This window comes from Miniopterus schreibersii (genome assembly GCF_964146895.1).
Source record: "Miniopterus schreibersii genome assembly, chromosome: 1".
Classification (NCBI taxonomy): Eukaryota; Metazoa; Chordata; class Mammalia; order Chiroptera; family Miniopteridae; genus Miniopterus; species Miniopterus schreibersii.
Window position 1 is genome coordinate 84,541,466 of NC_138101.1, and position 487,587 is coordinate 85,029,052.

General features: G+C 37.3%; 1 protein-coding gene across 1 annotated transcript; it reads right to left on the bottom strand.

The window, feature by feature from the left end:
- Positions 1 to 85,727: 85,727 nt before the first annotated feature.
- Positions 85,728 to 482,651, bottom strand: PLXDC2 (plexin domain containing 2). The gene is made up of 14 exons (XM_081132248.1): positions 481,902 to 482,651; positions 323,455 to 323,666; positions 287,402 to 287,548; positions 270,458 to 270,527; positions 218,448 to 218,570; positions 208,903 to 209,021; positions 196,022 to 196,121; positions 174,852 to 174,947; positions 174,544 to 174,625; positions 144,983 to 145,043; positions 137,254 to 137,404; positions 135,770 to 135,808; positions 113,460 to 113,620; positions 85,728 to 88,130 (listed from the first exon to the last, which is right to left on the bottom strand). The coding sequence occupies exons 1-14, from the start codon at positions 482,011 to 482,013 to the stop codon at positions 88,014 to 88,016; spliced, it is 1,590 nt and encodes a 529-aa protein (XP_080988374.1). The 5' UTR covers positions 482,014 to 482,651; the 3' UTR covers positions 85,728 to 88,013.
- Between the last annotated feature and the right edge of the window lie 4,936 nt (positions 482,652 to 487,587).

Consider the following 487,587-nt stretch of genomic DNA (forward strand, 5'->3'; position numbering starts at 1 on the left):
CAAGCCATTATGCTCAATTAATATTTGACAAAGGAGGCAAGAAAATACAGTGTTTGGAGAACTGGACAGATACATGCAAAAAATGAAACTAAAATAATAAGTAAACTAAAATAAACACAAAAATAAACTAGAAATGGATAAAAGGCTTAAATATAAGACAAGAAACTACAAAATTCCTGGAAGAAAATATAGGCAGCAAAATCTCAGACATCTCTCATAGCAGTATGTTTGCCAGTACATCTTGTAGGGCAAGAGAAACAAAGGAGAAAATAAACAAATGGGACTGCATCAAAATAAAAAGCTTGTGTACAGCAAAAGAAACCATCAACAAAATGAAAAGGGAGCCCACTGTATGGGAGAACATATTGGCCAATGACATCTGATAAAGAGTTAATATCCAAAATATATAAGGAAGTCATACAATTTAACTAAAGGAAGACAAACAATCCAGTTAAAAATGGGCAAAGGACCTAAATAGACACTTCTCCAAAACGGATATACAAATGGCCAAGAAACATATGAAAAAATGCTCAAAGTCTATATTCATATGAGAGAAATGCAAATTGAAACCACCATGAGGTATCACTTCACACCTGTCAGAATGGCTCCATCAATAAATCAAGAACTATAAGTGCTGGCGAAGGTGTGGAGAAAATTAAAGCCTATTACACTGCTGGTGGGAATGCAGACTGGTGCAGCCACTATGGAAAACAGTATGGAGTTTCCTCAAAAAATTAAAAATGGAGCTGCCATTTGACCCAGTGATCCCACTTCTAGGAATATATCCTAAGAAACCGGAAACACCAATCAGAAAGAATATGTGCACCCCTATGTTCATAGCAGCACAGTTTACTATAGCTAAGACCTGGAAACAGCCCAAGTGCCCATCAGTAGATGAGTGGATTAAAATCCTGTGGGACATTTACATCATGGAATACTATGCAGCTGTAAAGAAGAAGGATCTCTTAACCTTTGGGGCAGCATGGATGGAACTGCAGAGTATTATGCTATGCAAAATAAGCCAGTGAGATAAAGACAAGTACCACATGATCTCACTTAAATGTGGAATATACTAAACAAAATAAACTGATGAACAAAATAGACCCAGAGACATAGAAGCATGGAACAGACTGAGGAATCTCAGAGGGAAGGCAGGGGTGGGGAAGTGAGTGGGGAGAGATTAATAAAAGAACTTATATGCTTATATGCATAACCTATGGACAGATGCATTGGTACAGGGAAAGCCTGTGGTGGAGTAGATGTGGGCTGGAGGGGATCAATGGGGGGAAAAGGGGGACCTTTGTAATACTTTCTACAATAAAAATAAAGAAAAGAAAATAAAGGTATTTTTTAACGAAAAAAATAAAATAATTCTAGAAAATTTCAAAGCGCAGCTCAGTTTCTCAGTTTGGAATGATGACTAGGTAAGCGACTTTCAGTGTTTTTCATCTCATAGCACACATAAACTAGTTACTAAAATTCTGTCACACACCATATATATATATATAATTCTTTGCTGATCTGACCAAAAAAAAAAAAGAGTTATAATTTTGATTCATTCCCACTGGGCAGCTATTGTGTTGGTTGTTGTCATTTTTCATTTGACAATCTAAGGGAATAGAGATCAGTACCCCTGACTAAATAGTCATGTAGTGCATGTTTTAAAAATTCTTTTGGTGCGCCAGCATGCCTGTTCTAGCACACTGGTGGGAAATCACTGATCTAAGTTAACAAATTGCATTCATTTTACATTTATGTCCTCATGGCTTTTAAGAGACCATGAGGACTCTTAAATTTTTTTCTTTCTTGTTCTTTGCTTAAAGAAAAGTTCAGTCATTTAAAAATTGTCATACTTTCATCAATCATGTATATAAAACTCGAACCAGTTGGTAATAAATGTATATACTTTAAGCAGTATTCTAATCTCAGTTGTCTGTGTCTGGTTTTCCATGGAATTTTGGCTGAAAGAAATACAAAGAAAAAACAAACAAAAACACACACACAAAAATCCACCAAAAACCCTTAGGTGCTTTATTTAATTAGGTCGTAACACCAGTCTCTGCAGAGCCTCTTCAGGTCAATATACATGTAATATTATATGCCCGTTTTCTTTGAAATATGCTCTGAATTGGTTCTGTCTAAAGGACAGTGTCCCTTCAGGAAATATAAAGCACATTCATGATAAAGGGAATGAAAAAATCTGGCGAAATGCTGAAGGCTTTGAATTTGTTACAAAACTATATCAACTCAAATTTTATCATTTTTTGATGCCCTTTGTTGGCCTCAAATTTATTTAAAAACTATACTTTTATCTTGGCAATGCTCTCTAGGCAGTTCTTAAAGAGGCATTAGAGTAATTTGCAATAATGCAATAAAGAGAATTGTCCTCTCAACCCATCACATGCTCTCTCATCCGTTTCAAGTTTTTCAATTATATGCCGCAGTAGAAAATTCTGGAATTCAGATTAGCTTGGCTGAAGCTTCAGTTTTATTGGTTACAAACTGCCTTGAAACTCTAAAGATAATACAATGTAAAAATTTCATGCATCAATTTGCTGTTACAATTCTCCATAGCATTTTAGGGTCCAGAGGATCTTTGACTTTGGTTTCTGCAATGGTTAAACTGAATCTTTTGATGTCATTGCTCTAGCTATGTTTCGGTTGGTGTTATTCTGGCTTTAGAGGTTCTGTTAAGTGGAAGATAAAATATATTATTTAAAATTTTCAATTATGATATTCCTCCCATACTATAATGTGAAATTGTTCCCAGTCTAAAGTTTATGTGCCTGATGCCTCAAAAGGTCAAAACTCAAAACATCAGAGATGGAATAAGGAAAGATTTATTGATGGAGAAGGTACCAACAGAGAAGATGGGAGCCCTAATTCTCAAATCCATTTTAAGAAAGTACAAAGTTCAGTCTTCTTATAAGTCAGTGGAAGGGAAAAAGGCAGGAGCTGTTTTTATAAAAACTCAAGCCACAAGCAGAATTCATCTATTGATTAGTGCCTGAAGGAGGAGCTATTAGCCTGAAGGTCATGGGAACAAGCAGGCTTGAACAGGCTGGAGCCTGAGAGACTGAGCTTCTCACTCTGTTACAAAACCAACAAACAGGCAAATGAACAATATATAAAGAAAAGACTAAAAGGAAATGTAAAAGAATAGTCACAGTTTTTTACTAGAGGAAGGTCATGATTTTTCCCTATTTTTACTATTCTGTATTTTCTAAATTTTCTGTGAAAGGAAGTATGCAATTTTATAATTGTAAAAAAAATTACTGATTTTAAAAAGTGTACTATGTTTAGGTAAAGGAATGTCTTTACTCTTTAGAGATACATACTGAAGTATTTATGCATAATCTCTGCAAATTTCTCTCAAAATTGTTTCGAAAAAAGAATAAAAATTTAAAACAGGTGAACTATTCTAGGTTAAAGTAGGTGAGGATATGACAGCTAAATTCAATGTATGATCCTATATCAAACCCTTGCTTTAAAAATGTTATAGAAGCAATCACTGGAAAATTTGACAAATTTGAATACAGACTAAATATTAAAAGACGAGCTTGTATAATGTTAACTTTTTTGAGTGGGATTATTAAATTATGCTTATGTAGGAAAATATCTTTGCTCTTAGGTGATAAAGGCTGAAATATTTAGAGGTGAAGTGTTAAGATATCAATTGACTATTAAATAGGTCATGCAATTAAAAAGAGGAGAGAGAAGTAAATTCAGGTGATAAAATGTTAATACTCAATGAATCTGGGTAAATGACATATGAATGTTCCCTGTCTTATTCTCACAACTTTCCTTTATATTTAGAAACTCTTGTAACTGTGCCGAAACTGCTGAACTTTTCTCCTTCCTTCCTGTCCACTCCCTTCCTTAATCATGAAGCCCTTAGGACAACAGATTCTGGCCAGCATTAAACTGTCTTAAGAACAAAGTCTCAGGTCTATTGACCACAGAAACAGAGTTTTCATCAAGCTAAAGATAACATCAGCCTCAGGCCCTTGAAAGTTAAAAGACCCTACCTACCACACCCTCATGAAACCAGAAAAAACAATGCCATGGCTGACATCAGGACGTGATATAATGATTAATTACCCCCACCCTGCCTCCAGCCAATTAGTAGAGCCCCAAACTCCAACTCCTTTAGCTACCATGATTATTTCCCCTTATATAACCCATCCCCTGGAAACTATCAGGGAACCAGGTCTTCAAGCTCACTTGTCACTTCGGGTGTGGCACCACTTTTAAAACAAATAAATCTTTACTATCTTGGCTGAAATTCCTGTTCTCTTTTGATTGGGCTTTGATGCATGCAGGCAAATGAACCCCTTTAGTCTGGTAACATCCTCAAAATAGAAAATTTGGGGGTAACATCAATATGAGTTTTTAATTTTAAATATCTTTGCTCCCAAGAAGAAAAGAAATAGTATGTTTTGCTTAAATTTTCATATTAATCAAGGTGGATTATTCCATTAATCTGTATTAATCCAGGTGAGGGTGTTAACTATGAACAGCACCAAATGTTACCAGCAAAGTTAGACCTCAGTACTTGAGTTCAGCTAAGAAAGAATTCAGAGTCAAGAACTCAAATACAAGTGGAAGTTTATTTAGAAAGTCACAGAGGTAGAAGAAGTGTTCCAGCTGAGCTGCATGGACTCAGTAAACAAGTTACAGAGGCAAAAGAAGGGTCCTTGGAGCTCGGGGAAAAGAAAGCAAAGGTTCACACCTTGAGGGAAGAAAAGGGGAAGGTGCAGGCCTGAAAGAAGCAGGTGGGAAAAGGTGTGGGAGTGCTTAAAAGAGAGACTGCATCCTTCCTTTTAAGGGTTTTTATCTGTTTTCTAAAGGTGGGATTTTAGAGGAGGTCTCAGGAGAAGATCTCAATAGAATATTCATCAGCTTTCCAGGTGTGACCTTTTAGGTTCATCGTCTTTACTGATGTGTTGACACTAGGGCAGGGAGTCTTTAGTTATTGAAGCTTACATGACATCAGGGAATATCAGCGATGGCATTGCTTTGTCTGGTTTGCTGCTTTTATGCGCCTGGAGCTAAAACACAACTGAGGCCTAAACACAAATTATCTCTAGTTTGACCAAAACTCTGTCTCTTTGGTCAAAAGATTAGAGGCTTTTTTCCTAAGATTACTTGATTCCTGTCAGGACTTGAGGGCTTAAAGCTTAAGGGAGTGGTTGTGGAAAGGCTTATATGGGGGTCATATGAGGCTATTCTCTGGCCTTCTTGTTCCTCCTCTAAGGGGGTCACCACATGACTAGCAACATGCAAGGGGTGGAAAGGTCAGGGGAGGGTGTGAACCACATGACCAGTGATATGCTAGGGCTGGAAAGGTCACCCTGGGGCCCATGTCCCACCCTACAGTACTTGTTTTCCCAGTTTTGCCCACTACTAGGAACATGGAGCTTGCTGCCCCGGTGACCTTTCATATCTGGCCTATTGTTCCTACTCTGCCCGTGTCGGTCTAACTGCTTACTCTAACAGAGGTAGTTCATTATCTTTACTTATTAGCTTTATCCCTTTCAATTTCATCCCATGACAGAAGAGTCAAATAGAGCTATATTAGTTCAAGTCACTGAATTTGAATATTAATGAAGGTTTGCTCTTTGAGTACTTTCTATTAAACAAAATAGTCTTGGGAGTGAAGAATTTGATTTTTCCTAATGGACAGGTAATTTAGGGTGCTTTATATTCAAAGTACATGCCCCTACAGTGTAGTTTAAATGCATATCTTCTGAAGTAGTATTTTACTTTTTAACTGCCTAGAGGAAGATTAAGAAATAAGAAATGGAAATGGAGATATATTGTTTTAAAAGACTCCATTTAAATTAATATGCTTGTTTTTTCTTTCAGTTCAACTTTTGAATTCTGATACAATATCCCAGAACCACCTAAGCTCTATATCATATATAGCTCCAGCCCATAGCTCAAAGAATACATGCAGCAATTCCAAAGCTCAGTAGGACCATCTCCCTGGTCATAAACTGGACTGGTTGGGATTTTTTAAATTATAAATCACATATCACATGAAATAGGTAGTCCATAAAATTGGTCAGTAGGTTGTAAAATGTGCTGATGGAAAAGTAACCTTACACTCTCCAGGCTACTACGGGATGAGACGGGGACTCCAGGAAAAGAAAATCAACTTTGTCTCCCTGTCTTCCCACATAGTGTATGCTCTGGGCTTCTAAATCACACAACTTCCCTTACCTTGGCAAGAAAATCTGGGTGGTTCGCCCAAAGTTCTCCTGTTTCTGGTGTCAAACTTCATTATACCCTTTGATGGCTGATGTAGCTGCATCTTGGTTTTCGTCATAGCATCCATTCCAATGTTCCTACTGGGGCCTGTGGGTGGCTTTGACCCAGTGGTTTCCTCTCTTTTACCACCAGAGGCTTGTTGTGTGGTCACCATTATTTGTCTCTGGTATCATTTCTCTTTCTTTGGCTGTTTATGTTGATGAAGTTGGGCCTCCACCCCGAGTGTTATAAACTGTTTATTGAATTTCTCAACATGGTGGCCTTAACTCTGCTAGTTTTTAAAAATATTGCTATATTTTTATTGTTTTACCTCATCTTCAGGTATGACTTTTATTTATTTTACTCCATGTCTTGATAAAATCCATACCAGGTCTTACGGTGAGGGTCATAGAACACTTGAGAGGCAGGACTCAGAATGATCTCTCAAAGAACTTCCTCTCTGTTAGTCATAAAGAATCTGTAGCCTAGGACAGGCTCAAATGTTTAACTTACTCTTTCCTCAGAATGAGTAACTTTCTCACCCCAGACTTTCAGAACTTTTATTCTTGAGGCTCAATAATATTTCCCTATTCTCTTATTTCTCTAAAGAGATTTGTTAGGAATTCTATGACCAAAGAGCTCCAGGCAGTCTAATGGTTACATTTATGAATCGAATAACCTTTTCAGAACTCTCCTGGGCAGCCTGCTAGAATTGCTCTATTAATTGTTCTTTGGAAAGGACAGAACTCTCAGGTATATATAATAATAATGAATATAAGGTGAATGTTTTCAAGAGATAAGAAAATTTCTTTTGTTAGAAATGTTGTCTGCAATGAACTAAAAGTTAAACTTGGTTGCTTAGTTCTTCTACTGTGACTTTAGGAAAATATGTAAATTTGTATATCTCCATGAGCTTTCTTGCTTTTCACCCATCAATGTTTGGGTTAGTATTATGCTGATAGTGAAGATTCTGGCGACAGAAGAGGAATAAATTGGAGATCAGAATAAAAATTACTTTGAATAATGAGAATTTTAAGAACATTAACAACAATTAAAATATAATAGAATGAAAATAAAACTTTAATGGTGATGTGGTCTGTCTAAAATTATTATTATTATTATTATTTAAATATATCTTTATTGATTTCAGAGAGAGGAAAGGAGAAGGAGAGAGAGATAGAAACATCAATGATGAGAGAGTCATTGATCGAGCCCACAACCCGAGCATGTGCCCTGACCAGGAATCGAACCCCGATAGCCTGGATCCTAGGTCGATGCTCAACTGCTGAGCTACCTGCCCGGCGGTCTGTCTATTTAATCTCTAAATAACAAATAAAATCATTACTATGGAGAATTAAGATTTGGACAACTGCCCTCCCCCCCCCCCCCATACACAGACACACACAGTGCCTCAATCTGGTCTCAGAAAAAAATACTTTAAGTGTGCTGTAAGTATTTTCTTATAAAAATACGCAGAGTAAAAGAAGGTTGAATGTATTCACATTTTGTTTTAGAGAAAGGGACAGGAGTTGGGAGAGAAAGAGAAAGAGAGAGAAAGAGAGAGGGAACATCGATGTGAGCGAGAAACATTGATCAGTGCCTCTTGTACACACCCCAACCAGGGGTCGAACTCGCAACCTCGGTAAATGCCCTGACTGGGAATCAAACCCCATACCTTTTGGTGTATGGGATGGTGCTCCAACCAACTGAGCCACACCAGTCAGGGCTGAATGTACTTACTTTTATGTTCAAGTCTTTTTCTCAGTATTCCTTTGGTCTGTTTGTCTTTTTCTTATTGATTTATAAGTGTTCATATATTCTAGGTCTGTGTTGTCCATTCTAGTAATGTGGCTATTAAGCATTTGAAATGCGGCTTGTCTGAACTGAGATATTTTGTAAGCGTAACATAAAAACTGAATTTTGAAGACAGTATGAAAAAATGTACACTATCTTATTACCAATTTTTATATTGATTACCTGATAAAAGGATAATATTTTTTATATATTGGGGTAAATAAAATATATTACTAAATTATTTTATCTATTTCTCTTGATCTTTTAAAATGTGAGTATTAGAAAATTTTAAAATTACACATGTAGTTCGCATTATATTTCTACAATATTTGACATCACTGTTCTAGGCTTATATCGGTCTTGGATTGGTAGCAAATCTTTGTGTGTGTTTGTGTGTGTGTGGTTTGTCTTTCACTCCATTTTAATGAGGAAAAGAGATGATTCTGGTTACAGAGTACACACTGTAGGGGACCAAGGAGAGAAGTGAGTGAGTCCCAGAAAATCTTAGGAAAAACTGCTGAGGGATAGGATGTGGTGAGCAATGACATGGAATTGTCAAGGATGACTTCCTGGGTTTCTGGTTGGATCATGGTGCCATTTACTGTGATGGGGAGAATGAGGGCAAAATAAGTTTAGAGGGGAAAACAAAGTGTTTGATTTTTTGACCTGTTAACTTTGATGTGTCATGGTGGAGTTACAAATTGGTTAAATAAATCTGGAGTGCTCATATTGTAAATTCCCCATGAACAAGAGAAGGAAGCTTACCTCCTTTAGCTATTGAAGTGTAAATAACAACCACACAAGGTCTCCATGGCATATAATCATAAGTATTTATTTCTCATGCATTTGTGGAATGGTTGGGGTTCAGCTGAACCAGGCTGGGTTTGGCTTCTCAATGCAGTTTGGGCTCTGGTCTATTCCTCATGTGTTTAGTGTAGGTTCAGGCTGAAAGTACAGCAGCCACAGAGGAACCTGTTCGTATAGTAGTCATGAGTGCTCGTGAAATAACACCATGCTCATGGCAAAACATGCATGGCCTTGTCAGCCTCAGTTGGAATTGGCACTTAGTTGCTTTTGCCTATATTCCATTATTCAAAGCCAATGTCAGTGGAATAAGGCACTAAACTCTGCCCATGTTAATAATTGGTATTGCCTGGCGGGGCATGGCTCAGCGTTTCAGCCTCGATCTAGGATCCAGGAGATCTGGGTTCAGTTCATGGTCAGGGCACATGCCCAGGTTGTGGGCTCGATCCCCAGTCAGGATTGTGCAGGAAGCAGCCAACCGATGACAACTCTTTCATCATTCATGTTTCAACTCTCTCTCTCTTCCTTCCTCTCTCTGCAATCAATAAAGATATATTAAAAATAATAATGATAATAATAAGAATAATTGGTATTGAAGAGGCAAATGGCAAAAGTTGTGGATGCATAGGCATGAAGGGGAAGTAAGTAAGGAATTGCTGACAATGATTCACCACAAGGCTTATCATTGTAAGATAAAAATAAGGGCTCTAAAATGCTTTGTTTAAAAAAAATTCTGTAGAGTTAGTAAATATTCCTAATACCTATTGCAGTCTGACAGTATATTAGAGTAAATCTAGTTGTGAAGAAACAGGAGAATGATATTGACTATATATCAATAGATGCATGTAGGCCTATGTGCTAGCAGAATGACTGATGTTTCTGGGTCTGTCTTTCCTTACCTCTGTGTAATCAGCCTGACTGGCAGGACAAGCAGAATGAGTCTTTGGGAATCTACTTGACCAACTGGGAGAAACACAGTTTTATCAGGAGGACCTTGGTTTTCTTTTCCATTGTGTTACAGGAAATGTAAAAGTTCCTTAACTTTCCTGAGCCCTATATTTCTCATTTGTAAAGTAAAAACAAAAACATATGATTTACAGGGCTATTGTGAGTATTAAAATGAAGCTAAATATTTGCTAATATTGTTCTCTCTGCGTCCTATAAATACTGGTTTCCAATGACATTTCATTTTATCTATATGTTTACACCTTTCTCATTGTTCCTCTCTAACTATAACTCCCTAGACTCTAGGACCTAGAGCACAAAGAGGTCATATTTGCAGTTGTAAAATCTAGTATAATACTAGGCACATAGTAGGCATTTAGTATGATTTTCTTTAACAAATTGAATGAATTATTCATTTTTATATTGTAGGGATTAGAGAACAAAGAATGGCCATATTTTGTGGCTGCCAATCTTCTATTGAATGACTGTATTATGAGTTATTTTACCATGTAGTAAAATGCCTTATAAAGTACCTGACACATATTATGAGCTGAGTAAATCTTAGCTTTCTTTTTTTTCTATCTGCAGATTTTTAGAACAGAATACATGACAGTGAGCCACTGCACCATTGGACATCACAATACTGTAACCTCTTCAATTAACAGATGATTTTTACCAATGCAAAAGTTCCCTTTTGTGAAGACTCATGGACGCAGACCACAGAATGGTGACTGCCAGAGGGAAGGGAGGTGCAGGGAGGGAGAAGAGGGTACAGTGGGGATAAATGGTGATGGAAGGAGATTCGACTTAGGGTGGTAAACAAAAAATACAATATATAGATGATGTATTGTAGAATCATGTACCTGAAACCTATATAATTCTATTAGCCAATGTCACCCCAATAAATTCAATTAAACAATAGCTGTAAAAACAAAAGTGAAGTTAATTCTGTGTAGAAAAATTCAGTAGTGCTTCAGTAACTATAATGTACTTGAGAAGTTTTATTGCTCTAGTGAATTCTCAGAAGGGTAGCCAAAAAATGACTATACTAGACAGTTACATAAGAGCTGTTTCAAACATACTTTTTATAGTAAATTTATCCTGGAAACATTTTTTTTTTTTACTGCTAATAAAAATTGTCATTCTAAGCAAACTCATCTATTTATTGCTGATTATATGATACAGGCCTGATGACTATACAAATGCTATTCGTCTATCTTTAGTGATAAACATAAATCTTATAATAAAAAAATATATGAACTTTATCAAGTTTAAAGCATTTTGAGCTGTAAATTATACCATCAAGAATGTAAAAAGGCCCTGGCCAGCGTGGCTCAGTTAGATGGATGTCGTCATGTGCACCAAAATGTTGCAGGTTTGATTCATGGTCAGGGCACATGCCCAGGTTTGGGTTTGATCCCCTGTAGGAAGGTGAAAGAGGCAGCCGATCCATGTTTTGCTCTCACTTCTATGTTTCTCTCTCTCTCCCCTTCCTTTCTCTCTAAAAATCAATTAAAAAATACTTTTCAAAAAAGAATATAAAAAGACAACCAACAGAATGGGAGAAAATATTTGCAAATCATATATCTGATAAGGAACTTGTGTTTTTAATACATAGGAAGTTATATACCTCAATATTTAAAAAGACAAATAACCCAATTAAAATGGGCAAAGAATCTGAATAGACATTGCTCCAAGAAGATATAAAAATAGCCAATAAAAATGTGTAAAGATACTCAACACCATTAGTCATCAAGAAAATGTAAATCAAAGGCATAATAAGTTATCACTTCACATTGGCTAGTATGGCTATAATAAAAAAGACAGACAATAACCAGTGTGGAAGAGAATGTGGAGAAATTGACATACATTGTTAGTGGGTATGTAAAATGATGCAGGAACTTTAGAAAATCTGTGTGGCATTTCCTCAAAATATTAAACATAAAGTTACGATACGACTCAACAGTTCCACTCTTAGATATATACCCAAGGGAAATGAAAACATAGCCACATGAAACTTGTAAATACATGTAGCAGTATCATTAATAATAACCAAAATTGGAAACAGCCCAAATGTTCATCAACTGATTACTAGAATTAATAAAATATGGTATAAGCACATGATGGAATATTATTCAGCAATTAAAAGAAATAAAGTACTAATACATATTATGGGATGAATGAACCTTGAAGACATTACGCTATGTGAAAGAAGCCACTCACAAAAATCATATGTATAGATCTGTTTGTATGAAATGTCCAGAAAAAACATATCTATAGAAACAGAAAGCTGATTAATAGTTGCATAAGAAAGGAGCGGGAAGAAAGCTAATGACTCCTAATGGGTGGAGGGTATTTGTATGTGTGATGACGATGTGGTGAGAGTTGCATAACTGTAAACAGACTGAAGTGCACTGAATTGTACACTTTAAATGTGTCAATTGTATAATATGTGAATTGCATCTCAGTAAAGTTGAGAAACTAAGTACAGTGTACATGCATGCAGAGTTGTGTTGAGAGAACCTTCTCAGGTAATTATTATGGAAAAGGTCAGGCTAATCTTAAATCTAATTCCATTAATAACATAGCAATGTTGCTTCCATAGTGCATTGTGGAGTGCTTATCCTGTATCCAGATGTGCTCTCAGTTTGGGGTAGACAGTGGTTAATAAGGGGGAGAAGGCATATGTGTTTCTCAAACTAACATTCTTGTGCTATCAGGAAGAACAGACAATAAAAAGCTCAGAAATACTAATTTCAAGTAGTCATAAATAATACAGTATAAAGAAAAGAAAATTGAATATAATAAGACTGGGAATGGAGGAAGGAGGAATGGGGTTGGCCTCTCTGACATTTGAGCTGACACTTGAGTGCTGAGAAGTCATGGGAAGAACTGGGGGATAGTGCTCCAGGCAGAGAAAAGGGTGTAGTAAAGGCCCTGTGGTGAGGAAGGCTCTGGTAGTGTTTCTGGAGCATGAGTAAGGGACAGAGAGATGGGATAAGAGTTGGGGTCACATAGGACATTGTAGGAAGCTTGGATTTTATTTTCAAGGCAATGGAAAACATTGAAGGATTTGAAGGAGAGGTGTGACATGAGAAAACTAAATTTTGTTGGCCAGTCTGCACCTAAGGGACTTTATGTACTTCTGGAGCTGATTTATTAAGTAATGAGATTCTGGACTTTGATACTGGGTCTCAGGCTATAATGGAATAAAATTTTGGAGAGAGACAGTGAGCACATTTTGCATGTTGGAAAAATTTAAGTAATTATAACCAGAGGACAAAGTGTAATGAGTGAAAAACATGGCAGCAATATTTTGCAGCTCCTTCTATCAAGAGATGTTTCTGATAAAACTAACATTGTACGAGTTCTGGACCTTAGACTTTACATGGCCTTAATGCAGCTGGAACGCTGTCCTAATGGTGGCATGCCATTAAGGATCCTAGGATGAAAGGCAGAGTAGAGATAGGGGTCCCGTTACACCACTCATCCCAGTTGAGTCTTGTCCTGGTCATCCTGCCAGCTCAATGCAGCCACATAAACCCAGACAAGACCAGCAGAAAATCAACCCACAGAATCACACATACACACACATGAAATGCTGTTGTTTTAAGCCAGAAAATTGGGAATGATTGTTTTTCAGCAGTAATGGATAACTGATGCATTATCTCTTTAATGGTTTGATCTCTCCTTTTTTCCCTTTCTGTGTTTACTGTAATTTATCTTAACCTTTAGCTTCTTAAGTGTTCCTTCTACTTCTGTAACTTGTGTTTAATAAGTTCATTAATCCATCTGTGAGATTTCCATTTATTCTGCCTAAAATGACTCCCCGCATCTCCTTCTTACCACTGATGATCTCAGCTCAATTGTCACCTCTTCAAAGAGTACTTTTTTGACAGTCCTTAGCACTTTTTATGGCAGCATCCTCAGAATCCTGTTTGATTTGCTTCATAACAATTAACATTATCTAGAATAATCTATTATTTTAATTTCATTTTGCCCATCTCCCTCTCTAGATTCCGGCTAAGGGCACATGCCCAGGTTGCTGGCTCTATCCTCTCTGGTGGGCAAGCAGGAGGCAGACAATTGATGCTTCTCTCTCATTGAGGTTTCTCTCTATCCCTCTCCCTTTCTCTCTCTCTCTCTCAAAAGAACCAATAAAACACATTTAAAAAATTAAATTAAGTAGGATATCAAAAGATGGACAACTGTGGGCATTCTTGCATTTCAGTACTTGGATAGTGAGAATGCATTTCTTTCAAGATGGTCCCTTCTTTTCTCAAAATTTTCACTTCATATCATTGGATATCAGCTTGGTACATATGAACTGATTTGCACAACATGTGAAATATCCCACAAACTGTGGTACATAGCCAGATCAGAGTGACATCAAAAGGGGCCCTAAAATTTATATGGAAGTACAAAGAACCTAGAACAGTCAAAATAATTTTGTAAAACCAAAAGCAAAGTGTAGGACTTATACTACTTGATTTCAAAACTTACCATAAAGCTAAAGTATCAAGACAGAGTGATATTGGTATAAAGACAGAAATACAGATCAATGACACCAACTGCAGAATACAGAAATAAACCCATACATGCATAGTCAATTGAGTTTTGATGAAGGCACTGAAGTAATTCAATGGGGAAATATTCTTTGCAAAAAATGTTGCTGGGACAATTGGTTACCTTTATGTAAAAAAGATGAATGTTTTCCCTTATGTTATACCATACACAAAACAGCCCAAAATGGATCATAAATCTAAATGTTAATATATAGCACATCTAGAGGAAACATAAGGTATCTGTGACCTTGAATTAAGCAGAAATTCCATAGTTATGACTTCAAAAGTATGTTACATCAAAGAAAAAAGTGGTAAATTGGACTTTATTTTTTAAAAATCTACTTTTCAATAGACACCTGTCAACTGGAAGAAAATATTTGTAAACATACCTGACAAAGGGCTTGTATTTAAAATGTGTAAAGACTCTTACACTCAATAAGAAGACCCATTTTTCAATAAGGAAACGAGGGAAGATATGAAATAAGCAAATGAAAAGATGCCCAACATTCTTAGTCCTTAGAGGAATGAGACACTATTACCACCCATTGGAATGACTTAAAATAGAAAAGATTAACAATACTAAGTGTGGACAATGCTGTGGAGAAATTGCAACTATCATACATTGGTGTTTGGAAATGTAAAATAGTAGCATCACTTTGGAAAACAGTTTGGAAGGGTTTGTTTTGTTTTTTAAGTTAAATGATCACTTACCATATGACCCAAAAATATTCTTAGATATTTACTTGTATTCATTTTTTTAGGGCTGTCATAACAAAATACCATGAATGTGGTGGCTTAAAATAATAGAAATGTATTCTTTTACAATTCTAGAATTCCGAAGCCCAAAATCAAGTTGTCAGCAGGGAATGGTCTAGGAGATAATCCTTCTTTGCCTCTTCCAGCTTCTGGTGTCTCCAAATGTTCCTTGGCATAACTCCAATCTCTGACTATCTTCACATGGCTTTCCCATTTTTGTCTTTTCTTCTCTTCTGTCTCTTATAAGTACACAGTCATCAGATTTTGGGGCCCCTTGTAATCCAAGATGATTTCACATCAAGATTTTTAACTTAATTATATCCGCAAAGAGTCTTTTTCTCATTGAGGTCACATTCACAAGTTCTGAGTGGACATAACTTTTGGGAGGGCCACCATTCAACCCACTACACTAGCCAACAGGAATGAAAACCTATTTCTCCACAAAGACTCATCTGCTGCATTAATCATAGTATCTCGAAATGGAAACAACCCATATAATCATTTACAGGTGAACAGATAAACAAAATGTGGCACATCCATATAATATACTCACATTAATAAGAAAGGAACTTTTGATATACACAAAACCATGGGTGAATCTCAAAACATTATGTTAAATGGCAGAAAAAGATATGCATATTATGTGACTCCATTTATAGGAAATCCCTGGAAAAGCCAAAACTTCAGAGACAGAAACATATTGATGATTTTCTTGGGGCTAGTGGTGAAAGTAGAGATTGGTACAAAAGTAGTTATTAAGGTGATGGAAGTGTTGTAAAATTGGATAACACGGATAGCTGCACAACCTACAAATTACTAAAACTCATTGAACTGTGTATTTACAATGGACTTGTAACTTATAAAGCTGTTAAAATAAACCAAAAGGGGTCTGTGAGCTACCACACCAGTGCCCATTCTCTTTCAAAGCCATGGCTCCTAGGTCCTGGGATAATGTAAAACAAGCCAGATACTTGGCTGAGTCTTGGGAGAGTTCATTGTGCACCCACTGTGTCTCACTACGTGAGAATCAGTAGTATTCGGTTTCATATACTAGACCGTTATTTTCACCACCCATTATTTAACCTTGTTCACTATTTAGTCACATTTGCTTCTTATATGTGTTCCCCTTTTTTCAAAATTATTATACAAATAATATATACTAGCACTATTTTTCTTTAGATAGAACATATTATAGCCAAAGAAAGTCCCTTTTGACTTCAAACCTGGTTCCATTTTATTCCCTTCCTGTCTTGAGATAATGGGTCTAATGTTATACTTTTAGTCTACCCTTTATCATTTTATATTCACAGTTAGCATACTATAAACATTTTTTCCTGTGTGTTTGCATTTAATCATGATTCAGTGTTCTTTTCTGCAACTTACTACTTTTCCCCACAAAAGCTTAAGGTCTGGAGCTCTAGTCATGATAGTACACAAGTCTCTCAAAGTGCAATATATACAGTTCACTTCTTTTCACTGTTGTCTGCTGTTCCATCATGCAAAAATATTACATTTTGTGAATTCATCCCATTATTGGTTAACATTTAGGTGGTTCTATTCTTTTGCTGCTACAAACAATGCTGCAATGGGCAACCTCTTAACATGGTACAAATGTTTCTCAAGGAAACATATCAAAAAGTGAAATTGCTGGACGGTACAGTATGTCTACATTCATTTTTTCTAGATTTGTCAAATTATTTTCTCAAGTATCTGTTAGTTTGGTAAGCTAAGCTGGTTTGACCCAAAGACAACAGTCCATTACAATTATTCCTGGTCTGTGGTTCACTCAGACAAAGAATAATTCAGATATCAGAAATATTAGATACTTGTGGTTCTGCTACCCACTGCATCCAACTAGTGGAAGGGGAATTTGAGTGTGCAGGAGGCACACCTGCTTCTTAAAGATCTTGCTTCTTAAAGATCTAGTCTTGGAAGTTGTACTCTGATTTCAACTGGTGAGAACTACTTTCAAGGCCACGCGCAGCTACAAGGAAGTCTGGAAATAGTTTGACAACCACTTCCCAGCTAAAACCATGTCTTCTGGGAAAGAGTGGAGTTTGATCAACAGTTAGCTGTATCTATCACAGTTTCATATGAACTTTCAATCCCATCAATATCTTCATCAACAGTACTGGCTGAATATATTTTTTGCCAACCTTATAGGTAAAATTTATCATCTCATTGGTGTTTTCCTTTGTATTTCACTGATTTTTATTGAGTTGAAGAAGACTTTTTTCTCTCTCAAACACTAAAAGAGAACAAGTAAAAATGATGTTAAGGGCTAAATGTCTGAGTTCATATGTTAAAATCTAATGTCCAAGTGATTATACTTGGAAGTGGGGCCTTTGGGCCTTTGGGAAGTAATTAGGTCTTGAGGGTGGAGCACTCATGAGTGGGATTAGTGCCCTTATAAAAGAGGCCAGACAGCTAGTTTTCTTTCTGCCATGTAGCAGCAGATGATGGTCACATTGATTGACCTCAATTACTCAGTGAAGCTATGAAAAAAGTCTGTGTCTTATAAACTTGGAAACATAATGAAATTTTATTTTGTCTCCATCATGGTAGAGAGTAAGCTTCTCCCTGTCAGGTATGTAAAATCCAGGAAATAAAAAGGTGGACATCACATACTTGAGTTTGCTGCCACTGCTATATTTCGAAGCACAAAGTATTCCTGGTCCCAAATATGGGGGGTATATTTAATACTACGATTTTGAGAATCAATTTGTACCATCCACAGTTTAACTTAAAAAAGAAATCCATTTTAACAAACAGAAAAGATCTCATAAAAATAATAATCAAGTAACAAGTCTTTTAAAAGAGAGTTTTTAATTGCCAATAACTAATACTGTAAATGAATAAATTAGGGGGTCCAATTTCCCTAACACTAGTGGGCATATGGCTCTTATGAAATCTTTAGAAAAAGTTTTTTCTAAGACTTGCACAAGAGAATGAATGGTTTTTATTGGCATAGAGTTACATCCCTTAGTTGTAAAGTCCCGTGTCCCTTAAACCTGTCCTGAAAGAGGTACAGCTGGGGTTCCAACAAAGCCAGAAGGAGGGCCAGTGTCCAGAGCTTCTGTTCCATGTTGCAGCCAGGTCTAGTAAAGCATCAGACTAGTTAAAATCCATTAGTCCTGCCCGGCCAGGCGTGGCTCAGCGGTTGAGCGTTGACCTAGGATCCAGGCGATCGGGGTTCGATTCCCAGTCAGGGCACATGCCCGGGTTGTAGGCTGCAGCCGATCAATGACTCTCTCATCATTGATGTTTCTATCTCTCTCTCCCCCTCTCCTTTCCTCTCTCTGAAATCAATAAAGATATATTTTTAAAAAAATTTTTAAAAATCCATAGTCCATTGTGTAGAGTCCATGTGGCTGTGGGCCACGTGGACAATTGCAGGGGAGCTCACCCCCTGCAGCAAGATTCTCAAGAAGGCCAGAGGGCCAAAGCCCAAGAGGGGGTAACTCTCTTTGTCTAAGAGTTTAAATAGTTAGATTTTATGCTTTCAGTGGTCACACAAATTCTGGCCACTAATTTGTTCCCAGGTGTCACCAACAGAGAGGCACCTTCCCTGGTGACCATACCTAATTGGGCATGCATCCCAACTGCCTTTGTCAAGTCCCTTTCCCCATCGATCAGCAGGGAACAGACTTGGAGAGTGTTAAATTACAGCTTTCTAACAAAGCTGTATAATGGCATGCCTATATTATCTAGTCTTCCCTTTACTCCTTTCCTGTTAAATAATAACCAGGTTTTTACAATGGTATCAATACCACTGTAAATCATAGCAACAAATGCCCAAGGAACTCTCCAAAAACAAAACAGGAACTATAGCACTTCTGGGCATTCTGGGCCAACCCAATTTTTCTCTGTGGTGTTATATTCATTCTTAGGAGGTATATCTGGCTGCTTAAATACTGTGCCATTTACCAATATCCATAAATAGCTGTTTATTATTAAGTCTTCAGGTCATCATTTTCAATTCTACATCATCTTCCATTTTCAATTCCCAATATACCATGTAGGGTGAAAATAACATTTCTTCAAATTTTACGGACATTGGGAATTATTATAACATGGAATTATATTTTTTTAACCTTTGCAGCATAGAACACATTAAATATTAATTCATAATGATTATTCCCTGAGAAACTTTAATTAAAATAGGTTGACCTTTGCCCTGGCTGGTGTGGCTCAGTTGGTTGAGCGTCCTCTCATGCGCCAAAAGGTCACTGGCTAGATCCCTAGAGAAGGGAGGGCAGGAGGCAGACCATTGATGTTTCTGTCTCAGATCAATCAATAGTTTTGCTTTAAAAAAAAAAAAAATACACTTTATCTTTTTTGAGCAGTGTTAGATTTACAGAAAAACTGAGTAGAAATTCCCAGTATACTACCTCCTTCCTGCCAAATCGTCTTCCAAAGTGGCTGCACTATTTTGCACTAGCACCATCAATGAATGGGAGTTCCTGCTGCTCACTGTTCTCCCCAGTACTTGGTATTGTCAGTGTTTTAATTTTTGGCCATTTTAATTGGTGTGTGTCGGTATTTCAATATTGTTTTAATTCACAATTCCCTACTGAAATATGATATTGAGCACCTTTTCTTATGTATATTTGCCCTCTGTGATAAGGTGTCTGTTCAGGTTTTTAGCCCATTTTAAATTGAGTTGTTTATTTTGTTATTGTTACTTTTAAGAGTTCTTTGTATATTTTGGATGCAAGTTCTTTATCTGGTATGCATTTTGCAAATATTTACTCTAGCTCTGTGCCTTGTCTTCTCATTCTCTGAGCCGTGTCTTTCACAGAGCAGAAGTGTTTAATGCTAATGAAATCCTACTTTTCAGTTTTTCTTTCACAGATCTTACTTTTAGTGTTTTATCTAAAAAGTCATCACTAAGCCCTAAGTCACCTAGAGTTTCCCATTTTCTTCTCATTTTCCAGGAGTTTTATAGTTTTGCATTTTGCATTCATGTGTATGATTCATTGTGAGTTAATTTTTATGAAGGTTATGATGCACCTGGATGTCCAGTTGTTCCAGCCCCACTTGTTTAAAAGACTATCCTTTCTCCATTGAATTACCTTTGCTCCTTTGTCAAAGCTCAGTTGACTCTGTTTGTGTGAGTCTATTTCTTACCTTTCTACCTGTTTCAACGGTCTATTTGTCTGTTCTTTTGTCAATACCACCCTGCCTTGACTACCCTAGCTTCCATAGTAAATCTTGAAATTGGGCAGTGTCAGTCCTCTGATTTTATTCTTTTTCATAAGTACTGTGTTGGCTATTCTCAGTCCTTTGGCTTCCATATAAACTGCAGAATTTATTTATTACTGTCTGAAAAATTACTTGCCAAGATTTTGATTGGGTACTTTCTTTTTATTTTCTAGTCCTTACGATTAAAGTTTCTTCTTCCTTTCACTCCTAAAGTCATAAGTCTCTAACTTTTTTCTCTTATTTTTGTTGCTGCATTGAAACAGGAAAATAGCACACACTTTATTTTCTGAGATATTTACAACTATTTTGGAGAAGCTTGAACTTTTCGTAGTTCTACAAACAAGTTTCGTAAGCTGCTTTTTACCTTGTTCAAGCAGAACATGGGCTCTTGCAGGCTCCCTTCATTCCCTATCAACAATTCATTTATCTAAACGGCTAAGGAATCTGTAAACTTGACAGGAGTCAAAAGTAGCTGCTTATCAATGTGAGAAAATATTGACAAATTTCCTTTATCATGTTATCTCATCAAGCCATTTTTGTTGAAAACTATCACACACAGAGATTTCTCTGCCTGTATCTTGCCTGTGTTGCTGTATTGAACTTGGTCATAGGTCTAAGCAGAGCTAACTGTGGAGGTTTGGGTACTTCCAGACATAGTTGACACCACAGGACACCTTTTTTCAGAGAGTTTCCTGCTTGCCTGAATAATCAGATGCTTAGTAGAGTGGCAGTCAGTAAAATACCCCCCAGGAAAGTATTTTAAATTGAAAATACAGGGCTTGTATTGAGCTTGATGTCAGGGGCACATTCACAGCAAAGCATGAAGCAGCATTCACAAATCTTGTCTCAGGTGTGTGTGTGATGGCAAAATCCAACGTGTTCTTTAAAAATAAAACTCTTGCCCGGCCGGGCGTGGCTCAGCGATTGAGCGTCGACCTAGGATCCAGGCGATCGGGGTTCGATTCCCCGGTCGGGGCTCATGCCCGGGTTGCGGGCTCCATCCCCAATGACTCTCTCATCATTGGCGTTTCTGTCTCTCTCTTCCTCTGCTGCCCTCTCTCTGAAGTCAATAAAGATATATAAAAAAAAAAAATTAAAAATAAAACTCTTGTTGAGCCATGCCTGTACAATATCTGTGCGTGTGGGTGCACGCTCAGGGATGCAGTCTTATGTGGGCAGTCTTTGCTCAACTCCCAACTCCCAGTGGCAGAGACCTTATCTTTCCTGTTCACTGCAATATGAATGAATGAATGAATGAATGAATGAATGAATGAATGAACGAACGAATGGGTGAATTAATGAATTCATGAATGAACAGCTCACATATGATGAACAATTGCATAAACAAAGAGTTTTATACACTTTTCTATTTCAAACACACTCTTATTTTAAATAAATCAAGTGCTTGGTAAAATTTTGGTTTTCCCTATTCTGTGAGTCTCTTGCGGGTGAGGAATTGTGCTGTTCCAATATCTATATTTCCAACTCCTAGCAGAGTACCTGAAACTTGGCATTCAATAAATCCTTTTTTAAATTAAATGAAGTGGAGGGGGACTTCAAAGGAAAATGTGTTTATCTCTGACTACTTAAAACTAAATAGCAGCTAAAAATTCAAAGCCTGAAGGAGAACAGGAAGAAGGACATGCCCCTAAAGAGACACGTGTGTGTCCCCCTGAATGTGCCTGTCTTGTGTCACCCACTCTCAATGTAGATAACATTTTGGGAACACCTTGTGATAAATTTTATACTTTATGATACTGAAGTAAGAGAAGCAAAAGCAGAAAGGTATTTGGGGTACAGAATAGGCCAGCAGAAGGAGAAAGTAAAGGATATAAGATAGAAAAGAGAATGGAATGAACAAGAAGATGCCTTTACTAAATGAAGATATGAATATTGAAATTGTGCCACAGTAAATTCCCTTTACAGTGTTTTCTTTAAAACAAGTGTGAGCCTGGAAAAGGGGCCACAGAAGGGTCAGGAGTCATTACCCAGTTAACCCCTAAAAACCTAAATCAGATATAGGTGCTTCATGGTCAGTGGCCATGAAGAAGAGAGCAGCAATAGCTGGTAATACCAACTGGTTGGAAATATTTAAAACTTCTTCCAACATGATTATTTAAATCAGAGACCTCTGCATATATTTCTAGTGTTCCACTGAATTTAATAGTAGAGCTTTGAAAACTCTTTTTAGCTTCGGTAAAATCAGCATTAGTTAAACAAAGCTTCTTCCTCTCAAGAGCCATGGCAATAAGAGTAGTCCTAAATTTCCACTTAATGGAATCTTGGCATAAAAAGGAAATCCTCTGCTGAGTTAAACCATAGGCCAAGGCCAAAACAACCAAAAATACGTTCTGTGAACACTTGGAAAAATATATCTAAAGAATAAAGCACAGTATGTCTGTATCTTGTTATCTAATATGATTTTCATTTGGATTTTTACAGTGGATAAGGCACTTTTAAAGATTCATTGTGGTAAGGACATTTTCCTTGCACACTTATTGCCCAATCTAGTTAGAAATAAGGACTTCCCGCTGATGTGAGCCATAAGGAATTGTGTGAGTGTTATAACCAGTTGGTACTTTCTTTGGGATTATCTACATCGTGTCTATTGCCATCTTTAATTCTTTTTTTCTGTTGTTGTCTAAATTATAATTTTTCTCTTCTATTCTTCTACCCATTATACTATTAATAGTATCATTATGTTCGATAGCAATTTATCTGGCCACAGAGATTATTTATTTTAACTTTAAAATCTAGTTCTTAAGTAGTTGTAGAGAATGTCAATATATTTTTCCATTATTTTAAAATTTCTATCATTATCCATCATTGAATCCACTCACTAAAATTGTTCTATATAAACAGAACAAATACATAATAGTTTAATATCTGTAAATATCACATTTCTAATTTCAAACAGATTCAGTGAAATCAGTATAATATGTATTTAACTGTTTCAACTATTTTAGCTTTACCTATCTATTAATTTCTATCTTTCTGTAGTCTATTCACTCAGTCTATATTGTGGCATTTTAACATAAGAGAAAAAAAATCATATCCATAAAATTTTGGAATTTGATTGTGAGAGCAGATATGAGGTTTCCACATTTAATCCACTTGAATCTTTGCATGTTATGCCTGATGGTTCTCACTTTCACTTCTTCAGCCCTCTCTTACCTATTCCCTATCTCCAGTATGTCTTCTACTTAAAATTTGCTATTTGATTGGAATTTCAATTAATAAGTAATTTTTGAGAAATCTATAATTAACTTTAGTATAGCATCTTAATTTATTAAAGTATTTATTTTCTTTTTTTAAAAGAAATATATCCTTATTGATTTCAGAGAGAGGAAGGAAGAAGGAGAGAGAGAGCTGAAACATCAATGGCGAGAGGGTCATTGATCAGCTGCCTCCTGCACGCCCCCAACTGGGGATGGAGCCCGCAACCTGGGCATGTGCTCTGACCAGGAATTGAAACTCCATCTCCTGGATCCTAGGTCGATGCTCAACCACTGAGCCATGCCCGACTGGGCTAAAGTATTATATTTTCAACTTACTGTTAATACTTTCTCTTATGTATTATGTATCATTATTTTTCTTACAAGTTTCTCTCAACCCTCTGTAGACTGTGGCAATGTCCCTAACCATCTAGCCAGCATTTCACAACTTTTTCTAGCTAGAAACTTACCTGCAAAAAGTCGCAATGCTTGAGATAAATCTTTGCAACAGTGAATATTTCATTTCAAAGTCCAAGCAGCTCAACACTCCACAGAAACAGCGATGAAACTCTTCAGCTGTAGAAACCCAAGGCAAATCTAACCTTTTAAAAATGTAAGCGCTGTCATTCCTTTCAATAAGAAGGTCTTGAAAGCAGAAAACACCTTTTACTCTTTATATGCAAAGCTTATTGAGACAAAAAAATGATTTTTGTTTACTCAAAGATGTTTCGCTAGCTATATGTGAGCAGTCTTATTCCATTTATATATGGTCCTGCAGAGGCGTGGTCTGATTTTGTGAATTTAAGATGCAGACAGCATTCTGAATGATCCAGAGTAAGAAGCAATTTCTGAGTGGAAATATGGAAATTTTCTGCACATAAAAATGTAGAATTTCAATGGCACTCTCAGCATATCTTAGAAAAGACCCCAGCATTATGATTGATGGGTTAAATAATAATTATTTAACCCTGCTATGCAAAGTGTGATCCTCAGACCACCAGCATCAGCATATCCTGGGAGATTGTCAGAAATAAAGAATTTTTTTTTTAATATGTCTTTATTGATTTCAGAGAGAGGAAAGGAGAGGGAGAGAGAGATAGAAACATCAATGATGAGAGAATCATTAATCGATTGCCTCCTGCACACCCCCCTGCTGGGGATCGAGCCAGAAACCCAGGCACGTGCCCTGACTAGGAATCGAACCTTGATCTCCTGGATCCTAGGTTGATGCTCAACCTCTGGGCCATGCTGGCCGGGCCAGAAATATAGAATCTTGAGGCCCACACCAGACCTACTGAATCAGAATTGACTTTTCCCCAATGTCTTCAGGTTGTTTGTATGTACATACATTTTCAGAAACTCTGGCTTAATCAACTTCCTGACTCAGAAGATCAAAATTCAGGTCCTGGCCAGTATTGCTCAGTGGTTAAAGCATTGGCCCATGCACCAAAGTGTCTCAGGTTTGATTCCTGGTCAACGACAGGTACCTGGGTTGCAGGTTCCATCCCCAGCCCTCATCGGAGGGGAGGCATCCAATTGATGTGTCCTTCCCACATTGATGGATCTTTCTCTCAGTCCTCCTACTCCCTCCCTTACACTTTCTCTAACAATCAATGGAGAACATATCCTGGATTGAGGATTAACAAAAGATAAACAAACAAAAAAATGAAATCAAATCATGGGTTTTGTGTAGGGTTAAAAATAAGCAGTTTAAAAAAATAATGAAAGCCACAATTTGTTAGTGAAATCAAACCAGTTCATCTGAACCCATTTGCAAAAGAAAATAGAAAGTTTGATCTCACACAAGAAGCATCCTCAGAAGCAAGTGCAAGTTAAGACGTGTGTTGGTTTGCCCAATGCCAGGACCTCCAGATGAAAAAAGAGAGAGTTTCTGAGGTCAGGCAGAGGTACTCAGTACTAGACATAAAATATCCTGGGGATCGATTTTAAAATAATACATTTCATCAAGATTTTGGTCTGCTACGGATACAGCCTTAACTAGGTCCATAACTTCCTTACAGAACTCTCCAGATGACATACCATCTACATATCAATTACTGTGTGTGGCAGGCAAAGGGAGAAGTGGGGCTGCTTGCCTGTGTCGTAGGTCTCCCAACCCTTGGGCCTTTGGCCTGTGAGCAGACAGTGCTGCTGTGTGATCCAGGTGTTAAGCTACTGAACAAGGATCCTGTGGTGATGCTTTTTGATAGAGCACTTTCACTAAAGCCTATTCAGCATTCTTCACCAAGGCATCATTCCCAGACCTTGAAAGTGGTACCTAGAGAAGAGAGACATTGATTTTACTTTTAAATTTTTTTCCACCGGAGGAAAGAACATCCCAGTTATACAATTGGAAGTGCCTAGTGCCTCTGTTTCTGAGCAGAGAAAGGGCAGTCTTTTCTGAATCGAATTAAGTCCACCATTATTTTATCACTAAATTGCTGGAGTTGTCTGTTTATTGTTGTAACTCCAGCTGGAACATTTTAGAATTAAAGGTGACTTCCTAATAAAGTAAGGAATTATCTCCATTTTACTGATCTAATTTGTTTATTGTCCTGATAAAGTCCTGGCTTATTTCCCCTGTTTTAGATGCAGTTATTGGAAATTTCGTGAAATCAGGCTACTCCTGTTCCAAACTACGTAGGAACTGATATGTTTTTGCCAAAGACAACGATCCCTACAAATCAGCCTGTTTTTACTGAGACCACATTTCTTCAACTTGGATTCAGCTTTAATTTTGAGAAAAGATGAACTTAGAAATGGTGAGATCTACCATCTAACTCATTTCACATGCAAAGAAAATTATGAAAGACATATAAAAATCATGATAATGATACTTCAATGATAAATATAAATTATAAGATTTATTTAATGTATTTCCCCCCCAAAAAAGAAGCTCTTGAAAAAATTACTTTCTTTTCTAGCAACTTTAAGAGTGTGATAATTATACATATGCATTTTTGCAGAATCTGGTTAGTTTTGTTATCCGGGAAGTTGAGATAACTCTTTCCCCAATGAGTGCTGCGAGTGGAGTCCTCTGCTATCTCAAGAAAAAGAATTTTCTGAATTTTCTAAGACTCGCATGAGAGGATGAGTGATTTTTTAGTTGCGTGAAATTACATCTCTGTGCTTCTAAAGTCCCCTTTCCCTTAATCCAGTCCTAGAAGAAGTTTAGCTGGAGATTCAGTAGAGCTAAAAGCAAAACCAGTGTCCAGAATCTGCATTCCATGTTGCAGCCGGGTCCAGTAGGCCATTAGGCTAGTTACAGTCTAAAGTCCACTGTGTGTGGGGATCCACACGGCTGTGGGCCATGTGGGCAAATGCAGGGAGCAGGAGCAGGAGAACCCACAGTCAACCAAGAGTGAACTCCTTTGCTTAGGGCATTAAATATCTAGAAACTCCTCGCATTTGCAGTGTCCATGCCCATTCTGACCAATGCCCTGTTCCCAAGTGTGACTGACAGGAAATACCCTCCTGGTATTACCCCAGCTTTATTGGGCATGGGTCTATCTTCCCTTTGTTCCTTTCCTGTTATTAATAACTAGGTTATTTGTAATCATATCAGTTTCAGAATCTTCTCCTCATTGTTTCTCTAAAATGCCTATATTCCTTTATCTCTTCTCTTAAAGTTGATTATTAAGGATAAAGTAGTTTGAAAGCTTCCTGTCACTCAAAATCAAACGTGGTGCTAGGCTCTCGAGGAGAAAAAAGCAGTCCCTGCCCTTTAAGAATATACAATCTGCTTAATTTTTTATTAGTCTTCACTGAGGTCTCACCTCTGGAGCTTGCCTTAAATGTAAGAGCATAAGAATCAGAGGAGTGGATTGGGCGTGTTGTCCATGTTCAGTACGGATCTCTAAGGCATGGGTGCCAGGAAATGTGTTCCTGGAAGATACCTGTGTTTGACTACATGGGCATTCCCTATAAAGGTAAGGAAAATCCTACCATCTACTAATTGTCCTTATATTATGAACTAGTTAATTTTTTAGTTTATTTAAATTGTTTATTTTCCTCTTCATGTTTAGACTCTAGAACACTAGTTCACATTGCCCTATAAAAAGTTATATCCCTAATATTAATCTTCAACTTTCCTCCCTAAAGATGGAAAAATTTCACTCTTGCTCTAGTGTCCCAGGATCTGATGAACTAGCTCTTGTTCTCCCTTACCTTCACCTTTTACAATTTTTAACATAAAAAATTAGCCTCACCCCGTCTTTACCTTTCCAACTATGGTTTTAAATGTTTTCATTTGTCTTCATGGACACGCCTCTGCAACTCTCACTGTTTTACTTGTCTTCTCTGGACCTTTACAGGTCAATTATATCTTATCTATATCATCACAAATAGATCTACTAAATTTTCATTAGTGAGCAGAAAAAAGAGGGAGAGTTTGGTGTGTAATAAGCTCCATGGTAAATTTAGATCAATGTTTAGTATGTATAGTAACTTTAAAAGTTTGAACTTTTTTTCAGTATTCTGACACATTTTAAAATCTCTTTTAGTTTAATGATGTTTTCACATTATTTTATAGTATTATTTCTATAATGAGATATCTCAGAGTTTACCACCCACTGATAAGTTGCAAGTTGTTGGCACTGAAGATAACATTTGTTAAAAGCTAAACAATTGTTTCTGATCATTTATTAATGTGTTTTGCTGATTTTTCACATGAATTTTTTTAAATGCATTTTAACAAAAATGTTTCAACAGCTCATACCAAAGGATTCTTCAAATTTTTCATAAAATGTGAACCTAGAGATTTTGATTTTTAAAAATTTTTTTCCTGATGCTTTTAGTAGTGAGATTTTTATTATCTTATAAAGTTGATGTTTTCAATGAAATGGACCTTGTGAGCCTACAAGATTCTATAAATCCTCTAAGTCCATAATTTTAAACATCTAATTCCAGGAGTAATTATGATTGTCCTAAGATTATGACTAAGTAAGGAGATATTTTCTGGCTTATTCCCAAATAGTCATCTTATTATTGTCTTATATCATTGTCTTTTTTTTCTTAATCATGTGCCCAATATAATAATTTTGGTGTGAGATAAACATATTTAGCCACTTATCCTGGGCCATATTTAATGGAGCATAAGTGATAGGTAAAATCTATTGTTATGGATGTATTTGTATTGTATGATTAGTTTATTGGCTTTTTTGATGCTCTTTTGGAATGTATTAGTCACTTTTGGAGTTGTTGTTTAATAACAAAGTATGAACTTATCTATGTTTATTCTTCCTGGAAGAATTTATTGATGTATATAAACTTGTCAATTTCATCTTCTATGCTCTCCAACACTTAAAATATACTTAAAATAAGACTTGATTTTGATCTGATTCTCTAAGGAATTCCATTGTTTAGATTTTTTTTCTTGCAAAAGTGTGATCTTTTATTCCTTACACATTTTACATTATTTTTTGTGCTTCCCTTCTCATTGGGTTGTTGATTTGGGGGAATATGCCTTACTTTGTATTTCCCATAGTTTTTAACTAAGCACAAATATTTATTGAATTAAATTTCAATTTTTTATAATGGTAGAACAGTTTGCTCCTATTTCCAAGTCCATGGTGATTTAATTAAAATATACAGCCTTGGTGTAAAACTTTCTCCAAGACATTTTGAAAGTTTAAACAAATCATATACTCAGTGTCTGTTTTTCTATATAAATATTTATCACCTCACAGAAGTCTATTCGATTAGTCAGGCATGATTTATGCTTAGGGGAACTACATTACTTTTCCCAAATAGATTATGTTTGAGAAAGTGTTCCATGATCCTGCTCTTTATTTTTTATATATGCATTTTTTTCTAACCAATCTTTACTGATGCTGGGCACTGGGAGGCTTATTTTGGGATGCCTTTTCTTAGAGCATTTACAATTGCAAGGTATTCATAATGTATGTGCTGCTGGGTGCAATGTGCACCTGGGCACACATTCTCTCTTTGAAATGTCATTCTATTGGCAAAAGGCAGTTGAACACAATAGTCAACAAGGAGGAAAAACCCAGGTGTCCATCACTAGATGAATGGATAAACAAATGTAATGTGTATATACAATGGAATATTATTCAGCCATAAAGAGGAATGAAATCTCAACACATCCTACAACATGGACGTACCTGGAAAACATTATGTAAGTGAAATAAGCCACAGACAAGTGAGCAAATATTATATGATTTCCACTTACATGAAATATCTAGACTAGGTGAATTCATAGAGATAGAAAATAGATTAGAAATGATCAGGGGCTTGTAATAGGAAGGAATGTGGAGTTTTTGCTTAGTGATTATAGAGTTTCTGTGCAGGGTGATGAAATATTTTGAAAACAGTAGTGATGGTTGCACAGCATTGTGAATGTAATTAATGCCCCTGAATTGTAAATTTTAAAATAGTCAAAGTGGTAAATTATGTTGTATATGTCTTACTATAATTAAAAAATTAATAATTTAATATAATAAAAACCTTGATTGTACACTTTAAATGAGTAAATTGTAAGGTATATGAGTTATATCTCATAAAGTTGCTTTAAAAAGCCAATTAACCTTTAAAAGAAGGCATTTAAAAGACAGCATCATACAAACTCCATATATTTTCCAGGATCAACTGTACAAATAATGGTTTCTTTCCTTTTGCCTGTAAAAAAGAATGTATATGCTTAGGTTTCTGAGTATTTAAAGATTGGAGAATCAAAGCATATACTCTTTTATTGCCTTTGTTATCCTTTCCTTAAAAGAAAATACGGAAATAATAATAACTATAAAAATGACAAGAAAAGTTTCTACTCTCACTGAAAAAAAACCCATAGAGTCTAGACTGATTCTGGGAAATATGTGGAAATCAATACACAAATGGTGTTCTATAATTCCAATCATCATTAATGCACTTTAAAAGTTTCAAAACAAGGTTTCTATTGGAAAGACTTATTAAATACATTCTGTCTCACTCTCTCTCTTGGCAGAGCTGGTCATATTTCCAGAATGTCTTTAGGTGCCTGCGATGGATCATTTCATTCCCCCCCCCCCCATCTAGGAACTTTGCAAACTGCAAGAATTGCTTTGTAGTCTGAAGGGCCTCTGAGTCTGTGAGCTGCATGGCTTTGCCAAGATTGCCAGCCTGCCAAATCCTCAGCTGCCAAAAGACTAGCCCAGGCTTCCTCATAATGAAAATACAAAAAAGGCCATGTGCTTAGAGGACTTGCCCAATTTAGCCTGCTTCATAGAGAAAATAAATCTCTGAAGAAGTCCAAGAGAGAGCTACCATCTGGTCAGATTCCTGGCTTTCTCAATATGGCTCCCACCGCCTATCGCCAAGTGTCAGGAGGGCTCCCTGTGTTGGACAGAGGCGGGCTGCAGAGCTCGGGGCCAATATGCTAAAATCAGATGGGAGCCTAATGAGGTGGGACTTGGCAGATTGATTTCAACCTGCAGTCTCATCATTGCTTCTGGCACATTCACAGAAGGGTCAACATTTCAGCAATAAAATTTGGAGCAATTTAATAGCTGGCTCTGTAGTTGCTGACTATCTGTTAATTTTTTGAAGAATCCACAACACATCCAAGTAAAAACGTACCCAAATGCTACAACACTGTGCATCCCAGATGACTCGAAGGCAACACCGTTGGAAAAAGCTGCAGAACTGTTTTCACAGTGCTGACACTTTGCAACTATTTGGCCCAATTTCTGCACACTTCACTATTCAGTTACAAAAGCCAAACCAATTTTTCTTTTGTACGGGGTAGGTCATGCTGCAAAGGTTTACATCTTATGAGAACCCTTTTTTATAGTAAATGATAGTATGAAACCTGTGCACTTATTGTATAGCTACACTGCCCTTGGTGGTCTGCCTGGCTTAAACATTAATCATGTTTATTTGTTGAATTGTTGCCTTCAACATCTGAAGATGGTGGTAAATAATGAGGTCAAAACATTGATCTATATATTCATGTTTCAGAATTTTTAGTAAGGTTAGAAATCACTGATAGGGTGTGCAAATTTTGAATCAGAAAGATCAGTATCAATTTGGGAGACTGTGAGAGAATGGAATTATTTTTACTGCTGTATTTTTAATTTATTAGTAAAGGCCATAGGTGAATATTTTTCTTCTCCAACTGAAAACTCTCTTCTATAAGTTCTTCAGTTTAGTGAAATATCTGTATGCAGTTATCCTCTGAACCAAACTCTTCAGCACAAACATCCTCAAGATAGCATCATATGCGAGATGTTTCTCCTAGCTGGGCAGTGCAGTTGTCGGTTCAACTCAGCATATCCAGCTCTCCTCAGGCACACACGCTCTCCATTCTGTCTCTCTCTGTCTCTCTGTCTCTCTGTCTCTCTCTCTCTCACACACACACACACACACACATACCACACACATACACACTCATACACATGACCCTACCATTCTTTACATCCCTTCAAACTGTGAATCTGCCAAGGCACTCCCCTCTCCTTCATCTTCTCAATCTAGTCAAGCATCAGGTCCTATTGGTCATGCCCCTATCCCTTCCTTTCCCTTGAAGGGATGCAGAACATGCCACCCCACAACATGCTGCTTTGGCATTGATTATTTTGAACGGAAGGCACTTGAGAAACTGCAGATGAAGGAAAGGTTCTTTTCTATCTAAAAGCAGACCATAAAATTTCCCATGAGAGGTTAAAAAGGTCAAGGGATTAAGAAGTACAAATTGACAGTCACAAAATAGTCATGGGGATGTAAAGTACAGCATAGGGAATATAGTCAATAATATTGTAATAACTATGTATGGTGCCTAGTGAGTACTGGAAATATCAGGGGGAACACTTTGTAAAGTATATGATTGTCTAACCACTATGCTATACACTTGAAAGTAATACAAAATAATATTGAATATAAACTGTAATTGAAAAAAACCAAAACAAATACCCTATTTGTGACCTGCCAGCAGGAAGAATATAATTATTTTCTTATAAGAAAATATGACATAATTTAATATGGCAAATGAAAGTTCACTGTATCTGTTTATTTGTATTTATTAAACTTTTTCAATTCCAGTTGACATACACTGTTATATTAATTTCAGGTGTACAACCCAGTCATTAGACATTATATAACTTATTAAGTGATCATCTTGATAAATCTCATCTGAAACCATACATACTTATTAGAATACTATTGTGTATATTCCCTATGCTGTACTTTACATCCCCATGACTTTTCTGTAACAACCACTTTTCATTTCTTAATCCCTTCACCTTTTTCACTGATCCCCCCTAGCCCCTCTCCTATCTGGCAACCGTCAAAACATTCTCTGTATCTATGAATCTGTTTCTGTTCTGCTTGTTCATTTATTTTGTTTTTTAAATTCAATCGTTGATAGATATGCATTTATTGCCATTTTATTGTTCATATTTTTAAATTTTTTTCTTTCTTCTTCTTAAGGAAGATCCTTTAACATTATTATAATATTGTTTTAGTGGTGATAAAATCCTTTAGCTTTTTCTTATCTGGGAAGTTCTTTATCTGTCTTTCATTTCTAAATGGCAGCTTTACTTTGTAAAATAATCTTGGTTGTAGGTCCTTGCTTTTCAATACTTTGAATATTTCTTGCCAGTCCCTCTGGCCTGCAAAGTTTCTGTTGAGAAATCAGCTGACAGTCTTATGGGAGCTCCTTTGTAGGTAACAAATTGCTTTTCTCTTATTGCTTTTAAGTCTCTGTTTTTGTCTTTAACCTTTCTTTTTCTTTTTTGGTTTTTTAATTATGATGTGTCTTGCTGTGGGTTTACCTTGCTTTTTGGGTTTATCTTGTTTGGGGCTCTCTGTACTTCCCTGGACTTGTATGTTTATTTACTTCACCAATTTAGGGAAGTTTTCTGTCATTATTTTTTCAAATAAGCTTTCAATTTCTTGTTCTCTCCTTTCTCCTTCTGGAACCCCCATGATGCAGATGTTGATAAGCTTGAAGTAGTACCAGAGGCTCCTTACACAGTGTTTAATTTTTTGGATTCATTTTTTTCTTTTTGCTGTTCTGATTAGGTGTTTTTTGCTTGCTTATATTCCAAATCAGTAATTTGGTTCTTGGCTTCATCTACTCCACTGTTGATTCCCTATAAATTATTCTTAATTTCAGTTAGTGTATCTTCCATTTCATTTTCATGGTTTCCATGTCCTTTTTTATGCTGATGAAATTCTCCCTAAGTTCACTGAGCATCCTTATAACCAGTGTTTTGAACTCTGCATCTAGTAGGTTGCTTGTCTCCATTTTGTTTAGTTCTTTTTCTGGAGTTTTGTTCTTTTATTTCATTCAGGACATGTTTCTTTGTATCCTCATTTTGGCAGCTTCCCTGTGTTCATTTCTATGTATTAGGTAGAGCTGTTACATTTCCCAGGCTTGTAAGAGTGGCCTAATGTAGCAGGTGTTCTGCATGGTCCAGTGGCACAGCCTCTCAGATTACCCAAGCTATGTATTCAATGTGTGTACCCCCAATGTGGGCTATGTACACCCTCCTCTTGTAGTTGAGCTTTGATTGCTGTTGGCACACCAATGGGAGGGATTTAACTTCAGGCTGATCAGCTGCAAGAACTAGTTGCAACCACTGACCACAGACCTCCAACTACCACGGAGGATCAGCTGTGCAGGAGCTTATCCCACAGAGCAGGACTTACTTCAACAGGGCACTGGTGTCCGCTGAGTCCACCCTTTGGGTGTGTCACTTATGGAGGTGGTTGGGTGGTGGTGCTTTGATGTGGTCTGAAGCTGTCCACTTGGTGCACTGGCTCTGGGCCCTCCAGGGAGGTGCGGGCCAAGGTTAGCCACCAACTGTGCTCTTCCCAGAGCTACCAACATGATGTACAAAGTGATCTGCAGATGGCTGCTACTTGTACTGGGCTTGGAGGTGCCCAGGCAAGGAAGGCCAAGCTGTAAAGCAAGGCTTGCTGCTGGTAGTGCTGGACTTGGGGCCACTTAGAGAAAAGTACAGGAGGTCTCACTGAGGCCAGATGCTTTTTGTTTGAGAGATTTTAGGAAAATCTGAAGCTTGAGCCAGGACAGGCCATTCTTATGGAAAAATCCCTGGAAACAGTTTGGGTGGGCTCAAAAGTTGGGTGGGGCAGGGCCTCAGGGAATCACCAGGGTGGGGTAAACAGTGTGAGCCAGGTTGCTGGAGTCTCAGGTGATATAGCATCTGCCGTCAGCTCTGTTGGGGAAGGGTTCATCAAAGGAACAATGGCCTCTGCCAGTACTTTTGCCTTGGAGATACCTACCCCCCAGCTTTTGCCCTGATGCTGGACAATTCAGTTCCTCCCTATATGTCCCTGGTGCCTTTCAAGCTGCTGCTCCAGTGCTACAGCTCAGAGGGAGTGAGTCCAAATAAGTCCATGCACAAGTCCTTTTAGAGGAACTGCCTGGGACTCTAGCAGCCTCAGTTTCCCTCAGCCTCAATCCCCACTCGTTTTTACAGTTAGAAGTTATTGGAATTTCTTTTCCTGGCACTGGATCCCTGGGCTGGGGGGTCTGATGTGGGCTGTGGTCCCTTGTTCCTCAGGGGGGACCTCTGTAGCCAAGATAACACTTCCAATTTTTATCCACCACACATGGGTGTGGGACTATACCATTCCACACCTCCACCCTATATGCTAGTCTCAATATGTCTTCCTTTTTAAATCTTAGTTGTAGGACTTCTATTCAGTTCCATTTCATGTGTTTCTGAATGATGGTTGTTCTGTAGTTTAGTTGTAATTTTGATGTGAAAAGAGGTGAGTACCCCATTTACTTATGCTGCCATCTTAACAGCAAGTCGAACGTTCATTATATCTTATCATGTATTCTTCTAATCCAGCGATTTTCAATCTTTTTCGTCTGATGGCACACATAAACTAATTACTAAAATTCTGCAGCACACCAAAAATACATTATATTTTTGCCAATCTGACAAAATGGGTATAATTTTGATTGGTTTACAAATTAATAATAATTATTATAGTAATTATCTACCATTTTTGCTCCAAAGTGACTAAAAAATCAGGTGCCTATACTTGTATATAAGGATTTCTGGTACCAAGAATAAGCTAATCAGATATAACCTTATTATGCAATATGACCAATGAGACAACTCAATTTATTTTATGACTTACATATCTATGATTCAAGACAAGGTATTCACACAGGGTATTGTCTGACTCAGTCAAATTGCTGAGATGCTCAACCATGTTTATGCATGCTCTGCTATAGAGGATTAGACTCCAATGATGACACCAGCCACAGTAGTAGTCCCTAGTGCACCACCAGCTTCAACATTATCTCTATACCCAGTCACAGATTTGGCTCTAGCTGTACCTTTGTACTCTGCCAGCAGTTTAGTATTAGGTTAAAATAAATATATCCACCATTCTTGTAAATATTGCATATATCTCCAAAAATGTTTATAATGCTCACATTTAAACTAGACACATTAGCTGATTTTAAAATTCTGTATTTATTTCAAATAAAGTATTGTTAAATTTAAAAAAAAATAATAATAATACATTCATAGAATCTTTCCCTATAGCTGTGTGAGACACTTGTGACCACTAGAGGCCATGCTGTTCTCTTGGTGCTTAAGAAAAGTACACAGATGAATGAAAAGAGAGCCTATGGGCAGAACTGATGCAAGATGAAATGCTGTGATCTCCCCAATAACCAGTTTGCCTCATACAAAATGTTTGCAATTAACTAATTTGACTAGTGGGAGACACAAATTTAATGACTGCAGACATACCACTGAGCACCCTCCTTTGATAAGTACAGGTAGAGTTAAAAATGTGAGTAGATGTACACAGATAGGTCTAGAAAGTGAGCTTTTGTAGGACTCAATAAAAAGTGTTTCAGGGAATGTTGTCATTGCCTCCTATTTTCTGTGCTAGAAATAAGGTAGTGCTTTGAAAAAGGAATTCAAGGATGGGAGAACTCCATTTTCAAATAAGATAGTATATATAACCCTCATATATACACTGATAAAAATATTCTCTGATTGAAGCTGGTGATTAAAGCCAACAACTGACTCCTTTCTTGGCCAGTCTCTGTGATGAAGTCACTGCTCTTAGAGTCCCCCTCCCAACAAACACAGACCTTACTGGGATGGCTAAACCCAGGTCAGTCAATACCTTCCTGTAAATCAGGCTACATGACAAGGCCTGGAGTTGCATGCCCATGGTCTGTGATGGATAAACTAAGAAAGTACAAAAGGAAACATTGTCTCGGGGGGTAAAATTGGAATAGTGCTCCTACCACAACTGTGGACCTAAAGGGGTCAAAATAGACACACTGCAGGCCTAGTATGTGAATGCTAGACAGTCCAAGGCGGGGCTTGGAACAACGTCAGCTCAAGCCTGCAAGCAAGGATTTTGAACCTGGAGCAAATGTGAATTATAATTTATTTAGATATTCCAGGGTGTTTGGATTTCCATATTTTCTTGTTAGACATCTGGGGCTTCATTTGTATTTCAGTGTTTGATTCATGTCATATTATTCCCAGATATGGGATATGTATTCAGAGTTTAGTAAAAAGACATAAAAATGTATCAGGATTTTCAAAATTGACATTGCAGTAAACTTAGCCAATGACTATTAAGAACTGAACATGAAAATAGAGAAGATAAAACTTTCATGTGTTAGGAATTTATTTTTAATGAAGAGCATTTTCTGTCTACTTAAATGAAGTAGTGTAAATCAGTTGATCATAAATTATGAATGCTGATATTTGAAACATGCAAGTGTACACTTAGACCCTAGAGTAGTCACTATCCCTTCATTACGCAAAATAAAACATAATCGCAGCAGAGTATTTCAACATGGAAAAAAAATCACTAACATTCATTTTTGTTCTCTCATCCTAACCAGTTTGGAAATAGGGTTCCAAGTTGGCAATATTTTATTCATTAATTTTTTTCTACCTGCTATGCATAGATCGCTGTTTTGGTATTTCTCGCAGGCCTAGGTTCAGCTCTGGGTTTGGTGTTACAGGGTATATAATACCTTATCCCCTGAAGCAGAGCTGCCCAGCCAAGTCTAGTCTGGATTTTCGGAACCACGGCCAACCCGCAGATGTATAAACATGGGAATAAAAGCACGTTGCTCTAAGTCACTTGCTTTTGGAGAGGTTGGTTTCCAGCATTATTGTGGCTATAGCTGATCACCGTAGAACTTTAACCCATCCTATTCTTTTTCTTCCTTCAAAGCAGGTCTGAAGGAGAGGATTTTCAGTCAAAAAGTACTTGGTTCAACCAGGTAGAAAAATAGGTTGCAGTGACATCATTGTAGAGAGCTTCTGTCATCTCGATGGTTGTACTTAAAGCTGAAAAGGAATTCATCACGGGCTTCTACCGGGCCTTTGTTGCTTATAAAATATAGGCTCAAGATTTTCACAGAAAATCCATAGACGAAGTAACTAATGAAATCTATACACAGCATATGGTACAAATCTAACTCTTATAGGTGACCAAAGTTTGCATGTTTTGTCCTTTTAGTGGGAGAGGTTAATCTCATGTTCTGGCAGGATTATTAGCATCCTGAGTGTGTCTCTCATGCATCATTAGTCTTCCTGTAAAGGTGGTAGAAAATATACAGTTTTCCCAGCCACACAAAGACATTTTGCCGATGAAATGAGAAATTGCAGGCAACGTGTTATAGATTAAAAGGAAAAAAGGAAAGGCAGGAATCGCAGGCTCCCATCTCCACTGATTCTAGGTCTGTGGCCTTAGGGGAGGCCCTGGACCTCTGTTCTCTGTGCTCCTGCGTATAGGATAGAAGTGATGTCTTCTCCAACTACATCACAGTGCTGGCGTGAGGATCCACATGAAGATGCCTTGAAGCTGCAGAGCTAGACCTACCTTACTCTTTGAAACAGACCTTAAGAGGCAACACATCCTCACACTGAAGACCAATGGCTTTGAAGTCACACAGACCTGAGTTCGGACTCCAGCTCTGTCATTTACTACTTGTGTGATCTTGAGCAAGTTACCTTACCACCCTGAGCTAGTTCCCCTCAAAAAATTGGGTGATAGCACCCGCTGTAGAGTTGTGGGTACTAAATGAGATAAAAAATGCGAAGCACCTGGCATAGAGTAAGGGCTCAAAATACGGCAGATGGCTTGACTACCACACATTGTTCTCAGCACTGTTGAGGCCATGGCCATGCTTACAGGCATTGAACCTCTGGTGCCACACCATCCTTCAGGCTGGGAAGATGGTCCAAAATTTTGCCAATCTTTTTGGCCTTTGGTTGCAGAGTTGCTAAAGACCTGTCTTCTTCCCTCACTTTTGCTGTTCATGATGGGTGTTATTTTCCAAACTAGACTTTTTACCAGCTGCCCTTCTCCCATGTTTCCTCCACCAGTTCAAATCTCCAGTGCTCACTCTACCAGATAATGTCTGGGTTAGACTGAGTCCAGAAGGACCAGCCTTGCCTCAGCCCTGATCACGGTCCTGGATCTACACCTACATAATTCATTACCCCACAATTTGGTAAGTCTCAGTGAGGCAACCAGAACGTACCAAGAGGTAGCTGCAAGCAATTCATATTAGGGAAAATAAGTCGCTAACCCTGGACCCTGTTTTCAATGTATGAGATAAAGAAAAACATTCTATAATTGATTGGTATATGAAAATAAAGAAAACTCATACCCCACAAATATGGGAGATCAGGGGGCTATAGGGTTCCCTGTTGTCTATTAATAAATAAACATTTCCAGGGCTACTAGAGTATTCAAAAATTCATTTACAAATTAAACTATTTATTAAGCTAATTTGTTCACTTTATAAAGGAACTGGAGTCTTGTTAGATGCAAGGTTACATCTAATTAGAACATTTAAAAATATTTAATTTCATCTCATTTTAACACCATTCCATTCCCATTGTAGAAAATTTAGAAAGAGAAGTTGGAGAATGATCTAGAGCCACATGCAGCCGTCACACATACCAGTGATGACTGTTTACACTTTGATGTATTTTCTCTCAGTCGTTTTGGCTGTGGACAGTTTTTACTAGCCCATTTCCAAGTGAAAAGTTTGGCTACTCTTCTGACAAAAGGCTGGGTGTCACTAAAGACATGCCGATGTCACAAAGCTAGGTTTCATTCCGACTCACACTGGGTATTTGGCATCTTTGTCTTTGGGCTTTTCCAGGCCCCCAAGATCGGGGCTGGCCATGAAAAAAGATTGTTTAAAGCACTATGTCGACAAACACTTACTGTCTTAAAATTTATGTCCAAACCTCAATCATTTAGCTAACAAATTAAGAGACAAATTTCAGCAAATTGAATTGTGTGCTATTATCCTTAGTTCTGCTTAATGCAGAATAACAAATTGCAATTGACAATAGCAAAACCACCTTTTCTGGATTTGTTTTTCTGAGTGTCTTCCATTTTAAGTTTCCAAAATCTACACAGGCTCTGAAAAAAATGACAATTTCCTGTCTATTAAGCCCCAAATGGAAAATAACAAACACAATGAAAAACAGCAACCTAGTTGACAGGCTCATGTATATTAATCCCATCGCCATGGTTGAGAGATGGAAAATTATTATTGAACAAGACCCTTTCATCAAACCAAATATTTCTTAATGCTCCAAAGTATGTATCTGGCATTGTTTCTGCTTTACACATCTGCTGCTGTCTTTGAACTCTGATATTAATCTGAAGTTTGCATGCAGCTGCACAGTTCTAAGATAATTAGCTCTTTCTATTACATATTACGATTGATAGGGCAGACCTCAAAAACATCCAGAACTTGGATTTGCATGAACTCTGGGCAGTTACAAGACTTTTCCAAAATTCAAATCAATCTTCTGTAAAAACTTGTACTATTTCCCAGTGCCTTCCTGAAGTCTTTTACATTTTACCTCTTTCTGAATATTTTTCCTTTCAGCCTGCTTCTCTGCATTTTATACTTCATCTCTGGCAGGACTTTATGATTCTCCTTGGGGCATTTCAGAGGGGACCAACCTGGGAGAGGGGAAATCTGCCCTCATAGATATGCCAGCCAAGCATTGAGTTGGCTTTTTCTATTAAACTTGGAAGATTTTGATGGCATTTCCTCCAGAGCTTCAGAAATTTGGAAACACCTATATAAAAGTGGTTTTATAGTTATCTCCCCACAAAAGATCAACCAAGGATGCTGATGAAGCAGTGCCTGCCACGCACTATAATTTCTTTCCACAGCTGGGAGATCCACCCATAGAGAGGGTTCCAGGACCTCTCAGTGAACAAAGATTCTAGGTGTTCTTGTTTTCTGTCCATGAGTGTTGTCCATTGAAGGAGACAGAGGGCCAGAAAGGAGGTGACACAAGACCCCAACATTAGAGTGGGCAGGAGCTAGACTGAGGGGAATATGGCACACTTGGATGGAAAAATAGTTTAAGCAAATTGCAGTGCTCACTTCCAATCAATGTAAGCCAGCTGGTGCTTGGCTGGGAACACCACCCGGGAGGGCATCTATCACAACACCCAGCTTCATGGCCATGGTTTCAAACGGAAATCTCTACTCGTCAACAGTATTCTTACTTGATTTATACTTTGTGTAAAGAAATATCATACCTTGGTTATTAATTTTCCCAGGAAGACTCTCTTTATCTTTAAAAACAAGCAGATAAAACTTCAGACGCTTGTGTACAAGGGCAGTTTGCAGGCACACGGTGGTCTTACGCTCCTTTCCTTCTGCCTGCATATTGTTCTCATTAGGAACATACTCTGCTCAGACTTTAAGTGTCATGACTGTCAGGGTTATTGGGTTTTTAATTTTTTCCCCCTAAAACGTCACATTGTTTAAATATTTTCTTACTTTTCCAAAAACAGATTTTATAGTCTGGAAAAAACCATGTTGGCAATTTTAACTGCAAGAAAAGTATATTCTTTTGATTTGTTCTACAGTGTGGTCCATTTGATCAAACTGGCAGATAGCCCCATGGGGAAGAGCACGCCTGTCATCTGACCACTCTTTCCTTCTTATCTGCTCTCGTCTTTGACTTCCATAGCCCTGCCCTGGCCTGGTTTTCTTCCTGCCTTTCGGAACACTCTTCTTTTTTTTTTTTTTTTTAAATATATCTTTATTGATTTCAGAGAGAGGAAAAGAGAGCGAGAGAGAGATAGAAACATCAATGATGAGAGAGTCATCGATCGGCTGCAGCCCGCAACCCGGGCATGTGCCCTGACGGGGAATCGAACCCTGATCGCCTGGATCCTAGGTCGACCCTTAACCACTGAGCCACGCCTGGCCGGGCTTGGAACACTCTTCTTCTGTCTACACTGCCAGCTGCTGCACTGCCTGAATTGGAATTTCTTAAGCATTAGCCTCAAGCTTCTCTTCTTGCTCCACACTCTCTTTGCAGGTAATAGTATTCATTTTCCTAGCTCCCAGATTTATCACCTAAGCTCAGATTTCCTTTTGTGGGTCCAGAGTAATATCCGCATGCCTATTTGAAATATTAACTTGTCTGTCTCAAATTCAATGTACCAAATTGAACTGTCATCTTCAAACAAGCCTCCCCTTCATGCTTCCCCATCTGTGGTAGATAAAAGATGCCTCTAGTTTACTTGATATTACTTCCATCAAGAGGTAGTGCCCATGTGCCCTACCTTTGAATCTGGGCCAGCTTGATCAGAGTGATGTTGTGAAGTTTCTGACAGCTCCCATATTCTCTCTGAACACTTGCAGTGTATCTGGAACAGAATTTGTCACGTGGAAGTAGGATGGTGCTATAGCCAAATACCAAAACATGTAGCATCAGCTTTAGGACCAGGTAGCAGGTGAGAGCTCAAAGTGACTCAATGACACAACTGGTGAAGATTCAAAGGACAGTGAGGAACATGCTGCAGAAGAGATGACCTTTATTATGTAGTGGTGGGAAGTATATAGCAAAACTCTCCCTTACAGAATGTGGAAAGCAGATCATGTGTCTTATGAACTTGTGGATCTGGGTAAGAAGATTTCCAAATAGAATGTCAGACGAGCCAACTAGATGTTTGTTTGTTTGTTTGTTTTTAATCCACATATGATAAAATACAAAAAGAGAGACATGAACTTTTAAAAAAAATCTTGTTAAATTTCAACCTGAGTTTAGAAGAACTATAAAGGAGCCAGGACTTTCTGGCTTCAAAAATAAACTGTCTCTCATTTCCACTTTCATCCAGGAAAAAATTCTCAAAGTAAGAAATAGCTTTAGGGCCAAGACCAAATCCAGGGCTCCACCGGGAAAACATGGTCTCAAGGCAAAGGTCTCAAGAATGTGGTTTTAAGGCCCTTCATTATTCCGGGCCAGGCATAGCTCAGAGGTTGCGCATTGACCTAGGATCCAAGAGATCGCAGTTCAGTTCCCGGTCAGGGCACATGCCAGGGTTGCGGGCTCCATCCCCAGTCGGGGGCGTGCAGGAGGCAGCTGATCAATGACGACTCTCTCATCATTGATGTTTCTATCTCTCTCTCCTCCTCTTTCTCTCTCTCTCTAAAATCAATAAAGATATATTAAAAAAAAAAAAAAGATCCTTCATTAAGACTGCAGAAAGATTTAAGGGTGTGTCTAGTGGGACTTCTAAGAATCAGAGGCCCGTGTTTAGGAGCCGTAGATACTCTAGGTTAAATAACAGAGCTTTCAGGTGTTGGAACAATGTTCCACAACAGTCCCACCAATCACCCATGGCACTGAGGGTCTGTCCTGGAAAGAAATGGAGGTGTGGCTTTTGTGTAATGGAATTGATTATAAATTGATAAATTGGAAACATACAATTTTAAAAAAGAAATCGTGTCAGCTAAAAATGAAAGGAACAAATAGTACCAAAAATATAAAGAGGTGTTTGGGCCCTCAACCTGCCATAGAAGAAAGCAGACTTGGAAAAGCGCTCAGCTGCACTCTGGGTTATTTCTTACGGAAGAAGGAGGGCTCGGAGGGCAGGACTGATGACTTAGAGAGCAGAGCCCAGGCAGAGCTCTGCAAGATCATTCTCAGGGAGCAGCTACTACCCTGATCAAGAAACTGGCCATGTGTTCTGGTCTGAATTGCAAACTTGCAAAGGACCAGTGCTGGCTATGTGACTGTGTTCTGCTGCTTTTGGATGGGACTGTTGCTTTCCTTTCCTGGTCTCTCCTCCTCTCCACAATCTTTACACATCAGTTTCCCAGGGCTCTGTCTGCTCCCCTTCTTTCTCTATTTGTAATTTCTCTCTGGGGGATCTCATTCTGCCAAAGGTCTTTAAGTGACATTCACATGCTGATAATTCCCAAATTTTTATCTCCAGGCCAAAACTCTTTCCTGAACTCCAGACTGGTTCTGGTTCATCCTACTGCTTACTTGATGACTCTGCTTGGATATCTAATAGACATCAAGAAGCTTAACATGTCCAAAATTAAACTTCTGAACTTGTCCTATTTCACCTTTTATTTATTTATTTATTTATTTATTTATTTATTTATTTATTTATTTATTAAATATATCTTTATTGATTTCAGAGGGAGGAAAGGAGAAGGGGGAGAGAGAGAGAGAAACATCAATGATGAGAGAGTCATTGATCGAGCCCGCAACCCGGGCATGTGCCCTGACCGGGAATCAAACCCCATCTCCCGGATCCTAGGTCGACACTCAACTGCTGAGCCATGCCCGGCCGGGCCTATTTCACCTTTTAAACCTGTGTTGTTTTTTTAATCTTCCCCATCTCTGTAAAGAGTAGCTTCATTATTCCAGCTACTCAAGTCAACAATCTTGGAGGAATCTTTGATGGCTTATTTCCCCTCTTTCATCCCATTTCCAATCTCTCAGCTAATTTTATTGTATCCATCTTCAGAATAAGTGTCGAATATGACCATGGATCATATCACCATGGATCAGGGATAGGGAATGTCTGGCCCTCTGGCTGTAAATCATTTGGTCTGGCCCTGCCAAGGCAACTGCAGGCGGGACTCGAAATTTAATAAATCTAGGAGCTTTTTTCATAGCTAATTTTTAAGTTGATAATTTTGTATGGCCTGCGAATGATGTTATAAATATCCAAATGTCCCTTGGTAGAAAGAAGGTTCCTTATCCCTGGAAGCCATTCTCGTCTTTTGCCTGACTTAATGCAATAACTTGTGAACTGGTCGGCCTACTTCTGTCCTTCTTGTCATAGTCTAATGTCCTCTCATGGTAGCCTTCAGCTTCCTCTCTGATTTCATTTGCTCCTACTCTCTCATTCACTTTCACCATTCTGGGCCTACTGGCTTCTTTGCTCTTCCTCAAACAAGTGGAACATACTTCTGCCTCAGGGCCTTTGCACTTACTCTTCTGTCTTCCTGGAATGTTCTTTTTCCAGATTGTTAACAGGGCTCTGTCCCTCAGTTTATTTAGGTTTCTGTTTAAATATCACCATATCAATAAGACCCTCATTCACCATGCACAAAATAGCCCACATTCATTTTGAGCTCACAAACTCACTTGCACTGTTTTATTTTACTCAATAAGACTATTATTACCTGCCATAATACATATTTATTGTTTATTTATTTGTTGTCTGAAGTGGAAACTCCGTGAGAACAAGGACTTGGGCTTTATTCCATGTTGTATCCCCAGTTTCAAGAACAGTATCTGGCTTGTAGATGTTCAATAGGTAAAATGAATGAAGAAATGAATGAATGAAGGTAGATTCAGTAACCATTTAGGGGGAGTCATTTGGTCGAGTGTTGTCAGAAGCCATTCCAAGATAGTTGATGTCAGAAGAAGAGAGGATGTTTTCTTGCTTTAAGAGAGCATCCTAAGCGAGTAAATAGAAAAAGGGACAAGTTATAGGAAATTGTCCCTGAAACATAAAACAAATGAGTAATATTGACCTATGTTTTTCTTCTTGATTTAACTTTGAGAAGGAAGGTGGGTGGGGCAGAGGCTACTAACTGTTTATGTGAAGAGAAATTATAGCTGGCAGGAAGGGAGGGGACAGCAGAGTCAACAGTCTTTGCCATTTATCATCTTCAGTCACCGTCATCAACAACAGATCACTTCTTGCCATCTTTTTTGTGTCTGACCAGAAAATGGAAAATTTATAAGATATAGTCTCTGACCTTAAGAAACTCCTAATTTAATGACAGAAACATGGTTTGATGATAATAATGTTTTAGAAACATTACTTAACCATTTTTCCTCTTGTTGGTTCGGTATCCAGGTACCCTGGGCAATACAAAAGAAACTCTGCAATAGTACTCAGTGCCCTCTGTAACTTTGCTTACAGCAGTTAGCTTATTTTGATGGCTTTAGAAATTTGACAGAGATCTTTGCTTTGAGCCCCATCTTTACTTTTGGTGGCTTTGGCGCTGGTGGTATTTTAAGGTTACTAACTTCATAATTGGATTACAGTGCATTATTGGGTTAAGAGTTTTATAATTGTATTTCTGGTTCTGTAGTAGGCAGAAGGCTCCCTTACTTCCTCATTGGTCTAATATGTACCAGATTTATTTATTTATTTATTATTTATTTATTTATTTATTTCCTTTCCTTTTCTTTCTTTCTTTCTTTCTTTCTTTCTTTCTTTCTTTCTTTCTTTCTTTCTTTCTTTCTTTTTCTTTCTTTCATTCTTTTTTTTTTTTTTTTACTATCTTTATAATAAACTTAATTCTTATTTTCACTTCTATGCCTTTGCCCTTCCTTTGTCTTTCAGGCTATTCAGTGCTGACCCATCCTTAAGCTCTTATTTCTTCTTTTTTGTTTTGTTTCCTTTTGCTCTAAAATAATTGTGTTCTTAGGCACTACAGAGAGATCTTAAGCTGCTTCTTATTGGTGAAGCCTCTGAGACCCTTTCAGATCAACATAGAATTTTCCTTCTCCAAGCACATTTTGAGCTTACAGTCACTTCACACAGCTTAGCACTAAATCATCCCCCATTTCATGGAAGTTAAGTTTTGCAAGGTCCTTGAGGGTGCTGCCAAATCTTAAGCATCTTTTTATGACCTACAGGGCTGGGTACACTGAAGAGAATGCATTAGGTGCTGAGTAACTTTGTTCAATAAAGTATGACTGGCACTGAGTGACAGGCGATGCAAGCCTTTATTCCTGGCAACATCAGGGAATACCTTGGGAATGAGAGGGTTCTTTTAAATAGTAGTGATTCTATTTTAGGACCTGAATGTCAGTAGTGAGCATGAGTGGAAAACAGAATTTGTGCTTAATTTTCAGTGGTAGGTAGTCTCAATAGAGAATATATTCAAGAATAGGGAGTGGGACTAACAGTAGCAATAAGATGTGAGGCAGAGGCTGGCAGTAATGACTGCACTCCAAAGCAGTTAAAGTTAATTCAGCCTCTCTCCTCCTTGGGGCCCAGAGCAGCTCTCGGGGGCACACACAGCTCAGGCCGCATTAAAGGCTTCCCAGTTTAACGGGTCTTTGGGCCACGTGGCTTTCTTTGTTTCCTGGGCCACCAACTGCACCCCAAACAAGTCTGTCATCTCTGAGGAGACTTGGGAACAAAACCTAAGGCAACATACGTGACAACTGTTACATGCTTGTGCAGGAAGTCCCATTCCCCACCAGTCCTGGGAAGTCTGGGCTCCCACGTGGCTTGTCTGGGGCTTCCTGGGATGGTTAAGGTTTTATCACAGACTTGAGACATTGAAACAAAATTTAGAAGAGACAACCCCGAAAAACAAAATATTCTAGAAGGACATCAATTCAATTAGCAGCTTTTCAAGTGGGCGGGGGAAGGGATGGAGTATGGCCAGCAAAACAAACGCAGAGAAGGTGCCATTTGGCTGCTGACTTCAGCGACTGTGCTTCCCCACACTGTTCTGTTGGCAAGAGCACAGTCAGTTCTTAATGAGTAATTTAAAATATCCTTGAAGTAAATATACCCAAAGGAAAAGACCTGAGAGCATATTATCTTCAGAAGAAGCAATTGGGCCTGAGTGGCTTCTGCCCAAATCTTCTGCAGGTTAATGACTTGGCCTCAGGTACACGCGCACACACATGCACGCACACATGCACACACACACACACACACATGCACACACTCACTTCTGAGCTCCTGTCTTACTCAGGGTCCCTCAGGCTTCAAAGATCAGACAAACGTCAGGTTACCTCAGCTAATGACGATTTAACAGAAGCTACAAAAGGGAAAGAACACCAAAAATTAATTAAACTTAAGATCCCTTTCTATAGCGATTCCTCAGAGACCAATATTAAAAGTCTTTGATCCTTAGGTATCCTTTACCGTCATTTTCTAGTCACACGTTTCCATCAAATTTCCTTTTATTATAATGATTTCTTAGCCAGTCTCCCTGGTTCATCCTTCTTTGTTTTGATTTCTCATGTGTGACTCCTCTAGATTAATATTTCTAAAATACTACCTCAATTATTAATACCAAAATTTCTGAGTGCCTATTTATGTCCTTAAACTTGACACCGACGAGACAACAAGAACAAGACAAACATTCTGGGTATGAGAAATGCGCCAACAGTAATTACAAAAAATATACTATCAACAGAGGTGGTAATAGGTCCTATAAAATATTTGGATCTATGCCAAGGGGCTTAAGCGCATTATTTTATTGAAACTTTTCAATAAGCCTATGAAGTAAATATTATTACCAGACTAAAATAAAACATTATTTTCATGGTAAATATATTATTATACAGACAAGGACACTAGATCTCAAAGGGCTTTGGTAAAAGCAAGCGCATGGCAAAACTAGAATGTGAACCTAAGTCACCTGAATGACAAAGTCAGTTCCTAGACCTCCAACACTTCCCAGCTTCTAGCTCAAAAAATGCCCCTGTGTCTCCATGGAAGGTTTCTGAGATTATAACCATCAGACATCTAAGGATGTGAGCTAGGATTCCAAGCTCCCCCTTCAGATCACATGGCCCTGGGATAGTGTTTTTTTCTTTGAAATTGGAATTCTGGAGCATTTCTGAGACATTATTTAGCTCAGGTGGCGCGGCCACCTTTCTTCTTTCTTGAAGCCCCTGCATCTGCGAAGAGAGAAAACCTTTCAGGCCGAGGCACTGGGACTTGAGCATCTATTTTTGCAAACCTGTAATTCAAGCCACAGTCCATTTAAATTAATTATGAAGTTGCTAAGGGTATAGATCTTGAAAGTTTTCATCACAGGAAAAATATATGTAACGGTGAGGTGATGGATGTTAACTAAACCTAGTGTGGCGGTCATTTTGCAATATAGACATAAATCATTATGTTGTACATGTTAAACTAATATACTGTTAGATGTCAATTATATTGCAATAAAACTGGAAATAAAAAGTCTAAGAGAATAACACCACAGATAGACCCATGACAGGCAGAATGTTGTAGAGAGGGGACCAAACATTATGAAGGTCACATTTTTAAATGAAAGAAAATGCGGCAAAGAGAAGTTGAGTGACTTGCCCAAGGCAACACAGCTAATAATTGATGGAACCAAGACTTGAACTCCTTGCACCTGGCAAATCTGGCATTTGTTAAAAAAATTATTATGGAGTTAATGATGAAATTGAAAAGAAAGGAGACATGACTTTTGCTTCTGTTTATGTGACATATGCCAGAAATGCAAAAATTTCAAAATCCTAAAATTCATGCACAAAAAAGAGACCTTTAGCTCTAATTCTCAGAATGGAAGGAAGGAGAATTTTATAACCATCAGACTGACCAATTTTAAAAATCATAACACGTGAGGATTAGATTGTGGGGGTTGGAAATTCTTACACAGTGCTAGAGAATGTCAACATTGTTAAACCACTGTTAAGAGCAAATTAGAAAGACTGAGTAAATTTGAAAGTGTTTGGTCCCTGGAGCCATTCCATTTGTATGGTAGACAAGAAAGCCTCCCTCATGGCATGGTGGATATTTGTAATAGAGAAAAATTAGAAATAGGCTAGATGACCGAAGACAGAATTATAGATAAATACGTTGTTGTCTATCATATAATGGAACACTATATAGCAGGTAAATGAATGTTTTAAATGTACACATATAAAGTTAGATAAAGCTTAAAAACTTTATATTTACAAATGCAGGATAACAGTATCCTCCAGAGAGGGAAGATAGAAAATGGAATTATAGTGGGATATAGCGAGGGCTTTAAAATACCTCATCATATTTCATTGCTTAAAATAATCTGACATAAATGTGATAAACTATCAATAATTTATAAAATAAAGTGTGATGTGCAAGAACCTTTATTTAGCCTCTATATTATTACTTGCCCTAAATGCCTGAAATATTTTACAATTGTTAAAAAGTTACAAAAGAAGTAAGTGTGATCTTATTTTGCAGCCAGAAATTGCAAAGATCTGGGATGCTGATTTGCAACTAGTAAATACAACTAGTTTATCTGATTTTCTTTGTAAATTTGTGACAAAGCTTAGTGCAAACAATCTAACTTTGCTTCCTGAGTTCTTCTCTGATCAAAGTCAGATGATCATTATAAAAGCTTTGGGGAAAAACATCTGAATTAAGCAATTTAAATCTTTTAACTAATCTGGATTGCTGAGTGACAAGGTGGATAATTATACTCTGTTAATCCTGACAGTATCCTGCTCCAGCTGATCCTACCTAAGATGCAGATTTTGTGTGTGTGTGTGTGTGTATAATTAAACAGCTTCCTTTGATTAATTTTTTTATATATAAAAGGTAATATTACCATCATCTGTGTTTCCTTCTAAATGCATGAACAAGAAAATGAAAAATTATAATAGTTGTGTGCCTCCCCACACAACTCCCATTTCCCAACTAAATTCAAGAGATTTAGATAGTTTTCTCCTTCTTGAGGTGAGAAAGCTGGTCTCCATTTCCTATAAAATAACAGCAATTTACGAAATCCTCCATAATAACAAATGTTAATTCTCCCCAAAGGCTCTACTTTACTCTAGTTACTATTTTTGATCTTTTAATTATCACTCTGATTTGAACCAATGGTCAGCAAATAAATTGTCCTATCACATTAGCTAGCATTAGACTTCAGCCAGCATCTTCCCAGCAACATTCAACAATAAATTTGGCATGTGTGTGTGTGTTCTTTTCCTAGAGAAATGTCTCTATAGTAAGTATCACATAAATCCTTCAGTTTATGTAATTGTTTTCCCAAGATCCCAAGATCTCTGGTTTACTATTTAAAATACTCAAAAAAATTACTCCTACATCTTCCTAGAATTAAATGTTATTATTGCTTTTATTATTGCATTTGCCTGAAGATCTAATTAGAGTACATCTACCTAAGGCCCAACCACACTGAATTGTAACCTTTGTTTTTCTTGATTGACTATAACATGACTACAACCAACTTACGGCATATGTGCAATGTTGCAGACATTATATTATCATATTATAAATCTCTTATAACAAAAACTCTCTAAGGGAGTTATTATTCCAATTTACCAGATGAACTTAGGCTTGGAGAGGTTAAACTTCCATTTATAGCACTCATAACTATCCGAATTACTTGGAAAGCTTTTAAAACACATCAATTCTTGAAATGGAGCTTTGAAGGCAGGAGAATTTTTTAAGCAGTGCACCTGGTAACAAGCCCTAAGGAGATGGGAGAAGCAGGATGGGTCAAGGGGAGAGCATGAACTGTGATGCGATTGCACAAGCAGCCTTAGCTAATCCCACAGAGCGCTCAAATGGGAAGGCTCTTCAAAATTATCCCCACTGGGGGTGGAGGGCCAGCGGGTGTACCTTTTGTAAGAAGGCTGCTTCAGGGAAGGCAGTCTCCTGCTGATGTGGCAGTTCCCAGAGAGGAACTCAGCTATGAGAGCTACCAACAGCCAACATTTGCAGCAGTTGGGGGAGTGAGTGCCTGGGTCCCAAAAGCACAATCTGGATGGCACCCCACACAGTGCTATTTCTTTTTAATTCCATGGATGATTGCAAAAACAGTTGAACCTCTATATTATGGCATGCCTGTTTGGCATTGCTATCAACCAGGGACCCAGAGAAACATGCCTACCTGTCCATCGGTAAGAGAACTGAAGTGCTATACTGAGCCTCACCTCAGCAGGACCTCACCTTTCTGTGTAGTATATCCCAATTTACAAAAATACATATATTTCATTTTCATTGTTTTATTTGAGACAGAAAACAGCCTACAGAGGGGCTCCAATTTTACAGGATGGGACACTGAGATTCAAATACGGTAAGTGCACCAGTCACACAGGTAGAAGGTTTCTTTGACTGACTTTGCAGCCAATCTCAGTTCATTTAGATCCAGTTGCCTTCTGTATTTCAGCCTGTGTCCAACATGCCTGGGTGTCAATAAAAACTCAACTTCCCTTCATCTCTAATTCCTGACAACCTTTTAAGCTTCCCTACAAAGTACAAGCCCACACATCCAATGACTTTAAATGGTGGAGAAAACACAGAAACAGTACATCACTGAATAAATGCCTGCTTTATAAGTCACCCTTAATAAAGGAACTTATTAAATTATGCATTTTAGCACAAAATAAACCCATTGGTCTTGACAAGCATTACATCTTACTTACCTACATGCTGTACTTGAAACAGATGAGACGTCACAGACATGAATGAACGTACCTAAGATAAGTTTCTATGCTTAGTATCTTAAGATAAAGTGGAATAGGCCACTTTAAAGCAATACAGCATGTCAATACACAATCTTCATGGGATGCGCCCTTACCCTTCTGTACAGTTTTTCTTCAACATTCTCAGGAGAATTATTTTCCCCCTTTTCTCTCTCTCTCTCCCTCCCTCCTTTTTTTCCACTTTCTCATTCTGGAGGAACCTTCCAAAAGCCTGGAAAAGGGTCCATAGGAATACATTGTTTTGAGAAATGACATGTCTGAAAAAGTCTAGTCTACCTTTATGCTTGATTTGTTATTTACCTAGAAATGGAATTCTAGATTGTAAATCATTTCTTCATTTTTAAGATAATTTTCCATTCTCTTCTATCTTCTAGGGTAGTTGTTTAGGCACCTGAGGCCATTCTGATCCTTCAGTATATAACCCATCTCATGACCCTTTCTTCTCTCCCCTTAGTCCTACAAATCCCTGAAATGTCACAGTGATGATATTTAATATATCTGTCAATTTGTTAGACAAAATGTGGTATTTCATTATTCATTGAAATCTTGGGGAAATTTTGACTGAAAGGCCAGCAGTCACCTTCTAGATTCTTCCCTACATACTGATGCAAAAACCCCTGCAGCGCTAATGTTCTTACTAAGGGGAGAAATCCACCAGACACAGGACACTAGTTAAATTAGGCCCATTTGTCAAATAGATTGAATTCTGTTCACATTGACTCCATTTATCAAATGAGACTACTCTTCTCGCTTAGGTGTGATTTTGCTCCCCACTTGCATTTACTTCATGCCATAGAGGAAAGTAGATGGCTTGGGACAGATGTCAAAAAAGGAAAGTGTTTAGTGCAGATTTCTATTGTAATACAACAAAATTAAAATTTGTTTAAGCCTAGTGATATAATAAAAATTAGAAACGATTGTTGCCAAAATTGATATAATCTTAAAGAAATAGATATATTAGTTTTGAGTTGTCTCATAAATTCAAACATGTTCTTGAGGTAAATTTAAAAATTATTGAAGTGAAATTTATGATAGTTATATGATTTGGTTTAGCAATTAATCTTGAATAGGTTAAAGATGTTAAAGCATTAAAAAAGGGTCCCATAAAGATTTTTAAGCAGAGATCATTACAAATCACAATGCCCAAGGAAGCTCGAGTTGCAAACTACAGAGCTGCTTACCCAGAAATACCTGCGCTTGTGCCCCACCTACACCTCAAACCCCTCCCTTCCTCCCCCCACACTCTGTGTTCAGGAGGGCTGGCCTTTTGGGGCTTTAGGCTCCCTTGCTCTGCAAGTTTTGGTTGGTTATGTTCATTGAGAAGCACTGGCAGGAGCTCAGAAGGCAGGATGTGAGAGAGCGGTTGACGTCTTTATTCCTCAACCTCACTGTCCCACTGCCGCCCACTCCCAGCCTGGATATGGTGGCATTCCTCTGCATACAGCAACTCTGACCCCTCTCCCTGGGCTCCAGTCACACCGCCCTTGTCCTTTGCTCCTTCAGTAGGTTAAGGGCTTCCCTTTGTTAGACATCGGTCCAGCACCATCCCTCTCACACGGTTATAGTCCCGTGTTAAACTGTACACTTGACCCTCCTGAGTATGCAGCTCTTCTTCCTGAAACTCTCACAGCCCCCTCTCTAGCCTCCTCTCCATCATGATGCATCCATACGGACCATCTAAAGATGCTCACAGCTTCTAAGCTTTAACTATACCAGTTCTTCTCATTTCTCTTTTTATTCATCTCATATTTGTCAAACTCCCTTCCAAGTTCACCTTCCCTGGAGACCTTGCTTGAACCTGAGTGTGACTTAGATTTCTAGACTTTATGCATCTTTTTCACCCTGTTGTTACATTTTAAAATTGTCCAGAACATTTTAACATTACTTATCCCCCACCCCCACCTTCACCTCCACCCTGCCACCCGCCACTGAAAGCTTCTTCAGAGCAGGTGTCATGCCTCAGTCTGCTCTGAGTCTCTAGCATGTAGCATAAGACTGTTGGCTCAGTTGAATACAGAGATTGTAAGCACCAGAGCCAATCAGAGAATATTGCAGTAGGTTGAACATAGGATAAACTAAAGAAGGTGCTGATGAAAACAAATCAAGATGAGAGTGAAGGCAAGAACCGTAAGAGGTTAACATGAATCATTTTGTGGATTTGGGTGCCCCTCCCAGAAGTGAGGACATGCACAGAGGAAAAGCATACAGGAAACGTCATTTTTTTCAATCTTTATGCTTTTATTTCATTTTTTATGTACTTACTACTGTTTGTACACTATGCTACTATTTGTGGAAACAAAGGGGACCAGCTCTTCATTCATACCTGCTGCATATGCTTAGACCACCTGGAAGAATGTACAGGTAGGTAACTTTCATTGACTTTAATTAAGAGTAAGTGGTCACTGCTAGGTTTAAGTGCGCATGAGTTGCTCTAGTCTCTATGTCTTTTTGTACTTTTAAAAAAACCTTTTTTATTGAATGTATTGGGGTGACATTGGTTAATAAAATTATATAGGTTTCAGGAATACAATTCTATAATTTGTCATCTGTATTGTGTGTTTGCCACCTCAAGTAAAGTCTCCTTCCATCACCATTTATCCCCCCATACCCTCTTCTACCTCCCCCACACCCCTTTTCCTCTGGTAATCACCATACTTTTGTCTCTGTTTATAGGTTTTTGTGTGTGTGTGTTTGCTTGATGCCTTCACCTTAAGTCTGTTCTCTATGAGTCTGTTTCTATTTTGTTTGTTTACTTTGTTCATTGGATTCCACATATGAGTGAGATCATGTGGTATTTGGCTTATTTCACTCAGCATAATACTCTCCAGGTCCGTCTATGTTGTCGCAAAGGGTAAGAGATCCTTCTTTTTCGTACTTTTAAATTTGCAATTTGTCTGACAACATTTGTCCCCACTGACCTCAGTTGACAGATTGAGCACATACTTGTGTGAGATTTTATGTGTTATCTTCATAAATAACTCCAGCGTATTTAAACTTTGCTTTACCATGTTGTCTTCACCATTCTGCAGACACCAGTCTTAAGGCTTCAGTGTGTTCATCTTTTGATGTCTTTAGTGGGAGCACCTATCTACTCCATGCAGACATTCTTATGCACCTATGCAGTTTGTGGTTACCTTTTTAGGGAAGGGATTTTAGCAAAACCCCTTAAGGCAAGTCTTAGCATTTAATAGTCCTTTTAAGTTTAAAGTTTAGAAGTCAGAAGAAGAAAAATGCTTATTTCTTCCTAAGGAAGCTTTTTTTTCCAGTCTAAGACACTAAGATTTTCATTACGGTAGTCATATGCTCTGAAGGCTACTTTCTGGAACTTGCAAGAAGAGCTGAAGGGGTGGACATTGATACTGATGTGCTGTTTCCTCAGGAAACAGAAATTGAAGAGCAATCGATGAGACACAGGATAAAAGAAACCCTGTAACTAGACACATGTGACAGACGCAGCCTAGAGGCGAAAATGCAACGTGAGTGTTATTTCAGTTAGAGAAAGGAAAGAGAATGGGACTCTAAAATTAAAAAATAATAAGCAGCTGGTAGATAACAGTAAATGCTGAAATTGAAGAGTTTGGCAGCTGGCGAAAAGTGTGTAGAAAGAATAAACCCAGCAGGGGAATAGAAGGGGGGACCTGGAGGTGTGTGCAGTGTGTGGAATCTTTCTTTTCCTCGTCTTAGAATTTAAAGATCCGTCCTTAGTTGGGAACGCAGAATCATTCTTGCTGTGGAGATAACAATCGATATTGCACCTCAGCCTGTGCTATCCAAAGGACCAAAACACAGAACTTTTATTATCATGGTCCCTGATTTGGTGATAGAGAGGAAATGAAGAGCCCTGCTTGTATTGTTAATCCAGTGAGTAGATTCCTAAATTTCGATAGACATCATGCTACGTTTTTGAGCCAAGAGACACAAGTTCTAAAGTACAATGTCTGCGTGTTTGGATGTGGGTATATAAATGATTGTGGCTACTTTCTACCTTTCCAAAACTTAGAATGGGTGGACAAGTTGGAAGTGATGGATTCTCCATTGAATCTGAATCTAGATAATACGGATTTTTGCTTCCTTATAATGCTGGAGCTAACAGAGGATGAGAGTATTGTGAGAAAGTATTTTCCAACATATCTTTATTTCATTTATTCCTTTAAAAGCATTTCCACCGGGCATTCTGTACTCTAATTCTCTGATTCTGAGTATTTGAATTCTGCCCGCATTTGCTCCTAAATAGCGAAGACACTCGACTCATAAAACAGGAAAGATTTTCCACAGGACCTTATCCTGTATTTCCACTCAGAGCCTTGAGCCATAAAGTGAAAGTCATGCTCCTTGATGATAGGAAGTTTAAAGCTGTTTAACTTTATGAAGGGTTTTTGAAATGATGATACGAGTTCCCTGATTATATACATTCACCAGGACTTTCAGAAATGATGAAAATTGATACTGGGCCAGATTTGTCCACCATGAAATATATCTATTAGTATATAACGCCACATTTTTTCTACATAATACTTTACCCAAGGACTTTGGCAGAAGCCTCTAAAGTAAACCTTTACAGCTAAGGCAGAACCCTAAAGAGTGAGTTTGCTCTTGGTGGTAGGAGTGAGTAGAGGGACCTGCAGAGACAGTGGTCCAGCCTCTCCCCTGAATTTGCATCTCTGAGAGGCGATGAAGAAGGGGCTCAGCTGTTCCACCTGCCGATCAGAATGGCAGATTGTGCTCCTTCCATTTATTTCAAGAAGAGCAACTCTGTCCGGGTGTTCTTGATACTTCTCAACTACAGGAGAGACTATTGTTTTTGTTGCCAGTGTCCACTTTTTCCTTTGGGGAACCACTCTACCATTAATCTCAGTCCATGTGGTTAAACAATCATTGGTATCAGCCTTAGCTGCAGGAATGTGCAAGTGACTCATGCCTGGCTCATCAGAATACTCCCTTCTCCCAGCACAGTTGTTAGCTCAGGGATGGTCACAGGTCCCTTTCAGAACCACATACAGTTTTCCATGTGCCTTGAAGGTGTGGAAGGCAAGCCTAGAGCTGTTGAGAGCCACTTTGTCATCCTGAGGGGTGACTGAGCATGTTGTCAACACATGGGAGTCCAGTCACATAAGTGTCATGAAAAACTGAAACAATTTTCAGAATTAAACAGTAACATTAGTATGCCACCACAGAGCTACTCATCTGGTTCTTAGGTTTTTATCGTATCAGCCTCTGCTGCCATTGAGAGCTACTCTCCCTTTCCATGCCTCGTGGCTTCTGCTTACTCATGGCTTTTAATTACTGTTCTCTCTCCGTGTGTGTCTGGGCTTCTGTGCTACTCTACTGTCTCGGTCTTGCTATGTTTTTCTCATATTCAACATAATTAAGTAAGGACCTCTGATTGAGTTGGTTTTTCACTAACCGGTACAGAGTTTTGTTTTCTAATGTTTTCCTATATATATGTACTGTATTATATATATATAATATATATATGTGTGTGTGTGTGTATATATATATATATATATATATATATACACACACACGCACACACACTGTAGGGGAGGAAAAACTTATACCCTCTGAGGTCTGTGGAAGAGCCTGAGAATTAACATAAGACAAATTAATAAGAGAAAAGCATGTTTTATTTAATATTTTCACATGTGTGTATATATACACACACACACACATATACACACACACACACACACACATATACACATATGTATGCATACACACATACACGCGCGCGCGCACACACACACACACACACTGTAGGGGAGGAAAAAGTTATACCCTCTGAGGCTGTGTGAAAGGGCCTGAGAATTAACATAAGACAAATTAATAAAAGAAAAGTATATGTTTTATTTAATATTTTCACGTGCACACAGGAACATTTATAAGGAAAATGAAGACCCAAAGACGTCTTTTAGGCCCAAACGTTTCATATCTTCTTAAATGATGAACAATAAATTGTAAGGATGTGACTAGGGGTTGGGGCAATAAATTGTCTTGTGACAGTGACTAGGGAATATACGGGGAAACTAAAGGAAGGTACGAACTATTTTCATAAATTTGTTCATACAGATGCATTGAGGTATTGACTCACACTCTCCTGTGGTAAGAACATTTTTCTCTTCCAGGTACAGGGAGGGCACAATTCTCAGGGGAAATCTTATGACCTGGCTTTTTAGATAGAAAAGAAGACAGAGAGCCCTTCCTGCATCTGCAGTTTCTCAAAGGCCTTCCACTCAAAATAAGCAATATGCCAAAGTGGCACTATTTTGGAGTAGCATGTTCTGAATCCCTTCAATACTTTTTTATAGTATATACTTTAAAAAGTAATATATGGGTAGAATACATACTTTTAGAATTATTTATTGAGCACCTACTACGTGCTAGGCATTGTTTTGTGCAGGCATTGTTCTGTGCACATTAACACATTCTATTCTTGCAAAAACCCACCAGGCAAGAACTATTATTATCTTTATTTTATGGATGAGGAAACTGTTACGTTTTAGTAATTCACCTGAAGTCCCACAGCCGGTGAACAAAGGAGCAATATTCAAATCTCTAGGATGTGTACCATTAACCCTTCCTCTCTAATGGTCCTGGGTTACTTGGCCACTCCTGCCATAGGCTGCTGGTTCCCTTCACCAATCTATATTCCAGGCTTCCTTTACGTCAGGGCCAAACTCTGAGCGGATCGCCTCTGCCCAGGGTGGGATGGTGGCCAACAGATAGGAAAGGATCTATGTAACGTCAAGTAACTATTTCCTCTTCCAACAGGAATACTTGGTGAGACAATTACTTCATCCTTCTGGAGTGGGGCGCACTGCAGGCTGCTTTCATTTCCCTTTCTCTGCCCCACTGCGGCCAGCCCATTCAGATTGCTCTTTCCATTTTTATCACATCCACTTTCTTCATAGCACCTTTCAGTGCTTACTCATACAAATGCACCTATGTGTGTAACTCCCTAATGTTTATCTTCCTACCTCCATAAGGTCAGGAAGTGTAATCTGCCCCACCACTGATGGGTCATCAGCAGGTTCTGGCTGTGGTAGGCCATCCATAACTGTTTTTCACAAGAACGAATGAACAAAGAAATGAATGAATGAGTCTATTGTCTGGATTTCTCCTTTAGAGAAAGTCTGAAGTAGAGGTGAAAGGGGCAATGCTCAAGAACCAAAACAAGTGATTTAGGAAGACAAAGAAAAGGCCCGTTTAGGGTGCTACATAAGCTATGGCAACCAAATCAAGTTAAATATTATCTTTGGTTAATACAGCAGTCTCTTCATTTATGGGGGATGCTTTCCAAGACACCCAGTGGATGCCTGAAATGGCAGATAGTACCCAACCCTATGTGTGCCCTATACATACCTTTTCACTTAAAGGAAGCATGTTGTGGCTCCTTTCTGGAATGTATTCAAATTTCCAGCATCACTATCCTTGTGTTTTGGGGTAATTGGAAGTAAAATAAGGATGACTTGAACACTAGCACAGCAATCCTGCAACAGTAAATCTCATAACACCGGGTGGCTAAGTGACTAAGGTCAGGGAGTGTCTATGGTCTGGAGATGCTGGACAAAGGAATGATTCATATGCTGGGAGGGATGGTGCAGGTCAACATGAGATTTCACGAAGATATTCAGAAGTACGTGCAATTTAACACTTATGAATATTTTATTTCTGGAATTTTCCATTTAATATTTTCACACCACAGGTTACTCGGATAACTGAAACCGCAGGAAGTAAAACCACAGATAAGGAGGGACTCCTGTATTGCCTAAAATAGATGCTCTACAGATAAGGTGTCCATAAGTCCCAGTATGTTTGGGACAGCCCTCATTTGCCCCTGTTGACCTAGCATCTTGTCTGGTTTAGCATCTGTCTGGGATAATGTGATATAATTTAAAAGACAACCACTGATGATGACTTGTCTCCCTTTCCCGGACTCCTTCCAGATATAAGGTTACTTTCAAGGAGAGCATGCCCAGGGCTTGCTGATAACACCAACTGTGCTCAGAGACAGCACAGTCTCGGGTGGCCCTGCGAGAAGCTCTCAGTGTTGCCACCCACGATGACCACTTGGTGTGCCAGCCAAATGTGCCATAGACCCTGCCATTTGCTTCAATGGGGGAATTGGAAGAGAACAAGTGAAAATGAAAGGTTAGGGGTGTGAAAAATATCTACAAGCAATTGTGCCTCCTTTCATTCTTAAAAGTATTAATTATATGGATACCGTATCTAAAAACCTCATTCTTTTCTATTTTCAATTTCATTTTCTCATTGTATTTTTGTTAAATACTTGTGGTTCTGTAATTTTTGTTTATAAATGGTCTTTTGAACATCTAGATCCCAGGACTCCCTATAGGTTTTGAGATTCAATAAATCTGAGGTGGGACCCAGGAATCTACATTTCAGCAAGTTTGCTCCAGGATTCTGACCTAAGAGTTCTAAAGAACACGCTTGGAGAAGAGCATGGGTTTCCGCAGAGGGGCAGTGCATTCCCAATGGTAGAGTGTGATGGCAGCAAGAATCTCGGACCTGAGTGAGGATCCTGGTACTTGAGGAAGTGGTAAATGTAAGCCTAAAAGGGAAGGAGTCAGAACCCGCTGCTCAAACTCCTGCTAATCCCTGCCTTGGGTTTGCAAGGCCTCTGAATAGGATACTGATACCATTGATCTGATGTGTGGCATATATATTACTTTAATTATTATCAAGTGTCTCTAAATAGCAACTACATGCCCAATAGCAAGCACATTGGGTGGTGTTTGTTCCTGAAGTTCAGGTCATGATGATTTGAGGCCCAGAGATCTCGTCTGCTACGACCTCTCCTCCTGACTGTTGGTGGACAATGGTGCTCTCTTCAAGCCTGTGCAGATCTCTCTAAAGTTGTTAAACTAAATCTCATTTAATAGAAGTGGTTGTGTACGTATGATTTTTGTGTGTGGCATCTACGTACAGGCACATACATATGCACTGGCAGTTGAACAGAATGATAGTGTCCAAAAACCCAGGAATAATATTGACAAAGAATCCTTGCTGGACTAAACTTTAGTTAGGCTCCATACCTTTTCCTAAGCCCCAGGTCTGTGCACTTCCTTGTGAAATCCAGTTTTATCAAGAACCGTGCTAAGTCACTTTAGGAAGAGTTGTACATCTTGCATGTCTTACTGCCCTCAATGTCTAATCCAGGTCCTCACCCTCCACCATACCCCTGCCTGTCTTTGGTGAAGATCCCCTTAGCTCGGTTTAGCCAGAACTGCCCTACTCTTGGTATTTCCTTTTAGTTCTCTGTCCCCTGACCCACCCCCCTGGTTATAAATTCCCCCTTACCTCTGCAACATTCAGAATTGAGCCTGGTTCTGTACTGAGAATTGTCTCCCCTATTGCAATAGCCCTGAATAAAATCTACTTTCACTGCTTTAACCATTTCTAGGTCTGTTTTTTTTTGATAATTCTGACATTGACATCGAGATAATATGGGCAAGGTGCATATGTTTAATCTCAACTGGTTATAAATAAAAAACTTCATTGTGTATTTAAATACATAAATATATTATATATTTTCATTTAATGTCAACAGATTGGAAATTAAAAACTTGATTGTGCACTTACATAGATACATATTATAGATTTTCATTTAGAAGGGACATTTTTCTCTGAGATCTGGGAATATCCTGTTTTTTTCAAAAAACAAAAAATAAAAAAATCAATCCATCTGTTATATTTGCCATGCAGAAGAGAAAATATTCCTAGTTGGGTTGATTTTCACTAGTTTAAAAACATTATACTGAATGGCTGTCAACAATAACAGCTACAAAAATCTTTGTTCTTTTTCCAAAAGGCCCATTTAGAATATTCCTTGAGTGTTGTGGTGCCCAGATGGTGCAAAAGTGAAGCAAGATGCTGCCCCCGAAGCTGGGTGTCACTCAGCCTCAACACGTGCCTGCGCGGTCAGCCACAGGAAACAAAACAGACACGCATGCTGGTGGTTGAGACCTCTGCAAAGCATCTCCGCATTAATAGACAAAGAAAGCAAACTGACCAGTGGTATTTGGGAAAAGTCAGCGTTTGAGAAGAGCAGCAAAAGCAGATTTAAGTGAAATTCACAAAGTTCTGGAAGTAGCGGGGAGACACTGCAGAAAGGAGAACACTGAGGTTGGGGCCTCTCTCCTCCATTTAGTGGGTGTGTGAAAACCTAGTAAGAGAAGAGAAAAGATGAAGGGTAAGATTATGTGTTCTGCTTAGTTGTTTAATGTTTCAGAGTTTTGTCTATGATTGGGGATGATGATAGCTATATATCATTGTTGGGGGAAAGTCCCAAAAATCTAAATTCAGGATTGATTCTGAAGAACTGACACAGAGCTTTATTCAGATTCATAAGAGCTTTAATAGGAGAAACTTACTTATAGGAGAAAGCAGCTGCTGCCAGTGGTGGCCTGTAGGGAAGAATCCACACTCCTTCCAGGACAGGATCCCTTTTTATAGGGAGTTAATAGTAAAACCATAGGGTGGGTAGTCATGCAGACCACCTGAAAGGACAACGCATTCTTAAATTAACAGGTAACATCAGGCAGTTATCACACTCTATACATTCATTAGCCTCCTTCCTGGGGGCATGACGTTTATCTTTGGGCAGCATTTTGGTTTTCTGGGTAGTCAGCCAAGCCTGAGGCTACAGAGAGTTAAACAGTCACAGATAATTAAACAGAAAATCCAGCATTTCCCAAGGCCTTTGCTGCTGGAGCTATATTGCATCTAAAGTGAGTTCCCCTATATGGTTGTCCCAGAGGAACAAGCTCAACCTCTTGGGGAACCATTTACAAACGCAGCTGATTGTAGCAGGAAACTTTGGGTTTGGAATTCCCAATTCCCCCAAGAGGAAGGAGAGAGCTGGGGGAGCAGAATTTGCATGTCAAAGGTGCCGAATAACCTCCCGAGTGCAGGTCTTGGGATCTGAAATCTTGGATCTGTATCCCTGGCCCTGCTGCTTTCTAGCTGGGTGACCTTTGGCAAGAAACTTAAAAACTCTTTGATTCTCTAAAATTTATATCTATAAAATGGGGGTGAGCCAAAATATTTACTTCTCAGCAGTTATTAGGATTGAGAAGTAGCATCTAAACAAGCCAGACAAGTGCACCTATTGAATGCTGTAAATATGATTCTCCTTGGCAGAACACAAGGTGAAAATCAACAGCATTGCGCGCACTTCATTAACGAGGAACTCTTTCCATTTGGCATATTCTGAAACTTTCTCTTTCGATTTCTGAGGCTTTTAGAATTATGATCAAAATGCCCACTGGTGACCCCTTTTAAACTTTTTCTTTTGAATCCTTTGTTAAGAGAGTGGATTCAATTAACTTCCCTCTGCAGCAGATTTTCTAAAGAATATTTTGATGCATAGGTTTCCCAGGAAAAACTATTGTGGAAAAAAAAAAAGGAGTGGAGTGGAGTTGGGTGGAGACAAGGGTCTCCATGGTCAAAGAAAGCCTGGGAAACTCTAGATTAAATTATTTTTAAAGACTCTTTCAAAAAGTCATTGAATTATTAATTCAATAATTATGATTTAATAAATACTTATTTAGGGCTTATTCTGTGCCAGGCACTGTTGTAAGTGCTTTATAAATACTAACATATGAATCTTACAAGGTAGAAGGTATCCTCATTTTAGCAATAAGAAAACAGAGAAGTTAAGTATATAGCTTAAGGTCTCACAGCTAAGAAAGGAAGAGCTGATACTCTGGTTCCTGGACTCTGCTTTGAGCCCCTTGCACATACTAATAGGCAGTTTGAAGCTCCAAGTGGGAGCCTGACTCATCTGTGCACTTTCTCTGATTCTGTAATTCCCTACACTCATTTGGCCGTAGAATCCACGTTCTTGAAGAACTTCTATGAGACTAATTTTATGCTTAATTCACAAATTCATGGATCTCAATAGAGGAAAGAAATTGATATTTGTTGAACGGCTGCTCTATGCCAGATATTAGTGCTGGAGTTTTGCTCTCAACAGTGATAGGTCATCAGGACATGAGCAAAGCTTTGACCTGAAAATGATGGACTGTCCTTGTGTTTGATTAATAAAGTCTGTATGATATCCAATAGCTGGGTAGCTCTTCCTAGCTGCTGGATTTTCCCATCCATCAGACACAACTATTTATGCCATCAGCCAGAATGAAATAAACTAGGTGTTGGGATCATAAACAACAATCTCAAATTGGATCACAAATCATTTCCAAAAGAGCGAAGCCCACCGTTGAGCTGAAGGTGTTGGCATTAATATAGAGCCCAGGGTTCCGACCTTCTCCAGGGATTATCCATCTCCCTGCTCAGGCCCTACTCAGTCACATCAGGTTTGTTTCCTCCAAAACCCTCCTACTCCCTGACAAAGCAAGGCCGATTGTTCCAGAAGCCACCTTTCTACCTGGAGTTGGGGATTTTAAACCAAAGCATAAGACAAAATAAAGTCAAAATTTAGAAATAAGTATCCTATACTCATCAAATTCTTCAGAAAGTTAAAGAAAAATGCACATACAATTTAAATTTAGTGAACTGTTCTTTTATAGCTGCCTGGGCAACTGTAAAATATGAAGGCATCCCTGAAACACTGCGTTTGGTTGATTTAAGATAACCGAGGCTGAACATAGAGGTGGGAAAATGGAAAAATCCTCAGGGCCTCTTGTCTTTGTTACTCCTTCAGACCTAAATGACAATAAAGCCATCATCTACCTGTAAGCAAATAAATGATTTTTATAACTAATTTGTGTTTTGTGTCTTCTACTTAATTTAAATGTGGTTGCTAATGATGGTGAGCAAATAAGTCTCCAAATATCCCTAAATACATGCGCTAAATATATGTTTCACTCTGCATCATTGATATGTCTCTTGAAAACTAAAATAGTTCAAAGAGAGGTTTTCTTGTTCTTTTTTATGTAAGATGAAATAGGGTGTTCTCTAAATGTGATTGGATTCAATTGTAATTTTTATCCAACTACAGCTGAAGCTATCCTATCAGCTTTTAAGGTATTCCTAAGAGAATAGTAAAAAAATAAAGCAGAATGTTCCATTTTTTGGAATTTTTTCTTTTTTTTTGGGAAATACTTTCCAATGCTAGTTTGTCAAGAATTAGTAGAGGCAAATTTGCCATAAAGCTGTATAACTCCAAGAAAATGTTTTTATAAGAAAGTTATACAGAACCACAAGACTTTGATATTTGATACCAAACTTGGTGTTCACACACTTATTTAGTTAAAAGAGACTCATTCCCCCCTTTCTTTGGAAGCACATGGCCATGCGCCAAGTAATTATTTTCTGGCTATAATTTATTACCAAGCTAGTAATAAATGTAGGCATGTTTTGTTAATTTGTCTATTTTTTCTTTTTCATCTCTCTGTCTTGCCTCTGCTTTTCCCCTATTGAACAAGGTTCTGCTCTCCGCTCATTGCTTTACATCATGGGTGTATAGCAGAGCAGAAAAATAAAGAAGTGAAATACTTCCCTTTCCAATTCTGTCTTCCAGAGCCTGAGCACTGGGGGCATTTAGAGGATTTTCAGACTGAGATAAAAAAGACAGAATTCCTGATAGCAGATAGCCACTGAATTTGGCCAGAAACACTAGGAAACTTTTCACCAATCTAGAAAGACATTTCCCTTGGCTGGATAGTAGGTAAGAGAGTGGAGACTCGGAGCTTGTCCGAGCCAGGAGCCCAGGGTAAATGACTGCATGGGCATCCAGGAAAAAGCAGGTCATCCCCCAAGCACAACAGTCTCAGAACTGTTAGCAGCTGGAAAAATCTAACTAGACCCTAGACCATGTATCAAAAGAAAAGGCCATCATGAGAGACACTGGGTGTTCTCAGGGCTGAGATCCTGGTCCACAGAACCGCTCCCTCCCATGATACCACCCTTCCCTTGATCAGCTCCTCCTCTGGCCTCTACCCAGGGGACATGCCAAATGACCTTTCTGTCAGGACCAAGGTGACATCTCAGCAGCAGATAGCAGCTTGCTCCCTGAAAGCCAAGCAGTACAATCATTCATTCATTCATTCATTCATTCATTCATTCATTCATTTGTTCATTCAGTCATCCATTTAAGATATATGGTGGTACCCCGGTTTTCCAGCGTCTCCATTGACGAACATTTTGGTTTACAAACGCTGTAAACCCAGAAGGAAATGCTTCGGTTTCCGAACATGCCTCAGAAGTCCAACGTGCCACGTGGATTCTGCTGAGTACAATATCCTGAGGCCCAGCTGTGGCTGTTGATGCCTTGGTTGTCGAACTTTTCATAACTCCAACGGTCTTCTGGAAAGGATTACATTTGAAAACCGAGGTACTGCTGTATATTGAACACCTCCTATTGCTGGGCACTCTGGTAAGCACTGAGCAGCGAGGAAAATGATTCCCTCCCCTCATGGCTCTTCCATTCACCTGGGGAGACCAACAATAAACAAATAATATAGAACAGGTAGCCGCAAGTGCTATGAAGACAACCGGTGCTGAGGATTAGAGAGAGAAGGGAGAAGATTCTATATATGGGCTAGTCAGGGAAGGCAGCTGTGAGAAAATGACATTTGAGCAGAGACCTGGTTGCAAGGAGGGATGGAGAGAGGAGCAGATGGGACAGTGAACGCCGTGGAAAGACTCGGAGCCCGAGTATGGAGCATGGTGGGCCTGTGGGAGGAAATAGTGAGAAGGTCAGTGTGCTGGGGAAAGAGGGTTAAGCTTCAGCTAGATTGTGAAGAGAACTCATTGGAGGGTGGGGAACATGGAGATAACATTTACTAAGCCACTGCAGACTGAATCTCCAGGACAAGAATGTCACAGGCAATGTTTACAGTACACTTAAGTGAGCAAGTAAGAAGCACAAAGTAGCTCTTGAGTCCCACAGAGCTCAGGTTGAGGCGTGCTGAGCTGGGCCTGCTGCTTGAGGGCACTTAGTGTAGACTCTTGCCTGTGAGTTTCAGAGTGAGATTTTTTTTCTGTCTTTATTATTTGTGTGGGTGTCTTATAATGCATTTTATTTCAGTAACAAGATGTAATATGGGACATTAAAAAGACAGTATATATAAGATCACTTAAAAAGCACCTATGATAAGTGCATAGAATTGGTTAAAAAACTACAAGTGTCTAAAAATGCATATTTCGCAAATGGAGACCATTTTACATAATTTAGGAATGTAAGCAAAGTTAATATTATCATTTTAACAATAATTAAAAATAGTCAGATTTTTTTTTTAATATATATTGGTTTTGGGTGTATAGCTTAGTGGTTAGACAATCATATAATTTACATAGAGTTCCTCTCGATATTTTCAGCACCCCAATTGGCACCACACATAGTTATCACCATATTATTGTCCATATTTCCGATGCTTATCTACCGCCCCATGACTATTCTGTAACTACCAATTTGTGCTTCTTAGTCCCTTCAACCTCTTTTACCCAGTGCCCTAACCCCCCTCCCCGTTGCAACCATCAGCCTCATCTCTGTATCTATGAGTCTCCTTCTGTTTTGTTAGTTTATTTTGGTTTTTAGATTCCACAATAAGTGAAATCATATGGTACTTGTCTTTCTCTGTCTCACTTCTTTCACTTAGCACAATACCCTCTAGGCCCATCCATATTGTCACAAATGGTAAGATTTCATTCTTTTTTATTGCAGAGTAATATTTCAGCGAGGTATTTTAAAGGTCAACTATATGGTAACATGTCAAAAAAATTCCACTACTGATTTTTTTAAAGTCTTTAAATTGAGAGACCCAAGAATTTGGAGGAAGGACTTTTAAACTGATTTTTCACCTTAGAATAAATCTTCTAGATCTTTGGAGAAGGTGAAAGACATAGTTATTCTTTTCTTTATTCCCTTCCACTATTGCTTGAATCACAAATGGAATCAATAGTCTCATTATTTTTCAAGGCCATTTAGCATTGGCTAATCTCTGATACAGAAAATGAGATATCAGTGTGTGCATATCTAATGTTTGAGAGGAGTTGATAGAATTCTTAAAGAATTAGGGGCCCATTTCTTTTCTAACTTCCAGATTTGGCTGTAATCCCATTAAATGCTGATTTATAACTTTGTACTTTTACTTCATAGCTCTTATCACAATTTTGTTCATATATATATCATGATATATATATTTGCTCATATATATATGATATATATATTTGTATTTTAAAAATTAATGTATTTAATAGCTGCTCCCCACATTTAGAGTATCCACTCCACCAGGGCAGGGGCTGGTTCTTTTTTGGTTATCATTTTATTCCTATGCTGTCATCAGTTCTAAAGTGTAGTAATATAATCAAATAAAATATGGTCCAGTCTATTAATTTTTGAGCCTCTGCTTTCTCTTAATGCCTACTTTATAGAATTAGAGACAATGTATATAAATTATTAGCACAGTGCCTTGGACACAGTAGGAAATTATTAGTCTTATTATTACAATAAAAGACTTTTTCTTGTTTTCCTCAATTAATGCGGTATCACGACTTTCATGTGTCATTAAATATACTTTGGAATCATTATTTTTCTGGGCTGTAATACCAGAAATTTCAACACAATTATTTTCCCAATTATGGTATAAAATGATATAACTACTTCACTGTGTTCTTGACATGAAGGATTTCTTTTACTTCTTAATCTAATAGTAAAAAATGGTATCTTACTGTCATTTTGATATGTGAGTTTGATTGCCAGTGATTTTGAACATTTCTGTATCCTCAAAACACTTTGCTCACTGGGCCCCTTAGACTTTACTTCACTGCTTTTCCTTCTGTCCACTGGGTTCTTCTCAGTCTCCTCCGCTGTTTGTTCCTCCTCAGCAACCCAACTTCTTCATGTTGGAAAGCCCCAGAGACAGTCATTAGGCTACATTTTTTTTTTTTTTTCATTCATTTCTTGGATGATCTCATTGGTCTTATGGCCTTAAATACCATATTTATGTCAGGCACCTCCAAATTTATATCTCTAATCCAGACATCTCTCTTGAACTTCAGATCCATAAATCCATTTTCTGTTCAACATCTTCACTTAGATGTCTTGTAAAAATAAAATAAAATGACATTTCAAATATGAGATATTCTACACTGAGCTTCTAATGTTTTCTTAAAAACCTGTTCTTTTCTCAGTCTTGCTCAGGTTTGTTAACGGCAACTCCATTTTTCCAGACTCAAGCCCCAAACCTGGACTTCAGCCCTCTTTCTGTCACATCCCATATCTTAGCAGGCCTTATTGGCTCCTCCAAATATAGCCATAATCTGACCAATTCTCAATATCTTCACTGTTTCGCTGTAATATGGTTTTCTTGTAATGCCATCTTGATCCAGTTTTGAGGCCCTGGAGAGGCTGGTCTGTTTCCCTTCTCAAGCAGTCAATTAAGGATTAAATCCACACTTCAACTACTTCTCTTATTGGGCTCTGGTCATTGATAAGGCTTCTGGTCAACAGTAGGCTATTAGTAGTTATGTTTTTGGTGAGTTAAAAGTTATATGCGAATTTTCGACTGACCCTGGGTTGTTCAGGGTCAACTGTGTGTGTGTGTGGGGGGGGGGGACCTCTTTAAATTCTATAACCAAATGTTCTTACTGCAGATTTCTTGTTGTGTTTTGGAATTTATTTATTTATTTATTTATTTATTTATTTATTATTATTATTTTTTTAATCCTCACCCAAAGATACGTTTTTATTGATTTTAGAGAGAGAGGAAAGGAAAGAGAAACATCGATGTGAGAAACATCCATTGGCTGCCTCCCATAGGAACCTTGACCATGTATCAAACCCCCACCCAGACGTAAGCCCCCACCAGGAATCAAAACCACAACCTTTTGGTGTACAGGGTGACACTCCACCCAATCAAGCTACCCGGCCAGAGCTAATTTTTGATTTTGTATTACTGAGGTTTAAACCTCCTTTTCACTCTGATAAATCTCTCCAAATGGATAAAGAATAGACTGACAAAGACAGTAGAGGGAAATGAGACTTGCAGTGAGAGCGAGTAAGATGGACGCCTCTAAGGAAAGTAGCTTTCCTCCTGGGCAATTCTAGTTTGAACTGTTTATTTCCCAATCTTTGTTCTTTTAGTTCATTGCTCCTCTCTGCTTTTTTGCCTTAAATTTGTCTTCTTAAGGACCAAGACAGCATTTTTTGCTACCAAAATCAATGCATCTTTCATAAACAATTGTGATGGCATAACTCACTTTTATGGGGTGTTTGGCATGATGCAACACTAAGTAATTTAGGTCATTTATGTGTCACAATAATCCTAGGGAAGCTACTATTTCAATCCTCATTTTATCGATAAAGAAACCCAGACTCTGAGAGGTCAGTTGCAACATGTCACAGAGTTCATCTCCTTGATTGCTACATTGGTAGGTGTCAGATGGCCTAATATTTCATGTTATCGGCAGAGAGAAAACTTATCTCAGGAAACTGACATGTAAACTTGAGAGCAGATGCCCCTGAGGAAGCTCTTGATGATAAGGGGACCCTGGTTGGACATTTATCAGAAGGGCGAGAGCAATCACCACTTGGCCTTCCATCCTGTTTTAGGGGGAACTGAATGGTCCCCTCCCTCTCTCTGAGCCCTGATTACCGGCCCAGTCAGCTCTCGGTTGTGATTTTATGTCAGGAAATCAAACTGACTGCGGCAATCTATGTGAAGGAAAGGAACTCCCACCCCAGAGCCTCAATAACGCTTCATATCAAGGCACAGATAAAACAATAGAAAAGCCACATGACTCCCCCCCCCCCTTCTTTATTGTGTTCCAGGTGGACACCCTGGAGTCTTCTGTGATACGGCAGCCCTGCTTTTCACTTTTCTTGCTAACAGCAGTGCTTCTTTCTTATTTGCCGGACTACTGCTTAACACGCTGAGATCTCTGGTCTTGTTCAAATAACACAGTTCCTCAAAAGAATGACATCTAATTAAATTCCAAATGACAGCGTTTTACCAAAAGGGATGTTTCATTTTTTTTGCAAGTCCCTAATTCTGCTTCTTGAGTTGTACTCCTGCTTGTTCAGTATCTCACTTCAAGGCATTCTGACACAGATTTAAAGCATTCTAGAAGGAAATAAAATGCAAGGTCCTATGGCATTTAGAATAATTTATGCATCTCATCCTCTAGGCTAACAGCCAAAGTGCAGTTGGAGAAATTTCCTTCACATTCTATCAAGGCTCACGCCACAATAAATCCTCTTGGAAGGAAATCTAAATTGCAATTGTACCAAGAAATCTGGGGCGAAAAAGAGCCCAATGTTATTCTGCAACCCCCAGATGTTTGTAAAGTTCACTGAAAAAAATTGTCAGGAGAATATCTGGTAGAAGTTCAAAAGTTCCAAGTAAAGTTTGTTGCAGCTGTTAAGAGGCATGTACATTAAAAAGGGGTCAATTAACATTTATCAAGAGATCTTGGCATTTATGAAGTGTACTTACTCTGGGTGGCCAAGTACATTTCTGTGCGTCTTCAAAGTGATGGGAATCAGAAAATAATAAGCCAGTCCCTAGGTGGAGGTTGGGGTTCCTACATGGCCTAGAGTTGCAGGCTCTAAGGGACTCTCATTGATTTTCTCTTTTTGACACATTTTTGAAATGTTTGAAAATGATAATTGCCCTGCATTGAGAGCTGAAGCAGCACAGGTGTAGATGACATTTCTTAACATGCCCACTGCCTGCAGCAGGGAATCGGCGTCCGCTAAGGCAGTAGTTTCCTTTTCTTGTTGACAATCCTATCTTTTCTTCACTCTCATCTGCCCTGCCTGTGTTTACGCTGCACCCCAGGGTAGTGGGGTGCAGGTATGAAATCCGGCTACCTGTAAATGGGAGGCATACAGGAGACGGATGTTAGGTTCAGTTTCTCTACAAGCTCCTTACATCTCCAGGGCAGGCCCTCATAATGAGGATGCACTTGGACTGCATGGCCATGATCTTTAAAAGCCGAGCAGGTTTATGAGAACCAACCGGCTTCACGACTGACATCTGAATAGCTTCTCTGTTGACTAAATCATGTTTAGGTGCTTCCTTGGAGAGCTCTGAAAAACTTCAATCTATTCTCAAGTTATCCAGAGCAGTTTGCATCAAAATCTTCTCACCATGGACGGCTTCACATCTCTGAGGTTTTGTCGTTAGTTTTTGTCAATCTCTACATGCCCTGTCTCCACAGTGGATCTGAGATCTGGTTCTGCCCTTCAATAACATTTGACAGTAGGCCTGGTGTAGGCTTCATCTGACTCTGGCTCCCCTCTGAAAGTAAAACCATTTGATCTTTCCAGTTCCTTTCTTTAACTCAGATTTGCTGAGCTTTGTGATCACCACAAGCACTTACTAACTCATTAATTCCGAGGACAACTCGGCAGCTTAGCTACTAACCTTATAGGAACTAATAGACAAAAAAAATCTTAGGATCAGTTACTTCAGGGACAGCACCTTCAATTGAAACCTCAAATAATTTAATTATTAAGTTTATATTGACCAGAGGAAACTGATATGTGTCATTATCCTGTTTTGTTCTCGAGGAGGAAAGTTAACCTCTACTTTGGGGTCTTGATTGTCTGGGTTGCCCTGGGATTTTTAGACAATGAAAAAGAGAGTGTCTGTTGTACAGATGGGTACACCTTGGCAGGGCTAGCTGATTTCACATGGAAATTTAAAAATTCGGCTGTTACTTTGAGGGAAAAGGAATACATCATTTTCTAAAAGGAAGTGGGTATTACACATGCTGATGGGCTTGAGTTTTATTAGTACAGGCCTGAGATCTGGAAATGTGGAGGTGAAGATCTGAGAACTAAGAAAAATAGTAGTTACGGAGCAGTCACCAGACTTGAGCAGTTGTCTATAGAAGGGTCTACCAGCTTTCTCCCCTACAGTTTACCCATTACTTTCCTACTGGGTGATCTTGCTTTTTGAAAAAAATAAATTTATTAGGGTGACATTGGTTAATAGGATCATATAAGTTTCAAGTGTACATTTATTTCTATGATACACGATCTGTATATTGCTCTGTGTGCCCACACACACCCAAATTCAAATCATCTTCCATCACCATATATTTGGCCCCCTTGCCACTGCCCACCCCCTTCCTTCTGGTAACCACCATACGGTTGTCTGTGTCTATGAGTTTCAGTTTTATGTCTCTGTATAAGTGTAATCATATGGTTCTTGGCTTTTTCTGACTGACTTATTCACTTAGCATAATATTCTCAAGGTCCATCCATGTTGTTGCAAATGGCAGTATTTCATTTTTCCTTATGGCTGAGTATATTCCATAGTATATATGTAGTACATCACCTTTATCCAGTCCTCTGTCAAAGGACCCTTCGGTTGTCTTCATGTCTTGGCCACCCTGAATAATGCTGCAGTGAACAGAGGTGAATAAAACTTTGCAGATAAATTTTAAGTTTTTCAGGTAGATACCCAGAAGAAGGCTTGAGGGGTTCATATGGTAACTCTATTATTCATTTTTTGATGAACCGTCACACTGTTTTCCATAGTGGCTGTACTAGTTTACATTCCTACCAGCAGTGAATGAGGACTCCTTTTTCTTGACAACCTCTCCAACAGTTGCTAGTACCTGTCTTATTGATAATAGCTATTTTACAGGTGTGAGGTGGTATCATTGTAGTTTTGATGTGCATTTCCCTAATAGCTAGTGAAGTTGAGCATCTTTACATATATGATGTATGTCTTTACATAGACATACATGATGGCTGTTTGTATGTCTTCTTGGAAGAGGTGTCTGTTCAGTTCCCCTGTCCACTTGTTAATTGGATTGTGTGTTTGTTTTGTGGTGAGTTTTTTATATTTTTTGAATATTAACCCCTTGTTGGAGCTGTTGTTTGCAAATATCATCTCCCATTCTGTTAGTTGTCTTTTCATTTTGTCATTTCTTTTCCTTGCAGAAGATTTTTCGTTTAATATCGTCCCATTCATTTACTTTTACCTTCACTTCCCTTGCTTTTGAGGTCAAATTCATAAAATGTTCTCTACAACCAAGGTCCACAAGTTTAATGCCTCTGTTTTCTTCTATGCAATTTATTGTTTCAGATCATATATTTAGGTCTTTGATCCATTCTGAATTAATTTTTGTACATGAGAACAAACTGTAATCCAGTTTCATTCTTTTGCATGTGACTTTCCAATTTTCCCAGTACCATTTATTGAAGAGGCTTTCTTTTCTCAACTGTGTGTTTTTGGCTCCTTTGTTAAAAATTATTTGCCCATATACATGTGGTTTTATTTCTGAGCTCTCAATTCCGTTCCATTGATCTGTGTGTCTGTTTTTCTGCCAATACCATGCTGTTTTGATTATCATGGCACTGTAGTATAATTTGGAGTCAGGTAGTGTAATACTTCCGGATTTGTTATTTTTTCTCAGGGTTGCTTTGGTTATTTGGGGTCTTATGTGGGTCCATACAAATCTGATACTTTTTGTTCTATTTCTTCAAAAATAACATTGGGATTTTGATGGCATTACATTAAATCTATATATTGCTTTGGGTAACATGGGCATTTTAACTATGTTGGTTCTTCCAATCCATGAACACGGAATATCTTTCCATTTCATTGTGCCTTTTTCAATCTCTTTTAATAATGCTTTGTAGTTTTCAGTATATAAGTCCTTCATACCCTTTGTTAAGTTTATTCCTAGGTAGTTTATTCTTTTGGTTGCAATTGCAAAAGGAATTTTTTTTATTTCTGAAGTTTCATTGTTAGTATACAGGAAAGCAGTGGATTTTTGTCCATTGATTTTTCATCCTGCAACTTTACTGTATTGTTTATTGTTTCTAACAGTTTTTTGGTGGAGTCTTTAAGGTTTTCTATATACAGAATCATGTCATTTGCAAAAAATTACACTTATACTTCTTCTTTCCCAATTTGGATGCCTTTTATTTCTTTGTCTTGCCTGATTGCTCTGGCTAGGAGTTCCAGAACTGTTAATGAGAGTGGGCATCCTTGTCTTGTTCCTGATTTCAGAGGAAAAACTTTCAGATTTTCACCATTGAGTGTGCTATTAGCTGAGAGTTTGTCATATATGGCCTTTATTATGTTGAGGTAGTTTCCATCTATACCCATTTTATTGAGTGTTTTAATTATAAATGGATGTTGTATCTTAAAATGCTTTTTACACATCTATTGATAGGGTCATATGGTTTTTTATTCTTTGTTTTGTTAATAGGGTGTATTGCATTGGTTGATTTGCATATGTTGAACCATCCCTATGCCCTGGAATGGACCCCATTTGATCATGGAGTATAATTTTTTTTGATGTATTGTTGTATTTGATTTGCTAGTATTTTGTTAGGATTTTTGCATCTGTATTCCTCAGAGATATTTGTCGTATTTTTTTGTGTTTTCCTTGCCAGGTTTTGGTGTCAGGGTTATGTTGGCCTCATAAAATGTGTTAGGGAGTATTGCCTCTTCTTCAAATTTTTTGGAAGAATTTGAGAAAGATAGGTATCAAATCTTCTTTGACTCTTTGGTAAAATTCACTAGTGAAGCTATCTGGTCCTGGACTTTTATTTTTGGGGAGATTTTTTTATGATTGTTTCAATTTTGTCAATGTTAATCTGTCTGTTTCGACTTTCCAATTCTTCATGATTCAGTCTATTATTCTTATATTGCTCTTTCTGATGGAGTCAGATAGTTCTTGTAGAGTTATTTATTTTTTTATGCTCAAGTCTCTCTCTTTTTCCCTCAGCATCATTTTTAGATTTCTATCTTAGATATCACTAATCCTTTTCTCCATCTTGTCCGCTGTCTTTTCTATGCTTGCTAGTTCATTCTTGACTTCTTTTATTGAATTTTTCATCCACAGAATTCCTGTTTGGTTCTTTTTTAAAGTTTCAATCTTTTTGGTAAAGTACTCATTTTGTTCATTGATTTGTTTTCTGGGTGTAGTAAATTACCTGTCTATTTTCTCACATCTTGTTGAGTTTTTTCAGAACTGCAATCTTGAATTCTTTATCATTTGTATCACATATTTCCATGTCTTTGAGTTTGTTTCCTGGAGATTTTTCATTTTCTTTCTGAGCCACCTCACTACGTTGGTCATTCATGGTATTTGATGGGCTCCTTCTCTGTCTAGGCATCTGTGTATGAGTTGCATTTCTCTAGCACATTAATACAAAGACATCTCATATTTTCCAGTGGGTGGCACTGAATCACATGGTGTTTTTTTTTTTTTTAGCTTGGTGAAATCCCAGTGCTGCAGCCAGAAGCTGCCATCAATGTAGCGGTGATGCATGGGGGTGGAATAGGCTGGGGGAACCGACTCGCTTCTTTGCTGTTTTGCCCTCCCTCTAATGGCAATCTCAGACCTCTGCAGTGTCTCCCCAGAGTGCTGACCCTGGGACTGGCCACAGAGTGCACTCTTTGCTCAGGAAAGAAAGTGATTCTGTAGTACCAGTTCTCAGGTTTGCAGATAATGTGCCCTTAAACCCACCACCAAGTGTGAAGGAAGGTGAGCTCTGGGAGGCTACGAGGTGTCAGGGCTCTGGGGCTTTGTTTCTCTGCCTGGAATGCCAACTGCCTGACAACCGCGGTCACACACCATCCTGTCCCCTTCCCTGGTCTCTGGGCTAAGCTGCAGTTTATACTATTCACTCCTGCGGGAATACCATCAAATCTCTTTGCTCCTACCAGCTGACGGAGCACCAGCCACCACTGGATCCCTCCCCTCTCCTGGCTACACTCTGCCCTGAGTTCCGAGCTGCAGGGCTGTGTCCATGGCTCACCTGAGCCCTTCTCCCTTCTCGCCTCCCCTTTTCTGAGCCCACTTGGCCACCTTCAGATGTTTCAGTGCGTGGATCTCTCAGGCTTGCTTGTGCATTGAGCTGGGAATACTTTGTTGAGGTATAGCTGTTCATACTGCTGAAAGTTCAACAGGAAAGACCAAGAGAATCTCTTACATTGCCATTTCTCTGTGTGAAGTTTCTAAAATAGTTTGGATTATATGGTCCCTCTGCTTAGAAACTTTCAATTGCATCTACTGCTTTGAAGATAGACTCTGAATGTCATCAGGGCTCTCTGGCCTCGTCCTACTCTTCAGCCATCCTCTCCTTGCTCCCTCTTTCACAGGCAGACTTTTTGGTCCCAGCTACCCTGTCCTAATGTCTGTTTTATCCTTGGTAAAATTCTACTCACCTGTCAAGACCAAGTTCAAATATCACTTGCTCTGTGGGAACTCTCCTGGCCCTTTCCATACTGAATGAACTCTTCCCTTCTCTGTGACTTCATTGTACCATATAAATATTTCTATCCTGGGACTTATAATACATTATTTGGCATATTTGTCTACATGTTTGTCTCCCCCTCTATCCTTGTAGGCTAACTGAAAGCAGGGACCTTGCTTTTTTGTTTATGTAGCCTTGGAGTCAAGAAGATTGCATATCACAGGTTAGACATGTAATATATGTTTGTTAAAATAAATTGAGGGGAAAAACACTTCCAACTACCTGTCAGAAGGCTCTGATTCTGAAATAAAGGACCAACAAGGAGAAGACGTGGTCTCCAGATTCATAGGAGATATACATACAACTAATATAAAAGTTGCATGATTATCATTAGCATTTTTCTTTAACATTTGCACTGCATTATTTATAGAAATGGTACACATTAATGGTTTTTAAATGCACTGCCCTTAATGTTTTTCTATTGTTAGGGGAAGCTGTATGACTTGCATCAGTAATTTTTCTCTTTTGGCATCATAAAGACAAGTCACGCCATTTAAAATTGCAGTTCTGAATTTACTCAATGATATCAAAGTATAATCAATACAGTCTGAAAAATCCACCCAGAGGTAAGGTTTGAAAAATCAGAATTTAGTTTGCACAGAGCAATTGCTCTCCTTTGACTGGAATTCCTGCCAGCTTTCTGCACCTGCTTCCTGGCCCTGGGTTCAGGCTTGTGCGTATTTGGTGTTGTTAAAAAGATAGTCCAAGAGCGGTGGATGAGGAAACAGGGAAAGAACATTCGGAGTTCGTAACATCTCACTTCAGACAGTCTACATAAATTAGCTGAGGCACACATCCAAAAGCCCCTGAGAGATAGGTACAATCATTTCCAGTTTGGGAAAGGGGACGGAAGAGTTGGGAAACTTCAGTAACTCATTTGGAAAGTCATTGGGCCTCATAAACCAAGACTAGTGACAGAGGCAAAAGCTGAACTGAAGCACCCTGACTTATTCCAGTTCTAGGACTTAAACTGGCAGCTAAAACCCCCCTCTCTGATCTAGAAGAATTCAGCACTTGAGCTCTGTGGGTTGTGGGCAGGGACCAAGTCTCCACACCGTTGTTTCTATGCCACTCTAGGTCCTTCATTTTCCACAGTTCATTTTAGTTGGTATCAGTCCCCACACTAGGACAGGTTTAGAAGAAAAAGGATTTTCTGCTGTGTCATTAGCCTGTAGCTCTGGACACTTCACTGATTTTCTTCCACAACAGGTAAAATGTTTCTAAAACTAAAGGTGGAAAGGAAACAAAAGTATGTTAAAAGACAAGGCTAAACATATTTAAGAAATTAAAACAAATGATCATTTATTGTTTTTAATATGTAGTTAAATATGAACAGCAGTATTACACAAATTGTTCCCTTCTCCCCTTTCTAAAATCCCAAATTTGTTGACTTCAACTGAAACGGAAAAAAACAAAACAAAACATGATTTAATTCTGAAGATAGCATCCAATTGAGAGAACACAGGTAACATTTGGTCACCACCCGCTTCCCGGCCTTTACAGATGAATTATGTCACTATGGCAGTTGAGAGATAACACTGGCTTTCTTACAAAATTATTTACTAGGAAAAAAGAAGATTTCCCATGTACTGTAAGCAGAACCAGAAGAATTATAGAAAAACTTGATTTAAGAAGCTGTGTGAAGAAAACTTTAATGAATTATTGCAATCATAGGGATCTTTAGGTAAAAGAGAGATGGCTAATTAATGAACTGTAAGGAAATACATTCAAACTTAGATAATTATTCTTACAGTGAAAATAAGAAGCTTGCAGAAGTATATAGCATCTGAATTACTGAATTTAAACAGTGGATTTCAATAAAGATCACACTTCTGCTATCAGACACCATTAGTGCAAATTCAGATACAATCATTTTTACATTTGCAGGTTCAGATACATCAAGCATGAGGTCACTGTGGAATATGCATACATTATTTTTTCATGAAAGAATGCAGCCTTGGAATGTCTCATTACCATGGCAAAGGAAACAAAAATGACGCCCAGACGACTGGAGTCAATTCAAAATGCTCAGTTTTCCAAGCCCTGTAGTAAATGAAGTTTTGGAAAACCTCCGAAAAATTCACCTTCACCTGAAAAACATTGTCCTTGACTTGAGGGACGGGGCTTTGGAAAACTGAGAAGCAGACTTGCACCGTGCTCTGCTCACCACACAGCCTTTCCTCTTGTTTGAGGCCGACCGGGTTTGAGGGTCACATTTCCCCGCAGTGTTCTCTCTCAGCAGCACCACAGTGGGCTTTGTGATTCGGACAAAGGGCACAATTATACCCACTTCGAAATGCATTTACAAATATTCTGTGTGCTGGTGCAACTGGCATAAAACACAGACAGCCCCCTGGGTGCCCAACTTTTCCTTTTACACTTCAACATTTCAAATTACTACAAGCAGAATTACCAGAAACAGTAGTAAATTCCTGGCATTGGGAGTTCCCATGATCCCAGCTGGCACGCAAAAAAGGCTTTCTTTTTCCCCCCTGAAAATAATGTACTTCCCAGGCACTATCCAAATGCCTCAAATGAGGCAAGTGAAAGATTTGTTTTGACCAACCTTTGAAAAGCCTTTCCGCTCTCAGCTAGGGCCCCGAGATTTAGTTATAATATATGCAAAATGCCCGTGTCTAAATGATTTTAACATTTCTTAGCAAGGGAAGCTCTGATTTCACGTAATGGTATTTGCAGAGTAGCCTGTTGGAGGACACTTAATTGGAGAATTTATCGCCCTGCTACAGAGACGACAATCTGAGTATGTTTTTTGTTTAAACGCCTTTAAAACGATCACTTAGGCTTGACTACAATAGTCCTTGAATCTGGGTCCTGAGATGGTCAAACTTCATAGAGATCCAGCTATGGGTCCATAGTTGAAAGTGCCCTTTCTTATCTTTTCCTCAGAAAAAATTACTTCTGTTTTTATTGTATTTTATTGCATGTGTGTGGTTGGCTCCTTCATAGTCTCTGGTATAAGGGAACCAAAGAACATGCCTTTTAAGTCACAGGAAGATAAATGAAAGTCTCTTTTTGGTCATTCCTGACTGTAAATAACCCAATTCCCTACAGCAAAGGCCTCAGCAATTTCGACTTGGTGCCATAGGAGAGGCACAGGCGATGGTGGCTGAGTTTTATATTAATTGGGGCATCCTTTACTTTCTGTATGTCACGTTTCTAGCATTACTTGCAGGATCTGTGCTACAGTATCTGAATGACCTAGTTTGAGCTGATCCTAATTGAATATTTATTTGCACATTGCACTGGAGAAGTTGAAAACTCTGCTTGATAGCATATTTTGAGATCTATTTTTTCTTTGAATTATCCCCATCCACCCACTCCTATGTTTATATCTCTCTCCACATAGCAAACTTTTAAAATTAGTTTCATGCTATATATCTATTCCATAGGCACAAAAGGTTTTTAGCTGCATGATGAATAAGTGATATAAATATATACTTTTTTGTAATGCTTGGGAAAAGAGAGACTGTGTTTAAAAAATCAACATGTCACTATCTGCCATGTCAAATTTTTTTTACTGTATTTCATTAGGAGAATTTTTTTTTAGCAATTCTCAAATATTAATAAAACATTTAGAAATCAGAAAAAGATGAGTACCAGTATATGATTGGCATTATTTTTTCCAGCCTTTTATTCTGGATTTAAAGTAACATAAATCTTTCAGTGCAGACAGTGATCTGGAAATTAACAAGTATTAACATTGAGAAGCCAATGATAATGTATTTCATCATCTTCTATGGAGAATTGATTCCAGAAATTATGTAAATTTATTCTCATAATTACCATCTTCTTTGCAGTAATCATTGTGAGAACAGTGGGCACTAAATGGTTTAAAAGTTATGTGAGGCAATAATTAGGCAATTGTGTTACAATTTCAGTTGAAAATGAAGATCCACTTAATCAAAACGTTAGGTAACACCATATTGTCTGATATGACGGCAGCAGAGTAGAAACTTATATACCTACTTGAGGATCTCCTGGGTTATGGTTTTCTGACTCCGTGACTGTCTTAGGAGAGCTCACTCTGGTTGTGCTTGTCAATTTTCTATACCCTTAGACTCTGTAATCAAGGCTTTCAATTGTGTGTCCATACTAGCAACTTGTAGTCAATAATTACAAATGTTTTCAAAGTCTAGGTTGGTGTTTTAGCAAAGGAATAAAGGGAGACCTGATATTCGAGTTGGGGGTTTGTTGTCATTTGTGGGATTATTAAGAGGCTGTCTTTGTATAGTTTCACCAAGTATTTTAATTGGTGCAGAACAGACACAAGTATAAATGGATGGGATTCAGAGTTGTACACAGGAAATCACTGACCCTACAGGAAAACTGACATAAGGCACATCAAATTAGTAGGAACTTTGGCTTGATCTGAAGTTTCCAATTTTCAATTACTTGGGACAATCAAATACGTGGGTTTTTTAAAATGAGAAAGAGAAAGCTCATCCAGATAGACTTAAAATTAGAAACACCAAACTTCAACTTCTCTGCACATTTTGAAGGCAAAGATAGTAAAAAGATTTGTAGATGTGTGAAGTGACCAAAAGAAAACCCCTCAAAGCAGAGTCTCTGAGATACTGTAGTTTTGTGACACCAAATCCACAAAGTGAAGAAAATATCACCACAGCAGCTGTTACAGCAGTAAACCTACTGCCAAACAGCCTTATCTCTAGCTACCAAAAAGTCAATCTCCGAGCTTCCAGAGATAACCAATCTTCCCATCTTCTCTCAAAAAGTTTGTAAAACCAAGAGTTGGAGAAATAGATAAGGATGATGTTGGATTGTGGCTGATTTAGTGATACTTTACAATCCCTTCTAATGCAAAGAGTTTATGATTCCAAGTCTTACTGTAAATAAAAACCTATGATAAAAATGTGAGAGGGGAAAGAGAAAATTTCCTTTCTTTCTCCTGATATATTTTGCACAAGAGCTAATCTAGCAGATTTCCCAATCCCACCCCAGAGGACATTAATTGTCACAACTGGAGTGTGTGTGTGTGTGTGTGTGTGTGTGTATGACAGAGAAAAGGAGAGAGGGAGAGAGCGAGAGAGAGTGAGCACTCCTGGCATATAGTCAATAGAAGCCCTGGAAACTTCCAAACAACCTACAATGCTCAGGATGACTTCCACTCCCACACCCCAACAAAGAGTATTGGGTCCCAAATGGTCAATAGTGCTGAGACTGAGAATGCCTGAGGCAGTCTAATAAATGACAAACAGCCACACACACCTAAAGTGCAAATGCCTCTTTGATACACTGGAGCTTCTGGAATATCTTATAAAATATGATGATAATTTGAGAAAGCGCAACAGAAATATTGGTGCAAGAAAGTGAACTATTATGTTTAGTCAGAAAGAATTCAGGTGGCCTGGATAATCCTCCTGGGTCTGGGATGACTTTGGATGAATAGCTCTTCTCATTAATGAAACTAAAGGATCATTTGAAATAGAGCAAACTGCACAGATGTGCGTGCAATGACGTACCATATTTCGCAAACATCCTTCAGGCAAATACTTGATAGTTCCTTATCTAAGTGGAATAAGAAATTGGAACTGGAAATTGGATAGAGTAATAATATTGATCATACTTACTTGCCAGATTGTGTTTGAGGATTTTACCATACTACAATGATCACTATTTGTATTTATTACTATATACCACAAGATGTTCAGTAAACATTTAAGTTGACTGAATGGCTGAATGAATAAACAAGTAAAGGAATGAATGAAAGTGCTCTTTAAAACATAAAGTGCTTCATAAACACAATGTAATATGAGTATATACGTAATAGGTAATGCCACAGACCTCATAATATTTGCTCAAAAAAACACCTTCTTAGGGCAAAAAGTTCAGACAGTTTAAAAAGCAAATAAAAATTAGGATTATATAAATGGTAAGGAAATCTGCTATGAATATCATTCATTTTCAGGTACACCGGGGAAGAAGTAAAACAAAGGCAGAAAATATTTAAATGGCAAAGGAGAAATAGTATTAGTCACAGGTTGGCGTGGAGGGGAAGGAACATGAGAAACCAAATAAAGACCCTGTAATAGCTAGAACTTGAGATCACAAGTTGTTATTAAAATGGCAGCATTTTTAAGACAGCAACATGACAGAGGAAGATCGGCCCCCTGTTCTAAAGGACAGAGCAGGCAGTCATGCGGCAAGAAAGCTAACTTTCAGAGGACCCTTCTGAGCTGCTTAGTTGGCCTCCCATGCTGACAAAGGGGTGTAGGCAAGGAGAATCGCAACAAAAATAACCTGGCAGGGATTTCAAGTTCAACACCTAGTTCTGACAATGGGAAAATTACTTTTCTCTCCGGGCCTCAATTTTCTGACCTGGGAAATGAAAAAGTTGAATTAGATGACCTCCTAGGATTCTGGCATACAGATGTGATGTCAAGGGATGGGAGGGGAAAAGCAAGAGCAATCCTTTGAAATTAGGAAAGCACATTGTAATAAAATATCTGAAAATGTCTGAAGAAATACAAAGCAAATGTTTCACAGGAGGAAGAAGCCACAGCAGCAGGATCTCTTTTTCAGTTAATTTTACTTAAATATTCATTTCTTAGCATGGAATAGAAGAAGTGTCTTGAACCACGGCATGGCTTCTAGCAAAACTTTTTCTCAAACATACAGGAGACCCTATGGGCATCACCAAATCTACCCTTCTTCAGGATGTGGAAATAACATACGATTTTTTATGTTGCCAAAAACTTAATAAATTATACTAATCCAAGAATATATATTATCTGCATGTTAGCATAATTTAATTTTATTACTTTTATACAGTCTTCATTTGCAAATTTTTACAATTTAAATTAAGTTCCATATGTTTATATTTTAATGTGACAGCCCCTTACATTTGTGTTACAGGGATAAAAGAAATACTTAAAGTTACTTGTGTTAGAGGTGTTTCCTTCTAAAGAGATGCCTGCTGGTCAGCTCCTGGGCCTCCCTTTGCTGTGAAGAATAAATTGGAAAATCAGAAATTAGAGATGCTAAGTGACTCTACATAATAAAGAACTGAGCCAGTTGAAGAATGAAGATTTTGGGGTGGGAGAGGGATTTTGGGGTGGGAGAGGATAGACAGTTGGGAGAGATGTTATGCAGAGGAAATAGTAAGAGAAAATATTGAGATGGGAATAAAGAATCTTAAGTAATTTTGCTGTGTGGTATTCTCCTTTGGCATTTTCTCAAGAAATGTATAGATCTGAAATTGTCTTCGAATGCTCTGTGGGCTGATGAACTTTTCTTCCTTTGAATGCACTTGTGCACCGGTACTGGACCAAAGCTGTGCTTTATTTGGGTGGCATTGACGTCAGGTTTTAAAAGCCTGTACATCTGTACATTTAGTCAATCTGCATAATAATAATCTTGCAAGGAAGACAGGATAAAAGTATTTTTATTTTCTCAAATTGCAACTTGTGACTCACGAAGGTTAAAGTGATTTTGCCAAAAGAACATTATGGAGACTCAAAGCTGGGTCAGCTGGGTTGTGAGTTTTTCTCATTACTCCATTGTGCTTCTCTAAGATCAAAATGCTTAGATATATCCAAGAACTACTAAATATTCTCTTTTTCCTCCTTTTCTTCAAAGGGGGGGGATAGAAAGGGAATACCTCTATTGCACCCACCACATGATAAAAATTTCTGTGATGATGGGGATGTTCTGTGTTGTCCAATATGATAGCGACAAGCCAAGTGGCTAGTGAGCACTTGAATGTGGCTGTGACTGAAGAACCAAATGTTTATATAACGTTAATTAACTTACATTTAATAACCACATTTAGCTAGGGAACATAATATTGGACACCCTAGCTCTAGAAGCTACATGTGACAGATTAGCAAATGCTCTAGGTATCTCAAACTAAAATGATAACTGGAGGTAAATTGTGGGCTATTGTGTATCTTTAGTTTTCTATTTGTTAGTATATTTGGAAGTCCAAACCCTTCATAAACAAACCAACATTGTGGTCACTGCTATCTGGTTGGCTTAAGATATTTTTCTTGACGTTTAATACCTTTATCTAATCATAGAATATTATTTTTACAAATAACTAAGACGAAATACCTAGCTTCCTGTATAGCACCATTTACCTGATTTCTCTGGAAGTTTGCATGTGCTCCTTTGCTATTTTTAATTTTTAAAATTGTTATTGTCTATGTTCATAGTTTATTAAGCAATGTACAGATGCACCCTTTCTAATACATAATACAAGTGCGGTTCAAAGCATCAGCAGCTATTGTGAATTCAGAAACTGTGTGTATGTTTGCTCTTCTTTTTCAATAAATAGGCACCAAGAACAAAACAGAGACATATAAAATAGAATGAAAGTTTCATGAAAAAAGGGATTCAGCCAGCCTTTCCCCTTACCAATAAAAGATTCATATAAACAGCAACTTCTCACCGCCTTGCACTTGTAGTTCTGTTAGGAAGCTTTCCCACACTTCGGCAGCCTTTTGCCTTCCAAAAAGTTGTATTTATTACTTGGTACTTTAGTTCACTGAACAATTCAGAGGGTTTTACGTTTTTCTACAAAAATGCCAATTCTTTTGAATCAAAAATGGAAGATGGGAGAGTATAAAGATAACATTACTATTTCAAAGAATTGTGTAAGAAGTTGGATATATAGGCAGGATTTATATAACTGTCAATCAACTGCTATATTAGAAGCCACACCTACCACAAAAGCTAGTGAAAGAAGCATCATCTTATCCTAAAAGGAATCGTCTATGTGTCCATTATGTCTTTGTAGAATACCAGTTGCACCAGTTACATTGGCAAGTCATTTGGTTATCGCTAGCTGATCAAACCCTACTCCACAAGAAACAAGTTGGGCTATTTCATATAAACCGAACGAAGCTACGGCAGAGAGATTGTCATCACATCCTTCAATCACCTTAATTGTCAATTTTGTGTGTGATTATTACCTAAGTAGGTTAGGAGAAAATTACCACCCTCATCAGGTACTTAAAAATATACAGCGAAATACATGTGATGGAAAATGGCACTAGTTTACATCAGACAGTTGTGCAGATAAATATGACACTGTTAGTGAACTGATGTCATTCAGTGCAGACACTGTGTACGAGATGTTAAGCTGTTAGTAAAGTGCTGTTTGAGAGACCTCTGCTTCTTGACACCCGAATCTGCAAACGGTAGACACTGTGCCCCACGAAACCCAACAGCTTCTTGGCGCAGGATGCAAGTCTCATGGGTGAAGATGGTGATGAAACTGTACACACAGTACCTGAATTCTAAACTTTAGGAGCTCAGTATATATATTAACCACTTTCCTCCTCAGAGGGATGCCTTTTCTATCTTCGCTCAGGGGGGAATTTAAAAACCTGGATTTTCATTACCGGGCAAATGACAGCTCCATTTAAGGAGCTTTTGGCATCTGTTCGTCTGGCCAGGGAGGGAGGGGGTTGATGTGAGTGAAAGGGTGGCTCGAAAAGGCAGGACAATGATCGGCACTGCAGCCAATTGAACCACTTTTGCTAAGTGACATAAAAATATTCTAATATTAAGGATTATTTTACAACTCTATGGAAGTATGCAGTAATGCACCTTGCATTTGTTTTGTCTTGATGACAAAAATGCACTCTTAGAGTCACAAGAGCCTGCCTTGTGTTAGTTATAAACAAAAATATATTTATATATATTTATGTAACTACTATGTGCTTTAAAGAAAATTACTGTATGATTCAGCAGGGTTCTTTCATTTTTTTTTTTATCACCAGGGATATGCTGACTTGAATGGCTTCTTAGAAAGGAATCGACAATGAAATGGGCCTTTAGTACTGAAATGGCAAAAAGTAAAAAAAATACCCACATACTTAGAATCCCGTAACATTTTTGTTTCAAAACATGATCAAGGAACTAGTCATCCTTTTGTTTCCTTCAGCCAAGAGCAACTGTGGCTTCATAGGACTTCACAGTTGGGAAATGGAGGCAACTCTTCGTAAAACAAATCAGAAGTTTTGTTCTGAGGAGCGAGAATGGAAAGCCTCAAGTGCTACGGCCTCTTTCCTGATCCTTAGCTAAGATCCTGGCGATTCTGTCACAGCTCATAGAAAGGGCATTCATTAACAAGGAAGGGGGAAGCACAGGCCAAACCTCCTGTGCAGGGAAAAGATCCATCCTACAAAGTCATGAACTTGTTGCAACAGGTAGATCTAGACCAGAAAAACACAATTCTTTGGCCACACATCTGAAGAAAAGATAGAAAATCTCTCATTTTGTGTTTGTTTTTGTTCCTGCATGAGCTATTTTTCTCAGCAATCGCCACATTCATCATTGCTCTTTTGGGTGGAAGGGTTCAGGCTTTGGAACACAGTTATCTTTGAGACATCAGAGGAGAATATTTGAACCAAAGGTGTAGATCCCTTGTGAACTAAAGCTTTGTTATTAGTATGTTTGTTCTCGATCCCTTTGCAACCCTGCACCTAAGCCAATGGCACTGTAATCTTGTCGTAATTCTGATAAGTCCACAGGAGGTGTTCTGGGTGAACTATAGATGCCATCCCACTAGGGAATTCTATGTTCAGTGGTAAGTGGTATCTTGTATACATTTTAGTTTTTCTTTTACCCTTCCTGGGCTGGGCTTGTCCAAAAATCTTGTTCCCTTCAGGCTACAGCTGCTTAGGGCTCTTCTGTGTGTGTGTTTGTTTGTCTTAACAGTATAGGCAAAATTTTAGTCTTAACACCTGTAAGCCAGCACTGGTGCTGTTCTGTCCGAGAAATCTTAGCACTGCTCTGATACAATGAAACCTTCCTTCTCTCCCACTGGTTCAACTTCAGCATAAGCAGGATGGCCAGAACCTCTTCGAAACTTCATCGCAGGCCATCTGCTTGGGCGTCTCTACAAGAGAAAATGAAAAAAGAATGAACACCAGGGTGATGATCGCATCAGAAGAAAAATATATTTGTCAAATAGTTTAGATTAACTTCTGAATTAAATTTAGTAGCATGTGATATTATCTCTTATGACCACCACAAAGCCCCATGCCTGAATTTCCACTATGGTGCCATCAGCAACTCTTAGGTGACAGGCATTTGCCATACCTGCCTCCACACGATTGAGAGCTTCTCAAAGGTAAGCTTTATGCCTTATGCATATTTATATCTAAAAGATCCTATCAATACCCAAAAATAACTAGGCAAAAATGAACTGCAGTAAAAAACAAGTCTTCTTAATATGTAGCCGCTGACACTTTCTCTTCTCCAGAAGTCAATAATGGCATTACTTCATTTTATTTATGAATTCACTCAAAACACAGGGCCATAAAATTCTGCAGAGTACTTAGAAGTGTCCTTAAAATTAGGTGCCAGATTTTCTAGCAAATAAACTAAGGGGGGAACTACTTAATAGCTTAAGAAATTATTTATTAAGCTAAGACTTCATATATATGACATTATGTGCTTGAAAATTAACAGATGTCATGCCCTGAAAACTGAATCCAGCATCAGGGGCCATGAACCATCCTGAACCTATGAACTAAATAATTGCCCATATAGACATTAGTCCTAAAATACAGGTTATTCATATTGACAAAAGAATGCATGTCTCCCCAGCACTCCATCCATCAAACAAACCTCCAGTGACTTACAAATAGAAATAAATTACTGTTACAGCACAGGAAACACTAAAATGCATTTCATGGTCACAATGACACTAGAAACTATTACCCATTTATTCGAGTGTCTGCAATTTTAGATTAAATAAGATAACACATATTGAAAGGAGTTTATTTCTATCTAAAGAATTTTAATGTGAAAAATGTTAGTGATCAGTGTAGTTCGTTATCAGCTGCATTTGGCAGCTTTCTAGATTTGTCAGTTACATTCCAGTGTCAATGATTAATGGCTATAGAATAATTTTCACATCAGGTAGGAATGAGGGTTAGCTCTACTTTCTGGAAAAATGGCAATCAAGGTAATTACATTCTGTCTTCTAATAATATTATGTGCTGTCCATGTAACATTATGTGGTCAGAATGCTTTATATGTTAGCTGATTAAGTCCCATGAGGTAAGTGGAACTGAATTATCCTATTTTCCAAAAGAACATTAAAACTAAGAGAGAGTTAGGTAGCAAAATAGTGTGTCTTTGCTGGACTAAAAATCATCATCAATGGAAATATAGAAAGCATCTCTAGGCAGATGGACCTGAAGCTCGTGGTCACTCCTGTTTGCGGGAAAACACCTCTCTGCCACTGTACTCACTATTTATAACCCTACTCTGGTTCCTGTGACTTCACAGATAGGCTTCTGAAGTCACAGCTGCCCTAGTCCTGCCTGGAGTCAAGCAACACAACCAAGTCTTTGCTCTGAATCCCCACCTTTCCAAGGCCCACCTGGCCTATGACTCCAGCCGGGAAGTACAACCCTGTGAACTGGCGCTAGTGTCCAACCCAGATGAGGAGAATGACGCCTGTGAAAGTTCTATTTTGTTAAGCTCCTAACAGCAGTTCATGCTTTGTACTAGGTGACTTACATATATGATCTCATTTGATATGCACAACTCAATCATCTACATTTTGCTCAAACTTGTAAAGCTAGCAATGGCAGAGCCAGCCAAGATTTAAAATGAGATCTATCTACTTTCAAAGTTAATTCTCCCCACCCTAGAACGTCATTCTTAAAATTCAGTGGTCTGTATATAGCTCATCTGAAATTTGTGAACATGGTTCTATTTTTATTTCAGTCTTAAAAATATAACATTATCAACAACTTCAGTATTCTGTTAATAAGCCAGAGACACTAAGTTAATTATTCTCTGTCTTAGGTGAAAAGATTGTGGGATTAATGTCAATGTTTACTGCATACTTTGTGAGCTCATCACAGAAGTCCTCAAAATAAAGTGCAAAAATTTTGGACAGTGAAGCTTCCTCTGTTAACATAATACTAACTTTTATTTTCTGAATTAATTACATAGCCTTAAAATTTTTCTTTTGATTTTTTTTTACTATTTGTTACTGAAAAAACCCACAGACATACCCCAACAACATTTAAAATTACTAAGGATCCTGCTACTCAGACATAATTTGCTTCAACTAAAAGTGCCTACCACTTATATGCATTTCTAGAGACATTAAATCAGTGCACATACTGTTGTTTTGTTTTTTTAAAAAATATGTTTTCATTGATTTTTAGAGAAAGGGGAAGCGAGGGTGGGGGAGAAAGAGAGAGAGAAATATCGATGTGAGAGAGAAGCATCAATCGGTAAGCACCTGACTGGGGGATGAACCAGCGACCTTTAGGTGCATGGGACGACGCTTAACCAAATGAACCACACTGGCCAGGGGTGTACAGACTGTTTTAAGTGCTCCTTTTTTTCCATTTAAGTACACACTAAAAAATCCATGAACTATCCCTCTACAAAATTATTTTAAATGTCTGTAGAGTATATAATGTGTAACTAAATCATGATTTATATAGTTGACTTGATATCTGAGGTAGTTTTCCAAATTTTTTGACAAATAATGTTACAATGAATATCTCTGCTGCTCACCTGATGAATATATTTCTCATTCGTTCCTTTTATAAGCTCTCAGAAGTGGAATTATTGGGGCAAAGAGAATGCACAGATTATGTGCAACACCAGAAATGTCTAGTGTGGTGCTAGATGTTGTGTTGAAGGACATACAACCAAAGAAAGGTATGGAACATAGTTTCTGGTTCTGATGGGAGATAAATTCCATTTCAGGGGAAAGGGATTTTCAATGTAGATTGGAAAGGTGAGGAAAATATGAGAAGGCAAAATTTGATATAGGTTTCAAATAAACACTCTAAAGTTGAACAAAATAGAACAGGTATATTCCAGCTACAAAATTATTCAACGTTACTGTTTTATTTTGCAAAACTGAAAAATTTATACTTACTCCTGCTGTTTTGCCTAGGTTAAAAGAAAAGACCTTTAGGATAATAATATCTTAAAATTCATAATGAACTCTAACAAATATCATACAACTGGGGTTTTAAAAATTTGGTCTGATTTTACATTCTTTTACATTTCCTAGATATCTCCATTTTAGCCCTAAAGATACCAAAGAGTAATAACTTTACCAAAATTCTGCTTTCTTTCTAGAATACTTTCACTTATCACACAAATCAATTATACAATCTTAAATCACCTGATTTTTCTGGGCCTTTGTTTCTTCCCTTGTAAAACATTATCTAAGGGTTTGTCCTCTAAACTCATAAGATCCTTATGCCTGCTTGCCTGAGATAATTTTTAACTTTGTGGAAAAAAATCGTGATTTAAAAATTCCTCTGTATGGTAGCTCTTCAGATCATTGTCCCTCCTGCCTCTCCATGAACATTTGGGATTTCTAAATTTAAGAGAAATTTATAGTCTTAACTGAAATTGCTTTTCTATGTTGATCTTCAGGTGTCCAAAGCTTTCCTTATAAGTGAAAATCATGGGGGCAGTTCTCTGACTGTGAGGGAATGACTGAATAGTTGGTTCTCACAGGAAAATCTTTTATGTTGATGCTATAATGTGAGGCATCTGTCCAGCGGACAAAGGGGCCTAGAAACCTGGTGTCTAGCTCTGCCAAAGAGTGTTGTGGTCACAATCCGACACTTATATGTCTTTCTCAAGGCTTAGGCATGTCCAAATCTGCCTTCTTTTTAGAAGAGCTAATTCACATTACCACAGAAACGGACAGGGGAAACGGGATCACGTTCTAACAGAGCAGAGTATGCTGAAATTGAAAAATCCAAATCAGAATGTAGTGTAGTTCATTACAGAAATTCAGGAAGTAATGCCTTAAACCATGAATGGGTATAATGCCTGGGTGATCTCTAATTTCATGTCCAAGAATTATTTCTGTGATTAATCACATTCAGAAGTCAGTGTTCACATTGGTAGGTCAGCTGGGGTGGGCTGCACAGTCAGGTAGTCTCCCTAATTGCTCCTTCAGCGCTATTAATGGAACAGCCATCCAGATCTGCCTCAATGGTCTGTGGCAAGATAATGAGCTGAAATATCCATAAACAAACCTGCAGGGTAGCCTCAGTGAGCAGTGTACACAAAGCTGCTGCTGGAGACTTCTCTTCACGCTCAGACAGCAAAGCGCAATGTCCTTTTAGTTGGGTTAGATGAGTTTTGAAAGGAAGTTACTAGGCATGAGTGCGAAAGAAAAGGGACCAATTTTGAAATTCAAGGCCCACTTGGAAGACGCCTGTGGCGCGTGATGACACTGGACAAGCAGTTGGCTGGACATTTATGGTGTTTTGTGCTGCTTTCTCCAATGAACAGTGGGGTAGGAGCAAGAAGCTGGGATCGGGAGACTCACACAGCATCTGTCAGTTCCCAGCACAGGGCTTAGGCAGGGCCACATGTTTTCTTTGTTACTTAGTTTCCCCATTTGGAAAATGAAGTAAACCGCATTATTGTTTTTCAACTTCTTTTCTTTTTAAATTGAAAAATGTTTGTCACAGACCCTTTGTTCCAATGCAATCCTAATTTGCAATCTAAACAGGATTGCACAGAGTAGGTCTCCCTCCATTGTGAGGGAGGGACTCCTGCTTACACACTCTCCCTGAGCCTTGAAGGAGCCTGGGGATCCTATTCCATCTTAGAGCATGTTTTTGGAAACTACAGAACTAAATCTGCGTTTCTCAAGCTTGACTGTGGGTACAAATCACAAGGGATCTTGTTAAGAGGCACGTGCTGATTCATTAGGTCTGCGGGGAGGGTGGGACTCTGCATTTCAAACAAGGTCCCCTGCTGCTGCTGCGGTTCACACTACACACTTTGAACAGCAAGGGTGATGGCTGTCTAAGGTCTCAGCAGAGAGGGACAATCTTTAAAAGTGAGTGGAAGAAACAGTATTGAACTCTGACTTTCCTTATGCCTCCCGTGGACCTTCATGGGAACGGAACAAAAGTCGTATAGCTGGGTTAGCCTTTTCGTGTTCAGCTTGGATCAAGTCTGTTCATGAAAAGGGAGTTTCTTCTTTTTTATATCTCTAAATACCAATTATTCTCATTTTGTGTTGACTATTATTTCAGTCTTAACACGTGATATGTCTGGGTTGCCAGATTTAGCAAAATACAGAATGTTAGTTACATTTGAATTTCAGGTAAACTGAGTAATTTTAAAAAAACTATACTTCATAGGTCACACTTACACTAAAAAAATTACTCATTTTTTTAACTTGAAATTCGAATTTATTTGGTGTCCTGTATTTTGTTTGACAACCTTATCAATAGGGAAACACAATGTTTTGGGGCCCTGGCCAGGCAAACTTGCAGTTTAATTAAAATAAACTACTTCGGCTTATGGTTGTGTGTCTTCGCTTCATGAATTGTAGTTCACTTTTTCCGTAAAAAGAATAACTGAAATGGACTTGTCTGTCTTCTAGTGTGGCCATGAACGCCAAGAACAAACTCCTGTGTGAAGAAATCCCAGGTGTTCTTCTGCATATTTTCTGCCCATTGGAAAGTGGCAGCTCGTCTTCATGTGGAAGTGGCCTTACTGTCTGTCTTCTTCTTCAGCCCCCAATTACCACTCGCCTTTGGTATGTTGCCTTCATTCCAGAACTGCCCTGGGTATGACCCTGAAGAATCAGTTAACGTACCTGAGTTGGCACATGTCTGAGATGAGAATTGTCCCGAAGCAAGTACAGAACAGCTATAAACTAGTAGTAACAAAACCATCATATTATTCATGTGATTTTCTAAAAGCTAAAATAGTCTTAAAAAAAATTAAGTGGTTCTCCATGAACTGCTAAATTAAGTACACATTCTTTAATATGGGAAGAAACATCTTTTAATCCTACATTTCAAACATGGAGTGCCCATCATTTTCTTTCAGTTTTTCTTTCCTGCAGGTTCTCAGACCTGGCTAAAAATAACATCACCCTCGGGAGATGTTAAAACAAAAGAAAAGTCCTTATGTTGAGGCCCATCTCAGCCAACTGACTCAGGATCTCGGCTGTGGACTATGCAGGCGTATTTTTAAAAAAGTCTTCAGGTGGGTCAGACGCACAGTGAGGGCTGAGAACCACTGTCAAACCATTTTTCTCCCGGTTCCATGTCTATATCTCGGTGTCCCACCCTGAGCCTTTGCCTGTGTGTCCCCCTCACCTGGAATGTGACTTCATCCTGTTTGCCTATCCAAACGCTATCCATTTCACATGATTTCCAAGAAGGCTTCCCGGATTTCACTGATAGATTAGAGGTCACTTTTCACTCCCCTGTGTTGTCTCGGACATTTCCCGGTACCTTTTCTCTCTTACTCTGCGACTCCTCTAGAGCACTGCACTGCTTTCTGCTCTTCATTCTTGACTCGATCCCTTTTGCTGGCTTTCTGTGATGGCCTGTTCTCTCGCACCTCATCTATTCAGTGTTCCCTCTCCAACATGTCTCCTTTCCTGGATCTCTGAACACTAAATGTTAACACGTTCTACGGGTTAGCTACAAACACTCTAATCTCTCTCTGCCCCTAGCATTCTTTTTTATTTTCTTGAGCTTCAGTTTCTACTATTGTAACTTTATTTTCTCACGTTAATCCCTTCCTTTTCCTCAGTGCTTTTTTTGAGAGATCCAAATGTGATCTGACCATCAGCTCAAACCAAACCTGCTTAAAATCCACCTCTCATTTTCATTCCTAAACTAACTCTGCCTTCTGAGATTTCTAATTCAATTTCTGGAAACTTTAATTTCCCAGTTGAAGATGTGATACTTTGGAATTTTCTTTCCTTCTTTCCTCCACGCCTTGACTGCCAGTTATCTACAGAACTTTTGGAAACTGTTTAATTTCTTGGAATCTCAGCTACTGATCTGTGGGACAGGGATATAGCAACACCTACATTTACAAACCTTCGTTGGGAAGTAGGTGAAAAGTAAAGATGATTTATTGTAAGCACTTTCAGACACAACGCTTCATGCAAATGAAAATTGCTAAGTTCTGTCTTCTTCATTCATGTGGCTCCTGAATCAGCCCATTCTGTTCCTTCTCTGGATACCTCAGTTCAGCTCTCAGCTATCACCTCACACATGGATTACTGACACAGCCTTCTAACTGCTCAAGTGTCCTTTTACTCTTCTAGCTTTCTCCAGCCCCTTTGCATTTTCAAATTCTATCTCTTTATTACATCATTGGTTCCCCCGCCTATAGAATAAATCCCAGATTTTGTGGTTAATTCTTCAAAGCCTGTCACATCTTACCTCCATCTACGTTAAAGCCATTCCCAGTACCTGTCCACAGATACTAACATATAGTTGAGTAAGTCGATTCATCTTGCCCTTTCTTGACAATGCTTTTGTAAAATCATATACCTCTCTCCCGTGTGAAATGTCATCTCCTCTTCCTCTTTGCCTAGGCACAGCATAGCACTCTTTCAAGAATGCTCAAATGCTATCTCTTAAATGAAATTCCCCTGATCAATCTCTCTGTCTTCCCTAAGAATTTTATGGTATTCAACTGCCTTCTTTATTCAGCATTGATTATACCTTTGATGTTTGTTTTATTATTATTGAATTCATATGTGGCTATTTGATCTTTAAAGTTTTTATGTTCTCTATGTCCACATATATAATAAACTGGGAAATATGATCACAAATACAGTGACCATATGACTTTTTTTTTGTAGTAAATGGGAGAACTATTAACAATTATATCAGACAACAGATATAAACTGAAACAGTCTAGGCAAACTGGGATTATATTTAGTCTAGTTATACCCCTCTGTGATAGTAACATGTCTCCCAAATTGCACTGCATAAACAGGAGCTTTAGTTGTAATTGATTTCCCATGATACAAGCTGAGAAATCTCCAGTCTTCTTTAGCATCAGCCTTAGTTCATAATATGTTGATACTGCATTTGGCAGTATCTCTTGATTTTTTGAACCACATTGCCACAAATGCTTGTTTTCTACTAGAATAGAATAATAATTTGCTATTAGGTAGGCAATTTAATCTGAGGAAAAGTAATGTGCAATGAATGTGAATACAGGCCAGTTTGCTGTTGCTCAGAGGCTTGGTTAAAAGACAAGATAATGCTGCTCTGGCCATAAATGTTCTAATAAAAGTCTAATGTGAGTTAGTGCTACTCGGCACAATAAGACTGGCTGTGTTCCTCAAGAGGCTGTTCTCATAAAGTTATTTGTATCTGAACATCAATGTGTTTCTTAGTAAGGTCAAACAAAAGCTGGCAAATTAAGCTCTATTTAGCCATGACTTAACAATGGTAGTCAGCCACTTTCTGCCCTAAAAGGCTGTGTGCTTTAATCCAAGATCAGGACATACCCAATAAAATGATTTATGCCATCAAAATCAAGAGTGGACACTATCCATTTGAAGAGTTAGAGTGATGCTTATCAATCAAACAAAGGCAAATGCAGACCTAGCACACTGGACTGGTATTTCATGACATGTGTTTAATTTGTCTATGTTAAAATGAAATAAAAAGTGTTAGAAAAAATTTAAAAGGCAGAATGCGAACTTTTTACCTATTTAAGGTGCTACATTAAAAAAATGGATATTCATGCCCTGGGTGGGTGGCTCGAGTGGAGCATATTCCTGCACATCAACAGGTTGTGGGTTAGATTCAAGGTCAGAGAACATACCTAGGTTGGGGTTCGATCCCTGGTTAGGGGCTTACCGGAGGCAACAGATCAATGTTTCTCTCTCACATTGATGTTTCTCTCTCTCTCCTGCGCTTCGGCTCTCTTTAAAATAGATGCACCTTTTTAAAATTTGAGAACCTTGATCTACTTATTTTGGAATTTTGGATACATACTATCTCTTTTCAAATCAATCTGAAGGTTAAAAGTAAAAAAATGATCCTGAGAAGGGGAACTACATAGCATTAGCATAGTAGGAAAATAAAAGTTAAGGAATATGTGCAATAGGAGAATCTATAGAGGTAGTACAGATGCATTGATAGTTATGTTTTCATACAACCTTATAACTGACAAATATCAGTGCTTAATCATTCCTTAGGGCCTCCAGCAATGTTCATTTCTGCCCTTTACAAAGATTCATGTAATTACCACAGAAGTGCAGTTGACAGTGTAAGACGTTTTTCCTGTGATAAAGAAGTATGATAGCCATTCTGATGCCATTATGTGAGCCACATTATAGTCCTGGAAAGAACTCCAATGTTTACAATATTTTAAAAATGAAATAAAGAAATAAAAAGGCAAGGTGTCTGAGATATACCAATTAGAACCTATAAAAATGTCAGTTTTACTGCACGATTGGTGGTTTTATATCCAGGGGTTGAACCACAGTTTATGAATTATTTACATTACTTGCTCTCGCTCTCTTCCTCTTAGCATTTGGATAACTCCCCAACATTTGCTTAAGAAAAAAGTACAGTGATGGAAAATAAATAAATACCTCCAATAAATCTTGGTATTTATACAATATTTGGCTGAAACTAATGACTATTTTTAAAAAGATTGCTTTTAACTTTGTGCGGATTAAGGCCGCTTGGGAGTCAGCAAATTTGGTTTCAATCCCTGGTTGGGTTACATAGAGAGGTTGAGGAATTGATCAGAAGTTACAAAGTTTGTAAATTAAGCTAGAATTTAAACAAAGTCTGCCTTCTCTGTACTGCACTCTTTCTACTGTATTTTCTTGGTTCTTGGTTCAGTTACCGTCAGGCATTAAGGTGGACTTTCCATGTCTTGTCGATCATGTTCTCATGTATAAAAAGAGAAAGTAGACAAACATTGGTTCTCTATTTAGCATGAATCTACAACATCCAGGCAGCCTTAATAATTGATAAATACATGCCAATATTTTTAAAAAGGCAATATTTATTCAATGACATTAATTTTATGCATTTAAAATATACTGTGACTGACTCGATTACAGGAAGATTTGATTTAAAAAATGTCTGAGTGCATCAAATCCTGTAACAGGAATGCTGCAATTTAAGGAGTTGTTTATGTTGTCAAGCATACAAATGTTTTTTCAGGAAAACAGAGTTTAATTTCTACTTAAGTGAGACATACAATTCAAGGTAGGCCAAGGGAAGGCAGTGGAGTAAATCAGCAATAGTGTCAACAATAACAAAATTTTAAAACTGTTGTGAACTATGGCATTTCATTTTTCCTAACGTTTCTGCTACCTTCAACTATCTATCAGTCTGTTATTCTGTTTATTGAAGTTTCAGTTGGGTAATTTTAGACGAGACTATTTATTCAGCAAATATTTACTAGCATTGTGCTTCTCCTTGAGGATAAAAACAATGAATGAGACAGATATGCTGTCCCCAGAAGCTCCCACAGCTATCGAAGTTCACCAAGAAGTACAATGAAATAATACTCACAATGAGTAAAGCTTTCCTGATTTTGTCTTAAAGTCAGTTCCTTGAAAGAACCGATTAGTCAGTTCCACCTCTTAACCAGAGTTAATAGAAAAACATTTTGAATTTCACAATCTCTGGTTACCATAAATCATTCCATTTAAAAAAAGGCATTATCTAAATTTTCCAATTACCGTAAATATATTCTGCTAAGTAGATTTGATAGTTGGTAAATAAAAATTTAAATCCAAAAACATGACAATTGTTTAGTTTAAAATATGCACATAATTCTGCCTTCCCTTTTCTGTACTCCACAGTGCTTTTAATAAACAGTATCTTTGTTGTATAACTTTCTGTAATTATAGTGTTTTTCACACAATTTCACTGCTTTTACACCTGGATTTGCCACTATCAATATATTTATAACCTAATCTTTCCTTTGATTTGGCTATGCTCAACATCCTCAATGGTTAGTCCATCTGGTCTCTGTCACATACCTTTCTTCCTTAACAAACTCTAGTGCAATTATGTTGTTTGCCAAAGACACCCAGCTCAATGACTTTCTCTGAGTTTTCATTATTTTAATGAATTTCTTATGTGGCTTTACATCCATTAGATAGATGATAACTATTTTATCTATTAATAATCCATCTTTTCTTAACTTCTCAGTGCATTAGTAAATAAACTTCATTTCTTGCTCACATAATAGTCCAAGACAACTGTCCTTACAGGCAGGCAACCTCCTACCACGCCTGGATCAGGCTTCTCTCATCTCGGCTTCTCTGTTCCCTAGGGAGTGTGTGTACCCAATGGCAGCTTAGAATGTGCATCTATAAATTATGCACATTAATATATAATGTACTATATGTAACATGTAACATATAATAAATACATAATATATAATATATAATTATTGTATAAATTATAATGTGCATGTATAAATTAGCAATTGCATTTACTTTTTAAATTTTTGCGTGTGGTATAATTGACATATAACATTATATTAGTTGTATGTTAGCAACTGCATTTAAGAAACATAAATGGAGTCAAATATAGAAAAAATATTGTAAACATTTTCCAAGCACTTCCAAAATGTTTGTTGCCAGGTGAAACAAGCTGAACAATGTCTGTTACAACAATAGCCACCTTCAAATGCATAAAGGGAATTCCTAGGGGAAAAGCGTATAAACGTGTTTTGAGTGGCATCAGAAAGCTGACTGAGTCCACCAGTCTTATTTGCCACCTCTCTTGTCATTTTGTTTCCCTGAAGCTCTTCTCTAATAGATTTCTCAGGAAGGGCTCATTGAGAGCAATATTGCCAGAGTTCTTGCAAGCTGATGCTAGTTTACTGTACTATTTATATTTACAGGTCGGCTTTGTTGGATATAAAACCTTAGGTTACAGTTTCTTTCCTTTAGTATAGCTACTGCATTTTCTTCTGGCAAAAAAATTGCTGTCAAAAACTTGGTGATCATCTAATTCATATTCCCTTACAAGTCAAATGTCCTATTTATTTAAATACACAAAGAAATTATTTTCTTTCTTTTTAAAAAGAAAGCCTTAATCTTGGTTGCTTTCTTTCAGGAACTTTAAGAAATTAGAGTTTGTGGTATTACTTTTTTTCTTCTGCTGCTTTGGTTTTCTTTCTTAGGGAATCCTGACCTTGGAGGAGATCCACATGCTGGGTCTTCTTTGCAAATCTTAACTATTTGTCATTATCTTCCAAATCTTTATTGTCGCCTTCAGTTCTTTTCAATTTTGGAGACGTTCTTTTTAACTTTCTATTTCTCCTAAGGCATTAAGGATTGTGCTTGTTTGCTGTTCTATAATTCTAGTTTTTCCCTCGTTGATAAATGATTTTTTTTCTACTTTTTCTAATTCTTAAGGATGCTCACCACATTTTTTAGTTTATCTAATGCTGATTTGGGTTTTTAAATATTTGGCTTCATTTTCTTAATGCTTTTTAGCTAGTTTTAAAATCATGCCCTAGTTTTCATTAATTTTGGTGTTTTTTTTTTAAGCATGTCTATCTGATATACTTTCATTGTCTGAAGGGATATTATTTTGCTCTTTATGCTCTTTAAGTTACAGTATTTTGCATAGAACCTCACGTCCAAAATATCATTTTGCTTTTTTCCATGTGACTTTAGTTTCTCTGAACATTTGGTAGTTTCACAGTTCCCTCTTCTGATGTTCCCCAAATCCAGAGTGGGGCAGAAGCAGGTTTACAGTTGTGAGTACATGAAACACAGAGTTTATTCTTGCATTTTTATTTATTAGTTGTTGTGTTTTCCATACATGCAACTGTAAACCTACTTTTGCTCCACGCTATATATTAAAAAAATTTGATATTTCCTGATTCTGTCTCTCTTCCCAACCTGTGTTTGAACACTCTTTTTTCCTCTGGCCTACTCTGTCGGTTCTATCCTGCTCAATATTGATTGGTTCTATCCTGCTCAATATTGATTCCACCCCCAGGGTATTTTCCGAGTGTGGGCATTAGCGTGGCAGGGGCCCTGGCAGGTCAGTTGGGAGAATCCCTTGGGCTACACTGCGCGAGCCCCTTCAGGAATTCTCACATAGGAACCTCGCACCCACGGGGGACTGGGGCTGGCTCATGCCCTTCCCACGTTCAGCTCCTGTTCTCTCACTAGCCTGCTTTATGTTCCAGCCCTTGCCGCGTGGCGATTTTGTGGTTCTGTTTTCAGGCCTGCGGGACACCTTGTAGCTTCCTTTTGCTTCCTCACACAGACGCTGATAACATTCAGGTCTTGGGGGTGCTTTGGTATTACCTGCTGTACCTGAGGGTTTATATCTATATTTGGACACACGTTATCACATAGTTTTGTGTAAATGTTTTCCATAGGATTTTTATTTTGATATCCAGTTGTTCTGTTTTCATCTGGATGTTTGGAAGGTAAAAATGTATGCTTCCCTACCAGCTTCACTACCAGCTTCACTACCATCACTACCAGCTTCACTACCAGCTTCCCAGAATCTTCCACTGGTGCTCGCTTTGGATATTTAAAGCATTATTTTTGCATTTATTATTAAATCGTATCACTTATTACTATGAAATCTTTTACCAAATTGATTTGAATGAAAATATTACTGAGAATACTTTATTATTATACCCACTTTTCACTGAAAAAAATATAGGCAATTGTTATTCTCTGTGCTAAGATGAATGAATGAATACATGTCACAGGCTCATAAAGGCAGCAAGGCAAGGCAGATCTGGAGGTCAATCAGAGGTAATGATTTATTCCCTTAAGTGGAGACTCATGGAGAAAAGCTAACTAGTTGAAACTCTCCTCTTAGCTCCTCCAGAATGAGATTGGGGATGTACACACTGTTCTGTCAAGAAGACAAATTTGCATCTCTTTTTAATGTGACTCAACTGCACCGCTTATCACCATAAGAGATTTCAACTGAGAAGAAAAAAGCACGTTGCCCATAAGCAGTGAGTATAATATAAAGACAATAAGGATCACAGAGCTAAATAAAATAGAAATAAAATAGAAACAATGCCAGCTTAAATTTCAGAAAATTTTTTTGAATGCATATTATTTAAAAATTCCCTAAGGCTGCTTGGCAGAGTGTAAAAGAAGGAAACGGTAGCAGAAGTGATTTTGAGGGAGAATAGTTTAAATAGTTTAAATCTTAGGAGAAAGAGAGGAAAAGATGAAGATAGCAAAACACAGAGGACTTTATTTCTAAGTGGAAAATGCCAAGTATGCTTTGCTTCTCCTACCTATTTAAAGAAAGCATATGTATTTAACTGGCAATTTCTCCTCTTGGTAAAATTTAAGAAGTTCATTTGTGGAGAGGCCCATGGGAAAAGCAACAAATAGCACTTTGTATCCTGGCGCTGTTATTTTCTTCTGTTCTATGTTGCTTTCTTCTGTAGCCCCTTTTGGGAAGGACTTGTTCAGGACACTTTACAATCAGTTACTTTCCTTATCAATTCTTTTGTTTTTATGCAGACTTACTAAAAGCAAACTCAAGTCTTTCCTGCCATTCAGAGACATGAACATGAAATCTAAGGCATTAGCCAATACTATGATTTTCCTTAAAATGTGCAGAGTTGGTACTCCCCGCAACCTCAGATTATTACCTCATAAATAATTATATTCTCTGGAGAGGAACACTATAGTCTTCCTTGATGCTTGGGTATGTGTTTCACTTTTTCACTCTGTGTTACTCAAAAATGAGATGTCTTAAAAAACTGCAAGCCTGTACAATCATGCCTTCTAGTTTACTTTGTTATTTCTGTATCTTTCAACTTTGGGAGAGGGAACCAGAATATCCTAGACTTACAGGGACAGAATGAATCTTAAATTCATTCCTTCTAGCTCAACCTCTTATATAATGCGTAAATATGCTCTGTGTAGTTCCTGATAAGGGACCTCTTGAAAGCTTAGTTTCCAGTGGGGACGAAGAGCTCTTCACTCCAGAGCCCAAGTGCCACCTCTGGGTACCTCTGATCATCAGAGAAGCTTTTTATTGAGCCCTTATCTGTGTCTTCATAGCTTCTCCCCAGAGAACCTCATGTCCATCCCTCAGATCCATCCAGAACAAGTCAGATACTTGATCATCCAACAGCCTGTCAACACTGGTGAGGAGCTAGTTTGCTGCTCCGTTTATACTCATCTCTGCTAGATCTTTCCTTTCCTTCATCCATTTCCTGCATGGACAGAGGTCCTTCATACTCCCAATAACTCTCCTCTGAACACATTTCAGGTTGACCATGTTTCCCTACAAGCATGGGGTGAAGAATGCACCCTACCACTTTGGTGAGATGCCTTCCCACTCCTTCAGGAAACATGAGAGTTTTAACTTGAAAGTCACATACTAAGTTATACGTTTTGAGATTACTTTCCTCACTAAAATTCAATGTTGCTTACCTATCTTCACTCTACATCAAATTTCTGCCATATTAAACTTGTACATATTCAAGATTCAAGTACAATTACAAGGTACTGAATCACAGATATTTCAAGGTCAACAGCAAGGAAAATTTGAAAAACTAAAGAAGAAATAACATGTGACGTAAATTGAAATATAAGAGAAAAAATATGATATACAATTAAGAGGAGATCATCCCTTACTTGAACCCTAGAACTTTGCCTTGCACTAAGGTTTTGAAAAACTCTCACAGATTTTTCTTTATATAGAAGAAAAAGTTTTCTCTTTTTAACAAAACAAATATAATTTCTCTTTCAAAGTCTTTAACAAAGAAAACACTTGGCACAGAGTCAGTGTTCATAAAATGTTTTGTTGTTCTTTTTTTGAATAGATGAAACAGATGAATGGCTTTTTCATTAAAATATAAATGTTGTAATTAGCTGAAAGTAGAGAAGGTAGCAATAAAACTAATAATTCTGACTTACTATATAATATAAAAAGGGGTTTTAATTTTGAATCAAAATTATTTTGTTTATATTAAGAAAGTTTCTATACAGTCATCACCTCAAGAAAATAGAGCAAACTAATCTTAATCCATTTGCAAATTAAAAGTACCCTTGGCTAATCTCTTCTAATAGAATTACAAAGAGCATGATTACTTCTGTCATTTAAAATACAGTTCCTTACATTTTTATTCCCTAGATTATGATTTTTTTTAACCTGCTGAACTCAAATCCAAAATTTTAATCCTCTAATAATCACATATCACTTTAATATTATTTATAAACCAAAGCATGTCATAATAATCAACTTATTGTTAGTTGTTTTGTATTTCTGCCAGAAAAAAATTATAGTATATGGAATTAGTGGGAAAAATAATCTTATAATTGAATACATTCGTTATTATTGTGAAGCAATAATTATTGCTAAACTTAAAGTTCTATTCTCTGTCTCCACAAACAAGGAGATGTGTTTATTTTAACAAAGAATAGTTACCAAAGACACAAGGAAGAAATTACTCAACAGCTGGTACTGTAAGTGGGGTAATCTCCTTTTTAAGAGGTAACAGAGGAAAGGATCTGAATACTTAAAACATTTATCATGTACTTACAAATGCTTAACTGAATTACAGTTCTGCAGGTCTTTATATATTTATTCATATGGTTCTTTCACCTATTAGCTTCCCTATAGATATTTCACGTATATGTAAAATATAATATATCTCATTTACTTCATGGCTTTATGCACAATTAAAAATGATAAGTTAGGGACTAGTAATTAAGAAGGAATTAGAGCAGAGAACTCAGTGAAGTATTAAATATTTTATTTAGTAGTTTTAATAGTTGCTCCCAATGAATGGAAGAAAACATTTTATTAAATTAAAAACAGTATTTTAGTTTTAGGAATTTAAATTAAAATGTTATCCACAAGATGACTTTTATAAAAGAAATCATATATATATATATATATATATATATGAATCACCATGAACTTGAACTGATGTCTCAAAAACATTCCATGATGTACATGAATAAAATTCCAGCATCTTAGAATAGAAAGTGAGAAAAGAAAACCATAAAAATCCAAACAGTGTCTTTAAAAAAAAAAGCGCAAACCAGTTTTGCCCATTTTCTCCTATATTTTACTATGTTTCTGGAAAGCTGCCAGCTAATAAAACAGCTTCTTTAATGAGGGCGTCAAACTATTTCAGTAAGGTTTAGCCTAATCTTTCCTTCTTTGTAGCAGTTCATCAAAAGTGAATGCCATCTTTTGCCTCCTTTAAGAAATAAAAATATTTTGTTTTAACAAATCAATTTTTCCTTGAGTTTTCTTTATGACTGAAATAAGATTAAGGAATACATTAAGGGCAAAATTCATAAAAAAACATGTGACCTCAAGGGAAAAAAAAAGATTCATAGGTCTAGGAAATGATTTCTGTATTTACTATATAGGTTAGGCAATGGATCATGTCTTCCTGACGCCCAAGTGCTATTCATGTAGCAGCTGCACAGCACTTTTAGTAAATACTTTTTTTTTTTTTCTCTCAGCAGCAGCCTTTAAATCCTTGTCTGACTTGTTCTGGCTTCTCTCCTGGCAGGACTACTGATTGCCAGGAAAAGTTGAGGGCCACAGCTGCCTGTCTTTCTTAAATCATATTTTCCACGGGTCCTTGTTCTCTACAAATATTTATTGGGATGGGGAATCCCTTGAGTTGTATGTACGCTGCTCAAGACTGTTGCTACGTTGTTGCTGTAGCAGAACGGCCTGGAGGCCCAGGATAAGATATTCCGAGTTCAAGTCTCAGCTATGAAACTAGGTGTCACATGACACAAGCGAATTTTTTTTTGCCATCCTGGATTTCTAATTCTTCACTGAAATGGCCTCCAACAAAGGTGTAGAAAGGACACTTCCCACTTAGGTTCCAGGATTTCCAATTGCTGGTGTGAATTTATCTAGATTTATAGCATCTAGAACTATGCAATGACTGGGGTGCAGGGGATGCAGTAAGTTACAGAAGAGGTAAGAATTGTCTTTCAGAATGTTAACTTTGGTAGAAGACTGGCTAAACTGACAAACAGAAAAGATCCAGAGACACTGAAGCATGCGACAGACTGACATATTTCCGAGGGAACGGGTGGGGGGGGGCAGGAAGAGATTAGCCAATGAACTGACACGCAGGCATGCATAGCCCACGGGCAGGCCACAGTGCGGGGAAGACCTGGGGAGGGGGTGGGAGCAGGGTACAGGGGGTCAGTGGGGGGAAATCTGCAATACTTTCAACAATAAAGATAAATTAACAAAATAAAATAAATTAAAAACAAACAAAAAAGAAGACTGGGAAGAATCTTTTTTTTTTTTTACATCAAACAAGTGTGTCTATATCAGAAAGCATAATGCAAAATTCACACAAGTTTTTAAGATAAAACACAAAACTCCAAGGAAATGTATCTGTGGTAGATACTTGGGGAATTCATTTATTCAAGAGAAGTTGAGGAATCCGTGGGATGCACAAATGCTGAGGTTTCTTTTTGTTTTGACAGCCTATGATTTTGCTGATAGAAAATACTGGGCACTTACACCAAAGGCAGATATTTTTGGTCCCCTGACAATAATAGAAATTTTAAAGCACAATATGAACAATCCCTGGTATTCAGACATTTATGTCTAGGTTTTATTGTGAAAATCATTGTGCAATTTCTAATTCAAATTGGTACACACAATTTAAGAATGGTAAGACTATTTGGTCCTTTAGGAAAATTAACTGTTTTGGAGAATACTCATTTTTATTTCACTCTTTTTTACAAATATATATCCAGAGCTCTATAAAAAGTCCTAAATGATGAGAAAAATAATGATAGTGATAATAATAATCTCTCTTATTACCAAATTGCAACTTTACGCACAAATATCATCAGAGACTCTTATATCCACTGGGGTAGAGCATCTCCTGCACCCCAGTCATTGCACAGTTCTAGATGCTATAAAATCTAGATATTATTTGACTAATAATATCTTACTGCTCAAGAAAGATAACATTTCTTTCAAGCATTTTATGAAGACTGCTTCTTTTGTAAAATGAAACAATCAACTTGAAATCCATACTTAGATTGATATATTTATCATCTGTCTTCACCTCCTGTCCATTTTTTATTGACCTCTGTACCTTGGGTACCTGGTACATTATAATAGGAGCTCAACAAATCTGAACGAATGAATGAATTGAATGAATAATTGGTCAACATATCAGATAGCTTGTCAGCCACCTCCTTCCTCAAGCTTCTAATCCCCTCTTCTCTGTGCTGAAAATCACTTGGTTTTCCACTTTCAAAACATATGAAGCAAATCAGACTTTCTTTCTAATCCTCTCTCCTCTGGAAGGTTTCCTTACCATTATCTGATAGAAATAAAGTGTGAGTCACATACATAATTTTGTGTGTCTAGTAGCGATATGTAAAAGTCAATGAAATTTATTTTAATAATATATTTTGTTTAAACCAATATACCCAAGTTATTTTCATTTCAACATGTATTTAATATAGAATTTAATGGGATATTATACATTCTCTTTTTGTACTCAAACTTTGAAATCTGACATGTATTTTACATGGGTCTCATTTAAGGCTACATCTCAAGTGCTGAATAGCTACCTAGGGGTAGTGGCTCCCACACTGACAGCAGAGCTCCATAGCCTGTATTTTCTCCAATCCTCAGGTAAGAATGATAATCTATTTAAAGGAAAACTCCATTGCCGTTGAAATCTTAGTGTCTTCCTCAGACATGAGGGGCACCGTTCCTATCATTTTTGCCTTTTTCTCTACTATCTTTAAATGAGCTGTTAATACTGATTCCTTTATCTCTGAGGGTATTTCCAGAACTATTCTGCAGCATTATTTTGTTATTGAAAAAAAACAAACCAAAACCCTCCAATGTTTTACTCATAGCATCTATTTTTCAAGGTATCGATCATTTTGATCATTAGGGTCTTACACATTTCTTCTTTTATATTAATATAGAACAATAAAATCTGCACATAAATGTTTAAATACCAGCTATTGTTTAAAATACTAAGAAAAATCAAGGGCAGTGTTCAAAATGAATTCTTTTATTAATTTTGCTAGTCTAAATTATTTTGTTTATAGCTCACATAGAATCCTTCCATGGGATTTTTTTTATATGAGTACCACTTTATAATATTATTTTCTTTACCTTAAATTAGATTATGTTTCATGTATATTATCTAAAAATCTTAGAATTATGTGATAGTATTCAACAGTGGAAACATTTATCTCTATAACCCATATTCATGTAACACTAAAATGTATTATAAATCACAGAATTTGTGTCTAGAAATGTTCATAAAATATAATGTAGAACCTAAGGCATATTTAATTCTTACAAAATATTAAAGACAGAGTAGTGTCATCAAAATCTATTAAAAAATTAACGGACGCATGCTTATTTGAATGTGCTTTCTATTTTGTTTCAAGATAATAAACTTAAATTAAAAAAGGATTTTAAAGCATGCTAGTCACCCTTGAATAACAGGATGAATTTTGGTCAAAATCAAATGTCTTTTAATGAAATTACTGAGAAAAGCCACACAGGTAAACATAAAGTGAAAGCCATTTAGTAAAAAGTCAAAGAAAATGCTCAATGTAAGATCTAAAGAGGGCAATGGAAGAATACAAAAGATAAGTTCATGAAAACAGACTATAATGTCAGATAAAGACTGAATTTCTTAGGAAAACAGAACTCTTCTACCTGATCCTCACTCCATGAGCAAACGGAATGGAAACAGTTAATTCAATTATTGTTTAATTATAAAATATAGGGGGTGATGATTTGCTTTATTATCAAGACCTCGTCATTGTCATCTACTTTTGATTTTAGTCATTTCATTGCATTTAGTCACATTTACTTAGAACTCCACATAACAATGTAATTCAAATTAGATTTTAATTCCCACTTTATCCTATTTCCTTCCTACAAACAAGAAGTTTAAAAGCTACAGGCCATGTAAACACTTCATATGAGGAAGAGCGTTTGTATCCACAAAATCTATAATAATTGGTGTATATTCTCTGCAAGAATAAAACATAAATAATAGCCACTGTCTTTATCATCACTATAAACAAACAATAACAACAGAAGCGATGTAAATTGGTATACGTTTTTGGGCAATGATTTTGGCAATACTAAGTACCTTTAAACTCTTTATTTCTTTTGATTCTATTTTTGGGAATCTATTCTCAGCACACAATGTCTGCCCATAGATATACATCTTCCTGTATTTCTATACACTGTGAGGCAGCACTGCCTAATGGTTAAGGATATGGTCTCCGGAGAACCTCGGCTCAAATCCCGGCTCCACCACTGACTAACTGCTTGATGCTGAGCAAGTTATTTAAATCCCGTGCCTCAGTTTCCTCATTTATGACAGGGAGATAATCTTAGTGCCTCATAAAGTCTTGTGACAATTAAATGAGGTAATAAGCATAAATCACTTCCATTAGAGAATTTAATAAATGTTCACTGTTACCATTATTATATTCATAATGGGGCTAATTATAATAGCAAAAAATGAGAAGAGTCCCAGTGGTCCACAGTACTAAATTGGTTGCATGAACTCTGCTATATGCATGATCATTATAATGCAAAGTCATTAAATTTTGTCACAGTGTACACAGTGTCTAGCACAGGAGCTAATTCCTACAAGTGCTCAACGAAGTCTGAATTTCATTGTGAAATACATGAGATACACATTGAGTCACGCTTCAATATCACTGAAACTGGGATGTCTCTTATGGTCAAGGGGGGGGGTCATAGTTTAACGGGTAGTGTGTGATGCCTACTGCATTTCATGCAGTCTGTGGTAGGCAAAATAATGGCCCCCCAAAATGTCCATGTCAGAATTGCCAAAATCTGTCAGTGGTACTTTATATGGCAAAACAGACTTTGTAGATGTGTTTAGATTAAGGATCTCAGGATGGGGAGATTACCCTGGATTGTCCATGTGGGCCCAAGGTAATCACAAGGGGCTTCACAAGAAGAAGGCGGGGGGCTCAGAGTTAGCAGTAAAAAATGTGATGACAGGAGCAGAGGCTGGAATGATGGAAAGGGGCCAGGAACCAAGGAATGCATGCCGCCTCTAGCAGCTGAAAACGGCAGCCGGGGCCTGAAGCCTTTAGAAGAAATCAGCCCTGCTGACGCCTTGGCTTGGCCCAGTGAGACTAATTTCAGACTTCTGATTTCCAGAGCTGTAAGATAATTGTGTGATGCTTCAAGCTGCTAGGTTTTTGGTAATTTGTTATAGCAGCAACAGGAGACTAATATGCAGTCCTAAATTGGCTGAAATAAGGTTCTTTTTGAGTTACAGGCCATGTGAAGCCCTCAGTGCTTTCTGAATTGCCACTTAGCATAAAAGGCAATCAATATAAAGTTACTGAATGAATGTTGAATGAAATAGTATACAGCCACTAAAATGATATTTACAAAGACTTAGTAAAACAGGAAAATTTTATTTGATAAGAAGAGAATGTCAATTTGCATTTCAGTGAAATCACAATTATATGAGATGGGCAAATATCAGATTACGCATATAAGAACTCCAGAAGAAAATAAATTAAAACAGTAAGAGTGATTGTTTCTGCATGTTGAGACTGTAAATGACTCCTTTTTCTTCCTTTTACATTTCTGCAAATTTTCTATAACGAACAGGTATTACTTTCATAATGTAAAAAAGTGCATCAATTTCATTTAAAATTTAGCCTCATGATATGGAATAAAAAAGCAATTTACAGGATATTGGTAAATTCCATCTCTTTATGCGGCAATAACTCCAATTTAATTGGTAATTCAAAGCCTTCGAATTCATAGATCTGGTATTTCACTAACTATGCAGTCATTATGGATCTGTATTTTGTTTTGCAAACATGGGTCAGCGTTAATAATAGTAAAGTTATAATTATCACCTTCAAAAATCATCTGCCGGGCAGCCACTGTGAGCTGCATGAAGACAGCAGGCCCTCAGAGAGGTAGTGATTTAAGTAGAAACTGATAATTGACTCAGTTGGAAGGAAAAAGGCCAAGAGGAGAGAAGCTGGAACCTGCAGAATGATTCTGCCTCACTTGAGTGTGGAAAGAGAAGAGTTCTTAGAACTATGGCTCTCTGACCTTGGAGGTCTTCCACCACTCTGAGCCTTGGTCTCTCCGTTTGTGTTATGAGGGAAGGGAACCAAATTATCTTTAGGATTCCTTCTAGCTCCCAACAGTCTATAAATACATGTATGTGTACATATTCACACAAACACTGGACATATAGGCTCTGATTATAAAACAGTAAGACTGATTTAAAAAGGCAAATACCCCCCAAATACTTTCACTATTCTACAGTCTTATTTTGTATTCACCCAGGGCTGCTGTGAACGGGTGTGAAGTAGGCCTTTTGAGCTGTGCAATTTCCCACTAATACCATCAACATCAGATATTTCACAGTATCTTCTTTTTCACGATGTCAAAAGTAAACTGCACAGCCTATTAAAAGGCTTAAACATCTGAGGGGTTACAGAGGCAGCCTGTTGTCTGGCTACTTGCTGAAGCTTTACAGTGTGTTTCTTGTCAGCTCTTTGAGGCACGCTTTCATGACCTCGGGGAAGCTTTCTACTTTCTTCCTTGAAAAGCCAGCACATTAACAACACTTAACAGCTTTCCAGCTTAGCGCAGTGCCTGATAACTTCTCCATTCTTATGATATTAAACAAGATGCCATTTCTAGAATACGTCATACGTAAAATTTTAGTGGAATCTTGACATGTTCTAGTATATTTATTATCTTTTATCCCTACAAAATACCAATGGGATACCTCTTATTGGAAAGAAACTTAAAGTGATTTACTCCAAATCCTACAGAGCTTAAAAATCTGTAGGGTGTAATAAATCATGTGCATATTTAACTTTAATGCAGAACAGAAAGGTAAATGCAGGAGAAAGATATGATTACATTACAATGGATGGAATCTCAGAGGAGAAATTAATATTATGTTGAGCTGTCCAGAAAGAGAGATGGTCCAAGGAAGCTTACAGGATGCATGGCATTGAAGGCTGTTAGGATCTTGAACACAAGGACTGAGGTAGAATTGGGGGTCTTTCTTGGTGGAGAAAGCAGAGTAAGCAATGCCTTGGTAGCATGGAAAGCTTGGGGTGTGCGTGGAGAAGAGCAAAGAGTGAAACTTGATGGCAGTGCCAACTTCAAGTTGGGGAGCAATGGGATAAAGACCGACAAGATGGACAAGATCCAGTTTTCCAAGACCTTGAATGCCGACCTTAAGAAGCTGCACTTGATTCTACAGAGAGTAGAGATCCATATAGGGTTTCCGAGCAATTACTTAATTGACTTTCATTCACCTCTCCTTTTTAAAGGTGACAAAGATAATTTTAACTTTGTACTAAAGGAGACATATGTAATATTTTCAATAATAAAGATAAACTTAAAAAATAAATAAAAGGCATTATAATTTCTTACTCAACAAGTGAACAAAATTCTAAGCAATCTTTCTGTTTATCAATCAATGAATTGGAAAATATTTAAACTTTACATGTTTGAAACTCCAAAGGGAAAGATTTCCTTTATTGCTCTAGTATTTATTTGGTGTTGGAAAATCAGTGACCCAGTAAGATGTTGGAATGAAAGCTGCACATAGAGGGGGCCCAGGAAGCCCAATCATCTGGGGAGAGAAGGTGACTTGGTCACCCTGGCTTTATACTGTGGCCTCTAGGCTTCCCAGTTCAGGCCTCTGGTCACCAGGGTTTGGCTTTGGCCCTTTATACACAGACCCAGGTCCTTCACCTGATTGCTCCAGGGCACTGGCTCCACCTCTACATTCTGTACATGGAAACACACACTGATTCAGCACGGGGCTTTTTTTGTATTTGTATGAGAGTGTGTGTGTGTGTGTGTGTGTGTGTAAAAGTATAAATATACACACATTACACAAAGTGGTGATGGTCTATACTATTATTGTATTGTTATATCTGTTTTTTTAATAGTGAAAGCTATTATTTTTCCTAAATAGGTTTGTGAGCATTTTGCTAGGCTCACCATATAGTAATCTGCATCCAGCTGGTGCTGAATTAGTATCTATTGATTAATTGATTTAAGTAAAGTTCTTTAGCCTCCAGCATATGCTGTACTTCCTTCTAGAATCAGGAGAGCAGCTGGTTAACATATTTGGTATAAAAGGACAAAAAATATGGTTTCTATTTTCCTTTAGATCTGTAAAAGGCAAGATAGGTTATTTCTTTAAAAGCTCCTGAGATGAGGTAACTGAACTCATCACATGAAAGCAATCTATCAATGTGTGTGTGTGTGTGTGTGCATGTGTGTGTGTGAAACCAGCCAGCCCCCAACTGCAAAACGGAGAAATAATGTGCTAAATATTAAATATAGGTGACACTGGCAAATGGAAAGAGTTTGTCAATTAGCATGCTTTTTAGTTTGTAATATTTGAAACTTACCTCAATAAAGAAGATGCTGGCTGCTGACGTTGGATGGTGATACATGTAGACTGTCACGAGAATGGCTGCAGCTATAACGAGGACCAGGATGAGAATCCCAACAATGAGGCCAGCGTGCAGGGCCCCCCCTTTCTTCTCGGCCGCACTGTCATCTGTAGAAGCTGAGAGAACAACACAGCTGTCAGAACGTTCAAGTGTGCAATGTCAAGTCTGCATTTTCATTAGAAGGGATCCTTATATTTTAAATACTGTTGGATCTTTTTTACTTCCTGCGCAATTTTTTCTTTTCCATACCACCTATTTTAGAAGTTAGGTGTTATTTTTTTTGGGAATAAAAAATCCATACTATTAATGATTAACAATATATTTATAATTGTGTTTTAATTTATCGTTCAATAAGCAAGACCAATAGCCTTTATTCTAAAAATACTGTAGAAAATCTAAACCTCTCTATATAAACTTAACTTTGATTTTTCTCATTAAACAACTGGCCCTTTTACCTATGGAAAAATTGATCACTTTTGAAAGCTCCTCTCTCATTTTCCTTTGGAAATTTTAAGTTAAAGAGTATTAGACTTCTTTTGGTGGGCTACACAGGCATTTTCAGAAAGTCTGCATGAGTTCAAAAGATAATTTTTCAAAAATCTGTTTTAAATGGCAATGCTCTTTAAAAGTATAACAGATGGAAGCTAAATGATCCTCAAATAGGTTTATCACTATCTAAAGGGAACACACAGCATATAAAAATATTCCACCATGCCAGAGACCAATACAATTTTCTCTAATTTTTACTGAGATGCTTTCCACCGTAATACTCAATTTTAGAAAGGTGTTTCTGAATTTCTAAAGTAATAACTTTCCAACTTAAAGTCAATCAACCAAATAAAAGTAATCTATAAAGTCTTATCTTGTTCTAATATTCTGTAATCTTTTATGACTACTCAGACATTTAGAGATCTTCTTAAATTATGTGCAGCAGGTAATTGTATCTCAGTGCAAAATACAATTGGTATTTTTGAAATAGAAAATTCATTAAGACTCACAGAAGTTTTAGAACAGTGATTCCTAATGATTTCATTACCAATTTATGTCTTTGTTATTTTCACCCTTTGCCTCTATGTTTTAAACATTTTTTTGGTCTACTAAACCTCATTTAATAAGCACTGATTCATTTGTTTTATTTAAATTTTTTTGTAAATAAAAAACCAAACATGACTGCCTATCAGAAAGTGTGGCCAATACTAAATAACAGAATTCTAGATAAAGTAAAGGAACATGACTTCCCAAATTTTCCCATCCTTCCTTTAAATAGTGTTGCTATTGTTTGTTTACTCTGCTTGAGATCTTTAATTGGTGCTCAGTAATCTTTCTCAAATCAAATAAAGATAAAATTCTAAAGCTTTCTCCTACCTTATAGAAAGTCATTAGTGAAAGAATGGAAAATTTAGAGTAATTCAATATATAAAATTTATTTACAGAGAGAACTCTGAGAAGACGGCAGTAAAGTATCAGGAATCTGTCTCCCCACCAAGATAACAATTGCATTGGCAAAATCTAAGACAGTGATTTTCAAATGCTGTGCCATGGCAGGCACACTGGTGCAATAATTTTTTTTAAAACATACACTACCTGACTTCTTTTTCCTTAGATTGTTAAATTAAAAAAATGATCACAGCTAACACAACAGTCATCTAGTGTGAATGAATCAAAATTATACATATAGTTTTTGTCAGATCGGCAAAAAATAACATTTTTTGGTGTGCCACAAAATTTTAGTAATCAGTTTATGTGTGCCATGAAATTTAAAAATTTCAACCATGAAGGTTGAAAATTGCTGGTCTAAAATAACATTTTTGGAACTCTGGACTCTATTAAAGGCTTGCAACTTCCCAGGGAAGGCTTAGACTATAAATTGTGGTTCATTTCAGTCAACTTCAGCTTTTATTACAGTAGTAGCTACCTATTCTTCACCCATCAGCCATGTGACAGGCATCTGTGCATGTGTCCTGATCACTGATTGATGCTTCTGATCACAGAGGTGCAGAGAGAAAGACAGGCAGCCATTGTTGTTGCACCTCTCCCATGATTGCAAGTCTCTCCCCCTTTGGTTGACTGACTTCCAAGGGATTTAAAAATCCAGCACCCTTTTGCCCTGGCCTGTGTAGCTGAGTTGGTTGGGTGTCAACCTATGCATTGAAAGGTTGCTGGTTCAATTCCTGGTCAGGGCACATACCCAGGTTGTGGGCTCGATTCCCAGAAGAGGGTGTGCAGGAGGCAGCTAATCAATGTTCTTCTTTCTTTATGTCCCCCCCACTCCCTTCCTCTTTCTAAAAATCAATTTAAAATCTTTAAAAAATATTTTTAAAAAAGAGCCAGCACCCTTCTTATTGCTCCCTTCTTTACTTTTCTCGTTTTTCCCCTTTTGGGATCCAGATATTAACAAGTAGAACACTCAGAACAACTGTGGGTATGGGGGTAACTTAAAAGTGACAGTGCTTGCCCTGGAAAAGGCTCAGGAGAGACTTGAGGGGATCTTAAGTTTACACTTCAAGTTAAACCTTAATACAAAGACAGACTACAACAATAAACAAACAAGCAAAAAACAATAACCAAACCCAGCAAACTCTGGGGTCAAATGTGCAGTTTTGAACAAAAATTCACAGAAAAGTATGGCTCATTAAAAGGGAAAAGAATCAACAAAAACTGTCCCTAAAATAGACTTGTAGCAGCTATACTAGACAAAGACATTAAAACAGCTATGTTAAGGATGCTTAAAGAGTTAAAGGAAGATGGAGAGAAACTAAAAAAACAAACAAAAGCAATGTGGGGACAACATGGAAATATAAATGAAGAGATAGAAAACCTAAAAAAATAAAGAAGAAATTATGGAGCTGAAAAGCACAGTAATGAAATAAATCATAAAATTTAAAAAATCACCAAAGGGATTAAAAGGATGATTTGAGCAGACAGAAGAATCAGCAAACTTGAAGATATGACATCAAAACTTATGCAGTCTGAGGAACAGAAAGAAAAGATCGAAGTAAAATGAACCTGAGTCTAAGGGACTGTGGAAGACTATCAGGTGGACTATTATATGCATCATGGGAGTCCCAGAAAGAAAAGAGAAAGAGTACATTTGAAGAAATAATCATTGAAAACTTTCTAAATTTGACGAAAGACATTCATATAAATATCCAAGATCCTCTCAAGGAATTTCAAGTTGGATGAAATCAAGGAGACCTATACCAAGAAAAATTATAATCAAACTTTCAATGACAAAATGATAACCTTGAAAGCAGTAAGAGAGATGTGACTCATCACAAATAGGTGAACCTCAATAAAATTATTTGTAGACTTCTCAACAGAAACTCTGGAGGACAGAAGACAGTGGGCCAATATATATGAAATGTTAAAAAAAAAAAAAAAAAAAAAGATGAAGCTGTCAACCAAGAATCCAATATTTGGCAAACTGTTCTTTATAAGTGAGAAATTAAGATATTCCTCCATAAACTAAAGCTGAGGGAGGTGGTTACCACTAGATCTGCTCTGTAGGAAATGCTCAAGAGAATCCTGCAGGGTGAAATAAAAGACAACTGAAAGCCATATAAAAAATAAAAATCTCAATGAAGGGAAATACATGGGAAAATTATAAAAGTGAGTATTATTAAAACAACAGTTTGTAACTCTACTTTTTGTTTTCAACATTATTTATCACTAATACATTTTGTTAAAAAACAAAAAAGAAATTATTAGTCAAAAGTCTAGTACTATTGCAACTTTAGTTTGTAACTCTAATTTTTTAAATATACTTTAAGAGGTCAGTGCATTTTAAAAAATCATTAATATATGTTTTTTGAATGCAGAATTCATAAGATGTGATTCTGTAACATCAACAACCAAAGGGGCTTAGGTGGAGATGTAAAGAATCTTTTCTAACCACAATGGGATAGTTTGAAGTCCGTAATAGAAGTAAAAGTGGAAATTCACAAATTTATGGAGATTAAACAACACATTTTTAAACAACCAGCAGATCAAAGAAGAAATTACAAGGGAAATTAGAAAATACGTAAGAGATGAATAAAAACAAAAATACAACATACTGAAACTTATGGAATACAGTATTATACTGTCAGGTTCATGACACCATATAAACTGGTTTTTTCCCCCTTAACATTGTTACTTTTAATGGTTTAATTTCATTAAGCATGCTTGTATTATTTCACTTTGTGCACTTGGCTGTCTTTTTGTTTTCGAAAGAATATGACACATTACTTTCATGTTAATTTAAAATATTGCTTTGAAGAAAATATGGCAAAAATATTTACTTCAGTCAAGAAGGGAAGTCTTGAATGTTTCTTCAAATCCCATTTGTAATTCCATCTATTTATCCACCCATCCATTCATCTAATCATCCATCCTTCCTTTCCTCCATTTCTCCCTCTTTCCTATTATCCATCCATCCATCCATCCATCCATCCATCCATCCATCCATCCATCCATCCATCCATCCACCCACCCACCCACCCAAGCAAACATCATCCAGTTTATGAAATAAAAACATACTCATAGATACAGAAAACAAATTGATGGTTGCCAGATGGGAGGGGGGTTAGGGGATGAGTAAAAAAGTGAAATGGATTAAGAAGTACAAATTGCCAGTTATAAAAATAGTCACAGGGATGTAAAGTTGAACATAGGAAGTATAATCAATAATACTGTAATAACTATGTATGGTGTCATATGGGTATTAGACTTATCAAGGTGATCACTTCATAAAGTACATAAATGTTTAATCATGATGTTATACACCTGAAACTAATATAATATTGAATCTCAACTGTAATTGAAAAACAAATTAAACAAGAACCACAAAACCCCCCAAATAGTAGCCAGTTCTATTTCTGAAATTAGTAGTTGTAAAGTTCAGCCCCTCTTCTTTTGTGTGCGCAGAACAAGGAAGGGAAGGACAGGCATTGTGAGGTGGCCTCAGGTTACCACCTTCCCAAGTGGATCAGAGAACCAGAGGCAGCAGGCAACAGACATCCTTTCCCAGGAAGGAAAAAGAAAGCAGTGGACATGTTTTATTCAATAAAAGCCCTTGTCAGTAAAATTTTCTTTGACTTGTAGGACATAGGTTACCAATCTTTAGTATAAAAAATTATAACTGGATTTACACCTTGAAATCTCACTCCATTTATTTATACATAAATGTTTACTATCACAATTATAATTTATCTGTATTTCTAATAATGGTTTAGTTATAACATTTTTGGATGATGATGATTTGAATAAAATAAACAGTTTCATAAAATCTCAAAATATTACTAACCGGTAGACAAAATAAATATTTAGGGATCTACTAGTGTGCACATGAACTTATGTCATAATTAGAGTAAACCACTTAAGGAGAAATGGAGCAAGTTTAATTTCAAAATCTTACAGGAGTAATTTGTGGCACAAGCCCGTGCTCTTTTCACAGCTTCAGAGAAATCATCTGAGTGGAGTGGCCAACACTGCACACATATTTCTGGAGAACATAGTTTTCTATTTTCATATTATTTAAGCAAGTTTTCTGCAGCTCTATTCTGGCAGCTTTCTCTACAAAGTATTATGATGGCTTATTAAAGGAGGTGAAGTGCTCACTCCATTAATGTACTTTGACTTTAAATTATTTTACTATTTGGTTTCTGGTTTAATATTACTGCTCAATTAAATGGTACAGGCTTCTACAGTTATGGGTACCTGCAAACAGAACGCATGATATCCTGTGTTAAAAATGACAAGCACTCAAACCCAAGATGGAAATATTAAAAGTGTATGAAAGTGCTAGTAATTTCCATAATTGAAATTTAGTTTAGTCTCCTCAAAGGCAGATTGCTCAAATAAATTGATTCCTTCAGAAAAGACAATAAACAAAGAAGTCAGCTTTGGAAACTGTCATTCATTCCTGTGGCTTGACTGATTTCTCTTGGAAATCAGCAGAGAAGTAGGTCAAAGAAAATTTTGAACCTGCTTCAAGTACAAACTTCTTAAGCTCATCCCAGTCTATTAGAAACTGGGAGAATATTCAAAAAGGTCAGGAGGGATCTAATCTGAAGACCCAAACTTTTATTCTACTCTTAGAAATATCTTTCACTTATGTTCAAAAGCAAACAAAAGCCAAACAACTATCCTCACACACAGGACAATTAAAATCTTTAGCCTTTTTAACTTCACACTGCATATTCAAATAAAAGGAATTAATGATAAGTGACAACAAGACACCATAAAATGGAGCCTCAAAGCCACAAAAATAAATATAATTATTCAAATATAAATATATTTGAAAAGTCTATCAAATCAAGGCCTTCTTTGTAATTGTTGAAGACATTTAAAACATAAAAAAAAAACCCCATAAATCATGCACAGAAATTCAATAGTATGAAAGATAATATGCTCTCATCTGATGAGACTTATGAGTTTCTAGTTTTTTAGTGCTTTATAAAATGCAGATCAATATTTAGACACAGAGAGGACTGTGAGAATTGTCAAATCTATCAAAGCCATCGGCTATGTGGGGGTCGTTTTAGTTACCAAGATAGCAAAAACAACAGTTTGAAAAGCACCGAGTACAGATTAGATAATATTTAAGACCTCACATAAATGTGTTTAATTTGCTGCGTTTCAAGAAAAGTTTGTGACTTATTGATAAGAGGTAAGGTGGGGCAAAAAAGTAGAAGAAAGAAGATAGGAGGAAAGAAAGAAGAAAGTTTGACATGTTTCTTCAAAGTGTAACATTTAATTTTAAACCTCTGCCTCTCCTTGATTTTTCTATGACCGACGTATATTTTTTTCAGGGTTTACAGCATGTAGTATCGATATTCTGTATTTCAAACACAATTCTTCGATATGTTAGAATGATTTTAATACATTGCTCAAATGATCTGTACCCACTATTAAATCTTGCCAATAATTTATGTCCAGAAATACAGTAAAACTAAAATACAAATACTCCTTGTCTGAAATTTTATTCACTTTAGAACAAATTCTTCCCTTGGCTTTAAAAAAAAACCACTACAGCCCATAAATTCCACAATGTATTAATGTCCTTTGGGGGACCAAGAGGCTTTGGACAAAGTCTTGCACAAACTTGTTCAAAATTCATAAATCTTATACAGATAATAATGTCAAAATGTTCTTTTTTAAAGATAAATAAAGTTAAACTATAAATGCTTAAAATGTTAGTGTTCCATTTTTGGCTTCAAAACACACACAGACACACGGCTTTCCCTGTGGAATATTATCTAACCCGTTTATAAGCTAAAGCATGTAATGGAAGAAAATCAAATGATAAAATTTTTCACTAAATTGACTTTCCTTTTGGAGTTTCCCTTGTAACTGATCTCATTTTGTAGCTCATATATTTTTCCTCTTAGCTCTTTTAACTTTTCTACAGCCATGACCATTTAGTGTTTCTCCTGGTGTCTTATGTATTCTCTCATTTATTATTATTATTTTTAATCCTCACCAGAGAATATATTTTTCACTAATTCTAGAGAGGGAGGAAGAGGGGGAGAGAAAGAGAGAGAGGGAGAGAAAAATCAATCTCATCAATGTGAGAGAGAAATATCGATCAGTTGCCTCCTGTATGGGCTCCGACGGAGGATCGATTCTGCAACCTGGGTATGAGCCACGACTGGCAATGTCCTGCGCACAGGACAACACTCTAATCCACTGAGCCACACCGGCCAGGGCTATTCTCCCGTTTTTCATAATGCTCTTAGTTCTTTCATTTTCTTAACCATGGGATTACTACTTTTTTGGATGCTTATCAATCTATCAATATTATACAGGTAGTAGGGTACCTTGGAATATTATACAAGCTGTACCTAATCCAGTCTGTTTCACTGTGACAACACATTCATAATTCACGTTACGACATCTCCACATGAGGGATCTGGGTAAGTGCTGTGAAAAGATATTAAAGCGAGTGCACAAGACACACTAAGTGCATTATGTACGGTGAGAACAGTATCTGGCAGGCGCAGCCGGCCCGATTCTCTTTCGCAGCCTCTGCTGCTACAGGGCAACTGTGACATTTCATTCAGGGAAACATAAAACACTCTAGGCTAAAAGAGCTTAGGGTATGACAACCTTTTTAAACAATAATCCATTGCTTTTTATCTTAGAAAAATGACGCTAAATAAAATTCCATGAAATCATATTAAAGAAATGCTTGATTCCAGCAAAATGAGGGAGTTTGGAGAGCAGTCACCCAGCCTGCCTCTGGTCTCACTATGCGATTGGGGCCCCCGGGCATGTGTACTTCTGAGCACCTGAGAGCAGGGGCCACAGTATTTATAGCTACACAAGACCAAAAATAAATCTCTGGAATAACCCGTTATCGTTTTTCATTTCTTGTGTGTATCTACTACATTTTAAAAATAACCTATCTATGCCTCCAATATTTTCAGCAACCAAGCTCTTTACAAGACCTAACTTTTAAGTTTTCCTAACATCAGCATTTTATACCAAGTTGTGTTGTTTCTATATTTAAAACTACATTCAAAAATTATTTTTGAAAAAAATAATATCTTGTTTAATAATCGATAGAAAAGATCTTAATGCCTAATTCTCTGTCAAAATATTAAACTAAAGGGTTTTGTGGAAATAATTTCTCTTTTAATTCCATGCCAAGCCCTTGCAGTGGTTAAGAAATTAGGGTTTTAAATTACAGAAAAATTTTAGAGTTTCCTAATGAGCATATTCACAGTGATTATGGAATTCCAAAAATAAGGTTGGAAAAATACTTTCAAGATTTAAGGGTACAGAACAGAGTGACTTCTGTTAAAGCAGTCCATTTATAGGGAATGTTTACTTTCTTGTCGAATCCATCAGGTTTTCTGAACATGGAGGAAGAATCCTCTTTGCCCTGCTCCTATCAATGGAAAGATAGATATGTGTCCAACCGCTCAGCTAATACGGAACCTTAGTACCTCCTAGGTCAGTATGAGGCTTTCTTGAAATTATTCATGGAAATGGGATTCATTCTCTCACTAAAGTTTAAGTGCATGTTGGGTGGAAGCAAGGACACCTCACTGCTTTTCAGTGGGAAGATCAAGATCTATCTCGTGCACCTGCTCCATGTACCCACTCCCTAGGAAAACAGGCCACCAAGGTCCTTATGGGATTATCTCTGTATCTGCAGAACTCAGTAGTAACTGGGAAGTTGGAAGTGAACCCGCAGCCCAAATCTGAAAAACATAAGTCCAGCTGCCAGGGCTCAGGGTATCAGTAGGCTATGTAAATAAATTGACCTTTCAGTGATTATCCATAAGCAGCTTCTTTTGAAAACTGTCAAATATTAAACCAATTTCTCTGGCACGGGAGTTTACGTTCAAAATTAATGAAAATCTTTGCGCTTCCTAAGAAAGCATGGGTTAATTTAGTTGATGGAGATATCAATCTGGCTAGTGTGTGCCTCAGGGTTGAAACCTTAGTGCTTGATGTTCTTAACAACCATAAACTCCTTTCGTTATTTGCTGTGGTTTGATGTATACAATTCCCAGGAGGGTAAATGGGCAGGACCACATGTATGTGCTCTGTATCTCAAGGAGACAATCAGAAACTGGAAAAAAATGGGTAGAGCCTAGAATTTCATTTTAGTTTGTGTCACCGGAACTAATAAAATATATCAAGGGTAGAAAGAAAATATTGAAACAGCTGAGAACCAGTTTTGCAGGCTATTTATATTTCACAGCTTAGCATCAATACTGGCAAAACATGGCTCAGATAATGACTCTAACAGGGATAGAATAAACTAGCCTGCTTGGGAAGAAAGATACTATAAAATTCTGTTTAACACAATTGTCTGCCTCGTGGGGCCTAGAATATCAGGTTTCCTGAGACATGAAGTTCCATACGTTGCATGTGATCGAGTATGATTAGGAGGTGAGCACTGGTCTCAGCCTAACCTTTTCCATCAAATCAGCTTTGTCAAATGGCCCCACTTAAGGGCATGCAGGGCTCCCAGGAGTTTTGCATTTGGAATGGCTTTGCTCTTAAAACCTTGGGGGATGGGATTAGAGGAGCCATAAGGCTCATTGAGACTCTTTGATTTGGCAATTGGTGCTGCTGTGTTTGCTGAGATCCCGGATGGCTTTAAAGGGGGAGAATGGCAGACAAATAGCTACATAGTTGACTGTGTAACATGTGGAGCAACCCTCCCTGCAGGACAGGGTGGCAAGGGGAGCACAGCGCATGCTCTGACACAGGAGCATTTGGTGATACAGCCCTGTTAGGTCCCTTAGGAACTATGTGACCCCAGACAAATGACTTAAATTCCTATGATTTTAACACATTCTGTGTAAAATGGGATGATAATAGTCCTTTCTTCATAGGGTGCTTTAAGGATTAAATGAGATAAATGGTGGTAGGTACATAGTAACAGCCCAATATTACTAAATAATTTTATCATTATTAGCACCTATGCAGGGAGGTTTAAAGAATAATTTAAAGCAAAGATGAATCAAATAATCAGAGGTGTTAAATTTTATGCCCACTAGTTAGAGAAGGTGGTTTGCGAAGGACATGCCTTTTTCCTTTCCGCAGCTGAGAATTTCAGGAAGCTTGAAAAAATTTACATGTGAGAATTTTCAAAAACTGTATCTAGTTTATAAGAAGCACATCAAAATTTGTCTCCCTCCCCCTTTTTTACTGAGGTACAATTTGCATCCTTGAAATACACAGATCTTAAGTGAATATCCCCCCAAATTTTTATAGCTGTAAACACCAAAGTAACCATTAGCCGAATCAAGATACAGAACATTTCCAGGCCCCAAGAAAATTCCCTTTTCCCGTTTCCGGTCAACCCTTACCATTCCCTCCCCCACCCACCAGGGGCGACGGCTGTGCTGATTTCTACTATTGTAGATTAATTTTGCCTATGCGGAATTTCATATAAATTGAATTATAATACATGTACTCTGTCATGCATGTTTTTAAAAATGTATCTGTGTCGCTGCATGGATCAGTCATTTGTTTTTTCTAATGAATAATGAGTCCGCTGTGTGAATATGCTCAATTTGTATAATTTATTGCGAACAATGTGGACTGTTTTCAGGATTGGTAATTATGAATACAGTAGCTATGAATATTCTTGTACAATATTTTTGTGGATATTTTTCTCTTGGATAAATTCATAGAATTAAAATTTATGGCTGAAAAGGAAGGTACATGTTTAATTTTTTAAGAAACTGCCAGTTTTCCAGTGTATTATATCCTCAATATTAGTGTAATGTCTTTTTAGTTTTGGCCACTATCATGGATATGAAATTGTATCTCATGGAGGTTTTGGTTGGTTATCTTTTTATTATTAATTTTCAAGAGTTCTGATATTTTCTGGATACAAGTCCTTTGTATTTGAAATACGTATATTGTAAGTATTTTTTTCCTGTATGTGACCTACCTTTTTGTTTTTATAACAGAGCTTTTTTTTTTTAAAAGAAATTATCTTTTTTTGATATTTTATTTTGATAAAATCGTTATTTTTCAGCTACAGTTGACATACAGTATTATTGCTATTATTTTAAATTTATCTTCATTGTTGAAAATATTATAGATGTCCCCTTTTAACAGAGCATTTGATGAACAAAACTTTTTAATTTTGATGAAGTAATTTATCAATTATTTGAACAGTCTTCTTAGGGGCTATTAAATTTATTAAACCTTTCAAAGAACCAACTCTTGACTGTGTTAATATTCTCTTTTGTTTGTCTCATTTCTATTTCATTTTTTTTCTACTCATCTTGTTTCCTTCCTTGTACTTATTTTGGGCTTAAAGCTCATTTTCTTAAATGTTTTAAATTGAAGGCTTGGGTCATTAATTTTAAATCTTTTTTCTCATATAAACGTTTAGAACTATAAATTTCTTCCTTAGTACTTTTTAGTAGCATCCACAGATTTTGCTATGTTGTACCCATTAGCATTCAACTGCAAGATTTGCTAATTTTCCTTATTTCTTCTTTGATCCCTATATTACTTAGAAGTGTTTTTTTCACAAATTTAAGATTTTTCTAGATATCATATTGTTACTGATACTTAATTCTTTTGTAGACAGAGAATATAGTCTATAGAATTTCAATATTTTGAAATTTAAGATATCTTTATGATTCAGCATGTGGTCTATTTTGGTGACCATTTAATGTATACTTGAAAAAAACCTATATTCTATAGTTGATAGGAACAGTTTTCTATAAATATCAATCAGAACAAAGAGGTTGATAGTGTCATTTAAATCTATATACTTTCTAATTTTTAATATTTTTTGCCTAATTTTTAAATATTATAATGTCTTCCTGGTGAACTGACCCTGTTATCATTTTAATACTTTCCTCTTTACCTCTGTTAACATTCTTTGACCTTAAGTCTATGTAGTCTGTATTTATATAGTCACTGTATGGTTAGGTTTTCATATATTTTTTGATCATTTTACCTTAAAGTATTTTATGTCATTATGTCTTTATGTTTCATGTTCATTTCTTATACATGGTATATAACTGGATCTTGCTTTTTAAAAAGTCAGTGATAATCTATGCTTTTAACTGGAGTGTTTAATCTTTTCACAATTAATATAATTATCGATATAGCTGGATTTGAGTCTACCATTTCGCTATTTGTTTTCTTTGTGTCCATCCATTATGTGGCCCATCTTTACTCCATCTTTGCCTTCTTTAGGTTAAAGAAATATTTCTTAGAATTACATTTAAATTTAGCTCTACATTTTTGTATTTTTTCTTTAATGTCTGCTGAGCATGATGTTTACCTGTGTTAAAATCACTTACGATTGAAATTTTATCCAACATGTTTGTTGTTAATTAATTACTGCAACTGAAATAACATTGTGTCACAGGAGCTCACATCAGTGTTATGAATTAGTGTTAAATTATTAACCCAAGATACATTTTAAATCTGGCATGGTGTTATTTGAGGACTGTAAAATAAAACTAAGGCAAACATTAGTCTTAATGGAACAGAAACATTGAAAACCTAGATGTTGAAAAAGATGTAATTTACCATCTAACAGGTCAAACAACTCTCTTTAAAGCTTTATGACTTTTTAAAAATAGCATATTTTTTCTCACTATCTATAGTTCCTCTATTTTTTCTTACACTGGATCAGCATATTCCATGAACAATAAGCACTGGCAATTCAAGAGCCAGTGAAAAAGCTGAGTGTTGAAGCTGTACAACCTTGAGGATGCCACCAAGGTCAGTGGGCCCCAAGTACACACTGGCACGCCCTTTAGACACTGATAAGCAGCTTCCTCTTCTATTTTCCTTGGAAATGTTTTATGGATTCTCTCAACTCCTAGACACTATACTCTGATCTCTCGCACTCATTCTTACCATATTACTTTGCCTCCGCCTACACTGAGAAAAGGCAAGCTCACCTGAAGCTCCCTGGGCTTCTCCCTCACCGACCCCCTCGTCCACGCTGACTGCCCGCCGCGCTTGCCCATGGACCCCTTCACTCTCACTCATCTTTCAACCCTTTTGTCTTCATGTGTTCTTTCTCCTCAACACTTATAACGTGTAAATCTGCTCCAGAAGTAAAACAACACCGGCCACAGAAATCTCCCCTTCCCTTTTCACCAAGCTTCTTGAAAAAGGAGCTGGTGGTCCTTGTTGACTTCAATTTCCTTCTTGCCCACAGACTTCCCAAATTCTGTCTGGGGTTGTGCAACTGTGGACTGTAGAATTGTTCAGTCAAGGTCAACAAATGTCAACATATTACTTAACCTAATGGTGTTTGTTTGTTTGTTTGTTTTTCGTTTGACCTTTCTGAGGCATTGACATTGTCCACCACGCCCTCCCAGAGGTTTTACTCTCCTTTGGCTTCTGTGACACCAAACTTTTCTGGTTTTCTTGCTGCCTCTTTGATTCTTTTTTACATTTTTTTCACAAAACCTCGAATCTTGTGTCCCCCCTTTAGTCCTCTGCTCTTCTCGTTTTTATACTATTCTTCCGTGACCTCGTTCACTCTCATAACAACTATCATTTACATGCTGATGACGCTAAATTCATATATTTTGCTTGTATTTCTCAAGTGATTTTTAGATTTGCATAGGAAAATGCCTACTGGACATCTTCATTTGGATGTCCCAGAGACCTTTCAAAGTGAATATTTTCAATTTAAATTCACTGCCTTCCTCCAAAACCTGTTCCCCTGTGTGGATTCCCTATGAAACTGCACCAAAATCTACCTAGAAAACCCAACCCAAGTCCTGGGAGCCATCTTTAGTCACTTTCCTATCACATTAATCACATATCCCATCAGACATTAGTTACGTAGCTTCCACTTCATTAAATAGAATCCTGATGTCCACTCTCTCCTTTTTATTCCCTTTGTGAGCCGCTACTTTAGTTTGGTCCCTCACCATTTCTCCTATGAACTGCAAGTATAATCATCTAACTAGTTTTTTGGCTTTAGTCTTACTCCTTTCCCATCTGTTTCCCCAAGTCCCTCAAGAATGACCTACTAAACATGTTAAACTTTTCATGGCACTCCCTGTCTAAATGGTGTCAGTGGCTACCAATGCCTTCAGGATAAAGTTTAAATGCCCTTGCCCGGCAGAAAAGACTATGAGTTCAGAAGCCCTACTTATCTTTCAATATCACCACCCATCACTCCCTGTGTATATCTGTCTCCTAGCCAAAAAAAATATGGCAAATCTTGAGAGTTACAATGAGGTTTTCATGTTTCTTGCTATTGAACCTCTGTCTTTGCTGAAATGTCATTCTTCCATCCCTTTTTACAGAAATCCTACCCATGCTTCCAAACTTGAATCCAGCATCACCTCCTGTGGGAAGCTTTCCCATTAATTCCAGTTTTGTTTAGAAGCGTCTTCTCTGTCCTCCTAGGTTTTCTAAGTCTACTTTTCACACCCATACTTAATTGTTGACTTACTTCTCTATCTCAGCCCACTAGATCGCCTGCTTTCTCAGGGCAGGCACCAAGCCTTTTGCCTCTCAATAGGCCTGGTGTGTAGTAGTTTAAGTAATGTTTCTTGAATTAAGCAAATCAAGTCAAATCAAATCAATGTCAAAGTTAATTTAATTTTCTAGTGACATACATCTTATTTTAGTAGCACAAGGCAATTAACCTTGATCACTACAAACATTTCATATTTAAAACAATATATAGTAATAACTTTACATATGTTTATTACCCTGGGAAGGTGCTCAAGAAATTTTGGGTAACATAAAAACTGCTCATGGGGCCCCTGATAAATCTCAGATTCCAAAATTTCATGGTATATGGAAGTTTCCTTTAGCAGAGTCCCAAGCCCAGGTTCTGACAAGAAGAGGGTAGACAGAAGATTATACAGGACACGAGCACAGAAAGGAAATAAAGTATTGCTGAGACAGAGGGATGTAGTAAAACATTTTGCTGATGGCAAATGGAAAGTGTATTTAGAGCTACTTCTTGGAAGCCATGTGTTTATTTCTTGAGAGCCTCTGCTACATTATTCTGTTCTATGTTCTATCAGCACGTAAACTCTATAAATCAACATGAAGGGGAAAAGTGTATTTCAATGTGATTTTTCTTTATCTTTTCCTATGTTGGATAACAAAGTTTAAACTTTTACATTGGACAATGAAACTGCAATCTCTGCAGGTCAAAAATGATAAAAAAAAGAATCAGCAATTTCATATGGTTCAACAAAATACAGAAAACGTAACTCTCTTTACCAAAATAGACAATTGCAACAGCTAAAATGTACTAATTTTCACATATTTTATTAAAATTACTCACAAGATACAATAAGCAATGCTTTGGTGACCCCTGTCTTTGCTGAGCAAGCTGCAGTCTTTACAGGTAGACAGAGGTAATTTCTTGCTGCCACTGATTCATATTTTGTTTTAGGGGAGTCATGAGGTATAGGTAAGGACCAATGGGTGGACTCAGAGTAAGATATGTCATTCTTATTTTAGGCACTCTGGCAGAAAGAAATCAAGTTCATTCAATTCTTGATACTCAGAGTGTGGTCTGTGAACTGGTGGTGTCTGTGTTATCCGAGAGCGTGTTAGAAACGCAGCACAAGGGTAGGCTCCACACCAGAACTACTAAAGCAGAAAATGCATTTTAACAAGACTCCCTCTTCTTCCAATGATTCCGATGCTCATAATATTTCTGAAGCATTGCATCAGGCCATTAGCTCACAGCTCAACTTTCCATGGGAATCACCTGGGGCTTTAAAAATATTGATGCCTGGATCCCAGCTCCAGGGGTTCAGTTTAGCTGGTTTGGAGACAGTCTGAGTGCTGGGGTTTTTATAAGCTGTAATAATAAAATTAGATGAGAATCACCAGATGATTCCAATGTGCAGAAAAAATTGAGAACCACTATTCTGGATAAAATTTTAGGAGAGAAGTCCTGAATCCTTGGGGATATTCAAAATAACATTCTGAAGTATGGAATATACATAATTAGAATAGAGTTAGTGCTATCATGAGAAGTAGCCAGACAAAGCAAAAGATAAAACCAAATGCCAACATAGTTAAGTTTTCAGAAACTGAAAGCAATAGATAGTGAATAAGCTGTCAAAAGGAAACAACAGCTTTCCTTTGCTTACAAGACTGTGACCCGTGCAAAGAAGTAGATGAAAAACACAGCAAGGGAAGGTAGGGGAAGAAATGAAGGATATGTTGCTTTGATGATTTATGTATTGAACTAAAAAAATAATTCGACTGAATGATAAATGAAACACTAGACACTTGATCTGTCACTACAGACTAGGTAATACAAATATAACCTTAGAAGTATTCCAGTGAAAAAGTCAGAATAATGTTCTAACATTTTCTTTTCAGATAAAAAGTCTTATGATATCTTCAGAAATAAGAAACTAAACACAACAGAAACAAAAATTAGACCAGCCTTCGCACAGTAGTTCATTCAAAGCGTATCTGTATTAGCTCTTTGAAATCACTCTGCAGGTTTGTACCTCTGAATTAACTTAATCATGTTCTGCAAACTGCTTTAATGTAGCTATTTCAGCATCTCTTTGATGGAGACACCATGTTATGATTAAAGAATGCAGTCTTTCAGAATCCAGGTTTAGTAAAATTCCTAGAAATAAGAAGAAATGACAAATACAACAACACCTGTATAATACAGCTGCCTGGAGTGCTGATATTATTTAAATATTATTAGCAATGAAGAACTTATAGTCAATTTTTAAAAAAAATTAACTTTATCAAAGGGAGGAACCCTTGGAAGAACTAAGAGAGAATGCAGTTTTTGGTACTTGGATAAATCTCAGCCAAAAAATTTTAAATAATAAAATCAACTCACTGGGTTGTAGAGCTTGAAATCATTTTAACATCTGCAGTAGAGTGGAATGGCACAATTCAATCTGCTAAATTGAACTGAATCTGGTTGGAGATTTTACTTTTCAATTAAAAGACCTCAACATTGATTTAGGGTGCAAAAATCTTTAGTCCTGGATATAATTTTGTGGACTTTGCACTTTGAAGACATTTACATTTGATAGTAACCGAATCAAATGCCAAAAAAAATGCATTTAATAGCTGTACCTGCTAAAATATATAGCTAGATCATTCTTTAAAAATGAGGTTTTCTAATAAGGTTTTGCCCAGATCTGAAAATCCAAAGATGTGTGTGTTTTTCTTTTACCGTTTTCTTTCCAATTATAGTTGACCTTCAATATGATATTAGTTCCAGGTGTACAGCACAGTGGTTAATTTAAATAACAAAATTTGGTTTTAAATGCTTATAACCATTATATACATTTATATAACAAGAAGATGTGATTTTCAGTGCTTGTAATATATATATTCAAAGAATACATCCAAGGTGCCCTTTAATGGTGAATTCAGCTTGCATTTCTAGAGAAACCCAGTAGGCTGAAAGAACTTTAATAAGGTTTTGAACATAAACTACAGAGTGGCCGTGGAGTTCGGGGACCACATGCCCGCGATACAACCAGTGCTCCATTCCCCAGGAGAACCAAGGTGGTGTGAGTTCCACAGGAAGGATGAAAGGAAACGAATGCATCATTACATGTGCAAAGGGAATTTCATTTTCAAGCTCTTATAAGTATAATCAGTTGTTACTGAAAAGAAAAAAGAATATAAAAGGAGTGCATAAAACGCCTTACAGAGTCACTTCTCTGTGAAATGTGTCCTAAGAGACCTGCGCTGCAAGGGAGCAGCAAGGCCGTGAGGTTGTCAAGGACCTGAAACCTGCACCGAGGCTAAAGGTTCACGGCCCAGCTCGGCCACACCCCCGCCGGGTAACCCACCCTTTCTGTGCCTCCATTTCCTCAGTTATAAAATGAAAATAAAAATAAAAATAGGACCGACTCACAGGGGTATGATGTCAATTAAGTGAGGTAACATAAGTACAGCATTTAGAATGGCGACTGGAACACTGTAAACACTCAATAAATACTTATTTTGCTGCTTCTTTTTATTTTTTTCTTCCTTCCCCTTCTCATCACCTCCTCTCTTTCCTTCTCCTTCTCTTCTGTTTTACATAAATAAGGGGCCCGGCCGGCATGGCTCAGCGGTTGAGCGTAGATCTAGGATCCAGGCGATCGGGGTTCGATTCCCGGTCAGGGAACATGCCCGGGTTGCGGGCTCGATCCCCAGTCGGGGGCGTGCAGGAGGCAGCCGATCAATGTCTCTCATCATTGATGTTTCTCTCTCTCTCTCCCTCTCCCTTCCTCTCTCTGAAATCAATAAAGGTGTATTTAAAAAAAATAATAATAAGGAAAAGGCATACTAACTGATTTGACTTACGTATTAGTCTAAACTTAATACTATAAATATGCAACCAGTAATATTTCAGCCGGACATATACCGTTAGATTTAAATTGGCTCTTCTGAGTTCTGCTATTCAGACATTTACAATAGTCAATTAATACTGTATGTTACTAAAGAACCTGTACTCATTAGGTATCATTCTCTTTGTTCACATTTTATTTTTCATGTTCTTTTCTTCAAATTATCTGTAGAGCTTAGAATTTCCACTCAACCCTGAAGGCTAAAATAAAACTTTTCAAACAACTAGCCCCAAACTTCTAGAGGTTCTACCTAGACCTAATCTAAAGGTAGCAGGAAACACAACGCACAACTGAAGATTCATCAGGAGAGATTTAGCCGACTGTAACTCAGTTTGGGTCCTGTCAATGAGAAACCCTGTTGTGTGCTTTTGGTGTCCAGCTGCTCAGAGGTATTTTATGCTTTGATATCAAAGATGAAAGGAAATCTCCTAGGAGGAAAGTGAATGTATAATCACATCAGCTATGGATTCCACTAAGAAAATCAACTACTTTAACCCATAGAAATGTCCCAGGGAGACTCAGAGCCAAGGTAACCAATTCAACATCTAAAGGAAGATACATGTAAAGACAGTCATTGGTTTCTAGCTCCATACGGACTACTTTGAAAATGTCCCCTTTTCCAGAAAAGTACAGACCTCTAAATTAAAATACATTTTTTTCTTTGTTTTTATTGTTGACACTATTACAAATGTCCCCATTTCCCCCCACTCTTGCCTACCTCCACCCAGCCCCCCCTTTCCCTCTGGCCATCACCACACTGTCGTCTGTGTTTATGGGTTATGCCTATATATGTTCTTTGGTTAAATCAGAAAATTAAATCAAGAAATAGTGTGGTAAAGGCCTGGGAAGGGGATGGAAATAGGGAGGGGTCAATGGGGGGAAAAAGGGACATCTGTAATATTTTCAACAATAAAGGCAAATATAAAAAATTCATAATAAAAAAATAGAAGGTGCTAAGCTTCTTTGCAACAACATATAGCAATTTACAAAAAAATTATTAGCTCTCATTTAAAAATTCTCAATAAATGTGAGAAAACATTTAAATTAGACATCTTTTTATTATTAGCTAAATTTTTCAAAATGTTAGGCTGGAAGGTGATGGAGATGACAATTCTGAACTCTTTTTTTTCAACGTTTAATTAACTAGTAAAAGATTTAAATTGGCAACTCTTCCTGCATCTCCATATTTCATAACATAAAAAGCAATGATAGCATGCTATCCTGATGGTGTTATAACACGTAATGTGTAATTTTCATTAAATACTTGTTTGAAGGAACATTTATCTTAATACTGATCAGGTTAGTCTGCTCTAGCTGTACTTTTAGGAAAAGTACTTTATAAACAAAACCACCCTAGAGGTGAGGAGAGTTCCAGTGTATAGACATATCTGAACTCTTATAGTGCTATTTTAAAATTCTGATGGATATCTGCTGCATGTCAATGATCTAAGTATCATCTGAAAATCCAACAGTCAACTTTTCCAGTATAACAAAGAAGAAAAAAGTCCTCCATTTAAATCTTAGTATTTACTTAACTTGATTTCTCAGCATCATAAGGTAGTTCTAATGCACTGAATTAAGATCTCCAGTTTTATGATTCTTTGCTGCTTTAAACAACACTAAGGATTGTCCTTGGAATAAATGGCAATATTCTAGAAACCTATTTCCCAATGCTTACTCAACAAAACATTAAGTCTATGAGATACTACTTATAAAAAGATGTTAAGACCAAATGAGAAATGCTAGCTACTCCATCGTTATCACCATCTCATTGTCTCGTTAGAATATGTGCTCTCTGAAGGCAAGGAGCTGGTCCGAGCTTTGCTCACTGCCATAGCCCCAAGCCGGCACCGATGCCTTGCCATTAGCAGGCAGTCAGCAGGGACACATGAAGGAATGAGCAAATGGACATTACAAGCTCCGAATGGTTCTCCAGCCAAAAACACTTCCATTTTAGTCTCACCCAGAGTACCTCACACCCATTTAACCACAGGAATCTTTTGTTTTTTTCTGGTAGCACTATAGAATACTTTATTAAAAACTAAAGAGCACAGAGAATAATATAACCAACAATGCACAGAGAATAATATAACCAACAATGCATCTCTCCACTACCCATATTAAGAATTAAATATTACAAATACAACAGAAGCCTCTTGGGAACTCTACTCCATGTCATTCATCTCATACTATACCTCTTCCTCAAATGAGGTAGCCCTGACACATCCCGCTTTGAAAAATCCTGAAATGAGAGAATGCCAAGGTCCCTAAACAAAGATTTTAATTGATTTCTAGATAGTATTTATTTTGGAAATGATCATCTGTAAAGCTATCCATTTACTCCATTGATATAGTAATGAGTAAAAAATAAATGAAACAGCACTATGATACAGAAGCAAGACAACGGACAACTGATGTAATAATGACAGATATAAAGAAGCTAAGCAGTTTCTTTTGCAGATAAACTGATATGAAATCTAAAGACAGATATAAGGAACTTAGAGATGTTTGTTACTTAACCTAGACTTATCCTAACAATTCTGACATACTCACAAAATCACCTGAGGCTGCAAAAATGAAACAGACTAGATCACTGTCCCAGCAGGCCCGCATTTACGCAACAGATGCTGCTAAGAAAAGGAGGAGACCCTCTTCCTGAGCTGAATAAACAGCTACTAATAAAAAAAAAAAAATCTCTTTTATCAAGATCCAGCATGCTATGATAGAGAAACACAATGAGCTAACATAATTTAATAGGAAAAGAACTATTTTAAAAATTTTTGTCAATATTTTCACAGCCTTCTTTGGGTAAAACAAGCCTTTCTTCCTCGTATCTTCAAGTACCGTTTTAGATATTTCTAAATTGGCTTAGAAACGCTTTAAGCATGCTCTAACTAAATGTTCTTTTGCATATTTAATTTTTTCCCTTGCTCCAGATAAAAGGTAAAAGTGCCTAGCAAAAAATATTTCCACATTGCTCTATTTCTTAATATTATTTATAAAGGATACTGAATATTCAACTTAGTGAAAGAAAAAAAAACCCACAATCGAACTTAATACCTGTCCTGTGTAGAAAATCACATACACAATTAAATCGAGAAATAGAGCAACAAAGAATACGAACATATGTGGGGCGTATTAGCCTTAATCTTCTCGAGCTTAATCTTCGCCATTACCCCAGTACTCCCTGCACTAAACAATGAAGCTCGGCACGTACAATTTCCATTGCTGATTGCTGTCAGGTCGGTGTTCTAGGCAATTACGTGGATTAGAGTTTCCTTCTATTCTTGAAACCATTTTACTTTTCAAGCCAAACCACTGAACTCGTCTCCTGTTAAATACCAACAGAAAGTGCTAGGTAACCTCACTATTTAGAAGCCCAAAAGTCCTTTCTCACATTCAAAGAAATGGAATGGATTTGGATCTAAAAATATGTATAAAAGAAAAAGTGTCCATTCCTACCTCCATTATCCTTTAGATGTAGTGCTATCTTGGTATCATCTGAAAGAGAAATTCAAAGTTATTACAACAGAGAAAAAGTTAAAAATCCATAAATCTCATGAGCGGTAATTGTCCAGTAATATCTTAAAATAACATGAATAGATTTTAACACTTTAGTGAGTCAATTTCTAGTTCAATGACAGCAAGTCCTAGCTTACATGATGTAGCATTAAAATCTCTTCTTGAGATCAAGACTTTAGTAAAGTATTATATGATTCTTAAGATCTGTGTGAAAAGTACACTGTTATAATTGTAACTTAAAATATATTTATTTTTAATTTTCAAAAATGAGTTATTGTAACTAGACTGTATAGTATGACCTTTCTCATTCACTTAAAAAATTAAGATCAAGAAAATTTCAAATTAATTGGAATAGTGAAGATTTGCTAATATTTACAAATTTAACTTCAAAAGTTAAATGCTTATTCATTGTCAATAAACATATCCAACATCACATGAAAAAAATCTTGTCTTTCATGGACAAAATGTAAGTATACTTCTTTATTTCAGTTGTTATGTTTCGGTCTAAAGGGTAGGATTCAAATTGCAAGAATATTTCACAGGGTAAGCCAATTGCACAGATATTTTCACAGGCTATATAACAACCCAAATCATATGGATTAAAATATAACTTCAGTTTTAAATATTTAAATAAAATATATTTAACACCTGTCCTCTACCTCACTATCACTTTATTCCAGTTAACTTTTAATATCCAAGTAAATGTCAGGAAAAGCAAAGGCTTGAATAATTCCTTATTCAAATGAAAGCAAAGTTTAGTACAGTAAAGAAGTGAGACCCCCTTTCCCCCCAAAAAACTTACTCTTGGCCAACTAGTCTCACATTTCTCTTTAGTGGCACCATTCAGAATATTAACAAACTTTGGCTAATATTCCTCTTCCCCCAATGAGTTGTACCCATGCATTAATGGACTCTGGTATGTTTCTCTTCCCTGGCCAAGGAAATGTTTTCAAGGATAATTTCTGGGACGTATATAGTGCCCTTCTGTAAGTTATGGTCCAACATATTATTGATTATATTCAGGCAAATATGAGAATTGCATATGAACAGAATTATCTATTGTTCAGAATCCAAAATTGATGAACATTTTATATAAATCTTGCCTTTCTATCCTGTGACTAAAATGTTTAATTCAGTTACTGCAAAGTTTAGCAATATAAAAGGAAGTCTCTATTTCTTTTCTAGGGAGGAATAGTAGGTAATATTGAAAGGCACAGTACAGTAAGAGAATCCCAGCACCTTATTATTCCATCATAATTTTGGCTTTCCCCTTTAGAAATACAGTTTGCTAAAACAAAACAGAACAAAATAAAACAAAACAACAAAAAAACCTTTCCCTCTACAGAACTATCAGAGTTACATGTCAACACCATGAATTTTCTCTCCTTCAGGAAAAAAACAAAGCAAAACTATCTCCAGGACACCTTCTGTGGGCAGGCTGGTGGGCAGCTGGGATGTCGCTGCTCTTCTGGTGGTCGTTAGGACCCTGAACTGTGTGGTGGTGGCTCGCACGGTTGTGGTGGTCTGAGAAGAACTTTCCACTGGCTCTGTATTCTCACACATCTTCTCTTTTGACTAATAAGAGAAACAGACGGGAAAACAATTTAAGAGTGATCATATATTATTTAAAATTACATCGAAGAAGTTGGTCTGTAAAGCACAAAAGACTCTCAAATCAACATGAGGGATACATTTTTGTACAGGACTATATTTAGGGATTTTGCTAATTTACAAAGTATGTAACAATAAATGAGAGAAAAAATTGGATGTAACAAAGCATTTCCATCTTTAGATATTTGGATTTCATCACTTTCTGCCGATAACCTAACATAATATTAGTGTTTATCTTGCTCTAAATTTTATATCAGTATATTTGTAAAAGACATGATGTCAAAAGGGAAAGGTTCATACAAGAAGAAAAACATGTGCCTAAAGATAAGATTTAAAACATGCTTAGGTATGTGAAGAAAGAATGCATTCCCTCCATATCAAACTGATAAAGATAAATTCTAAAAGTTTGGTAACTGCTCCATACTACTTTATTGTTTTAAGAATAATCCCCCACAGACTGAATGGGTATATAAAATTTTGTTTCCCTTTGTGAAATACTGAAACCACCCAAGCAAAGGGTTGAGCAGCGCTCATGTAATCACTTAGCCTATCTTTTCCTTAGCAGAGCTGTACTGAGACACCAGGGAAAGGTGCATGTCATATTTTTCACCTATAGCCTATAAAAATAAATCCTATAACCTTCACCAGTAACAATCTTCAACATTCAAACTCTTATGGTTTGGAATTTGGTGTTTCTCCCAACACTTTGTGCTTCAAAGAACTCTATCCCTCTGATGGGCCTTGAGTAGACAATAGCTATTCTGACATGGAAGGCACTCCTTCCACATTTGAATTTATTATTAAATAAATACTTTTCTTAAACTTTTCTTGTCACTAGTGAAGTACAATGCACTTTACTACTGCTTAGAGAGAGTTCCTGAGATGGCTTCCTTTTCACTGATTGGATATGACACAGATTTATTCTCTACTTTAACATTCCAGAGACCCATTCAATTTTCCTGACTTTAGTTCCTGCATCTTCTTATCCCCAAAGATCTCATGATCTCCCTCCTAACTCCACTTTTGTTATCATCTCCATATCCTGGACTTTATCTGTAGTTGGAAATACTTTACTTCTGAAATAAAAACTCCAGGTTTTCTATTTTTAGCCTATCCATGTACCTGTTCACTGAAATTCTTCTTATCCTGTGACTATATAGAAAGCCCAAGAGCAATTATTTTCTTGTTTAATGTCTTTTTTCCTGCTATCACATCAACTTCTCTTTTGAATAATATGCATCTTTACCCTATTCTTCTTTCCATATCACCTCAGAAAATCACCAATACTGAATATAGAAAAAAAAAAAATCTACCTTTTCCCTGCCTGCTCCAAAGCCAGGCACAGTTGGAGAACCACAGAGCCCCTCACAGGGAGCTCTGTAAACTTACCTCCTGCATCCTCAGCAGGGCCTTCTAGGCTGCTTGGAAACACCGGCCTTACTAACCCCCTCTCCCATTACCCTAAGTACCAATTTCAAACCCTTTTCACTCTACTTAAAAACTCTAATCCCATAATGCCTCTACCAATTTTATCCCATGGGCTCATTTCTTATTTTCTAAATAAAAGAGCCATCAGCAAGAATTCTTCAATTTTCTTTACAAATCAGCATTCTTCCTTGAATCTTTACTAACCTATTCTTCTTTCCTTCTGTTCTAATAGATGGGATCCATGATTTATAGCTACTCTCTCAATCTCCACACTGCCCCAACTCAGCCCACCTTCTCAAGTATTGTTCTTAGATTCTCACTTTCCCCATTTATGAAAATTTTGTTTTTACCCAGTCCACCTTAATTGATATTTATCATACCAATGTTTCTAAATATCTCCTTATTTACTAAGCCTTCCATGGTATATACTGTTGATATCTCATCAGCATGTGGTACAGATGTCTACTTTCTAATCTTGGGTTCTGTGACACACATGCTCATCAATTTTCTAATGCCTCTCTAACAACTCCTCAATTTCCTTTAATCCTGTCTATCCCTTAACTGTTGGTGGGTTTTATGGATCTTTCCTGATCCATCTTTTCACTGTATGCATTCTCACTAGCCATCTCCTCCACACCCTGGATTTCAATTAACATCTTTATGTTGATTATTCATAAATCTGTATCTCTAGTCCACATTTCTCTCTTGGACTTTAAATCCAAATATTTATCTGCTGACTTAACATATGCACATGGATGTCATAGATATCTCAAACTCAGTAAGTTTATAATGGGACTTGCCACATACTAGTCTCCTCCCGTGTTTTTATTTCAAAACAACAACAACAAAAGAGTATCATCAAAACCCCTAAATTTAAGGTAAACTTTTGGACTTGGTTTGCCTATGGCAGTAAAGATAGACTAAAGATTGCAAATGCAAGTAGGCTGCAATACAAACAGATTCTGGATAAAACATGAATTTTAAAGCATGACTAGGGTTTGCAGGAAGTAAAAAAAAAATCTCCAAGGATGCCTTTCTATTATATCCCCCACAGAACAATGCCATATGGACAGCAGGGGCAGAATACATTAAGTAAAAATTAGGGCTTGTTTTGAGGGTAGAAATGTCAGAAATCAACATTGCTCAAGCCTGTGCCAGCGCTAGGTGGGGGAGGTAAAGCTAAACCTCTCTTCCTCCTATGAAGGCAGTTACATATGGTGTCTTCTAAAACCCTCAGGTTGCCATCATCAACCCTCTTTGGTGTAAAGCATAACCTATGCAGGTCACAGGGATTCCCATGGAATAAGGGCAACATAAATATGCATTTCTAATTAAAGGGAACAAGAAGAAATACGAAAAGAAAAATAGTACTTCCACAAAGAGTAAAAACAATGAATGACGTATTTAGACTACCAAAAACTTTAGACCCTGGGGTCATCCAATATGACATATTTAAAAATTATATATGAAATACTTAAATGAAAGGTAAAATTTAAAAATGAACTAGTAACATAGACTATAAAAATGATTTGGCAGATCTAATAAAGTGTCAAATTTAAATTTTAGGGATAAAAATATACTTGTTAAAATAACTATCCCAATAAACAGATTAAATAGCAGAGGAAACAAGATGACGGGAGAATTAATAATCTAGCAAATAGGTCTGAAGAATTTTCCCGGGACACAGCTTAGAGAAGTAAGATGGAGAATACACTAGAGACACAAAAGATACAAGGAAGCGATGGGAAGGTCAAGCCTAACTCCAAAGAACTCAGAAGGTGAGAAAGAGAATGGAAAAGGTCAAATTGAATTGTACATTTATCAAACTTGACACCCAATCGATTACAAAATACGTTTTTGAGCACATGTACACCATTCGTTCAAATTATCCATGTGCTATTCCATACAAAAGTTCCAACCAATTTTAAAGAATCAGTATTATATAGAATATGCTCCCTAACAACAATCTAATTTGGTTAGAAGTCAATAAGAAGACAATAAAGTTTTAAAATGTCCATAATTTGGAAATGCATTATAACTCACAATTCAATGTAATTACAACAAATACTTTAATTAGATTGATGGATTGCAGATTTTGACAAGTTGAGTCTAAAATTTATATGAAGAACAAAAGCCCCAAACAGTCAAAGCACTTCTGAAGAAAAAGGAGACTCGTCCTATGGCTAGCAAAATTAATCATAAAATGATAATAATTAAGACAGTATGACACTGGTTAGGGTATTGACAAATTGAGTGTTAGAGGAGGCGATCCCAAAACCCAACTCCCTCTCTGTGTGGAAACTATATAAGAAAGAGGTGGCTTTGAATGAAATTGCCAAAAGAAAGAACTATTCAATAAGAGCTGCTTGAAATTACCCATAAGGGAGAAAAATCCCTGCAAAACTAAATTTCTATATTATACATAGAAAGCAATTCCAAATGGAATAAAGATTTAAAATTTTTTATTTTTTATTTTTGTTAATTTGTGTTTAAAATATTACAGATGTCCCTTTGTTCCCCAATGAATAAGGATTTTAATGTGAAAGAAAGTTTTAAAACATTCAGAAGAAAATATATGAAAATAACCTTATGAAGTTTGGCAGAAAAAGTCATTTTAAACAAGATATACATACACATAAAACTAACCATAAAATAAAAGATTGATTAATTTGTACATCAAATTATGAATAAATGGTAAATAAGTAAAATCTTAGAGACATTAAAAAGATAACCCAAAATCTGGAGGAAAATATATACAAGTGGAGATACTAGCTAGGACAATAATACAGCAAAAATAAATAAAATGATATTAGGAACAGAAAGTAAGAAGCAAAGCTGTCATCACTTATAGGTGATATGATTAAAGAGAACCACTAAGTACCTTGAGATATTTTTTAAATTAACAAAAGAGTTTTGTAAGGTGGCTATCTCTCAGATTTATTATGTCTGTTACAAATAATCAATGAATGTTAATGTTATAAACAGAAAGAGAAGATAACTACTCAATTAAAAAATGAGAAAAAGATATGAACAGGCATCTCACAGAAGAGGAAAGACAGGAGAAACAGAAGCCAAAAAGCTAAGTACAATCAATTTAATTAACAATTGGTGAGATGTAAATCAAATTCCCAATAAGATACCGTTTTACACACATTAGATTTGCAGAAATGAAGAAATACGACAAAACCATGCTTTTCAGGATCATGAAATAATGAGAACTTGGAGTTCCAGTACTGTCCAGTAGTGTAAGTTTGCAAATTGGAAGCGATTTGATATTAACTTTCAGAGTTGAACATACACCTAACTGACATGCAGTGATTCCACTTTAAGGAATGTACGAGACATTCTTGTACATTTAATTCAGGAGGCAATCATACAATCTTTTTGTAACAGAAAAAATCTGAAAATAATGCCCATAAACGAAAGACTGAGTGAAGAAAATATGACTGTAACAACATGGATCTAGCCAAGAACATATATGCATAGCCCAGGGACACAGACAACAATGTGGTGAGGGCCAGGGGAGAGGAGGGCAGGGTCTGGGTGGAGGTGGGCAGAGGGGGAGAGGGGTGGGGTCAGGGACGTCTGTAATAGTGTCAACAATAAAAATAAAATAAAATAAAATAAGTAAAATAAAATGTTGAGATTCTAAAAAAAAAAAGATATACATATATACATGTATATGAATATATATATATGTGTGTGTGTGTATATATATATTTATGAATATGGGTCAAGGACGGCAGGGTTTGATGGTTTTGTTTTGCTGTCCAATCGTTTTACTAATACACCCCAGGACCTAAAAAGCGCCTGTCAGGGGAACGCAGTAAATATTTGATAAATAAATGAACAGGATGTTCACACCATGGAATATATAGCTTTGGAAATAAATAAACCACCACCACAGGCACCACCATGGATAAGTGTTGAGAACAATTAGAGGGAGAGGCAAGGGTGCTGTGAAGCAGAAGCAAAGAGCCAGCTTCATAGTCATCAGCAGTCCTGGTTATTAAATTGGGTAGTACAATCATGGATGTTCTTTTTTTTTATTGTTTCAGAACTACAGAAAAATTATGAAAAAGTTTAAAAAATTTTTAAAGAAAAAAAATTTACAGCACTTTCATAGTTTTCATTCCCAGTCAACCAGCTCCCTAAGGATCCTCTCACAGCCCCACCCACCGCTGTGGTCACCACCACCTTCCCGTTGGCTAGTCCCAATCCGCAGCATCCTTGGCCTAGGTTATATGTAGCTAAACACAACTTACTGGCCTCTTTCACTATAATCCATTATTTGCCCACAGCCAGGGTGATTCTTTAAAAAGTCATTTGAATCAAATCATCCACTTAATTGAAACCCTTCAGGTAGCTTTTTCTTACCCAAGGTACAGTCCAAACTCCTCCAACTTGTCACATCTTGGTCCCTGCTTACCTCACCAATGTCATCTCTTGCTATTCCTCTTCTTAGAACTTCAGTTACCCTTCAGGTATCATCTTAAATATCACCTCCTCAAGCAAACCTTATCATACCTACTAGCAAGACCTTTTGCCCTTGTCATTCTCTAAGTGCAGTCCTTTGTTCAGTGGAATATCTACCCTGATGCACACACTTCCTACACTTTCACATTATTGGTGCTTAGAACAGTACATAGTATGTGTTCATATGAGGATTTGAGGATTTGCACTTACTGAATAAACTCATCTCACAAGATGGTTTTAGGCATGGAAAATAGACTAGAGTTTGTGACCTTGTTTACTTACCTATAAAATAAGTGTAGAATTGCTTACCACAAAGCTAATGATGTGGATAATTTAATTTCAGAATAAAATGGAAACACTACATAGTACAGAAGGTACTAGATTCTGAGCTCATTGGGAGTAAACAGTAATTCTTTTTAAAATCTTTGTAATTGTAGTGCTTAGCACAGGCCACAGAACATGGTAAATTCCCCATAAATATATTTAGGAGGGCATATAATATGATGGCTTCTTCTCTGTCTCCTGTGGATCATGGTGAATCCACACTGAACCAAGAAAATTAAGATGTTTGAATTACACCCTTGATCTTACGCAAATATAGATAATCGAGGTAACTGTGATTATATAAAAGAAACATCTACCTAACAACACAGCTATGACTCTATCAATATATTTTCTTTTATAACCATGTTGTTAAGTATGTGAAGTGAAGTAGATGGATTAGTAAATATCACTGTAATGACTTCCATGAATGCCAAAAGTTCATTAACGTTCAAGAGTATTCTCAAAGATGTATTTTTAAGATATTTATGAGACACCATAAATAAAAACTTAAAAAAGAATCTAGTAACTACTGATTTCTAATTTTTTAAATAGCACTTTGACAAGATTTTCTTTACCGAATGAGAAAAACTGTATAACTGTTCATTGTTTTTATTCAAAATTCATACCCTAAAACTTAACAAAGGTAGAAGAAACATACTTTTCTTTGTGAACTTTACAGAATATCTTTATGTGACCCTGAGATGACAATGTATATGCAATTCACTGGAAAACTGTTAAACAGGTTTGTATTGCCTCTGCAACTGTGCACATTTGTATGAGTCATTTCATTGCATCATTGTCTCTATCACGTTTGCCTGGGAGTTACTGTTTCCATGTTATATCATTTCCAATTTGTATCAGTCCAATTTGCTGCAATCAATCTTTCCCTCTATACTATTGGTTTCATAATTTGAGTGAAAAATATAAAACATGACTTACTAGATCTTAGAAAAGAAACAAGTGTTTAAGAGAACTACGCTTTGCTCATTGAAACTCAAATCCTGGTTCCTTTATTCCCTAGCCACATACTCAACTCTGGATATCCTCACTGCATCCCTTCCCACCGTTTCCCCTCACCTCTCCCTCTTCTCCTCTTGGTATTAGGGGGACAATGACAGCTCCTACCTCATAGGATGGGTATGAGAATAAATTGAGAAATATATGCAAAGACTTAACCCCCAAATCTGGCACATGTTGAGGACTCAATAATTGCTGTCTCCTTTTATCAAATTAGATACCATTTTCATTAAGTTATAGCAGCCATATATGACAGCTTGGCCCCCCAAATCTTGTCATAATCAAGCACATGTGTACCTCTTCAGGGCATCCACTGTCCACCCAGTCCTGGCGATGGCGGTCAAATCCACTGGAACATCTTCAGAGAAGACCACGTTGCAGTTCAGAAAAGGAAGTAAGGTTCAGAGTGAGGGGCAGAAATGGAAAGGAAAAGATTGGTAAGTAGTTTATTCTCAGGTTTTCAGTTTAGCACAACATCAACTTTCTTCTACAGACTTATTGATTAGAGCAGCCATGAAGAATTGACTGTTCTGTGTAACAACTCGTTCCCACGTGATCATGCAATTAGGATCAAACACGGCCACAAAAGACTCCACTGAGGCCCATTTTACTATGCAGGACACTGGGATCCCTACCCAAAGGGAAGACCAACTGTTGTTCTATGATATTGGTTTTCTTTATTTCCTTTCTCATCATTCAAACAAATGGATATAGATAATATGTTTAACAGGTATCATTTTTCAGGATTTCTGATCATTTTATTTGTTTTTCTTAAGGTTTTAAATTTAAGACCCACAATCATACAAACTCTACAGTATAGGAAAGGGTTAACTCAGCAAGTCTGGGGTGTTCAAAACCACGCATTCCAAAGAAATAACTGGCCCTCATCCGGCTCCCAGGAGATAAAGCCCTTGGAATATCCTGCTGGATAAATGCAGGATAGTTTTAGCTAACACTATGATTTATGGTGAATATCTGTTTTATACACCTGGAGCCCTGGGCCATGCGGTATCAGCCTGAACTCTGTGAGGGCTGGAGACAAGAGATAAGGTTAGTCACAGAGAATCTCCTACCTACGTGACTGACCCTCAGTAAAAACCCTGGACACAAGACTTGGATGAGTTTCCTTGTTGGCAGTACATGCTGTGTCTGTTCACAGATTGTTGCTGGGGGAATATTGTCGTCTGTACGACTCCACTGGAAGAGAACAACTGGAGGCTTCTCTCCCCTGGACTGTGCTCTATGTGCCTTTCACCTTCGCTAATTTCAATCTCTATGCTTTTGCTGTAGTAAATGGCAACCTTGGGCATAAAAGCTTTTCTGAATTCTGTGAGTCTTTCTAATGAATCATTCAACCTGAGTGTGTTCTTGGGGACCCCTAACAACACTATGATTGTTTCATATCTAAAAAGTCTAATTTGGCAAGCACTGGGCCAATAAGATTTTATTCACTCTTTCTCTCTTCCTTGACTGGAATAATTTTCTGCCCTCTAGCTACAGTCTATTGATTTTTTTAATTAAACTTAAAAAATAAACTTTCTTTTTAGAACAATTTTATGTTTACAGCAAAAACGAATAAAACAGCCTTCCCCACTGTCAACATCCCACACCACAGTGGTACATTTTTCACAACTGATGAACCTACATCAACACATCATTATCGTCCAAAGTGCAGAGTTTACATTGGGGTTCACGCTTGGTGATTTACATGCTATGGGTTTGACAAATGTATAATTACACATATCCACCATTGTAGTACCTCACAGAATAGCTTTACTGCTCTAAAGATCCACTGTGCTCTGCCTATTCAGACCTCTCTCCTCCTATTGCTCTTCTTACTGTCTCCATAGTTTTTTGCCTTTTCCAGAATGTCATACATGTAGTTGGAATTTTTTAAGCCACAGAAGTTACTCCCCAAGCCCCATTCTGATAGAGCTTCATAACTGCTGTTGATCACTTCTTACTTTAATATTTAACTTTTCTCCTTTATATAAAATATCACGTGCTTATTTACCAAACTTGATTGTGAACATTTTTAAAGTTATGGCCAGTGTCATGTATGATCATACCTAGTATGTCTGACACATGATTTCATTTTCATATTAGAAATTCAAAGTATTTAGTCAGTCTATTAAAATGAAAGATTTACATTGCTCCTGAATTTTAATATCTCTATATAAATTTACATATAATATATATGAATCCATATTAATAAATGTTAACCTAAGGATATATTTTATATATTTAAAAAAATTAATGAAGGCTGTTCAACTTTTGTCTTAAGTTTTCTTATAGGGCTTATAGAGCTACTTTTCCCCCCCACTTGTTTTGCAGTGAAGCCACATGATGACTTTTTCTAAGGATCTTTGCCAGAGATTATGTACTATGGCATGAATGAGCATAATTTAATTCAAGTGGAATGTGAAAACAACTCTGCTGTCAACAAAAAAAGACCATATCTATCATTCTGCCCAGACATGATTCATTAGAGCTCAGCTATTTTATGCCTACCATCTGTGTTGAACGAGCATAAGTGTGGAATAAACATCAGTGTGTGATCTGGCACGCTAACTCTGAGACTCCCCAGTTGGTCAAGGCCATCTCTGGTTCCCCAAAGAAAATCTAACATTTAGAGTCTATTTAATTCCAGATGAGTTAGATGGTTGTTTCCTCTTGTTCTTTTTACCTTTCAGGTTTGTTTAAATATTGAAAAATGTACATACTGACACTGTCTTTTGCAAGATGGGGATATTCATTTTCTACAGTAAACATATTTTGGGGATCCACCTGACCACAAATAATTAAATAGAATAGATAATTTCTAAAATTCAGTTTGTTTTCACATACTGTATTGCAGATGTATTCAAAGCCAGTGGGAAATAAGAAGTTTTACCTTATAACAAGACAGTAGTAAATCTTAAATTTATAGGTCAACTGAAATTTTATCTTAAGTAATCAGTCTCTAAATGGTTAAATCAATCCCAGGGAAAAGTACAGAAGCACTGCATTTTGCTTGATTTATTAAATGGTCCCCCAGTTATATTGTGTGAAATTAGGTTCTACTGAAAATACATGATCCAACTAAGCAATTCATTCATTTACTCACAATTGTCTCTCTATTAATTGATCTGCTGTTTACTAATTGCTAGGGTAGTTAGGACTGACAATGCAAACACAAATAAAATTTGGTTTGAGAAGCTCATGCATTCTGTAGCTTTCAGTGCCTTAAAAATTAACACAACTAAATGCTGCTTTTTTTAGCATTTCCCTAGTAACCTAAATAGCACCCGAAAGCAATTATAAACAAAAAGTGTGTGTATGTAATAAATTATTAAGAAAAACCACCGTTATGTTATTTCTGAATTCAAAATAAACCACAAATCACTTTTGAGATCAACTTCCCCTCTCCACTGAGCTGCTGTGTTGTTTTTCCTAAAACACAGAGACGTTAACCATATCATGCTCTGGCATATTGATTTCTAGACATTTCTGACAGTTAGTAAAGAGGCTCTTCTACATTATAATCATCTAGTATTCCCGTTGAACCGTACATTCCTGGGCCTAGCTGTATAAGAAAGATTCTCTGAAAATATGGGTTCAGCAATTTTCATCGTAAACAGTCACCCCAGGTGATTCTCACCACACTGAAATCTGGAAACCACTGACATCCTGTATGCCGTGTCCATATGGCAGGCCCCTTCCCACTCTCCTGCCCATCCCTCCCACCTGTTCTTATACCCCTTAGAGCCCCTCGCTGAACGTGCTGTGCTCTTTTAGTCTCTGCCTTTGAACATGCAGTTACTTGTGTCTAGAATACCTTCCTTGTTTCTAATTAGCAAACCCAACTGAACTCAAGCCTATCTACTCCGAAAGGCATCTACTCCCTTCCCACCCAGAAGGGCTGGCAACCCCTCCTCAGTGCCCGCCAATATCAACCCAATGGCCAGCGCTAGCTCCTATTATTATGAGACCCTTGGTTGTGCTCGAGCTTGTCTTAATGAGACTTCCAGGAGAACATAGTTCAAATGGACGACGTGGCATCAAATTGCTTGAGTTGGATTTGGCTTTGGGCACAAAGTAAGTACGTAATCATAGGCAAGTGATTTTTCATCTTTAAGCTTGTTTCCTCATTTGTAAAATGCGGTGGGAGAGGTTATGTAAGGACTGAAGTTAGAGCTTAGTACACAGTCAACACTTAGTAAGCATCAGCTGTTCTTCATACCTCAGTAATGACTTTGTAGTAGGAATGTGGTAAGGTCGACAGTTGTTGAAAATGAATCAGGGAGATGTTCATTATATTACCAGTATTTTGGAAAATGTTTAGGGATTAATTGTGTACCATATTAATGTGAAGTGTCCTTTATCATCATCTTTGGGAATTAGCATTATAGGCTCTTATGAGAGAAAATCCAAGTTGCTCTCAAACATGGTGAGAGTCTTTATTCAATATTTATTAATAAGGCAGAGATTACATGGTTTTGTAAAGATTTCTCAAAAACTGATTTAAATATGTTTATGTAATACATATTTAACTTTATACGTTTATTTACTTCATATCGGAACTTTTAGTATGTTTCCAATGTTTTTTGGAAGAAGTTATTTCCTTCTTCTCTCTGTTACCTAATTCCAAAACAAATGGGTAGAGAGCTATACTTCAAATTAATTGTACTGCTCTCCCCTCAATTTCCATGGGATGTTGATTTCAAAGCCCCAGGGACCCTGTTAAGTGAATCACATTAAATGAGGCAGCCTAGAAAACAAACAATAGCTTGCAGCATCTATCCAGTCAAGAAATTAAAGTGTAAATCTCATCAAATCTCTAATTTATCTCAGTTTTGTAGAAAGGGTTTCAGAAATGATTTCTTTTATAAGGGTAATATATTCAGGTGAAGGAAATAGAGCAAATGTTAAAATCTATACATAAGCAATATATAAAGATTAAAAATGAAGTGTGTCTTACTGCACAATTGAGCATGTATCATTTCACCAGTGAGAAGAAAACACCTACGAAAGAGAAGTTAGGAAAGAAACTTCACAGAATCTTAAGGCTCAGTGAGCAGTTAGTTTCTAGATCAGGAGTCAGAAAATGTTTTCTGCGAAGGACCAGATTAAGTCTTTTAGGCTTTGCAGGCTGTATAGTTTCTGTCCTAAGTAGTCACTTCTGCCACCGTACCTCAAAAGCAGCCACAAACAAACGCAGGAAGAAATTCCTGTGGCTGTGTTCCAATAAAAGTGTATTTACAAAAAACAGGAAGTGTGTCAAACTTGGTCCATTGCTATGGTTTGTTGAACTTTGTTCTACATTGTTATCTAAAAATAAAGATCTGTAAAATTCTGAAAACTTTAGGACAAATACCTCATCAAGGTGTCTGTTGATTTAAGTGGTCCTTGCAGCCTTAGGTGTATTTATCATAGTGTGCAACTTAATGGAAAAATCAATTGCACAATTTAGTAAATTTTCTTGCCACAGTCTGCAAAAGTGTGAAAAATGATCCTCCAGCATCAAAGAAATGGAAAGATGCTTTTAAAAAAAGCAAAAGTATTTTAGATGAGAAGTATAATAAAAAACAACTATGATTATACCTAATAGCATTTTATAATAAGATAAAATACATAATATGAAGCTATAAGATACAGCAATTTTACTTTGTTTAAAAATTTTTAATTGGAAAGGAAGGTCATGAAATTTAAAATTTTGATTATAATCATTAATCTCAATTAAAAAAGTAGTAAAAAATCCTATCTCATTTCCTGTATGGAGCATACTTACTGTTTCTAATTGGCCTCAGGCATGAGATAAGTGATTTCATTTCTAAAAAGATTTTTCCTAAAATCAAGAAACTTGAGCTTAAAGTTTTCAGAATCTTTGTGCCCAAACCACTCTGGGAGTATTTGGTGAATCTATATAACCTATTATGGAGATAATATTGGAAAATAAATTATGACATTTTACATCATTATAATATGCAAAAATATGCATATTATGTTTGCATAATGTATTTTCTTTTAATGAAAGCTCTCTTGATGTTACCTTGTAGCTCAGAATCATAATCCAATGCCAAAAAGAATGGTTACCTGCATAACATGGAAAGTCTGCTTTGGAGATGAGTTTCAGATGGAAAACTGGGGTTGAATCATTTGACATCTGATATCCAGAACCTTGTGATTTACACATATGGTATCTGGCAGAGTGGTGGGTTTTATAAAGTAAAAGCTTAATCTTTCTTCTAGATTTCTAGAATCTAGGGTTTCCTATTATGTGCTCAAAAGCATAATAGTACCAATTCTTTTATCTTATTAAAAAATTCACATCTTGTTCCTCTTTCCTCCCAAGTAACAAAAAAGATATTCTTGTTATTTTTTGGTTTTTACTCCCCCTATCTTTCACTAAAACATATCTTCAATAAGAAAAATGATTTTTGTAATTGACTTTTCATCCTAGAATTTTTCTTCCTAAGAATGTCACCTCCTGATGTTGAGTCTACCCAGACACTTGAGTACCTGTTTTATATCTATATTAAAAACATCCCACTCATATCTTCAATGAGACTTAACCCAAGCTGTGCCCCGGAAGAGGTGTCTTCAGACAGAATGAATCATCCATCTCCCAAGTGAAAGCTTCAGTGAAAATTATAGCACCCAACTTGAGAACAGAACATTTATTATCTAATAAAAGTTACACGGTTAAAACTGAATATGAAGTCTTCAGTTTACCAAGGGCTATTAACATTTAAAATCAAATTGCTATCAACATTATGAAGAAAATATTTCTTCACTGATTGATCTCAAACTTGGCTTTGTCAGCTATTCAGAATCTAGCCTAAAACATGTTTTGATGATTTGGCTCCTTATTTATGAAAGATTTTCAACTCCTTTAGAAACACCATAGCTCTTCAAAGAAGATAAATGATACTCTGAGCCTGAGGTATGGTAACTGAGGGAGATGGTGATTACAATTAAAAAGTTTTCTTTTGTTTCTTCAAATTATATATACAAGAATAAGAAGTTGCATATTTTTTTTATCTTAGAAAAGCAAGATTATATTTATTGGTAATTTCTAAGAGGAAAATTAATCATTTTTTGTAGCTTTTAGAATATATGTTTATAAAACAAATATTCCATTTAAGAAACAATACTGTTTTTCCATCTAATTATAAGTGGAACTTTTGGAGTCCTGTCTCTGGGTAGGGAACTAACACATTCTAAAGAATTTTGGAACAGTACATTGCATTGCATTAGAAAAGAGAACTCTACTTGGCCACACTTGACTCCTCTGAATTCAAGCACTGAAAGCAATGGAGTATTGAGCCTCGGCTTAACAACTTGATTAATAATTTTCAAGATGTTACTGAAGCACTGCCCCACCTCCCCAAAATCTGTCTCACTGAATATGAGTATAATGGGAAAAAGAAAGAGAAAGGAGTGGAGGTTATTGACTGGGTTCAAGCATGTAATAATGGACATATGTTTAATGACCTTCAATTATATAATTCTTACCCCAACCAGGCAATATTTCTCACAATTATCCCCATTAGACTACTGCAAAAACTTAAAACCATATTATTTAGTGGAAAGAACACGAGCTTTAGAACTGTGCACATAAAACTGGGTTTTGTTCTTGACTCTGCTATCAACTGTGGCCCATGGCAAGTCATTACTGCAGATTAGTGGGTGGAATCTAAGGAAGTTATATTGCAGATTCAGGTTCTGTAAAACGGAGACTGTAAAATCCATCTTAATCCATCTTTGCTGAGTTTTAATGAGGATTAAATGAGATAATTTAGATGACTTACACACTAAGTGCTCAGTAAATGGAAGCTATTTCATATATTTTACTATCCATAATGTCTAGCCCACGTTGAAAAGTGCTCATTGAAAACAAAAGACATTGTAACCTGATAAATAACTGAAAACCTATATAACATCCTCCAAGTCCTGACCAAGCTTCTTTAACCACAAAAGTTAGGCTTATAAAACAAAAAGGAGAATTTTTCTCTTTTTAATAAATGAATTATTTCAGAATCTAAAAACTCCTTGCCAAGCATTCAACTTTGCTTTCCTGGTAGAACGGAAGTGAGAGTCCTTTCGGGACAAGAAAAAAAAAAGACAAGGGAAAGATTTCTCCCCATGACTGTGAGCCATTGAAACCAACACTCAGTCACAAATAAAACTACTGGAAATGCCAGGATTCCAATTTTTGACTCCCTCTCTTAAAATTTCTTGACTTCATACTAAATGTTATGCTTAAAAGGCACCTTTAAGGGCATAAAAATGGACAGAAAGAGCAGTGACTTTTACTTTGTTGTTGGCTTGGGAAATAGAACAGAGTCTTGGGGGTTGAAGTGTGCTGTGCCTCTGTAAAGTGCTACCCTTTTACCAATAACTTTTCCTTCCACAGTGCTCCGATTCATGATGCCTGGGCTCTCAGAGTTGTCCGTTTTCCTCAGGATCAACAATGCATGAATCAACTCACCTCTGGCCTGCCAAGACAGCAAAGCTGGGCTGTGGCAAGCAACAAGAAATCCCTTTGATGAGAGGATTGTCTCATCAAAGAAAGGTCTTTATCCTAATTTATTTTTTTACTATAAAAAGTTTCAGAATTTTCTGGGATATTGAGATTTACAGAGAAAGGAATAGAGGTGGCATTTCTAGTTTCTCAGAGCACCCTATCATGAAATTTTCTTATTCCTATTTTGACCCATAAACATTTAGGAAAAGACTCTACGGGAATACAAAGGACCATGACATTTGACCCCATCTCTTCAGGAAGAGTAACTGGTAAGATGTTCCAGACAAATAAAGGTCTCTGTCTATCATTGCTTAAGAGACAAAGTGTTTCCAATCACACTGGATTTGGGTCCTAGCAAACAATCTGCAGAAAGAATGGGTGGATTAAGAAGATTAGTGTTATTTAACTAGGAAAACTTGCATTAACAGGTTTTCAAGCTCTGTCCGGAGCTCAGGGTTTAGTTTTGCAGAGGCCTCAGTGCCTGCTGTTGTGGGTGAAGAGGAAGTAGGAGGGTGAGGAAGGAGTGGGAGAGAGAACTTGGCTGCGTGTGAATCCCCCACCACACACTGTACCCAAGGGGATCTAACTCTACCTGCTTTGTATTTGACCTTTCATGTATCAAAAATGTCTCTCCTGTTTAGGGAAAAAACAAAAAGAAAAGCATTTTATTAAGTCATTTGTACACCTCACTTGATTAATTCATCTAGGCTAGTTATTATATTTTACAGTGTAATTAAATCCTTCAGACGAATACTATGAGCTCATTTGAAATATGATAGCAGTGGCAGAGCACTCTAAGAAAACAAACTTCTTCTTCTCTGTCCCCAGAAAACACAATTTAAGGCATTATAATGCCAGATAATAGTGCCTAAGTGACTCATAAAATGACCAGCAGAACAGTGTCTCTCAAAAGGTATTTGCTTAATTATTTTTGATAATGCACGTCAATATCTTTCAAGAGATATTATGTTTGTGAGATAGGTTCTAAGATCCAGGTTAAATTACAATACCTTTTTATACAGGTGTGATGGTCCATATTTGCTTAAGTTGATCATTCAAACTTGTAAATCATCATTCTATCTTAATCAACTTACTTTGATCAAAGAACTAATGTTTCTCCATTCCATAGCTTCAGCTTAAGGTAAATTCAGCTTTATCTTTTAATGTATCAAGAGTGATTATTCCAAGGAGAAGCAAATTGATTTCAGTGGAAACACTTCCAGGACTTACAGTTTGCTTCACTGTTATACAAAATGATTTCCTTAATATTTAAAAAAGTGCATTATGAGAATTTTGAAATAAACATATATGAGTAAAATTCGCCTCTTAAAGTCTAAGCTGTAATATCAATGTTTAAAAAATAATATGTATAAGTTTAGTATGTATAAAGGTTTGTTTTCTTTTTAAATGTTTGTTATTTTCTCTACATTATAAAATCTGTGAGCTCACCTGGAAGGGTCTGTTTCTAATGCACCAGGCTCAGACGCTGACGGATCCAGATCACTAACAATGTTTTAGTCAATTCATTCCACTTAAAGAATGATTCTAGACATAAAACAGTGTTCTGCTTTCTTATTTCCTTGCTTTATTCTATATCAGATTTGTCAGGAATATAAAATATCAAATCACTAAATGCTAATTCTATTAAGAGTTTTATGCAGCTTATGTGTACAAATGTTCTATATCTTACTAAAGGCAGCAAAAAAGAAGGATTTTAAGAATTTGGATATGAAGTAATTTTCTGCTTCATAAAATACAGTTAGTGTCACCTTATGTTAACATTCTTGGATATGTAGTTTTTTTCCTTCAGATTTGCTTTTAATGAAGCTGGCTTAGTGTCTCAGAGCACATCCCTTTAGCCCGATAGAAAAATATTTATAGCAAAAGAGATATAAGCATATGTATAATGGATATGTAGACCTGAATTTCCATGTCATTCTTTCAGCTCACAAGACCCATCAATTCAACATTCATTTTTTTTATTATTCCTTTTCAAACACTATTATATCACTATGGCTTGACCATTTATTGTTTACTGTTTCCTTAGGTGATGTTCGTTAAAATTCTCTCATTTATTCCAGTGTCACTATTTGCTTCCTGAAACCTCTCAAAAATAGTCAATATTTTCTTCTAAGAGCCTTTATTGTGAAAATGTATTTTACTTTTTTCCACTAGTCAACATATTTGTTATGTTTTCATTTTACCTGGAAAACATTTCCTGTGAAAGACCAGATAGTAAATATTACAGGTTGTGGGCCATACAGTGTCTGTTGCAGGAATTCCATTATGGAGAATGATTAAACGAGCCTAGAAATTCTAGCACTGCCTTACGTTCTGGATACACAAACGCAGACAAATGACTGGGTTTCCCAGAATGCTGTTAGGAAGGCTGACCATATCACTTATGAGGCAAAGCACTACACTTTGGAGAGAGAAAGAAATGGGACTCTGGGCCTGACTTATTGGTCATGGCATTCAGAGGATGAGTCTGATTCTCACAATTCACAGACATTTCTATTCACAAATTCTGCGATCAACGTCAGTAAGCTTTTTCAGTCAAGTTTTCCTATGTATTTATCACCTACCACATACGTATGCTTGTTCACTTGTTCTTTTAGATAGTCTAGGTTTATGCCTGCACCCTGAAACTTCAGTGTTTTCAGAAGTATTTTATGTCTATTACTCAAGAATTGCTCTCTTCTCATAAACTGGGTGCATAGGGCTGAGGGGTATGCATTCAGATGTCTGTTTATGATCCATCTTCAGGTACATGAGTAGAAAATCACACAGAGTACAGTGATTGATACAGGACCTATACAAAATAAAAATTCCTTGGTATACCACTTTTGCTGCATGTCATTTAATTTTTTCTGCCGTGAGAATCCTATCTATGTGCTATTTTCATTACTTTCTCCAATTCATGGTCTTTATTTTTCAAGAAGACACCATATTGCCAATCATGCACTTTACATAAATAAAACCTTAATTATTGCTGAAGGAAACTTTATATATATATATTTATTTACAACAAACAATTCAAATAAGTTTTGAATGGCTGTTAATGTAAATAAACCAATAAAAAACTGTTTTAGTAGGCAGGGGAGGGGCCTCTTTCCTTTTCCTGATGGACCGATAGCTTGTCCAGCATAGATGCATAACCTTGTCAAGCTATAAGTGCTAAGACTAGGCATAGAAGGCTAATGGAGAATTTTCAACCCTACCATTTAATTTTTTTGTCATCTCTCTACCCATCCATAGTTCAAAACCAATTTATTTTAAATTCTGGCTCCAACACTTACTAGTTTCATGACCTTGGCTCCTCTTCACAACCTTCCTAATTCTCATTTACTTAATCTATAAAACAGGGATCCTAACACCTGCCTCTTAATGTAATTGCAAGGACTGAATGAGATAATAGAATTAAAAGACTTGAGTGGGAGTAAAGGATTTTGTGTGATGCCTGGCACATAAAAGGTAGCTATTATGATTATTTTAAGTATCTCCATATGCGAGGCATTCTTACTCTTAAAACAAGTCCCCCATCCTTTCTTTCAAAGCTCATGCAACTTAGCAGCAGCAGCAGGAAATCTGGGCAAGCATAAAATACACCTGTGTGCTAGCAGAGTACAGAGGAGAGAGAGATTAATTCTGATCAGGGCACAGGTCAATACAGAGATCTTCTGTGGTCATCAAAAGACATTATTTTAGGAATATAAAATCTGTGTATTATTAGGAAAGCCTATCATTAGAAACTGTTGGAGGTAAGGTCATATTCATGGATTATCATATGAATTATCATTGAAGGGAAAATTCAAGAGCTGAAGTGAAAGACAAAGTGGCTCTCTAGGAAGGAGAAATAAATGAGTCTCACTAATCCAGATTCTGCCAATCCCTTTTATAATATCCCAGAAAAGGATAATTTGCATGCTAATCTTCATTCAAACAATAAATCTTATTTTTATCCTGAAATACCTTCTTTGTTTTCCCTAAAAATGTATAGCAGCTTGGTTAGATGGCCCTAAAGTTATATAAAAAGACAGCAAGTTGTTCTTAAAACAAAAGAAATAACAGGATTATTACTTGCATTGCTAAATTACTTTATTTCCTGAACTTTTTCACCAATGAAAATTCCTATCATAAAGTTTCCTTCAAAACTGGGCAGGCCTTTGACTCAGGACTTGTCAGAAAATAAACTTCTTAATGTTTAGAAAATTCCACAAAAATCTTAAGTAGTATGCTCATGTTAAGAAATATGAGGAGGATTCCAAGATGGCAGCAGATTACGTGGAAGTTATACTGACATTCTCTCAGGACCAAACTGGAATTACAAATAAAATATAGAAAAATCATCCTGAATAAACAACTGAAATTAGCTGGAGAGAACACTTATAACCAAAGACCTAAAGTGGAGACCACATAGGGACTGGTAGGAAGTGTGGAGGCACAAGAGGGCTGGCTGGGCTCCCACAGGCAACAGCTAAAGGTCAAGAGGGATATCTCAGGTGTGGGGGTTTCCACTGAGAGCTCTGGGGTCTAAACCTCAAGCTGGCTCTCCCACCCAGAGCACCAGAACTGAGAAAGGTACTCATATAATATCTGGCTGTGAAAAGCAGCAGTGGGATTTCTGTCTGCCAGGGAGACATGGCTGGAGCAGCAGGCACCCTCTTACAGGGCCAACACACAATATTTTGCGTGCAGCCACTCACCTGGGGCTCCGGCAAAGAGAGAGCAGAGTAGAATAGAGCGGTTGAGGAGAATCTAGAGTTGCAGGCTCTGGAGATAGAACTCAGAGGGCAGCCATCTGGAGTCCTGTGCTGAGTCATTCCCCCATACTGCAGAGGACATCTTTCTCAGGCAGACCTTTGCCAGCCAGGCAGCTTTTCCCTGAGGGTGGGCAGAAGCAACTTCTCCACCCATTAAACTTTCACCCCACCCTGTGGAGTTTAGGCCTTGCTGTGGCCTACAGCCCGAGGTTCACTAAGAGACACAGATTAATCAGCCTGCAGGGAGAAGTGGAATTCCGGGTGCGTTGAGTCTTTCCCTGATCTGCTTCTGGGCCTGAGCTTTGAAAAGGCAGACTTTGGTGTGCATCTTGGTCCTGTACAAATGAACTCAGTCCCAAAAGAATAAGACACAAGCAGTGCATCACTAATAGCTCCACACTCGGTATGCAGGGCCAGTCACAAACAGTGTCTGACTTTGGCCTGCACCAGACACTCCAAAATGACTGGGAGACACAGCAGATCTACCTAATACATAGGAACAAACTCAAATAGGCAGCCAAAATGGGGGGACAAAAAAACAAGTTCCAAATGAAAGAACAAGAGAATTCTCCAGAAGAGCTACATGAAATGCAATTATGCAGTTTATCATATATAGAGTTCAGAATAATGATTATAAGGATGCTCAATAGCATAAAAAAGATATAAACACCATAAAAAACAACCAGTTGAAAAATGAAGAATAACATAGCAGAAATAAAGAATACATTGGAAGGAATAAACAGATTAGAGGAAGCCAAGGATTAGATCAGTGACTTAGAAGGCAGGGTAGAAAAAAATCACTCAAAGAACCAAAAAGTAAAAGCAAAAAGCAGGACAGTTTAAGGGAGCTGTGGACAAAATGTAACGTAACAATAGCAGCATCATAGGAGTACTAAAAGGAGAAGAAAGAGAGGAAAGGATAGAGAAACCGTTTGAAATAAAAATGGCAGAAAACTTCCCTAAGCTGGTGAAGGAAAATGTCACAAAAGTCCAGGAAACCACAGAGAGTTCCCAAGCAAGGAGAACCCAAAGAGGTCCAGTCCCAGACACATGATAATTTAAATGTCAAAAATTAAAGAGAGAGATTCTTAAAGGCAGCAAGAGATATGCAACTTGTTAACTGCAAAAAAACTTCCATAAGGCTGTCAGCTGATTTCTCATCAGAAACTCTACAGGCCAGAAGGGAATGGCATGAAATATTCAAGAAAATGAAAAGCAAGGATCTGAAACTAAGACTACTCTATCCAGCAAGGCTATCATTCGACATTGAAGGTAAAATATAGAGTTTCCCAGACAAAAGAAGAACAACAAAACAAAACAAAACAGCTAAACAAGTTTATCACCACCAAACCACAATTGTAAAAAATGTTAAAGGGACTATTGTAATAAAAAGAAGAAATAAAGAAAGAGAGAGAAACAAAGGCATAAAGAATAAAACTGGCAAGAGATAAGCACCTATCAATAATAACCTTAAATGTAAATGGGTTAAATGCTCTAATCAAAGAACATAAGGTAGCTGAATGGATAAGAAAACAAGTCCCAAATATGTGCTGTCTACAAGAAACCCACCTCAGAACAAAAGATTCACACAGGATGAAGTAAAGAGATGGAAAAAAAATTTCCATGCAAATGAAAATGAAAAAAAGAGCTGAGGTAGCAATACTTATATCTGACAAAATAGACTTCAAAATGAAAGCCATAACAAGAGATAATAAAGGTCAGTACATAATACTAAAGGAGTAAATACTGTAAGAGAATATAATCATGGTAAATATATGCACCAGCAGAGGAGCCCTTAAATATATAAAAAACTTCTGAAGGATTTTAAGGGAGAGATCGAAAGCAATATGGTCATAGTAGGGGATTTTAGCACCACACTGATATCACTGGATAGATCTTCTAGACAAAATATCAACACGGAAACAGTGACTTTAAGTGACATACTAGATCAGATGGATTTAAATGATATTTACAGAACATTTCACCCCAAAGCTGCAGAATATACATTCTTCTCAAGTGCACAGGGGACATTCTCAAAGATAAACCACATATTAGGACAAAAAACAAGTCTTTACAAGTTCAAGAAGATTGAAATCATATCAAGCATCTTTTTGGATCAGAATGTCATAAAATTAGAAATCAACTACAATAAAAACACTAAAAAACATTCAAACACATGGAGGATAAATATCATATTACTAAACAATGAATGGGTTACCGAAGAGATCAAGAAAGAAATGAAAAACTTCCTGGAAACAAATGAAAATGAACACACAACAACCCCAAATCTATGGGACACAGTGAAAGCAGTCCTGAGAGGGAAGTTCAGTACACTACAGGCCTACTGTAAAAACAAGAAAAAGACTTTTAATTAACTATCTAACACTACAACTTAAAGACTTAGAAAGATAACAACAAGAAAAACCCAGAATAAATAGAAGGAAGGAAATAATAAAGATCAGAGTTGAAATAAATGACATAGACATTTAAAAAAACAATACAAAAGATCAATGAAACCAAGAGCTGGTTCTTTGAAAAAATAAACAATATTGATGAACCTTTAGCCAGAGTCATCAAGAAACAAAGAGAGAGGATCCAAATAAATAAAATGAGAAACAAAAAAGTTGAAGTAACTGATACCACAGAAATACAAAGGATTGTAAAAAAAAATACTATGAAAAACTATATGCCAACAAGCTGGACAACATGGATGAAATGGACAAATTACTAGACAAATTTAATATTCCAAAAATGAATCAGGAAGAATCAGAAAACCCAAAGGTTGATAACAACTGATGAAACTGAAGCAGTAAGAAGAAGACTCCCAGCAAACAAAAACCCTGTTTCTAATGGCTTCACAGTGGAGATTTACAAAGCGTTCAAAGGAGAAGTAACACCTATCCTCCTAAGGCTATTCCAAAAAATCCAAGAGGAAGGAACACTTCCAAGCTCCTTTTATGAGACCAGCATTGTCCTACTTCCAAAACCAGATAAAGACACTACAAAGAAAGAGAATAACAATCCAATATCCCTGATGAACACAGATGCTAAAATCCTAAACAAAATATTAGCAAATCAGATCCAGCAATATATTAAAAAGATCATACAACATGACCAAGTAGGACTTATTACAAGGCTGCAAGGCTGGTACAATATTTGCAAATTGATAAACGTGATACATCGCATAAACAAATTGAAAGACAAAAATCACATAATCATATCAATAGATGCAGAAAAAGCATTTGATTAAATACAATACCCATTTTTGATAAAAACTCTCAGCAAAGTGGGAATAGAGAGATCATACCTCAACATAATAAAGGCCATATATGACAAACCTACAGCCAACATCATACTCAATGGGCAAAAACTAAAACTATTTCCCTTAAGGACAGGAATGAGACTGGGTTTTCTGCTTTCACCACTCTTATTCAACATAGTACTAGAAGTCCCAGCCACAGTGATCAGAGAAGAAAAAAAATAACAGACATCCAAATTGGAAAGGAGGAAGTAAAACTGTCATTATTTGCAGATGACAAGATACTGTACGTAAAAAATCCTAAAGACTCCACCAATAAACTATTAGATTTAATGAATGAATTCGGCAAGGTAACAGTATACAAAATTAACACCCAGAAATTGATGGCACCTTTTTTTAAAAATATATCTTTATTGATTTCAGAGAGAGGAAAGGAGAGGGAGAGAGAGAGAGATAGAAACATGAATGATGAGAGAGTCATTGATCAAGCCCACAGCCAGGGCATGTGCCCTGACCAGGGAATCGAACCCCAATTGCCTGGATCCTAGGTCGACGCTCAACCGCTGGGCCATGCCCGGCCGGGCTGATGGCATTTTTATACACTAATAATGAAGTCTCAGAAAGAGAAACTAAAGAAACAATCCCATTTATCATTGCAACAAAAAAATTAAGATACATAGGAATACTATTTCCCTTAAGGACAGGAATGAGACTGGGTTGTCTGCTTTCACCACTCTTATTCAACATAGTACTAGAAGTCCCAGCCACAGTGATCAGAGAAGAAAAAAAATAACAGACATCCAAATTGGAAAGGAGGAAGTAAAACTGTCATTTTTTGAAGATGACAAGATACTGTACGTAAAGAATCCTAAAGACTCCACCAATAAACTATTAGATTTAATAAACTTAACTAAGGAGGTAAGGCCTGTACTCAGAAAACTACAGGACATTCAAAAAGAGATAAAGGAAGATATGAACAAGTGGAAGAATATACCATGTTCATGGACTGGTAGAAATGACATTATTAAATTGTCAATACTATCCAAAGCAATCTACAGATTCAATACTATCTTTGTTAAAATACCAATGTCTTATCTCACAGATCTAGAACAAATACTCCAAAAATTTATACGAAATCAAAAATGACCCCGAATAGCCCTAGCAATCTTGAGAAAGAAGAACAAAGTTGGAGCTATAACAATACTGGATATCAAGTTATACTACAAAGCCACTGTAAACAAAACAGCCTGGTACTAGCACAAGGACAGGTATATAGACCAATGGAACAGAACAGAGAACCCAGAAATTGATGCAAGCCATTATGCTCAATTAATATTTGAGAAAGGAGGCAAGAACATACAGTGGAGTAAAGACAGTCTTTTTAATAAATGGTGTTGGGAATATTGGACAGGTACATGCAAAAAAATGAAATTAGACCGCCCACCTACACCATACACAAGAATAAACTTAAAATGGATAAAAGACTTAAATGTAAGACCTGAAACCATAAAAATCCTAGAAGAAAACATAGGCAGCCAAATCTCAGACATCTCACGTAGCATAATTTTCACTGATACTTCGCCTAGTGCAAGAGAAACAAAGGAAAAATAAAGAAGTGGGACTACATCAAAATAAAAAGCTTCTGCACAGCAAACGAAACCAGCATCAAAATGTAAAGGGAACCCACTGTATGGGAGAACATACTTGCCAATGAAATATCTGATAAAGGGTTAATTTCCAAAATATATAAAGTACTCATACAACTCAACAAAAGGAAGACAAGCAATCCATTTAAAAAATGGGCCAAGGACCTAAATAGACACGTCTCCAAAGAGGACATATAAATGGCCAAGAGAAATGGAAAAATGCTCAAAGTCACAAATCATCAGAGAGATGCAAATTAAAACCACAAAGAGGTATCACTTCACACCTGTCAGTCAGAATGGCTGCCATCAATAAATCACCAAACAACATGTGCTGGTGAGGATGTGGAGGAAAAGGAACCCTGTACAGTGCTGGTAGGAATGCAGACAGGTGCAGTCACTATGGAAAACAGTGTGGAGTTTCCTCAAAAAATTAAATATGAAACTGCCATTTGACTCACTGATCCTACTTCTAGGACTATATCCTAAGAAACCTGAAGCACCAATTAGAAAGAACTTATTCACCCCTATGTTCATAGCAGCACAATTTACAATAGCTAAGATCTGGAAACAGCCCAAGTGCCCATCAATAGATGAGTGGATAAAAAGACTGTGGGGCATTTACACTATGGAATACTATGCAGCTGTGAAAAAGAAGGATCCTTACCCTTTAAGTCAGCATGGGTGGATCTGGAGAGTATGATGCTAAGTGAAAAAAGTCAGTCAGAGATAGACAAGTATCACATGATCTCACTGAAATAAATAAAATAAACTGATGAACAAAACAGATCCAGAGACATGGAAGCATGGAACAGACTGAGGAATGTCAGAGGGGAAGGACGAGTAGGAAGAGATTTGTTAAAGAACTTATATGCATATATGCATAACCCAGACAACAGTGTAGTAGGCCTGGGTGGAGGGGGGGTGAGAGTGGACGGGGTCAAAGCATGAAAAAAGGGGACATACGTAATACTTGAACAATAAAGATACATTTAAAAAATGTGAAATAGTCATATTTCAACTTTTCTTAGAAATAGATTTTAGCAGAAAGCAAAAAATCAAAAACTATCCCAATGACATTTTAGTTTTTTTCTTACATAAGTATTTAAAAAGCTGTCTTAAGTATGAACAGATTATATTTTGAATGTCTTTCTAAAGTAAATAATTAAACTATAAACTACTTTTATTAAATGTTCTCTTTTACAATAATGTCAATCTTTTTCAGTATAAGACTGATAATCTAAGGTTCTCTGAATACTTAATACTCATATCATTGTTTTTTATAGATCCCAACTAAATTTTTATTTTCTTATCCTTTAAGGATCACATTTTTCCCCCCATAATAATTTAGGATCTCCTTTATTTAATATTGAACAAATTCAATTTCATTCTTGGACAATTAACTTTTAATTATTTCCAAGGGAACCCACTATTAGTGCAAGCAAGCTAAGGGAACAGAATATGTAATATAGCACTAAAATGCTTCATTTTTATATACTTAGATATGTTTGTTAGATTGTATTTGTTGAATATTTTGGTTTTCTAAATTATAACTATATAAAATGGGCCTACCAGAGCTGGTTAACACTTAAGCAAAACTTTACAATCACTTGGATAACCTTGAAATATCAGCTATAAAATGATGTGACGCTAAATAAGTCTATAGATTTTATCTCTACTTTGCCAAATGGTGTTCAGGTGGAAGGCAAGCACAGCACTCACTGCCTGGAAAATCAGACTACTTAAAAGAATGCTTTGATATTTCAGGTGGGACTTGTTTATCAGGACACTTGGCTCACGCACCTGTAGTTTAGAGTTTGGAAGAAAGAACACTGGCTCCTATTGTGAATTTACAGCCATCCTTACAGACTTGCAGATGGTCAGTGGCCAAAAGGAAACAGAAATCAAAATGTAAAATAGATAGATAAAAAGATAGACAGGCAGATAGATAGATAAAAACACACAGTTCAATACCATCATTTATTTATTTTTAAAAATACGTTTTTATTGATTTTAGAGAGTGAGAAAGGGAGAGGGAGAGAGAGAGAGAAACATCAATTGCACCTGGACTGGGACCTAAGCAGAAACCTGGCATGTGCCCTGATCTGGAAACGAACCAGTGACCCTTCAGTGCACCGGGTGATGCTCAACCAGTTGAGCCATACCGTCTAGGATGCAATGCCATTTTCTTAAAAGAAGAAAAGAATTACATGCGCTTTATATCCAAAAAGCTAGTAAATTAAATGCCATCTTTCCAGAAGAAAGAGATGTCACCTATACTTTCAGCACTGATTATTTTCTAACGTTCTTTAACTGTAAAATTTTCTGAAAGAGTACTCATAGTTTCCTAATACACATTAACATATATCTTTCTTTCTCTTAAAAATGACTGTTTATTGATAGATTAAGTGTACGTGCTGTGCATGTGGTGAAAATTCAATCTCTACAAAAGGGAATATGAAGAAATGTTCTCTCTCTATGCCAATTTCCAATTCACTGCAGTTCCCCAAAGGTGAGCCCTTGTTACTAGTAACTTACGTATCTTTTCAAAAGTATTCTCTATGTTGAAATGTCTTTCAAAATGCTTCCATGTAATGGATAAATAAAATAATATCATCCTTGATTGTACTGTTATAATTCATTCACAGAAAAAGAATCAGTATACTTTCGTTAAAGCTAGGCTTGGAATATGCCAAAGGAAGAGAAAAAGACTTTAATTTTGTGTTCTGAAAAGACCATTTGTTTATGCTACATTTCAGGACAAGCTAATTAATAGAAATGCTAAGATTATTTAAATTTGAAAGGATTATAAAGGATCTTGCACTAAAACATTTCAATTTTAAGTCACCTCTTATAAGCATGGCATGTCAAAAACAATTACCGTGGCTGTATGGTATTTCTACAAGCAACTAGTCCCTTTAGAACAATGTATTTCCACTTAGCAGTCATTTAATAAAAATTCAGAAATCAAAGATATTCCAATGATTTTGACTACCAAATAATGTCCTAAATCTTCTGATTTATTTATTATAAATACAAAACCTTCTTGCTTTCTTTTATTAAGACCTATTTCATTAACTTCAAATAGATTTTAACAACATTTTTTACTTTAGATTTTTTCCCCCTATAATAATATTTCTCTATTCCAAATTAAGAATAAGTTTTTCCATACAACTTTGGCATAACTATTGCAAGCCTATAGGACTCTTAGCCCATACGCACAAGCTTAGCATTTATTTCCTCTGTGCTCTTCTCAGATCACAGGATCCCCTGAAGAAGTTTACTAAAAAGTTAAATTTCTGGGCTCCATTCTGGATCTCCTGAATTTGAATCTCTTGGTGAGCTGCAGAGAAACCTGCATTTTAACAAGCTCCTGTGGCAATTCTTATCTGTACTAATATTAGAGGACTACAAAACTCAGGGCCACTCAGATTTCAAGTTTTTAAAAATCAAATATATTTACATGACAAGTATTTCACATTTCAGGATATGGAGTCAAAGAGCTTTAATTGGTTGGTACAAGATTAGTCAGTAAATTTTTGGCTGTGCCACTATGTCTTCAGACATCCAGTCTATTCCACCTCAGACAATAAAACATGGCCTCCTCTCTAGTATAAATTTTGGAAACTTTGACTTTTTAAAAAAAAATTTTAATTTAACCCTCACCTGAGGATATGTTTTTATTGATTCAAGAGAAAGAGGGAGGGAGAGAGAGAAAGGCAGACAGAAAGAGTGAGAGAGAAACATCGACTGGTTGTGTCCCCATATGTGCCCCAACCAGGGATCAAACCTGCACGCAACCTAGATATGTGTCCTGGCCGTGAATCACCACAACCTTTTGGTGTACAGGAAGACACTTCAACCAACTGAGCCACCTGGCCATGGCTGACTTCTTTTGAATAATGCAATTCTGGGCTTCCTCAATTCTGGGCTGCTCCTGAACCTTTGCTGCCTAGTACTCCTTGATGCAGAAAACCCAATACACTTAATAAAAATACACTAAAGAGAGAGAATCTCATTTTGTTTAGACTTGGGCTGACATAATCACCAGTTTCAGACCTAAGGGCAATTTATCCATTGTTGCTGAGTGTATATAATTAAGACTTAATGTTTCTATGATGCCTTCAATCAGAAATGACTGTAATTCATTCTCTTCTTCCTGTCTTTCAAGACTAAGCAGCTCGACAACAAGTCATTTCAATTTACTTTTCTTCCATGACATAATTTTGTTGGACCTAATATTTTATCAGGACATACTTTTTATCAAAGACACAGAAATAGATTTTGTTAGAGTTATAAGTAGCTTTGAATTTTGCACTTAAAACTGACATTCAATTTATATCCTGAAGATTTTTGGTTATCAAAATATTATTAATCAGTAATTCTGATAAGTAGATGGAGGTGATTTCAATTTGAAAAAAAAGGTCAGCATACTGGAACACAGATCAATAAAAGTTCATTTAAAATTTTTAAAGTGTGATGAGTTCTAAATGTTCATCTGAAATTTCCAAGCAGAACTTTATTTCAGCCCAATCCACTGAAATAAGCCTAAGGTTATAATTAGTTCTGGATCAGGGCTCCTAGGTTTCCTAAATGGCTTTTATTTGATTATTAGGTCTGGACTTCACATCTTATTATTAAAGCCAATGGGATTCCTTATATAAAAGGATCATGTAAATGTGTAATGTACATGTAGCTTCAAATATGATGTCAAAGGGTTATAGAAAGACTATGGCTTTATCCAGATACAAAAGGTGTATTTAAGCAAGTGCAATTATACTGGCTCTAACTACTGATTTACCTTAATTTCAAAAATTTCAGCCTTGGTTGGATCCCGCAAGGGAGGCAACCAGTCAATGTGTCTCTCTCATGTTGATGTTTCTCTCTGTCTCTCCCTACCACTCTCTCTGAAAAGCAATGGAAAAAATATCCTCGGGTGAGAATTAAAAAAAAAAGTCAGTCTTGGTCATATATTCCAAGAGTATATGACCAATCATTCAACAGTTGTGGGTTTTTGACTGTCTCCTTTCCATCTTAAAATCTTGAGACTAAATTAAGACTAACAGCTAAATCAGACCAACAGAGTGCTTTCCATGGCCCTCTGAGGATTACAGCGGAGGTGCACCTTACTTGAGGGTTAGATATTGAGATGAGTAAGTAGGTAGAAATCATACTGAGTCAAAACATGCTTGAAATTCCCTTAGTACAGCCCTCTCGGGAGCTTGACACTCTGTCTTTTAATAAAACTAGTTCGTTCTCCCAACTGCTCTCAGCTTTTCGAGGCCAATTAGCTCTCCCTCAAAGGCAGAGCCTTTAAGGACATGTAAGAAGATCACTTGACATCTTGGTCAAGCACTTTCGAACTTGTCATTTCACATTCTACTTACAACTTCCGCTCCATTGTACCTACCCAGCCTCACCTAGACAAAGCTTGTCTCAAGGGAAAGGGATGTGATAAAAACAAACAACAACAAAAAAACCTACAAGTAGTTCTTCCTCCATTGCCAGAATAGACTGTGGGGTTTGGTATGACCCTAGATGAAGCTGTTGGCTTGATTTTAAGACCATGTGATATAAAAACACCCACTGTGTCTTTAAACACTGGAGTCAAGATCAATGCTGCAAGTGTGCCAAATGTTAAGGGGTACACAGGAACAAGACCAAGGGAGGAAAGTGTGTTCAAATCTCATTGGTGTTTTTCAGGAAAGGTGGGATCAGCCGCACTATTCAAATTTTCTCTCTCCATTTCCCTCTCCTCCCAAACTTAGGGAGTTTAATTTCTTGCTTATTGTATGCTTATTTAAGTTTATTGTATGCTTAAGTTAAATAATATGTATACACTCTGTTTTACAATAATATGTATACACTCTATTTTTAAAAACTAGCTGTGACTATATAAAATGGTTTTTTATTGTTAATTTAGGTTTATGATACATTTTATATCATTAATGAATTATTAGCCAGTATTTCTGACTTACAGATTTTCAAACTTTTAAAAGTATATTACATGTGATACTTTCTATTTCTCTTTTTGTTACAGCACAGAAATCCAATTCATTCACCAGAAAACAATAAGTGTGATGGTGGCTCAGGGAAATGCAATAGAAAAAATAGTTTGAAAAAGTATACAGCAGTTATTTGGGAACATCTCTCCTTCCTCCCATATTCCTTCTAAAGTAAACATGTTACATGACTCTTCTGTAAATAGAGGTCTTTACCATTAGTAGTGGGTTGCCAATTCTATTTATTCCTTTGATGGGTAGAATCATAGAATGTATTTATTCCCCAAGTTTTATCAGTACCAGTCTATGACTTTGATTGGAGCTAAGGTGGAAACTTCTTTAAAAGTAAGGCACCCAGAGTCTAGCTCCTCAGTGTTCAACATGTCTAATTATAAATGTTGACCTTTGATGCCAGGCATTAGCTTGGTTCTTTCTATAGCCATTTGGTTGACACTGACAAAGCCAATGGACAGAAACAGCCAAAGTGAGTAATTAGAATTCTCAGGAAAATAGAAATTTCTGGTCTCAATTATATGAATAATCCAGACCAGGTTGCATATGCTGGATTCCTGTCTTAGCGCAGGCACTGTGTTAGGTGCTGTGGAAAACACTAAAATGAGTAAGACTGCATCTCTACCCTTTGAAGAATTTATGTTCTCTTATTTCTCCTGGTTGATGTTTCCTTTTGTCTTTAACTCCATGTGGCAAAAATTCAAATCATATGAAAGTATACTTCCTGAAAAGTAATACTCATTCTCGTGACTGTTCCTGCTCACTATAGTTTCCCCAGAGACAAAAACTGTTATCATTCTCATATGTATCTTTTCAGAGGCAGTCTCTGTCTATAGAAACATCACGTATGTAATAGAAGGTCAGCACCATCCTCATTAAGCCATGCCACTGGCTCTTTCCTGGAATCTCTTTTATTTTCAATTTACACTCTCTTCATGGCTGATCTCATTTAGTCTCATAAATTTAAACACTCTCAGTATAATGACTCTCCTATCTGAACCTCTAGACATAAACTGTTCCTGGAATTTGGGGCTTATCTATCCCCACCTACTTCACTTCCACTTGAAGTCTCATAGGCATCTCAAACTGAGCTTGTCCCTAACCAAACTCTTTATTTCTCCCTGCCCTAGTCTCTATTTCTTCTGCCATATTACCTAGGCTCAAAAAACGTGTGCCAGTATCTACCAAATTGCTCAAACAAAAATCTAGGGAGTATCCTTAATTCTTACCTTCTCCTTTCCCTTCACTTCTAATCCATTAGTAAGTAACTTCTCTCCTTCCAAAATATACCTCATATTAATTCATCTCTCCAGATTCCTCAGAAGTATCATCCTTGTCTAAGCTGCTATCATACCTCCTGTAGACTAGTGCACAGTTTTTATTCTTCTTTTCCTTTTCATTCTTAACTCCCACGAAAACAAAACAAAACAAAACAAAACAAAAAACAAAACAAAACAAAAACACCACCACCAAAAAACCCAAACCCAGGAAAAAACCCAAGAGCACACACACATGACCCTCCAACAAACAAACAAACCACAACAAAAATACAACAATTTTCCCTGGAGCATCCAGAGTTGCATTTTTAAAATACAATGAAATCACATCACGGCTCCCCTTAAGTTCTTCTACAATCTAAAAACTTCCTATCATCCTGATAATAAAACCCTTGCTGGCTTACAAAACCATCTAGATTTTGATACTTTGCTACCTTCTAATTTCATCTGCTACCATTCACCCTTCATGCTCAACCCTTAATCCTCCCAACTCACTGCACCTTTTTCCTTCCTTCTCAGATCAAGCCTGAACCCCTGTAGGACCACTGCACTGCACTTGCCAGTCCCTTGGAAACACTCTGCCTCCTCCTTGGTGTAGCTGGTTCCCCATCATTCACATCTAAGTTTAATCGTCACTTCCTCCAAGAAGCTTTTCCTAGCCACCCAGTCCAGAGCAACTACTGGCTCTTTTAAATTCAATAGATCACTTATCATTGACTAACACTTTTGTTTAATTATTAATATATTTATTTTCCAGCTTAATAAGCTAAACTAAGCTCCATGTGAGCTTTGGGGCTGATTAAAATCTGGTTATTATAACTACCTCAGTGTTTAGACTAGTGTGAAAAGCATTCAGTAACTTTTTAAGTCAATGAATGAGTGAATGAATATTTTAAGAACCAAAATATATTTTCAATTTAAAAATAAACTTTTGCAGAATGATGGCTGATGAAACCAAGGTCTCTTCAAAAAGTCAAGGTTGCTTAGCATGATACCAACAAACTCTTGTTATACTTATCAATTCTTCTATATTTTCCATTACATTGCCCTGCTTACTTTTTTGCCATAACACTCATCCTTACCAAGTCTATTTTCTGCATATCTATTTACTTAAAATCTATCTCCCTACACTACAACTGTAAGCTCTATGAGGGAAGTAATTTGCTCACCACTGAATCTCCAATCTAGGGTTTAACTTGAACACAGAGACACGAACATTTTTTTGTTAAATGAGTGAAAATATAAGGTATAATAGAAAGTGGTTGATTCAGCTCCTCTCAATTTGCAGTGAATAAGTAAAAATACTCTTACCTAGAAGCAGTGGGCCATCTATTTTGGGTAAACACGTTCGATCATGGATCTGTAATATGGCCCAAATTCCTTTAGACTTTGGGTAAGCCATTATAAACATTCTATGTTAGTTTTTGCTCCGTGAAAAATGAGAATTAAAGGAAATAAACAAACCAATTAAACTTATCTTCTTAGAGCAAGCCCACCTTGAGAGTTTCAATAATCACTGCCAACTGTTTATTATTCAGGGATAAATGAGAACAAAGGAGAATGTAAGAAGGGTGAAAGAAAAATCTGTGAGGCCCCTTTTGTGCTGCTAAGGATAAGACTTCTCTTGTTTTTATGAATTTGTTAATAAAAGCTCTAAAGTCTGGGGAAATGCTTGCAGGCAGCAAAAGCCAAGTTTTGAAGCTCACAGGTCTAAGGAGAAATTAATAAAATGCAGTGGGAAATTAAGTTAAACAAAGGTGCAATGAGCCATAGTTAACAAATTAATTAGGCAGGTTTTGATTTGTATATAACTGGGTTGCTCAGGAATTAAAAATAAATCCAAGATTTTAAACCAGGGTTTGGTATTCAACAAAACATCAAATGGTAACATGCAGAAAACTCATATTTTTTTAGTAGTATTATTTGATGAATCCCTTCCTCATTCATACGCATCACCACCTTTCTTTTTTCTATTAATCATATAAAAAACTATGCTTTCAATAATATACAATAGTCTTATGTTTTAGTTGAGTCTTTTCTGCATTCTTTTTTATGCCTATAAAAACGTTTATCACTTTCTTGCAATATCAATTATAAAAATATTTATTTTTTAGCAGTATGACTACTATTTTTCAGGCAGTGATGAAGATTAACCTGCACCTGAAGCCTGGCAGGTGCGGGGCAGAACAGGTGAGGTGTCAAAACCCCAGGCAGGGGAGTCACACGGATTAAACTTCAGTTCTAAACTTAACATTTAAGAGCAATGAGACCCTGCACAAATAACTTAGCTTCAGTTTCCTCCACTGCAAAACTACTGCATAGTTAAATATATTTGAAAATTCCTTGGCACAATGACTGGCAAAGAGATCTCTCAATTCAGTGAAAGTATTAACAGAATAAAGCAGTTTCCAATTTGTGGATGTCTTTTTATTGCCAAAAATGCTTGTTTGGAACTTTAAACGTATATATCCACCAATGAGATCTATAAAAACCATAATGAAATGGTTAGTAGAATGTAGGTTTATAGATTAATGCCCCAAACCTTCAATTACCAAAACATTACTTCAGGCGAGAATGGTCATAATAGTACTCTGGCTGGGTGGCAACCTCGACCTGGTTTTCCCTCAACTTTCCTGGTTTCAGTATGGCAAGTCCCTTGTCCTGGGAAGCCCTTTGGTCCCAGACAAACCTAATTATGACTTCTTCATCTGGAACCTAATCACCATTCATTCATTCTTCACTCATTCATCTATTTTTCTGCAGCACCAGGTACATTCTTAGGTGCTATAGATAAAAGGGCAAATCACACTTACTAAACCCAGAACCAGCAAAGGAGACTGATGAAAGAACAACTGCCCTGTGCTAAATACTAATGAGGAAGGTGTGTCCAGACACCAGGGAAACACAGGGGTTGGCGACCTCACACAAACTCGTGCTTCAGGGAGACTCCTCGGAGGAGCTGATTACTAAACTGGAATGTGAATTAGATACACACCCCAAACCAGAGCCTCTGCTTCATTCTTCAGGGCGTTTTTCATGTCTGAGCTCAGCATTACTTAACCATACATATTAAAATGCCATCTCTTTAGATGCACTTTGCTCATTATCTAAGCAGATTTTGAATAATTTCTAACATGCATGTAATTTTTGTGAAATGTCACCAAACTATGAATATAAATAACGGCACACCCTTGACTTTATAGCAGTTCTTCCACTCTGGAGATACAGCCAGTTAAAATCTACTTTTAAGAATGCTAATTGCCTGCTTGCTTTTTCATTATTTTAAATTCATTGCCCAAAGGAAATTATCGGAACAGCATGATAAATTGAAAACAAAACATAAATTATAATATATAATACTGTTCTATCCAGAGTAACGGAGTGGTTGCCCCAAAGTTAGCAAGTTAAACATGTTTCCTAAAGCTTGTTATCAGGGAACTGGCATTCTAGTCTTTATCCTCAATAACTTCAAAAATATTCCTGAATGTGCCTCTATCATTACAGCAAATGTGCAGCAAGATTGGAAGGCACCGACTGCTTACAACAGAAAGCTCTGAGGCCACAGGCACTGACTAAGGGCCTGAAGATGTGATTCTCCGCCTGCAGGAAGGAGCAGACTTATCACACACCCTGAAGGTGAGAGGGGGGCTTATTCTCAGGTAGACTGTAAGCTCCACGGGGGCAGGGGCCACATCCAAATTACTCACTGATGCTTTCCCAGTGCTTGAAACATAACTGATACGCAGATGGTTGAGTAAATACCAAAACACGCTTAAAGGTCTGCACTCTGGATTTCTAACAAATCATCATTCAGAATCCTCTAAGCCCTAAGGACTGAAAAATCCTCTTTACCCCTCATGAAAATCATCACCCTCTTTGACAAGCGAGGCCGCTTAAGTTTCAAAGTCAGTTAGTTACAACACAAACAAAAGCTGCGCGTTCTATTGTCTAAGGACAGCTAGTGTCCCTCTATTCCTCTCCCTCAGCCTGCAGGTCCCATCTTGGCTAGTAACCTTTGAGATATTTACAGGATTTTCTAAAAATGTTCATGTGATTAAGACTAAATTCTCCTTGTTAGAATAAAGATATCTAATGCCATGCTTTCTGCAGCATATGGACCAAAAGCATCAATTTAAACACTCATCGACAGCAATCATTATCTACCTCAAACCCCGTAGAGATTATAAATGTATGTCAATTTTGAGCAACCAGACAAATGAAAAAACGAAAATTCCCACTTGTGAGGCTTTTTTTTTTTTTTTGCATTTTGTCATGGCATTTTTGTATACATATACACTTGATAAGCAACACGCCTGGCACATTTGAAATGTAACGGAAGAGTAGGGGCAGTAAGTCTTTTTAAAATTCAATTTCTTGTAGTATTCTCGTTTACCTTTGAAGTTTACTACACCAACTGCAGTTGAAGCCAATCTGAGAGGATACACAGGGGCCACAACCATTGAACTGGAGACATGCTAGGAAACAGGAGCGAACAGAGTCAGCAAGACTGATTGGGAAGATAGAGAAAACAACAGCAAGGATGCCTCAATCAAAATAACATCAAAGCATCCATCCCCCCACACATGCAAGGTGAAGATGCCCGTCTGTGCCAAGCACCATGTTTTAATTATTGGTAAACGGATCAGATCATCAAACTCGCAAAGCATCTTTCCACCTACTTACACTCAGATGTTAACTTACTAGGTAATGGGGTCATCTCCACAGCTGAAATATTCGTAATTTTTGACATTTGTAACTCTACTCGGTGGTATTCATAAATTGTTCTTCTTCGAACATCTGTAAAAACAAAAATGGGGGGAAAATCAACTTTCCACCTTTCTTTACCTAAAAAACAAGTGTTTTAATAATGAACATAGAATTATACACTTTCACCTGGAGCAGGTTTAAAAATAAAGATTTAAAACAGCAATCCCTCTGGACAGACTGATTATTTAAGAAAACCCTGAAAATCATATGACCATGTACCCAGAAGTCCTTTTATCAATGAAGTTGAAAATGATGATTAGGGTCTCAGATATCTCACTTTGATAGCAGGGCTCCAACCCATTGTCACCCGGAGTTTACATAGGACTTCTTGATAGATTTATTTCTTTTGAAAGAGTCTGACATATGAAGTCAAGGAAGTAAGGTAACAGCTACCATTTGATTGAAACTAATGCTAAAGTAAGTCCTTGAGGAATAGATAACAATTAAAATATTTTCACAGCCTAACCTAAGTTGGTTTTTGCCAAAATAAGAATCTGATTATTTCAAAGGTTTAGAATAAATTTCTTTAATAAAAGTAAAAATAGAACTTAAGTCATTAAAAAATCAATACTGCTATTTATTAAATATACAGTATCAAATCTAAGGAAGGCTAATAATTAGCACTTAGACTGCATGCAGGAATTTAAAATAATTGATCAGTATATACAGCAGTGTCCCTGAGGAGATTTGACAAGAACTTTAATAATTAAAAATCAGATAAATAGACGCAAATGTATTTTATGAAACAAGACTATTGATAAAATATATTTAAAATATAAAAGACCTGAGCCTTACACTAATATGCCTGCCTGAGCTAGGTAAATTTCAATGGAAAGCTAATGTTATCAGTGCGTTACTTAACTTTTGGAATGCTTGAAATTACAGAAATGCGCTTTCTGAATATTGTCATATCTGTTAGGAATTACTTGGCATGCTACAAGTCATTTTTAAAACATCACGGTATCCAATCTTGTGAATATGTCATAGTAGTTAATAGTACAGGCTCTTAAACAGTGTGTCTGGCTCAAATCCCAGTGTTTATACTTGCTATCTGTATGACATTGGGCTTCTTTGTGAGCCTCTCTGTGCCTCAGTTTCTCCATCTATAAAATAGTACCCACATCATTGGGTTGTTTTGAGAATTAAAGTGAGATAATAAATGGAAATGACTTAAAACAATTCCTTTCACATTGCATGTGCTCAGTAAGTGTCAGATATAATTATAGTCTCTCTTCAATATGGCATCCATAGGTCATACTGGTTATATGCCACATACAATGGTCTAAATTCTGTAAATGTAACCTCAATGATATCACACTAAGGCCCTAAAATCGGACTTCTAGGAGTTTGTCTTCCATCTTATCTTAGGGAGAGTTCAATTTTGATTAGTCAACAGACCCAACAATGATCACCTTTAGGACACAGAGCAGAAATAATGTGGAGACTCAGAAGATAGCCAGCTGGCTTTTAGTACAAGTGTTTAGCAAATGTGGACACGTATACATCCAGGAGGGAAGCCAAACATCTACTTACATGTATCTCTACTTTCTTTCCCTCAGATCCTTCCACCCACTTCTGATTGTTCACCATGAAATTCTACTCCAGGAGAGGAAGGAGAGGGCGGGCCCAAAATGAACTCTTTTGAGGCTAGCAGTGATTCTAGAGCCATTCACGGAATATATCCACAGGTTTATCAGATTGGAAAACACTGTTTAGGACCCTAATCCAATTAATTTCTTTTTGGTGTGAGTAAAAGATGCATATATATTTTTCAAAGTGTAAAATTTATCGAACATGAGAGAAAATGCCGACTTCATGGTATTTGGTCACGTTTCACAAGGCACATGAAACATGTCTTTTTTTTTTTAACTTTAAGGCATGTAAAAGGATTACTCAGTTTCTGCCTTTGTCTAAATAGGGCTCGGTCCTATATACTGCTTTGCCTTGTATTGTGCTAAAAACAATTTACTTCTCAGCAATAAGTAAACGATATGGCTTTGCCACTGAGATGGAGGTTTTGATTCTTTATACTAAAGTTCACATGGCATCTGTCATATTAGTAGATACAGTACTTAAAATACTTAAAATACAGTACTTAAAATAAAGTTTTCTTTTCATTTCATATTACACTTCAAAGAGCTCAAACTAATAACATAATGACTACGAAGCCTGGAGGAGTTAATTATTGACCATGTATACGGGGTAAAGGGAAAGAGTGACCTATTTTTGCTATGTTAGTTCTATCACCTGCTTAGATACTTCCAACTATGGGGAGGAGATTAATTTAACAAAACCAAAATTAATGAAAATAATTTTTATTTGATGACCTGCCCAAATAATGACAGCTTCCAAATGGCCATTTCTGTTGCATTTCAGGGATACCACTGTCAACGACAAGTAATTAGAAATATATTTACTAGTGGCTCCTGCCAATACTAGAAGCTTTCATTTGATTCCAGAAATGTATTTAACCCATGTGTCTTGTTTAGAAAGTCAGACAAAATAATGTTGTACCAAACGGTCAGTCATACTAGTGGTAATACAGCTTCCACTGTCTTCTTACAACTTTAAAGTACCAAGATCAACTATAATGTCCATTAGGAGGAGCTTTTAAAATTGAAAAAAGAAAATAAATCTCTGAGCAGACTAACAGAGAATAAAGTTCAGTAATCAAAATCTTCGGGTCATATGATTCAAAGTGTAACTGCTGAATTGCATTTTTAGAAATTCTGAACAATATCTGCAAGAGAAACAGAGTGATCACATGGAAATACCAGGAATTCTCTGCAGTCAATATTCACTCTAGCCGAAATAACAGTTTAATGAGTACACTGTGGCGTGATTAGCCATGATCTAGTTTATTAGCCTGTCTTGAAAGCCAGCATTCACAAGGAAAATGTATGAGTAGTTTCTTAAATTAGCGGATTCTTATATTTATATAAATATTTTAATAGCTCATATTGTCCTGTAAATGATTTGCTAACATTTCCTTATTTTTGTGTTGCCAATGCTTAATGATTGGCCCAAATGGTTATTTATTTTCTTTTCTAGTTCCAATTGAGTCTACCACACAGTACCATTTACTGAACACTTTTTAATGTAAATAGCATATATTGCATGATTACAATTTCATCCCCAGCTTACTCAGGACAAAAACTAGGCTCTTGAGAAAAGAAGTGCACTGTTACAGCAGTTAAAAGCTTTTCACACAAAAATGCAATGCATTAACAGAATTCTCTAGTTGTTGTTAAATAAAGCATCTACAAATAGAAGATGCTTTTGCCTCAAACTTCAAAAAAAAGGTATTTCCTCTGTAGTTCTAATCCTATTAAATAGCAACGTAATTCGGCATTAGATAAGGCGACATAAAATTTAGGTGACTATGAAGTGCTCATCTGAACCTCTTAGCTGTTCCTCTCATCATTCCCTCACTGCATGAGCATGCGTCAAGAAAATCAGAAATTTTAAAAACAATCATCACTTCTGACCTCCTCCCACATATAGTTACTAATAGATTAAACAAGATGCATTTCCTGAACTCCTGCAGTAACCGCCTTGCCCAAGAAGAGTCAGGACAGTAAGCGGTCAGTGCATTGTCATAGTGGGTTGGTGCGATGTGCGGACCACAGGGGGCCCGGCTAACGTCACGGCTCCCATTGGCTCAAGGCTCTTCCTCCCAACACGGAGCTCCCACCAGGGGGACACAACCCTCTGCTCTGAGACTTACGGAGAGATTTTGTAACGTACATTTGCAATGCTATTAAGTTTTTTTTCTTCGAGAAATGAAAATTGAAACTTTATTAAATAAAATTAGGTGAAATACAGTAAAATTTCTTTATTTTAAAATCAATTTTTTGAAAAGCTTTTGGTGCTAAATCACTTAGAAGCTTGGCACTTAAATGAGAAGATAACTCTAGGTTTTTAAGAAACTAAATTTCCTATAGCAAAATGCAATTGGAAAAATGAACATGTGGACATGTTTATAAATGCAGGCAACCAGTATTAGTTAAAAATAGAAATATTCTCTGTGTTATAGGGAAGTATAAGTTAAAACAGAAGTAATCATTATGTAATAGGGAAAAAGTAAGAAATAAAGTTGAAGGCCAATAAGAAAGGGAGAAGTGGAACATCTCTGAGGCCATAATTTAAAACAAAAATAGCAAATAACAACTTGCAGAAAAAATCAGTTTAGATTAATTTTGAGAACTGTTTTGGCTGCTTTCCTATACCTTCTTTAGGTTATCACAGAGTATAGTTTTGCAAAGTTGAGCTTTAAGTTCACTATTTTGAATAAAATTAAAAGAACATTAAGCTGAGTTTCTCTTTTTAGACCAATAAATCCTAGCTAATAGGTACCCACTAGATATTTATCGAATAAATTAATGTTGAAATTTCTTGAATTTTTAATAATGTATTAAACTCCTTTCTGTGACTTTTAGGATTTTATATTAGAAATAAATATTATTAATTGAGGGAATTATCTATAAACTGGTTAAAATTTACTTTATGTGAGACTGGTATAGAGTAAAAGTCAATGAATGAATGAATAGAAATAACAGGATACAATTTAACCATAAATTCCTGAAGGAATTCTTTTCTGTTCATAGAAATTCTTTTAAAAATCTCAAATATGTTAAAATTGCTCAGCAATTTCCAACATCCAGAAAATTTTCAAACTTTTATCTCTTTTTAAAAATCAAGTCAGGGTCAATCAAATAGGATATATTAGAAATGTATCCATTAAAACAATAAAATATCACTTTGTATAATTCTTTCTATCTTGGAAGAGTTTTATAAGAGAATATTTGATGGGCCAAATGTCATGCTATCTATCTTTTTCCTTTTTATTTAGTTTTGAGTGATCTGCACGCTTGAGGACAAAAGCATCTAATGAAGCTGCACTGTAAAGAAAGGCAATTTGATCTTCTGTAAAATGAATAATTTTCAAGTGCTTTTCATTTGAGAAGAGGGAGGGTAAGGTGACACAATTCACTGAAGGTTTTATAGACTGACCTGTCCTTAAAAGAAAGAAAAGGTTATGATAACTCAGAAAATGATAACTGAAGCTCAGTTCTTTTGAAAGAGTTTTTATTGGTTTATATAAAATACTGTGAAAGAAAAAAATTTTCAAGTTTTTTCGAGATTGTTGCTTTCTTCTGCAGTTTGTCAACCTTTTTTTTTTTTAATTTTTATAATTGCTAAAATATTATAACCACCATATCAAAACTACAAATTGTTTTCCATGGAGAAAATCAGATATAATACATGTTTTTATTTTAAAATGTATTATTTAATCATATCCAAAATTCAAAGACCTTTTAAAAGGCAAAGATGTTAAAATTATGTTTATGTAAACATTATATTTGAAATGTAATATTTTATTTAAATATGTGTGTATGGTTTATTGATACCCTGCCCAATGTAGCTACTAGTCACATGTACCTCTTTAAATTTACATGAATTAATTAAACCTAATTAAAATTCAATTCCCCTGTCTCACTACCCTCATTTCAAGAAAAGAGAAGTGGGAGAGATTACAGCAGTGGACTGAGTAGAAGTTACACTGACACACTCCCGGGACAAACCGGAATTACAACTAAAATATAGAAATATCATCCTAAAAACTCAATTGCAACTGAACACGAGCTGGAGAGCACCCTCCTAACCAAGGAGGAAAAGTGGAGACCTCACGTAGACTGGTAGGAAGTGCAGAGGCACAAGAGGGCTGACTGGGCTCCCACAGGCAGCAGCTAAAGATCCAGAGGGATATCTCAGCTGTGAGGGGTTCCCACTGAGAACTCTGGGGCCTAACCCCAAGCTGGATTTCCTAGCCCAGAGCATAAGAACTGAGAAAAGTGCCACATAATATCTGGCTGTGAAAAGCAGCTGGGTTTCTGTTTGGATGGCTAGAAATGCAGGCGCCGTCTTAAAGGACCAATGCACAAAGTTTCTCGTGCAGCCACTCACCTTGGGCAACAACAGAGGGAGGGCAGAGTGGACTGGAGCTATGTGAGGAGAATCTAAGGTTGTGGGCTCTAGAGATAGAGCTCAGAGGCCATCCTTCTGGATTCCTGTGCTGAGTCATTCTCCCATACTGCACAGGACATCTTTCACAAGCAGACATTTTGCTGCTTTTGCCTGGCACGGGGAGAGGGAAACAAAAGCCCCACCCTGCTGGAAAACCTCTTGCCCTACCCCTTGGAGTTTCTACAGCCTGAGGCTCATTAAGAGAACCAGATTAATCAGCCTGCAGGCAGAGGCAGACCTCAGAGTGCTTTGAGTCTCTGCCTGATCTGCTTCTGGACTCAGGCCCTGCAAAAGCAGAATGTGGTGTGCATCTTGGTCCTGTCCAACCACACCCAGACCCAACAAAGGGGACCTCAAACTGTGGGTTGTTGATAGTTCCAAACAGGGTACTCAAGGCCAGTCACAAACAGCTTCTGAAATTGGCCTGCAACAGAGACTTTCCAAAAAAACTGAGAGACCTAGCAGGCCTACCTAACACATAGAAACAAACTCAAATAGGCAGCCAAAATGGGGAGACAAAAAAACAAACCCCAAATGAAAGAACAAGAGAAATCTCCAGAAAAAGAGCTAAATGAAATGGAGATAAACAATCTATTAGATATAGAGTTCAGAATACTGATTTTAAGGATGCTCAACAGCATGAAAAAAGAGATGGAAGCTATGAAAAATGGCCAGTCAGAAATTAAGCATGACATAGCAAAAATAAAGAATACGTTGGAATGATTAACAGCAGATTAGAGGATACTGAGGATCAGATCAGCAAATTAGAAGGGTAGAAAAAAAATCAATCAGAGATCCAAAAGGAAAAAAACAATAAAAAAACAGGACAGTCTAAGGGAACTGTGGGAGCAACAAAAAACATAACAATATTTGTATCATAGGAGTGCCAGAAGAGGTTGAAAATAAGCAAGAACCTGTTTGAAGAAATAATGACAGAAAAATTCCCTAACCTGGTCAAGGAAAAACTCACACAAGTTCAGGAAGCACAGAGAGTCCCAAGCAAGAAGAATCCAAAGAGGCCCATGCCCAGACACATTATAATTAAAATGTCAAAATTTCAAGACAAAGAGAGAATATTAAAGGCAGCAAGAGAAAAGCAAGCTGTTCCCTACAAAGGAGCTCCTATAAGGCTCTCAGGTGACTTCTCATCAGAAACTCTACAGACCAGAAGGGAATGACATGATGTATTCAAGGTAATGCAAAACAAGTATCTGAAACCAAGACTACTTTGCCCAGTGGGGCTATAATTCAAGGTAAATGGTGAAATAAAGAACTTCCCAGGAAAAAAAAGTCTAAAGGAGTTTATTACCACCAAACCAGCATTGCAGGAAATGTTAAGGGACTGCTGTAATTAGAAGTGGAAACAGAGAGAGAAACATAGGCATAAAAAATTAAAATGGCAGTAGGTAAGTATCTATCAATGATAACCTTAAATGTAAATGGATTAAATGCTCCAATAAAAAGACATTGTGTGGCTGAGTGAATAAGTAAACATGACCCAAATACATGCTGTCTACAAGAGACTGACACAGGATGAGAGTGACAGGATGGAAAAAAAATTTCCATCCAAATGGAAATGAAAAAAAAATCTGGGGTAGCAATACTCGTATCAGACAAAATAGACTTCAAAATGAAGACCGTAACAAGAGACAAGAAAGGTCACTACATAATACTAAAGGGATCAATTCAACAAGGGGAAATAACCCTGATAACCTTACATGAACCCAATATAAGAGCAGCTACACTTTTAAAAAAACTTCTGGAAGACTGTAAGGGAGAGATTAACACCAATACAGTCATAGTAGGGGACTTTAACACCCCACTGACTTCACTGGGTAGGTCTCCCAGACAAAAAAAGCAAAGAGCAAACAGTGACCCTAAATGACTCACTAGAACAGATGGATTTAACTGACATTTACAGAACATTCCACCCCAAAGCTGCAGAATATATATTCTTCTCAAGGGCACAGGGGATATTCTCAAAGATAGACCACATATTAGGACACAAAACAAGTCTCTACAAGTTCAAGGAGATTGAAATCATATCAAGCACTCTCTCGGACCACAATGGCATGAAATTAGAAATGAATTACATTAAAAACACTAAAAAACATTCAAACACATGGAGGCTAAATAGCATGTTTTTAAACAATGAATGGGTTACCAAAGAGATCAAGAAAGAAAATAAAAACTTCCTGGAAATAAATGAAAACTAACTCACTGCAACCCCAAATCTATGGGACAAAATGAAAGCAGCCCTGAAGGGGAAGTCCACAGTACTACAGGCCTACCTCAAAAAGCAAGAAAAACTTCTAATAGATTCTCTGACCATACAACTTAAAAACTTAGAGAACAACAAGAAAAGCTCAAAGTAGAAGGAAAGAAATAATAAAGATCAGAGCAGAAATAAATGACATAGAGACTAAAGAAACAATACAAAACATCAATGAAACCAAGAGCTGGTTCTTTGAAAAGGTAAAGAAGATTGATGAACCTCTAGCCAGACTTGTCAAGAAACAAAGAGAGAGGGCCCAAATAAACAAAATCAGAAATGAAAGAGGTGAAATAACAACTGACCCAACAGAAATACAACGGATTGTAAGAAAATACTATGAACAACTATATACCACCAAGCTGGACAACCTGGATGAAATGGACAAATTCCTAGAAAAATACAACCTTCCAAAACACAATCAGGAAGAGTCAGAAAGCCTGCACAGGCCGATAACAGCTGATGAAATTGAAGCAGTAATCAAAGGGCTCTGAGCACACAAAAGCCTTGGCTTGGATGGCTTCACAGGGGAGTTTTACCAAACATTCAAAGAACTAACATCCATCCTCCTAAAACTATTTCAAAAAATTCAAAAGGAAGGAACACTTCCAAACTCTCTTCACGAGGCCAGAATTAGCCTAATTCCAAAACCAGATAAAGACACTACAAAGAGAGAGAATTACAGGCCAATATCCCTGATGAACATAGATGCTAAAATCCTCAAAAAAATATCAGAAAATTGGATCCAGCAATATGTTAAAAAGATCATACACCATGACTAAGAGGGATTTATTCCAGGGATGCAATTCTGGTACAGTAATCACAAATCCATAAACATGATACATCACATAAACAAATTGAAAGACAAAATCACATGATCATATCTATAGATGCAGAAAAGCATTCAATAAATTCCAACACCTATTTTTGATAAAAACTTTCAGCAAAGTGGGACTAAGTAGAGAGATCATACCTCACCATAATATAGGCCATATATGACAAGCGTACAGCCAACATCATACTCAATACACAAAAACTAAAATAATTTCCCCTAAGAACTGGAACAAGACAGGGATGTCCACTTTCACCACTCTTATTCAACATAGTACTGCAAATTCTAGCCACAGAGATCAGACAAGAAGAAAACATAAAAGACATCCAAATTGGAAAGGAGGAAGTAAAACTGTCATTATTCACAGACAACATGATATTGTACATAGAAAATCCTAAAGACTCCACCAAAAAAACTACTAGATTTAATTAATGAGTTTGAGCATCTATCAAGATACAAAATTAACACCCAGAAACTGATGGCATTTTTATACACCGATAAGGTACTCTCAAAAAGAGAAACTAAAAAAAAATCCCATTTACCACTGCAACAAAAAAATTAAGATACTTAGGAAAACACCTAACGAAGGGGGTAAAAGACTTGTACTCAGAAAACGACACAATGTTGCAAAAAGAGATAGAGGAAGATATAAACAAGTGTTAGAATTTACCATGTTCATGGTTTGGAAGAATTCACATCATTAAAATGTTCATACTACCCAAAGCAATCTATAAATTCAATGCAATCCCTATTAAAATACCAAGGGCATATTTCACAGATCTAGAACAGACACTTCGAAAATTTATATGGAACCAAAAAGATTCTGAACAGCTATGATGATCTTGAGAAGGAATAACAAAGTTTGTGGGATCACAATACCAGATATCAAGTTACACTATGAAGCCACTGAAATCAAAACAGCCTGGTACTGGCACAAAAACAGACATATATATCAGTGGAACAGAACAGAGAACCCAGAAATTGGCCCAGGCCATTATGCTCAATTAACATTTGACAAAGGAGGCAAGAACATACAATGGAGTAAAGACAGTCTTTTAATAAGTGGTGATGGAAAAATTGGGCAGGTACATGCAAAAAAATTAAGATACTTAGGAAAACACTTAGATCACCAACTTACCCCATGCATAAAAAACTCAAAATCGATAAAAGACTTAAACATAAGGCAAGAAACCATAAAAATCCTAGAAGAAAACGGAGGCAGCAAAATCTCAGACATCTCTCATAGCAATATGTTTGCCAATACATCTCCTAGGGCAAGAGAAACAAAGGAGAAAATAAACAAATGGGACTGCATCAAAATAAAATCTTCTGCACAGCAAAAGAAACCATCAACAAAACGAAAAGGGAGCCCACTGGATGGAAGAACATATTTGCCAATGACACATCTGATAAAGGGTTAACATCCAAAATATATAAGGAACTCATACAACTTAACGAAAGGAAGACAAACAATCCAATTAAAAATGGGCAAAGGACCTGAATAGACACTTCTCCAAAGAGGACGTACAGATGGCCAAGAGACATGAAAAAATGCTCGAAGTCACTAATCATCAGAGAGATGCAAATTAAAAGGAAAATGAGCTATCACCTCACACCTGTCATAATGGCTGCCATCAACATATCAAACAAGTGCTGGCGAGGGTGTGGAGAAAAGGGCACCCTGGTACACTGCTGGTGGGAATGCAGACTGGTGCAGCCACTATGGAAAACAGTATGGAGGTTCCTCAAAAAATTAAAAATTCAACTGCCATTTGACCCAGTGATCCCACTTCTAGGAATATATCCTAAGAAACCTGAAACACCAATCACAAAGAACTTATGCACCCCTACGTTCACTGAAATGCAATTTATAATAGCTAAGATCCAGAAACAGCTCAACTGTCCATCAGTAGATGAGTGGATAAAAAAGCAGTGTTACATTTACACCTTGGAATACTAAGCAGCTATAAAAAAGGGTCTCTTATCCTTAGGAACAGCATGGATGGAACTGGAGAGTATTATGCTAAGTGAAATAAGCCAGTCAGAGAAAGACAAATACCACATGTTCTCAGTCATATGTGGAATTTAATGAACAAAACGAACTGTTGAATAAAACAGATCCAGAGACATAGAAGCATGGAACAGACTGATAAATCTCAAAGGGAAAGCAGGGGCGAGAGAGTGGGTAGGGCGAGATTAATCAAAGAACTTATATGCTTATGTGCATAACCTATGGACACACATTGGTATGGGGACGGCCTGGCAGTGGAGGGGATCAGTGGGGAAAAAGGAAGACATCTGTAATACTTTCAACAATAAAAATAAATTAACAAAAAAAGAAAAAGAAAAAGGTAAACAAAATATCAAAACTAGGAAATTGTCATTGACATATTGTTTTAAAAAAAAAAGGACACAGCAGCCACATAGTGAGACCACACTGGACAGTTCAGCTTTAGATGATTTCATCAGCATAGAAGGTTCTACTTAACTGTACTTACTGGTCTATGCTATTATTTTTTATTATTTTTGTATTTTTGGGAATGAAAGCTTAAGACATTTTACATGGTAAAAAGGAAATCTATATTTTTGTTTTGATGAATTTTTTTTTCCAGTCTGTAAATATAATTTTGGTCATGTTCTTTGGAAAACTGCTGGTTTGTAACCTTACATAGAGCCCATGCATGGCAAACTGTATATAGTGTTACTCAAAGAGTTCACTGAGCCTCTAAATATTTAAAAAGTATATTTGCTTTGCAAATTAGTTGTCAGTGTCAGTTTAAAAAATGCTAATGTTTCTTATTGAGCTGGGAAAAATAATAACCAACAAAGAAAAAGCACATAGTATCATGAAGAGTGTCAAAAAATTTAAAATAGACCCCATCAATTCGAAGATGGCAGTGGATTAAATGGAATGTACACTGACATTCTCCCAGGACCAAACTGGAATTACAACTAAAATATAGTAAAGCCATCCTGAATAATCAACTGAAGACTAGCAGAACAGAACCCTTATAAGCAAAGATGTAAGGTGGAGAGAGACTGGTGGGAAGGGTGGAGGTGCGAGAGGGTTGGTGGGGATCTCCCAGGCAGCAACTGAAGTTCCACAGGGATATCTCAGCTGTGGGGGCTTCTCACTGAGAACTCTGGGGTCTAAACCCTTTATCCCAGGGATGCAAGGCTGGTACAATATTCTCAAATCAGTAAGTGTGATACATCACATAAACAAATTGGAAGGCAAAAATCACATAATCATATCAACAGACCCAGAAAAATCATTCAAAAAAATCTAACACTCAGTTTTGATAAAAATTCTCATCAATGTGGGAATAGAGGGATCATACCTCATCATAATAAAGGCCATATATGACAAACTACAGCCAACATCATACTCAATAGGCAGAAGCTAAAATAATTTCCCCTAAGAACAGGAACAAGACAGGGATGTTCACTTTCACCACTCTTATTCAACATAGTACTGGAAGTCCTAGCCACAGCGATCAGATAAGAAGAAAGCATAAAAGGCATACAAATTGGAAAGGAGGAAGTAAAACTGCCATTATTCACAGATGACATGATATTGCACAAAAAGACTCCACCAAAATGTAGCAGAATGGACTCCACCATTCAGCAATGTAGCAAAATACAAAATTAACACCCAGACATCAATGGCATATTTACACACCAATAATGAATTCTCAGAAAAAGAAACTAAAGAAACAATCCCATATTACCACTGCAACACAAAAATTAAGGTACTTAGGAATAAGCTTAGCCAAGAAAGTAAAAGGCTTATATTTGGAAAACTACAGGGTGTTGAAAAGAGATAGAGCAAGATATAAACAGGTCGAAGAATATATCATGTTCATGCATTGGAAGAATCCACATCATTAAAATGTCCATACTACCCAAAGCAATCTATAAATTCAATACAATCCCTATTAAAATACCAAGGGCATATTTCATAGATCTAGAACAAATACTCCCAGAACTTACGTGGAACCAAAAAAGACCCAGTAGTGTTGCAGCAGTCTTGAGAAAGAAGAACTAAGTTGGTGGATCAAAATACTATGAAGCCACTGTAATCAAAACAGGCTGGTATCGGCACAAGAACAGACATATAGATCAGTGGAACAGAACAGAGAACCCAGAAATCAACCCAAGCCATGATGCTCAGTTAATATTTGACAAAGGAGGCAAGAGCATACAATGGAGTAAAGACAGTCTCAATAAGTGGTGATGGGAAAACTAGACAGGTACATGCAAAAAAATGAAAGTAGACCACCCATTTATACCATACACAAGAATAAATTCAAAATGGATGAAAGACTTAAATGTAAGTTGTGAAACCATATAAATCCTAGAAGAAACCATAGGCAGCAAAATCTCAGACATTTCTCATAGCAATATGTTTGCTGATAATCTCCTGGGGCAAGGGAAACAAAAGGGAAAATAAAAAAATAAGACTACATCAAAATAAAAAACTTCTGCACAGCAAAATAAACATCAGGAAAATGAAAAGTAAATCCACTGTACGGGAGAACATATTTGCAAATGAAACATCTGATAAGGGGTTAATATCCAAAATATACAAGGAACTCATATGACTTCACAACGGAAGGCAAACAATCCAGTTAAAAAATGGGCAAAGGACCTCAATAGACACTTCTCCAAAGTGGACATACAGATGGCTAAGAGACAGGAAAAAATGCTCAGTCACTAATTATCTGAGAGATACAAATTAAAAGGGCAATGATGTATCACTTCACACCTGTCAGAATGGCTCCATCAACAAATCAACAAACAACAAGTGCTGACGAGGGTGTGGAGAAAAGGGCTCCCTAGTACACTGCTGGTGGGAATGCAGACTGGTGCAGCCACTATGGAAAACTATGGGATTTCCTCAGATAATTAAATATGAAACTGTCATTTGACCCAGTGATCCCACTTCTAGGACTATATCCTACGAAACCCAAAACAGCAATCATAAAGAATATATGCACTCCTATATTCATAGCAGCACAATTTACAATAGCTAAGATCTGGAAACGGCCCAAAATGAGTGGATAGAAAAGCTGTGGGGCACTTACACCATGGAATACTATGCAGCTGTAAAGAAGAAGGATCTCGTACCCTTTGGGGCAGCATAGAGGGACGTGCAGAGCATTATCCTAAGAGAAATAAGCCATTCAAAGAAAAACAAGTACCACATGATTTCACTCCTGTGTAGAATCTAATGAATAAAATAAATTGATGAGTAAAACAGATCTGGAGACATAGAGGCATAGAACAGACTGATGGAGGGAAAGCGGGGGTGGGTGGGTTGGTTGGGAGAGATTAACTAAAAAACTTATATGCATAAGTGCATAACTCATAGACACAGACTACAGTGTGGAGAAGGCCTGGGTGTGGGGGGTATTAAGGGGGTAGTGGGGGGGAAAGGGGGATATGTGTAATTTTTCAACAATAAAGATAAATAAAATGAATAAAATAGCAGATGCTGATGAGAAAGGGATTGATGTTTAAGAAAGATCCAGATAATGTACTGCTGGTGAGAGGAATAAAATGGAGTAGTGAGGGATTGTAGTAGAACCATTTCAAATTAGGTTAGCTGCTTTCCGGATTGGTGTAGTACAAGGATTGTGCATCTGTGTACTAAAGTAACTTTCACATTACTAAAATGACATAACCTTAGGTTTCCAACTCAAAGAACCACAAAGGTATGAGTGGATTTTCTCAGTTTCTTGCGAAAAATCTGATGCTCATTAAGTTCAGAGGGTGAAGAAAAAGTGAGGCCTGATGATGGGGAAGGTCAGTTCCTAAGAGATTAAGATTGAAATTCAAAAGGTTACATCGGAAGACAGAGAAACAAACAGGTATGAACGGTACTAGCGAGAACTGCACATTTATCCAGGAAGACCTCTGCACACTGCACGCTGTGTAAAAGGAATTGAAGGAACATGAGCAAAGGCTGAGAAAGTAGTTAATAGTGCTGTTTAATAAAAATTATGGAAGATGCACATGCTCTATGAATATATGACAATGTTAAAACTTTCCAGTAATCAAAGGAATAGTAGAGAAACAATGAAATATCATGTTCTGCTTAGCAAATTTGCAAAGTTTAAAAATTATAACCGTGTCTGATATAGCATTTAAGGAAATGGGCTCTAATATAATCCTGGTCAGGGAGTAAATTAATACAATATTTATAGAAAGCAATTTGTCAAAGTACATAAAAAACCACTGACATTCAATCGCTATATACTCTTTTTAAAATTAAATTTCGGTGACATTGGTTAATAAGATCATATAAGCTTCAAGTGTACATTTCTATGATACATATTTGTTTATTGCACTGGGTGCCCAACACCCAAAGTCAAACCATCTTTCGTCTCCATGTATTAGGCCCCCTCCACCCCTCTCCCCACCAGCCATCCCCTTCGCCCTGGTAACCACCACACTGTTGTCTGGGCCCGTGAGTTTCAGTTTTATATCCTACACATAAGTGAAATCATATGGTTCTTAACTTTTTCTAACTTATTTAACTTAGCACAATATTCTCAACGTCCATCCATATTGTTGAAAATGGCAGTATTTTGTCTTTTCTTATGGCTGAGTATATTCCATAGTATGTATGTACCACATTATCTTTATCCAGTCCTCTATCGAAGGAAACTTTGGTCTCCATGTCTTGGCTACTGTTCATAATGAACATAGGGGGGCATATATCTTTGAGAATATATTTTCTTTGAGTATTTCAGGTATTTACCCAGAAGAGGGATTGCTGGGTCATGCAGTAACTCTATTCTTAAATTTTTGAGAAACCACCATACTGTTTTCAATAGTGGCTGTATGGGTTTACATTCCCTCCAGCAGTGAATGAGGGTTCCCTTTTCTCTCCAACACTTGTTACTAATTGTCCTGTTGATAACAGCCATTCTAATATTGTGAGTTGGTATCATTGTAGTTTGATGTGCATTTCCCTAATAGCTAGTCAAGTTGACCATCTTTTCATGTATCTGTTGGCTGTTCGTATGTCTTCTTGGGAGATGTGTCTGTTCAGGTCCTCTGACCATTTTTTAATAGGATTGTTTGTTGTTTGGTGTTGAGCTTTATGAGTTCTTTATATAATTGGATATTAACCCCTTGGGGGAGCTGTTGCTTGAAAATATCAGGTTGGTTGTCTTTTTGTTTTCTTGTCAGTTTCTTTTGCTGTGCAGAAGTCCTTTAGCTTGATATCATCCCATTCATTTATTTTTGCTTTTACTTCCCTTGCCTTTGGGGTCAAATTCATAAAATGTTCTCTACAACCAAGGTCTATAAGCTTAGTACTATTTTCTTCTATGTAATTTATCGTTTCAGATCTTATATTTAGGTCTTTGATCCATTTTGAATTAATTTTTTGTACATGAGGACAAAATGTAATCTAGTTTCATTCTTTTACATGTGGCTTTTCAAGGATCTCAGCACCATTTGTTGAAGAGATTATTTTTTCTCCATTGTGTTTCTGGCTCCTTTGTCAAAAATTATTTGCCTACATACATGTGGTTTTGTTTCTGGGCTCTCAGTTCTTTTCCATTGATCTTTGTGTTTGTTTTTCTGCCAATGCATGCTGTTTTATCATAGCTCTGTAGTATAATTTGAAGTCAGATAGTGTGGTACCTCTGGCTTCACTCTTTTTTCTTAGGAGTGCTTTGGCTATTAGGGGTTTTTTGTGGTTCCATTTAAATGTGATGATTTTTTTGTTCTGTTTCTTTAAAAAATGACATTGGGATTTTGATGACATTGCATTAAATCTGTATATTGCTTTGGGTAATATGGCCATTTTAACTATGTTGATTCTTCCAATACATGAAGAATGTGAAGTATCTTTCCATTTTGTTATGTATTTTTCAATCTCTTTTAATAATGCTTTGTAATTTTCTGTAAATAGATCTTTCACACCTTTTGTTAAGTTTATTCCTAAGTATTTTATTCTTTTGGTTGCAATTGCAAAATGAATTATTTGGTTGAGTTTTGTTAGTATATAGGAAAGCAGTGGATTTTTGTACATTGATTTTGTATCCTGCAATCTTAGTGTATTTGTTTATTGTTTCTAATGGATTTTTGGTGGAGTTACGTATTCATTTTTAAGAAACATATATGTGTAAAAATTTAAAAACATGGATGTCCAGCACTGTTTTACTGGTAATTAATACAAAAAACAACCTACATGGGAAACCAGTGCTGAGACAGATTACATAAATTATGAAAGAAAGGAATTTGTTGCAGCTATTAATGACCATATTTTAGACAGGGAGTTAGCAGTGCAGAAAAAAAAAAAGGGTTGTATGAATAACGAGAATCACAGTTAGCAAAAACATTTATAGCACAGTGCCAGTTTTCTTAATGTGTGTGTGTACTATAAACAGAAGATGGGTGCAGATATGCAGGAACATTGATGGTTATCTTTTGCAGTAGCAGATTTATAAGCAATTTAAAATTTCTTCTTTGTGTTTTATTTTACAAATTCCTCTGAATTTAACATGCACTATGCTTAAAATCACAAGTATGTTTTTACACTCACATATTTGTGAGGAATAACCAATGTCATTGCACATAGACCTGTTTTTCATATCTGTACCTGTGGATAACCAATCAGCTGATCTCTGTGGTTCTTTCTCTCTAAAGTTCTACAGAACAGTTTATGAAAAACAGAAGGTAATGCAGAGATGTGTACACACAGACAGACAACAAGGCAAAAAAACAAAAGGTGTCATAGAAAGAATGAGTTTCATTGAGAGGGAGTTCAGGTGCTTTTTAGTGGAAATCCCCTGTGGACCCACTCAAGGAGCCCTTGGCCTGGGTGTGGTCATCTTAGCATCACTGTCTTTTTAGAGTAATAATGTTGATTATGATGAATGTCAATAGGTATAAGTACAAATATAGTGCTTACTTTGTGCCAGGTACTGCATGCTGTTTACACATTTCATTTTGTATCTAAAGAATGTTATAGAAATTAAATGAAATGCTTAAGGTCTCATGACCAGTATCCACACTGACAATGTTCCTATGTTTTCTGGACTTTTAATTAAATTTTATCTTTTATTTTATTTTTTAAATATAAGGGTTAATTTCACCATAGACATTTTTCATTTTTTTTTGAAGGAGCAAAGGAATTTCCCTTGTAACCTCAGAACTCCTTACTAATTTACTAACAATGCCTGAATTCCCTTTGATATTTTAAACTATCAGATCACCTGACCTCTTTGGAAAGATAAAGGCTACCTTAATAAATTATGCTTGGAAGTTACACTGAAATCATTTATCATTTGGAAGCTTGATGTTATGACAAAGGTATGGGGGAAAATCTTCATAATAAATAAATTATTGCCTTATAGATTTTTGAATGCTTTACCAAACCTTCACCAAATCTGATTAAAATGGTATAGCAACTGTGGTCCCACTGGGAAAAAATTGTCTCAAGGTTGTAGCTCGCGTTCCCATGTTGCCATGGCTAGATTAAGCCAAGGATCTATGCTCTATACCCCATGTGACCAAAATGAGTAAAAGAACAGAAAATGGATCTTATGAGAACCAGGTCCTATGTAATGCACCATGGAACACAGAAGAAATGAAACTGCCTATTACTTAGGATAATGACCAGTTTTTCCCTAAATTCACTCCGAGAAGAAAAAGGGGTAATAGAGATGAACAATTTCAATTCCCTTTGAGGATGACTCCCAATAACGAGGCTGCTAAGTAAGGGAACAGAATTTTGAAAAGGACTTAAATATTTATCTAAACTCTGAATAAACAGATCTCTAGGAATTATTTTCTCAGGAAAAATAATACTTGCATAACTTGTATTATGCTAATCTTGGGTTAGCCTAATCTCTGGTGGAGATAAGTACGCTATTTATTTTTTTTTAATCTGAGACTACAATGCAACTGTATCTCTCCCCTTATACAGAAGCTCGTGTAACAGACACTGTTACACTTTATAAATGTGGGAACAGATTTCAAAGGAGATTTAAGTTTTTTATGTTTCTCAAAAGATTTTTAAGTAGAGCACATCTATTCCAGTATTTTTACTGAAATACGGTCCCATCTAGCTGCAGGTATAAGTGGATTAGAAACTCAGAACTTTCATTCTTTTTCTGGCTAATTTTCTCAGTGAAGTCAACAAAATGTGAATGTTGCTCCAAGATCAGCTTGCGAGAGAAGCTTTTCTCTGAACTCAAAGCTTGAGTGAGTTTTTCCGATAAATGCTGAGTCCCAAACTTTAGACATAATCTGTTCTCGAAATTCATGAATTTTGCCAATTTATTTAATAACATTTGTATTTGGAAAGGATATATTCCCCCAAAACATAATGGTTACCCTATTACAATATAACAAGGAATTTGGGGACAATTTAATAATTTATTTAAGTAAAATTTTATCATATCTAAGTTTCACACAAATTTGAATATTTAAGGTATTAAAATTGTAAAAAAATTCTTTTGTACTTTGGAAGGTCTTTTTCTCTAAACAATAATAGATCAGAACATTCGTGTGGACTAAGATGCCTTCTGAGGAAGCTGCAAATAAAAAATTCTTTCCGGGGTGAAAAGAAACCACAAATAAACTAAAACGAGCATTTCCTTTTCCTTGTGTAATAACTGCCAGGCTGTGCGTGACTTAACCCCTCTGGAAGAAGGAATGTGAGAGCATTTCTCCTCCAAGAGGAGTCAGGGCTGGCTTTCCAGGGCTAGCTTCTTAGTTAAGAGAACTGTTCCAATGCCTGCCTGTTGCCTACATGTACTAGTACATGCTTGCTTTGTTCGCAGTACAATGTTGTTTCTGGAAAATCTGCCTTGACTTGACAGTTCCTTTGAACAACCACCTCCTACGAGCTCTGCACCCACGTGAGAAACTGCCTCGCCACATGCTCCTCCCCACGCAGAGCTGCCACACAGGAATGGCATTCTAACCGCAGTCGTCAAATAAACCCCATGTTTCCAGCCAATCCACTGCTGTGGAAAATCGAATTCCACTCCACTTACTTTGTACATGAGAGATACAGCATAATTAAAGAGACTTAGCTCAAGTCAAGACCAAACAGCATAGATGCATGTGATAGTCTATAGCTATTATAAAATAAAAGAAGGGAAGGAACTTTGAACAAAAGGGGAAAAAATGACCTAATCTTGAGATGAATTGTATTATCACCTCTTGTTTTATATAAGCACGTCTAGGACATGAGTGAACAGACAACTACTTTCAGTATGAACATACCCAAGCATCCCTGAGGACTAGTCTTGAAACAGAGGATGTTTAAAAAACGAGCTTTCAAGCCATAGCTAGTTACGTGATCAGGCTCCTACAAACAGCACTTACATTTTGAATTTCTAATATGATGAACAGCTGCCCAAAATAGCACATATGTTTTTATTCTACTAAATGCAAAGTAGACTAGATAGGCAAAACCAATTTAAAAGAGAAAATACGTATCATCTCTAGTAGGTATAATTCCATCAACAATTTTATTTACCTAAATTTATACTTTTTCTTTCACCTTCCTTTAGACTCTCAAGCTGTTTTATATAAACATGTTAAACATAAATTGGCACAGAGCTTCTTGTTTGCTGATAAAAGTATTTAAACTAAACAAACAAAAAAGTCCTACATCTATTAGTCAAATAATCTGTCTCTCTTTTATGCTCTTCTTATTAATAAAAGAAATATGCCTGCACAACCAAACTAACCATCCCAAAGAATCCAAAATACACACACTTGCCTTGGCTATTTAATTTTACTTTACCTAAATGATTAGTTCAAGAGTAACAGAGAGAGAAAACCTCAGTAAAAGTTATAAAACAAACAATATAACTAACAAGCAGCACTTATCTAAGTGATTCTGTTGTTCAAAGAGTTAACATCTGCCCAGATCATTTCCTTTACATTTACCCCCACAGCAGCCTCAGACTTTGCAATTACCCTTCTTCTACATACTGGGAATTTGTTGAATCCTGTGGACAACGACAAAGGCGTCAGACAGCCCCACTTTCACTGGGTGATTGGTCGAACTTATCTGTGTGACCAAGACAGGAATCTGAAAAAGAAAAGGCAGATTGCTATATGTTAGATATTCATTTCATCTTGTTTAATAGATAAAATCAGGTGATGGAGATGAGGAACTAGAGAGAGAATGATGAATATTAGGGAAGAAAGACATACGGTATCTAAAATCACATCCATTTAGTGCTAATTGATGGGTTAAAGTGACAAGAGAGTTCGGGTCCTACAGTGGTCTACTTGATGAAAACAATAGATTCTCAGGGAATCTAATGGATGCTGGACAATGCAAACTTGTCACACATATAGGTGCACCATAAATGCCTTTAGCGCTGGCTATGCTTTCAAGGATAGAAATTCTTCTTGCCCTGTTTTCCTAAAGGACTTAATTATAGATTTATTTTCACAGTTTTTTAAAAAAAACCCTTGTTTACAAGTGGCCTTATAGATATAAAACCTAGAGAAGACAAATAAATGCAATGCTAAATACGTATTTAACAATATTATTGTTGATTACTACATAGTGATATTTGGATATTGTTAAAGGATGTGGAACTTTACCATTCTGGTTGAAACTCATATGAAGAACATGAATTACTATGGGTCATCTCAAGGGCACACTTCCTAAATTTGAACCTCACTGGAACTCAAATCTGAGTAAGACAGACATTCCTAATATTTACAGTCTAAAAAATTAGGACACATTGAGAATACACAAAACATAATACAGAAGTTACGAATGAGAAAACTATTGAAGTCTTTTTTTTTTTCTAGACTTAGAAGAGTTACTATCTTTATTATCATTTTTATAGAAATAAAAATGGGAATGAAACCATCTTCAATAAATAAAGGGACAAGAGACAAAAAGAGAAAAATAAATGCACCAAAAAATCTTTAAGTAGGATAAATAGGTTGTGGGCCATCTGTGAGTAATTCATTAAAGAAAATATTAGATCAGATACTGTTGCATAAACCTTAAAAAACTGCATAGCAATAAGGGAAAAAATAAATTGGAGAGAAGATATAATAAGAGCTGTTCTACTTCTTTTTGCCCATGACATCATAAAATGTAAAAGGTTTATTTTGTTGAAATTGACCAATTAAGAGGAAATGTTAATGTTTCTGAAATTATCTTGAAACACATATATGGAAGATGACATTTTCCCTTTCTGTACTAAATCAGTCCTCTCTCAAACAATGTTATATGCCAATTTTACATCAGTATGTCCAGTTCTTAACCAGCATTAAAAATTATTCTGATATTCGAACAACAAAAATAAAACAAACAAAACAAAACCACAATTTCTGTTCCTAAGAGTTCATTTACTAAATGAAACTCTGATTACTTTATTTAGTTATTTACTAAGTTATATTCAGTATCAATATATAAATCCCTTTTCTTAAGGGGCATTATACTGTTACTCAGTTTTATATTCCATGTGGAGGAGTACTAATGTAAATGTAATTATATTTAAGACAGACTTAGAGTTAAAGATGAAAAGACAAAAGGATAGAGAAAGTATAGGAAAAAAATCCCAATTCAGGTTATATTTTGTATATCCTAACAAGACAAAGTCATAATTCTTTTTTAAACAGTAGTATTATTAATAGATGCCTGCCTAGAAGTAAGTATAAAAGCTTTGCTACTGGCATTTGTCACTTGCTTTCACTCCCCAACATCTATGACTGCAGGTTTCCTCTGCCAGGTGTGAAGTATTTTACCAGATAATTCTGTGATAATTATTTCCTCTCTCATCCCCCCCTTCTCTCCCTCCCTGTCTTCCTTCCTTCCATTCTTTCTTTTCAAATCATTTTCTCTTTATTATTATTTATTTTTAATTGAATGTATTGGGGTAGCATTGGTTAATAAAATTACATAGGTTTCAGGTGTACATTTCTATAATGCATCATCTGTATACTGTATTGTCTGTTCACCACCCCAAATCAAGTCTTTTTCCCCCCCAAACTCAAAGCAGAATTTGAGTTTTTATTGCTGGCAATTGAAAAATCCTATTATGTTATTACAAATATTATATTCATAATATTCACAGAGTTTGTTCTTCAGGTCACACGTGTTGGTTGCTGCACACCTCCTCGCACAGCAGCTTTCCCTTCCCTTTAGTCTCCCATTCTACTTTTTCTATCACTCTCCCTTAGCTTTTCCCTGACCTAGCATCTTTCATTTGATCTTGGTTTTTCCACCTCTTTCCTTCCTTTCACTGCCTTTTTTATATTTTATCTTGAAATCAAACACTCTCCTCTGGTGCTTTTTATCTGCGGTGGACTGACTGCAGTACTGGGCTCCATCAGTGGCCTCCTGTAGCCACACTGTCTGCCTTTCTCTTGGTTGTCGCCTTCCACTCTCACTCAGGGCTCTGTACAGCGAAAGATAATGACAAATGCAAAGCAAAAAGGAACCTCGAAAAAGGGCTTGCACATTTCCACCTCCTTTCTCGGTCCCCTGCCACTGCCACGAGAATGTCCCCTGCCGGTCTGCTGAAGGTCTACGACAGACACGTGGTGACTGACTCTCGTTCCAACAGAGATCACCCTCCACCAGCCAGCCCTGTGCCCATGCACCTGACACGTGCGTGAGCCCTGTTGAGATCAGCAGAGTCCAACCAGATTAGTGGCAACACCGAGTTGATCCATAGGTATCTTGTGAGGAAGAGGAGATGCAGTTGTTTTAAATCACTACATTTTGGGGTGGTGTGTTATGCGACCTTGACTGAATTGCTTTTGCTGTCTTTAAGGAATTCAAAGGTGATCATTGGAGCAGGAGCAAATAAAGGTGTCAAAGAAGGTGGGAGGTGGTGGTGGCAAGTCATGGGGAGCATGCATTCCCTGCAAGCTTTGGCAAAGACTTGAGGTTTTATTCCAGGCCATATGGGGAAGATTTTAGAGGGATTTGAACAGAGGATGGACACACCTTTCCATGTGAAAAAGATCCCACTGGCTGCTGTGAGATCAAGAGTGTAGGGCCAAAGGGAAATAGAAAAAGAGTTAGGATAGCATCCCAGGTGTCCAGGAAAGAGATGGGTTGCTTGGACTGCACTAGGGTGGTAAGTGTGGGAGGTGAAATAGAACAGGAAGATGAATTCTGGATGAACTGTGAAGGTACTGCTATGAGGACATGCCACAAATTTAATAAGGACAGTGAGAGAAAGGGTAGAGTCAACAATGCCACCAAGACTTCTGGTCTTACTAGTGGGAAAACTGGAGTCATGCTTTTCATCAGGGCGGCCACGTGTGCACTAGGTTTATTCACCCTGCAGGCCATGAGAATGGGGGCTCTGGGTGTGCGGGGAAGAACCCGTGCAGCTCCGAGGAGTGCTGAACCTCTCTGAGACGGAGAAGACTAGCAGGAGAGGCTTGGAAAGGGAAGAGAGCATTATGGCAAGATCCCTGCCTTCAAAAGCTTTTCTTTAAAATTTCATAGAGTTCATGAATAAGAGCCTAGGCTTTCTAAAACTGTGGTATTTTATCCTGATTAAATATTAAAATGAGTAAGAAGCTTTCGATTCCCCATATTTTCCTAGAAGCCACCCAGGCCTTTTACAAAATAATTACACATCAGGTTTTGCAAAAACCGCTTTCATCAATTGAATTAAATGTCTAATGTCATAAAAGATTAATGAGGAAGAGATAAATAACTCCAGGCTTTCTCATAGATTTCTTTCAGAAACATGTCTGCCTGTCTCCACCTGATATTGTCATATCATTTCCACTCTGCCTTCTTAGACTGTAATCTTTTTACTTCCAAATATCAAAGGCATGGGGTTTTGCTGAGAAAGGATCACTCATTCACTCCCTGCAGCCAAGTAGCTGAGCTGTGTCAGCAGCACTGTGAGCCAGTCAGACCAGTCCACAGGTTTGCAGGCCAGCCTATAATTACAGGCCGCTAAGATGAACCAGGAATACTGTTAAAACCACATTTAAACTGAGCTGCCTTTTGATTAATATCAACGGAGCAATTGCATGAGTGTGTATAAATAAATTCTCTGATATTGAACAAAATTCGCACTAGAAGGGGTCTGCCATATTGTCACAATCACCTATTCTTTGGAGAACTGTGAGTGTACAGGGATTTAAAGTACACCGCCAGGGAAGCCGTGGCCAAGAATGACATCCAGGTTCAAAAACTCTAAAAGCTTTGCTTATGAGAAGCAATTTTTTATCCTTTCTACAAATTTATAGTTATCTGGAAAACGTATGTCCCTTAAGTTAGTCCCTGGGGATGTTAGGAAACAATGTGAAATTATACACTCTTAACTACATAAGCTTTTGTAAAAAAATAAATGTAGCTTCATTATTTTCATGTACCTATAACAGTTGCCTTTTATGATTAAGGCAAAGCTAAATTTTTACTCGGCCTCTGTATGATTTGTAGTGAACCATAAATTTCTGAGCATGAGTTTTACAACCACATTCATCCACAGGATAGACATAGAAAAGAAGCATTAATGCCAGTTAAAATATGCCTGCATTTTGGCTTACACAAGCATTTATAAACTTTGTTTTCACGTTATGTTGATTTTTATCCCACTTAATAAGACATAGACACATTTATTATTTAAATAAGCATAAGTTTTTCTGTAAATGATATAGTGAAACAAATTAAACATAGATGCAGAAAAGAGTTGCAGTAACTAGACAGCATTAAGGCACGAGGGATACTAGGAGTCTTTTGGAGGAAGATTCAGAGTCAAGAGCTTCTCCTTTTCCTACACTGTGGTATCATTCACCAGGAAACAAGGGCCCAATGCAATTCCTAAAATGAGAACTTTCACATCTGTCTCTAAAACAGGGAGGCAACAGCGAGCTGCTTCAGCCAGAGGTAATGGGGTTTTATTTTCCTGTCTGTTCTGCCCTGCAGACCTCGCCAAAACATTCATTTGTTTCCATTATGGACCCAGCTAGCTCTCTAATGAGCAGAACAGCATCTCAGCAAGTGCTTGATTGTATAGCATGTGCGCCAAAGTACGAATCATATGCTTACCAGAAAAGAATTACTCTAAGCTCACTTTTGTCCACTCTTTTTCTTCACTCGCTGATCAGCAGTATGGTGTCTAACTGCCATAGACATACATTCATATATATATGTTTTAACCCAAAGCTTACTGTTTTACCCTTTCTCACCTGATTCAACCCTTAACCTCCTACCTTCCTTAAATGTCTGATCTGGCTTCTGCATTACTCAGTAGGGTATCCAACTTTACAAAGTCATACTCTCTCTCATTTTTTTTGTTAATCTTCGCCCGAGGATATTCTTTCTATTGCTTTTCAGAGAGAGTGACAGGGGGAGAGGGAGAGAGAGGAACATCGATGTGAGAGAGACACATCGATTGGTTGCCTCCTGCACGTGCCCTGACCAGCGCCAGGGATTGAGCCTGCAACTGAGGTATGTGCCCCTGGCTGGAATCGAACCTGAGACCCTTCAGTCTATGGGCCAACGCTCCAAACACTAAGCCAAATCGGCTAGGGCCACACTCTCTTTTATTATTATCAAAACAACACATAAAGTCCAGAGTGTTAGCGCTTAGTTGTCTAAAAGCTACATTTGACTAGAAAGGCTTCTGATTAAATTTGACAATATAAAAATCCATTTGCTTTACTGTATGTCATTAACATTTCACACAATTATTTTAATCCATTTTTAGTTCACGATCACTGAACTCTTTCACGGGCCAGGTATTGAGTAATGCACTTGATGGCATGAAAGCAAAGGAGAGCCCTATGCTGAGATTCATTCTTAACATCCCTCCTGCCCCATCTCCACAATCACTCACTACAGAAAATCTACAGGAGATAAGTAATAGCACAAAGTTGATAAGTAAAGACAGCCCTACCTTAAAAGAGGAATTTCAAAATTAATCTCTACAGAAGCTAGTGCTGGCCTGGCATAAGAAAGAAGAAGTTGGTGAGAGAGAAACTGGTGGGAGCACACCCTGAGTAACCAGTGATTCAAGGCTTCTGATTTCTCAGGGAAAAATGCAAATCTATATATTTATTTGAAACCTTCAAATATTTAAATGTTGGCAACATATCCATTTTATAAACACACCAGTGTGACCTCTGACCTAAAGGTTGCCCACCACAGAAGTGACAAACTTGAGCTGGAGCTTCATATACAGATGACAGCGAGGCAGGTGCCACGCCTGAGGAGGCCAGTGCAACTCTGCTGGAGAGTCAGAACTGTGGCAGGCACTTTATCTGAAATGTTAGCTCGATAAGGGAGCTTGTCTAAACTTGGCTTGGGAAGAAAACACTAAGAGAAAAGAAAGGGAATTAGGAATCTCTGCACCGTGGGCCTGGAGGGATACAAATGTAGAGGTCTTTACCTCAGGAATAAAGCAGCTCTTCGGTCATGAAGCATCAGAACAGGAAGACTGCATGTGGCCTGATCTGGGCAAGAGCACCTTGTGAGACAGACCTCTCAGTGACACCTCAGGGTAAACAGAGGGAGGCAGGGAGGAGACAGTGCACCCAGAGAGAGCAAGTGCATTGCCCAAGGGCAATATAACAAGCTAGTGGCAGGGCCTGCATTACAACAAATATTCTAGCTCTGGAATTATTTTTTCTAGGTTATTGATTCCTCTACCTGGCTCCCTCCCCCCCCGACAGCATTTGCTATTGAAATATTATAAAGATAAAAGGGCCAAATTTGTCATTTTTTTACAATATGGAAAGGAAAAAGAAATGAAAACATTTGGAACTTTACGTGTGAAATAACGAAAAAATAAAATACATCTTAATGAATTAGAGCCTAAGTAAAGTCATATAGATACAATTTTATACTTTATGTATTTAAAATACAGGGATGTGCTATGATATAAAATCATCTGTGTCTACATGTTCCTTAAAATTATTTCTCGAGAGTTAATAATCAGCATTTTATGTCTTCTGGGTTTTCTCAATCTTGTATTATACATTTACTAAATAGATTTAATTTAAATAAAATATATATGTAAATATAAATAGATATATATTTCTACTTGCAGAACTATAACGTTTCTTGGATGCATATATATTATATTAACATATGCAAACGTTCTCAGACTTACAGCAACAGACAGAAGGTAAACTACTTCATATCTTATGGCAATTGTTTCACTGTTCAGTTCTTTTTGGCTTTCTCTTACTCCTTTGAATTATATTTTTCCATAAATTTTACAGGCTCAGCAAGTGTTCACCTTTTTATACTTTCAAGGTGTTTACCACGAATGAAGGGTCGTTACAGTTTAAATAAGAGAAGTAGTCTTCAAAAACTGCATTAAGGATGCTATTTAAAACTACAACCAATTGGCAATGTTCATTTATTAACTATGCATTCTTCCATAGAAACAGTAAATGTTACACTAAGGAACATTAGGTTTAAATACTTAAATGGTAGAATAATTAAAAAGTGATTTTACCTAATAAACAATAAAGTTCCATGGAACCAACCTCTAAAATTTGCTGCTGAAGGAGACAGTAAGCTATTCAACCAAGAAAATGCATAGAATAGGCTCGCAGGTGGGGACTATATTATCTGATTTCCCACAGTCACCACATAGAAAGATTACATAACATTTTTTAAATTGCATTGTCTGAAACCGATGACCACCCTGTTCTTCCCATGGGGTGGGGAAAAAAAATACCAAATTTGGAAAAGATAGAAAATGAACCATATTCTTCTCTAGTTTGTATCTAAAATAACAATGAATTAAAAATATAATAGGAGATGAAACAAGGCAGAGAAAATATAACTTATAAATTATGAGGGTATACTAAGATAGACAGCATCAAGGACTGTAAGAAATTTGATTTCATATTTCTAATGTTTTTTGGGGGAAAATTGAATAGGCAGTGTCCTTGTTAAATGAATGGATGAAAATTTTCAGGTCTATATTTCTTGTAATCAAGCAGTCATCACTATTCAATGACAACTTAAAATAACATAAAGAATCTGGGTTCCAGAGACATAGATAGTTATTAACAGAATAATGGGAATTCAATTTTCCAAACTCTATTTACCTAAGAAAGAATGCATGCTTTTATTATTTTTTTTACCTATGTACAACTTTTTTTCCTCTTATAAATTTCATAAAATAAATAAGATAAATATTGTGGAAGGCAAACCATTCTCACCCCATGCTCTCAAGTTGCTGAGGACACAGACAATAGGGTGGAAGTGACAATGGAGAGAAAAAAGGAGGGACATCTGTAATACTCTCAACAATAAAGAAATAATAACTAACCAGGAAAGACTGCTGATGATATCAATGAAGCAGTTCAGTCATTTCTTCAAAAGGAAGTTTTTAGGGAGGGAATATGGTACACTGGTTAGTCCTATGTGCTCTGGGGTTATACTCCCTCAAAGGAATCTTTGTTTCATAATTTTGGGAAAGTTACTTAACCTCTCTGGGTGTTTCAGGTCCCTGCTCTGTAAATTATAAAAGTAACTACCTCTTGGTTTCTGTGAGAATTATATGACATAAATTTTAAGCACTTAACTACCTGGTATATATGAAGAGCTCAATAAATGCCAGATTTATCAAATTTGGAGGCTGTTATTAAAAGTGAATAGGACTTCTGGTTATGGCAGACAAACTTGTATACGACTATTTCTACTACAGAGACCAAGCAGGAAAGATTAATAACATGGGAAAAGCATCTGTTGAAGGCATCAGGTGCCTATCAAAGAGCAAGGACTAGCCCAGCTGGGCATGGGTCAGCATTTGAGCATCAACCTAGGATCCAGAAGATCGCGGTTCAATTCTCAGTGAGGGCACATGCCCGGGTTGTGGGTTCGATCCCTAGTCAGGGGCATGCAGGAGGCAGTCGATCAATTACAACTCTTGCATCATTGATGTTTCTCTCTCTCTCTCTCCCTTCCTCTCTCTGAAATCAATAAAGATATATAAAAAAAACAAAACAGACAAAAAAACAAAGAGCAAGGACTTGAAAAGCCACCATTTCAGAGAAAGGAAATTATAAATTGAACCCAACATCACCTTCCCAACAAAACATTTGACAATTCATAAGCCAGGTTTAGAGACTGAGAAGCTGAACAGAACTTCAGGCAGTCTCATGGAGTTGAAGAAAATACAAGAGTTCAGGGCCGCTAAGGCCAAAGGTCCATTGTAAGTACCCAGGCATTAAGTGGAGAGTCCTGAAGGACTAAACTCTAAGAGTTGGGGCTAATCAGAAATAGGCCAGTCTCTACAAGCACTGATGCTCAACTCTGAATGAGCTTAGCACTGCACAGTCTTAATCTGTTCCATCCACTGCCAAACAAAAAATACTAAACCCTCTCTGGAGGAAGAAAACATCATCTACAATTTCACAGTATCTCTTTAGTCTTTTGTAAACAATGCCCAGCATTTGATCAAAAATTACCTAGCAGGCAGGGAGACACGAGTCATGAATAAAACCTACAGAGAAACAAACAAACAAAAACACATGACAGAAACAGACCCATAAGAAATCTAGATATTAGATTAGTTATTAGCCACAACTTAAAAAAGAACTGTTATTAATATATTTAAGGAAACAGATGACAAGATGGTTAATTTCATGAGGTAAATTTATGCAAAAGAAATAAATGGATTGCCTGAAATTAAAAAGTGCATTAAAGTAAAGAGTTGATTTTTTGAGAGGACATTTTAAAAAGATGATAAGTTTTTTTGGCTTTGGGTTCATTCTAAGTAAACTATAATTTTGAAGTTAACTAAAATAAGCAGCTGTGTAACAACAAAGGTCTATAACTTAAAACAGAATTTCATGTATTTGGTTGAATAATACAGAGCTACAACCCCAGGAGAGAGAGTTATGTAAAGGAATCTGTGCCTCCATTATTTCTCTCACCAGTATGGTCAGGAGCACACTGGGACTTTGATGAAGGGACACTGGATGCTACGAACAAATATCCAACCACTCATTTTAGAAAGCAGGAGTATTTTCCTATCTCAATCCCATTACAAGCAAGATTGTTACAAGAAGTGCAGATGTATTTTCTAATTTATTGGTGATTATCTAGTTTGCACTGTAAAACTTATGTTGGAGAAAGGACAATATATAAAACATGACAGAACTGGAGATCATTGGAATGGTTACTGTGGGTATACCCAGAGTTACTAAGGGAAACAATTAGCTACTGGAATAAATCGTTTGAGAGTAATAAAATAAAATTTGTTTCAATAAATTTTTTTTAATGCATTACTAATTTTACTCAACAGTTTAACCATTCTTTATTGGTAGTTTATGCATAAATCAAAATTTTTTACATAAAATATAATAAAATAAAACAAAGCTGGCATTACCAGCCAGAAGTAAATTATTGCAGAAAGAAGTGCAATTACTCCCTATCTATAATTTTGGTTTTGTAAGTTTAACTTGGACAGGAACACAAAATTATACTTTTTGTATTTGTACATTCTCATGATTTTGTTAGCTCTGGAATTTAAATGGGAAGACTTCTGATTTTGTGGGATTAAAATTGTGTAGTATATTAGAATCAGATACAAAGATTATTAAATACCAAATATTAACAAATATTTATTGAAAAAGCAAATGAAAGATATACTTGTGAATTGTTACACATAATTGCCTTGGGGAAAAACTGTTGAGGTCTCTTGGGGTCACCAAATTAAGGCTTTTAGTCCTGGATTTGCCCTCAACTAGCTCTGCAACCTCAAGATGTCATTTAACCTTTCTGACTCAGTCCACTTAGCTACAAAATAAAGCTAATTGTGCACGATCTAATTCCATAATTAATCCAGGCACATTTATTAAACACCTATGTGCCCCTGCCTTTGTGAAGGCTAAGAACATTAAGAATATAGGGTATTGCTGAAGAACTGAAAACTACAATGTATGTGACACATTCTGTCAAGGATCATACATTATGTGAACAACTAGTTTATACTATCATGATCATAAATATATTTTTCTAAAAGTGCCAAGAGCATCTAGTTCTCACCCCAAATGCACAGTACTTTCATTGTGGCAAATTTTACAAACAGAAATTTGCCTCTGCAAAATAAAATGCATGACAACTGAAAGGGGGGAAAAAGAGGTAGAACAGGAAATAAGAAACTACTTTCTAACCAGGAGAGAAAAAACAGGGAGTCAGACAGTAATGTAATGACTTATTTAGAATTCTGAGTTCTGAAGGACTGATGTTCAACTGGAAAATAGTCTGAGAGTATCAAAAAAGTGTTAACATTGCCTATCAGCTTAATATTCCCTATGCCAAAACAGAGAAACCATAAAAAATTTTTTTCCTTTGAATAAAATAAAGAAAAAAACATTTAAAAATACTAAACCCACTGTAAAGAGGGAATAGGAAGTGCCAGGTACCCATTGAGAACAGTGTAAATGAAGATGGCAGTTTTGATAATAAAGACTAGAGAGAGAGACCACAGTAAGAACACAAACCTTTGTTATGACAAAGGCTACATACAGTTAGTGAGGTTTAAGACTCTAGACTTACTGACCCTGCATCTTTCCAGAAACTTTACCACTGTTGGTTAAAACTGTTGAAAACTCACATTTCATAACATCGCTCTGCAGTCCCAGCAGCACACTAGATTATAACAAAAACTTGAGTAAGTCCCTTGGAGTGATATTTCCTCAGCTTCCAGGGAGTGAGATAAGAATATGGTGGGTTATGCTATCAAAACATAGCTCTGGATAAAGAAGCACCAAGAAGAACAAACCCTATACTATAATCTATTTATATTATTGCCCCATGCAAATGATTAATTCCACATGCAAGTATTCTTCCAAGGAGTAGAAACATCTAGCCCAGTTATGAAATTTCCAAAAGTTGGCTTATTTAACTGAAATACGACTATTCTCCACTTTATAGAAAATATAAATTTCATAAGACTTGACCAAAGTGAATCCTTTTTAAATTGTCAACACTCTCTTAATAGCCAGGGATTCCTTTCCTAATGGAAAATAACCTTTAACTGAAAATAAGATATTGAGCCTGTATCATTATAAATACCCATCAATCCATGGGTTAATAATGCCCATGTCAATCCACATTGTCCTAAATTCTCTCCTGTATACTGACTGCCTAAAACACCACATCTGTTGTTCCTGGAACTTTATTCTTACAGTCTTTGTTTTCTTCCCCAAAAGTTTAGGTTGTCTAATAGACCTTAATTACATTGTCAATAAAATTTTAAACCAAACATGCTATTATTCTAATTTAGACATTCCTTAAATTTAAGGCTACAATTTAGTAAGTTTCCACTGTTTACTTTGTCAATTTGGTAAAATGAAACAAATCATAAGTTTACATTCCTTTGTTCTTTCTGTCACTTAGATCTCTAATTAATCTTCCCTGTCAGCTTACAATAACCATTGGCGAAAGGCGGTTCTGGAACGCTTTCTATATTGGGGTCGTTGAGCCATACGTGTTTTCATGTTTACGGATACTTGTGGAGATAGAACAAAAAAAGTGACAGAAATTGACAAGGCAAAAACAAACAAATATATACGAACTACTGTATTCCAAATTGAAAATATTTTTTCTTAGAGTTATTTTATTATATCACTAAAATATAATTATTCAATAATTTTATAAAATTCATGGATCATAATGCCAATGATATAATACAACAAAAAAAGCCAAAGAATTAACAATCAGTGCTATCCAGTAGATTAAAAACATATATATATTTTTTTATTAAGGAAAACAAACCATGAGGTGAGGAAATGATTTGAGGTTCATGACTATACAGTGTCTCTTTCTTGACATTTGAAGGAAAGAATAGATAGAAGTCAAAGTCAAGGGTGAAAGAAATCTTCAATACATTACTTACTTCTTTGTATCCAAAGATGATGCGTCCATCTATGAGAAGGGTTGCCTGGAATGTGAAGCTTCCTAGGTTGTAATTATCCTGGAGATGTACGTGGTCCCACTGGACAACAAGTGCTGTGCCTAGAAACCCCATCAGAACAAAAGAAATACGATGAGATAAACATATCAATCAATTCTGGCGGGAGCCTTCACATAAACATAAATCTAGCCTTCAAACTCAGTAGTTGTGCTACTTAAATTTTATAGGATTCATTGGAATTCTGTTATTGAAATAGCATCTGGCATGTAGTGAGCTTCAGAACATGCTAAAACCAACTAAACAGATCCATTTGGTCCTGGAGCGGATGATGAAATCCAGTTTGATGATATTGGAGATGATGCTGAAGACACTTATGATATCTAAACTGAGTTCAGTTTCTGAGTATTATTCCACAACTTGGATTTTGGTCATTACCTGTAAGACTAAAACTTCAGCATGACTGCAGCTTGCTAAGAAATATTGATTTATTTTCATTGTTGAATTATTTAAAATATTCACTGTATCTCTTTAAGTAAAATGTCAACACTTTATTCTTTGACTGTAATGGAACTTAAGGGTAAAAGACCACAATATCTGCTGTTAAAACAATGGTGAGAGTAAGAGAGAAGAATAAAATAAATATTTTCCAGTTTTAAAAAATAGCATTTGGAATATTGTGAAAGAATTGAGTATTCTCTAAATATTTGGGAAAATCCAACCTCATACTGAGGTTAATACTGAGCCCAGTATGAGGGGATTTTGCCTTAGGAAGTCAATTAACGTTAATGGATACTGTCTGCTTAAATTTCCATGAGCCACTTTCAAAACGCAGCCCAAGTGATCTGAATGAATTTCAAATACATTAACAAAATGCTGAGAGAGAGGAACACACTCAGGGAAGCTAGAATCACTTATAAAAGACCTAAAAATGTCTCTTCCATAGTTAGAATTATACTCTTCCATGATGAAGAACTTCTTTTAACATGAATGGAAATATTCTTCTTTGATTCACAAAGCCTGCATGTCTGTCTTTGTTGTGTTTCAAGGAGGCTGCAAGGTAGCTTAAAGGGCCCCAGGCTGCGATTTCTGAAGCCTCCTTGAAGTACACTGAGAAAAATCTTCAGTGCTATATATCATGTTCTAATTAGTCAATCTACCAGTGTTTACCATAAAACCATTAACATGAGATATAAACTGAAACACGGTTTAATAGCCACAACTGAGAATTCATATATTTGTTTTAACTGACATTGCCCCCCTCCTTTTTTTTTAAAGAAAACAAATTAACAGCAAACACTTTTGTTTAGCTCTAAATATTGGATTTTCTGTTTGGTTAAAAAACCATGTTGCCAAAAAAATGTTATACAGAAAATGACACTCACAGAACTAAAAGAGCAAAACCTGTCTTCCAGGTCCGTAAATATCTGATTTAAAAAGAAAAAAAAAAAAAAAAATCAGGAGCCCATGACAGATAGCTTCTTTGTATGACAGAGAGCTTCTGGGTTAGTGAGCATGTCTAGGTACTGGGAGAGTGGTGCCCAGAGAGCGCATGGAAGCTCCACACCCCTTCCCACATACCTCACTCAATGCATTTCTTCCATCTGACTGTTCCCTAGTTAACCCCTGGACCAGATGACCCATGCAGAACAGAACAGTGTCTTTACTGTGCTTTTGAGCATAACTTAATGCTAAGAGCTATTGACAAAGATGGCAACAGAGGAGGCTCCTGAATTCCCTCCTCCCATGGACACACTAAATGTATAGCTACACACAAAGCAATTTCCTCTAAGAGAAATCCAGAAACCAGCTGAGTGACTGTTATGCATTGGGGGACTGAAAAAATATCGACATTGAAGCTGCACATATCTAAGTGTTGACCATGATCCTCTCTAGAGCCCAAAAGGGCCAGTGGGCACTTCCCCTGCCTCCTCCCTTTGGCTTACTCCAACAATAAAACAAGGTCACTAGCATCTCCCTGGAAGAAGCTTACACACAAGTCTGGCACCCAGTTTTTGTGGTACCACCTGAGGGACAGGTCCCCAGATTGCCCAGTTGTGACAGACAATGGGATTTGCACGCATGAGTTCCACGGGCCTGTAGCAGACAAAGAAGTTTGTCCTTGTGCATTTGCCATGGCTATCCCCCCAGGATTCAGCAGAGAAAGAGCAGGTAAAATGCCCATCTTTTTTTTTCTTTTAAGGGCTGTGACTGCATATTTTATAAGCTACTGTGTGAGGGTCCAGCATCTAATTAGTATTCACCTAGGTGCTGAATGTTATGCAGTCCACATCCAGAAAGAGTTGGTGGACACTTGCTCCACTTTCTCCCACTAGCTCACTCCAGCAATAAAACCAAGTTGCCAATATACATGTAGAGCCCCAAACTTTATGGCTGCCATTGAAGTTTGGGCACCTAAACCACCTTGCTCTGATAGTCAACAGGGCTTGCATTTACAAATTAGAGACTATAGCAAACAAAGAAAAAGTTTCAAAATGGGTGCAATAGCACTCCCATGATTAAATTCCCAGACCCAGTGCAGAGAGAGCAGGCAAAAATGCCTGTCCCCCAGTTTCTCCCTAGATGAGGTTTGGCTGCATACTCCCCTAGCTGCTGCCTGAGGGTCCAGCAACAAACCAGCCTGCACCTAGATGCTGACCACGGTCTTCCCCTTTAGGACACTAATGGGTCTTAGAACAATTACTGAGAACAAAGATGATGTCTTGGACAATCACAAGGGTTTGAGAGACAAGTAGGAGCTTCTGCCTGGCTGATTGATGACATTTATCTCCTATACAAGACCACTCTGACAAGACTGGAAGTGGTGGCTTTTTAAAAAAAAAATTGTATTTATTGTTGAAAATATTACAAATGTTCCTCTTTTTCCCCCATTGATCCCATCCATCCTCTACTCCTCTCCAGGCCTTCACCACACTATTGTCTGTGTCCATGGGCTATGCATATATGCACATAAGTTCTTAGGTTAATGTCTCCCTACCCACCCACCTACCCCTGCCTTCCCTCTGAGATTCATTATTCTGTTCCATGTTTCTATATCTCTAGATCTATTGTGATCATCAGTTTATTTTATTCATTAGATTACACATATGAGTAAGATCAGGTGATACTTGCCTTTGTCTGACTGGCTTATTTCTCTTAGCATAATACTCTCCAGGTCCCACCATGCTGTCTCATAGGGTAAGGGATTCTTCTTATTTACAGCCGCATAGTATTCTATGGTGTAAATGTCTGAGAAGATGCTTGATATGGTTTCAATTGTCTTGAACTTGTAGAGACTTGTTTTGTGTTCTACCATGTGGTATATCTTTGAGAATGTTCCATGTGTACTTGACGAGAATGCATATTCTACAGGCTTTGGGGTGAAATGTTCTGTAAATGTCAAATCCATCTGATCTAGTGTGTCACTTAGAGTCACTGTTTCCCTGTTGATTTCTTGTCTGGAAGATCTACCCAATAAAGTCAGTGGGGCTTTCAAGTCCTCTACTATGACTGTGTTGCTGTTGATCTCTCCTTTAAAGTCCTCCAGAAGTTTGTGGGGGGTTTTTTCAGCCCATGTGAGTCTTTTGTTCTGAGGCGAGTCTCTTGCAGACAGTATATATCTGGGTCTTGTTTTCTTATCCATTCAGCTACCCTATGTCTTTTTATTGGAGCATTTAATTCATTTATATTTAAGGTTATTATTGGTAGGTAGTTATCTATTGCCATTTTATTTCTTTATGCCTATGTTTCTCATTCTCTCCATTTCAACTTCTTAATACAGCAGTCCCTTTAACATTTCTTGCAATGCTGGTTTGGCGGTGGTAAACTCCTTTAGCCTTTTTTTGTCTGGAATGCTCTTTATTTCACCATTTACCTTGAAAGATAGCCTTGCTGGAAAGAGTGGTCTTGGGTTCAGATTCTTGTTTTGCATTACCTTGAATACTTTATGCCATTCCCTTCTGGCTTATAGTTTCTGATAAGAAGCCAGCTGACAGCAGCATGGGAGCACTTTTGTAGGTAACAGATTGCTTTTCCCCCTGCCTCCTGAACTTGAACGTGTGTGAGTTTTTCCTTCACCAGATTAGGGAAGTTTTCTGCTATTATTTCTTCAAACAGGTTCGGTAACCCTTGCTTACTCTCTACATTTTCTGGAACTCTTATGATGCAAATATTGTTACATTTCACGTTGTTTCGCAGCTCCCTTAGGCAGTCCTCTTGTTTTTTAATTGTCTTGTCTTTTTGTTCTCTGATTTGATTGAGTGATTTTTTCTACCGTCTTCTAATTCTCTGATCCAATCCTCAGCTTCCCCTACTTGCTGTCTATTCCTTCCTTCCAATGTTTTTTTTGCTCTATTTCATTCTTAATATCCTTCATAGTTTCCATTTCTTTTCTCATGCTGTTGAGCATCCTTATGATCAGTATTATGAACTCTATATCAGATAGATTGCTTATCTCCATTTCATTTAGCTCTTCTTCTGGAGAATTCTTTTGTTCTTTCATTTAGAGATTGTTTTTTGTCTCCTCATTTTGATTGCCTTTTTGAATTTGTTTCTATGTATTATGTAGATCTGCTAGGACTTCCAGTCTTTTGCATGGCCTCTGGTGTAGGCCAGTGTCAGAGACACTGTTTGTGATTGGCTTTGAGTACCCTATTTGAAGCTTTTTGTGCTCCACAGCTTGTGATTCCCTCTGCTGAGGCTGGGTGTGTTTAGACAGGACCAAGATAATGCACACCTAAAACTGCTTTTCCAAGCCTTGGGTCCTGAAGCAAATCAGGTAAAGAATCAAAGCACCTGGAGGCTGATTGTTATTTAGCCTCTTAATGAGCCTCAGGCTGTAGAAACTCCAAAGGGTGGGGCGAGAGATTTTCCAGCATGGTAGGGCAATTGCTTCCCCCCCACACCCCATGCAAAAGCTGCTAGGAAAGTAAATGTCTCCCTGAGAAAGATATTCTCTGCTGTATGAGGGAATGACTCAGCACAGGAATCCAGACTTAGCTCTATCCCCTAAGCCAGCACTTCTGGATTCTCCTCACACAGCTCTAGTCCACTTTGCCTTCCCTCTGCTGGATCCCAAAACTTTGTGTGTTGGTCCTTTAAGAGGCTGCCTGCATTTCCAGCTGTCTCTCTCTGACAGACAGAAATCCTGCTACTTTTCACAGCCAGATGTTATGTGGACACCTTTTTACTTGTAGTGCTCTGGGCTGGGAAGCCCAGCTTAGGATTTAGACCCCAAAGTTCTCTTAGATATCCCTCTGGAACTTCAGCTGCTGCCTGTGGGACCCCAGCTTAGTCAAGAGGTGGCTATTTTATCTAATGTGCAGAAACCAACACAGAGTCAAGAAAAAATGAATAAACAAGGGAGTATGTTTCAAATAAAAGAACAAGATCTCCAGAGACAGATCTTAATGAAATGGAGGTAAATTATTTACCCAAATGAGTTTAAAGTAAGTCTTAAACATGCTCACTGAGATCAGAAGGGCAATGCATGAGCAAAGTGAGAATTTCAACAAAGAGAGAAAAAAGTGTTAAAAACTACTAAATAGAAATCATAGATTTGAAGTATACAATAACTGACCAGAAAATTTTAATAGAGGGGTTCAATGGCAGGCTAGATTAAGTAGAAGATAGGATCAATGCTCTTGAAAACAGGGCAGTGGAATTCATTCAATCGAGGAGCAAAAAGAAAAAAAACCGAAAAGAGTGATGACAGGTTAAGGGACATATAGGAAACCACAAGTGGACCAATATTTACATTATAGGGATCTCAGGATGATAAAGGAGAAAGGGGCAGAAATCTTATTCAAAGAAATAGTAGCTGAAAATTTCCCTAACCTGGGGACAAAAACAGATATCCAGATCCAGGAAGCCCCAAATGCCAAACAAGATGAATCAAAAGAGACTCATGCAGACATTATAATTAATTTATCAGAATTTGAAGATGAAGAAAGAATCTTAAAAGCAGCAAGGGAAAGCAATCTGTTCCTTACAAGGGAATACACATAAGACTATCAATGGATTTTTCATTAGAAACCTTGCAGGCTAGAGAGAGTGGGATGAAATATTCAAAGGGCAACCAAGAGAACTCTATGGTTCATTTATTTACTGAAACACAAGCAATTACTCAGCTTTCATTGTCATACTGAGTGCTCAATTGTCATATTTTTCTTGGTCTTTACAGAGAAGATATTTCAATAAAGTAAAATATATTAATTCTTGAATACTGTTAGTTTTACAATTCTCAGAATTGAAGGAGAAACAGTTTTCCAGACAAACAGAAGTTGAAGGAGTTCATCACCACTAGACCAGCCTCATAGGAAATGTTAAAGGGAGTTCTTCAAATTGAAATATAACCATGCTAATTAGTAAGAGGAAATTATATGAAACTGTAAAATTGAATGGTAAAGGTAAAAATATAGTCAAATTCAGAATACTCCAATATTGTGATGATGGTGGGTGAATCACATATAACGCTAGTGTAAAGGTTAAAGACAAAAGTATTAAAAGTAACTATAACTAAAATAATTTGTCAATGGATACACAATATAAAAATGTGTAAATTATATCAAAAACATAAAATGTTGTGGAGGATATAAATATGTAGAGCTTTTAAATGTATCAAGAGTATGAATTGTGCTTCATAATTTGCTATTAAAATTATTTTTCTAGTAAAGAGTTTATTTTTATAACTTTTCTATTTTACTGCATTAATATTCAATGACTCACTTAAACTTCTGTAGTCATCTAGGCTACCTATAACATTTAGAAGCATTGTCTCATTTTTAAAATCTAGTGATTTTAAAACTTACAGAAATACTATCTTAGAATTTTTCTAAACTGCTGCTGACTCCTCTGGAAAAGTTTTCCCTTCCTACAATATTAAGTTTCCCATTCTTAAGCATTCTTTCAATGATCCTAACCAATAAACATTGCAAATATTTCAATAAGTTGCTATTGTATAAAAGGACTTTGTAAAGAGCATATAATAGTCAAAAGTGGTTCATTCATTTACCAAAACACAAGCAATTACTCAGCTTTCATTGTCATATTGTAGGAACTCAATATTGCCATTGGTCATTACACAGAAGATATTTCAATAAAATAAAATATATTAATTCTTGAGTACTACTACTTTTACAATTCTCAGAATTAAAAAAGTCTTACATATTTAATTTTTTTCATTTATTCATCAACTGAATAATTATAAAAGACTTACTGCTTATGAGTTCCTGTGCCAGGTACTTAGGTAAAATGATTTCTTCTAGTCACAGTCCTTGTTTCAAAGAATTAGTGTTCAGTTGGAGCAGCATACATTAATTTTAAAAACTCATTCAAATAAAAGTAAAATCTAAATATTAAGAGCTGCCTAGGTACATGGTGTATGAGAAAGTGTATGGATGGAGAGACTTATTTAACATGCTTTATGACTTTGATGCTAATGATATAAAAACTTGGTCATCAGAATCCTATGCCCAAGAGTGAATATCCTCAGGTGCACCTAGTACGTGACAGAGCTTGGGAAATAATCAACTTTCATCAACATTTCCTGGTGATTCTGTCTGGTAGGTCATGAAATAAGCTTCAGATAATTTTCTGTTTATAGTTCTGCCTCAAGTATATCTACAATCTACTTGTACATTCTTCAGCTTTAGCACCTCATTACATTTTCAAAGAGGGAAAGCATATAACAATTCTTAAAACAATAGGGGGGAATTATTATTACAGCTAACATTCAGAGTTAATATTGGAACACACTTTGTTGTTATTCAAATTGTTGGAAATGCGGTTCTCAAAGTGTATTTCTAACTATGTTTAGTTCCCTTCTGCCTTTGCTAATTTGACCTATAAAAGGCTTCATCATGCTGGTCAGAAGATGGCTTTTAGCAAAATGACCACATTTGCCCCAAACAACTGCATCTGTACTGCCCACTAGTGAATATCTTCCTTGATCATTAACAGAAGTGTAGAAACAGCTTTGTTTATGACAAATACTTGTATTATTTTAAAGGATAACATTTTTAATTTGGACAAATAAATACTATCTTTATGTGACAGAGTGTATGGAATTTTCTGTCTTTTAAAAAATGAATGAATGAATGAATTAATTTGAACTTATTTTTAATTATAGTTGATGTACTGTATTATGTTACTTCAGGTATATGGCAAAGTGATTCAACATTTACATACCTTACAAAGTGATCACCACAATAGGTCTAGTAACCATACCTCGTCATACATAATTATTACAGTATTACTGACTCTATTCCCTATGCTGTGAATTACATGCCCACGACTTATATTAAAACTGGAAGTTTGTACTTCTATCTTTTATTACCTTTCCAAGCAAACTCTTCCTTTCCTATTTTCTCTAATAGTTAGAGCCTTCAATAAGATGTTGACATGAAAATTCATTTCTGTCTTCAGGACCTTAAATTTTTACTTAGATTTGAATAGCATTTCATGACAGTATAGGTTTTCTTTGACTATTTTATATATTCTGAAAAGAAATAGTAGGGATAAATTGTTGTCAGTATACATTAAAAACCTTAATAGGCTCTATTTCATATTTTAAAGTCAGGAAAACTAGATTTTCTTTTTAAAAAAATACATTTTTCTTGATTTTAGAGAGAGAAGAAGAGAGAGGGATGAGAGACAGAAACATCGATGTGACAGAGGAACATTGATCTGCTGCCTCTTGCCCTCGTCCTACAACCCGGGTATGTGCCCTGACCGAGAATCGAACCTGCAGCCTTTTGATGCTTGGGACAACCTTCAAACAGTTGAGCCACACTGGCCAGGGCTGAAAAACTAAATTTTCTTACATATATTTTAACTATTCACTACCCTATATACTTTAAAGGTGTGTTCATCTTATGGTATATAAAGTTCGTAAGTTTTGAAAATTTAATACCAGTGTATTATACCACTTGCCTCTACTTGAGAATCAGAAAAAATTATCCTCATTTAGTTTTTCTAATAGCAAGGACTTACTGAAAATAGCATCAAATGTATTTGCTTCGTTTGAGGTGTTGTTTAGTAAGACACATTTATTATAGTACCTACTAGGTCTTAATACACATTTATTAAACAAGCAAAATGAATGAATAAATTGAGTAGCATTTGTCTATATATTTACTCCACATATTAACTGTTACAGTATAACATTTGTCATCTTAAGCCATTTGCACGAAGCAGTTTAAAAATAAGTCTACCAAAAACAAAACAAAACAAAACACCTCAGGTTACAAAAATATTAATATAAATCTGATGATTGCCTGGCTGGTGTTGCTCAGTAGTTGAACATCGACCCATGCACCAAGAAGTCGCTGGATCGATCCCAGGTCAGGGCACATGCTCCGGCTGTTGGCTTGATCCCCAGTAGGGGGGGTGCACTAGGCAACCGATCCATGTTTCTCTCTCATTGATGTTTCTCTCTCTCCCTTCCTCTCTCTCTAAAATTCAATTTAAAAAAATATTTTAAATCTGATTATCACTGTTTAAAAGTAAAAAATAGGCTAACCAATACATACCATTATCAAAATATCTGACTGTTGAATTTCTGGAGACACTGGGATCAAAATTTGCCATTAAAGGTGCTATATACTGTGTGGCTGTCAGCATTCGATGTACAACTTCTCCAGTGTATATGAAACCTATAATTAGAAAAGTAGAAAATATGTTAAGAAAAAGCCCAGATAAAATTTTAATTACCCCCAACTCAGTTACAGTCTATTTTGAAAATAAAATACAATAGCAGCTTAAAAAAAAGAACAAAATTAATGTCTTAATGTCTGCTCAACAATAGTTGGGTCTGGATTAAGTAACAAATTTGCGTGGGATATGGTAGCGCCCTGCAGACTGCCAAATCAGAAATCTATGTTCTGAACAACTGTCATTGTGGATAAAGTGACTGTTATCTGGAGAGGTTATTAGGCTGAAAGGACTAGTATAACTATCAGTAATTCCAGCATTCAATTTGCCATTATGAATCCCTTGTTATTTTAGCACCAGCCAAACTTGCAAGTCCTTTCTACAAATGAATGTATTTTCATGATGTTTAATTTCATTTTCTTAAACTGCAATCTCACCTTAGGACATTTTAGAAGCTACACAAGCATGCATTCATATATATTTTTATATCTTTCTCCATTACTGAAATGGAGAAAATGCTTCAGACCTTTTTTTCCCAAAGTTGAAAGGAGGCTAAACACCCATGGAAAAACTTGCACATTTCTCAGATTACTCAAGTGTTTATAATGTTAGCACCCCTTCAAAAAGATAAGGATTATATGTAATCTTTAGGTAAGATGATAAAAGCGTTGATAATGCAGATGCCTCTCTGCTGATCAGTGCCAGCCTATCCTAGCAGCTGGATACTGAGAGGGAATTTACTATGGAGAACTTGCTCTTGAATTAAATTTCAATAGCTCCTATGTTACACCCTTACCCACTTTTAATTATTCACACTGGATTTATTTACTTTGTGGATTATCCATGACAAATTGTTAATCCTGTACTAGTTTCTTGTCTCCAAGTCTTTAGGTCTAAAAGGAGAGTCAGCTCAGGGAGTGATAACTCACTTTAATATTAATCTAAGAAATGCACAATTAAGAACATATATGCAAATAGGCACATACATGTGGGAGCACGCACACACACACATGCACACACACAATTACAAAATAAAATCCAAAGCAAATGATTTATGAAAATGCAGGTGCAATGTTTAGGCAGTCAGAGTTAACTAGATATCTGGCGCTCTTATCGATCATGTTTCTATTTTCACAATAATTGGTAAAACAAGCAAGATTTCAAAAACACGAAACTGGGTAGGATTTAAACTTCTAGAAGTGTTCAAACTTTTGTCACCTCACTTATGATGTAAATAAAGCTTTCACTGGCATATTATGGTCTTTATTGTTTCAAATTCTCAACTGGAATTTCTGGGTGAGTTATTGAAGAATTAAATCTGTAATTACTTACTTTGAAATTAATTTGTATTCCCAGCAGTGTCTTCTTTCCTTTACCTCTTTTTTATTTTTCATCAAAGGCATATTTGAATTCTAACTATTTACCATAAAAATATATTTTAACTAGTAAAATCTTTAGCATGTGTTTTAATCGTTGATTACGTCGTTTCTCATTTGATGAGCAATAGCTTTCAAAATAAATTTCCTATGCCTTAAGCAGAATTTTGTACATCTGCAATTTTACATAGCTCAAATGTACTAAAAGATATTATATAAAGTGATGCAGTCATTGCTTTATTTTCCTGTAGATTTTCAGAGACACTCTTGAAGCTCAAAGCCCAATATCACATCCTTAAAATTATAGAGATGAAGAGTAACTATTTTTTCGGGTCTATGATTTGTTTTTTCTCTGATCCTCACCAACATGGCTTTATAATTTCACCATTAAAATGGATAGAAAAATTCTGTAAGTCTGATAGTTTAAGGACAAATTAAATTATACTCTGCAAATCTTCTTTCAGGGACAGTAGCTCTGGATAGCTATTTCTCTACTCTATGTTCTCTGGGTACTAACAGAAGAAACTTTGCTTTTTTTAAAGAATAAAGAAGGCAGTAACTCAAGGCAGTAAGGTAACTTTAAATCGATAGAAAATTCATTCTCCAAAACAACTCTAAGAAAAGCATCAGCAATTTGTAGAAAAGGGATTGCAAAATGCACAACCATAGATGATTTCAGATACTTAAATCTTAATGTTAATATTTAAAATCATATATATATATATATATTTGTCAATGAATGTTCCTACACAGATTTGGCTAAAAGTTATCCTCTACCCTCTATAACCTAGTTTTCATCAGGAAAAGATTTTCCAGAATGACAATTTCCCAAATTTCGAAGGTGAAGTCTCAAATTGTTCCCAAAGAACAAAGTAAAAATATAAAAGGATTTATTATCACGGAAAAGCAATAATCACAATCCTTGATTCTTCTATTACTGTAAAATTAAAATAAATTACGATCACTGCTACTATGACTCCTACAGGTGGGGCACCGGCTGTTAACAAGAAACAACGGCTCTAACTACTAGCACATCTGCCACCACTGTTAGCCTGCTACCACCATCACTCCCACCGCCACCAAGAATAATGTGAGAAACTACCCAAGAAGGCAAGTACCCCACCGCTCCACAACATGAATTTAATTCTGCTAATTTGGAGAATACTTGTTTGTGCTCCTAGGCCATATTGAAACCTACTTCCCTCAATATGTTAGGTTAGCTCTTAGTGACCAAGAAGTAAAATGCTTGACTGCATTGATGGGCTCTACAGTGCTTAGCTCTTTTTATCCCCAGATTTTCAAAATGTCACTTCAGCAGTGGCTAATCACTGAGTGGAGAGAAACCTTACAGGTGCCGAGAGTGGGCAGTGTAACTGGGTATTGATAGGAACCAGTGATGCAAATTTGGAGACCCTAAAGCAATAAATCTTTTCAGATGCTTCAAAGGCCCCCACAGTGACTCATTTAGACATTTACCTCTTTTCTTTCAAATTTTATTTTTCAGTTACAGTTTACATTCAATATTATTTGTATTAGTTTCGGTTGTGCAGCATAGTGGTTAGATAACCTGATATTTCAGGTACCCACCTGGCGCCATACATAGCGGGGAGTTTCCTAAAAAAATTAAAAATGGAACTACTTCCTTATGACTCAGTGAATCCACTTCTGGGTATATATCCGAAGAAACCCAAAACATGAATTTGAAAGAATATATGCACCCCTATGTTCATTGCAGCATTATTTACATTTACCTCTTTTCTTTAGCTGTCTTGGGCATGTCCAGTCGTACAAAAAAAAGAAGTTCATTCCTTTTGGTTTTTCACATTTGGAGGTAATATAGGCAAAATATTTTTATTGTTCTTTTCAGACTTGGTAGTTATCATTTGAAGGGCTAATCACACAATGTCTTCTTTGCTCACTCTATGCTTCTAGTTTAAATAGCACTCATTTATGTATCTAGTCATAAGTTTTGTAGAAAAGTGGTTATTATGCAGATAATGTGGTGCCCAGAGAGACACCTCCATTTGAAAGATTCAAATAAGAAAAGCAAATGCATTTTGCTTTTTTGGATTTCAAATGACAGCTGACACACTGAACTTCTCTTTGGCCTTCACTAGTAAACGTAGGGTTAAGCCTTGAGTCCAGCTGTAATCAACAGCTTTGCTCTTGCTCCCGGAAGGCTCTCCTTGGGCTGCTTTCTGTAGGTCTTTAGTCACTTGAATAATCTAGTTTTAAATCTGTAAACCTTTTCAAGTGATTTGAGGATTGTATCATTGTAAGCCCTGACATGAATAAACCCTCCTCACTCATTATATATTAACTACACTCATGTATTTATTAACCACAAATACTATTATGATAACAGTGAAATTAACAAATATCTATATTGGCCTTTACCAATTACATTATTTTCATGTATTCTCTTCACTGTATCTTTACAATAACTCTGAAAACATTATTATTATTATTATTATTATTTCCCTTTATTAAGTGAGGCATGTAATAAAGCCGGGTAATTTGCTCAAAGTCAAATAGCTAGATTTGGTTTCTAATTCCAAATTTTATCACCGCTTTACAATATATTTTAGAATTCATTATGTTTCCAGAACTATATGCTCTCCCTCGCTGATTTCATACTTAAACAAGGAGTATGAGGAAGAAAAGACCTGCTCTCTGTGTGAAAATTCCAACACCTATACCTCAGAGCAAAGGTGGAGTCACCCCAAATCCTGCTCCTTTTATTGTATTACTTCATCATTTCCTTTTAATTGGCAAATTGCATAAACAGGTTGAAATTAGATTCCCCTATTGCAATCTACCAAGTGACTGTGAAATTGATGAATGACATATAATTCGAGAATTTATATAATAGTGCAAACAAGTTATTTCCTAGCCATGTGACTAGGTTCTTGACCTCTCTGTGCCTCAGTTCCCTAATCTGTTAAATGCAGGAGTATTGGTATCAATGTCATTGAGTTGTTGTGATGGTTGAATGAGTTGATATGTGAAAAGCACTTGAAAAGAGTACTTAAAATAAAAATTTGCTGAAAGCAACCAATCCATTAAATTCTCTCTAATTTTTCCTCCTGGAAGTTTTCTCTGTCTAATGTATACTAGTTAATTAGACTTGCACTAAGAGGTTCATATGACTTCAAAATCATTCCTGAGACCCAACTGGTATAATATGTGTTTCTTTGCATAATTCCAGTTTGGTTAAGGCACACCACTGACCTAACTGCAAGGTAATAAAAACCCTTCATGTCCAAGTTCTTCGTTTGCTATTTCTTTCCTTACATTCTGATGGAATAAGCACCTTGTAAAAATATTAACCTCCTATTTGTTGCAAAGGGCTGTTTCATTTAATTGGAAGTGTCAGAGTAATAAAGGAAGCATGAAGCTGCTATAATTGCCTGTGAAACTTTAATGTGTAAAGAGCTACATAAAATATTCTGCTTCAACATAGTTCAGTTGGTATTTTTGATCCTAGAGGAAAGGTTGGAGCTGATGGGTATGCCTGTAGGGCACCGAACATTTATAGTTAAGTGCTGTTCTTAGAGAGCAAATGACAGTGGTGTATGCCACTGATCTGCCTTCGTGACATGTGCACTATGACCCCTACACATTAATTAAATAGATCTGAAATTTATGGTCTTTCATCCACAAGGATTTAGAAAATAGATTTTTCATACTGATCCCTCATTAACCTTTTATATGATCTGTTTCATTTCTATTCATGAAGATTTGAGCTATTTAACTGGGTGTTGTTTGTGATTATTGTTTTATCAATTGCTCAGTATTTGCGGTGGACAAATTGATTAAAGCAACAAATGAAGTCTGAATATAATTCAAGTTGTATTTTGCAGAAATGCATTTTATGAATCACAATATATTCCCACATGCTATAGACTACCCCGTTCCAGACAAATGCTTGTAACTCTGTCAGCCTTTCAAACAAAGCCATATGTGGCAGCAATTGCTAACTTGAAAATTAAAAATTGTGGTAAGTTATCTGGTAATGTAACTGTCTGCCAGCTACAACTATACAATGACAGGGTTCACCTAACAGGCTTCCTCTGGATACAATTGTTGCTAGTAGACCACACAGTTCACTGGGAGGATACTGGTTTGCAAAAGCAACCTAGATGGTTAGAGAAGAAAAACAATTGCTGAAGTTCCTGTGAGCTCACTAACCACTGGCTCCTAGGAAGCATTCTATAAAATTGTCAATCACCAAGTATTTTCCCTTTATTATTCCTACCAGCTGTCAAAGTAGAATATATCAAATCTATTTTATATAATGAAATACTGTAAATATATATATGCTAATACATATATATCCCATCTCATACGCTCCTTTATTCTATTGCCTTAATTACAAATTACAACAAAGTCATCCTCTGGGGGAAAAAGCAACAGGTTACACTTGGTTATTGGCTGAAATTACATTCATGAAATTACCAATATATAAATGTTGGCTATGTACAGTGCCTCTCTCTAACCCCAGAGAGAAAAGGCAGGAGCCAGAATTGTGTATACGAGGAAAGAGAGACTAAACTCTGTAACTTCTTTCATCTTCATTTTGAACTGTTAACAGAACTGTAGCCTATAGTACTTGTCTTCTCCATCTTGTTTGTCATATAAATCACTGTAACTTGTTCTTAACTCATGTTAACTCCTAGTAGTCGCTGTCAACAGTTCCCCTCCTCCCTCCTTTCTAAATGCTCTCTCTAGGATTTCCACAGATGCTCCCGTTCACACTGCAGGCAGCGAGTGGCGCCCCCTGGAGTTGTGTAGTGCATGAACTACATGGCTTCTCATTTTTACTTGAAAATCAAGTTCATCCCCTCTATTCAGGCAGATCCCGGTAATTATTCAAAAGCCTTACTCCTACATGGGAGAGGCAGGGGGGGTTGTTTTAAATTTTTTATTCTCCTAGACTGAGGATTCAGGGATCCTGTTGTCAAATTCTAGACTCGCATGTGGCAGCCTCGGTACCTGAGGTCTTGATTTTCAGGTATGCTGCCCCATGTTTCCAAAACTTCTCTTTTGAATTCCATTTTGGACCCTGCTTTCTGTGGGCAGGCTTTCTAGAAGGCAACTACGTGGCTTCCTGACTTATAAATATCAGCTCCCGTGGAATTCCTCCCATTTCCTAGGAAGGACCCAAATAATCTCCTCGGGAACTACCCAGGACAGTGCAAAACTATCCGCTGGGCTCCCATCCAGCCTCTGTCTTCCTCTAGAGAAAGGAGCTCATTCCTTGTTCTGTCTTCCAACTCCACTGCCGTCCCTTCCCAGCCCCTCCCATACCCTTCCCCACCTCCCCTGGCCTGGTGGGTCTACAATGGGGAAAAGTGAAAACTGTCCCTTCCTTTTCTAAGGACTTAAAAACTATCATTGAAATCCATTTTTTAAATATCCGGAAAGAGCCCCAGGGGAAGGATGGCCAAATGTAAAGAGAGGCCACCTTCAGGAGCCCCTACATCTTCACACCTTACTGTGCTTACCGAATAATCTGTAGTGTTGTATGTCTTACTTTAAAAATCGGGTATATTTAAAGTAAAGCAGGAGAATAGCTCATTTGGATTTCTGTCCAGAAATGTAGTTTATCCAGTCTCTAGTTTATACAACAAATTTTATTCGACATTTCTGAAATTATAACTACACTTTCCCACCTCCATTCTTCCAGGGACATTACTTTGTTTTCCATCACTGTTTAAGCATTTCTAGGAGACATGGAAGTCTCATGCCTAGGTTTTACCAGAATCCTTCCAAGCAGGGTCATGAAATGTCTTGAATGTACTGACAATCCCTTCATTGTCCCTCCCTTTTCAGTGCAAGAGAAATACCATTCATCTAGGCAGGAAAGAAGCTAAAAGGCAGGAGGAGAGCTCTGCACCATCACTCCCCAGTCAAGGGCCTGCTGCTTCCCCTTTTCTCCGGCATAACTAAAGTAACCCAATTGCTGTCTCAGATAATTTGGGTTTCAATGCCTTACCATTTAACTTATAAATCTAGTCGAATGCCGTATATATACTGCTTAGATAGGTAGATACGATGCTAAACAGCACTGCTGTGAACATGAACCAGTGAAAAGGACTGTACAAACATAACTGCAACACCACATTCAGCGCATATATATCCAGCATCTGCATGGCCTGACACCCTTTCCAAGTCCCAGCTCTGCAGAGGCTCCCTCTGCAGCTGCACTGATTCCTCCCCTGTCTGCCCTTGATCTTTGCCCTGGAAATACGGTCAGGCTCAGATTTCTCTGATATTTCCAGCTTCCCTGAGACACGTGCCTTTTTACAACCTCAAAACTGTGATCATAACTATATTTCCTCAGATGTTCTATCAGTCTGGACCCTTAGGGTGATGAGCGTTCAGTGAGAGACAAAACAACTGTAACAAAAAAGCACTGACCCAACTGTATATTCATATTACACTTTGTACTTTGTACTTTCAACATGCCCTACAATTTGACCACTCAAAACATTAGATGCTGAAAGAAAAATCTGCTCTATTTGAGAAAAGAATAAAAGAAGTATATATTTGACTTTGTTTGGATATACATATATGTGTGTGCTATATATACACACAAATGTATACAAACATATATCTATATATCTATATACTATCTCTATCTCTAATATCTATATATCTATAATCTCTTTCTCTCTCTATATATATAGGAGCTCATAGATTATGTAAATTAATACACAATACACATCGAGAGTCTTAGAATCAGAAGCACAATAAAATCCATCTTACTTCCTCTGAAAGCATTTTAGGCACAGCTTTACCATTCTGTTGACCCAGATGCACAGACCCATCAATATTTTGATTAATAATACCTACACTGAATTTTTCAAAAATGCATTTATTTTCACAGATATGTTTTCTTACATAACATGTATCCACTCTGTTTTAGAGCACTATAATTACTGAGAGCAGTGAGAGGTTGAAAGCAGCTCTAAGACTTCCTTTCCACATCCAAGCCTTATATTCCTCTCCCAACTCTTTCCCTCACACCAAAAGAAAACAAACAAACAAACATATAAATGAAAAAATAAACAAACAAAAAGTCAAATTTATTCAGGACCACCTCTGACTCAGGGGAGGATTGATTAGAATACATGTTCTTCCAGTACAGTTAGTACATAGAATTACTTGTATTCATTTGGGATATGGTCGTTGTGACCCAAAAGAGTAGCATTTGGAATCATTTACCTCACAAATTAGATCCTAATTCAAATGTTAAAGATTCTATGTCCTATAATCCTACTGTGGAAAATTTTGACTGAAAATGTAGATTTTGATCAGAATTCAGAGACAGCATATTTCCCTGACCTTGGAAGTTTTAGCAAATACTATTTAGATTCTAAAATTCTTAAATGCATATTCAAACATTCACACACATTCAAATACAGATATTTTGTGATGTTCAATCAATTTTGATTTGTTTATATATGTGACTGTGTATTTTAACTGTTTTAAAAATAAATGTTAAAAAGATAAATTCATATTATATGCATAGAATATGTGCTTATGCAAAAAGAATAAGAAATCATTGAGCACCCATGGATTTATCTACTAGTTTATCTACCAGCTTATCTACCAACCAGACTAAAAAATATATAATAAACTACAAATTTGACCTTTAAAATGTACTGTTTCCCTCCTGAGGGCTAACATTATTATAAATTTTGTTTAACATTTCCTTCCTTTTCTTTATAGTTTTTCCACAATATATCTGCATCCCTAAACAATCAGCTTTGCATATGTTTAGACTTCAAAATAACTGACTTGTAAGTATTCTCTACAAGTCTTTATTTTTTTGTAAATCTACATTCCCGAGAGAATCATCCCCATTGTGCAAGTAGCTGTGTATCATTTTTCATGGCTGTATCATATTCCACTATATGACTAAACCACCACAATTAATTTATCCATTAGACTCTTGAGGACATTTGTATCGTCTCAATTTTGTGCTCTTAAGCAGTTGCACATATGACCTGGTACACGATTTTGTAACACATAAACCCAGAAGCTGTATGGCTAGCTTATACGGATGCAAATGTGAAACTTCACCAGATATTGGGGAATTGTTTTTCAAAGCAGTTACACCAAGCAACACATCTACCATTACTATACACATATCTGCATTGCTTCATATAGCTATTAAAATTTTATATCATCACACTTTTTACCTTTTGCTAATCTGGTAGTTGTAAAACTATATTGCATTGTGGCACTAATTTACATTACTCAATTAAAATTACTCAATTACATTGATTAATTTACATTACTGTAAGGTTGAGTAATAATGAAATTCAATATTTTTCTCAGAAGCTCACTTGCCATTAAAGTTTTCTTTTCTGTGAAGTACCTGAAAATTTCTTGCCTTTTTTTGATTGATTTCTAGGATTCATTTCCTTGCTTTAAAAAAAAAAAAAAAAAATTCTGGATACTACTTATGGTTTGTGCTTTCTGTGCATTCTTACAGTGCTCCTTACTCTGAAATTATGGAGATATTCTTCCGTACCCTGATGTTATACATATGTCCTCTAAATATTTTATAAATTTACCTTACATGTTTTTTAAACTTCCACCTAACATTATTTTTGAAGAGTATAAAATATGGGTCAATTGGTGCTTTTTTTTTCTAGAGAAATAACCCAATATAACTTTTTGAAGATTTCATTCTATCCTCACTAACCTGCAATATCAACTCAATCATAAGTTTAATTTTCCTAAATCTGTGTGACTCCTCTTATAGTCTCTGTTTTGATGCACTGGTCAGTTTGTTTATTCCTGTGTGGATGCTACAATGTTTTATTTCTGTGTGTTCAGATCTGGTAAATGAAGAGACCATCACTTATCTGTGTTTTCCACACACACATACATGCAGAAATAAAATAATCATGTTAGATTTTGACCGAAATTGCACTGACATTGTGTCAGTTCACGAGGGAACTCCTTTGGATTTGGGGTCACCTCACCCATGAAGATGGTAGATAACTTTACTCATTTAGGCATTAGATATCTTTCATCGTTTTAAAAGTAATTTTCTCAAAAATGTCTTTTATATCATTTTTAGATTAACTCCAATTTAGGTAGTCTTCTCTGTAGCTATTATTATGAAGAACTTTACGTTCCATTATATTTTGCTGCAGTTTGTGGTGGCATTCAGAAATGGAACTGACTTTGTACGTTGATTTTATATTCAGCAATCTTGCTCAACTCTCCAATGAATTCTAATAATCTACATTTTTGTGTGTGTCGGGAGGGAGGGGCCTTCTCATATTTTGACAATCACATCATTTAAAAATAATGAGAATATGTTTTCTTTCCAACCATTATGTTTTATTTCTTTTTTAGTAAGTATCTATTGTGCATTGTTTTAATGCAGAAACAATAAACTCTTTTAAAAATATATATCTAAATGGTAAATTGAAATCTATAGAATATGAAAGAAATACAATTCAGAATCTAATCAAAACAATTACCATAAAGATATTTTATTAGACTGAAATAAAACTGCAAAATATTTAGACGGAATGTCACTGCCGAAGAATGACAATTTTGATGATTTCTCCTTTCAATTTCTTCTTATAGGAAATTCATACACACCTTAGAAATAGGTAAATTTCTCTCAAGCCATCAACCCGTAGATATCTGAACACTTTCCTTCTCTTGCTATTTCATTAGAGATGCTACTTTTCCATATCCATTGCCGCATCTTATTATCCAACCAGCGCAAAGCAGTAGGAAATGCCATTTGCAAAAGTGACTCATTTACTTCTCAATTTATTGTGCCTTTGACTAGAACAATACTTACTGGGAATAGGAGAACGGGGCATATAGCAAACAAAAGGCAGGCAATAGAAGCAGCCTGTGGGACAACCCCTGGGAGTGAAGAAGGCTGCACCCCTCCTGGGTTCGCGGCTACCACCGGTGGAAAAAGACCTTCCAAGTGCAGCTGCAGCGGTTTTTGTTGCCTCCCAGGGAAAACAGGAAATTCTTACATTTATTTTTTCAACACCTTTACCTTTATATATGTCAAAAGGCTCAGGGGGCAAAGCTCTCATCTTCTTAGGTTGAAAAGAGGCCCTTCTCCAAGGGCCCTGCAAAAAGGCATGAGAACTACACTGTAATTGGTAACCTGCTTTTCTAATAGGTTAGCTTTTGTGCAAGAGCAGCAACAGCCTGCTTCTCACGTGCACTTCTGTGGGACCGGTTCAGACGAATCAGAGCTGATGGTACAAATTTCTTTTCTTTTCTTTCACTTTATGTCTGCTAAGGCACAGAATGAAAAGGTTCACCATGCTGAAAGGCAGTCTTGCCCGGTACATTCATCTGCAGTTCCTGTCCGTGCCTGAGTGGAGTAGTCCCGGTGGCTGCAGGTAGAATTCCCAAAGCTCAGTAAAACTAGGGCAGGCCTGCACTGAACCAGTAATGCCCCTATAAATAAAAAGTAATACCCCATTAAATAAAAATTAATAATGTTTTAACCCTTCCACAAATTTGAGATATAGGAGGCATGGGGAGACAGACAAAATTAATAGTTAATTGTTCAGACGTCAACATTTCCTTCTTCATACACGGCCATTGTCAGAAACCCTACCCAGGTATTTAATGACCCTTAGCTCTCTCCTTCCTGTTGAAAACGTCTCTCAGGGGGTAAAAAAATTGGTGGGTGCTATGTACTATGGTGTGAATGGCTGTAATGTTTACCATGTTATCCCCTCTCAGGAGTATGTATGTGTTACTGAGGAAGCTGACCGACTTTATGTTAAGAAATGGGTCTCCGCAGTCATTACAAACAAGGGGCTGAAATCACCCAGGTGAGCGTCTACTCACAGCTGACCTTGGGAGAGAGTCAGAGCAGGTCCCCTACTAAACTCTTACCATTCTGCAAAAAGTGGAGGCTGAAATCTTGTGCTTATGGCTCACTGCGGCCCCTCGGGTGGCCAGAACCACCCTCTGCTGGTTCTGCAATGCTGGAGGTCTCTGAGGACAGTGCTACGACACAACTGCACTGCAAGGGCTGGTTAGGGGTGTGGGAGTGACATGGGGGCCCCTCTGGTTTATGGCTGCTGCCCAGTGACTTTATAATATACAAGACATCATACAAAACTGTGATTTTATTAGAACCTAGCCATTCCAGAGACACCAATATTTGAAGAGAAAATGATAAAAAAAAATTGCATCATGGATTTGTTTTACCTCATTAGATAAGCTTTTAAGGGTAGGTGGGCCAATTTACTCGGCTTGGCACAGTGTCTGGCATATAATAAGTTGGTTTCAGGAATGAGAGTGGCTGAATTTCCAAATGCTGCTGCAGAGGTAGAAAGCCCTCCCTGGTCTGGTCACTCACTGCCTGGCTCTTCACCAAAGTCTCCGACCTCTCCTCCTCATGAGCCCTGCGCTTCACCTCCTCCAGGCTGCTTTTTCTGCCTGGAACACACTTTCCTCCTTCTGTGCCCTGCAAAATCCTACTGGCCTTTCAAGCGTCAAAGGAAACATCTCCTCTTCAGTGAAGCCTCCTTTTATCCACTCCAACCCCGAAGGTCTGATTACACCTGTCAGTGTGCCATCCCTATGCCCCTCCAGACTTCTATTATAAATCTTGTCACACGGAGTTACAGTTGTTTAGTTTCACATCCACCCCCTGGCCTGTTTCCACCTCTTATTACCGGTTACCGACTACAGAGGACAGTGATTGTAACTTTTTCATGTTTGTGTCTCAACAGTGCCTGACCGTCATTCATGCACTCATCCAATTTGCAAGCAGCTATTGAGTGCTCAGTGTGTCCGAGCGACAGCACCAGGCATGAGGCTAGAGGAGGAGGAAGGGCATTCTCTGGGCTTCACAGAATGGCATGGGATGAGCCTGGGGAGCAACAGCCAGGGGGAGGCTGGGGGAGGCCAAGCAGCCAGGCAAAGGTTTGGGGATTTTTTTTTTTCAAAGATAAGGGGAACACATGAAGTGCTGAAGCAGAGACTTAATATTCCAGACTTGCTTTACTGAAGGAGCATTCTGATAAATACCACATTCAGGAGAGTGCTTATTTCCCAAGCACAAGAATAGAGAATGGGTACATGGCACAATTCAACTGGGTCTATTTTTGCCTCACAGCCTGAATACGGGTATTGGGTACAAAGGTGGTTTTCATAGTATGTATTTTTTAGATACAGCTGATGTATTTAAAATTACTTGTAATTTATTCAGGCAGAGTATAGACAATGAGTAAGGAGGAATCTTACTTGAAATAGGGTGAACAGCTCACCATTTCAACAATCCATGGAAAGGCGGAATGGTCTTAAAGCTAGGAGTGAGGTAGACAGAAGTAGACACATCAAAGCGTTTTTTAGAAGTACAGTGGCACCTCGGTTTTCCAAACATCTCTGTTGACGAACATTTAGATTTACTAATGCCGTGAACCCAGAAGGAAATGCTTCGGTTTCCGAACACGCCTCGGAAGTCGAACATGCCCCGCGGCTTCAGCTGAGGGCAAGATCCTGAGGCCCAGCTGTCGGCTGTGGATCCCTCGGTTTTTGAACGTTTCAGAACTTGAATGGCCTTCGAGAAAGGATTGCATTCGAAAACCGAGGGACCATTGCAAGGTCAATGCCCAGATGGGTCATTAGATATAGGGCGAGGGGCTGAGGAGGGAGTCAAATGGAAGACGATGGTGCCATTTACTAAAACGAAGAAACTTGTGGAGAAAAAGCTAAATCTAGATCTACAGGCTAGTTTCAGAATAAAAATATGCAAACAATCTAATCCAATTTCTGTCACTCATAGGTAGGACAATGAAAGGGGTCATACGGTGGTTTTCCATCACTAAAGGTTCCCTGTTGTGTCGGTTGCTTTTGCATTAAGTCCTCAGGACCCCTGGGTAACTGGCAATAATCATATTCTTTCTATGGATAAGCACCATTGCAAGACCTACAAAAGGGAGGGACCATTATTTATAATTTCACCATAAATATGGATATGTATTTCTACCCCAGATAAGGTGAGGATGCAAGGTCACACACAGATAAACTACTCTTGGATAAACTAAAATAAAATCACTTTAAAGGTCACATTCCATTCTGATGTGTCGTCTTCTGTGATCTAAACCTTATGTAGAGCCTTTATATGACAAATGCACTTATTTCCCTGCTGACAACGTATTTGTCTGCAATATGAGTAGTTCACAAATACTATATAGGGAGATATAGCAAATATGTCCCATGATGAAGATTTTCTTTCCAACTTTGATGTAGACCTCGCTTTGGAATAAACTAAGGGAGCATATGTATTGACAGACCTTTAAATAAAAACAAAGCCAAAAAAATATTATACTTGAAAATCTATAAAACACAACTGTAGGAATGTTACAAGTATACTCTGACAGAAGTCTTGTTCTAAGGTTCCCAACCTATTTCAGATAAACAAATATGAAAGCCTCAATAAAAGAGTAATTAAAAAGGTCACTCAAGATCCCCCCTGAATATTCTCCCACTGAAGCAGAGGGTAATAATGGGAGATAAACGTGGAGTTGAGATGCAGAGGAGGATTCCTTTTTGAGGAAAAGAGTAACCAAGACCATACAATGAGGAGAGGAGCAATTTAAATTCAAAATGAGGCTGGGCACAAAGCAAAGATTAAAAGGAAATCCGAATCTTTTTATTTTTATAAGTGAACAATTCAAGTCAGTATCTCCATTCTGTTCAGTAACTGAAAGACTCAGCGAGAGCCTGTGAAGTAAATTCAAGTGATAATAAAAATGTTGTGAAAGAGTGTTAGAAAATATTTGAAGGTGTACATTAGAATCTGTTAACTTTGTGGACATCAAATGCTTCTCAAAATAATTGTCCTTTGGGAAAATTGATTTTGTTATAAGAAAGAATAACCATAAGATTGGCACTCTGGGATCTCGTGCAAAGCTTACCCCTCCCACCTCCGCCAAATGTGATCATTCATCCCTTTTTTTGTTTTGTTTGTTATAATTTTGGTAAGAACACTTCTTTGACTCACTGGATGGTCAGGAGTGTGTTGTTTAATCTCCATGTATGTGTATATTTTCTAGTTTTCCTTTAGCTATTAATTTTCTAGTTTCATACCAGTGTAGTCAGAAAAGGTGCCTGATATGATTTCAGTGCTTGATATAATTTCAGACTTGTTTTGTGGCCTAACATATAATCTATACTAAAGAATGTTCCATGTGGATTTGAAGAGAATGTGTATTCTGGGGCTGTTGGATGGAATATTCTGCATATGTCTGTTAGGTTCTTTTGATCTGTATAGTTATTCATGTCTGCTATTTCGTTATTGATTTTCTGTCTGGATGTTGTATCCATTATTGAAGAGGAATACTGAAGTTCCCTGTTATGATTTCTCCCTGTCTAACTTTCCCTTCAGCTTGTCTTTGTTTGATTTACATATTTATGGACTTTAATGTTGGGTACACATATATTTAAAATTATTATGTCTTCCTGATGAATTGATTCTTTTATCATTATTTAAAATTCTTTGTCTCTTGTGATAGGCAATACTTGTATCAGAATTCTGCTTTGTGTGATATAAGTATAGCCACTCTGTTCTCTTTTGGTCACCATTTGCATGGAGTATCCCTTCATTTTGAGCCTACATGTGTCTTTAAATCCAAAGTGAATTTCTCACAGCCAGCAGATAGTTGAATCCTGTTGTGTTTCATTTTTTAATCCATTCAGTAGTAAGTCTTCTGATGAAGGAGGCTGCTCCACTTACATTTAAAGTAATTACTGAGAGGGGAAGGACTTACTACTGTGACTTTATTGCTTGTTTTCCGTCTGTCTTGTAGCTCCTTTATTCCTATTTTCCTCTCTTAATGTTTTCCTTTGTATTTCATTGATTTTTTTTTTTTTTTGTAATGATATGCTTTGATTCCTCTTTTCCTTTTATGCGCCTTCTATAGGTATTTTCTTTGTGGTTACCATGGGCTTACATAAACATCTCATAGTTTTAACAGTCAGTTTTAGCTGATAACACCAATAATTTGGTTATTCTTAACTGGTTTTAACATGAAGTAAATATGTATTTCCTGCAATGATTACAGAGTGATTCTTTAAAAGGCTTATTGACAAAACAAACATTTCACATTGACATTTTCAGTTTTGATTTTGAACTAAACTAAACCAAATGTTAGTTTATAAATGTGTACATTTTACTTAGAGAACATCTACGGTTCAAATGAAATATTTCTCTGGATCCCAACACAATTTTTTTCAAAAATCTAAACTGAATTAAAAATATACTTATCTTTCAAATTATAAAACATCATAACATTAGTTGCTAGTATAGGTAAAATAAATAATTCACTTTAAGTAAATAGAGTAATAAATCTATTTTTAAGTGGCATGAGGAATTTACCACCAAGGTTAAAATAAATAAGCTTATGTGAAAGTATTAGAAAATGATAAAAGACATTTTAAGGCATTTTATTAGTTTTTCCACTGTGCAAAACTTAGGTTTACAAGTCTATCACCCACACTAAATGGGACATTCCTGCAGAGTGGGGAATGCACTGTCATTGTAACCCCTTCTGTGTAGCACATAACAGGTTCTCTACGAATGCTGGCTGATTCCTACTGAGAAACTAAGCAGGAGAGTAATAAAACCGCGTTTCGGTTTAGTTTGGTACAATTATACTCCCTGGTGAGGGAGTGCCAATAAACAAGGAGCCCAGTGAGGAGCCAGAAGTGATTGGAATAATCCAGGTGTGAGGTGACAGGGAATCTAACTGTTGGCAGTGAGTAAGGAAAGGAAGGGATGGGTCACACAGAGTCTAGGGGGGCGGGGAGGAGCACAGCTAATTAAAAAGGAAAAACAAAACAAAGACAACCTTAATATGTAGATCCAACAAAACTGGAAAGACTGATGAAACAAGAACCAAGGTTTGGGAGGGGAGGTAATGAGCCAGGAAAAACGGTGTCACGGAAGTCTAAAGAGGTGGGGTCTTACACCATAAATGCTACCACTGAGGAAAATGAACAAAACATTTCTGATCAGGCCATTCCCCGTTACTGCTTATGATAAAGATCAGAAGAACTAATTTTTGATGAAAGGTAATACTAAAACAGTTCTAAGCGGCATGGCCTGTCATGTACAGCCCTCGGTGGTGACCCAATAGTAATAGGTCTATCCAGTTTCCTCCCCAGGGAAGGCAAGGCCAGGTCATCTACCCTTCATAATTTTTCAGTTCCTTTTTGTATGCTCTCATTCCCACTTCCCCTTCCTGGACAGCCCTTCTCTTGCATATACTACACCTGTCAAAATCGCACCTGCTCCTCCAGCTTTATCTTCCACACTTCTTCCCGAGCAATCTCCATCCCTACCAGGCAGATGTGGTGTTCCCTTGAACTTTCATGTCATTTTTCAACTTTCTCATGGAGGCATAAAGAATAGTTATTGGCATATATATCTTGTTTCTTTTGCTAAACATATTAATCTTCCTTTAAAGAGAAAAAGGTTCAGGCTCATCATTTACTACATCCCTGTGAATGCTTGGAAAATGAAACTGTGCTTTCCATATTTCATTTATTCCTCCATTTATCAATCCAAAAGCAGACTCAGTCCAAATGTTGCTTTGGAGGCTGATACAGCACTGAAAAGACGGAGAGCGTCCTGCCTTCTTGGAAGTTACTTTCCATGTTTTGGAACTACATTGAGTAGTTAAGGTTCTCTCCAATTCCAAAAATGTATTACTTTATGGATCATTTCATAATTATATAGTATTTTAAAAATACATTGAAATATTCTCCACTTAAATGATTTTATAATTATTTCCCATATGAAAGAAGATATCAGAAAGACTATTTTCAAATAGAAAACTACTGATTACAATCACTAAAAAGAGAAACCTATAGACAAGCAAATGTATTCTCAGACAAAATAATCTTACTAATCTAATTCTTTAGAGCTGAGCTTACAAATACTGGGTCAGAACATCCTAGAAGAAGAATGACTCTGGTATAATGAATTTTTAATGCTTTCAGTATATCACTGGAAATATAATCTATCAGCCTCAGAGAGAAGCTGCTGTTTTACTCAAGAGGTAATAATATTTAATATGCTCAAGTTGCCAATTTGTATGGAAACATCTAAAACACTATATGACAGTAATTCTCATTGGTGGCAGCAACGTGGTACCTTATAAAAATAATGCATTACAAAAATGATGACATATTTTGTTGTGACAATGCCCAAAACTCAATAGCTATTGCTAAACACATCCTCGAAACAGAAGGCTAAAAACACATTCCAATATTAACTGGTGTAAGCAGAAATTTGGGGAAATGTAATATCCTATTTCACAAAGAAATGCAAATATTGTAACCTCCCTGAGGTATAGGTTAGCATTTCAAATCATAATGGATGGGATTCCTTCTCATTTTTATTTTTTTTAACTAGGCAATTTATTGTCCCAGGATTAGGAAAGGTTCAAGTTTTTCTTTTTCTGCTTAAAAAAAAATGATCAACACATTTGTTGATCTCATTTTTTCAACCCTTATTTTATACATAAACAAACACAAAAAATCCTTGCCCTGGTTGATGTGGCTCAATTGGTTGGGCTTCATCTCATGCACCAAAAGGTTGCCTGTTCAATTCCTGGTCAGGGCACCTGCCCAGGCTGAAGGTTCGATCCCCAGTAGGGGGCGTGCAGGAGGCAGCTGAGCAATGTTTCTCTCTTACATTGACGTTTCTCTCTCTCTCCCTTCCTCTCTCTCTAAAATCAATAAAAACATAAAAAAAGAAATCCTCAATCCATGTTACTTTCTCTTGACTGCATTACAAAATCTTAAAAAACCCTCAACTTAAAAAAAAAAATCCACCTGCGATCTGAACTTTGCATTTAACGAACTTAATATCCATCAAGTAGATCAAAAAGCCCTGGCTGGGTGGGTTCAATCCCTAGTAAGTGTGCTTAGGGGGGGCAACGGATAGATGTTTCTCTTTCTCTCTCCCTTTCTCTCTCTATAAATCAATAAATAGCTTAAACAAACAAGCAAACAAACCAAAAAGCAAGGGTTCTGGAGAGTTAATGTACAAAATAGGGCATTATAGTTTAAAATACTGTATTGTACACTTAAATTTTTGTTAGGAGGGTATATCTTATATTAAGGGCTCTTACCACAAAAGAAAAATCAATCAAGCAATCAATAAGGTTACAGAAAACTTTGGGCAGTGATGAATTTATTTATAGCCTTGATTATGGTGACGGTTTCAGGTATAAATACTTATCTCCAAACTCATCAAGTTGTATACATTAAATATCTACAGAAGTTTGTATGTCAATAATACCTCAACAAAGTGATTTAAAAAAAATAAATAAATAATTAGAATAAGTCATATACTTGAAATATTCTAAAAGTTAAAAGATTAGCAGTTAGCTATAAATGTTAATTGCTAAAGATACCAAATGACATAACCTCTATTATAAAATGGTAATGATGAAATTTTTCTTCAATTTTAATATTGACAATAGCCTATACCCATCCTTTTCAAATACTGAACTGGTATAAGTCCTTTTTTGTCATTGCATGATTTTACCTGACTTACAATGAACAGATTTTCTCCTCAATTGCTACTAATATCTTTCTCTTCTCTCTTGCACAGTATCTATTTAATATCTACTGTGCACAGAGCATTAGAGAGAAGACAGTAGAAACATAGAGCAGGTATTATATCTGTTCTCCATGCCTTGATTTTTTTCCCCCCCAAATGCTTTACTAGTGCAGTTTAAGATAACATTTCCTAAGCCTTACAGGATGCCTTAGAGTTTTTAATCTAATGTTCATTTCCAAGAGGGGAATTTGGTATGTGGCAATCCCTAAACTTATTTGAGCAGTGACCCAACATTTTTTAAGTTGCAGACACAATGTGAGAAACACCACAGTAGAGTGGCAAGAGCAGGGCAGGATCCAAGAACAGTCACTGTTAAGGTTGACCTGTTAGACTGACCCATTTTCCATTCGATGTTTATTGGTAACAAGATATAATCCTCCCATTTTAGAGGGCTGGACCAAAGCATCTTGTTTAACAATCAGCTTCTGTCCTAAAAATATTTGTCTGTTCCCTGAATTATGCCCTCCCTGATTATGACACGAGATTCTGAATCAATTTCTTTGAGCACATAGATGAAGCAAACGGAAGGTGGAATTTTTCTTCAGTGCATTTCTAAGGATGTATTGAATATTTATTTTAAATATTTCAAAGTCTGAGAAAGATATATCAGCAGAGAGTAGTAATCCAAGAAGTCTGATAGGGAGAATTGCAAAGTATTTAACTTGTATCTGGAACAGTATATAAAGCATAGGACAAAGATTAATCTAAAAGAATTTTCCTTCTGTTCATATTCATTTGTGAAATTGTTTTCATTTAGATAAATATCTGCATCTCTATTCCTAAGAGATAAATATCTTGAAATAGTTTTTATTCTGAAGTTATGAATCCAAACAGCAAAAGCCAAAATACTCTAAACTCGATACACTACTCAAAATACCATAAACAGAATAACCCTTTCTGCATTGTCATCTGCTCATCAGAAAGATTCTGAAAGTCACCTTTGCATAATAACCCTCTGGAGCTGGTTAAGAACCCTGCCTGTGACAGTGAAGGAAGGCCACTGCAAACACTATTCTCAACACAGTGCTTCAGAGAGAGGCTCATTTAATCTTATAACTGATTAAAATGGAAAGCAAAACAGGAATTTAGATGTCACTTGTTAGATGCTTCCTTCTCCCCTTATGGTTCTGTCCAAGCTATTTCCTTCCTCAATTTTTATCAATCCATATACCTTCCCTTCAGAAATATCAAAATTAACCTCTTCCAGAAGTTCATTATTCAAACCCTGAGAAATATTTATGGAGGCACTAGGTATATAATGGGAAACAATAGAGTCATCATTTCAAACCTTGTAAATCTTTTTATTAGGGAAAAAAGGTATTTAAACAAATAACCAGAAACATTAATATATGCTAAGGAATGGTGATAAATGTTGTGCTATAAATAAAATACACATTATACAGTATATAGTGCACAGCATATAGTACACATACAGTATATAATATATGACATACAGTATGTAGAATATAGTAAACAGCATATACACTCAGCCTAAAGTATATAGTATTTACCAGAGGGTGGCTAGGTGAGTGCCCTGAAAGGCTAAGAGTTGAAGGATGCTCAGAAATTAAGGATGGGTTGATGGGGGAGAGTTCCAGACTGAGGAAACTGGTTATGAACGACACTGAGAAAATAAAAGATCAAAGCACAGCCAAGGTGAAGCTTCCAAGTTGTCTCTCCACCTCTATCGAACCACAACCCACACCTTCCCCATGCAAAATCCACCTCCACATTGCCAGCAAGCGGCTTGGTAAAGCGGGGCAGAGAGGACAATTAGCCAAGGAGCATTTTGAGGGACATTACAGTGCAAACTCTAGCACTGTGGCCATGGGTAGGGAGGCCCTCGTGATGCCAGTGTGCCAGCCAGTTACCGTCCAAACATCTATCCAGTTATGAGGGGCTCCACTGCAATGCTTGGCCCTCTCCACGGCCTCCCCATGACAACAGAGTCCAAAATCATGGCCTGGACCAGCCTGTATGGTCTGGTCCCCGACATGGGTCATTCACAGGGTCATCTAATAAGTTCTCACTCTGATTTCTGCCTCACATTGGAAGGAAATCAACAAGTTTCATGATAGCAATTACCCTGTCGACTCGGAGGCCTTCTACCTTCCGGGGCCAGATGTCAAGCTTGTATGTAAGTGGAGCCTTCAACTGACAGATGAATTTTGCAAGAAATAAAACTGAAGGAAGTTCCTACTACCATGGAAGTGAGTCGCCCGCCTAATTTCTGAGCATTAACTTTCTGACTCCTAAAGGCAGGGATTATGCCTTAATTATTCTGTGCCCCTGCTGTCAAGTATAATGTCTGACACAAAACAAGCACTCAATAAATGTTTGTGGAATTAATGAATATTTTAAACTCCTCAAGACCAACACTGCCTTTTAAATAATCATATTTCCCAGGGTTTATCAACTGTATAATTTAATAGTTTAATTTTTAAATGAGCAAATCAATCTGTAGAGATTAAATAAATGATGCTCCAGGTCATATCAGTAAAGAGCAGGTCAGGATGCTCTGAATGCCATAACCTCACAGGGCTCAGCTCTCCTCCTCCCAAGATTCTTAACCATGATTAGCAAGAGCCCAGCCATGGTGACAGCAGGCCCACTGGGCAGATAAAGGATGAGCTGTTGGGAGGTATGGTTGTTCGGCTTTACTGGTGAACATATATACTCATGTTCCTTACCTCCTGGCTTCTCAGGGATGCCATATAGAGAAAGGGGGAAAAAGACCGCAGTCATGTCTCTGTCTGCGATAATCTACTTTATGCATTTTCACAGGCTGGCTTTTTCCTGCTACTTTAGCTCCCCTCACCCTTCCCTGCCTGTTGCTTAGAGAAATATGAACTAAACTGCACAATACATTCTGAAGCTAAAGAAGAACAAATATGTGATTTTTAATATTTCATTACTTCTGAGCATTAATGTAGATAATCACGTTTATCCTAATATTCATTTGAGGTTGACAGTGTTGAGGCTACTAGTGAATCATTTTACCTGGTATGATGAATAGGTTTTCCTATGGAAATGACATTATACAGGGTTGGACAAAGGTAGGTTTACAGTTGTGAGTGAATCACAGAATTTATTCTTGTATTACCATTTATTAATTATTGTATTATTTTCCATAAGAACTGTAAACTTACTTTTGCCCCACCCTGTTATGTCTGCAGGCCTGTCTAAAACAGGATATTGATGTATGTGGCATAAATATTTCTTGCATGTGTAATATTTCTGGAACAGAATGAAGTAGCAACAGTATGGAAACAAATATTGTTTCACTATATACCAATAAAAGCGGTGGGAGGCCAAAGTGGAACATCAAGATCACCTTAATCCCAAAGGTCAGGCGGTGGAGCGCCGCCCTGAGCCAGGAATCGTCAGGACCTGGAAGCTCGTAGGACAGCAAGAAGGTTGGCAAGATTGCAGGAAGAGAGAGGCGACTTCTGAAAATGCTTTCCCTTCTTCTTCCAGTTTCACTATGCCTCCTTCCTCCAGTTTTCCTATTGCCTGCTTGTGGCGACCCTATTTATTCACCTCCACGAGCCTCAGTTTCCTTCTATGCTTATTGGAGACAGAACAACTACATTGCTGGTTTGCAGTAAAGATCAGAGGTAATACATCTGAAGTCCCTGATATAATGACTGGCACCCAGTCAGCACTCTATGAATGGTGTCAATCACCACCGTTACTACAGCCACTATGATCATTAATGTTACTCTCACCATCACTATTGTTTTCACTGTTCACCAGCTGAATAAACAGGCTGACCCCAGAGGATACAGATTTATTTTGTTTCCCACCACAGTCTTCAAACGCTTCCCTTGCCCTTGATGACATCTCAGGAACATGCCATATCATCTCAGGTTTTAATGAGTTGCAATATTTTTTAGGTATTGGAGTGCAGAATTAGGAAAATAAGATTTCTGCCTCTCCTGGTTTAAAGCCAGTGTAAAGGTAATCCCCACTCCTATGGGCCCAGACTGACCCTAGGGCTCTAGGACCTGAAGCAGAGGTGGCCTGTCCTTTTACTCCACCTCCTTCTGGCTCCTTGACTCCTTTATGATCAACAGAAGGAATAAGTCAATAAAATGAAAGGAAAGGCCATTTTAAAAATTAGCTAGTTCTCCTTGGAGCTCTCTCTCTCTTGAGTGTTAGACAAGAATGATGGCATGGCAGATATAAAATCCATGAGGTGAACTTACGGATTCTCAGACACTGCCACCCCCTTCCCTGGGGCTCTCTAACACTGCCCTTCTGTCCCCAGTGATGCACTCTCAGGGAGACACCCCCAGCCACTTACCTCCCCACAACTCGCCCTCAGCGGTAAGCACACAGAGACTCTGCTGGATTCACCTTGTCCCAGCTGGTGAGGCATTGACAAGATAACTCAAGCTGGGCTCTTTCCTGCCATCTACTAAACAATGGGGACAATGTTCACTGTTGCCACCTATCACGTCTGCCCTTTGTCCTTGCTCCCATTGCAGGCTACTTTACAGCCTTCCCCTCAGACCTCTCCGGGCAGAGTCCACGTGGAGAGAGAACAAACATCACATGGCCTTTACTCTCATTATTCCTGCTAAAGACCTTTCTCTCTAAAGAATTATCATCTTTCTTAGACAGCCTCTCTCATAGTTTGGTTTCCCCTGAAGATGTGTCTGCGTTCTCTCTTTGAACTCTGAAGCAACTTATTGCTCATTGTGTTCAGAACTGAGAATTGATTTTTGACACAGAAGATGAAGTCCCATGTCCTTCCTATGACCCACACATCACTGGGACAGCTCAGGAGCGCTGTGGGGAAGAAGGGGAGGAATGAGAGTGGGAGCACGGTGGTGGCAGAGCTCTCCCACCTCCTTGTTCACACTCCCCAGGTTCTGTTCTACAAGTATAGACCTTCTGGTCTCAACAAAACTGAGATGCATTTGGAAGAAGGGAGATGAAGCAGAATCTGATTAAGGATAGGTTGAGGATTTCATGGCCTGCAAGGACAGAGCAGGCTCTGCCAAAGTAAAAAAGAGGAGGCGAGAGAAAACCCACATGTCAACAAAGAAGGTGGACATCTAAGACATTTGTGAACACTGATGCATAAAACCTATGCGGGACTTAGTTTTTGGCAATAAAGAGTCAGTAAATTCATTAGGAAAGCAATATATTCATACAAAAAGCAATTAAAATAACAATATATATGACAGGATACCATCATACACTGGAGATTAAGTCTTAGGAAAATTGTAACAAGGAGCTGGAGTTGGTCCAGGAAAAATTCCTATAGAAAACAGGAGCCAAGCCAAGAAACAAAGGGTAGGAAGGCTGTGGGTTTTTTTTAATCTATTATTATTTTAATAGCTTTTAAAGCAGCAAAAATACTTTAATGTAAAAACTCTGAAAATAAAAATTATGAAAATCAAAATTAAAAATTGGTTCTACTATCTAGAGATAACTACTGTTGTTAACATTTTCAATTCTCTAACATTCTCTCTCCCTCACTAATCCTACTACATTTCCTTAGATATCCATTCTCTCAATATAAAAGTAACTATTGCATATTTTGTCCACTCCTCAAATCTCCCACAGGTTCTCAGACCTCCTCACTCCCAGCTGATGACTTGACCTTTTATTTCACTGTGGAAGCAGAAACATCAGGAAGAAGCTCCTATCAAAGGCCAACTCCTCCCACAGGGACCATCCCACGCCCTTCTGCCCTGAAGGGCTCTGCTCCTTCAATTATATCTCCTAAAAGAGTTGTGTTCCTAGTTTCCCAGGCACACTCATGCACACATACACTCACTCTCTCCTCTTTTGCCTCCACATCACTTAATATAAAACAAAAACTTTCTTTGGTTGCATATCTCTTCAAATGAGATATGATCCTATTCCTCCCCCCACCCCCCATACAAAATTCTTTTACCAGTTTGTTTAAAATTCTGTCTCCTGTCTCCACAATCAATTTTCTTTCCACCTCTTTCCTGAATCCACACCTATCAGGTTTCTGTTCCCAGGTCTTCTCCAAAGCTGTTCTTATCAAGACAAAGAGTGACACCCACACTGCCTATTGAACGCTCAGCAGGGCCACACTAAGACCTCCCAGGGCCCTTTCTTTCATAAAAAATATTAAAAATTATTATTTATGATTGCATTGTTACAAAGACTAATATAATTCAGGCTGAATTCATTATTATATAGTCATTGTTCTTATATTCATTTTTTCTTCTGATTTTAAAAGAAATGAAAGTTAAAACATTTTTGTGGGCCCCTATGAGTCTCATGGGTCTTAGGCGCTATGCCACCTGTAGGTAATGGATAACCTGGCCCCAATTCCAGAAGCATTCCACATAGCTGAGTATCTTCTTCTTGAGTATCTTCGATGAAAATACCCTCTTGGTTTTCTTCCCACCTTGTTAATTGCTGTTTCTCAGTCTCTTTCAAAGCATGCTCCTTCCATCTTGCTTTATAATATTGGTGTGATCCAGGGCTGGGTCTAAGACCTCTTCTCTTGACTACCTACACTCAACCTGTACTCTCAACCCATCCTGTCGTTTTAAGAACTGATTACTCCTAAATTTATATCACCAACCCCTACTTCTCTGAACTCTGAACTCAGAAATCTTAACTGCTTATTTAATATCTCCATTTGAATGCTTTGCAGGAATCTCAAACTTAACATGCTTAAAATGGAATCTCCCCTAATCCTGTTCCCCAGGGTCCTACATCACTCAGTTGCATAAGCCAGAATCTTCAAGATCACCCTTGACTTTTCTCTTTTTCTCAGACCCCTTACTAATTCATCAGCAAAAATTCTCTTAAAAATATATCCAGAAAACTTCTCTTGATGGCAATGGAACAGCACAGATGTACAGCCCATTTAATAAAAATAAAAATGGTTCAATTTATGGGTTAAAGGATAGTAGGGACAATAATGACCATATCTCGGGATAAGGGCTGTGCTACCAAGAAAATAGCAAAGTTGGGAAGAGTGTTCGGTCACTCCCAGAGAGGTGATAAGTGCCCAAATGTACTACACTTTAGGAAGCACTGAGTTATCCATAATAACTATATGTTGGATGATATTTCGGTGGAATAACAACATGGAATGTAGGGTGCAGATTTGGGTAGTGGGGGACCAAACGCTTTTGAACTATAAACTGAAAGCTGAGAAGCTCAGTCACATCTTGGGGCATGCTTATGCACACAGCACCAAGGAGGGGCAGTCATTAACACGAGACAGAGAAGGGTCTCTTAGAAAGGTTGGTACAACAAACAAACAAAAACCAAGATATTTAGTAGGATTCAGCGGAAGAAAGTGCTCCATGCAGAAGAGATAACCAGCAGAGCATAATTCTATACAAAGGAGAGTGCAGGTTGGTCAAGGGCCCATGGGTTGGCAGGTGTCGCGGGGCACTGCTTCAGCAGTTCAGCTTTAGCAATGACAACCTACAAGGCAGAGTGAGGACCTTAAGGACTTTTCAATGAAGGCATCACTCAAAGACATTTTTCTTCGTAGAATGAAAGGAGAGATAGCATAGTAACTAAAGAAAGAAACTGAGTGAAACAAAAATTTTCACGATTTGAGAGATAAGAAGTGTATGAAAGCTGAAGAGAGGGAAGTGGGAACATTCAGGAGGCTGGGAAGGAAAGGATTAATCCTGACAGTAGATTCCCCAGGACTTTAATCTAAGGAATAAAACAGCTGACGAAGGTTGGCAGGGGTTTGTTTCACTTAAGCTTATAATTCCATTTTTCCTTTTTGACTCTGAATTAAAGTTTCTGAGCCTGTCTTCACGGAACTGAGAGCCACCCACGTGCTTTGGCAGAGTGTGGACAAGTAGACAAACACTCCTCAGCCTCCCAAATCCTTACACATGTTATACGGTCCCTACACACCATTTTTAGAAGTCACTGTGTCACCAAACCATATGCCATTAATACATTGTCTCACAATTTTTTCTTGCAACTTGTTTTCCTCATTCTGCAGAAAACGTTTTTAAAAAATAAGTAATTTGCAGCTTCTGGCAAATAAATGCCTTGAAGTTCAAAATGAATTACTAAGCTAGCAAGTGAGGGGAGTTTAACCACTTAATATGGTGATCACCACTTAATTGCCAATACAATAACAACTTTAGATACTTTTCTTTTAGCTTGAGTGGATATAATTTGCTCTGCTGATAGTTAACATGCAATTTTTATCTCAGTTTAGAGAAGTGCCCAGCAATATGGTGTTCTGGTGATGAATATATGTATTTTTTATTTTTTTCAATTATAGTTGACATTCAATATTATATTAGTTTCAGGTGTACAGCATAGTGGTTAGACATTTATATAATAATATATGAAGTAATCCCCCAATAAGTCTAGCATCCATGTAACACTACATATAGCTATCACGGTATTATTGACTATATTTTCTATGATGTACTTCACATGGTGATTGAAAGGTTAAGGTTGGTGGTGAGCAGGCAGGCTAAATAGCCATCTCAGATGGTGAATAAAGAAAAATTAAATTTATTTAAGGAAAAGGAGATGGGAGTGGGGATATCTAAAGGGAAGGGTTACACAGCACTGAGTCAAAGGGTATTGGGTCCATGATGGCAGCAAAAATATACCTGGGACAGTGAGACAAGGAAGAACATGGAAGCAGCAACAGGAGAACCTAGGCTGGGCTGCTTTGGCTCACTGAGAAGTCAGAGAGAGAAGGGGCCCTGGAGACAAGTTCAGGGGGTAAGCCCGGGATGAGCTGCCACTGTCCATTGCTCCCTGGGTTGCAAGTCTCATGCGGTCCCTTTGAAGGGAAGAAGGGGGAAGGAGATGATGCTGGTATGCTCCCCTGGTGGGGAGAGCACACTGGGTCCTTTGTCCTGAGCGTTTTTATCTCTTTCTTGCAGGTGGAAATCTTAGGGGAGGTCTCAGGGGAGGGTCTCAACAGAATATTCATCAGCTTTCCCGCTGTGCTCTTTCAGGGTGGTCTCATTGATTGGTCAGTGCCAGGGAAGGGGATCATTAGTCAGGGTAGCTGGTCCTGAGGCATCACTTTTCTGGCTTTGCTGCTTTTCTGGGCATGGAGCTGAAATACAACTGAGGCCTAGATGTTATCTTCATTTATTTAATTAATTAATTAATTTTGAATAAGTTTTGGTTATATATATTTTTAATTTATCTTTATTGTTGAAAGTATTACAGATGTCCCCTTTCTTTTCCCATTGACCCCTTCTGCCTTACATCCCCCCCACCCCAGGCCTTCACCACACTATTGTCTGTGTCCATGGGTTATGCATATATGCATATAATTTCTTTGGTTTATCTCTCCTTACCCCCGCCTTCCCTCTGAGATTTGTCAGTCTGTTCCATGCCTCTGTGTCTCTGGATGTATTTTGTTCATTAGTTATCTTTAGGGAGGAAATAGGGATTCTAAACCGTAAGACCAGCAATATGCTGGGAGAGCATAGGTTACCCTGGGGACAAGGTTCTTATTTTCCCAGTTTTGCCCCTTGCTAGGCATCTGGGGCTTTCTGACCCGGTGAATTCCTGTACCCAGGTTTCTGTACCTGGCCCTGTCTAACAGTGATGAATATTTTTGAGACCAACAGATTAAACCGCAAATCAAAATATAAAATGCACCAAATTATTGGCCAAGTTACTTAACTAACCAAAAAACTCCCCTCTCCCCTTTTCTGTCACCCGTATGGCTAAGCTGTTATAAATTACTCCGCAGGCCAAGGAAATTTCACCTTAAATTACATACTAGGTGGGCGGGAGAAGAAGAATAGAAATAACACATCCTGTGCAACTGAGTTACAGTCAACTCTGAATTAAATAAGTGTCCTCTGAATTACACAACATGTCTGCACTTGGCTGATAACCGCACGGTGTTTACTGCACTGCCACCCTCTACCGTGGAAGGAGAAATTGTTTATATCACATCACCTCCATGTTACGGATTTTCTATTATTGTTGCTATGGAAACCTGCTGTTTCTTTCACTGCCACACCACCCACATATGTATATAAAATTACAAATGGAAACACAAGTGGACTTATAAATTTATAAAAACTTTATTACGAACTCCTACAGGCAGACTAAGCATTTGGTGTCTTGGTCTCAGTGAGAAACAACAGTATCAGATTTTCTCTGTGTGAATCACTGGTTTAACCAGAAATCCTTCAACACTTTCCTCCCCTGCTACTTAGGGTTTTCCACAATTGGGAATATTTCCATGGGTAGTCAGCATTTGCTAGAATGAGATTCTCTTACTCACTGTGCCCGTATCATACACTTATTTCCAGTGACAAGAAAGGAGAGAATAACCTGTTAGACTAGTGTTTTCAATTAAGTTATTTTCTGAACAGATGATATGAGAAATATTTTCTTTTTCTTTTGTATCAACATTACATGTAGATTTTATATTTTAAGGCTTATTATATCACAATGATGCTGTGTTACCTGTTCTACAAATGCCATTTTGATTAAAACGTATTATAATGGAAAAGGTTAGGTAAAACATAATAGTAAAACAACTGATATGATTCCTATCAAACTTAATGAAGAGAAACACCTTAGCAACATAATCGCCCCCTTAGTCAACCCTAACTAGACTTTATCTTTCCAGAACTTTCTCATCAGATCTCTGTGAGAGGCAAGACTGTGAAAACATTTTTTTATGTCTCAGGTCCTCTCTCAAACAGCTCCGCACATTTTTTGTTTTGCTGCTCACAGACTATCATTTTATATCTTATTGCTGAACAAAAAAACACTAAATAAAATATAATGAAAAACAAACCTTGAAATACTCTTTTGAGGGTCTTTTGAGGGAAACAGATTGGAAATAAAAGTACTTATATGTTCAATTCTTAATTTTAAATGCAATTTCAGTAAAAGTTATTTAATTATAGTTTATCAAGATGATGGACCACCATGCTGATATTAGTTTTACAAATTAATATTGATGACATGAGAAAATGGTCAAAACAAAGTTAGACCAAAAGGAGCAATTTCTAAAACAGTGAGCATTTCAAGGTCCCTTTCATGTGGGCAGAAGAACTTGCTACAAAATGCCAACAATGATGATTTCTGGGTGCTGGCTTTACAGTGGGCATTTTATTTTCTATTCAGTCATGAACTTAAGTTCAGAAAAATAAATTTATAAGTAAAAACAAATAGAATCATGCTAAAGCCAAAAGATATAATTGGGACAAGTTTTTAAGGAATAAATTAAATAAATGGAAAAAGGGCACTACTCTCAATTTCCCTACAGAAGTGAGGTTAAAACACTAACAGCATCTCTAATCTGCCATCGAAAATAACCGAGGGGTGACAAAACATTGGTATTCACTTCAAAGCCAATTATTAAATTTTTCCTTTTTTCCCTCTAGAACTCATCATGACACGGCTATTTTCAGACTGTGATCTCTTTTTCATCAAAGTCAGCACTAACTGTGAAGACCACCTGCGCCATGCAATTACCTTAAGCACACCCTCAGTGTCTCCTGATTCAAATGACCTATTTCTTGGTGAAATAAGATGTCACTTAACTTTGGCTGTGTGAAATATGCTCTCAACTCTAAATTACTTATTCACAGGAGACAAATGCCCCTGGATCAATCTGAAGCACTGATCTGTCTCAGTGGCCCCATCAGAACTCTATTCCTAAGGCTCAACAAGAGAGCAATCTGCAGATTAACAGACAGAAATGAAAGGACTAGACAGGTCTGAAAACCAAATGGAAAACCTGAAGAATTCTTCTAAAAATCTCATTCAGATAAACCTAAGAAGGGAATTAATTTTGCTTTGTTTCAAGTATAAAACAAATATTCAGATTCTACCATTAGGAGAGCACATTGTTTGTCAAATACTTTTAATGATTATATATTCATCAATTAACACTTTTTCTTTATTCCATTCCCTAATATATATATTTATAAATATTCATGAACTTTTAAGTTTCAAGATTAGAAAAAAATCTCAGTAATCAAACATATGAAATAGGTACTTAGCCTTTAGTTAAATAATTCTTATAGGATGTAAGCTGGAGTCTTCATGGCATGAATATTGCTCCTGCTTGATTCCCTTTTACATCGGGCTCTGCTGGCCACTCCCTTTGCCATGAAACTATCCCCCTCCCTTAAAGTCTAGGAAACACCCCCCCCCCCCCCCCCCCCGTCCCCTCACTCAGGTTTCTCCATTTGCTCTTTGCTCCTGCCAGCTATCTAAATACAGGGACTCTCTCCCTTTCCTTTCTTTTTATTTCTCTCCTTTTCTGTTCCTTCCCCAGAACTCCCCCACCCCATCCCCTCCCCTCTCTTTCCCCTTCTGTATTCTTCCCCCACCCCTGCCTTCTCTTCTCTTCTCATTTCTTTTCTTTTTTTTGACTTCTTTTTTACCCCAATATTTCCCTATAACATTATTTCTTTTCATGGAGAGATTTTATCTGTAAGGCTCTAAATTCATTTCTCTAAGCTTGGTCAAAAACAAACAAAACAGACCAAAAAAAAAAAAAGAAAGAAAGAAAAGAAAGGAAGAGACATATGTAAAAGTCATTTACTCAAACTGAAATGTACATGAAAGGATTTGTTGCTCACAAGTAAGATCTTAATTAGGACAAGAAACAGGCTGGAAAGTTCTTTGAAATTTAAAACAGTGTCCTCCTTTTATTCTAGCTAAGACTTTTCCTAAATCAGCACTTGCCAAGTATTCCAGAAAATACTTGCTCTGCAAGATAGTCCTGGAAAACAAAAGTCCAACTGAAAAATTAATTGGAAAAAACTGCAAACCATACATCCCTAGTGAATTTCAATAAACATTAGCATCATAGAGATTGAAAAATACTAGAAGAGATAAATGTATTTGTATTGAATCCAATTATTATACAAACTTATTTGACCATGCACCCTTTTTTATGAGTCAACTAATCTTCACAAACATCCCTTTGGCCAAAGCAGGAACCTCTTACCTTTGCCCTGCTTGAAGCGTCACCCTGCTCCGATCCCCTCTACACAGCCACCAGGATTATCCATGCAACACCTGAATCACATCTCAAAACTCCTCTGCTTCGAACAATCCAGAGGCATTAGACCGAGTGCCAGATAACATCTCTACTCTCAGTAGAACACAGAGGGATGTTTAGTAACGCTATCTTTAACCAGTTTGGCTCACATCTTTCATCACTGCCGCCTCTTCATTTAACACTCTAATAATCACCAAGTTGCTTGAAATCTGGAAGATACCCACTTATGCCTGATTGTTCCCCTTCCTGTTCCCGGTATGCTCCAGCTCCTTTTTCTGGATAGTTCACAGATCTGCTCCTTTAAAACAGATTTTATGGATCACTTTCCCCTTTATCCAAGTGAGCTAATAGCTCCTTTGTGTTTCCATACCCTTTGTAAATACCTCTAGAAACATGTGAATCCCACTGAACCTATTGCATCTAGTAAATTCTGAGCCTCTATACCCACAGTGTCCAATACGATAGGATGAGCTGTGACTTCTGAGCACATGAAATGTGGCTAGTCTGAAGTGAGATAAGATTTATGCATAAAATACACATGGGGTATTGAAGACTGAGGTAAAAAGAACAAACATATTATTGACGGCTTTAGTTACATGTTGAAAGGCTAATATATTGGATATATTTGGTTAAATAACTATATTCTTAAATTAATTTTGTTTTTTTAACTTTTGATATTACTAAAAAAATTAAATTACATATATGTTTATACCCATGGACTACATGGTTATATTGCACAGTGCTGTTCTAGAGGGATGGTACCTTCTCTCATCATCACAGCACCTAGATGCTACTTGGAGCTGATATGTAGCAAATGCTTCTTGAATAAATGTGATTTACTAGAAAAGTAAAAACAAAGTTAGAGAAAGTCCCTGGACTTCTGAAGTTGTAGATTTTTCTTGTGCATAATCATCTGTGACTATTCCATAAACATTGTGCACGTGTTGCACATTGAATACAGTATGGCTTTGACATAAACCATCATTTACTTCCCTATTTCATTGAAGACGCCAGAAAATAATTCCCCCACACAATATATCTTAAAAGATAAAGGTTCACTACTTGCTAATATAAGTTGAAAAAGCATCCTTTTAAAAATATATTAGGAGTATTATGAGTATGGCATCACATTTTTACAGATTTCTAACATTAAGGTTTTTGCCCCCCTAGAATATCTAATTAAATAGCTAATGAATAAAACTTCACACATAGTATCCTGTTGTTACCCTGGCATGATAGTAACAAAAATATCCCTTTCTCAGATGGAAAAGAAAGAGAAGGGAGGGGAAGGGAAGGAAAAGCTTGAGATCATAATGACCCCTATAAATAACATCACAGCCTCTGCAACTTCCTACAGAATCCATGCTACTTGACTTTGATGGGGGCAGATAAGAAATCTCAGTTGTAAGGCTGCCCAAGCCCTCTATCACTTTCAGTAAGAATTTCGTCCAGGAATCACTTTAGGTAGGACACAATCCTTGACAGAAATGAAATAAAGACTCTGGTCTAAGACTAGACCAAAAAATCAAACCCATGTGAGTTTTTATCTTAGCTGAACCTCTCTGTGTAACCTTGAGAGAACTGTGTTGTCTGTATCTTAGGCTATCCCAGAATTAGAGAAATAATTCTGAAAACTTCTGTGTATAGTAATTGGAACAACCTAATGCTAAGGATGATTATCTCCAATACTTTAATCTATATCAAAATTGTTTTCATCAGTGCACATATTATGTTCTTTTGCTTCAGCTAAAAATCCAATGGTTATTTCATGGACACATGAAGGTGTCACTGATTTAATAGCTAAAAAATATTCTGTAATTATTTGCTCTGTTCCTGGGTTTTCTCCATGTATTCTCTATGAATAGCCATAATGTTTCCATATATAACGGATTATAAATTTCTGTTACAGCCATTTAGAGTTCCCAGATAATGTGAAAAGCGAGCGGAATGAGCCAGTACTTACAATATGGTTTCACCTGAATTTGAAAGCAAAGCTTTTTGTTTGTTTGTTTTTAGCCATTTTCCTGTCTTAAAGATTTTGTTTTGTAATAACCAATTTTTGAGAAAAATGTGTGTTTTTTTAATTAATATTTATTTCCCTAATTGAGTAATAAATACTCCTGCACTTGGGAAATCATGTGTTGGCAGCTAAAGACTGCTACTTTCATGAGTGTGAGCGTCAGTAGTGAGGGGACCAAAGCTCATAAGCAGCTTTGCAAGGGTGATGAATCCTCAATGAAAATCAAATTTGCCTACACAAATTATTAGAAATGAGACATATACTCAAACAATCACTTATAGACTCACAACCTATAATTTATTGATATTTTCGTACGTTCTCTTAAATTATAGTCTAATATAAAAAAGGGGAACAAGAAAACCAGAATAAATCTTATGGCAATTTCCTTTTATTCATGAAGCTGTTCTATAAAAGGCAGCTGAACCAAACGACCTGTCTTATCCCTAGATTTACCTGTCTCAGTAATGCAGTCACAATCTCAGGTACTGGCCCAGGTGCTGGGCCAACATCCATACCCTGGGAGGCTGGGAGGTAAGCGGAGGAGACAACAGGCAGGGGGCTGCAGCACAGACAGGAGATGCTCCACAGCAGGATCAAGGACAGGTCCTGGGGGGCACGACGGAGCAACAGATGGCCCAGCCTTGGGGCTACGGAACTTTTCTATGAGGAAACACCAGGCTGAGACCTGAAGGACCTGCAGGGATACTGCAGACAAGGAACCTGAGAGGACCAGGTAGAAAGGCCAGAGACAAGGGGGCCAGGTTGCTGGAACCCAGAGGTTTTCAAATGGCTTAAACTCAGTACAGGAGGGGTGTTCCATAAGAGATAAAGTTGGGGATATTAACAGCTGTCATTTCATGGAAGGACGAAGCAGAAAAGACACGCCCTGCCTTAAAAAGATAATTTTGTCATACGGAGAAACGTCTGGAGGGGCAAGATTAGAGGAACCACAATCACTTAGGGGGCTACCTGAGTTATCCACGAGGGAGAGTAAAGGCGAAGACATGAAGACACCATGTGGAAAAGATTCCACAGTGCAGTTGTTCAAGACTCGGCAATTATTAGATGGTTGGTAAGTAGAAGGGTTGGTAAGAAGAGAGAAGTCAAGAATGACAGCAAGGTTTCAGGTCTGAGCAAAGTAGTAGTGGGTGGGGCTTGGTCCACGGAAGCTAGGACCAAGCGGGAGGAGTGCACTGCGGCGGGAAGCGCGGGAGAGGGTGTTGAATTCAGTATTGCCTGAATCCTCAGAGAGTTCTAGACTGGAGATACCTGCATGTCCATGTCTTCAATCATGGGGCAGCCGGCAACGATCAAGTCCACAAGGTTATATTCACCCAAGGTTATATTTTACCCAGGTAGTAAAATGATTTGTTATCTATCACGTCAGGATACCATGGTTAAAGTTTTACGCATTCAACATTTGATTAGATATTCTAGGAAAACATCCTTAATATTAGAAATTTTATAAATAGGACAACATGCTCATGATACTCTTAATATACTTTAAAAGAATGGTTTTTAAACTAATCTTAACATGTGGCAAAACGTTATCTTTTAGGATATGTTCTGTGGAGGAATTATCTTCTGGGGCTTTCAATAAAATAGTAAAGTAATGATCATTTGCACCAAAGCCACTTCGTTTCCAATGTGCAGCATATATACAATATTTATGAAATAGTCACATATATTATCCACAAGGAAATCTACTATTTCAGAATTTCAGGACTTCCTCTGACTTTGTTTTTTCTTGCCAACAAATAACTCAATTTAAGGTATTAACTGTAACTCAGACATTACCTTCACACGCAAATGGCAAAGCAAGGTTCAATATATGCACTACGTGTCTCCAGGGCACGGAAGTAGAACTACACAACCCATCTCCCTCCATAGTTTTCCTTCATCGAATTCATTCACTCTGCTCATCACCAGGGCTACTTCTTGCTTAGCCCTATTGTCTGCTTCCAAAACAAGGGGACCTAAATTGGGCCAAGACAGGTCTGAAGACCAGAAAGGCGGGGATTGAAAGAGATGATAGGTCACTGACAGATCTCTTACACATGGTAGTGAATTAAGAGTGGAACAGAGCCCACAAGAGAGTAATCGTTAGCTGAAATAAGAAACACAGGGTAAACAGCACTCTGACGCATAGGGAGAGTCCCACCTTTTATTTTTACATGGGTTCCATCTTGACTTGGAAAAGAGGAAAATCAGCATTGGGTTCTATATCTATTGTGTTTTGTGGGTTTTTCTTCAAGACTTTTTTTCATTTGGGTAAAGAACAGGGGAAAGCCCAAGTTCCCTTGACTTGCACACCCTGGTAAACCGTGAGGCTTGCGTAGTACCATTGCCTCTGGCACAGTCGAGTGTCAGGGAGGTTGGTTCACCACAAATGAAGCTGAACCTTCACCACTGGGTAAGCCAGCCGACCTAAGTGCTGGGTGCCTGGTGCCCACAGATGGAAATGGTATACCAATCCTATACCACTTTTTTGGAAGAGAGCAGTAGAATCAAAAAATGAACAGGAAAAAAAGTCCAACTGTATTCTGGGGGAGTACCACGTTATTTTTGAAAGACCCAGCCACCAAAATCTAGTAACAGGAACTATTTCCCATAGAAAATAAAGGGAAAGGCCAAACTGATACCATTCTTAGATTTACTAACAAAATCTGAAATGACAACAGAGGATTAGGATGTCATTCCAGCTCTGCTTTTCAGCCAGGGCCCCCCTTTCCATTCCTAAAACCTTCAATGACTCACCTTACTTGTTACTAAATTGAGTTCAACCTTCTCTTTCAAGCACTTACACATAATGCCTCTAATCTAGCTACCTGACCTAGTCTCTTAGCAAATATCTCCATCTGCCTCCTGCACAAGTCACTGGACCCCTCGCAGCTCTCCACATGGCTGTAAACAGTTGACCTGTACTTCTACTTCCTCTGCCTGAAACCCCTTCCCCAGCGTCTCAACCTGCCCAAATCCCAGTGTTGCTTCACATCAAATGCTGCGTATTCCCTAAAACCATTCGCGAGGCATGCAGTGGAAATTAACTGCTGCTGGCTTTGTTTTTTGTTCCTTAAAAATCTGGGTTTCCAAAGCCTTTGGTAATATATTTAAAACGTATGGTGTGCGTGTGTGTGTGTTTAAATTTAGGAGCAGACCTTTGAATTTAACTAATGTAACATTTCCTCTTTTGCCTATTGTGAGTTATTCTGAAGGGCCATGACATATATTCTTTATGGTTTTGCCTAAGTACTGATTGAATTACCCACTGTGGGAGGACATGCTGGAATGAGTCTCACAACTAGTTGTGAGTTCAGCTTATGTCCCAGAATCCAGCAGCTATTCTCTTTAAACAAGGTCAAATATAATTTGGGGGGGGAAATTATATGCTGCAGTAATATTCTTAGATTGTGGAATATACATATTATTTAGCAAATATAAAAAGTAATTAATCTTTACTGAGCGTTTAGAATTTGCTGAGCATTTAGCATTAAATGCTATAATATATATATACAATAATCCTATGCACATTATATATATTGCAGCACATTATATATATATTGCAGCACTTAATTCTCACAACAATTTGTATGGTAGCTGTTATTGAAATACCTTATTTACATATAAGAGAATTAAGGAAAGGAAGGCACAAAACTATTAACTGCAGAGGCAGGGTTGGAACCAAGGCCATTTTACTCTACAGTTTGCACCTTTAGCCAATACACTGTTGTCTATCTGCAGGTAGATATGAAAGGTCTACCATAGGTACACCATAGTACACCTGTACAGGAATGCTATATATCTCTGTCTCTCTTGGGAACAGAGACCATGCCTTTTTATCAATAGTGCCTAGCACTGTTCCTTGTACATAACAGACTCTAGTACTATGACATGCTCACCAAAGTGCTAAACCTCAATACTTCTCTTCAGCCCAGAAAAATATCTGATTCACTCATAATTCTGCTTCTTCTTAAATGTAGTGCTATAAGTTCCCATTTGCCTTTGGATTCCCCCCTAAAACTTAATTTAATACATATTGGAATCATTTCACTCCTTCAGCTATGTAAAGTAAGCACTGGCAGAGAAAGTGCAGAATTAGGGGAAATCCTTAATCTACACTTAGGGACCACTTGTCAGAAATAGAGTTAAAGTAGATTTGAAACACCTCCAGGCCACCTCGGTCCCTAGTGCCATAAAGTATTTAAATTTTCACTTTTTGACCCATTGCTGTTTAGATATTTTGATTTCATGGAAAAAAGGTATAGAGATTTATAAAGCCTATACTATAAGAATTTATATATTCATTTCTTGCATTCTGTACAGGCTAAAATGCATTTCATTAGCATTTGAGTTAAGGCACAAGCAGGTGGTGTGACCAAATGCCATAACCAATACACACTTGATTAAAACACTGGGAAGTTTCTGGGATATGTCAGAAGTAGCAGGGGAATCATTAATAAAAAGATTTTAATGAAGTAAATGCACGATATGAAAGCTATAGTCCACTAACAGAAATGCTACTCCTAAATGTAGCCTATTTGTTTTTCTTTTAAAACAAACTGCAAACATTGCCCCTGGTTTTAAATTATCTACTTCATTAGATTAAGCAATTATTTTTTCATTGCTACAAAGTTATCTCTTCATTAGGGATAGTGTGTCCAACTGCCAAATGTCAAGGTCCAAATGCTTAAACTTCATCTACTGGAGGAAGAAAAGTCACTCATGGTTAGAAGGTCCCAAGGGCTATAAGATCACTCAGGATTTTACATATGGAGCTCAACAAACAAATATCTCACTGGACAACACTGATATTTATTAGTTGAAGCTACTCTTCGTGTAAGGCAAATGGAATGAACATAATGAATTGTACTTTGTTATACGAAAATGAACAACACAACTTGAACTATTTTTCAGTTATTCCGTGAGCCACGCATTTTCATCTTAAGAGTTTAGCGTTAATAAATTATCTTAAGTTTCTCTGAGTTACAGATAGATTCTCAATATCTTCTAGTTGAACAGCACACATGAAGATCTCATCTTCAAGACAAAACATGGGAGTTAAGGGTGGCGTCGACAAACCTAATATGTGGTTCCCATTTAAAATGCTGGGGTCTGCCCAGCCGGGTGTGGCTCAGCGGTTGAGCGTGGACCTGGGATCCAGGCGATCGGGGTTCGATTCCCAGTCAGGGCACATGCCCGGGTTGCGGGCTCAATCAATGACTCTCTCATCATTGATGTTTCTATCTCTCTCTCTCCCTCTCCTTTCCTCTCTCTGAAATCAATAAAGATATATTTAAAAATAAAAAATAAAATAAAATGCTGGGGTCTGTGCTGGCCCTTGTGCAAAAAGAGGAAGCAAGTTTGATTCCCGCAGGAAATGATGGGCCATGTGCATTTGAACTAATAACCTAAAATAGATTGGTATCATAAAATTAAGGCCTCCATAATGGTATTTTTGACATTTTTGTTCTTATTCCTGTCTTTCCCAGATTGGGGACACAAGAAAGCTCCTTCATAGTTGTGAATTTATTCTGTATCCTTTAAAATTTTTTTTTAAAAAAGCATTTTTATACATCCTTTGTCTTACATTTAGAATACAAAAGGCTCTCATATAGAAGAGTTTAATTTTTTAATATATCTTTATTGATTTCAGAGAGAGGAAAGACGAGGGGGAGAGAGAGAGAGAAACATCAATGATGAGTCATTGATCGGCTGCCTCCTGCACGTCGCCACTGGGGATCGAGCCCGCAACCCGGGCATGTGCCCTGACTGGGAATCGAACCTCGATCTCCTGGCTCACAGGTCAATGCTCAACTGCTGAGCCACGTCAGCTGGGCAGAAGGCTTTAATTTTAGGAAAGACATTGCTTTTAATATAAGCCAAGTTTAAGTGACACAGCAGTTACTCAGACTACCATTTACATCACTTCTCTGAAGTTAGCTGTGGTAGAATGCTGCAGGCTAGAGTTTTCAAGGAGTTACTACAAATGGGTTCATTTCAAGAATGGATTATTTGAATGAGGTGGCTGTGACAGATACTGTCTTGTTAAATCCTGTTCTTGAAGGGTAAAATGAAAACGTCTTTTATGCCTTTTTCAGATCTTGTTCACGTAGCATATGCTTGTAATGTTCATTTGAAGAGGCTACCCCAAATCTGGCATTTCAAACAAGCTGAGAGGAGACTCTCAAACTATGGTGTGCATTGGAGAAATACTAGCAAACATATGCAGACTCCCTTAAAAAACACATTGTGGTTGTTTTCATGTCTTGACTACTGAAAATAATGCTGCAATGAACACAGCGGTATATATATACCTTTATGAATAAATAATGGAATACTACTCAGCCATAAAAAAGATGATATACTGCCATTTGTGACAACATGGATGAATCTTGAGAATATCATGCTAAGTGAAATAAGTCAGGTGGAAAAAGTCAAGAACCATATGATTTCACTCATATGTGGGATATAAAATTGAAAGCTACAAATGAACAAACAAAAAACAAACAAAAACTCATCGATGCAGACAAGAGTATGGTGATGAGCAGAGGGAAGGGGGTGGGTAGGAGAGAGAGGTAGTAAAGGGCAAAGAGGGGCAAATATATGGTGACGGAAGGAGATTTGGCTTTGGGTGGTAAACACACAATGCAATGTAGAGATCATGTATCATAGAATTGTACACTTGAAGTCTATATACTTTTATTAACCAATACATTTAATAAAGAAATTTAAAAAGAGTAATCTTTAAAAAAGCATAAAAAAGATCAGGGTAGGGGGGATAAGCCATATTATAGCATAAAGCATAGATTTGGGGGAAAATTAATGAAAGACCTCAGGCGCAATCTGTCTGCCAAACCACAACAAAATGGAAACAAATACACGTCCCCAGTGAAAAACTCTGAAAGACAGACCCGAACCTGAGGTGACACTGAGCCTTGTAAGAACAATCTGGTGCATGCAGTCTAAATCTTGACCCGTCAAGCAAACTATTACAAGAAAGTAATTAGATCAGCTGTCTAGGGATGAGTAGTGACTTTTTTTTCTTTTATGGTTTATAGGCAGCTGTAGCTGAATTTCTGCCTAAAATCTCTAATTGCTTTCTCCATGTGTAACATGTGTAAGTAGAAAGATTTTTTTAAGTTCGTTTTTATTGCAGAGCTTCCACTGACCAGATGTTACATAAAGGCGCTCTGTTCCTTAAAATGTGTTGTGTCCCCTTAGCAAGCATAACCTGAGGAATTTCTGAAGATCAGATTCTTGAATCTTGTTGCCAGAAATTCTAATTGAATAGGGAGTGGTGGTGCCTAGAGGTAGCTGGGGCTTTTAATCTCCACTATTCACATCAACTTTCCCATGTGTCCCTGAATAAAATAAAAATAATTAAATAAAAGTACAAATCTTGCATGCATTTTGAAACTTGAATCATTGGAAAATTTTGCAATTTTTATTGAAATGGAACGGATCCTAGGCAAAAACAATGTGCATGCTATGCAAACTCACCTTAAAGGCCCTTACTAGGATCATCCCTCCCTTGTCTTCATCTTTTAACTAGGTCATTGAGTCCTTGCTCCCTCACCCCCAATAGAAATTCTAGATCAGTCGGTGTAAGTAGGTCTGGTGCAGGGCCCAGATCTCCACATTTAAAGAAAATATTTCGGGTAATTCTGAGGCAGAATCTGTTATTCATTCTAACGTTTTATCACTTCAGTGGCAGCCACCTGCTAAGCATGAAACGTTGAAAAATAAGATTTTTGAAACAGAATTGAATAGCAGCTCCCCCCTCTCCCCCAGTAGGTGAGAGCCTGGCACTAACGGTGCCAAGCTGCAGGAGAAATGCTGTAGGACCAACCATTGTACCAACAACTCATTGACTCTAGAGGAAAAATAAATACACATTTTGTCCTTGATCAGAGAAGTGTGTCATTTATATGTACATAGAAAAAGCAAGTAATTTGTATATTCTGTATGTATGCAGAACACTTACTTAGTGGACAAGGAATACACTAAATAAAGAGACCATTTGGACAATATTAAAAAGCCACAGATTTCTTGAGAGAGTTTTACAGACACAGAGCTAATGCAATCCTTACCCTCTACCAACGCTTACAGCTTCAGTAGCTGGTCCTGAAATTCTTCATGCTACATGTTCCTGGCCAAATACTAGAATGAGGTATTTTTGAGCTATCCCATTAGGCCAGTTTTTCCATCTGTCCAACAGTGTGTCTACTGAAGGTGGCCAACAGCTGTCTGTTGTCCTGTGTAACTGTCCTTTTTGAGGAATCCTGTGGTCAGGAACTCATGGCTTCTGACCTGCACCAGTCCCTGACTCTGTGCCTTCACTGAGAAGAGCCATTCACCCAGCTTCTGCAGGGTGTCTCAGTTACTCAGAATGACTGATAAATTAACTATAGAGATTATCACTTATCGAAGGAAAAATTGATTCAGAGCTGAGCTCAGTGACTAAAACTTCATAAATGGTAAATCTGTAAGTGGTAAATTTTTTGCTATGTATATTTCACTACAATTTAAAAAATGAAAGTTTTCACTCTCACACATTTGTTTTACAAAATTTAATTGTTCTAAATTCTTTTAATTTTCTTTTTTTCTGGATTAGTCTACAAGTGTTGTGGATTTTCTCTACAAACTATTAACTAAAAGGATGTTTTGTTTTTAAAGTAGCTGTGAAAATTGATAATAAACCAATTAAAGGCATTCTCCCCTTCTTTTTTGCCTTCAGAAATTTTTCATTTGAATGATACTTCAAGCAAATTAAATGAAAATCTCTTTGTAGTCTTGAGGCTAGTCAGATCAGCAAGGTCATCTAAACCCACCATAACCCCATTAGAAACAGTCAACAAAATGTTTAGACCTATTTTTTTAACATTGTGTTTCAGCTCCAGAGCTTATCAGTTGAACTGAGAACATAATTTTGAGCTGTTTTGACATTGTACCTACTGGTTTTCTGTGATATATATCTTAAAAAATAGGAAAAAATCCCAAGAATGAAGGTAGAATTGAAATAATAAGTACACATAAGGCTATCCTGCCTCCTAATTCTAAGGTAAAACATCACACATAAATACAACTAAGCAAATAATTAATTTGCATTCAGGGTGGGTTTTTAATATATTCTCACGTTGGATTATTAGCAATTAAGTGATTCTCAAGTTTATGAGTCAGCCTGGGTGCCACTGGGAGAAGATCCATCTTCTAGCCCTATCATTTTAGTCATAATTAACTTCATGCTTTTGGTGACTTGTTCTTAATACTCTTGTTCTACAAAGGATAGAATAAAAGCAAATGATACGTGTAGTCTGCTGATTATACTGATGCCTGGCACCCAGTTATGACCACTCATAGCGCAATTAGAGAAACACTGCAAAATTCTTCTGCCATGTGTTACAAAATTGCTAACTTCTGTAGAACTTTCAGACAGTAATATATTCACAGAATGTCACACTGGGTGGTCTTTAGTGGATATCTGCACTGCACTTAGATATGACAGATCTATATACCCCATGCTAGTCAAGAGGACACCCGAAGTCCTCTACAGGCTACCATACCTCCCAGTCATGAACGGGTGAGCCAGCCTTTAATGGGAGCAGTTAGGGGTGATGGTGAGTTAAGTCCCTAAACATCTCCTGTGCTGTGGATAATGCCATTGAAGAAAACAACAGATAAACTAACAAGTAGGCCCAGCTTTACAGAGAATGTATTTTGAAAGGAATAAAAGACAACACTTATGTGTAATAATAATAAATATGTATTTCTGTAGCCTTTTGTATGAAATAGGTAACGGCATATATTATTTGACAAAAATCCCTATGATCAAGGTACTTTTATTGTTCTATATTACAGGCTGGGAAACTGAGACAAGAGAGTTTAAGTAATTTGCTAAAGATCACACAGCTATGACTGGCTTGACTTATGAATCCATACATTCTGAATCTATAGTGCATTCATCTTAACCTAGATGCCAGAGTGCTGCTCCAAGAAAATGAATTTCAGATGCTGGCTTCAGCAGGAATTGAGGGAGCTCTTTTGAACTCTTTTCTTAAATGGCCAGGGTCCATGGCCAGTGCTGCATTGCTTAGCGTTTTTCCCCCCTTCTCTTCCAGGACTGAACAGTGGCAGAGCATCTGCTGTATGTTGTTACTTTATTAATTAAACAGAGTCACCGAGGCTCCCTTCCTATTCAACTGGGTGATGTATTTGAGCATCTGTGTAATATTGTTATTTATCTGAATTATGGATGCAGTGAGTAAGGAAGAATGCAAGCAAAAAATGCTTGTTGCCAATGTTCCAAATAAAGCCTGGATCCGCAAGAGTATAAAGGGTGCTTTCCTGAGGCAAATGTTCCTAAGTGAATGTCCAAAGGCTGCTGACAAGTAGATTCCTCTGTGGCTGCTGTGACAATGGCATAGGGTGAGCCTGAGAAAAAAACCAAACCAAAAACCCCCTACTTTTTATGTAGACCCTCATCTCCGCTGATCAACCTGCCCCCATCCCTGTCCCCAGTCATGACTTATGTACCTCGTAGCAACAGTCCTCTCTCTCTCTTGTTTTTCTACTAAGTGTCCTCCGTCCTACCCATGCTTCTGCCTCTGGTATTTTTCTTGTTGATGCTACTGACTCAGCTCTAGCTCCGGGCAGCCCCTCCCTGGGTCTCCTGTGCTCTAATCTCGAACCACACTTCACTCTCATCCATATTTCAGTACTAATGAAATATGCCCTGCTGATATGCTGTAGAAACAAAAGGGCTTGTAAATATGCAATTCATAAAGCCCCCAGAAAAAGAAACGTAGTAATGTTGGCGAATCCGCTGAATCTACTGCTGGACACTAGACACTAGAGTAAATTATCAAGGAGGACGGCTCAGACAAACTGGCAGGTGTTCAGAGGTAAATCCCAGAGAATCATTTAGATTCCACATAGCAGACACCGCACAATTTATTCCTCTGTCCAGGAGCCCTTGAGACCTGAGTTTGTTACTTGAAATTAGTGAAGCAAATTGGAACGGATTGACTTTTGTCCAGCATGTATCCCTTCAGTACCTTTCCTTCATGCGTCAGATCTCCAGATACCCATGATCTCTGCTCTGTGCTGATAATAATAAAAAAGACAAAATAATTCCATTCACTTTTTCACTACATTCAGAAAGTTAATGGATGCGACAAGTTGTCACATGAGGTTATTTACTTGAAAGTCGATGGAGATTGATATTTATAAATTGGTCATCGTGAGTAATAACTCTCTACTGCTCTTAAAGCCTTTTATAATGATTATTTAATCAAGTCCCTCTAAAAAGCATGGAATATTATTTGGAACTCAAATTAAAATATGACTATTTGAAAGTTTAAACAGCAAAAGAAGCTGAAGTATTTGATAATATACTTCCTGAAAACCCAATCAAGATAATATGCACTACTTTTTAACTTCTCTTATTGGGAATTTAAAGGAGAAAAAAACAAATGATTTTGACCAGTTATAGAAAATTAGTCCAAATTTGAATTAAAAAAAATGCAAGTCAAAGAGTACTGGTTGTTTTTTTCTTGGGAAGGGAGCTAGAGAACCAGAAGGCAGGGGAAGAAGGGAGATTTATATTTTACTTTTTCCTGTTTGATGTTTTTTTGTCATATATTAAGTTTTCAGATATTAAAAATTGATTACTTAATGAACATTTTATATTTTATTAATTACCAAGTGGCAAAACAAAATAAAATAGATCTAATTCTAAATGGTTTTCTTATTAAATCTCCACTAGGAATTTGTGTAGAAAGACAGGGAGGGCAAATTCTTTTTACAATCAATATAAACAATATATGTTCATCTTATCTTTTCAATTCATGTCATTTTTAATTCCTAATTTCCTGTACAACTGCCTGCAATTCCACCACTATTTAAATTATGAATCAGCATCCGTCTGCACACTGAAATTTTGGTGCCAGAATTATCTGGATGGCTTCACCTCTTCTCTTCCCTATTATCTAAAGCAGCATTTACCCTCCACCCCACCCTTCTTCCTCATCATAGTTATCTATACCTATGATAGACTCATATAAAATGTTATTACTAGTGATGGTTGCAGGGATTAAAAATCAAATCTTTAAACATAAATCTACTTTTTGAAGCATTTAAAAGATCACCTTAGCAGCCTAATAATAAAATAGAACCCATTAAAGTACCTGTATAGAAAGAAAATAAAAGGCAATGTGATATGCAAACAATACAAATTATTGATGCCATTAATGAAAATACTGTTATAAAATGCAGAGGACTATCTTTTTTAATGCTTGAAATATTTATATTCTAAAGTATTTTTTAAATGGAAAGATAAATTAATGCATTCATATTATGCTACCAGTGAACCAGAAAATGAGATGGTACTTCCAATTCATTTTGTGCATTACTGTGTGGATGATTGAAGCTTTTGAAACAAAATTAAAGTGGGAAATAAGCAAAGATTCATCTTTGTAGTTTATGAATAAATGACCAACTACTTATTTTTTATTTACATTTTAACTGAAAATTTGTTTATTCATAATAAAAAACATGCAAAGATAGGTCACAGTAAATTACGTATATATTTGCATTTTTTAACTACTTTGTTTTGAAATGGTGTTAATCCTAGCAATAACACAAGACATTATCTTCAAGTTCATTTCAGTTTTAAATAAATTTGTGTCTATGGAAAGAAAGGGGAGGGAGGGAGGGAGGGAGGGAGGGAGGGAGGGAGGGAGGGAGGGAGGGAGGGAGGGAGGGGAGAGAAAGAGAGAGGAAATATTTTAAGGGAGACATGGGCAATAGGAAAACAATAAAGCAGAAATGAAGGGCATTGTAGTTTAAAATATCCATTTTAACATTTTACTTTCCACCAAATCCAATGTTGAAAAAAGTTCAAGAAGAATTTGTAGACATAATCAAGAGAATTTATCTATTCATTTCAGTTTCATAGAAACCTATGTGTTCCTACTTAAAAATCCTAGTCCCTAATCTATTTGGAATATCTTGCAGTAAACGTTATTTAACCTGACTGTGGTTTCTATTTTTCTTACAAGTCTTTCACAGTAACAAGTTTTTTAAGATTTATAAGGTGATAAGCCTTTGTTGGTCAGGTCTATCTGCTTACAATACCTAGTCAATCACAGAAGAGATCCATCAAAACTCTTTGGTTCACAAGTCCTCTTTTAAGTGCTCTTAGCTTTTATTCACTGAGTCCTAATGGATCTTTTTGGCTGGAAATCTTTGCAACCACAGTGATTAAACAGCTCAAATGGTGCGTCTTTCACTGGTTCCTTCTCTCCTTCTCCAGTGCACACATCCCAGTTCAGGCACTCTAACCTGCACAGAAGTATTGAAAAACCTGGTGCTAATTGTTCTCTTTGTCTTCACCCCCATACCTTACCTTTCTCTCCATGGCCAAGAGTAGGCCATATCTGTTTTTCTTCTCCCTCAAAGAAATCCAGTGCTTGCTGTATATCATCCAAATTTCTAATGTTCAAAGTACTTCATACTATTCTTCCCATCTTCCCTTCAGTAGACTCTCACTCTAATTCTCCATTCAAAATAAACACATTTACTTGATGGAACTTCAAATGTGTTCACTATGAGCTCAGCACTATCACATAGCTCAGCATCCCCTTGTTTGAAATGTCCCTTCCTTATCCACTTCTTTTCTACCTGCCTCTTTGCCTACTAAGATTCCATTGAGGCCAATGTTTAATGTTAGCTCTTTTACAAAGCCGTACTTGATTGATCCAACCTTCTGCTCCTTCAGCACTGAAAGTTGGCCTTCTCTTATTGCTTAGTCATATGCCCCCTCTTCTTAGATTCTAAGCTCCTAAACAGAAACCACACTTTTTTCTTCTCTACATACACTGAAGTATCGAGTACTACGCCTTTCACATAGTAGGGGCTCAATCAATATTGACTGATTGAATGAATCATCAATGAAAGTGCAAACAAGGTATGTATTTAGCCAAAAGCAGAGATTCTGGTTTCATTCTGAAGAAAGCCAGCTCAGTGTCTAAAGTATCTTGCTTATGCTTCTCTAAAGAGGGTATGAATTTACACATGCAAGTTCCATAGTACCACATTTAAGTAGAGAAAAAAAAAAAGTTTCTTTACACTAGAATTTTCTTCATTGAAGATAAAGATTATTGAAGACAACAGATTTTTCACTTATTTTGAGGATCTTTTCAAAGGAAGATGATACAGCCATCTGTTTCCTACCAACTCAGCTAAGGAAAATCTTTCTTGATATTGGCTGAATCATTGACATGTGTTTTAAAAATAAAACAATTTAAGAAATTGAAACTGCTAACTATTCATATTTTTATCACCATGTGTATACATTTTGAACAAATGTGATTACTCATTCACTTTAAAATTCAGTGGAACACTAGAAACTTAAATGTCAGAAAACATGACTAATGTCCATATTATAAAATAATAGTTAATCGTAGTTTTAATTTAATTTAACTTTATTTTAGCCTTGCCCAAGCATACTTTAAAGATGTGAAACAGCATGATGTAATTCGTGGTTTATAGGGGCAATCTTTTAATTTTGCCTTTCCCCTTTTCATTCAATCTTTCAACACATTAATTAAACGCCTATTAAATGGCTGGCACTATACTAGCACAGAAATACATGGTGAGCTCAAAAAGACAGTCTTTGTGTAATTTTTATTTATGTATAGTCCTTCTTTTTCCACAAAATTTAATAGTTTTAGAACTTTAGTTTTTCCCTAAAACTAGCTCTTTTGCTTGAGTTTGTAATTTTTTGTTCATAGGATCATTTTCTCCCTTGGTTTGAAGCGATAGCATCATCAAAACTCTCAATATTTGTCACACAAACTATTGCAATGTTCTTTCAATCATATGTACTAACTTCAGTAGTATTTTATATTTTAAGGCAGTGGTTTTCAACCGGTGTGCCACGGCACACTGGTGTGCCGCAAGAATTTTTAAAACATGCGATACCTGACTGTTTAGCCAGGGGCACTGACCTCTTTTCCCTTAGATTGCCAAAGAAAAATAAAAAAACGATAACAGCCAATAAATAATAACTGTTGGGTGTGAATTAATCAAAATTATACCATTTTTGAAAATCAGATAGGCAAAAAATATATTTTTTGGTGTGCCACAGAATTTTAGTAATTAGTTTATGTGTGCCGTGAGCTGAAAAATGTTGAAAATCGCTGCTTTAGGGCATTATACAAGTGTCTAGATTTATCTAAAGTTGATTACTTACCTAATTAAGGCCTAATGACTCAAAATGATCCTTGAGACATTATATAAATTGTCCCAACCTACTTTTTTCATCTTAATATGTCACACTTTTGGTAAGCATACCTCCAGTTTCACTTACACTCGATTACTTACCATCACAAATATATGCCACCCATTCCTCCCTGGAATCCATTCTTTCCCTACACAACCATCCCAATTGTGACAGCCTTCAAGGAATACCTTAAACAATATTTTTTTCTACAAAGCCTTAAAGAATTCTCACAGATGTTTGAGCTTTATCACCCCTAGGAACCTGTATTTCATCATGTGTATTTTCTAAGGAACCTCCATAGTCAACTTCACCTTGTCTGATAGTCCACTAGGCATACATTCCTAAGGCAGACTAGCTGCATTTGCCATTGCTCAGAGGGGGTGCTCAAAACATGTATTTGATCGTTGGCATTTCTGATTACATTTCTTTTTCGGAATCCTACATATCTCCTGAGTATTATATTAAAATATGAGAAGAGCAATCAACATGGTTTCCACACCATCCAGAAGAGCAATAACAAAACGCTGGGACAGAGAAGGACTCTGGTCTGTGGTGCTTTAGTCCTGCATGCTCTGAAGTCTTTTCATCACATCTAAGGATTTCTTTTAACTGCTACTCTTCCATTTTTATGTTTTTCTCTCATTCTTCAATTTCTCTATCCCCCCATATTAGTCCTTGGCATTTTGCTTACCTCTGCCAGCACCACTCAAAGATTAAAATATTTCTGACTTCTGTGATGTACTATAAAGACTGGTAATTGCCTTTCTAGGGTATTGCTAATCTCTAAATGATTCTCCAAATCTATGGAGAAAAATAAAACTAAAAGTATTCAAACTGAATTTCAGCGTTTATTTTTAAAGCTCTCAAATGAATTGTCAGATGCCCTGGCTGGGTTGTTCAGTTGGTTGGAGCATCATCCTATACACCGAAAAGTTGTGGGTTCAGTTCCTGATCAGGGCACATACCTAGGCTGTGGGTTCGATCCTTGATCAAGGAGGCAACGGATCAATGTTTCTCTCTTTCTCCCCCTTCCTCTCTCTCTGCAATCAGTGAAAACATATCCTCAAGCATGGATTAAAAAACAGACCCCTTAAATGAATTGTCAGTCAACACAGGTGACATTAAAGGAAAGACACAAATAATTAAAGCTAATATACATGTGGTTGTGTGTATATATATTTACATCTACCTATCAACTATATACATTAAAAGAAAATAAAAATGCCTCAACAGTTTCCTTAAGCACATTTTCTTTCTACTTCAGTCCCATTCATGGAGTTTTACCATACTATCAAAAACAAATTAAAACTCAGGAGAAAAGTAGAGGTGGTGAATCTAAGTTGAAAATTATTATAACTACATTTTTTTCTGCTGAAAAGTTTTTCCAAAAGCTATACTAGTCATTCTTAGGTTTTATTTATACCTGTGACTTTCTGATAGAAGACAATGGTTTTCCCAATAAATGTCTCTCTTGAAATATGGAGTGAATTAAAAATAATAACCGCAGTAATACTGTAGATTATTTAGGGTGAATGGGTAGAAAACCACTTACCCCCAGTTGCCACAGTGATTTCACGTAGAAAATGGCCATAAAATGGAAAATCGAAAGACAGATTCACTCTCTGCAAGGAACAACACCAGAAAAGAAAATCAATAATGCACATAATAGTAAATGCAGTATGAAAAGCCTTCCCCTTAAAAAATTGATGCTTCTACTTTACACGCTATTATTGTAGTTGACTTTTAAAACCAGAATCCTAGAAGATAATAAAGGATTTTTTTTTCTGGTAATTACATGTTTGAAGTGTGTGAAAAGAATAAAGTTGGGCTGTTACAGTCTGTTGGTCTGTTCTTTGCTTACAAAGGGAATCTGAAGTTTCAAGTCTAAAGCAAGCTATTCCCTCTAACATCACCATTGCCTTTTATATGTCCACTGCAAATCAGTCATCATGATGAGCAATTTACTTGGGGGTCCTTTTTAGTTTGATTAGTCTTCTCCAAAAGAGTACTCTTTATCTCTCAAGTTATACTGAATAAAAATAAAAAGATTTGCCCAGCTGGGCGTGGTTCAGCAGTTGAGCATTGACCCCTAGGTCCTATCCAGGAGATCAAGGTTCGATTCTCGGTCAGGGCACATGCCCGGGTTGTGGGCTCAATCCCCAGTTGGGGGCATTCAGGAGGCAGCCGATCAGTGACTCTCTCATCGTTGATATTTCTCTCTCTCTCTCTCTCTCTCTCTCTCTCTCTCTCTCCCTCCTTCTTCCCTCCTCTCTTTGAAATCAATAAAGATATATTTTAAAAATAAATAAAAATTTAAAAAAAACAACACGATTTTCTTTTACACAATTATGTTTTCAATTTGTTTTCTGTTCATCTCATAATGAACGACAGTTTTATGGAATAAGGTATCTTGCACGTATAGATCTAGACCTGCAGATACTTTTAACTTTTAGATGCAATGAACTCTCCAGGTTCAGCATATTATGTCCACTTTTAAAAACACAAAGAACAGAAAATGCTGGTTACTGAAGAGCTACTTTTCCTTTGTATAAAGAAAATTTGGGGGCCCTGGCTGGTTTGCTTAGTAGTTATAGTGTCGGCCCGTGGACTGAAGGGTCCTGGGTTCGACTCGGGCCAAGGGCATGTACCTCGTTTGCAGGCTTGGCCCTGGTCAGGGCACATGCAGGAGGCAACCAGTGGATGTGTTTCTTTCACATTGATGTTTCTCTTTCTCCCTTCCACTCTCTGAAAAAGCAATGGAAAAAATATCCTCAGGTGAGGATTAAAAAAAAAATTGGGGAAGACTTAGGAAGAAAGTTTATAAATTTTGACCCCCTGTTTTCTAAAGGGGCCTGAAACTTAAATTATATATGCATATATATGTAATTTATTATTATATGTTTTATTTATATATCACATTTTATGTATAATGAATACACATACTATATCATATACAATAAATATATAATAACAAAAACAAAATACAGCACAACAAAGCCAAAAAAAGAAACAAAAAACCCTAGATTTTTTTGTATGCTTAAAATAATATGAACCAGATGTATTATTAGGAAAAAAACACAAGAAAATAGTGAATTATAACAAAAATTATCCACTGAAATAAAAGAATCCAGAGGGAAATTAATTAGTTGGTTTAGAGCCTAACAGCATTACAAGCTATCTATAGCAAAAGGCTATTGTGTTAAAATACAACAGTTTCTATATTATCTCTCCCAATGTAGAAATTAAAAAAAAAATAGAGAAGTATATCTAGATTGGATTTAGCGCCTTCCAATTTTGCAAATGACTGCTTTTTTATCCATCAGAGACTTCTAATAACTTATTTGGCATGAAATTAATCATTCAAAATTTACAGTGACTTTCAATTAGGTTTTCTTTCCTTTTTAATGAAAGCTGCATCTTCAGAAGGGGTTTATTCTCATTTTTATTTTTTGCTGACTAATGGGAATAATAAAATCCATTTTCACTACACTAACTGAAATGAGTGGCTACTAATAACTCTAAAATAAAAGCTTCAATAGCAAAATTATGTATCTCAAAGAAGATGTCAGAAATAATTTTATAAAGGCATTTGTACAGTATATTGTTTTTCATCATTCTAATTTATTTCCATGTTGATGAGCAAATTGATAAAATGTGCAGCCTTTTGGCTTTCTCACTTCTACCCAGGAATTTGGTTTAAACATATAACCAGTAATAATCTCTTATCAATCACCACCAAGACTGAACCAGAGAAATACAACATGAGTTTCTCAACCATCACAAATACTTCAATAGTTTTAGAATAAGACTGACATATGCAAATGCATAAGTTAAAGACTTTTTAAAAAAGCAAATAAGTTCTCAAAGAAAATTCAAAGAGCAACATCAATGACTAAAATGCCCCTCTCCCTCCCTCGTGTAAGCGATCAGTTTACCTTGGTCAGTTATAGCTTCCACATTCTTTAAGCTTTGGCTTAACTTGGGTCACCTCAATTACCAACCCTGACATAAGGACTTAGGGGCAGATAGCTTTTTGGAAGGTGATCTTAGGAAGCATTTGCTAAAAAAAGTGGGAAAAGTGAGAGAAGAGAAACTAGTAATAGGTACATTATTCGGTGTGTTACCGCTGTAGCCAGGTCTCTCCTTGGAGACTCAGAAATAGCAGGGAAAACATGCCTTCGAATCACTTCATTGGAGGTCAGGATCAGGACATTATCCATCAATCACCTCCCATTCTCTACTGATTGAAGGTTGCTCCTGGGGGAGGTTAACTCCCCTCCTTCCCCAGACTACACTTGTTTGTACCCTCAGCCACAAAAAAGAGATGTAGCACATGAGCTGGAAAGTTGCTAGTAGTAGAAACTGTCCCCCACAGTTTTAGGTGAACTCAGGAGGCAGAGGGATATGGGGCAAAGCATCAACAGGGACAGCTAAGTGTCACATCCTCAGAGTCATACCTTGACTTCTTGACTCAAGTTATGTCTTCCTACTATATCTCACCTAGCATTCTCTACATATACATGCATACATAAAACAGCTGCATAAAGTTCATATTATAACTTACTCAAAGTAAAACTTACTTAGCAAAGGAGTAGTTAAGTATGGTCCAAGTGGGAAACTAGAATTTGAATCCGGATTTGACTGATAGTGAAGGCAATGTGCTTAATTACTTACATACTTAAAACAAAGTGATAAGAAAAGTCACACTTAAAGGCAAGTTTTTGAAAATTATTATTATCCTTCTTTAAAACACACACATACAAACACACAAAACCAAAAAATACTAAAACATAAACAAAAACAAACACTACTAGAAGTTCATGAAGTGCTTTGAAGCTAAATGATTATATAGTCAACATAATTACATTCGGATAATTGGATGATGACTCTGTCTTAGTATGGCATATAAAACAGGCATTGAGGTAGCTGAAGGAAATTTTATTCATTCATTCATGTAGTCAACAATCAATTATTCAACACCTTAAATATACCAGGCACTAAATCAAGGACTAAAGAAAAAACAGTAAATAAGTTCCATCGAGTTCCCTCCTTCAAGAAGTTCATGAAGTGGTACAGGACAGGATCACAGATGGATAAACGATAGGAACAGGCAGGGGCAGAGTAAGAACCAGGAGGGGACACCTAACCTAGAGGAGATGGCACTGAGACTGACTCTTTAAAAGGAACTACAGAAGTCAGCTAGCTGAGACCCAAAGGTATGGGAGCAGGAAGGATGGGTCAAAATATATGTAGAAAGTAAAACTGGAAGGACATTGTGATTAATTGGACACAGGGTTGGGACTGAAGGAGGGCAGTGTAGAATAAAGGACAGGCTTCTAGATGAGTGACTAGCGCACCTCACTGATACCAATTGAGATGGCGAATACAGGAGCAAGAGTTACTTTGGCTAAGGTCTGAGAAGATCTGCTGTGTTACTCATTAGTTAGGGTCCCCTTAACTACATAATAAAAATAAAAATGACCCTAAATTATATATGCAACACAAGGCTCTTCTGCAACCAAAAAGACTAATAGAATCCTGGACATTGTCACAAAAAAGCCATTATAAATAAAGAGATATAAAATATTGAGACTATGGTGTAATTATTATACCTTGAACATGATCTTATATTGGCTCTCATCCTTTAGGAAATACCTAATGTGAAAGGGAAAAGCATTCAGGAAAACTGTCATGTGAAGATACAATAAATTAAGAAACTGGGCAAAATACCAAATAAAAGTTCAGAAGTGAAATTTTCAAGAGCATGAGGGACCTAAATACAATCAACTGAATTTACTACTTCCTTACACTCTGTGGAAAGGAGTAGAGGTATGACAGCTTTTAGGCAAGCAAAAAAGTATCCATATAAGTATTCTTATATGGAGAAAGATAAATTTATGAAACACCCTTTGAAGTGTTTGGCGAAGTAGATTCATAGATTGCAGGTGGTCTGGTGTAAATGTATGGCAAGTACAGCCAATAAATCACTGTGACCCTTAAACCCACATCATCCTCTCCCCACAACACGCCCCAGGAAATTATAATTAGCAGACATTAGGTCCTGTCGAGAATGTCCGTGGAGATATTTGGTCCATGCCAAGAGGTCCTTGATATTTGACCCTGTCCAAGATGTCCAAGCTTAGAAAATGTCCCTGGGTTCATACAGCCCATATGTTTATTTATACTTCTGGTTTACAGGGTTAATTCATAAAATATACTATCATGTTTTATTGGTACAATAATAGTGTGTCGCGGTATTGGCAATAATCACCTTTTTTGCCTAGGCAGCCTAGCTAGTAATGGCACAAGGGGTTAGGTAGATGGGTTGGTGTGGATCAAATATGTCCATGGATGTGTTGGACAGGACCAAATATCAAGGACCTTTTAGCATGGACCAAATATCTCCGTGAACGTTTTGCAGACATTTTGGACAGGACCAAATGTCGAGCAAGGGAAATTACTCTTGGGGACAGACTCTCAGACTCAATCAGGGTCATACTCCTAGATTTTTAAGTGCATCCACACCTCTTATTGCCTCTTTTACATATTTTTCTTATGCTTATTGCTTTTTGTTTTCTCACTAATTACTATCTCTTTTAATTCTTTTTTAATAACATAAGAATTTTAATGCTACATACGCACTATTCCAATTTAACTTGTTTGCCTATTTCTCAGTTGTATTGTGGCAGGATAGTAAGAATTTAGGAATCCCTGGGCAGGTGGAATGGGGAAACTGAGACAAGAAAACTAAACACGGCCAAACAGTTTGGACAGCTTGCAGCCAGCTTATGAATCGCAAGACCTTATCTTCCCCAACCAAGGACACTTGAGAGCAAACGCTTAATACCCTCCTCCCTAACCAGAGAATACAGAGCTTAAATCTCCCTGGCCTGGGAAAACAGAGAACAAAGACCCAATCAATGCCATTAGTGGCAGCTATACTCAGATGAAATTGGGGAACAAATAACAAAAACCCCACTAAAGCCAGACAGAACTAAGATAAAAGTAAAACAGACCAAATAATAATCCCAAACTCCCCTATACACTCATTCTGATGCACGAGCATATTAAAAATACACCTGGAAAGTTGATGAATGTTCTACTGAAACCCTCCCCTAAGATTCTCACCTGCAGAAAAAAAAAAGGGGGGGGGAGGGGGGAATAAAAAGCCCTTAAGACAAAGACTCAGTGCAGGCTCCCTCTAGAGCACGCCCATGTCCCTTCTGGGGCATGTGCTTTTCATTTCTAAGGGTCCCCAGCATACTTGCAACCAGGGGAGTAGTGGGCAGCGGCAGCTCGACCTGCTCACTCCCTGGTTGTCTCCAAGGCTCCCTTTTTCTCTGACCTCCCTTGGCTCACTTCTTTCCTATAACATTTCTAGGGAGCCAAAGCAGAGCACGGGCTCTAGGCTCTCTCCTGTTGTTTTTTTCTACCCTAATTTCTCCCTTTATTTCACTGTCACCAGTGTTAATAAATATACTCTCACACCCATCTGGGCTCATATTGTGAAATCTTTTGTACACGAAATCAAGAACCCACACACTACAGGCCAGCCTGAGGTAGGCCTGCTCTGGGCCGGTCCCTGTCTGGTAACAGTATTGCAAAGATAAATTAATTAGTCAGTGCCAGTAAAACCTTGAAGACAGAAACCGCTTCATACGAATTAAGAATCTGGAGTAGGCACTTTTCTAATTCTCAAAACCATTTTTTAATGTCATTAATGAAGACTGCTTTTTGTTTTAAGACAGCTTCTTATTTACAGAAATAAAACTATGTTTCTGGTTCTCCCACATCCTTATGTCATCTTTATAAGGCAACTCCTGCTGAAAGCAGCATGTGGAAAGAAAACTGGTAGTAACTAAACTTTAATAATTGCTGATGTCATGAATTCATGATAGCAAAGAGTCTAAGAAATTTAAGACTATTCATTTATTGAAAAATAAATTAATGGATTAATCAATTTCTATGCATGCATTTTAACATTCCATTTTTAATAATTCAAATAAGTTTTGTTTATCTTGAAGTTTTCTAATAGGTGAGATATTATTATTAGTAGTAATAGTAGCAAAGGGAGATTTGTGTTATTTTTTTCAAAAAATAGGTCAAATAAACCTTGAGTCAAAATATTTCCAGTTTATTTATTTATGCCAGGTATTAACTTTGAGAGGACTTGCAAAACTTGAGAAAAATTACATTTTGTTTTACTTAAGTGGCTAGTTCTAGTGGTACTGGCTTTATCTGAACTACCTCAACAAATAATCTTATTTCCAGTAAGATTTAAATCTCTAATAAATATAAATGATTTAATAATCATTACTTACTAGATAGCTTTTTAAATAAATAACTCTTAATAAATTTAATTTCTTAATTGGGATGCGGTATATCCTTCCAGAATGCAAAAGACAATTGACTGACTTTCTTGAAATGGAATAAGGTATACATAGAACACACTCACCTATTAGTGCTTCAAATAGATCGCTGGAGCCTTGCTCCTTTACTAACTGTAAGACATACATTTCACAATCTTCTTTCAATGGCACTAGATGGAGAATTATTTTTAAATTTTAAATGGTTCTGTCCTAATTTTTGAATGCTCTAGCATGTTTTGAAGTCAGAGAGACTTGAAGTTACACCTCCACTTTGGTACTTAGAAGCTGTGTGGTTTTGTTAAGTCATTTAACTCCTTTAAGCCACAGTTTGCTCATCTGTAAAGTCAAGACACTTCTTTAAAGGTTATTATAAAGATCAAATTATCAAATGACACCGGGACCTTCATAAACACTGGGTCAGTGATGGCTAATATCATATCATGTACATGAAGGTGTTTAGCACAGCAACAGTTCCTTAAAACCAAGTTTCCTAAACCAAAAAATAGCAACTATTTTATTCCTAATAAATAGCTGAAAATGATTTGGTATATGTTGTCTCTAATACTCATGCAGGCAAATTACTTCTCTAATAGAATCATATCACAATTCGACATTATGTTTCTGAGCAATGTTATGGAGCTCTCATTGTATTATATTGAAATAGTTAGAACTACTGTGTTTACCAATGTTAGGAGAATGAAATTAGCAATTAATGTATCAGACATTATGCCAAGTATTTTATTTGTTTTTAGCAAGTAGGAATGCTAAAATAAGGTGAAACTGTGATGAGAAACAGGATATTTGTATAATTGCAAAATACCTTGCAAAAAGATACTTGATAACTATGAAAGGAACAACAGTGACTTTACAGCTAAGAAACCAAATCTGGCAGATGTCACTTTAAGTAGATGATGAAAGATAACGCCCCCAGTGACAAGACATACTGACATCCTGTATCTCCTGAGAGGAAGCACAAGGAACAAAATACCATTGCTGTGGTATTCTTGCCGAAAAACAGAGACCTGTATTTCTTCATGAAGAAACAAAGGTTTGAAGACACACACCCCAAATCTGGGAACCGTATGAAAATAACTGGCCGATGCTCTTCAAAAATGTCTAGTTAATAAAAGACAAAGAGAGACCGAGGCACTGTCATAGATTGGAGGAGACTAGGAGATTAGGCAAATAAAGGCAGTGTGGGTCCTAGGCTGGATTCTGGATCAGAAAAAAAAAGGACAATTAACAAAATATGAATAAGGTCTAGAGATTAGTTAAGAATATAGTAACAATGTTAACTTCTTGGTATTGATCATTGTGCCATGAGTATGTAAGGCGTTAACATTTGGGAAAGCTGGGTAAAAGCTACATGGGAACTCTTGTAATCCTCGCAAGTTTTTTTATAAGCCTGAAATTATTTTTTAAAAACTTAAAAAAGGGGCAAGTAGTAAATTCACACCACAATGAGTAGTGGATCCAGGATTTCGATCCACATAGGTTTGAGTCCAAAAAGCTGTCTTAACCACTGCATCATTCTATCTCCCTTCCTCTATACTAGGTAATTCTTCTCCTACACGTCCTCGGACTTTCCACAACTGTGTTTTCTACCTGGAACCCTTAATATTGTCAGTCATTCATGTTTTTGTTCTCACTAGAAGTAACAATTTTCTTTAAAATGTAATAGCAATGCATGAGGCCAAAATAAAAAAAGACAAAATCTGAAAAAGGTACAGAACAGTCTTCTCAGATGAAATGCACGGAATGACAGGGACTGGACTAACAGAGCACTATGCTGGGTGGAGCCACAGTGAGCTACACCCCATGGAGGCCTGGTGGCAACACAGCAGGTCCCTTCCTACCAGGTGATGGGCACAGCCTAAACCACTTTCATTTTTCACACTGCGGTTCAGATGCTTCCATTTCTTACCTTCCAAGGATAGATCCAGGGGCCTATGTTCTAAACTTCCAGAACATTTCTTTTCTTTTTTACAATTCTCAATGGTAATTGCACTTCACTGGGTTATTCGCCTATTTAACTGAAACCAATTCATTTCTAAAAGTATTATAAACTGAAAGACAGCAGAGGAATATAAATATAAGTATATACGCATGTATGTTTTTAGGTATAGATATAGATAAACATTTAATTGACAATTTTCCACAACAAGCAGCTATTAAAGAGAGAAAATGGACCATGGAGAGGCATATACATGTGAACCAGCAATGTAAACGTCTTTTGATAGACCCTAAAATAAGATCCTGCTTCTAGTACAAAAATGAGCTAAGTGTATTTCAGAAAAAAAAAAAATAGCTGCAGTGGGCAGAATAATTCACAATGCTTTCATCATCTAGGATTTTTATAAGATGGGACTTTAACCAACTCTCACACCCTGGGAGGAGAGAACAGGGACATGGGTCACTGATCCAGTGACTGAAAACACTGGAAAGCTAATTAAAAGATCAAAATGTTCATGAAAATTGGTTAATCAATATGCAAATACATGGACTAGGGACTGGCTACTCAGTCTTTTAGAAATAAAGCCCATCAATTGAATTGATTTTCTGAGTTAGGAATTCTAACTGCTTCAGCGCTTTTTTCATAACAGAACTGAGAACTTCATTAACCCTGCATATTGAGTGACACTCTGCATGGGACTATTCATAAATTAGAAAGCAACGTGTAAACATTTTGCAGTTACCTGATGTTTGCTCATGTGTAACAGAGTAAGTGAACTAGCACCATGTGTGCTGGCCTCTCACATTGCATGGTTCCCAGCAAACACCTGGCTTAGTCGAGTGCCTGTACTTGCACATTCTGAGATATATTCAGATTAGTTACAGAACTACTTTCCATTCAGCCAGGGTGCAGAGGAACAGTCAGTTCAAGGGCACAGGGAAAGTGCAACAGGATTTTATAAAGCCGCCCCTGGAGGGTAGGTGGGGGAGGGAGAGAACTAGAAGAAGCCACTTCTGGGTTTTCCATCCTGCTCTAGAATCAAGGCAGTGGATACCGGCAGGCTTCTCAAGCCAGAGTGTGCACAGGAAACAATTAGAGTCCTGGTTAAAATATAGATTCCGAGTTTGGAGGTCTGGTGCAAAGGCGCTGAAATTCTTTGTTTCTAATATGCTCTCTCCAAGGCTGCTGATCCTTTCCACAGACCCCACTTTGAATGGCAAAACTTGATGTCACATATGTGGTCTTTGGAACTCTAAAACAACTGCTATAAGGACTTTGACAAGCGTGAAATAGATTAAAAGGATAAATACATTTGATTCTGGATAACATCACCTCACTGCCTGGTAGCACTTACATGTCCTGAAATTTTCCATTTCAGGAACTGAAGCATAGCAGTACTTGCTTGCCAAGCATCTTTAGAGCAATAATTTGCTAAAGCTCGTTGCAGCCCTAGCACACCTGAGGGCAAAGACACTCCTGTTACTTCCTTGACTAGTGATCCTCAAACAGGGTAGGCAGGAAAAATACTACCATTAGTTTATCCTTCACAGTTGGAAAAGTCCCTCCTTTGCCTTAGTTGATTAGAATCTGTCCTCCCTTCTTTCCTATCAGTGAAAAGTGACTGTTTTAAAGTTAAATATTTGCATGATGATTGTTAGTATCAATGGAACGGACATCTACAACATTGTGCCAGCCACTGAATCAAGCACTGTACAAATGTTAAATCGTTTAATGCTAATGTCAACCTTAAAAGGTTGATACTGTGATCATTCCCATTTTACAGACGAGGAAAGTGATTAACAGAGTAAATAACATGTTCAAAGTCACCCAGCCAATGGCTGGCAAAGTAGGGCGTGGGGGGTGGGACTCAAATCCAGGCAGCCTGTTTCTAAGTCCACCTGTTGAAACACTATTACCAAGCTGCCCAACAGATCTGCATGACTTGAAATTCAATAAAGGCAAAGTGCATGAGAAGAGTGACAAATAATTCAAAATTTGATTACAGATTGAAATGGAAATCGGGCCAAGTTCAATGTTAATCCTTCATACTCTTTTACTAACTTGTCTTTTTCTTAATTTTGTACTTGGAAATATTTTTAAATTTAAAAGAGTTACAAAAATAATAGAGAGTCCTCTATATATTTTATGCAGATCACCAATATTTAACATTTGGTCATATTTGCCAACTCCTGGATTTTCCAAAAGCTAAGGAAATTGATGCCTCTCAACACAGTTCCTGAGAGCTGCTCCCTTCTGACACCCTAGCATATCTACAGGTTAACCTTTCTTGGAGCAGGACTTAGGTGCTAACCTTGCTCTATTTATCAAGAGTGAATCTTAGTTGGTATTTCTGCTCAGATAGCTGCTGCATGATAAAAAATTCCTAGTGATATATCTTAATTGAGAGTAGCTTAAAGGAGTTTCACTTCCAGTCCTGATGGCATTTTAATAGCAACTTAGTGAAGCTAAGAGACACCCACTTTCTGGGACTGGACTCAGGCACAACAGAAGTTCTGGTGGGAAGCCAATTTATAAACAAAACATGTGACATGTTGACTATTTCCCTAGGACAGCAATTTTCAACAGGTGTACCAAAAGAAGCACACTGGCGTGCCACCAGAATTTTTAAAACATGCAATATCTGACTATTTAGTCAGAGGCCCTGACTTCTTTTCCCTTACATTGTAAAATAAAAAAAATGACAACAGCCAACACAAAAGCCATCCAGTGGGAATGAATCAAAATTATACCTATTTTTTTTGCCAGATCGGCAAAAAATATAACATATATTTTGATGTGCTGTAGAATTTTGGTAATTAGTTCTTGTGTGCCATGAGATAAAAAAGGCTGAAAATCGCTGTGCTAGAGTAATCATCTACAAGTTAAGATATAGGTTATAATTTGGTAAGAAGAAAGAATCAAAAATAAAAGATATTGAAAACAGCTATTAAAATATTTTTTAAAAGATATGAAAATACTAACTTGTCAAGGAAATCTTCATCCCAAAATGTCTTGTCTTTTATCTTCTATAATTTAAGATATTTCACAAGAATTAAACCTATTTGCTTTTAGTTGTAGTCACTCTTAAGGAATATTATGTTTCACTTACATTTTGCGAAGTTTTCTTTTACAAGAGTCATGTGTAAGCTGAATCACTGAATGGCTTCAGGATGACAATGTTTTGTACTTGTATGTTATCTAAAATTAACCACTGGTGAGTCTTCATGGGTTCATGGAGAGATCTCAGAAAAGAATAAAAACTGGCTGGAGAAGAGAATCTTGGATGAAAGACAGGAATAAATGGACTGATTTATTCCAGCTGAGACATGGCTGTGGGGTCCCATTTTAGCAGCTTTATGATAATGAAAGGCTAATGTGAAATCTTCTAAGAAGGTTTCACAGAAACCTCAAGTACTCACCTCACATGTGACTTTAAAAAGCTGAGTAGGTAGTTACCTATCTAGAATTATTTTATAGCCCTCACTGGCGACAGAGAATGTATAAAATTACCTCCTAATTTATCTACGCGAATTTTACATAAAGTGATGCCCATCTCCCACTAAACACACAATATGAGAATTAAGATGAAACTGAACTGAAATATGATGAATTCAAGTATGATTTTTAAAAAAGGGGAAAGTCCCTGGCTAGCGTGGCTCAGTGGTTAAGCCTTGACCTATGATCCAGATCGCGATTCGATTCCAGGTCAGGCACATGCTCCGGTATCGGGCTCGATCCCCAGTCGGGGGCGTGCAGGAGGCAGCCCATCAATGACTCTCTCATCATTGATGTTTCTATCTCTCTCTCCCTCTCCCTTTCTCTCTCTAAAATCAATAAAACATATAAAATTTTTTTTAAAAAAAGAGGAAAGTATGTTCTTGCTTTGGAAAACTAAGGCTTGTTATATGCATAAGAATTGATCACTGTGGGCTTCATAAGGCTGATATATTATCTTCAAGAATCTCCAAAGGGCCTGCAATGTCTAAAATCTGGTCCTTAGATTCAGAAAGGGTATCAAGGGTAGCTTAAATGATTAGTAATATATATCTATTTATATAATTAAATAAGCAAAAGGAGTTTACTGAACTCAGCAATTACATGGGCCTAAGCCTAACAAGTGTTTAATCTGTGTTGTTAATGCCATCAGTGGAAAAAAGAATAGCTCTTTCCATGTATTTCCTGGCTTTGAGGCAGGTGCATCAGCTCATTTCCCTGGCACACAGACAACGGAAGTCAGTTTCTCTGATCTCATGTTAGTTTGTTGAATGGAACAAAGGCCCTCAAGTAATACTTTCTTCAGTAGAGAGAAAATTATTCTCAAAATTGGTAGGTCACTTAACTCCAAGAGTAAGAGTAAAATGAATTAATTAAACCAAAATCAAGCTAGAAAGACATGTACAGACACAATTCATCTCAATTTGTTATTAAACTAGAGGAAAATCCCTTGAACGAAGGCAAGTAAGGCCAAGTTGATGAACTGTGGATGTCTTACTTGAAACGAAACAATTCAAAAGAGAAAAAAGCAGCAATTTTATTCATCCAACCAAAACAAAAATAAAAAAGCAACTTGTTAGACACTGTGAACTGAACACTGACAGAAATGTGTGGTCTAGATAATAGCCTAATGGAGACAACAAATTAAATTGCCTTTCGAGTTAATCATTTAAAGAAATAAGCACTTATCGGCAGATTTTCTAATGCACAGAAAAAAATGAAATTGTGCAATATGAGCAAACAACAGACTAAAATCACCACTGGCATCCAAATTTAGCTCTCCCAACATCAACATTATGCAAATGTAAGACTGATAGCAATGCTAGTTGAAATGATGCTATTTTCCTGAATAAAGAAAATAAACTGCAGCAAACTTAATTTTTTCAATTAAGCTTTCTGCTTATATTCAAGTAGTCTGAGGATCTATGCCAAAAATAGTCCTATTATGAAAATTTAAGACAACCATCATATCAAAAACTATAAGTTTCATCCAAAACCTTGCTTGCATTAAGACAGGTATTTAAGACCTGCATTTCATTTTGTTGGGGCTTCTTATATAAAGAATCAATCTTTTTACCAACACAGAGAAAGATAAAATTTTTTAAGCTCAGGGTGTGCTTATGTCTGGCAAAGAGCACACTGACAATTTCTTGGCCAAAAAAAAAGTGTATGGATATATAACATAAATATTAATGTCTATCTACCTAGACTCTTAGAGAGTATTTAGAAATTAACTTTTATTTTGGTGTAATTATGTTTTTGTTACAAAGATTTAGGACTCTCAAATAACAATGCCTTTACAATCTCATTTTTATATGATATTTTCATATCTATTTCATTTATAGTCTCAAATTAAAACTGAAGGGTAGTCAAGGAAGACAGGTTATAAAAGTGAAATGAAGAGAGGCCAGAATCTGAAGAAAAAAGTTTTGGAGCCAATGTTTTGTAACTTCTCTAACCCCGGACTCCTTCCACCAGAGAGTGGTATCAAGTTGTGAAGTAAAATCTCATAAACTGTAGTTTCAGAATGCAAAATAATTCTAATTTGACAGGCTACTGAATCACATTTTGTGCCCAGCAATGAATGAAAATATATGATATAGAAGTATAGAAGAAAATCTCAAAATTATGAAATTTAAAGGTCCACACAGAGGGACAGGAACACGTATGAACTGGTTCCTAGGTTTGTAGTCAGAAACTTCTAGATCTGCAACCTGACAACGGTGAGACTTTCAATAAAGGAAAAAAACCAACAACCACCCAAACAAGTAAGTACCAGTAACTGAATATAAAGCGCCTGGCTCATTGCTTGCCATATAGTAGGGACTTAATGCAAGTTTTTCAACTTTCTTTATCTAGGAATATAAAATCCTTCCTTTAAATTGTCAAAGTAAAGGTAGGTTTTAACATCTGCTTTCTTTTTCCAATGATGATTTTTTAAAAATGTTATTTAAACCAAAAAGGACAATGAAGGGGTTTGAAAGAACATGTAATTGAATTACAGTATACATGTGTCATGCAAACACTAACGAATACGTATTACATTATAAATGGAAAGAGAAATCAGTGTGTTCTGGCATGTGAAACGTGAATCCAATTGTTACAAAATAGTAGAAGCTAGGAAAATCCCAGGGCAAGTGGAATAGGGAATAAGGAAACTAAGGCAGTTCACAACCACCTAGCAAATCCTGTCCCCTAAACCAAGGACACTTAAGAGTAAATGGTTTGCACTTCTCCCCAGCCAGAGGGTAAGCAGCTTAAATCACCGGACTGGGGGAGACAGATAACAGAAATCCAATGAATGCCATTTGCCAACCACACCCAAGGACAGACAAATGAAGAGAATAAATCTCATTTTGGTACATGAGCATAAAGCTGATAAATATTCTATTGATCCGCCACTAAGGCCTCCCCTAGGCACCCAGCTTTTAAAATCCCTGAAAATGAAGGTCCCAGGGCGCTCTCCCTCCAGGGAGCAGGCCTGTGCCATTCGCTGCCCCCTCCTTCCCTCATAGGCACATGTCCCCTCCCCTCTAAGCAGCCCAGCCTGGGCTCTCCTACTGCTTCTTCTATGCCCTTCCTTGTTTCATTGTTCTAAGTACATTTTTGCCCTGGTCAATAAATTCTTGCTTTCTTGTCTACACTTCTTCTCTTGGTTGAAATCTTTCCCTTAAGAAGACAAGAAACGAGGCCTCGTCATCTCACCAGTAACATCTTTCACCCTGTAACAGCTACTTTGTGGTTTTTGTTTTTTTGTTTTTGTTTTTGATCCTTACCCAAGGATATGTTTTTTTATTGATTTTAGAAAGAGAGGAAAGGGAAAGAGGGAGAGAGAAACATGCCTGGACTGGGGATAGAACCCACAACCTTTAGATGTACGGATGATGCTCTAACCAACTGAGCTGCTACTTTATTTACTTCTCTGCCTCAGAAAACATGTGCTCTACATTGAAAATTGAATAAATCATCATAGTGGATTATAATTAATTTCCATTTTAACTGTTAGAAGTTGACCTCCTGAAATAGGAAAGTCTACATATATACAATAAAGGCTGTGGCCAAAAGTTTTGATATTTTACATTTATCAAACCCATGCCTCTCTGTCACTTAAGTCATTGAGTGTTTATATCAATAATGGCAGAGTACTTGAAAAGTTGAAGTTGTTTTGATTTCACTGTAAATCATACTAAACTGAAAAAGACATCACCTCATCAATGGTAAGATCGCCGCTGTTGTCTATGATAGCAAAACTAAATAAATTCTAAAATGTTAAATCAGGCACTTATCAGGAAGTGATTATCAAAAAGTGCTGAGAACTAAGTGTGAAGAATTTTACACACACACTTTGAGTGTGTGCTTGACTGCCTAGGGTAGCATCCTAATTTCATCACTTACTAGTGAGAAACTCTTAGGTAGGTTACTTATTTTTCCAAGACTCCGTTCTCTCATCTGCAATACCTGGAGAGTAATAATATTGAAATCATAGGACTGTTGTGAAGACCAAAAAGCTAATCTGTGCAAGCATTCAGTCTAATGGGTAGAACAAGGTATCACTGGCCATGTAAGGTGAGGCCTATATAATTTCACCTGCCATCCCTACCATACAGATGTGGAAACTGTGCCTCAGAATAGTTATGTTATTTTTTTAAGAAACCATAGTGGGTAAATAATGAACTCAGGCTTAAAATACGTTTCGACCCTTCTAGGTTTAATTTTTTTCCTTTATATCAAACTTCTTCACTTAGATCCATAACTTCGTCTATATGTGTTATCCGAATGGTAAATGTTTCTGGTTAAATCTTTCCCAGACGAAGAGCAAGAAACCCATGCAAAATGGAAGATACCAAGTTAATGTAATTTAAAAAAAATGTTTTCTAAACTCATGGATTACAAGAAAACTGAAAATCACCCAAGATCTATCTCAACTTTGAATACGCAACTCATCCTCTCATTAGGGAAACTGTTAATTTATTTAAGTAATTAATAGTTTAATTAATGGTGGCTTCTCAAAAATAATTATTTTTCATTTTCCATAATATATGCAATTATTAATCTAAATTGCAGCTTGAGAACTAAATATACTTGAAAAGTGATCACAACAAAAAATGTTGACATGCCAATTAAAACAATTTTTTCTTCACAGCAGGAAAAACGAAATTCCAAATGTCAAAGCACTTACTGCAGCTTGCCGATGCGTGTTGGAAAGTATTCCATGGATCTTCACTTGGTCCTTTTCCATTTGGTCTATGTTCACCCATAAATCCCGGCTGGCAGAATCAGACGGACCATATATCCGAGAGATATAGTAATTGTGATCTGTGTCCTCCTGTAATAACAGAGAAAAATCACATCAAGAACAGAGCAGAGATGGACCTGGAGCGCATTATGCTAAGTGAGATAACCAGAGAGCGACCAGCACTGCATGTCTTACACGTGCAATCTAAAAAAGCTGAACCCCTAGACACAGGGTAGAACAGTGGTTTACCAGAGGCTGGGGTTTTGGGGAAATGGGGAGATGTTGGTCAAAGGGTACAAACTTCCAGTTATAAAATGAGTAAGTTATGGGGATCTCCTGTACAGCATGGTGACTATAGTTAATGCTATATTATATACTTGAAAGTTGCTAAAAGAGTAGATTTTAAATGTTCTCCCCAGAACAAAGAACTGGTAATTATGTGATAGGATGTCAGTGTTAGCTAATGCTATGGTGGTAATCATTTTGCAATGTATTAATGTACCAAATCAACATATTGTATATGCTAAACTTACACAACATTACACGTCAATTACATCTCAATAGAGCTGGGGAGAAAAGAAGAATTTAAGTCACTATATATCCAACTCATATAATTTATAGAGTTATAGAAAGAGATCCATTAAAAAGAAAAAAAAAGTCCTCAAAACAAAAGAACAGACATTGTCCCTAAAATTCTTAAAATAAAAACACAAAATGTTACTATGAAGTTAGAAATGTTAGTATTCTTCAAAAGAGCCCAAGGAGTTAAATAATCTCTAATGGATGTGAATTAGATTTAAAAGAATGTAAAATTAATAAGCCTCTTAAAAAGAAATTGCTAAATAAACAAAACTTAGAAGAAAAGGTACACTGTGTACAATAGTCTTTCTACTACAGTAATTTTAAGGATCTCTCTAATTGCTGACCAAAGAAAATGTCACTTTTGGCACCATTTACTGAAAACCTGAACTATAATTACTACTGAGCTACAACACATTCAAACTTCTCTTCTTTAAAGCTAGGGTTACAATAGCACCTGCTTTCAGTTAAAGATCTTAGAAATGGAGATAATACACTTTTTTTCTCTATAATTTGGATTACTAAATTCTACTTTTATTTGATTCTTGTTACTGATATCACCATGGCGTCTGTCACGGAACCTTATTTTTCATGTCTCTCACTCAACTAAGAGGTTTAAATGTTTTAAAAGGCAATTTTGCAGGGGAACACACAGAGAATCAAATGATTCTTGACTAATTCAAATTGCAAATACGTTTTTTGACCATGAGATGTAATTGTGCATATCAATTTGAAGAGTCCGCTAGATAGAATATATTTTAAAACATTGAGGTATACGTAAGAACAATGATTACTGAATAGAGGGTCCATGATTTGAATAATAATGTTTGAGATGTGAATTTTGTCTAATGCATTTATTAGTTGTGCTAATTTAATAAAGTACAATTATTCTTGAAATTCTGTCAAAACAAGAATCCCAGGTACCTCTTCACAAGCCATCAGGCTAGATATACGTAGAAAAGTCACTACATAAAGGAAAGGAATATTCTAAATAGATTTTGCTGCATGACTAAAGGAGAAAATATGACCCTAAATGTAAATATTGAGAACAGTGTTTACATGTTAACATTAAGATTAAAAAAAAAGTTCCCAAGTAAAGCTCCAATTAAACTTTGATAACATATAAATTGTGTGTAATGAAAGATAAAAAATTTACACAGAGAAAGGAGAAAAAAGGAGATACAAAGAAAGAAGCAGAAATAAGATTCTATACAGCCCAGGAGAGATTCGATATCTTAGGGATTCCAGCAGTCTCTTCCAGAAGATTAAGACATTGATTGTGTGGGTTTTGGGGGGGTAACAAGCATTTTGAGTGCGTAGCCAACAGGTGTTCAAGTCCTCCCTGTTGTCGCCACTGGAAACTTCTGAGGTGGGATCCCTCCTTGCCATTGGGCACATGCCATTCTGCACATGTCACTCCAACGGCCACAAGGGCTGGTGGGTATCATGAGCACACAACCAGGGTAAGAGAGACCAATTAGTGAGACATCTAGGAGTTTAAAGGAGATAATTTTCCTTATTCTGATTGTTGAAATGTATAGGTGTGAGACTTGGAACTACCGCCCACTTCTGCGGCCATGAGGAAACCCTGCCTGAAGACCCAGCAAACATAGATAACAACAACAATCACTGCAAAGAAAATGCCAGATCCCTGATCAAGCACATATAAATGTGACCTACACTTGGGTGTGTTCACCTAGATAAACCATTAAACTTATTTTATTGTTAAAACATGTTTAGTTGGGTAATTATCAACCAAAAGAATCATAACTGACAAACAAGTTTCTCTAACTTGCAACCAAAGGAGACTCAATTTAAGCAACACTGAATCAGGCAAACTAATCCAGAGATTTATAGATTTCGATAACATTCAATTCTGGGTATTCCAGCTAATCAGAGCAGAAATGAAAACTTAAATCTAACCTGGCAGAAATCATCAAGTCTGAATAATAAACGACAATGATTCATTTAATTTTGAAGATTCATTGGTTTTGAAGAAAATTGTCAATGAGTTTAAATAAGAATTTTAATTTTTCCCTATTGCTAGAATTATTATAGAGTTCAGCAATATTAAGGTCAAAGATGTAATCTTCAGGTGAATTATGCAACAGATTCTATGGTGCTGCCAAATCCCCATATAATTACCAAACAGATACTCTCTTCAAAATTGCAGACTTTCACTATAGACTTCAGTATAATCATTGCAATCAACATCAATCAACATATTTTAAATGACTTTGATATTTCCTTTCACCCCTAAATCTCTGTAATTAACAAAGACATAGTCTTGAAGTTAACATAAAGAATATTATTATGCTTAAATAATGGATTATCTGCAAAAATATACACATTGCCTAATTACAATCACTGATATGGATATGTGAAAATACACCTTTATTTATTTTTTTAAATATATCTTTATTGATTTCAGAGAAAGAAAGGGAGAGGGAGGGAGAGAGAGAGAAACATCAATGATGAGAGAGTCATTGATCGGCTGCCTCCTGCAAGCCCCCGACTGAGGATCGAGTCCACAGCCCGGGCATGTGCCCTGAGCAGGAACTGAACCATGATCTCCTGGATCATTGGCCAAGACTCAACCGCTGAGCCACGCCAGCTGGGCAAAATACATCTTTATTTTTACTTAAATCTGAGTTGCCCCAAACAATATCACACATATCACATCTTTGAAAACACTGAAAAGCTAAAGACTACAGCTTGCTGTTCGACTTCCATAGACCAACTGCCCATTGCCATGGCAACTTTTATTCAAAGAGGAAGACTATTTTTACCCAGGAATTTAGAGACATGAGTTATTAAATTCCAGGGAGAAGCATTGGTCTCAGTTATTCAGGAAAGCCATAAAATAGCTGTCTTAAAAATGTGACAATCTAGCACTATTAAATTAAACAGACTGCATCTTGTCCTTTATAGGAGTAATGGTACCTAAGAGTTGTCAAAAGCCACTTCAGGCACAAAAATTTTTTTTTCTCTCAGAAGCAAACCATTTCTAACACCATAGAAAATAAAACAAAACACTACTGAGATAAGCCTAGTTGCCAATTCATTTAGGAAACCAACTGTTACTGAAAGTAGATGGCACAGTAGGTAGCTATAAACCCTGTAAGTCCATTTTTCTCAAATATGCCCAGAAATGAGCAGCCATAAACAGAGGACATAGACCAAAAACACAGAGGAAAAGACATCATATCTGTAGCCTAACCTTTCTGCAACATGCAGTTACACAATTCCTACGCCAAGCACTGCCTTCTTTTCTATCAGGGGGGTTAAGGTGATTTTATGATGGATAATTTTTATGAATGCCTTGCATTACCTTATGTAGTATTAGCATTTGAACTCCAAATTCACTTCATTAAGTACTAAAAAACATCAAGAATATACTGTATGAACATCACTGTGCTAGTCATTTGAAATATATAGATACATAAAACATGATCAAAGTTCTTAGGTAAAGTTGTTTAGCACTGGATCAATTGGTTACCTCACAAAGACAGTTCCATAATAAAAAAAGAATATTATAATTTCAACTGTTCTGCCAGGTATTCATATATACCAGATATATAAATAATTTCTTATATAAATCATTTCACAAGAACTATATAGTGCAATTAAAGGTAAAGCTATTTTAAAGTATTACCTGCGTATATTAAACCCCTCAGAAACAAAGAGTTAAAATAGTTCTTTGTGATATAAAAAAGTCCTGTTAATATGAGAAACCAAAGGACATGATAAAATAAAATAAAAAGAAGAGTCAGGAAAAAACTTACGGAGACAAACTCAGTAGTAACAAGAGGAGAACAAACATGACAAAGTTACTAGTCGGGACACAGAAACAGCCTTGAGAGGTATACACAAGACGAAACGGAAAAGAACAATGAAATACATGTCTAAGATAGACAATTACATAAATTATAGGAAAATATAGAAACTATATCATTTTTTCTTAAATATATATATTTATACATTTTTTAAAAAATTTAAGAACAATTCTTTTGAGATAAAGATCTGAACCTGTACACCATGTCCCAAGAAAATTTATAATTGGATTTTGAGCACTAAGAAATTTCCTAGTGAGATTTCTCACTGATTTTTTTTTTTTTTTTAAAGAAGTCTATAAGTATCTAGAAGGATAAATCAAGTTCTCTAAGGAGGAAAAAATCTTGGGAGAGTCTGACACTTCCTCCTTATATCCAGGGGAAATAATGTCCACCCAATCTGAGAGAAGGAAGTGTGACTCAAGAATTTTACCCTACCAAGGTGTAATTTAAGTATAAAGGTAACAAATATATTTCTAATATATACAAATGCAGAGGGAATGTACTATAAATGAGGCTTTCTTAAAAATGTAATAGCTAATTATACAACCAAATGAATCAAGAGGTGAATCAGACATGGTCTCAGGAAAGGAGAGGCTGTCGTCAGCATTAGATGGTGAGCGCTGACTCCACAGAAAGTATGTTCAGAGGAACAGTATATTTCAGTTATTATGGTTATAAATTGCAATGTAAATATCAACCACAAAAATAAATAAAAATAATAGTCTAAGTCAATTACCATGTTTCAGAGCAGGTAACCAACAGATAAATCTGTACTATAGAAGTCTAGTGTTAAAAGTAAGAAACTCAAATTTTTAATTTTAAGAGAAACTTTGAAGGCAAATGTCTGAAACTAGTGGCCTGCAGAGGGCATGGATGCTACCAAAGGCCAGAAGGTACACAGTTAAATTCATTATTTTCCTCATGTATAATATTCGTAGTGCAACCCAATGTTATAAAATTATACCCACCTTTAGTCTTCTATCTATCTATCTTTCTGATTTACAGATAGATAGATATAGATGATAGATGGTAGACAGATAGATGATAGATGATGATAGATAGATAGATGATAGATAGATAGATAGATAGATAGATAGATAGATAGATAGATAGATAGATGATAGATAGATGATAGATAGATAGATAGATAGATAGATAGATAGATAGATAGATAGATAGATAGATAGATTATAGATAGATGTGTCTCAAAGATATCTGGCCTATACTGATTGGTTATTTCTAGGGGGTGGGAGGGATTTGGGGAGATTACTTTTACCCTTAATCTGTATTATTTTTTATAACATACATTACGCATAATACCTTCCTTTTTTTTCTTCACATAAAGCATTAAAAATATGTGAAGATGCTGAAAAGTATCAGTTGTTGATTCTTGGAATCAAACCACCAACATATTTCAGAAGACACAAGGCTATAATGTTATACACAGTTAATATAGAATTTCTATAATAAGTACTTTAAAAAGTGCTTAAAGAAGGCTCCCTGGTCATATTATAAATCAGATACTGATACTTAATGTAGAGCTTTAAGATCAATAACTTAAAGTTGCTCTGTATAATAGCTGGTATATAAATTTCCATTAAACCATTTCTTTAAAATACTGGCTTCAATGACCTAACTGATGTAGAATGCAATCTTTTCCACTACTTACTGTAAATGAAATCGCATTAACAAAAATATATGAAAGTATTCATTTCTACTAAATTTTGAGTAAGAGATTAGAGTTTGAATCTTTATAAAACACTTTTATGTTATAAGCATTTTATTGACACATCAACAAGTTACCTCTTCTTTGTTCACTCATTTATGCAGAAATCATGTTTCATGTGTATAAGATAAAACCAATTTTTAGTGAGGAACATTTGATAGACTATATGGGAGGTAATACTGGAGAATTACTCAATATCATTGCTAGGTCTTGGCAACGTCTACCAGTCTAATTGCATGAGAGACTCTTAACGAGTTGCTCAGGTTTTCTTTTTTGCTGTTATCCTAGTCTAACTTGCTGGCTTATTTTTAGGACATGTTTTCAAGGATCTCACCAAGAAGCAGTAGGCTCCAGACATAGCTATAGCCTGACAAAGTTGTGGGTAGAAGGATGGCAGGCAGGGTAGGGCTGGCAGAAAGGGGAAAGTGCTGTGGTTTCAGGTCTCAAATCTCTCAGGGTTCATCATATAAGTTCCGTCACTTTAGTGAAGTCAATTATGCATTCAGTTCATTTCAGTGGATTGAAAGTGTGAACTTGCCTGTGCACATAATTCCTCTTCTGCCAGAGGTAAAATCATATAAAATCGTATTTCAGTTCAGGACCTGCAGGAGCAGTCCGGCAGAATGAGTGGTGGTTCTCAGCGGGGCTGGGAGCCTCGAGGGTGTCATGAGACATGGAGTAGATGAAATGAAATGGAAAGAGGTGGGAGCCCTCACCTTTCCCAACTACATAAGAAGAAGGTGACTTACAGGGAATGCGGGGAGGGCAGATACTTAGGTTACATGAGTGTCTCTATTAATAAAAAGGGAAGGATAGCATTTAGCTTTCTTTCACTGGATTTCCAATGAAGCAAATCAGACAATGTATTTAAATGCAACTGAAAAGCCTATGAACAGAATATCAAGGGTTATCAAACGAATCCATCAGCACCATAGGAACAATTACATATTACCTTCAAATAGCCTTCAGTATACATCAGCAAGTACCACAGCAATACCCTCTCAGATACTAAGAACAATTACATGAAATATAATTCAATTTATCGAAAATTTAAAATCAATTTCTGTCTTGTTGATTATATCAGATTTTTGCACCAGTTCTCCTTATGATCACTTTTTACACACACACTCGCCGTTTCTCTAAGAATGTCTACTTACTTGACCTACTTGCACACTGGTCTGTCCCCCTATAGCTGCCTATGGGTCTTACTAGGCAGGATTTATTTTATTAACTCTTCACAAGAATTTAAGTAAGTGACCTTCAAAAATGTAAGATTAGTTGAGTGTATGTGTGTATGCATGCACAAGCGTGTGTGCGAGAGAGAGAGTTTATTGTGAGATCAGATTACTGAGCAACACATAAAATTTGGGATTCCAGAAATATATCCATTATAAAAGTTTTCATTTTCCCAGTAACAATCTCTCACAGAGGATATAGTCTCTCATGCTGTGCAGAGAGGTAAACTGTGTGGCCAAAGAGGCACAGCACACTTATTTGTGGCTTTTCAAAATAATAACAAAAATCAAGACTCTACAATTCAGTTAAGTGACTGCCTAGATCTCCAGGCATTTTGAGATGGGATGGTATGTGTTCGTGTTGATACATTTATTAAATGAAGCAGAACCTATTTTCCAACTGGATGTAGTATGCTTTTATCTGCCCCTGGGAGAAACCTTTAACCTTTGCCAGAATGAGCCTAGGAGACTATTCCCAGGCTTAGAGTGGTGAGAAAGAAAAGGTCAGAGAGAAATTCTGAAGCAGTTTTGAGTGAATTATTAACATCTCAGTTACCTTTTATAAATACAAGCAAGTCATCCCCAAACAATGGTCACTAACGAGGTGCATTGCCAACTTACAAGGGATCTTTCAAGGTTCCAAAAATCTGTAATTGAAAAAGTTTTCAATTGAAAAAATGTGTAATTGGAAAAGTTAAAAAAAATGTATATATATATATATGAAATTTCTATTAAAAGCCACAAAATTGGCATTAAGATAATGTAGCTCAAAGGAGATTTGTGTTGACATGCAGTTTCTGCTTCATTGCAAATTCTGGACTTTGTATAGGAAGAAGTTGAATTAGGTTGTATCTTAAATTGCATTTCAACTAAGGTTCTGACATCCTAAAGCCACAAAACAAATAAAAAGCAATTGCTAAGCACAGGATAGAAGAGTCTTTGGTTTGTTTAAGTGATACTCACCGCAAGAAATAAAAGTGAGCAGTTGCCCTGCCAGGCATAGCTCAGCGGTTGAGCATCAACCTAGGACCCAGGAGATCATGGTTCAATTTTTGGATAGGGTACATGTCCAAGTTGAGGGCTCAGTCCCCAGTAGGGAGCGTGCAGGAGGCAGCCGATCAATGATTCTCTCATTATTGATGTTTCTATCTCTCTCTCTCTCCTTCTCCCTTCCTCTCTCTGAAATCAATAAAGATATATTTGAAAAAAAAAAAAAAGTGTGCAGTTTGAATAGCCAGTACAGATAGCTAGTTATAGTATAGGTACACTAAAGTACCATATTAATATGTACTTAATCATCATTGCTAACAAATTATAAATTGGCCTCAAGATTGGAGTAAAATTTCACAGACTTATTGCAGGGGGTGCAAGAATGCCTGAGAACACTATGTGCTATCCATATAAATTCTAAAAATCATGGAACTTGCACACACATGCACTATTTTTCAAATGCACAATAGTAGTTGTACATTGTGATGGGTAAATGTGTGATAATTTTACAGTGTCATTGAGTTTCTATATAATTCTTATTATGGTGCATTTTTCCAATCAACTGAAAAGAAATAACAATTGTGTGGGCGGACTCAAATGGTCCAATAATGAAAAAAGACCATCAAAATTTAAAAAGATAAACATTTTTGTTCTAGACTTAGCATCCATAATGGGGTTAAAGCTTGGGTACTATATACATACTCTCTTAGTTAGTTATTTCTCACAGTTCTGGAGGCTGGGAAGTCTAAGATCAAGGTTCTGGCTGATTTGGTTTTGGGTGAGAGCTCTCTTCCTGGCTTACAGGTGGCCACCTTCTTGAGGTGTCTTCACATGGTGGAGAGAGAAAGTTCTCTGGTGTCTTGCCCTCCTCTTATAAGGACACTAATCACATTGGATTAGGGCTCCACCTTTATGACCTCAATTAATCTTAATTACTTCCTAAAGGCCCTACCTCCAAGGGCTTTAACGTGAATTTTGGGAGAACATGATTCAGTCCATATCACATACAGATAGTTTCTTTATTAAGTTTGGATTAGTAAAGAAGTCCTAGATTTATTAGCTTTGAAAGTTCATGTCATTTTCTAGTACTAATCAAAACTGCCATTCAAGCTTTCTAATATAGGAAGACTTTTGGAAAATCCACAGAGTTCTCTGACTTGGCCTATTTCTTAGGAAAAAAATGAGAAATGACTACTCTTTATAATTTCAAAAGGTTATGGAAAACATTAACTCAAACAACTTTTGAAAATTATAACTCAGTTGAGAATTTTCACATAACCAACATTTTTTAAAAAGTTGGATGGTTTCCTCCTACCAACTGGTAACCACTTGGCCAGCATTCTCATTTCTAAGGTAACTGTTACTATCCCAAAACTACCCAGTCTGGTCTCTCAAGTGAAAAGTTAATATACTTTTAATTAGTCAGAGTTTTTTCATATTGTTTCCATTCCTTTAATGTCAAAGAATGAAATTTTTCTTCTGTCATTTTTTCTTTTCTTATAACTTCTCATGTCCTCAAAATTTGACCCCTGAGTCTGTCAGTGATTAATAAGCAATAGACAAGCTGTGAATAAAATTTTGCCCAAAGAGGTTTGACATCACTTACACTTAGAATCAGAATCTAATACTAATTTACATTTCTAAGTAACATTTTGTGAATAAAGTTAACTTTCTAAACCTCTATTTTCAAAACTATGAAATGAGAATTAGAATAAAGAGAGTCACATCACAATACTGGGGATAGGCCCTTGAGGTAAACATGTGAATATATGTTGGAAACTATAAAGTGTTATTAGATACTACTTTTGTTTTGTTGAAATAAATATTGTAGATAACACAAAAACAGTATCAGATATTCTATATTTTTATGGTACAAACATTTGTTGAACTATGAATTCTCCTCAAGTATCAGAGAATGAAAGTTCAAACATTCTCACCATATTGAATTCATGTGCTCTGTCCCTACCATCTACCATTGGATTTTTAGTGGTTGGTCTTTATTTTGAATCTTTTACTTTAAAACTAAGTAAAGAGTTAATTAAACACATATTTATGTGAACTGATATATAAGTTTAACTATCACTTATAAATGCATATAATATTCCAAGTTCTCATCTTGACACATAATATACATTACGCATTTAATCCTAGCAACAACTCAATGATTACAAAGAATCTAAAGCTCTTTAGAGTATGTTACATGACATCACTTAAATCCCAGCAATATAAAAACAGTTCTGTATAAATTCTTCTGTGTTCTTTCCAGTTATATAATATCTTTTAGGTATTAAAATTTTTAGGACCTCAAACAAATTACATTTGGTCAAATTGTTTCCATGAGGCTACTTATCAGGTTTTCTGTAATAGCTTCCTCATGGATCTCGCTGCTTTTCCTCTTGGTTTTCTTCACTTTACTTTCCTCAGAGTAGAGTAATCCTTTTAAAAGTAATCCTAAGCAGAAATCTGATCACATCACTCTCTACCTCAAATAAGACTTCCCATCACACTTAGAATAAAAGCCAGAGTCCTCATAAACACTGTGCATGACACAGCCATCTCTTCAACCTCACCAACCATATTGGCTTTCTTGCTTGCCCATTAATACACCAATGTGCCCCACCATCACACTGTGCGCCTGCTGTTTTATGCATCTGAAATGATCCTCCCCTATTCCACCATGCTTTAATTCTTAGTCTGCTTCAATTTCCTTTACAACATTTTTTATCACCAGACTTTTAAAAAAATGTATCACTCCCCTACCCCCATTTAAAGTATCTCTCCCTCTCTTTCTTGGGTTCACTGCTATGTTCTAGGGATTAGACACTGTCTGCTACATAACAGACATTCAGTACTTATTTATTGATGTTAGAGCTTCTTCACATTTCTCAAAGCTATTTTCTTTGGCTTTATTACCTCCTAGAAGAGATGTCAACCTGGTGGATTCCTTTTTTAATTTTTTAAGGTTTTATTGATTTGAGAGAGAGAAGAAGGGAGAGAGAGAGAAAGAGAAACATTGGTTGCTTCCTGTGTGCACCCCAACTGGGGATCGAACCCGCAACCTAGGTATGTTCCCTGATGGGGAATCAAACCCGAGGCCTTCTGGTGTACAGGAGGATGTTCCAACCAACCAAGCGACACCGGCCAGGGCCATGGTGCATTCTTTTTAACACCAAGGAAGAAGTAGGAGATCATATACAAACAACCCAAGATCTTGGTGGCTTGAAACAACTATGAGGATTCTGTTGAGGTGGCCTGGGTTCAGCTGAGCATTGCTACTGTCCTACAGTGTCAGTTGGGTCACTGCTGGTTTGCAGCCAGTTCACGTGTTAGCTGGGGGTTCGGAGTTCCACATGGTGTTGGTGACACCTTTAGGGTTTCTATCTCCATGTGCCATCCCCTTCTCAAGGAGGCTAGATTGGGCTTATTCACAAGGTGATACAATCCAAGAGAGTAAGAGTAGAGTAGCATTCTTCTAAAATTACCAATGCCAGATTCAAACAAATATTTTCGTAACATGGTTCTGTTGACCTTGCAGAAGGAGTCTCAGATCTATAAAGCCGGCATTCATATCCTGCAATAAAATTACAAGATAGCTAGAAAAGATTTTATTTCAGTGCAGACTGAGAGGCATGTTTTCCTTTTTTGCTTCTTTCTTACAAAAATCATACAGGGGAAAATGAGTGTTATTAGTATCCCCCTTTCCTAATAACTAGCTTGGAAAGATCTCAAGAAAAAAAATATATGGAGGTTAAATTTTCAAGAGACCACAGACTAATGTAGGAAGATGCTATAAAATGGCCTGTTTATTTACAACCATTTCTTTTAAGTGTCACTCATTCAAGCTAACAAGTATTTATGACCCGTTGATTGTGTATGTGGAAGGCCTTGAGCTTAGTGCTGAGAAGGGCAAAAGATAATTTACAATACAGTCCTTGCTCTCCTGAAACCTGCAACAGAGTGAGATAAACAGGTACTCAGACATCTCTATTCTCAACCAGTGTCAGGTAACACAGTCACTTCCATAAGCCTTCCAAGGAGAAAAATGTCCTTCAGTTTTAGTGACTTAAATCAGGGACGGCGGGTTCACAGAGTCACGGGATTTAACGTGGGCATTGGAAAACGACTTGGAACTACAGAGAAAGACTGGCCTGAGCATAGGGGGAGAGGAGGAAAAAGCCAGGAAGGCTGCAGGAACCATGCTAGCACGGTTAATAAGGGAAGGGGCAAAGGCAACTAGACACTAAGCCTCATAGCCAGGGAGCCAAACTGGCTAAGCCTAACGAGCGTGGAAGCTGCACGTCCACACGCTCCAGAGACCAGCGCGCCCTCCACCCGTGGACCTAATCCTCAAAGTGGGGGGAAGGGCTGGTTACCTGCCACCTGCTGTGACTCCGGAGGGAGACACCAGCGCGGGGACCGCCTTCGCTGGGCGCATGCGCGGTAGAAACCGAGCAGGCGCGGTGGGGGGAGGGGCTTCCACTCCGACGCATGCGCAGTAGGAGCTAAGGTGGCCATAGTGGAAGGGGAACCGCTCAGCGCAGGCCAGCGAAGGCTTGGGAAGGAGGTTGGTTAATCTGAAAGACAGCGGGCACCTCCCTTCCCAAGCCCGAGATACTATAACCAAAGCTGAACAAAGGCTCTGTCGATAGCATGCGTGTGCTGGCATGTGCAGAAGCTCCAGCATGTTCGCTGGGTGTGCAGCAAGCACAGCTCCGGCGTGTCCGCTGGGTCTGCAGCGAGCACAGCTCCGGCGTGTCCGCTGGGTGTGCAGCGAGCACAGCTCCGGCGTGTCCGCTGGGTGTGCAGCGAGCACAGCTCCGGCGTGTTCTCTGGGTCTGCAGCGAGCACAGCTCCGGCGTGTCCGCTGGGTGTGCAGCGAGCACAGCTCCGGCGTGTTCTCTGGGTCTGCAGTGAGCACAGCTCCGGCGTGTTCTCTGGGTCTGCAGTCAGCACGGCTCCGGCGTGTCCGCTGGGTGTGCAGCGAGCATAGCTCCAGGCGCGGGCCCGGGCGAGCGCAGCCAGGAGCGGAGCCTGAGCCGGCCGCGTGGGGCTAGAGGCCGAGCTGGACTCGGCTTTGGCAGGCACTGGACTGAACTATGCCCTGCCCATGCGGGGCCAGTGGCACAGCCTTTCTAGACCCTGGCCCTTCGTCTAGGTTTGATAAAAACAAGGCTGGACCTTTCCCACCGCAGGATGGAGCTGAACCGCCTGGCGGGGATGACACAGGCTCCAGGCACCTGGGGACAGTCCTTTGTGTGTGTTCCAGCTTCAGTAAGTCTGACCGCTATACCTCGTCTTCCCATGCACGGGTCCCCAAGATGCTTTCCTTGCCATACCGCAAGAACCCATTTCCATCAGCAACCAGCAGAACAACAGGCCTATGCAGAGGAGCCATGGGAAGCGAGTACAGTTAGATATGTAGAATTTAGACTGCACAGACCCTAATGGATTAAGTGTGAACTCAGAAGGAACAATCTAGAAAATAGGATGGACTAAAGACGGGGGAGATGAAAATCAGACGTTAATTTAAAGTTATTGCAAAAGTCAAGAATAAAATCATAACAGCTCCAAATAGGTAGCTAACAGGGAAAACAACAGGGAAAGAGACTTTTGTGAGAAAGGCTAAAGAGCACTAAAAACGACCCTGGGGCATTTAGTCAGGACAACTGGACAGTGTGACAGTTAGAGTAACTGGTGTCAGTTAATATAAAGCAGAACGTAGAGTACATATCATTTTAAATGCTACAAAACACATATCGGAAATAAATATCATTGGTTTCCAAATACAGTGCATACGAAGAGTCACAGAAACAAGGACTTGGGAATAACTAGATATAATTAAAAGGCCTCCCATATTGAGATAACACCTGTATTTCTACCTTACTCTCTGAACTTGAATTAATGTGCAAGGTGGGACAAACCCATGAGCTAAGGAAAGCCTTTATCTGCACAATAAAATTACTTGGCTATCTTTTAAAAAATTCAAAGCCCAGATCATATGCAGACCAATTAAATCAGAATCTGGTTTGGGGTACAGACTGTGACCCCAATTGTGCATAAATGTCTAGAAAACACTGACTAAGAGAATATATCACCTACTAGCTGAAATTTCCAATTTGAACATGTTCTATATCTACATGATCATGTCCAAACCAAGATGTAAGAAAAAAATTCAACTTATGCTTAGAGAGATTATCAAAATTTAAGAATTTCATGTTTTTAAATGTTGAGTTTACTACTTTCCAAACTACATGCAGCAAGGTTTATATTCCAGAGAACTGTAGTAGTAATAAACAATCTATTTGTGTTTGAAATGGTGACTCTTAGAGTTGTGACCCTGCTGAAATTGATCTCAATAAAGAGGGCTGAGTCCACATTTGTTTTCCTTACTGGGTGTAAGATCTAGAGAATTTCTGAGATATTTTCTGAGTGTTTCATAAGTTGCATCTAACATGTCCCAAATAGCATAAATTTGGAATCCTCATATCATGATTTTTGCTGCATTAATCTGACGTAACATTTATGTGCCCCTCCCCCCCAGGTATACTAGCTTTGAGACAAGTTTCAAGGTAGAGCACCCTCAAGAGTGCAACAGATATGCCGTATTATGAGATACTAACACAATTTTAAAGATCATTAGTCAGTCTACATATATATAATCATCAGGCTTTTCATAAACATACAGTGCAAAGAATTAAACAGTGGTAAGTTGAATGTGACTACCCCAAGTACAATAGTAATTATAAACAGCACTTAGTATAAGGTTAGAGTTAATTTGATTTACTTGTATATTTCAAATGAACATTTCTCAAGAAACCAGGACAGAAACTCTTAATTTACTGATCTCCCATTAGAATGCTATATGTATTCAAATACTTGTATAAGCAGATAATTTCCATTTGTTCATGGATTTACTCTGTCTCTGCTTTGATATCTAAGTGGTTTTCTTCCCAAACTTACAATGTGAGTAAAAGTTGCTTAGAATGGTCATTAGTTAATAAAATGAATTCAGCTAATTTATAGATACAATTCAGAATATTACTTGATGGTGAAAACATTAAAAAGACAACCTGGGCCCCGGCCAGTTTGGCACAGTGGTTAGAGCATCAGCCCACGGACCGAAGGGCCGAGGATTTGATTTCCTGTCAAGGGCACGCACCTCGGTTGCAGGCTCGATGCCCAGCCCCAGTATGGAAGACTGTGGGAGGCAACCAATCAATGTGTTTCTCTCACATGGATGTTTCTCTCTCTCTCTCCCCACCCCTTCTCCCTCCCCTCCACTCTCAGTAAAAAAAAAAAAAAAAATCAATGGAAAATTTATCCTGGGGTGAGGAATTAAAAAGCACACAAAACAACCTGAGGATAAAAGTAAAGAAAACTCATGTCAGTTATCCTTGGATTTTGCTTTGGAAGGAACATTATTACCCAGGGAATAAAGGTGGAGAAGGCAGAGATTGTGGGGAAGAGAATTAGGAATAAAATTCCAACATTCACTCCAGAAGAAAGCGGGTAGTAAATATTCCCTGGAATCAGACGAGTGAGAAGAGGCATGTACACACAGTTCATCAGTATTCCGTTACAACTACTGTAAAAGCCAAAGTCCAATCTGGGTCTTTGCACTGGGCAATTTTGACTTGATAATTTATAAATAATCTGTCTAATATGTAAAACAGACTTTCCCAAATCCAATACATATTTGGTTCCCTGAGGTAGCAGGTATTTTATATACAAGGTGAGGCAAAAATAGGTTTACAGTTGTTTGTATGGAAAATAATACAAGAATAAACTGTGTTTCACGTACTCACAACTGTAAATCTACTTTTGCCCCTCCCTGTAACTCATCATGACCTAGAGGTCTTTATTGCAAAAATAATGCCAACAGTGGTTTGCAAAACATGTAGAGGAGTAAGAGACATAATTTTCAAAGCCAAGGAAGCAAAACAGATTGCCTTGAACATGAAAAGTGGTCATTTCCCTCACAGTAGCTTATTAAGCAATAAAATCATTCTCAGGTTAATATTTTCAATGAAGGAATTCTGGAAAATGGCTACCTAAAAATAACTTCTTATTAGCATACTTATCAAGGCATTTATGATATAGGAAAATATTTTAGAGCCATGATAAAGGATCCAGAATACAGTGATTCCCAACGAGTAAAATGTGGAAAAAGAAAAAAAGGATAACTTTAGTATTTTTTTAATAAGATACATCTAGTAACTCACCTATCATTTACTCTAATATCATGTTCTATTTCTTTTCATTGCTTTCATTTTCAGAAACAATAGGGATTGTAGATAATATATATTTAAATGTCATTACTTTTCAAATGAAAATATTGCTTTTTTTTTCAATTTTGGTTTTATGATGATACTCAAACTTCAGAGGTCACTGCCACAGTGTTTTATGCCTTCTCCTTTTGAGGTAGATTAGAACACCTTTAAAGAATCAAAAGTATTGACCATAAAATTGCTGAGTTAGAGCCTAGAGAATTTCTCATGCGCTGACAAAGCATATTTTATTCACAAGGTCTCTAGGAAAGTTGTGAGGTTTCCATGTCAAAGTTAAACTCTCCTTTCCCCTGAAAATGATGATAATGAATCCAGCAAATACGTATTTCCATGTGCTTCACATTTCTTCTTCATGGTATCCAGCTCTAAAGAGCTCCTAAGGCCATTCTGGTTGCCTGTGAATGGCTGGTGCGCTGTTGTGCCGCATGGAGAGCCACAGTGAATCCTTCAAGCAAGGGAGCGGTGGTGGTGTTTGTTCACGTTTCTGATCTTCTAATCCTTAATCCAGAGAGCGGATTCTGAGGGTCCTCTGGAGACCAAGCTGTGCATAGGACCAACAATGCCTGGGGAGTACATTAGTTCCCAAAGAAATGCAAACTCCCTTATGTGGCTTCTAAAGGCCTCTAGGCTCGGACTATAGCCTAACTCTCCGGTCTCTTCTCGTGCCATTCTCACCCACCTTGGCCTTCCTTCAGCTCCTGGAATAAATCTACTCCTCCCAGCTTACCCCCTTCTCAAAATGCTGCTTTCCCTACCTAGACTGTTACATTCCCCACCCTCCCCCATTAATGTTTCCACATAAATTTCACCTCTTTGGAGATGCCTTCTGCAACTCTCTTACTTTAGAAGACCCTTCGCATCCCAGGTACCAACCCTTATCTCTGCACTCACTTTGTTCCTTCGTATTTATGATTCTAGATTGATTTATTTACTTTATGTCTGTCCAGCCTACCAGACTGCAAGCTCCAAGAAGGCATGTTTCATTTCTCCTTTATTTACTAAAAAATACTAGCAATTGGTGCAATTAAATATTTGTGGAATGAATAAATGAATAAATGGATGAACAAAACTGAGGGGTCCTATTGTCTTATCTTGTGAAAAAATGTATTATGAATTCCTAATTGTCAATTTATAAATAAATTTCTACTATTTACCCAATTGTAAGTTGAGGGACAGTAGCTTGTTAGCTACTAGTTCCAATGGTTCCATGATGAATTCTTGCTGAGTACAATTGTGAGTTCAGCATTTTAATAATAAATGAAATAACTAAAATGCAGCTAGGGAGAAAGACCTAAGTGAAGGTCTGTAGTTCAGTTCATGTGAAAAATGAATGGTGAATAGTTCACTGAACAACAAAGAGGAACTGGCCTTCCTGTGCTCAGAGTCAGAATAAGGATTCCTGGATGAATGGTTTGGGGATAAAATATTTGGCTAAAGATGAGAAGACATTTTAAAAAATTATGGTGTCAAAGGCAAAAATGTCCTCTTTTAAACAGGCTGAAATTCCCACTAGAAGACACTGAGCAAAGGCTGTTGGGGATGTTACAGCTAAGATTCATGTATTTGAATTTTAAAAAGCATTTTATAATGTATTAGATTATTTAACTATCTTTAACTGTATTTAAACTATGTTCAGTTTAGCTATATTTAAAAATACTCCCTGAAGTATTTGGTAACTAAATAAACAATTTGCTATTCAGATAGGAAAAAACCTGAGATCTATCTGACTTTTCAAAAAAGCTCTAGATTTATTTATTTTTGTCTTCTCCACCATCTTTTCTTTCTACATTCCATTTCTACCTTGTACTCATTTATTTGGGTCAGAGCTCTAAGGACACTATTTTACCTTATGCAACAATATTTCAGGCTAAACAGAGTTATCTGGGTTCAAGAAGAAAAACAGTGTTAACTGCTATTTAATTTTCTCACCAGGCATTAATGTCCACTGAAGGCTGTATGCAGCTGTGAGTGATTCTGTCAACACACAAAATGTGGTAGATGTGAAGGATTTAGCTAAACAATGCGGTTTCCAAAATTCTATAGCCAAAGTTGTCAGATCATTAAGGAAATATTGTTTACAAAGAATCAACCATGAATAGAGAGATTCATACAAAAAAGAAGTTAAGCAATCTCTCCAAAGCCACAAACAGAGTTCATATGAATTAAGAAAGAAATTTTAGTCTGGTCAATTGAAGCAGCTACTTTTCTTCAAGATAAAAGCTATCACGAGTTCACTGGTAATTGCACTATGAGGAAATGGGCAAAAAGATACAATATGAGGCTGTCACAGTCATGCAGCCAGTCACATAATTGAATAGAAGGAGGAACATCATTAACCAGTGTGACCAAATTCAGATTGGAAGGTTAGGTGTTCAAATGTTGGAAACGTCATAAGGACCCATTTCAGAAAATGACATGTAATATGGAATCCGTTTACATGTACCAGGTATCTTAGCCTACTTGGGCGAAAATACCTTAGACTGAGTGGCTTACACAACAGAAATTTATTTTCTCACAGTTCTGGAGCCTGGAAGTCTGAAAGTGGGTGCCAGAATGATCAGGTTCTGCTGAGAACCCTTTTCCTGGGTTGCAAACAGGAACCTTTTCACTGTGTCCTCACATGGCCTTTCTTCAATATTGCACACATGGAGTAAAAGGTTTCCCTCTCTATTCCTCTTCTTATAAGGCCTTCAATCCTATCAGCTTAGGGCCCCACCCTTATGAACTCATTTAACCTTAATTACTTCCTAAAAGCCCTATCTTCAAATATAATCACATTGGGGGGTTAGGGCTTCAACATATGGATTTGGGAGTGACACTGTTCAGTTCATAGCACCAGGTGTCAGTTACCAGGCATAAAGAGAAAGAGTTACAGTGTGGTGGTGCCTGGAAAATGGCCATTTGGCATCGGGAGCCAGAGACAGGCATGTGGGTCCGTATCCTGGCTCTGCCAATAATCTAGGCTGAACCCAGCTGCTTCAATACACCTCTAAAGAAGGCGCTCTGTGGAAGGTATGGCTTATATCTGTAGAAACTGCTATAAAACTGAAAAGAATGCAAAGTCTCAGATGAAGAGTTTTCCCCTGAAATAGTTATTTGGTTGAGTTTCATTCTTTTTTCCCTCCAAGTTGATATGCAAATTAGAAATGCTTATGACTATTTTATATATACTGAATCCCATTGAATACACAGTGATCATATGATGACACAGTTTAATTTGTGTGTTTTTTTAATTATTTTTTTAGTAAGTTGGTTATAGACTAGACCAGACCACACTTCTGTCTTATTAAAAACTGAACTTTTTGCCAGTGCTTCTAAAATTTACCTGCTTTGACTTTCTAAAATTTTCCTGCTGGTAAGTCTATAATGTTTCAGCCTTTCAAAAAAAAAGATGATTGCTTGAAGAAATCTCATTGTTTAAATTGCAATATTTATATGTAATGAATAGAATATGCAAACTTTATTCTCATTATGTCTAAATACTCTGGAAATGTTAGAATATTAAATCAATCACAACCAAGCAGAAGGTTTCTCATAAGTGCAATTTCATGCACTGTACTATGTCAGAGGAACAAGAAAATAATCTTGGAAGCTTCCTTCAAAATAGCCAGTTAAAGTGAGACCTCTAAAACCATCTTCCACTTTTTGTTTTCGATAACATGTTTTCAAGGGAAGCATTAGGAAGAAGTCGACCTACACTGTAAGTATAGGAGAAAAGCAAGGCAGAAGAAGTCTGGAATACATGTCCAAGAATCAGATTGCATTTGATTGAATTCATCTTTATACACATAATGCTGCCTCTGGGGTACACAGGAAGGCAACAGTGAGGTGCCTCCCAGGACCTGGGAACTGGATAGCTTAGTAAATTTCTATCAAGTAAGATGATTAGTCATCTGTTTAGTACATTCCAACAATAGCATCTGGTAGCCCATTGGGTAGATGGGCCTGTGGACATATTTTATTTTGCCATCACTGTGTTGGTCCACATGCAATTAAGGAAAAACAAATGAATAAAGAGCCAACACTTAAGTGTATATCTCTTGAGAAACTAGGTTTGGTACTCTATGCCCATGATCCCCCATGGCCCCAGTCTGCTGAAGCTGGGCAGCAGCTATCTCATGGGGCTTGGCGTTCTCCTCTGTCTGCCACAGTCCCCTGCCCCGTGATTTTCTTATATCCTGGAAGAAATTCCCTAGCAATAAATCATGTCACAGGTGTTTCTGTCTTTAACACCCGACTGTTACCAGCATGACCCTAAAAGCTCAATCCCCCCTCAAAAAAAACCCACCCTGAGTATCAATCCAATGATTGTCTTTAAATCTGAGACTGAAGAGCTTCAAAACATGTAAAACCCAAACAAGGCAATTTTAGTGAAATCTCAGGAAAACAAATTTGGAATGTGCTAGTAATTTAGAGAGTGGAAACCTAATCTACTATATGGAATTCTCTGAAATGAAAGGGAGTAATCAATCAGAAACAGTGGTTAACATAGCCGTTTTAAAAAATGGAATTCAATTACTTCATGTTAGAAGTAGACAGATATATAATCCATCAAAAAAATGGGAAGAGAAATTCCAGATTGATGATATCCAGGGGAACTTGGAACCAGGTCTCACCTGATTCCCAATGGGAGCTTAAGACTTGGGTTACTCTATTAAAGGGAGCCTGGGGCAGTGGATAATTCACTAAGGAGTAAGTGGGTGCAAAAGCCTGGAAGGCCCCAGTGTCTTCCTGAGCCTCATTCCCTGGTTTTCTACCTAAATGCCCAATGGCCCTGCCTATCTAAAAGTATTATGATGCCTGCTGTCAACTGACAGAGCCCAGTTAGCACTCAGGGCAGGTAGTTTAAGATTCACAGCAGTGGCTTCAGGCTTTCTGTCATCACTGGCATGAACAGAAATGATGAAGGTGCTTCTCTGTTCTCCATCTCTGTCTCCAGGCATGTGTGCTTTTGCAGCATTTCGGCCTGTGGTTGCCTGAAATGGGAAGCAGACAGAAAAGCAGCAAAGTGGATAGAAACAGGCACAGTAGAAGCAAAATGACCGGAGCAAGAGCAGAAGATGCAGCAGCTTGCTGAAGCCAGGGGATACTTGTCTTGCAAGTGCACCCTCACCTTTGCAAACTGCTGGCGGCTTCACTTTGCTCTGCCCCAGAAACGCTGCAAGGAGTGACAGTGCTGATGCGGCTGCTGCCTCTTACTACTATTTTGTATGTGGACAGACTCGAATCTGTAATTCTTCAAAAATACAGTTTAGGCCTGGACGAGCGTGGCTCAGCGGTTGAGCGTCGACCTGGGATCCAGGCGATCGGGGTTCGATTCCCGGTCGGGGCACATGCCCGGGTTGCGGGCTCGATCAATGACTCTCTCATCATTGATGTTTCTATCTCTCTCTCTCTCCTTCTCCCTTCCTCTCTCTGAAATCAATAAAGATATAAATAAAATTAAAAAATACAGTTTAGGGGGGTGGGGGGAAAATGTGTGCAGGTAGCATGAGCTTCGATCAGCACAAGTAGATGGGGGACTCCAGGGCGCACAGCGTGGTTTCCAGACAGGCACAGAGGTGGACCACTGTTCCTGTGCCCGAGATAAAGGTGTCCACACCACGGCACTGTAGGAACACTCTCAGCACCTCTGCAATCAGCTCACTCTCTCTCATCCTTCATCTCGTCTTTTGCAGAAGAAAATGGTACTCAGATCATGTGAGGATGGAAACAAACTTACTGCTGTACAGAGAATCCCAGCGGACACCCTCTCGCATAACCCCCTTCACTACTCATTTTAATGTGGAAATGGCCAACACAAATATCAGGCTTTCGTTGGTAATCTAATTCTTGTCACATTCTATTTTACTTACAGTCCAATCACAAGTAGGTCTTGGTTTTCTTGGTCAAAAAGGAAATAAAGTCTCTCTATTCTTTCTGGGGTTTATGTCAAACCATCAGTAAAATACTATCCTCCCTGCGTCCAATAATATTTGCTTCAAATCAATGGATGTTTTATGAATATCAACAAAATATCTGACCTTGTTTCATCCCTCTGGGAAGTTGTGATCAGAGTTAGATTTCCCTACATTGGGTCTTCTGAAATAGTCTGATCATTTCATAGCTCTGTGGTTTGGAGCAACATCCACAGAGTTTTATTGCCAAACCATGTTTTAAATAGAGAGGCCCTCTCACTTATTCTAGGAGAGAGTCTACTTTATACCTTTCCCTTGGGGTTGCAGTAATGGGGACATGCAGAATGGTTTAGGAGTACACACATTGTTAGTAATATGTGAGTTTCTAGTCAAGAGAAATACTCGGTTGAGAGGAGAAATTTGCCATGAAGAAAAAAGAGGGACCACAGTGAGCAAGCCTCACAGGGGTGTGTGCGCACGTGTGGAAAGGGGCACATGAAGGAAGAGGGAACTGGAGAACCTCATTGGAGCTGCCCCACTGGCATGAGTCCACCGTCGTATCTCCTTTCCAGTTTTCATAATTTCTGATTTCCATTATTTAAAATGTCCAGCCCAGCTGAGCATGGCTCAGCAGTTGAGCATCGACCTAGGATCCAGGAGATCGGGGTTCAATTCCCAATCAGGGCACACGCCCAGGTTGTGGGCTTGATCCCCAGCCGAAGTCATTGATCGGCATGAGGCAGCTGATCAATGACACTCTCATCATGGATGTTTCTATCTCTCTCTCTCTCCCTTCCTCTCTCTGAAATCAATAAAGATATATTTAAAAAATAATAAAATAAAATGTCCATTATGCTGTGATTCCTTTGTGTCTCTTCATCTTCCAGAGCCATAATCTGAAGAATGTAATTAAAGCTTAAGGCACTCACTGAAGTAAAAGGGAGTGTTAGTCAGTGCTCCATGTAGCTGTATACTTTTAATTGCTGTCCTCATGAAAAACAACAACATAAAACATGCTGGTTGTATTGCTCAGGGAGAGAAGAGCCCTAATTCAAGTGTAAACTAGATGTCTGGTAGAAGGGGCTCTCCAAGCCTCCATTTATTTTCCCCCCCCAGAGGCAATTCTTATTTATCATGATCAGGAATGATGCACACAGGTGTGTGCGTGCACATACATACATGCAAAACACAGATACACACACCAACACACATTTACAAGTCACTAAAATTCTATTTCCAGGCTTTAAAAAAACACATCCAACATCAACAAAAAACCCCTCTAGTATTTAGCAACTCTGCCTACACATAAGGATTTTTAGAACCACTACCTGCAATGCCAAGCTCTTCGGTTTTAATTTTGCTTCTGCAGCCCAGAGGAAAACAATGGTGGCCCTTGAGCAGGAAGATCACTGGTAGAAAGCACTGCTAGTGCCAGAGTAGAGAGGAACAAAGATAATTAATGTTGGTCCCAGATTCTGCTTCCAGGCTGACTCACTCCTTGCTTTGTTTCAGGCACTGTTGCAAAGCGAGAAATCATTTCCTCTTCCTAGATTCTTTATTACTAACAGTGAAGAAGTCAGTAGAAAATCAGGAAGAACAGTCCCATAGTCATTTAGCATTTACTGTCATTTGCATTCACAAGTGATCAGCAACTAAAAAAATATATACATATGTATATAGTTTCCTTTGAAAATGTTTAAAAATTTTCCTAAGTAGATAAAAATGCAGAAGTTTTGGGTTTTTTTGGTCCTTTTATGCAAACGACTTTATATACAGAACATATCACATTCTCTTTTTAACAACAAAGTAAGAAATACAGATTTACGAAGCAAAAAATTTTTTAAATCCTTGAAGTGGCAGCTATGATTGTTCAGCAACAAAACTGCCTAAACAAAGCATGTCAAATACATTTTAAATCTGCTCAGACCTTAGCAAAGCTAGTCAATGAGGGAAAATAATGTTTTGACCAGCATGGCAAAAGTGATTTTGGTTTCCACTTAAGATCTTTGTGGACCAATAAGTAACTGAACTGTAGCTGCTAGCCAATGTCTTCTGCTGTGAACAGATTCACATAGGAGACGAGATGTCAGCAGGAGGGAAAAAGGGAGACTTTTGAATGTACTGATTATTTTATTTGTTTAGGTTTATGACAAAAATTATTACATACAAAGAGCTATCTAAAATGTTAGTTTACCTTTAAAAGATAATTTTACTATCACTGGGTCCAATTGGTAATAAGAGAAAAACTTCTAATGGATACTTATTATTTTGATCTAGCACATTTTTATATTTATTCAAAAAGCTATCTTCTTACTCTCTGAATTACATTATTACCATTTGAATATGACACTCTTCTTTTCTGGTAAAAACTAACCCCACTGACTTGTAAAAATAATAAAGCAATATCTGATTATTCAAGGAATAGAGAAAGATGAAAAGTAATTCTTTGTTCAATTGGTATTTAGGCAAGAGAAAGTGACTGTTTATGCCCGGTCATTAAGATAACAGATCCTTCCATATTACTATTTACAGTGGACAGATGAACTGTTTTACGTTCCTTTCGAAGATTTCTTAGTGTTGCTTGCAAACATTTTCAAAACATGAAATTTTAAATGATCTTTTACTTTACACTAGTCTTAAATGACAAAATAATATAAAGTGTTGCACTCAAATATGAACACTGTCCAAAGCATTGTAACCTAAGAAAACTGGATTATAACCCAGAATTTTCTTAGAGAAAGAAGTCTGAGAATTAGAAATCATTAAACTCATCTTTGAAAATTATAAAATTTTCCAGACTAGAATTTATGAAACCCTAATGTTTAGGAAGCATTATTTTTTGTTAGAAATCCTATCATAAGACGAAATAATTTTAGTTTTAGAAGTACCTAAAAGACTTTCTTAATAAAAGGTGCTGTAGCTAAATGAAAATTCTAATTCAAACAGATAGAAATCTGATTTGCAAGCTTTTCTTCTGAATTCCTTTGGCCCCAAGTGGGATCAACGTTGTGAATGCAAAATAATATGAATAGATACATGATTGTTTGAGAGGTATTGTCTACAAGATGAATGTTAGCGTGTTCTGTAGTTTTGTTCTTTAAGCTACAGTAGTGTAAATATATGAAGCTTACAAAAGAGCTAGAAATTACTTCTAAAAGAAATAATATTAGCAGTGTTTAATTCATTCACTCAATTCAGTGCCATGGATTCCAAACTATTATTTCAATATTTTGGAATCATAGCTCAGGCTTGAAATGCTATATAGAAAATAGTTCAAAACAACTGTTCTCAAGGGTTGTAAAGTTTAATTCTTCTCTTGATTCTAGACGGACTCAGATATCTGTGCATTGCTGGGTCATGAACAAAATCGTTTGCTTTTAGGGATACACACACAAAAAGAAAATCAAGGCAGTTTCTTTTCATTCTGAATGTTAGCACCCATTCTTCCATTCTTAAAAGGACCTTCGGACATTTGAAGCCTTTCTTAATAGTGCAAAACATATTAGAAATTTGTTTATGACAAATGTAAAAGCAAAGACTATGAATGCACATGTGCATGCTTTGTTTTAAAGAGGCCCTTATCTACCTTAAAATTGCTTCGGAAAAACAAGGTGCAGCAGAAGTTGCCTGCACACTCAGCAAAGTATATTACTATATATCATTACTTAAAACAGAAATACAAATTTTCATATATTAAGTTTAAATAATTAGAAAATTTAAAATGTCTTGTTTGTAGCTGCCCACTTTTGTGTACACCTAATAGTCTTTCCATCTAAGTCATAGCATTTGGCAAAGACACTTGAGATGCCTTTGACAAAGGTCCATAGAAGATTCTGAGTATCACATAAAATTGCAGAACATCATTGATTATCACAGGCCTATATTCCTTATTTTTTCCTTTTTTATGTATGTTTTTATTGATTTTTAGAGAGAGGAAAGGGAGATATAGAAACATTGATGAGAAACATTGATTAGCTGCGTCCTGCATGCCCCCTACTGGGGATCAAGCCCGCAAGCTGGGCATGTGACATCTTGGTACATGGGACAACGCTCAACCACTGAGCCACACTGTCCGGGCTTCCTTATTTTTTTTCAGTGAATTGGTGCTAAATTGTAGAGTGCTCATTAATTTGTTAGATAAAATAAGGCAAAGATTTGGTGTGATTTAGGGTACCAAATTGGTATTAGTATTTCTAAAAATTACGTAAGCTCATGTCATAGGGGCTGGCAGACTCATGATACTATGATATTACAGATCTTCACCGGAGTAAGTAGTAGCCTTAATATTCCTCCAGATGTAGTAATAAAAAACATACTATTAGCATGCCTGCTTCCACTCAGGCCTATTTAGTCTTTGAGCAACATTACCCCATTTCTAATTCTTTAAAAAAAAAAGCCGCAGAAAAAAAACTAGTCTTTAAAACATAATGCATTAATATGGATTGGGACTGTCTAGTGAATGACCCCAGAAGCTCTCTCTTTGCAACCCAGAAACCATACAGTTGAGAAGATAGTGAAGGGAAGGGAAGTTCGCCACCCCAAAATATTCCTTTTGGGATAGTGTTATTTTAATCTGGTTATTTTCAAGAAACAAAAGACTCAAAGACAACCTCTGTCCTTCCTTCCTCTTAACTGCCTAAAAGGAATTTAGATAGAACACCTGCTCCAGAAAGGAAGATTTCATCACAGATAACTATAGTTTAATATAAGCTAAGTGTGATAGGGAGGAACCTAGCAAGGTCCCTTTGATCAAAGTCTTCTCTGTGTCCTATTGTTTAAGATGGTCCAGCAAACACTTTTTTTACCAAACATTTGTGTTTTCATCTCCATGTGAATTGTCTTCCTGTTCCTTTGAGGTCCCAAACCACTATCCACTCCTTCTCCTTAGCTCAAGATGGCATATAAACCTTTAACTGCCCAATCTGTCCTGGGTCTCACATTCTCATGACACCCCTGTACATAAGAATAAATTTGACCAATTATTTCTGTTAATCTGTTTCATGTTATTATTAGTCAAGCCAGAAGAACTTTTAAACACAAGAAGAAAATTATATTTCTGCCCCCATAATAGGTTATGTTCTATGGGCTGATCTTGAACTCAACATTGCATGGGACCTGGTAACCCCAACCCAGGTACTGGTAGATGACATTTTCCAGTGCTTCTGAAACTGCTGGCAGGTAAGCCTGGACTGCTTGGAGCTTCATCCTTGAGCATTTAATTCTCCTGCACCATGCCCTGCTCATGCTTGTCCAATAAAGAGGAAAAGCAAATGGGACACCTCCCTCCCTGCAGTAATATCCCACTGTGGGCCACCTCTCCACGGCTACCAGGAGAACAGGGGACTAAGCATCTGCTGGATTTTCTACTCCTGAGTTCCAGCCCTCACTTAATGGTCACTTGCTCTCCACCCTGAACCCTTTGCTCAGTGTATAAAGGCTGTACACATCTGGATTATCAAATCAATTAATCTGTTTTTGTTCAGCATGAGTTTTTAAAACCGATTAAAGATTTAGACCTATGACACTGGTCTGTACTATAATTCTTTATTTTATTTATTATTTATTTATTTATTATTTTAAATATCTCTTTATTGATTTCAGAGAGAGGAAAGGAGAGGGAGAGAGAAATAGAAACATCAATAATGAGAGAGTCATTGATCGAGCCCGCAACCGGGCATGTGCCCTGACCGGGAATCGAACCCCGATCGCCTGGATCCTAGGTTGATGCTCAACTGCTGAGCCACGCCCGGCCGGGCTGTACTATAATTCTTTAAAAAAGTATGTTTTTATTGATTTCAGAGAGAGGAAAGGAGAGAGAGAGGGATAGAAACATCAATGATGACAGAGAGACATTGATGGGCTGCCTCCTGCACGCCCCCTACTGGGGATCGAGTCCACAACCCGGGCATGTGCCTTGATCAGGAATTGAACTGTGACCTCCTGGTTCATAGGTCGATGCTCAACCGCTAAGCCACACCAGCTGAGCATGCACTATAATTTTTTTATTGAAAATAATTTTCATAAAAGTGTATTTTAAATGTCCTGTTGAAAGTTAGTCTGGGCAAAGAAGAAAAATGAGATTGCAAGATGACAGAACAGAAATTTGAAGGATTAATAGTTAGCTGGTGTTTCCTACATTAGAAGTTCCCTATCACTGTCACTGTTAATGCAAGAGAGGCAGGGATAGTGGGGTTCTCATGAATGGCTAAGAAACTGAGGTAGGAAAAACTCAGTGCAAATATTCTCATAATTAATCTCAGGGTCCTGGTGGGGGAGGTTAAATATAATATTTCTCTTTGTACATGGAGAATTCAATTATATTATTCACTCTGAGACATAATTCTTGTTCTGCAAATAAATTATAGGACTAACACACTTAATAATTTTACACCCTGTATACATCATTTTGAAAACTATTTCCATGCCGTAACTATATGTTAACTTAATTAGCTCACAGGGAAGCATCATAGAGATAATGCAGTTATTCTCTATGTAACTCTGAAGGACAGTTATGAATCTTCTTCCATTTTTGTTTCAATAAAGACCTGACATGTCAAGCTAAGAATAATCTATAACCGGGCAAGATATATGATATTCTATTTTAATCCTCATTATCTTTTTAGAGGGTGAGCAATAATTGCACATCAGTTCTGTCCCCTTGACTATTTTCAGTGCATTTTCTTCTTTGAAAACTAAAAGTCCTCATCAATATTCTATAAGAAAATGAATGGGATTAAGTCAGAAGTTTAAAATTACTTGAGTTTGCCAATTACCAAAACAGAAGACATTAAAATAGATTTTTTTGTCAGTTCACATACAAGCTCTGGCAATGCAGAGTTGAAGACATAAGGCCAGTTCCCAACCCACATGAAATGGGGACTGTCAAAATTGTGGCCGGTAACCCAGCAGGAGAAGGCAATAACAAGGATCTGTAATTAACTCTCAGAGTCCAACAAGCACCAGAAGGTTGGGCAAGACTTTGGTCATGGCAATTAATATAAGTTAATAATTAGAAATCTAAATCTTTCTCAAATTCCTATGCTCATCCACTGCCTTTTCCCTAACTACTATCTCATGTCACTCCACAACAACTCTCATCTAAAGTTAACTCACCTTTTCACCCCTAGAAGTGGGCTGTCTGATCCAATCCCCTCTCAGCCCCCCATAGTGATATTTTAGGAGCATCAATGCGATCTTACCTGCTCCTATTTAAATTCTTTTAGTGGCTTCCAAGCACCTTCCTGTTGAATCCAAATCACCTTAACATAGTGTTATGAACTGAATGCTTGTGTCCCCCCAAATTCCTGCGTTGAAACCCTAACCACTAATAGGAGCATATTAGTTGAACCTGTGGGAGGTGATTAGATCATGAAGGTGGAGCCCTCATAAATGGGATTAGTGACCTTATGAAAGAGACCCAGAGAACTTTCTAGCCCTTTCAGCCATGTGAGGGCACAGGAAGCAGGCTCTCACCAGACACCAGATCACCCAGCACCCTCATCTTGGATTTCTCAGCCTGCAGAACTGTGAGAAATAAGTGTCTGCTGTCTAAGCCACCTCGTGTATGGCATTTTTGTTATAACAGCCAGAAGGGACTAAGACACATAGTATAAAAGGCAGTGTAATGTCTCTTCTGTGTGTACTTGCTGTCTAGAAATACCTGACACGAGGCTACCTTCCAACTATTTCTTCATGACTTGGTTCACATGCCCTCGTGTGCTTTCTTTCTCATCTTTTGTGGAAACCAATGAGACACCAACACACATTTGGGAAATTTCAATTCACTCTTGAGTAAAATAAGTGTGCTTTTTCAGAACTAATCTTAGAATTCCCTTTGCACAGCTTTCGGGTTCTGCAACCACATACTAAAGCCTCTGTGAGTTTAACGTCCCCTAAAATGGAAATGTTTCATTAAAAAATCTACTTTTCACATTCATAATATAGTAACAGAGCTGTTCAGTATCAGGTAGTACTTTTTTCCTTTAAAAAAATGTCACAAATGTGCATGATCACACTCTTCCCATGTGTATTTTCTTCTATGAGACCACTAAGCAGAAGAGTGGCCTACAAACAATCAGCACAGCAGTATTCCGCAAGCTTCATTAGTCTCTTTCTGTAAAATGGGATGATGTGCTTTATTACTGCCTTACAATTTTATTCATTATTGTTGCTGTTAGATCTCTGAGACGCAAAAGCAGTAGGATTTTCATAATCTGAGGATATTCTGATGTATTCTCTATACTGCAAAGTCATACCAGGGACATTCTGCCCACATGGGACATTACTGAATTTGACTTTTCTTTATAAAATAATCATCAAAGCAACCACAAACTTTTTTAGATTAAACATTTGACAGTGACTTCTTTCCTTTCAAATACATTACCTAGTTAGGAAGTGCAATAAAATATTAGAACACACACAATAACTATGTGTGCAGCCATTTGCAATTGCTAACCTTTTAGAGGAACATATTATGCAAGTTATAAAAATAAGATGCAGACACACGGACAATGAAGACCACAACAGGAGATCAAAGGGAGCTTTTCCCTATGCATTTAAGAGAAAAATGGTTGCTCTCTAGTTTTTAGCTACATTTATCACACATATTTGGTGATCACTCTCAATTGCACTTTCCTCAGATAAGAGAAACATAGATGATACAAGAATTGCTGGATATGCCGGAAATTTCCTATTTGGTACCAGAATGAGAAATCCAACAGGCATGTTGCTGGTAAGCAACTCAACTTAATCTAAGGTTTTTCAGAACATTTATATCCCCAAAACCACTAGCTAAATCTACTTGGTGCTCTAACTCCTTGTAACTCAAAGTGTGGCCTAGACGCATCTGCATCACCTGAGGGGACTGGCCAAGCTCACAATTTCTGAGTCAGTTTGGATCTTAAAGCTACATTTATATGATCCATAAGCCCTATTGGTAAATCTTCCTTCTTCAAGTCATCCAGGTGCTCTTCAATCAAGGGGGAAAATCATACTTGATAGTCCTTTTCAGAAACACTTTCATCGTCCCAAGAGAGGAAATATTAAACTCCATTACCATGGTTACCAACACCATTACAAAGAAATAAGTAATAAAACTGAGCTTTATAAAAATCAGTAATTCTCACCAAACACTGACCGCTCAGGCTCGCTCGGTTCTATTATGGCATCTCTGATGCTATGAGTTCTCTGTGCCAGAAAATGGAAGGGCAGCCAGCAGCTAGGTGACAATACGTGCACTGGTCACCCATGCGTGTGTCCCTGGGGTCATGGGGCTCACTGAAGGCTCCTCAAGTGAGGCCAAGTTGTGAATGGAATTCTACTTTACCTAAAAGTCCTGGAAGCCCTTATATTCCCAAAGTAATAGGAAAAAGTAGCACAGGAGTGATTGCTTTGCGACACCTCACTCTTAATGCCTACAAATCAGAAGATGGCACTGTTCTCCTTACTTGGCTAAGTAGTTACATGTCTACATGACCAGAGAAAATATAAGAGGAAAGACTCACATAAATCAACATTCAGACCAACAGTGCCATTTGCTTACTGTTGAGACCCTGCTTGCTCAACAGGAAGCACAACTAATTTCAAAACGTCTTTATATCTTCATGGGAAAAATATTAAAAAAAGAAAACAAAGGCAACAATGACAAACTTCAACTGGAAGAATTCTTTAGCTGGAATACCAGCTTCTACAATCACTCCATTATCTTTTCTCTTGCAGAGCCAGAAAAAATACTGTCACCAATTTAAGAGAATAACAGTCCTTGTTTCATAATGAATTTGTGCCAAAATAGGAAATATGCTATTGTCTTTTGTTTTTGTTTAGTAGGATATAAAGTCTAGACATGGCAGAAGTGAGGACATGCACAGGAATACCTTCTGGGTGGTTTTAGTCTCACTGGGATACAAACTATTTTAAGAACTACTACTACAGCCAGAGCTCTCAGGCAAAATAATTCTGATTCCTGGCATCGACTGTGGAAGCATGTAAAGCAAAAAGCACAGATAGTCTTTCATGCTCGTTGCTTGTAATTAGCAATATAAAGCAAAGTGCTTATTCCTAAAAGACAAGAAAGATGTCGTCCCAGTGCCTAGCACAGAGTAGTCACTCTATAACCATTTGGTTCCTTTCTTTTTTATTTCTGTTTACCTCAATCCAACAAAAGTATTTCCCTCAAAAACAGATGCACCAGTGTTCAAATATACTATTTCAAGGGCCAGGATAAATAAACTTCGCAGAAAAGTTTCAGATGTAGTTTTTTGTTTCCAGAGTTAGTGATGGTGCCAAGAAATGACTATGGGACTTTAGATCCCCAATAATCTTCATCAATCCCCCAAACACCATCAAAATAAACTCAAAATAAAGGCAGTCCTCTTGCTGTGCACATCTGGCTTCAGTCCAGTCAGACTGAAACCCCAGAGCTATTTTCATATTGATATCTGGGTGCTGCCACTGTCCAAAATCCTTACATAATCAAAGTGCCATTTACTTTTCCTTCTATATCAGAGGAAGCCAAGTCAAGAAGAAAAGCTAAAAACCCTAGGGGCTGGGCAGGCCTGAGCTTGAATACCAGCTTCTTTACTCATTTACTCATTAAAAATACTAAACCTTGGCCTGGCCGAGCACGGCTCAGCGGTTGAGCATCCACCTAGGATCCAGGAGATCGCAGTTCGATTCCCGATTGCCTGGGTTGTGGGCTCATCGACCCCTAGTAGGGGGAATGCAGGGGGCAGCTGACCAATGTTTCTCTCTTACATCAATGTTTCTCTCTCTTTCTCCCTCTCCCTTCCTCTCTCTAAAATCAATAAAAACATTAAAAACAGCAACAACTAAACCTAAATCCGAAATTGCCCTCATGTAAAAGTCACTGAGATTACTCAGTGAACCCGGGGGTGCAAATCTCTCTAGGCTGATATAAAGACCAAGGAAAACCATATCCATACAACACCTGGCAGATCTGAGCACCACATGAGTACCCAGCAAAGAGCTTCTTGCACCATTTTCTTTTTAACGATTCAAAATCACTGATTTTATGTGGTCTCCCTCTGTTAAGGAAGAAAAAGAAAAAATTGGCTGAATAAGAAAATCACAGCTATAATAACGACTGGGATTGTGTTTTGAGGAGTGTTAATACATTCATGAGCAAAGGGACTTTCTGTTTTACAGTGATTAGGGAAATTCAGCATCCGGCATGGAGATCACAGAGTTCTAGGAATCTGTGCCCCCCTTTCAATCTCAGTGGGTACAGCTCTGTGCAGAGAGTAAACACCTCTGCTTCAGTTCAGCTCTCTTTATATTGCACCCTAGCTGAAGGGCTTCTCAGGGAAGAATAATGTTGCCTACTCTGAGTTGCTATAACAACATAGTTGCCAAAATAGCGGGCACACTGCAGGAGTCAGAATAGTCTCTTAGAGATACTGTGTGCCTTCTGCTCCTGGCACATCCTCTGTTGCCTGTTAAGGGGCCTGGCTGAGGCAGCCCGGGGCCACCACAGTCACATACACATTAAGGAGATGGAGAGGGGTTTTGACAATTGCTGGGCTTCTCACATATACAGAATCCCACTGGCCTGAGCTTCAGATCTTCTGAAGAGTCTTCTCACTAATGAGGCAACAAATGGTGCTTTGATACTATTTGCAGAACTGTGTAGTATGTTTCATGAAGTTGAGTTTTTCCCTAAATAGTGAATCCTTCACAGCAATAAAAAGAATGGGGCCTGGTTCTTAAAAAGTATTAAGCTTGTCACCTGGGAGAAAGTAGAAATTAAAACTTCAGATTGAAGGAAAATATGTAAATGGATAAGGGCCATACCATGGATGACAATAGAACTCTGACCCCAACCTGTAGAGCAAGAAGTCCAGGGAGTCAGAACATAATTTTGGCAGCAACTGGCCCACAATGGGCAGGACTTGATTAATAACTGTCAGCTTCCCTGTTTTTTTGTCCCTGCGTCCAACTCAGGACCAACCACAGAGAACCACACATGCTCCTCCAACCCATCACACGAGATGCTCTGTTTTCACATAGCCCACCTTTAGCTTCTCCAGGCCAACCACCACCAATAAGACCTTTTTTTAACTGAAAACCTTTCCCACTCCCTGACTGTTTTTGAGTCTCCACCAAAGGCTAGTGATGGAGGTTGATTTCCTTGCTCTGGCAAACTGAATAAAACAGCTTCTGTTCTCATTTGGATGCTTTTTACTTATCTCTGTAAGATTTACCTGTTTGTTTCTGTTATATTTAGTGTACTAACAAGATCATATTTTATGATTTGCAATGTTAAAGACTATGAAAACTTAAGCAGTGTAATACCATCCTTGAGGCCTCTGGATAATTCTAAAATCTACCTAAAATATGCCCTCAGCAAACTTCCAGACTCACCAAACCCATCTCCAACCTCTTCCCCTTCCACTTCATGGCCCCACCCGTAACAAAGAATTACTTACAGCCTGGCCGGGTGTGGCTCAGCAGTTGAGCGTTGACCTGGGATCCAGGAGATCGAGGTTCAATTCCCAGTCAGGGCACAGGCCCAGGTTGCGGGCTCGATCCCCAGTCGGGGCCGTGCAGGAGGCAGCCGATCAATGACTCTCTCATCATTGATGTTCCTATCTCTCCCTCTCCCTCTCCCTTCCTCTCTCTGAAATCAATAAAGATATATTTTTAAAAAGTAAATTAAAAAATTAAAAAAAGAATTACAGTCAGAGAGTGAGCAGCCATCCCAGTTTGCCCAGAGCTGCCCCATTTTTAGCAGTCAGAATCCTACACGCCAGGAAACCCCCAGTCCTAAGCAATCCAGGACAGTTGGTAACCCAGGTGCCATGCTGTTCTACGACTCAGTCACTGCAGATGTCATTCACTCTGCAGGCTTTTTCTCTCTTACCACTGATATGTTACCAACCTGGCTCCTCTCGTTCTGCCAAGACCCTGCCTAAATGCCCACTCCTGGAATCAACCTCTTTGACCACAGCCCGCCTCCCTAATCCCAAGCAGACAATCACTCCCCCCTCCACACCTGCCATGTTACCTACCGCCTGTATGTATTTTTGTATATACACACAGCATAGGAGGACTTGAATGGCGTGTAGACCCTCTTACACAGCAAATTCCCTGCAGGCAGGCCCTGTATTGTCTTTGTCTTTGTGTCCCTTCCATGTCTTCACCACACCAAGCCTCATGTTTGTCTGTTTCATGAGTAAGTGAATTTGTGGGTGATTAAATGGTTTAGCTATTTATTTATTTAATATAATTATAAGTACTTATTATTGAATTTCTGAATATTAATAAATTATTTATTAATGAATTAAATTGATCCTTACCAAACAAAAAGTCTGAAAGTTCTAGACTGAGCCGAAAGGAGAGGATATATATGGGGTGGGGAGGGGTGGGGGGGATTGGGTGCCTTACAAGAAATATATTCATTCATCCATTCAATTTTCCAGATGATTTACCTCAATCTGGGTGGTGTTGTCCTGCCCATCGTCCAGCAGCAGGTCTGTGAAGCCTCGGGGCTCTGGGGAGTCCTGGCCCATGCTTGCTCGGTTAGTGTCCACAGCCTTGAGGGAATCTGTGTTCCTTTTCCACCGGTGGCTGAACGTATGTGTGTCTACTTCTATCTCCTCTTCTGTTTGTGGAAAGGCCTGAGCAACTTGATTTTGCCAATCTGTTTCAAAATAAATAAAATAATGAATTACTACTTGCTACAAATCACACACACGCTCTCAACTTGAGTAGGAAAAAAATTCTGCTAGTCATGAAAATAGAAAACGAGCTCATACCAGTGAAATCTGTTTAATTGTAGTATTTTGAGCTGGCACATCTCTGAGTAGAACGGAAGTTTAGGGCACATCCTAAGTCGTGACAATGGCTAATGTACGGACCCAGCAGAGTCTCTAAAACAGAGGTGCAGCTCTAAAGCAATGCATTTTTATTCCTTTCCCTCCCCACCTTCCACACACACTTCAAAAACATTCCCCAGTTGTTCTGAGAAAACAAGCTACAATCCAAAGGAATGAAAAGCAAGTGATTCTCAGTCCATTTGAAAATAGAAGTCAGACATTATTAATCTGTGGGCTAATATTCATTTCACATGAGTTATGCTGAACAGCAGAGAGACAACAATGAGTTTGAATGGGTTAAATAATACACAGAATGATCTTCCTGTAAATGTGCTAACCTGCCTTGTAGCTCACAAGTCAGACTTGGTTGACTGCCTAACGCATTTAATAAGCAACACTCTCACGGCGTATCACAATGCTCTTCACTTGTGCTGTTGTTACTTCAGAAACTTGCCAGTGATAGGCACTTAGAGAAATGGCTGGGAAGGCAAGGAGATCAAATCACAAAGGTATTTTAAAGCCATCTGCAGGTACTGGCCTTGCTGACCCAGTTCATCCTGCCATTAAAGGAGGGAAAATTAGATTTAATCATTACTCCTAGTCTTTCATTTCTGTAGGTCAGCAGGGGAAGGTGTACCACAAGCGTGAGAAATTCAGTTTCTGACTAAGAAGAACAGCCCTCTTCTACACAACTATCACCAACAAATATGAAATGACAGCCTTTGTAACTGGCAGGATCTGGGTTCAAAACAGCTTAAGAGAGTAGTGATTTAATCATAGCTGGGACTTTCCCCTCAATACAAGAACATCGCAAGAAACCAAAATGTATTTAATGTGGCTTATAATACATTGAATCAGCTATTCAGAACTCTAAAAAGTAAGGTAAGGCTACCACCACTCATCACAGGCAAATAGTCTAAAATATCTCCCTTTCAACTAGAAAAAGGTGATGATTCTTCTTGACAGAGCAACTATTTATTCTTTGGGTTCATCGTGAACTTAAAAGATCTCCCACTGCCTGATGCCTCAGTGGATACAGCTTAGAAACACTACCACAGTGTCAGCAATCTAGACCTTTCCATGGGTTCATAGAATGATAAGATTTAAAAGAACCACGGAGATGGAAATGGCCAAGAACTCCAGAAAAGCCATAAAAACGTAGCACTGTGTTCAGTTCATAGAATTATTGCAAGGTTGAAAAAAACTCATGTACATAAAGTGTTTATCATGGTTCCCGCCCACCCTCCATTACAGGAAATGTTTCTTTTATTTTTTTTAATCATCACCTGAGGATATGCTTTTATTGATTTTAGAGAGAGAGGAAGGGAGAGAGAGAGATACAGAAACAGATGTGAAAGAGAAACATCCATCGGTTGTCTCCAGTATGCACTCAGACCAGGGATCGAACCCGCAGCAACCTGGGTATGTGCCGTGACTGGAAATTGAATCCAAAACCCTTTGGTGCACAGGACAATGCTCCAGACAACTGAGCCACAGGGCCAGGGCAGGAAACGTTTGAACAATGCTCAGTAAATGTTTGTTGAATGAATGAATGAATGAATGGGTGAATGAATTGTTGATAGTCTCTTTGAAGCAAGAATGATAGGACCAGGCAGAATTATGTAATAAAAGAAATACTGTACAAGGATTCAGGAGACCTTGGGTAGAATTTTTATTCTAGTTTTGCTGGATATGAAGCCTAGCATAATTCACAAAACTCCCTGTGCTTCACTTACCCTATATTTTAAATGGGAATGAAAATGTCTTACCTGAAGCAGACAGCATTTCCTGAGGATGTGTAAGATCTATGATTCTAGACAAAGCTACATAGCAGTTTTATTTGCTTTATTTATATATTCTGCTTCATTACCAAAAATATATGAGGCATCTTACAATGAAAGCAAGCAATAAAAGTTTTACAATAACCAAATTAGGACCTCCTAGCACTACTTTTAGGCTAACTTTAGAGTTATGCATTTGCCTTGCACTGCGGTGGGGCAGGGGAGCTATCTGAATGTAAATAGTCATGGAGGAACAATTGAAAATCTATACAGGATCCTTGTTTGATTGTCAATCTAGATAAGAAATGTAGCAAATGTAATGCAGTTCACGGCTTAAATTGTCCTAGATATAAAAAAATGTGTTTTTTTTAAAAAAAATCACACAAAAGGAAAGGCTCGAACCAGAAAGTTTTTTCCTCTATATCGTAAATTAGGGGAAATACACTGAAATCTTCGAAGACTTAGACTTTATTAAAATCTTCAAAAAAGACTTTCAAAGCAACTCTGGGTTTCTTTTAAATTAGCATTATTGTTGGATATTAATTGATGAATATTCATTTGACTACTATCTTTTCAGATGTTTATAGCACAAGACAAAATATAGTATTTTCCATGATGCCTGTTAGGCTAATAATGTCACACTAACCCCTGAGGTCCTGGCCCAGGGCAGGGAGTGGATGAAATAACACACTGGAGGAGCACTCTGCAGAGGAATTCTATTCTCACCTTCCTTGAATCCCCCTTTCTCATTTTCTCTCTGCTTTCTTACCCAAGAGAAGAAATAAAAGGGAGCACCAAAACTTAGGAACAATAAAGTTCATATTCCCCACTGTTAAGTTAATTAAACAAGGAGGCCATTAGACTGAGGTGGTTACTAATACCTTAGCAGCCTACCTAGGACGCAAACGCGAACCTAAGCCTGTAAACACCTCAAGGTTAAGAAATCAAAACCTAAGAACAGTCACAGTCACCTCTGCTTTTCTGAGTTAAGCAAATGCTTAAGCTACAGCCAATCGAATTGTTTTCTTACTTTGCTTCTACCTCTTGTCCACAAAAGTCTCTCCCCTAGTTCCTTCTTATCCTTGGAGTGCTCCTAACCCCTCTGGCTTGGTGCTGTCCCCTTGGAACGGACTATGGCTCAGGTGAGCTTAAAATTTTTTAAATGCCAAACTTTATCTTTTAACACCATTTACGCTGGAGATTGGGATGTTTCATTAATGTGGCAAACTCCTGTTTTTGCAGTGACCATTCAAATTTATTAGCAGGATTTCTGGGGAAGGTAAATTGAACAGACAGGTAGGCCTCCCCTATGAAACAAGAACAAATGCTCACAAGGGTCAGTCTCAGGATAGCTGTAGAGTTTGGGTGTGCTGCTGTTTCATTTTTAGCGGTGATTTATATTTTTTTTCTCTTTTGCTTCACTGCCGCATCACCGATTGGTTTGTCTCCGTCGCGGATGGGCTTGCCCCTTCTAAAATCTGCCACCTTAAGCTTTGTAAATTAACCAAAGTGGATCGCTGGCTGGCTGTAATTGTATTTACAAAGAGTAAACAAAATCTAAAGAAGGACCTGAAGGTTTTCTAATGAGAAAATGTGTGAGTTTTAGGGCCTGGTCTCCGTGGATTTTCTTTTGGTTGCTACTTTAGATCTAATTCTTTCTGTCTGGCAATGTCAAGGATAAGCGAGGCCCAGTCTCCACATTCCTGTGTTCATTCCTCAGGAGCACGTGGCCCATCAAGGCTGATGTGTAAAACTGGCTTAGATTTTGATCTCATTTCAGAATCATTTTTAAAGAAGATAAAACATGTAAAAAAAAAAAAAAAGGATGTTTTACAGAAATAAAGAGTGAAGAAAGCTGGCCAAACCAGGGAGCCTCGTCACCTCCTCTGTGAATTATTCCTATACACTTCACGAGGTTTCAAACTCATACAAGTATTTTAAATCACCACCAAAGCAAATCATTTAGAAGCAAGATGAAAGGATATATGTGATATAACGTTTCCCTTCCCAGCTGCTGGGAAAACAAAAGCAACAGGAGGGATCTTTGAATCGTCTGTTTGAACAGATTGTTTGTTTTCTGTCCACTGTATGTTAATTAAACTACCAATGGAAAACCTCTGAAGATAATTTTCTCCAACATATTTTACTACAGTTGTTAATCACATAGCTCAAGGAAACGTTAAATGTATCTAATGACTCCCCTGTGGATATAAAGAGAGAAAGCTCAAAAACATATTTTTGTGTATGTAACATATAAGTTGATCTTAACATGTTCTTGAAATACTTTATTCAACTAAAATAGCTGATAAACTATTGCTGAAGAAGGTACTTCATTATATTTCAGATAGAACATCACTATGAAACACAGTAATGTCTAGCTAATGAGAATAAAAGAAGAAACTCATGTATATCGCCCTGTCATTTTTGGCAAAGCTTGCAAGTCTCTTTTGTGCCATCAAATACTATAATAAAATGAAACTAGGTAAAATAATATAAAAAAATGGGGGGAAAAAGCTGTGCTGGGCTGGATATGTTCATATGCAAGTGCTATCCAAATGATTTTATTTAAATACCTTTCATTTAATTATTATAATAGTTATGGGTTAAAACATCTTTAAACCCATTTCTTGAGTCTTGCGTATAAATCATATGCACAATATGCATGGAACCACCAAGAAGTAACTACATAAATTGGTGTGCATCTTATGTAATTAGGATCCATTGAGACTGCACCTTTTGATAAGCACTTTGGTCTGCACTTCACAAGTGAACAAAATCACCCCTTTGAATACTCTGCAGAAACATTAAGATTTTTCACTGCAAACAGATTTACTGGCTAGATTCATCTGAGAATAGATAAAATTATTTGGCTAAGGTGGACTGCCATATGGCTTTGCATCTCAATTTATTGTCAAAGTGAGGAGGAAATTTTATGCAAATGATTATATCCAATAATGAACTGACTTCGCAGTCAGTGGATTCTGAGGTTTGGCTGACAGCATTAGAGTGAGAGAGCTTCTGATGAGAAAGCATACAGAATGTTTTGTTGAGAGATATTAAAGGGCTTCAGTGGGACTTAGGCATCATAATCTTTTTAAGCTCCCCATGTAATTCTTTGTGCCTTTGCAATTGAGGACTACTGCTCCATGTTCTGGTCCCATCACATCTGTCTTAGGTCATGCCATCACCATCTTTTGCCTCCAAACTGGTCTTACCATTTTCAAACTCTTCCTGTCCAATTTTGTTTCCATCTGTTACCTGATATACTTTTCAAATCTATTCACTTCTTTCTTCTGATTAAAACCTCTAATGGCTCCTTACCACTCACAAAACTATAAACCACTTTATGCCCTCGTTTCAAACACTCTCCCTTGTCTCGGCTTCCCCACCAGGCCCTGTGCTCCCACCACATGGCATTTCTCAGTAATCTCTTTACTGCTGTAAATAGTTACTTTTGCATGGAGAAGAGCCTTTCCTCACCTCAGATTTTAGGAAATCTTGCAGTTTCTTCAAGATCCAGCTCAATAATTGTCTTGTTAAATGAATCTTCCCTTGACTCACCCAGGCAGAGCTAATAGACTTTTCTTCTATAATCCAATACCTCTTTTTTCTTCTTCAAAATATTACAGATGTCCCTTTTTCTCCCTAATGACCCAACTCATCTTGCCCTTTTTTTTTTTTTTTTAATCTTTATTAATTTCAGAGAGAGGAAGGGAGAGGGAGAGAGAGAGAGAGAAACATCAATGATGAGAGAGTCGTCATTGATCGGCTGCTTCCTGCACGCCCCCGACTGGGGATCAAGTCTGCAACCCGGGCATGTGTCCTGACCCCTGGGCATGTGCCCTGACCGGGTATCAAACTGTGATCTCCTGGATCCTAGCTCGATGCTCAACCATTGAGCCACGCCCCGTCAGACTTAGCTAACTTTTTAAACACTCTTCTGTCTACCTCACTTGAATGTGAGATTATGCAGAAAATTGTGTCTGCAAGGCCCTTGGCTGGTGGCTGAGAAATTAGACTTAGGGCGGTTTCCCACCATTCCCTAACAGGTAAGAGTGGTTCACTGTGGCTAAACCTTTTGGGCAAACGATATGGTTTACGCTGAACACCTGCCTTCCTTCTGAGAGTCTGGAATTTTGGGACACGCTAGACAGAGGCAGTTATGGGAACAGCTCCCATGAGAAACCTTGGGCACTGAGTTTCTAACGATCCTCCCCGGTTGACAGTACTATTTCACATGTGTTGTCACAGCCTGTTGCTGGAAAAATTAAACATCCTGTGTGCTCCTGCTGAAGAGGGCTTTTGGCAACTTGCCCTGGTTCTCCACAAGCGCCTTTCCCTCAGCAGATTTAGCTTTATTTTATTTTATTTTTTTCTGTAATAAATCATAGCTGTGGGCACAACTATATGCTGAGTCTTATGAGTCCTCGTAGCATATCCCGAAACCTGGCCTTGAAGATGCCTGCCTGATGCAGAGATGTTTTAAACAGGGACTCTATCTTACTTATATTTTTTGTCCCACTAGTACAAGCATCGACACTGACATATTATAATAACTATTTAAAGTTTTCTGAATACTAAAGAATGAGTGAGTGATGGGCCAGGCTGCTACTTATTTGACATAGTGTCGTAAAAGTTATGTATGCAATTTCTTCTCCAACTTCTTAAGATTTTAACCATATTTACGAATAGTCAGGTAGCAGGGTGGAAGGAGGAGAAAACTGTGGGAAAATAAATCTATAACAGCTCCTATTTATCTTATATGAGTTTGATTCCAAAATAGCCGCTGGCCAGTTGAGTGATGTTCAGCAACACTTAGGGTTGCAGTTCATCATCTCGGCCCTTTTCCGCTAATGGACTCAGTAAGAAATACAACACGTCTTTGAAGAATGCGGGCATGGCCCAGTGAAACTGAGAAGCTATGGGGGAGATGGAACAAGGACAATTTTAAGTTAAAAGTAGAAAATAAATGAGAATTACTCAAGAAGTTTAAAGCATAAAAAAAGCGCAGTGTATGAGGCAGCAAAGCATTAGAACCAGAAAGGCCTGAGACCAGGATGTAAGCGCCTGCACCCCGCCTTCTCCACGTGTCCCCTTCTCTGACTTCTGAGTCATTGTAGGGTTCTGGTCACTGTAGGGTATTTTTCTAAGGAACATTAGGCAATGTAAAAAAAGGTACAAAAAATTAAACAGAATGGGAAAATCTAATCAAATGCTCCAAAATGTGCATAGAATCAATTTACACTTCTAAAGTTTAATAATTTTTCTAATTTTACTATTACATAAAATAATAAACAGACATTTTAATTATACATATAAGAATGACAAATTATCCTATGGAAAACATGCTCAGCCCTATAAGCAATCACTAATAAAGTTTAAGGCAATTTTAAAGTACTGCTACATATTTATTAAAGTGTTAAAAATAAATAGAATAGTCCAGCCGGGCGTGGCTCAGTGGTTGAGCATCGACCTAGGATCCAGGCGATCGGGGTTCGATTCCCAATCAGAGCACATGCCCGGGTTGCGGGCTGCAGCCGATCGATGACTCTGTCATCACTGATGTTTCTATCTCTCTCCCTCCCTCTCCTTTCCTCTCTCTGAAATCAATAAAGATATAGTAAAAAATAAATAAATAAATAAATAAATAAATAAATAAATAAATAATAGAATAAAACTGTATAAGTTAATGGAAGTTTTACACATTACTTTTAATATGGGTTAATAATAATAAAAATAACTAATCTTCACTTAGGATTAATTAAATTCCAGGCACTGTTCTAAACATTTGCATACATTAGTGTATGTGGCATGTTTTATTATTAGCCCATTTTACATATGAGGACATTTATGCATATGAGAGGGTAAGTAATAGACTAGGAAAGTAACCAGAGCCTTATCCAGAGGCTTAGTCTTAACTATTATCTAATCCACCTCTGATTAATCTTTCAGGGGTACAATTTAGCAATCTGTTAAAAGCCTACTGATATGACAAAAAGAAACAATCTAAAAGAAAAAATAAATAAATTAGACAAAATTGGCTATTAAAAACAGCAAAAATATGTAAATAATCTAACATTTGAAAGCAAATAAGCAATGCAATATCCCATCAAGTTGACTGTACCAATGAAGTAAATGAAACAATGTTAATGTAAAAACATAGCAGGAAGTAATGGCACATCAATATTGATTATACTTTTATTATATCTTGAAAGGTTGTTAAGTACTTTAAAATAAATAATTAATCCCCATGTTAATTGAGAATTTTCTATTAACTGCTTAGTAGAAATTAAAATAAATTCCTTCAAGTAGATTTCACTTGATTTACTTTGATATAACTTCCTGTTTCATAATAAAAAGGACAACTGTCAAAGGACTCAAATCAGACACTGATTTTTCAGATAAAGCTGTCAGATTTGAAGAATAAACTCATTTTCACATGAGCCTTCTCTACAAATAATTAATAAACAGAGAAGATAGCATTTAATTAAATCTGAGAATCTATCTTTTAATAAGATGCCCGGGATTTTCTGTAGAAAACACTGTATGATGTACCCAGAACCTACCTGGAATTTTGAGGCACATGACTTCCTGCTATCTGTACAATGAGAGAGGGCAGCTTTACAGCCTTTACAGTCCCTCCCAGCTCTAAAAGTCTGTCATCAACTAGCTAGCTACATTATCTTAACATATTTTGGGCTATTCTGGATCACATACTACATATTCTATATTCATTTTCAAGTTTTCTTTTTATCTTGTGAAAATTCACATACTATGAGAGTTTAGAGTCTCCATAGCACAATAAAACACTAAAACTTATTTGGTAAAACACTTTAACACTTCTATTTATCATTACCCATCCTAAACTACCCTTGTTTCATGTATTGGGAATGGCTGATTTTAGAATAAGGGCTTTGCACAAAAAGGTAAGTCCCAGCCAGGGGAGATGGAAAATTCTGTAAACAAGGACCAGTCATGGCCAATAGCCTCTCTAAGGAAAATTTGATTCCTCTGAGCCAGAACAGACCAGATGGAATCGCTTGTTATAATGGTGCCCAGTGTCAAAGATGACGTCCAAATGCCTAGGGCCCAAATCACTGAGGGCCTTCAATTAAATTATGGCTGCCAGATGTCTGATCGCATTGCATATTGTCATCAGGCCATATTCAGTCTGTGGAGGCAGAATCTATAACAGCCCAATGTTGAACTCAGGCTGACTTAGCCAATGGCCACAGACGACGACTAACGCATGTATTTCCATCAGATTATGTTTTATAAATTTAAATCACATAAATCATACCATTATCGAAATAGCCCCAAATTTCTATAAGCTAAATGTCCTCTAGAGATACGTGTGGACTTGGACAAGAGGTCAATAACAACTTCAATTTCCTCATCACAAAATTATCTCTATTGTTTATTTTTTTAAAAATTATGTTTCTAAAGTTATAACTGTGTAATGTCGGGCAAGTCCTCAACCTTCTGGGACTATGTTTCTTTATTATAAGATAACTTTAGTAAATGGAAGATTTGATTCTATTCTTAGAATCAAAACCAGCAATACTTTTCTGAAATGTGACTAAGTGATTCTAAAGTTCAACCTGAACAAATTAACTGCACCTTAACTCCCCACCTCCCTACAAAGGGATGGGCAATGCCTTCCACATAATCCAACAACTAAGTAATAAATACCTGGGCTGAGGCATCTAGACCTGGGCTCAGCCCTATGGTCTGGTCTGTGACCATTATAACTGACCAAATAATATTAGTTCTTACATATTAAATATCATTCCTGAATAAAAGTGAAAAATACCACTACAAAATCTACATTTATGAACTTCCTTCTGTGTACTAGTGTTGAAAATACAAGATAAACAAAATATCGTCTTAAAATGCTCTACTTAGAGACTCAGTCATTACATAAAACACACAAGCACAATAGAAAACCATTAAAGAATGTTAAGCAGAAAAATAAAATTGTATATTCAGTTTTATATGAATTTAAAAGTTCAGTCAGAATAACATCAATAGCATGTTATATTTTATTATGTATATCTATTTAATTTTTGACCTACGAAATGTCAGTCACATATAGTATAATATATACAACTATATACCCCAATAAATATACCAATAAATTTAATTAGTCCTCAATTTCAAAAAATGACAAATGCCATAGAAAACTCACAGCAAATGCCATAAATAATTCAAAGAAAATGTAAATACTAATAAATATATAAAATGTTTAACATTATAAGAAGTCAAAGAAATCAAATACAATTATTTTCTCTACTAGATTCACAGAAATTTATAGTAAAATTGTACTTGTCAGTATTTGATAGGATTTTTTCTGAAGCAAGTATTGTATTATCTAATATTGGTAGTGGGATCATAATTTTAGTCAAAATTTTCTATGGAAAATTTTACAATCTGTACTAAAGTCTTCTAGGATTTCATACTGTGGAAATATTCTTAAATGTGTAAAAAGACTTATGGAAAAGTATAAAAAACGTATATAGTTTTTGAATTGAGTAAAAATATATATGCATATACATTTTGTATATAGGCATATACACATACACATATAGGACTACATACAAAAAAAAGACAGAAAGAAATACAGTATAGTATTAACAGTACTTTTCTCTGCATTATGCAAGATGGCAGCAGCTGGGTTTTGGTTTGCTCTTTTGGCATAACTTTATTTTATACATTTTCTATAATGTGCTGCTTCTATAGTGAGAGAAAAATAGTCCTAAATCTCTACTTTTTGATGGTCAAGCTCAAATATTTCGACTTGGTGAGCCTTCATGATCACCAAGATACATTTTCCTAGGCAGAGGTGTGTTTTTTTCTTTCATTCTTGTAAAATACGTTTTTATTGATATTTTTTAGAGAGAGAGGAAGAGAGAGGGAGAGAAAAAAACATAGATGAGCGAGCAACATTGATTGGCTGCTTCCTGCACGACCCCCTACTAGGACCTGAGCCTGCAACCTGGGCATCTGACCAGGAATCAAACCAGTGACCTCTGGAGAGGCTCAACCAACTGAGCCACACCAGCCAGGGTTAGGCAGAGTTTTTTTATGTGATCTCATAGAACTTTACTCAAACCTATTGCTCTACTGCTGTGTAATTATTGGTTAAATGCCATTCTTCTACAAACTACCATGAGCTTGGCCAGGAGAGGTGTCATTTATCCATCTTTGTGCTGCTTTTGGTTATTCTAATAAAAGTTCACCAAAACTGCGCAGGCTGTCCAGTCTTGTCTGCTTCCCTGGGATATGTCATGACATAGCTGGGACAGTGACCTGGCATTTTCCATCATGGCATCTCTTAAGACAATTTTATTTCTCTCCTCTTAATTCTTAGACTTGAATACTTAGATATGTTGGGTTATTTCTTCACAAAATTTAGAAGCAAGCCTGCCAATTTTTGTGCAATGTCCTATACTTTTCTCACCTCTTTTTTTAAATATGAGTTCCATGAAATATAAGTTAAGTGTTAAAATATGATTACTTTAAAGTCCTTTAAAATGTTCATCGAGATTACCATAGTAAGAGAAAGTAATTCTCCCAAAGTTATTCTATTTCTCATATTTGATTCAAATATTTAATGAAACATATATTCAAACAACCTCAGAACCACAAAGCAATAGGCAAAACTCCTTAGTTTTAATATTTCCCAAAAATCTTTACAGTAAATTCTATGAAAAAAATCACCAGAAAGACTTATGCTTCTGAATAGCAAAGGTATTGTGAATCAAGGATTCATAAATAATGTTAGTTACAGCAGAAAGCATATGATTCTTTATACTTAAATATGGAAAATTTTATACAAAGTGTATTTGCTCCAAAGTGTATTTGAGTATTTACTAGCTGATTACTTGCATAAATTACCCACTTACCCAGTTCTCCTTATGGCTAACGCAAGCAAGTATTAGAGGTGAAAGATCCTGACATAGAGAAAATACATTTCTTGATGTAAGCCTATGATTTTGAGTTTAAAAAACACACCATACAAATCATATTCTAAATAGCCTTTTTCACAAGAATAAGTAACTTCAAGCCAAAAACTGGAAAAATTATGAGAAATAGAAAGTGAAACGTCATTTAAATATAGTTAAAATTTTTTGGTATTTTACAAACTGTATTATACTTTTAATATTATATTTTAATCCAGTGAATTTAACAAGATTTTTTTCACTTTTTTCAAAAAGGAAAATACTTAAATTTGAATATTAACTAAACTCCATTCAAATGACAGTTTTAAAATAAAGTTCTCAAAAAATTTAAAAATGTCATGAATGTCTCTGAATTTTGTCATTACCTTACTAAATAACAGTCCCAATTAAATTGCATGATTGCATTTATTTATGCTGATTACACACTGAACTAACATTATAAATAAACCACAATCAACAAAATTACATTGAAAAAAGAAATTAAGACAGAAAAAACTGTGCTAAAATTAGATTTCAATTCCTGTGTTATTCCTAAAATATACAAACTATCAGGTAAGGAAGGATTAAGACACCAAAGTGAGATGGAAATCCAAAGTGACATTCCATCCACTTACAGATTAGTAGCGCTCTGGAACTTTTCAAATCCAATTGCTTCATTCTCTCTTTATTCCTAATTTGAGTATTTACTAGCTGATTACTTTTTTGTAAATAGTTTTTTACTCATACAAACACATTTCAGATATACAGGAAAAGTCTCTGCTTTAAGTACTTATTACAGTATATATATATATATGTATATATATCACAAAAGCTTCCCTTCTGTGGGTGTGCCTACTTTTAGTACATGATCACAAAAAATATCTGAAATTCATAAAATAATTTAAACCCTAAGAATTTTACTATTGGTCAAAAACTACTTGCCAGGGTACTGCCAAAACTTTTATTTTGTATATTTATTAATGCTCAGGATAATAATAAGACAGGAAGCCATTCCTTTTTTTCACAAATACTCAATATCTGAAGAACATGGTAAGAAATCTTGTTCTAGTTCATAAAATTCATAAGTGATGGATTTTATAGTTTCCTTATAGTAAGTAAGCATCTCCCCATTTTATTTAAAAAAATTATTACTCATATTATACAGTAAATAACCTGAAGAGATTTACAAATATTATTTAATTAAAACATTATTTTTCTTCTAATATCAGAACTTTAATAATTAAAACATTTTTTTTAAATAGGAGAAAATTAAAAACTTATTATTTTTTCCCAGATGCAAGGGACAGAGTTATCACCTAAATGAATGTACTTTATGGATATTTCTCTGCATGTCTGCAGATGTCTGTGTACAAAAAAGTATATGTGTGTGCGTGTGCATGTGTACATACATGCACCTGTATAACTTGCTTATTTCAGCACCACAATATAAATGTTATTGACTATACACTATATTTACAAATAGTTAGTGCCTACCACAATCTAACTAATTCTCAATTGTTGAACTTTTCGGTTGATTCTAGAGGCTAAATTTTTGTAAGCATCTCAATTTTTTTCAGAAACAAATTCTAAAAGAGTGATCTGTACCCGATCGCATACTGTATCAGTTTACACACTCACTGATAGGACACTGGACACGGTATCCAATATTTTCATCAATCATTTAAAATGATGTATTTCAAAAAAATGTGTCTGCCTATTTGTTAGATGAAATCTCACTATTATAATTTACAGTTTTGATTGCTAATAAGTAAGCATTTCGATGCTATTTCCATTTTGGTTATATCTTATTCAAATCCTTTCCATGGGAAAAGGGCATCTATTCTTTTAATTTAAAGAACTGTTTGGTTTAGTAAAAACTCATTTATAAACACTATTCAGCAAATCATTTATTATAGGAATCTGTCAGAAACAACTTTATTGAAACTGACACAATTTTTCCCAGCACATGAGAGTATTACGCTGGTCAGTAGCTTTTGCACAGTTCTGACTTTTAAGGAAAGATGAAAGATTTTTCTTTGCATATAAACTCAACAAACATGGCTGTCCACAGCTCTATTTCAGCATATGTCACTGGGAAACATGCTGCATAAAAGTGGGGGAACTGCTTCTGCCGGTCAGAGGAACCCGTCTAAGATATTTTATGGGCGGTCTCTCCTACTGCGGTAAAAGAATCATCCACCTTTGTTGATGATTGTGCCAGTTACATCGGACCAGCCTATTGGATCTTCTGGAGGAATTTTCTCACCTACGTGTCCCTAATGCAGGGATTTTTGTTTAACAAGCAAAGTCCTTATTAAAGTATATATCAAATATTTTCTTTGATGCATATGATCATCTACATTAGCCAATGAGATAAAATGACAGCATACAACCCTCTGAATGGTAAGTTTCAAACCATACTCCACAAACATGTGCTTATCTCTGAAAAATTGTACATTCTGTTAAGCACCTTCTTCTAGGGTTTAGTTGTTTGTTTAGTCATTCTCAGTCAGAGGAAAGCATAATAAATTGGTTTTATGTTGGCAGGCATCTAAACATGGCATTGATAAACTAAAACTAATGTGAAAATTTGTCAATATAAACATCTGAGTTCTTATCAAAAAGGTTAAAAATACTGAATCAAAAAAATAACAACAATGAAAACAATACAACGTTTAACTTTAGAACTGAACAGTAAGAATATTAACATATTTTATCCTTGCCAAATTATACAATTTGGAGATGATGCCATATATTAAATATTTATTTTTTTAAAAATATATCTTTATTGATTTCAGAGAGAAGAAGAGAGAGGGAGAGAGAGAGATGGAAACGTCAATGATGAGAGAGTCATTGATCAGTTGCCACCTTCAAGTCCCCTACCGGGAATGGAGCCTGCAACCCGGGCATGTGCCCTGACTGGGAATCGAACCACGATCTCCTGGATCCTAGGTCAATGCTCAACTGCCGAGCCATGCTGGCTGGGCTTAAATATTTATTTTTTTAATAGCTATGTGGTATGAGTTAAATTATGCTAGTTCTAAAAATCCACTGTGAAGTAAATATTCACTTTTTATACTTCAGACATAACTCTAAGTATTGCCTTCAGTCAATTCTCAAGTACTGTCGGTAATAGTAATATGAGGAATATCTGATTTTGAGAGGAAAGATTAGACTTGATTTGTATAATTTACAAATAGCCAATGAAAAAAGTATGCATGATTGCACAGATGATAAAACACATTGGACAAAATGTTAACATTTCGAGTCTGGTTAAAAGATAGGTAAGGGTTATTTGTGTTATCCTTGCATCTTTTCTTAAATTCAAATTTATTTTCAAATAAAAAGTAACTCCCCACTCAAACATATACTTTAACACCAATGTTCATAGCGGTATTATTCACATTAGCTAAAAGGCAGAAACAATGCAAATGTGGATAAACAGATGAACACGCAAGTGGATATTTGTTGAATAAACAAATATTTAAAGGGATAAACAAAATGTGGTATATATATAATGGAATATTATTCATCCATAAAAAATATGATACATACTACGATATGGATAAACTTTGAAGACACTATGCTAAGTGAAGTAAACCAGACACAAAAGGACACATATTGTATGATTCCACTTAAATGAGGTACCTAGGTAGTCAAAGTCATAGAGACAGAGAGCAGAGTGGAGGTTGGTGCCAAGTGGAAGAAGGCAATCATGAGAATTCTTCTTCGATAAGCACAGTCTCCTTTTGGGGTGATGAAAATATCTGTTGATAGGTGGGGCTGATGCAAAATTATGAATTGTGCTTACTTGCACTGAATTATATGATTAAAAATGGTTAAAATGGTAAAGTTGAATATATATTTATCACATAAATAGCTGAGCCCCCCCCCAAAAAATAGGCCAATTGCTTGTCTATATATTCCAATTCTTCATATAATTATATTTTTACCTTAAAAGGCTATATTTTATACATCATCATACTCTTTATACTTTAACTCCATAGAATAGGATCTAGTACATAGTAAGCATTTATATTTGATGAATGAATGAACAAAATTCATTTAAAAAAAGGGAGTTGGTTAATCAAGGTGAGGGTTCAAATTATTGGATATAAATTATAAATTGTTGGAAATAATTATAAATTATTGGAAAGGCCTCATCTTTCCTGGAAGCTACACATATCAGGTACTTTCAAATTCTGCATTTCCCTACTTATAGGTTAGATTTTCAAAGCCTTTCAAATACACTGAGTCTTCAAAATTCCAACAAAGGAGGGTAGACTTGTATGTCAGATAACCCCAACAATTACAGTTATGTAAATGATAAATCTGGTTCCAAACCAAGGATGAAAGCACTAAATTTATTCATCATTAATAAAGGCCACAAGGGGAAAAAGTGTGATTGCTTGGTGATACAAGTCTAAATTTTCAACAAAATGGAGCAGGAGAAAAGGAACAGAATATAACATGAAAGTTACAATTCTGAACTCTTCCTCCTAATTTCTGTTAACAAAAAATTAAAATAAATAAAAATAAAAACAAAAACATCAAAACTCAGAGATAAAAGGTAAAGAAAGGTGACACATGTATTTTAATAGTTTCATTTCAATCAATTTAAATCCAATGGGTAGTCTTGACACCCTGGATACCAAAAGGAAGGAACTAAGGTACTAAGGGTATTAAATTGGAGTAAAAAAATGATACCAGAGGTAGGATACGTATTACACTGAAAAGTCAGACAAGACTTTTGACAACCTAGGAAAAGAAAAGAGGAAAGTTAAGAGGCTTTAGTTATAAGTGTCTAAAAGAATGACCACAAACTTGCATAAAAATAATTTTGGGAGTTGGCTAAAGTTGAGAGATCCCCTTAGAAGATAAGCAGCTGGTCTGACATGTGTTTTGTTTTGTTTTTAAAATATGTCTTTATTGATTTCAAAGAGAGGAAGGGAGAGGGAGAGAGAGAAACATCAATGATAAGAGAGAGTCATTGATCGGCTGCCGCCTGCATGCCCCCTGCTGGGGACAGAGCCAGCAACCCTGGCATGTGCCCTGACCCGGAATGGAACCGTGATCTCCTCCATCACAGGTCAATGCTCAACCACTGAGCAACACCAGCCAGACTGACATGTGGTTTTTATATGAAGGTGTCACCTGCTGTGACTTCCCCCATGTCTGGGTCTGGGGACAGCTTTCTATGCTCTCAAACCAAATAGTATTAACCTTAATTGTCCTTTCACTCCATACTGAAACCTGGGTAATGGCTTCATTCCATCTACAGTTCAATTAATATAAACTTAAAAATTATGGCACTTGAAAAGAGAAAATTGAGAAAGTGATATATCAATTTATATATATATATATATAATTTTTTTTTTCACCCTTAACTACTTCCCGCTTCAAAAATTGGTGATAACTGGCCGTGAGCAGTTCCGATGTCCATGCACAGAAATCAGAACTTGACTACAAGTCCATTCCCACTCAGACGTAACTCTCCTGCAGCTCTTCTAGAGTAAATTAACACACATCATTTACTTTCACATTTCCCCACAGGGAACGCAAAATGCTCTGAGACCAACTTCCAAGTGCATTGCTTATAATAAAGAATGGCACGTGAATAAAGGGAGGAAAACACATCAGCTTGCCCTCCCTTTAACTTTACATAATGTCTGGAATCTCACAACACACTGCTTTATAGCGAAGTGTTTTAACCTGTCTTTTGTTATGAGTCACTTGGCTGGGTAACAGACAGGCTGTCTGGGGTCATTTTCTTTTAAGCCATCAATCTCCTTCAATGCTATTTAGAATGCCTAGAGAATGCTTTCTTCCTTTCTCACTTATTAATCAAATACTTCGTGAAGTTTAATTAAAATTAAGTCAAAAAATATTCTGTGTTTGTATAAACCTTAAATTTGCTAACCTGTTATTGGATTTTTAAAAATACCTGTTTAGAAAACTTATTTAATTTTCTATTTATATGTAAATTTCCAGTTCTAAGCTTAGATTCAGGTCTGCTCAGAGAATGCTAATCCGAACTTTACCATGTTTAAACTCATTGTGGGTACAATTAGAAAGATCTCATATCAGCCCATAATATATTTCAGAATAGTAGACATTTAAAACATTTCAAGGTGCTTTGCAAAATGCCTATCTAAGTTCTTGTTTAAGGAAATAAAATACTTTCTGCTCAAGTAATTGTAAATTCATTCATTCATTTATTCATAAATTAGATCATGTTACTTGCCAGTTTCAAGCTTTCTAAAGGCTCCCCAGTGTGTAGAGGAGATATGCAGAAAAGCAGCCAGAACACGGGCACAGGCAAGAATGAGCAATCCACGGGGGAAGTGGAAGGAGCAGAGGAAGCCTGGGCAGGTGCCTGAGAGGAGGCTGGGAGAGTGAGCAGGAAGCACATCACACAGGACCCTGCAGTGTGTAAGGAAGTTGGATTTTATTCTGAGAGAATCAAAAAGCCATTGGAAGGTTTTACGCAGGAAAGAGCATGATCTGGCATCAAAAGAGCACCTCCACTGTTCTCTGCAGAGCAGTTTGTAAGAATATAACATGGTTTGCATTACCTTAGGCTCCACTGATAAAAGTAAAAAAGGGAATAATTTTTTCATGAAGATATTCAACTATCATATGGAAAGACTAACATGTTCACTCAATGAGGGGTTGAAGAATTACCATGAGCTATTAGTTAGCATAAAGAGTGGAATGAGAGAAGAAAAAACAAGCAATCAGGCTGACAGAGAGATGACTAACAATTTAAATGTCTAGGATCGTTAATTTTCCATTTCATGTGTTTAATAAGACATGAAATATCTGACTGAACTTAACACATGTAACATCATTAGCAACTTCTGTAAGTGAAAACAGGGGGGAAAAAAATCTCCATTATAACCCACTCCAATAATCTCCACTATAGTACAATATGCATTTAAATTCAATGCATCAAGATATGGCATGGAGAAGCAAAATAACCTGATTTGTCCTGTCCTCATATCTCTTCGTTTAATATTCCAATAGTTAGAGAAAAAAGCAATTCTGGCTTAAATTAAAATAAGAAAACAAGAGGAGGGAGGAAACACTTCAAAACTGAGGGTGGTTTATTGTCCTTAAGTGTAGAAATTTGTATTTCTACCAGAATTCTAACCAAAGATCATTTTCAATGTATGGTCATTTTCTATTACCTAATTAACATAGGAATGCAAACAGCAATAAAGTTGGTTTCTGGGACAGGAAATGGACCTTCATAATTTTAGTAGGTACTCAATAAATTTTTGTGGAATGAATGAGTGAACAGCATCTCAGGAAAAAAATAGGCAGATGTACACTTTCCTTTTACCAGAATAAATATGAAAGGAGAAATGAAGGGTAGCTGTTATAATTATAAACCAAAAGGCCTACAAGTTGAACTTCAATAAAACTTCTACATTTTTCTTAAAATTAACAGTAAAAACAACCCAACTAGCTTCTCACACTTTAGAATGCATCAGTGCACAGAGTGGTCCTGGGCATTCCTCACACCCACTCCCTTCACAAAGATAATGGGATTCTGAGGCAGGTAGTCAGAGAATTGTACTTGGAAAAACACTGCTGTCAGTAAAACACTCAAGAAATATATTTCTTCTGTGTCTCTGGAATTAAAGGTCATATGTTTGTACTTTGGTGGCAGCTTTTAAAGTTATATGGGAGATATGAAGGAAAATATAAAGTGGTTTGTGGATATGAGCTCTGATTTTATTCTGCAATGGAGAAGGCTTGTTCAAACACTTGGAGCCTTGTCTTTGCTCATCTGCATATGCCATGTTGAAAAGTACTTTCTAACCTATTACCTACTTTATTTTTCACAGTAACCCTTGAGTTATGTAAGGTGCTATCATTGTGCTAGTTTTATAAGTGAAGAAATTCATTTGCAAGTGAGCATGGCTCCTGGATTGAAGTTCCACTGCCAGTCACAGGCTGGCTGACACTTGAACCTGGGTCTTCAGAAGTCAGGTGCAGTTTCTGCTCCCAAACTAAGGTTAACTGGGCTGTTCAAGGTCATTCTCCTGTTCATTGCCATGCCAACCATTCCTTCCACTAGTACCCCCATTTCAACACCAGACGTTTTACTGTGGTGTCCATATACGTAACAACCAGTAATGATGAGCCTTGAGATAGAGGTATACAGTGGCAATTAGGGTTAATGGGGATCTAAATGTTTTGGGGAACCTGAATCATAACCATTTGGAGATGCATATATGAACCTCAAAGTAGTGTTTTCTGTTCTTTCTTGCCTGACACTCTGACAAGCCATAGGAATATCCAGTCTTATGGCAAATTGCTGGACCCCTTCACAATGACAAATTTATACTGACTTATTCTACGGTTGGTGACTGCCTTTTATATTGTTAATACTGGGGTTAATTGTTGAACTGATAGATAAACAAGGTACTCAGGGAAATCAAAGACTTCTACTGCTCAAAGAGGTACTGGATTGACCCAGGGGAAGGTAGAGGGATTCATTACAATGCAGATCTTGACTGAGCATGTCCAAAGTGGGGCTTGGGATTCTGCTGCTGGTCCGTGGACCATATTTGAGCAGGGAGGCTCTAGGAGAGCTAGAGTAAACCTGGACCTTCAGAATACACTAGGAATAAAAGGAGAACTTATATAGGAGTGGGAAGCAGAAGGAAATGAAGTGCGTAAGTATTCTGCTCTCAGTGGGTGTTAACTGTCCTTGGGATGGTCTAAAATGATCGAGTAAGGTTAGCTATAACACTAGAAGCACTTAATTCCTTTGTCTCCTCTGCAGGATATTGTTCAAGTCCAGAGGCCAATTCCTCCACTCAACTTTGACCACCAAAACGGTGAATTAGCCACTTGTCCTCAAAAGCCAAACTGCAATCAAGAATATTAGAAAGTCACACATATCAATGTGCAGGTACACGTAGGGAAGTAATGAAAACTGTGTCTTCCCTCTCTTTTTGTTTCACAAGATAAACAGCATGTCTTCTTTTCCAGTTTGGTAGATTCATTTAGAAAGAGGAATAGAATTCAGCAATTCCCCACTGCAGGCCAGATTGTTATGGAATCTACTACTGGTACAAGTATCAAGTGATGCTCTCAGGGAAGAGCTACGCTGCTTATAAGAGGAGTATATAACTAAATAGGATATAAATAATTTTATTTTAAAATTCTTTTATTGGAATATAATTGACACACAATGTCCTATTGGTTTCAGGTGCACATCTTAGTGCTTTGATCCCCAAGAAAAAAATATTAAATCACATATAAATGGAATTAAAAAGTATGTGCTGATATGAACTTTTTATAATAATACATTTAAATTTTAGCAAACTCAGTGTTCATAGAGATAAACTTTGCAGATCTGCAGTCCTTTGTTCAATAATATTGATAATACTATTACTGATAATGATATTGCATAATGATTCAACGCCCCTCAGCAAAATGAATGACATCAGTGTAGAAAGAGGTTACACAGTTTATTTTCTTGAATCCTCTCTTTTGATTCCACCAACACTAAGAAAAAGGCTGATTTTTATCGCAGGTTGTTTTATTTTTTTTCATGTAAAAACTTGCCTACTAGATGCTTAATAGGCATCTCAACCAACCGCCAAAACCAAGATGTCCTTCAGTAGCTGAACGAATACATAACTTGTGGTGTGTCCAGACAATGTAATATTATTCAGTGCTAAAAAGAAGTAAGCCATCCAGCCCTGAGTAGATGTGGAGAAACTTTAAATGCATATTACTAAGTGAAAGAAGCCAATCTGAAAGAGGCAACATACTGCATGAATCCAGTTATTTGACATTCTGGAAAAGGCAGAACTGTGAAGACAATAAAAAGAGCAGTGGTTGGCAAGGGCTAGGGGATGGGAAGGGAGGCACAGGTGGAGCACAGGGGATTTTTAGGGCAATGAAACTACTCTGTTTGATACTATAAGGAGGGATGCATGTCATTTATACATTTGTTAAAGGCCATAGAATGTACAACACCAGGAGTGAATCCTAACACACACTATGGGATTTGGATGATAATGACATGTCAGTGGAGGTTCATGGATTGTAACAAATCTACCACTAGGGTTGTGCATGTGTGGGGGCAGGGTATATGCAAAATCTTTGCACCTTCCTATCAATTTTTCTGTGATCCTAAAAATGCTCTAAACACTCATGTCTATAAAAAACGTCTTGCTGCTGTCCATAAAAATAATTTCGCTAGTGACTATGGTTTTTATTTTTAAATGATGTAAGTAATGTATTGTCAATCCTGTATAAAAGCATACAGATTAAGTTCGCTCTCACTGAAGAAAGAAAATCAGACAAGTATTATGCTTGTATTACTCTACTGTGCTGCAATGAGCTGTCTGTCCTAGAGCTAAAATAAGCACAGGAGCCTAACATACTCAAGAAGAAAATGACTGTAAAGATGATTGAATCAAAATACTGCAATATTAGCCTTACAAATGGCTAAAAGAATGGAGTGACGGTTCTGAGTGTATCTATCGCAAATCAGCTACAAATGACCATTCCGAGACTCCAGGATTAAAATTAGTCATGTGAAGTGTTGTTATTTCTTCCTCAAGGAAAGAGAATCTGAAATACTACCTCAGAGGATCCCTTTGATTTTAAGATTTTACAAAAGTCCAGTTTTAGAAAAATGAGTGCATTTACTCTGTTGGGGAAAAGTCCTTGTCATTTTTATCAAAAAGTGAAACTGTGGCACACTCTGCAGAGGCAGGAATTGAGAAGACCGTGAACTTTGAACTAAAGGTAACAGCATTTGAGACTCCTGTTTTGCTCTTTATCAAAAGGCTGCAGATGCTTTCACATGCATTATCTCACCTACATGACCCAGCTCAAAGAGAAGGAGGGTCAGGAATTTATGGATGGTTGATTATTACAGGCAGGTTTTGTAATGAATCAAGGCTTGGATTTCACCTCCAGAAAGGCCTGAAGAGCAACTTTGCTCTCATTCTGCAGTGGGTTCTTAAAATCAATGTCATATTAATTTGAAAGAATCCATTACTTTACCTTTTACATAATTTCAAATTTTTGTGTTTAGATAGGCAGATAACCATGTAACAATGACTTGGCCGTAAATAGCAAAAGACCCATGCAGAATTATCCACCACTGAGAAATAAAATTGACACTCACCAGTCTGAATGTGTTATTCTGTGAAACCTTACCCCAACCTATTAGGTTGTGCAAAGATTCTTCCAGGATCTGGGACAGTTTGCTAAAAGAAAGGAGTCCCTGATCTCTCCTGCTAGAACTCTCTGTAGCAAATAAAGTTCAGGAAGGTTTGTTTAAACCAAGTATTAAAGACTGAAAGTCCACTCATATTCATTTCTGTATTAAAGTGCTCCAACCTGGAAGACTGAGAGCCTGGAGAACTTTTGTCAAGAAGCATTCCATGTGGTTCCTGTTCTACCAGCATGTGTACATTACTACTCACACACATATGTGAACATGCTTGTAATATTACCATGTTCTTGTTCAGTCATTTCCACAGATATAAAAACCAATAATTATGAAAACTTACCTTGTAATTGATACTTTGCAGAATGATCAATAACCTGCCATTGTGATAATTCACTTGTCTCCCAAGCCTCCAATTTATATTACTAATGCCCCAATAGCAGGTCCAATTGTAATCAAGATTTTTAAAATGCTAACTTTTATGTGAAATTATGATTGATTGACAGCACTATGAATCCTTGTTCAAATGTCAAGTAATTGCTAAAGGGTAAAGCTAAAGATAAAATACCTAAATGTTGCTCTGGCTCTGAAACTCTCCCACCCTGAAGTAATACTCAATTCTGCTGGTGCTAATTTACTTTGAGCTCAATACTAGGTTGCAATTAAACTTGAGCACTAAAACTTCCTTCTGGAGATACAAAAATTAAATATATATATATATATATATTTATATATAAATTAAATATATATATATATTTAGAGGAAGACTTCTACACAAATAAATCCTTTTTAAAACAGGGCTTTTTGCTGTTCATATGAAACAAGTATAAATAAAAGAGCTCAGAATTTTAAAATAGTGGGATAAACTATAAAAAAACAAGTAAATGAACAAATAGACATATTTAGTCTATACAGATAAGAGAGAAATTGAAACAAAATTTGAGAGTCAGAGGAACTTTAAAGAGTATTCTACTTGTGGTTAAAGATGGTGAATTACACCTTCACCTTTGCTTCTGCTCTTACTATAAAGCCCATTAAAATCAAAGTGTGGGGATCTTTATGTGGCATAAACCAAACACTCACACACACACACACAACAACAACACAAGTAAAATGAAAGAGAAAAGAAGAACTACAAAATTTTAGCTGTCAGAAAAATAGAAGTCTGATTTGCTCAGAAATTGGATCTACCACTTACATCAGGAAGTGGGGGCAGAAAATTGAGGGGGATTAAGCAGCAGCTAGACCACCCGATGATCTGCTCAATTTAGCAAAAAGCTGGAGGCTTAATATTTAGTCAGGGTAAAATAGAGGGGACGCCAGGTACTGTGGACTGAATATCTGTGTCCCCCAATCCCCGCAAGATTCATCCATGCCTGTGAGAAGTAAATGTTTGATGTCGAAGTCACCAGTCTATGGTATTTCATTATGGCAGCCTGAATTAACTAGGATTCAGGCAATGGTGAAAGTAGGGACACTGCCCTGTAAGCAGAAGATTAGTTAAAAGGTTTTAATCTGAATGTGGAAATACCTGCCCTCTACCCCCTCCCCCCTGGCCTCCTAGAATGTTGATGCCCAGGCTTAGGCACTCCAAGCAGATGAAGGGAAATTGTTCTACAAGGGGTCTCGGAGTAAATTCTGAGCAGTAGTTTTGTAGTGAAAGCCAGAGAGGCTCTAAACCTAACAAATTTACAGGTGATGTTGGTCATGGCCCATGTTTTTAGTAGCAAGTTCTAGACTCTGACCAAAACAAAAGCCTGACAGAGACAGATTTGTGGGATTTCTCAACAAGAAGGGCCAGCCAGATCAGCCTAGAGTAAACGCCAACTAGCTTTTTTGGCATCCCACTCTATAATATGAGAAAACAGCCGAAGATTTTGAGATGTCTGAGAAATGACTCTATATAAAAGAATGAAACCAAACAGATAAAAGCAATTTAAAGGGAACAGACATTAAGCAATGAGATGAACACTATCGTTAATATCCTCAGAATGATCAAAAATTATATTTCATTGGTAAAAAATATATATATATTTTATTTTTTCAAAGCAGGTAGAAAATAGAGCTCAGAAATTTGAAGTTTGATATTAGGAATAAAAGGAGGTTTATGAGAGAATAGTGAGCGGAAAAAAAGGAGCAAAATTTTAAAAAGATGAAAAAATAAGGGGAAACAAAATTTTTAAAACAGTGAGGGGAGAAGGGCCCACATCTCAATAACAGGAACCCTAGAACAAAGAACAGAAGAGCAGAAAAATATTAAAGAAATGAAGAGCAGAAAAATATTAAAGAAATCAGTCAAGGAAATTTCTCAGAACTGAGGAGTTTCCAGACTGACAGAACCCACGGGGTTCCCTGAAATGCAAGTGAATGTACCCACATCTGGGCACATCACCTTGACATTTTGGAACACTGTACTATGACAAGCAAAAAAGGTGAGAGAGAGAGTAGATCATAGACCAGAAGGTGAAGATGACTGAGGACTTCCCAACAACATCACAGGAAACTAGAAGGCAAAAAATAATGCATTCAACATTGTGAGGGAGCTGAATTCCAACTCAAAAGTCCATATGCAACCAATTTTGCATGAGAGTACAACCCTGAAGATACGTAGAGTCTCAAAAAGCTACCCACCCCCAAGCATTTTTTTCCAGAAACCACTGGAAGATATACTGTATCAAATCAAACAGTAAATCAAGGAAAGTAAGATGAAGGATTCATAAAACACGACATCCTACTCAAAAGAGAGATAAGGGAATAGAAATATATGACCTTGCTCTAAAAAGTGCTCATAGTCCTAATAATGTTAATATTGAGAAGCTGGAGGAATAGAGTGTCATGAGGGGGTGAAGTTAATTTAAAGGGTTAAAATCTCATCTTCCACTCTACTTAAGAGATAGTTATTAAAATGGATAAACCAGAGCTAGCGCTATAAGCATACTATTTAGATACATGTGGATAAATATCCACAGAAACTTAAAACAGCTGCTTCCTTAAAGTGAGAAATGACAGGGCTGTGGATGTGGGCTGATGATGGTTTTTCAAGTCTTTAAACAATCTGCTCACATTACTTTTTTATGAAAATATAAAGAATAACAGTGAGTTAGTCTACTTACTCCTTTTAATGACGAAGAACCTGAAAGACTCAGAATTATAAGCTTGTCCAGGTCTCCCAACAAGTAGCCTTTAAGAATCAGGACCAGAACATTTCATTGTTTCATTCTTTAAACTAGCATAATTATGTTATTAAACATAATCACAGTCATAAAAGTTAAGATAATTGTTCACTCATTCATTTAACAAAAATCTATTGAGTACCGACTAGGTTCTCCAGGGTGTAATGAGCAAAGCTAGACCCGGTGTCTGTCCCCATGGAGTCTGCAAGTTGCTAAGAGACATTAATATGACATTTACAGCTAATGAGAAGCCCATAAGATTCGGAAATTAAGTCTCCTAATTGTACATTCATCGGTTTCTCTCCTACATTCCTTGTGAAAGTTTTTCTGCCCACATGCAGTCTGACTCTTGACTTCATTTACTGGCACCGAAAGCATCGAGAGCATTTTTTTCCCCCTTCTCTCTCAGTGCCAAGGGTCCGACCGCTATCAGCATGTGAATGATGGCCTTTAAGCGACTTCATGCTTCCCATGTCAACGTTGCTTTGTCGCCAACTTTCCAGCCCACAGACTGGCTGACAGCCCTTGGGGAGCCACAGAAACCACTGGCTGGTTGGGTAACTAACAATTTACATCTTGTGGTGTAATGAAGATCCAGCAATAAGTTCATTTTGTTGAGGATTGTGGAACTACATGGGAAATTGGCGACATACCTACTTCCTGATGGAAATGTGACATAAGAAACTCCACTTAAAGGACCAGTTCCATAATCCGGACATTGTGAACTATGCTCTGACTTTTCAAAAACAACTTCAGAAGGCAAGCTATTGGTGCCCTCTATCAATCTTGCTTTCCTCCTTTTTAGGTTTTCAAAAATTAAAATATTTTAAAAATATTACATATAAAGTATTATAAAATATCAAATATACACTTTAATATTTAAACTTTATACATAGCAAGTCACATATCTTGTTTCTACAAGTTAATGAAAGTAACTACAAATAGTTATTCTGCAGCTTTACCTAAAAAACTCCCCTAAAAATAAAATGTTCTCATTTTGGTTATTTTTTTCTTTATTCCAAATGAAAACGTCTTCAGTCTGTTTTTGACAGTTTTTTTTAATACTCTTTCATTCATTATCTTACTGACTGTTCCGCATCTTGGATGGAGGCAGAATGGCATTCTCCCAGGGAGTTCAGCCTCCGTAATGATAGGTATTCAACCAAAGAGTGCTTATTAATGGTTGTTCCTGGGGCTTTCTAGATGATGGGCTACCATTCCCTAACCACTTCCTCACAGACTGGTAATTCATCATCGCAAGGAAAATTCCATTATTCTAACTTTATTCTGTACCAACAAAATTGGTGTTTCTCTAAAGGTAAACTTGAAACCTATGTCCTTTGACTCCACAGGAGCCACCAAAGCAATTTTGTCATATATTTCTACTTACTAATTTTAGGTTCTAAGTAAAAATTAGAAATTTCTAATTAGAACTTGAAAGGTCAAAGTATCCTTAAGTAATATCCTTCTTTGCCTATGAAATCCCTTTATATTAAGGTAATTATTGTATTGGCAATATAATAATAATGGACTGTGTTCCCCCTAGAGAGAAAGAATCATGTGAATCCTCAAATCCTAAAGGATATTCGACAGTGAAAATATCTACATAAATTGCAAATGACAAAATTTTGCCACTGATGGAACAAATGTGGTGCATCCAAATTTCCAACAAAAATGTAGACATTAATCATAGGCATAGTTTCTTAAAAAGGAAATAGTTAAAATTCAAAATTAAATTTGATCTACATTTTTACCTATAAAATGATAGTTCTTGCATTGCCCTGATCATAGAAAAGTTAATAAAATCTTAGAGGTCTTTCCTTTTTCTCTACCATTTTCAATATTTTTCTTAACCCTGACTATCCATTCCAGGTAGATGGGAGTAGGGATGTTTTAAATGACTTTGTTTCATCGGTGCAGAAAAAGCACCTAGAGGCTATTAATTAGCTCAACATTCAAATTAAATCAGGAAATTATTTCCTCCAACTGATCAAGGGTGCCGTTTCCTTTTTATTTCAACTTTAACATCAATAGTTCAGACTTTTGTTGTACCTTTTCCGTATCCTAATGGCATAATTCTGTATCCATTCTCTTTTCACCCCAGTCTATCTTGCTCACTTCTGCCAGATAGATCTTGAGACAGAGTCAGAGGACCTGATCAAAAACTTCCACTGGCTCTAATTTATCCACAGGATAAAGCCTGGATCTATTCATCTTGATACTCAGGCCATTCCAAACGATGACGTCCCAACCCACCCTTCAAACCTTATAGCTAAAATGAACCACTCTCCCACCCCCCAAGTGATCCTAGGACCTTCTTACATTTATGCCTGGCTCATGCCACTCCCTGTTCCTAGAATGTCTGTGCTGTTCCCTAAGCCCCAGGTCATGATCCTCTGCTTGATTTCACATTCACAAGACCTTTCTCTGTATAGCCACAATAAGATATGCTCACTTACATCACAGGTAATCCCATCTTTTCTCCCTAGTATCCCACATCAGACATATTGCTGCATTAAAGGGAGCTTAATAAATGCTTGCTGAGAGATGAAGGAGAAAAACACATGCCAAGCAGAAGTCTAGGATGACACATAATTACCTCATAAACTGGTGAACGTAGAAAAGTCCAAATCTATTTCTTTTGCCCAAGGGCTGTTCATTTTCCTTCGGCCTAGACTTTTGAACACACCAATATCTACCTTCACCTTCAGCCCCTCAAGAAGGCTGCTGATTCACTAGGTTATGCAACTTGCCTCTCCTGCCTCGGAGAAAATAGATCCCTCATTTCAGTCCTTTGATTATCAAAGTTGAACCATTAGCTAGCCTATACAACTTCTCATTTATTTATGATAAGAGAGAACTGTGCTTACATGATGCACCCAAATATATAGGTTATAACTTTGTTATAGCCAATAATTTTTATCTCTTAACTCATTCATCGTGTGTTATTAGCATATTAATAGCTTCTTGAAAACAGAAATAAATGGTAAGCAGCAGAATGCAAAAAAGAACAATTAATCTGCGTATTAAAATCTATAAAACAATTATAAATTGACTACACTGTAAATTAATCTGTTTTGTTTTAATCATGTAAGTTGAAAAATCTTACTAAGGCTGAAAGAAAGTAGTGAAGGACTTGAAGACCCTGGGAACAGCTGCGTGGTTTAATCCCAACACACCCAAGGGATTTTATACTTTCCAGGTCCAAGCCAACCTCTGACATATCCTTCCGTGCTGGTGGAGTGGCGCTCAGAGCGACAATCCCACAATAGGACATGTTTCATGTAGATTCCTCAGGGCTCCTTCAGCACTGCTCGGGGGGCACCACGGGGACCACAGGCTTGTTCGCTTGAAGGCACTTGGAGGTTGCATCTTATTTCCCAGACACCCCTTCCTGAACCACTGGGGAAACCCTGCAGAGGCGCACAACAGGATTGGAGAATCTCATAGTCAAGAGGGTCTAAAATATGTCTTTATGTCTGTGCAATGTAACCAACGGAAAAAGGTCCAAACCGTCTTCTCAATAAAGAGGGCACGTCAAGGTGGTGTCTTCATTAGATGTGGGGGAGGCCTCACCGTCAGCCACTGCTATGAAATCTGAAGGACTGTGAGAGGGACCCCAACTTCATTATAAACAGGAGGTCTACGGTCACATTACAGTTACGCATAACACAAAGGCATTCGCTATTTTTTATTTCTTGGTTCTATTTTCCTCATGTGAACTGTCTTGGAAAGGTCACTGTAATCTGCCAAGTGACTTAATGTTCCCAAATTTTAACAAGAACCAGGCCTCAGATTAGGTAGACAGTTGATGTATAAAAGGTAGGAGGGCTGTCATGAGCAGAAAGTTGGTCCCAAACCATGTATCAGCCATTCATTACCTAAATAAATTAATAAAATACAAGCCAAAGACTTGACCAAAGCCAATAATGCAAAAAGCTTTCTTCATTTTAGATAACAGATGAATGCCTAGTAAGAAAAAGGCAATGTGTGAAGATACAGTTTCTCCTGGAGTAGGGGAGGCTAGGGCAGAGGCAGGTGATGCACACCTCTGGGAACAAGATTTGAATCCTACCCACTCCATTTACTACTACTTTTTTTTTTAAATTAAAAACTTAGCCACCATATGCAGCAGACTTCTGTCTTACAGTTCTCCATATCACTATGGAGAAAACAGGAAAAGTACAAGGAAATAGATCTCTGGATCACACACAGTACATGTCCTTTGACTTCACATAGTATTTACTTTTTCAAAACAGGGTATTTTATTTACTTTATTTTATTTTAAATATATTTTTATTGATTTTAGAGAGAGAGGAGGGGAGAGGGAGAGAGATATAGAAACACTGATGAGAGAGAAACATCAGTCGGCTGCCTCTGCATGCCCCTTAGCAAGACGGAGCCGGCAACGGGGACATGTCCCCTTACCAGGAATTGAGCAGGTGACCTCTCGGTGCATGGGACAATGCTCAGCCAACTGAGCCACACCACCCAGGGTCAAAACAGTGTATTTTAAATCACGCTGTTTTCTCTTATAAGTATCCTGTTTTACAGCCAGTCTCAACTGTGATAAATACAGTAACTATCATTTCAACAAAGCAAATGCTTTTCTGACAAATTACTCAGAGTATAATAGGAAGAAAAATTATCTGACCATATTAACTGAAATGTTGGTCAATGGCATACAGGAATCTATAGAAATGTTCCCAGGACATGTTTAAAGGAGCCCAGCTATTCATTTCTCTCCAAACTGAATAGTCTGGCCTTTACACAAAATTCTCACTCCCCACCACATTTCCCAAAGAAGCTTTGAAGTACAAGACCAGATTTGGAAAGTAATGATTTTGGACAATGTTAGCAATTGAAGTCTTTATCCATCTCTTATCTATTAGTTCCCCTATGAATAAATTTTAATTCACTTCCATATCCACTGGGGAGGGGCAAGAGGGCAGTGGAATATAATGTCAGAAAGGCTAGTAACATATTTTTTAAATGAGCATTTTCAGTTCAAACCACGGCTTGGTTTTTGTGGGATTTAATTTCCACTGAACAGAAACCAAGTACAGATGTATTTGATTTCTCCTTAAGGGTTGGTTACGGATGAATGGAGGAACCAGAGAAAATGCAGCAGAGGAACACTGGAGCATTGTAGACACTGCATCCTGTCTCCATCATGTGTTTATTACACATTACAGAAATAATGTATATTTCTGCATTACGGAAATAAAATGTCTAATACACTGCAACTTAGGCTAACGAAGCAGGAGAGAACCAAACACTTGTCAAAGGTGATCAGCTTACATGCATATAGAGTATTACAATTCTAATTAAATAAAGCTGTGAGGTCCTTCAGCTATTAAAAATGTCATCAGCAATGAAGCTAATTTGTGTCTGACCAGGGCTTTTACAGTAACTGATTACTTACAGATGCCAAGTGCCCCAGGGAACTTTTGCCACCTGTTTTCAATTTTTGGATTGGCAGTCTCTCCCTTACAAAGCTTACTGGTCTAACAATGGGCTGTGCCATATGTTGCAATGATGTTGATATTTAATCAATAGTTTTTACAGGTTACCATCTACGTTACCCAAATATATTTTATTTTAGATTTCCCCCTACATTCTGCCGCTATTTATAATATATGAAAAAAATGCCCCCAGTGAGCTGCACTATTCAAATGTTACAACCCTATATACAATAGCTGTTGATCATGTCGGAAGTGACACTCTCCTCTAAACCAAACATAGAACTTTACAAGCAAAGTAGATGCGATGTCATCATATTTAATATCTCATGTATTGCAGGAATTCCTTCCACCATAAACTTCACCTTCCATTTGAACCCGATTACTATCTCACAGAGCAGTCCATTTCCCCTTTAAATAGCTAGCAATCAATCTTACCTAGAACCCTTCCTTACAATGAGTGGAGATCTATCTATTTATAACTTCAACTTGCTGATTGCTCTTCTGCCCACTGGAGTGGCGACATGAAGAAAGTCCAGACCATCACCCATATGACAGCCTTTCAAATATTTGAAATAACTACCTTTCTCCTCAGTTGGTTTCTTTTCTGGGCTAAATATTCCAAGCTCTTTTGGCTAATTCACATACTATTTGTTCCCTTTTCTTCATTGTTTTAGTTGATATAAATCAAATGTGTTCCATCAACGCCAGTGTAAAACCTTTCTCTGAAAATAAACACAATACCAAATGACAGTCCTAACTGGGATGCAGCCTGTGAGTTTTTCTGGAAACTAAATAAAGCCTATAAGTAAAGTCTAACACATGGTCTACCAGCTTTTAATGCATTACGCTCCATTTGTTGACTCTCTGGTTTTTGTTTTTCCCCTTTGAAACAAGAAAGCAAAGGTCTTCCTTCTCTTTAACTTGTACCACCAAAGTTGTACCAACTAACAAATTTAAAATTAGTTCAAGATTCTAGGCACACATGAGGGAGGCGGTATTTGCAATTATTTTCAGTGTGCTGAAATATCAATGCTGTGTCTGGAATCTTGAACTAATTTTAAACAGTTAGGTATGCTTTTAACATTTTTCCACATATTTTATTTCTTCTTAATATGTTTACTATTATCATTATGGTTGTTTCTTTTTAATATTCTTATTTTACCTTTTCTAATTTGAACATGGTATTTTTTTTATTCTTATCTGAGGATATGTTTTTATTGGTTTTAGAGAGAGAGGGAAGGGGGGAGAGAGAGAGAGAGAGAGAGAGAGAGAGAGAGAAACTATCAACCAGTTGCCTCCCATACACACTCCTACAGGGGATCAAACCTGCAAACGTTTTGGTGTATGAGACGACACTCCAACCAACCGAGCCCTCCAGTGGGGCTGAACATGGTACTTCTTAACAAGAAGGAATGAAGCAGGAAATAAATTAAGTGGTATTCCTGGGTCTAAGCTCAAGTAATTAAATAATAGTGTTCTGAGCCCATTTTGTTCATTTAGTTATTTCTTTTCAGATGTCTGTATTTTAATGAGTTCATCCAGATAATTCAGTTAATATCCTTTCTTTTCACTTGTGTTTGATACTATGGCCATCTTTCCCTCTTCTGGACATATCTTTTGAAACTCCAGCCCAACCTGGGAGCCTTGATGAACTCATATTGGTTCCCTAAGTTGCTGACTACCTTTTGCTCAACAAACCCATTTGTGATTTTGTTACCTCAACAAAATTTAGAATGAAGCAGTTAATAGAAAAGGTGGTGTTCTATGAATTGTACTAAAACACATATGTAAAAAGTGAATTTTTGCCCTTTAGAGGTAAGGAATATGATAGCGTCATTATGGTCACATTTTACATAAGGTTAGCTGCTCCAAATGCATATAAAACCTGCGCCGTAAAACAAGTCTTGCCGTGAGGTTGCCATCTGTTAGCATTGATGAAGACAGTTTGGGATTTATGTCATGGTTGGCAATTCAGAGATCCAAAATGTGGCTGTGGATAGAGCTACCCCAAGACCAGCTGCCACAGTCCATGGTTAAGTCCTCAGAGCCATTTCCCCCAACATTTACCCTTGTCTCCGCATTCCATCCTGCCAAAATGTTAACACAATTGTTCTCTTCTCTGGGGAGTCTGCTCACTAATTATGGGCCTTGGCATGATTGAAAAAGTCTCAGGCCCAGTGTGGCTGAACACGGGTGCTGAACCCTTTAAAAAGACAGAGGGGCCCGGCCAGGCGTGGCTCAGTGGTTGAGCATCGACCTAGGATCAAGGAGATAGCGGTTCGATACCCAGTCAGGGCACATGCCCAAGTTTCAGGCTCGATCCCCAGTGGGGGGGGTGCAGGAGGCAGCCGATCAATGACTCTCTCATCATTGATGTTTCTATCTTTCTCTCCCTTCCTCTCTCTGAAATCAATAAAGATATATATTTTTTTTTAAAAAAAGAAAAGAGATGGCAATGGGGGAGTTGACTAATAGTAAGATGCAAAACTATATGCTAAGCTCATGAGACAAAAGACTGGGATAAAATGAGCTCCTATTTTTCCCATTTGAGTGTAGATATAATATCTAAACATAAAACAAAACAAGTCTGATTATTTCTTCTGTTCCTTTACCAGAAAGGTAAAAATGAGTGTGCTGAACATTACTGACATTTCATTCCCTGATTTACAGTGGAACCATTAAAAAATGTAACCCAAAGTATACAGAGAGAGAATGTGCTGGTTTATAACTTAGCTCTGGTTTAATGTTTGTGCTGTTTTTAGTATCTGCTGTTCTATAGCTATATGTTTCTCTAACTTGTAACCATGGTCATCTTAAAATAGTTTTCCCCAATTCAGAAAAGTTATTCAAGGTTTATTTGTCCTATTTAACTGTCCTATTCTACAAGAAGTACTTTCTGGAATTCAGAATGGAATCTTATTAGTACGAAGGGCATTGTAAATCCATTTGAGGACTACTGGGATAATGAAACAGGAGCTTCATTCTAAAACTAGGGCATGCAAGCCCAGTGTTAATAATAGCTGTTCTGGGGCATACGGAAGATTCTGAAGTTAACCATCCTGAATTCTGAGAATCGTACATTTAGCCACTTTAATTATGTAACAAAAAAATATTTTGCTGAGAACTCTATGCTCTTGAGGATCTGTCCAAGCCCATGCAATGATAGGCCTCCGCACTGTCTCTGCTTTCCCTAAGCCAGGGGATTTGCTGGTACCACAGACACGACTTTCTTATTCAAGACACAGGTGTCATGTTCTTTTGGCCATTAGCTAACACAGGACATGTGGGAATTGCTTGTGCTAAGGAATCCCAGGTGTTGTCCTAAGTAAGTAAGATGACAAAAAGGTAAGTTCAATATGCCTGATGACATAAGACAAAAAGCGCATACATACATTTTCAGTGAAAGTGCAAAAATCAAGTTGGCCACCAGTCCATACCAACTTTACCGAATTTGGGAGACTTTATGGCTGTGGTAGAACTCCTCAGAGAGCTTCACTCTCGAAACTGTTGCACTGATCACAGCTAAGTCAGGTTATTTTTTTTATTATTATTATTTTTAATCCTCACCTGAGGATATGTTTTTACAGAGAGGAAAGGAGGGAGGGAGGGAGAGAGAGAAAAAAAAAAGAGAGAGAGAGGCATTGATGTGAGAGAAACATCAATCAGCTGCCTCCCATATGAGCCCCAACTGGGGGTGAAACCTGCAACCTAGGTATGTGCCCTGAGCAGGAATCAAACCTGCAACCTTTTGGTGTACAGGACAGTGCTCAAACCAACTGAGCCACCGAGTCAGGGAAACCAAGTTATTTTAATTCACAGTGCAGAGAAATTTTTAGGAAGTTCAAGAATCTAGTTTAAGAGAGCCCTCAGGCAAAATGATGCTCTTATTTTAAAAAATAAATGCCAATTATTTAATGTTGCTCTGAAGTGCATGCACTATTGTAGAAAAATGCCAAATTTCCAAATTTTTCAGTATGCCATATTCAAAATCTCCCATATTAAATACTGTCTCTGAACTGGAGATCTGCACCCAGGAGATGTGTTGTAGCATTCTCTTGGGAACAGCACTTATTAAGGAGTGAGGAAAGCGAGATTAAGCAGAGGGAAATTTTGATTGTATTACAGTTACAACCTAGGCCTGGGTTGATTACAGGGGCAGCCTGGAGCTGGGATGGCCCCTCAGAGTGGCACAAAAACCATTCCTAGTTCCTTTAACCAAACACTATGCTAAGGCTTAAAGATAATGAAAAAAAGTGCCTGCCCTCAAGGAGGTCATGGTCTAGAGGGGCAGAGAGACATGCAAACAAATGACACCATGTAGGCTGACAAGTGCTTTGATAATGGCCTGTGACCTTGTGCCGGGGGAGTTGCCTAGCACAGAACCCACAGCTCACAGGCATCGCTACAAAGATACTGCTGGGGTGCTAGGCTTTTATTTTCCCTTTCATCATGATCGATGAGTTCTAACTGCTTCTGGTATATTGCTTCGGCCGAATTTCTGAGTTATTTCTACCGGATTGAAAGATGGAGAAGGAATTAATACATTGCGTAGATGTGAGAAGCTAAGTAGTTTGAAAAAGGCCCAACCCTGACACTTCTTTTTGCTCATATAAAGGATAGATACTGAAAATCTGAGAATTCTCTTCCTTCTTGCTATACTCATTCACCTGGAAGCAAACAAACAATAAAGCTGTAAGCCTCTTGTGGTGCACTGAAGCCGGCTCTCAGAAATCAACTGTGTGCATCTCTTTGCCAACTCTATTTTTCAATGATGTCTAGGTGGCCACTGGAAATTGGTCATGTTGGGAGTACTAGCACCAAGGAAACTGGCCAATGCTACAAACCAAGGCTGTTTTCTTTCCTCAGAGAGCCGGTTGTTAAACATTTACCAGCACAACATTGATCTGACTGATATTACTTTGGCAGTAAAGCTTTCCTAGTTGCTGTAGTCTTTGCATATCACTCAATAATGAATTGACAGTGTTTGCACTTACACATGCCTACTTTCAGAGTCACTGTTCATAGAAGGCACAAAACCACTGCTACCTTCCCAAAGAACCAGAGAACAAACTCATTTTCTGACTTTCAGAAAAAAACCTAAAACCTAGAGAAACAGAAGATTGGCTCTAATCAGTGATTATCAAAAGGGCTCTTCACACATTTCTGGTCATGTCCCCAAGATCTGTGTCCTTGGTTCAAGAACCTCAAATGTCAGGAGAAAATGACAGTAATGAAAAGTGATCAGAGCCTTCCTTGAGGGGTATGTTACTTCTGATTTCAGGGGGAAAGGATGTGCTGGGGAATACTCTAGAGTTTATTTCTGAAATACTGTAAGCCTGCTATAGAAGATGAGTTACCAGCACAGAGTACAGAGGACAAAGGGGTCTCGCAGAGAAAGGGGGGGCTCTGAACCCCAATCCATTAAGTAATCAGGACAGAAAAATTTATAAACAGTTCATAGGTAAATATGGCTACAAATACTTCAGTAAAAGTGAGAAAAGTCAAAATGGTCTCCCTAAAATATGAATAAATCATAATCAAATGACATTAACAGTAGATCAGAATCAAGTATAGAGTAAATGCTACACTTCTCAATATTTAAACCTGTAGTTCATAATCTATAGCTCACACTCCTTTCATTCACCAAAAAATATTTTTAATCTCTTTATCAAAAACTGCCCAATTTGGCAAGATCTTTAAAAGTTAGATATATTATCATACTGAATGTAAGCTGCAATTAAAAATAAAATTTAATTTTAAAAAGTCAGAGTATAAAGCAGAATTAAAAATTTAGAAGTGTTTTATTTTACTTTCACAGTGACTTGGGCACACAAAAATATAACACACTTTCTAAAGTTTACTGGAACAGTGATTCCTGCTATGGCATTTACTCAGTGAATTAAGTGGGCTATTGTTTAATACTAAAACACCTATTATCACTCACATTTAAGCAGTTTCTGATTTTTATTTAGAGCAGTACAGGGTGGGGCAAAAGTAGGTTTATTGTTTTTCATATGGAAAATAATACAATAATTAATACATAAAAACACAAGAATAACTGTGTTTCATGCACTCACAACTGTAAACCTACTTTTGCCCCCACCCTGCAGTTCTTTCTTTTTTAAAATGTTTTTATTGATTTCTTAGAAAGAGAGGAAGGGAGAGGAAGAGAGAGAGAGAAACATCGATGAGAGAGAACATCGACTGGCTGCCTCCTGCACAGCCCTCACCAGGGATCAAGCCCGAAACCCAGAGATGTGTCCTGGCTGGGAATTGAACCAGTGACCCCCTGGTGCATCTGTCAATGGTCAACCACTGGGCAACACCAGTTAGGCCCACCCCGTAGTTGTAGAAGTGTGGTTTCAAACTAACAGCATCACCTAAACACCTACTGAAATGCAAATTCCTAGGGCTCACCTTAGGACTACTGAATCAGACTATCAATGATAATACTGTATTGTATAACTGAAATCTGCTAATAGAGTAGAACATAAATGTTCTCACCAAAAAAACCCACATGTTAATATGAAGGTGATGGATGTGTTAATTAACTCAATGGGGGAACCATTTTCTAATGTATACATATATCAAGTCATCACACTGTACAATATCTTATAATCTTATTTGTCAATTATATCCCATAAAAAAGTTGGAAAAATAAATTAATTAAATAAAAAGCTTTAGAAACAAGACTGGGGGTGGAGTCCAGTGATCTCAGATTTGAAAAGCTCTGCAGGTGATGGTGATCTCTATCAAGTTCGAGAACCACTGATTTCAGTGGTAAAAGACAAATTGGGGTAAATGCTAATTCAGCCAAAGGTGGAGTGACACATGGCACATGTGCGGGCATCTATCCTGGTTACAGCTGTATCAGTATCTTCCACAGTATCTGGCCCATAGTCAGAGTCAGTAAATATTTCCTGAACGAACTGCCCCCCTTTGCTGTCTTTATCAGTTACAGAAACAGTACTAACTGAGCACATACGAAATCCGGAGGCTTCATTGCCTTGAATGCAATTCAGTTTGGGGTCCAGCTTCAAAATCGATTTTGACCACATTTCATCATGTTACTATTGCAGATGGAGTCCCATTTCAATCAAGTGAACCAGAATCTATTCCTTTTCACTATAAGCTCTCCAGGGGAAAATGGTCAGACACAAAAACACCTGCATGCTCTAAATCCAACACGATTCCACTTTCTGAAACAAGTATTTCCAGTACAAAATGTTTTCTAAATTTCAGCTCTGTGGCAGAAAAAAACAATGTGATTCATTTCTTTCCACATTTAAACATACAAATAAGTATCTAGTCACAAAAAGGAACCTCATATACACACAAAAAGGACAGTGTGGTCAATATAAATTGCCTAGCAAAGGGGTTCAGAAGGAAGGATCATAAGAGCAAGTTCTCTATTCAATTTACAGCAATTGCCAAACCAGACAATGGAATTTCTAAATTTATAGGCAACTGCTTCTCAGCAAGTGAATGATACATCATTTTGAGGGGCTCTCTAGCATGGTAAAGACATCACCAGTGCAAAGCAATTCAGCTCCGATCCAGAAATCAAGGCATACCCTGATGAGGCCAATCAAATTGACTTCTTCCATAGGTCACTGAAATGCTTCCCAGAGAAAACATTCCTCCAAGACCTCTCTGTTTAATGTGCCACCCAAACCTCTCTGCACGTTGACTGTATGTCAGTGCCATTTGGCTCATTTGGATGACACCCACATTGACAGAGTTGGCTTTGAATCTTCCATAACCTGGCTCATCTCATGAATTCCAGAACTGATCATGTCAGGACAAGGATTCCTGCTGAACTTGCTTTTGTGCTCAGTGAAATTTCTGCCACTTCTAAAGTATATGTGATTTTGCTAACATTTCTTCTCTCACAAGGTTTCTTTAATGTGGCACATGCATCAGAAACTTAACAGAATGCTAAAAACAAGAGGTTTTTAAGTTAGACATATTCAAATGCGCTTAAAGCTCCATAGCAATCCAACTGTGCTCTAACATTGAACATCAATTCACCACTAGCCCATTTTTTGCACGGCTATGATCCCTGTGGATACACTCAGTGCATTAATAGCTCATATTTAGACCTTGAAAATAATGAATTTGCACAGTATACACTTCTGCCTCCATAAATCCAACAAAGTAATCATTCAATTTGAGATCGCTCATTGGTGTACAAGAAAATTCAGAGGTACTATCCATAAACACTGCGCAATTTTGTTGTAAATCCAAACAGGAAGTATCCTGCTTACAAGAGCTAAGTACATTCTAACACAAAGCCATGCTGTAGAGTCATAACCAGCAGCTTCCAGAACTGCCTGGCAATACAGATGTGCAATTTAAGATGAGATATCACAGCTCAAGATAAGTAACTTACTGTTGCTCTGCTTTCTAAGGCACTAAAATAACTAGAACACTTAAGCCTTCATCAGTTTTATAGTCTTCAGTCTTGAGAGCCAGTGAGCTACGTACATTGATGATTTGTATTCCAAATGATTATGCAAATGGCAGTTGAGGAGTAATAAGTTGTTCAAGGCCTGTGCGAATAGATCCTTTGTGTGGCTGACATCGTTTAATATACAATTTTTACTGTAATGAGATTGCGGGGGGGAATGTGTAATCTGGCACCACAATTCCTTGGCCAACAGATGGAAAGGAACTATCTTTGCTTGGAAAATATCTTAAATGTTTGATGGTCTGAGCGCAAGTTCATAGGAGTTGGGTATCATCCAACTTCAGAATATCAGGAGAGAAGCATTCCACCTTCATAGAGAAGAGACAAATATAAGAGATGAGAGGATAAGATGGGGAGGAAAAAGAAAAACCTTAGCAAGTGCATGAGGCTCTACTCCCACAAATACTATGGAGTTGGAGTGCCCAAAAGATACAACAACACAGATGGCCTCTGATCCATTTTGCCAGTGTTTGTTTCTGCTATATAAAGCCCTTCTCCAAAATTCACCCTCCCTAAGTAGTAGTAAATCACCGTGCTCTGTGTAAATGGTCTTTGTGGGGTTTCAAGGATGGTCCTGATTTTCACATCTATGCCACATAGCTCGGTACAGAGAAAATATGCATAAAACAGAACTACAAAAGCTAGAGGCACAGAAAATGTTCTAGAAATTTTCAGAAATCCTGGCAATAGCTCTGCATTTCTATAGGTCATAGAACTGGTGGAGAAGGTATTGAACAAAAACTCTCCCTAGATCTTCAAGATATTTGGGTCCCTAAGGTTCTATTTGGTTTACTGATTGTTCTACTTCTAAAGAAATCTGGCACCTCTCAGAGTGGATTCTATAAGAGATACATGGGTGACAGGCTTAGAAGGATTGCTTTAAATAAGGTCTTTGTGATTCACTCTACATTAAGGCATATTTCAGATATGAAGATTTCTCAACTTAATTTAAATAAATATTAAGGGTACAGGGTATTTCAAGATTTTTAAATTAAGACATGAACTCTCAACTCATAGTAACCATAAATTTAATGAAAACCTGGACAAGATTCTTGCTAAGAAAGGAAGCAAATAAACTTACAGCTATAAAGATATCACTCTAATGCTAGTTGTTTTTCTTTCAGTGATAAATCATTTTTAGTAGCTTTTCATCAAAAGGTAAAGTTCCATTCAATTATTTCTAATAGCAAAGGCTTTGACTTCATTTGCCTTTTTTATTAGAAATGTGTTTCTCAGAAACACCAACATTATCATTCCAAGTTACCTTTATTATCCCTACTCTTAAAATCATGCTATAATTTTGTAAGAAAATAAGGGTTCATCAGATAGATAGCTGAATGGTTTTTAGGGAAGAGATGGTAATCCTGGGTAATTACTGACCTTTCCAGTATCATCTAATATACAGAACATTTTAGGATTAATTTCTTCACTGGTAAAATGAGCGTTCAGTGACAGCTAAGGTCCAAATTTAGGTTCATTTCTTCCCATTTCTGCTTCTCATCAGAAGCCTGTCTGCAACAGGCCACAATCACTGATTCAATGCTCTGCACAGCAGCTGCTTAGGACTCAAAATTTCCTCTGTTCACCACAACATGATAAGTCTTGACAACTTGGAAAACTGCTTTGTCTACTTCCCTGGAAACAAGGTCTAAGACAGTTTGGAGCTTAATCTGACAGAAAGCAACAACAATAACAAAAAACTGACATGATGCTTATCTGGTCTAGAGTTAAAAACAATTTTTGAGATGATCTATTCTCTCTTTATACCTAATTAACACACACACACACACACACACACCACTCTCTCCGCAGACTAATTCTGAACAACAAAAAGGCAGTTGTGGAACGAACTTCAAGTATTGGGCTATAGATATCACAGCCCTGAAGAAGAGGGACTAAATCCTACATGCTCTGGTGATACTACTTCACATACAATTTCAATTAAATTTAGAAAGAGAGGAAATCTAGATACAGAGACACTGGTTTTATCAGGAACCTTGCTGAACAGCCAAAGAAGCTGTCAGTTTTCCAGTTCTGATTTATGTATTTAGATGTTAAAGGACAGTATAGTTAATAAGTTTTAATGATTTATTTTAGGTCTGTAGGCTTTATTACTTTTTGAATCAAGAACAAAGTGAGTGATCAAGAGCTTTATCTTGGTTCAGGGAGGTTTCAAACACTCATTCTGCACAATAGCATAGGATAAATGTGAAAAAAACCCTGAGATTGGTCATTCGAGTCTGTCTTCGAAAGTCATGTCTAACAGGACCCTTATTACCATAAAACTCATTTTATCCTTAGATGCTAAAGAAATGGATGGTTAACCCATAAAGAGCTCTTCTTTATGAAATACCAGAAATATGCATAGAAACAATAATTTTCATTAAAGAATGTGTTACCCCAAGAAGATATCAGATATAATGGAAAACGAGTTAGACTTCTAGTTAAGAACTGAACTTACAAGAATATGCTGATATAAATCAATCAATCTCAAAGGAATAGTCTAAGTATTTAATCACCTGGAGGTGAAAATCAGAAAAGAGTATGTGTATTTGCTGGCCTTTCTGGTATCACCTAATATACAGAACAGGAACCAATACTGCACAGAACTCAAACTCTAAAATATAAATCTTACTGTCTCAGTAACTTTCATTTCAAAAATCATATTGTATTGCTAAGGAATATGAACACAGAATGTAAACTGGTACAACTTTTGTGAAGACAGTTTGGTAACATGTATTAATATTTGTGTATACCCTTGATCCAGCAAGACCATATGCATGTCCATATTAGGGGCCCGGTTACATATTATGATACAATAATTTCATGCAACTCTATGCTTCCTTAAAAGTGATAATTCCATGTTGCAACATAGAATGAAGATATTTCTAACATTATTGATTCAAAACCTTACATGATTTATGCCATTTTCTATGAAACTATATTCATATAATCTAAATGTATGTAGGATTGAAAAGCTATCTGGAAATATGAGTATGGAAATATTAAAAGTGGCTACCTCTGGATATCAAAAACTAAGTATCTGTATTTGTATGTATTAAACCTTCTATATTTCACATGTTCTTATTAGGAGCATTTCCCATTTCTATAGTCCACAAAAAATAGAAAGAGATCAATATTGCTTTTACAATGTAACACCCATCAGTAGTGTCCTCTCAGCTCTAAAATTAATCTCCACACAGTCTTAGTTGGAAGACCAGAATTAGAGATAGAACTAAATTGGTTTTGGTTTGCTTATGAACTCAAGCTCTGTTTTTCATATAAAGCATGCATATCTTTTACATAACTGGTAAAATTTCAATTGTTGAAATTTCATAAATTGAGTTTCCCTATAAGAAGAGACATTCTTGCTGACATTTTACAAATTATGCACGGGTCCATAGGGTAGATATCTAAAATGGTTCTTTACTTAAAAAGAATTATGCCCAGTAGCACCTCTTAGTTGCTAATATTTCTTGTTTTCACTATCTGCACTATAACATGGGGGTAATTATGCAAGCTCATGACAAAAATATGAACACTAATGAAATAATATGTTACTCTAGATAGCCTCAAAATGTTCTACATGAGAGAATTTTGCCACTACTCTGAAGTGTCACCACTTGTAGCACACACACAATTTAAGAGCTGCTGTTATTAGATATTTTATTGTAATTATTTCTTCATATTCATGACTGTAGAGTCACTGGACTTTGAGCATTTTTTAAATGTACATGTTCCCCTTGTGTCAACTGTGAGTTATATTATTAAAATACGTTCAGAATAAAATTATGGGTTTGAAAGACAACCCAGGAGACCTACATAGTCCATTTATCTTCTGGACAAGTGTAAAGAAAGAAGGGAGAATGTTATGTTTCACCCTTTCACAGCAATGTGACTTGGCTTCACTAGAGAGGGGTCATCGCCACAGCAGAAAAGAGTTCATTACTGATGAGAGAAAATGGAAAAGTCAAACGGAAAATGGTTGAAGGATACTTAAAGTGAAGTATATTCAAACTAGGAAGGCCTAATGGCATATAACATAGGAAATAAGAGGGAACTATGCAAAGTAAAGTTTTATTTTGATGTGCTTTGTTTTTGATAATTTATGAAAGATATAGCAAGTCCTTTGAGAAGAAACCTAGGAGCTGCCATTACCTAATTTAATTTAATCACCAGAAAAAAGTTCAACCAACCATCAATCAATTTTAAGCACAAGCGAATGTAGTGAATCCTGTTAAGAATAGCAGAAAGTCATCTCTGTGCATTTGGGGCCATGCACCCCACACCCCAGCAAGCCTTTCCCAACTCCCTTCATCAGAATCCACTGTTCCCCCTTTGCATTCAGACCTCTCTATCACACACTTGTGTTCTACTGCACCTAGATTTTGATGTGCTCATTTCTTGAAAGGGTTACAAGCTGGCAGCCAGCTGGAAGCATTAGAATTACAGCTGCATTTTGTTTGTCGATAGTGTTTCAATGAGATGAGTTTAAATGCCTTTGTGTGGGGTACGCAGTGCTTGTTTGACCTCTCCATTGCCTTATTCTAAGATCCTACACACAATCACTACCTCTTTGGACCCTAAAGGGTCTTGAATTAACCATAAACTTGAAAGCAGGAACTCTGTCTTCCTCGTATTTGACTTTCACCACCTAGCATAGTAACTGACTCACAACAAAAATTGAATACACTCTGTGAATAAACAATAAGAAATGGTAAATAAATTGCAAAAGTGTAGTAGGTGCTGTAGATTTGGGCAGTAAAGATGCTCCCTTTGCCTGGAACGCTCAGTCTCTCAATAACCACAGGTCAAGCTTCTGCCCTTTCTTTCAGATGAAACCTAAATGCCAACCTTTGAATAAGGCCAGGCTCAAGCACTCTTTATATAAGACTGCAACCTGGCCCCGTCCCCGCTGCGGCCCTCCCCACACCCCGCATCCTGCTATCCCTCGCCCGTTTTTCTAAAGCACATATTTCCTTATCTATTTGCAGTTTATAGACAGCTTTACTTGTCATGTTTGTTACTTGTTGCCTGTTTTCCCAAACCTCCAGCCTGTGCACTTATTCCAGGCACCAAGAGCAGGCGGGGGCAGAGAGCGGGTGCTCAGTAAACGGCTGCCGGTGTCAGTGGAAAGCGGTGGTGGTGGAAGAGCTTTTCCCTATGTCTTGACTCTCTTTCTGGAGTTACTTGTTCTGAGGCTGGAAGGTGAGAAGAGTATCACTGTCTCTCCCCAAATACAAAGAAACCCACATCTAGGCATGATAGTTAAATTGCGGAATATCAAATATTAAAAACAAAGCTTCAAAGCTGCCAGAACAAAACAAGCACCTTACTGACATGGGAGCAGTGATAAGAATGGTGACAGACACCATCAGAAACAATAAAACTGGGAAGATAATGAAGCAGCCTCTTTGATGAAAAGGGGGAAACATATCAACGAAAATGCTCAATCAGAACACTATACATAAAGAACAGATTTTTTAAAAAAAATGAAAGCCAAATAAAGATATTTTCAGGTAAATGAAAGCGGAGAGAAACTGATACAAGTTGATCTGCAAAATGACACTAGATAGGTGTGACACATCTACAGAGAGTAAAGAAAAATTAGAAGGATGTGCAAAATGATAAAAATGTGAGTGAATTAAAAAATATGTATTTCTTCTTGCTTAATTTCTTTAAAAGACAACTCATACCTAAACCAAAATAATATTATGGGTTTTATAACAGAAATGTCACAAAGAATGGAAAGAGAGGTAAATAAAAGTATATTACTGTAGTTTATTTATACATAAGGTGATATAATATTCATTCAAATAATTCTACTAGTTTTTGATAAGTTTTAAGTGCATACTGCAATCCAATAGAACAAGAATAAATATTTATTTATACATAGAACAAGAATAAATAAAGATGAATAGCTAAAAAGCCAACAGAGTATAGAAAAATATTTTTTAAAAAGTTAATGCAAAAGAAGGCAGAAAGGAGATAAATGGGAATATAGAGCAGATGGGACAATTATAAGAAATTACACGTAAGCCAACCCTATCAATAATTACATTAAATTTAAATATACTAACTTCCAAATTAAAAGGTAGACTGTTAAATTGGATTTTTTTAAAAAGCAAGAGTCTATTATATGATGCCCACAGGAAACACACTCTATATATAAAGATACAGATAGTTGAAAAGTAAAAGGGTGAATAAAGATACACTATACAAACACTAACTTGGCATACCTATTTCACTGTCAGACAAAACTGACTTCAGGACTTGGGGTATAATCAGAAATAAACAGGGACACTGCTTTGTGATAATACGGCCAATTCATCAAGAAGACAAAACAATCCTGCATGTATATGCATCAAAAAAATAAACTTTAAACTTTCTAGAACAAGTAGACATAAGCAATGTTATTGAAGATGTTAAAACCTTTATAACCAACTTAATTTAATTGACATTTAAAGAAACCTACAATTAGAAACTGCAGAATATATATCCTACTCACAGGCACATGGGCTATTCAACAAGATATACTATATGCTGGCTATAGAACAAGTTTTACGTTTTTCAGAAAAATAAATCATACAGTATATATTGTTTGACTACAGTGGAATTAATTTAGAAATCAAGTATAATATAGGCATAAGAAGAAATCACAAGGGGAATCTGAACTATTTTAAACTGTATGATACTGCAAACAGAATGCCAAAATGGATGAAAGGCAGTTAACACAGTCTTTTGAGGGAAATGAATAGCTTTAAATACTTATTTAGAAAAAAGTAGAGTGGAAAATCAGTGATCTGAGCTTCCATCTCAGGAAGCCACAAAGGAGGAAACACATTAAAACAAAAGGAAAGAAAAGGGAATAAAATAACTCTACCCCAGGAAAACCTTTTTATTATAAGAGTCACATCTGAGAAGGTATCTTTTTTATAAAATAGTTAAATTGATCTTTCTAGAGTTCAAATAATAATTTACTGGTATTCAAACATGCTAATGGAAATATTATAACAAAAAACACACACATATCCAATTAGAAAATAACTGCAATCTTTTTCTGCCTTCTAAAGATAACCAAAAAGAGTAAAATTCTGGAATTCTATGTACATTTGAATGACAAAGATTTAGCCTGCCTGTAAAAGGCTAAGCTATTAAAGAAAAAAAACACATCATGATAGAGTAAGTAGTAATGTGGTTATTAAATGGGCTGCTCTAATCACCAGATTGATTCTTTAAAATGAAAATAAGAAATTATTCTATGCTTTTGCCACCAGAGTATTTTTTATTCTTTGAAAGAATGAAAAATAAAGATTTGTCAGAGTAAAGGCATTAAAACGAGACCTTAAAATATAAAATAAATGTTCCATTAGCAAAATCTTTCAATCACATGCTTAATGCATGCAAATAAGAAGTGAATGAAAAGAACATCTCTGACATTCTCTAATGTGGTCACTGTTTTTTGCATGGTTTTTTTTTTTTTAAATATCTTAAGTTGGGGAAAAATGTGAAAACAAGATAAGGATGTAAGGTAGAATTTAGTCGCAGATACTACAGAGATAGTTTTATAAACTAGGACTAAACCAATAAAATTTTTAGGCAATCCTAGTATGTAGGACATAATGCATAATTAACACAGAACGTGCTAGATGCAGAGGACACATAAGTGTATGAGACAGACACAATATGTGTCTTCATTGATCTTTTTTTCCAACTCTCTTTTTGTCTATCTGTACATTTGTCCATCCATTTACTTATTAATCTAGCTAATAAACTAGCTATGTCTATTACCATTCATCAATTAGTATTCTCCAGTGAATTGGTTTGCGCAATAGAAATAAAATGTGAGCCATATATGCAACTATAAAATTTTTTAAAGATACATTTAAAGAGAAAATAAAAGGGGTAAATTAATTTTAATAATATAACTTATTAGACCCAGAATATATTCAAAATGTTATCATTTTAACATGTAATCAATATAAAAATGATTAATGAGATATTTTGCATTCTTTCTAAAAAAATTCCTTTAAGGGCTCAAAGCCCCCCTGAGGGCAGCAGTTATCATTCACTTATCTTCCAGTCAATAAACACTAATTTTCATGTAAAAGAGCTTTGGTTTTGGTCTGTGAAGATTACAGAAACAAGTAAGACATTTAGAGTTTCAAGGAATTTACAGCCAGTAGAGATGACATGCCTAATAAGTGTAATAGTTGAGAAATGTACGAATATAAACAAAGTTTAAATGAATGCTATGACAGCTCAGAGGAGGAGAGATTATTTCCAGCACAGTAAGAGAAAACAGATGGAACAATTCTTTTAAAAGAATAAGGTAACTGATTTTTATTAAGCAGCATCCACTGTATACCAGACATTGCCTATGGTTTGACAGATTTTATCTATACATTTTACAGAGTTTAATCATATGTTATTAGTGTAGTGATTTAATTATTACCTTTAGCAGGTGAAGAAAGTACAGCTGAAAAAATTCATGTTTCACTCAACCTGAAGGCAGCCCTCAGACCACAGTCTGTAGCCCTTAAAATCCCATGTTTTTTTCTCTCTTTAACCCTGAATACCAATGATAGGAGGAAGCAAGTGGATGGGTAGGATTCGTGGATTTCCTGAGTTGGGGTGGGAGGTTGTTTTTTTTTTTGGAAGAGTACTTCAGTCTGATACAAAATCAAGGAAGGCAGAATGAGAGGCACTTATAAAAGATTAATACAGAGAAAGCACACCTATAGCTCCATCTAGGCCTGACTTAGTTGGCAACAAAGAGTTCTAGGTTTTTGAAAAATAATGTAATCACACACTTGCTTTAGGGAAAGTATATAAGGCAGAGTTGGCAGGAAGGGCAGGACAGCCAGGTGAGGCAGAACTTAAGTGACCTATCCCTTAGGGAAACCAAAAGGAATCCTGAGGGTTTTCTGACCTCTTAAATTGTGACAGAAACATGTTTTTCAAACTTATATCCTATTTAATATAAATAGTTTGAAACAACTTCATAATGTCCATTTGTTTTCTTGAGAGAAATCTGTATTAAACAGCATGTTAAGTTATAGAAATCAAAAATTCTAACAGAATCCCCAGTAAATAGTTTTCCAGTCATTCTACGCTAATTTATTTAAATTCAGTTGAAAATAAATCCATGTAAATGAAGTTCTATTGTGAAAATTGAATTAGAGCTCATACCATGTTTTTGTTCTAACAAGGTTCTAGATAAAGAATATAGAATACAAATGAATTGTCAAAAATCAGACATCAGTTACAAATAAAAAATTGTTCCATTCTGCAAATATTGATCGCATTTGTAATAAAGCCAGTTATTAATAACTGGAAAAAAGCAAGGGAGAAGGCCAAATTTTATAGGCATGCCATTTGTGCAGCTTTGCCAGAAAGCTGCAATTTAGATGCATGCCTAGAAAAGTCTGGGTGAAATAGGAAAGGGACTTGTCTGTCATTCACACCTGAGAACAGCTCATGGGCCAGAGCAGGAGTGGCCACTGCAAGGGTCCGATGATTTGAGATACTTAAGCTCCTAAACAAAGAAGTTCTCTCTCTTGGTTCTCTCTTGTGCGCTGGGCTCCTGGCTCGGCTCTCTTGTTGCAGGGGACCCACTCCCCTGCATTTGCCCACATGGCTCAGAGCCCTGTGGACCCCCCACAATGGACTGATGGACTGGAACTAACTGATGCTGTGCCGGACCCAGCTCCACTGGCTTTGCTTCCCGCACTGCTGAATCCTCAGCTGCACCTCTTCCAGGACTGGTTTAAGGGAAATGGGACTTTTAAAACCAAGGATATAATTCCACACAAATAAAAATCACTGTCTTCCCGTGTGAGTCTTAGAAAATGCTTTTTCTCAAGATATTTTAAGAAGCCACTTCTACCAGTAGACACCCCACTTCCACTGGTAACAATATGAAACATCTGAATAGATGTATGGTAGATGCTCGTTTCTGGGTTTTCTCCCCCAAGAGCATTTACAATTATTTTAGCCGCCTTTTGCTAAAGATTAGTTGAGAGGACATTTTCATTAAAACTGTTGGTAAGGAAAATGAAGGATATGCATGTACCAAATTTTGTCCTCAGGAAATAGCATTAAGTAAGCTGACAGAAAGTCAGTCAATATGCAAGGCTTGGTATGCTTTTTATTAACTACCTTCAAAGAAAATGCTCTAAAAGATAAGCCCAGATATTTTGCTTAACTAAGTCAATTATGCTTTTTAAAATCTATTATTATTCTCATAATCTCTGCCTATTCCAATGTCTACCTATCCTGTCTATTTTTCATCAGATCCAGCTGGATTTACATCACTTGCTATAAACTAAAGCCTCAAGTCAAGCTTTTAACATGATTTAAATGCATGCTTCCATCACCCCCTGCGCCCCATGCTTCCCAAAGTTATCTGCTATCATTTTCTTTTCTGGACTCTTTGAAATTAAGACAATAACCAAGGCTTAGAAGAACATTGTTTCGTCAACAAGACGGTACATTCACTGGCATATTTAAAAGAAAAAATAGGCTGCTTTCCCTCCTTTCTATATCGTTTATGATTTATAATGAAAAATTAAAATCATTCCTGGAGATCACTCAAAGCGTGGTGTTTATAAACTCTTTTAAGAACAAAAATTTTAGTGTTCAAGAAAGATGCAAGACTGACAGGTCTGAAACTGAAATCTGAAGTATATTTTCCCTTTCAATCTTTCCACATAAACACTTTTCAACCCGCTATAAGTTTGAATTGTAAACAAGACTAGTATTTTTGATAAACCTGCTCTCTGTTTTATTTTTCACACCAAAAAATAGAAGTTATTCTTGCTTTTTCTGCTGCCTCATCCTTCATTTCTCTACATATCCTTTACCCTTAACAACCCAGGCTGCATGGACTCACACACACACACTCACTGCACACACATCGAATGTTTCAGCAAGTTCTATTGGTTCTACCTCCAAAATATAACCTCAAACAGCTCCACTTTTCTCCCTCCCCACCCCACAGGAAATTCTACAAATTCATTCTACAGAATTTACTTACAGCTCGATATATCTCCAAGATTGCTGCTTCTCTAATATGTACACACCAAAGAAGTTCCTTACATCCATGCAATCACAGCAGGATATATTCAACATTTTCCTTGTCCAAGTCACTACCACCCCTCTCCTGAGCTTCCAAAACAATCTCAATGGTTACTCAGTTCTCGGGGCTATCTCCTGAAAATTCGTTTTCTACACAGCAATCTAAATGTTTATAAAAGTAAACCTGACACTGTTAGTATCTCACTTCCACTCACCCTGGACATTTCTCAGTGGCTTAGCATTGACCTCCAAGGTCACTGACTCTGGCATCAACTACGCCTACTCTCATCCTCCTTGCATAAGCTCTGGTGAGTCTTTTCCACTGCTGGATTGCAAATGCCTAGTACTATGTGCCTGGCATATAGTAGATGCTCGATAAATATATGCTAAATTGGTTTACTGAATAATTCATTCAACACATCACCTTCTTAAGAATAATTCCTATTAAAACAACCTGCTCTTACCCAAATACTATAGGAAATCAACACTGCAAAATCAACTGGTTGTATAAATAAAGTCAAACAATGACAGCTATAATATCTGGAATTCTTGATTCTAACAAATGTACAGAAACTACAGAATTCTGAGATACACACATAAAATCAAGTATAAAGATTTTTTTTTTAATGTAAAATATATTTCCTTCGCTCAGTCCTATCAGGCTAGACAAGAATGAGGCAACCTGTTTACAATTTGCCCTCATGTCTCGGCTTAATTTCCCCTCCTGGGAAATCTGAAGCAAGTGACAATTAGTCAATCCTTCTATAGAATTTACTTACAGCTCAATATATCTTCAAGATTGCTGCTTCTCTAATATGTACACACTGAAGAGGTTCCTCCATCCCAAGCAATCACAGCAGAAAGTCATATATTCAACATTTTCCTCTATATTCTCTGAACCAAACATGGAGGCACTCTCTGATTAAGTCTGGAATCCTCTGGAGGTTTCGACCGCTAAATGGAATTTCCTGCATTTCAACTTCTATTAGTTTCATACAGCCAAAGATCGTTCAATTTTAGCTGAACAAGTTTTGGTTTGGTTTTGAGATCCTGTGGGAGAATCCATACTGTATTTATTCAATTAAAGTTAAATGAATTTAGGTGGATGATTATCATTACTTATAATGGTCACAAGAAATCAGTGTCATTTCCTGGAAAATTAGCAGCCACTCAGCTGGTGAAAAGGCTGACTTAATAAATAACTCTTTTTATGGTCCAAACAACAGCTGCTGTTAAATACCTAAACAGGCCAAGAGAGATCTTCTGGACACTCGGGATTTTAGATATGTCCATGTGTGACTCAAAAATTTTTCTGTTTGAATTACCATCTGCAATTTTAAGTAAAGAGAGTATCAAACAAATGGAGCTATAATCCTTGGCAGAGATGTGACTATGAGGCCAACGTTACTTAAAGCCGTAAGAGAAACCTACAGTATGATTTTTCAATCAAAGATGGGGGAAAAAATAGATTTTTAATCAAAATAATATTAGCTAAAATCTAAAATCACATGCATTTTTAAATTTTTTTTTATTGACTTGAGAGAGAGGGAGAGAGAGAGAAAGAAACATCAACTTATCCCACCTATTAATGCATTCATTGGTTGACTCTGTATGTGCCCTGACCTGGGATCAAACCCTCAACCTCGGAGTATTGGGATGACTCTCTAACCAACGGAGCTACACAGCCAAGGCCTAAAATCACATGTATTTTAAAATAATATATCAATCTTCAAAGAAAATTTGAGCTTATTAGGTCATGTATATACTTGGACTTCTTAAGTGTATGAGCTCAACTCCCTCAGTCGTATTCAATCTCCTCTTCCATTAGGGGTATTTTAATGGAGACAAAACCCAAAGAACTAAAATGTTAGATGAACTTTCAGTACTAACTCCAAAATTTTCTGAATTGGATGAACAACTAAGAAATTGTTTTTGTTTCTTTTTCATTTCAGTTTAACACTAGTAGAGCATAGAAGGAGCATAAATTACCACTCATACTGACTAAAATGAGCCGATATGGGTAATTTCTACATTTGTGGCAGAGTTGTGGCCTCTAAAAAGCCCATGTGCAGGGTAAAGTTGAATCGTACCTCAATTACCATGCATCAGAAAATTCAGCAGACTAAGTCCTTATATCTAAACAACAAGAGATGACCATTGCAAGTTCATAACTTTATGAGAAATCATGAAAGCTTCTTTTAAAACGGGAGTAGTATGCAGTTAAAGATTACTATTTTGCTGTAAAAGTCAGAGGTCTTGTTAAAGAATCATTCATTCAACAAATATTTATAGATAATCTCATATAAGCCAAGCACTAATACTACTGCTCTAGAAAGCATTTTTCAAAGTTACTGGTTACAGACTTTTGTGTTTTGTTCTTTTGCAAAAATTTATTATTATTATTTTTTCAATTAAAAGTTGACATTCAATATTATATTAGTTTTGGATATATAGCATTATGGTTATACATTTATATAATTTACAAAGTCATCCCTCAGATAAGTTTAGTACCCACCTGACACCTTACATGGTGATTACAATATTACTGACTATATCCCCTATACTAAACTTTACACTGTGGGGTGGTTTTGTTTTGTTTTTTTAAATATATCTTTATTGATTTCAGAGAGAGGAAGGGAGAGGGAGAGAGAGAGAGAAACATCAATGATGAGAGAGTCATTGATCGGCTGCCTCCTGCACGCCCCCCACTGGGGATCGAGCCCGCAGCCCGGGCCTGTGCCCTGACCGGGAATTGAACCGTGATCTCTTGGATCCTAGGTCAACGCTCAACTGCTGAGCCACACTCAGCCGGGTAAATGAATCCAAGTAATTGTGAATACACATCCAAGTCACTGAATTATTCTATAAGCTAAAGTGCTAAAGCAGGTCAAGTCTGTTTAGCTAAAACTACCAAAGTTAGGTTTACGCTCACATATTCAGTACATCTTCAGTATCCATATATATTCAGTATACATTCATCTATATTCAGTATTGAAACAATCATTTTATAGTCTGGATATAGTAAAATTTTTTAAGAACTGCTGGTGTGTGCTATTCTAATAGAACTTATACTGTGTTTAGGCTACAACAACATCTTATATTTATGTGATGTTTTCAATTATTTTCTAAAGTACATATTTGTTAACTTTAGGGGATATGCCATTTGGTTTTCCAGATTCATAATAAAAATGTCACAATGGTGCTACACTCAATTTTCCGGTTTGAAGTTATCTTAGTAAGTGAAGACCAAACACACAGAGTTAAATTCCATCAGTTCAGGTCAAACTCGTACACAGGGAGGCATAGGATTGTAGAGTTACCTGGGTGTAAGAAGGTAAATTCAAGATATTACTAATATCTAGACAGAAGGTGTTAGACATCTGACCTTGGCCTTTTAACAATGTTTTAGTTAAACTCAGTGGTTTTTTTCTTATCTTTAAACTTAAATTCAAAATTTCAGCAGTAAGCCTTCTAACTCGTTTCCTTGCTTTAATCTTTGGCTCTCAATCTATTTTTGATACACTATCAAAATGACCTGGGGGGTTGGGGGGGCGAAAAAAAGAATAGTCATTTCTGTCATTCCTCTGCTCAAATTCCTCCAAAGGCTCCAGGCCCACTCAGTGAAAGCCTTACTGCACAGTCTTGACTCTAGGACTTGACTGATAAGACCTGACACCAGTCTCTCCTTGGGACTCCTGACACCGTGTTCCTCACTCATTCTGCTCCTGCCACACCGGCTTCTGGCAGGATCTTGAACAGGCTGGGCCCACTTCACTCCTTGGAGCTTTTATATTTACCGTCCCCTCATCCTGGAAGGCATTTCCCCACATACCCGAGCCTTCTGCAGGTCTTTCAAAATCACTTTCCTTAGCCAAGTAATTGAAGTTTCCAAGCTCTGCTCAAGTGCATATTTCTCTTGCCAGCTTTACCTATTCCTCACCTGACTCTTAGGACAGATCATTCTCTAACATACTATTTATTTTCTTATTTGTCTTATTTATTATCTGTCTTTTGTCTGCTTTATTATCCTACAAGGTAAACTGAAGGAGGGTAAGAATTGTTGCCTGTTTGATCACTATATTTCCCCCGTGCTTAGCATATATGAGGTTTTCAACAAGTATTTGTTAGCAAAAAAGGGAAGGAAGAAAGGAGGGGAAGGGAGAGAGGGAGAGAGGGAGAGAGGGAGGGAGGGAGAGAAGGAGGGAGGGAGAGAGGGAGGGAGGGAGGGAGGGAGGGAGGGAGGGAGGGAGGGAGGGAGGGAGGGAGGGAGGGAGGGAGGGAAGAAATATAACTTTAAAAAGTTTCTCCTTCAATTATTCACTTTAGTCACCAAATGCTGGGATATAAATAGTGTTTCTACCTATCAAACATGGTTAAAATTACTAATGTGTCCTCTATGACTCAATGTTCTTTCAATATCATTAGAACATGGCCAACAGGACACACACATATAGATATGCAAACTACTCTTTCACTTAATATGCATTCTAAACTGTAGAAAATATAATGTATTATAAAGTCTCTATTTAGTAGTCCAATGTGTGTATAAATCCACTTACAGAAGAATCTTTAATATCACTGAATTGTCATTTTCTATTAGTCACACAGTAAGCCAGTATACATCACAAAATGAAGATTCTTTTTACATCCTAATATAAGCACCATTCCCATTATTTTATCCTGCAAATAGTACTTTGAAATGTTAATCTCATTTACCACAGTTCAGCTGAGGTGAAAGGTCCACCTCTGACTTACCCTCTACTGTTCCTATTAATTGTTTTAGTTTGTCTCTGCCTCTAACCTCATGTACTCCCAAAAGATATTCAGATACCTCTGCTCTGAAAAGCACTGGAAAAATGATTGTGTCAGAAGAGCTGTTAATTTTTTTCATTTCTGCATATCAGAATCTTTTCTCACTTGACTACTTAAGGTCACATTTTCAGCTAGCCTTCAAACACTCAAAGAACTGGTATTTTGACAAGTAGAATGCTCCTGTGCAAATTCAGGTTCTTCAAGAATGAACATAAGAGCATATATTCTATACATTACAAACAGCTTCATAACATAAATATATAGTGTATGTATATTCTAATTTATTAATAATAATGCAATGCTTTTTTCTTTAAAAAATACAAAAGATATAGGCAACAGAATTTATGAAATGATAACCACCATGTTTTAAGATAAATTATTTTATCATCAACATCTTTATATAAGAAAAGAGAAGCTTGGAGAGGTTAAGCATGGCTTAAAACCACAAAAAGTCCTAAGTGACAAAGCTGGATTTTACACTCATGTCTGTCTTTGTCTAGTGCTCGGAGCATTAGTTTAACTACCACACAACAACAGAATTCTTCTGATCCCAACCAGAGTTTTCCACTGAAACTATCAAGCATAACTTACAGAGGAAACTACCTGCCATGAATGGGAAAGTGGAACTAGCAATGGTTGGTCACAGAGTCTGAAGTGGAATGAAATATCAAAACCATTGGTAACTGGGGACATTGAATTCTATCCAACACTCTTGAGACAGAGACAGCCTGCAATGCCGTCTTCCACTTGCTTGCTTTTAAGACCCTTGTTTATTTTTTTCCATTTTCCCTTCACTGGAATCTCACAAAGGTGGTCAGGAAAGGCCTGGGGCAATAAGAGAATATATCTTGCTAATGTTTACCCTTACTCTAGGCCCTGATAATAATAATGCTGAACATTTAAACCCTTCGCTACCTATCACACAGTGAAGGATACCTTTGGGTACTAATTTTATGAAGAAATACCAGCTGTGACCTTAAAAATTCACTTAATAGGAAGTCCTTAAATTAGCTTATTTAACCATTTCCTCCTTCACCATTTTTATGTGCCCACTGGGGACATGCTCTCATATAGTTATCAAAATAGGCAGTGCAATCTCTTACATGAAATACCTTATTAGGCCCTTAATTTCATAAGACGTGTGCCAAGAGTTCAATTCAATGATCCCACAAAGCTTAGGGACACCTAGGATAAGCAATGTACTTTTCTAGAGCCTGAGGAGATGGGAGATGCAAGTATGAACAAAATGTGCCCATCTTTTCAGGGTTTCTAATATTAAGAGTGATCGTAAAGCAAATACAACTAACTACAGCAAAAGTTTTAACTTGATAAAAAGCAAGACATTTGAGTCACACCACTCCCCCCAGAAAAAGAGAGACAAAGTTACCCTGAGGAGATCAGAGATATTTCTGAGGAAGTGAAAACATTAGTGTAGGATTCAACAGGATAGGTAATTTTTTTTCAAGAATATGGGTATAACATTAGCAAAGCACGGCAGCAGTAAGGCACATGATATTTTTGGAGAAAGCACATATCTAGTTATCTGAAGCATTAGTGAGTAGGAAAAGAAAGCCAAGCCTTAGATAACTTCAAGATAATTGCCCAGGGACACAGAGCTGGTGCAAAGGTCAAGATTCAAGCCTGATAGCCTGAGTTCAGAGTGTTTTCATAACTAGTTTCTTACTGCTGCTGTAACAAATTACCAAAAATTTAGTGGCTGAAACAACACAAATTTATCAGCATACATTTGGGAGGTCAGAGCTCAAAAGGGGTTTCAAAAGGGCTAAAATTGAGGTTTCCACAGGGCTGCATTCCTTCTGGATACTCTAAGAGATAATTCTTTTCTTTGCTCTTTCCAACGTCTAGAGGTCACTCGCATTCCTTGGCTCATGACCCTCGTCTTCATCTTCAAAGCCAGCTGTCTAGCTAGCATCTCCAAATCTCTCTCGCCTCCCACTCTCCTGCCTCCCTCCCTCATTTATAAAGGCCCTTGAGATTACACTGAGCACAGCCAATTAATCCAGGATAATCTTGCCATCTCAAGGCTGCTGATTAGCAAACTTAATTCCTCCTGTAAATTTACTTCTCCCTAACAATGTGAGATAGTCACTGGTTCTGGGGAACAAGATGTGGACCTCTTGGGAGTGGCCTAATTCTGCCCACTGCAGACAGGATATTAAATTTGGCTGGAGCAAAGGGACAGAGCAGAAGTTGTAGCTAGAAAGAAGGGTTATGGAGGGCATTGACTACTAATGAATTCTTTTTTTATGTAAGCGACAAGCTTCCCCCCCCTTCCCTTGCATTATTATTTTAAAAGTTAACTTGCTCAGGGAGTGGTGTATAGAATCAAAGGGCATGGTGATTGGAAGCAAGGAATTCAGTTAGGAATCAGCAGATTCGGCCGAGCTGCCTTGAGAAAATTCTCTAATTGCCACGACCAATTCATGATGATGCCGACGGTCCTTTCGAAATTGAAAGCATTCTGCCTGAGCCAATCTTATCGTTAATCAAAGGGGGGAGTGAATGTGAGGGCAAACGGTATTAGTTCCAATTTGAATGACTGTTCTCTTACATGGTCTTGTCCAAAATTCTAACAAGGGATTTGGAAACTGGTGTGAAAATACATTTCCAGTCCTCTGGAAACCTTTTTCAACTCAACAGGGTACAACATAATATAAATCTCTCCTATCTGATTGGGATGAATTGGAGGCTTTCACGTTGACTGAAGGCAGTTTGTTGGGGTCAGATACGGGCTTTTCTCATTCCCGGAGACAGTTAATTCACCTCTATAAAGAGGCAATTGAATTTACTCTAAGCATATGAGTGTCCTTCTGGAGGCTGGGCAAGACGACAGGGAAACACTGTGGAGGCCTTTGCAGGTCAGATGAACCCGAAGACAATTCAGGTCACATAACAAACTGCGTGTAGCCAAGCGTTTCACTAGTACCACAGGCTAGAAGCCATCCTCCAGTTGCATCAGAGGAAAAGATGAAAGACCAAGGCCAAGAGAATGGAACCCAGGCCAGCATGGCCTTGGAAATGCTGATGGCCCGTGAGTGTTGCCAACGTGGCATCCACTTCCAAAAAATGGGAGGTTTACGGAATGGGGGAAATGCCTAAATCGCCAGCACGACTGCATGGCTTCGGTCGGCTACTGGCACAGCAAGATTTTATAATTTCACCACGTTCTCCTGTTGGCCACGTGGGACACTGACAAAATGACAGGCTCCTCAACAGTGAGGCTCACAGTCAAGTTAGTAAGTCAGCAGAGGAAGCCTTAAAAGCGTGAACCAGATCACAGCTATTCGGGTGTCTGAATAGCAATATTTATATGAAGTTCACTACAACATCCAACAGTCTGAACATAAGTATTTCATTTATTTATTTATTATTTTAAATATTTTTAAATTGATTTCGAGAGAGAGAGGAAGGAAGAGGGAGGGAGAGAAACATCAACGTGACAGCCAAACATCGATTGGCTGCCTCCTGCATCCCCCTTCTGGGGATCAAGCCCACCACCCACACATGGGTCCTGACTGGGGATCGAAACGGCAACCTTTTGGTGTTTGGGACAATGTCCGACCGACTGAGCCACACCAGCCAGGGTATAGTATTTTTTTTAAATCAAGAGTTACCAACCACAGAAGAGGTAAAGAAATAAACGTTTCAAATGTAAAATAGCTGGTGTAACTATATGAAGTAATATAGATTCTGAAGGTTTTCATGTCTGACGGAGAAAAATCAGATTTTTAATCTGGACTTTATTCCCATCTCCTCAAAATGCATAAAACAATTGGATGTGATGGCTTCTCGGTGGAATAATAGCATCATTTCTCTATTTCTCTAAAAAACATTTATTACCAGCAGGCTACAAAAAAATCGCTCTAAAGAAATTCTAACTGGAATAAATAAAAGAAATTCTACATTTACTGGAAAGCGTATCAAACTGATTCCAGGTTTATGAGAACGTTGTATATATTTATCTCATAATTATAACCTAAAATCCTCCAAATTACTACCAAATTTACTTTGTAGCTACTTCTGCAAAACAGCTACCAGAAAGGTAAAAAGAGCTCACAAGTTTTTAGAGGAAAGTGGTTGTATCCAGCCATTGTAATGGTACAAAGACTGAATTCTATTAAATGTGGCAAATGATCATCCTAATGAACAATGCAGAGCAAAGGTCTATCTCCTACCAAAAGAAACACAAATCACCTTTATTACTACCTGTTTTTCACGTAAACAAGTCACTGGCATAACTCATTTTCTTAGGATGGGCTGACTGGATTGAACAGCTCTAAAAGAACAAGACAAAGTGTTTGCAACTTGAAGAATTTCTTCAGTGGCTGGTGCTGTAGCAGGAAGAAGGGGGGATATTCAGCAAATAGCAGGAAGAAAGCCCAGTGACACAGGGAACTCTGTTTGGTCTAGTATTTTACCAAGCACAGCAATTTTGTGCTTTAATAGACCTTGACCAGTAAACTAAAACCATGCGAGTAGCATATGGCAATGCTTACTCACTCAACCACTCTATATAACAGAGCTTGTATGATGGCTTTCCACTGAAAAACTTCTTGCCCTGCAAAAGGGAAGAAGTGAGCTCTCTGTCATCTTGTTTATGAGAGAAACATGGCAAAGGCAGAGAACTCCTTAGCATTAGAGGCTTAGAATATTCATCTAAGATCTAAAGTAGATTGGACAGAACACTAGGGAAATGCTTAAATTTAGCAACCATTAGTGAAATATGCAGGCTTATATTGAAAAAGATCCTATTGCTCAAAACACCTGTAAGCAAGAAAAAATGTTCCATTAAATGAGCAAGCAGCAAAGCAGGGCTGAATCTGGAATATTCTGGGGCTAAATATATCATTGTGGAGAGACTGCATACTTTGGCCGCAACTGCCTCCTCTTTCTGAGAGTTGTTGAGCTATACTCTGATTTTTAGCAACTCTACTAGGAAGCCCAACTCTAAATCATTATAACTTCTGTAAGTAATAGCCTGAAAAAGAGGCTTTTGAAAGGTGGAGAGATTATAATTGATGGCTAAAATGCTGATTTTGAGTGAACTGGAGATGTAGTTATTCAAAATATACACCTCCTTATTATTACAAATAGGCACTGGTTGCCTTGACCTTTCCCCAATAAACATTTAAATTAATATTTAGTTAACCGAGGATGAAATTATATACGTTAAACTGGACCTGAAAAACAAGTAGATTAGACTTTTCTTCATATTTTTTGAGAATCCGATTAGGTGTAATGAGAAATGTTTTGAGTCATGTAAAGCAGTGCATAAAAACTACAGAATTTGGTTATCATAAGGGAAATTTATGGAATCATTTAATGCAACCTGCATAAGATAGTACTCAGAATTCTTAGGGCAGGGGTGGGGAACATTCGGCCTACAGGCATATATGGCCCACAGAATCATTTGGTCTGGCCCTGCCAAGTTAACTGCAGGCAGGACTCGAAATTCAATAAATCTAAAGAGCTTATTTCATAACTAATTTTTAAGTTGATAATTTCATATGGCTCGCAAATGATGTTATAAATATCCAAATGGCCCTTGGCAGAAAAAAGATCCCCCATCCCTGTCTTAGGGGAAACAACTACAACAAACAGACAGATGAATGTCCTTCTTTTTAAGGTGCCTTGGAAGGTGTTGTACAAGTCTACTCGGCACGTCACATGAGAGTCAACAGCTTTTACCATCTGGACAGTCTTTGCTTCTCAACAGCATATCTTCACAAGAACATTTCTAATATTTCAGTTTAAGTCCACTTATCCTTTCTATGGCCTTGGAAAAGATAGGGAATGGCTGCAAAATTACTACCATCTTTACCGAATAGCAACTAGGGATAGTTAGTTATCAAATCTTCCCCTTAGTTCAAGATAAATAACACCAGGGCCTTCTGCTTTTTGTGTCTAACTCTTCAATCACTTAGAAAACTACTCTAAAAGCAAAGTTCTTATTTTTCTAAATTGAAAAGCCTGGAAACAAATACAACAGAAGAGGCCCGGTTAAAGAACAGGTGTACCTCAGCTTATAAAAGATAAAAATATATACTTGGTTGAAATGAGATAAGAAGAACTATGTGGCATATAACACATGGAACACAATGGGAACTCGATAAACTTTGGTGGAATCTAAAGGTATGGAGTCAGGGGAAAAAAGAAAAAAGAAAGAAGAAAGAAAAATAAGGAAGGTGAACCCCAGGTTGCTCTGTGAATTTCTGTGAATGAAAGAAAAAATTCTGTGATCTTCATAGTCATAAAAGCACTCTTTCTTCTATAAAGATGTTTAAATGGATAAGCATGGGTTAGGCTATGTTTAGTTTCAAATAAGACTCCCATTTGAGCTGGCTTAAGAAAATATTATAAAAAAGGAATTTCTAATAAAGAATCAGCAGTGTGCTATATATAACCCAATACAGTTGGTTCTCAGGAATGACTAGAACCCAGAACTGGGGAGCCAGTAAGTCTCTAGCAATATTCTCTGCCCATTATTTATTTGCTGTGTACAGAGCAGTTTCCTCTGCTCTAAGAGTCACACAATGCCACCAATGGCATCTGTGTTCACTGGAACAGTCCAACAATACAACGATATACAACCATGTGCCGCAAGAATATTTTAAAACAAGCAATACCTGTTAAAAAAAAAAAATGACAACAGCCAACACAACAATAGCTGTCAGGTGTGAATGCCCTGTCTTAACAAATAAATGATAAATATATAAGTCACATAATAGAGCTGCATCTTATTGGTCATGGTGCATAATAAGGTTGCGTCTGTTTGGTTAATTCTTGGTAGCAGAAATTCTTATATACAAGTATAGGCACCCAGTTTTTTAAAAAGTCACTTTGGAGCAAAAAGGGTAGGTAATTATTATAATATTTTTTTGTAAATCAATCAAAATTATACCTTTTTTTTTTTTGTCAGATGGGCAAAAATATATTTTTGGTGTTCTGCAGAATTTCAGTAACTAGTTTATGTGTGCCATGAGATGAAGAAGGCTGAAAATTGCAGTAATAGTAAGAAATTAACTTTCTATTAATTCCAGGGGGAATGGCTCTGATTGGCCCACTTCCCTTCAGGGCCCACGCTGTACTGTGCAGTAGAGACAGAGGCCCAGCCTGGACAAACTGTCTGATCTGTGCCCACCGCTGGGTTCAGGGGCAGACACTTGGTCGACCATCAGAGCACAGAGGTAATACCTTGATAGGAACATATTTTCTCTACAAAGTTAAAATACAGACCAGGCACATTTAGTGCTGCTTTTATAAATCTAGTTACTTTGAAACATATTTCTCTGGGAAATATTTTCAGAAGTTCACTTATCTAGGAATCAGTAGCATTTATTCTTGAAATAAAATAAAGCAGGGGCAAGGGGATTCTACTAAAGATAAAAAGCCCTGCTCTACTACTGCACAGCTCTGTTAATTTGACCAAATAAATCCTGTTTGATTTTTGCTTTTATTGGTCTACTGATCTATAAAATTAGAGAACTGACCTTTTCTTGCTCTGGAATTCTTTAGGTCTAAAAGTAAGTCATATCAATACTCTATTTTGTAGTGTGATACCAGCCCCTAAACCCACAACAGGATAATTTTTTATGTGTTAAACATACCCTGCATCCTAGATATATCTCAGGTCAGAAATAGTCATCATTTACAAGTAGGAGAATTTGAAGAATTGTTAACAACTTTTCTGTCAGAATTCTTTCCTATAAAATATTTTCTTTTGCTTCTGTGTGTCATAAGTTCTTGTTAAATCTCAGAAGTACCAAATGTCTCAAATTCTTTTATTAAGCTTTAAGAGTAATAGGTGATTGGCATGTATTTTTTATTTCTTATTATTCAAGCGGACAACAATGATTTATTTTGTCTATATTTCAAACAAAAGACTCCAGGTACTTCATAAATCTTGGCTACAGATATTATTATCCTGTCTCTATAAATGATGAAACACAGAAGAGCTAATCATAGAATTAAAAAAAAAAAAAAAGCCAAATAACCTTGAGAACCAATTTAATTTCTCAACTCTTAAGAGGGCAATTATTAAAAAAGAGACACAAAAAGGAAGAGACCAACCAACACAAGTGCTCTTCCCTTCTTCTATCCATGTTTAAATACTAGTAAGACCTGAAAGTTCATATCTATAGACTGAAGAGAATTTAAAACTTATGAAAATGCAATTATTTTCAGACAGCTACTTTCGAAATGGTTGAAAATTCAGAGTTATCTTCTTTTTCTTCACAATACGTTTTTATAAGCAAATAAATGTATACAATGAGGGAATTACCTGTCTTAAAATATTCAAATAAAAAAAATACTTATTCTATTACTATACAATTAGTTAAGGCCAAAATTCAGATTAATTTTAAAGGGCTAAGTCATGCAAGTGATTTAATTCTCTATATCATTTTGAGTATTAGTGTGCATTTAAAACTCATGACCTAGCATTTTAAAAAATTTTACTAGAACATGTATTTTCAAATTCTAGGCATCTTAGTACAAATTATCTTATAATGTTCAAAGTTCCTCACTTTATTTTAGATGAAGTAAAACCTCCCAGAATGTAGTATTAGTATGACATTAGGCCATGTTATTTTTTAACTTTCGGTTTCTAGGATATGAATTAATTTGATAAAACCCTCTGCTCTGAGATTCTTTTACATGACGGTTTCACATAAATTCTTTTCAATTATTGAAAATTATTAAAATGTGAATTTATTAAAGAAACCAGCTTGAATATATATGTATAAATATACATATTATATAAAATGTCAACCTGCCAATATAATTTTCTCATTGCCTTGGCATCTCAACTCCAAATAAGTATCTTTCAAATTTTAGTACTTGGAAAAAGAGAATTTCCTTCTCATAGCTCAAAACACCCAAATTTTCTGCGATTTATGCCACATTTGTCACCTTTTACCCAACAGAATGTTTCAGTAGAACCCTATAAATACTAGGTTTTTTTCAGCTATTGCATTGCTCTCTCCTTCCCATATATCATCTTGTGACATTTTTCTAAAGGAAAAAAAAAATGGAGGGGAAAAAATTTTCAGCCCTTTTAAACCTGACTTTTCATGAGCTTTCATGAGTATAAAATCTGACATATATGTAGGAAATGGAAGATCGAAAGTGTCAATAGATAATTCCTGAAGTTGTTTTATATACAGCATATATATTTTCCAGCCTGGGAAAACCATGTCCCCAAATGCTAATTAGATGAAATGTAACTATCATTGAGAAAACTCTGACCTGGGGTTGCCCTTTATTAACAGATATAACTCTGAATTTCTTCTGTTATGGTAACATTTTCTCTAGATGGTCCTTCATTTCTGGAGGGAGGTAATCTTTCTCCCCAGTCCAGGTCACTGCCAATGTTGCTCAACACTGTTAAAGTCTTATTTCATCTCAGTTGAGAAATGGCTGTTTCAACTCATTGATTTATAAAGTTTCAAACACAGATACCCTAGAGAGGACACTCAAATGTGCTAATTGGTTAATCTGTATTATTCGACAGATTTGCATCTTTCTAATCTTGTACTTATCTTTAGTGCATTTGAACTTTCTGAGCCACTAGAGTATAAAACTTTGAAATCTTTTTTGATTCCACTTTTTGATTCCAAGAGTATTTTTCCTTCACCTACATGCAACTAGCTGTGAAGTTCAGAAAAGTCTCATTTATATTTTTCATTTCCATTCTCTTGTTTCCCATCTGAGATGGTTAATTACATGTATCACTTTGACTGGGCTAAAGGCTGCCCAGATAGCTGATAAAACAATATTTCTTAATGTGTCTGTGAGGGTGTTTCTGTAAGAGATTAGCATTCGAATCATTGGACTGAGTGAAGATGATTGCCCTCCCCAACGTGGGTGGATGGACATCATCCAATCCACTGAGGGTCCAAATATAACAAAAAGGCAAAGGAAGGGGGAAAACCCCTCTTTCTCTTCTTGAGTTAGATGTCTAATCTCCCCCTGCCCTTGGACATCAGAGCTCCTAGCCTGATGGCCTAGTCAGGCCTTCAGACTTGGGCTGAATTACATCACTGGCTTTCCTGGTTCTCCAGTTTGCAGAGCACAGGTCATGGGATTTCTGGCCCTCCACGACCAGGTAAACCAATTCCTACAGTAAATCTGCTCAAATATACAGGGTGTCCCCCAAAAAATCTATACACACTTTTTTCTGATAGCTCAAATGATGTTTCTTTTCAGATTTAACTTATTGGAATTAATAATTATTCAAAGTGTGTATTCCTGTCAGGACTATTGCAACAGGCTTCTCCCAGGACGTTTGGATTCTGTTTCCTCCTACTCAGATTTATTCTGGATACAATTGCCAGTTTGATTTTCCCATGAGCTAACTCTTACGACACTCCCTTGATAATCAACTTTCAGTTACTTCTTGTACTTACCCAGCAGTGGCAACCCATCTCTGAAGTTTTCTTTCAAGGCCATCCACAACTTAGTGTCACTATCTTTCCAACTTTAGCTTCCTTTAGTACCAGGGAACTGAAACTCCTGCTTGTGAGAGATCAAATTCCTGCCCTGGGGACTACTTAAGGCTTTTGCTTGAAGTAGAGCACCAAGCTTCCCCACGGTGCTACTGACATACGGCAAAATAAGATAAGCAGCATGTACTATACATAATATATGTTGATGTTATAGGTATAGGTGTGGGAATTTCCAAATCAGAAAGGCTAGTAATGACACTATGCAAATAGGAAATTTGAGTTTTTATAACCAGTGAGAAGTCAAATGCAAAAGGCATCCAAGGCTGAAGGAAAATGTGTTAGCTACTGGTTATGCTGTGTCGAAAGTCATAACTACAAGTGGTGGCCCACAAGGCCAATACCATACCACAAAAGTGGGTTAAAAGCTCTTTCAAAGGTGTTCTGGAGATGCAACAGCTACCAAGGACTGGTTATTGCCTCTTATATGCCATTTTGACCAGGAGCCTTTATGCAGACAGAAATTCTATTTAGATGAGCTTGCCCAGAAATGGCAGGTCTTTTTTGGGGACTGTGGCAATAAACTCTCATTACCTTCTTTTTGTTCCCGTTTTTCTGGATTGCATTCCAGCAATCTATTGGTATCCCAAGTAGAGTCATGGGGGCATAATATTAGGATAAAAAATACAGTCTCTGTCCTCATGGCATTTATGACTTCAACAGGAGAGACAGATATATAAACTGATTTTAATGTGATATGTTTTAGAATGAATGTTAGACTCAAATAACTGGGGACATAGATGAGGGAACAATTTCTTCTGCTGTGGGTGAAGCTGCAGGCAAAGAGTAGAGAAGAGTGAAGAGTGAGGGGGTATCTATCACTCAAAACAGTTTACATAGAGCTGACACAGGGAGATGCTGTGTAGAGGCGTCAGCATGACCAAAGGCTCTGGTATGTTCTGAGGGCTGGGCAGAGCAGGAGGAAGGTCTGGAGATGATAATGAAGATGTGGGATTAGGACCATACATGACTTGCTAAAGGGGAGGATGTTTAATTTCTGGGCATTGAGAACCATTAACTTGACCCAAAGGCAGGTAAATGTCACACTTTGGAAAAGATCATCTTGATGACAGTTTTAGAAGATAGACTAAAGGTGTAGAGGGCCAGAGGACATTAGGATAATACTAGGTATGAAAAGTTGAGCGTGAGTGTAAAAGTCTAACATAATTGGAAAGTAGGGAGAAAATGTTGAAGACATTTTCAAAGTCAGTAAGAATATAATAGTTCCAAAATCAAAAGGTAAAAAGTATTAAGATGAGCTCTCGATATTTGCTAATATCTGGAATATTCTAGAACATGAGCATTGTATTAGAATGGAATACTTAAGTAGCAGCCACCCTGCTAAGTTCATGACATAAATGTTATCTCTGGATGTTTCCATGTCCCCATTACAAATGAAGAAACAGAGGCTAGGAGACATCAAGTGAACTGGCACTAAGACCCAGTTCAGTTACATTCCAAAGAAAATAAGGGAAGAAAGAAGCATGATTTGTAGCATTTGCCAAATTTCCATAATGTAATACTCCACCATGGACAATTTCAAGCTACCAACAAGAAGTCATTGAATGCAGAGCTGGGAAGAGATATGCACAATCTTCATTAGCCAGTGTGAGCCAGATCCCAAGCACTACTGAATGGATCTCACAAACATATTTTCAGGCATTATTTTAAGCAAAGGTCAGCAAACTGTGGCCTTGGGCCAAATCTAGCCAGCATCTGTTTGCATAAATAAAGCTTTATTGAAACACAGTCATGCCCCTGTGTTTATGAATTGTCTGTAGCTACTTTTGAACTGCAATGACAGAGTTGAATAGTTGCAACAGAGATTCTAATACCCCCAAAGACTAAAATATTTACTGACACTGAAATATCTGATCTTTTACAAAAAAAGATATGTCAACTCCTATATAAAGTGTAAAATAAGCAAAACCAATCTATGCTATTAGAAGTAAGGGTAGTAGAGACCCTGAGGGAGGTGAGGTGGGGAAATGACCAGAGAAGAGCACATGAAACTTCTGGGGCACTGAGAATATTGTTTCTTTATCAGGATGCTGATTACCCAGTGAAAATATATCATGTTTACAATTAGGAATTGTGCAGTTTTCTATATGCAAATTATATTTCAATATATAAAAATTTTGTTTAAAAAATCAAGATGTTTCAAGAACGAATTTAAAAATTCTGTTCATCAGTGACTTAAACTTTTCCGTTGTTTATATCAGAATAGAACTAAGACATATTTGTCTGATTGATTTACAATAAATGCTGATGAATTCTACAGATATGCAAAAATAATAGCGGTAACAGGATCTATTTATTGGGTGTGATTCCTTTTAAAATTTTATTAATTCTTCAATTGCATTTGACATTCAATAGTATATTAGTTTCAGGTGTTCGGCATAGTGATTAAACATGTATATAAATTACGAAGTCATTGTATATTGAGTGCAATTCTTGTCAAAACTCTCCTTCTGATGGGTTTACTAGTCTTTTCCCATCTTTACCACTCTGGCAGAGTGTTTATGCTTATAACCCTACTATTTTAAAACGTGCTTTCAAAATACTAACTCCTTTGAATGTCCTGTATGACCAGGCTCTTTATGGGCTCACTGCACTTCCTTGGGGAGGTGACTCTTCACTGCTGTGATTCTCATGTACAGGACTCAAAAAAAAAGGGAGGCAGGTCAATCATATCAATTTTAACATTCCAGGAGGTGACTGGGCTAAGACAAAAAGATGCTTGGCAACAGCCAAGGTATGTGCACTGGAGCCAAAGAGGAGGCAGCCACTGCCAAGCCTGAGCTCCCAGGTGTGATTCCTAAACACATGCCTCTCCTTCAACAAACGCTCTGCGTCTACGTTTCTGAAATGAAATAAGAGGAGCTGGAGCTCATACTGCCTTGGGCAACTCCACGTGCCAGGTCCCAGCCTGGCAATTTTCCAGATTGGAGAAGATACTCCTCTAGCTCCAGGCTCACACCACCTGTCAGCTGTCAGGCCAGTATATGCTCTGGCTTTTGCAGCTGGCCAGCCTGTGCCCTAATGCTAATACACAGGAGCACAGGGGGACTGGTGAAGATGTGAGGAGGCCGTCACTTTTGTCAGAGGGCATGAGGTTCCCACTGTCAGCTTCTACCAACCATGAACTTCGAGGAGGGCCCAGACCACACAAAGTGTGTAAAAGATGAGAAGTGAGTAAAAGTCCTCACATACAAAAAGTCAATGATTTGTTGAGCATAACCATGACTTTTTTACTTTTCTACTAAATCTTCAATAGAAATATATTTCCTCTTTCTGGAAAAGAGACAGTCCTAGGGCATGAGTGGGGCCAGCACCGATGCTGAAATACTATTGGCTCTAAGAGTCAACCAACTCCCCCCACATACATGAGAGATATTTTTAAATAAAGAAACCATTGAAAGAGCCTACTTCACTTTAGTAAGTAAATCACAAAAGGAGCAGAGAACATTTTCGGGGTGGATTAAGATCCCAAAATGATAGATGGTTAAGTGATTCTTATAAAAATAAACAGAAACTTCATTTAAAATAGAGTCAGGAAGCTAGGACAGACGTTACATAAGTGTCACTCAATGCACACTACTGACCCCAACAGAAAGAGGCATCCCTTGTATCCTTGACAGGGAGTGATTAAGACTTCATTCAGCTGGAGAAAGAACAGATTCCTCCTTGCCCAGTATCAGCTCAGCCAATGGGAGACTGGAAAAACTCAGTCAATGAAAAGTCACTATACTAATAATTTTCAGTTTCCTCCCATGGACCCTTCCTTTACAACAGCCCCTCTCAAGTCCATAAAAGGCCATTCCTCCCCTTTGTTTCTCTAGACTTGCAAGTGGTTTGCCATTAGACCGCATGTCTCAAATTGCAATTCTTTGTTGTTCCCGAATAAACCCATTTTGTTGGAGAAATCTCTGGCTGTCAATTTGTTTAAGGTCAACATTCTTACACAAACTCTGAGAGCCCCTGAAGAAACAGTCTAGAAACCAAACTAGTTATTCAAAAATGTTCAGAAAGAATGTATTTTTTATTCTCATAACATTCTGACTTTGGGCTTTGCAACTAAAACCTCCAGTATGAGATATGAGGGTAATCTATCAAAAGATTAGAATTTACTTAAAAGTCATTTCATGTGGAAAGCTCTGTTTTGCTCTCCAATTGAAAACACGTGGTAGGTGTCTCACTGTGCGCAAAGGAAAAATCCTAAAGCAGGAACTCAAAAATAAAAGGAAATCACAAAATGCCATTTAGTTCATTAAACCAAAAATAAATGAAGAAAGATGAAAACAAATCTGAAAATGTGTGTTTAACATTTGTTAAAAGAGATTTGGAACTTGTCAGAAGAGCCACCCTAGTAACTCCAGTTGGGTGATTGCTTGTCATTGGTATAGAAAAAAAAGGCTAGAAGGTAAGACAAGTTTAAGATCAGAAAAGGTGCATATATACTACGAAAAAACGAAAATTGAGGGAGTGAGAAGAGAGAGAAGAAAAAAAAAAAGATCCTTTGGAAGAACCTGGAAAACAAATAAATCAAAAGTAAGAATAACACCAGCAATTGAGCTGGTATCTGTTACTTTATCAATTTAAAAAAAAAATTTTTTTACCAAAATAGCAAAAGCTATGTCACCATGGTGCAATGAAGCAGAAAGGGGTGTTGACTCGAGATCCACTGGGACTCATAGCTTATTTAACAGCCTATGATGCACAGAATTAAAAATCTGTTTGCACAGCCATGTAAGTTCCTCAGGCAGGTCAGTTTCTTAGTAGATTTCATTCTTTAACTTTAATGCACGCACATGCACCAAAATTTTCCAAATTAGAAGGTATTTCCTGTCTTGAAATTTAACCATATTTAGTCCCAAATTTGTCATCCTTAAAGCTCCAGTAATTTTATTTATGTTCATTCACAGAACTAGGGAGTTTGCAGGAAAGCCTGAAGGAGCCCCCTGCATGGCAGGAAAAGAGAGTACAGTGAACAATCTGCCTTCTCCTCCTGCCAAGTCCTCTGACCCTCCTGTGGGGCACGCAGCAACAAAATTGGTAAGTGAGCTGGTCAAACTCAATTTGGACCTCTGCAGAAGATAACAGCCTGAAAATATAACCTACCCCACCCTACTCCAAATCTATTCAATCCATACAAGGCCAAACCTAGGAGGTACTGATAGTTACTGCCATAATACAGATATTCCTCCCCTTTCAAAAAAATGTTTGCTGTTGGTTTCTTTAATGAGTGGTGAGCCCACCGAAGATCATTTAAGACACATTTTTACATGATTTACATACACCTTTTAAATTACGTATTAACTGTGAATTGTTGAGCAGTGTGCGCCTGTAAAATAGTTGTGAGGCTGAAGCTTAAGGACCGTCATTAAAACCAGCTTGGCTCACAGCCTGCGCCTCGGCAATTCAGAGGCTGCCCACAACATTCAGAGATGGGAATGAAAGGGAAGGTGGGTGCCAAAGGAGAGGAATGTGCCAAGCTGGCTCATCCTCATGGCTCCTGAAGAGCCGGGGTTCAACCGAAACCCCTCTTCCTTCACTGCATTTGTTCTCTTAGTCAACACAAACAAGGTCATCTGAACCAAGCAAGGTTGCCTTCCCACGGTTTTTGCCACGTGCAGAAGGTAACACTTGCCGCTACATATCCCATTTTTCAGCAAACACAAGGACCACCTCTTACTTTTCTTTCTAAAACACCTCTGTTCTCCCTAGCTTTCCAATCTTCCCAAATGTAGCAGACACATTTTACAAAATCAGTGTACAGTTCTGCTTATCATAGAGCTTACTGTGTATTTGGAACAGGTCCAATAAAAAACTTCGGAGTACAAATATCAGCTTCATTGCATTTCATTGATAGGAGTCAACATATCTTTTAGGTCAGCAAATATTCATTCCCCTTGGCAACCACGAATTATGGTAAGATCACAGAGCTAAAGACCGTATTAGTGGTTTGCAGATGGCTTGAGTGGAAAACACATCCCAGCTGTTTTTTGTAAGAAAACAAAGGTTCTATCCTTCTATAAATCAGTAAATGTTTGCTCCTGAAGTTCTACTATTTTCAACTGAGATATCTCATCCTTATTTTTAAAACTGATTTCAGTCAACTTCTTAATGAAATAATCTCCCAAAATGAAACTTTAGAATTTGGGCCTAGAAAGAGTTTAATAACTCATATATTTAAACAACATTAAGAGAATTTGCGGAGGTTACAATTAACCAAATAATAAGAAGAAGAAAGAAAGAAAATAAAGAACAACAACAACAACAAAATGTGCTAGGAAATGAAGTCCTAGGGGTAAAAATAGGAAGAAATGAGGATTTCTTTTGTGACCACTAACAGATGTCCAAAGGACCCATCCTCCAGGACACAGGAGAACTTTTTCTTCTGGAGTCTTTAAGCAGACAACTACCCCATTACCCAGTTGCTAAAACAGTTCTATCAATCAAGTGATTTTCAGCAACTAGACATGAACAAGCTCAGAGAATGGAATGAGTCTGGGAGACACTAACACAAAATTGCAAGAGAAATGAGTCTCTCTTCCCTTTTCTCAGGACATGTAACCACCAGGCAGTTTCTGGTAATCAGCGGTTATGTTTCAGAGTGCTGAGATGGAAAAGAATATTGGTCTTATTTTAAAATTCCTGACCTATAGAGCTTATGTTAGCCATTGCTTATGCTCTGATTCTGCCCAAGAGAAGAAAAACTGTCTCAATTACATATTTGTGTACAGTCTCCAACTCAGATGAAAATAAGTTTAGGGGAATTTGAGAACCTGTTTTTATAAAGTTCACTGTTTAAAAAATTGTTAATCCGTTGTTAAAAGGTGAGAACAAATTTCTACAAGCAAATATATACCTTTGACTGCCTACTTAACTTTTCACATGACTGAACAGAACCAAGTTATTCTGTGTACAGAAGGCAATTCTAGAACCAGTGAAGGCTTATGGCTAAACCTTCAAGATAGAAATCTGAGGACTGGGTATAAATGAAGGGCTCTAGACCCTTGTTAAGAGTTTTCTGGTAGAAAACTGTTACCCTCTAAGAAGTGGGTCCTTGGTTATAGGTTAAAAAGCCTTCATTTCCCCCTCTGACCACCAAAGGTGGCTCACTCTAGGATGGGGGACAGGCCAAGAGTCCTCTCTACAATAAAATCCACCAAACTGCAGAATGCTGTCCTCTCTCCCTCTGGAAGCAAGGTCAACTAAACCAAGCCTCACCCAAGTGTGGCCAGGAGTTCTGACACACTACATACATCATAGCACAATCCCCCAAGGGTCCCCATACTTTTTTTTTTTTATCAATCCTCACCCAAGGATATTTTTTCCATTGCTTTTTAGAGTGGAAGAGAGTGGGCGAGAGAGAGAGAAACTAAACATCGATGTGAGAGAGACACATTGATTGGTTGCCCCCTGCATGCGCCCTGACAGAGGCTGGGATCAAATCAGCAACCCAGGTACATGCTCTTGACCAGGAATCGAACCTGAGACCCTTTGGTGTGCGAGTCAACTCTCTAATCACTAGGCCACACCAGCCAGGGCCCCACACTGTTAATGGAATATGAGTGCTCTTTATTTTCTTCTAATTACTTATCTATTTTCTAAATTTTGTAATAAGCATAGATTGTATTATAATAAGCTATTTCTTTACAAGACTTAGTTACACTAAGGTACATTAAGCAGATTCCCTGCTATTGTAAATTTGTCTCTTCACCTGAATTGCCTGTTATTCTTCCTTCATAAGATAAATACCATCTCATTCTTCGAAAGCCCAGTAAAAAAAATATCAGCTCCCTCTGGGAAGCCTTCTCTGCTCTTTCAGGTGGTGTCAGCCCACCCCTACCCCCACTTCATTCCCAATGCATGTGGTTCATAGCCAATCATGTTTTACTACAGTTTAGTGACAGTTTCAGGGTGTAAATTACTTTCTCAAGGTGAGGTTTATCTTTTCTTCAGTCTTTTTTATTCTCAGAATTCTAGCACAGCTCCTAGAATGTGTTAAGCACTCAAAACAAACTGAATGACTGCTGAATGAATAAATGAATGAGTGAATGTGAGTTAATTTTGTTGGGAACATCAGCTTCATGGTAAATTGGGGAGCAGATGGATAAGGGCAGAGAGACAAAAAGCTGATGTACCTGGGGCTCAAGCAACAGAAATGAAGATGAGGGAAGAGATGGAAAGAGTTGGGACAACAATCATTATTCAAATTGCAGGAAAACTGTTTAGGTCAGGAGCTACCTGCACACCTCTCCAGTCTCTCTTAATAGATGGCGCAGCCATCAAAATGTCAAGGGCTCTTCTCATTGGTATTGATAGATCTTCAAATAATCATGCTGTCTCACTGATACGCCTCGTGACGTGTCTCATTTCAGTAACTCTGGACAACTCCACACAATACATGCTCTCATTTTGGAGGAAGGTCTTCCACAGGCCGCAGTGCTCAAAGGCAGTGTTGGGAATGGGGAAAGACATACGTTAAGCAAGGCTGACATTCAGATCCCACTCACACTACTAATGCATCTCCCACTACATAACAGCAACAGTATGACATGGGTAGAAATTCTACATTTGTCTATTTTGCCCCCAGCTCAGATTCTTGAGAAAGTGGTTCCATCAGTCCTTCTGATAATTGCCTATTATGTTTCCCAGCCAAGATAAACACAGTGCTCAATCTTGGAGATTTCTGCCTGCTGATGCCTCTCTTCAGCAGACAACCCTTCTCTTTTACTCCTTTAGGCGATTTTCCGATAATACAATACCTGCATGTGGCTGTTTCCTCTTTGCAAACTAAATTACAGTTAAAAAGGCAACTATACACATTATTTTTTCATTTGCTGCCACCTACTCAGTGCAGAATTGTCGCTCCCATAAAACTAAACTGGAATGGGGACACTGTCCATTCAAATGGGGATGTAATCTCAACTGGATCCTTGGCTGAGCATGAATAAAAATCATTATTTCTCTTGCTTTTATTTTTGCTACCATGGGATTTGTATAAAGTCACAGATACATAATCTATGGAGACTGTTATGTGAGTAACTGGCAATTCTGCTTTCCTAAATTCACTTCTAGTATAAACCTGCCAGAAAGAACTGCATTAGGTCACCTCTTTTGATCTCTAAAATTTCTATTTTTACTCATATTTGCCCTATATTGAAAAATAAGGGGAAATGCCGACTTTACCTCCCTGATGTTACAGATCACTAGATCTCCTAAATGGACCCATGTGGATGCCTTAAATGTCTATATGTGGGAACTCTCTAATTTCAGCCATCAGGTATAATGAGCTTACTGTTTAGCTGATAAACTCTAGCACAAAACAGTCACTGAGCCACTCCTCAGGCTGTGTGCTCCCTCATTTCACTGTGTGGAAAACAGCAGGCAACTCCAGTTCAATGAATGTTATTCCTCAGCTAAAGGCAGTCCACAGAGGCTGATGAAGACCTACTTTGCAATGGGCAGACCTGAACAGAAAAGTCTGTGATTTCAACTAGTCCTCCTTGCAGTCTCTCACTCCAAGTGATAAAAAATCCCTGCAAAGCACAAAATAGTTTTGCACAAAACTCCATGATTAAATATTCAGATATTATCCTTACTTTCAAATACGCTGATGCACACACCAATTGCTTAAAAATAACAACAAAACAGACCAAAACCTTTACATGCCCTTCTCTCATTGAATATATGGAAATAAATAATCACAGCAACTTCCTTACTATTTTGCCAGTCTGATATTATATCTATCAGACTGCCCTGACAGGGCCCACTCAGAACAGAATTGTTTGAAAGCTGTCATGTACCACCAGGTTATAAATTCACTGATGTGCAGAGGTGACTTCAGCCTCCACCCCTTTAGCTTCCTGATGGTTCCAGCTGAGCTGCAATAAGTTTGACAGACTTTCCTGCAGGACCTGGGTGACCTCCTCTGGAGCTTTGATGTTAAATACAGCTCACTGGTGTCACGGCTGGAAGTTAAGTGCGCTAACTGTGCTGTGTCTACAGCAGGTCCACAGATTTATATTCAATACAGAAGCAGTTTGCAGACCTTTAACTTTATCCTGATTTTGAACCAATTTCCTGTCAACTTCACAAAAAGGCACAGAATGATAATAGATAAGAAATACAGTGTCATCGTCCTATGGAACAAGCCTTATGGTATCTATAGATGGTAGTAAAATGGGCAGGAGGAAACCACCTCTGCCATCTGGAAAGAGCAGTGGGTTTTACTAGCACTAACTCTTCATACCTGTACTGCAAGTGAACTCACAGGCCACCAATACCTACGCTATAAATGTAGAAACTGAACTGTCAAGAAGTTTACCAAAATCTATTCCTTGGTAGAGAAAAAGAAACTTGGACTCAGATTTCTATCACCTTTACAGATCTCCTCCATATGATTTCCACAGACGGCTTAAAGGTTAAATAAAGGTCTAGAGATCAAAAGCCAAAAGTCCTCTTTGGAACCACACTAATCACTTTACTACTCTGGGAAATAATTTTCCATTTTTGTTTCAATGTTTTCTCCTATAAAGAGATCAGAGCATTATTGACCAATATTATATAATCCTGATAAGGAATTAGGGACCTCCATTGATCAGTGATATCGAAATCAGTGATATCGAAATCATTGCTACTCTATACATGAATTTTTTAAAAATTTTATTTTAGAGAGACTGAGAGGGAGAGCAAGAGAGAGAGAAACTGCCCTGACTGGGAATTGATGACCTCTTGGCTCATGGGTCAACCACTGAGACATATGGGCAGGGCCAGACTATACCTGAAATTTGAGGGAAATAGATAATTAACAGTGGTAGGGATAAGTTGAAAATCATCAGCTTTATACAATCATAGAGCAGCATTCATGTATCAGTTTTTGCTAGGGGGAAAAATGCAATCAATCTTTTCAGGTGGAAGCAAAGATAAAGCTTGTTCAACCCTTTTTACCCTTGAGTTCTATTGACTGTCATCAATTTTTTTTTTAATTTATCTTTACTTGCCTCAGTGCAACACTTGGTTAAAACACTTCTTCTGCCTATATCAAATGAAAATTATTCAGTTTAATAAATATGTATGACGATGCCAAGCTCTCAATAACATTATTGCAATGCAGAGAGATTATATAAATGCTTTAATTGACTTTTACTCTTATTGGAATCTTAACTCTTCTCTTTTATTGCATTCAATATGAATGTATTTATATTTTGTTAAATTAATTTGGATGCACATTGTTCTAATTAGGCGAGATTTTTCTGACCTTATACATAAGATAAATTTCAACTGTCATGTGATATTTGAGGGTGGATTGTCAGTGAAATAAATCTGCTCCCATAATTCATAAAACCACATTCTTTCTAAATAAAGCTTCTACATACTTTCTGTTTAATGCTGGCAATCTGCAACTTCCTGCTCTAAAAAATAAATCACTAAACAGATTATAAAATGACTCAAAAGATTTCTCTAATATAAGCATCCCTGGCCAAATAACATTTGGATGAGTTAAGGATAAAAACACAACAGAAACATTTACGAATACAGTGATCAGATTTCCTCTGAATTCCCAAGTCTTGAAATGAAGAGGTTAAGAGAGTTCTGTATTTGAGAAACTCAAAGGCTTTGAACAACAGCTGAGTTATTTTTACAACCCTCAAAAATGTTTGGTACCACGTCTGTTAATAAGGAAATAGTTTGATGAGTCAGTGTCTAAACTTTCATTGCCTAGAAGCCAATCCAAAATGAGAATTTCTGGCACTTTAGACCAATTTCATGAGCTTTAAAAACATGTTTTAGATTTAGAATCACTGAGCTATATTTTGCCATTCAGATCACTAAGTTAAGTCTCAGATGTGCTCTCCGAAGTGTCAATTGTTTATTCCCACCTCTTGAGTAAGGCCCAGCCCACACAATTAAACCATAAAGTAGATGCAGTAGGACCTATTCAAAGTGAGTACATACTCTTAAGTCCACCTGAATACTGGCTGTAGAGGGAAGCCTCACCACTGGCAACAGCTCTTTCTTCCTGATCCCCAAGACCAGGGCTTGAAAAAACATCAAGCAAACAGTTACCACTAATGTGTGTCTAATTACCTCTCCACTCCACCACACACATAACCTTACCCTCAAGGAGCAGCCCCGTAAAGGGTAAGTTATGGTAAGTTTTAACCACACTGGCAAACTTTCCCTCAATTCACAGTGGGTGGGCAGGGGCCCAAGTCAAGCCCCAGGGCCTCTGCGAGCCTGGAGAGTACCTTCCTGTAAATTAGAATCAGGTGTCCTCTGGGTGGGACAGACACAGTAGTCCTGACTGGCTCCTGGGCGCTGCGGTTGGCTTGGGCTGGGCTGGCCTTGGCCTTGGCCTTGGCCTTGGCGTGTGGAATGCAGGCTGGGTTTCAGCCCTCACCTCCCTTGGTTTGTGCCTCTGTGCAGAGCACAGACCACACAACTGTTGCACAGCAATCCTATCTCTCTCTGTTGACCCCATTAAGCTAGAGCCACAGCGTTAAAGGAGAGAGGAAAATAAGAAGCACAAATAGAGACTTCAGCAGGGGAAAATGGAGCTAAAATTAATATGTTATGCTTTGGTTTTGTCTGGTTATATATGATACATTGTCTAAGTCAAGTAACCATTTCAGAATATATGCTCTATGAAAGCAACAATCATGTCTTCTTGGGATACTCTCTAAATCCCTAGATGGGTGTCATAGCTATCCAGAAGGTTCTCAGCATTTAGTTATGAGGACAATGGTAAACAGAGGCAAAACTGCCTCTCCAAAACATCTACAAAATAGTTACACTCTGTACTTGATTCACTGCATTTTACTCATGTAGCATGAACCCATTTTCTCAATTTTAATTCATAAAAATTACTGTAAAGGCCTTATCACAAATTATACTTTTCAAATTATAAAACCCGCAAAAGTTCAGTTTTTTAAAAAATTATACGAATTGAAGTTAACTGAGTAGAATGCTCGCTTAAACAGAATAAAATTGAATAGAAAATAGCCAGTCATTGTGAACCATTAAGTCTCATAATGCTGGGTACCAGAAGAAACCTCCGAGGTCAGCAGACAAAACTCAAATGCCTACAGTGACTTAACAAGTACCACTGACAAGTGCAGATGCCATGTGTAATAAAACCAAGATATAGGCGCTGGGACTCAATGTTGGAAAAAGACAAAGAGTGGAGGGAACGTGAGATACTTGTCCTGTCTGTTATGGACAGAATGTTTGTGTTCCCCCCAAATTCATATGTTGAAACCTTAATCCCAATGAGATAGTATTTGGAAATTCTACCTTTGGGAGGTAAATAAATCATGGGGGTGAAGCCCTTACAAATGGGATTAGTGCCCTTATAGCAAGAGGCCAGAGAGCTAGTTAGCTCTCTTCCCATCCTATGGGGACACAGAAGATGGCCATATATGAAACCAGGGAGCAGGCCCTCAGCAGACACTGAATCTGCCAGCACCTTGATCTTGGACTTCCCAGCCTCCAAAACTGTGATAAATAAATATTTGTTAGTTAGGCCACCAGTATATGTTGTATTTTTTCTTAAAGCAGCCCAAACTGACTAAGACAGCATCTAAAGTGGTAAAATGGCAGCAACTCTCAGTCCCAGTTAGTTACTGTTATGTGGGAATGTCACTGTTATAAATTATTTGAGTATGTGATTGGAGGGTGGGTAAAAGTGGCAATTTATTTTCTCCTTTTAATACACTGGTCCTAAATCAAATTTCGAGAACTACATAATACAATACATCTCTGACTAAAACATAGACTTTCAAACACTGGAAGTTGGTTAGCATGCCTTTGTCTACTCTCTTCCTATGCAGACTAAACATTGCTACTTTTTACAATCCACTGATCATGGGCCACCCTAGTTGCCCATCTGCAGTTTGATGTCACTATTAAAATGTAGTGTATAGAATATGCTACCAGGTCCTGTGTGAACACACAATAGCTAATGTGCAAGTTGTAGTAATAAAAGGCAGAAGAGAAAGGTAAAATAAACCAGGTCTTATGGGCCCGAATCACCACTATCAACTACAGGCATATTAAAAAAAAAAAACACATGTAAAAGCAACTATCTCCATAAGAAACTACCACTGATACAATATACATTGCTTCTTTTTCTGAATTATTTTTGCTTCTTGTTTTTTAATTGGGTAGATTAAGTGTCAGCTCAATTTGTTAACTGCTTTCCTTCAAACAATTAACTATTAATTATAGTCATTGTTATTAGCCGTCTTGTCTCCAATTCTTCCAAGCTGCAGATGTTTTTACAGCAGGCTCCCAAAAAGATTGGCAGCTTAGAGTATTCTCTGCCAGCAAGCTATTCTCCTTTAAGCAAGCTCCTACATGCAAGATAATGTTCCTTTTTAAAAAGGTTATTGTGCAAATAAAAACCAGCAGGACACTGTAAATGCACATGCAATAGCAATTAAAGCTGAAGTGTCTAAAAGGTGGATTTTTTATACTCATTTAAGAGTCACACTTTGCATTTGCTTTATAATAATGGCTGATTGACCTGCCCACACTAAGCAACACTTGACTCTATATTATTATTGATAAGACCAGAAAAATCACAAAATAGAATGGGCTTAAAATTTATCTAGCCTACTTATTATCTTAATGTTACAATCAGAAAAACAATTCTAAATAAAGAATTTCAATCCCAGAATTTTTAAGTGAATCATCCATAACATTGTTGACAGAACTGGAAATATGACACAGCCCTTCACACTCTCAGTCCTGGCTACTTTCACTGAACTCCACTGCTTTGTTGCAGTTGCTACAGTTAACGCTGATTTAAAATTATAAGCTCTCTAAGGAAGAACCGTAATTACTAAAGGTACTATAAGAATCATACCAGAACCAATACAAAATCTTCCTGTTACCCCTAAACCTAAGGACAAATCAGATACTTAGCAACAGAGTATTTAAGAGGAGGGACTATTCTCCAGCTACAGAGAGCTAGTAATTTCACTGTTTTTTCCTTCTATAATTTTAATTTCTTGGATAAGAATTTTGCATATTGCATTGATTGAAAAGTAGTGTTCAAACAACGCACTATTAGGAATAACCAGAAGCCACTTACAAAGAATGAGACCTTCTCTTTACATTCTCCGTAATTTATATCTACAGCAATGCAGTAAATAGTCTATATTTACAAATGTACTGTTTAAGTTGATCTGATCACCGCTGTACTTCACACAGTCTGTACTATTATATGCAATGTGTTGAGTAACTGTCCAGATTGTTTCCTGTTCGACATACTCCAAGGACACTCAGATCCAGTAATGCGCATTTACACTTCACTTAACGATGCTTAGATGTCCTGCAGCTCCACACGCACCAACACATGATACAATAACTACTTCAAGATTTAGAAGCTCTTAGTAGTCTGTTACCTGCTATTGAAAAGGAACTCATCCTTACAGATGCCCTTTAAGAAAGCTGTATCTGCTGTTTCGGGTCAGAAAAGCCTATCATGCTCAATTGACTCCATACTTACAATACCCACTGGCAGTGTCGATATTAGAGTACAGAGAAGCAATGATGCCTACGTTAATTTATTACTTTTCTTCAGTGTACCCTTTCCCACAATTTTCAGCCCTTTCAACCCTACTCAGGCCAAGGTAAACCTCTAATTTTTGTTGTTTTTAAACACATATTAGCTCAGAGTTTCCTTTAATTCAAAAATAACTGCATCAGTTTGCTCAGCTTGTGTTTAACGTACTTGACATTAGAAAATACCAGTATGTTCATGGTCCTCTAAGCCCATCTATGTTTCTCATCCTCTTCACAGCCTTCCTGTCACAGATTCTGACTAGAGAGACTGTGGGGACTTGAACTCTACCTACTCATGTGCCTTTCATCACTTAGGCTGATCGGCAGCCCCACCTCCTCTGCAAAGCTATTTCTCAACTACTGCAACTCGGGTTAATTACATTCTATTCTAAGACACCAGGGTGGGACTTTCTGGCTCTGCCAAGAACCAGCTGTATGTCTCAAGCCACAGCTCTCTTGATCTCACAGCCTAACCTCCTCTCCTGTACAATGGACTAATGAAAGTGGCATTGCCTAGTGCAGCACACCGAAACTCAGGATCGACCTGCTTAACATTTCTTGCAAAAAAAAAAAGTATCTGTAGAGCTGCCATACACAAATTAACCACTGGCTGAAAGGGAAGGTAAGAAAGAACACAGTACAAAATGCAAAAGGGCTGGCTAGCGGTGGGGCACCTGCAAAGACAGGGTGGAAATATTTCACGAGTTCGCTCAAGCCCAAAGAGAAATATGGTGTGCTCCACTTTGCATATCCACCAGGAGTGTGTGCTGTGAACTTTGCAAATCCGGTTCACTGCTTTAATCTGAGGGAAAAACTGATCAGGATTGTGCATTTTCGTTGTCATCCAGGTTTCTCATTCAGAGGAAGTTGCGGCAGAATATAAGCACTTAATTTATTTTGTTGTAATGCGTTCAGATGAGTAGGTTTTAAATGCCCCTTAAAAAGTTTACTCAGCTGTTGACACAGAGCAGAGCCTTTGGAGAATTTAAGGTCTCTAAGAGACCCGAACTGTCTCATTCCCTTTCTTCCTGATGGGAGCGAACACAAACAGCCTCCACTTAAAAGGACAGTGATTGAAATTCAGACTGAACATGTGCATTTAACAACTAGAAACTGCATTCAAGTTTCATTGCTAAAAGGATTGGGGCTTAACTGAATCAGACATTTTACAGAACTAGAACATCATTTGGGAGGATTCATGTCCAAAATTCACAGAGGATTCATAGAACTTGATGAAGATGAAGCATGACCCATGTTTCTGCTACGTTTCTGATGATCAGCCTCAGAATGGATCTGAAGTGCCGTGAAAAGACACGTTAGTTGGCAAGGAGGCCTGCCAGAGCTCAGACCCAACTGCAGCCCACCAAGGACATAAAATATCCTAATTCTATTACAGAGGCATGTGACCCCCAGGTCCTGCTGTTTCTGTGGCCAGAGCAGGTCAGCTGGCTCTGTGAAAGGCTCTTTCTCACAGGCACTGCTGGAACCAAAGCCCCTGTGCTACTCCAAGTCATACAAAGCAGGGTTCAGAATTAAGTCAACCAGGACTGAACAAATTCCACACTTTTTTGAGAAGAATCGAGACCAGCTTTCTAACTTAATGATGAAATTCGGTCAACAGCCTTTTATAAAAGGAAAGGGCTTCAGACTCTTTTGGCAATACTTTTATTGTTGCCAAATCTCTGTTTTTGAATGACCGAAAGGCTATAATTAACCACTGTTGCGAGAAAAATGTCTTGTGTTCTGCATACACAAGGGATTTTGTTCTTGAGCTCTGCTGCTAGAAAATAGGAAAATAGGAATATACTTAGATCAAGTGATAATTTAAACTACAAAAGAATAATAATTATGACTATAACTCCCATTTTTGAGCAATGAATGTATGTCAGGTACTTCACATATTTCTAACTCACTGATGTTTGCGGGAAAGTTTGAGCTCGTTGCAGCTCTACAAACACCATGTAGCTCTGAGCTTTCCCTCTCAGCCTCAATTTCCAAGTCTATGGAGATCATATGAATAGTCATTTCAGGGACCACTCTAAGATTTAATATAGTTAGTTCAGCAGAATGCCTGTAAATAATTGTTAGCTACTGTTACTATTGCAATATTTACTTGAGTATTTCCCCAACTTTGATTTCTCAACCATCCATATGTATTCTAAAAAGAAAGCATAATTTCCCCCTCAACATTTTATCTACTTGGATACAGCTCACGTTCTTACCAACAGAGCATTTACAAATTGGATGTGCTTTGTGCTTTTCAGGGGATGAGAGGAGTAAACACTTAAGGACCAGCTGGCTGTTGGACCCTAGACTCTGCCTGCAGTAGAGGGGAAAATGAGTGCTATAATCCTATCCGTTGCTGAGGCTACAGCCTCTATTTTTTATTTTAGCATGCTGCGCTAAAACAAGTATAGGGAAGACTTCTGGTTCTGGAATCATGGACTAAGCACATCTCTCCCTTATTACACCTAAAACCCTAGATAAAATAAATGAAGCCAGCAGCAGAAGACTCTGAAAGGTGGAGCACAGAAGGCAGACTTTCCAGGGCCCTTGCGATGCAAGAACATCTCAATGACCTGCATTAAAGAATTGTTGAGAGAAGTTCTTCAAACAGAGGAAATTACAACAGAAGAAAACTGGGGACATCAGAATCAAGAGAGCACAGCAGAACAGGTAAATATAGGGGTAAAAGAATTCACCACACATGTTCTCTGGAGTTTTTTAAATTATTTTAAATGGTTGAAAGCAAAATTATATTATTTTCTAATGTGGTTCTCAATATAACAACTAAATTATAAAATGAGGGGGGCAGAAGGACAAGGGGGTAAAGGTCCTACAGTTCACTTGAAGTGACAAAATACTGATATTAGATTGTGACTAAGTTTCAGATATACTGTAAAATTCTTAGAGTAACCACTAAAAAAAAATACCAAAAGATATGCTAAAAAACACTATAGATAAAGCAAAACAGAACCCAAACAGATGTTCACGTAACCCATAGGAAAGCAGAAAAAAGGAGGCAGAGATGCAAAACTCAAAGAAAACAAGATGTCAGACTGAAATGTCAGACTTTAGAGTAAGTGCTCCAAATAGACCAATCAAAGGACAGAAACTGGCAAAGTGGATTAAAAATGGCCCAATGATATGGTGTCTACGAGAAACTCATTTCTAATATAATGACATAGGTAGGATAAAAATAAAGATGGACTATGAAAATACCAATTAAAAACATGGTGTAATATCATCTAAAATAGACTTCAGACTAAAGAAAATTACTAGAAGCAAAAAAAGAACACTGAATAATAATAAAAGTGTCAAAATATAAGAGTATATGCTTGGTTACAAGTCACAAAGACACAGGGAAGGACTCTGGCTATTGCACTTGATACTGTTGACCTCGGGATTCAGTTTTCTGTTAAGTTTCTCTAAGCTTCAATGTTCCGGCCTGAAAAAAAAAAAGACTGATAATATCTACGCCATAGAGTCGTTCAAAGACATAAATGAGGCTGTTACGTCAGCGTGCCAAGCTCTTGTTTTGTATTTGTTTGTCCCTCCCCTACCCTAATAAATAAATACTTTGGCCTGAAAGCTAAAAATGGACACAAGAAATCCTCAAAGGAACCTCAACTTTTTAATTCTTTACATATCATTTCTTTCTCATGAGTGGCCATGAGCATTATTTGCAGACCATAATCTTCTGCTGTAAGTGAGTTCTTTCAAGGGAAAAAATATATATACTGGTAAATTAATAAAGAGCTTAGAAATATAGATTCAAATTAACTTTAGAGCCCATTGTGTAATGATGGGTGAATCGATCGATGGAAGATGGTAATGGAGTAGAATCCTGATCCTCACATGTTTTTACCTGCTGCTTCATTTCAGACAAAATAGGAAGGAAAGGTGAGGAATGAGAGAGATCAGTTATACCATGAAATTATTATTTAATATTTCATAAAACAAAGAATTGCAAAAACAAAGAACAGAAAATAATTATTCAAGTAATCTCATTTGATTTTTTTTTCTTCCTTCCCTTTTCTTTCTTTTATTTTCTTTTTCTCTATTTTTATTTCTAGTTTCTAAGTATATGCTGGGTCTTCCTTTTTGGTGGATAATGGAATATCTTATATTTTCTTTTTGAGCATAATTCTCACCTCTCTGTGTGTGCATGTGTTTAACTACTCTGACTCATTTAATTTGGGTAGAATTAAAATAAAAATTTTAGTTTGAAATTAACTTTTCTATTTTCTGACTAAATGGTCCAAGACAAAATTTAGTATTCCAAAAGACACTAGAAAAGATTTAAACAAAAAAGAAAAAGAGAGAAAAAAATGAATGTTACTGCCCTAAAGGTAAACTACCATTTGCTCTTGACTGATGATAGCACAGGGTCTGAATCAGCAGGTACTATTATTTTCACCCATCATCACTGATAGAAAGAATACAGTGAAACAAAGGAATTTTTACACTAATTAAATTTTAACATAATTTTAGAAAATGACTTAGTTAACAAATAAGTTACCAAATGATAATTCATAATAAATGAATCAAAATATAAAATCTCAAGTAACCTAACCATAACTTTAAAGTTGTCAATTTATTAGTAGGAATAAAACTGATGTTCATAGGTGTTTTTGCTTTTTTTAATAGAAACTCAACTCACTGTGTGTCACTTTATTTGAAAATATTCCCATACTTTGAAAGCTGTGAGACCTCAGATATCAGAGCTTATTAAAGGTCAGGTTCTCTCAGGGCAAAGCCTAAGAAAAGTTTTTAAAGCTGCCTTTTAGATAATTAAACTGCCTTAGGGAACAGCTCCAGGTAAACAAAGCTCCAGTTCTTATTATCTAGTTAACTGCTATCATGTCTCTATTTTTATATCCTTAAACTTTACATACAACTAACTTTTAAAACAATTTGTGACAGCTTTCCAAATTAATCATATTGTTAAATATGAGCGTTCTAAAAATAAGTAAAATATAGACCTTTAAGAGGAGCAAAGAAAACAGAAGTTATCAATATGTGTTAACAACAGACATTACTAATATCAGTACTCCCTTTGGCCATGGCCACTGAATCTGACTCTGAAGAAATGATATATCAAAGTCATACGTATTATAAGGTAATTAGGGTAAGAATTAGCTCTTTGCTCACATACATGAAAAATATTTGATAAATAATGTTTCATTCACCTCCCAAGCTCCCATTCTCTTCATAATATAGTAAGATTCCAGCTATGATAAGGTTAGACAATTTTCCAGAAAGTTCAAAGGGAGAAAACCCAGATTGATTTCAGCACATCTGATTAACTTGATTTCAAGACGAGCTTACAGACAAAGAATAAAACAAGTCTTTGTGTGTGTTTAGGTCTCAGCTGGTTTATGGGAGAGCAGGCAAAACTAAGACAATGCCTCCCCCATTTCAGCTCGCCTGGCTCTCTGTACACTCAGTCTGAAATCCTAGCAGAATGCAGAAGAAAGAGCTTCAGGGCCATTCATCCAAAGTCCTGAGATGCAGTGATTGAAAGTAACATGTGGAATTAGTTTGAGAAAAATAAACTAAGTCTGGGGAAAATGACACAAGTAATAAACTAAGATAAAGTGGAGACAATTTTTAAAAAGGAAATAGCTGCAGGGAAGTATTTTGAGATGCACCACACAGAAATTTCAAAGCCAGAGAACAGAACTTGCTTACACAGAACATGCGCTCCAGAACATTACATATCTATCTATTCACTATCTATATTTGCATGAAATGACTTTAAATAGTGATCTGTAATCCCAAATATATTGTACTATATCTTACTGATAAAATACTTTTGTTCCTTAATGAACTTCACTAAAGACTTTACTGAGGCTGACATTAAAGTTTTTCACTGTGAAAAGCGAATTGACTCAAACAGACAATAAGATATGTGGAAAACTTTGTAGGGAAAAAAATAACCTTAGAGAATTTGAATGAGACAGCTAAAAACAGCTTATTTAAAATTATGCCAGAGCAAATTTAAAAATGTTCGGAGTTACAGAAGCATCAAGTATTTAAGGTAAATAAAAATGATATTGAGAATGCCTATCTTAAAATGTGTACAGATGAAATATATGTAGAAAGGTAATCTTTAAATATTTAATCTTTAAATCTTTAAAATTTTTACTAATATATCAAAATGATCAAAAAGCTCACTGAGTCATGTTTTTTATTTTGTTTTTAAGCGAGCATGTTAGATATTCTGCACACACGACCTCATATACTATGGTCCTGGATTGATAAAGATTAACACCAGGCTATACCTGCAGCCAATTTCCTGGAGAGGAGCCCACACCCCAGAGAAGGGCCAAGTGTTTGAGGGGAGATGAAGCGTGAAGTAGGATGTATTAGGTTATTAGATGACAGCAGTGTGTAAATACAGAAGCTAGAATCTGCTGTCTGCTGGCCTGCACCTCTCCCAAAAGCAAGCACTCCTTCCAATGAAAAAAACAAGTGGCAATTTGAAAAGTGATCACTCTCAACCTTTCAGGTGATGGAAGGGTAAAGGGTGGTTATCAGCACTCTGCTAGGAAGACCTGGTCCTTTTTTGTTTAGATGAAGTCCCTAGATCCATAACCTCACAATCAGACTCATTTTCCAGCTCTGAGACAGTGGACATCAAGTAGCATCTACTTCATTGTATTGTGAAAATTAAATAAGATAACCCTAAATGGGCTTGGAAAAAGGCAGGACATTCATACTACCTGACATATAAATGTTTTCTTATCATCATCATCATCATCAGCCTCTTCACTCCCTGGACAACATATAATTAATTTCCAAAGATGAAGGAAGTTTACAAGTACAAATCCATCAAACATGAAGACAAATACACACATAAACATATAGTTTACTAATTCTCTGATGTCCTTGACCCTAGGGTTGTTGGCTGTCGAAGATGTGGCCATTCCACAGTGGGGCCTACAAAGGCTGAAACATCACTGTACCACTCAGGCCTGTAAGTGTGTGCGGCTGCTTAACACAACACAAACCCTGATTTCATGTCCCTCACTAAATATTTTCTTTAAAAGGTGGGGTTAGAGTTCCATTGTCCTAATGACAAATGGCATCATCATATGACATCCTAATGAGCCCACTAGCAATACATTGAACATAGGCATTTTATAGCATTTAGAGCCTTTGAGCTTTAGGGGCTCTTAGAACAGAGCCTAGCCTATAGTAAGTCTTATAGAAAGAGGTGTTGTCATCGTCATCATCATCACCATCATTTTGGTAATGGCTTATACCTGTCTATCCCTCCAGCCATTAAAAAGCAAGCTTCCCAAAGTAGAGCTGATGGTTTATACTTCTTGATATCTCTATTACACTGAATACTACTTGACCCCAGAAGTGTTTACTTATGAATGAATAACTGAACACAGAAATGAATGAAAGAATGAATGAGTAATCAAATCATTAAGAGAGAATAAATCAGTAAATAGATGTGTTAGTCATGTTCTATTCTGCTGTGGCCATCTGGTCATTCCTCTAATCTTTTGCCAAACTGTTGTCAAGTTTGATTTGTGACTTTAGTAAAATACATGCCAGCTTCTACAAGCTTTATTAATCTCTTTCTTCTTGCCAATTTGTGTTTGGATAATATATTGCTGAGGTGGTAGGACTCTGGGATAAACTCTAGTTTTTCTATGAACCATAACTAAAGACCAGTTTGAACTTGATGAACATGAATCTAAACAAAGAAATGAGATTTGCTTCATAATCATGTGTGTGTGTAACACCCTACCACACAATAGTTACTGACATTCCTGAGATCTCAGTTCAGGAATTCTCACCTTTGTGAGACTGGTCATCTTCTTCATTTTTCCAAAGCTTCAGTTTTCATCCATAGAAACTGAGTTACTGAGCAGTAACCCACACTATGCAAATTCACGAGGCGTTGCCATACAAACCAGAATGCTAATATCTTCATTACACACCCTAACAAACACTCATAAAGATCATTTTGCTAGTGTATTCTTTTCTTGAAGAGAACTTTACTTAGTGGTAAAATTGTAATTAAAAATTGTTTAGTAATCAAAACTAAAAAAAAAATAAAAATTAGATGATCTTAATACAGCAATGATCAGAAAAGAAGGGTAAGACTATCTTCCCCATTGTAGGAATAGAGCTTACAGTGTCCTCTCTTTGGAAGACACCCTTTCCACATTCCCTAGAAATGTGGAAAGGCCTATGGTTAATATCCTGATGGAGTCTTCAAGTCTATTGTGAGGAATAAATGAGAGAATATATGTAAGATATATTGCCGGGTAACTAGTAGTTACTCTATATTGATGTTCTTCAAATTGGGTTTTGTGCACTCCTGAGGGTACACAAATGCTTGCTATCTTGATCCTAAACTTCCATAGTCACTGTCTTATAACTAATCTCCTTAAGAGCACCCTTTACTCTGGTACATTTCTTAGGCATGTTAAACCCTCCTAACCATCAAACAAAGGACATTTCAAAATACCTGTGTTAGAAGAGCTCCTTTAGTCAAGGCCCCTAACACCTCTTTAGATGCAATTTCAATAGTATTTTGCTTTTTTACGTTTAATAACTGTTCATCAAAATATAGAATATAGTTATAACATTTTCATCAATTAGTGAATTCTAACAATTACAATGATAATTCTAATCATATTTAGGGTTACAGTCACAGAGAGCTTTTAAACTGCTATATTTCAAGTTACATACATATTTTATTGCAGAATTTTAACAACTGATCAGTAAAAATTTTTAAGCATAAAACACATTATGTTGGGATAAATTTTCTGGGAGGATTACTCTTATAAAAGTGCACAATAGGTTAATTGTAGCCTGCTTCTTCCCTGGCTCCTACCTCTCATACTTCATCTTATCTTCAGAAAAAAATTTTGGCTCTATCTTCAAAACAGATCCAGAATCTGACCAATTTTCACAACCTTCACTGGAACCAGTTGGGCCAAGATGCCACATCTCATGCCTAGATTATTGCAATTGCCCCTTAACTTTGCCCCCTGCTGCCAACTTTCCCCCTAGTTTATTCTCAACACGGCAGCCAGATAATCCCACTAACGTGTAAACTAGATCATGTCTCTTCTCTGCTCAAAACATGACAGTGGGCCCACCCTACCCAGAGTGAATGCCAAAGTCCTTACAGTGCCCACTAGGCCTATGTCATCTCCTCCTTAGCCCGAGATCTCACATGTCATCTCAGGCTTCTCCATTCGCTGACTCTGCTCCAGCCACACAGGGATCCAGACTGTCCCCTTAAAGCACTCAGGACATTTGCATTTATTGCTCTGTCTCCCTGGAGCCCAGACAACTACATGGCTCATGCTCTAGTCAACTTTGGATCTTGGCCTAATGGCATTTTACGTTTGGAATCTTCTCTGACCACCCTATTTAAAAGAGCAGCAACACACGCATACATACATGTCTTAAGCATGTCTTTTATATTCTGTGTTTTTGATGCTTTGACATCTGGAGCCTTGCTGACATTGGAGGGGCTGCCCCTCCCAAGGTTTGCAGAGAGACAGTAAATCACTCTCCTAAGAACACACCTTCCATCTGTTATCCAACCAACACCCCCCAACCACCTTCTCTGTCTGTCACACTCAGTGTACTATGCACCTGCCTTAATCAACCTGGGGCCACCTACCAGATCACTAGGGACAGCCCCTATACCTTTTAGCGCTCAAAATTATGCAAACTAGCCAATCCTAAACCCATTTTCCCTGACTTGCCGTTTCCTTCCCATGGAAACTGCAATAAAGGCTCTTCCTCATATTTTCCCCTCACTTTCTCTGCCTCTTGGCTGGACCTTGCACTTCCCTGTGGAGCCCTGTGTGGCCTACTGTGCCCACTTCTCTTATATCAAATTATCTTTTCAACTGAAACTGTCTCCTAATCTGTTGGCCTCACTATATTTGAATAATAATAAAACTTACATTTTAAAATACACACACTGGTGAACATGTGCACGTACACACATACATTAGTCCCTACCCCTGTTTTATTTTGCTCCATATCTGTCAAATGGCCATCATCATAAAGCAGGAGATAACAAATGTCGGAGAGAATGTGAAGAAAACTCCTGTGCATTTTTGGTGTGAATGTAAATTGGTGCAGCCACTATGACATATAGTATGCAGGGTAATTTAAAAATTAGAAATAGAACTGCATATTATCCAGCAGCTTCCTTCTGGGGATATATCTAAAGGAACTGAAATCAGGATTTAAGACATATCTGCACTCCTATGTTCATTGCAGCATTTTTTCATAAGAGCCAAGATGTGGAAACAACCTAACTGTCCATACATAGAAGAATGGGTAAGAAGATATGATATATATGTATATAAAATATAATATATGATATTTAATAAAATTTATATTTTATATATGTATATAATAAAATGTTATTCACCCATGAGCAAAAGAGGAAATCCTGACATTTCTAACAATATAGATGGAACTTGAGGGCATTATGCTAAGCGAAATAAGTCAAACAGAGAAAGACAAATACTGAATGACATTATTTATAAATCTAAAAAGTCTGAACTCATAGAAACAGAATGTTGAATGGTGGTTACCAGGAGCTGGGCATGGGTGAAATAGGACAATGTTGGTCTAACTTCCAGTTAGAAGACTAGTAAGTTCTGTGGATCTAATGTACAGCATGGTATATACAGTATTGTTAATAATTCTGTACGATATAGCTGATAGAATATATAATGGTAACTATGTGACTTGATGGCAGTGTTAGCTAATGCTATGGTGATAATCATTTTGCAATATATGTGTATGACACCAACATTTCGTATACACCTTAAACTTACACAATGTTGTATATCAATTACATCTCAATAAATTTGAGAAGGAATAATAAAAAAAGACAAGAAGACTGGCCATTATTCCTGACAGTAAGATGTTTCTGTTCCACATGACACCAGCTAGAGTGGCGATTTGCAAGGGTCTATTTTCCCAAGAGCTGGTTTGTAGATTTCAAAGACGTTACCTCAAATCTAGAATAGTTACTTATTTACTTAATTTTTAAAATCCTTTTCCTAATGGCATATGTCCTTTGCTCACACTGAGAGACCATAACATAGGAAGCCCTGGGGCACTCATTATTCCAAAACTATATGTATGTTGCAGAGAATTTTATCCAGTAAGCCTCTTCTTAAAAATATAGCACATAACTTCTTTTTCCTTACCCAAGGCTAAGAAAAAGTGTTCTTTCTTTTAAAGAAACAGCATGCATTTTCCAAACGGACAGTGTAATTCATATAACTGCTATTTTCCCGTTTTGCTTGAGTCATCAGGAAGATCAGAAACAAAATCTCAGCTCCACTGAATGATTGTTTAGAAATATGTAGCTCATATATTATCACTGCAAAGTACACTTCCCACCATACATCTCCTAGCCCCAACTTCATCTTTTGTTCTTCATATTTTCTCAAATTTCATTTGCATCTACTGTACGTCAATCTCGTTGTATGCTTTTCAAGCTCCTTGTGAAATGATATAAATACTTAAGTAAAGAAGTCAGCAAGTGAAATCTCATTTCTATGTGCCCTTGGAAACAATCACTAAAGTTCCTTTTAGTGGGATATGGGAAAACAACTTTATTGTAGTCTGAACTGAAAAATCTATGAAGCGTGACATATTTCATATGTTTATGTCTATATGTTTTCCCCACCGGGATGTATGTAGAAGGCTGAATAAAATCATGCTCAACCTAAGAGAATATGACAAAAAGTCGAATAATCAGAAGTTCTTGGCCCAAGAAATATAAAGATTGGAAATTAAAATAAAATCAGAACAGATGAGCCAGAGATTGTAATAAAAATACTGTAATTTTATTAACATATTCAATATCACGAATGCAGGTTTTGAAGAAATCTAAAATACTTAACAAACGTTTTGTTCTTACATAATGTTAACCTGTCATCCTACCATCTTTACGCATTTAATTTCAATTTTTGGCAAATTGTAAAAATTTGACTTTTTTCCCCAATAAGAGTTTAGTTATACTTTTAGACCAAATATATTTTAATTATCTACAATGACTAGCAAGGTATTGCTCCTTTGTATATGGTGACTGTAGTGACCTGGCCTTACAGGGTACTTTTGAGGCTACTTGCTATGGCTCATGAGCATTTATCTCATACAATATATGCAATCAAAATCTGCATTAAGTTTGTAAAATAATGTTTTAATTAGGCAGCAGTTGGTACTTCACAGGCCAGCATGTTTAACTACCAGGACTTCACCAGCTTTAGCAGCAGATGGCGGGCAGGTGGGTTGTTTGATCTACATAAACTATCTGATTGGTAAAGAAATTAGACATTCTGTTAACTTACTCTTAGCCTGTAAGTATTTAATTTAACAGTGCAGTGTGCCAATTTTCCACAACCATGGTGCAAAAGTTATGAAAAACAACTTTAAGAGCAAACTTTAGGGAGACAAGTGGTCTGAGAAGTATGGGAGGAGACTGGAGGGCGGTGATTCTGCGAGATGAATAGGAAAAGCAAATGAGCAAGGGAAAGAAGAGTGGAAGGAGACAAAGAAAATAATCCAAGTTCACTTCCTTTTTGCAAAGCTGGAGTGAATTCGCATGTGATTAATGAGGGATCTTTTGAGTTTTCTTTCTTTCTGTTTTTTAGCACAGACAAGGTGCTGAAAAAGAGAGTAAAACTCCCAGGGGCAAGAACTTTGTACCCAGAATCTAGCACAGTGGCTACACCACTGCAGGTCTAAATACATATTTGTTTGTCTCAAACACTCAGGCTTTAATGTAATATTTATTTATTAAATACCTGCTGTGTGCAAGGAACTGTTCTAGGTCAGAGGTGGCGGGGGGCAGTGAACACATCCTCTGGGGTTTGATGATGGCAGTGGTCTGACTGGGGGACAGTTCTCAGCCTCCACTGAGGAAGAGGCTTCCCTCTTTCTCTGCTGCCCCAGGCAAGAGTCAGGAACACAGAGGCAGAGGAAAGGGACCCCTGGTTTACAAGCCAATTGTACTGCTCCCTACACTGAAATCAGTTTTTGTTGCTGCTGTTAATTTTCTACCAGTTGGATTTGCCAGACTAAACTAGCGAGCTTTAGTTGTTGTGGTTAATTAAAGTTAATTTTTGTTGTTAATTCCCTACCAGTTGTGCTTGAAAGCCATGTGTAAATGAAGATCAAGACCTCTTTTAATATTTTCAGATCCCTAATAATTTAACAGTAAAATTCTTAAGTGAGGAAGAAAAATAGTCACATATGCAGACCCAGAATCACAGTTGCTAAGTTTGAGATCTAAACTTATTCATGTGGAGTGTGAATTGTCTTCCCCATTCTCTGTACTCAGTGATGGGCTGGATGACCTCTTAAAAAGTCTCCTTCTATACATATTTTCAAAAATAAATATGTTAAAATTTTAAATACAATAAGAAGCATATATTTATATATTTTCTTGATAAATTTAAAGTAGAGAATCATGGAAGAGACAAGACATAAAGAAATACACACTTTAACAGCTGATAGCTCAATTTTGAAAATGAAATGTACTTTAATAAACACTGCCTTTATAATTATTCAAAGCGTCTGTATACATTTTTGGGACACGCTATAATATTACCATTTCATCCTGGGATAGAGAGGATCTCTAAACAAGACAAGTCTTACATTCATCTAAGGAAGGAGATCTCTCATTGTCCTAAAAACAATAGTGATTCCCCTGGCTCATGATTTATCCTAGTTGTTAAGAAAAGTAATACAATTAAGCATATCTACAAGGAGATATGGATGAATAAATGCCTCACCCACCTACTCACTTAGCCCTCTAAGGAACATAAGAATTGTAGAAACTGGAAAGTGGTTAATTCAAATAAATCTCTGATTCATGGGACTATTGCATATAGGAGAATTTCACACTATGTTATGGAAAAGTTTAGGGAACAAATTAACTTCCTAGGATTGTGCTATAAAATTGAAAGTACCAGTCCTTTGGCTTGACAGGATTCCTCAGAGCTTGGACATATCAGGGATACTTGAGAATTCTCATTAAGACATACCTTTTTCTTCCCCCAGCTTCTCACAGTCCTGGTTCCTGCTGCACCCCCACCCTGTGGAGCTGTGCCCAGGCTACGTTCTCCTTCTGAAAACTGCGCTTTGACTCCCTCTGGTCTCTTGGGACCAGGGGGCTTCTCTGACTTTATCCCTCTTTCCGGAATGGAAACCCACCAGGTCGAGCCACTGGGCACTGGAGTGGGTTCAAAGGAGTTGAGCTGTTAGCATGGTTGACCTGGGACCAGACATTCAAGCTATTTACTAAATCTTATTCATGATATTCAGGTTTCTTCTTCAAAGTTCACTTAAGAGTCTTCCAGAAAGAAAACATTTCTGAGAAGGGCTGTATAATTAGTTGATCAGAGCTGAGCTGACATCTGTTCTTGTGACATGCTAATGAGAAAGTAAAAAGGCCTTGGGGGATTGTTTTAATAACTATAAACCTTCACTTACAGTTGGTTTTGTCTGAAAGATTATTTTCAACTGTTTATTATATAAACTTCTAACTCATTGCCCTTAATTTCAGAAGGGCTGTTTCTCTGCAAAGGAAGCCATTACTGTGTTGAGCATAGACACTTTTTGCACAGCACTTCCACACAACTCAAAACAAGCCTGAGAGTCATCAAGTGGAGTTCATGACCATTCTTAAATAAAGAAACGCTTCCCTCAAGTAATTTATATTAGAAGTCCAGTCCTTCTCAAGGCATTTAGGACTTTGAGTATGAACATTATAAAAATGCATGGATAGCCCAGCTTGTACGGCTCAGTGGTTGAGCATTGGCTTATGAACCAGGAGATCATGGTTCAATTCCTAGTCAGGGCGCTTGCCCGGGTTTCAGGCTTGATCCCCAGTGGGAGGCATGTAGGAGGCAGCTGATCAGTGACTCTCTCATCACTGATGTTCCCATCTCTCTCTCTACCTCTCCCTTCCTCTCTGAAGTCAAGAAAGACATATTAAAAAACAAAAAACAAAAAAAAACAATCATTCTTTAAAAAATGCATGTATAGGCATTCACTACATACAAATTAAGTACCCCACAGATAACTATAAGTCATCAACTATTTCAACTCATACAATAATAAATATGGTACTTTTCTTTCTCCCAATGATACTTAATGCTTCCTACAACAAACATCACAAATATTAGACACTTCTGATATATATTCCACCTTGAAAATATGCAGAGGGACTTAAGATTCAGCATAACAATATTTTTATATGGATACATACGCAAAATTATTTATCACAAACACACTGGACTCGTAGCTGAAACCATTGTAGGTCCTCAACCAAATCAATTCCCCACACTTCGGAGTCCCCTGATTGGCTCCATAAGCTGATTAGTGATATATGATTACATATGTCAGCCCCCTTGACATATGTAATCATATTTAATCAATGAAGGATTATTACCCTCATTGATAAAAGCTGGGGCCAAGTCCTAAAGATATAAGGTAAAATAAACCTAAATCTCTAAATAGTTACAGAACTGGCCTGCCTTGGATGAACCTACTCTTTGTGATGACAATGGTGAACCATAGCAGTGGGAAAGGGTGTCCAACTAAGGCAACAGTAAGAAAGAATGTCTCTTGCTGTCTGGCTTGGGTCTCAGTTTGTTCTGTACACCAAAGGCTTTATTTAGAGATACACAAATTCATACTGATACTTACTGCTATGTAGACACATCAGAGAACATTAAAACTTATTGCTGTTTGAAGTGACCATCAAATGTGGAGACAGTTTGGGGGAAAGAGTGAAAGGAATTTCAAAGTGTAAGAAGGCTCACTTATTTCTAGAAGCTATCTTTCTTTTAAATCAAATTTGTACCATAGGATTGAGCTTTTAGGGCCAAAGATTAAGTACTGGAACTAGCCTGATTTATGAAATCATAGCAATCAATATTCCTATATATGAGTGACTCAATATTCATATATATATATATATATATATATATATGAATATCATTAGAGTCAATTTTGATTCAAAAATTGAATACAACTTGTTTTACTTCAAAAATAGTTGTAAGTTTACATCAGAAATTTTCTTGAGCAGAATTACGTTCACAAAGACTGGGCATGCAATGTCAAGAGCAAGCCTCTTCTTTACCTGCACTGGGATGACAGTGTACATAGTGGAGGTAACAGCAAACTTGGGAACCAGACTGTCCAGGTTTGAATTCCAACTCAATTTATTGTTTGACTTTGGACAACTTTAGCATATAACCTCACCATACTCCTGATCAAATACCTACTAAGTATGAGATGCATATGACTCTTGTGTACTAAATATTAATGTAACCTGAAATTTCTTTGTACTGTATTAACATTCGGTATTTCTAAAATTCCTGGTCTTTTCACATGAGTCATTTTCTATCCCAGAAACAAGCAAATTCATTAAGAGAATGAAGCTACCTTCTTTGTTTCTGTGAAAGTGAAAATCCAATTCTTTAAATCAAAGAAGAAATTTCACATGTAATATCATTTGGTGCTTACTTTGTTCAGACCTTAAAGGTAAAACCAATTCTTTGTGTTATTAGACTTGAGTTTTACTTCAAAAATAAGTTATAACAGTTCACAGGAATTAGTCTAGAATCAAAAGAGAGGTTTCCTTAATCATGCCTAGCTTTACAATCACCTCAGAGGTGACTACCCTCCCAAAGGCAGCGGGTCTAAAATCTGGCCTAATTTCTTTGTAGGGAAGATGCGGGGAGCTTTTAAGCAAGAGGCAGAGTGGAGACCCAGTGGCTTCCATTTGACAGCACCTGCAGCGGGGACTTGAGGAGCAGGGAGAACAGCGCAGGAAATAATAATCCCCAGGTTAGACTCTGTGGCTAAGCCATTCAAAAGCCTGTAGGGCAATTTAACATATGTGAATGGTAATTACGGAAGACTGAATGGGAAACAGGAGAAAAGGGAAAGAGGGAAAGGAGGTAAAAAAGAAGTGTGAGTATAACTTTAAGTCAAGACAAGAACAACTGAAAGCCAAGAAATCATGTGCTTTTATCCACCTAGAGTGACACAAAAACACTATAATATTGCATTTTTGCATTAGTATAAAGAAAATGTAAATACTAATAGCCCAATATTTTTTTAAAGGAGAACAGGGCGCGTTGTGTTATATTCTAAGTCCTTTAGCTGAGTAGTTATAGTTTCTGGTGGCTGGGAGACAGAAAAGAATTTGAGAAATAATTAAAGATGTGTAGAGAATGGCATAAGAAGAATGCATGGAAGAATGTTGAGAAAGAAATGAGAATAGAGGTTGGACCCTAGAGCTGCAAAAAAAAAAAAAAAAAAAATGGAAAAGTCAGAAAGAAAGGAATTCCAAAGTAAAGCAGAAGAGAGAGAAAAACGAATTGCATAGAGCAAAATACCTCCAGGTGGCTTCCTGTATTTTAGACTTCCATAAGAAGGACATATATATGTTGGAGATTATCAGCAAAACGGAAATACTTATACTAGTTGTATACACATGCACATAACTATATGTTACAAGCACAAGAAGACTAAACAGTATTACATAAATGTGTGTTATTTGCTTATGTATAGTTGAGTTTTAAAAGTGGAACTTAGCAATTCTTGACTGAAAAAACAGGTCTCCATCATGACTATAAGGTTTAAAGGAATTAGAGGAAACCAGAGCTAACCCAAGATTTATATATATATGACTCCCTGCCCTTCACTTTCGCATTAATGACTAAAGGAGGAATGAATGAAGGAACTATGAATGAATGGCAGAGGGTCCCTGAAATGTGGAAATGGAATGATTACAGGCTCTGTTAGGATTCCAGTTCTACCACTTGCTCTGCCTGGGACAACTCTAAGCCTCAATTGCTTCATCTATAAAATCCAGGCTAAAATGAAAACTACAATCCATAGTATTTTTGTGAGAGCTCAGTGAGAAAATTGAGATAAAGGCATAAGCCAGTGCCTATACATAGTCAACACTCATTTTAATTATATGGGCTACCTGCTGACACTATTATGGAGCCCATCTTAGAGCACAAGGTATTAGATCTATGTTAGTCTATTATTTTCCTGCCTGTAGATGTCTAAAATTAAGGCCAAGAAACATTAGTCTTGAAATTGCAAAATTACAAGGGTTTACTGACAATATATATTTGTATATATACATTGGTGTCTCAGCAAGACATATGGGGGAGGCCACAAAGAAAGGAAAAGATACCAACCAACAAAAGCACCTCAGTTCACTTTATAACCCTGGCACAGTTGTGATCACGTAATTTTCCTTTTCAAGAGTGCCTGAGTCATTAAATGAGGCTCCATTTTGAGGGCACTAGGACACTATTTAATTGCAGGCTCAAGCAAGTTATTAAATGAGACCCTTGTGGTTTGAAAACAATTAATGAATCATTTAGTGAATCACACATCCCTATATTTTGAGGAGCCCGAGAGGCTTGAATGAGTTAATGCATGCCTCTCTGCGCATGATTAAAAGCAGAAGTGCCATTAAGAGAAATAAAAATAACTGGCAAGGAAAAGAATCGACAGAGCTTGTCTTCATATAAATTTAAAGAATATACCCAAAATGGAAGGGTGTACCAATTCCAAAAAATGTCAAATGGTCCTTAAGCATTTTATAAAGAGTTTTAAGTCATAGAGTAGGAGGAAGACGAACGCTAGCACTGAACCATCCTTCCAAAGAAGCAATGAGTCAAAAACTGAGCCCTATCATATTATAAAAATGTCTCCCAGAGGTAGATGGCATTTTTTTTTTCTACTAACCTCTGCAGCATGGAAGATCAAGTCACAGGCTAAGCTTGAAAATAAGATTTATATCAAATTACTCTAAAGTATTTAATCAGCATGCATAAGAGCTGAAATTCCTTTGCAGATAGCTCGCAAAGAATGCTGGCTGGCACCATCCACGCTCGCTATTCTTGCTCTGTACTTCAGGTGAAACAGCATCGTGCCTGGTTTACACCAGGTCTCCCTCTTTGATGGCACTCTTAGCAACTGAGCTTTTCATGGATTTTATTACCCCTTCCCATCTCCCCCAGGCAGGGCCAGTCCTTCCCCAAACCCCATCATCTGACACACTTCTCAGATGCCAGCCTCCTGGCCCCCTGGACCTGTGCAAGTATGCTCTGCCCAACCCTCTCTGTGCCCCACTCCCTCTGCCTCATATAATAGGGGCCCCAGTCTGCACTGAGCTTCTCTGATGGGGGCTGTTGGGGTGTCCGACTGCCCTGCTGTAGTTCCAACAGTGTCGCCTGGCCTGCTCTTCTCTGTCTCCTCAGGCTACCTCCTTCTCAACAGTGCCTTAGATACCAGTCTAATGATACGTCTAACTCACCTCAGTCCACTGCTCCCTGCTGTAGGAAATCCGCTCCTGGTCATTATTTTAAATTATGTTTTTATTGAATTTGAGAGAGGAAGGGAGAGGGGTAGAAAGAAACGTCATCGACTGGCTGCCTTCTGCACGCCTCCCACTGGGGTTCGAGCCAGCAACCCAGGCCTGTGCCCTGACTGGGAACTGAATTGGGAATTGGACTGGGAATTCATGGGTCCACACTCAACCACTGAGCCACACCGGCTGGGCTCTCTTTTTTTTTTTTAATTCTCACTGAGGATGTTTTTTCCAGTGATTTTTAGGGAGAGTGGAAAGAAGGGAGGAGGGAGAGAGAGAGAGAAACATCGATGTGAGAGAGACACTTCACACTGATTGGCTGCCCTGACCGGGGCGGGCTTCAAACCTGCAACCGAGGAATCAAACTTGCAACCCTTTGGTCAGCAGGCCAACGCTCTAACTACTGAGAAAACCGGCCTGGGCCTGGTCATTTTTTTAATCATTATTTTAAAGGCTGCCCAACTATTTACTGAAGATCGATAACCAGGAGAAAAAGGATCTGGCCTGAAAAATAAAATCTGTAATTTATGCCAAATCCTAGATGCAGGTGAAGAGTTTCTTAATAATTTTGATACTCCCAGAATCTCAGCAAGAAAAATTCACATCACCTTCGGTCAATTCAGTTCAATTAACATTTACTAAACAATACTTTCTTATCATTCTCTCGGCCAAGCGAACAACTCATTCTTCTAGTTCATTAAAAAAGTAAGGGAAAATAAAGATATGAAAGGAAAGATGAATGCTTTAATTATAGCAAATCCGTTAAGACTTTCTCCAGGGGACACCAAAGCACCTGCACTGTCAGAAGCACAGCCATAATGCGAGTTTCTCCACAAGACTAAACCGCAAGCTGCAGTTAAACAGGTACACACGACAGAATGTAGCCTGTGCAGAAGTAATTCAAAATCTTGGTTTCTTCCTTCTTTTGGCTGGCTCAGCACTAATGTCATCATTAAATGACTTACATCCTGCCAATGTCATCTATGTAATGATAAAAAGCTTTTCATCCTGTTTCAAGCAATAATCTATTTTACTTTTAGTTCTGTGTTAAATGGCCTGAATAAGTTTTAACACTTTTACATTCAAGAGGCAAATACTATCTTTGATACCATTGACATTTTTTATTGGTCTCTATTACCTCATTCTTGATTGATTGACAGGGAACACATTTATATTCTACCTGTATAGAACATATATGTGAACATGTGTATACATACTCACTTCTTATTGGGTCTCCTCATTTTTGAGACAATCTTTTATTCACATAATTATTTTCTAGTTTTCAATCACTAGGTGCTCTAATGAGAAGAGTTTCACTGAATGTTAATGATCCAGATTATATACAACATATTATCTGAATCTCAGAGGGAAGGTGGGGGTAGGGGTGGGGAGAGATTAACCAAAGAACTTACATGCCTAAATGCACAACCCAAGGACATAGACAATAGTGTGGTGAAGTCCTAGGGCAGGGGGTGGGGGGTAGAAGGGGTCAATGGGGAAAAAAGGGGACATCTGTAATTCTTTCAACAATAAAAATACATTTTAAAAAAAGAAACACAATAAAAATATTTAAAAATACAAACCTAATATCTAAATTATTGCTTTTCAAAGTAGTGTGCTCTGGGGACCCATAGGCGTTTCTGAGACCCTTTCAAGGGGGCGTGAGGTCAAAACTATTTTCATGATAAAACTGAGACATTTTTTGTTGTTTTCACCCTAATTCCCTATGGAGTCTACAGTGGAATTTTCCAGAGGTCATGTGATGTGTAAACCTAAACATCTTCTGTTACGCTGACTATTGTATTTCCAAAAAATGGAAAACACATTGCTACTCCTCTAAGTTTTTGTTTTCACACAAATAGTATTTTTCATCAATACAGTATTTTTTGATAAAAATACCACATGTAAACATGTACTAAGTTTGTTATTTTAAAATAAATTATTAGGTAAATATTTTAATTCATTTTTAATTAATATAGTAAATATTGAGAGAGATAATTCACAATAAAATTTCTAGGACCCTCAGTAATTTTTAAAAGTTTCAAGAGCTCCTAAAACAGAACAGGAACATCTGAGCATCACTAATCTAAATAAAAATAGCTTCTGCAACACTAACATACTATCTTCTCTTGATCCCTATGATTGTTTTCAAGTCTGATTTTTTTTAATTGCAGAAAAAGAGAAGCCAAAATACAGATCTTGGGAAACATTATCTAAACTATTGCAATATTCCAGAAAAAAAATAAGAGCCATAAATGAGTTCTCAGCATTTTTTCTCCCTTCTGTGACTGATTAACCCTTTGAAGTAACCATTATACAATCTCGTGAGATGTAAATTACACAAAAGTAAAATAGGAAGAGTAATGATAATTTTCAGTTTTGATTTTTACGCTATTGATTTTAAATCTGAACAAAATACATCAATATATGAACAAGAATATCAAAAAAAGATAAATGAAAAGATGCTCAACTTCACAAGGTATTAGGGAAATGCAAATCAAAACTACAATGAGATACCACCTCACACCTATTAGAATAGCTATTATCAACAAGACAGGTAATAACAAGTGATGGAGAGGTTGTGGAGACAAAGGAACCCTAATTCACTGCTGGTCGGAATATAGTCTGGTACAACCGCTATGGAAAACAGTATGGCGGTTACTGAAAAAATTAAGAATAGAGTTCCAATATGACCCAGCAATCCCTCTTCTGGGCATCTACCCAAAAAACTCAAAAACATTTTTTTGCAATGATATATGCACCTGTATGTTCACTGCAGCATTATTCACGGTGGCCAAACCTTGGAGACAACCAAAGTGTCTTTGATAGATGATTGGATAAAGACTATGTGGGACATATATACAATGGAATACCACTCAGCCATAAGATGAAATATTGCCATTTGTGACAACATGGATGAACCTCGAGAATATTAAGCAAAATAAGTCAGGAAAAGCTCAGAACCATATGACTTCATTCATATGTGGGATATAAAACTAAAACTCATAGACACAGACAACAGTGTGGCGGTTACAAGAGGGAAGGGGGTGGGAGGGAGTAAAGGGTAAATGGGGCCAAATATATGGTAACAGAAGAAGATTTGACTTTGGGTGGTGGGCACACAGTACAATATACAGATCATGCATCATAGAAATGTACACTTGAAACCTATATGATCTTATTAACCAATATCACCCCAATAAGTTTAATTTAAAAAAAAAAAGAAAGTCAAGTTTGATGGCATCTATCATGTCCAACAAGGTTTTCTCATAGCCTACTAAACACCTTCCATTTTTTTCATCATTCCTTATAAGCATACAGTCTTAACTTTCCTTTGCTTTTTTCCTAAATATATTTAAGTTCCCTTGAAGTGTAAATTAACAAAGAAACAAGACTCAAACACAGGCAACCAATATAAAACAGGGCTCTCGTCTTATTTGTTCTCAGTTTTGTGCTTCTTTCAATGCTGGTCAAGGTGTAATCTTGGCTGACCTTGTCAGGATGTTGACTAACATTGAACTTATACTAAACAAATCTTTTTGACATGTGCCACTGTTTATCCATATCTCATCCATTCGTTGTTCACAGTTGTTTCTTGAATTCAAGTGCAGAATTTAATATTTGTCCTTGTAAACCTTCCACACTATCACATTTGAGTCCTTGATTTAGCTCTGCCACACGGCTTCGTGACACCTACTTATGGAAGCAGGACAGCAGCATTGAAAAAGAACTGCCTGACTTTAGAGTGAAACAGAACTAGGTGTAAGTCCTGGATCTGCTCGTTGATCATCTGATCTCTCCAAAGCCTGACTAACCTCTTCTTCCTCTGTTTTGCCATTACTAATTAGCCTAAACATTTTGTTGGCCTCCTGATATTGATGTCTGGGCTTCTTGTTTTCCTTAATTAGTGGATGGAAACCATGATCCCTTAGTTTTATTACTATATTCAGGGTAACATTCCTACTGTAGAACAATGAATTGATATTTTTGTGTGAAGTTGTAGCAGAAATAAATGCAAATGAAAGTTTTAAGATCTAATGAGGAAAAACAAGCCACTCTGAATTAGCGTTATCCCAAACACTATTATAAACATTTAAATTGTTTCAATATGAGCTAGGGTTCCAAAATGAGGACTCCATCAAAAGTCCACTAGTCACTTAACTAGGCACTTAGTAGGCACTCAATATCAATTTTGACTGAAACATGTCAAATTTTAATACATGAACTTGAGCTGAAACCAGCAGTCAAAACCGTGCGAAAATAGATGTCTGACAGCCTAAGATGACTGCGTGAAGAAGCACCTGGAATATTAAGTTAAGCTAGACATTCTTTTAGTCCAACGAGAAAGACATTGAGAATTTGTAGAATGCAAATATTTAAATATGGGTTATGCATAAGATACATAAAATATATGAAATGTAGTGACACAATAACTTAAAACTGCTAATAATTACAATGCCTTCTACAACATGAAACTGGCAAAGTTATCTGAACTTACTGGAAGTTTCAATAATTGGGAAATTTATTAACAATTTTATTTAGCACTCGAACCAACTACCAACATTCCTTAACCTTTTTTGGTTATATCAATAATGTAACAAATCTTTAAGATTTTTGTTGTCACATCTGCTCTTTCAAGCAATTCAGAGCAGCCCTGTAAGACTTTATGAATGGGATGTTAAAACAAGTTGTCAAAAGTAAAATATTCCATTAAAAATTCTGTGATCTGGCACCAATAGTTAATGTCAATCAGTAAATCTAGTAGGTATTTCACACTAAATTGTAAAGCTGCCTCATAGTCACTAATTCAGTAAAATTATTTTTGTAATGCACCTCAGCGTTAACAGTTAAAAGACTCACCATATAAAGGAGACATTGGGGGAGAAAGTGAAAGTGAAAGACTCCATTCTTAAACTAGATTGATATCTTACACATAAATTCAGAGGGAGGAAAAATGGGAGGTATGTAGGATAGCGAAAGAAAACACCCACTTTACCCAAAGACTTAGGCAAGTTCAAGGCTCATTTGAGCACAAGTTCATTTTAAGTTACTCTTGTATAAATATAATGTTCTGGATCTCATTACAGTGTTATTAGAATTAAAATGACATAAGTGATAGAAAAGTGTTTTGTAAACTCCTAAAAACTATAAATATATGGTTATTTTTAAAAATCAGTTTTGTTGATTTCTATAGTATTTTAAGCAGTTTTTAAAGAAGCAGAAATTGAAGAATTCCAGGAGTAACAACAACAGCATCAAATAAGGATAAGCATTAAAGTAAAAATGTTGTATGAGTTGGCTGGGTCTAGAAAGAGAATAATGAAAGTTTAGGAGGAAGAAGCTGAAAGAAGATATGTCCTGAATGCTTTATCTTATAGAGGATTCCAAAATAGTCCTCTGCCTAATACACACAATGCGTAATAAAATTTAATAAGTAAATAATAGAATAATTTGATATATAGTCACACATAGAGATATGAAACTCATTAATTGCAGACATTTATACAAAACTGCTAAATATCCATCTAAATATTCTAGATGGATATGAATTTGACAATCAGCAAACCCTGACTGACTGCACCCTATGAGCCCGCACTATGATCCTCACAGAGCACTTGATATGTCATCACTGCTAACATGAGGCTAAGTATTTCAAGTGTAAGCAGACTTGCGCTTTGCATTTTGTTCTTAATCACATTCTTCTACAAGCTGTAATTCTCAGATTTCTACTTAGCTGTCCTCTCGTTGCTGTAATCCCTAAATGAAGGAATTTTATTATTTTTCATAACAAGTACCTAAGGAATTTGAATCCCCAGATTCAGCAGTGATTAACTGGCTAATACTACTGGCAGAGATAAGAATAGCTCACTCACTTTAGAGCAGGTAGCATGCCTAAGGCCATGGCATCAAAAAAAAACTAAGGAAATTTAAGATTAGACACTAAAATAAAAAGGAAACATCGTCTACGTTTGTTTTAGCTTCCCCGTGCTGTCATTCAAGTTTGCTGTCAATTCTGAAAGTCAAAATGCCTAATGAGAGCCATTTCAAAATAGCATGACACCCAGAGAAAGCCAGAGTTGATTTTTATATATCCTCTCTAATGGTGGGAGGTGACAGGGTAATTTGAAGCTGAAAAATATTAACAGAAAAAAAGACAAAATAATTTGATTTGGCAATGAAAACAAGTTGAGCTATAAAAACTATGCAGTATAGTTAATAAATCAAAAAGACTTTAAGCCATTTTAGCTTTAATTAGCTATTGGGGGTAAGGATAGCTCACTGACAGGTTAAATTATCCAAATTCCAATGAGCACATTTTATATTAAAGATATTGGCCTATAATTGAGCACTATAGTTATCCAAAAATTTATTTGGCAATTCTATCATTCCTAGAAAAGGTATTCTACTTAAATTTAACTCTAGACAGCATTTACCAATGCCATGTACAGTTCTCCAAGTTTTTCCAATGTTTATGCTCTTTTCAAAGAACACATACTTTTTTAAATATGAGGTAGAAAAGAGCATTTGTAAAGTTAAATATCACAAGTATATTTTTTAAGTGGGAAAATAATATACTTTGTCTTCTGGTTTCCTATGAGATATCATAAAAAAATTTCAAGAGTTTAATGAAAAGTACATGTGATGCCCATGTGATATGTTTATATCAACATATGTTATAGTCATTATTCTATAAAATACAAAATTTATAACTCCTAAAGCAGTAATTTTAACTTATTTTTAATGACTTGACAAATTCCTTCTTGCTCGATCCCACTCTAAATGCCTTTGTTATTCCTTTCTCCAGTGTATCTTCCCAAAAAAGCAAGGTCGACTTGGCGAGGTTCTGCTGCAGCAATGCTACCTGAAGGTGCATTAAGCTCCTCCCCCCCAAATATTTGCAGGCAGTATGTTAGGTAGGGCATATTCTTCCATTGATGCTAACCCATGTTGCAGGTCAAGGAAGAAGAAGAAAAACATATCAAAGCTTTACAGAATATACTTTAACCATTGTAACCATAGTTAGGGAGTAGGCTAAGCACTTACAGCCCAGAAGTAGTGACTCAGTCGAGTTAAGGGTTTATATATCTCTCCAGAGACAGGGAGCAGTCAGGTGTAAGTGAGTGGCTTTGCTCCATGAGTCCATCCAGTGACCGGGCTCCCTTCCACTTTAGTGCTGCACTAGGGTGTGAACCTTGAATTGTGGGTACATGCTGGGTTACCAGATCTCCATTCCAGCCCACTCAGAGGGGAAGCAATATTCTCTAAGCAATTATTCAGATATCGCAAACCTCATTTCTGCTCAATAATTGGCAAAAACCTAGTCGTGTGACTACACCTAGATGTATGGGTGGGGATTAAAAAATCACCACTATCTAGGTAGCTATGTATCCAACTAAAAATTATGCAACTGGAAGAAATGGAGAATACAGTAAATGTAATAGAAATAATGGTGACTCAGGAAGTGTTAGTCTAGTCCATTCTGCATGTATTGGAGAAGTCACTTACTATCCATGTCTCTCTCCCCCACTCCATCCATACAACAGTTTTAGTCAGAATATCACTGTGTCATTTTATCTCCACAGAATTCAATGATCATTCAATGGGACTCAAACAACTTGTTGAGTTCATCTTTACATCCTTGACGTTACTGACATTTTATATAGGATCACCTGTTTTCTGGGTTTCTTTCAATTTGGGTAACTATGATTAATATTCATTTTATTATCAAAAGATCATATATGATTTCATATGAGATTTTTTAAAAGTACCTTCAATGTAATATCACTGATGAAATATCTGAATTTAACCTAACAACAGTTAACAGTTGTCAGAAGCAGAAATGCTTTTATCTGCCAAGAGATAGTGTCATAATTAAGAATCTAAGAAACACTGTGAAATGAAATGGAAAAATGTGACATGTTTGCTATAACCAGACACAAGGAGCCATTCTGTCACAGCTATTCAGATTTTGTGATGCTTTACTTCCTCTTAAAGAATTGGTTTAAAAATATTTTCCTTTTATTATTTTTTTATTTTTTATCAAATTTACTGGGGTGACATTGGTTAATAAGATCATATAGGTTTCAAGTGTATATTTCTATGATACAAAGTCTATATGACTTTGGGTGGTGGGTGTACAATCTTTTCCTTTGTAGAGAAAAATATACCTATAGCCCAGTGTTGGTTGAGAAACCAGAAATCAAAGTTTTGTATACACTGCACTACAGTCAAGCTGGGAAAGATATTTAATTTCTACAGAGATTTACAAATCTTGAAGTATAAGTTTTTCTTGCTGCCTTTAAAATAATCTTCCCAAGTTAGAAAAACTCTCATTTTGCCACAAATGGAAAAGGACCTCTTAGCCTGTAATCCTCCCTCTTAACCTGTAATCCTCCCTCTTAACCTATGTTTTTCCCTTCTAGTTATTTTAGTGCACTCCCAGACCATGGTGCAAATAGGACTCGATAATAGGAAATTGGGAAGAATAAATTATGGACCAGTGTTTGGACTCAAAATCACCTCCACTGACTATTTTCCAATTTTGTGGAGTTGGTTTGAGAAAAAAAAAATGCTACAGGCAAATGCTGCTAAGGTTTTTCTTTGTTTGTTTTTTCCCAAGGCAAAAGGTCACAAAAATTTCAGGAGTAAATTTGCATTGAATGCTTTTGTATATATCAAGAAAATGAACACGCTGAGCTTTTCTCTCAGAACTAGCATGTCCCATATTTTATATGACTTTGAATTAGAGAAAGATGACAAAATCTCTCACTTCTCTGATTCTCAGACTCTATTTTTATTTAACTTGAAAGAAAATCATACAGTTGAAGAAAACAAAAATTTTGTTGTTGATGTTTTAGAAAAGCTGGAATAATCACTTTTAACTTGAATTTCCATCTGCACTGTAGAACACAAATATACCGAAAGAACTCTAAATCCTATTTGCACTCAGCTCAGCATTCTGGAAAGAAACTGAACATTGATTAGTTTGTGCACTCACACACATGTGCACACAAAAACCATACAGTACCTTGATTTCTAGTGTACTTACTTATTTCCTTGACAAATTTTTGGCATTTTACTACCTTTGATTGTTACTTACCAAGTTTGTTAAACTTAACTTGGTTATTTAACTTCACCATTTAAAAATACTTCTAAAAACTAACATTATCTCTTTTTCACTTTTTAGTCTCTGATTATTTTTTTCTGAAAAAAAATATTCTTTTTTCTCCATGTTGTCACATGCAACTTTCAATTATTTATTTTTATAGCACAATTAATAAGTAAAACTGCAAAAGAGACATTGACTAGGTTCAGAATTTCTTTTCTATTTATTTTCTATCACTGCCACATTTTCTAAAGTTAATGGAAAAACTAAAATGGCATAAAATTCTGGCTTTTGTACCATTTCCATGTTGAAACCCAAAGCAGCACAGCAAGGCTAAGTATAATACAGAGGGCTGGGAACTGCTCTGGCTTGACGACTTAATTGTTGGACTTTCAGTCTAGAATGTTCCATTACAATTATATGATTGACTCTTCTATGATACTATTAGAAGGCATCAGAGAAATTATTGAGACTAATCAACTACCCCATGAGGGGATTCCCTCCACATTTCTGACAGCTGTTCTCCCTGATCATAAAAAAGTTAAAATTCCTTATCCTTGGTCAAGGACCTCAAAGAGCAGCTGACAATGAATATTCCCAGCCTCCCCCTTACCTCAATCACAGGAGAGGCAACTTTCCCCTAGCTGCCCTAGACAAGCATTCTGCTTTTCTAGCCGTGTAATCCTTTCTGCCTTCCACTCTGCCTACTAACATCACATGGATCCCTCCATGCCCAATTCAAATGAAATTTCTTTCAAGGAGCCTTGTCATCTTTTCCCAGCTCCCAGAAAGAAAACTCCCTTTTCTGCATCTGACTCTCTGCCCCTTTTAGCAATATGTTCCTCTTCTCTAGCACTTGGCACTTTGCACCCTGTATTCTAAGTGCTGTGTTTTACTTAACCCTCCCTTAGGCCTACAGTTCCCTTAGGGCAAGGAGTCTACATCTGCAGTTTCTACATGTCGCAAAGGTTTTATTTTTTTATTTTGAACAGATTCAAGAGTGAATGACTCCACTATACACAGTTATGTACATGGTGCCAGGTGAGTACTAGACTTATTGGGGTGAGCACTTTATAAAGTATATAAATGTCTAATTACTATGTTGTGCACCTGAAACTAATATTGGATGTCAACTGTAATTGAAAAATAACTTTTTAAAGAAGAGTCAATGACTGTTTGAGGTTGAGGAAACAAATTGGGTAGGAAAGAGACAGTGATTGATGTGTCCCTATTGAATGCTTAAGACTCCTTATGTTTCTGAAAAGGTGAGTTGCCTTCCTCCATACTAACCAGTAAGAGAAGATTAAATGGTTAAAAAGAAACGTGTATGCTTGCCTAATATAAATTGGTTCTACATAGAGGAAAAACTTTATGTGCTTTCAATTTGATGCTATTTCCCAGCACTCATTCTCCAAATCCATTAGTTGTATTACTCTTCGTACTGATTTCACTGGCAGGAATAAGCAGAGTTAATCAACTGCAATCATAACATGTTCAACTCTGCTAGTCAGCTGTTTATTGGGAGCTACCTTCAGTAAGTAAAGTTTTATACATTGTGCTCCACTTGCTGGAATGTCTCTCTCCTTCTCTATCTTTTCTTTGACTACCCACAGGCAGGTCTGAAATTTTAAGAATTTGGAAACCTGGATTCATAATTTTAAAAAGCCTGACATATCTTTTATGATATGTCCTCATAAGAACTGAAATACCAGTTCCAAGAATTGACTCTCAAAACTTTTTGACTCCAGACCATTTTAGGTGGTACTCAATACCCCATGGTCCCCACATAACCACCTACTCCCACTCTGCAATGGGAATAGACCTTTGTGATACCAAATAAATGAAATGGAATTCCTTATAATGCTATAAGAGTACATTCTATATATTGTTTATATTATGAGATTTTTTATAAATGTTTTTGTTCCATTCTAGAACCACTGTAAGTCACCCATTAGTCCATTGTACAAAAGATCGTACTTTGGAAACATAAAATAAGTGAGTCTCCACTAGTGGAAGCAGGGTTAGGTCCACATACCTCCAAGTCTAGAGTGACCTTCTACAGAGCAAAGACAAACACACTGCTCTGCTAGGCGTGCCATGGGATAACCACAGACTCAGCAACCTTCCACAGAACAGCCCTCCCTTGTTTCCAACACTTCCCCAGACTCACCCTGCCCTAAATCACTGGAGCAAAGAACTCTGGTAACTCTGCGGGCAAGCGTTAGCACTTGAAATATGGTGACTTTGGCACACGTGATAGAAACACTGCATGAACACCCTTGTTTTGAACCAGTACCGACCCTTTTGCTGTATTAGGAGGTTTTTAGTCAAAACAATTCTTTGTATCATATAAACAGCCAAAATGTTCTGTGAGGAGTTTGTGCAATCATTTGAATCAGCATAAAGATTACACATGTGGAAAGGGGGAATTAACAAAACAGTCCCAGACTCTTTCCCAATACTGGTGACCTGCAAGTAGACCCAGAGAAACTTTAAAAGCATTTCTGAGGGAGCAACAAAGCGAAATCCTTTACACTTGGGCTGACTTGCCCCAGAGAAAATCTACGTCCCATGACCATGGACCCTCCTTGCTGGAGAATGCCCTGGACAGAGATCACAAACAGTTACCCAGCCCCACCACCCCTACCTTGACTCTAACTGTCTTCCCAGCATCCCCTTACTCCATCCGGTTTCCCAACTCAACAGCTGCCGTGCCCCTTCCTCTGGAGCATTCCAAACCACATCTGTCTAAGTGTGGCAAGACAGTTTTCTTAGTTGAGCTAAGCCAACTGTGAAATGTTTCAGGGAACTTTACTAGGCATTTAAGGCAAAACTGCAAAAACACATATATAGGCACAGGATCTTCTTAGGACAAAAGGACTACAGACTGACACAAGCTCTGCTGGACTGATTCTCTTTAGAAGGCCACAAATTCCAGGTCTCGATTTTCATTCCTGCCAGATTAACATGTTCCTCTGACCTATTACATCCTCTAATAGGGCTGCCATCACTGTAGGGGTTAGTGATATTTTTGTGGCTTCCCTAAACCTGCTTTCAGTGTTTTCTTCACATCTGGGCAATCTTCACTGTGGGCCTGAACTTCACCCCAGGGATGAAGTTGCTTTGACTACATTCTGCAATTTTTCCCCTACTTCATCTGAGTTGCCCTCGCAGATGTCTTCATTCACTTTCTGGACTATTTTAAGGCTAATGGTCCCAGATACTGCTTCTCAAATTCCTGATTTCCTCAAGAAAAATAACTCACCAGTTCCGCCTGAAGGAAAATAACTCACCCATGCTCTAGACAAGCATTTCAGCTTAGTTATCCTTAAATATTCATTCAACAAATATTTATTAAATGTCTAATATGTGTTAGGCATGTGTCCAGGCTCTGGAGACACAGGAGTGAATAAAACAGAAATCCCAGCACTCATAGGGCTTACACCAAAAGCAGGTGACATAGGATAAATAATACAGAGTCAGTTATATGGTATGCTAGGAAAAAAGTGCCATGGGGAAAGCAGAGCAAGAAATGGATCCTGGGATCCACTTAATTGTGCAGCATGCAAAATTAAATGGGAAATGTCAAGACTGTCCTCTATGATAAAATTATATTTGAACAAGGAATTTTAGTTCAAAGAATCTAAAAAAAGGATAAATTTTTTAAAAATTTCACTTGGTATACAATTTGACATTGACACAATGCTATTATCTGCCTTCTGTTTTTGATTATCTTTTTATTTGTCCTATAACGGAGGGTTTCAGGCTATGGTATGTCCCTATGTCAACATAATGTGGTTAAAAGAATGACCTCTTCAAGAATCCTTTTGCCATATATGTGAACTATCTTCTTAATAAGTTCCTATTCTTTAAAAAGAAAAATGGTGATGTTGTGATTGCTTGCTTTGCTGTCTTTCCTTCCCTTCCTTTCCCTCCCTCCCTTCCTCCCTTCCCTTTTTTTTGGATATTAAATACTATGATGTTCCAGCTTCCAAGGGATCTCCACCTGCCTACTGTCTCATTTCAAATCACTCACTATGAGAAAGCATTAAATCTGATCCTAATGGTGGTTAGTAGCAAGGCTGCCTGCATTCAAACCCCAGCTCTAATCTTGGGCAATTCAAATTTAAATCTCTGTTCTTTCAAACAAGAGACAATAATAGAACCTACCTCACAGGGCTGTTGTGTATATTACATGAGATAATGCATAAAAAACATTGAACAGAGATTCTAGTGCCCGGTAAGCAGTAAATAAGTGATACATGACAGACGTTTCCCTCCTCACCTGAGCCTAACACCAAACCAGTCTGGCGAGCTAACAGCTTAACAATAATAAATGTAGAAGCTGAAATAGTGGTAGTGGTAGTAATAACTGTAACTAATCTTCATTTAATACTTGTTAATGCCAGGAAATGACCTAAGCACTTTATGTACAATATTTCAGTTAATTTATCACCTTCAATCATATTTTGAGGTAAATAACAGATCCCATGTTTTCCACTTTCCATTTTGCTGAAATACGCTAGTACTTTCAATCTTTTCCTTATGAAGTGCATTTCTAATCTTGTCTATTGTTTCTGTACTTTAGTCAGATTCCATAGTATCTCATTAAATTTACACAACCTAACACCAAATGGTCTGCTCATGATGGCTCATTAAATATTTTGATGACTATTGCATTATTGCATATTCCTCCACTATAAATTTCAAAATATATTGTCACTAGGTTTCTGAACAAAAATATAGATATGTTTCTAATAATCAGGATGCTCTGAAATATACTGCAATGTACTGCTATTACATTAAATAAAATTAAACATTACAGATAATTAAGTATAAATAAACACTACTCAATTGAATGTTAATGAAACACTAATTAATTGGACATTTAAACTTAACATTAAAATTTAAAAGTAATGTAGTAATAACTAACCATATTATGTTTATTCTTATTTAATCCTTTCAATAATTCCATCATAGAGTACGTTGAACAAATGAGAACATAGGTTTAGGGAAATTAAATGAACTTGTTCACAGTTATTAAAGGCAGAAAGGAGCTTGTCGAAATCTCGAACCCTGAGTTCTCTCATTCAAACACCTATGTTAACTATTCTAATCTATTTCCAGTAATCTGTAGGATAGGGCAGATGGTGCTAGCATATGTTTAATTAAAAAGTAACAGGGTATAATCAAATGTCAACAGGAAAAAAATTTTAAACAGAAATATATTTCATATTTTAACCTAAGATTTGCAGTTTCTCATTCAAATTTTTGAATTAACCACAAATATGCTTCATACCGGTGGTTCCTACACAATGCTTTGATTTAAAATAATATTAAAAGGAGAAAAAAATGTCAAGGTAAAAAAAAAATGTGGGCTGAAAAAATAAATAAAAACACTACAAAATTATTTCAAGGATAACAAAGTCGTTTCATTAAGCAAAAGGGATGCTTTTCCATAAATCAACAGAATTTACATTAGCAGTAGCTTTCACCTTCTAACTAGGCAATTACTTAACTACATATGAATAAAATAATAATGATTGTCTATTTTCTTTTAATAGTGTAGCTTTAAACTTTCTTTTGAAGCACATTTTATAGTCAGCAGTGGGTAGATTGCATTAAATGCAGATCGGGCACAGTGTCTGCAAGACATTGGTATTTATTGTGGAGAATGTGTCCATACTCAGAGGAAATCCTCAGGATCATGCATCCCCTTTATTTTATGCGCATGAAGACAATTTAAAAATAAGATTTTCAAATTTATATATAAAACCACCAATTATACTTGAACAGGTTCTAAAACCCTAAACAACAGTTTTAATGTCTAAATGTAGCAAATTTAGATGGCAACCTTAAGCCTAGTTGAGACCTTCTATTAGTTTTTAAAACTGATGTTTACAGATTTTATCAGCATCCTATTTACTGATATTGGCAATAATCAATCAAATTTCATACAGACACTCCTTTTGGTTTTTCAAAGACAGATTTATAGATACTAGTTACATTCTTTGTCCCTTGGGGTTTTCCTAGATGAAATTCTACCTCTACCCTGGTTACTAGTCCCACATTTCAGAATGCCCAGAGGCTGCATCGATGACTATCTTTCACCCTGTTTCATCCAGGAAATTTCACCTCATTTCTTTGTATTTTAATCACCCAAAGAGCCAAGAAACCTACAAAGCTCAGGAGATGATTTTCACAATGTGTGTATTCCAGTGATTCCTTTTCTCACTGGCAATGAAGTACAAATAAGCATAAAGGTGCGAATTCCTAGAGCTGGCCCAAGAGGGTAAAGAGCCTTGGCTTTGGCTGAAGAAACAGCAACCAGTAGAGCAGGGTGGGGACAGAGGAGGGTTTGAGGGCACCGACGTGTGGTGTTGATCATAGGTGTGACAGCTGGACCTGAAGACTGTGCATTTCCTGAGAGAAGTAGGGTGCAAAGCAACTCTGAGAACCTGCTCTGCTGCTGCCATAATGGTTTGTTCTTCCTAAATGTTCCATTTTTTAAAGTTTCAATCCTTTACAGAGCTTCCTTGAGGTGACCAAGGATGAATCAGAGAGTAACAATCTTCCATTAAAACTCCCACAGGAATATTCAGGTATGTGAAGTTATTTCAGAGGTCATTTTCCTCCCCACTGTATTTTAGAATAATAAATGGAAGGCAATTAGCAAAGCAAATGACAATGATGTAAGAAAGCCTTAAAAACTCCAAACCAAAGAGGATATCTTTTGGTAAATTCATTCCAATAATGAGAAGGCAGGGCCTTAAATGGATGTAAAAGCTTTTCTAAATTTGCAAAGTGAAGCACAGCTCAGTCCTACCACTGGGAAATAGAAAAATACATTTCGCAAGCATAAAGAAGAGCCACGTTTTTCCATCAGCCTTAGGAATTCTTGCTCAAAAAGAAAGCAAAAGATTTTATCCCGAAGTGTGACCAAGTTCCCTATAGCACGGAGTGCCCAGGAGAGGACACTTTTGATTGTGCAGGTTTAACTCTGACCACAGGTGAAGAGCCCTGAGACTTCCAGAGGTGTCCCAGCTTTCTGAGAATACATAATCCTACACAACTAGGTCAACTTTCCTCCCTTTTCTATCCTCAATGAGGAATAAAATATCGAGAGACAATATAAAAACTATTCTTTTGTTGGTAAAACATCTACGAAGAACTAGTGCCACCTCTCCATTTCCTCTCCTGCACTCTCCTCTGACCACCTGGAGCTGCGTGGTCTTTTCCTAAGGCAGCATCCTCCCTGCTCCTCTGGGCATTAACTACGTGGACCATCCCGGCCAGGAGCGCCTCTCCTCCTCGCTTTCCCAACTCTCACTTGCCCTTTGCAATGAGGAGCTGCCTTCTCCAGGAAGCCCCTCTTGACTTACCCTTCAGCCTTACATTAGGTGTTGCTCACATGCGACTACAGCCTGATGCAAATTCCTTCCTGAGCTCTTTTCTTACTCTGAGATCTGTTGTTTACTTGTTTGTCCGATTCACTTAACTCTTTTCTTTGAAGTATCCGCATCTTATTCATCATTGTGAAAATCTGTCCAAATTTATTACAAATGGCATTTTGCTTCAAGTCATTCATGTTAGTCCCTCCCTCTCCTAAGAAACTATATATTATATAATTCATGGATAATTAGTTTGAATTGGTCAGAGATCCACCATGTATTTCATAAATTATCATATTTAAATCATATATTTAGTAAGCCCAACAGTCTTTCCTCTGATATTAAAAAAATGTTTTTTAAAGTATGTTTGGTCTACACCTTCCAGTTTTTGCTTTCTCTCTCATTCAACAACATATAATCTATTATCTTGAACCAAAATTTAAAAGTGCTTATTAATGATTAACATAGAACCCTATATTAATATTAAAAAATCTTAGGACTCTACTCTCTTAAAAATATTGAAACAGCAATCCTTTGCAGAAAGAAATAACAACAACTTATAAAAAATGATATTGAATTAAACCTGGGATATATTTCTTGCTCCATTCAAGTACTGAATCATTAACTCATTCATACTTTGAAGAAAAAAGCAAAAACAAAAGTCCCAGTCTTGAAGTTATCTATATATAAAAAAAGAAAAAAGAAAAACCTTACATACAAGGAATTGCTACATAAATACTAACTCTCCCCCAGGGCTGCTTGAGGTGGGGCAGTGGTGCTCATCTGTATCTTAGGATATCCTGCCTGATATGCTGCCCCTCAAAACAGTAAATATAATTTCTAAGCAGCCCAGCTGTCAGTTCATAAGAGGCAAATGCAAAACACTGCATGCAGTATACCAGTCCTACAAATACTTTTATAATGTAATGTCAGCTGGCAGCTGTTTCTGAACAAAATTCCCAGAACTGAATATTGTTTTGAACTAGGATCTACACAGATGTCTCTGTCAATACAACTTTTTCACAAACATCTACGCAAGATCTAAGACTCATCTAAACAAAACTTGGAGGGAAAAGAGGGTCCAAAACATAACAGCACAACATTCACATCCTTAGCATCTCAGATGACACTAAAAATGAAAGAATGACATGAAGACTCAAACATGAGCAAGGTGGCTTCATTTTCAGATCTTAAAAATCAAAATCATATCCTCGTACCCTCTAAAACAAAAATGCAGAAGAAAGGCTCCCATTTGTTACTGTCTTCACATCACTTGAACCAGAGGAGAGTTCATGAAAAACAGGCTCTTCACAACCCACTTCTACCATTCCTCACAGCAGATTTAAATAGAGCTCACATTTCTCACTTCAACATTCTAAAGGATCTAGATTCTAAAGGATCTAAGGTTCTAAAGGATCTAGATTCTAAAGGATCAGGGCCCCAGGACTAATGGTAATGAAAAGAAAAGGGATGCAAACCTACAGTAACTCTAAGGAGCTTGGCTAACTCCTGGCAGGGTGGGAACAGACGCTGTCCATTTGCTTCCACTTTCGCTGACTGGGAAGTTCAACGGTAAAAAGAAAAGAAAAATGTAGGGTAGGTGCTGGGTAGTATGGATAGTATAAGTGCCTTTAATAGCGATACATAAAGCAAGCAAACTTTCTCATTCAGGACTCATGTTTTTAAACTTAAGAAAGACAAAATAAAGAGAAAAGAACCCTCTCTGCTCTCCTATAATTCAATTACTACCTTTATTGCAACACTTGGCTATCTTTACTGCAACTTTTTAGTTAACTACTGAGTTTCCCGTCCCCGGAAACCAGTAAACATTTAGTAAATATGACTCAACAAATATTGGCTGCATAAAATCTTTTCTTCGGAACTGAATGGGATTACTTACACAATATGTGTGTAAAAATGTAATAAAATATGTACTCGTAATTCACACAAAAGTACTACATCTGAGTTGGACACTAGATAAATACTACACATTACTATGCTAAATAATTATATTTAAATACAAATATCAATTTATACATATTCTATATTTGTATGTTTAATTAGTATATATTAAATACTAGATAAATACCATGCAAATACTCATCAAAAGAATATCCCATTAGCTTTGTAGAGAAATAACTAAAGCAATTAGTTAAAACTAGTTGAATTGTAAAACTTTAGCTTGAATTTACTTAAGTCAAGTTATGCTTGCCCAGCCGGGCATGGCTCAGTGGTTGAGTGTCAACCTAGGATCCAAGCAATCGGGGTTCGATTCCCAGTCAGGGCACATGCCCGGGTTGCGGGCTCGATCCCCAGTCGTGGGCGTGCAGGAGGCAGCTGATCAGTGACTCTCTATCATTGATGTTTCTCTCTCTCTCCCTTCCCCTCTCTGAAATCAATAAAGATATATTTTTTTTAAAGTTATGCTATGTATTAGTTATTATAACCATTAATAACATCTTGCCACTATAAGTTCTACAGATAAGTAGATATTTGGAACATATTTAATACCATCTCCCATATTAGAGCTGAGTGTCTTTAAACAACATCATTTAGTACATCTCCTATATTTAGAGTTGAAGAAAATGGGCTAGCATTTCCCTAGGAGTGTGAAATAAATGCCGCTTCCTAATCAATGTGAACAATGCACAAATGAAACTTCTCTGTGTGAAAGACCAGAGTTTTGATGTAGCTTCTGGGTAAGTAAGTAAGAGTCTCTGCCATTAAGTTCATAGTCCAATGGAGATATTAGCACGGAGCCAATTATCTTAGAATTCAGAAGGGTTCTAAACGATGTGAAAGATGTGCTCCAATTCTAACTGAGGTGGAGCTGGGGATAAAGGAGAGCTGCAGGAAAGGTAAAAAAACCACACAAATAAAACAATGGAGATTTGAACGAAGCTTAAATGACAAGCAGGAAATTGCAAAGCAGAAAAGAGGGGCAAAAGGGCACCAGAGACAACAGGGGAAATATATGAGAGAGGATAGTGCATTAAGCAGAGGCAGGTAATTTAGGGGAAGCTGAGAATGAAGTGTCAGGAGTTAGGCTGAAAAGGTTACTTGAATACTGTGCTCACTAAGGGGGTTAGACACTCTCATTGGAGTGAGGGAGACATTAAAGTTTAAAGCAAGGAGGTGGCAAAGTGAGATTTCACTTTTGGGAAGATCAATCAGGCAAGAAGAGTAAGGAAACAAGGAGACACCGTAAAAAAAAATCTCCGAGAATGAATTGCAAAGGTCCCACACTTAGGAAGCATCTTGGGCACTCCCCCCCACAAAAAAAGACAAATTTAAGATATATTGAGAAGGCAAAATTATCAAGCTCTGACAATCATTTTTTTTTTTTTAAATATATCTTTACTGATTTCAGAGAGAAGAAGGGGGGGGAGGAAATAGAAACATCAATGATGAGAGTCATTGATCGGCTGCGTCCTGCACGCCCCCAACTGGGGATCGAGCTCACAACCCAGGCATGTGCCCTGAATGGGAATCGAACCGAGATCTCTTGAATCATAGGTCAAAGCTCAACCACTGAGCAATGCTGGCCGGGCTGACAATCATTTGGGTTTAGGAGGAAAGTAAAGATTAGACAAAACTGACTTTCAGATTTATTTTGGCATTAAAGAATACGTACATATTGATGCCTTTAACCTTTAAATATTCAAAACACTGAAGGAAATGAGTTAATTTCCAGCACATTAACTGCTCAGTTAAGTCATACAGATGGAGGGATCAAGTAAACACTATTCAACAAATAGGTATTGAGCATCTGGTCTGTCCCAGGCCCTGGCATAGGAGGAATTAATGGTGAACAAAGCAGGCATACTCCTTACCTTCATGAAAGTCTGTTTCTCTCAATGGAAAGAGAGATCTTGACTAGAAAGATGTCCCCAGAAAATGAGAAAGCAGCACTTGTGATAAGTTCTCCATTGGTTTATTCCACAAGCAAAGGCAACTATTTTCAGAAGGAGCCAGACCACCGCATACTTAGATACCCTTTTAATCTCTAACTAGTGCTCATTCATTCACTTTTTCACTATTCCACAACATTTATTTATTGTCTTTTCTGTGTTGAACAGTATGTTAACACTGTGCAGGGTATTCTTACTGCCAAGGATCTGAGTGTGTGGCAAGCACACTGCATTGGTGGCTAGACTTGGTCTGCTCTTAACCTGTTTTGTCAAGTTTCCAAATGTCACTAGATTTCCTTCACCAGTAAACAAACATAAATGTTAGATCAGTGACTGCAGGCTGACTGACTGCAAAGACCAGCTTTCAGTAGAGGCCAAACCATGCTGGGGCAAAGAGAGAGAAGGAGTGCTGAGTTGGTAGGGTGACCATTTCAACTTTTATCCGTATGACACATTTCACCTCTGAGTAAGATTTACTTTCTTAAAAAAAAAAATGTTTCTAAATCTAAAATACATTACAAATCCATTGAGTTGGAGATTTCTAAGATTCTTTAAAAATCTGAAATGCTTTCCTCTGCATTTTCCCCACAGAAAGACTATAACAAATGGTGATAGGTCTCTAGGTCAACCTGCTACAACTTATTTGACACATAATATGTCTGAAATATAATACTAATGTTATGGTCAGAAATATGAATCTTGGGAATAAGAAAAATTTTAGCAATGAAAGAAAGAGAAAGATACAGAGCATTTTATGCCAACTCTTGGGTATATTTGCAGTTTCTCTTCAGCATCCTTCATAATTCCCTTTACCATTCTCTCTTCCCCCTAACGGCTTGTGTTGCCATTGTGATGTCTTTTTGGCCTCCTTGCCCAGTGGACCACTCTACAATCCAAAGTACATTCTCTCCCCAGGCTACGCACTTTCCTTCTTCCCAAGTTCTCCCCTGTACCCTTCACCATTAACTTAAATTCACATTTCTTCAGTGCAGCTAATTCCAATTAGGTGGTAAGATGAGAGCAATCTAAATGAATTCATTCCTATTAACCTGAAAGCATGTAACCTTACCAAAGATATTTATAATGTTACTAAGTAGTGGTTGCTAATTTAAATAAATGTCAAATCTGGTGCAATGTAACTACAATCCTAACATAAAAATGAGAGTGATTTCGAGAATTCATTCCTTCATCTGTTCAACAAATATCTATTTAGAATCTACTTTGGGGTTGAAACTCCATCAAGCACTGTAAATTTCACTTTGAAAAAGGAGCACATGGTCCACCCTTAGGCGTGGAAGATAGCAGATGACCTACATAGTATAGGTTCCTGTCAGATGAAGTACCAAGGGAAGTGAGTGGCAAAGGAAGATAATTTGGGACACCAGAGCCCTCCACTAGGGGGCTTTCTGCTTGAAAGTTTGTCCCCCCAAATGAGCAGCTCTAATCTGTTCTTGCCATTCATATCTTCTATCCTTACTTCTAGCCTTACTACATTTCTGCATCTATTCTTCCAAGAGGCCAGGTGGTTGGCCTGTCTGGATGGTGCTCCCAAGGCATCAGTAATAAAGGCAGAAAGGGCAGTAATTTATGATTTCCCAGCCATGTTTTAGTAAGTCAAACAACAAGCAAGTCCAATTGAGAAATGTACCCAACAGCTGACCCCTCCCAACAAATATATTTAAAATATCCCAACTCTGAATTTTGGAGAAAAAATGTGATTTTAAATAATGACCCCACTGGCCATGGATTCGTTAATCCATTACTAATTAGGTAAACACTATTTCTGTCCCTCTATTCCTGTGGGTGTTGTTTGGCCTACATAATAATACTGAAGAACCTAAGCCTGCCCGACCACTGAAAGGAATGGAGAACAGGCATATATTTAAAGTACATCATCTCTAATGTCTTTGTTGTTTTCCGGTCTGAAGCCTGAGTCATGGTGTAACATGTTTCTTCAAAGTCTCTAGCCAGGGATGAAATCTTTCCAAATGAGAAAAATAATGGCCTGAAAATGAACCCTTCAGACAATCACCACTAGAGAAGATAATTCTCTATTAAACACTAAAAAAAAAAAAATTGTCCTTCTGTATCATTTCCAGATAGCTTCTAAAACGTCAAGAAGAATATTTAAGTAAATGAATTATTCTTAGTCAAAAAAGTGCCCAAACATAATGTACATAATGCAGCACTTAAGTTATCTGATCCCTTAAATTGATTTTGGGCAGTCTGTAATTTTAATGTTGATACAGGCTTTAAGAAGTGGGTAGATTTATAGATTTCAAGGAGAGAGACAAAGATTGATTTAGATCTATCTAGTCAATCTTTGTTTTCTGTCATGGAAATATAACTATACAGTTTTAGTTAAACTGTAAAACTGAAACAGCAAATAAAATGACTCCCTATTCTAGTTAGGATCTTTCCAGCTCTGTAACTTGTTAGTTGTCAGACTTTAGGTAAGTAACTTAATTGTTGGATGCTTTAGTTCCCTCGATTATACATTACGTAATTAAGAGCGTGTTGTGAGAGTTTAATGAAAGAATCCATGTCAAGTTCATGCCCTAATGTCTCACACATAGTAAAATGATTAGTAAATTATGACTATTATTGTTTGTTTCTTGTTAAAAAAAAAATGTTGGCCTCAGGAAAAATTCAGTTTGCAGTCCTAGTTATTTTGTACATGTCTTTTTTTCCTGATGATTTTCAATAAGAAAGTAATTTCAGCAACTATTGTTTTCTTTATTCTTATCACAGGGTGTAATATATCTTGAAGGGTGCAATTAAACAAGATATTAAAGAATAATAGTGAGATAAAATGTAATGGAAAATAAAAAAATTTCAAAACTGTCAAATTTAAGTACAACTTGCTTTGATTTTCCCTTTCATTCGTGCCTGGAAATGGTTCATTTTTGGAGGAAAGTAGACAAAGCAAGTGAGAAGCCAGAATTAAGCTGTCAGGGCAGGAGAGATGAGCAGGGAAAGAGATAAGATGACCGTTCCAACTCTGCACAGAGCTCCAGCTCTCACTGAGCTTACAGTGATGGACTAACATATATTTTTTAGTATAATGTTCTCATGCTAAAGTCTAAAGAGCCTAAAAAAAGTGTGGTTTAAGAGATTTCCACTAAAGAAAAAAAAATCAACAAAGCACATGAAATACTTGTGAAAAAACAGTTCACAAAAAAGGACTGTGCTGCAGTAGTATGGTACACGATATTTTCAAATAGTAAAACCTGACATACCCAGTTTTCCAACAGCACATAATACTAACAGTAGCTAACATCTTTGAGCACTTTGTTTGTAACAGACCCTAAATTAAGGCCATTATATCAATTCATTTAATACTGCGTGTTTTACAAAATAGAAAACTAAGGCACAGAAAGTCCAGGTAAGTTTCCTAAAGTTACATAGCTGTAAGAGGCAAATCCAGGACTCAGATCCAGGTGTGTTTGATTCCATAAATATAAGTATCTAAAGAGAAAAATGTAAAGAACATCCGTTTCAAGAACTTCAAAGGCTAATAGTTGATAATCATTTGAAATGACACCACAATTTAACGGGCCTGGTGAGTCTGTTATACTAACTTGAACAAAAAGAAAAAAATGGTATTTGAATTTTAATTACTTATGTACTTGTATATTCCTCCCATAAATATTGTCATTTCTACTACTAGATGGAAATTACATTGAACAAATATTTACTATATGAACCAGGCACAAGTTAGGCTCATTGGGCACATCCTTAAATAAAACAAAGATCCCTGCCCTTACATAGTTTCTATTTTATCTCCATTATAGTTGCCTCTATTAATAGTAATAATAAAAGTGATTTTAATCACTGTGGGAGACTCTTCAAGTTGTGATATATAAAAACAATTTTAAAATATTTAAATTAGTTAGACTGATTCTAACTAAGGCCCCAATTTATGCATCATGGGTAGTATTCCAATGGTACATATGTTAAAAACTGTTTAACAGTAGAAAGCTGTTATAAATGGTTAGGCTCACAGATGTATATTTACTCCAGAGACTATCAGAACTATAGAGACCTAAAGATTCAGTCCAAATTATTTGTCTCATACGGAGTGGTCATAAAAATGCACAACAGAGAAGGAAGAAAGAAACATCAAAGCTTAACCTCTGCCCGCTGTTCAGAGTTGGCAAAGAATATCTTTCTAAATGACTGAAATTTGTCCCTGGCACTCTCCAGCAACACCCTCTGGAGCTCCTGCGGCCCCTCTCGCCTAGGGCACAGACTGTACTCAAAGGCCCTGAAGCTCTTGGGAGGCTCAAATTCCCAGCCAGTGCTCAAGGCACAGGAACTGAGGTTTGTCTATTTCAATTATTTAACAAAATATTAAATTAATCCTGTACTTAAAACGCTAGAATCGTTGCCTATATTAACATTTCTCAACCAATACATTTTGGGCCACATAACTTTTTGTGGATGAGTGGTTCTGGATATTCTAGGATATTCAGCAGCATCCCTGGCCTCTACCAGCTAGACAACTCAAAATGTCTCTATGGCATTGCATAAATGCCTTGGGGGGCACAATCACCCTGACTGGACAGCCACTGATTTATATTAAAAACAAACTATCTAAGCCTTTTGGCCACTGTGTTTTGGGTGGGTTTCATTGTTGTGGAAAGATAAATAGGTATTTTCTTTGAAGCTGCTATTACTTTAGTCAGTTACGCAGAGACTGTACTGGACCCAATTTATGTGATGTTCCCGATGTGCTCAGTGCACTCTGCACTTGCCTCCCAGGTCTCAGCCACTTGTCTGGATTCAGGCCAGAGCAGTGGTCTAAAGCACCCCGAATCTGGCCCATGATTCCTGCCAGTCCAGTGGTGTAAAGCACCCAGCTGTTGCCTATGGTCACAGATGGACTGGGCCTTCCTGGAGGCCCAGGGTCAGGGTCCAGTTTGGATTCCTCTGCACCTAACATGGCAGGAGTCACCACACCTCCAGTGCACAGTCTGACCTAAGCAGGCTCAAGGAGATGCCGAGTTCTGCAGAGGCTGCCCAGAGGGACAAAGTGCAGAGGAGTCAAAGCCCTTTGGGGTTACGTTTTGACCAGAGAGACAAGATGGGAGAAGCCAGAAAAAATTAATCCGAATAAAAATCTGGTCCAAGATGTAGTAGCTTTATACAACCTTTTGGGAGACAGCTTGTGAAACCAAGCACCCAGCTGTGTTTTCCTGTGAAACTGTGGCCAGTTCAGTATCACCCTTTATTTGCCTGCCTGCCTTCACTCCTTATTTACCCTTTGCTCTCACTCTTGCTTTTCAGGGATTGCACACCTCCCAGAAAAGCAATAACCAAAAGTTGCCTCAAGTCCAGTGTCTTGGAGACCTTGAGCTAAGACAGAAACTAAAAAGAGCAAGTGAAAAGCGCAAAAGAAAGGAAAACAGGAGGAGAGTAACACTGTGATAGTAAAGGGGTAAAATCTAATTACACAGTGTCTGCACTCTCTGCAGTTCTTATGTATGAAACAATATAGGTAAGGTAAGCAGTGTTGCTTCTAATGAATTGTGACACGTAATCTAAGAACAAAAACAAGGCACTGCTCACTTTAAGCTCTGCAGGTTCGGGTAACAAATGGCTCCACGTTGGCTACCTTGGTCCATTTCTTTAGCCTTTAAAACTGTAGCTTCCATTTTATGTATTTTCTGTATCTGTAGCCCTTACTCAGCACTTAAAAGAACACATCTCAGAGCAGTTAAATAACTGGCTTTCTTGAACTGTGTCCAAGATTCAAATTATTCTGATTAGCTCACATCTGTAAAATTAATAGAAAGTATTTTCATCCTCACCCTATTGCTTATTTGATTGTGCCAGCCTGAGAAGGTGACTGAGTTAGAAACCATCACAACAACAAAAAGAGATCAAAAATATTTTTAATAGTCAGATTCTTTTGCTTAATTGATTCATGTTAATTTTCTGAACTCAGAAGGGTCTTGTGATATGTACTATTCTATAGACTAGACAAAATATCAAATTGCCTTATAAAAATTCGGATTTCCATCACCTGGAGGGTACAAAGTGAAAATATTGTCCATTTTACTGAAAATGTGTTTTGATAACTTCATCATCCATCACTTGCATGTTATATTTTCTATAGTCAACTAACTTTAGATGGGCTATGAAAGGTAACTATCACCACAGGCAAAAAACTTTAGCTTCTAGAATCCACTTGTATTTCTCCTTTCTCAATGATTTAGCCTCCTTTTAGCTTATCGAAACAAGCACTTCTCAAAGTTTAATGTGCCAGGGAACCACGTGAGAATCTTTCCACAACGCAGATTCTGGTCAGTGGATCTGGAGAGATTTCACAAAAGCTCCCAAGTAAAGCGGATGCTGCTAGTTCATGGGCCACACTTTGAGAAGCAAGACTCTACATTACCTTTTCATAGCCTGGTTTAATGCTTCCTCTTTACCTGAGTTTAAGTACCAGTATAATTCTTCACTAAACCACCCTTAGTTCATTGCTCCCAGTCACCATCTGAGATGTTACCCATGTCTGACTAACTGGGCTTCTTCACGAATAAGGGAAAAGTGCTGAATAAAAATGTGGGATATTTCAGCTCTTTCTCTTGGTCAGAAGCTCCATCAAAGACCGCTTCTCACAATCACAAGTGGTAGCTGAAGAAAGACACAATGGGGGCACCAAAACACGTTAGGAAGTCCGGGTTGCAGGAGGTGGAACCTTTGTCACCAAGTACCAATTTTGTGTGTCTATTCCTTAAAAAAAAAAATCCAAAAATTATAAATGCTTTAATTCAGGTCTATTGGGCAACTATGTGTTGAGCTATTACTATGGGAAAGGCCTTACATTATTCTTAAGAATGATGACAAGGAAGCAGAAGAAAACCAGTTGTTTGTTTGGAATATGACCATCCTTGGCAGGAATAACTGCTCCCCACCATGTCTCAAAACATAGCACTGTGAAAATACCGTTATTTATAACTCTTACTGGTGTCATAAAATATTTTGTTTATGTCTCTCTTTGTCCATTTATTGTAAAATCCTTTATTTTCAAATACTTTCAAAAGCAAGAAGTAGGTCTCATTGTTTGACTCTTCTGGGGTTATGTATCTGAATGCTTCGTGTATTGTGGGAACTCAACAAATGTTTGTGAAAGCAAGTCGAATGATATGGAGGGTCTGCTATGCTTGAATAAGAGACCCCTCCTCCTGACGCAACAGCAAAGCTCTATGAGTTTCAGGACAGAATCCATTTCATTTAGCTCTAGGGTCTTCACTTGTCATTTGAGAATTTTGAGCAAGCCATGATTTGCTGCTTATTAGTTCCTTGAAAATATATTGAAATCCATGTCTTTCCTAAATAGCAGTATAATCTGACTTAAAATGCACATTTTGGTAGTTCTTATTAAGAATTTAACATATAGTAATTCAAACGCAGATTTGCTTTAAAATCAACTTCTCAGTATGGGGTGTGTAAATTGTGGTCCCATAGAAACTGATTAAAGGAGTCTTTCATGATTAAACATCCATGAGATAATAATCTTTTAAGCAAATTTGATTTGTATTTTGCCTTTTGATTATAAGACCCATAAAAGAGTAAAGATTAAAAAGTTTTAGGATACAGCATCTATAAACAACTCAGCTGACTTCTCACAGAAAATTTTAAAGTAGGGAGACTTTTACTAAAGGAAGAATTAGTATTATGTACTCAAATTACTGTGGGGGAATAATATATAATTTTTCTTTTTCCAAAAAGCATGTGTATGTCTAAAAAAATCTGTCAGCTAGGCAGGTGCAGTTTTCTTCTAGGTAACTGTGTACACAAAAGGGGCCACAGCCCAGCTGGGCATGGCTCAGATGTTGAGCATCGACCTAGGATCCAGGAGATCAAGGTTCGATTCCCCGTCAGAGCACAAGCAGGGTTGCAGGCTCCATCCCCAGTTGGCGGCGTGCAGGAGGCAGCCGATCAATGACTCTCTCATCACTGATGTTTCCATCTCTCTCTCCCTCTCCCTTCCTCTGTCTGCAATCAATAAAGATACATTTAAAAAAAGGAGAGGGGGCCACATACTAAACCTGACAAGGGTCAGGGGAGGCCTCTATGACAGGCCATACAAACTCAGAGACCGAAAGTAACTGCACAGGATGGTCTAAACATAAAAATTCCTAATTAAAAGAGGGTCATGGTGGGTAGCCATGTCCTAGGCCTGTACCTTCTATGACAAAGGTTAATATTTACCTTAAGCGAGCCGGTCTATTGTCTTTTTGCATCTACAGTAACATACCTTTGGATGTCAGAGTAACCTTTCCCAGGCCATCAGGGTGCAATCTCCCATCAGAGCAGAGACCACAGAATCCTCCATGGTTATCCAGTTGCCCAAATACCATCTCTATGTGCTGTAGATGTTCACTGTTAACTCTCCAGCACCCACCAATGCAAAAGGAGTATGTGTTTCTCCGTTTTACTTTATCCAATCCCGGAGATTTCCCCACTTTGCTTTCTCCTGCCCCCTAACCTATCACCAGTGGATTTCATGTAACCCCTCTTATGTCTCCTACTTTGATTGTAATGTATAAAGCAAGCTGCAAAATGGCCATTCTCTGGAGCACTTCTTAATTTGTTGAGATTTTTGCTTCCCGGCAAATGTCATTTTGATTCAAATAAACTCCTATAAGACTCTTTTTAAGCTGGATGTCCTTTTTTCGACATAAGATAAGGGATGTTTCTAAGTTAACTACACAGTTAAAAAAAAAAAAAAACTGCCAAGGAAAGAAATTATTTTCAGTAAAGATAGGTGGTGAGGTTAGCACAAAACATAATCCTATCCTCCTAGCTCTCTTTAGAGGCTGCAAAATATATTGATGAAAATTGATGAAGTGGGGTGGCAATTCCTGACGACTGCCTAGGACTGTCAAATTACTCTAAAATAACTTAGGGAGCCAGTGGATGTAACTTAGAGAACTACATTTGATACCCCCAAAGACTGTCCTAGCCTGACTGTCCCCAATGCCCATGCACAGGCAAAGCAGACTTCCCTCTAGGAAGATGTTTGGAAAACGTCTATTGTAACTTATTTTCTCCTACTAGTAAGTGCATATTTTAGTTTATATTTATTTATCCTGCCCAATGGAAGAAGATAACACAAAGAACATGTAACATATCCAATTTCATTTTGTAGAATTAGGTTTTCATTGATAACCTTGACAACTGTGTGTGTGTGAGAGAAAGGAAAGAGAGAGCATACCTGTTTATAAATACATGTAAATTAATTTATAATATATATCAGTAAGTTCACCACACTGGAAAGAAAAATGCATTTGGTTTATTTTATTGTGTAATTTTCCTTATCTATGGTAAACTTGGGGGTTTTTTTGGTAATAAATATGCTACTTTTCATTTAAAATACTATAAATATGTGTGCATGGGTTGCAAATCTATTGGTTATAAATTGCACAAATCACTTTATTTAAATAAATGCATGGGTATCTAAGGATAAAAAAGAACGAAACACTTCACAAATATATGTGACAACAGAGATTAATAAGGCACTAGTAGGGATTCCTTTTTCATATGATAAAATCTTAATTCCCTCTTAAAGTTTAGAAGTTTTGTAGTATTGCTTAAAACTACAGCAATGAAATGAAACTGCCTTTTCTGAAAGCTTTTCATGGGGCAAAGATGAGTTCATTTAAAAAATGTGGCATCTTCTCATTCAAAACCATTTGAGGTAAGCAGAATTATTTCATTAAATCCAAGTGCAGCCCAAAACAACAACTTGAGGGTGCAATAGTGAAAGGAAGAACTACAGCAAACCTGGTGGGTACTTCATGAAAACACTTGAAATTCCTCTTAGTCTGCACTGAAGACATTTGGAAATCCAAGTTAAAAATAGCAATTGACTCAACTTTTGGTACTTTTAATAAGCATTTCTAATTTCTTTTAGCCATTTCCCTCCAAGGTGGCCCCTCCCCCATGATACCTAACATTTTACTCAAGGATTAAAAAGAGATTTTCTAAGCAGCCTTGTTATTCAACGGTCTTTGCTTAGACACCTACCATGTACAGAACCTTGCTGGGAAACTGAGAGAGGTCAACAATAAAAGACAGGATTCCTCTCCTGGAAGAATTTGCATTTCATTTGGAGGATTCCATGTAGGAGGCATGCAAAAGGTGCAAAACCACCTATCTGCAGGAACAAAAGACAATAATAAAAACTGTGGGCAGATAATGCCTAAAAAATTATCTAAAACACTAATTTGAAAGAATATATACACCCCTATTCTATATCCATTGCAACATCATTTACAATAGCCAAGATATGGAAGCAAGCCAAGCGCCCAGTAATAGAAGAGTGAATAAAAAAGCTGTGGTACATTTACACCATGGAATACTATTCAGCCATGAAAAAAGAATGAAATCTTACCTTTTGCAATAGTAGATGGCATTATTCTAAGTGAAATAAGTCAGATAGGAAAAGACAAATAACATATGATTTACTTATATGTGGAATCTAAAAAACAAAATAAACAAACAAAATAGAAACAGACTCTTAGATATACAGAACAGATTGAGAGTTGACAAAGGGAAGGGATATTGGAAGGCTGAGTGAAAAAGGAGAAGGGAGTAAGAAGTTCAAATTGGTAGTCACAAAATAGTGACAGAGATGTAGATTACAGTTTAGGGGACAGAGTCAATAATATCGTAATAACTATGTATAGGGCCAGGTGGGTACTTGAAATATCAAGGAGACCACTCTGTAAAGTACATGATTTTCTAAACACCATACTATACATCTGAAATTAATACAGAATAATACTGAATGTAAACTGTAATTGGAAATGAAAAATAAAAAATAAAATAAGACCAGAACACCTTGGTATTTATATACACATACTTATATTTTAAAAATTAAGTCTTCAGTATTTCTAAGGATACATCTCTAAAATTAGTACCTACCCTTAAATAAGACCAGAAACAATATTTACCAAGACATGTACAGTGTATCCCACACACTTGGTATACACACTCTTAACCTCTTTTTACCCAAGATAGTCTATTGTGGCTTGTATAATAGATTAACATTTAATGGGCAGTTTTGAGGTAACAGACGACATTGACAAAGAGTAAAAGTTTAGTTCTGGTAGAAAATGGGTATAAACTGTGGAGGGAGATAAAGGGAAGACAAAGTTTTCCTCGACCCTCTTAGGGTCCCTGGTTGGGTCTGAAAATTAAACTGACAGACAGATGAACAGAAGAAAAGCATAAACATAGAAAAGAAATGATCCATTCCACAGGGTATATCAGGGAACACTTCTAGCAGTAGGTGCATCTCAAATTTGATTTTAAAAGCAGCCAAAGACCTGGATTAAAGGAGAAGGTAGGCAGTATTTTCTGGGCACCGGAGGCATAGTTCTGTGCTTCGGTATACAGATTTAGGAGTTAAACAGTCTGGGCCCCAGCCCCTGCTATTTACTAATCGTCTGACCTTGGGAAAGCGTACCACTAGAAGCATCCATCACCCATCTTTAGAATGAAGCTAACTGTAAGTACGTGCCAGGGCCTCTACAAGTTGTGGGATGGGGATTATAACTAAGTTTTCATATTTTTTTCTTTAATAGAGATAGAATTAACAGTAAATTTAAAACATCCGAACACTAATACAATTGAACATTACTGATCGCTTTTCATGCCTAAACAGAGATTTATAACCTCCTTTGTAAAACGGGGGTCCAGATTAGCAGTGGCTGCTATGAAGGATGACACTGAGTCCTCTACAGGTTTAGTGGCAGCACTGACCAGAATGTTAGCTCATGTGGTCAGGGCATTTGACAATCCATAGGATGCAGAAGTGGGACTGCAGCTTCCATCCTAAGGAAGTGTTAGCTTTTTCCTACATCTTCGTGAAGAAAGCCAGTATTTTGTTGCTCTTGGTCTGAACTGGTAGGATAAATGCCTCCGTTCTCTACTTAACTTTGTACAAACTTTAGCTATTGCTGTTGAGAAAAGTTTTATCTGGCAGAAGTTCATTCCCAGGGAATGGGGGATTGTGTGGTCAAGTGAACTTAGAGCCTGAAGACCTGAATTTCCCATTTCCTCTTTCAAGGTACATATGCATTCAATTGCTTTGTTGTGGGCCTTTCTGACTAATTTTGGGTTGCCCTGTTTTTCAAACTAAGCAAAACTTTCTAAACTCTACCACTCATTCAACTGTGCAAACAAAGAAACCACACCATCTTTGTCCCCTGGATTCTAAAACAAGGAGGAACAATGAAACCACCTACCTCGGAGGGTTGTTGTGAAGATTGAATGAGATCATATGTGTGAAAAGGCCTTGCAAACTGTAAATAAATACACCCTGTATGTTTAAAAAAATTTTTTTAATAAAATAAAATGTAGCTAATTATAGAACCTATGTTATCGGGTTGTTCCAAGAACATACTAATTAATGTACATCACTTGGCACCTCCTGTGATACCACTTAGAGTACAATAAATGCCAGCTCCATTAAGCACTGGGCTGAAGTAAATTGAGTTTGGGAATTTGAGGAAATGAGAATATGGAGTTTGAAAGAAAAGATCAGTTTAGGCCATGATTCTTAAACTTCAGTGTGTGTCCAAATTACCTTGGGTGCTTGTTAAATCACAGATTCCTGGGTCCCACCCCAACATTTCACTCAGTAGATCTGGGGTAGAACTGAACTCTGCGGGTCTAATAAATTCCCAACTGATGCTGATGCTCCTCACTCGGAGAACCACTGAGCTAAGACTTACAGCCAGGGAGGAGCTTCCCACCAGAGAAAATGACTTCCATCAGCAATTGCCCAAATATGCTCTATAGGCCTGCAGGGACACCAACGTGGTTCCTCGTTAATTTCCAGGGAGTGCATTCCACTTATTTATATGGTTACTCAGAATATTTTTTTGCCACACATGAAAATCTACTATTTGAAATAATCTGGACTTTTCTACTTCAGGCCAAACATAGAAAGTACGTACATTCAAATAGATGGTGTACAAAGCTATAAGATACATTATTTTCAGTAAGGACTTGAACTAGAATGGGTGAAAACAATCAATAAATTCTTTTTGGGGGGAGGCCTGTCACATTTCTCAAATGGCTACCTGTCGCTAAGTTAATTATGTGCCTAGGGGTCTTGGCCTCTGAGACATTTCCCTCTTCTTCCCTCTTCCCTGCATTGTATGTCTTGGCATTGGCTCCATGAGGAATAACTGATGTGAGACCCTCCATCAAATTCTGGAGAGACAAAGGAAGTCTGACACTCGGGGCTTATTAGAGACCCAACCCAACACCTCAACTATATTTTAATGGATAAAAATGTATTTATAGTTAAGGTTTATTTCTATAAAGAGAAGATAACTATTATACATAAAGATGAATATATCATATCACTAACACTGTGCTTTCAAAAACTAAACGCCTCAAGAAGAAACTGATTCATAACCCATCTGTAAGACTTAATTTTTTTCCCCCGTTTCTAGATTCAATCACTTCATAAAGCCCACATTTCTCCTTTTCTCTCTCATCTTCTATGGTAAAAATATAGAGCCATCAGGAAATAAAGAAGAAATATCATTAATGTTTTTTTTCCCCTTTCATTTCCTCCTTCCCCCAAAATAGCTTTCCTGCCACTACTCTGATCCAAATTACTCACCTTTGGCCCAAGCATCAGGTTTATATTTACTTCTTAGGGTGGTTGCCATGACTACACATGGAGGTACCAAGCAAGACTCGAGAGGTCTGATTCATAACATCTAGTGCAGCCTGGTAAGATTTTGGTGTAGTCAGGATATTTTGATAATAAGATGATTGACTTAAAGGATTTAAATCAATAGGCTCCATAGATAAAGCCCTACTGACCTGGCCACCCTTGCCACGGATGGTGTTCCTAAGAAGAACTGTTTAGTGCAGGGCTTTGCTGTGATTGACAGGCAGGAGAAAAGCTCCCACGGGTTCCAGCAAACACCTGCTCTTCTCTTGGCACAGGCTTAGAATTACACTTTACCTCCTGCTTACGATAAATCGTCCCTACTCTCCACAGCTTGTTTTAACATTTCATCTGACAAGAAGTCACCATCATTGCCTCTTCGAAGGCAGAGCAAAAAGTAAATCCTACAGGTTGACTGCAATCTGTTGGAGCCCCTGTAAAAGCTCTGTGGCTACACACCTGGTGAGACATTCAGGCTGGAGCAATGGCCTTCTGCCACCCACAGGGGACGTGCGGAGCACTGAAGTCACCTGCCCTGCCCCACACATCAAGAGTGGAAGGCTCACCATGGGAACCCCACTGGGGGCCGGTTATCTTGCTAAGAAAGAACTTGCGTTATGTGCCAGCAATCACCAGAATAAACCAAAGTGAGACCTTTTCAAGTACAAAATTAGATTGTGACTATACAGGAAAAAAGAAAACAAAACTGGGCTTATATCCCTAGTTCCAGTGTCCAGAACTCTTTGGATTAATAAATGACCAAATCGCATGACAAAATCCAGAGTCCCTTGGGGAAGCAAGATCCTACTCTAGTTGTGAGTGTTAGTAGTTAGTGGGTTAATCATTTGACAGAGTTAAAGCCAGTTAGTAGCTATAATTCTAACCAGTCATTCATAGATTTCAGTTAGCACCCATGAAAATGCAGTTTAAATCAGCATTTTCTTGTTAGTAATTCTGATTGGAATTCTCTATCCATGGGAATGGAAAACATGGTTCAAGAACAAATTTACGAAATAAGCTATGATGTTAACCTAGTTTCATCACTGAGGATCAGACTTATTGCTAAACAAATCATGCTTTTGTTTTTCGCATTCATGTCATAAAAGACTAGAGAGGAACTGAGGCAACTGATGAGACCACTGTCTTCTACATGTACAACTGTATTCTGTCTTATCGATTCTTTAATTATATTCTTGCCCACGTTTCCCACCTCTTTTGTTTTCTAACATTTTCTCTCCCTGATAAGCTTCTTCGCTAGAAAATATCTTAATAAAATTTCCCAGTGGTGCCCATAAATGAAGTTATTATGGAGATATGCAGGACAAAAACAGTAGTTGACTCTTTGGAAATCCAGAAAAAAATTTGCAAATACAGAAGATGAGAATAAAGTATTGAATAACTATCAAATTAATATATTAGCTTTAAATTGTGAAAAATAAAAAAACATAGAACATTAAAAAATCATTACTCAAATGCTCCAATGCATTTGCTGTCCTTTAAAAGGCAGGAAAGAAAACCATGCTTGCCCATGAACATTTTATTATCAAACAATATGCATAAATAAGCTAATTTTGCTAAATATAATTTAATGCAATGTTGGTGGGAAATTAAAACCCACAAACAATGGCAGAAATAATACATAATTGCATAGGCATTAGGAGTTGAGTAAGTTTTATTTAAAAAAGGGACATAAGTGAAAAGCATTACTAAGGTGGAGCACATATACAATAAAAACATTTTTTAAAGTCAAGCTATTTGAGGAAATTCCCTCTACTAATATACTTATATATCAGTTCTGCAATATACTTCTATATCAGTTCTGCCCTGCTTTTATAAATGACTTCTACTATATTTATTTCTATTATGTCAGATAATATAAACATCATATCAGAGAATAAAAGGCCCTCATGCAGCAAAGAAAGGGCCTTCTTTATGGCCTATGTTATGGGGAATGCAGAACAGTGAGGAAGATGTTCATTAGCCCAAATGTGAGGAGAAGCCTATCCACAACTTTCCACCTACGGCCTTCTTTAAAATTTGTAACATATTTAGCTGCCTTCAAATTCAACTTGCCCAAGCAGAAGACGAGCTTCTTGCAAGCTGGGCTTTGCAGCTTATCTCTAGGCTTTAGTTTCGGTTCTTTTGAGCTGAAGCCTGCATGAGTGTTACTAAAGACGTTCCTGATGCTGTGACATACACATCTGCAAAAAGGGCAGCTCAATGGTCAAAGTTCCAGTGAGCAGAATGGGGAGAAATCAGGAAGCAACTGTCAGGAAACATTTTATGAAGCGGCAGGAGTGGAAAATGAATGTTGAGCTGAACCCTAAAAATTAATCCCAGAATTTGAACCTGTGTGATTATTATAAATTAAAACATCATAAGATGCCCTTTAATCATATCTTCATTCAGTAAAAAAAACATAGATAAGACTCAGAGAGTACCAAGTTTTTAAAATAACTTCAGAGTCCTACCCCAAACGGTAAAAATAAATATAGTCGCACAAATATATCTGTAAATACTATCACTTATTCTCCTTGCAAATTTCCAACTCCCTCCCCCCAGTGGTGTCCAACCTGGGGCAGGGCAGGCCATCCATTGGGTGCTTTGTTCCCTTTAATTTCTGTTTTGTTTTTCTTTTATAGCTTAAACATTACTATAGTAGTACAGGCAGATTAAGATGTAAATAAAAAATGTTGAATACAAATCATTAGCTTTTATTGAGAGTTTACTGTGTGTCAGGCATTCTGCTAATTGCTTTACATGAATTAGCCCACTTAATACTCAAAGTTACCCTATGAGGTAAGGGTGGTTACTATACTTATCTTATAAATAAGGAAAGTAAGGCACAGAGGCGTCACTGACTGACATCACAGGAAGTGGTGGAGCCAGAATAGTTGGAAGAAAAATGATTGATAGGTAAATAATAGGTAGGTAGGTGGGAAGGTAGGTAGAGAGATGATATAGATAGATGATAGATGATAGATGACAGAGAAATAGATGATAGATAGATAGATGATAGATGATAGATGGTAGATGATAGATGATAAGTGATAAATAGATATATAGATGACAGATGATAGAGATGATAGATGATAGGTAGGTAGGTAGGTAGGTAGGTAGGTAGATGATAGATGATAGATAGATAGATAGATAGATAGATAGATAGATAGATAGATAGATAGATAGATAGATAGATAGATAGATAGATGATGATATAGATAGATAGATAGATGATAGATAGATAGATAGATGATAGATAGATAGATGATAGATAGATAGATAGATAGATAGATAGATAGATGATAGATAGATAGATAGATAGATGATAGATAGATGATAGATAGATTAGAAGATTAGATAGATAGATAGATAGATAGATAGATAGATAGATAGATAGATATAGATAGATAGGTAGATAGATAGATAGATAGATAGATAGATAGATGATAGAGAGATAGAGAGATAAACAAAAAAGAAAGAAACATCAAATTCTAAAATTTATAACCAATGGGCAATGGACAAGATTCTTCTGTACACTGCTTTGTATTTTCTAAAATATCTATAATTAACAGGGATTACATTTATGACTTGGAAAAATAAGGGGAAGCAAAAAATATTATGATTAAACACTGTAATTTAGTGAGAATAGGTAGAAAACCAAAAGAGACACTGAGTAGCTTACGTCAGCTAGAAAAGAAAGAGAATGAGCATGGACTTATTTTCTATCCTAATGCACACATTTCAAGGATGATCATGTTCAAATAAACACAAATACCTGACGCCTCTATCCAGGAAAGTAAGCTTTGAAAAGTAATTAAATTAATTTGAAAGAGGTCTAAAATTTAGAGAAGGATTTGAAAGCTGCTGTTATAAGGTAGATCTAATAAAAAAATGTTTGAATGCACTTTTGCTTTTAAATTGTGATGGGTATGGGAAAGAGATCAGTGCCTATTCTTCACGGCTGTGGAAAATTATTTGCTTCATAAGGATTCTAGGCAGGTTTTGAGAATTAAATTGGTGGCAGTAATCATGTTGTTATTAGTGTAATTGCTTTCTGACATTTGTTTCTTTGTCATAATCAGTCCTTTGATAATAGCAATGACATGAATAGCATATATCTAATCAGTAATATCTAAGGTTTCTCCAAAATAAAAATGAAATTATATACCAATTATATATGCTCCTCACTAAATTCTATTCCACCATGGAATATTATACATGCATTATATCCTAAAGTAATGAGAATAGGCCAGCTCTTACTCTCCACTTATAAAGATTTGTTTTCAATAATTTCCATGATGCCATAGAAATGTGAAGGTCCTTTATGAAATAGCAAAGAATAAAATGTGTATATTGTTGCTCAAGGCATAATGAAGTACAATTTGTTAATAATGTGTTTCTACATTATCAACGCTAACCACTCAGGGCACTGTATCTTGGTACTGTGAACTCAGTAAGTTACAATGCTGGGTTTAACTTAATAATTCTATAACGGAAAGAGCATTCTAGGTCTGAGCCTGCCACTAAAACCCGTCCTGTGACCTCTGAAAGTCATACAAACCTCCTGGCTTTGTTTTCCATTATTCCTCTAGATCAAGAGTCATTCTTCTATAAAAAGAAACCTCTACTGCCTAACCTACTCAAACTTTATGAAATTTTAGATTTTTTTGAAGATGATCTAAATGGCTATTTTTAGTAAATTAATACAGATTCAACCTCTGTTATCATAAAATGCTAATATATTTAACCTTCACTTGTGACAGGAAAGTAAACAGACACATGTTCAAAGTGTAAATTTGGAAGACTACATCAATATACATGAATATTTGTTGAATGGCCATCGTATCTATCATTAGTGTTCACTCTCTATGCCCCAGATGGAGTTCTAAGGATTTTCCATATTTTCGTTTTAATCCTCACAAATGTCTTGTGAGGTGAACAGATGTCATTGTGATTTGACAGATGAGAAAACCAAAGAACTGAGGATGAAGCAACCTCCCCAAATCACAAAATTAAAAATTCATGGACTGGGAATCAAGCACAGGCCGGATCTTTACAGCCAACATGAGCTGAGTCTAGGCCTCTCTACCTGGCTTCTAAGCTAAAGGCAGAGAGCAGTGATCTTCAGCATTGATTCTGAGGAGCTGTAGCTTAAACTTTCAACATCAGGAGTCATCAAAATACCTCTTAGAGTAATTGAAGGATTTTATATTTTCTATAGCCATCTGCTTTTTGCTATCTATCCTAGATATGAAGTCACTGAAGGAAAGCACTAAATTTATAAAGTAAAACATGTGCATGAAAAATCAATACATTTTACCGGTTGATTTTTATTGAAAACCGACCCAAAGGCAGTAAATGTCCTTAAAGAATAATAATCTAAATTGGTGTCATAAATAAACACCTTTATTTAAAAAGGCTTCTTGGAGACAAAAATATCCATATTCCCAAATAGAAGATTTTGAAGTAAATGGTACAAGCTACTGGTTTTATAATACTTATACAGCATAAATTAGATACAGTTCAACTAAGTATAAATGAAATTTACAAAATTAGAATTTCTTGACTATGCTCAAGGACACACATATATACAAATAACTGGAAAGGTTAGTGAAAGTTCACTACATAATTGTCTGTGGCATAGCAGAAAGAAGACCAAATTTGAATTCTGGAGTCATTACCTCTTCTCACTATCTGTGTCATCTCAGAGAAGTCTCTTCATCTCCTAGAGTTTCTTTTGCCTTATGGGTAAAAGTCAATGTTCATGGGAACATTATTCACAATAGCTAAAACATGGAAGCCACTCAAGAGTCCATTGGTGCATGAATGACAAGCAAAATGTGGTCTATGCAGGCAACAGAGCATTATTCAGCCTTAACAAAAATGGAAATTCTGACATGGGTTACAACAGGAATGCACCCTGAGGACATCAGGCTAAGTGAAATAAGCCAGTCACAAAAAGGCAAATACAATGCTGTATAATTCCACTTATATGAGAGACTTAGAGTAGTCAAAATCATAGAGACAGAAAGTACAATGGTGTTTGCCAGGTGCTGGGGAAAGTGGGAAATAGGAATTTATTGTTTAATGGTACAGAGTTTCAATTTAACAAGATGAAAAGAGTTATAAGGGACAGACGAATGGTGGTGATGGTTGCACATTATGAATGTATTTGATACCACTGAACTGTATGCTTAAAAATGGTTAAGATGGTATATTTTATGTTATGTGTATTTTATCACAATTAAAAGATGGGGGAAAAGTCAATGGATTGGTATGAAGTTTAAATAAGGCATTATATGGTAAAATGCTTTGTAGAGTTTAAAGTGCCATGTAAGTTTGTACTGGCCTCTTCATTTTACCTACAGGGTTGAAGATAATATGTATAATACATTATGAATAATATGTACAATATCAAAAATTCATGCTGTTTTCATTGTTTTACACATAAAGCATTGCATAACCTACTCTAGACATCTGAACATTTAGAGCCTGGAAATTTTACTAAGAGAAAGTTATATAAACTCACTAAATTATAACTATTTTATTATTTTTTGTTTCACCAAAATGCAAGCAATTGAAAGACTCGTGGCTTTATCACAGTGACTTTTCATTAATATTCTGTCAGGTTAAATATTAAGTGTCTTAAGTGCATAAGAAATAAACTAAATATAAAACAAGAAGGAGAGGCCTATGTTTCTGATTCTCAGGAAAGCATATGACAAAGCATTTTACACAGGCAAACAATGATAAATGACCTAACAAATTCAGTTCCAAGCTGAACGATCACTGTACATGGATGCACATTTATATTCAATATTAGCATTTCTGCATGTCTTATAAAACAAAAGTCATTAATTTTGCATTTTGTTGTTTTGGTCTCTGAAATGCACTGGAAAGTTAAAATAGGACAGATCATTTACAAAAACACAAATTAAGTAACTACCTTATGGTACATCCATAAACATCATTAAATCATCAGAACTTGACCTAAGCCGTGTCATTTTTCACCTTGTACCTCCTCCACCCCACTCATTCATTACCTTCACACACACACACACACACACACACACACACACACACAGAGGGCATGGAGCAATCTTTCAATTACTAAGAGAAACAAATTTGTAATCTACCCTGAAAGATAACCTATAGATAAGAAGGGTTTGTTAATGTTAACTTTTGTTCTCATTTTTAATTTCAAACTTACATAAGGCTGGTACCTTTTTTTTTTTTTTAACTTCAAGCTGGTCAGGAATGTCTTGCTGGGTAGCATGTTACAGAAGATAACAATCAGTCCTTTTAAAGCCTTAACAATTTTATAAAGAAACTGTTTATGAAACTCTAATTCACCTTGAAGGCAATACTGGGAGGAAAGAAATACCTCTTTCAAAAGAGTTTATCAGTGAGAAGAGAGTTCCAATGATTTTATGAAAAAAATATTTGATCCTTACTTCCATTGCTTAAATGCAAATAATGGTTAAAAAACTCATAGGTCACAAATATTTATTGAGACCTACTAAGTGCCAGGCATTGTTTTAATCACTATAAAAACTCATCTTGAAATCAGTCATAAAAATTAAATATGGTGAAATAAAAACACTTTTTCCTCAGTTTATTATTTCAATTCCTGGTCTCCCTGTTGGTAAAAGAACAATGACGTCAACTCCCTTCTCTTTCAAGGTGTGATATTGGTTTAAAATTTAAAAATGCCTGAAACTAAGCAAATTATTTTATACTTTTTTTCTAATGCAGCTATTATTTATCATGTTATACCCATTTTGTAGCCTAGACTTAAATGATAAAAGAAATGAAACATTCATTTTTCCTGCTGCTACTTCTTAAGATAAAATTTTCTTTCCAACAAACTTTATTTTATTTGAGAGATTTCATGGATTTAATGGTTCATAAATGTGATTTCACAAATGTGATTTCATCTAAGCCCTAATTAAATTTTTATTAGGTGTCACAGCAATTTTCTTACATATGATATAATAAAAGGTTCCTCAAATCAGGTTGCATTTTGGGAGAGCTGTGATCATCTTCCCAAAGACAATTCTAACATAGATTAATGTATTTATATCTTAGTTATATTCTCAATCTGCCTATGGTTCTACTGGCTGCTTTCCCCATACCCACAGGCAGACTTAAATCTCCTGCTCTAGAAAAACCTCTTGCCCCTATGATCCTCTGTGGTTGCTTCCTTTCCCACTTCTTTCTCAGCTATGCTTTTTTAAAGACTGTAGTTTCATTGGTGTCACTACTTTCTCTTCTCACCTTCATGGCCTATCCTACTGAAAACTGACACAGCCAGCCCCCATTCCTCCACCCAAAACACTCTTACTAACTTCCCAGATGACTCTCCTCATCAATTCTCATGATCTGCTTTTCCTCCTACAGACCTGCCTCCCTCCAGGTGGCTCCCCTTCATTCTCCCTCATGCCCTCCTCCCTTCACCCTTCCCAAACCGTTTCTCCAGGGCTGATCTTGACCCTCAGTTATCTATTCATGCTCTTGGCTGGTTTCCCTTACTATCTAAACACTGATTCAACATCTTGATCTGATCTGAGACCACCTGGTAGAGTTGATATTTCTATGGGGTTGTCCCATTAGCATCTCAACAAGTCTAAAGCTTTCTATTCCCTAAAGCACCAGGGATCTTGGGAACTATCTTTGACTTTCTCCCTTATTGGAAGCCTTCATCACTTTTCATTCTCATTAATTTAGTAGTTCCTAACTCTGCTGTATCTCCAGGTCTGCCCCTTCCTATCAGCTCTCCATACCAATACTAGAGGGACCTTTCTAAGAGACCCGAGTGTCATTCAGCTGACAAATATGTGTCACTGGCCAGCTATCACCTTCAGAGAGAGTTCAACATCTGTCTATGGTAGATGAGACCTTTCTTAGTCTCGGAACAGTTGTTCCGTCACCCTCAAATAACACCATGAACGCACCCACCTCCAGTGCCTATTATATATATATAATGTAGGGTTGGCCTCAACAAAGGCCTCCATGTAGCTCTGGAAAAATGCTAAATGTGAAATGCTCAGGAACCTCTGGAGTTTTAGGCTTTTTTATTTCTTATTTTGACATTTCTTTTCTTTCATTCACTGATGAAATCTTAGAACTAGCTGCCTTGCTTTTACACTTATACTGCTTACCTTTTCAGATAAATTCACTAAAACACAGGCAGCATTTGGGATCACTTTATAAACAGCACCATCATCCAAGAAAGTTAACTTGTCACCCAGGTGAATTGTATAACCTCTTCAGGCAGTTTATTTACTCTCAGAAGCAAGTGTATTAATAAGGTCAAAGAATTACTTTCTTGCTTCAAAGTAGACGACACAGCAGAATTTTGTTTTGTGTTCTCAGCTCAGGCAGAGATAAGAACACTGTTTCTGGGAGCTCTGTCTCATTGTACACAACATGGGTCTGTTAAAAGTAAATTTTTTGAGTGTTCTTTTCATGCATGTTCTATTGGAACAATGTTCTTCAAATCCAAGTCTTGCCCTAGGCTATGGCTGAGTGAGGGGGAGGATTCTGGAAAAAAACAACGCTTTGCATTCCACTACCTAGTCATGCAAGTCCAAGCCTGCTGGAGGTGCAGTCTGCAAACCATCTGAATGTTCACATGACCGTCAGAAGCATTAACCGGCCTTAATTTTTCCTGGACCTGCAACAGTACCACTGCACATGATTGCCAAACCAAAAATGATATGGTTTAATCTCTGGCAGTTTGAAACATGGATACCTCAGTAATTAACATTTAAAAATTATTAACGAGAGCCTGTCAGACTGCTCGCTGCTCTGCATAGAACTCCTTGCCTCGCTCTGCCCTACTTTTTTATTCGTGCTTATTTTCTTCCCTCAACTTACCCCTTCCACGCTTCCTTATATTCCCATGGCAACCCTACCAAAACTTCAGAGAACAGGGAATTTTTACTACAGTTATTAATATGGGGCAGATAAATAACTGTATTCCCGTATTAGGGATAAAGAAACGAGGTTTGAGGGATTAAAAATTTTTGTGCAAGGTCACCCAACTAGTAAATGGCAGAGCCAAGATTTGGACCCAAGCCTGTCCACCATCAGAAGCATCCTTTAAAACCGTAAGGCAGTCTGATCCTGTCTCCCCGAGAGAGCCTGCCCCCACCCTTCCCTGTGGGGCCCTCCCCTGGCTCGGCTGCTCCCACAGGCATTGGTTTGTCCCTGCGTTATACTCACGCTACCACTAGACTCATGCTATGGCCATGCTCGTGTTCCCCTGTAGATTACATTCCTTACATTTATTAGAATTCATGTTTTGGGGTTTTTTTTTTTCATCTAAAACAGTGAATTCTGAAATAAAATTGATGAATAAAAATATCTTTCAACTGAACTTACCATGTGGGATGAACAGCTGAACTAATATGAAAATTAGATGAGCTGAACTTTATATATGGATTTCAAATCATATCATGAAAATGACATATATTTTAAGCACACATCACACATAAATGTGTAACATATGTTAGTACCCAATTTACATATAAAGAATATGAGATAAAAGCTAAGTTTTCAATTAACCTACAGGAGCCTATTTTACTTCTCTTTTTTCCCTCTTTTTTTATTAAATTTATTGGGGTGACATTGGTTAATAAAATTATATAGGTTTTAGGTGTACAATTCTATGTCATCTGTATATTGTATTGTGTGTTCACCACCTCAAATCAAGTCTCCTTCCATCACCATTTATCCCCGCTATACCCTCTTCTACCTCCCCCATCCCCCTTTCCCTCTGGCAATCACCATACTCTTATCTGTGTCTATGAATTTTTTTTTTGTTTAATCCCTTCACCATTTTCACCCAGTCCCACAACATTCTTCCTCTCTGACAGCTGTCAGTCTGTTCTCTATCTATTATTTTACTTAAAATAAGGACATCAATTTAGTTCATCTATTTTTTAAACTATTGATTACTTACTGAATAGATTAATGGATAGAAAAATGAGTCAGTGCCTTTATTAGAAGTAAAATAGACCTTTGTGGGTCTTCATTCAATAAGCAAGTCAACAAAATTTAAATTGAAAACCTACTATGTATGGAGAGTTATGTCTTATTATAAAAATATGACCCAGGTAAAAAAATTAATGTATAAAATGAGGAGAAAGAAAATTACTTCAGAAAACCAACAAGGAAGAGTCTATTACAGTCAAAACTTTTGACTCATCTGATGAATGTCACCTGATGTCTGAAATTTGAGTTATGTTAATGGTCACTAAGATGATATTCCACCAATGAACTTACGCAGAAAATTCTTTTAACAATTATTTACTGAGTATTTTCTATACACCAAGCACTATAAAAAGCTCCAAGAAAACAAAAAGAGGAAAATAAGACAAACATGAATCCTACCCTCACAGAGCTTACAATTTAGTGGGGGGAATCATCCTCAGTCAAAAAACTATTCAAATTGCAATATAATTAAAGCTTTGATGTGCTTACCAAGACTTTATAGTGGCAGGTAACAAATTTCAAATGAAAACTGGGATTTTCTGGTTTATGCTATTGGGAAATCTAAGACTGCCTAGAGATGGCTTTAGATTTACATATTCCTAATGCAGCAAACTCCTAGAAAAACTTTTAAAAAATTAAATAAAACCCCTTTCTCTTCTAGAATATGTATGTAACATTTAGGGAAGTATTAACTGGACGGAGGTCCAAGACAAAGGGTTATTATGAGTAGCCACCTATGCGACACAAGTTGAACTGTCTGGGGAAGCCTCACACTATGATAACAGGCCCAGGAGAAAGCACGGAGTCCAAGGCAGGACATACACAAATGATGAAAACGTGCTATTACCAGAAGAAGGTGGTCAGATAAAAACACCAGAGGTTCACACCATAAAATTAGTATGGAATATAGGAAAACTATGGAGAATGTTTCAAGAAAAGCAATAAAGATAGGCAAAGGTGAGAAAAAAATGTGCCTGGAGAAGAGCAAATGCCAGCTGTTTGGTCAGAAAGGATGCTGACCAAAACTGATGTGAACTTTAGCAAGTGGATCACATTTAAGACTTTGAAAAGGGTCAGCTCACATCACTGAGTGCAGTACTGAGATCTTTTAGACTTGTATTGAAAAAAAAATGTTTAAAAGGATGCCCAATGCTTTGTATCTGGAAATCTTTCAAATATCTAATCTTAGGGCGTATTTCCCAGTGTGCATCTTTAGCTTTGAGATACCTAGAAATCTGTTTACACAAACTTCATGATTCTATCTCTAATTCCTATTTCATTGATTGTTTATCCATATATTCTTTTTAACTATGGAATTCTCTCCAGTGAGTTAACCAATTTTAATTCATTAATTAAACTAATAGTTAATTAACTATGAAATTCTCCCTAGAAATTAAGCAATTTTAATATTTTATCAGATGATTCAAGTTGCTGCATTATGTCATTAAAGTATCCCTTTCTCTGTTCTTTGTAGCCTAGAAAATGACTTCATTATTCCTAAACCATCATTTCTAAATGAATTCTTCACACAAGCATATGACAAATTCCCTCACTCTGAAGTCAGTCTGCTTGTTTGTACATTTTCATTATTGATATGTGAATCTGAATCATGCTAAAGAACTTATGATTTGCAATTCTGCCCTAAGAAATATGTAGAAAGAAGGCACAAACAAATCTGATCAAATATAGAACCATCATGCAAGTAGACCACCAACAAGACTGCTTCATTCAATGAATTTTCAAAGAGGGTTTCCTCTACTTGGAGCTAGTGCTGCCATGATGATCAGTCACATATGGCCTCTAACCTAGGGCAGATTAGGGCTAATTACACTATTGATGATAAGTGATCCATTAAGTACGTGTAGAGTGCACTCTGGCGAGGCACTCACTCAGACTTGGAGCTGGCAGAGAAACACTAAGAAATGATTCGATATGCCAAAAATCAAGTTGAAGCTTTGACCTAAAGGACAAATAGCCAAAAAAAAAGAAAAAAAAAGAGGAAAGGTTGCTCCAAGAAGAGTGAATGGCATCTGCAGGTTCAGAAGGGGGAAAGTGTATGGGAAACCTGGGAGAGCAGGAGAGATGAGGTGATGAATTTGAACTTGCAGAGGTAAACCAGGAGCAGTAGGAATAAGACTCCTGCTTGCATCTGAGAAAGATCTTTCAGGCTGTGGAATGAGGAATGGAGTCCAGCAGGACAGTTTTGGAGGCAAGGTGGGAAGCTACTGAAATAAACTAGGTTAGAAAGGATGAAGCCTTCCAGAGCCAGGATAAGGGAAGTGGGGAGTGGAGAAAAGCTGTCTAAAGTCAAACATCTTATACTTGGGGCTTGGTTTTGGAAAAATCATCTGCTTGTTGGCTGTGCCTATTTTACAAATCTCTCTTCTAAACCAGCTTGATGAAACGGAGATTGCACAAATTTGGCATCCCACATAAAGCTGTTTTGCAATGTCCAGACAACAAGACTATCATCTGCAGAATGACTTTGAATTGTGCTTGTTTTTAAAAATATCTGAAATGAACAACAGATGTTAAAAAGATAACGAAGACTAAATAATAAAGAAATAAAACAGACTTGTCCAGCTTGTCCATTTACTCCTGATTTTAAAATATCCAGATCAGTATGCCTGAGTTCAGTGCAATAGCCAGTGATAAGCTGTGCTGAGATGGACATGAAGTTAGGATTTTCAAATCAAGCAAATTATAAACCACTAATTTCGAAATGCCTGCAGTCTAAATAAAATCATAAATCTATCATCTTTAAATGGTAGCAATTCATAGTGTACTCTCTTTAAGGTAAGTCTCCCATGGAATTGATATTAACTAGCTAAACATTAAGAAGAATCCTAAGTCCAGGGTATTCTGCCATTCTCACCAGGCTGCCTCTCATAAAGCAGCACACTTAAAGTCTTGCCTGGAACTGCTATGCTAGTCAAGGGACACTAAAAATGTCACCATTTCCATGTGATATCTGCCTGGGACCCACCCCGCATTTGTGGTAGTTTCTAAGAAGTTAGGAATTACCATTCTTTCCCTTAGTTGAGTCGTGCATTTTAATTAACCAATGATCTCTCCCTGTATTTCTTAAGAAACAATAAGATGGATGGTTAGTTTCATGATGTGATCAGGAAAATATCACTAACCCCCAATCTGGGGACATGTTTCAACGGAAAAAGGTCACTGTCAAATAGCCACTGTTAACAATGTGTTAGGAAGCGCTGTGGTAACTTGTTCTATTGTAGAAAAAATTTATATTGTTTCCAAGTTGTTTAGGAAAGTGAAATCTTTACCAAATGACCCTGAGATTTAATGTGACTTCAATCGAAAGTCCAACAGAATTTTTAGGGAAATCTGCAAAGTTTATTCTAAAATAGATATGGAAAAGCAATGAGCTTTCTAGAATAACCACGACGCTTCTTGAAGATCAAGTGCAAGGAGGGTGGGTTGGCCCCACCAGATGTAAAGACTCACTATGAAGCAAAGGAATTAATACTGTCATGTCTGTAAAGCGATGAATCAGGGTTTTAAACCTGCCCCCTTTATCTTTGTAGTATTTAATCTTGGAAGAACTAGCAGGGCTTATCCCACGAATTATCTTTTATAGAACATTCACAAGCCCAATAACTTATGAATTCCACCTCTAAATACAAGCTGAGTAACTCCTGCACCTGAAGAAACATATGCAAGGATCAGCATCATGCCAGTGTGCAAAATAGTACTAATGTTCATTGATGGAAGGCTGAATAAATCAATTGTGGGGTAAATCAATGTGGAAAAAGTGGGATCCACACAAGCACAGGTAATGCACGTGCACAAAACAGCAAGTGGTGTGGATATTACACAGCTCAGCCCCAACCAAAACTGTTTTGTAACATACTCATCAGTATTTTACTAATCTTGGCAAATTAACAGATGTTACCACAATATTCTGACACAGGAAATAATTTTATACATACTTCCAGTCAAATAAAAAGCTTCCATAAAAATCATTTAATTTGATTAAAAGAAATAAACATTTTAAAAATATGTAAAATTTTTAAATCCAGATTATGAATCAAAACAGATATACACGCACATTATATAAGATATGTAATATCCTATGATGTTAAAGGAGCATATGAAATAAAACATCAAGTGATATCTCTGTAATATAGCACGAATGCTTTCAATCAAACTAAAATCGTTTTAAAACGGATTTTTTTTTACCCTTACAAGTTAACTTTATTTTTACAGGGTATTCAGGGTTTTCAGAGAGAGGTTAAAATATTCTTTAAACTTTTGTTGTGTGACAAAAAACTCAAACGACTCTTTGTATTCCCACTCCAAACAAGAATCAAAGAACAAAAATGCAAATACACAATGATATGTCTTTTAGTTCAGTTTTTGTTTCTTGGAATAAGGCAAATTGTGACTTGCAATTAAAATCCTAAAACTAGATCCAGAATATCATATAAATTAGCAGCTAGTAACATAAGATTAAAAATAAGTTCACTGTCTACTAAAATGCTAAATTACCAAAATATATTCAAAGGTGTATATTCCCACCACCTAAACAAATACTAAATAGAATTAAAATAGTTACTATCAAATAATATAATTCCTGAAGTAATCATGCATATGTAGTACGCTTTAACCAATTTTAAACATAAAAGTATAGACTAGCAAAATAATTAAGAGGCTAATTATATTTTAATCAAAAGTTCAGGACATATGGGTTCAGAACCCATATACACTGGGAATATGATTCGGTAGACTCAAAACCATCTCACACTCACTTTTCATGAGTATTTCTGAATGCAGATTATATTAATGTAATATGTGCATAGACCTTTCTCAATATATGGAAGTAAATGGATAGCAAAAAAAGAAGGGACAGCTGAAAGAAGTCAGATACAACATTGGACTTGCTCCCAGCTCTGCCTGCAGTAAGGTTAGTGGCTCTTTTGACCAAATGAAAAAAATATACACCAGTCAAAAAATCAATTTAATTGGGTCAGTGGTAGTTACAGCTCAAGTTTGTATCCTAGAGAGAATTAAGCAAATATATATAATAGATTCAGCATGAGCTATACCTGAAATACACCTTCAAGACTATTTCACATCTTGAAAATCATTGTTTGTGAATCTCATAGTCTAAAATTACAAATTCTGCCTATCTTACTCCCCTTTTAGGGTTTAAGGAAATAAATATTTTATTGGATGTCAAATTATGGTTTCGGAGAAGAAAAAGTGGGAACTACGACTACACAAAAACATCATTGCATGTTGAATGTTCCACATTCCAACTGGACCAAAGAATATATTATCCTAATCTAAATAAACCAGGGGGTACTTACCAAGCTTCAGGGGTAAAGAAAACATATTAGTTTTATTTAGACTTCTATCATTGAACACTGCAAAGAATATGTCAAAAATTCACATTTAAATGTTTGATTTTTATGAAGTTTACCTACTGGGCAAATTCTTCATGTTTTCTCTCTATTCTCCAAGCCTCAGTGAGCTAAGCGCCTTATCTGCAGGACGAGATCTTAAGCAACACAGATTCTAGGAAAATTTTCCAATTAATGAGTGAAAAATAATAGGTAGAGATGAGGGAGGAACTAATGTATGAGTCCAGAAAATTCAAATGGAAATCTTTCTGCATCCTGGCTTTTATGGTCCTCTCTTGACAAAATCGCAGGCCACTCTCTACTCTAAGGCCTGAAGCAGAAACAGTGAAGTCAGCTGATTTTAATTTGCAGGGGAAAATGCTGCTAGAGCTTAGATCCCTTTGGATGGCCTCTGGAGAAAAGTAGTAAAAGCCTGGATTTCAAGGAAGGTCACAGAGTTTCTGACCCCATGTTCAGATCTGCAATCTTTAATAGGCTATACTAATTCCAAACAGGTGCCTGACAAGACTTCTAATTTTATTTAAATACCCAAATCTGGACCATCATTCCATATCTTACCCCCTTTTTAACTGAAGGACAAAATAAAAACAAACCAAAGAATATAAAATGGGTACCAAGTCTGGCTACAACATGACGTAGAATATTTTCTATTCTATTCTCCCCTCAGATATCATTCTGTTAATTTGGCCAGGCAATACGTGACTTAGTAAATAGTGGGAGAAATGGTCTTAACAAAAGCATCTCTACTTAGTCTGTCATTCTGCAGAAACTTCCTCAGATGAACAGCATCACTGTCTGGGGCTGCTGAGGGAAAACATCCTGTGTGAACCTTAGTGAAGAAAAAAGACCTCTCAGAGGGCAGCACTGCAAAGAGATAATTAAAGCTTTGAGAAAATGTGCTCGGAAAAAAGGCAAAGGACTGAAATTAGTCAGATTAAAAGAAAGCCAAAGAGCAACTTAGTAATATATAACTTTATATATTACAGCCATTACCTTTTATTTACTTATTTCCCATTGCTAAATACCGTAAATGCATCTTACTAATTTCCCATCTCTTGTATAAATACAACACAAGATTTTCAGTGAGAAGAGCTGGGAAAAGATAAATGTGAAAAGGAAAGATCAGATGAAAACCCAGGGAAGCTAGTACACAAAATGTAGGCCAGAAGGTTTGCATACTCGCTAGAGATGGGCCACTAACTGTGCTCTGAGCTTTCAAGAAACCAAAATTTAAAAAGTAATGCATCTGGTCACTATTCTTAATGTCCAGAAGACACAAACAAACCTATCAAAAAGAACAACTATATCTGTTATTTCTGTTATTAAGACACAAGATTCCTTCCCCCCTCCCCCTGCCCTCTCCCTCCCTCTCTCTCTCCCTCCCGCCCTCTCTCTGCCACTCAGGGAGCAGACCCTGTGCTATGCATTGCACCACACCGCCCACCACGGCCCATCACAGTCCCAAAACACGTTTTATGAGACTATGTTTTTACAGCCTCCTTCTGTATAGGTTAATGGCATGAGCCCTAGGCCCAGTTCAGTTCAAAAGTTATCTCACAAGGAACTAAAATTATTTAAGTGTTCATCTCCACTGAAACTAGACTAGCACTGATATATTTGTATGCATATCATGTACATTTTCATATACATGCACACGCTGTACTTTAAGGTATTGGATTAAGAACATGAGAGAAAATTCAGTCAGAAACCAGAAGTATAATAGGATGGTAAAATAAAACTTTTTGAAAGTTCTACATATTTATAGAAAGGTGAGTGTAAGTATCACCCACCAGATGCATTCTAACAGTTGGGCAGACCTCTGTGTCCTATCCTCGCACTTTATTCTATGAAGCCTGTCTACAGATTCATTTCCACTTATTGAAGTGATAGAGTAAAGGGTAGGAAAACGTCTCCCGAGGTGACATTCAAGTCAACAGTCCATCCAGCTTAAACCATAATTCCACTCAGTTCAACAGTTGTTTATTGCACGCCTAGGTGGTAGATGCCGCAGGAGATTCAGAAATGAATTCCATAGATCGTGACCTCAAGGAATGGTAAAGAGATGGCAACACGTGATACATACTCAGGGAACATCAAGGAGCCACATTTGGTTAGAGTGTTAAAAAAAACAAAGGAGAGAGAGGTGGGAAAATAGTTTGAGACCACATGGGCTTGAAGGCCATAGTGAAGAGACAGTATTTAAAGGAAATGGCTCAAGATTTTAGGTCTCATGATCACAGTTGTTGATCAGTTCAGTCATCTTTATAAAAATACTGTGTCTACCACAGACGATATCTTTTAGAAAGCAAAAAACTGAGACAAAACCAATTGAAATGAATCCATATTATCTATATCTCTGCATAAAAAATATGAAGTATGATTCTTTCAGAGAAGAAACCTGTTTAGAGCAAATGAGTATCTTCTATTATCTTTACTTAAGCATATTCTCCGGGATAAGAACCTGTTTCTAAAGATCAGACTTTGCAAGTGCACAAACTGCCCTAACTATAAGAATTCAAATTCTCTGTGCAGACACCCATGAACTAAAGCCTTATCTCTGACATAAATGTTCTCGATCACACTGATGTCACAGTCTAAACTTGCCCAACCCCAGGCTTCAACTTGTATCTATTCTCTAAAGGAAAAAGACTCTCTCATTTGATTTTAAAAATTTTTGTATGCAGTCACAAGTAATGGCTGTCACTTGTTGATTATCTGACCCATGCCTTTTGCAGTTTGAAAATTTATACTAGTGACAATATGTCTCAACAGAGATACTTTCATAACGAATTCCACAAATTAGTAATGTTTGGAACTAAGTTTTGTAATTGCAATGAAAGCAGACAAATAATAGAAAAATATCCAACTGGAGAAACAACTAAAATAAACATAAATAAGCTGCTAAAATAACTGCTTGTCCCTAGAACATAACAATATTAGAAAATTTTCAAAGTTAAAATTCCTTTGGGTCCTAAACTAGTTTTGCTCTCTATATATGGTGGTAATAGAATTTCCTTGTTGCATTAAGTCACATTGAAGAGAAATAATCAGATCAAAATCTAACTATATATTTCAGGCCTTTCTTTCCCTCACTTAAAGTTTAGAATTTCTCAAGGCATGAATACATCTTTCTCCTTTGACATTGTTACTAAACTGTTTTTAATCAGTTTAGTATATAAAAATGAATGTATTATAATAGATGACTTGAGACTTATAAAATTTAAAATCATAAACTTATTTTTCTCTAAGTATAGGTATCGAGATATGCTATTTAATCTGAGAAAATGCTTTTCAGATGTGCATAAAGTATATTCAACCCTAAAATTAAATTAATAACAATGAACTTTTAAAAAGAGAGGTATTTTAAGGCTATATCTTTGGGAATCCCACAGTAATATTTTAATAACCTGCAGCAATAAAGCAAAAGAGGATATTTGTTTTTTCCACTGCACTAATTATAACATGAGAATGTATTCAATGTGTAGGTCTTTTTACGTTAGGAGGCTGAATGAATTAATATTTAGTTAATTTCAGTGAAAACAAAAAAGATAACAAACTCTCATTATAGTAAACTGCCACTCGTTTATAAAAGCTGAAATACTGAAAAATATTGCACATAGTAAAAACAAAATATTAAGGATCATTAATCAGAGATTTGGGGGAAAATGGAAATAGAAAATAGCAGTTTTTCTGCCCTCTGGTGGCAATAAAATCAACTGCAGCATTGCTAAAGTAATGCATAATAAATTATCCGTTATGAAATCAGATCCGACCCCCCCTCCACCCACCATCCCTGCACCCCCCACCCCACCTCCGTGCCAAAATGTCTGTAATAAAAATCCTGGTTGCTATATTCCAAGTTTCAATATTGTTGGACTATTTTATTTACTCTGTTGAACTTTTAGCTAGACTATTTTACAAAGGAAACTATTTTTCTCCTATTTCATTGCTGTATTTTACATATTCAGTAGGCTAACTATTTAATTCCAGGATTATTTCACAAAACTATATGTAGACTGATATCCAGAAAAGAAGCTACTTCATTTTATAATAAACCCCCAAATAAATTTGTCAAAAAATTTAAAACTATTCCTTTTTTACTCAATCCTATAAATATATGGGTTCCTAGAGTAGTTTTCCACCAGAAAATATTGGGCTGGTTACAATACCTGCACATTTGTGTTGAACAAACAATGTGAGCACTTTATATTTCCCAAAGAAAAGGCTTTTAATTATATGACCAATTTTAGAGTGAAATGAATTTCATCTTCAATTTAAGAACTTAGACTAGTAAAGTTATTGTATATATTCTTTCCTCAGCATTACATTACTAATGAAAACATTCAGAAGAAAATAAACATTTGCTGACTTTTATTTTTTACTGTAAATGCATTATTTATTCCCAGTGCCAAAGAAGTTTTCAAATAAGGAACTTGGGATGCATTTTGGCACACACACCACTCTGACCTCCTTTGAGATGAATTAAATTGCTTACACGTTTAAAGGCATGTATTTAGTCCACGAATCTGCCCGTGAGAATTACTGTCGCACCTTTTAAAATAAATGCATTGCTTCCCGGAGGGGTAAGTCTTATTTTTTCTTTAACCAATGGAATGTATCAGAGAAACAAACCGAAGGGATGATCTACTGATCTAAATAATACCTAGTCAAGAGCGCCCTGCGTCTGTATGGAGACAATTACATGTGACAAAGACAAATCAATATCCAGCAGGTCTGCGTTTTATTCAGTTTTAAGAGTGTGGTCATGTCTCCCCGCTCCCCCAAAGAAGCACCCCACCCCCCCATCATGAATCTGTGCATTCCCTAAGGATTTACCCCTGGGGCAGACAGGGTTTGGGCTTTCTTCTAGGGTTCAGCTAGTAAAATTTCATTCAAGGAGCTCCTTCAAGCTTCAGCAAACCTGGGACCCCCAGGTGCCCTCCCTAGCCTCCTCCAGCGGCCACTTTCTTGTCTGACATTTTCGGACACTTGTGTACTTTCTGAGGAATCACTCCCCCCCCCCCCGCCCCCGGCCCTCAGAATGAAAACAAATCAAAACTTTATCACCCTAAACTGAAACGTCCCTCCTCTCTCCCCAGGTGTCTCGCTTTGTTTTTCTTCCTTTCTCATTTCACCTCCTCTCCAAGTCCACCCGAGTTCACAAATTTCTGCCAAGGTGTCTCTCTGCCCGTTTCTTCACTTTCTTTCTGAGGGGTAGAAGGGGGGGGGGGGGCAGTGGGCAGGGGCCCGGGGGGCGCCAGCGAGGGCGGACCGGGGGCCGCAGCCCCGGCTCTGCCCCGGCCCGGGGGAGGGGGGGCGGCGCGGCTCGGGGCTGGGGGGGGCGCGGCTCGAGCTGGGCTGGGCGCGCACCTGACCCGCGCGGCCGCCCGAGCAGGAGGCGCTGCCCCTGGGAAGTCGCGGAGGCCGGGGCTGCGCGCGGGGGCAGTGACGGGGCGCTCGGAGCGGCCCCGGCGCGTCCGGGCCTGTCTGCAAAGCCGGCGGGCGGAGGACAATGGGGCCAGGGGGTGGCCTCCGGGCGCGCCCGTCCCACCTCTGCTCGGCGCCCCGCCACACCTACTCCGCCCCGCTTCCAGCACCAGCTCGGCCCGAGGTGGGGACCGCCTCGAGGAGAAAGGTGCAGCCACGGGTGATTTTCGCCAGCTCCCAGGAGCCCTGCAGTCCCGGCTGCCATCGAGTCCTCCACCCACTGTCCCCCTCGCGCGCGCGCTCAGCCTCTCCCAGCAGCAGGCGAGAAGGAGGAGCCCGAGATGAGACAGCCCGGGGATGCCACATCTTGGGCGAGGTGGCCACAGAAGGTTCGCTCCTACACCAGAGCCCTCTAGGAGCGACTTGGGGGAGTCAGTACCACCCCCTGGCGCTCAGGTGAGGCAAGCCCGAATCCTCAAGAAAGCCCACAGTCCCCTCCATCCTTCGCTAGCCAACCGTGTCCACCCCACTTGGGAAGCCCAAGTTTACCCGAAAAGCAACTGCAGTAACTTTCCCAAGGGCAGACAAGATGGGGGGGTAAGAATGGGGGTGGCCAGAGAGGTCCCCAGCTGCCCACACAATCAACAAGGGAAAGTGCATCTTACCGCTGATTTGGTGTCCAGGCTCCCCTCCGGCGAGCTGAAACCGGTCCAGTAGAAAGTGGCAAAGTAATACAACTCCTGCGGCGGCCAGGTCGGCCCTCGGGAACCTCGCCATGCCGCCGCCGCGACCTCCCGCCTCCGACTCGCCAGTCCTTCCAGGCGCCCGGCTCGCAGTGGGGATGGGGACGGCGGCGCTTCACGCGGCGGACAGGTCTCCGCGGCACGGGGAGGCCCTGGTGGATCTCGCCGGGATTTCAACCCCGCAGCCAGGAAGAGGAAGGGAGGACCGGGGGCGCGCGCAGTCCTCGCTGGACCGCCGCGTCTCTCTTCGCAAGTTGCCACAACACTCGCAGCCCTCACCCCGGACGCAAAACCACAGCGGCGGGGAGGAGAGCCCGCTCGCAGCCGGGGCTCGCAAACTCTCGCTTCGGCGCGGGCAGCGCCGCCCGGGTGCCTCGGCGCCCCGCGATGCGCTCCGCCGGGCTCAAAACAGACCTAATTCCACAGCCGGCGCGGGTGCCGCCTCCGAATCCAAGAGGGCTGTCGGGTCGGAAGGAACTTTCCCCAGTCTTGGGCTGGCCGCCGCGGGAGCTTTGGGTTTGCGGAAAGGGGGTTACCAAAGACCGGCGAAACCCCTCCGACAAGTTTTTCTTCTTTCCTCCGCCCTACGCCGGGCGCGCGTCCTTCCTCGCCGCCGAGGGATGGACAGCCCCGAGGAGCCGAGCCCTGGGGAGGCTCGCGCTGCAGCGGTCTGAGGTCCGAAGTCAGGGGTGGGGGGAAACTGTTCAAAAAAAAAAAAAAAGGGGGCGGGGGGACAAGAAGAGATAAATGGGCTGAAACGTATTGGGAGAGGGTTCCTCCTGGCTAAGGAGGAGGTGGCCCCAAGCTCAGCCGAAGCCCGGAGTTTGGTGGCGGAGAAGGCGCCGCCGCCGCCGCGCTCCCCCGCGCTCCTGCTCCACACTTTGGGGAGGAAAGGCAGCTCGCAATTTGCCAGACCGGCCGCTGCACCCTCCCCCCTCCTCCCTCTTCCCTCCCCCTCGCTCCTCCAGCCTTCTCCCACCTTCCTCCCCGAACCCGCAGCTCGCACCGACCTGTCCAATGGCTGCACTTTCCCCGGCGCTGGCGGACGAGTCGCGGAGAGATTAAACCCGGGGAGCGGGGCGAGGGGGAGTGAGAGCGTAGCTCGGGCCCGGCGCGCACGGAGAGGCGGCGAGAGCGGCGAGCCGGGAGGGGGGCGGCGGGCGGCCCCTCCGAGCAGCCGGGGCGCCATCCCCGAAACCGCGCGCCCTCCCGCCGGCCGCGCCCGCACCCACCTGGCCCCGGGTCGCCTGCGCGCCCCTCCGCTGGGGACGCGGCCCGCCCGAGGGCTTCCTCCCGGCCGCTAAGGGGTTAATGGCAGTTCCCCGGTCCCCGGGGGCGCGTGTGGCGGTGCTTGGAGTGTGAGGAAAGCAAAGCGGAGCGGGTGTGGGTGGTGACCCCGGGAAGCCCCCGCGGACCCCAGACCCAGGGGCGGGTGGAGGCGGGAGCGCGGCGGCGTGGTCCCGCGGCCACAGCTGCTTTGTAAAGTGGCAGCCCCAGCGAAAGGCAGAGTTTAAAGAAACAGGAGACCCATTCAATAGCCTGCGGGGGCTCTAACCCGCAGCCTCTAGCTAGTTTGTTTTTATTTTCTTATTTTTTTCAGCTCGCGGAAGTGCTTTAACATTAACCCTTTCCACCCCTATTTATTAGCTTAACATCTTATTTTGCAGTTAACCTCATTTTAACAGGATAAATCCAAAGAAAGAAAGCAAAGCATATTGGTTAAAAGTACTGATTCTACAGCCAGGCTGGGCTGGAATGCCATCTACCCCACGAAATAGCTATATGACTTGGAGCAATTTCCTTAATTACATGGTGCCTCAGTTCCTCAGCCATCAAATGGGGAAAATTGTAGTAACGCCTTTATATATGTTGTATTGGATTAAATGCATTACTACTGCAGACTTGAATTGAGATCAGTGCCTGGCACAAAATACAGGACTTTATGTTGAGCGACAGAGAGAGGAGAGGAGAGAGAGTCCTCCTAGATCAAGTGGAGATTTGGTTCAGTGTTCCAAGTGCAAAAGGTCCTGTTAGTCTTGGTTTGTGTACCCTGTTCCATGCTCTGAGGAGTTTATCGAGGCCATCAATAAGTACTTTAATTTTGTCACAATACCCACTGGAAGTGGATCCAGATAATCAAACTACTCTGCTAATTTGATGCCTCAAGAATGGCTCTCTCATTGTCACTTAGTTGGTGAGAGGAAAACAGGAAGCGTAACATGTTTTCTCCAAGTCAATACTCAATTTGCTGTTTCAGAATAAACGTATTTTTTCATAATTATATGTAAATATATAGAGAGTGAGACATGCCATGCATACATACTTTATTATGTCAAGATCCTTGTTCTCCCGCAGGTTCATTTCTTCCCCCTCAGTATACATAGGAAACCTGACTCTTTTATTTCTACTCAACCAAGAATTTTTAACTTCTGTGTAACATTACATATAATTAGAGTACCTAGACATTATCTATTTAACATTAAGTTCATGTCAAAATTTGCATGTCATTTAATTGATGTTGATTTTTTTCTGTCTGTCTCCTTAGTGAGGTCACTAGGGCATGAATCTATTTGGAAACCTTCCTAAAACTGCATTTTGTGCAACTCCAATTCTCATTATATGCAAAATTATGGAGAGCCCAGCAGATGTCATTTACTTTCACAGTAGAAAAATGGGTGTTTCTTGTTTCTCTGAGAAGAAACAAGTCCCCACCTCTACCTGGTATCGTTTTCTTTCTGTTTTCCTTTATTATTATGTGTGCATATTATCAGTGTTTCTTTTTGTTGGTTGTTGTCAGCAATGCGTTGCCTTCCTGATTGAAACTATACACCTTTAGTGAAAATTTGATGCCACAAATTGCAAAGGAACCAAGTAGCAATTCAGAGTGAGTCTGGAGAGGATTTTGTGTGTTTTATCTGTCTCACTGGTGCTGTTCAATTATTTCCTTTTACTTGTATCTGAATCTTATTCTGAAGAGCTGACCTCAAAGAAAATAAGTATGAGAGAAGATGAAGGTAAGCAAAAATCAATCATGATAAGAAAGAAAAGAAACATCATCATAAACTTGGGCTTTGATATTTTGCCTTAAATGCCAACTAATAATTTTTTTGTAAAAAAATATATATATATTTTTTCTGTACATCCTAACAAGCAACCAATAATTAAAATGTATTTAAGACAGTATGTTCAGAGTGAAATGGAGTTGATTACTCAAATAATCCCGGCTAATTAAAAGTAGGGTCAACCTACCTTGTGGCCTAAATGATTTGAGTTTGCCATACACATTTTACCACAGAATTGTCTATTTCAACTTCATGGAGAGAAATTAAGATTTCTTTGTGGAAAAAGTTTCATCTTCCATCTGACTTGTGAAAAAAGTTACAAGTGAGGTCTGTTTCTATTTTACTATAATTATAAGAACTGAATTGCTGTTTTGTTTTTGAGGGGTTGTTTGTTTGTTAACCAACTGGCTTAATTTTAGCTAACCTCTCAATGAAGAAATGAATCAGGAAACACAAAAGAGTACTGTTATCAATGGGGAGCTCCCCGTTTTGTTGCAGGTGGAAGTGGGCTTCTTGTGATGTTAGGAGAAAAATGAATTTTCTGAGACTCTCACAGGAGGATAAGGTATTGCAGAAAGCTTTATTTCTACAGAATCAAACCCCTGAGTTTCCAAGGCCCCGTTCCCTTTTTCCACTAAGGAAAAGTCCCATTTCATTTTCAGCAGGGCTAAGATCAAAGCCAGTGTCCAGAGTTTCTACTCCATGTTGGGGCACAGTCCAATCCAGCATCAAGCTTGCTTAGTTTTCCCAGCTGCAGTCCATTGCATGTGGGGTCCTCAGGGCCACCTGGCTATGGAGGGAACATGGGAGAATGCAAGAGAGCCACACAAGAGCCAAGAGAAAGATTCCTTTGTCTGGGGGAGTATGTATTCCCAAGTTTTCATGGCTTGCAGAGAGAGGCTCCCACCCCTTCTGGCCAATGATTTCTGTTCTCAGGTTTGACTGACAGCAAGCACCTTCCCTACATCACTGACACTTCACTGCATGCACCCATCTCCCCTTTGCCCAGTCCCTTCCCCCAGTGATGTGCAGGGAATGCACCAGTGGCTCTCCCAGGAATATAAAGTTGCAGCCTCCTAGTGAAGTTGCCCAAATGACCATGCTTGTAATGTCTGGCCTCCCCTTTGCTTCTTTCTTTTTATTAATAACTAACTGATTACAATGCTATCAGTACCACTTTAGTTCTTTGTCCATGACAAATATGTGGAATTCACAGAACATTCCCTCCTTTAAGATCTTAAGATCGTATCTCAGAATCACTCTCAACAACGTAAAACTTTAGGCAGATATTAGCACCTGAGCTAATGTCTATACAGATTTCAAACCTGTTTGCAACCTTTATCTTTATACCAACTTTATACCAACCTTTATACTAATTTTTGGAGAGGTTTTTAAATATTCCAAATGCAGTATTATCTTTATAAAGATAAGTACAATTACCCACTTCATCCCACAACATTCACATTGCTGTGTTTCCAAGGGCCTGTCCTAAATTGAAACTTGGCTAACAGGATAGTCATTATGCTCAGTGTTTTTACTTGTTACTAGTCTGTTCAGATATTCTACTTCTTTCTGAGACTGTTTCATATCCCTCTCAGAACTTGTCTATTTGTTATCTAATTTGTTGGCACACTGTTGTTCATAATATTCCCTTATAATCATTTTTTTTTTATTTCTGTAAGGTTGGTAGTAATATCATCAGTGGAAGTGGAGTTCTTGGGGTGCTGTGAGGAAATGAACATCCTGAGGCCCCCACGGGAGGATGGGGCTTCATGGAAATCTTATTGATGATGTAAAATTAAGGGGATTCCCCTCCAAGTTCCCATCTCTGTTCATCTCGCCACGGAAGAAGTCCAACCTTGTCTTTAGAAGGGCCAGAATAAAGGCTGGGGCCCATAATTTCTGCTCCATATTAAAGTACATTCCAGTCCAGCATCCTGCATGTGGAGTCCATATGGCCATGGGCCATGTAGCTGCTAAAGGCCACAGGGCTATGGAGCAAGAACAGGCGAGTGCTCAGGGCGAGTGTGGTTCACAGAACAACTAAGAACAAGAGAGAAAGAGAGAGGGAAGGGAACCCTTTGGAATTTTAACCAGGACCATATTCAAACTAACCAATTAACTTTCTAAGGTATCCTGTGCTTTTGTTGGTGTCCAGCTCCTAGCCAATCTATTGTTCCCCAGGCTAGACCAACAGGCAGGCACCTCTCCTGCATCATTTTGACTTTACTGTGCATGTGCCAATCTCCCCCCAATAATCTAGTGCCACTGAATGGGGGATGTGAGGGGTGTTAATCCCCTGGAGGGACAATGCTGTGTGAAGCTGTAGCTTCCTGGTGAAGCTTCCCAGGTGACCATACTTACAATATCTGACTTCCCTGTGCTTTTTGTATTTATTAGTATTAACTAGCTAATTCCAATGATAACAGTGATGTCCACTCTTTCACTCCTGACATTACTAACTTGAGTCTTTTTTATTCTTGAGCAATCAAGCTAAAGGTTTTTGAATTTTGATCATTCAAAGAACCATCTTTTGGTTTTGCTCA

What these genes read in the sequence shown, in the direction of transcription:
- PLXDC2 (XM_081132248.1), bottom strand. Translation starts at nt 482,013, where the DNA reads ATGGCGAGGTTCCCGAGGGCCGACCTGGCCGCCGCAGGAGTTGTATTA. An exon ending in ACAACACCACCCAGATTGAG is followed by an intron (nt 287,549 to 323,454) that starts GTAAATCATCTG and finishes CTGTTATTACAG; the next exon opens with GAGGACACAGATCACAATTA. An exon ending in TGGTGTAGTAAACTTCAAAG is followed by an intron (nt 145,044 to 174,543) that starts GTAAACGAGAAT and finishes TCTTCTCTGAAG; the next exon opens with ATGTTCCAGTGGATTTGACC.